We start from the raw sequence: 538,727 nt of genomic DNA, 5'->3' as shown, positions 1-538,727 counted from the left end.
AAAACAATACCATTCAGCTTCTGGCTTATTCTTTTAAATAAGAGCTCTGTGTTGCTATCTTCATTTTGATGCCAATCAGGTAAAATTAACAAACACTTGTGGAACATCTTTCAGGTGGAAAGCATGAGGCTAGTTGCTGTAGGGAATACAGAAGTGTAAGTCAAGACTTATGCTGGACAAGCTGAAGCTTAGTCTTGCCAAGCAATATGTACATTGACTGGTTAATGTAGCCTGTTTCTTTTTAGTGCTGAATAATATTCTATTGTCTGGATGTGCCGCAGTTTACTTATCCACTCACCTCCTAAAGGACATCTTGGTTGCTTCCAGGTTTTGGCAATTATGAATGAAGCTGTTATAAACATAAATGTGCAGGTGTTTTTGTGGATATGTTTTCAACTCCTTTTAGTAGATACTGAGGACTGTGATAGCTGGGATGAGATTTTTTTTTTATTATTTGAAATTTTGGTTTTGAACTAAAATGGTTTTTAAGGAATAAAAAGAGGAAAATTGTTGTGCTGGGATCTCTGCGTGTCTCCGCAGGTTATAGCAACACTGTCCACACCAGCATCAGACACCCAGCCAGATGTGAGTCGAGTTGCCTCCCGTGTAGCTGGGAGCAGACTCAATTGCAGAGCTGGTGTCTTATACTCGTAGAGCTCCTCTATCCTCCTTGAACCTTCAGGCTCTGTCTCCATGCTTCTCACACAATGATCTCCTTTGCACAACCTCAGAGCACAACAGTGCTTCTGTTCTGCACAGAGCACTCCCCTGTCTGGATTTTTGTCGTCCTCAGCCTTGCCTTTTTCTCTCCAAATGTAGCAGAGCAGTTGGCTCACCTTGTTTCCCATATCCTCTACCCATGGATTTCTGTTATCCCTACTCCCTCATCCCTACAACCCTCAACAGAAGTAAATCCAAATCAATGAATAAAACAACTGGACTTTGTCATATAGAGGGTCATTCCCCAAGAAACAGGATGCTGTATTAAACTCTTTCAAAAGAGTAAATGAGTTACCGTTTATATGACCAAATTGCTTTCTAAAAGGACTAATGCAAGTTAAAGTGCAAATTTAAAAGCCTCTGAATAAAGCCTAAGAGAGAAGTACATGGCATGGACAATTGACAAATATAATCCAAGAGCAGGAAGTAACCAGATATGAATTGTGAGATGCTGGGAATTCTCCTGAAGTTGGTGCCAAACATACTCATTAAACTTGATACTGTCTGTACAACGAAAGGGCACAGAAGGGAGCGGTAATACAACACCGGGTGCGATCCAGGAAAATACCTTATTTATAGAAGAGCAAGGCTGTCAGGGACTGAGAGCATACAGGGCCACCCTAGTCTCACAGCTGAGCAAATTCAGGGAAGCCAGGGTCCCACCTAAAATCAAATCTGAACCTCTGCCACCTAGTTCAGCACTCTTTGCCCATTTAGAAGGCATTCTGAAGTGATTTTGAAAAAATCTTTATTAATTTCTTTTTTGCAAAGTTAAAATATTCATGATTAAAAAATATATATATATAAGTTTGTATACTGAAAAACATCTCTCCTGCCTCTTTTTTTTTTTTTTTTAAATTGAGATGGAGTCTCACTCTTTTGCCCAGGCTGGAGTGCAATGGTATGATCTTGGCTTACTGCAACCTCCACCGCCCAGGTTCAAGCGATCCTCATGCCTCGGTCTCCCAAGTAGCTGGGACTACAGGTGCCTGCCACCACGCCCAGCTAATTTTTTTGCACTTTTAGTAGAGATGGGGTTTCATCATGTTAGCCAGGCTGGTCTCAAACTCCTGACCTCAGGTGATCCACCCGCCTCGGCCTCCCAAAGTGCTGGGATTACAGGCATGAGCCACCGCGCCCGGCCCTGCCTCTCTTATTAATTTCTTCTGTACCCTTCTAGTGTTTCTTTGTGAAAATACAATCAAATATAAAAATGTGGGAAGGGGGTGAGGGATAAAAAAACTACCAGTTGGGTTCAGTGTACACTGCTCAGGTGATGGGTGCACCAAAATCTCACAAATCACCACTAAAGAACTTACTCATGTAACCAAATACCACCTGTTCCCCAAAAACCTATGGAAATAAAAAATATTTTTAGAAAAGAAAGAAAAAATTAAAATGTTAAAATGCATTCTTATTTCCATTATTTTTTACATAAGCAATATATCAAGGAGATCCTTCCACATAAGTGCATAGAAAGTGTCCTTGTTCTGTTTTAAATTATTGTGTTGTAAGGCTGAATCATAGTATATTTAACTAATCTCTATTTATGGACCCTGGGGTTATTTCTAATCTTTCGCTGTTACAACCTGTGGCGTCATAACTAACTTTGTACATACGTCATCTCATAAGAATGTATATCTGTGGATTCCCAGAAATGGATTTGCAAGGTCAAAGAGTAATTGCATGTGTACTTTTGACGAATATTACCAAAATACTTTCCCAAAGGCCCATACCATTTTGCATTTCCATGAACAGAGTAGAAGTGTGCCTGTCTACCCACAGCTAGAGTTAGCCCTTGCTGGAGATCTGTCTTCCCAGGTTATAGTCTTCTTGGACTAAGATTAAATTCTTTCATCTCTTGAGTACATACTTGGGGGCATTAGTCCTGAGGCATGCTGGGTGACATGGAAAACCAGCATTGACTCAAGAACTTGGCATGTCTAGAGCTCAATGTATAGTCCAGAGTATCAGTGTCTGTCACTCCAGATTAGCTCTTTCTTGCACTTCTCTTTGAGAGGCTGTTGCTTAGAATAGCCTTGAATGTTGGGCAATCAGGTGATCAATTCTAATTTTATCCTCAAAGTAATCCTGGAGAAGTGAGGGGGCAGATATGACTTCCAGTTGACAGATGAAGAAGCTGAGGCACAGAGGGAAGAGATAGCACCCTCTTACTGCCCTCTTCTCTTCTGAGATGAGCCCCAGTTGTAAGATTGGGGTCTTGATGAACTGGAGAGCATTTTGAGAGGGCAACACTTTGAGATGGGGTTGCCTCCTGCTGGGGAGGTGCAGATCATTCAGAGGGAGTAGAGAGCAGCACATTGAAGACCTCTCCAGGCTCCAGGCTTTAGATAGAAGAAAGAAACAATCTTTAGTTCAACTTTGATCTCTAGTTTACTTGTGTTCTTGATGTTCCTTTGGGCCAGGGACTGGACCTCATTCATCTTCGTACCTGGAACCTCTAGGATTAGCAGGGCCAGGGCAGCAGTACAAACAGAGGATCCCAGCCCCCAGTCTTCCCCCTTCTCTTCCTGGCCCTGGCTCCATCCTGCATCTCAAAAAGCCCTGTGCACTGGCCTCAGCCACCCCTCAGGCCTGGGAGTTCACTCACAGGCAGCAAGGTCCCCTCTCCAGACCCAGAGAAGATGCTTGTCCAGGCCCTGGAATCAGGATCAGGACTGTTTGGATAGGAAATTCCAGGGTCCCAGGTACCTGCAAGATGGCCCAGAAGGAAGTTTGGACTCCAGATGGGCACATCCCTTAGGGACCATAGATTTCCCCAAAGAAGAACCCTCTAAAACATAGGTCCTAGGTCTAAGAGTGATGCTATGGGAAATAATCCAGTTAAATCATGAATTCAAAGGGACTAGACAAAGCTGGAAAATCCAGGTATGAAAAAGCTAGATGCAAGTCAGAGAAATCTGTTCATAAGAAGGTTTTAAATGGGGAGAAAGGAAGCAGAGGTTGTAGGAGCCACATAAGCAAGAAAATATAAGTATGATACATATTATGGGATGGGATGGGATGAAGCTGTCATAGAGTTATGGTACATTGTCTTATAGATGTTCATGGAGCTGGCTGTAAGTGGGAGCTATCCTTTTCCAGACAGCAGTTCTTGTCTTCTGTCCTCTACTTAGAAGGCAGAGGTATCTGTAAACTCAGTCACAAAAGTCCTTCCCAGCCTGATCGTCAGGCCATTTTACTCCACCCAGATTCAGGGGGCCCTGCCTCAAAGGATATCTTGTTAGGTTTGTTGAAACAGAACCTTAGCACAAAGGCCCTACTGCAATACGAGTCATGCCAAATCCATATCCACTGAGAGGTTCCTTACAAATGTAACTAAGTACAAATACCTCCAAGAAAGTCATGCCATGGTGAGTTTTCCTTTGACTATCAGTCCTCCCCACTTGAGAACGTATTCAATTTCTTCTCTTCTCTCAGGTATCCTAAAACATCCCTGTTGTTATTTCCACTTCAGAGGGTCAGAGCCCCCACCAGCAAACCAATGCCCAATTAATAAGCAGCAGTAGTACCAGGTTTCATGGTATTTGGTCAAATCTGCATAAGCTCCATTTTGCTTTCTTACAGAATCACAGACTCCTGAAGTTTGAGGGAATTTTTTTTTCTTTTTTTTCTTTTTGTAGAGACGGTGTCTCACCATGTTGCCCAGCCTAGTCCCAAACTCCTGGCCTCATGTGATCCTCTCGCCTTGGCCTCCCCAAAGTATTGGGACTACAGGTGTGAGCCACTGTGCCCTGTCTTATTGAGGGAGTTTAAAGCCTGGTGCTTGAATGCTGTCAATAACTGAGGTAACTTACAAGGTACCCAAGTTTACCTTTGAGCTACTCTGACTTCCAAAGGGTCTTCTTTAGGTTCAGCTGAAATCTGTCTTTTCCAATTTTCCAATCATTAGTCCTCATGTCACCCCTTGGGGTACACACACAATATCTCCAGCACCTTTCCCAGCTGACCCAGACTATGGCCCACTTTACTACCATAATCCATCTGAGTCACCTCTGTGGATCAGATACCTCCTAGGTTTTCAGCCATTCTCCACATGACATGGCTTCAGGAACTATCCCCTACATCCACATGCTGAGTTTGCAATGCCTCAGGGGGACCTCCAAGTGAAGATGCCACATAGGCTGTTGGATAAATAATCTGACATTCAGAGGGAGGACTAAGATAATGGATATAGATTTGAGAATCATTAGCTCATGTTGGGGGTGGTTGAAGGTAGTTGAGGTCACCTGTGGAAACTGTAAGATTAAGAGAGGATGGAACCTGGGGGAAGATGGATTGTTCAAGGGTAGGTGGAGGAAGGTGGAGGAGCACACAAGAGACATGGAGAAGGAGTGGTTGGAGAGGCAGGGGAATGACCAAGAGAGTGTTACCGTAGAAACTCAGGGAGGGGGTGTTCAAAATAGGGATAGCAGTGATGTCTAATATAGCAGAGGCCCAGGCATTTGTCAGCTTCTCAGAAGAAGTGAGAATGAGAACTAGAGAACATAGGGCTGAGGAGAGAATGGGAGGGGAGAAGTGGAGGCAGGGAGTGAAGACAACTTTTTGAGCTTCTAGCTGGGAAGGGGAGCCAAAGGAGTGCCATTTGTGATTAGGGTGGGAGAGACCCGAGCTTGTTTCAATGCTAATGGAAAGAGCCAGGAGGAGGATGAGGTGGAGGATATGAGGAGAGTGGGTGGAAGATATGCGGAGAGTGGGAAGAACACCACGGCTGACATGGTCTTGAGGAAGAGCGTTGGGGGCATGAAAGGACAGTGGAGGGAATTATTCTTAAATAATCTGCAGAAAAGACAGATGATTCACAGAGGGGGAGGAAAGGCAATGTGGATGGGCTTCAGAGCAGACATCTCTGAAAGAATATAGGGGTAGGGTGGAGGGCAAGATATCTAGTTTTGCCTTGACGTAGTAGATGAGGTCATCTGTTGCCAGTAAAGGGAGCAATGGTAGAGTAAGGGTCTGAGAATAAATGCCACATGTTGGAATAGATTCCCCTGCTCCTCACTAAATGATATGTCTCCTGCCTGACCCTGAGTAGCACCATGGCTCCTGCTGCCCCCTACCCCATCCATGGCATTGGATCCAACCATTGGCCTGAATGGGACCTCAGTTTATTATCTTCAGCCTCGCAGGCTAGATGGCTGATTAATACTCTTGTTGTCCAAACTCTTCTCTTAGATAAGGCAGAGCCTGGGGGTGGGGGTGGGAGGGATTCTTCCAAGTGCTTTAGAAAAATCATTTATTCCTCAAGCAATCATACAAAGTAGGCACTAGTGTTATCTCCATATAAAAACTGAGACACAGAGAGGGTAAGTAACTTGCTCAAGGTCATTCAGTTGGAAGAGCAGAGCTAGGATTCAAATCTCAGGCACTGGTTCCAGAGACCATGTTCTTAACTTTCTTTAGTAAAAGAAAGTGAAGGTAACATGCAAAACAAAGGACAGAAGGAAGGTGAAGAGACAGTTCTAATGGTGTTTCAGTTCCTGGTTCTTGTGCTTGAGGTCTCTGGAGAATTCCTGGTTCCTGCTTTCTTGAGGCTTAATTCTTCAGTTATTCATTTGATGCTGTGAGATACCCCAGTGTCATTCTAGTAAAACAAGAAATTGGAGAGATTCAGCTGGAGGTTCTGATGCATTCCTGGGACACTTAGCCTTCAGTAGCCCCTGATATTTGGGGATCTCTGATGGGTGGGGTATGGCTTAGCCAGAGGGGAATGTGTAGCACCCCAGCTGCCTTGCTTGTGGGAGAGGATGGGGCTGTTGAGGTTACTGAGCTGGACCGGGCATGGGGGTCTCCATTGTTCTGGCCTTGCCTTTCCTGGATTCCCCCACATTCCATCCTATTGAGGTGATTGCTGGTTCACTGGCAGAGATGGGACACTGTTTATCACTTCCTTCTGGGTTTCCCTTCCTTCCTTACCCAGCCTGGGACCCACTAGCTTTTTCAGCTACATTCTCATCAATCCCACCTTGCTCTCCCTGTGCGCCTGTCAGTGTCAGGCCATCTCCCAGTCCTGAATCAGCCCTACCATTTATTTTCTCTAGTCGAACTCAGCCATAGAAAATTCCACAGCCAGGTTGAGTGGTTCCAGAACAAATTTATGATTTCCAACCTCAGCTGTGTTCGCAATGCTGCTAAAGAAATCTTTTCATTCAGTCAGTACTTTTCAGATACCCCAAGTCCGTTGCTCTGAGCTCTCGCCATGCTCCGTGAGTCCCTCCCCCAACCTCAGCACCTCTCGTTGTTTGTAGCCTCTATCTTCACAGCTGGGGGCAGGGGTGAGATGCATATTGACTGAGTAGTTGGTGAAGTGGTACATGCTGTGCCTAGAGTATGAAAAGAAATGAAATTGGAGGATTCTCACATCACACTATGAAATGTGTGTCACTTGTTTCAGTTTAGAGATATGCAAAGTCACTGAAAAGAAGCAAGTTGGATCCCAGGTCTGGAGTATGGCTTTAACCTATCTAAAAAGAATGTGTCTATTTACAAGGGTCTTGGGCAGCCTGGAAGCCCAGGAAAAAGGTAATCCCAGAGGTCAACCATTCCAGCCGTTGAGCAATTGCAACTGATCACACATATACTCATGGAGTTCCAGTGGGACCCCGATGAGAAGGGCATTGTGGTAAACTTGAGCTTCATAATGCTGCAGCTGCAGCAATTTGGGGAACACTGAAATCTCTCCATGGCTCTTCCTAGCCTCTCAAAAACATTTAACACAATCATCAGCATTAGGGACCTGACAGCCAAGAGGTAAGTTTGGCAGCCCTGAGGCATTTGCTTTTAACAAGCTCCCATGATGATGTCAACTCCCCAATTTATATCTCTAGCCCTCTTGCTTGAACTTCAGACTATTGACAACTGTTTACGGAACATCTGCTCTTGAGTGTTGAAGTGACATCTCAAATTCAAGATGACCAAAACTTAACTCCTTCCTCTGCCCTGAAACCTGTTCTATCTGCAGTCATCTCCATTCAGTTCATGTTTATGGTACAGCTAAAATTGCTCATCAGCATCTAATGAAGCAACGAAGCAACTTTGTCAATCAGAAATTGTTGTTTTACTTTCTTTTTCTTCCATAAACTTACTCTGTGGTAGTTCTTTTGTTAGTATGGACTTTGAACTCTTCCTGGGCATCTCCAGACCTGGTCTCTCATCAAAAGGCTAATCTCATCTAATTAGGGCCTGAGGACTGGAAGGCAGGGAAGATCAAGGGGAATCCTAGAAACCTGGATTCCGTTCAGGCAGGAAAGCAGATTGATGATCAATGGCCTGGGTTCATGCCACTTACTGCTTGTGAGACTAGGAAAGTTATTTACTTTCCAGACGATTCATAGATCAACCTAGGGGAGGGGGTGTTGATTAAATGAGAATATGTATAGTCACTGATGCATAGTAAAAGTTCAGTTAACTACTGGTAGTAATGCTTTATCTTAGGATATTCTGAGCTAGAAATAAAGTAAAAAATGAAATTGATTTGGGAACCTAAGGAAATTATCCTGAAATGCATAAAGAGAAACATGTAAAATACTCATTGAAAAGTTGAAATGGAAAATGGTCATTTTCCCATATATATTGGTGGTTCACTTCATAATTCTTTCTGAATTAATCCTTTAATTCAGTATGTATTTACTGAGCATTTACTATATGTTAGGCACTGCTCTAAATGCTGAAGAAAAATCAGTGAGCAAAACAGGTGAAAATCCCTGCATTTCTGAAGCTAACCTTCTATTGGGGGTCATATATTGAACAAAATAAATAATACTACGGGTTGGAGGAAAGGAGATGATTCATTTGGAGTTTTTAAGTAGAGTGATCTGGGACCTAACGTCATCTTCTGAGCTGGGGGAAGATACAAAAAAATCTTAAAATATAGTCCCAGCCCTCCAGAAATGCACATTTTGGTTAAGGAAATAAGACAGGATTCACATGCCAATTTTGGTGATAGAACAAACAAGGCATTATTATGTACATGGAGACAAGCAATGTTCTAAAAGTTCAGAGAAGCTGGGGAGCAGGAAGGGATGCAGCCCAAGGACTTGTTGGCATGAGTGGTCTGGAAAAGTCTCCTGAAGGGAGTGGAACTTAGCCGCGAAATAGTGAAGCAACTTTTCTTCCATCCTTCCTCCCCTCCCGTTAGCTGCTGGGAAGCAGCTTGTGTTGCAATGGGCCAAAATGAAACACTAATCTTGGCCTTTTCCAGGAAGAGGCTGTCATGGGGAGATACCGTAACAGGCACAGAAAAACAATCACAATAGCTTCAGTGGATCCCCACGTGACCTGGCCAAATTGGCTGGAGAGGGAACAAGTCTTTCAGGTCAAGCTCAGGCTTTGGACTCAGTAGGAACCAACCCCTGCAGATTCAGTAACACCTTCTAGTTCCAGATCTTTGTAGCATGAAAATCCAAGGGGGCCACAGATTGCTCTGAGTTAACCACCAGGAGCTGCCAATAGGAGGGTCCTCCTGCATCTCTTTCTTAAGGCTTTGGGTTTGTACCTGTACTCTAGAGATGTGGCCAAGCCCCACTTGTCGTCTGTGTTGGGGGAGCCCCAAAGAACACAGACACGAACCTTGGGGGTGGTAGCCAGGTGTAAAGTAGGGCTTGAGAAGAGTGAGTTCCCAGTACCCATTTTAGATTAGACTGCACAGGGGAGAAGACAGGCAGGATGTGTGAATCAGGAAATAGATTGGTTCTTTGGGCCTAAATGAGTGTCAAATCTCCAAAGAGTCAAGTACATTAAATTCATCCCAGCTTGTTGAGGTAGGTGCTAAGTTTTTCTAACAAAGTAGATGTTTGAATAATTGGGGCCTTAGATGAGTCACTATAGTGGACTGGGTATGGAGAGGGGCAGCATTATTGATCTCCTTTTCCTCATTCTCCATGTAGAATTGCTACTAGAGCCTTACCTTTATTTTCTCATGGCTATTTGGCCTTCAACTTGAAATAGTATCTAGTCTGATGCATGGGTTGGATAAAGATGTCAGCCCTTGTAAAATATTGCAGTTACTTTGAAAAAAGGCTGGAGTTCTCAACTGGGATCCCTTCTTACCAGCTATGTGGCCTTGAGCAAGTTGATGCACGTCTCTCAGGCTGTTTTCTTATCTGTACAATTGGCTAGTGTAAACTTCATGAGGTTATTGTAAGGATCAAATTAGATAATGCATGTAGAGTATAGCACCAATAATTGTTTATTGTTATTACTTTTATTATCTAACCAATTGGAGATGAGGAAAAGTAATTATTAGGGGACAAATATTGTATAACGAGCCGACACAAGAGTGAGTGGAAACTGTAACTTGCCTACCAATGCGGGCTGGATTCACTCTTAGCCAGACGTCTCCAATAATGCTCCCAGCCCTAGCAGAGCCCCAATTGCCCTCCGAATGGTCACTGGATTTGTCCCTTCCTATCTTCTCTCCTTCTCCAAACCCGGCCCCATAATCCTGACCTTCATTTCTGCTAGCCCTGGAATCCTATGATTTGCCCTGCTCTTCTTCAGCTCCTCCCAACACTGCAGATGTCTTTGTTCTCCTATGCATTTGGTCCTCCTCCTGCCCCTCAATCCAAGGGTCCATCAGTTTCATGCAAATTAGGATCATATTCTCTTCATGACTACTCATCCTAGAAGGGAAAGCTTGCAAATGTGCAGATGGGTTTGGTGTGAGGGTCAGGATGGACAGAGAAGTGCATTTATTCAGTCCAACATTTTCTAAATACAAATTACATTTTTTAAAAAAGGAAATTAAAATAACAATTAGATACCATTTCCCCATGGCAAAGGCAAGCAAAGAATGACCGTATACCCTGAGTAGGTGAGGAATATAATTTGGTAACATCTTTCTGGAGAGCAATTAGGCAATGTATTTCAAAAGTGTTAACATTTTCACATTTTCTTTATCCTAGCAATTCCACTCTTAGGAATTTAATTGAGAATAAGAACAAAGATTTACAAGCTTGTCATCACAGTAATTGCCTGGAAATAGTGAAAAAATTGCAAAAGATCTAAGTATTCAAAAATAAGGAATTGGTTGAGTAAGTAGAGACATCCCTGTATAGGTTTACTCTGTAGCCATAATGGATAATATTGAGAAATCTATTTATGGTCAATGAAAGATGTTTGTCATATATTATCATATAAAAAGCAGATTATAAAGCACTATGTACAGTATTTTACAATGAGTATTTAAAAACTTTTTATAGAAACAGGGTCTTGCTCTATCACTCAGGCTAGAGTGCAGTGGCACAATCATAGCTCACTGATGCCTCTGACTCATGGGCTCTGGTGATCCTCCTGCCTCAGCCTCCTGAGTAGCTAGGACTACAGATGTGTGCCACCATGCTTAGCTAATTTTTAATTTTTTTTGTAGAGATGGGATCTTGCTATTATTGTCCAGGCTGGTCTTGAACTGCTGGTCTCAGGCAATCCTCCTGCCTCAGCCTCTCAAAAGCACTGGGATTATAGGTGTGAGCCACTGGGCCTGGCCATATTTGCACATTTTTAAAGTTTCAAAAGATATGTATCAATTTATACACTAGTATCTTGGTGTTTGGAGGTTACAAGTTATTCTCTATTTTCTTTTCTTTTTTTTCCCTATATTTTCTGATTCCTTTATGGTTAATGTGAATTAGTCATGTAATTACAAGCCATTTTAATTTGCATTAAATTACTAGTAACACATTTTAGGCTTTGGGAATTCAAAAAATGAATAAGAGAAGGAGAAACAACATTTATTGAATTTTTTTTTAACATTTTAGGCAATGAGCTGAATCCTTTGTATAATTTAATTCATTTAATTTTTACCATAATTGCATAGGATATTATGTTTCCAGTTTACAGATAAGGGAACTGAGGCTCATAGAAGATTAGAAACTAGCCTAAGATTGTACATTCAGTGGGATTTGAAACCAGATCTGATGCCAAAGAACTTATCAATATTCATACAGGTTTAAAATTTTTCCATGACACCACAGGAGCTTGCAGTATTAGAGGGGCTCAGAACCCACAAACCCAAAGACTTCAGGTCCGGGCAGACCCAGATCAGTGGCTCATGAGTGAGACAAACATAGGGTCATGGAGATGCATAGAGGGGAGATCTGGCTGCATAATCAGGGAGGGAGATCTGATGTGAACTTGATGTCAGATTTCAGGAATCAGCAATTGAGGCTAGAGCTTTTCCCGAAAGCCAAAGAATGTGGGTGCAGTGGCAAGGAGGAAGAGTAGGGACAGATGGGTTGTCTGAAGTAGACGTGGGGAAGTTTCTGACACAGGCAGTACTGGACAAGGTTGTCTGGACGAGGTTTGTTGATTCATATTTCACGGTTAATCTCTTTGCATTTATTTATTTTATAGCATTACCACTTTTGTGTCATTGATTTTCACTTCTGAGTTTGCCTATTTGTTTGAAATCTCTTCATTTCATTTCTATTAGTTTTTATACTCCATTGAGCACTTCTCAGTGAGTGAGCATTTTCACTTCACACTCATCAAAGAGCCAAATGAGGAGAGGAGACACCCTAACTGCAGGGATTAGGTAGTAGGCTTCAGAGGCAGTGACCAAGCAGGGTCCCTGGTAGGCCACTCCCTCTCCTCTGCAACCTGGAAGCAGAACAAGGCTGGATCTCACCCTTCTGCTACCTGCATTTAACTAACTAGGAAGTCATATGGGTTATATTTTAAAATATATTTTAAAAATATGTATCTGACAAATAAATGCATTTCATGATCCTAGATTGGATTCTGGGTTGGAAAAAATTACTATAAAGTACATTGGCAAAATTTGAATGTAGGCTATATATTGTATAATAGTTTGTTATCAATGCTAAATTTTCCAAATTTGTTAATTATAGTGTAGTTATATAAAAAGATCCTTGTTCTTAAAAGACAGATGCTGAAGTATTTGGGGTTAAGGAGCATGATGTCAGCAACCTACTCTTAAATGGTTAGGCAAAACCAATAATAATGTGTGCGTGTGTGCAGATTATCTATTTATCTATCTATCTATCCAGCTATCCAACTATCTAGAGAGAAATAAAACAAATGAGGCAAAATATTAACGACTGGTAAATCTAGGTTAAAGGTATGTAAATGTTCATTGTATTCTTGCAGCTTTTATGAAAGTTTTTTTTTTTAAAAAAAGGTTAACAATTTCTCTTGAAGACTTCTGCTTCTGGCCAAAGTGGAGTAATAGGTTCAGATTTGCCCTCTTGCCTGAAACAATAACAACAACAACAAACACAATAAAGATATATGAAGGAATGGTTTTCAAGACATGGACATCAGGTAACAAATGACAGTGATTCCTGGGAGGTGAGGAGAATTTTACAATTGCTCCAGCTTACAGCCCTGAAGAAGTTCCTAGGGCACAGTTCAGGAAGGTGGAACCCAGATGGAGCCTGGAAAACGCTCTGAGTTGAGGAAACAGAGATAAGAGTATGGGGAGACCAAAGCAACTAGAGTTTGCAGGATAGATGATGGAGAGGAGAGAGGTGTACAGAGAGAGCCCAGGAGATCCTCAGGGGTCTCCTCAAGATCGGTTCAACTAAGTACCAATCAGCACATGTGTGTGAGGAAACCACCCGCGACGATTAGAAGCAACGCTGCTCAGTGCTCACTCAGGGCTGAGAACAGTACCAGTTCCCACCTGCCAGATTGGAAAGTCCCATGATTCCTGGGGCACTCAGTAGTTTGTACAGAAGGTCCTTGCCTCAGAAGTGGGCAATAAATAACCCTAGACTGAGCACTTCTCAGCACCCTTGAAAAAAAAAATCATAAAATCAAAACCTGAGGATCCAACTGTTTCCAGGTAGTTTAACTTATCCCAGAACAAAGTTCAAAAATATATATAGGAATCCAAAAATATTTAACACCCAGCAAAGTACATTTACAATGTCTAGTATCTAAGCAAAAATTACCAGGTATGAGAAGAAGTAGAAAAATATGACCCATATTAAAAAGGAGCCTAGGCTTTTCCCCTCACTCAGCTGTGGTGAGGCACCCCAACCCTTCCTTGCTGGGGTGATGTGCCCTGTAATGACCTTCTCCTCAATGATTATGTCAGTGAAGGCCATGTGGGGACCTGAAACCCTCACCCTCACCAGCTGTAATGAGACACTCTACCCCAGTGGAGTGTCCACAGAGGCCAAGTGAGGACTGTGGACTTACACAACCACCTGGCAATTATGAAGCAGCAATCCCCTTTCCTGACTGGCACAGTGTCAGACAGGGCCTGCTAAAACAGAAAATTTAAATAAGATATAATGTCTTATATAATTCCCCCAAAGCCCAGGAATTAATAGAAAATCACTCATCATGTCAAGAACCAGGAAAATCTCAACTTGAATGAGAAAAGACAACAAATGCCAATGTTGAGATGACACAGATGTTGACAAAAATTTTAAAGAAACCATTATAAAAATGCTTCAATGAGTAGTTATAAACATGCTTAAAACAAATTTAAAAATAGAATGTCTCAGCAGGAAAACACAAGACATAAAGAAGAGCCAAATAGGCTGGGTGTGGTGGTTCACCCCATTAATACCAGCACTTTGGGGTGCTGAGGTAAGAGGATCGCTTGAGCCCAGGAGTTTGAGACCAGCCTGGGAAACATGACAAATTCCTGTCTCTACAAAAAACACAAAAAGAGCTGGTGTGGTGGTGCGTGCCTATAGTCCCAGCTAACTCAGGAGGATGAGGTGGGAGGTTGGCTTGAGCCCAGATGGCAGAGGTTGCGGTGAGCTGTGATTGCATAATTCAAGAAGCTAATGAACCTCAAACAGAATAAACTGAAAAGAAATCCATGACAAAGCACATCATAATCAAACTTCTGTAAAACGAAGACAAGACAGAATGAGAGAAATGACACCTTGTACAGAGAGGGAAAATAATTTGAATGACAGAAATTTTTCATCAGAAACTGTGGAGGCCAGAGGGAAGCATCACACATTTTTCAAGTTCTGAATGAAAAGAACTGTCAGCCCAGAATCCTAATTCAGTGAAAATGTCATTCAGGAATAAAAGGGAGATTGCCTAGCTATATTAAAACATTATAATTTAGCCTAATGTAATTTTCTAGGCAGTTTTAGTCAGTTTTTTGCTACTCTCTGATGTTCAAGATAGAAAAAGTTATTTTACAAGCAAGCTGAATACAAAATAATGGAAATAGTTTGTAAAACCAGTATATATTATATGCCTATATTGCACATGTTAAAGCACTCCATTATAATACAGTATGTAATCTACTGTTTTTGAATTGTTTTGTTTAGAATTTGGCTATTTAAAAAATGTTTATAAAGAGATTTATTTCTTTCAGTTCTGGAGGCAGGAAAGTCCAAGGTTGAGGGGTTCACATCTGGTGAGGGCCTTCTTGCTGTGTCATCCCATGGCAGAAGGTGGAAAGGTAAGAGGGCATGTGTGTATATGTGTGACGGGGTGGAAAAGAGCGAGAAGGAGAAAAAGAGAGAGAGAAGTAAGAAGATCAAAATCACCCTTTTATCAGGAACCCTGTTTTATCTGGGAAACATAACAGCATTAATCCGTTCATGAAGGCAGAGGCCTCATGACCAAACCACCTCTTAAAGGTCCTACCTTTCAACATGGTTGCACTGTGAATTAAGTTTCCAAGAATATTTGGCTCTTAAGTACATTTTTGTTGTTGTTTCCATTTAGAATTTCGTTTCTAGAGCTTGCTTTAATTTTATTCATTCAAAACTTTGAACTTGCTTTCTTTTCCTATATTTATTTCCTTTTTAGGTTATGAAGCTTTTTGAGGTGGAACCAAGCACAATTCTTGGATCTAAATAAGCATTTGATTTAAGTTATCTTTGAGCTTTTAATAACTTAATGAACATTCTATGCTATTCTATGGGAAACGCTTGAGTTTTTCATTTGCTTATATTTTCTTTATCAATTTTGTGTCTTTTGGGTAAGTAAAGGACATAAAGTATGGAATACCTTAATAAGACAGTGAATTAAATCTATTCCTCTGATTTAACTACTAAAAAAGTCAATAATAAGAAAATGATCTCCCCTTCCCCAAACAGGACAACTATTTGAACAACTATTCAACCAAAGACAATATATGGATTGGAGACAAGAGGATGCTCAACATCATTCATTAGGGAAATACAAACTAAAACCACAATGAAATATTACTGGTTACCTATTAGAATGATTAAAATTAAAAATACTGACCATATCGGCCAGGCATGGTGGCTCATGCCTGTAATCCCAGCACTCTGGGAGGCTGAGGCGGGCAGATCACCAGGTCAGGAGATCGAGACCATCCTGGCTAACACGGTGAAACCCCGTCTCTACTAAAAATACAAAAAAAGTAGCCAGGCATGGTGGCAGACGCCTGTAGTCCCAGCTACTTGGGAGGCTGAGACAGGAGAATGGTGAGAACCCAGGAGGTGGAACTTGCAGTGAGCCGAGATCATGCCACTGCACTCCAGTGTGGGTGACAGAGCGAGACTCCATCTCAAAAAAAAAAACAAAAAACAAAAAACTGACCATATCAAGTGTTGGCAAGGATATGGAGCAACTAGAACTTTCATACATTGCCATTGTAAAATGGCACAGCCATTTTGGAAAACAGTTTGGCAGTTTCTTACAAACTTAAACATATACCTACCATGTGATTGAGTCATCCCATGCCTAGATATTTACCTAAGAGAAATGAAAGCACATATCCATACAAAGAGTTTATATGAATGCTCATAGACACTTTATTTATAATAGTAAAAAACTGGAAATGACCCAAATGTCCATCAATGGATGAATGAATAAATATCTATGAGATGGAATACTACTTAGCAATGAAAAAGAATGAAGTATTGACACATGCAGCAACATGGATGAATCTCAAAATGATTAAGGTGAGTAAAGAAGCCAGACGAAAAACAGTACATATTGTAAGCCTCCATTTATATAAAATTCTATAAAATCTAACATAATTTATAGTGATAGAAATCAGATCAGTGGTTGCCTAGGTGTGATGGGGTGTGGGTTGCAGGGGGAGAGATAATAGAAGGCCACGAGAAAACTTTTGGGGTGATGGATATGTTTATTATCTTGATTGTGGGGCTAGTTTATCAGGCATAGTCATATGTGAAAACTTATCAAATTGTACACTTTAAATGGGTGTATTTTATTGTATGTCAATTACACCTCAATAAAGTTGTTTTAAAAACTTTATCTTTAGGAAGAATATGAGCTATAAGTCAGTCACACATTAATTAACGTTAATTAATTTTCTTTCTTTCTTTCTTTCTTTTTTTGAGATGGAGTCTTGCTCTGTCGCCCAGGCTAGAGTGCAGTGGCGCTATCTTGGCCCACTGCAACCTCCACCTTTGGGGGTCAAGCGATTCTCCTGCCTCAGCCTCCCAAGTAGCTGGGACTACAGGCGCACACTGCCATGCCTGGCTAATTTTTTGTGTTTTAGTAGAGATGGGGTTTTACCATGTTGCCCAGGCTAGTGTTGAACTCCTGAGCTCAGGCAATCCGCTTGCCTCGGCCTCCCAAAGTGCTAGGATTACAGGCATGAGCCACCGCACCCGGCCCCAGAATCTGCATTTCAACAAGCTCTTCTGATGGTTCTTCTGCATCTGGGAGTCGAGAAGTTCTTGCTCTATGGCCTCTGAAGTTGCTTCGAACCCAATTCAGAATCTCAACCCACTCCTCTGCCTTTTCTAGTCATAGTTACTTTTCCTTAAGTGCCACATTGGCATAAAGGCGTTCGATGTTCCACTATCTTTCCTGCAGGTGTTCAGCACATGATCGGTGGTTTCTAGGGTCTGCCATGGGGCTTACTAATTATTTGGAACCAAATATAACAGAAAACAAGTTTGGAATTCTAAAAAATCCCTTAAAAACCTTTTTAAAAAATCTTGGACGCAGCAGCTGTGAATGGTCTGGGCCTGCCTGTGCAATTATTGCTGAAATTACTGGGGCTGTTGAGTATTTGGAAATCAAATCCCAGAAGTGAATTGGCTGTGCCAGTCAGTTGTAAAAGGATCTGGCCCTGGGAGGTTTGATGGGTAGGGGCAAATGGGGACATGGGAAGAGGGTGGGAGGCTTCAGGACTGCATGAACTGAGTAGAAAGATTTGGCCTTTGGGGACAGAGCATGCAACAGGCAGCTGTTCCCGGTGACCTGGGCATCTGGGACTTACTGAGGGAGAGACGTGATCTTGGCCTAGCTGACCACCATCGAAACCACTCATCGGAGGCGTGGATGCAGTTTGCTGGGAAGATGAGCACCGATCTGTCTGGTGGTCACATGGAGGGCTTTGCAGATCTCTGACACTGGATATTTCCCCTTGCCCTGGTGCCAAGGACTAGGGGAGAGATCACTCTGGGCTTGAGTCAGGGACAGGGATGCCAGGCACAGCGAAAGAAGATGACTGTGGTACAAACCCAGCTGATGAAGTGGAAAATAAATGAAAGAGAAGGAATCAAGCTGGTTCATGTAGGAAGCATGCATACACTCATCCTATCCATTGTTCCACATCGGGCACCTCCCTGAGCTAGCTGCCACTCCTGCTGCACTCTGCCACTCCTTGGAAGGCAGCACAGGGCAGTGGTTAGAGCTTTCTCTTTTGGTGTCAGACAGGCCTGGGTTCAAGTCCAGGTCTGCTACTTTACTTACTAGCTGTGGGATGCTGATAAGCCCAAGCTCTCTCTTAGCCTGCTTCTTGATCAGTAAAATGACAATGACTAGAGTACCTAGTATATAGAGTTACTGCAGGACTTGAATGTGCCAATACATCTAACATGCTTAGCATAGGGCCTGATCATGGCTGGCATTTGATAAGTGCTAGTTGTTATCATTATTAATATTACTAATCATCAAAGAAAGATCTTCAGTTGGATATTTGGGCAAAATTATGAAATTTATCCCTAATCTTTTGATTTACAGATTGGTGTGGATCTGTTATTAAGTGTTTTCTTTTTTTTTTTTTAAGTCATCTTGTTTCCTGACTCCTGAATTGAAGAGTGTTTCTTCTATGAATTTCTTTTCTTACAGAAATAAAATTGACAGAACTTTTAGAGAACTGACATGTTAGACACAGTCTTGAGCTTCATAGAGATCACAGTCTGTCAGGGGAGAAAGAGGATGAAAATAAGCAATTTCAGTACAGGGGAGGAACATTTCAAAAGGGGAATGTGGGGTGCTAGGAAGGAGGGAGATGCATGAACTTAACACACCTGTCACTTCTGAGCAACTGGTACTTCCAGCAGCCCCTCCTGCTGCCCCCTCCATGCTTCCCTCTGAAAGCAACACCTAATGAGCCATTAATAAGTCAGAGGAAAAGGTTTGCCATGAAGAAAAGGCTCTAAGTATATTTCTTTTAGTTTCTTGAAATTTTCAAGTCTGATTTTAGGAAGTTGCCATAACTTGAAAAATTTCAAACACTGCATGGGCATCTAGCAAAAGCTTGTAAAATAAAATGAGTGCTCATCACATTTAGAGGAATTATAAAGGCAGCTGTGATACAGGAAAAAGACCCCTAGTCTTGGAGAGTGGAGCTGTGTATGTGCCCTGGTTTCAGGTGCTGTATGATGATATCAGGCATGGCACTAAACTACGATGAGCCTCAGCTTCTTCATCTGTAAACTGGGGATGAGGACACCTACCTCCCAGGATGGTAGAAGGACTACCTATGATTGTACTAGATGCAAAAGTAAAACAGTGAACAAACAGATGAAGATTGTTTATCTGGGAGTTTAAAACCCAGAATCTTCCAAACAACAGAATGCTGAAAATAGTAAAGACTAGCTAAGGTTTAAAAGACTAGCATTTATTGAATCCTTACTGTGTCTAATCATGGAAGACATTTTATCTCATTTAATTCTCATAAATAACCTGTGAGATAGATACTCTCATCATCTGCATATTACAGGTGAGAAAACTGAGGCTCAGAAAAGTGAAGTAATTTGTCCCATATTCCCAAACTAGCTAGTGTCAAAGCCTGACTTTTTGACACTGGATGTTTTGAGCTCAGAGCACTTTTTTTTTTCTTGGACATTTTGAGCTTAGAGCACATCCTCTTTTATGTTATATTCCTGTGCTTGTGTGTATTATCTCATTTAAAACGCACAATCCTGTGTGGCCTGTATATTATTCCCATTCAGTATGTGAGGAAACTAAGTCACAGAGAGAATAAATAACTTTCTCAAGGTCACCAAGTAAGTAAACTGGAGTCAGGTTCAAACTCAGGCAGCCTGACCCCCGGGCGCTTCAACCATAATGCTAATGGAATTATTCTAAAATGATTTTAAAAACAATCATTCATTTTCAAAATCATGGTATCGGAATGCCTGAAAAAAGACTTGCTATGGCACAGAGAACATTGTAATGGGGTAACCCGCCAGGCTAGGAATGACCCAGATATGACCACTGGTCATGGCACAAGGCCCTTTCTGAGCAATATAGGCAGGGCAGAGCCTGCCATGATGGAAATCACAGTAACATCATGGAGGTGGCGCTGGTAAAAAAAGCCAGCTCTGCCCGATGTGCATCGATTACAAGACCTGGTGGCGAACATATGTTTTACAGCCCTAAATTGCATTCGTGCAAATATTTATCATCCATCCCCTGCCAAATCCGCATAATGGAAAAACAAACCAAAGGAAAACCTCCAGAGGATGTGAAGGCTATATCAAGTCTCTTGCCAATTGTTGTGCTCTTTGGGCTTAATATATCTAAATCTTAGTAATTCCAGGATTTCCAGTAATCTGGAATATCCGCTACCCTGTCCTGAAAGCCCTCCTCCAGCAGTGGGCCGCCCAACTTGAGTTCGCTCAATTTCCCCTTTCACCTGCAGGTGGCAGCACGAGTGCCGATCGCTGTCGGGCGAGGGCGCTCAGGGGTGGGAGCCGAAGAGAGTAATTTAGGGATAGAGGTGAGAACGGAGTTAGATACAGAAATAAGATCACATGAACTCCGACTTCGGATGGAACACGTCATCCATTTAAACCCTCGAGCCGAGCTCAACTGGAAACTCCACCTAAGTAAGCGTCGTCGGCCCTGGAGCCCCGCGGCTCAGGGCGGGCCGGGGCGGGGCGGACGGAGCGCGGTTTGCCTGCCTGTGCGGAAGCCTCCGCAGTCCGCGGCTGGCAGGGCCTGGAGCGGTCTTTCGCGTGGGTGTCCGTCCCTCCGCAGCTGTACTGCCGGCGCCAGGGCCGGCTCTGCACATTTCGTAAGGCCTTGCATGGCTGCACCCCTCGCCACCGAGGACCTGAGCCCGCCGGCCGCCCTCCCGCGCTCTCCCGCCTGGGGACTGCGAGGTCCGCGCTGCACCTCTAAGGGGGGACGCCTGCGGACTCCACCAAGCTGCCTTCCCCCGTACTGCAGTCCCCTGTAGGAGCAGAGGAATCGGACCCAGGTCTGCAGGCGAGGGACAGGAGGCTTCTTTAGACCTGACAGGGTGCGGGTTATTTTGTCCCTCACCTTTCCTGCTCAGGGACCTGTCCTCCTCCGTCTCGTTCCATGCCTTCTCTCCTCCTCTTAAAGGATGCTAATCACATTCAAGCCAAAAGATTAGAGACTTTTCTGTGTCCTTCGTCAGGAATGCTTGGATTTGTTAGGAAGGGAACTGGGTACAACTTCATGAGATATAAGGGTGTAATTTCAGACATGTGCGTTTCTTTCTAGGATTCTTTAAATTACACCTCAACTCAAAATCGGCTCATGCCTTACAACCATCTGTGGCTGAGAGGCAAGTCGAACTTCCTGGTAAACCCTCTTCTCTTAGGTGAAGCATAGAGCTGTGACCTTATTAACCTGAACAGCAATTGGGAGCCTCAAAATAGAAAAAGCAAAAACTCAGGAAAGTTTATTTATTTATTGTTAAGACAGAGTCTCACTCCATCACCCAGTCTGGAGTGCAGTGGCGTAATCTCGGCTCACTGCAACCTCCGCTTCCCGGTTCAAGTGATTCTCATGCCTCAGCCTCCCGAGTAGTTGGGATTACAAGAGCCCACCACCACGCCTGGCTAGTTTTGTTTTTTTTTTTTTTTTTTTTTTTGTATTTTTAGTAGAGACAGGGTTTCGCCATGTTAGCCAGGCTGATCTCGAACTCCTGGCCTCAGGTGATCTGCCCGCCTCAGCCTCCCAAAGTGCTGGGATTACAGGCGTGAGCCACCATGCCTGGCCAGAAACTTCTTTAATCAACACTGATTTTCAAGGAATAGCAGTTGTATAATAGAGAAAGCAGCACCTGAGTAGGGCCTTAGAGTCTAGAAGGTGCTTTCAGTTACAGGCTTGGGAGACAACCATTACTCATATGGTCTTCGATAGGTAAGTATTAATCCCTGGTGTTTGTAGTCATGATAATTACCACTTGTGAACAATGTAGCTGGTATCCATTGTCCTCTACCAGTACTGCAAGACAAAGAGTCATTAACTAAGTAGATGACACACTCCTCTTAGTTTACACTCCGTCCCACTTGCCCCCCACCTCCATGAAAGCAGGTATGATTATTCTCCTGTAAAATTATTTTTCCTCCTACTTTCCTGACCTGAATTCAACTGCCTTTCTGTCTGCTCAACCTTCTGGTGAAGATTTCTGCCTCTGCCCCTCCCCATCTCACCTTCTAATTCCTACAGACTCCTCCCTAGATTGACCACCCGGGAATGACTGTCTGTCTAGATTATACATTATGAAATTTGATTATAGTTGATTAAACACGTTGTTAAATATTGCCCTGACTTGTTTTCATTCTACTTTCTGAAAGTATAATCTGAACTAGCTGTGAGCTTTGAGAGAACAGGAACCATATTGATTAATCCTAGGCTTAATAAGATGTATTAAAAAGAGACAATAGATATTTAACAGATGAGTATGAAGATGAAACTTTATTGATGAGAAACAGGAAATGTCATCCACTCAATCTTTCCATTAAAGTTTCCTGAGTTTCAACTTTGTGCCAGATCCTGTGCTGGACAGTGTAGAGGAAATTAAACATGAGGAAGACATGGTCCTGCCCTGATTTGTAGGAGATAAAGCATTCACACAGCTCACCAGAAGGCAGTATAAATGCCTCAGAGTGCTGGAAGCAGAGCCCTACCATTCAGAGGAGCAAGAAGAGAGCTCCTGTGGCTGGTGGTCAAAGAAAAGTTCACAGAGAAAGCAGCACCTGAGTAGGGCCTTAGAGTCTAGGAGGTGCTTTCAGAAGGCAAAGATGTTGTGTCAAAGTTAGGCAGAGGGAAGAGTAGGAGCAAAATTAGGAGGGGAAATAAGTCATAAAATTTATATGGGAAAACCAAGCAATGCAGTTTGACTGCAGTGATGCAATAAAAGTAGTAAGTGATATTTATCAAGAACCTACTGTATGCTGGATATTATATACTTTATATATATATTTTTCATCTTATCCTCATAATCACACATGAGGTAGATGCTGCTAATACTACCATTTTATGGATGGGGAAGCAGAGGCTCAGATGACTTAAATAATTTACCCAAGGCTATAGCACTACTAGGTTGGGATTCGACTCTGGAGCCATGCTATTCCCCCTCCAAGATATGTGTGGGAAGAAGAGAGAAGTGAGATTAGGGAAATTGTTTGGCAGGTCCTATTAAATTGTACCTTAAATGTCAGAATTCAATTTGGTTAAGTAATAGGGAGCCACTGAAGATTACTGAACAGGTAAGTCACCTAACTAAAGTCAGACTTTAGGAAGATTGATTGGTAAGATGGATTGGAGAGAACAGAGACAGAGGAGGAGGAGAAAAGACCAAGTAGGAGGTGAATGCAAATGGGAGATGAAAATTGTTGACCCCATTCACAGTCTGAATGGAGCAGTGAGAATCCAAAGTAAGAAATTGTCATGGGAGACATGTCAGAAGTAGATTCTTTAGGGCTTGGTGACTTGGTGAAGTGGACGGTGAAGGAAAGGATTGGTGGTGAATCCAAGGCATTGAGCTGAATCCTGAGGAGATGCAGCATTGTGGTCAGGTGGGAGGAGGCAGGCTGAGCTGCTTCTGGATAGCTCCTTTTGGTTGCTTAGTCGTGTTGGTGGGACTGCACTGGGCTATATTTTGGTGAACGTGTACAACAGACAGGGTTGATGCAGGTCTGGGACACTGGGAAGGGGTTAGGGATGAAGTTATAAGATCTGGAAGTCCTTCACGTGAAGCCAAGGGAGAAAGAACCCACCTAGGGAATGAGAGTAAAGAGAGGAAAAGAAAGAATCTAATGGAACCTTGGGGAGGGATTTTATTCAGGGAGCAGGAGGAAGACAGGTCACAGAAGGCAGGAGAATGACCAGTCAGAGAGGAGTGAGATTGAGAGGATATCAGGAAAGCCAATGAGAGAACATTTTAAGGCAGAGCATGGTCACCAGTGTCAAAGTACTGTAGAAAGGCAAGGAGGGTGAGGACTGAATTTCTCTGGCAACTAAGGGGTCACTGGATCTAACAAAAGAGGATGAGATAAATACATTACAGCTTATGTATGTGACAGAATATTCCACAGACATTAAAAACCAGGTTTTCAAAGAACAGGGAATTGGCAAAGTGTTTATAATATAATGTTAAAGAAAAGAATGAGGAAAGAAAGAAAAAGAAATTAAAGCGTAAGAGAGGATACAATTATGTCTATAAAACATAATTCCAAGTTTATTTTGTCTGCCTTTTAAACACAAACAGAATATTAACATATACTAGGGAGTTTTCCTTTGTTCTCTGAGAGGCTCTTGTGCTTTTATTGAGTGAAGCAAGGTTATGAGCAGAGCCATGGAATTAGAAGGTTATGAGCAGAGCCATGGAACTGGAATTTGAAAGACTGGATTGCTTCAAATTAGAAAGGGCTTGGAGCTACTTGCATGAAGGATCCAGGGAAGATCAGGAAGAGGGTAGCAAAGGGCAAGAGTAAAAGGGTTGCGAAGAAGGCAAAGAAGGCAGAACAGCCTGGGTAGGGCAGAGTTTGGGAGTGAGTCAGACAAGGGAAGTATTGGCTGGGTTAGTGAGACCTGGAGGACACAGGTGGATATAAAAGGTCTTTTGTGCTGGTATTTGCCAGACTTAAACGATGTGATTCTTTGTGCTATGTATTTGAAAAACTAAGGCAAAAAAGTCTAAATTTATTTTTAATGACTTTGAATGTTGAATAGATGATTCATTTTTTTTAAAAAGCATTCACAATGGATAATTTCAAATCATACACAAAAGCAGAGAAAACGTTTTAATGAACCTAATTTACTCATCCTTTGACTTTAACAATTATTAGTGCATGGCAATCTGTTTCACCTATACCCCCACCTATTTCCCCCATCCCATTACTTTGAAGCAGTCATTCCATCTATAAATATTTCAATAGCTATATCTAAAATAAATGTTCCTTATGTAAGCATAGTATTATCATGCTTTAAAAATAACAATAATTTCTTAGCATTACTAAATAAATATTCAGGATTTTCAGATTCCTGATTGTCTTATAATTTTTTGTAGTTTATTTAAATTGGAATCCACACAAAGTTCACCTTTTGCAATTGGTTAATCTAGCTTATGAACATCTTTTTAAGTTACAGATTCCCCTTTCATCTCTTTTATTTTTCCTTGAATTTTTTTTCCTGAAGAAATCCATAGTTGTAGCGAAAAGAAAGAGAGATCAGACTGTTACTGTGTCTATGTAGAAAGGGAAGACATAAGAAATTCTATTTTGACCTGTATCTTGAACAATTGCTTTGTTGAGATGTTGTTAATTTGTAACTTTGCCCCAGCCACTTTGCCCCAGCTATTTTGTTACAACTTTGAGTTCACAAAAACATGTGTTGTATGGAACCAAGGTTTAAGGGATTTAGGGCTGTGCAGGATGTGTCTTGTTAACAAAATGTTTACAAGCAGTATGCTTGGTAAAAGTCATCGCTATTCTCTAGTCTCAATAAACCAGGGGCACAATGCATTGTGAAAAGCCGCAGGGACCTCTGCCTTGGAAAGCCAGGTATTGTCTAAGGTTTCTCCCCATGTGATAGTCTGAAGTATGGCCTCCTGGGGTGAGAAAGACCTGACCGTCTCCCAGCCCGACACCCGTAAAGGGTCTGTGTTGAGGTGGATTTGTAAAAGAGGAAAGCCTGTTGCAGTTGAGATAGAGGAAGGCCACTGTCTCCTGCCTGCCCCTGGGAACTGAATGTCTTGGTGGCTCACACCTATAATCCCAGCACTTTGGAAGGCGGAGGCGGGCAGATCACCTGAGGTCAGGAGTTCCAGACCAGCCTGACCAACATGAAGAAACCCCATCTCTACTAAAAATACAAAAATTAGCCAGGCGTGGTGGCACATGCCTGTAATCCCAGCTACTCGGGAAGGCTGAGGCAGAAGAATTGCTTGAACCCCAGGAGGCGGAGGTTGCAGTGAGCCAAGATTGCGCCATTGCACTGCAGCCTGGGCAACAAGAGCAAAACTCCATCTTAAAAAAATAAAAAAATAAAAAAAAATAAATCCACAGTCTGAATTGTGTTGATATTTCCATGGTGGTATTTAACATGTTCTTCTGTCCCTGGTATGCCCTGTAGATTAGTAGCTTTATCTCTGGCCAGATTGTGGGTAGTTTTTTTTTCTTCTTTATATCTTTTTTTTTTTTTTTTTTTTGAGATGGAGTCTAGCTCTGTCACCCAGGATGGAATGCAGGGGCGCGATCTTGGCTCACTGCAAGCTCTGCCTCCCGGGTTCACGCCATTCTCCTGCCTCAGCCTCCCGAGTAGCTGGGACTACAGGCACCCACCACCACGCCCGGCTGATTTTTTGTGTTTTTAGTAGAGACGGGGTTTCACTATGTTAGCCAGGATGGTCTCGATCTCCTGACCTCGTGATCCGCCCGCCTCGGCCTCCCAAAGTGCTGGGCTTACAGGCATGAGCCACTGCGCCTGGCTTGTTTTTCTTCTTTTAAAAGTCAAATCCTCTTAAGTTTCTGTATGTTCTTCACTTCTCGCCAATGCCTATATCTTCACTTCTCGCCGGCCTGTATCTTTTCATATTTTCTAAGTTTTCCACTCATTATTCCTTAATTTTATATTCAGAATTTATGAAGTAAAACAAAGTTTAAAATGACTTTAGTAGAAAACTTTTTTAAAAGAATGGCTTTAGAAATTAATTAACAGGAGGACAATTGGTGAAATTCTAATAAAGCCTATAGTTTTATTAATAGTATTGCCTGAAAGTTAATTTCCTGCTTTTGATAAATGTCCTGTGGTTATGTAATATGTTAAAATTTGGGGAAGCTGGACAAAGGATATATGGGAACTCTTCACAGTTTTTTGCAAACTTTTTTAAAAAACTGAAATTTCAAAATAACAAAGTTACAAAAAAGAAGAATTTTAGTGGAGTGATAGAGATTGAAACTAGATTGTAGAAAGTTAAGAAACAAAGAGGAGAAAGAAAAGGTAACCTGTTGGAAACAGTGGCCATTTAAAAAAATGGAAAGAAATTAGGAAGTAGCTCAAAGAAGTGGAATGATTAAGATTATTTTTTATTTATTTTTTGTTTTGTTTTTAAGGCTGGAAGAGACTTGAGCTTGCAAGTGAAATAAGCCAGAGGATTTTGAAGATATAAAAAGGTAATAAAATTATGTGTATGCATTTAAAATGCTCTGTAAGAAAATTTTTTAAAAATGAGATTATTGGTATAATAAGAAATGGGACCCAGAACAGATGGGTTTGCCTGGTCAAGGAAATTAAAACACCACCTCTTCCTCTGAAATAGGAGGAATACAGAAAAGGAGTGATGTTAACATAGAGAAACTCCAAAGTGGAGAGAAACAGAGGTGAGGTAGTAGATGCCTGAAGACTTTTCACTTCACCAGAAAATTGAAGTGACATCCTTGGCTGATGGTAAGAGTCATTGGGATGGAGTTGAAGACTCATGGAGCCTAGAGAATTCTTTGCAAGGGCTGGGAGGGAAGCAACAGGAAGCTAACTCCAGATGGATAACCATGGAAGCAGGAAGGGCCCAGATAGGGTTGTGGAGTGGGAATACTTAGCGGGTCCTGTGGTATAGTTATGACACTTTTTCTAGCAAAACTCGGCAATCCTGGAGTGAGCAGGTGGTGGGTGATCTAGAGTGAGGGTTGCCACTGGGGACACTGGCAGGTAAAAGGGCCAAGTGTCCCAAGGATGTTAGCAAGGGCAGTGCAGAGTAGCTGGTGTGGGTCCAGGCTGAGCAGGACAGTGAGGGAGGCCAGGAATGTGGTTGTGCTTGGTCCCATGTGGTTATATCAGCCACCATGACATTGACCTTCATGTATTGGGTTCTTGGAAATTCTTTGTTTAGCCAAGGAAGATAGTTATTTCAGCATAGGCCAAGCCACAAAATGATAGAATGAGAGTTTACCTTTTTTTGTAGATTGTTCCTCCTCTTGCAGCTCTAACATCTGGATGAGCCACCAGTGGGACGGTAGTGGCTCCAAAGAAATGAGTCTCCCTTCTCCTCTGGGGGTTTACCCACTGTCTGATATTCTTGGCACCAATTCCTTTCTCAGGTGGGGAGAATGTGAATTGCTTCTCTTAGAGATAACATCTTTTCTATTCAGCAAGGTCCAATCACAAGTCAGTTCTTTGATATCTCAGGTGGGTTCTGGGAGCAAACTGGCCAAGGACTCCAAAAAGCTACCCCACACTCACTCCTCCAGTAAAAAGGCATCCTATAATGTTAGAAACATGTGCTTCATTCTGTAACCACTGCTTCCAGCCCTCTCAGGTGGGTGGCTTTGAGAAATAATTCCTCAAGAGAAAGTGAGGAAGAGGTAGTTGAAGGCAGGAATGTGTTTCCAAAAAGACAGTGTATTAGTTTCCTATGGCTGCCATAACAAAGTACCACAAACCTGGTGATTAGCAGTTTATTGACTTAAAGTTTTGGAGGCCAGAAGACAGAGATCAAGGTGTCAACAGGACTGGTTCCTCCTGTTAGCTTTGAGGGAAGGATCTGTTCCAGGCGTCTCTCCTTGGCTTGTAGATAGATAACCATTTCTCCCTACTTTCCTTTTCATCGTCTTCCCTCTATGGCTGTCCATGCTGGTGTGTCCAAAGTTCCCCCTTCTATTAGATTAGAGTCCACCCTATGACCTCATCCTAACCTAACTAATTACATCTGCAGTGACTCTATTTCCCAATAAGGTTACATTCCGAGGTACTAAGGGTTAGGAATTCAACCTATGAATTTTTGGGGGATACATAATTCAATCCATGAAAGATGGATTGGTATAGTCTCTTCTTTCTTTTCCCTGACCACTTACCTCCTATAGACTCTCATGACCATCTTTGTGAAGTATTGAAATTTCCTCCCTTGAATCCCTGTCACATGTCCTTCAACCTCCAGTCCACCTTGCGTATGCCTGTCAAATTTATCTTTCTAGAATTTCCACTTCTATCATGCATCCTGATTACAAACCATCCATGGTTCTCCATTGTCTAAGGAAGTGGTTCCAAAACTTGCCAGTTTATTGGACTCACGTGGAAAGTTTAAAGGCATATAGGTTCCTGGGCTCTTCTCTGATATTCTGATTTAAAGTCTGGGGTAGGGTCTCTGGCACTGAAAACAAATCTCTAGATGACTTTGATCGTGGGGTTTGCTAATGTAAAAAAGAAATTCAAGTTCTCCACATTCTAATTGAAGTTTACTCTTCCACTTTATTATTCTAGAACCCTTTGCCTACCAGCCCCCAGCATGCTGTGACGATCCTGCCCCAGTATTGGACACCTGAGGAGGCGTTCCCTCTCCTATTCCTCCAACTGGCTCTTGTCCTGCTCTCATCCCACCTTTTCTTTGAAGTCTCCTGCCACTTTATCCCACTTGCCCTTCTTCACCTCCTGTATCTTCCTGTCTATGTTACTACCTAGGCAGAGCTCTCTAGCTTCTGAAGGTTCATAGATCATAGAATCCCAGGGCCAAGAGGGCCCTGGACATCCTATGTGTTTCAAAGGTCTTCCAAGTTCAGAGGAAGAAGTTGAGTTCCCTACGTGATACTTCAGGGCCATAGGTGGTAGAGCTGGGAAACGGTTCAGGGTGTGACTCCAAACGAGAATTGCATGAGACGCTTAGGCTTCTACATCTCCTTCCTCACTCTACGCAGCCAGGTGATTGTCTGCTCTGCCAGGGCACTGGGGCGAATGTCTTCTCTGCAGAGGCTGACTGAAGAGGCCAGGGAATTGGGGACTCAGTATGGCAGAGGGCAGAGCAGAAGCACTGTATTTGAAGAGCGGTATTAAGTAAAAGTTCACAAGCCGAGCAGGCTCCCCTCCTTACAGTTCACCATCATCAGGAATACCTAAGACAAGAAACACAGTCACTTCTATCTGGAGAAACTGACAAGTCTAAAAGAAAATACTGACAGAAAGGACTCATCAACAAAATCGCTGGGTCCCCACCTAATCATCCTATAGCAAGGCAAGACCTGACAATCAACAAACCCTGCTCACATGCACTGAACTATCAATCAGCCTTTTGGTTTCTCACTTTCACATATGAGTGAACAGTCATGGATCACCAGAGACCACAACAAACAAAAAACACAGGAAAAAAAGGAAAGCCCTAAAGTCCAGAGAGAAGCACAAAGAAGAAAAATTGGATACATATAAAGGAGTGAGAGGCCGAGTAACGTAAGACTTTTCAATAGCAACTTGAGGAATTAAAAGCCCATGGAACAATACCTTTGATATACTGAGGAGAGTAGTTTGAATTTAGATTTTTCTTACACAGACAAACCATCCATAAAGTCTTACAGTAGACAAATTTGGACATGCAAAATGCTTATATCCTGTGCATTTGTTCTCAGAAAGATACTGGAGAATGTGAGCCTCAAAAATGATTAAACCAGGAAAGAGGAAGATTGAGATCTGGGAAATATGGGATTCAACACAGGAGAGGACATTCAGAATAATGCTGGGGAAGGGAAGTTCCAGAACAGCTGTGTAGCAGGCCTCAAGAAGAAACAATCCAGTCTGCAGTAGGAGAGGTACAGGGCTCCATGGGGAAGGAAAACAAAATAATAGATGGATCATCAGATACATATGAATATGTGGAAAACTGTATCAAGAGGCTGTTAGAGAATAGGGGAAGAAGTAATCTTAGAAACAAAGAAGCTAAACATGAAAATACAAGAGGACAGAGGACTGCACTGAAGCGTGTAGTCATGAAAAAAAATGAGCTGATAGGTTCCTGATGTGTTTGACTGTATTGAGAGGAGTGTTATGTGAGAATTTGGGGAATGAAATTGAGATGAAGAAAGATAAGCCATTATTAAATCCTGGAAAAACAGAAAGTTGTATAAGAAAGGAAATGTAATCATTGCACACCATATGACTCAGCGGCAAATAATATTCTATATTAAAAATAATGTAAAGAATAATATAAATTTAAACAAAAATGGAAATATAACTATATTGGGAAGATTAGTGCAGGAAAATTGAGTGTGTGTTTCAGTTATTACACTGTTTCTCAGCCATAAGCTCAACTTTTTACACTCTGCTCTGTGATGCTGGGCCTGGAACGCTGCAAACCACATTTCTTCTTTGCTGGCTGTCTTCATGTTAGGCTCTGTCAGTATGGAAATTAGAGGGATGCTGCAGAGTTGGAGGAGGAAAGAACTTACATCTTCCTGTCTGCTTACTTCTCTCTCAATGTTCATTCATTCATTTATTCAACAAATATTTATTTAAAGACTGTTGTCTGGCCCGGCACTATTCTAGGTGTTTACCTTCCAGTAGGGAAAGATAAATAATAAACAATATACATAATAAATAGATAAATAAAGTATATGGCATTATGTGGAAAAAAAGAACAAAGAATTAGAGTAAGGGACATTGGGAGTGCATGGGTGAGGTGTATTATAATTTTATCTTATTTCATTTTAACTTTTTGAGATGTAGTCTCACTCTGTTGCCCAGGCTGGAGTGCAGTGGCGTGATCTTGGCTCACTGCAAACTCTGCCTCCTGGGCTCAAATGATCCTCCCACCTCAGCCTCCTGAGTAGCTGGGACCACAGGTGCCTGGCTAATTTTTGTATTTTTAGCAGAGATAGGGTTTTGCTATGTTGGCCAGGCTAGTCTCGAATTCCTGACCTCAGATGATCCGCCCACCTGGGCCTCCAAAAGTGCTGGGATTATAGGCATGAGCCACCACAGCTGGCCTATAAGTTTATTTATTTTTATTTATTTATTTTGCAATGGAGTATTGCTCTGTCACCCAGGCTAGAGGGCAGTGGCATGATCTTGGCTCACTGCAACCTCTGTCTCCTGGGTTCAAGCGATTCTCCTGCCTCAGCCTACCGAGTAGCTAGGACTACAGGCACCTGCCACCACGCCCAGCTAATTTTTGTATTTTTTAGTAGAGTTGGGGTTTCACCATATTTACCAGGCTGGTCTTGAAATCCTGACCTCAGGCCATCTGGCCACCTCAGCCTCCCATAGTGCTGGGATTATAGGTGTGAACCATTGTGCCCAGGCTATTTTTAATTTTAATTAATTAATTATTATTATTATTTTGAGGCAAAGTCTTGCTCTGTCACCCAGGCTGGAGGGCAGTGGAGTGATCATAGCTTACTGAAGTCCTTCCTGGACTCAAGTGATCTTCCTGCACCAGCCCCCCAAGTAGCTAGCACTACAGTAGGTGTGCACCCCCATGCCTGGCTGTTTATTTTTTTTGTAGCGATGCAGTCTCACTATATTGCCTAAGCTGATCTTGAACCCCTGGCCTCAAGCAATCCTCTCACCTTAGCCTCCTGAAGTATTGGAATTACAGATGTGACCCACTGTGCTGAGCCTTATTATTTTTATTGACACAAAATATAGCTACATATTTTCTGTGTACATGCAATAATTTATCACATTCATATAATTTGTAAAGATCAAATCAGTGTAATTGGGATATCCATCACCTTAAATATCTGTTCTTTATGCTTTTCTTTCTGATCACTTTGGTTAGTATGAACATTTTAACAATGTTTATGCTAGAAACAGTTATTCTCTTATCGCTATTTTGAAATAGACCATAGATTATTGTACACTATAGCCACTCTACTAATTTATCAAACACTAGGTCTTATTTCTTCTATCAAACTGCATATTTTTACCCATTAATCAACCTCTTTTTATCCCTCTCACCCCCTAGCCTTCCTGGCCTCTGATAACAACCGATCTATTCCCTGTCTTCATTAGATCCACTTTTTCAGTTCCCACATATGAGTGAGAACATATGATGTTTGTTGATTGATTATTTCCTTTTCTGTGCAGAAGCTTTTTAGCTTGATGTAACCAATTTGTCTGTTTTTGCTTTGCTTGCCTGTGCTTTTGGGGTCTTTGCTCAGAAAGCAAAAAAATCTTTTCCCAGACAAATGTCCTTGAGGATTTCCTCAATGTTTTCTTCTAGTAGTTTCATAGTTTCAGATCTTAGATTTAAATTTTTAATCTATTTTGAATTTATTTTTGTATGTGGTAAGAAATAAAGGTCTAGTTTCATTCTTCTGCATTTGGTTATCTAGTTTACCAAGCACCATTTATTGATGACACTTTTCTTTCCCCATTGTATGTTATTGGCATCTTTGTTGAAAATGAGTTGTTTGCAAATGTGGGGATTTATATTTGGGTTCTCTATTCCGTTCTATTAGTCTATGCATCTGTTTGTATGCCAGTACCATTGCTTTGCAGTATATTTTAAAGTCAGGTAGTGTGATGGCTTCAGGTTTGTTCTTTTTGCTTAAGATTATTTTGGCTATTTGAAGTATTTTGTGGTTTCATACAAATTTTAGTATTTTTTTTTTATTTCTCTGAAGAATGTCTTTGGTCTTTGATAGAACCTGCACTAAATCTGAGGATCCCTTTGGATAGCATGGACATTTTAACAATATTAATTCTTCCAATTCGTGAACATGAGCTATCTTCCCATTTATTAGTGTCCCTCTTGATTTTTTTCATTAATATTTTATAGTTTTAGAGATTTTTCATATCCTTGGTTAAACTTATTGCTAGGGTTTTTTTTTGTAGCTATTGTAAATGGGATTGCTTTTTTTATTTCTTTCTCAGATAGTTCACAGTGGCATATAGAAACTCTACTGATTTTTGTATGTTGATTTTGTGTCCTGCAACTTTACTGAATCTGTTTTTAGTTCTAACAGTTTTTCAGTGGAGTCTAGGTTTTTCTAAGATCATGTTTTCTGTGAATAAGACTAGTCTGACTTTTTCCTTTCCATTTGGAATGTCCTTTTTTTCTTTCTCTTGACTAATTACTCTGGCCAGGACTTCTAGTATTATGTTGAAAAAAGTGTTGAAAGTGGGCATCCTTGTCTTGTTCCAGACCTTAGAGGAAAGGTTTTCAGTGTTTCCCTGTTCAGTTTGCTGTTAGTTGTGGGTTTGTCATATGTAGCCTTTGTTATTTTGCAGTATGTTTCTTCTATATCCAATTTGTTGAGGGTTTTTATTATAAAAATATGTTGAATTTTGTTGAATACTTTTTCATCATCTATTGAAATGATCAGGTGGTTTTTGTTCTTGGTTCTGTTAATGTGATGTATCACATTATTGATTTGCATATGTTGAACTATTCTTGTATCCTGGGAAGAATCCCACTTGATCATGGTGAATCTTTTTAAATATGTTGTTGAATTTGGTTTGGTTAAGGATTTTTGCATCTGTGTTCATCAGAGATATTGGCCTGCAGTTTTCTTTTTGTGTGTGTGTGTGTCCTTTATTTCTCTTTCATATTGGAAGGATAGCTTTGCAGGTTACAAGTATTCTTTGTAAGCAGTTTTTGTTGTTGTTGTTGGTTTTTTTCTTTCAGCCCTTTGAAAATGTCATCTCACTCCCTGATGGCCTGTATGGTTTCTGTTGAGAAGTCTGTTGCCAGAAGAATTGGAGCTCCTGTATATGTTATTTGATTCTTTCCTCTTGCTGCTTTTAGGGATCTCTCTTTGTCCTTGACCTTTGAGAGTTTGATTATTATATACCTTGGGGTAGTTTATTTGGGTTATATCTGTTTGGTGTTCTCTGATCTTCCTGTATCTGGATATTTATCTTTTCCTCAAGTTTTGGAAAGTTTTCTATTATTATTTCTTTGAGTAAGTTTTCTATTCCTTGCTCTTGCTCAATTCCCTCTTGAACACTAATAATCCTTAGATTTGGTCTTTTGAGCCAGGCACAGTGGCTCACGCCTGTAATCCCAGCACTTTGGGAGGCTGAGGGAGGTGGATCATGAGGTCAGGAGTTCAAAATCAGCTTGAACAACATGGTGAAACCCCGTCTCCACTAAATATGCAAAAATTAGCTGGGCAAGGTGGCACATGCCTGTAATCCCAGCTACTCAGGAGGCTGAGGCAGGAGAATCACTTAAACCCAGGAGGGGGAGGTTGCAGTGCAGTGAGCCGAGATTGTACCACTGCACTCCAGCCTGGGCGACAGAATGAGACTCCATCTCAAAAAAAAAAAAAAAAAAAAAAAGAGATTTGGTCTTTTGAGGTAGTTTTGTATATTTTCTAGGTGACCTGTATTTCTTTTCATTCTTTTTTTACTCCTCATTTCTCCTCTGTGTATTTTCAAATAGCCTGTCTTTGAGCTGATTGATTCTTACTTCTGCTTAATCCATTCTGCTGTTGAGAGCCTCTAATGAATTTTTCAGTTCAGTAAATGTATTTCTGTTTCAAGATTTGTGATTTTTTATACTTTATTTTATTTTATTTTTAAATTTTGAGACAGAGTCTCACTCATTGCCCAGGCTGTAGTGCAGCAGTGCAATCTTGGCTCATTGCAATCTCCGCCTTCTAGGTTCAAGCAATTCTCATGCCTTAGCCAACTGAATAACTGGGATTACAGGCATGCGTCAGCATGCCCAGCTAATTTTTGTATTTTTAGTAGAGATGGGGTTTCACCATGTTGGCCAGGCTGATCTCAAACTCCTGGCTTCAAGTGATCCTCCTGCCTCGGCCTCCCAAACTGCTGGGATTACAGGTGTGAGCCACTGCACCCAGCCGCAAGATTTGTGTTTTAAAAAACTACTTCAATGTCTTTGTTAAATTTCTCTGACAAATTTTGAAATTGCTTTTCCATGTTATCTTGGAAATTACTGAGTTTCCTTAAAACTGCCATTTTGAATTCTTGGTCAGAGAGTTTATATATCACCATCTTGTTTAGGGTCAGTTACTGGTTCCTTGCTTTGTTCATTTGAGGCAGTCATAGCACTCTACTGGCTGCCGTTTCTTGTGGATGTATGTCTATGTTTTTGCATTGAAGGACTAGTTATTCCAGTCTTCTTTGTCTGGCTTGTTTTGGTTTTTATTGGATATGTTTGCTTGGAGATTCTTTGTAATTTATCAGTTGATTTTCTTTCTTATGTTTCCACTGCTAGGTTGCTGCTTCCTTTTTGGCACTAAATGGTGCCTTAAGCCCGGGTTTGCCCTGGTTCTATTAAACAACCAGAGTACCACCAGTACTGAATGGGGTAGGTCTCAAGGGGGAATATCCTGGTAATATGGAAAGGCTGGTTAAGAGTTTATGCCCAAGGATATGTGGAACAAACCTACAGTGTGGTGCTGCTCTAATTTGGTGTCTTCTTTGGCTGAGAGCAGTTTTTACAGCTGGAGATGGTAGTCCTGCCTCCTCAGTTTCCTTAGGGTGATTTCTCCTTTCAAGCACTCCCAGTGCATCCTGTGGTTTGAGGCAGGGACAGGTCTCCTGACAGAGAACCAAGAGGGTGGGCAAGCTGGTTGTCCACCCCAACTCACTTTTTCCAGTGTAGAAACCATGCGTCAGGGGAAATTTTCCATGCATTTTGTGCTAGGCAGACTGGGGAAAGGGGTGTCACGGATATGGAAGTCCAAGTCTCTTACCATCTGCTTGGAGTTTTTTTCGCTTCTCTGAGGCCGGGAGAACTTTCTCATCTTCATATTTGAGTTATAATTTATTGCTAGTGATAATCTCAGCACTGTATATTTGATCTTGGTTTTCTTTGGGGTGAGTGAAGCCAGCTTGTTTCTACACCAGCTTGTTTCTACACTTGTTTCTGGTTCTGCCATTTCAGAACCAGAAGTCTCCACAATTTTAAATAGAGTGGTCTGTCTGGGTAGACTTTATTGAGAAGAAGACATGACAAAGAGAAAACTTGAGCAAAGATTTGGCCTTAAATGTGAATAGGCTTGGCACATTTGAGGAATGTTCAGAGACCATTGTGGCTGGACCGAGGGAGAGAGGGTGAAAAAAGTGAGAAAGTTGAAATTGTTTGCTGTTGGAAGGAGAAAATGAGAAGCAAGGAGGGTTTGGGCAGAAGATTGCCTTTCATAAGTCATGTATGATCATTTCCTTTTTCAATTGTGGACATGTTAACTTTTGTAAAAATAGAGCTTAAACTTAAAAATTATAAATCACAAAATGCAATGTGATATCCTGAATTGGAACAGAAAAAGAATGTTAGTGGAAAAACTGGTGAAATCTGAATAAAGGCTAGTTAATCATAATGTACCCCTTTTTTTTTTTTTTTTAGTTTTAGCAAGTGTACCATGTAATATAAGATGTTAACATTAGGGGAAACTAGGTGAGGGGTATATGATAATTCTCTGTATTATCTTTGCAACTTTTCTGTAATTTTTCTAAAATTATTCCAAAATAAGTTTATTTTTAAAAAGCCTTTAAAACAAACAAAAAATTGAATCAGCTGATAAAATGCTGCCTTTTCCCTTTCCCCAATTCCAAGCCTTGTACTCTTACCTGGGTTTTAGCAGTTGGTCATTATTAGGTAGGAGGATGTGATTTACCAATGGACCCGGGCTGATCTCCAGATGGAAGGAAAAAGGCCAGCAGGGAAGGCTCTGTATATCATATCTGTGGAGCATCCAGCTCACAGCTTCTTGGTGGGTGACATTCAGAAGCTGAGAAGCAGAAACCAAAACAGACATTTATGCAGGGGAAAAACAAAACCAAAAACAAAACATTAATGTGTAATTCCCATAAGTTCTTAAGAAAGCAGAGTAACAAATATATCTTTGCAGGACTTTACTTCTTAATCTCTGTGTCTAGAACTCTGTAGTTATTTCTAATAATGAGTAGTTTCAAAGTAGAAATAACCCCAGATCCTTGATCGAATAGCTTTTTTCCTCTCTGCAGAGCTTCCTAAATATTTTTGGTGGGGGTGCCTGTTTAGGTGCTTCTGCAGTTGATGCTGAAATATTTCCTTATGTCAATGCTTTCCATGTATAATTTTACATTCTTCAATGTATGAATTACTAGAAATGTGCCTTAAAAAGTTTTACATGATTATTTAGTATGGAGCTAGCAAAAAAAAAAAAAAAAAAAAAGGTGGTGGGGCGGGGAGAAGAAAAAAAAATAATGAAGAAAAAGCTTAATTTTTGGTGACTATTGCCTCCTACTCCTCTCCCTGGCAAGTCTTTTTTTGAGTTTTGAGGAAATCCTTTTCTGCTCATGCTTTTTCCACATATTCTACCTTCATCCTCAATTCTTCTCCCTTCTCTATTGTTTAAGTTCTTGGGATTAAAATCCAGGAAGGAAAGTATTTTGCATATTATTTTTATATTTTGCCCCATGACATACCTCCTCTGAGATGGAGTAGGCTACTCCTTAAACTGGGGTGAAAGAAGAAGGGAAAAAGAAAATGAGAGAAAGAGAGAGAGAGAAAAAAAGGACATTTCAGCATATTATCCAGCCACATTCAGTCCACTTTTCTTGCATCTAGGAGTCTGCCCGATGTATTTTCTGGGATTGTTAGCAGTTAAGGGATGAACAATGAGCACTCTGGAGTTTGTTTTGATTTTATTTGTGTTCTTCACGCCTTTTAAAAAATCACATAAGAAATACATTTATTGCAGAAAACAAAAAAAAGTGATAGAAAAAATATTAAAATAAATTAAAAATCACCTTTAATCTCAGAAATACAGAAACACTTATCCTCGTCCAAAATATCACCAACCACTCAGTGCCAGAAACCAACACACGTAGAGAAATAGAAACAAGGGGTGAAGCCCTGAGCGTGTGACCCTGCGGCTGCAAAAGCTTCTGAGTCCCAGCTGCTTGTTCTTCTTTTGGCTTTGTGGTTTCATGTTTTGCCCATCACATTAATTTTCTGTATTGAATGACACTCTTTTGGTTGTGGCAGAAACCCAACTTGAATTTATTTATAAAAAAATAAATAGAAGGCCGGGTGTGGTGGCTCACGCCTGTAATCCCAGCACTTTGGGAGGCCGAGGCGGGTGGATCATGAGGTCAGGAGATCGAAACCATCCTGTCGAACATGGTGAAACCCCGTCTCTACTAAAAAATACAAAATATTAGCCGGGCGTGTTGGCGGATGCCTGTACTCCCAGCTACTTGGGAGGCTGAGGCAGGAGAATGGCATGAACCTGGGAGGGGGAGCTTGCAGTGAGCCGAGATCACGCCACTGCACTCCAACCTGGGCGACAGAGCGAGACTCCATCTAAAAAATAAAAATAAAATAAAATAAATAAATAGAAACAGGATGCCTGCTCAGATTGCATAAGTTTGAATACCAACTCCATGTGGTCTTTGGCATATTACTTAACCTCTAAAAGCCTCTGTTTTCTCATCTGGAAAAGGGTACCCATGTTCTCTGGAGATTGTTATGGGAATTGAATAAGATAAGAAATGGGCCTAGCACATGTTAATCACTTAATACATGGTGCTAGTCTAGCAGTAATTGAATAGTATGTGGTCACCCGAGTGGAGGAAGTTGTGTTGTTAGCATGTTATTCCTAGAGGAAGTTGGAAGGCAGGTAACAGAGGGAGTGAGGCAGGCCTTTTCTTTCTCACATGTGCAAGCCCGTGAACTCCACCATGACCTGCTGTAAGAATTGCTGGTGTAGACAGCCATACTGCTAATATCCTCCTCCACCATGAATACCCCCAGGGAGCACAAGAGGCCCTGACTGACTATCTCTTGACTAATGGTCAGGCCACGGTAGCCAGAGTCCAGGAAAACCTCAAACTTCATCAGTAATGAGGGGAGATTTTGCCACAGGTTATCTGAGGGAGCCAAGAGCTCTGCAGTTTGAGATAGTGGTTTCAGATCTGTGGAGACACAAACAGTCATGTAAGATACCTCTGAGAATTTAGGTTTGTTCATTCTACTGAGGGTACAATTGCACATTGTATTTATGTCCTGTGCCCATCTTTCTGTCTTTTTTTTTTTTTTCCAAATCAAATCAACTTTGAGGGGGATATTTAGCATCTAGTTAAAACAGCTTATGAAAAACCAGCCAAAGTCCGGTAAAAAAAACCTCTTTGGAAATGACGACCATAATCTCTGGTTTGTAGATCTTTACTGCTCTTACTAAATGTTCAAAGAGTTTTCTGGGTTTTTTGTTTGTTTGTTTATTTTTTAGAGATTAGTATGCACACATGAATTAGGAAGTATTCCTAAAATCAGGAAGCAGGAAGAAAGCAGGATTGAGCAGAGGGAGAACTTGGCTATGATGTTGTTACAACGCCCTCAATGGATCCTATAGAGAGTGATGAAGCTAGACGTGACTTTCAGAGTTGTGCAGAGCTGGGGTGAGAAGGCCAGACCTCAACCCCTCCCACCCCAACCCCCACACTACCTAACTGGATGGACATTAGATGTGATGTTCAAAGGATCTTAATGGAATAGTTGTTGAAGCAGATGTGAGATGCAGTAAATTTTGGTCTGCAGAATCAAGTCAGCATTACCTCAATCAGAATTTGTGATGAACATGTACAAATAGATCTGGCTTGCGACAGCCTAGTTTGAAAATATACACAGGTTCAGAAGGGACACGCTGTTTCTCACCAAGTCCTAGGTTAGGCAATGCCACTGTAAGGTGATTGCTCCTCCTAGGCACCAGGCCTGTAGCCCAGGTAAAGCTGCCACTTGTGTAAATAGTGGAGGCTGGCTTTTGGACTTATGATCCAAGCAGACAGGTTTTTCCTAAGTATGGTTAACTGAGTCATAAACTATCATATCCTGTATAACCCATTTGTGTTTTTTTCTGACTAAAATAAAACTCTCCATTAAAACTGAACAGCAATTAAACGATTTCTAATCTCCACTTTACACACAAGGCAACCTACAATTTATAATAAGATTTGAAGACACAGAAACATTTCTTAGTTTCCCACCGCCCCCCCAACTGATCTGCTTCAATAGCTGGAAATCTTTGTTTAATCTGACTCCAGGTCTTTCTTTGTGTTTGAGAAAACATTCAGACTGCATCTTCTGTGGCTTCTCTATGTCCCAGTTCCAACTTCAAGAACCCTGATCAGTGCAATCAAAATTGTAATTTAAAGCTTTTGGGAAGCCCAGGCTTTCTCTGTATTCGACAGTTATCAGTCCTCATTATCAAACCACTCATCCCCTTTGTTGCTCTATATAATAGAAAAAGCAGCTTTCTGCTCCTAGTGACTTGGCAAAAAATTGAATAAGAGAGAGAGATTATGGCCATGGCAGGTGTGCACAGCAGGGTCCTTCCCAAACCCCCTCTCCTCCGAGCCTTCTCTAATCAGAAGGAGTCATTGGTTTACCTTTTCAAAGGAGCCTGTCTACTTGGCCTCATCCCAGGGTCTAGAGTAGCTCAATGATTAAATTCAGTGACAGAATGTAGCAGCTCTTCCTGCTGGAACCTTTCCAGACTACTTCCACCACAGCCATTAATTTCTTGAAATTAATTTTTCCTTTTATCTAAGCAGTACACACATAGCTTTAAAAGTTAATGACAGAAGTCTCCTATGTAAAAACAGCAGTCTCCTGCCCCATCCACTCCTTTATTCTTATTAAGTTTTTTTCTTTGCCATTTATCTCTATTTTTATTCTATTTGATATGTACATATCATTGGTTTGAGGCATCAATTTTAAACTTTATCTTTTGGCTTTGTTGTGAACTACAAGAGATATAACTTTCTTTCTGTTCCTCACCCCCATTTCCTGCCCCTCTTTCTGCCAATATAGCTATACTGTATTGTTGCTTTGATTAAATCTGATTTCAGATTTATATTTTTTATATATTATTTCATTATATTATTTTATATCATATTATAAAATGTTATATTATGACTATGTAAATATTGTTTATTGCAGAACAAAGGAATATATTATAATGTTTTATTTTTATAAATTTTTGGATATTCCTAGGGTTAATAATTGCCTTTCCATCCATTTGCTTAAATTACTTGGTTCCTTTGGGTAGTATCTGAACATGATTATTCCCATTGTTAAATAACTTACCAGATAACTTTCCTGACTCCATCCTCTTGCTTCAGGCTGACTTGTTGCTCTTGGGAACAGCTGTGCAGCATGGCTCTAGGCCTTCCCTTCATCAACCTGGAAATCCCTTTTGACTCTTATTTGTGTTTGATCTCATTTCCTGGATCCTAAGTCTTTCTTTTTTTTTGATTTATTGACCCTCTCATTTTCATGGAACATGTTCTTAAATAACTATTCCTGAGAAAGAGTCCATGGAAGAAAAGTTTTCTGAGATCTTTCAAGCCTGTATTTTTCCTTTGTCCTCATGCCTGACTGATAATTTGGCTGGGTATAGAATTTTAGACCGAAAATAGTTTTTTCCTCTCAGAACCTGGAAAGCAGTGCTTTATGTTTTCTAGCTTTTTCTGTTACAGTTAAGAAGTGGCCATTCTTATTCTTAGTTATTTGGATGTAATTTTTTTCTCTTTAGAAACTTCTGTTCCTCCTTGGTGTTCTAAAATATGATCATGGCAGAAGTTATATTCTTTTTCTGGTACCTGATGGGCTCTTTTAATCTTTTTGTTTGAAGCATTTTTAAAAATTATTATTTGTTTGATAAATTTCTTCTCTCTCAAGTTTTTGTTTGCTCTTTCTAGAATTCTTATTACTTGAATATTGGACTCCCTGAATTGATCCTCTAATTTTCTGGCTTATTTTCTTTCCCTATTGTTTACCTCCTAGTTATTTTGTTTTGTTTTTGGGGAGACTCCCTTGAATTTACCTTCCACCCTTCCTATTGACTTTTTTTTTTACTGTGGCTATCATATTTAATTTCCAGCTTCTCTGATAGGTTTCCTGTTTCTCCTCCTCCTCCTTCTATAGCATCCTCTTCTTGCTGTTATCTCTCCAAAGAATACATACAGTTTTTCCTCTAAAGTTGTTTTTCTTCTTGTTCTTTTCTTCAAGTCCCTTTTCTCTGTCTGTTCTGGCCTTTGTTTTTCACCTTGGGGGTCTTTTTCAAATGTCTATGGATCCTTAACCATTCATTAATATTTGAGTCAATCACTAAGAATCTGATGTGGGCTCTATGGGCAGGGGTAGGGCTTGCTTCTGGTGATCTCCTTTGTAGGACCATGGTTCTCAGTAGGGGCAGCTCCTGGGCAGTTTGGAAAGTCGTGAGGATTTTTAGTTATCACAGTTATTGGGGGGCCTACTAACATTTAATATGTGGGGGACAAGAATGCTAGTTGGATTGCAGGACAGTTCCACAAAACAAAGATTGCCCTGTATCTAGGGCTGCCACCTAAAATAAAGGACACTCAGTTAAAATCAAATTTTGGATAAACAACAAATACGTTTTTTTGTATTAGTATGTCTCAAATATTATATGTTTATGGGCCAAATCTGGCAACCCTGTCTGTGTCCTATTCTATGTCCTACTGCACAGTTATGTGGGTGAAAAGCTCTTTATAATGATTTGATTCTTGATATCAGCTCTGCTTTATATATAAATAGAAATACTTTTTTCACATGGATTTAACATACCCTATGATTTTTTAAAATGCTGCTGCTATGTAAATTGAGAGGAGACTGGACTTTGTTTTGTTTAGAACTTAACCAAGGGTTGTCACCATTTAGAAAAACATGTCAATGGCAACAGCACTGCTCATGATAAAATATGCAGGTAATTTTTGCAATTGCAAAAATTAGGTTTGCAATTGTCCCTCTTACCCAGAGGGGTTCCAGTGCACTAACTTAGATCTTATTTCAAGATGGTAAATATAAGAAACATGACAAAATAAAATGAACAATGGTATCAACAATATTCAGTTGAATATGGTCTAACTTCTTTTAAGGTTGGACTATTCATTGTAAAAAATGAAAGCATCTAACTGTTTCATTATGTCTCCCAGGTATGCTGCCCATGAGCCTACTTAGTAAACCATCTTGGGCCATGAACTACTTTCCTTTTTTTTTCTCCTTCGTAAGGACATTATAATTTAAAGAAAATAATGTGTAGGTTGATTATTTTAACTATGAATTTAATTTCACATAGTAAAAGAGGTATTTCAATATTTTTGCTTTAAAAAGAAAGTTGAAGGTACCTGCAACATGGTCAAATCTCAAAATATAATTATGCTGACTGAAAGAAGCCAGACAAAAAGAGGACATATTGGCTGGGCCTGGTGGCTCATGCCTGTAATTCCGGCACTTTGGGAGGGTGAGGCAGGCAGATCAGCTGACCTGATGATCAAGCCTGACCTCCTGGCTTGAGGTCAGGAGTTCAAGACCAGCCTAGCCAACAGGGCAAAACTATGTCTCTTCTAAAAATACGAAAATTAGCCGGGTGTGGTGGTGGGTGCCTGTAATTCCAGTTACTTGGAAGGCTAAGCCAGCAGAATTGCTTGAACATGGGAGGCGAGGGCTGCAGTGGAGCAGAGATTATGCCACTGTACTGCAGCCTGGGTGACAGTGGGAGACTCCATCTCAAAAAAAAAAAAAAAAAAAAAAGACATGTCATATAATTCAATTTTTATAAAATTCTCGAAAATGTAAGCTAACCCTATAGTGACCAAAAGATCAGTGATTGCCTGGGAATGGAAACTGGGACAGAGACTGGCAATGAATGGCACAAGGAAACTTCTGGGGAATGGCTGTGTTTTTAAATGTTGATTTTGGTGATCATTTCATGAGTGCATGCATATGTCAAAAATTTCCAAATTGCACATCTTAATCATGAGCACGTTACTGAATATCAATTATACCTCAATAAAGCTGTTAAAAAACAACAACAAAAAAGAAGGTGTTGAGTCTGGTGGGGTTGAGGCCAACTGCTACAGTACATTTGTGCAATGACAGGATTTTTGCACTGAGACACTTCCAAATGTCAGTATCTGTAGGATCTGTATGGCTTTCTTCCAGTGTGATTCAATTTTCCAGATTAAGATTCTCTAGTCTCTTTGCTGGAGGATATGAACCTGATTGCCAGCATTCTTGGAAATAAGCAGGGGAAGGGTGAGGGGGTCTCACCGTTCAGTGTGCAGGCTTTTACTTTCTTCTCTATTTTCAAGCCATCCCCTCACCCTCCCTTCCCCTCTTCTTGCTGTCCCCAGTCCAGTGCTTCTCTCACTACTGTTAATATTTATAGCTTCCCTTCCCCTAGAATACAGGCTTTAAACATGTTTGAATAGGACAATTATAAAAATAAAAGATTTGTTTGCAATCATTTATCTAGATGAACCCTTGGATGACAGAATCATTTGGTTATTAAGTGAAACCAGGACAGACATTTGGGGAAGGGGATGGCATTTTAACCTTTTGTGGAGCCATTCCCCATCAGACAATCCTTTCCTGCCACTGCCAGAGATAACACCAGGTAGGATGTGGCAATCCAGATCTTTTCATCTGGATGTCAGCAACCGCAAGGCAGGGGCCTGGACAGGATTCAGGTCACACAGTGTCTAGCTGGCTGGTGGAGCTTTGAGGTCTTTATAGAGAAGCTCTGCACTGAGATTATCATGAAGACTGTGAGTGTTGGGGGTCAGCCTGAAGGCAGCATTCTCTGAGTGCTTCCAGCGGGAACTCCCTGTCCTTCGTGAAGGCAGCAGTGCTTCTAACACTGGAGTAGCAGCTACCACTTGTGAGCACTTACTGCATGCCAGGCACTGTGACAGGCACCTCTGACAAATTATTTCAATGATTTCACAACAACACTACTGTTTTTATCCCCATTTCACAGATGAGGTGACTGAGACTCAAATAGATGCTCAAAGTCACTGAGCTAGGAAGTGTCAGACACAACCACATCCATGTGGACAGACTCCAGAGCTGGAGATTCGACCTGAATCCAAATACTGTTCTCCCCAGAACTCCCGTTGTGAGACTTTTAAGTGGAGCTTGGAGATTAAGGAACAACCCTTTTGGGGTCATTCTTGCTAGGGCTGTATGAAGACAACAGGTGCGCGCAAGCTACTGTGAAGTGCGGAACCACTTGACTGGCAGCCTGGAATATAGAGGGGCAATCTTCTCAATAGGTTGTCAGGGCTACCACATTTTGGACTTGCTGCCAGGAGACCCAGGTTCAAGTCCCCACTCTGCTGCTATCTCACAGTGTGACCTTGAGTGGTCACTAATCTCTCACTAGATACTGGGCCTCGGTAGCCTCATCTGTTAAAGGAGATGACTCAACTTGGGTAAGTCTAAAGTTTTCTCAGCTTTAAAATGCAGGGATTCCATGTGTCACCTCTTCCAGGAATATTTGTATCTGTGGAATGAAAGACCTTTTGCTGCTGTCTCAGAGAAGTATTTATGCAGGTCAGGGGTCCTTTCCGAATGCGTCGGACTCATCCATCTGGAGGAGCTCTTCTACCCAAGGGCACTACCTTCTCACCAGGCTGTGGCAGCAGAGGGGTTAAACAGCATGCCCTGCCCTGCTCCAGGCAGAAGGGTTGTAGGACTTAATCACGTTTCAGCTTGGCTGTCGGGCTGTGAGTCACGGTTGCACTGCGATTATGTAAGCATGCAGGAATAGGTGGCATGACATATATGCTGCCAGCAGCCACAGGCCTCGCCCTTCCGAGTCACCACTACTTTTTGAGCCTTTTTTTGGATACAAGTTTCTTTGGGTTCATCTTTGGAATGGAAATGGAAGCATGATTGCAGAATAGGCAGAACAGGAATTATCCATCAATCAGAGAGAACCCAGCCCTTTAAGAGAAGCTGGAATTAGAATATGGAATTCCTGAGCCTTGAGCTGGCATAGCCGAGCCCTGGTTTATGCTCTTCCTGCCTCCCTCCTTTTTTCCCTCCTGCCTGTGTGCTCCACTTCCTCTCCTGAGACTCCTCCAAGGTAGCATCACTCCCACCAGGAGCCTCAGGCAGGAAAAATAAGGCCCAGAGAAGGGACTGTCCCTGGGGACGTGCACTGAGTGTGTGTGAGGGTGCGGGGCAGGAATAGGAGTGCCAGGAGTCTACCTCTGGAGCAATGCCTCCCACAGTATTTCTGTAGGGGAAAGGATAGAAACTCACTTCTTGGGTTCCTCCAATCACCATGCACATGTGAGTCCTTCAGCTATCAATGCAAGGGAAACCCAGAACTTAGATTTGAGCTTTCTCACCATCTCCATGGTCAGATATCTCCACTGCCAAAGGGTTCATTCCGCCTCTGGGTTTATCTCTTTCTTCATGCTTCCTCTTGGCAGTGTCCTGTTGAAGCTTACCTTCCCATCTGTGTTTGCATCCACTCCCTAAAAACTACAAGACAAAACAAGAAAATAAAAGCCTCCTCCCCTCACTTAATCCACGGTTCTTTTTTCTTCCTGCTTACAAATTTCTTGAACTTGTATGTCTGTCCTTGCTGCTTCCACTTCTTCATCTCTCATTTGTGTCTGATGCAATAGGGCAATGAAGTGTCCTTGTGGTCCCTGGTGACCTTCTCATCGCTCAATCCCAAGGCCTTTTTTTAGTCTTCATCCAATTTAACCTCTTGGCAACATGTGACATGCTGCCAGCCAGCTGCTCCCTCTTTCTAATGCTCTCTCCTCTTGGCTTCTGTGACCCATCTCTTTACTACTCTGTCTATTTCTCCAGTGCCCTCTTCCTGGTCTCTCTTGACATCTTCTCTTCCCTGATCTGCATGCCACCTATATGGTGTACATCCTCATGTATTTATAAGTAAGTAGGTGTTTATTTCTTGTCTCCTTCCCAAGAGGATTTAAATAGGTGGCACAAATATACACTACACTAGGGTAATAAAATAGGGAATAAGATGCAAGTGGTGGAGAATTAAGATCAAATTGGCCAGGCGCGGTGGCTCACAGCTTTAATCCCAGCACTTTGGGAGGCTTAGGCGGGACGATCACTTGAGGTCAGGTTTGGCCAACATGGCAAAACCCCGTCTCTACTAAAAATACAAAAATTATCTGGGTGTGGTGGCACATGCCTGTAGTCCTAGCTTCTCAGGAGGCTGAGGCAGGAGAATCACTTGAACCCGGGAGGCGGAGGTTGCAGTGACCTGAGGTCACACTACTGCACTCCAGCCTGGATGACACAGTGAGACTCCATCTCAAAAAAAAAAAAAAAAAAAGAGTAAGTTGTAGCCATAATAAATGAAGAAGATAAAACATTATTCCAAAAGACACTGTAAAATCATTAGTCCACCCAACAAATCTGATCCTGTGACTCTCCTACCAAAAAGATTCCAGTGATGCATGATTGTCCAACTCCCTATATAGCTTTTCACAGTCTAATCCCAGTGGGCTTTTCCAGGTCATTTCCTGTTTTTGAGCTTTGCTACAAGCTGATCCCTCTTCTTAAAGTGCCCCCCTGTCCACTTTCCTCTTCTTGGTGCTGCCTACTTGACAAATAGCTACTTGGTTTTTAAGACAGCTTCAACGTCACCACTTCTGTGAAGATTTCCCCTGCAAAATGTATCACTCCTTTATGGTAGCAAATAACTAAACTGTAAACCTCAGTTTCTGCATCTGGGCAATGGGAATTATAATAGAACCCTAATTCATTGTGAGGATTAAATTAGACACACATGCAAAGTGCTTAATATAGCACCTGGGATATTGCAAGCATTTACTAAATGTCAACTAGTATTATACCTCCTTATAAATGGAGGGAACAATAGTCCATAAGACTAAGATATGTTCCCAAGTTAATTAGGATCCAATGGTACAGTTAGCCTAGGGCGGAGGCTACTCTGTCCCTGCCATATATTCTCTCAAAAGTTCTTCTTCCTCAGTTCCTGGCTGTCCCCTTCTGGAAAATCCTTTCTAATTCCAAAGTTGATCCCCTCAAGTGTAAACACTACTAGCTTGTTTAACTTTATCGGCACACATGTGAGCACAGGTGCGGTTCTTGACTGGCTTCAGCTCTAATCCTGTTGCCTCGGTCTTGCTGAGATCATTGTCTCTCTAACTCAGTACTAAAAGTCTGGTCTCAACCTGCACCAGGATTGCCAAATAGATTCAGAAGTCAAGGAGAAGACATCCCATGCCAGTAGCCAGCTGAGTAGAGGGGCTGCCAGCCCCAGCCAAGGCATTTGCTGACCCTCAGCCCCAGGAAGGCCTGGGTGACCTTAAGTCTGGCACGCAGGGGCAATGAACTGTGGTAGCTGCCAGGGGTGGGTTCCTGAGGGCCACCTTCTCAGCAGCCTTCTGCCTACCCCACCTGGCAGGACATGGATATGCATGCAGGCCTGTGTGTGTCTCTCTGTGTGCAACTCTCCTCTTTGGTGGATTCAGGGTCCTTGTGTCATTTTTCAAGGTGTCAGTCAAGAAGCATCCTTAGACTGGAGTCAGAGCCTCATGTCTTCAACCAGTAGCTGGGGAAAGCTCATAATAATTATACCAATACTAAGGCATGGCTGGTATTATCCAAAGTGAGAAAAGAAGAGAGTAGGCTGAAGAGGCCAAATAGCTCCCACAAAGTCACACAGCTTGTTAGTGGTGCAGACAACAGCCCAGCTCTCCTGACCCTGGGCATGGGTTTTTGCGTTCATGTCTCATGCCCCTGTCAGGAAAGAAAAACACACGAGGGTCCTTGGATGACCATATATGGCACCCTACAAATGTAAGCTACTGTGTTATTATTTTGCACTTGCAGTAAGTGCCTCATAAGAACATGCTTGGGATGACACATATGTGGATCTGCCTCAAGGAGGGAAATCTCAGACCCTGGAAAGCAGGCACTGCACATGAAAATGAAGAATGGGCTGAGTGAGCACATGGCAGCGCCGTGTTGGGTTCCAGCTCTGAGATCTCATGCAGGACTCTCTCAGCTTCTCTAGCTGTAACACGAGAGTTTGGCAGAGATCACATTGAAGTTCCCCTTAATAAGGGGTTTTCGTGTGGTGTCAAATCGTTCCTTTGAGATAAGTATTAAAAAAAATTATAGTGAGCACATGGCATCTTGCCTGTGTGTGGAGCTGACAAAACACTTCCCATTGTATGTTCACATGCCAAAGCATGTTTCATTTTACCTTATTTTATGTAGCACATTCTTTTTCATCCTCCATGGTAATTGAGTACTTGATTGTCCGTGGCATTTTCCTTCTGAAGTACTCCAGGTAGAACACCCATCATGTTCATGGCTGACATTTTACCACCCAAGGACCTCGAGGAGAGGACCAAGTGGGGTGGTCTCCATCATGGGACAGATAAGGACAAACCTGGAGAGAAGTGTGTGAGGCCGCAGGCACTAAAAGCTCCAGGGGTGGCAGTCAGAGAGGGCCGCTGGGAGAGGTGGCACAAACTGGCTGCATGCACCTGCGTCTGGTCTGGCCCACACAGTGTTTAGAAGAAATTTGAGTTGCTAAAGTTGGAAATCAGGATATTTCACATTAAAAATCAGGGTTTGGGGCTTCTGCTGAAAAATGGGCACCTTTGGCCAGTTGCCTCTGTGCAGAGGGTACATACTGCCCAGTCCAGCCAGAGCCCATTCCACCTGCTCTCCTCAACCCAGTCAACAGCATTTGTGGCAACTTCTCTGACTACCCAGCCTTGTGGGGGCTAAGTCGTGCTCAGGAAACTTATCAGGAATTACATTTCTCAAATGTGATGCTGCAATCTGATCCAGTTTTATTTGTGCCACAAATGGACTGCCAAAGGATGTGAGGTTTTTGCACACTTAGGTGGATCTTGTTTTCTAGATGAGGCTATGAAAGCAGAGCTTCTATGCTGGGATCACTTGTTTCATGCTAGGCACTGACTGTTCTAAGTGTTTTAACTGCCACATCACCTCATGCACGAGGGAGCTACTAATATCCCCATTTCATGCATAGAGAGACTGAAGTACAGAAAGGTAAAGCAGCTTGCTCTATGTCACACAGCCAAGAAATGGTCATACTGGGATGGGAAACTGGTAGTCAGGCTCCAGGGAACTCCAATACATGCTGCTATACCAACCATCTGGACACATAAGAGCTAGTCTGTGTTCTCATTTGTGAAGGGACTGCCAGGAATCCCTGCCTCACAGGGAGCAAGGGAGAGAATGCACATGAAAGCACTTGGTAAGTTGCAATGTGCACCATAAATGTTAGCTGTTACTGATAATTATTATAACCTGCAGGTCAGGATTCTAGCTGGGGGCCTGTGGCCGAGGCTACCCAGCTTGTCATTCTCTCTCCAGCTACAGCTCTGGGGCTGCAAGAAGGGGAAAGGGTGTTATTAGCACCGATTCTTGAAATTCCAACGTGGTGTGAATAAGGAATCAATTACAGGCTACACTGCAGGGTGGCCGCTGAGGTGTAGGGGCTGGTTTTCAACAGCACAAAGACAAGTTTATTCCAATACCACTTCCTCCACCACAGAGTTAAGCCCACCCATGGTCCCTGCTCCGTGCTGGGAGGTCTAGGCTTGCCCACTGCCGGGGAGAACAGGTGGATTCACACGCCCTCTCCCTGAGCCATTCCCAGGGCATCCACGGACAGGTGTGCATTTTATGGATGGCACACAGGTGCTGACCAAGTAAGAAAGTGGGCGCTGGGATCTAGTGCAGGCTCTGTTCTCAAGTTATGTGCCCTGGTGTGGGCTGCACCTGCAGGAGGAAGTGGTGCCTTTCTGTTTGAACAAAGGTGTGCCTGTGTGCCTCTAGGGTGTGTACTCAACTGGTCTGCCCAAAGGAGGCACCATTTTTAGTTCATGCAAAGGCTCCACCTGGGCTAGTGGAGGCCGTGGTTGTGCACCTGAAGGAGGCAGACAACAGACTTCTTGGGGCTCAGGAACCCACCCTTACACCCAGCTCCTGATTCCTCATTGAGGCCTATGCTCTCCTCCTCTGCAGGCTCACAGTTCTGTCCAGTCCATATTCTGCCATGACTTTGTGTCATTCATTTCCCCCACCCCCCTACAACCTCTTCTGATCCATGACAAGGTGGCCTAGGGCCAACTCCAAGATCCAAGGCCTGAACCCCATTTGCCATCCCTTTGGCCTCTGTCCTGGGTTCCTTTCCTGGTAATCTCCTAATACCTCCACCTCACTGCCTGTATCTACTAGTTCCCCAGCCACAGGCCAGAGAATTCTCCTAAATCCTGGAGCAAAACTGCAGATTCCTGGCTATAGATAACCTGCCTGACCAGACTTCCAAGTGCCACTGTGATAATATTGCCTGATGCTGCACTCCACCCACCTGTGAGTCTAACCAGCCTGGTCCCCCACTGTTCACTGTTTGCTTCCACCAGAGCTGGGGATTGCCTGTGACTGTGACATCAGCCTGTCCTGCCTGGCTGAGTGTCTGGGATTAGGTTGGGCCAGCAGGTTACTTTCCTCAGGACCATCACACCCTAAGGGTGAGATTGGGCTCTCTTCAGACCTTCCTGTCTTGTGACTGGACTGTCTTGTGATTGAATAAACTGTCGTGCTCAGACAAGTCCAGAGGGATGACACAGTGGAATGTTGTTCGTTACCTGGGTCTGTCCGAATACTCCCAGAACACAGAAGGTGCTCAATACTTAGATTCTGAACCTCGTTGGCTGTCGCTGCTGCAGCCATTTTTACCTGAAAGGTGATTTAGAATTTCTGCAGGTGAATGTGGTGGTGGTTGCAGGGAGTTAAAAAATTCTCCCTCTTCCTAGTGAGATGCACACATGCCCCCTTAGAGGCGTACCCTCTTGGAATCACTGCAGAGAGTTTCTTTGTTGACATTCACTCAGAAGTGACAAGCACATGTCTAGAGGAAGGGACAGGCTCCTCCATTTCTAACTTGCTTTCTGAACCATCTCTAATGATGTGCTTTTTTACTCCCATCAGCTTGGCTGACTGCCTTTGCTCAGCAGATAGTTTTGGGGATGGAGGTGGTTGCACCCCAAGCTTGCTATAAGCCTAGATTGGCTCTGCAGTCCCTAAGATTGAGCCGACCTGGGCTGGACACCCAGCATCCCTTATCCCCCTCCCCTAAACCCAAGTTGGCTGGTGATCTGGAGGCCAATGCTACCCTGGAAAAGGCCCCATTCCTCCCTGACAGAGGCCCAGGGAAGCCACCAGATCAGGTTGGACCAGCAGGCCCCTGAGAGGCACTGATGCCACTCTCCAGCCCAGAAGAGGCAGGTGCCAGTCCTGGAACATAAAGTCAAGCTTGGGGATGTCAGGGGCATTGGCTCCAACACCTCCCTGGCTCTCCCCTTACCCACAGGGGCTGACAGGGACAGGACCCATTATTCCTGTTAATACATGGTCTGGGAAGTGACAGGGCACATATGAGGGCCAAGCCAGAGGGGAAGCCAGAAATCCTACTGCCTGGCACCCCCCTCTCCAAGTCTTTTTAGGAGCCATTCTAGGGCTTTGTGGGCAGCTGGGCTTCTCTGGTGATCTCAGCGGTTCAGGCTTGTGCAAATCCCCCAAGCTCCCACCCACACCCACGCTCCACCAGCCTGGTGGGGCCCTGACTCATTCCCGCCTGATTGGGCAACCAGCTTTTGGAGACTGACCTTGGAAATAGCAGCAGTGAGGCCGGCTGGAAGCTAACTGGGAACAGCATCCATAGGATTTATGCTGGCCTCAGCGAGGCAGTGTTTGGTGAAGTAGGAGGCATTGGACTATACTGTCTTTCTTCCTCTCGGTCTCCCACCATGCCACTCCTCCCATCCTCTGGAATCCTCCGGCCCATACGCTGCTGCCTTTCACTCCCTAGTGGTCAGATCTTCTACTTGGGGGTCCCCATCCAGGGCAATGCTCGCTGCTGAAGATCATCTGTCCAGCTCTCCTCTCCTCAGCTTCCCCACTAGACCCCATTCCTCCGAGTGTCCCTACTCCCCTCTGTGCACCCCTGGCCACATCTCCTAATGCCCCTAACCCTCCTTGGGCCCCCACCCTTTCACCCATCCCACCTTTCTGTGTACATCCTCTTTTCTTCACCCCCATCCCTCTAGACACACACACCTTTTTTTGTGTTTTTTTTTGTTTTGTTTTGTTTTGTTTTTTTGAGACGGAGTCTCGCTCTGTCACCCAGGCTGGAGTGCAGTGGCACGATCTCGGCTCACTGCAACCACCACCTTCCAGGTTCAAGTGATTCTCCCACCTCAGCCTCCCAAGTAGCAGGGATTATAGGTGCTTGCCACCACGCCCGGCTAATTTTTGTATTTTTAGTAGAGACGGCGTTCCACTATGTTGGCCAGGCTGGTCTCAAAATCCTGACCTCAGGTGATCTGCTCGCCTCAGCCTCCCAAAGTGCTGGGATTACAGGTGTGAGCCACCGCGCCTGGCCACACACACCTTTTTTCGGCATTCTGATTTATTTCCTCTCAGGTAGCTGTTAGGTTGAAAAGGCACTGATAATCTAGGTCACTTTACTTGGAGAAGGAAATCATTGCTGCGTATTATCTTTCCTGGTAGCATCTGCATCCCTAACTGTAGGAAGAACTGAAAGAGGTCTACCATGGTAGGATTGCAGACATTAGGTGAACGGGAGAAATTTGCAGTTAGAAGAGTCTTCCTGTTCACTATCAAATCATGCCATATACTGAGGGAATTACCCGAATTGCTCAAGAGTGGCTCTTTCTTCTCTTCCTTTGGTCTCCATCTCTCCAGGCTTCTAAAACCCTGAGTTGTGGCAATGCATGTTTTAAAACGAGGTCCTACTGAAATATAGGCTAATGTGTTTAAGGTCTGGTAAAATGTTCAGAATGTTTATATGCACTCTGGTGTATCTTGGACTGTGCTTTTTAAATTCAGATGCTGTCTGATTTTTAAACGGATTGTGGGTGAAAAGGAAAAGAAGGGGAAAAGCAACAACTTTCTGTAAGCATAATAATGATATTTTAACTTGAAATTGATCAAGAAAGGCCTAGAAAACACTTTCTATGAATGCTTATTCAAATGTCCCAAAGAATCTTGATGAATTCTTATAAATGAATTTTATGATTACTCTGTAGTGAGCTGTGAAAGGAACACAGCTGCAGACAGAAAAACTAGGAATGTTGCTCTGGACTGGGTGATATATGCTAATGATCTGGACACCTGTACCTAGCCACTTTACCATAGAAAAGCTAAAGGATTACTTATAGGTAATTTTTACAGCTGTTCTGCCTCTATATTATTTGGGGGAAAAATGGGATTTTGTCAAAGGCTGACTTACACTGTGATATTCCTGAATGTGATGTGAATGTGTAATTGCGACTGGAATGTCCTGCCTGAAGGTAGTAGGGGGCCCATCGCCTGCATGCAACAGTGCCCTGGAATCCCAGCCCAGGATTTCAGCTCAGTCTGTGCAGCAGGCTGTCAGTTTAGGTTTTTGTCGACATCTGTGATCTGATGCTCAGATAGTCAGAGAATACCATGAAAGACACACAGGGGCCTGGAAATTGCCCTGTTTAACTGTTGGGACTACAGTTGTCTCATTGCAGTGCCTGGTGTGTTTTCTGGGCCAGTTTTGATGTTTGAGTTGAGATGTTAGAGGTGGTTAGCATGGTGACTGTATAGGAAAAACACTCCTTTCCCCCATATATTCTCAGATAATTATAAGAATTCCCCTCATAATTCTTCATTTATGACACCAGATATGTGAGCTCTTCTGACACCAACCAATTCTCCAACACTCCAGGATACCAACTGGGTGTCCTACAATTTAACTCAATTCTAACACTATTTATAATTAATGCAGTCCCCACAGGTTAAGGGCTCAGTCCTACCAGATTGCCTCCTACTTCAGATGCCAATCGAAAGTAGTACATCCCCAGGTTACCCACTCTTCTGTCTGACTTGGCTACAAATCGGGAGTTCCCACACCTCCTTCCCAGGTTTGATAATTTGCTCTGACAAATTGTTCTCACAGAACTTGGAGAGAGACTTATGTTTATTGGCTTATGATAAAGGATATGATAATGAATACAGATGAACAGGCAGATGAAGAGGTACACAGGGTGAGGTCTGGAAGGGTCTGATTGCAGGAGCTTCTGTCTCCAGTGAGTCGAGGCACACCACCTTCCTGGCACATAGATGTGTTCACCAACCCAGGTCTCTGAACCCTGTACTTTGGCGACTTTTATTAGGCTTAATCAAGAAGGCATGAATGGCTATTAATTCAACCTCTAGCCCCTCTTCTTTCCTGGAGGATAGGGGTGGGGTGTGGCTGAAAGTTCCAAGCTTCTAATCACGGCTTGAGCTTTTTGGTGACCGGCTTCCACCCTGAAGCTATCCAGGAGCCCATCAAGGGTTGCTTCATTAGAATGAAAGATGCTCCTATCATCCATGAAATTCCAAGAGATTAAAAAAAAAAAATTCCAAGAGATTTAGTCCATAGCTTCCATCTCTAGGTTGCTCATGGTCTACATAGCTGTTGAAATCTAGGAATAACATTTGTGTTCTAGGCAGGAAATAGAAGGAGGTGAGGAAGAGTAAAAAGGAAGATGCAATCTCCAGCTGCCTGTGTCTCTTTAAAGAGTCTTTTTCTAGGCCAGGTGTGGTGGCTTACACATGTAATCCCAGCACTTTGGGAGGCTGAGGTGGGCGGATCATGAGGTCAGGGGTTCAAGACCAGCCTGGCCAACATAGTGAAACCCTGTCTCTACTAAAAATACAAAAATTAGCCAGGCATGGTGGCAGGCGCCTGTAGTCCCAGCTACTCAGGAGGCTGAGGCAGGAGAATCGCTTGAACTGGGGAGGCAGAGGTTGCAGTGAGCCAAGATTGTGCCACTGCACTCCAGCCTAGGTGACAGAGTGAGACTCCGTCTCGAAAAAAAAAAAAAAAGAGTCTTTTTCTGTGCACTATGCTCCCCCCAACAGCTTCTACTCATGTTTCCTTAGCTAAAACAATGTCACATGGCCACACAGTTTTAAAAGAGGCTGAAAAATGTGGTCACTCCTGATAAAGTTGGGGTTTTGTTACTCAGGAAGAACAGGAGAGTAGTACTGGGTAGGCAAACAGTCTGTAATTGTTGTCTAATTATATCTGACTCAAGAAGGTTGTACTTTTGGGTAGTCTTGAATAGTTATTTTTCTATGCTGAGGATTTGGGAGATGCTAAGTGAGGTGAAAAGTATCTGTATATACACAAAGCCCATGGATGAAACTGTAATCAGGTTTAAAAATTAATATGGCCCTTCAATCCCTTTACGAGTCCCTTGATCACTGATCTAATCTGTTTGGTCAGCTTTGAAAACAATGGCTGAGGGTAGTTCTGGTTTAAAATGGCACCTGATTAACAGCCTTTAATACAGCATCTCTCAGGCTGGGCGCGGTGGCTCACGCCTGTAATCCCAGCACTTTGGGAGGCCGAGGCGGGCGGATCACGAGGTCAGGAGATAGAGACCATCCTGGCTAACATAGTGAAACCCCGTTTCTACTAAAAATACAAAAGATTAGCCGGGCTTGATGGCGGGCGCCTGTAGTCCCAGCTACTCAGGAGGCTGAGGCAGGAGAATGGCGTGAACCCGGGAGGCGGAGCTTGCAGTGAGCCGAGATTGCGCCACTGCACTCCAGCCTGGGCGACAGAGCGAGACTCTGTCTCAAAAAAAAAAAAAAAAAAAAAAAAAAAAAAAAAAAAAAAATACAGCATCTCTCAACTTTTCAATAAAATATCTAGGAAGCCATGGCAGGGAGTGGTGAGGGGAAAGCTCATAACCAGCCTCAAAACTAAATCTAATGGACAGTGCTGACCCAGAATTTCAGAGGAATCTTTAATGCAGGTGAATGATGGTTAACTTGAATTCATGTGGCTCATGAAACAGAGCTTACCTGAAAACTCAAGACCATTCAGACATCACCACTGTTTAGCTCTTCACTCAAAGACCCAGCTGTCCGTCTGCTGTGGGTCCTGTGAACCAATCCATATTGATTCTCCTCCTCCTTCTTTGTTATTTGTTTGCATCTATTTAAAGACAGCAGAAATCCCCCAGAAGTTAACTAGAGAGTAAATAGTGGAGTTGGGGAGGTGCATGTACGTGTATAGACATTAAGGTGAGGAACCACAGTAGTACCCCTATCCTGGGTCATATAAGCCCTACAAGTAAAGAGCTGCTAGAGTGGGTATGGAGAGAAAAAGCTTTGTTGGAACCCGTCGGAACTATAGCTTTTCAAGAATCACGTTGGCTGAAAGTATGAGGTGCAGAGTTTAAATGGATGAATACCCAGCAGAAGTCAGGACTGGACTGCATGTTATGTACTCCAATCTGCTCTTCAGCTGTGTGGCTGAGAATGGAGTTTGACCTTCACACAAATAGAAATGGAGCTAGGGAAAAATCCACACACATAATTTGTTGTCAGATACTGAGTTAGATAGCATTCGCCTTTTAAAAATGTCTTAAACATGACTGAGAGGCAGTCTAGCATTGATACTCTGGAGCCAGACTGTCTGGGTTCAAATCCTGACTCCACCACTTACAGCTCTGTGACCATGGGCAAGTTACCTAATGTTGATGTCTCAGCATTTGTATTTGTACAATGAGGTTACTAATGCTTCTTACTTCATAGAGCTGTTGTGAGATTGCATGAGTCAATACATAGAAATACTTGGAAGAGCACACAGTAAGCACTCAACAAATGCAAGCTATATTATGATGATGAAGATTATGATTTTAAAAATCATAAGATCATAAGAGAAAGAATAAATATAATATGAAACATATAAATAAGTTACAGAAACAAAGGAATGGGAATAGCAGATTGAAGATTCAGAGACCAAATGTATTTTCAAAAATAATGTAAATGCAGGCTCTGAAGAAAATTTTAGGAGGCTGCTTGATATCCTCAGTAAAGTAAAAGAAGATGGGGTCTTTATGAAGCAGGACATAAAACCACAAAGAGATAGAATAAGATGGCAAAATATTAAAATGCACATTGAACCAATAAAGAACAGAATTGATAACACAGGAGAGGAAAGCAGAAATATGTGAAGAACAAGCTTGAAAAGTCCTCCAAGAATGCAGAAAGGGAAAAAAAAAAATCAAGTGAGAGAATAAATACAGAAAATAGAAAATCGAGACATGACTCAGAACAGAACAAATGGGATAGAAATAGTTACTTAACTATGGTATAATATAAAAGAATATTTTCAGACTGCCAGAAAGAGCCTTATATATTGATTAAAAGTGATTTCCTCCTTTTGTATCAAGTCTATGGAAAGAGACTCACATTTAGGCACACCAGGCAAAATGAGCGAAGCATTCAGGCTGAGGAGGCAAGTTTAAAAATTAAACTGGCTGGCTGGGCGTGGTGGCTCATGCCTGTAATCCCAGCACTTTCGGAGGCTGAGGTGGGTGGATCATGAGGTCGGGAGTTCAAGACCAGCCCGACCAACATGGTGAAACCCCGTCTCTACTAAAAATACAAAAATTAGCAGGGTGTGGTGGTGTGCGCCTGTAATCCCAGCTACTCAGGAGGCTGAGGCAGAAGAATTCCTTGAACCTGAAAGGTGGAGGTTGAGCCAAGAGTGCACCACTGCACTCCAGCCTGGGGGATAGAGCTAGACTCCATCTCAAAAAAAAAAAAAAAAAAAAAAATTAGACTGGCTGTATATATCTCCTCTGTAATATTAAATGCTAACAAGAGATAAAAGCATAATTGTTTGCCAATGATATTATTATCCACCTGGAATATGTAACAGAAGCAGCAGAAAAAATTTCCAGAATTAATAAGCAAGTTCATTATCATGATCAGTTTAAAAGTAATATTTGAAAGCAACAATTTTCTTATTTCCTAGCAATAAAAGTTTACTGGGGTGCTGGGAGACTGAATGACACCTTTGATAGACTCATGGAGCATGGACACAGGCGAAGGAAGCCTGACAAGCCCTCCTCTCTTTAGACTGAGACCCCAAAGGGATGTCTGCACCCTAGGAGTAACGTTGAACCAGAAATAAATAGACCTTCAGAGGGGGTGCAACTCAGCTTTACTTATCCAGTCTCTGAAGCTGGATTAAAGTGATCCCAGGGTATGAGCGTTTCCAGGCACATGGCAGAAGTAACATAAATTTGCCCTGGGAAAAAATATAATAGAGGTTTAATTCACCAGGAAGATATAACAACACTAAATATGTATGTATCTAATAATATTATTGTTTGAGCTAAGTAATAGCAAAAATACTGTATATCCAAACTTGAGGAATGCAGATAAAACTTTTCCTACAGGAAAATATGTATGTAAATATTAATATATATGTATAATGTAACACTTATATATTGAATAATATGTAAATATATATATATTTTTTTAACTTGAAACACAAACGCTTTATTTAAAGGCGCATCTCAATTCCGTGTGGCGGGCAAAAAATAAAGGAGCAGATTGTGACAGACCATTCCCATCAGCCATGCGGGTGAACCCAACATCCTTTTACATTGAAGAACCCAACGGGGCCTTTTACATTGCGGATGATGGACTGGCTCGTGTCGTCCATGAATTTCACGCGCACCTGCGTGCACTGTCCCTGAGAGCCGGTCCTGCCCAGGACCTTGGTGACCCTGGCCAGCTTGATAGGCTGCACACGGCTGGTGTTCATGATGGTGGCGCAGCGGCGGTGTGGCGGAGAGGTAAATATATATTATATAAATTAACTTAATATATAAAAATACATAAATATATAAAATGTGTATATATATAAACAAGCTGAAGATGGGAGAAATTAGCTAGTAGTATCAAGATTTATTACAAAACTATGCAATTAAGATTTTGTCATATTGGTTCAAGGATGGACAACTTTATCAATGAATTAAAATAATAAAACAGATATGTGAACCATTAATTATGTCAAAGGTGACACTATAGAGCACAGGTGAAAGGAATGTCTTATCAATGAATGTGTGGGGATATTTAGATACCCATTTGGAAAAAAATAAAGCTTGGCTTTTGCTTCAAACATACACAAAAACAAAATGTAAATAAGTGATTCTTTTAAAGAAAAGGCAAAACAATAAAAGTCTTAGATGGTAATATAAAAGAATATCATCATGATCTCAGCATAAGGCAAGACTCCTCAAGTAGAACATAAAAAGCACTAACCATAAAGAAAAAGACTGACATATACAACTGTCTTAGTCCATTTTGTGCTGCTGTAACAGAATGCCACAGACCAGGTAATTTATGAAAAACAGAAATTTATTCTCTCACAGTTCTGGAGGTTGAGAAGTCCAAGATCAAGTCACCAGCAGCTTGTGTGGGCCTTCTTATTGCCTTCCTACTGCATCCTTACACGGCAGAAGGCAGAAAGGGCAAGAGGCAAGAGAGAGTGAGTCCGCTCCCACCAGCACTTTTTTTTTCTTTTTGAGACGGGTCTCACTCTATCACCAAGGCTGGAGTGCAGTAGTGTGATCATGACTCACCGCCATCTCTGCCTCTCAGGTTCAAGCGATCCTCCTACCTCAGCTTCCTGAATAGCTGGGACTGCCAGTGCGTGCCACCATGCCCAGCTTATTATTTTTGTATTTTTTATTTTTTTGTTGAGACAGAGTTTCACCATGTTGCCCAGGCTGGTCTCGAACTCCTGAGCTCAAGTGGTCTGTCTACCTTGGCCTCCCAAAGTGCTGGGATTACAGGCATCAGCCATTGCCCCGGCCCCCACAAGCATTTTTAAAGTGGCATTAATCTATTCATGAGGACAGAGTCTTCATGACCTAAACACTTCCCCAAAGATCCTACCTCCCAACACTGTTACATTGGGGATTAAGTTTCCAACATGCGAACTTTGGTGAGGAGGAACAAAAACATTCAAACCGTAGCAATGACTATGTTAAAATAAAAACTTCTGTTCATCAAAAATAACATTAAGAAGTAAAAAAGAAGTCTGGGCTCAGTGGCTCACGCCTGTAATCCCAGCACTTTGGGAGGCCGAGGAAGGCAGGTCACTTGAGGTCAGGAGTTTGAGACCAGCCTGACCAACATGGTGAAACCCTGTCTCTACTAAAAATACAAAAATTAGCCGGGTGTGATGGTGTGTGTCTGTAATCCCAGCTACTTGAAAGGCTGAGGCAGGAGAATTGCTTGAACCCAGGAGGCAGAGGTTGCAGTGAGGCAAGATCACACCATTGTACTCCAGCCTGGGTGACAAGAGAGAAACTCCATCTGAAAAAAAAAAAAAAAAGAGGAAGTAAAAAAGAGAGCCACAGAGGAAGAAGGCATGCAAAACATTTGGCAAACAAAGGGCTTGTGTCTACAATATGTAAAGGTCCAGAGCTCACAGGATCTTAGGGTATGTTTATAATTTACTTTGGTAGATAATGACAGTTTTCTGAAATGGTTGTGCCAAGTTGTAACCTAAAATGCAAAGGCTGGAGCCAAAGTTTCAGTGAATGCAGATGCATCACAAAAGCTGAGCTAAGTTAGCAATCTTGAGACAAGGGAAGAGCAGCTAGAGAAAACCTGGAAAACAATGAGGTGGAAATGGTAGTGGCAAAGCACAAGATAGAAATGAGGAAACTTACACAATAAAATGAAAATAAAGGTTAAAACAGATTAAACAGAAAATGGTAGATGTAGAAAACAGTCAAAGGAGATCCAGCATAGGCATAATTGGCTTCCCTGGAAAAAAAGAGAAAAATCAAAACAATGCAAAATAAAAAATATTTAAAATATAATAGAAGACAGGTGATTTCTTATAAAGTTAGATGTGCACTTACCAAATGACCTGGTAATTCTACCCACTCCTAGGTATTCACCAAGATAAAACATATGTCCACACAAAGACTTATATATGGGCTGGGCGCAGTGGCTCATGCTTGTAATTCCAGCACTTTGGGAGGCTGAGGTGGGCAGATCATGAGGTCAAGAGTTTGAGACCAGCCTGGTTAACATGGTGAAACGCCATCTCTACTAAAAATAGAAAAATTATCTGGGAGTGGTGGCACATGCCTGTAATCCCAGCTGCTCAGGAGGCTGAGACAGGAGAATTGCTTGAACCCAGGAGGCAGAGGTTGCAGTGAACTGAGATCGTGTCACTGCACCCCAGCCTGGGCAACAGAGCAAGACTCCATCTCAAAAAAAAAAAAAAAAAAAAAGACATATATGAGCACTCATAAAAGTTTTAGGAATTTGACAAAAATGGTTCCATAGCTCATTCAAAAGAATAGATTTTAAAATAATCAATAAGATTTAAAAAGTGATAATGAAAGAGCTTTCACTATCAACATTTAAATAATATTTTACAATTAAAGTTTTTTAAAATAAAATGTTATACTATTATAGAAATAGGCAAGCTGATCAGTAGAACAAAATAAATAGGCTGTAAACTTGTGTTTGTGTGTTTATAGCTAATAAGTGTGATGCTTTAATCAGTGGGAAAAAGTATTAACTATTTAATATAGAGAGCTAGTATAATTATTAGTGCCACATGTCAGGAGCTAACGAAACTTCTGCAAAGGACCAGCTAGTAAATATTTTAGGCTTTGTGGGCCATACCATCTCTGTTGCAACCACTTAACTCTGCCACTGTAGCATGAAAGCAGGTACAAATAACTATATTACATTCTAAGTAATTTTTAAAATTTCAAACCTCTGTTTTTAAACACTTGAAAATAATACACTGACAAATATGATGGCTTGCTTTTATGTAACTGGCACCTGATAGAATTAAAATTGACCCAAATAGGTCACCAAAAATATATTTTACCTGACAAATTAATTAACATGGGTTAGGGTCAGGATGCGAGGCAAAGAAACAGGAGAGTGCTTTGGACAATGAGAATTAAGTCACTGATCTCTCATTCTATATAGCAATTCTCCTGTCTTACAAACATGTCCTAGTGTCTCTCTCATCTTAAAAGCAAACAACAAAATCCTCTTTAGTCACTCTTTATCCCATTGGTATATCCATTTCTACAAAGCATCATTGCCTGAAGTGTTCTTATGTATTAATATATATTTGTTTATTTATTATTTGCCTTTCTGCTCTAGGAACTGTGATCCATGAGGGAAGGATTTTTCTCTCTTTCTTTCTTTTTTTTTTATTTTTATACTTTAAGTTCTAGGGTACATGACACCATGTGCAGGTTTGTTACTTATGTATACATGTGCCATGTTGGTGTGCTGCACCCGTTAACTCGTCACTTACGTTAGGTATATCTCCTAATGCTATCCCTCCCCCCACTCCCACCCCATGATAGGCCCTGGTGTGTGATATTCCCTACCCTGTGTCCAAGTGTTCTCATTGTTCAATTCCCACCCATGAGTGAGAATATGCGGTGTTTGGTTTTCTGTCCTTGCGATAGTTTGCTCAGAATGGTTTCCAGCTTCATCCATGTCCCTACAAAGGACATGAACTCATCCTTTTTTATGGCTGCATAGTATTCCATGGTGTATATGTGCCACATTTTCTTAATCCAGTCTATCATTGATGGACATTTGGGTTGGTTCCAAGTCTTTGCTATTGTGAATAGTGCCACAATAAACATACACGTGCATGTGTCTTTATAGCAGCATGATTTTTAAAGGATTTTTCTTTCTTCCTCACTGAAGGAGACATTTTCAATTTATATTCTGACCCATAGAAAATAGAAGGTTTCTAAATGAGCTTATTTTGTATCTGGCTGCCTAAGGAACTCTTCCTACCTATTCCTCCATTGAAGAATCACAAACAAGTGCCTTGGGAGGAGGCGCAAGTCTCAGGGATCCAGACCATAATGTCAGAGCTAGAATGTAAGGGTAAGAAAATATGAATGACCCTTTTGGGAGGGATTGCTAAAGAAGTAACATTCAGTAGCTGGACATTTGATTGTTCTATCAATTGCAGTCTGTCAGCTTTATATCGAAGGCATACTCATATCTCTACAAGAGCCAATGAACTTCCCTGTCAGACCTTGCCACACACACTTTGGAAGAGGAGAGGGAAGAGCAAAAAGAAAGAGAAGAGGAGGAGGAAAAGAGGAGCTTTGAGAGAGTTAAAAGTCAGGGAGACAAGCGGTCTACAGTGGTAGAATCAGTGAGGGATTAAAATCTTTCCTGCGTTAGTTCCTTTTTCCTGTTGATATTTCTTGAGATTCTTTCTTTTGAGCCCTCCTGGTACTTGGTCCTCTTCCTCTAGGGCAGTTCACTTAATGAAAGGCTCTCTGGCCTGGGGTAGGCCCTGGCCAACTATGCTCTAGAATGTAGAAAAATACGCTATTAATTGAGCCAAGATTAAGTTTATCCCAGGATTAAGTTTAGGCCTGGATTTATTCTAGGCTTTGGGCTACGAGATCCAAAAATTTCATTATGGTTCATGTTTAGCCAGCTGAGCTCACAATGTTTAGCAAATCCATGTGAAGATTTGGGCCCAAAGTCCTGTAGTGACAAACACTTTACATTTGCATATTTTTAAAGGAGCTCATGGAAGAGATGAGTAGCCGACCATAACTTTGGGGATTTGGTGTTATAGGAATTGCTCCCTCACTTGCTACGGGGAAAAATGAATACTATATGACCATAATAGTTTGCTGAAAATTGTCTCTGCTATTCCTGCCAAAAATGGATGGAGAAGATTATTTGAGAGAAGAAAATATGAAAATGGATCCCCTTGAAGAAATATGAGAGAAGGAAGCTAATCCTTGGTGACAGCATAAGAGACACTCAAACTGACATTAAGAACACACAACTAGTCCAGAGAGTGGAAAAATAGCTAAACTTATATGAAGATGCTTGATACAAGGGTATGTCATGTTCTGAGGCCTGAACTTTCCTGAGAAGCTGACAGGCATGGCATTTATGATGGAAAAACAACCCTGGAGGCACAGAAAAGCTGATGGCCACAGACTGCAAAGGGATCAATTAGAGAGAAAACTGCTCTCTGGTACAGAAAGAGTGTTTAGAAGAGAAATGGGCGTCTTGGTGTTGCTGTAATTATCCCCTCTCTTTTCTGAGTCACCAATTTCTCATTCTATGCAGCAATTCTGCTGTTTTACAAACATGTCATAATGTCTCATCTTAAAAACAAACAACAAAATCCTTTTTAGTCACTCTTTATCCCATTGGTATGTCCATTTCTTCAAAACACTATTACCTCTTATGTATGTATTTGTTTGTTTATTGTTTGCCTTCCTGCTGTAGGAACTCTGATCCATGAAGGCAGGATCTTTTTTTTCTTCTTCACTGCTATTTTGTCCTAGAATAGTATTTGGCACATAGCTGGGGCTCAATACATATTTCTTGATTGAATACAAGAAGTTGAGTGGCATGAAGATATGGGATGTAGTCATCCAGGTAGAAACAGATTTCTTTCAAAGGTAATTGTAGTTTCCAAGGACAGATACACTGGGCTGACCTCTGACCCTAGGAGTAATAGAAATAGCAATTCCATAATGCAGTTGGTTATAGACCAGGAATGACAAACACATGGCATGCATGTTGCCGCTTCCCCATTCTGCTTTCAGGACAGACATCATTAATCTATCACAGCACTTGTTCCTGAAGAGAGTGGTTACTGCCTCCCTGATTACTGAATCCATAGCACAAATGGAAGGATAAAATTTTGCATGGAAAGACAGGTTTTGGAGGTCCTATCAATATGAAAGGCCTAGGTTCTTCTATAAATAATGTTGCTTGACCATTAGTTCCAGAGTGTGACTATGGAAAAGGAAGAATACTTGCATGGCTTTAGTTTGTCTTTTCTAAACAACCTAAATGACACCACAGTTCAATCACCCCACATGTACTGATCAAGGGGACCAATTGGAGAGCTCAGCATTTAGCCAGGGACAGATGCCAAAATTCAGCCAAGAAAATCTGCCAAAAAAAAAAGTAACATCCAAAAGCACAGGACAGAGACATGCTCTACTGGCCATGACTGGGAGCTGTAACTCACCTTCTCAGAGAGCTCCAGGGAAGTGCCTGGACAGGACACTGAGAATGAAAGAAAAGCACGGGTGAGACCAAAACAGGGGCAACTCTTACCCTATTTCTGAATATTTTTTATGGGGAAGGAGGCAAAGAGGATGAGGGTAACGGGGGATGTTGCCTTTTATTAAAGTGCGGGTGGAACAAATACTTGACTTATAAAGTTGGGACTTACTACAACTAGCACAAAATCAATAAGAAAGGAGAGTCAACAAGTATTTACAAAGCCTTCAATGGCCTGCATGGGGATCAGTGCCAAGAAACAGTCTTTGCCATGGCTCTGCCTCCTCCTTGACCCAAAGTACCACTCTTTATTATGCAACTGGCACACGAATTGCCTCCAGAACATGAGAACACTACTCATGGCCAGTGTGGGGAACTCAGGCCAAGACACAGCCTTCTGCCCAAGGAAGTGGTCTGAAGTAACTTTGCAGAATTCTTGTCAAGATAGTTAACATTGTCAAGCAAACAAACAAATAAAACCGCTGAGTAGAAGCCAATTCTCCATGTGTTTAGACTCCCTGTTCTTGTCCCTGCTCCTGACCTCACAATATGAGCATGGGGCCCTGAGATGACCTCCAAGAGAGGCTAGGAAAAGGGCTTGGATAGACGTTGGTCAGATTCTGCCCTCTCCCTCCAGGAGAGGAAGAATCATCTGAAGCAGGACCACATGAGACCAAGAGAATGGGTTTCTGTGTCTCCTCTGGGACTGGCACTGGATTCACAAAGGAGATGAAGGATAGAAGTAGGGGGAGGTGGCCAGGCATGGTGGCTCACATCTGTAATCCCAGTACTTTGGGAGGCTGAGGTGGGCGGATCACAAGGTCAGGAGTTCGAGACCAGCTGACCAACATGGTTAAACCCCGTCTCTAATGAAAATATAAAAATTAGCTGGGCGTGGTGGTTGCGCCTGTAATCCCAGCTACTCAGGAGGCTGACGCAGGAGAATCGCTTGAACCTGGGAGGTGTAGGTTGCAGTGAGCCGAGATCGCGCCATTGCACTACAGCCTGGGTGGCAGAGTGATACTCCATCTCAAAACAAAAACAACAAAAAAAAAAAAAAAAAAAAGAAGAAGAAGAAGGAGGGGGAGGTATCAAGAGAGATCTGTTTGCTCAGGAGAATCTGTGTGAGAGCTGAGTCAGTCCTCAGATTGCAATGGGATAGGAATAATGCCTTCCAGATCTTCTCACCTGGATCACTTCCCCATCGTCCTCCATCTCACCTGTTGTCCTTCTCCCCTTCTCCCTTTCTCAGTTTTCTCTGCCCTTCAGTGTCTCAGGTGTCAGTATTCTTCAAGAAGCCATGCCCTGTCCCTAATTTCCCCTCCACCCATTACATCGTCATTTCCCACACCCAAAGCGGTTGGGCCACATTGTCTACAATGGCCACCTCCTTGTAACATCCAGATTTCCAGACACTGTGCAAGGCAATAGACCTTGCTGCCTTTAGTCCTCCTGACAACACAAACAATGTCTCAGTGAGCCAGCCATTATCTGCCTCGTGTTAGGAAGCTCAGAGATGTTGAGTCCCTTTCTGGAGGTCAGAAATTTTAAGTGCTAGAGTTGAGATTCAAACCTAGTAGTGTCTGCTCTTAATCTCTAGAGGTTTTCTTAAGTGTGAAACTTAGAAGACAAGAGTTCTATGAGATTTAAAAAGGAATACCATAGAAGAATTGGAAAAAATTATACTTTACCAATAAACATTATGTACTTGGTCTTGTTATTATTAAAAAAAGCCTGCCTCTAAACATGGCAAGATATATCTTGCACTACCAGTATTTCCTGATGGGGCTGCTGTTGGCCTTTTAGTCCAAGCCCACACACTGTAGAGTGTTTAGTATCTGTGGTCCTGTCAGCCAAAGGCCAGTGGGGTCCTCAATGTGCACCTAAAAGTGCTCCACATGTGTAAATGTCCCCTGAGATATGAATGTTACTACCTTCAGTTGAAGGTAACTAACCCTAGAGTGTAATGACCATAATGTCAGGGACTGTGTCTTTCTTACTCAGCATTGCAGCCCCAACATATAGCTCATAGTAGGCCTTTAGTAGATATTAGAAAGTCATCTAATGCATGTGTAATGTGTAATTATTGATAATAGGCAGTATTTAACCATTACCTAGGATGTTATCTGATATGATCTCAATGACCATCTTGCCTATACAGTTTTAACATGTCTGCAATATTATTCAATGTTCATTATGTATTAGACACATGAATCAAATTTTGGTCATTTCTTGCAGCAATTAAATTATCAGGTTACTTTATTTCAAGCATGAAGCTTTCTATCTCCTGAGCTCCTTGATGAAAACTTGACTTATAAAGCTAAGACTTCCTATAACTAGCACAAAATCAATAAGCAAGGAGAGTTAACAAGTATTTACAAAGCCTTCAGTGGCCTGCATGATCCCCATGTCTGTTGTTTCCCTGTCTGTATACCCTAAATTATAATAGTGCTTCATTTTAAATGTTTGGGCTAAGATGCATTGTCCAACACTGCCTATGGACAGTTACCAATCAACACAAAGCATCCGGCTCTCTCACCCTTTGTTGCTTTTGATTCTCTCTCATGAACAGTTCTGAGACCTCCACTGTCCTCTTGTTATTTTTATTCGTAATGGTGATACTTCTCCTACTTGCTTCCTCCGACTGTCTACCTTGTCATGTTAACTCCTTCCTTCAGGAATGCTCTTCTCAAATCTGAAGATACAACCTGAATAGAAAAATAGGTGTGGACCACTGGTGGCCACTTATGTGCCTACATGTCTGTAGTCATTCATTTTCAATCCTGAGTGAAGACACAAAGGTCTATGTCAGCCAGCCCCTAGCTGGAGTTTCCTTTGTCTAGTTCTGCATCTGCCTCCCAAGAATCTATTCTTTTTGCTCTTCTCACTCCCTCACCCTCTCCCTGGTATCAGTGTCTCTGATATAGACACAGGAATAGGCATTTATGGAAGATCAGATGGGGAGAGGAGTGCAGTTCTGGCCCCAGAGCTACCCAGCAGGGAGGAACAGGCCTTGTGGGGGCTGACCTGACTTAGCCAGAGAGGCATCAGGCTGCCAGGAAAATGAGGGTTGCAGCCATCTGGGGACAAAGTTAAGGCAAGCTGTCTGGAAGATCAGGTGGGGAGAGGAGTGCAGTTCTGGCCCCAGAGCTGCCCAGCAGGGAGGAACAGGCCTTGTGGGGGCTGACCTGACTTAGCCAGATAGGACATCAGGCTGCCAGGAAAATGAGGGTTGCAGCCATCTGGGGACAAAGTTAAGGCAAGCTGTGGGCTGAAAGGGAGCCCAGTGGGAGATAAGGCACAGAGAGGAGGGAGCTGGGATAAAGAGACTTAGAAACGCAGGCACAAAGCCAGCACAGAGGCTGTCCTGAGTAGCAAGCCCTGTCTACAGAACTAGAGTCTTTGGAGAAGGCTTTCAGAAGAAGCTGGGACTGGATTTGCGGCTTGAAGAAAGGGTAGGATTTGTAGAGTTGAAGAGGAGTATAACGAGCCACTTCCTGTGAGGTGAAACTACATATCACTCAGTGATTTACATCTAAACTGGGTATTTATGTGTTATGATTGACTGAAATCACATGTGGGCTAATCAGCCCAGCCATCAGGCCAAGATGCTGGCTCACAAAGGCAGCTGAGGGACCTTCCCCTGCAGGAAGTGACGCTGTGCCTGATTTACACTTTGCAAGGTACGCAATTGTTTTCACTTGCTCTAAACAAATTGACCAAATCCAGTTCAGCAAATGAGATGACTCCAAGCACAAGGTTTCTCTTTGAAAATGATTGAGAACATGTTTGCATACAGTGTTTACAAAGTTGAAGCAAACTGTGCTTCGAATGAAGAGAGAATATGTCTCCATTTCTTTGCCGAGTGTGAAATGAGAGAGGGGTTTGTTAGCCCGACTCCAGCAGAGCTCTTGCCCAAAGGAAGCCTGAGATCAAGGGTCACAAACTCAAGTGTCTACTGTGAAAATAAGATAAATAATGAAACAAGACAACTGTGATGCAACAGGAAATTGTGGAAACTCTGGCTAAGCCAAGAGCATACATCCTATTTGAAGACAGCTGCTATTCTCTCCCCTATTTGCATCCATGCAAGAATGAGAGTCCACTATGACCAGGTTTTCTAATTTTTCAAGAGAAGCCAGAAATGCTGATTTTTTTTGGTAAGAAACTTTCTAAGCTAAGGAGTATTGTATGGGTGCCTTCTGCTGTGGGCCACCTGTTTCCAGTCTCTGTTCTAGAGGCTACCTAGTTATGGAAGTCACCTGTAACTGTCCCTATTTGTTCTGGAAGGAAGAGTGGACACTTGTAGGAAAAAGCCCAGACTCCCTAGCCTGACATGGAAGACCTTTGCCTACTTCTCTAGACTTTTCTTTTTGTGCTGTGCTCATACCTTGTGCCCCAGCCCTGCTGAGCTAACTGTAGCTTGCCTAATGTGCATGGAACAGAGATTCAATCCCAATCTTCACCTAAACACTTCACCTAAAGAAAATGGAAAATGGAGTTTCAGTGTAAGGCTGAGCTGAGATTGTGTGGAAGTTTAAAAATATGTCCACATCTTTTTTACTTTCTTTCCATTAGGAGGTGGGCTTGAAGGCTGGGCACGGTGGCTCACGCCTGTAATCCCAGCACTTTGGGAGGCTGAGGCGGGCAGATCACCTGAGGTCAGGAGTTTGAGACCAACCTCAACATGGAGAAACCCCGTCTCTACTAAAAATACAAAATTAGCCGGGTGTGGTGGTGCATGCCTGTAATCCCAGCTACTTGGGAGGCTGATGCAGGAGAATTGCTTGAACCTGGGAGGCGGAGGTTGCTGTGAGCTGAGATCGCGCCATTGCACTCCAGCCTGGGCAACAAGAGCGAAACTCCATCTCAAAAAAAAAAAAAAGGAGGTGGGCTTGAAAGTGAATTAGGGCTGGGAAGGGTAGTTGGGGATGGAAGGGGAGATGGGGATGGTTAACGGGTACAAAAAATAACTAAAAAGAATGAATAAGACCTACTATTTGATAGCACAAGAGAGTGACTATCGTCAATAATAACTGGCTGGGAATGGTGGCTTACGCTTGTAATCCTTCCACTTTGGGAAGCTGAGGCAGGTGGATTACCTGAGGTCAGGAGTTTGAGACCAGCCTGGCCAACATGATGAAACCCTGTCTCTACTAAAAATACAAAAAATTTAGCTGGGCATGGTGACAGGCCTGTAATCCCAGCTACTTGGGAGGCCTGAGGCAGGTGAATTGCTTGAACCCAGGAGGCGGAGTTTGCAGTGAGCCGAGATCCCGCACTGTACTCTAGCCTGGGCAACAAGAGCAAAACTCAGTCTTAAAAAAAAAAAACCCTATACATTTTTAAATAAAGAGTATAATTGGACTGTTTGTAACTCAAAGGATAAATGCTTGAGGGGATGGATACCCCATTCTCCATGATGTGCTTATATTTCACACTGCATACCTATATCAAAACATCTCATGTACCCCATAAATATACATACCTACTATGTACCCACAAAAATTAAAAATAATAAAAAAAGGAAATAGATTGGGCTTTGTGACCAGGTCAGCCAAGACAGTATGTGGAAATGATGCCAAATGACTTTTGAGGCTAGGTCAAAAAAGGCAATGCAACTCCTACCTTGCTTGCTGCAACTCTCAGCTGGAAGCCCTCAGCTGCCATGCAGGCAGGCTACCCTGAAGGCACCATGCTGTGAGGAAGCCCAAACTAGCCCATCAGGAGAGACACCATGGAGAAGTTCTGAGGGGATGTAATGAGAGGCAGAGACACCCCACCAGTCCTCGGATGCTCCAGCTCCCTGCTCTTCTAGCTCCAGCCACCACCTGACTGCAACTGCCTGAGAAAACCTGAGCCAGAACCACCCCACTGAGCCCCTCCCAAATTCCTGACTCGTGAAAATTGTGAGAGATAAAATTATTATTATTGTAATAAGCCACTAGGTTTTGTGGTGATTTGTTATGCAGAACAGCTTCAAAGGAGAACTCAAAGTTTAGGCAGAGGCAGAGGCAGATGTAGTGTCTAGTGCCTAGTCTAGTCTGCTGTCCTTAATTCTGTGCACTCGACTCTTCACGTACCAGCCAAATTCCTGATATTCTTCCGCATAAATGCCAGAGGGAGCCAGGTTGGTTGGCTGATTTAGTTACTGTCACTGGTATTGAAAACCTCATTGGGTACCTCAGCCAGCCTGAGTCTTTGGGTTAGGTGCCCACTCATCCGATCAGTAGCCACTCTTGTAGAAGGCCAACCTGTCCCAGTTCACCTGGTTAGGGGCCTGTGGCCATGGCCCTTTCCATGTGAAGGGGAAGTTGGGGTGGCAGGTGTCTGGTGGATCCACCTGGCACCTGTGGTTTGTTGTCGTGTCTTTCCAGGCTTGTGCTCTATGCTTTAGAATCATCCCTACTCCCAATACTTACTCATCTTTTGAGTCTCAATTATGCATTACCTTCTTCATGAAGCTGGGCCATTCCCCTTGGAGACCTCCTGTCTCTTTGCACACCCTCCCTACTAAAGAGAGCTCACTGGCTTCCCCATCCATCTTTCCCACAAAGCTGACCATCCTCAGCTTATTCATCTCAGTCTTCCTAATGCCAGGCTTTGTGGCTGGCTCATAGCAGGGGCTGGATAAATCATTGATAAAACATGAATAGATGTGTTTAGTTGAAAGAGGATAAAGGGAATCATAACATCAGCTACTCTGGAGTGTGGAATGCTTTTGATGTCTGAGTTGGGAGGCTAGGTTCTGTTTCACTGCCTCTTGCGGTAGTTGATACCAGTTCATTGATTATGTCGTTCTGTTACCTGCAGTAGGAACAGATCGTGTCCTAAAAGTGTGTGGTCTGGAACTTGAAGCACATTTTCCCTCATAGAAACAGGTTAGTGGTTTTCAAATTAAAAATAAAATAAACCCCAAAAATCATGAAAAAAAATTCTACAAGAAACTGAACTTGGAAAGTCAGCTTTGAGGTGGTTTGAAGTTAACAATGGACTGGTCTCTAAGCTTTGGAGGGATAGGGGAAGATGAAAGTGTTGGGGACCCCAGAGCTGCCAGTCAGTTAAAGGGCACTCAGATGCTGTTGTCCCAAATATATAAGTATGGGGGATGGGGGATCCAGGAATATATTTAATTTTTAAAAACTTCACTACTTCATGTTTAAATGGGTAATACACAATGATAGTACAGCTTTTATAATATTTTTATATTTTAGTAACAATGTTTTTACTTCAAATTTACCATCTATGGGAAATGTTGAAAAAAAAAAGGCCACATAGTTTTCTCTACCCAGATTTCATGCACAGTAAGCTTTGCTTATCATTCCACACATTATTTTGAGTCTAGCTATTTCCTCCCCTCTCCACTCCTTTGACCTATTTTTAGGTCTAGAAGCTAAAAAAAAAAAAAAGATTGTCTAGTGAGGACCTAGTAGCTGGCAGCCCTGAGGGTGGGTGTACCCTGGGGCCTCAGCCCTGGCCTTAACAGGCCTTAGGTGTCGGGGGTTGGGGGGCGGTGGTTGGGGATTCCAATCCACATTCTGTGAAAGGAACCCTCCCCTCCCTCTTTCTGGGTGAGGCCAAAGGCTGCCCAGTCAGCTGGCCTGGCCTGAGAAGGCTAAGATAGTGCAGCCGCTGTGGTTCCCCATCTCCTCTGCTTCCCTCTGCCACACACTTACAGTTTGGTCCTATTCTTCCCACCCCAAGCTGCTCTGGGGCTGCCACCCTCTTACCCCGACCCCAGATCCCAGCCCCAGGGAGATCATTAGGCTGCAGTCAGTCCTGGTTCTTTGCCTTCCTCCCTACCAACTTCTGACTGTGCTGCAGAAAGCAGATAACTGAAAGCCACTCAATATACCTAGAAGGCAGGGCCATAGGATGAGCTTGGCCTTTGGAGTAGCAGACCATGGTTCAAATTGTAGTTGAAACCCCAGCTCTGGGACCTATTTGCTGTCTGACCAGGGGCAAATGACTTACCCTATCTGTGCTACAGTATCTTACCTGTGAAGTGGAGAAGAGGATAATGATCTACTTTGGAGGGCATTGGGAATTAGAGAAAATGTATGTAAAGTGTCTGGTACAATGTGGCCTACAACTGCCCCTAATAAATGTTTATTGAGGCCTTATCCTTAGCTTTCCAGGAAAGCTGGGGAGGGTTTCCCTCTGGATCTCCTTGTGCTCATGGGGTCGGGACTCTAGACTGGAGGAGCACAGATTTCCACAATCCTGTGGTACTCATATGTCCGGTAGAGCATCACCTTCATATTTAGAGCCCTCTTCTCCTTTCTTGCGTTAGGATCTTCATGGATTGCAACATTGCACCCTTTACCTAAATGAAACATCAGTGCATATAACTCTCCTCCCATTTTCACCAGGTTAAAACAAAAATTAGGATGGGCAGATGCCAGCCCTTGCTGGAGACCCAGGCTTCTGCGTGAATGACTATCCATAAAGCATTTAGATGAGAGAATGTGAGGGAAAGCTGCTGTCCAAGATCTTCTCTGCTGGAGGATGGGACAATGGTCTCACATGCTCAGGAAGGTTTGTAACGTGGGGTTAAGCACGCTAACATGGAAGTTGAAACTCCTGGGTCCAAATCCTGGCTTTTCTAGTTACCAGCCAGGTGCATCAGTTTACTCATCTGTTAAAAGCAGAGGATGATGATGCTGATGAAGAGGATGATGAAGATGAAGATGATGGTACCCATCTCCTCAGGGTTACTGAAGGTGAATTGAATTGACGCAGTGAGAATGGAGTACACTGGACTCACTCATGAAGTATGTTAGCTGCTATGGTCATGCTTTCCCCCTCGGTTCTCTGTGTAGCTAGTGATAGAAATATCAAGCTTTCCAACAAGACTGTCCCTTACCACGTTTTCTTTCTTTTGTTAGCCTTTAGATTTTTTTCTGATTATAAAGGTTATATATGCTCAAGACAAACCACTTATAAAATGTAGAAAGACAAGGCTGGGCACGGTGGCTCACACCTGTAATCCCAGCACTTTGGGAGGCCGAGGCAGGCCGATCACCAGGTCAGGAGATCAAGACCATCCTGGCTAACACGGTGAAACCCCGTCTCTACTAAAAATACAAAAAAAAATTAGCTGGGCTGGTGGCGGCCACCTGTAGTCCCAGCTATTTGGGAGGCTGAGGCAGGAGAATGGCGTGAACCTGGGAGGCGGAGCTTGCAGTGAGCAGAGATCACGCCACCGCACTCCAGCCTGGGCGACAGAGCGAGACTCCGTCTCAAAAAAAAGTTGAAAGACAAAAAGAAGACAATGAAAACACACAACATATTACCACCCCAGAGATGCTGTGAACATTTTTATGTATTAGGAAATAGATATTTATAGTCATTAGTGTAGTATGTAAAAATGAGAGCCTATTAAAATGTGCAGCAGTGACCTATAGAAACCAAAGGTTAAAAAAATCTGTGTTTGAAATCTGTTTGTTGCCTGTCCAAGAGCTCACTGCAGCTCACCAGTGTGTTATGGAGCACAAGTTCTTAAAACTAGTGCTAGGCCTACAGCCTAACTTGGGAGCTTGAGAGAAGTTCAAACTCCCTGGCTGCACCTGCTGAATCAGAGAGCCTGGGGTGGGCACAGCAATCTATATTTTAACAAGCCCTCCAGAGGATTTTGAAGTCTGTTCAAATTTGAGAACCATTCTTAGAAATCAAAGTTCTAGCCCAGGCGCGGTGGCTCATGCCTGTAATCCCAGCACTTTGGGAGGCCCAGGCAGGTGGATCACTTAAGCCCAGGAATTTGAGACCAGCCTGGGCAACATAGTGAGACTCCATCCCTACAAAAAATATGTATTAAAAAAATTAGCTGGACATGGTGGCACATACCTGTAATCCTAGCTACCTGGAAAGCTGAGGTGGGAGAATCACCTGAGCCTGGGAAGTCAAGGCTGTAGTGAGCTGTGATCACACCACTGCACTCCAGCACGAATGACAGATTAAGTTCCTGTCTCGAAAGAAAGAAAAAGAATAAAACGGGCCAGGCACTGTGGCTCACGCCTGTAATCCTAGGACTTTGGGAGGCCGAGGGGGCCAGATCACGAGGTCAGGAGTTTGAGACCAGCCTGACCTACATGGTGAAACCCCATCTCTACTAAAAATACAAACATTAGCCAGGCATGGAGGCACGTGCCTGTAATCCCAGCTACTCGGGAGGCTGGGGCAGGAGAATCGCTTGAACCTGGGAGGTGGAGGTTGCAGTGAGCTGAGATCACGCCACCACACTCCAGCCTGGGTGACAAGGTGAGACTCCATCTCAAAAAAAAAAAAAAGAATAAAAGGAAGAAAGGAAGGAAGGAAGGAAGAAAGAAAGAAAGAAAAAAAGAAAGAAGGAAAGAAAGTCAAAGTTCTGGAATTATTCTGACAAGTTAAACAATAGTTAAGAAACTCTTGCTCTCTAAGGTCTCACAAATTTCAAGCTATGCATTTAAAATAGGTGCTGCCGAAAAAGAATGAACCCTGGAAAACATTCTACTTGCTACACTGAGACACCATATTAAAGACAGCATTATTTTAAATGTCTCTGGACTGCTTTTAAAAAGAACTTTGGGTCATGCATCTAATTCCCTTCTAACTTCTAAAATGGAAAGTAGTTTCCTATGGTTGGCATCTATCATATGTAGTTATAGACAGACCTACTCTGTGACACCATAGAGTACTCACTCATTTCTTGTTTGTCATTCATTCAAATAATCACCATTCAGCTCTTTGAAGTATTTATTCGCTACCAGTTTCTGGCAGTCTTTTTTGCATTAGGAAAGAACAGATCTGTTTTATTTTCAGATTTTATTTTAAAAATATGTATTTTCAATGGTATTTGGAAGTTTATACTTGCAAAGGATTTGAGTGAAGTAGGAGATATTTTCTCTAGAACATTAAAAGTGTCTGAAGACCCCTTGACCCTCTCCCACACTAGTGCCAAGACAAGAAAACAGGATTTTTCTGCTCTCTTTGAGTTCTAGTCTCTAGGTACAAAGGAATTACATCTCAGTTACTGGAAAGTTTGCAGAATAGAGGAATGGCCCAATGTCTTTGAGACATTTTAGGGCAATACCAGAAGTCTTGGAAGAAGAGAGCTAAATAAAAGTCATCTGGATGCCCAAAGACCACAGAAGATGGCTTGCTCAAAATACCACTACTGAGTTTGGCTTCAGTCCCAGACAAGATTCTAGACTAGATTATTTAAAATAATAACAATAAAGTTTGGGAGACTTTTGGAAAAGCAGTAATTACTGGCATTCAGCCTGAGATTTTAAAAACAAAGTATGTCTGCTTGACCTTTTTCTTTCTTTGACATTGTTTCTAGACTCATTTATTAAGAAAATATGATAGGCACAAGGCCTGGGGCATAATAGAGACTCAATCAATATTTGTTGACTGAATGAATAGGGCATTTTGCGAGGCTTTTGATAAGATCTTTCATAAACCGATTGATAAAGCCACAGCATAATGCAGGCTGGAAGCAAGGGCAAAAGCTGGGTTAGAATTTCCCAGAAAATATCATTAATACCATCTGGGAGGCAGAGTCCTAATGTTGGGCCATCACCCCTGAGAAAGCTCTCCATGGCATGGATGCAGTATAGAGAACAGGCTCATCAAACTGAACATAAAATTGTGCTGGGCAGGGCAGCATACACGCTGAGGGATGAAATCCAGATCAACAGACAACTGAGCAATTTTTAAGCCCCTCCTTATTCTCCCTAAATATAAATAATACATATTCATTGTATGCAATCTGAGAAATATAGGAGAGACTAAAGAAGAAAGTAAAAAAGAATTCATGAACTCCCATCACCTGAATGTAACCATTGCTAATATTTTAGCATATTTCTTTACTTAGTCTTTGTTTAACTTATACATACTTTATCTAGATGTGTTAATTTCATATCATCCTTTCACTGAAACGAAACTCTTTTAAAGCATAATTTGTAATGATTATATGATAGTTCATTATATCTATGCGTTGACTTACACATCTTCATTTGTAGTGACCAAAACAAATAATTGTAGCAAATATCAATATAGCATTTTACTGAGGCCCAGATACTATTTAAAGTGCTTTAAATGTATTAGCTTTTCAGTCCTCACAATAACTCTGAGAGGTATTATCGTTATCCTTATTTTACAGATGAAGAAACTGAAGCAAAAAAAGTTTAAGTAATTTGCCCCAAATCACCCAGATACTAAGTGGTGGGAGCAGAGATTTCTCTCTTTTGAAGTCGGTGTTGGTATTGGAATGATTGACATTTATTAAATGGTATTGGAATGATTGAAAAGCCATTTGGAAATACATGGAGTTGATTTTCATATTGCATTTTACCTTAGTACAAATTCCAGATAAATCAAAGACAATTATAAAAGATGAAATCTTAAATATACAAAAACAGTGATTCTCAATGCTGGCTGAGCTTTAGAATCACTGGGGAGTCTATTTAAGAATTACCAGTGTTGGCCGGGCGCGGTGGCTCACGCCTGTAATCCCAGCACTTTGGGAGGCTGAGGCGGGCGGATCACGAGGTCAGGAGATGGAGACCATCCTGGCTAACAAGGTGAAACCCCGTTTCTACTAAAAATACAAAAAATTAGCCAGGCGTGGTGGCGGGTGCCTGTAGTCCCGGCTACTCGGGAGGCTGAGGCAGGAGAATGGCGTGAACCCGGGAGGCGGACCTTGCAGTGAGCCGAGATCGCACCACTGCACTCCAGCCTGGGTGACAGAGCGAGATTCCGTCTCTTAAAAAAAAAAAGAATTACCAGTGCTTAGGCCTGGCGTGGTGGCTCACGCCTGTAATCCCAGCACTTTGGGAGGCCGAGGCAGGCTGATCACCAGGTCAGGAGATCGAGACCATCCTGGCTAACACGGTGGAACCCCGTCTCTACTAAATATACAAAAAGAAATTAGCCAGGCGTGGTGGCGGGCGCCTGTAGTCCCGGCTACTCGGGAGGATGAGGCAGGAGAATGGCGTGAGTGAACCCTGCAGGCGGAGCTTGCAGTGAGCCGAGAACACGCCACTGCACTCCGGCCTGGGCGACAGAGCGAGACTCTGCCTCAAAAAAAAAAAAAAAAAAAAAAGAATTACCAGTGTTTAAGGCCGGGCGCGGTGGCTCACGCCTGTAATCCTAGCACTTTGAGGCCGAGGCAGGTGGACCATGAAATCAGGAGATCGAGACCATCTTGGCCAACATGGTGAAACCTCGTCTCTACTAAAAATACAAAAATTAGCTGGGCATGGTGGCGTGCACCTGTAGTCCCAGCTACTTGGGAGGCTGAGGCAGGAGAATCACTTGAACCCAGGAAGCAGAGGTTGCAGTGAGCCGAGATTGCACCACTGCACTCTAACCTGGCGACAGAATGAGACTCCATCTCAAAAAAAAAAAAAAAAAAAGAATTACCAGTGTTTGCCACTGGCCCCCACTTCCCCCCACAGCTATTTAAATCATAATCACTGGAGGTAAAGCTAGAAATTTGTATTTTTTAAGTATGCGTTATGAATTTTTTTTTTAACTTTAAGTTCTGGTATACATGTGTAGAACATGCAGGTTACATAGGTATACATGTGCCATGGTGGTTTGCTGCACCCATCAACCTGTCATCTAGGTTTATATTTTCTTGCATTAGGTATTTGTCCTAATGCTCTCCCTCCCCTGGACCCCCACCCCCCGACAGGCCCCGGTGTATGGTGTTCCCCTCCCTGTGTCCATGTGTTCTCATTGTTCAACTCCCACCTATGAGTGAGAACATGAGGTGTTTGGTTTTCTTTGCCTGTGTTAGTTTGCTGAGGATGATGGCTTCCAACTTCATCCATATCCCTGCAAAGGGCATGAACTCATTCTTTTTTTATGGCTGCATAGTAGAAATTGGTATTTTTTTAAAGTTCCTGTTGATTGGAATGCAGCCAGGGCTAAGACATAACGACAAAAGGGACAGATTTTTTAAAACCTGAGAAAGGAGAAAGCTTTTCTATGTATGATATAAACCCCAAAAGTTCTAAAGAAAAAACTGATAAATTCAGTAGTGGAGAATTATTGTTTAATGGGTACAAAGTTTCTGTTTGGGAAGATGAAAAGTCCTGGAGATGCATGGTGGTGATGGTTGCACAGCAATGTGAATATACTTAATGCCATCAAACTGTACACTCAAAAGTGGTTAAATGATGTGTTTCATGCTATGTATATTTTACCACAATGAAAAATGGCATTACAAAAAACATCATAGGCACAATCCAAATATAAATGACAGATTGGAAAAAATAGGTAACTCATTATAAAAAGGGGCTTATATATAAAGAGCTTGCATGAATCAATAAGAAAAAGAGCAACCCAATGAAAAGATGGGTAACAGATATGAACAGTTCACAGAAAAGAAAATATAAATGTTTCTTAAACATATGAAAAAAGCCCATTCACACTAAATGTAAGAGAAAATAAAACTACACTAAAATATCACTGTCACTTAGATTGAGAAGTATAAAAACAGAGTTGGGGCCAGGCACAGGGGCTCATGCCTGTAATCCCAACACTTTGGGAGGCCAAGGCAGGTGGATCACTACAGGTCAGGAGTTGGAGACCAACCTGGCCAATGTGATGAAACCTGTTCTCTACTAAAAATATAAAAATTAGCTGGGCATGGTGGTGCTCGCCTGTAACCCCAACTACTCGGGAGGCTGAGGCAGGAGAATTGCTTGAATCTGGGAGGGAAGTGGAAGTTGCAGTGAGCAGAGATGACTCCATCTCACAAAAAAAAAAAGGTTGGATAACTCAATTGTTGGTAAGGGCCTGAGGAAAGAGCCATTCTTATTATTTGCTGATGGGAGTATAAATTGGTGCATTTTCTATGGTGGGCACATTTGGGAATATCAGTAGAAATTTCAAATGCACACACAGCTTGATCCCATAATTCCACATCTAGGAATTTATCATACAAAAATATTCATATACAAAATGACACATGTACAAGGTGATTAATTGCAATTATTTGAAATAGCAGGCCAGGTGCAGTGGCTCACGCCTGTAATCCCTGCACTTTGGGAGGCCAAGGCGGGTGGATCGCCTGAGGTCAGAAGATCGAGACCAGCCTGACCAACATGGTGAAATCCCGCCTCTACTAAAAATATAAAAGGTTAGCCAGGCGTGGTGGCGGGCACCTGTAATCCCAGCTACTCGAGAGGCTGAAGCAGGAGAATCACTTGAACACAGAGGTGGAGGTTCCAGTGAGCCAAGATGGTGCCACTGTACTCCAGCCTGGGCAACAGAGTGAGACTCCATTTAAAATAAAAATAAAAAGAAATAGCAAAAGGGGGATGCAAACATCTACTAATAGAAGAGTTGTCAAATAAATGTTGGTATGTCCATAGTACATACTTTGGGGTACTCTGTGGATGTTAAAGAAATAAAATCTATATATGCTAATATGGAATGATTGGCACTATGTGAAAACAGCAAGTGTAAATAAGAGAAGGGTTATATAATCACATAACTATGCCTGTAAGAAACTAGCAAGAAAAGTTGCCTCTGGGATATAAAGACGTTTTTCGCTGTGTGCTTTTTTTTCCTATTTTTTTTTAAACCCCATGAATGTATCTCTCCAAGATAATTCTTTTTTCTTTAAATGAAACTTCACTGGGGAGGGCCAGAACCATATAAAATGGTATCTAGAAGTACCATTTGTTGGCCGGGCGCGGTGGCTCACGCCTGTAATCCCAGCACTTTGGGAGGCTGAGGCGGGCGGATCACGAGGTCAGGAGATTGAAATGATCCCGGCCAACACGGTGAAGACCCATCTCTACTAAAAATACAAAAAATTAGCCGGGCGTGGTGGCGGGCACCTATGGTCCCAGCTACTCGGGAGGCTGAGGCAGAAGAATGGCGTGAACCCGGGAGGCGGAGCTTGCAGTGAGCCGAGATCGCGCCACTGCACTCCAGCCTGGGCGACAGAGCGAGACTCCGCCTCAAAAGAAAAAAAAAAAAAAAAGAAGTACCATTTGTTGTTTCTGCTGCTGTTTGCTAAATGCTTGGGGCAAGACTTGAGTATGTTCAGGTGATGGAGGGATAACAGCAGTAGAAAGGAAAAGGCTGATGGAGCCAGTTATCTGAGGAGGAGGACAAGAGGGAAGGCAGGCTCAGGAGGAGGCAGGCATTAGCTTTGGGCAGAAGCAGACACACCTCCTTCCCTGAGATGGACGAGGTAAGGAAGGGGAGGATTCGTTCCTAAAGAGATAAAACCAGGGCCCTGGGTGGGGTTGATGGAGCTCCTGCCTCAAGGCCTCTATTATCTATGGAAAATATTAGTTAGGTTATCTGCTCCTAGTGAGGGAGGAGATGGTGGCCAAGCGGGCATGAGGACTGTGGTTAAAATGGTAAAGCAGCTATTGTTGAAGGCCCCATAAACCTGGGTGCTGGCAGTCTGCGTGGCTAAGAAGCTTTCTCTAGCGGTTTTCACCAACTGGGAGCCTGAGCAGGGGGCCGGAAGGAAGTGAAGAAGGGAAGGGGCCAGTGGGTTGAGGATGTTACACAGTGAGCAAGGTCTGAAACTATGTGGGAAGAGGGTAAGCAGTTCTATCCTATGGTTGCCTGTTTGTCTCCCCAGTGAACTGGAACCCCCCTCCTACTCCCAGGGCACTTTTCATAGTCCCCAGGGCCTGAGTGGGTGCTTGGTCATGGGACACAGTTCAAGGAATGTTTCTCAAATTACTTAATCGACCCTTCAAATACAAAAACAGATGAATAAATGAACCCTAAGTCTTACCACTTCATCAGTGCTGTGAGAAGGCCTTTATCCCATCTGGCATTATCCAGCTTATTTACTTACCTTGTTCGCAAGATTTGTTTGCTCTTTCCAGTGGTGATGGCTACCCTCAAGGGAAGGAGACACTGAGGTTATGTGTTTAAAGATGCTGCAGGCTGTGATGGCAAATACTTTGCAGGACTCCACTGTAGCTCCTCCTCTTTCCTAACATCACTTTCATCACTCGTGTTTGAAATCCCACTCTCAGTGGTCCATGGCTGCATGCCTCTCAAAGTGGGTGTGGGGAGTGGGGCAGGGGGATTAGGAAGGAGGGTTCTGCAGAGGGAGGGGAGCACAGCACCCTGGGAGAGGTGACACTTGGTTACTGATGTCTTAGTACTGGTGGTTTGCAGTTGAAAGGGAGCAGCAGACACTTGGTGTGGGAGGAGTGAAGAGGCGAGGCTCTTAAAAGCAATCTGATGATCAATGTGTGTCCTCTATAATTTGGGGGAAGGCCTACCCTTCCTCCACTCCAGGCTCTGCTTTTCTCTCACCTCTATCAGCAGAGGAACTTACTGTAGTCTGGGAGGATCTCTCCTTCACTCAGCCATTCTTCCCACTGTAGTTGAGCACTTGCTGCAGGCCCAGCCTATGGCAGGCAGAGGAATGCAGAGGCCCCTCCTTCCATGGCCCACAGAGAGGAGCCTTCAGCTCCAGCTGGTTCAATGTCCCCTGATTGCCTTTGGATATTATTATCTGAATCCGGGATTAACAACTCCTGAACCCTGAGCAAGTGAGAGACAGCAGTGCCCTCCAGGGACCTGGCAGAGTGCACATGCCAGGCAGCACGTAGCTGCTACGGCAGGCATGGAGGCGTTGCCATGGAAACTGCCCAGGCGGCCTTTCCACTCACAACCTCTAGGTTCCTTTGTTTGTGTCATCCGTTTCTAGGAGATACATGCAAGGCTTTCTCTCCTCCTTTTTCTCATCCCTGGAAAGAGTTGTGGAGGAGTTGCTGGTGAATGGGGTGGGAGAAGTCAAGTGCAGCCCGGGTGGGAAAATAGCTGGTGAATGCCAGGGTTTCCAGCGACCTGTGGGGTAGTGGCTCACAGCTCTCAGCTCTGCTGCTCTGGTGGGAGAAGCGCCTCATTGGCGATTACATTCCACCAGAGCCGCTGCCCTCTCCTCTCCCTGCACCCACAGGCTGCGAGGTGCTCAGGGGCACGGTCAGGCAGAGCTGGATTTGCTGTACCAGGCCTGGGTACTCCGAGGCAGTGAGGTACAGTTAAGAGAGCACTGAAATCAGAGTCAGGAGGCCTGAATTTTGGCCCTAATCCTGGCACAGCATAACCTTAGGCAAGTGTTTTCCATCCTCCTGGCTCAGTTTGCTCATCTGGAAAGTGAGAGGGCTGGAATAGAACAATAATTCCAAAGTGCTGCAACTGAATCATCTGAGAAGCAGATGCAAGCTGCATTACACAATGCAGATTTCTAGGCCCAACCCCAGAGATTCCTATTAATTAGATTCCTATTGCCAGGCCATATGTATTAAGGGGATGTAAATTCATTTCATTATGAGACTCTGTTGACATGCTTGAGATAATTAGAGACACTTGAAAGCAGTCACACCAGCACTGTGAATCACTGAATTAGAAGTAAATGTCAAGTACACTTGAGTAATCGAACAGAATATACTATGTTATCTGATTAGTTCCAAGCCTTTATGGCAACGATGCCACTTATCTCATTATGAAATGTCTTTCAGTACAAAAAAAATGACCATCATTGAAAACTTCTCAAGCAGGCACGACCTCACAGTGTCCTTTAGCATCAGGAATAAATGGGCACTCATCCAGCCTCTCCCAGGTGACCGTCACCTACCAAATGCCACACCTATGCTGCAAGAGGTGGGGCAAAGAACAGCACACCTAGCTTTCTTGAAACTTTCATTCCTTCACTTCAGTAAATTCATTTCCTCTAGGTCTTTCTTGACTCTTCAACTTTTCATTTATTTATTCAGTAAATACTGATTGTATGAGTGCAATCAGACTCTGTGCTGGACACTGGGGATACAGTGGAGGGCGGGGTTTGTGGGCCAACCACAGATTGATGTCATGAGTGCTGTGAAGGTGCCATGGAGTGCCTAGGAGGGGGTCCCAACCCAAATATCTTCTTGCCCTTCTGTCTCTAAGTATTGTCACTTTCTGAAACTCATTGATATGATTTGGCTCTCTGTCCCCACCCAAATCTCATCTTGAATTATACCCCCATAATTCCCATGTGTTGTGGGAGGCACCCAGTGGGAGACAATTGAATCATGGGGGCGGTTTCTCCCATACTGTTCTCATGGTAGTGAATAAGTGTCATAAGATATGATGATTTTATAAGGGGAAACCCTTTTCACCTGGTTCTCATTCTCTCTCTTGCTGCTTCCATGAAAGAAGTGACTTTCGCCTTCTGCCATGATTATGAGGCCTCCCTAGCCACGTGGAACTGTAAGTCCATTAAACCTCTTTCTTTTGTAGATTGCCCAGTCTCAGGTATGTCTTTATCAGCAGCCTGAAAATGGACTAATACACTCATTTTTCTGCAAACCTACCTAAAATGGCATTTATTGGCAGAATATTGGTGCAGAACAGGGATGGCCATGACCAGCAGACTGGCTGGATTGCAGGTGGTCCCAGCAGGGAGACTCTCACAGTTGGTGATGAGAGAAGTTCACACTGTAGGTCAGTCAGCATCAAGAAGGTTCAAGCAGCTGGGAAGTGATGAAAACCCTGGTGGGCAGGTGAGAGCTTGATAGGCAGGTGTTCCACGAATCCAGTGGTGGTCATGTGGATTCAGCCTCAGTGTTCTGGGCCAGGACTAGGATGGGGCTTTGTCCAGAGAGACTGGGAGACTGAGCAGGGGATACAGGCATGGACACAGACATGGGCATGATGGGGAGGGGTAGTGGTCAGTGAAGGATTCCTTGAAGAAGGGATGTCTGAGCTGAAACCTGAAGGCTGACTCAGAAGTAACTAGACAAATAGAGGAGGAAATGATTCCAGGAAGAGGGAGCAAAATGTGAAGGCTCGAGAGAAGAAGCTGCCAATGCCTGCTATCTGAACAGAATCAAGGAGTTCCCTTTCTACTTAGATTGAATGAGAGCTCAGAAACCTTCACACCTGGAGAGTTTGGCCAGGCCCTGAAAGACATCAAGAAGTCTGCAAAGGGGACAGAATCCAGGAGTGACGCTCCTTCCTACCTAAAGAGAATATTAATGACCTTTGCATGGTTGTTTGGAAGGTCGTGAGTTGGCCAATTTTCAGACTCTTCTCTCTCTTAGGGATAGCTAGGTGATAGGAAAGAAAACAAGAGGCTCTTATATATTTTACTTCCACAAAGTAAAAGTGGAATCCCCATAATGGATTATTTTGCTTTAAACAGTATTTTAAAAAGGTAAGAAAAGAAAGAAAAGCAGATATTAAAAGCATTTCCCAGCTCTTTACTATTTTTGATGCTCTTCTTTCCTTCCCGTGGATATGAATTTTCTTATGGTATCACTTCCCCTCGGCCTGAAGAAACTCCTTTAACATTTCTCTTAGGTGGATTTATTGATGACAATAAATCCAGTTCTTATTTGCCTAAAAATTTTTTTACCTTCAATTTTAAAGGAATTTTTACTAGATATAGAATTATAGTTTGACAGTTATTCTTTCAACACTTTACAGACGTGGTTCTGTTGTCTCTGGTCTCTCTTGTTTCTGGGGAGAAATGAGTTGTCATTGTTATCACTAGTTCTCTGTATGTAGTGTTTTTCCTCCTTTTGTACTTTTTAATATTTTATCTTTCTCTTTTGTTTTCAGAAATTTAACTGATAATATGATTTTCTTTGTATTTATCCCACTTAAGGTTTGATGGACTTCTTAGGTCTGTAAGTTTATGTTTTAAATAAAATTTTGAAAAATTTTTGTCCATGCTTCTCTAAGCATTCTTTCTGTATAATCTTCTCTCTCATCTCTTTCTGGGATTCCAGTTGCTTGTGTGTTAGACTTCATCTTGCAAATTGTTGAGACTCTATTCATTCCTTTAAATTTTTTTCCATTGTGATTCAATTTGGATAATTTTTATTGAACTGTTGTTAACTTCACCAATTCTTGCTTCTATAATACATTGTTTAATCTTTATTTCATCCAATGAGTTTTTTAAAATTTCACATATTAGAATTTTCAGTTTTGTAAGCCCCATTTTGTTCTTTATTAGCATTTCATTTCTCTCCTGAGGCATCTCATTCTTTCATCTATCACACCCATCCATAGGTGCTTTAATACATTTATCATAGTTATTTTAAAATCCTGTCTGCTGATTCCTATATATGGGTTGCCAAGATGCCAATATTGAGTATTTTCACTTGATTATGGGTTTCCTGCTTCTTCACAAGTAAGTACTTTATTCATTATCGTGCATATTACATTGTAGAGATTCTGGGTTGACCTATCTTACTCTGATGAGGATAGAGTTTTGTTCCAGCTGGCAGTTGCTGAAGGATCACCTTGTTTCTATGAATATTTCATTTAGACTCTGTATGGCAAGTCTATTTTACTCTGAATCCTAGGTTTAGGCCTTAGTCTTGAGATGTGGCTCTTACTGCTAAGTTATGGCCCTTCTGGAGTTTCACTGTAAAACTAAGGCCCTCTGAATTAGTGAGATTTCTTCAAACTCAGTCTCCCCAGCACTAGACAGCAATGGAAATATCTGCACAGCCTTTCAGACTCCCATTTGTTGCTTTCTACTGGCTTTCTTGGACCTTTCCCTGAACATGTACAGTTCAGAGTCATCCAAGGATTTGAAGAGAATTTGCACACAGATGTTGGGCTTCCTCCTTTGAGACTCTTTCCGTTCCAGGATTTCTCTCTCAATATCCAGCTCTTTTGCCAGTCCCAAACTCTGACCTCTGACTCCTTAGCCCAGTAAGACTGATGATTTCTGCCTGAGCTCTATTTCCATACACTACACTACACAATCCTTAGGGGAAAAATGGGATAAATATGGATCTCATCTGCTGTGTTTTTCTTCTTTTACTTTTATTTTTTGGAGATGGAGTCTTGCTCTGTTGCCCAAGCTGGAGTGCAGTGGCATGATCTTGGCTCACTGCAAGCTCCGCCTCCCGTGTTCATGCCATTCTCCTGCCTCAGCCTCCCAAGTAGCTGGGACTACAGGCGCCTGCCACCACGCCCGGCTAATTTTTTGTATTTTTAGTAGAGACAGGGTTTCACCATGTTGGCCAGGATGGTCTTGATCTCCTGACCTCATGATCCACCTGCCTTGACCTCCCGAAGTGCTGGGGTTACAGGCGTGAGCCACTGCGCCTGGCTTGTTTTTCTTCTTTTAAAAGTCAAATCCTCTTAAGTTTCTGTATGTTCTTCACTTCTCGCCACTGCTTTCAAATAATTTTTTTAAAATTTTGTCTGGAGTTTAAATTGTCAACAGGAGAATTAATTCAATATAGAATTACTGGGACAGGGATAGCATGGAAGTTGATTTTATTCTGTGTATCTGACTTCAAAGGCTGTGATTCCAAAGCAAAAGTGGTAAGAATGCTCAAACAACTAATTTGGGTAGTAGGGGAGTTTAAGGGCCAAACCCGGACTTTCGTAGAGTCTAAAATTGGCATTCAGGACAGTGAGCCTGGAGAGCAGTTAGGAGGCTGAGGTCTTTGTGTGGGCATGTGTTGAAGGCTCATTTTAGAGGGGTGGTGATGGAAACAGGGATGGTACAGGAAGGTTTAGCTAGACAAGAAAGACCTGGGTCTCACTGAATAAGGAGGAAAAAGGAGAAGGAAGAGACAGAAATTACTCTTCAGTTTTGATCTTGAAAGACAGAAGGGCACGACTCTTGAGAAAGGCATGGAAATTGGGAAGGGATGTTACAGGCGAAGGTGATGAATATTTCACAGGGAGGAGGCAGTGTTGAAGGTCAGTTAGGGTAGAGGTAGTGATCTCTTTTTGGGAGAGTGTAGAGAGAGCCATGTGGAGACCCGGGGACTGATCCTGAGCAAATACTGGCATTTAGAGGATGGAAGAAGAAAGTAGAACATTTGAGAGAACCTTCTCTGGAACTAATCTAGAAGAGGCATCAGAGAGGTAGAAGGGGATCTGTAGGAGAATCTGTTAAGAATAAGGAGACCTGGAGAGTGCGGAAAGCTCAGAGGCCTAAAGTGGAGGAGTGGGGACAAGAAAAGACCATCAGAGGCAAGCAGGTTGCTGGCAGTGACAGTGGTGAGAACAGAAGTCATCATAGGTTAAATAGGAAGTGAGCTTAATTACTTTAAAAAAATTATCTGCCTTTAATGCAGTCCTATCCCTCATCCACCAGCTCTCCCAATCTCAGGTCAGGCTCTTTGTTGCCTCTGGGAGACTGGCAGTTGCAGTTGTTGCCAAGTGGCATTTACAGGCTCAGCTCCCTGAGGATTAACCACCCAGAAGAGGATTCAGCTCTGAGGACAGAGAGATGAGCACACCAGTTGAGCAGCCTAACCTCCCCATGTTTGGAAGATAAATGCTTCCCATCCCGGAATTTTAATTTGAGCTTTCCAACCTTTCCTGCTTTCCAAACATTTGGCTAAGATGATGGATAACATTTAATTGTATACCTGTCTTCCTCAAAGCATTTTAAACAACCTTCTCCCAGGATCCAAATTGGCTGGAGATAAGGCAGAAGGGAGACTTTGTTCCTTAAGCACCATTTTCCCTTTTACAATCTCATCATCAGCTTTTTGGAGCTGGTCTCAGGTGACATTAACGTAGAGCTGGCTGTGGACACAGCAGGTTCTGGGCCCTGATTAGGGTGCCCCTCCCAAGCTAAAAGACTAAGGCATGAATTAACTGAGAATAAGGGTGAGAAAAGAGGAGGTGGAGATGCTTTCTGGGGTCCAGTTTGATGAATGGAGAGGTCATTAAGCAAGATGGAGAATATAGGAGGAATGATGTATTTGGAGAAGATTATGACCTCAGTTCTGAACTGTTTGGCTGGAGGAGCCTGTGAGATCCAGATGCTACTCAGTAGTCAATGTTATCTATGAGTTAGAGTTCGGAAGAGAGCTCAAGGATGCGGATAAAGAGTAACTGGGACATAGACTGTTGGGTATGGTGTCTCTGGATGCTTGGTTGAGTTGCTCCAGTCCTTCCCAAAGTCCTTCCCATGGATTAAAGAATGCGTCCTAAACAACCTGGATGGAGAACCACTCTAAGCAGAATTTTCAGAATTGAAAAAGCCCCCAGCAGAGGGTCAGGACAGGTGGGTTCTAATTTCAGCTCCATTTTAACTTACAGTGTGACCCAAAGCAAATAGCTTCTTGTCTCTGGGACTTGATTTCCTCATTTGTAAAATGAGGGGATCAGCTTTCGTCGTCTTCCTCCACTAGCACCTAGGCATCCATAGCACTGTCATAAAGGGGTCCCCAAATGAGGTAGGTTAGAAGGAATTAGACACCTTGACAAAATACAATCAGGCCTTAGAGCCCTAGAAAGAAACTTGGAGTGGTATCCTTGAGAGCAATGGAAGGAAATAGTACTTTTTACCAACTCGCTGAGTACTTACAATGCACCAGGCACAGAGGAGGGCCCTCCGCTTCCGCTTCTGCTTCCATCATGTTTCCTCCTCACAATGCTAAGCTGCTGTGGCTTAGAGAGTAAAGGAGTTAGGATTCAAATCCAGGGCCTCCTAATTCCACACCAGTGCTGGTCAACACCAGACATGAAAGAAAGAAAAAGCTGAGAAGAGGAATGGGAGCCAGAGGATCATTTGGCATAAAACCTGTCTTTTCCTTTGATCCTGTAAACGTTTTCTGTTTTTTTTTTTTGTTGTTTTTTTTGAGACGGAGTCTCGCTCTGTCGCCCAGGCTGGAGTGCAGTGGTGCGATCTCAGCTCACTGCAAGCTCCACCTCCCGGATTCACGCCATTCTCTTGCCTCAACCTCTCAAGTAGCTGGGACTACAGGCGCCCGCCACCACGCCCGGCTAATTTCTTTTTGTATTTTTAGTAGAGATGGGGCTTTCACCATGTTAGCCAGGATGGTCTTGATCTCCTGACCTGGTGATCCGCCCGCCTCGGCCTCCCAAAGTGCTGGGATTACAGGCGTGAGCCACCGTGCCCGGCCAATCCTGTAAACATTTTTTGATGCCGTATAGGTAATCAGTAATAGAATTTAAAGAATTATAATTTCAATTTTATTTTAGATTCAGGCGCTACATGAGTAGGTTTGTTACATGGGTATATTGCATGATGCTGAGGTTTGGGGGTATGATTGATCCCGTTACCCACGTGGTGAGCATAGTAGTCAAAAGTTAGTTTTTCTTTTTTTTCCTTTTTTTTGAGATGGAGTCTTGCTCTGTCGCCCAGGCTGGAGTGCAGTGGCGCGATTTCGGCTCACTGCAACCTCCGCCTCACGGGTTCACATCATTCTCCTGCCTCAGCCTTCCGAGTAGCTGGGACTACAGGCACCCGCCACCATGCCCGGCTAATTTTTGGTATTTTTAGTAGAGTCAGGGTTTCACCGTGTTAGCCAGGATGGTCTCGATCTCCTGACCTCGTAATCCACCCGCCTTGGCCTCCCAAAGTGCTGGGATTACAGGCGTGAGCCACGGCGCCCGGCCACAAAAGTTAGTTTTTCAACCTTTTCCTCCCTGACTCTTTCCCCCTCTAGTAGTCCCCAGTGTCTACCATTGTCATTATGTCCACGTGTACCCAATATTTAGTTCCTTGTTATAAGTGAGAACATATGGTATTTTGTTTTCTGTTCCTGCATTAATTCACTTAGGATAATGGCCTCCAGGTGCATCTATGTTGCTGGAAGAACATATTTTTGTTCTTTTTTTATGACTGTGTAGTATTCTATGGTGTATATGTACCGCATTATCTTTATCCAGTCCACCGCCGATGGACACTTAGGTTGATCCCATGTCTTTACTATTGTGAATAGAGCTGCATGTGTCTTTTGGTAGACTGATTTATTTTCCTTTGGATATATAGCCAGTAATGAGATTTCTGAGTTGAATGGTAGTTCTAAGTTTTTTGAGAAATCTCCAAACTGCTTTCCACCATGGCCGAGCTAATTTACATTCCTACCAACAGTGTGTAAGTGGTCCCTTTCTCCATAGCCTTGTCGGCATCTGTTTTTTGACTTTTAATAATAGTCTTCTGCCTGGTGTGAGATGGTATCTCAATTTGGTTTTGATTTGCATTTCTCTAATGATTAGTGATATTGAGCATTTTTTTCATATGTTTGTTGGCCACTTACATGTCTTCTTTTGAAAAGTATCTGTTCATGTCTTTTGCTCACTTTTTAAATGGGGTTCTTTTTTGCTTGTTGAATTGTCTAAATTCCTTATAGATTCTGGATATTAGACCATTGTTGGATGCATAGTTTTGCGGATATTTTCTCCCATTCTGTAGGTTGTCTGTTTACTTTGTTGATAGTTTCTTTTGCTGTGCAGAAGCTCTTTCATTTAATTAGGTCCCACCTTTCAATTTTTGTTTTTGTTGCAATTGCTTTTGAGGACTTAGTCATAAATTCTTTCCTAAGGCTGATATCCATAATGGTGTCTCCTAGGTTTTTTTCTAGGATTCTTATATTTAAATCTTTATATTTAAATCTTTAATTTTTTACATTAAATCTTTAATCCATCTTGTGTTAATTTTTGTGTATGGCAAAAGGGGTCTAGTTTTATTCTTCTGCACGACTAGCCAGTTATCCCAGCACCATTTATTGAATGGGGGAGTGCTTTCTCCATTGCTTATTTTTGTTAACTTTGTTGAAGATCAGGTGGCTGTAGGTGTGTGGCTTTATTTTTGGGTTCTGTATTTTGTTCCATTGGTTTATGTGTCCTCTTTTCATACCAGTACCATGTTGTTTTGGTTACTATAGCCTTATAGTATAGTTTGAAGTGGAGTAATTAGATGCCTCTGACTTTGTTCTTTTTGCTTAGGATTGCTTTGGCTATTTGGGCTCCTTTTTAGTTCCACATGAATTTTAGAATAGTTTTTTTCTAATTCTGTGAAAAATGATGTTGCTAGTTTGATAGGAATATCATTGAATCTGTGGATTGCTTTGGGCACTATGGGCATTTTAACAATATTTAGTCTTCTAATCCATGAGCATGGAATGTTTTTCCATTTGTATGATCTCTGATTTCTTTCAGCAGTGTTTTGTAATACTCTTTGTAGAACTACAGATTCTTTCAATTCCTTGGTTAAATGTATTCCTAGGTATTTCTTTTTGTTGATTTGGCTCTCCAGCTTGAATGTTAATTGGTGTATAGAAATGCTACTGAGTTTTGTACATTGATTTTGTATCCTGAAACCTTACTGAAGTCATTTATCAGTTCTAGGAGCCTTTTGGCTGAGTCTTCAGGGTTTTCTAGTTATAGAATCATATCATCTATGAAGACAGATAGTTTGACTTCTTTTCCTTTTACTTTTTTCTCTTGCCTGATTGCTCTAGATAAAACTTCCAGTACTATGATGAATACAAGTGGTGACAGTGGGCATCTTTGTCTTGTTCTAATTCTCAAGAGAAGTGCTTCCAGCTTTTGCCCATTCAGTATGATGTTAGATATGGGTTTGTCATAGATGGCTCTTACTATGTTGAGACATGTTCCTTCAGTGCCTAATTTGCTGAGGGTTTTTGTCATGAAGTGTTGTTGGATTTTATAAAAAAAAAATTCTGTGTCTGTTGAGATGGTCATATAGTTTTTGTTTTTAATTCTGTTTATGTGGTGAATCACGTGGAATTATTTGCATATGTTGAACTAACCTTGCATTCCAGGAATGAAGCCTATTTGATTGTGGTGAATTAACTATATGATTGCTGCTGGATTCAGTTGGCTAGTATTTTGTTGAGGATTTGTGTCTATGTTCCTCAGGAATATTGGCCTGTAGTTTTCTTTTTTTGTTGTGTGTCGGCCAGATTTTTGTATCAGGGTAATGCTGGCTTCCTAGAATCAATGAGTAATTCCTGCTCATCAATTTTTTGAAATAGTTTTAGTATAATTAGTACCAGCTCTTCTTTGTACCTCTGGTAGAATTCGGCTGTGAATCCATCTGGTCTGGGGATTTTTGTGTGTGGGTAGGTGTTTTCATTACTGATTCAGTTTTGGAACTTGATATTGGTTTGTTAAGAATTTCAATTAGGATGGGAGAGAGAAGGTAGCTCAAAGTGGTGATTATTCTACCTGCCTCAAACACAGTCTGTACCTTCCTGTTGGCCCAAGACTTGAGAGAAATTTTCACAGCAGTGGAGCCTTGCATAATTAGATATTCTTCCTCTGCAGATTGGGATATAGAAAGGAGGACATTTTCATTTAATGAGAGGATCACACATGGCTAAGAACAGAAGTTAGGAGTTAGGATAGAGATGTGTTCTTCACCATTAATCCTACCTATAGTAAAGTGTGTTGCACTACTTGTCTCAATCTGAGTTCAATCAGGGAAGCTGAACCACTGTGAGTATTGTGGATTAAGAAATTTATTAGAGGAACTAGACCTTATGCAATTGTGAGAGAATCTGGGGAAACACAGGTTTGTGAAGGGAAGTTGAAGAATCAGAGGAAGAGTCATTGACTGGCCCTTGTGCTGGCAAATGAACTGAAACTTGCAGGGAAATCTGGAAGCCAGGCACGTTCTACCATTGGTTTAGAAGTCCATAGAAGGTGGTGGACTCAGAGTAGCCTCTGCAGATTTGAAGTAAACTCTCTGATGATGGGGCCTGGGCTTACTGCTGATCAGCAAGGTTGGCAATCAGGAAAGAGCTAGAAGGAGAGCTAGTCACAGAGTGGGGTGCCTGCCTGCACCTGTGTGGTGTCTCTCACCTCCTCTGACATATGACAAATGCAGAGCTTGATGGCTGTGGCTTCTGTCCCCCACCTCTCACTCAGCTGTACCTCTGACCCAGGACCATACAGGTGAGGGGTTCTGTGAGACAGAGTTCTCAACATAGCCAAGTTGATGCTAGAACCATTGAGCACATTATTATAGTGACGTAATATAATTGATGATTGCTTTGGTTTGTTTTTATATTTACTAATTCATATTTTGCCTCATTTCAAAATAGGATTTTTGAAGCAGCTTAGAGAAACATTAGAAATTGAGTGAAATTGTAAAAGGAAGTGATGGAGGCAGAGAAAAATGTGTAGGGCAATAAAATAATTCAAACTTAGTGGCAGTGTTCAAGAAATCCATCTAAGAGCCTGTTTCATTGAAGATGGGGCTATGGATTGGGCTCAGAGCATCCTCAGAGCCAAAGCAAATATTTTGTGACAAAGATCATCACAAGGGGAGTGGCAAAGATTTTCCTGATCCTGTGAACTAAGGGAAATATCTCCTAGGGGTCCTCAAAAATATCCCTTTGATAAGGTGTCTTGGAACCATTCAATGAAATCTGTGCTCTGAGGAATTAAAACAAGGAAGACCTGGCATGTGCTCTAGGCTTTCCTGGCCTCATCCAGACCCTATCCTGCCAGAAAGTGGCCAGGAGACAATTTCTAAACATTACAGCTATATGATTGGATGGTTTGTATATTCTTCAAGCTAGGAGTTGATGAGCTTTTTCTTCTTCTTCTTCTTCTTTTTTTTTTTTTGGAGATGGAGTCTCGCGCTGTGGCTCAGGCTGGAGTGCAATGGCGTGATTTTGGCTCACTGCAACCTCTGCCTCCCAGATTCAAGCGATTGTCCTGCCCGAGAAGCTGAGATTACAGGTGTCCACCACCATGCCTGGCTAATTTTTGTATTTTTAGTAGAGACAGGGTTTCATCATGTTGGCCAGGCTGGTCATGAACTCCTGACCTCAGGAAATCCACCCGCCTTGGCATCCCAAAGTGCTGGGATTACAGGCGTGAGCCACCGCATCCAGCCGATGAGCTTCTTCTGTAAAGGGCGAGATAGTAAATATTTTAGGCTTTGCAGGTCGCTAGGTCTCTGTTACAGCTACTCAGCACTGTCATTGTAGCATAAATGCAGCCATAGAAAGTCTGTAAACAAATGAGTGTGGCTGGGTTCCAAAAAAACTTTATTAAGGAACACTAAAACAGTTCTAATTTCCATGTGTCACAAAATATTAATTCTTCTTTACAGTTATTTCCGACCATTTAAAATTGTAAAAACCATTCTTAGCTGTAGACTGTAGCCATACAAAAACAGGCAGCAGGCTGGATTTGGCCCATATGCCATGGTTTGTGCACCCCTGTTTCAGGTGGTCCTCCATAACTTATTAACCCATTTCCCGTTTAGAAAAAAAAGTGCTGCTCGCTGCCAGTGCTCATTTAATTTGACGTAAACATGCTTTTTGATGCTGAAGCAAAGCTGACCGATTTTCAATGTGAAAATAAAATATAAAAACTGTTCTTGGAGTTATTTCTAAGCAGAACTTGTCTCTAATCCTAGTGTAACAGAAATGTATATGATGTTACACTAGGATTAGAGACAAGAGCATTCTCGGGGCAAATGGAAATGAGTTAAGAAAGTGGGAGGCGGCTGGGCGCCGTGGCTCACGCCTGTAATCCCAGCACTTTGGGAGGCCGAGGTGGGCAGATCACGAGGTCAGGAGATTGAGACCAGCCTGGCCAACATGGTGAAACCCCATCTCTACTAAAAATACAAAAAATTAGCCTGGCATGGGTCCCAGCTACTCGGGAGGCTGAGGCAGGAGAATGGCGTGAACCCGGGAGGCGCAGCTTGCAGTGAGCCGAGATCATGCCACTGCACTCCAGCCTGGGCGACAGAGCGAGACTCCATCTCAAAAAAAAAAAAAAAAAAGAATCTTCTTAAGGGTAGGGGAAATTACAAAGTACACTGATCAGTTAGAGTGGGGCAGAAACAAATCACAATGGTGGAATGTCATCAGTTAAGGCTATTTTCACTTCTTTTGTGGATCTTCAGTTGCTTCAGGCCATCTGGATGTATACGTGCAGGTCACAGGGGATATGATGGCTTAGCTTGGGCTCAGATGCCTGGCAGTTACCTGGAGATCACTGAAGATCCCTCCACTGGTTTTGATGGACCAACAGGTTTGGGGCCGTGACCTGTGCTTTGCTGAAACCCTGCCTGGCTCCAAAGTCAGACAGATGCCAAGTGAGGTCAAAAGCAGGTGCTGTATAAACCAGGACTTCCTCTCCATGGATGGCTAGGCTGGCATTGCAATAGCAATGTGGGCGGACACGCCGACTTTCTGAGAGTGAGGGGGCAGAGGTAGAAGCCCCAGGAAGGCAGGGCCTAGTAGGCAAAGTGAATAATGAGATTTCCACTTCAGCAGTACACTCCCCTAAGCAAGAGGGATGGAGGCCGAGCTCAAGGCCTGGCTCAGAGCCAGATGCTTGGGAGAGGACTAGAGTGTAATGGGGGTGGTGATGGTGGTGTCAGCACTTAAAGTACTATTTTTCTATTGTCAAAATTGCCTTCAGAGGCCCTCAATTTTCCCACAAAGTCGAATGTTTGGCCGGGCGCGGTGGCTCATGCCTGTAATGCCTGCACTTTGGGAGGCCGAGGCAGGCGGATCACGAGGTCAGGAGATTAAGACCATCCTGGCTAACACGGTGAAACCCCGTCTCTACTAAAAATACCAAAAATTAGCCAGGTGTGGTGGTGGGCACCTGTAGTCCCAGCTACTCGGGAGGCTGAGGCAGGAGAATGACGTGAACCCAGGTGGCGGAGCTTGCAGTGAGCTGAGATCGTGCCACTGTACTCCAGCCTGGGCAACAGAGTGAGACTCCATCTCAAAAAAAAAAAAAAAAAAAAATCTAATGTTTAGGATAACCATGTCCCACCCTATTTAGAAATTCTCTTTTGCTCACTAACATTTAAGAGCTACTAATATGGTGGCACAACACTGCAAATGTAATGTATGCCACTAAATTTTACTCTTAAAAATGAGTAAAATTTTAAATTACTCATTTTGTAATTTTTATGTTATGTGTATTTTATTACAAGAAAAATGATAAATTGAGGTAAAATATAAAAGTGCATATTTATGTTACATTTATTTTACCACCACCACCAAAAAAAAAAAAAATCACTGAACTGGACAACAGGATGTGAACTCTGTGTGGATGTGGGCATTTAAAGAATTACCCTTTTACTGTCTAACAGGAGGGTGGGTGGGCAATTCCAAAGAGCTTTTGCTTGTCTGCAGGGGTTATTCTATTCTGCCTTTTTTTTTTTTTTTTTTTTTTTTGACGGAGTCTGCAACCTCTGCCTCCCAGTTTAAGTGATTCTCATGATTCAGCCTCCTGAGTAGCTTGGACTACAGACATGCACCACCATGCCTGGCTAATTTTTGTATTTTTAGTAGAGACGGGGTTTCACCATGTTGGCCAGGCTGGTCTTGAACTCCTGACCTCAAGTGATCTGTCTGCCTCAGCCTCCCAAAGTGCTGGGATTACAGGCATGAGCCACCACACCCAGCCCTCATTCTGGCTTTTTCTTTTTGAACTTTTTACTATGGAAATTAAAAACAAAACAAAACAAACAAACAAACAAAAAACACTCAAATAGTGAAGAGAATCCAGCAATGCACCGTCTTTGAGTCTGGGACCCAGCTTCAACAACCATTAAGGTTTGTTGTTCTTTTTTTTAATTATTATTTTTATTTTTATTTATTTATTTATTTATTTATTTTTATTATTATACTTTAAGTTTTAGGGTACATGTGCACAATGTGCAGGTTAGTTACATACGTATACATGCACCATGCTGGTGTGCTGCACCTACTAACTCGTCATCTAGCATTAGGTATATCTCCCAGTGCTATCCCTTCCCCCTCCCCCCACCCGACAACAGTCCCCAGAGTGTGATGTTCCCCCTCCTGTGTCCATGTGATCTCATTGTTCAATTCCCACCTATGAGTGAGAATATGCGGTGTTTGGTTTTTTGTTCTTGCGATAGTTTACTGAGAATGATGATTTCCAATTTCATCCATGTCCCTACAAAGGACATGAACTCATCATTTTTTATGGCTGCATAGTATTCCGTGGTGTATATGTGCCACATTTTCTTAATCCAGTCTAACATTGTTGGACATTTGGGTTGGTTCCAAGTCTTTGCTATTGTGAATAATGCTGCAATAAACATACGTGTGCATGTGTCTTTATAGCAGCATGATTTATAGTCCTTTGGGTATATACCCAGTAATGGGATGGCTGGGTCAAATGGTATTTCTAGTTCTAGATCCCTGAGGAATCGCCACACTGACTTCCACAATGGTTGAACTAGTTTACAGTCCCACCAACAGTGTAAAAGTGTTCCTATTTCTCCACATCCTCTCCAGCACCTGTTGTTTCCTGACTTTTGAATGATTGCCATTCTAACTGGTGTGAAATGGTATCTCATTGTGGTTTTGATTTGCATTTCTCTGATGGCCAGTGATGGTGAGCATTTTTTCATGTGTTTTTTGGCTGCATAAATGTCTTCTTTTGAGAAGTGTCTGTTCATGTCCTTTGCCCACTTTTTGATGGGATTGTTTGTTTTTTTCTTGTAAATTTGTTTGAGTTCATTATAGATTCTGGATATTAGCCCTTTGTCAGATGAGTAGGTTGCGAAAATTTTCTCCCATTGTGTAGGTTGCCTGTTCACTCTGATGGTAGTTTCTTTTGCTGTGCAGAAGCTCTTTAGTTTAATTCGATCCCATTTGTCAATTTTGGCTTTTGTTGCCATTGCTTTTGGTGTTTTAGACATGAAGTCCTTGCCCATGCCTATGTCCTGAATGGTGTTGCCTAGGTTTTCTTCTAGGGTTTTTATGGTTTTAGGTCTAACGTTTAAGTCTTTAATCCATCTTGAATTGATTTTTGTATAAGGTGTAAGGAAGGGATCCAGTTTTAGCTTTCTACATATGGCTAGCCAGTTTTCCCAGCACCATTTATTAAATAGGGAATCCTTTCCCCATTGCTTGTTTTTCTCAGGTTTGTCAAAGATCAGCTAGTTGTAGATATGTGGCGTTATTTCTAAGGGCTCTGTTCTGTTCCATTGATCTATATCTCTGTTTTGGTACCAGTACCATGCGTTTTGGTTACTGTAGCCTTGTAGTATAGTTTGAAGTCAGGTAGTGTGATGCCTCCAGCTTTGTTGTTCTTTTTTTTTGGAGATGGAGTTTCACTTTGCTGCCCAGGCTGGAGTGCAGTGGCATGATCTTGGCTCACTGCAGCCTCCGCCTCCTGGGTTCAAGTGATTCTTCTGCCTCAGCCTCCCTAGTAGCTGGGACTACAGACATGTGCCACCACACCCGGCTAATTTTTTGTGGTTTTTTTTTTTTTTTTTTTTTTTTTTTTGAGATGAAGTTTGGCTCTTGTTGCCCAGGCTGGAGTGCAATGGTGCGATCTCGGCTCACCGCAACCTCTGCCTTCCAGGTTCAAGCAATTCTCCTGCCTCAGTCTCCGGAGTAGCTGGGATTATAGGCGTGCACCACCACTCCCGGCTAATTTTGTATTTTTAGTAGAGATGGGGTTTCTCCATGTTGAGGCTGGTCTCGAACTCCTGACCTCAGGTGAGCCTCCCGCCTTGGCCTCCCAAAGTGCTGGGATTACAGGCGTGAGCCACTGCACCCTGCATTTTTTTTGTGTTTTTAATAGAGACAGGTTTCACCTGTTGACCAGGCTGGTCCTGAACTCCTGACCTTAAGTGATCCACCTGCCTCAGCCTCCCAAAGTGCTAGGATTACAGGCATGAGCCACTGCACCCGGCATGTTGTTATTGTTAATATACCCCTCCAATGTTTTTCAAAATTCTCTCAGTCCATCCAAAGCATGTCAGGAAAAGCTCAAGCAGGGGTCTAAGGTATGAGCGGGTGAAACCTATTCTTCAGGGAGGTAGATGAAAAATGATCTGAGCTGGGAATAGAGTGAATGCCAGTAGTCACTGGGCAATGGGATGTAGAATCCCAGCTCTCTACATCACCCAGCTCCTCAATCTAGACACTTTCAACTTCAAGTGTGGTCTTGGGATTGGCAGCATCCATACAACCTGGGAGGTTGCCAGCCTTGCAGAACCTCAACCCCTGCCCAGACCTGCTGAATCGAAAACTCTGCGGGTGGGGCTCAGAAACCTGTTTTCACACACCCTTCAGAGACTCTGTTGCCTACTCAAATTAGAGAGCATCTTCAACAGCAAGTGAGGTGTATGGGAATGTAGGATAATATCCCCAACTACATGATTCATAACAAGTTGCTGATAGATGAATAAAGAAAAGACAGTTGGAATAATGAGCAGTTGAAGTAAAATTACTGTATTATTGGGGGGAATAAATGAGCAGTTGGAGTAAAATTACTGTATTATTTATTCATTTATTTAACACACATTTGTTGGGCCAGGTGTTATTCTGGCACTGTGGATATAACTAAACAAAATGGACAAAAACTCTTGGCCTTGTTCTCGTGGGGAAGCTTAATAATTGAGATAAAAGAATAAAAGATGTGGGCCAGGCACGGTGGCTCATGCCTGTAATCCCAGCACTTTGGGAGGCCGAGGTGGGCGGATCACGAGGTCCAGAGATCAAGACCATCCTGGCCAACATGGTGAAACCCCGTCTCTACTGAAAATACAAAAATAATAATTAAAAAAATACAAAAATTAGCTGGGCTTGGTGGTGCACGCTTGTAGTCCCAGCTACTCAGGAGGCTGAGGCAGAAGAATCACTTGAACCCGGGAGGAGGAGGTTGCAGTGAGCCAAGATCACGTCACTGCACTCCAGCCTGGTGACAGAGCGAGACTCCATCTCAAAAAACAAATAAATAAATAAAATAAAGATAAAATATGTGGTATTTAAAAGGTGAAAAGTGATAGAGACAAACAAAGCAGGGAGGGGAAATGGGCAGCGTGTGGGTGGGGACAGAGAATGGGTTTGCTGTGTACCAAAAAGTGGCTAAAGAAGGCCTATGGAGGCTGGGCGCGGTGGCTCACGCCTGTAATCCCAGCACTTTGGGAGGCCGAGGCAGGCAGATCACGAGGTCAGGAGATTGAGACCATCCTGGCTATCACGGTGATACCCTGTGATATCCACTAAAAATACAAAAAATTAGCCAGGCATGGGGGCGGGCGCCTGTGGTTCCAGCTACTCGGGAGGCTGAGGCAGGAGAATGGCGTGATCCCGGGAGGTGGAGGTTGTAGTGAGCCAAGATTGCACCACTGCACTCCAGCCTGGGCGACAGAGCGAGACTCCATCTCGGAAAAAAAAAAGGCCTGATGGCCGGGCGCGGTGGCTCATGCCTATAATCCCAGCAATTTGGGGGGCCGAGGCAGCTGGATCATCTGAGGTCAGGAGTTCGAGACCAGCCTGGCCAACATGGTGAAACCCCCGTCTCTATTAAAAATACAAAAAATTAGCGAGGCTTGGTGGCGTGTGCCTGTAATCCCAGCTACTCGGGAGGCTGAGGCAGGAGAATCGCTTGAACCCAGGTGGCAGAGGTTTCAGTGAGCTGAGATCGCACCACTGCATTCCAGCCTGGGTGACAGAGTGAGACTCTGTCTCGAAAAAAAAAAAAAAAAAAAAAAGTTCTGAGTGAGAAAGTGGCAATTCAATAAAATCCTGAAGGAAGTGAGGGAGGAGCCATATGTGTACCTGGGGAAGCTCATTTCAGGAAGCAAGAGGACAGCCGGTGCTAGAGTCCTGAGGCATAGCACTAAGGAGGCAAGTGTGGCTGGAGCACAGTGAGTAAGTGGGGGAGAGCTGCAGGAAGTGTGGCCAGATTGCTAACAGCGGACATGCCGTAAAGGGTCTCACAGACATTATGAGGACTTTGGCTCTTACACTGTGTGAGATGGGAAGTGTATTCATTTTCTTGTTGCTGCTATCACAAATTACCACAAATTTCGTAGCTTAAAGGAATGCAGATTTATTCTCTTTCAGTTCTGGAGGTCAGAAGTCCAAAAACGAGTCTTCTAGGGCTAAAAGCAAGGTGTCTGCAGGGCCAGTTCCCTCTGGAGACTTCAGGGGATGATCCAGTCCTTGCACTTTCCAGCTTTGAGAGCCCACTGGCACTCCTTGGCTAGTAGCTGCACCACTCCAAACTCGGCTTCTGATATATCTCCTTCTCTGACTTGGACCCTCCTGTCTTCCTGTTTTAAAGACACTCATGATGACATTGGGTCCACCTGGATAACCCAGAATAATCTCTCCATCTCAAGATCCTTAATCACATCTGCAACATCTTTTTTACTGTGTAAAGTGACATCATCTCAGGTTCTGTGAATTAGGATGTGAAAATATTTGGGGAGAGCATTATTCAGCCTACCACAAGAAGCCATCAGAGCCGTGACAGTGTGATGTGCTTTCTAAGAGTCATTACAGATACTGTGTTGAAAATTGTTTTGGGCAGGCAAGAGTGGAAACAGGAAAATTAGTTATTATATCAAAGTCCATCTACTCTTTAACTCCTAAGGACCTTGTAGGCTGTTCCCACACAAATGAGCATGTAATTCTGTTATGGGTTGAATTAAGTTCTCCACCCCAATCCATATGTTGCAGCCCAATCCCTCAGTACCTCAGAATGTGACTGTATTTGGAGACTGGGTCTTTGGAGAGGTAATTGAGTTAAAATGAGGCCATTAGCTAGGGGTTCCTAAAACACTTTGACTAATATCCTTATAAGAAGAGGAAATTTGGATACACAAAGAGACAGCAGGGATACGAGTGCACAGAGAGAAGGCCACATGAGGACACGGCGAGAAGGCGGCCATCTGCGAGCCAAGGAGAGAGGCCTCAGAAGAAACCAAACCTGCCAACCTACACCTTGGTCTTGACTTCCAGCCTCCAGAACTGTGAGAAACAACTTTCTGCTGTTTAAGCCACCCAGTCTGAGTATTTGTTTATGGCAGCCCTAGCAAACTAATACCAATTTTAAATGCTTTCCTGAAACCCAGACACAGACCCTCCTCTTAATCCCCTAGTTCAGGATTCCTGTCAGGAAAGGAAGTCACCTAGTTGGCCAGATATTTTTGAAGCAATCCTACCTACATCCTAGGAATGAACAATTGAAAAGAAAAGTCTTTTCCTCTTCAAAAGACACTGTTCAGAAAATGAAGACAAATCAGACTGGGAGAAAATATTGGCAAAACACATATCTGATAAAGCACTTGTATCCAAAATACATAAGCCACCTAAATAAAACACCTAGTTAACCAAGTAGGTAAAAGATCTCTACAAGGAGAACTACAAAACAATTCTGAAAGACATCAGAAATGACACAAACAGATGGAAATACATCCCACACTCATGGATTAGAAGAATCAATATCATGAAAATGACCATATTGCTCAAAGCATTCTATAGATTCAATGCAAATTCTATCAAAATGCCAACATCATTTTTCATAGACTTAGAAAGCAATCATAAAATTCATATGAAATAAAAAAAGAAGAGGTTGAATAGCCAAAGCAATCCTAAGCAAACAGAACAAATCTGGAGGCATCACATTACCTGACTTCAAATTATGTTACAAGGCTATAGTAACCAAAACAATGGCATGGTACTGGTATGAAAGTAGATACATAGACCATTGGAACATAATAGAGAACCCAAAATAAAGCCAAATACTTACAACCAACCAATCTTTGACAAAACATACAAAAACATAAACTGGGGAAAGGATACCCTATTCAATAAATGTGCTGGGAAAACAGGATAGTCACATGTAGAAGAATGAAACTGGATTCATCTCTCTCACCATATACAAAAATCAAGATGGATTAAAGACTTAAATCTAAGACTTGAAACCATACAAATTCTAGAAGAAAATCTAGGAGAAACTCTTCTGGACATTGGCCTAGGCAAAGAATCTGTGACTAAGACCCCAAAAGCAAATGCAACAAAACCAAAAATAATTAAATGAGATCTAATTAAACTAAAATGCTTCTGCACAGCAAAAGAAATAATCTTTAGAGTAGACAGACAACCCACAGAATGAGAGAAAATATGTGCAAACTATGCGTCTAACCAAGGATTAATATCCAGAATCTATAAGAAACTCAAACAAATCAGCAGGAAAAAACAAATAATTTCATCAAAAAGTGGGCAAATGACATGAATAGACACTTTTCAAAAGAAGATATACAAATGGCCAACAATATATGAAAAAATGCTCAACATCACTAATCATGAGGGAAATGCAAATTAAAACCACAACGAGATACCACAGCCAAAATGGCCATTATTAGAAAGTCAAAAAACAATAGATGTTGGCATGGACATGGTGAAAAGGGAAGGTTTATACACTAATGGAATGGAAATTAATACAACCTCTATGCAAAACAGTATGAAGATTTCTCAAATAACTAAAAGTAGATCTATCATTCTATCCAGCAATCCCACCACGGGGCATCTACACAAAGGAAAATAAGTCATTATATCAAAAACACGTCTGCACTCATATGTTTATCACAGCACAATTCACAATTGCAAAAATATGGAACCAACCTAAGTGCCCATCAATCGATGAGTGGATAAAGAAAATGTAGTTTATATATACCATGGAATACTACTCAGCCATAAAAAAGAATGAAATCATGTCTCTTGCAGCAACTTGGATGAAGCCGGAGGCCATTATTCTAAGTGAAGTAACTCAGGAATGGAAAGCCAAATATGGATGTTCTCACTTATAAGTGGGAGCTAAGCTATGGGTACACAAAGGCAAAGAGAGTGGTATAATGGACTTTGAAGACTTAGGAGGAGAGAGGATGGGAAGGGGATAAGGGATTAAAAACTACATATTGGGTACAGTGTATATTACTCAGGTGATGAGTGTGCTAAAATCTCAGACTTCACCACTACACAATTCATCTATGTAATCAAAACCACTTATATTCCAAAAGCTATTGAAATAAAAAATATGTATTTAAAAATGTGGGCAAAAGATTTGAACAGACACTTCACATTAGAAGAGATATGGCTGGCAAATAAGGGCAGAAAAAGATGCTCAACATCGTTAGTAATTAGCAAATTGAAATCATAATGAGATATCATTACATACCTACTAAAGGACATAAAAAAATCTGATGATATCAAGTGCTGACAGAATGCAGAAGTGCTGGAATTCTCATGCATTGCTTATGGGAATGCAAAATGGTATAGCCGCTTTGGAAAAGCAGTTTGGCAATATCTTATAAAGTTAAAGATATTCTTTACACATAACCCAGAAATCTCGGTCTTAAATATTAAACCAAGAGAAATAAAAATATATTTTACTGTATGGGAATAGCAGCTTTACTCATAATATCTCAGAACTGGAAACAAACCAATGTCCCTCAACTGGTGAATAAAGAAACCATGGTACATCCACAAGATGGAATCCTACTCAGTAATAAGAAGGACTGAACTATCGATAAGTGGAACTACATGGTCTTGAAAGCAATATGCTAAATGGAAGAAAGCAGACATAACTGGCAGCATACTGCATGTCCCGTTTATAAGATTTTTTTTTGAAAAAACCAAAACTATAGGGGCATAGTTCAGGTTATTGGTTGCCAGGGGCTGGGAGAGGATGATTACCCTAATTAAGACAACATATGCAGCCGGGCACGGTGGCTCACGCCTGTAATCCCAGCACTTTGGGAGGCTGAGGCGGGCGGATCACCTGAGGTCAAGAGTTCAAGACCAGCCTGGCCAACATGGAGAAACCCTGTCTCTACTGAAAATACAAAAATTAGCCAGGCATGGTGGTACATGCCCGAGGCTGAGGCAGGAGAATCGCTTGAACCTGGGAGGCGGAGGTTGCGTGAGCCGAGATCATGCCATTGCACTCCAGCCTGGGCAACAAAAGCGAAACTCCGTCAAAAAAAAAAAAAAAAAAAAAAAAAAAAAAGACAACATATGCAAAAGTGTAAAATGCTACATGAGAAGATATTATAGTATTGTGAAACATCGACAAACCTTCCTCAGGAAGGCAATCCGTGGGACAGAATGTCTTTTATCACCTTTCTTGAGGCAATGGTGCCTGCTTTCTTACACTTTGGCATTTAAAAGGGGGCCCTTGAGAGATTTATTTGCAAGCTTTGCACCAAAGTGACTTGCTAGCAACTTACAAGGTAACTTCTTTCACTAAGTTCTTTCTTTCCAGGCAGTTATCCTGTGGCAGTTATCCTCCATTTCTGCTCCTCTGAGGAGCAGAATTACAACTGATTCTTATTTTATTTTTTTATTTCTTTTTCTCCCTATACTTCAATGGATGCAAATCTTATTTTATTTTTTATATGGCTCTGCATTTAAAAAAACAAAAGCATAGAAATGCATATAGTTGGGGAGAGTTTGGGAAACCTCAAGAAGTCAGGTGTGGCTAGAAGTTGGATATATGGGGAAGTGGCAGGAGATAGGGCAGGAGCTCCATGATGGCCGTAAAGGAGATTATGTCTGTGGGGTCCTTTTTGCAAAGGTCCTTACAGCCATTCTGCTCCGGGTTTAAAGCAGTGGATCTCAATGTGTTACACCCAGACCAGCAGCATTGACCTTGCCTGAGAGCTTGTTAGAAATGCAAATTCTCAGGCCCCACCTCAAACATTTTGCATCAAAACTCGAATCGGGCTCAGCTCTGTGTTTTAATGAGCCTGCCAGGTGATTTTTTATCCATGTTGAAACCTGAAAACCATTGGTTTAAAATATTTCCAATTTGAGATTGGAAATCTCCCAATTTGGCTAGCTCCCCAGTGAGCTAGCCAAAAAGCCAGCTACCTTCCTGATCTCTTAGCCCATCCTCTTGTACAGGGTCCCCTGTCTTGGTTCTCTAAACCCCAGAGAAGCCCTCTTCTCTGAAATAACGGCAAGGAGGTAAGTACTTGCCTCTGAATGAATAGATGGGATTTTATTTACAGGCAAAGAAGCATCTGGGAGGGCCGCACTTCACAGTGCTTGCCCAAATCCGGATACTTCTCTCTTTGGGTTAAAAAGACCTAGAAGTAACCCAGAAGAGGTGCTCAGGAGGCACTGGGTCATCTAGTGCTAGGATGTTACAATGTGTTCTCTGCTGTTTCTCTAGATTATGTGGCTCCTTTCTGTCTGTTCCCATTATCTAAGGACAGAGCATCCCACCCTGACCTCCCTGCAGAACAAGGAGGCCGTGGCTGTTTGAAATTGCCGTGAACCCTCAGGGGCAGCTCCAATGCCTTTGACTTTCAGACCCCTCACCTGGAAGCCATCTCTGCTTCACCAGAACTTACTCTACTCCCAAATTCTACCTGGGATTACTGCCTGTGTGTCTTGTTTTCCTTACAGTCTAAAGTGCTTAGCATATGGGAAAGAACCCAGTAAATGATAATTACTATTTTTGGTGGGGTTTTTTTTTTTTTTTCATTAAACAGGGAGAAAAGAGGGAGGAAACCCTAAGGAGAGGGACCATTAGAGCCAGCTACATAATTTGTGGGGCCCCGAGCAAAGTGAAAATGTGAAGCTTGGATGCTGGAAAAACTCTCTCCTTCCCATGGGCCCACTCTTCCAGGCCATGTCTGATAGGTAACCCCCAAGAGGTTGCAACCTCCTTGCAGGGACATGCTTCGAAACTGAGATGGTTGAGAGGACCCACTGAGTGACTTGCCAAACACATCATCACCAGGGCACTTGCAGCCGAGGGCACTTGCAACCCAGGGCAGGGATGGCTGTTACCTTGTCCTGCAAGGAGCATGCCCAACCCTGATCCTCCCCATTTATGCACCCAATCCCTGGCTGAGGCTGGAGGGCAATGGAGGAATAACATCGTTGTCACTCCGGCAGAGGTTGGTGGCTGTCACAGAATGGGAAGGAAAATATTGGCCTCAGGTTCAAGGATCAGGTGGCTAATAACTCATCCCAGGGAGGTGCTGGGAGGGGACCACACATGAATCATCTGACCATATCACCTTGTCTCATTAGTGACATCTATGGCTTACCAGATAGAGCCACCCTCATGGGCATATGCCCCGGGTAGTCACACAGGGCCATGCTCAGAAGGGCCCCATGCTTGATGTGATACTCTGCTGTTGCCATCTTGAAATTCTAATGACTTTATCTTTGAACTTGTGTTTATTTAGTGAAGTCCAACAGGACAATGAAGCACACGTGTAAACAGAGGAGGAATGTGTGTCTGCCATTCCTTTCTGCCACATTTGCCTGTAGTATTCACGAGACCCCATGAGCATAGAATCTAGTGGACTCATGGCATGTAGGAGTTTAATGAATACAAGGAAGTGCACATGAGTGCAGGGTAAGTGTGGTATATCTATAACTGAGTAAGTAGGGGATATTACAGCCCTAGATGCCACACCTTCTGTTCCAACTAGAACTTGCTTCAAATACAGAGAGAAGGCATTTTAAGAAAAAAAAAACAATCAAGGAACCTATCATCTTTTCTTACTGTACCAGTCAACCACTCATGCTGAAGAAGATGACATAGAAGGAAAGGAAAAGATTGCACAACCCATAGTTCCTCTTCCCTTCAGTCCTTCCTTCCCCATCAGTAAGCCTAAGATAGAGTATTAGTAGAATGTGCATGTATTGAGAAGTGATACAAAAATAGTTGAGTTCGTTTTGCACAGCATTTCTACTGTCCTGGTAAGAATGAAATACACATGCACATATGAGCTTTGAAATACAAACTGTGGGCCGGGCGCGGTGGCTCACGCCCGTAATCCCAGCACTTTGGGAGGCCAAGGCAGGTGGATCATGAGGTCAGGAGATCGAGACCATCCTGGCTAACATGGTGAAACCCTGTGTCTACTAAAAATACAAACAAAAATTAGCCGGGCATGGTAGCAGGCGCCTGTAGTCCCAGCTACTTGGGAGGCTGAGGCAGGAGAATGGCATGAACCTGGGAGGCGGAGCTTGCAATGAGCCAAGATCGCGCCGCTGCACTCTAGCCTGGGCGAGAGCAAGACTCCGTCTCAAAAAAAATAAAATAAAATAAAATAAACAAACTGTGTAATTTTAATGATTTCAAATATGAGTTAAATGTGCTTCTTTGCATTTAAAACTGGCATTGCTGGGCGCGGTGGCTCACGCCTGTGATCCCAGCACTTTGGGAGGCCGAGGCGGGTGGATCACAAGGTCAGGAGTTCAAGACCAGCCTGGCCAATATGGTGAAACCCCATCTCTACTAAAAATACAAAAATTAGCCAGGCGCAGTGGCAGGCACCTGTAATCCCAGCTACTTGGGAGACTGAGGTGGGAGAATTGCTTGAACTCAGAGGGTGGAGGTTGCAGTGAGCTGAGATTGTGCCACTGCACTCCAGCCTGGGTGACAGAGTGAGACTCCATCTCAAAAAAAAACAAAACAAAACTGGCGTTGCACAATATAAAGATGAACAGTAAAATTTATGCTAATAATTTAAATTTTAAATTTTCTGTACTTAGAATGACACTAGTAGTAAATGAAAAACACCATGACGAATCAACAGAGAGAAAGTGGAAGAAAAAAAAGCCTTATATTTTAGTATCTTTAATGGCCCTTACTCTTTGAAGAAAGGGTCTACATTTTAATTTTATACTGGGACCTACAAATTATGTAGCTGGCCCTGCCCCAATCATCCAGGACTTACCCTCGTGTCCCACAGGCTTCCTTCCTACCCCAAGACCTGGCATCATGCTCTGCAATTTCAGCATTCATTTGACTGATCCATATTCCAGGTACATAATGCTTTGGAAAAGGGAATGTGTTATATTAAGACACAAAGTTGTATATGCATGAAAAACTTATAAAAAAGATCTGATTTTAGACAAGGATATTTATCTCAACACTTTTTATAATAGCAAAAATTTGGAACAACATATCTGTTACAATATGGGAGATCAATTTATTAAATGAATTTATGTCCATGCAGTGGAATATTTTGATCCTTTAAAACTGATGTCAGAGCTACATATTTATTGAATGGAAAAACATTCTTGCTATATTAATAAATTTTATTTTATTTTATTTTATTTTATTTTATTTTTTCTGAGACAGTGTCTCGCTCTGTCACCCAGGCTGGAGTGCAGTGATTCACTGCAAGCTCCGCCTCCCGGGTTCATGCCATTCTCCTGCCTCAGCCTCCCAAGTAGCTGGGACTACAGGCGCCTACCACCACGCCTGGCTAATTTTTTTTGTATTTTTAGTAGAGACGAGGTTTCACCATGTTAGCCAGGATGGTCTTGATCTCCTGACCTCGTGATCTGCCCACCTCAGCCTCCCAAAGTGCTGGGATTATAGGCGTGAGCCACCGCACCCGGCCTATTAATAAATTTTAAAAGTAGGTTACAAACCAGTAAGGATAGTGTGCTACCAGTTTGCTATAAAAGTACAACTGTGGCTGGGCATGGTGGCTCACGCCTGTAATCCCAACACTTTGGGAGGCCCAGGTGGGTGGATCATCTGAGGTCAGGAGTTCTAGACTAGCTTGACCAACATGGTGAAACCCTATCTCTACTAAATATGGAAAAATTAGCTGGGTGTGGCGGCACATGCCTGTAATTCCAACTACTTGGGAGGCTGAGGCAGGAGAATCTCTTGAACTTGGGAGGCAGAGGTTGTGGTGAGCCGAGATCGCGCTATTGCACTCCAGTGTGGGTGACAAGAGCAAGACTCTGTCTCAAAAAAAAAAAAAAGGAAAACAGTAACCATACACTACATATGCATTTAAAGTATCTGAAAGGACAAATATAAAAATATTTACAGTAATTGTTCTAGATTATAAGGTTATAGCTTTTAAAAAATCTATGTCTTCTAGCTTTTTCTCAATGAACATGTATTACTTGCATAAATAAATAATATGTTTGGTTTTTGGTTTGAAGTCTCTGTTTCAGCTTCATTAGGCTAAAGATGTTTGGACAAACTATTCTTTCTTTTTTTTTGGGGGGGGATGGAGTTTCACTCTTGTTGCCCAGGCTAGAGTGCAATGGCACAATCTCAGCTCACCACAGCCTCCGCCTCCCAGGTTCAAGTGATTCTCCTGCTTCAGCCTCCCGAGTAGCTGGGATTACAGGCATGTGCCACCAAGTCCGGCTAATTTTGTATTTTCAGTAGAGACAGGGTTTCTTCATTTGGTCAGGCTGGTCTCAAACTCCTGACCTCAGGTAATCCGCCTGCCTCAGCCTCCCAAAGTGCTGGGATTATAGGCATGAGCCACCGTGCCCGGCCAGACAAACTATTCTTTTAAATGTGATTATCACTTAAATCAGTAGACTTTGAGTAAAGCAGATTACCTTTCATTATGCAGTGGGCTTCATCCAATTAGATAAAGTCCTTAAAATTTAATAACATAAGGCCGGGCGCGGTGGCTCATGCCTGTAATCCCAGCACTTTGGGAGGCCGAGGTGGGTAGATCATGAGGTCAGGAGATCAAGACCATCCTGGCTAACACGGTGAAACCCTGTCTCTACTAAAAAAAATACAAAAAATTAGCCGGGCGTGGTGGAGGGCGCCTGTAGTCCCAGCTACCTGGGAGGCTGAAGCAGGAGAATGGTGTGAACCTGGTGGGGGCGGAGTTTGCAGTGAGCCGAGATCACGCCACTGCACTCCAGCCTGGGCGACAGAGCGAGATTCCGTCTCAAAAAAAAAAAAAAAAAATTAATAACATAAAATTAACTATCCTAGTTGAGTAGCTGAAAAAATTCACATTTTTATTAAGAAGTATTTATTAAGCACATAGAATATGTGATGTGTTGAGAGCACAAAGTTGGATAAAACCTAGTCCTTTCCCCCAAGAAGGTCCTCATCTTTTAGAAGAAGGTGGTCAAAGAAGCAGACAATAATAATACAAGATGATAAGAGCAATGGTGGAAAGGCTCCTGGAGGTGAGTGGGGTGTTATCTTTTTTTTGGGGGGAGCTACAAAATTTGATATAAGTCTATGAAATGAACCATAAGATCAAGGAGCTTATGTCTGAATCCAGACACAGAATGAACCAACCTCATGACTAAAGTTGTCTAGGATGACACAGAACTTGGTTTAGACAAAAAGGTGACACTGAACTGCATCTAAAGAATAAGTAGAAATGCTAATGAAGGGGGAAGAGGACAGTGCATTCCAGGTTGAGAATGGGACGATGGGGTAGCACACAGCATGAGTCATGAATCAGAGATAGCATGGTGCATCAGGAATTTGTGTTACTCAAGTGGGAAAAGTGGGGAGAGCCACAGGAAAGATTCTTGAGATCCATGAAGCAACCTATATTTACTGGGAGTCTGCTATTGCCAGGTACTGAGCATGTGTGTGGGTGTTGGGGAGGGGGGATGAAGTATGAAGAAGAGTGTGGTGTTTCTGCCTTCAAGGAGTTAACAGATAGGCTGGACACACACACGCACACACACACACACACACACAGAGCATTCTGCATAGGCTGGAGTGATCGGAGATGGTTTTGTCCATTGCAGTTGTATATGTCTTGTGTCTGGGGTGGAAGATGGGAGTAGACCAGGGTGAAGGGGAGGGACAACAGAGAAAGGGTGCAGCCATATGTAAGCAAAGGTTCAAAGAAGGCTCAGAGGAGCCCAGTTTCCACTACCCTGGGAAGAAATCAAATTTGCTGGATAGAAGAGTTTGCATCAGGAAGGAGGCTAGGGCAGGGTGGAACTGGGAGAGTGATAAACACCAGCTGAAGTAACTTGGACTTCATCCCGTGGGCAGTAAGGCTTGATCAAAACAGGAGTGTGGCAAAATTTTAGGTGTGTAAGATGGTGATGTGGGTGTAGGAAGAGCAGCTGAAGTGTAGGGATTTTGAGGGAGGGAGCAAGATCAGGGATGGGGCAATATTATAAAGAGCTTTGAACAATAAGCTAAAGGCTTTGAAGTTTATCCTTCAGGTTACTAGTGTTTTTCCAAAAAGTTTTAAAGCAGTGGCACCTGCCCCCCTGTTTTTTTTCAAAATAATCTTAGCAGAAGTTCAAAATATCAAACAGAAACCAGCAGCCATCAAGTTTGCTTGGTTCAAAAACTGCTGAAAGCAATGGGGATTCAAGGAAGTTGTAAACTCTGATGGCAGTGTAGGATCTGATTGACAGGAGAGAAGCTGAAGGCTAGAGGCAGGTTAGAAAGAGATGATGAAGGTGTGGATGGTGGAGAAGAAGGGAGCGAGATGGATTTGAAGGGTTTAGGAGGGAGAAGCAACAGGGAGGAGAGGGGAAGAGCCCAATTCCAGCCAGGAAAGAGAAAGCAGAGCCCTTGATGGTGGTTGTGGGGTGAGGTTCTTGGCTGCCATCAGGGAGGAGAACTTGAAAACATCTGGTCCAGTTGTGTGGCCTCTGCTACGGATGGACATTACTGCCTGTCCTCTAAACTTTGTTCAGTGCTGAGACTTTTTGGAGGAACTTTTGGAAGAAGATTTGAATTTTGAGTCTTACAAAAAGTACAATACTGTGCATGTGTCCATGCAGTCTGAGAATCAGAAGTAAAACAACTCTTCTATCTGGGCTGTCAGAAAAGTTTTGTTTGAAAGTTCCAACACAGTGCCTTTTTTTTTTTAATTTTTATTTTAAGTTCAGGGGTACATGTGCAGGATGTGCAGGCTTTTTACATAGGTAAACGTGTGTTAAGGGAGTTTGTTGTACAGATTATGTCATTGGCCAGGTATTGAGCCTAGTATCCATTAGCTATTTTTCCTGATCCTCTCCCTTCTCCCACCCTCTGCCCTCCAGTAGGCCCCAGTATGTGTTGTTCCCCCCGTGTGTCCATGTGTCTATGTGACACAGTTCTTGGTATTGCTAACAAAAATAATCTTGAGTCCTGGACTAAAATGACCTATACAGATCCCTGACTGTCGAGAATTGTGAAGGATTTGAGATTTTGCTGTACTTGCAAGCTAACAAGCCTGACTCACAAATGCCAACAGAAGACAGAAGACTCCTGGGTCAGAGGCAAAGAACAGTTTAGTACTTAAGTAATAGCAGCAGCCTAGTATCCCTATTTTTGCATTGGTTCCTCAAACCTCAATTTCCACAGGGTGACAAAAGACCCAGGTAATTCTTGCACTTGTTGTGGGTTACATTATAAGAGAGGAATTCCAGGCTTAGTGAACTCAAATCTTTTGTGATGGGCCAGGTGCGGTGGCTCACATCTGGAATCCCAGCACTTTGGGAGGCTGAGGTGGGAGAATTGCTTGAGCCCAGAAGTTGGAGACCAGCCTGGGCAACATGATGAAACCCCATCTCTACAAAAAATACAAAAATAGTCAGGGGTGGTAGCATGCACCTATGGTCCCAGCTACCTGGGTGGCTAAGGTAGGAGGACGGCTTGAGCCAGAGAGGTCGAGGTTGCAGTCAGCTGAGATTGCACCACTGCACTCCAGCCTGGGTGACAGAGGGAGACCCTGTCTCAGAAAAACAAAATATTTTGTGACAGACAATAAGCCTACCTGAACTTTGCCCTGAAAAAAGATACTCTCTTTGTTAATACTGGGCGTAAACAAACCTGACCCTGCCCTGGAGGGAGACACTATACCTTCCAGGGCTGTTAGCTGCACAGACATCCTTGAAAAGATAGTCTGAAATAGAGGCAGGGAGTGCTCCGACTCTAAGATATGCACAAATGCCAGAGACCTGTGAAGAATTGTCTCCTAACATGACAAGGCTCTGATAATGCTGAGCTGAAGAGAAGACACATTTCTTTCACTCCATATCTTTTTCCTCCATGGAACCCATAATACTAGATGACTTTTCCAGTTGACCTAAAAGGTCAAGTCTTCTCTCACACTGGAATTCTTTGAAGTGTCTCAGATATCTGACCATTAGGTATCTGAATTTCTACCCTGAAGGGAAGTTCTACTTGTCTATGCATGGCTAGTTTAATGATTTTTCACTGACCATGCCTTTAAGTTACTTTGATTCTTCTTACCTCAAAGCTCTCAGCTTCTTTAGTAGCTTGAAATTTTGTAAAACTGAACCGATCCTATTTACTTGGACCAAATTGCTAAACTCAAAATTAAGAGGTCTATGAGGAACGTTCAGAAACTCTCCTAAATAATTTTCTCAAGTTTGAAAGAAATAAAATGCATATAGAGCTTTGCAGAAAGCAGTTGTAAAATAGAGCAGCCAACACATCATGGCGAAAGATTTAATGAGGCAATTGAAGAAAGTACTTCCATATCTTGTGGGTTCTTCTAAGCTACCAGTCTTGTTACTTTATAATCTCACCACACTGAAGAGTCACACTCTGGAACCTACAGATATGATGAGTTTTGTCAAAACAGCTCTGCAGATGGGAAGAGGAACTGTAGTTCCTTTGAGCCAGATCTCTAAAGGGGATCCCCTTACCCGCTTCTGAGTCTAGAGGTCTCCAGCAGAGGCTGCGTCTTATTGCAGTGGACCTGCCTTGTATATCAAGTGAAACTAACTTTGCTTCTGCTGCAATAACTGATTGAACCAGGGATCATTACCCAAACCAAAGGCGACTGCGTATAGATTGGACATCATGGAGCTCAACCCATTGTGAGGTGGCTTGGAGAAAAATTTAGCTCTTAGTACAGGTGATCCACATCGGATGGGACAGAAAAACCCAACCAAATCTTCTCTATAAGGCATATAAATGTCAGATCCACAGAGAGATGTTGGCATACCCTTAGTAAACAAAGCTGTCGGTGGTTCAGTTCTCCTTGAGTCCTGGTCAGCAAACCCAGGATACACTGGGACTCAGACAAACAGAAGAGTTGAGAAGAATAAACAGATCGTGCATGCTCTCACATTCCCTTGTATGCTCATCTCTATTTCCAAGCCATCCTTGATATAGAAAAACATCATTATGTCCTAAAACAATTTAAGGACCTTTTAATCAATGTGTAAACAGACCTAGGATTAGAGTTAAAGAGGTGGAAAGTAAATCCCACATGCAGAAGATCTGAGACCCTGGAGAAGAGGCACTGTGCTGTAGCCCAGCACTCTATAAGCATCAAGTTAGGCAGACATCTGCTGGTGAGGAGAGAAAGATAGCTTCGCTGTCGGTACTGCCAAAGACAAAGGTGAAGACTTGCTCCCAGCTGCTGCAGGAAAACATTCTATAGTGTGGTCCACAATGTATGAGAGATTAAAAAAGTTCAAGCACATTAGGAATGAAAGCTCCTTTGTCCACACCCCTTCAATAGAGGATCTCATCCTTTCCCATGCCTCTAAATATAAGCGAACTTGACAACTCCCAAATTCTACCTGCAGCCAGATTTCTGATATGAACAGAAACTCATGTAACTGTCCACTTGTGATCTCCACCTGAGTTATCACAGGCATTTCAGTTTAGCATGTCTGAAATGGAACTCCAGATCTATCCATCAAATCCATTCTTCCCCATATTTCTGTCTCAATAAATGGTACTTCTCACTTGCTTAAGTCAGGAGCCTGGAGTCGCTCTTCATCCTTCATATCCAATCCACCAGCAAGTGCTGTCAGTTCTATCTCCAAAACATGTCTTGACTCCACCCGCTTTTCTCCCTCTCTACAGCCATCATCGTTTGCCAGACCACAATCATCTTTTGCCTGGTTGGCTCAGTGGCCTCCTAACTGGTTGACCAGTTCCCTCCCCTTCTGCTCTTTTCCAACCCATGTTCCAGACAACAGCCTGAATGATTAAAATATCACCCCTCTGTATTTGCAGATTCTGCATTCAGAAATTCAACCAACTGCGGATCAGAAATATTTGAAAAAAATTAAAAATAACAATATGACAATAAAAATAATGAAAATTAAAAAACCAATACAGTACAACTCTTTGCATAGCATTTACATTGTATGAGGTATTAGGAGTAATCTAGGGATGATTTAAAGTATATGGGAGGATGTGTGTAGGTTATATGCCAAAACTATGCCATTTTATATCAGGAATTTGAGTATTTTGGTGTCCCTGGGGAGTTCTGGAAGCAATTCCTTGAAGATACCTAGGAATGCTGTATATATACACAGTCAACATGTCTCTTAACAATGAAAATATGTCCTGAGAAATATGTCATTAGGTGATTTTGTCATTATGGGAACATCATTGAGTGTTCTTACACAAACCTAGATGGTAGAGCCTACTCCACACCTAGGCTGTATGGTATAGCCTATTGCTCCTAGGCTACAAACCTGTACAGCATGGTACTCTATTGAGTACTGTAGGCAATTGGAGTACAATAGTATTTGTGTATCTAAACATAGATAAAGTACAGTAAAAATATGATATAATCTTATGAGACTGCTGTTGTATATGCGGTCTATTGTTGACTGAAATATCATTATGTGGCACATGACATGTATACACACACACACACACACACACACACACACACACACACACTGAACCATGCCACTGACCTGCTTAGTACCCTTTAGAGGCTTCCCATTGAACTTGGAATAAAAATCCCACCTTCCTCTCATAGCCTTTCAGATTCTCCCTGGAGCTGAGATTCATCTCACGCCCCCTTCATCTATGCTGGCCCTGCTCTGCTTCTCACAGAGGCATGTTCTTGCCAAGATATTTCCTGCTCCAGTGCCTGTAAGCATGTGGTTCCCTCTCCTGCAAGGCTTTCTGGCCCCCACTCTGCCTGGCACTGAGGCATGTCATGCACATTGTATTTTCATGAGCAATGTCCCTTAGAGCTGTCCATCAAGGCAGCCCTCTTTCCTGACCACACAACCTAAAATCAGCTGCCAGCTTCTCACTCTCAGAGACCACATTTTTTTCCCCTCATAGCCTGTACACAACTTGTAATACATATTTATTTGGGTATTTACTTTTTAAATCTCTCATGCCTCCTTAGACTGTAAGCTTCCTTCAGGTAAGGATCACACTTGACATGTTAACCACTGTATATCTATCGGCTTGATACAGTGCTTGGTGTAAATCGGTGTTCTGTAAATTCTTGTGGAATGAATGAAGGAAGGAAAACCCACAGGGCAAGGGGAACAGGGTCTAACAGGGCTGGGTGAGAGTGAATTAAGCAAAAATATGACACCAATACTGAGCAAACTCCAGGCTTGAGGGCATGGCATGCTGGTGCTTCTCTGAGAGTCCCATCTGCCAAGGCTCTTAGAACTGTGTGCTGATAGCTCTTGCTCTGTCACCCAGGCTAGAGTGCAGTGGCTCAATCTTGGCTTACTGCAACCTCTGCCTCCCGGGTCCAAGTGATTCTCCTGCCTCAGCCTCCTGAGTAGCTGGAACTAAGGGCATGTGCCACCATGCCCAGCTAATTTTTGTATTTTTAGTAGAGATGAAGTTTCACCATGTTGGCCAGGCTGGTCTCGAACTCCTGGCCTCAAGTGATCTGCCCGCCTCAGCCTCCCAAAGTGCTGGGATTACAGGCTTGAGCCACTGTGCCTGGCCTCAAAAAAGTGTTCTAAGTTTTTATAGCTACATATTATTTCATTTTTTGGACAAATCATAATTTACATTAAGAAAATGGCATGAAATTTCACACATATATTACAATATATTTATGAATAAATTCCTCAAAATCAAGGGGTATAAATACATTCATTTTTAATTTGATAGAGATTGTTGAATTGCCATCTGGAGTAATTTATGACCATGCTTGTTCTATACATCTTTGTCAGTATAGTTTAAAAAATTTTTCTATTTTGCTAATATGTGAACTGAAAAATGCAGTTATTATAATTTTAATTTGCTTTTTTTTTTTTTTTTTTGAGATGGAGTCTGGCTCTGTCTCCCAGGCTGGAGTGCAGTGGCACGATGTCGGCTCACTGCAGGCTCTGCCTCCCGGATTCACGCCATTCTCCTGTCTCAGCCTCCTGAGTAGCTGGGACTACAGGCAACTGCCACCACGCCAGGCTATTTTTTTCTGTATTTTTAGTAGAGATGGGGTTTCACCGTGTTAGCCAGGATGATCTCAACCTCCTGACCTTGTGACCGCCCACCTCGGCCTCCCAAAGTGCTGGTATTACAGGCATGAGCCACTGCGCCCGGCCGCGTTTTATTTGACCTCAAGCATATATTTGTATGTTTAGAGCAGGGGTGTCCAATCTTTTGGCTTCCCTGGGCCACATTGGAAGAAGAAGAATTGTCTTGGGCCACACAGAAAATACGCTAACACCAACAATAGCTGATGAACTGAAAAACAAAACAAAACAAAAATCACAAAAAAATCTCATAATGTTGGCCAGGCGCAGTGGCTCATGCCTGTAATCCCAGCACTTTGGGAGGCCGAGACGGGCGGATCACCTGAGGTCAGGAGTTCAAGACCAGCCTTAACATGGAGAAACCCCATCTCTACTAAATATACAAAATTAGCCAGGCGTGGTGGTGCAGGCCTGTAATCCCAGCTACTCGGGAGGCTGAGGCAGGAGAATTGCTTGAACCTGGGAGGCGGAGGTTGCAGTGAGCCGAGATCGCGCCCATTGCACTCCATCCTGGGCAACAAGAGCGAAACTCCATCTCAAAAAAAAAAAAAAATCTCATAATGTTTTAAGAAAGTTTATGAATTTGTGTTGGGCCACATTCAAAGCTGTCCTAGGCCACATGTGGCTTGTGAGCCGTGAGTTGGACAAGCTTGATTTTGAGCATTTATATTTCCTTTTCTATGAACGCTTCATAATCTGCCTATTTTTTCAAATGGAACAATAATTTTTTCCTTATTGATTTGTAAAAGTTATTTATATTTTCAGGAAGTTTGTTTATGGTGGGCTTGTCTTGAGTAATTAAAAAAATTTTAATGTAATTCAATTCAGCTTTCTTTTAAGGCATCTGGGTTTTTGTGTGATACTTAGGAAAGCTTTAATTACAGGGTATTATGTACATTCTCCCATGATTTTTTCTAATAATTTGATTTTTTACACATAAATCTTTGCTCCATCTGTAATTTATCTTGTTGTAACCAATAAGATAGGAATCCAAAATAAATTTTCCTTCCCAGATGGTCACCCTGATGTTCCTGATGTTCCAACACCCTGATGTTCCAACACCATTTACTGGTTAATCCATCTTTTCCCTGATGACTTGAAAAACCAAAACTTTATCGTATACTAAGCCACTACGTGGCTCTGGGCTTTTTATTCTGTCCACTAGTCTGTCTAATCATGTCTGGTGTCATGTCTTAAACTCTTTAACCTCTACTGTTATGTCAAAGGGGTTACAACAGTTTTTAGGCTAGCATTGGGGATGGTGTTGGTATCTGGCAAAGCTAACAGAGGGCTATATGGAGACTGAATCATTAATTCTGGCCTAAATAACTCTTCATTCAGCTCAGTGCCAACTACTATAAAACAGGTCCTGATACTTTTAAGGAACACTGGTCTGAGATGTCTAGACACCACATCCTGCTCTCAGTTAAGCCCCACAACCATCCTATGAGGTAATGTGTTCTTTGGATTATTTTAGTTTCAAGAAACAGACTCACTGAGGCTGGTTCAAATACTAAGAGATATTATACTGATATGTGTATATGGGAGACAAGAATCTCAGCCATTTCATCAGAAGCCATGTCACAAGACCTCATAGGAAGATCTCTCTTTTATTTATTTATTTATTTTTATTTTATGAGCTTGAATACTTGAATATAGTTTTTTTGTTTGTTTGTTTTTTGAGATGGAGTCTTCCTTTGTCTCCCAGGCTGGAGTGCAGTGGCCTGATCTTGGCTCACTGCAACTTCCGCCTCCTAGGTTCAAGCGATTCTCCTGCCTCAGCCTTCCGAGTAGTTGGGATTACAGGCACACACCACCACACCCAGTTAATTTTTGTATTTTTAGCAGAGACGGAGTTTCACCATGTTGGCCAGCCTGGTCTCGAACTTTTGGCCTCAAGTGATCTGCTCGCCTTGGCCTCCCAAAGTGCTGGGATTACAGGCATAAGCCACCGCCCCAGCCTTGAATACAGTTTTGAGACAGAGTCTGGCTCTCACCCAGGCTGGAGTGCAGTGGTGTGATCACTTCTCTCTGCAGCCTCAACCTCCCTGGCTCAAGTGGTCCTCCCACCTCAGCCTCCTGAGTAGCTGGGATTACAGGCATGCACCGCCATGTCCTGCCAATTTTTGTATTTTTTGTAGAAATAGGGTCTCCCTATGTCTCAAACTAGCCTGGGCTCAAGCAATCCACCTACCTCACCCTCCCAAAGTGCTGGGATTACAGGTGTGAGCCACTGCACCCAGCCTGAATAAATGTCTATTTAAAGACCTACTTGAAACATATTAGAATTCTAGCCTTTGACAAGGGCTAGGAAGAAAAAAGGGTACAGGTATCAGGGTTGAAGAGTAAAAAGAAAAAAAATGAAAAGAAATAAACTACAAATAGAGGGGCCCTCCCTGGGCAGATGACAGTGTGCTATGCATTAAAGAATAGTGAACCACTTACATCTGAGGTCTTTTAAAAAATTAGAAGTCAAAATGTAAAACTCCAAATGTTGGGATATGAAAAGAGAAGTAGGAAATTAGATAGAGGAGAGCAAAAATGGGGCAATACAGGGAGGAGATGTAGGAGGAGGCAGATGACTGGAGGAGAACCAGCATTTCAGGTATTGTATCAGTCAGGATAAAATAGGTTATACTGAGTTAACAAATGACCTCAAATCTCAGTGGCTTAAAATTAAAAGGGGTTCTTGCTACTTGTCCATTGCAGGTGGATGGGGACTCTCTTCCTTGTTGTCCTCACTTAGCGATCCAGGATGACAAAGGCTCTCTCTCTGTGCTTCCACGATAGCCAAAGCTCAACTTTTTGTGTGCACTTGCTCAATTTTTCATTGGCCAAAGCAAGTCACATGACTTTATCTAACTATAAAGGGATATGATTATGCAATCCTACCATGAACTTAGAGAGAAGACTAGAAATATTTGGTGAATAGAACTAATGATTACTACAGGTAGTGACTATAGCTTTTAGGGATATGAGACATAGGGTGAATTAACCTGACTTTAAATGTTAGGACAGAACTCTGGGATGAAGTCATGTTGGCTGAGAATCAGCTGATGTCCACTGGGGAGTGGTTGAGTCCTGGTGACACCAGCTGTCTGCACCTGTTCTATAGGCATGAGTTAGTCCTCAAGGCCTTGCCAAAGGCTTAGCAATCAGTAACACACACATGCATACACAATTCCTAGGAGGGCATGTCAACCCTGATCTTTGCCCTAAAAAGCTGGTCTCTATAATTAATGATTTTGTTTTCAGTCTAAAGAGATAGTGGATAAGTAACTGTTGCAGAAAAAAAAAAAAAAAAAAGAACAGGGACATATTGTTCTTTTGGGTGTTTCAGCTGATACTTTAATCTTAACTCCCTGAGCTCCCATGTCCCCTTGGGATACCAAACAATGTTGCAAATGGGAGCAGCCAACCCCACATTTTCCTTGCTGGCTAAATTCTACCAATAGTGATGTCATGCTTTGCTGTCTGATAAGATTTAGAGAAGCAATTTTGTAATGTTCTCAGACTGGCCAATAAGTAAGTGTCTCAAGGCCATCTTGAGTGACAGCCTTCTCGTTCTGCAGAAGTATAAATATTAAATAAAGAATGTTAGCCTCACTGGGTTCTGGGATGACAGAGCCATATAATCTATTGTAATTAACCACCAATTTCTAAACTGTCTGTCTGGGTTACCCTGAAGGAGGCAGATGCTGAACCTCAGCAACTGTGAAGCACTGACATGGGGGACATTGCTGGCTGTCTACTACACCCCTTCTTCTCTCTAAAAATAAAAACCCTAATATTGTTTGGGATCCATCAGATCACTAAGGGGAGGGTGACCCCATCCTCAGCTCTCGGGTAGGTCCTGATTAGTCTAATCCAGGGTGTTTCAGTCTCAGCACTGTTGACATTCTGAGCTGGATAATTCTTTGTTGTGGGGGCTATAGTAGGTATTAGAAGATGTTTAATAGCATCCCTGCCAGGGGCATGCCCCAGTGCAGTTTAACAGCCCAAAATGCCTCCAGATATTGTCAAATTGTTCCTGGGAGTCAAACTCCCACCCAGTTGAGAGCCACTGGTATAAGCCCACCATGGTAATCCTTTTCCTCTTTCCAGGTAACTGGTTTAAAAATGGGTATGTGACAATTTGGCTAATGAGATTAAGGGGAAAGAAAGCTGCTGAGGGGTTTCAGGAAACATTTTTTTTTTTCCCTATAAGAGACTCAGGAGGAGATGGTGTCCTTCTCTTTCTCTGGATCTTGTTGTTTACATTCGAAACCTGGTCACACTGCAGTCGTCTTAGCACCGGTTTGAAGATGAAGCCAACTCAGAGGGAGGCAGAGCCAAGAGATTCTCTGAGAAGCAGGGCCAGAGCCCTGATGCACCAGCCTGGAGCCTGGCCTGGAGCCTGGCCCACTGCTGGGCAGCTTTTTATTTGAAACAACAAATATCCTTATTGTTAGAGGCAAAGTGTCCTGTTACTTGCATCAGAACTGACATTCTAACTGAAGTCATTGAAAAGAAGTGTCACAGAGAGAGGTCCTGCTGGAGCTGCCAGAAACAGGGCCCTGGCTCATTCCTGCTGGGACAAGTACCTTTCTAATTAGAAGGAATACATTGCCCATCTCTAAAGTGACAGGAGATTAGGAAATTAACTTGGGTTTTGGCAAGTTCATAAGAAGGAAACTGAGCTCCCGCTGTCTGGAGGGGAGGGATGAGGCAGCTACGAAGATGAGAAGCAGATGCTACTTATGCAGGAAGAGATATGGGCTCAGAGAAATGCAAAGGGATCAAACTAGTGCTTAGGGGGTGGAGGACTCAGATTTAGATGCTAAGACTGACACTAACTCAACAGATCTCCCAAACTCTGAAACCAAAACACTCGCAGTCATGTGAGAGTCCTCGTTTTTACCACTGGCTGCACTTTGGAATTGCCTGGGGAGCTTTAAAAATATTGATGCCTTGGTCCCACCCACAGAGTTACTTATGTATTGGATTGGGGTGTGGCCTGGATATAATCTTTTTTAATTTTTAAATTATAATTTTTGTGGATTCAGATGTCTTTACTACTCTCGTCCTTTCTACTCAATTGTGCTGCCTTCACACCAGTAGGTCCTTTTCTTAATTTACTTCAATTTTGTGTGTGTGTATGTGAAGAGATAATACTTGTGACTCGTACAAGGCTATACAATAAGATCTCTCTCCCATGCCTGTCTCCCAGTCCCCTAATTCTTCCACCTAGAAGATAGTTTATGACTATACACAGGTATATGTTTATTTTATTTTCACTCTGTATATACCAATGGTGACTTCCTATGCACATTGTTCTACATCCCCTTTTTAAACTTAACTGTATTTTATAGATCATTCTATATTAATATTTTGAGAGCTTATTTTTATTTAATGTGATGGCAAGTTAATTTTGTGAGTATGCTGTAAGCTACCTAACCAGTCCCCAAATGATAGCATTTAGCATGGTCTCAGTCTTTCTATGGCAAAGGATGTTGCAATGAATAACCTTACACAGCATGTATGGGTGTACCTATAAGAAAAATGGAGGCTGGGCGCGGTGGCTCACGCCTGTAATCCCAGCACTTTGGGAGGCCGAGGCAGGTGGATCACGAGGTCAGGAGATCGAGACCATCCTGGCTAACGTGGTTAAACCCCATCTCTACTAAAAATATAAAAAAATTAGCCAGGCGTGGTGGTGGGCGCCTGTAGTCCCAGCTACTCAGGAGACTAAGGCAGGAGAATGGTGTGAACCCGGAAGGCGGAGCTTGCAGTGAGCAGAGATGGCGCCACTGCACTCCAGCCTGGGCGACAGAGCGAGACTCCGTCTCAAGAAAAGAAAAAAAAAGAAGCTTCTGAGGTTCAAGTGCACAAGAGTCTACAAAATATTCTCTTATTTGGCTGGGTGCGGTGGCTCATGCCTGTAATCCCAGCACTTTGGGAGGCCGAGGCGGGTGGATCACCTGAGGTCAGGAGTTCAAGACCAGCCTGGCCAACCTGGTGAAACCCCATCTCTACTAAAAATAAAAATTAGCTGGGCGTGGTGGCACATGCCTGTAATCCTAGCTACTTGGGAGGCTGAGGCAGGAGAATTCCTTGAACCTGGAAGGCGAAGGTTACAGTGAGCCGAGATCGCCCCACTACACTCCAGCCTGGGCAATAAGAGCAAAGCTCTGTCTAAAAAAAAAAAAAAGAAAAAGAAAAAAGAAAAATCGGATTGCTGGGTTAAAGGGCAGGTGTACTTATAATTGATAGTGTCAAACTGACCTCATGGAGGCTGTGTTCTCCCACCTACAATGTATTCTTCCCTTATAATAGTGAACAAGACACAATGCTTGGAAACTTAAACTGTACAAGGAACTCAGAAGGCTAGAAAAAGTAGAGAAGGTTAACAGTACTTCACGAATTTCATTTCCTCTTAGGGAAATCTGTTTACTTTAAACAGTGCCTCTTTCCCTATGGTAACGTATGTTGTCATTATTTGATTTTTGTTCAGCTGATGGGCAAAAAATGGTATGTCGATATGGTTTAAATTTGCATTCATCATTATTCTGGGTGATGTTAATTATCTTTTCATATATCAAATAGACATTTGTTCCTTTCCTGTTAACTCTAATGTGTCCCTTACCCAAGGGTTGGATTTCTTTTTCTTAGTAATTTGAAAAAGCTCTTTTATATAGCAGGAAAATGAGCCTTTTGTTTCTGATATATATTTTTGTCTAGGTTGTTTTTTGACATTGCTTAATAGAGACTCTTTTGTGGGTCTTTTGTGACACTTAGGTTTTTAGTCTTAGAAATGGCTTCAGCAGTCTAATATTTATTTATTTATTTATTTATTTATTTATCACCAGTCTAATATTTAAAAAGCAAATGAACAAGCTTCTTGCTATGGTTTGCAGAAGTTTTGGGGGTAGTCCTACTTGTTTACTTTTCCATAGGAACATTATAATCAGCCTGGTTTCTTTTTAAGTTCATTATTTTTACATGGATTGCATTTAAAATTTACAGATTAACCTAAGAGGAGGTGAAATTCATGAAGTACTGTTGGGACTCCCTATTTGTTCTAGTTTTCTTCTGAGTTCATTGCACAGTGGAAGTCCCCAGGAATTAATATTTTTTCCACTATTATAATAGAAGAAAAGATGCCATTAACATCTTAAAAAAAATTTTTTTAAAAGACAGGGTCTCAGTCTATCGCCCAGTCTGGTGTGCAAGTGGCTCGATCATAGCTCACTGTAGCCTTGAACTCCTGGGCTCAAGCGATCCTCTCAGAGGCCTCAGCCTCTAGAGTAGCTGGGACTGCAGATGCACACCGCCATGCCTGGCTAATTTTTAAATTTGGTGTAGAGATGGGAGTATTGCTATGTTGTCCAGGCTGGTCTTGAACAATTGGCCTCAAGTTGTCTTCCCACCTCGGCCTTCCAAAATGCTGACATTATAAGCATCAGCAACCGCACCCAGCCCTCATTAATATCTTTTGATTATTAATTTGGCATCAGGATTATTAAAAGCTCTTCAGGTGATTCTGATACGGTGAGTGGACAAGGAGCAGGAAGGGAGGGATAAGCTGGGCGCTGTGGCTCACGCCTGTAATCCCAGCACTTTGAGAGGCCAAGGCGGATGGATCACAAGGCTAGGAGATTAAGACCATCCTGGCTATCATGGTGAAACCCCGTCTCTACTAAAAATACCAAAAAAACCAAAAAATTAGCCAGGCATGGTGGCGGGTGCCTGTAGTCCCAGGTACTCGGGAGGCTGAGGCAGGAGAATGGCATGAACCTGGGAGGCGGAGCTTGCAGTGAGCTGAGATCACACCACTGCACTCCAGCCTGGGCGACAGAGCGAGACTCGGTCTCAAAAAAAAAAAAAAAAAGGAAGGGAGGGATACTCTGGGTCAGCTGGCTGTAATTCAGGAAGAAGTATTTTGTCACTGATATTGTTTAGAATTGCCAGCCTATGGTGATAATTAAAAAAACCAGACAGGGTAAAGATTTTATTATTGTTTATAAATTCTCTGCAGCAAGGCACCCATCATTGCCTGTACCCAGGGCCAACCACTCACTCCCCTTGGTACAGCCTGTTCTAAAGAGCAGTCAAGGTTGAAAAGCGTTGTCTTGGAGTCTTTCAACTCTCTCCCATGTCTCTCCACACTCAATCACTTCATGTGTCCCGTTCAGGCTACCTCTTACATTTTCTTCACTTCTTTCCCCTCTTCTCTGTCCTTCTGCCATGAGTCTAGTAGAGGCCTCCAGCATCTTTTCTCAGGACTCTGGTTTCACTCTTTACTAATCTATCTTCCACATTGCTTCCAGCCCAGATACTATGTCTTTAAGCACTGATGGGATTCTATTACCTCCCATCCTTTCAGCTGAGCCCTGTCTACTTGCCCAGCATCCTTCCTGCCATTCCCCACGAAATTATCTCTCTAGACCAGAGCACTGCATTTCCATTTGGAACAAACCAGTCTCTCCCATGTACCTGAGACTCCACATTTGCTAGTCTTGACATCTGGACTTTTTTTTCTTCTATTCTTTTGAGACAGAGTCTCCCTCTGTTGCCCAGGCTGGAATGCAGTGGCATGATCTCAGCTCACTGCAACTTCTGCCTCCTGGGCTCAAGCAATTCTCCTGCCTCAGCCTCCCGAGGAGCTGGGATTACAGGCGCCCGCCACCATGCCCAGCTAATTTTTGTATTTTTAGTAGAGATGGGGTTTCACCATGTTGGCCAGGCTGGTCTTGAACTCCTGACCTCAAGTGATCCAGACACCTGGGCTTTTAATCACTGAGTTCTTATAGAATAGGGGACTCGATATTACAAGCAGTGTGTTTAGGAAACTAGATTCAGGATCTACTAGGTACCAGGCTCTGAACTAAAGATTTTGCCCATTCTACATCATGATATCCACTGTGCTGATGCGGAAACTAGGGCTCAGAAAGGCCCAAGACCACAGTGTTTCCATGCCAGCCTCAGCATGCCACCATGCCCTTCTCATGCGGATTGTTGGAGGGGTATACCTATGGCTCTATGTCCATTAGGATGAGAAGATCAGGCATGACAGGCCTCACATTTGGGATGGCCTTGGATGGGACTCCCTGGCAACATTTCACAGTGACCTTTTCCTTCTGTGACACTGACGGCATCTGTGGACAGGTGCTGGGTTACACCTTGTGTGTGGAGAGGATAAATAATCCAGCTCCGTGTCAGTTGATTTATAGTCAGATTTCCTGGTGCTGATTTGCCTCCTGACTACTTTTCCCCTGAATTTAACTCCAATCCAGTACAGATGTCTTATTTTTTAATCTTTCTGATACATTTCGGATGTCATAAAGCCAGTTTGTCTAAGAGCATTTTAAACTTAGCACATTCAGTGACTGTTGCGAGTGGTGGAGGTTTGTCAGGCTTTGGGACTGGCCAGCCCCTTTGAACATCTTTCTTATGTTTTGGAACTTTTCTGCATTATGGCTCCTCACCCCCTGAGCCCACTTTCCCAGATTCTCTTGCAGCGAGGGCATGGGAATGTGATCCAAGCTCTGCCAACCAGCTGTAAAGTGCCAATTTGGAAATAAATACCATAAAATAGGAGGTGCCATGCAGAATTCCTTTTATCAAGGGTGCTGAGAGACAGATATTCAGCTGTCAAAGGTGGCTGTGGCACCTCCAGGCTAAATGGCATCCCATGTTCAGTGTCAGGAGTGTGGGCAGAGATGCCAGCCCAGTAGCCATAGCAATAGCATCTCCCCTGGCAGAGTTTAGTGGTATAACTCGAGCATCACTCTTGGCTCAGTTAGCCTCTGAGCCTGATCCTCTGGCCCTCCTGAAGAGCCTGCAAGGGACTTAAATATTCTTCAATAAACTCATTTTCTGTATAAATTAGCTTGAATGGGTTTTGTTTGCAACTGTGACAGATAAAGTGGGGTGTTGTGTTATCTATGTGGCTTCCACTTTTCTAACTGCTTTCCATTTTCTTTCTTTCCCAATCCCTCAAATACATACATTATAATTGAACTATAAAACATAGGGCACAGTATTAAATGTAATAGGATGCATAGACTCATGAGTATTTACATGCAGGGCAGGTCCACCCTCAATCTTAAAATTTTCTACATAATACCATCACTTATGATATGCTGCAAACTTGATAAATCCTAATTAGAAAAAGGAATATTTGGCAGTTGGAGGTCATTTGGCAAAGTGGTCTCTTCCCAGGACATAGCTCCCTGGAGCCTGATGGCTAGGCTAAGGTCAGTCATATGTGGAACCAGCACCAGCAGTAGCCTTGTGTTAAGATCAGGAAGCTGCATTTGCATCTGTCAGACCACCCTTGGCCAACTCTAGCCTGTGGCTCTGTCTCTTCCTCCTTCAGAACTCCACCATGTATAAAGACAGATACATATTTGGCTCTTAATGATAGGCTTTTCTATTCTGTAATATTTGTTTCATGTGTTCGTTTATATCTCTGACTAAACAGTTAATCCCTCAGGTGCAAGACCCACATTTTGTGTTTCTTTTTGTATTTCACTTTGAGGAGAGTGTCCTGAACACTATAAGGGTTTACTAATCTTTGCTGATTGATTTCCTTCCTAGGGCTGTGGAATATAATTACATGACCATCTGTCTCTTCAATTTTCAACATCTCTGTGTGTGCATGTGTGTACACGTGCACGTATGTATAAGAGAGAGAGATCTGAGATTCAATAAATAATAAGCTTGAGGAATGGAGTTTGGAGGCAGAAGAACCACAGAAACAAGTCAGCCTTATGTGGGTAGCCTCCCCTCAGTTTGTTGTGTATCAATTGGGGTTAATAACAATTTTTTTTTTTTTTGAGACCTGTCTCGCTCTGTCCCCTAGGCTGAAGTGCAGTGGCATGATCTCTGCTCACTGCAAGCTCCGCCTCCTGGGTTCACGCCATTCTCCGGCCTCAGCCTCCTGAGTAGCTGTGACTACAGGCGCCCACCACCATACCCGGCTAATTTTTTTGTATTTTTAGTAGAGATGGGGTTTCACCGTGTTAGCCAGGATGGTCTCGATCTCCTGATCTCATGATCCGCCCACCTCGGCCTCTCAAAGTGCTGGGATTACAGGCGTGAGCCACTGTGCCTGGCCTATAACAATACTGATTCCAACCACCTCCCAGGATTACTGGGAACTTTGTAAGAGATAACATGTACTTAAAAGTTCCTTATGATTATTATCCGGTTCACATGAAATGGGACCACAGAGGGGAGTGGAGAAGAGGCATTAAAACTAGTGTGTGAAGAAAGGATCACAGCTGACCCAACCCCACTGGCTTTGGTTCTACCTGCCTGGAGACAATACATTTTGTAGCACCAGGCTATTGAATTTCCATCTGATTCTAGGCAGCAGGCATCCTCCTCTTCATTTTCCTTCACCCACCCCAGCCAAAGCCATCAGTTCCACCTCTGACTTCACAATACCTAAACCCATAACCTTCCTCCCTGCCCCACTCTCATCTTGGCTTAGGTCCTAGTCTTACCTTATAGCTTCTGCCTCTTTCTGCCTTTGGTCTCTGACCTCTTTCCCTCCCCATCCACATGGAGGGCAGTTATGGCCCTAAAAAAGCAAACGCGATTGTATAAGTTCCTGCTTTGAGAATCTTTGGGCCAGGTGTGGTGCCTCATGTCTATAATCCCAGCACTTTGGGAAGCTGAGATGGGCGATCACTTGAGGTTAGGAGTTTGAGACCAGCCTGGCCAACATGTCAAAACCCTGTCTCTACTAAAAATATAAAAATTAGCTGGGCATGGTGGTGAGTGCCTATAATTTCAGCTACTTGGGAGGCTGAGGCAGGAGAATCGCTTGAACCCAGGAGGCGGAGGTGGCAGTGAGCCGAGATTGTGCCACTGCACCCCAGCCTGGGCGATAGAGCAAGACCCCATCTAAAAAAAAACAAAAAACAAACAACAAACAAACAAAGAATCTTTGTTAAATATCTAAGTCTATATATTTATGGTGTCTATATCTGAAGAGGGAAGCCCAGTTATGAGGCTGTTCCAGTCAGGTGAGAGATAACTGGGCATATGATCTAGGGTAGACAGAGAAATGGGAAAAGATTTGGGAAATAATATATAAAACTATAAACTCTATGTGTGTGTGTATTGTTACACAACATGTGAACAGTAGTCATCTCTAAGATTCTTCTATGAATTCATTCAATAAATGTTTATTGCATGTCTGCCATGCGTCAGGCACCATTTTAGGCACTGCAAATGTGAAGGAATGACATAGACACAGACCCTGCTGTCTTTTAGCTTATCATCTATTGAGGAGAGGAAGAACATAGCGAAAATAAATAGGAAATCAACTAGGGCCAAGTGATAGTGACTTGGGGAACTATTTGAGATAAACTGGTCAAGGAAAGCCTTCTGATGAGGTAGAAGGTGGGGACTTGACTCTGGAGGTGGGGGCTAAGACTCGGGACCAGACTCTAGATTAGAGTTCCAGATTTAACACCTAGAAGTCACTGCCCCTTTCCATGGCAATGACTCAACAACCAGTTACCAACCTTTTTCTAGAAATTTCTGTATAATCTGCCCCTTAATTTGCATGTTAACTAAAAGTGGGTAGAAATATGAGTGCAGAGCTGCCTCTGAGCTGCTACTCTGGGCACACGGCCTATGGGGTAGCCCTGCTCTGCAAAGACCAGTGCCTCTGCTCCTGATGTACACTGCCACTTCAATATAAGCTGCTGTCTAATGCCACCTGCTTGCCCTTGAATTCTTTTTTTTTTTTGAGATGGAGTCTCTTTCTGTTGCCCAGGCTGGAGTGCAGTGGCGCGATCTCGGCTCACTGCAAGCTCCGCCTCCCGGGTTCAAGCCATTCTCCTGCCTCAGCCTCCCGAGTAGCTGGGACTACAGGAGCCCGCCACCACGCCTAATTTTTTGTATTTTTTTTTTTTAGTAGAGACGGGGTTTCACCGTGTTAGCTAGGATGGTCTCGATCTCCTGAGCTCGTGATCTGTCCACCTCAGCCTCCCAAAGTGCTGGGATTACAGGTGTGAGCCACCGCGCCCGGCATCCCTTGAATTCTTTACTGGGTGAAGCCAAGAATCTTCCCAGGCTAAGTCCAAATTTTGGGGCCTGCCTGCCCTGCATCATGAGGAGGTATCTGAGTGGAACCTCAATGAGGAGGAAGAATGAGTTGGAGACAGGCCTGGAGAAGAATATTCTAGATAGAAGGAAAAGGAAGAGCAAAGACCCTTGGGTGAGAAAGAGTTTGCATTTTTGAGGAAAGCATGCTAGTGTGAATGCCAAGCAGTATTCTGTGGGAAGATCTCATGAGGTGTCTAAGGGCATGGAGATAAGTGGTCAGATGCACGGTCTGTTTTATAGGTGGAATTAACTGCTTGCTGATGGATTGACTGGCTGTGAGGGTGAGTGGCAAGAAGGAATCGAAGATGAGTTAGGGTGGATGGCGATGCCATTTGCTGAGACAACTGGGAAAGAAAAAGATTTGGGAAAAAAGTTGAGTTCAGCTTTGGACATGTTAAGTGTGATATGCTAGTCACTTCAGTGGAGATGACAAATGGCAAGCTGGAGAAATAAGCCTGCAACTCCAGGAGAGGACCTCGCTGTAGATTTACTATGGTGAGTCATCAGCATGCAGATGATATAACAGTCATGGGGCTAGGAAGTTAGTTTCTCCTCAGGGAGTTTGAAACTGTAACTAGTTCAGAGAAGAGGGTGGAGGGCAGCCCCGAATACCCCAGCATTTACCAATAGAGCAAACAGGGACTCAGAAGCCTGGGGAGTGAGGTTAGCCAGAAACCCTCAGAGTGGAGCACTGGTGCTCTTACTGAGCGAGGAAGGTGTGTCCAGATGGAGGATGTGATTAACTGTCCTCAACATCCCTGAGAGGAGGAGTAAGACAAGGGCAGGGAAGAGAAGAGAATGCTAGATTTGGCAACATGTAGGTCATTATGATGACTATGACAAAAGCAGTTTGAGCTCAATTCTGTGTGGAGTATAGGGAAGGAGGGTTGAGGACGTGCATTTAGAAGGGTACATAGTTCTCAAGAAGTTTTGCTGAGCACATCTGTAATCCCAGCTATTTGGGACACTGAAGTGGGAGGACTGCTTGAGCCCAGGAGTTCAAGACCAGCCTGGGCAACATATCAAGTCCCTGCTTTAAAAAAAAAAAAAAAAAGGGTTTTGCTGAGAGGCTAGATGGATTATGATTTTTGTTTATTTTTCCTGTTTATCCATATATTATTTTTCAACAATGAGTATTGATTACTTATATAATAATTTTAAGGCTGTACACATTGCAGACAGCACCCCACTGTTTGAAAAACTCCTCCTCAGTAGAACATGGCAGACCTTCATCTTCCTTCCCTGAACCTTTTCCAACCTTAGGCTTGCCATTCTCCACCAGCGCTAATGTCATGTCTCTTGAAATCTGTATTGAAGTCAGTATTTCATTCTTGCCAGTTTCCACTGTGTGTTTAAATTTGGAGTCTGGTGTCTAGCATTAGCTGGGGTTGGGGCTTCCACTCCTCTCAGCATTGGTAAGCCCCCTCACCCACCCCATCCCATGTCCAAGATCACCCAGTTACACACTTACCATCTACCCAGTTCATTCACATCATCAGTCCCAGAGCTGCAGAGATGCTCTTTTTCTACCTCCTACTTCTCTGGCTCTTAGAGAGGCAGCATGGGATAATGGGGCAAGCGAATAGGGCCTTAAAGTAGAGGGACAGGGGTTCTCTTCCCTATCTGCCACTTATTAGCTATGTGACCTCGTGCAAGTCTCTTTTCTTTTTGAGACAAGGTCTCCCTCTGTCACCTAGGCTGGAGTACAGTGGTATGATCATAGCTCACTGCAGTCTCGAACTCCTGGGCTCAAGCTATCCTTCCATCTTAGCCTTCTGAGCAGCAGGGACTACAGGCACATGCCACCATGTCCGGCTGATTTATTTATTTTTATTTGGGAAGATGGGGGTCTCACTATGTCGCCCAGGCTGGTCATGAACTCCTGGTCTCAAGCAACCCTCCAACCTTGGACTCCCAAAGTGCTGGGATTACAGGTGTGAGCCCTGGCCTTGCCTCAATTTCCTCATCTGTAAAACGGGGTTAGTGAAACTCACATCCTATCAGTGGTTTTGAGGATGGGCCGACTCTTGTATTGCCTGCTCTAGTACAATCAGCAGCTAAGGCAGCTCACTTTCCGGCCGTGCTACAATAGGTAAGAACTAGGATGCTTTAGACGTGTGACTGGGCAGTGGGAGCCCCTCACATGATCCCGAGATGCCAGACAGTGTCTCTCCGCACAGGGCGTGTGCTGGTCCAGTGGCCCGTTTTTCCAGTCGCCCCACACCCCGGGTCCGCGATCACGCTCCCCCCACCCATAGCCGAGCCTGACGCGGCGGTGGCTCATGCGCCTTTCCGTCCCAGCCTTTAGCCACGGACCACACGTCCCATCTCAGGCGCCCCGCCCCTCCCCCGCCCCCCGCCCCCGGCGCGCCTCCCCAGGATGCCGGCTCCGGTGTCTGAGCGGCCGCGCCCGCGAGCCGTGAGCGATGATTGGCTGCGCCACGGCGGCGGGCGGCCCGTGGGCGCACACACCCTCCCCGCGCAGCCAATGGGCGTGCGCACGTCACTGATCCGGAGGCCCGCGGGCCGGCAGCCCCTCAATAAGCCACATTGTTGCATGAAACTCCGGCGCAGGAGTCCCGGGCTGCCGCTGGCAACATCGTGTCACCCAGCTAAGAAAATCCGCGGGCCCGAGCCACGCGCCTGTGAATCGGAGAGGTCCCACTGCCCGAGTGGAGCCGGGCTGAGATTCTTCTCAAGTTGAGCCTCAGTGATCCTGTGGCCGAAGTTAGCGCCTTGACGTGGGACAACCGGACACGTCGCCAGGAGAGAACTGAGGCGCCTTCTAGCAGTTGTGACGCCAAAATCACGTCTCCGGAGACCCGCGCCCTCCGCCAGCCGGGCGCACCCTCGCCGGTAGCCTTCTTTGTGCGCCGTCCGGACTCCCAGCTCCCGGCCCGGCAGCCAAGCCCCAGCACAAAGCAGTCGGACCGCGCCGCCCGCCTCCCCGCTCGCGTCTCCGCCTCGGTTTCCCAACTCTGCGCCGTCGGGCCGCGGCAGGATGATTGCCTCGCATCTGCTTGCCTACTTCTTCACGGAGCTCAACCACGACCAAGTGCAGAAGGTAAGTCAGCGCGGGCGGGGCGGCAGGCTGGGCTCTGGCAAAGTGGCCTGGCCTCCATCAGTCTCTTCCTCGACCCTGCGGGGACCCGCTTCCTCCCTGCTCGGGGCCTGGGACGCGGAAAAAGTTTGGGCAGCCGGGACACTCCTGGGCGCCAGGAGCCACGTCCGCTAAGCACAGCCGGCGAGTGCGCGCGGGCGGGGAGCCGAGGTCGCGCTCCGCCTGGCGCCCTCCCTCCCTGAGCTCCGGCACGCGCTCACGCTCTCTCCCCCAGTCCCTTTTTCCCTGTTACTGGAGGGGCGGGTCACCCCGCAGGTAGTCAGGGATTGCTGCGCCCACGTGGGAGGGAGCCCCCTTCTGCAGCGCGAGTTCCGGCGAGAGCACGTGGAGAGAATCGTGGCTGCTGGAGGCTGCTCCGCTGCCGCGTGGGGCCGCCGGGGGCCGTCCGCGCTCGCGGACCGCGTGTAGGAGACGAGCGGTTCCCTTCTCCTTCCCCGCGGCCCTGCGGGGGTGGACTCGAGGAGAAGCTGACCCGGGAAGGAGTAGGAAAGGGGCAGAGGAACTCCGCCCGCCGCGCCCCCTCCCCGGAACTGTGGCGCCCGGAACTGAGGCTCGGCGAGGGGCGTCCCCCATTAACCCCCGCCCCTCCAAATCAGCCTCGGGACCGCCCAGCCTCGTGTCCTCAGGATCTGCCTCTGAGTAAGGGGAGGACTTTGGTTGTTACTTTCTGGTTTGCCCTAAAAGTTACTCGGAGAGGCCAACGCGCCGCGTTCCTGGATTACTTGAGATTCTTGAGATTTATGTCCTTCCGAAAACGGGCTTTTTTTTCCTTAAGCCTCGACCTGTCTGTTCCCACCTCGCTCCGCAGCTCCCTACGGCTGAGCGCTCACCGCGGCCGGGTCATTTACATAAGAAAGAGCCTCAGGCCAAGCCGGGAATCTCTCATTCCCCGCCTCGGGGTATGGGGGTGGGGATGGGGCCGGGGCCGGGGCCGGGGCCGGGCAGGGCCAGGGGCGCGCTCAGAATTGAGTTTCTGAAATGCCCGGGATTAGGGGATTGGCTCCTGGCCCAGGCCTGGGCTACGATTTGAGGTAGGGGACAAGTTGGGAAGGGATTAGCTGGAGGGAGGTTGTTTTAAGAGCTGTGAGGCAACGGAGCGTTGCTCAATTACATACTTGGAATTTCAATATCTGATGGGAACACATTTTTGGGAAAATGTCTTGCCATTACCGTTCTGTGCGACAACCTGCTCATATTCCCATTCTGGCGGCCCCGAGGGCATAGGAGGCATATTAATGTAGTGATGGCGCGTGAACCTCCAAGAAAAGCAGAAGTTACCCAGCCTCAAGTCTGGAGGAGCGAGCAGAGGCGGTTGATTTACTTGGGTTTTACTGTTTGTAAATGGCTGTTATTCTCTAATTCCTGGGATGTGGCTCTGCACCTTGATTCAGTTTACTTAAAAACATGCCTTTGATTTGAGCTGGCAGGATCTTGGTAACTTCTCAACTTCTAAGAACTCTTGGGGAAGGCTATCATCTCTTGGCAAGTCCTAAAATACACAGTGGAGCGTCATTAATCTCAGGGAGTTCTCCTTTGGGTATTACCCCAGGACATTTGAATCCTTGCATAAATTTACTCTTCCTCAATCCAGAGGAGGGCACCAGGGTTGGAACCCCGTTGGAGTTATACCACTCTCAATCTTGGAATGGGGGTCATCTCTCTTCCCCCAGAGTGGAACGGGAATTAACCAGGGTATCTGGAAATGAGTTGTAATCTCTGTCTTGTGGTTTATTAACCATAGCACCCTGAGCCTCTTTGGACAGCCCGTTTCTCTTTGTGAAATGCAATAATAACAGTAGGCTTGTCCACTTTATGGAGTTGCGATTATTAAGCACTGCAGTGTGCAACTGTCATTCCTGTAGGTTTTCTCTACCCTTGCAGCCACCTGTCAGTTTGAGAAGTGTCCCTGAGGACCCTTGGGTGTATTTCCTCTAAACCACCAATAGGGGCAGAATTGAATCAGGCCTTTAACTCAGTAATTGTCAGAATCTGGGATTTGACTCCCAGCTTAGGTGAGCGAAGTTGTTTGATTCCAGTGGCAGTTACATAGAAAGCAGAGACTCAGAGTATCTTGGAACCATCTTTCTGAGCTGCCATTGGAAAGAAGAATTAAGAGAGAAGAATGAAAATTTAGTATAACTTTAGAGTCTTTTGAAAAGACCTTTTGATTTGGACCCTTCTGAAATCCCCTTGTGATAAGATAATCTTACATATTCTGGGTTGTAGTCTGAGGACGTGGAAGGCTTGGGTTCACCTGCCCAACGAGGTCACTTGTCGTCTCCTGATGGACAAGCCCAGTGTTTTGGGGCATTAGAGATGAGAATCAGGGTTATTTCCTCACTTTTGCCAATTGGAACTCAGGAGCGACTGCAGAGCACCTGCTGTGTACCTGGCACTGTTCTAAGCTCTTTAGGTATGTCAGCTTATTAACATTCAAATCAGTCCCAAGAGGTGAAGACTGATTGTTATTAGCATCCCTGTTTAACTGAGGCCCAGGGGTAACTTGCCCAAGGTCACCAGCTTTTCTGTATGAGCTGGGAATCGAAGCCATGCATTTGGCTTTAGAGCACCACGCTCTTGAGCACATACTCGCCTGTCTCTGGGGGGCGTGAGTGGGCTCCTGGCCCGGGCCTGTGCCCGCTCCTGGCTGCTGGTAGCACCCCCACCCATCATGACCACAGATGGAACTAGCTCTTCTGTTGGTTTGATCAGTGGCACCAGTACCCTCTGGCTACTCCAGCTGAGAGTCCTGGATTCATTTTCATCAACTCTCTGTCAACTGGTCTCTTGGTTACTTTGGAGGCCTGCTAAGGGTGTCCCTAAAACTCTTTCTGGAGCCAGACTGGATCATTTCAGGAGCTCTCTACAGCTCTTAATTGCCTCCCGCTTCTACCCCCCAGCTTAGCCTCATCTTCCTCTCCATCCTTTCATTCCTCTGTCCTGCCTGTTCACACTAGGTCCTTTTTGCCCTTGCCTTTTTTTTTTTTTTTTTTTTTTTTTGAGACACAGTTTCACTCTGTCACCAGGCTGGAGTGCAGTGGCGCTATCTCGGCTTAGGGCAACCTCTGCCTCCCAGGTTTAAGCGATTCTCCTGCCTCAGCCTCCTGAGTAGTTGGGATTACAGGCATGCGCCACCATGCCCAGCTATTTTTTGTATTTTTAGTAGAGACAGGGTTTCACCATGTTGGCCAGGATGGTCTCGATCTCCTTACCTTGTGATCCACCTGCCTCAGCCTCCCGTAGTGTTGGGATTACAGGCGTGAGCCACCGCATGCGGCCTGCCCTTGCCATTTTTGGGCCCTGAACTCTGCTTGGCTTCTTTCCACTTAACCCCTTCCAGCTCAAATGCAGTTTACTGTCTTAATTTTCTTTCTGCTTCCTTCTCCCCCTCCTGTGTGCCAACATTAGTGTGTTTGAACCTTGCATGACATTTGTTTCATTCCACCATCTGTTAGAGTTGATGGTTTTCAGTTTGGCTTCCTTCCTCAGGGCAGGGAGAATCTTGGCTGTTAGGTTTGTCGCTGCAGTTCCTGGCCACTGGTGAGGTGCTCAGTGAGTACAAGAGTAAAGGAGGAGACCTTTCTGGAGAAAGAAGCTAAACCAGGGCTGCAGGAAGTGGAGGAGCTGGGCAGGGGCAGCTAGTCTTAGGCTAAAGGGATGGTATATGGGTGGACACTTGGAGGGGCAGTTCGCAGTTACCTCTTCATCCAAAGCATGACCTGAGGCCAAAACATGACCTGAGGCCGGTCCTGAGGAGGGAGAGAGAAAGGGGAGGAGAGTTTCCTGTCCTTCAGCAATCAAGACTGTGTGTCCTGCCTATGGAGAGATAGAAGATTCTTTCTATTTTTTTTTTTTTTTTTTTGAGACGGAGTCTCGCTCTGTCACCCAGGCTGGAGTGCAGTGGCGCAATCTCAGCTCACTGCAAACTCCGCCTCCCGGGTTCACGCCATTCTCCTGCCTCACCCTCCCGAGTAGCTGGGACTACAGGCGCCTGCCACCATGCCCGGGTATTTTTTTGTATTTTTAGTAGAGACGAGGTTTCACCGTGTTATCCAGGATGGTCTCAATCTCCTGACCTCGTGATCCGCCTGACTCCGCCTCCCAAAGTGGTGGGATTACAGGAGTGAGCCACCGCGCCTGGCTGATTCTTTCTATTGATTGAGATAAGTTAGTATACAAGATGCAGGATTTTGTCTCTTAAGAATGGAGAATCAGGGTTAACCATAGAGATAAAATGAAGTATATACTCCTTTCTCTGACCATTGACCAAATTGTTTTAATACACATAGACTGGTGACATTTGCACTGGAATCCTGTAATAGACATAGCTCATGTAGATTCCCTGTTGTATGAGCAAGGGGGTGACCTTCAATGCTGGGCTTGAGAGGAATATCTTGGAAGTGAAAAGATTGAACAGAGACCCCAAGAGTCAAGAAAGCCAAGAATTTTAATGTTTTTTTTAAGAACCTACAGTGAGTGCAAGGCTCTCTGAGTGTGATGTGGGAGACAGAAACCCAGATACTTTTCAGTTGTCTAGAGAGATATGGCCGCTAAGTCAAAAGAGTGAATTACCATGGGTGGGGCTGGAGTTAGAGCCTCAAGGAACCTTGGCACATTTTGGACACCTACCACGTGCCATTAGTCCGCACGTATGGGATTAGAGTATCAAGAGTAAATTGCTGATTGAAACCTTAATAATATTATTTTTGTCTATGTTAATTTTGATTGGACAAACTGACATTGACAGGTACAATTCACTCCATTTGTTCAATATGTAACATCTTGGTAACCTAACTCTGTCCCTTTCTCTGCTCAGAAGACAACTGATGGTAGTAGGAATACTTTGTAGCTTTTGTTAACCATCCGTTTGTTTTATATTGCCAAACTTACATTTCAGAGAGAGCTAAGAAGCACTTTTTCCTCTACCTTTGAATGAATTAACTCCCCTGAGCTCAGCCAAAGTCAATTTTTTTTTTTTTTTTGTGAGACAGAGTTTCGCTCTGTCACCAGGCTGGAGTGCAGTGGCACAATCTTGGCTCACTGCAACCTCCACCTCCTGGGTTCAAGTGATTCTCCTACCTCAGTCTCCCGAGTAGCTGGGACTACAGGTGCGCACCACCATGCCCAGCTAATTTTTGTATTTTTAGTAGAGGTGGGGTTTCACCATGTTGACCAGGATGGTCTTGATGTCTTGACCTCGTGATCTGCCCACTTTGTCCTCCCAAAGTGCTGGGATTACAGGCGTGAGCCGCTGCGCCTGGCCTTTTTTTTTTTTTTTTTTTGAGATGGAGTCTCACTCTGTCGCCCAGGCTGGAGTGCAGTGGCGTGATCTCAGCTCACTGCAACCTCGGCCTCCTGGGTTCCTGCCGTTTGCCTGCCTCAGCCTCCCGAGTAGCTGGGACTACAGGTGCCCACCACCACGTCTGGTTAATTTTTTTATATCTTTAGTAGAGATGGGGTTTTTCACTGTGTTAGCCAGGATGGTCTTATCTCCTGACCTCGTGATCCACTTGCCTAGGCCTCCCAAAGTACTGGGATTACATTGGCGTGAGCCACCGCGCCAGGCATTTTTTTTTTTTTTTAAACATCACTTTTCAAAGTTGAACTTTTCCAGTACTCTGGGGAGTTTGGGGCAATTGGAGGTCCTTTTCCAGGGGGGGAATCAGAGCAACACAAACCACTGTTGGCAGTGGGAGTAAGGAGATCTGATGAACTGAAAGAACTTGGAGCCCCAGAAAACTGGCTTCCTTTGTTCACATACTTCCGGTTTAAAAGACCAAATCTTGATAAGACATTCCTCATTATCATCGCTGAGCTTTGAAGTCAGCAGGTTTGGTTTGTTTTCCAACACTGTACGTAGTCTGTCTTTGCCTTTTCAAAGCTGTGGGGGTTATGCCGGGCGCGGTGGCTCATGCCTGTAATCCCAGCACTTTGGGAGGCCAAGGCGGGCGGATCACGAGGTCAGGATATCAAGACCATCCTGGCTAACACGGTGAAACCCCGTCTCTACTAAAAATACAAAAAAAAAAAAAAAAAATTAGCCGGGCGTGGTGGCAGGCACCTGTAGTCCCAACTACTTGGGAGGCTGAGGCAGGAGAATCAGTTGAGCCCGGGAGGTGGAGCTTGCAGTGAGCCGAGATTGCACCAATGCACTCCAGCCTGGGCGACAGAGCAAGACTCTGTCTCAAAAAAAAAAAAAAAAAAAAAAAAAGCTGTGGGGGTTGGGATGTGGCAAATTAAATCCCACAGCTCACTCGACACGTCTTCATATCACACTCTGTAGATCACACGCCATGCTTCCTTGTGCTGGAGTAGCTCTTTCTGCTTATCTTTAAAGCAGTTTTCTCAGCCTTGGTGCTATTGACATTTTGGGACAGATACGTTTTTTGTGAGGGGCTATCCCAGCCTATCATAAAGAGCAAGAATTTCCACCTTACTCAAATTTCCAGAGACAAAGCCTATCTTTTTAAAATTCTTCATTTAAAGCAGTAGTTTTCAACTAGGAGTGATTTTGTCCCCCAGTGGACTTTGGCAATGTCTGGAGACATTTTTGGTTGTCACAAAGGTTTGGGTGAGTGTGTGTTACTGACATCTAGTAAGCAGAGGCAGGTTTGGGTGAGTGTGTGTTAGTGATATCTAGTAAGCAGAGGCTAGGAATGTTGCTGAATATTCCACCATGCACAAGATAGCTCCCCACAACAAAAAATTACCTGGCCCAAAATGTCTACGTGTCAAGTTTGAGAAACTGCTTTAGAAGAACATGGTCCATCCCCGCCACCCCCTTCAGTTTTCAGGTGTATTGCTGATGGTCATACAGCAAGTTAGTAGCCCCAGTTGGGATCAGAGCCCTGAGTTCTCAACAGTGTGCCATGTCATGTGACTGTCATAGTGGGAAATGGGCTTCTACAAAAGACGAACTTAAGATGAGGTCTACAGTTCACAGCAGTCTGCAGATGCCCACAGTCCCTTGCTGGGGGGCAGGTTTCCAGGGGACGGGAGCTAGTTGCTGTTTCTGTATTCTCAACCAGAGAAATGTGGGCAATACAAGTGCTCCAGAAAGCCAGCAAGAGGAGTTTACTCAGTTGCCCTTGAAAGATGCTCACCCTGGTGCTGCTGTAGTTTCCATGGAGGCTGGGCATGAGCCAGGCTTCCCAACAAGACAGGCATGTGAGCTGGTGTAATGGAAATTCAGAAGGCACTTGAGCTGGGGAGCAGAGGAGGTAGGCCAGTGACATCCACTGAGGGACAGCCTGACAGTTACTGGGAGAGGCTGTTTGATGAGCTGGAGTCAGGCTCCCTGGGGTTGAACTCTGGCTTTCTGCATAACACGCAGTGTGAGCTTGGGTCAGTTATTCTACCTGTCTAGGCCTCAGTTTCTTTTCCCTATAAAATGCAAAGATTGTTTGGATAACACTTTAATTGAATAGTTGTAAGAATGAAAGAGAAAGAGGGTTAACAGGTGTCAAGCTCTGAGAACTGTGCCTGACATATAGTCAATGCTTTATGTATTAAGTATTGGTACTTAACAATGGTTCAACTTAATGATTTTTTTTTGACTTCACAATGGCACAAAAGTGATACGCATTCAGTAGAACCTGTACTTTCAGTATTTATATAACCATTATGTTTTGCACTTTCAGTACAGTATTCAATAAATTACATGAGATATTCAACACTTTATTGTAAAATAGGCTTTGTGTTCGATGGTAGGTTAGGTGTATGAAATGCATTTTTGACTTACTAATCGGGACATAACCTCATTGTAAGTCGGAGCATCTGTACATAGGGAGAGACACAGTCTTAGATGTCCCACTGCACCGTCCGCCTGGACAGGAGCAAAAAGAGGCCCTGCTTTACCCTGGATAATTCCCAAGAGCTTCTTTTAGAGTAAGTGGTTTCAGGTCCATTTGTGTCTCTGTGTGACGTTGGATTGAATCAGAGGACAGAGAAGTCAGAAGGATGGAAAGTTCCTGAAGCCAGGGAAGAAGGGTGCATCCACAGTGCTTCTAAAACCTTCTCTTTCCTGGGCGTAGGAGATCCATCCTTAAGCTCTTCCTCTAAATTGTTTTTCTTCTGGTCCTCTACAGAGGTGGCTCCCCCATTCGAGGTCTCTGGGATGCCTGGGACATTAGTGCACTTCAGGTTGAAGCATCCTTGCGATGTCGCAGGAGACACAGCTGTGCTGAATGATCACAGGGTTAGTTCCAGCTCCTTTTCCCTAACCTCTCTGTCCCCGGTAACTAACCCAGAGAAGAGCAGAGGCTTCAGAGGGCATTGTGGAGGCTGCTTACTTGGGATTTCATATTCTTCTGCTGTGGAGTTTGTCAGTTAAATACTTGCTCACTCATCTTCACATCTCTCCCAGACCTGGCTTTCCACAGGGGAAATCATTTGCAGTGCCCTGTGCTGAAGAGTCACAGGACCCGCCATGATAGGTTTGGCCCCACCGACCCCTGGAATTTCACAGAAGGGAATGGCCATTCTCACATTCTTTCGGCAGATTGGGTGAGGTTCCCTGGGCATCCTGGGCTTTGGCAGACAGCTCTTTGCCCCTCATATACAGACCCTGGGCTGTTGAGTGTGTTCCTTCCTGCTGAGCCCAGGGTGCCCTGGGTTCTTCACGAAGCCCAGGGGGATTCTGCATGTGGAACCCATACCCTCCATCCCACCTCTTGAACAGCCGTTGCCTTATCCACGTCAGGAGTCAGGAGTCTTGGCCCTGTTCCTGTGAACAGAGAATCTCATTTCCCCTAAAATGCTGCCCTCTTTTAGGGGTGGTCACTCATTTTGTTTGCAGATGGATCTCTAAGCATTTCCCGGACATTCTTTCCTGCCTTGGTTAAATCTTATCTCAGCGTTAACCAGGAGAGTGAGTCAGGCTCTGAGAAACTGGCTCTGGAAGCCCTTGGGGCCCACCCACCTCCCGCCCACTCAGCCTTCCTGCCTTTCCACCATTTCTGCCCTGGATGCTTGGAGGTGGTCCATGTTCTTAAAAGGCCTTTTTCCCAATCCCTTCCTTCTGGCATCTCCATATTGTCTGAAGGAATAAAGCCAGATGAACCATCTGACAGCTTTAATTAGGGTTAAATGAGGGCATTCGAAACTGCCACTTTTCCTTCTTTCCCATTTGAGGGACTTCCTCTTCCTGCTTCCTGTTTCCTCCCAAACTTTTCTGTCTCAGTCCCCTCCACGAAGTCCTGTAGCCTCTTCCCATCAGCTCTGTGTGTAGTAACTCAGGCCACCCTCAAGCTGCCCTCCAGGTAGGTCCTGTTATTATCTATTATTCAAATGAAGAGACCAGGCACAGAATAGGATAGTACCTTGCCCCAGGGCAAGCAAGAATCCAGACCCAGGCAATGTGACTCCAGAGCCAGTGCCCTTAACCCCCAGCACAAAGCTCCTGGGACAACTATGTTTCAATTTCACTTATGTTTCAGTTTCATGGGGTTATGAGTCAGGTATCAGCTGGGAAGGGACCTTTGGGACCATGTAGTCTAAACAAACCCTTCATTTTATAGTTAAGGAAACCAGATGTTGTGTACTAAGGGACCAGCCCAAGCTCACATAGGATAAGCCCCAGATCTGGAACCCAGTTTCTTGATCCCCATCATGTTTTTTTAAAACACCGTTTGTGCAGCATGAACTCTTATCATTTTAGGTGTCAGTTTCCCAAGATCTAAGGCAGGATTTACTTACAATCTAGGGGCATGCCCTAATTGTCCAAACTGGGCCACTTTTGAGAATGGAAGAAAGCACTATCAGTAGTTATGCCATGACCACAAGTGTAAACTGAGATTGTCTTGGGTAAGCAGGGAAGTGTGAGTACGTTGCCTGTGGTGGGTGTGATCTTGGGGTGGATGGGGCAGACTGGGACAGACCCAGAGGTATTTGATCCAGCAAGTGGACCGCTGGCAGCAGACAGGAGCGGGGAGTTCAGATGCCACTGTGGGGCAAGAGGCTCAGAGGCAGATTCTGGTCCCTGGCCTGGGGCTGTCGAGGGGTAGGCAGAGTCTGACTTCTAGGGACCTAGCATCCTAGGCAGGGCAGACAGGTGGACTGGGAGGAAACCATGCTGCTGCGGGGATCCCATGCAGTGTGGGCGCTGGCCTGAAGAGCAAGGCCCGACACAGAGCACCTGGTCAGTCGGGAGTAGCCAGCTCTTCCCCTTCACCAAGTTACTTGTCCACCTTTTCTCTTTGGTGTTCCCATAGCCCCTTGTGTATGACTATAACAAAGGTTTCTTGAGCACCTATTATATCCTAGTATTGAGATAGCTGCTGCTATGACTGCAGAGAGGCCATTTGTGCTGGGCTGTGGAGGGTCAGTGGGAGTTTGTTAGACAAGGGGGGGACATTCTGGGCAGTGAGGCCAACACATACACATTTCTAACCATTTCAAGACAAACACTCCTCAGATTCACATTGATGTATGTGATTTAAGTGATTGTAAATCCATATTTTATTAATGTAAAAGAAACTGCCCACTGTTCTGCCCTTCCTGTCAGTTTGTAATTACTTGTTAATGTATCTGTCTTCTGCCAATAGACTGAGCCCCTTCCTGGCAGAGGCTGGTGTCTCCTTTATCCCAGTATCCTCAGTGCCCAGCCCTGGCACACTCAACTTTGCACTCAGTCAATATCTGTTGGCAGGTGAACTGTGCCAGGGTCACGTGCATCTGGGACATAATCCCCCTTTGCTCTGCTGCTCCGCAGTCAGAACAGAATGTCTGAGGATAGGAGGACCCTGGGCCGGGTGTCCAAAATGCCCATCTCCTGGACCCTGGACAGGTGCTGCTGCCTAAGGTCTGTCTGGCTGTAACTTGATGCAGCTGAGACTGAGAACTGGAAGAACAGGAAGCCCTGTGACTCACAACCGCTGCAACAGGATCCTGGAGGAGTGGCCCGTATGCCTCCCTGGTCAGCTCTGCGCTTACCCGCCGCCTCGGGTTTGTGAGTCTGCAGTGTGTCAGAGCTGGCATTGGACTGAGGTGGCATGGCTGCCCTGGCGAGGACAAGTTCCTTGTCCCATCTGAAGAAGTGGCATAGGAGATCTGTCAGTTTCGGTTCGTGGGCTTTCAGAGGACAGGAGACTTACAGAATCCCTGTTCTGCTGTGTGTCTTCCCCCCGGCTCATCTTTTTTTCTTTTATCAGAAACATCTGGCCCTGCCCTGGCAACTTTGTAGAATAAACTTGCTGCTCTTTGTACAGCCTCAGCCTTCCCAGGAGGAGTCTGTGAGGGCATTATTATTAATGAGGTCACTGACAGCAGTTGCTTGGCTTTCCCAGGGTGGGCACACCTGTGCCCTAGGTTAGGGCACTCGGCTGGTCACTGGATGCTATGGGTCTTCAGGGACTAGGCCTGTGATTTGGGGAGGCTTCTCCAAGTCTTGGTTTCCTTGTCAGAGATTTGTGGTAAAACACCGGCAAAGGAATAATGCAAAAATATGAAATTCTTTTGAAATTAAGTTGCAAGCATGTGTCAGCATAGAGTCACTGGAAGTCTTTGTGTGGCCAGATTTAAATGATGGATCTCTCTTTGTTTGGCCTCTTTTGACCTCTTTAATCTTCTTTGGCTCTTTGACTGTGTATAGTGGGTAAACTTGGGCCAAGTCAGTGCCACCTGCCTTTTTTTTTCCAGCGTCTTTTGAATTGAAGTATAATGCACATGGGAAACTGAAAGCAGCAGGTAACCACCATCCAGATCCAGTAACAGATCATTACCTGAACCAGCCCCATGTTCTCCTACCCACCACCAACCATCAAGTGTAATCACTGTCCTGACTAACAGCATAGGTCTGTTTTTGTGCTTAATATAAATAGACTCATACAGGATATAAAAGACGCCATTTGTGTCTGGCATTTTTCAGCCAGTGTTTTACTGTATTTTGAGATTCACCTGTGTGGTTGCATGTAGTGGTAGGTGGTGCATTCTTATTGCTGTATACTATCTGTTGCACCACTCTGGCTTGTTTTTGCTTTTAAGAGACAGGGTCTTGCACTGTTGCCCAGGCTGAGTGCAGCAGTGTGATCATGGCTCACTACAGCCTTGACCTCCTGGCTTCAAATGATCCTCCTCAGCCAAAGTATTAGGATTACTGGTGTGAGCCACTGTGCCCATCCCACCACCCTGTTTTGACTGTGGTTGATTTAAAGCAGACGAAAGTAGTCATAATAAGGCCCCTGACTTCCAGAAGGTATGGTCCTTTCTAAGTTTCTGTCAAAGGGGCCAAATAGGAGTGTTGGCCTAATATATAGATGACCTGATTGTATCTTCAGGACAAGAACATGCATGTTAAGAAAGGTGAAGTTCAATCAGTTGGTCTTCTAGGGTCTAGAAACTAAAAGGTAGGATTTTTAGCTGTGGTCATCTAGGGCACCTGGAGAGACGGTTCTAGATAATCAATTAGAAATATCCCAAGACTGGAGAGACAAAGTTCAGCTGTGCCACAGGCATCCTGCGTCCTTTGCTTTGATGCTTCTATGCTTGTGGAGTAACTTTCTTATCCTATGTGATCACTTGAATTCAGCCCTCTACCAGGAGGGTGTGCCCTGCAGACACAAGTGATGAACATTTGCTTATTCATGTATTATGTATTTTCTGCTTGCTTACTAAAAGGATTTAGTGATTTGGTTCAGCTTTCAGTAAAAAGATTTCTAGAACGAGAGTCATCAAACTGGCGAGATGATTACTGAAAAACTTGACAGACCAGGTGTGGTGGCTCATGCTTGTAATCCCAGCACTTTGGGAGGCCAAGATGGAAGGATTGCTTAAGGCCAGGAGTTTGAGACCAGTCTGGACAACGCAGTGAGACTCTGTCTCTAAAGAAAAAATAAAATTAAAAAAATCAGCCGGGTACGAGGGTGCATACCTATAGTCTTAGCTACTTGGGAGGCTGCAGTGGAAGGATCATGAGCCCAGGAGTTTAAGGCTGCAGCCTAGGAGTTTGAGGCTGCAGTGAACCATGATTGCGTCATTGCACTCCAGCCTGGGCAGCCGAGCAAGACTCTGTCTCTAAAGTTAAACAAACTTGACGGAGCTCCAAGCTTCCTGACAGTCAAGGCAAAAAGGATAGTTAGTTCTCTTTGAGTCAGTCGTTTTCATCCCATCGGCCTATAACAGGTAGCACAGTGTGTCTGGGCAGCCAGACTTTCTCCTGACACTAAACCCTGCTGGGGACTGAATGGCTAGGGAAGCATTAGTGAAAGACACAGCAGCTTTACATGGTGCGGTGGTCTTTATAGTCTTTCCTGTGAGCCCTTGATTAAAAATGATAGAACTAAACCTATGAAGCATTTCATGGGGAGCTAATGTAAGGTTGTGAAGGTGAGGAGCTTTCTGTTCCTGGAATTGGTAATTTCCCAGGGTCTTAGGGGCTTGCCCATGCCTCCTGAGCCTTCACACTGCTATCTCTAGGTGAGCATTTATCTGCTAAGATGGCTGAGCTCCAAAAGTATCCCCTTTGATTGCCAGTCTCTCAGGCCACTTAAATTTGTGACACTTCCCATGGGCTGCCTTGTATTGTGCCCGACATTCTTATTAGACAAGATTCATCTCTCCACGCATTCTAGAGACACTCATTGGTCTATAATATGAGCCAGCTTCTTTGATATAAAGTCCTAGAGAGCAGGGCTGTTGATTTCTTAAAATTTTTAAAAATTGTAATAAAATATTAATCACAAAATTTACCATTTTAACCATTTTAAGTGTACAATTTAGTGGCATTAAGTGTGTTATTCACATTGCTGTGGAACTACCACCACTATTCATTTCCAGAATTAATTTCTCGTAAAATTATGTTTCTGTACACTAGTGCTTTGTATATAATAGCTGTTCCATAAATGCCATAACATGGAAGATGCTGGGGTTGCAACAGTAGTCAGGATTCAGGGATTGAATGATACGGATCTTACAGACTTAGACATTGAAATTTAAGGTTTCGTTTCTTCTACACTTCCCTTTTAAAACCCTTGAGTACCTTACTCAAGGTAGGATCTGTAGTACTTCATATAAAAACTGTCAAAATTGGAATATTGCTGTCTTCTGGATGTAAATAATTTGATCAAGGCCAGGTTCCCACAGGGACCAGATGGGGTGGGCTCAGGATCCAGGCAGTGGCACCAGTCTTTCAGTTGCATTGGGCCTGCAGAATGAGATGGGCGCTTCTGGACCAGAAGGGTTGACATTCATCCAGGTGATCCAGATTCTAGTTTCAACTGTGTGACCTGGGTCGAGGCCGCTCCCCAATGGGCCTGGTTTCTCTGAGATCCCTTTCTTGCAGTCACCTCCAGGCCTTTCCTTCCTGGGCTTCCCCATACCTGGCCAGGACTGTGTATGGCCCACCCTGCACACTGCATACTTCGAAGTGGAGCCTCCATGAGTGTCCCCTTTTGTTCTCTCCATTTGTTGCTTTGTGACAGTGACACAATTTCCTCTCCTTTTTTAAGTGCTGGTCTGGAGGAAAATGCAGGTACTTAAGGGGATGGGTGTTAATGGCTTCCCATTTTGGGTATTATCTTATTTCCTAGAGAGTATGGGGTTAATTTGTCTTTAGGGCTTCCCCTGACACCAACCCCAATTCTGTAGAGGAAGTGGGCATGTCAGACTGGTATGTTATGGGAAAAACTGAAACTGACCAAAATTACCCAATGAGGAAGCTCTGATCTAACCCTTGCTGAAGAGATATCAACTAACAGTGCTATCTCTTTCTGTCTAACACGCCCTCGCTTCCTGGGCTGGCAGCTTGGCAGGCAGACGGGAAGGTAACCCGTTCCTCAGCCAGGCTTTGCTCTGGCCTGCCTCCGATTCCCCAGCCTGGAATGCCCCCTCCTCCTTTCCTCCTCTCCCAGATAGAGATTTAAAGAGAAGCAGCCTTGTCCATGCCCATCACAGAAAAAGAAGGAATAGTTTGGGGAAAGAGCCTCTGCTTTGTGACTAAGGAGGGTTGAGAAATGTCTGTGATTGCCTGAAGGTGCCCCTGGGTGGAGAGAAGCTTTAGAAGAAAGAAGGGGTGGAAGGAAAGGGGGGGGTGATAGAGAACTCTTTTGTCCCCACAGTTATGCTAATGACTCTGTCATGTGGGGCTATTCATCCTGTTTTGTGGCGAGGAAGCTGGGGTTCAGATGAAGAGTCCTCTAATGTCGCACACCTGTACGAACACTACCACTAGGATTTGCATACTGGTGTTTCTGATGCCAGAGCACTCCCTTCACCACCACCAGCTACAAATCAAGGTTTGACCTGAATGAGTCTGCTTCGATAGTATCCAGAAACTTACATCTCTTAACAACAAATGCAGAGTTTGTCTTCCCAACTCCCAGCAGGCTGGATCAACACAGGATTACCTCACAGGGTCACACCTGGCCTAATATCTTAACCACCGACTCTCAAAGATCCCAGGCAGAAAAGTGATATGCAGTGTTGATCAGAACAGGGCCAACCACGATCACGTTATTGGCATATTGGAAACCTGCCAGAGGAGAGGGGAAGGTGTTTGAGCCCCAGCCTTAGAGGTGTCATTTGGTTAGTCTGGAATGGATCCTTGGAATTCTTACTGTTTTTTTTAAAAGCTCCTCATGTGATTCTGATGTGCAGCAAGTTTGGAAACTCTTATCACAAGTGACAGAATGGAGATTAGGCAGAAGTATCAGAAAGCAGATTTATCTTTGATTGAGGAAACTCTTTGAAACAAGTAGAGCTGTTCAAAAATGGAATTTAGAGAAATAGCGAGCCTCTCAGGCTTGGAAGTATTCAAACCTAGGCCACATGACTATCAATTGGGTGGAGAGAGACAAACTAGATAAATTCGAATACTATGTTTAGTGGGATTTTCGAACTAGTTACCCTAAGGGCCTTTCCTTTCTAAGGATGAATACTTTTCAGCTGCAGTCCCACTGCTGTGTGTACATCTGCTATCACCTGCTTGGCTTTCTCATTTGACTTTGGGCCTGGTGCTCCCTCCCACTGATGGCACTGTGGGTGAAAGTTGGCAAGATTCTGAAAATTGCATTCATCTCCTTCTCAATCCAGGAAAATCATCTTTGTGTGGTGGCTGCTTCTTGTTTCTGACTTCCGCTTCCCTTGGCTACCAACACAGCAGTGCCTACCAGGGCTGGGTGGGCTCCACTGGTGTGTTTAGGAAACTGTGGCATTAAGTGATTATTAATTATCCCTTCCTGAGTGGCCCTAATAAGCTGAGTGGACACATCATCATGCCCTGGTGCCATCGTTCTCAAGTTTTGAGAGTTCAAAGAGCTCTGATGTGAAAGAGGGGAAGTTTGGGCCAAGCTACTGGCCTGGACATTTTTCACTGTTTCATATCCACAGCTGTTTCGTATCCTCTCTCTTAGTCTCCTCATGTGAGGGAGAGGAAAATAAGGTCCCGGGGTCATCCAAGAAACCACAGGGCAGGCAGGGAGTGCCCACCCACACTAAGAAGGGCCCACAGGACAGGCGAGGGTGGCTGTCCTGACGGCCTGGCAGTGGGGCCAGACAGACCTCTGTGGAATCCCATCTCTGCCCCTCATTACCCAAGTGATCTATAAAACAGAGGTGCAGAAGTTTTACGAAGACAATGGAGAACAGGTCAGGAAAGCCGGAAGTGCCTGACAGGTGAGAAATGCTTGAGGAATGCTTAGCCGCTGTAACCATCACCCCATTACTGTTTTCATCTGTCATTGAACATGTGGAAGATGGTTATCTATGGGGCAAAAGGCAACGTGGATAAAGGGTGTCTGTTTAACTCGATTCTTCAAGGGTTGAGGATGAGAAGTGTCTGACTGGATTTCCAACAAGTCTTGAAACAGTTTAAACATCGAAGATAAACTAAGATTGGCTGTCGTAGAATTTGCTTTTTTGTGTGCATAACCTCATGCTTCTGGACATCATGATAGGACCATTTAATGAGGTGGAACAGGCTCAGCTCCTCATTGCAGGAACTCCTGTGCCCTTTGCAAACACCTGAAGCCTTCGATAGAGGGTGGAGGTGGGGCGGGGGCATCAAGAAGCTTCTGGGCCTCTCTTCTCTTTGGGAAAGTAGTGAGGTGGGAGTGTCTTTGTCAGGTGTCACCCTCATGACAATGTTCAGAGACATGTCTGCTGCCCCAGACCTGCTCAGTCACCTCTGTGTGCCTCACTCTCCACTGCGTGCTGTTCATGTCTGCATTGGGAGGTGACTGGAATAGAAGATGCCCTTTTAATGGATATGGACAGCCTGCATTCCCTGCAATGCTGTTTGACCTGTATAGACCCTGCTGTATCCAGGCAGGCAGGGGGCAGTCATCTAGCAGAGTGGACAAGAGCACAGACCAGCCAGACTTCTCTATCAAGCCAAACGTGGCCCCTCGTGTCTGTGTGACTTCCCCTGTCTGTGGAATAGAGATGCTGGCACTTTCTACCTCAGAGGGCTGTTCTAAGGATGAAATGAACTAACGGGAGCAAACCCGGAGAATAGGATCTGGCACAAAGCAGGAGCCACGTGAGGGCTTGCCATTATTACAGTTGCCCATGAGGGCATCTCAGGCTTTTCCTGGATGTGGCCTTGCATTGGCTTCTGGTCTGGGTAGCCCCAGACTTTGCACATTAGCCCTGAGATGTGAAAGTTGTGATGTAGCATTCCTGGGCCAGTCAATGTGTCATTGGATCTGGAGTGGGAAGCCTCCAGGGTGGTCAGAGTTACCCTTGAACTAGGGTCACTGGAGGTGGCTAGAGACTTGTCTGACACTTCACTGAAAAGAAAGGGGGCTTGTCTAGTGTCAGGCTGAAGCTGTACCCTTTTTCCTCCTGGGGAGCCTCAAATGTCCTTGTTGGAGAGGCCCAGGCCTCCTCAGGAGCACCTTGGTTCCCAGATATTGCAGGAACTAGAGGTCAGAGACCCAGCTTGTGGGATGGAGGGTGGGGGGCTAGTGCCCCACAGCCCTGGAGGTTGTGGTAGATTCCAGGAGTTGGAAACAAGCTGGGCAATATAGCAAGACCCTGTCTCAAAAATAATAAATAAAAGATTAAAAAAAAAACAAAACAAAAAACAAGTGAGAGTTATCTGATGCTTCTCATTCTCCTGGTATTAAATCTGGGAAAAGTTCATGTGAATTTATGTGGGAAACAGGATCAGTGAAAGAACTAGGGAGAGTTGCCTCTGCATGAGCACAGAGGCTGCATTATCATTTACATAGAGCCTCTCCATTGTGCCAGGCACCGTGCCAGCCTCCAGGTATGCAAAGGTGAACAAGCAGACATTGTTCTAGCCTTTGGTACTTATGATTTGGACCCTAATAAATACTTAGTTCCAAATTGTGGATAGTGTTGCGAAGGGAAAAGCTCAAGTTCTTAGAATAACAGGGAGGCCTGGCTGTTGTGATCTGGAGGATGAGAAGAGGCCTCTACAGAGAGAGGCCTGAAGGAGTGGTAGCAGATTGGCAGGGCATGTACCTGGAGGGCCTGTGTGCGTGAGCTCCAAGGCAGGGATGGGCAAGTTGGGGAAGCTGGGGAACTGAACCAGGGAGAGAATCTACACAAAGAGTCCAGACCTTACCATAAGATTAGGAGGTGGGGCCGGGTGTGGTGGCTCGCTCCTTTAATCCCAGCACTTTGGGAGGCCGAGGCAGGTGGATAGCTTGAGTCCAGGAGTTTGAGACCAGCCTAGACAACATGGTGAAACCCTGTCTCTGCTAAAAATACAAAAATTAGCTGGGTGTGGTGGTGCACCGCTGTAATCCCAGCTACTCGGGAGGCTGAGGCACTAGAATTGCTTGAACCCGGGAGGCAGAGGTTGCAGTGAGTCGAGATTGCACCACTCTACTCCAGCCTGGGCGACAGGGTGAGACTCAGCCTCAAAACAACAACAACAACAACAACAACAACAAAATTAGCCAGACATGGTGGCACGTGCCTGAAAGTCCCAGCTACTCAGGAGGCTGAGGTGGGAGGATCACCTGAGGCTGGCTGAGATCTCGTCGCTGCACTCCAGCCTGGACAACTGGAGCGATACCCTGTCAAAAAAAAAAAAAAAAAAAATAGATAAAAAGATTAGGAGGTGGCTAGAGGCCCGATCATGTGGGGCCCTGAAAGGATTTTGAGCTTTGTTCCAATGGAAAGCCCTGAAAGCCGGGGATCAGCGGAGTCTGGCTGGGTGTGGAAAGTGGATGGAAGAGGTAAAAGCGGAACTGGGGATTGTAGGCATCTGGGAAAAAGGTGATGGCTACCTGGCCTAGGGTGAGGGGCAATGGGATTGCTGTGACTGGCCGTGTCAGGTGCTGGGGGAACAAGAGATGAGGGTAATGAACCCTGGCTCCAGTGATGTTGTCACAGGCCTTCCGACTCAACCATTCTGAAAAGAACTCTCCTCTGTCCTAATAGGCCTTTCCTCAGGTATGCACCAGTTCTCCAAAAATTAGGTCTATTTTTATAATTTTAATTTTTTGGTTTTTTTTTTTTTTTAAGACAACGTCCTGTCAAATCAGTTCCTACTAATGGTCTTTAATAATAACTTTCTGTACATAACAGATTTTGTTCTTTTGAAGAGCTGAGTGGTGTTCCATGACGTACACCTATGCCATAATTTATTTAACCAGTGGTCTCTGCTCTTGTCTTCCTCCTTTTTCAGGTTGACCAGTATCTCTACCACATGCGCCTCTCTGATGAGACCCTCTTGGAGATCTCTAAGCGGTTCCGCAAGGAGATGGAGAAAGGGCTTGGAGCCACCACTCACCCTACTGCAGCAGTGAAGATGCTGCCCACCTTTGTGAGGTCCACTCCAGATGGGACAGGTACTGCATCTGGGGGATGGCTCTAGCTGCTGTATTACTCAGGGGTGATTTAGTTGGCTTTGCTCAGGGACCCAAATAACTCAAAAGCCTCAGAAACCAACCCTGGCTAAGGGAAGCATCCAGGGAATTGAATGGAAGGCTGTGTGACGGATGGACAGGAAGCTTGGGAGAAGCTGGCAGTCCTGGCAGTTAAGGGGGGGCACCTTTGTCAGCCCTACTGTGGCATCACTGTTGGCCATTTGTTTTCTACCTGTGTGCTGAGAAAGGCTGCTTGGCTCAGTTTGGCATTTTACGGTCCCACTGAGATTGCACGCAGTGATGGTGATGAACTACAACAAACGTACCTCACGTGGCCACAACTGTAGGCCGTGGGAGCCGCTCTGTGGCTCACCTGTGCATGCTCTAACTGGGACGCCGGACGCCGTGTAGGCATGTGGGAGGGACAGTGTAGTGCAGATTGACCTAGATTTTTTTCTTGAGCCCCATGTAAAAACTACTAGAAATCCAAATAGACTTGGGCAAAGTATGGAGCGTCACAGTGCATATATATATATTTTCTGAGACAGTTTCACTCTTGTTGCCCAGGCTGGAGTGCAATGATGCGATCTCGGCTCACCGCAACCTCCGCCTCCCGGGTTCAAGTGATTCTCCTGCCTCACCCTCTGGAGTAGCTGGGATTACAGGCATGTGCCACCAAGCCCGGCTAATTTTGTATTTTTAGTAGAGATGGGGTTTCTCCATGTTGGTCAGGCTGGTCTCGAACTCCCGACCTCAGGTGATCCACCTGCTTCAGCCTCCCAAAGTGCTAGGATTACAGCCACCGCGCCCACTGCCACAGTGCATATTAAGGAATTAAAGGCTTAGAAGTCCTGCAATACGAACCTATTAAGCTTTGTTTAATCATCTTATTTGGATACAGAATCCTTTTTTTTGAGACGGAGTCTCGCTCTGTCACCCAGGCTAGAGCGCAGTGGCGCGATCTCCATTAGCCAGAATGGTCTATATCTTCGTACCCGCCCACCTCGGCCTCCCAAAGTGCTGGGATTACAGGCGTGGCTAACGCACCCGGCCCAGAATCCTTATTTTATGGCGCACCACCCAGCAAGTGATTTAATCAGGCAGGGGAAAAAGGATCACGGTGGAGATTCAAGTTGGAAAGGTCCAGTGGATTAGGGCTAGGTCACTGAAGGCCTTGAATGCAAGCCTAAAACATTTAATCTCTGCAGTAGCATTGGGGAGTAAATGCAAGGTTTTGAGGGGTGTCTTGGTAATGTTACATCACTGGCAGTATAGGTAGAGTGGAGGGGAGCGAGGCCCAGCTGGTAGAGCACAAGACATGGCTCTGGTGGGTGGGCAAAAAGAGTATTCAAGGGTGGGGCCTGGCTGTTGAGCCCAGCTGCCTGGGAATGGCAACATCCCAGAGAAGGGGACCGAACAAAGTTGTGTCAGAGCTTTTATTTAATCCTCATAATAGGTGCCCCTCCATTTTAGAGATGAGGTGCTTGTGAGGCCCATGAGGGGTGGTGGGTGGGGGTAGGTACTCACATCTAGCGGACAGGAGAGAGAGCCCAAGGGGCAGCTGCCAGGGCAGAGGAAGAACCAGGAGGCGTAGTGTCCAAGAATCTACGGGGGACGAGATCTCCAGGAAGCTGGCAGGTCGCTGGTGAGGCATCTACAGGGGCGTTGTTGGGAGGGGAGTAGGGGCAGGGCGTGGGTCAGGGCTTGTTAATGCCACGCGCCTGTGCTATTTCCAGCACATGTGTGTCCCTGAGGCTCATCTCCCTAAGTGCCTCTAGGGACCTGGTTCGTCTGAGACTGTATCATTCCCAAAATAAGTAAGTGTTTGCTGAAGCCTTGGGACCCAGCCTGGACCCAGTGCTGAGGGTATGACCTTGCTTAGGATTGTTTCCTGAGTGTGTTTCTTGGCCCTTCAAAGAGCCCCTCGAGGTGAGGGGCCTCTTATCTCTTCCATGTCCTCTAGATTGGCATGTTTACCTACCACTCCCTCTGACTGGAAACCACACCCACTTCTGAGATTTTTATTTGACATTCAGATAAATGTACACACTCCTGAAGGCCAGGACCTTGTCTTTATTTCACCCAGCACTAGCACTAAGTAAGTACCCTAAATCTTTTCTAAATACATATGGGCTAAGGACTCTTTTGGGCACCTCAATGTATTAACTCATTTACTTTTCAAAAACCTTTATGGTAAGTACAAATTTTATCCACAAGTTTTAGATGAGGAATTTGAGGTTCAAATGTCAAACAAGTTGTCCAAAATCATACAGCCAGTGGGAGGCCGAGTTAGGAATCAAGCTTGTGTAAGCCGAAGTTCAGGCATCGGTACTGCACGTGATGTGTTATATGTGTTCATGTATGTGTTAGCCTGTGCACTTGGCACTGGAGCACACTGCAAATGCTCAACTAAAATTTTTTTGGAGTGGAGTTGGGACTGATTGTTTGGACTGTATTATAGGCAGGTGAATTAAGTTTGTTGGGGAGAACTAATTATGGGGCAAGCTTTCAAAATTCTCATTGCTTTCCTGAAGCTGGAGGCTCCAAGACCTCCCATGCACCTTGAAGCTTGCGCTGTTTGCAGCACATACTGGAATGTCTTACTCACTGAAACAAAGGAAGTGGCCCCTGGAATAATGGAGACCAGATTGCAGGAAACCCACACCTAATCCCTCCGCATTTGCAGGGGGTCCATAGGTTAGCTCCTCACCGCCATACTCTCTGGGACTCAGCCTTTGCTTTTGTAAAGTAAAGAGGTTGGACCCAGCAGTTCCAGTCTGTTCTGCACATTTACTAGAACTATTGTGCTAGTCTATTCACACAAACACTTCTGGGATCCTGTAATGGGAGATAAACCCTTGGTGTTCATTGGATGGTGTCTTAGTTCATTTTTGTGTTGCTGTAAAGTGGAACATATGTAAATATGACAACTCACCAATTCCACTTCCAACTATATGCCCTGAACAGACTCCTGTATGAATCCAAGGAGACATGGCCGAATAATGTTCATTACAGTGTTGCTTAATCGCACCTATAATCCCAGCTACTCAGGAGGCCGAGGCAGAGAGAATCACCTGAACCCGGGAGATGGAGGTTGCAGTGAGCCGAAATTGCGCCACTGCACTCCAGCCTGGGTGACAGAATGAGACTCTGTCTCAAAAAACAAACAAAAATAGATACATTTTAAAAAAATAAAGTGGTCAGCATCAGGGCTTTCAAGTTTTGTTTTGTCAGTTGGGGGTATGAGTTATGGAATATGGCAGTGAAAATAGGTGACTCCTAAGTTGATACGGACTATCAAAAATGAAAATTCTCTATTGTCAGCACCCCATGAAGTGCTGTGAGGAAAGGCCGAGGTGAAGTTGTGTTAGCGATTCCCCCCATGTGGTCGCACACAGCCTGGGTGCCTGCCGCTGCTGCTGGGGGTGAAGCTGCATCCCTCTCCCACAGAAGGCTCGAGGCCTTTGCTCCAGGGGCACCTGTTCAGTGCCACCTTTCTCAGAACATTCGTTTCTCAGCCCGTTCATGGCTAGTATTCTTTTCAAATCTGAGAAACCAAACCCCAGATCTAGAGGGAGCCGATTTTTAAATCCATAGCTTTCTAACTTTTCTGGGCTATATCTTCACAGCAAGAAACACATGCATATAAATATTTATATGAAAGGAAATAAATTTGGGGACCAGAATTTATTCTTAAACATGATGAAGTTGGGTTTGTCTTCTATTCTTTAAGAAAGTTGCTAGTCAGAACCTACTAAATGTTTTTCACTTTGCGGTTTGAAAGCCACTGCCTTAAATGATCCTTGGCCCAGTTTGGTTCTAGATGAGCATTTCCTTTCTTGCTGGCATGAAATATGTAGTTTCAGGACAGTGTGGGGTGAGAGGTGAGAATCAGAATTATAGGTTCAAATGGGTTTGAATTCAAGCTGTGTGCTTCAGAGGGATTTATGCTGTGATCCTCTATTTCCTCATTTGTGAAAAGGGGAAACTTCAGGGGGATCAGTTTTCTGAGAATTAAGGGAGAATCAGATATGTGACTTTCTCACATGTGTTACAAACACTCCTGCAGCCACAAACCACCACTGCAAAAGGCACTCTCATTGCCAAATTTACTAAGAAAAGGTGTGTAAGACTCCCAGGTTTTAATTTTGGAAGATTGGCATCAAGGGAGCAGGTGTGAGGGTTCATCCCCATCACCAGGGGCCCTGCATTTTGGAGTGAAGACCAGGCCCCAGCTCTTATACCAGCTCCAATTATCTAATTGTAATCAAAGTCCTATTAGAAAATGTGGAGAAACCAGAAAGTTTCAGGCCATTTATTTGTGGTGGAGGCCTCCCCATCACGGCTTATGGGCTCTTGTGTGAGAAGGCAGGGAATGTCAGTAGCCACTGAACCCCGTAGGGGTGAAATGTTCAAGGTAAATCATGAAGTACCTGTGCTTCATAGGTTGTGTGGCCTACACAGCGTGAAGAAACACAGTTGGCATAATTAAAAGTGCAATAGACATAAACGGTCCAGGAATGTCTTACTCAATGACTGAATTTGGTGTCAGCCAGAATACATAAAAAATGGTCTCTATTTGTCGTTTTGCTTCTTTCCCAAACAGTTTTAAGAAGTTGAAAGAATTCTATAGTGGTCATCTATATTTTACTTGGTTTGCTTTATCAACCCCCCATCCTTCTATCCATCAGTCCAGCTCGTTATAATTGATGCATTACAAAACATAAATTGCTGAGAAAGTATAGTAAATACTAATACTGAACTCTAGTTACTATGTATGCTGAAGTTTTAGGGTTCAGACGTATACTTACATAGTAACTAGAGTTCAATATTTGCTGTATTTTCTTGTGATGTAAGATCTAGATGAAGTGAAATAAATCTTAAGAGTATTATCTGATAAAAAAATAAATAGAAGGCCGGGCATGGTGGCTCATGCCTGCAATCCCAGCACTTTGGGAGGCTGAGGCGGGTGGATCACAAGGTCAGGAGATCGAGATCATCCTGGCTTACACGGTGAAACCCTGTCTCTACTAAAAATACAAAAAATTAGCCAGGCGTGGTGGCAGGCGGCTGAAGCAGGAAGAATGGTGTGAACCCGGGAGGCAGAGCATTCCAGCCTGGGCCACAGAGCGAGACTCCATCTCAAAAAAAAAAAAAAAGAGTATTATATGATGAATTGACAAATACACCTGTTTAATACAACCTCCATCAGAAAAGGGAATGCTTATACACTGTTGGCGGGAATGTAAATAAGTACATCCTCTATGGAAAACAGTATGGAGATTTCTCAAAGAACTAAAAATAGAACTGCCATTCCATCCAGCAATCTCACTATTGAGTATCTACCCAAAGGAAAAGAAATCATACCAAAAAGATGCCTGCACTTGTATGTTTATCGCAGCACCATTCACAATAGCAAAGATGTGGAGTCGATGCCCATCAATGGACAGATGATTGGATAAAGAAACTGTGGTATATATACATAATAGAATACTGTTCAGTCTTAAAATAGAATGAAATAATGTATTTTGCAGCATCATGGATGGAACTGGAGGCTGTTATTTTAAGTGAAACAGCTCCAAAACAGACAAATACTGCATCTTTTCACTTATAAGTGAGAGCTAAAAAATGTGTCCACATGGACATAGAAAGTGGAATGATAGACCATGGAGACTTGGAAGGGTGAGGGTAGGAGGGTGGGGGCATGAGGGTAGGAGGGTGGGGGGTGGTGTGGATGATGAGAAATTACTTAACGGATGTAATGGGTGTTGGATACACTAAAAGCCCTGACTTCACCATTGTGCAGTATATCCACGTAACAAAATTACGTTTGCACCTCATAAATTTATACAACTAAAAAAAACCTCCATCAAGATACAGAACATTACCATCACCCCAGAAAGTTACCTTGAGCCCCTTCCCAGTCAATCCCTGTACCTGATCCCCCCAGAGGCAATCACATTCTACTATTTTCCACATATGTGAGTTTTGCCTGTTCCAGAACTTCACATATAAATCGTATCATACAGTATTTGTTTTTTATGCAAGTCTTTTTTTATTTGTCATAATGTGGGATTTATCTGTGTTGTGTCTATCAGTGTCTCATTCCTTTTGGCTGCTGATTCCATGGTATGATTAGAATCTGATATGAATATTGATGGACACCTGGGCAGTTTCCAGTTTTTGGCTATTTGAGTAAAGCTGCTATGAACATTATTGCACAAGCCCTTTTGTGGACACGTTTTTAGTTCCTTGTATAAACAACTAGGAGTGGAATTACTGGGTCATTCATAGAATTTGATATATGTTTAATTTTTAGAAACTGCCAGACATTTCCCCCAAATTGTTGAACCATTTATACTCCCACTAATAATGTAGGAGAGCTCTGCCTGCTCCATATCCTCAACAGCATTTGTTGTCTGTATGTCCTTGTTTCTTTTTTTCAGTGGAGAGTTAAAGAAAGCATTCATTTGCGTTTGCTAGGAATTACACCATCTTGACCTCTCTGTAGGCAGCCATAATCTGTGCCACAACCCTGCTTGTGACTGTGGTACCAGCCCTAACACAGTTCTGTCAGGGGCCCCACCACACACATAGGGGCCACACATAGGGGCCTGGCTTTCAGAGGACAGTTCCATCTTAAAAGGGAATGCAGGGGTTGGGCACGGTGGCTTACGCCTGTAATCCTAACACTTTGGGAGGCCAAGGTGGGTGGATCACTTGAGGTCAGAACCAGCCTGGCCAACATGTTGAAACCCCATCTCTACTAAAAATATAAAAAATTAGCTGGGTGTGGTGGCATGGACCTGTAATCCCAGCTACTGAGGGGCTGAGACAGGAGAATCGCTTGAATCTGGGAGGCAGAGGTTGCAGTGAGTCGAGATCATGCTGCTGCACTCCAGCCTAGGTGACAGAGTGAGACTCCGAAAAAAAAAAAAGGGAATGCAGGAAGAATTGATAGCATTTAGTGAGCACCCATGGTGTCTGTACTAGGCCATTTACATAAATCTGTTTTACTCTCCACAAAAACTTTACAAGAGAGTCATTCTCACTTTAAAAATGAGGCAACCAAGGCTAACAAAGGATTGATGGTTGCCAAGGTCACCTGTGGTCAGATGGTGACAGTTGGGATGTAAGCATAGATAGTCCTGACTACATGGCCATAAGATTCACAGTTTACATTGGCTTGTACTGCTGAACAAAAGTTTCTAGGGAAAATCAGATGATTATCTTTTTAAATGGATCCTAAATACGAGTTGGCTTTGTATCATTAAAATAAGAAGCTCAAGTACAACCCAACTGAAAATGTGCCAGCCGCATGTTCTAACTTAGAAATGAAGTAACTTTGTGGTGCCTTTATCACCCTTGTCTTGGCAAGATCGTTTGGTTGTAACTATGCCTTATGAGACAGAGTGAGGGTAAGGCAGTGTCAAATCGATCATTTGACTCTTCTTCACCTCTGAATTGTGAATTATGTTCACAGGTAAGTATACCTCCATCCTCTAGCCAGACTTAAACCCTCTAGAGAGCAGGGAACCATGATGCTGATGGTGACGGTGATGATGATGATGATAAAAATTGTAGACATCGTTAGTGCCAGGTACTGTGCTAAACGCTGTGTTTGAGCTATCTCATCATTTCTTACAGTCATCCAGTGGTAGGTACGCTGAACTTCACTTTACAGAAAAAGACAATAGATTTGGAGCAATTAGGCAAATTGCCCAAAGTCACATAGTGAGCAAGTGGCAGCATTGGGATTGGGACTTGGCCAGCCGAATTGCTAATGCCTGGGCTTTTAAGCACACCACCAGTGGCACATTGGTGGTGTGCTGCTAGCACAATGTGTGGATTCTTCTCTTACTAACCTAGGCCTAGCTGTTCAGCTCATTCAACAGTCCTCTCCAAGGCTTGGTCCTCTGTGCAGCAGCATTGTGCTAAGCTGCCTCGTGCCCTTTGAAGAGTGAAAGTTGTGCTGGGGAGATAAGGCCCATGTAGACAAAACAATTAGAGATATCGGGCCATATAATGCAAGCACATGATATGATAAAGGGAGACCGGGCTGGTGATACGTTGCATGGAAGCTGGGTAAACCTGAAGGAAGCCCTTATCTTGGTTGCTCTGCATTATATTAACAACTGTACAGTGGAGACATACATCCAGAGCTAGCACACAGCAAGTTAATTAGTGGACTTACGTAGTCCAGGCAATATAAATTGAAGATTGTACTGATAGATAGCCTCAGTACAGCAGATGGCACTTACATTGTCAGGCGTTGTGCCAAACGCCTTACACTTCCTTGCACTGAATCTTGACAAGGTGCGTGTGTGTATATGTGCATGTATATGTGTGTGTTTTCCTGTGTTCTTGTTCTGGGTTGTGGAGGGAGGTGCTGACTAGAAGGAGGTTATCGTTACCCTTTTAAAACAGATGATGAAATCTGTGTGTCAGATTTCTAATAAATTGCCCAAAGCCACATGGCTAATGCGTGTTAGAGTGGGATTTGAACCCAGGTCTGCCTGCCTAAAACGCTGAACATGCTCAAAGCTTACACAATATTGAAACATAATCATGTTTTAACCGTTTGAAGAGTGGTTTCACATCTGTGGGGCTAATTACACCTCTCTGTGACTGGCATGTATTTTGAGCTTAAGAAACACTTCCTGGGTAAAAAGAGCACCAGAGTGGTGCTTTCCAAGAGGTGTCCTAGGAGCTTTAGGGTGCCAGTCATGTGTTTTACGTGTTCCATACCCCTCCCTTCAGTTGGAGCAGCTCTGTTTTTCTCTATTTTACGTTGTGGCATTTGGCCCACCAATTTTATTTGGAAATAAGCATTCTGTTGCTTAAAATGGTTTGAAAACAAATGATGTAGAAGATCAGATGACTCCATTCCTAGTCTGTACCAGACACCAGCATTAACTGTGATTCAATGCCTTTAATGACATGGAGTATTGAATACTTCTGTATGGCTGAGCTCTTGAATGGTGGCCGGCATTGCATTGTAATGGAGTAATTGGAATCCTGGGGTTTAAAAAGAGTCTGCCAGGTGTGGTAGTGATCGTGGTGATTCCGGGTACATGGAAAATACGTGCCTCGAGATCTGTGTCTTGCCGCATTACCTGCTTAGGACTTGGAGATGTATCTTTTCGGTCCTCGTTTTATTTGGAGTATATGCCATACATTCTCAGAGCAGTCCACTGTTGTGTGCTAGCAGGTGCTTGAAAACTAAAGGAAAAAAACAAGATCCCCTCAACCCAGAGTCACCCCATAGAGGATGATTGGAATGTTCAGTGCAGTTACCTGGGGCCACTGGAAATGATATTGTAGGGCAGAAAGGGCAGGTCCCTTTAGGGGCATTAAGTTATAAATATAGGGCTGGTTCAGGAACTGAATGTGAAAGTATGCGTGTGTGACTTTGACCCACCTCCAAGTTTACGGCTGCATGCCTCAGGCATTGAGTGACAAGGAAGAGCCAGAGGCTTTAAGGTTGGATCAAATACAGTCCAGTGTTCTGATTTGCCCGAACCTCTCCCAGTTTTGGCATTGAAAGTCCCATGTCATAGGAAACCCCTCCATCCTGGGCAAACTGGGATGGGTTGGCCACCCTACATGGGCCTGGAGCTCATGCCCTCACTGCTGCTCAGCTCAACTATGGCAGCAGCCCTTGAGCTTCCTCCTTGTGCTATCCCAGCCCTCCACAGTGCCATTAGAGCCACTAGAGCCCTTTTGGAAACAGATCTGACCTTCTTAAGAATGAAAGAAAGTCCTTGGCAATGGTATTTGCTGTGCGTTTATAGCCATGTCACGTGAGCCCTATGTTGTAGCTACTCTGGACATGCCATTTTTTGGCACCCACAAATTAATGCCAACTTGTAGTTATACCAAACCTCTGTCCTGCCTTACTGGACACCAGAGCATGCCACAAACCTCCATGGCCTTGACAGGGAGAAAGGGAACAAGTACCTTGATAGGATCTATTAACAGAGGAATAATTTACTGTGTTTCTTCTTTGTTGTTGTTGTCGTTTGTTTGTTTTTTTTTGAGACAGAGTCTGGCTCTATTGCCCAGGCTGGGGTACAGTGGTGAGATCTCAGTTCACTGCAACCTCCACTTCCTGGGTTCGAGTGATTCTCTTGCCTCAGCCTCCTGAGTAACTGGGATTACAGGGCTACGCCACCATGCCCGGCAAATTTTTGTATTATTAGTAGAGACAGGGTTTCACCATGTTGACCAGGCTGGTCTCAAACTCCAGACCTCAAGTAATCTGCCTGCCTTGGCCTCCCAAAGTGCTGGGATTACAAGCATGAGCCACCACACCCAGCCTGTGTGTTTCTGTATGTTCACATACAACATAGTCCATGTTTCACGTAAGCATCACAACCGCTGGGAGATGTCGGCATTATGAATCCTGTTCTACAGGTGAGGTGACATGCTCAGAGAGCCCTGTGATGTGCCCACACCACGCAGGTAGTGAAGCCGCTGAGCTGGAATTCAAAATGAGGTCTGCCTACCTGTCTGAGGTCCAGTGCCTAACCACTGCTCTGTGGGGGCCTCTCATGCGTGGGCATTAGGAGAGGGCCCGTCTCAGGATTGCCGAGTCACAGTGCTAGGCCTGCCTCAGATTCCGGACTTGGAAGGAATGCAGTCATTGGCTATGGTGGTTGTGGCTTCCTATGTGTGTAGAGGGCTGCAGGGAGGAGGGGTGTCAGGGAATGTGTGTTCCAGAGGAGTCCTGTAAGCAAAGCAAGAGAGGACCTCCTTCCTGGGAACAGGTTCATCAGCAATACTTTATTATTTGTGTTTTCCCTTCAGTCCATCAGAAAATCCTGCACACCACCCGTTCTTGGTGGAGCTGTGGCCTCTGAGTCCAGCTGGGCTGGCCTCGGATGATGACCCACCAGGGGCAGCCTCGCCACCTCGGTCCCCTGTGGTCACTGATTCAGCGGATCGCGTGTATCCTGGACGTGAGAGTGCTGATGAGGCATTTCATCTTTGATATCCCTTTCATCCCTCATGACAGCCACCACGTTGTGTTTCCTAGAATTTGGCTGAGTTCCCACTACCAGGGAAGGCTCAGAGCTGGAGTGTCTGGGAAAGCCACCCATGGCCATGAGTCAGGCAGGCTAACCCCAGATGAGGGCGATGTTGCTGTAGCTAGCCCACGGCTGTAGCTAGTGGTGGGGCCACCTCTAGTCACTGGGCAGGAAATGGAAAATTAGTGCCCCTAAGGAGGAATGCTGCCGTCACTGGAGCCAATTCCAGTGACTTTTCTTGGACAGGTTTCTGCAATCCCTTCTGCTTTCGTTGGCCTGGAAGAGTCAAGTGAGGCTGTGGGACAGGGTCCGCCTAGAGCCCGGAGAGAGAGTACCTAGTACTTAGTGAGTGTGTCCTGAGTTCTTGGTCCCGCACCACACTTGTGTGTCTAATTTTTCCCCTCACAGCAACCCAATGAGATGCAATGTTCCCATTTTAGAGATGAAGCAGCTGAGGCTCAGAGGCTCAGGAACTTGCCTCTGCTAAATAGTGGCCAGGGTTCTGGAGCAGGTGATGTGGGCTCCAGAGCCAGTCTCCGTGTGTCACATGGCCTGACACACTTCTGGTTGTGTGGTCTCTGGTGGATGATGTCTACCGTTTTCCCTCTTGGGACCCTAGGGACTGTGGGTGGTGTTCTCAGGGAGCTGGGCAGATGTGACTTTTCTCAGGGCCTAAGTGCTGGAGGTGCTGAGTGGACCTGGGTGTAAAACAAACATTCTTGGGTTATTGAGTCAGAGCATCTCCCTGACCTCTGACCCATTCCGCTTCACTTCAGTGCTGTTCTCCCACCAGGAAAGGGGTTGAGTGTTGACAAACATGCCAATAAGTGAACCCCCCAGGAAATTGCCTTGTATCCTTGTATCCTTTGAGAAGGTTGTGGCAGGGCAGCAGGAGACTGGCAGTGCTGCTCGCGGTTGGGGCAGTCACCTGCGGATGCGCCTTGCCTGCTCCGCCAGCCCCTGCCCTGCTGCAGGCTCCGCGCCTCTTCAGCACTTTCATTCTGTGCCACACAATGGGGCCCTTCCCCATAGTCGGTGGTATTATCACCCAAGATCTGGATGTTTCCTGTCTACACTGCTGTTTCCTGGAGGGTAGGAACTGCACCTTCCCAGTGACACATGACAGTCTTCACCCATCTGTGTCTGTGGCTCCTTTCTGGAGTCTCACTCATCCTCTCTCCTGCTCCCTCACAGCTTTTCTGTTGCTTCAGTGGCCCGACTCTTGTCGTACATACATGCTCTGGGGTCAGCATTCTCTTGCATTCTAATAAGCCTGAGATCCTTTGAGGGGGCACCTGCTTGCCTTATTCACCAGGCCTCAATGTGTTGGACCTCATTCCACTCCATCACATGACCCCTCTGATCTTGCTGCAGGACATGGCCCTCATAATATGCAAACATTAGAAAGTAAATTTAGTACTGCAATTGCAATATGCAAACATAATATGCAAACATTAGAAAGTAAATTTAATACTGTGCTTGCAATTTGGTGTTCTGGGGGTATGAGGAACAGGATGGAGGCATGCACCCCTGGCATGGGGCTTGCTGAAAGCACTGAGGAGGTAGTCGGCTCTCAGGAAGGGGTGAGCACATCGTTGGATGCGAAACTGTCTTATATTGTTGATTGAATTATAAAAGTAATGTATATGTGACGGAATACTACTCAGCCATAAAAAGGAACAAATTAATGGCATTCATAGCAACCTGGATGGGATTGGAGACCATTATTCTAAGTGAAGTAACTCTGGAATGGAAAACCAAACATCATATGTTCTCACTCATAATTGGGAACTAAGCTATGAGGATGCAAAAGCATAAGAATAATACAATAGACTTTGGAGACTCAGAGGAAAGGATGGGAAGGGAGTGAGGGATTTTAAAAAAAACAGCCCTGTGAGTTTCCAGTTTTAATAAAGCTCTGAGAATTAAAAAAATAATAATGTAAAGGTGTATAGCATGAAATTAGACTATATGTAATGTCTGTAGAGAAGTGAATCCCACTGGCCGTCCCTTACCCACAGATATTCCTGGAGGGACTTGGAGTTTTAAGTCTCGGTTGGTTCCTGGAAGAATTTTGCCCAAAATTAATAGTGGCCCTTCCTTTCTCTGCAGAACACGGAGAGTTCCTGGCTCTGGATCTTGGAGGGACCAACTTCCGTGTGCTTTGGGTGAAAGTAACGGACAATGGGCTCCAGAAGGTGGAGATGGAGAATCAGATCTATGCCATCCCTGAGGACATCATGCGAGGCAGTGGCACCCAGGTATGACCCTTCTCTCAGGGCGGCCCCTGGTGACAAAAAACTTCCTTGGCATGTTCTTTCTGTACTTTCTCCAGCCGCTCCCAGCTTGTGGATAGGCAGTCACCCAAGACACTCATGGATGCCAGCACAGCTGTAAGCGCTCCCTCTCAGCCGGAGCTCAGGCTGTTCTGGTTGTATTTTATACCCAACATGTACTCAGTATTAAAAGGAGTGACTAGAGAAGAAGCATGAAATCCAAGTAAGACGCTGTTCAGTGTTGTCACATCTCGGGCCTCAGGGCTTGGAAGAGGTCAAGCCCTCTGATTCCTGGTCTGCTGTTCCCTCTCCCACACAAGGCTCCCTCCTGGGAAAGGAATTTCTGACCATGAGTAGAACAAGCTGGGGAGGTATTTTTAGACTCATTATTTGTCTCTGGGGTGGCCTTGAGGTAAACCTGCTTTCCTTGTTATCATGCTGGGGTTGGAGAAGGGAGGCTGCATCCCTAGGGCTGTGGGCATTTGAGCTTTACCGAAGTTGTCACGTGGCTCCAGTATAACGTCAGGAGGGACACAGAGGGTAGCGGCCCTTCCACTGCCACTCCTATGCCTGCACCAAGCTGAGGTATTAAAGAGGTTGGGCCCTGTATTCAGGCACTCTAGCTATGTGATTCTGGGCAAGTGATAGACCTCAGTTTATTCATCTGTAAAAAGGGATGATAGTATACGGATTGTGGTGTAGATTAGAGGAGATGATACCTGTTAAGTATTTGGCATAGTGCTGGTGCATAATCTAGTACTCTTCCTATTTTTTTCACAGGGGTTTTTGTCTGTTCATCTAATTTCTTCTTGTGCTGTCACTTTCTGTGGCTAGTAATTGCATTGTTCCCTGTTGTGGGGGATGTGGTTTGCCTTTTCTTCCAGTTGCCTCGATCTCCTGCCTTGGGCCACATCCCCCAGATGATAAATATTTAAGAACCAAGTAAACTAGATAAGACAAAACAAAACAAACAAAATAACATCTAAAGTTTGGCTGTGATTATGTAAAAGACTTGTAACATGATGGTGACTTGTTAGGTGGATTTTTAAGTTTCACAAGAACAACACCCTCCCTGTTGCTTGTATCCTGACAACATGCAGGGCCCAGGCACCTTGCAGTCCCTGCAGCATCATCCCTAGAGCCTGGCAAGGACAATGAAGTGCGTCTCTGCCAATTGAGAAAAAAAATCCATTTTAAACATTCAAGATGTGAGTGAAGTTCTTCTTGAAAAAACCTTAAAATCGCTCAGACCACCTAGTTAGAGGGTATCAAGGAAATCTACTCTCCATGCAATATATAAGAAAAACAGTATAGTCCGGATTTAAAAAAAACGACTATGAGACCCACCTTGAAGAGCATTAAAACTGTTGAGATATTAGAAAGATTTTAAGTAAGTGAAAAATGCTATTTAAAAATGAAAAGGAAAGAAAGCTAGAAGAAAATATAGGTGTCTTTGATCCTAAGGAATAGAAAGACTGCTGTGTACCTAAAAGCAGCAGAAAACACTTGGAAAAAAGGCTGAAAGGAAGTTCACTGTGGCTATTTTAGTGGTGGAATTACTGGTGCTATTTTTCCCATATTTTCCCCCTTTTTTGGTACTTGGTATCAGTATTTTACTTAAAGGAAAACAAATGGATTGTAAATATACACTTTGGTTAAGAACAAATCTTGAAATCCCAAACTTGCAAAGGTTTTTGAAGAATTGTGAACCTGGGCAATGGGGGTCCTTCAGTAAAGTCTGTCTTCCAGCACATTAACTTCTGAAGAGCAGTAGATTGCAAACCTGAATGGCAGCCACTTTAAGATTTTAAAAGTATATCTCGTGGAAAGGGAAGTGAGCAGATTTTCAGACCAGTAAGGAAAAGGAAACCATTTTAACTTCATAAAACGATGCCCTTTGAGCCTTTTTATGACAGGAAGGTGTTAGCTCTTTCTCTGCATCTTACCCATAGATCCTCCTCAAAGAGAATGAGATTGTCTTCCAATTCAAGGAAGCAGAAGGTCTCCTCTTCCCACTTGAGAAAAGATGTAGGTTCTTTGAACCCAGCACTAGCCAGTGGAACTTCTTGCAGCAATGGAACTGTCTCCTATCTTCCCTGTGCAATACGATAGGCACTGACCCTGTGGCATCGAGCCCTTGAAGTGTGGCTGGTGTGACTGAGAAACTGAATTTTTAAGGTCTTTTCTTTTTTCTTTTCTTTTCTTTTTCTTTTTTTTTTTTTGAGACAGTCTCACTCTGTCACCCAAGCTGGAGTGCGGTGGCACCATCCCTGCTCTCTGCAATTTCTGCTTCCCAGGTTCAAGCGATTCTCCTTCCTCAGCCTCCTGAGTAGCTGGGACTACAGGTGTGCACCACCAGGCCTGGCTAATTTTTTGAATTTTTAGTAGAGACAGCTAATTTTTTGAATCACCATGTTGGCTTTGAGCTTCTGACCTCAAGTGATCTGCCCGCCTTGGCCTCCCAAAGTGCTGGGATTACAGGCAGGAGCCACTGCGCCGGCCTGTTTTAAAAATTCTAATTAATTGACATAGCCACAGATGGCCAGTGGCTACTATATTGGGCAGAGCAGTATTTAATGCTTCTTCATGGTCTATTTTTCTCTACCTTCCTATGTTAGGAGCGCAACTGGAAAGAAAGCAGTGATCAGAGCTGGGGGAGGAGAAACCATTTTGCTTTTTCCCCCTTCTAACCACCCCCTCCAGTCTTTGATGATTGGCCTTATCTCTTTGCACAACTTCTGCATCTCCCTTTTTTTTGGATAAAAACTGTTTGTACTAAAGATCATTTTGACTAGAGTACCAGGAAGAAGGTGCTGGGAATTTGTTTAATATACATATCATATAATTCATCTCTAGCCACCTTCCCGACAGAACAGAATTTGCTGAATATTTCCCTATTTTCATGTTAAAATACTTGAACTCTGTTCAAGGGAGTTGGCTCACCTGCACTGATGATCCCCATGGCAAGAGAGCCTTGTCCTCCCCAGCCTTTGCTCTTGAAAATGTTTTGGTTTGGAGGTCGAAGGTTCAGCCTCAGCTGTTGTTAACTTTGCATGGGATCAGACAGAGGGACAGACAGAATGGATGTGGGAAGTTTAGTTAGATCTGGCCATCTTCCAGATTGGGGTGGCCTTGTCTTCCTGGGTCCCTCCTGCTGACCATACCCTAGGCATCAGGAGATCCAACAGGTCTGTCAACTTCCCTCTCCCAACCTCTCACTTCCTTTATAAATGTAAAAACTTTCTGTGGTTTGGCATAGTGGTTCTCAACCTACTGCTCCAGGATCACCTGGAGGGCGGAAGGCTTGCTAACAGATGGCTGGGCCCCACCCCCAGAGTTTCTGCTATAGTCAGTCTGTTGGTGGGGGGGCCTAGACCCTAGAATGTACATTTCTAACATGTTCCCAGGTTAAGGGGGTGAGGTTGCTGCTCCAGGAGCACACTTTAAAAAGCCATGGTTTAGTCGAATCTTCTTGCACCTTCCTGGATAGGAAAAGGATAGTTGACCTCTTACCCACCTTGGCTTTTAGATTTTGCCACTTAGTCAACCTGGCCCTTGGAATCTGCCCAGCCTCTTTGGCCTCTGCTTACTTTTTACACCTGAATGCCTCTAGTCTCAGCCTTCACCTAAAGGGTCAGCAGCTTCTCTTTGAGCTTGTAGGGTGGGGCAAGAAGGACGCCAGGGGATTGTGGGCTTTGGGGCTGATTGAAAGCCTGGCTTATTATGAATACAGCTTTTTTAAGGCTTAGGAGCTCTGGGTCCTGCACAGTGAGTGTGTGCGGTCACGGTTGTAAGGCTGCTCACCCACAAAATGCGATTTATTTCTCAGCGCTCTTCATGGACTTACTGGATGTTCTGTTTAGAAAGTTAGAAAACAAAGATAACTTCTTTGAATTGCCCTCAGGAGATTAGTTTTCTAGAATGGAGAAAAAAATATAAAAATTACTTCTTTTTGTTAAGTTGGTTCATAGAATGCCAACAGAGAATGCTGTCCCTGCAAACCACCCCCCACCCCATCACCAGAGACAGGGATGCTAAAATACTTCTTGGCAGCAAGATGGGCTGGCCTTTGGTATGATCGTCAACTGGGCTTCCATGTCAATGGGTTTCTGACAGGGCCACCAAAGAATGTTCTGTTCCCCGGGCATGAAGCGACTTTCTGATTAATGTTGGCCATGATTTCCCCTACCTCACAGGGTTATCTTGACAGCAGTTTAGATAAATGGCTTAAGTAGAGGACAATATTTAGTGGGCAAAAACTAATGTTAAGCCTTTATGTATTGACTCATGTACTCCTTTTCATAACTCCATGAGGACAGATCCAGTTATAATTCCCTTTTTGTAGGTGAGCAAATGAAGATATCAGAGGAGATATGGGTTTTGCACACATTCAGCTAGTTATGTGCTGAGCCAGAAGTGCATGCCCTTAATCTCTATGCTGTTCGACCTCTCTGCTCACCACCCTGTGTCATGTATCCTTAGCTGTTTGACCACATTGCCGAATGCCTGGCTAACTTCATGGATAAGCTACACATCAAAGACAAGAAGCTCCCACTGGGTTTTACTTTCTCGTTCCCCTGCCACCAGACTAAACTAGACGAGGTAAGATGGGCTCTTCAGACACTTGTTGCTTCACTCTTGGGGCTGGGAGGGCTGAGAGGGACTTCTGAGCCACCTGCTGTGGTGGTGGTGGTAGCACTGGAGGATTGTGGAGATGAAGTTCTGCCTTTCCGGGTGACTGTGTATGTCGATGGGGGAGCTGGTGAAGAAATCTGGGGGGTTGGGAGTGCCCTTTATCACCCTCTCTCTCACACACATTGCACAGTATCCTTATCCCCTCCACAGAAACAGGAATGAGAAATCAGGAACTCCCCAGTCTAAAGTGTTGTGATAAAGACCCTTGGAAGAAAGATACTCGGAGAGTTAATGATGTAAGGACACAAGTACAGTCATGTATTGCATAACAATGGGGATATGTTCTGAGAAATGCTTTATTAGGTGATTTCACTTATGTATAAACATCATAGAGTGCACTTACACAAACCTAGATGGTATAGACTACTACACACCTAGGCTGTATGGGACAGCCTGTTAACTCCTAGGCCACAAATCTGTATAGCATGTTACTGTACTGAATGCTATAGGCAATTGTAACACAGTGATATCTGTCTATCTAACTAGGCAATAGGAACTTTTCAGCTCTATTATAATCTTGTTACCACCGCAGTATACACAATCTGTCACTGACTGAAACATTGTTATGCGGCACATGACTGTGTCTTATAGTGCCAGTTGTCCTGAGTTTCTTTTTCCTAGGCTAGCCAGGAAGTAACACACAAATTCAATCATGACTTTACCCCAGTGGCAGAGGTCTCTGCTAATGACGGAGGTTTGAGGGGTGTGGTGTGAGTTTCAGTTTTAGTGGGAAATCAATATTCACTTCTTGGTCCCTTTCCAGAGTTTCCTGGTCTCATGGACCAAGGGATTCAAGTCCAGTGGAGTGGAAGGCAGAGACGTTGTGGCTCTGATCCGGAAGGCCATCCAGAGGAGAGGGGTGAGTGGGGTGGCAAGAGCTTGGGGTCTGTGGGCTTTTCTGGGTCCACCCTGAAGACTCCCTGAGTGTCCTCGACTCATCATTGTTTGCTTACGTGGAGCTTAAGGAGAGTTCTCTTTTCCCTGACACATGTACTCAATAATTTTGTATGTGATCTGCTGCTTTGAGGGTTTTTAGATTATCAAATGGATAAATAATCTTAGCTTTGGCACAAGAAAAACTCTTTAGTTCTTAACCTGAAGAAGACTTGAATGTGATTTCCAAGTAAGAAAGTTGGAATGATGTTGACATGGGAGTGGAATGGCTCAGAGAGAGAATGAATTAAAAGTCTTATCACAGGAGGAGTTATGGGGAGGGAGGGGGGAGAGAGAGAGAAGGAGGAGGAGGAGGAGGAGGAAGAGTGATGTACAGCTGGTGTTAGGAAAGTCGCCCTCTGTGATGATGAAGGTCAGAGCCCTCCCGTTTATCTCCACAGGACTTTGATATCGACATTGTGGCTGTGGTGAATGACACAGTTGGGACCATGATGACCTGTGGTTATGATGACCACAACTGTGAGATTGGTCTCATTGTGGGTGAGTGAACACCGTGCATGAAGGGCCTGTGCTGGCCAAGGGATGGGGGTGTGGGCTGGAAAGGGAGAAGGGGCCCATGGGCTGGGTGTTCCTTTGTAGTTCATATTAGAAGATAATGGTCCAGTCACTTTCGAGAGCTGAGCAGGGACTCATGGAGTTGGGGGTGGCAGAAGATTAGACCGTGTATTGTGATGCCCCCAGAGTCTGCAGTGAGAAATCCCAGCCACCCTGGCCGGGCAGTCTCGGGACAGTAGTATAAGAGGGAAGAGGGGTGGGAAGGGGCCGGAGCAGGCGTGTGCATAGCCGTCCCTTGTTTTGGCAGGCACGGGCAGCAACGCCTGCTACATGGAAGAGATGCGCCACATCGACATGGTGGAAGGCGACGAGGGACGGATGTGTATCAATATGGAGTGGGGGGCCTTCGGGGACGATGGCTCGCTCAACGACATTCGCACTGAGTTTGACCAGGAGATTGACATGGGCTCACTGAACCCGGGAAAGCAACTGTGAGTAGGCCCTTCCTGTGCGAGTGGGCTTGGCGGGGGCCTGGAGCTGAGTCTGGGGCTGGTCGGGACCAGGGGGTTGTTTCTTTACAGTCTTACATCCCCAAAGCTTGCCAAGGTGGCCACTGGTCATAGGAATGTCTGTGACTATAAATTGCTGAGAGGATCTAAAACAGAGAGCAAGCGGATACACCAGATTATAGCTAATAATGTGACTTCACAGGAGTCATTTTGGAAGGTTCTATTCTGAGTGTAAGTGGGTGGCCCTGCTCTTTCTTTCCACCTTCTATTTGTAAATTGTCCTTGGGAACTGTGAGCCACTTAAGGAAAGTTGTGTTGAGGTGGCCAAGATTGGGGTCTCTGAAAGCTCCTTTCATAGCTCCAACTCCATCACCACCCAGAGGACAGGCTGACAGCTGGCTGCTCATTGCTGCTCCCTGGGGTCCCAGGGCCTCCTGCTGCAGCTGCAGGCAGACCCATGGCCTCTGGAGACATTGGCTGAGGAGCTTCCTTGGCCTCCTTCACTTGGACCTTGGCCCAACTATGTCCTGGGATGGATTGGAGGAGGGGCGTCTAGCATTTTGGATCCTGAATATTGTATTCTCCAGCCTGGCCTGCCTTTGTTTTTAGTTGCTTTTATCTCTTACAAAACCTTATTTCACCCTCACAAACATTTGCCAAATGTGCGTGTGAAAGATCTTGAAACAGGGATTGCTTCAAGGTCTGAAGCAGTTGCAAAATATTTTGAGCAATACAGATCATCTCTGGTCTTGTGACTGTTGTAGAAAAGCTTTTCGTGCAGATCTCTACTTGGACAGGAAAATTGAACCCTATAAATCAAGTCTGTGGTGGGTAACCCAGGAGAGTCCTTGCTTTCTTTCTTTCTTTTTTTTTTTTTTTTTTGAGACAGAGTCTCTCTCTGTTGCCCAGGCTGGTGTGCAATGGCGCAATCTCAGCTCACCGCAACCTCTGCCTCCCGGGTTCAAGCGATTCTCCTACCTCAGCTTCCTGAGTAGCTGGGATTACAGGCGCCTGCCACCACGCCCAGCTAATTTTTGTATTTTTATTAGAGACAGGGTTTCACCATGCTGGCCAGACTGGTCTCGAACTCCCGACCTCAGGCGGTCCGCCCTCCTCGGCCTCCCAAAGTGCTGGGATTACAGGCGTGAGCCACTGCGCCCGGCCTGAGAGTCCTTGCTTTGTCAAAGCATGGTTTATTTATCTAAGTCACAAGCTTGTTTCACATGTTGAAATGAGTCCTTTACTTGAACTTTCTGAGGATCATACTGGTTGTGTCTGCCATGGCTGATGAGAGGTTTATGAGCTGAAAAGTCACTCAGTGTCTGCCTCCATGAATGAGGCACACCCAAGTCATTCCGAGGAACTAAAGGCCCTTTCAAGTGTCAAAAGACAAATTTGCCAGCCAGACCATGACAACACACCCCTGGCTTATCCTTTGACACCCACCAAATTGTCATCCATGGTAGCCCTGAAGTCACTACAGACAATTTTTGTCCCCTCTAATATATTTCCAAGTAAGTATCTTCCAAATGTTGACTGGAACAAAGTGTTTTTAAAAACTAGAATAAAAACTTAGCAACACGGAGTTCCTTACTGTTGAAGCCAGGCTCGCATCCACGCTGGTTTCCTTCTCCTGAAGCTCTGCCTGTGTGGGTGCGCTAACATTTAAAATGCGCGCCGTCATCTTCACAATTTTGCCAGCTCTCAGTTAGCCCTGATGCTGCTGTACTTGGCCTTGGGTCTTGAGCAGGCTGCTTCCTGGAGGCCTGGGTTTCCTCTCGGAAAGGTAACCTTGGAATCCCTTCCACATCTCAGTCCTGGGCCTCCTCCTCGCTGGGGCTCATCCTAGTTAGTGGCAGCAGGCCCATGTGCCTCCTTTAAGACACAGGTTCTTTCTCAAACACCCAGAAATGGGCCTTTTGTCAAAAAGAATCATCACCAGGGCTTGGTTTCCTCTCAGTTCTGGTCAGAAAGACCAATTACCAAAGAAAACAGTGCCACCTAGTGTTAAAATTAAATCACCGGACCGCACTGCCGGTTTGGGGGCCGTCCCCTGCCTGCTTAGAAGCCTGTTTCACTCCCAGACCCCTGAGACCTGTCATTTAGAGCTCAGAGCCCAGTGCAGATTCCTCTATCCCAACCTGCCTTTATAATGTTGCCCCATCATCTCCTGCCCCAGGTGGTTTTCACACCATTTTCTCTGGAGCCGATGAACGGCTTGCAGGGGCGGACAGTATGAGCTGATGAGTTTCTAGGCCTGTGCTACATATCTAATCAGATCGCCTTTTTTCTCTTGTAAATAAATATTGGGCTATGTAAGATATTAATTTAAAAAATGATTTCCTGGCTAGAGAAGAATTTTAAAGATTACCACCCTACGCATAACTTTACCTAAAATACAGGCTGTTCCAGAATGTTCCATACTCCCTGTGTGTTTCATTTGGCTGCTTAAGTTTCATTTATTCTTCTCCATAGGTCAAGGCCCATCAGCCTGCAGGGACAGCCCAAGCCAGCCCCTCTGAGCCGTTACCTCTCCACGTATCTTACTCCTGGGCTGTGCTGCACACATTAACCCTTAGTTGTGAAGTTGCACGTGTGCGCATCTTGCTTCAATAGGGAAGCTATGAGTACATGGGCAGTGGGGACTTTATGTTTTTGGTTTGTGTCTTCCGGCAGGTTTGAGAAGATGATCAGTGGGATGTACATGGGGGAGCTGGTGAGGCTTATCCTGGTGAAGATGGCCAAGGAGGAGCTGCTCTTTGGGGGGAAGCTCAGCCCAGAGCTTCTCAACACCGGTCGCTTTGAGACCAAAGACATCTCAGACATTGAAGGGTGAGCTTCTGGCCAGCCCCCTCTATTCGCTGGATCACCACACGAGTTGACGGGTAGTTGGGGAATGAGGAGGGGGCTGTACCTTTTGACTCTTCAAGTATAGACTGCAAGAGGGTCTCACATGACGTGGACCATGGCGGGCCTGTGGCTTCACTTCACTTACCAGTCTCCACTCTTGTCGATTTCGAGTGTGATTGCTACCAGTGACTCATGGTACTGGGAACGGTGGTTGGCCTCCATATGCAGGGACTTGGGCTGTTGCACTGGGTTTAAAGCTGGAGGATCCCAGAAGGCCCCTGAAAGACTTAGCTGCATCTGCCTCCTTTTCCTTCTCCTGAAGCTCTGACATCTGATTCCCTATTGGCGATTCTCAAAAAGGACTCTGTCATGACCCCTGCTTCATAATAGAAAGCTAGGTCTTTGAATTGGCCAGAGATATAGCTACCCAATTAATTCTAATAAGTAGAGCTGGGGCCTGCATTTTCACAGCCCAGCAGGGGCAAGAGTAAGGATGGCATGATTTCTTTTTTTTTTGTTTGTTTGTTTGTTAACAATATCCCAAGAGTCAGGCGGGCCTCGTTTGCTGTTCTTGAGATTTCCACTTGTAGATTGAAGAAGTCCTGGTGTTTCAGGGACCAGATGGTGGAGAGGAGGTGTCTTTGGAGCCAAATGGAGCAGTGGAACAGTGCAAATGACTTTGTTTTAAGGGGAAACTCTTGAAGGAATGGGGCCTACTTGTTGCTATACCGCAAGGTGATGCAAGTATCCCCAAGGTGATGCAAGATTTAGTTCCCTTGAGAAGGGTGCTAAGGTTATAGCACTAGCCCCTTACCAACTGTCTTTAGACACAAGCTAAAGCAGTGCCAAGTCCATGGTGAAATGCAATAGACTCCTACTGCTTTAGAGAGAGAAACCAGGTGGGCATCACCGCAGGGTTCACATGTTGAGAGTGGCTGACAGCAGAGATACTGTCTGTCTCCCCTAACACAAGCAGATGTAACACAAACTCTCACACACACAACTTGGTGGTAAAGCACCAAGAACAGGGCCTTGTTTTTACATAGCACATGCATAAGAAATACTTGTTTTTCTCAATTCCGTGTGTCTCTGTGTGTGTGTGTGTGCGCGCGCACATGCGTGTGTGTGTGTGTGTGTGTGTGGTGTCTGGGAGAGGAGCCTCAGGGTGGCTGTGCTATATTTTGCACCCCCTTCCTCCTCCTCCTGCCCCTGCACAGGTGGACTAAGCAATGAAGAGGGATTCTGTCCCCACTGGGTGGTGAATTTGCTGGAACTAAAGGGCTTCCTTGCCACCCCCCGACACACACACTGGCCACAGTGGGTCAGACACGGGCCCACACGCTGTCTTTCTGTTTCCCAGGGAGAAGGATGGCATCCGGAAGGCCCGTGAGGTCCTGATGCGGTTGGGCCTGGACCCGACTCAGGAGGACTGCGTGGCCACTCACCGGATCTGCCAGATCGTGTCTACACGCTCCGCCAGCCTGTGCGCAGCCACCCTGGCCGCCGTGCTGCAGCGCATCAAGGAGAACAAAGGCGAGGAGCGGCTGCGCTCTACTATTGGAGTCGATGGCTCCGTCTACAAGAAACACCCCCAGTGAGTCAGTGTGCAGGGCCTGCAGATGCGGAGTTCCTGGAGTACCTGGGGCTGAGTGACTCCTCATGCCAGCTCCATTTTGCATTTCAGGGGTGGTGTGGAGGGACCATAGAGCTGAGGGTCTTGGTGGAATGAAAGTTCCCACCTGGGCAAGGGGGAATGGGAGGAAGTCATATCTGGTGTGGGTGGAGGTGATTTCTGAAGGCTACCGATGACTCGGGCTCTCCGCAGAGCTCCTCTGGCTGCTGGACACTCTCTTTGCCACCCTCTTGTATGCGTTATTGTTCCTGTCTTTACTCTTAGAATTCTTGGTGATTCCTGCAGGTGCTATGTCCTCTGCCAGGGAACACCCCAGCCCAGTGGGGGTTACCAGCTTCTCTGGCTGACCTTGGTATTAAATTGATCCTGCCCTGTCCACATTTTGATCCCTCAGGTCATAGGTACCAGAATATTCACATGTCAGCTGAGACCTGGAAGATGTCTCTTTATTGTGCCTACTTATTTCCCCATCATTTTCACCTAATAAGAATGCCAGGTCAATGTGCCTTTGTTTTCTTAACTGGTCGGTGCAGGAGGCCTCAGCCCTGAGATTCCCTGTTCCTACCCAGTGTTGCAAAAACTTGAGTGTGCACGTGAATCACATGGGGATCTTGCTAAAAGGCAGATTCTGATCAGAAGGTCTGGGGTGAGTCTGAGATCCCGTATCTCTAACAGCCCCCAGTAGGCTGCAGTCTACTCCTGCACTTGGAGTAGGAAGGCCCTGGGGACCATGGCTCCAAGTGGCCACTACCCAGAGAGTTCCTGGCTGAACACATTGTCTTTAGCTGTGCAGACACCTTTGGGATCATTGGCAGAAACTGGCAAAAGAGAGGCTAAAGTCCAGAAGAGCATCTCTAGCTTTTAATTTTGGGTCTTTCCCAGACAGCAGCTAGTGAAATGAGTGATAGAACAAGACAGGTAGGTGGCATCAGAACCACCTAATACCACAGGGCTGCTCCAGCAAAGAGGCTGATGGTACCATGTTGGGCAGGGGAGCAGTGGCCAGGGGGCCTTCTTCAGTGAGGAAGAGGAGGTCTTGTGTGGCTGCATGTAGGGGACAGTGGCTTATTAAAAGATCTTTTCCTTTCATTGGTGGGGGTGAACCAATCCTGGGTGGTCATAGTTGATATGGTTCTTGTAGTGGTTCCTAACTTGGGAGAGTGGAGAGAGGATGTTTAGGGCAGCACCCACTCCTGCAGGTGCCTTTTGGCATTTGGATTAAGGCGGTGGGCAACTGTCTAACTATTTGCACCATTGACCCTAACCATGGACACCTGTCTCTTACCCGCCCTGGGGAACTGCAGTTTTGCCAAGCGTCTACATAAGACCGTGCGGCGGCTGGTGCCCGGCTGCGATGTCCGCTTCCTCCGCTCCGAGGATGGCAGTGGCAAAGGTGCAGCCATGGTGACAGCAGTGGCTTACCGGCTGGCCGATCAACACCGTGCCCGCCAGAAGACATTAGAGCATCTGCAGCTGAGCCATGACCAGCTGCTGGAGGTCAAGAGGAGGATGAAGGTAGAAATGGAGCGAGGTCTGAGCAAGGAGACTCACGCCAGTGCCCCCGTCAAGATGCTGCCCACCTACGTGTGTGCTACCCCGGACGGCACAGGTACACGGCAGGGTTGCCACCTGGCTCACATGGTGGGCCTTTGTCCTGGTGTTGATACCCTGGGAGGGATCCCTTAGCATTAGCATTGGACATTTGAACCAGAACACGTTTCTTCAGCCGTATTACTAGGGAGTTCTAGTCTTTGATAAACTCAAACAAGGTGCTCCTCTGCAAACAGTAGTAATGGTCAACACTTACTGAATGCTTACTGTGTGTCAAAGCACTTTATGTGTATGAACTCATTTAATCTTTGTTAACTGTTAAAAAAATATTAGCAGTTAATTTTATGTATTCACCTATGTTTGACAGAAAACTGAGGCGCAGAGAAGTTAAGACACCTGCCTAAATTCACACAACTAGAAAATGCCAGAGCTGGGATTCAAACCCAGGAATTCAGGTTCTAGAATCTGCTCTTGCAATCACCACATTGGTCTGAGTCAGGGTTGGCAAACTATGGCCCATGGGCTGAATCTGGCCCACCACCTGTTTTTGTACATAGGGTTTTATTATTACACAGCCATGCCCATGCGTCTGCACGTTGCTTATGGTTGTTTTGCACTGTCTTGGCAAAGTTGAGTGGTGGCAGCAAGGACTGCATGACCCACGGGGCCTAAAGTGTTTGCTGTCTGGGCCTTTACAGAAAAAGATTTCTGACCCCTGCTGTAAGTCTTGTAACCTCAGAAATGGTGGTCTTATTCCAATTCAGAGAAGACAGTCGATGAGCAGGCCAGTGTAGCACAGTTGTTACAGGTTCCAGAGACAGACTGGGATTTGGTCCCTGCTCTACCCTGTCCTGGTCGTATGGCCCCGGGCAAGTGATTTAACTATCAGCCAGATCCCAATCATCCTTAAGAGAGGAATGCAGTGTCTCCCTCACAGGGCTGCCTAAGGGTTGAACGAGGACTGTGTGTGAGGCATGTGGCACACTGTAATTGTCCAACAAGGGAGGGTTTTGTCATTTTAAAAGATTTCCCTTCAGCTTCCTTCAGGGAGCTGGACTCTTCTGTTCCTTCTGTATTCTAGAATGTAATATAAGGTGGCATTTGATGGAACAGGAATGGTGTATTTGGATAGTTTTAAGTGTACTGTCTCCACATTCCCCATGTTCTGCCCCAACTTATCACTTCCCTGGGCTTATTTTCCAGAGAAAGGGGACTTCTTAGCCTTGGACCTTGGAGGAACAAATTTCCGGGTCCTGCTGGTCCGTGTTCGGAATGGGAAGTGGGGTGGAGTGGAGATGCACAACAAGATCTACGCCATCCCTCAGGAGGTCATGCACGGCACCGGCGACGAGGTGAGCAGGGCAGCGCCTCCAGGAAGGGGCCCCTGGTGGACGTCACCTCTTGCCTTCAAGGACAGTGCTTTCTCTGCTCATCTGTGACCCTGGGGAGGGCTAGCTGGACCCAGGGCTGCAGCCTGGTCTTGACTCAGGTTTGTGCCTGAGCTTGCATTTCTTCTGGGTGGAAAGAAACATTGATGTCGTGCGCAGGCCCTACTGGGGGCAGCCTGCCCTGCCCAGGGCCCCTCCCTCAGTGTCCTAACTTCTCCCTGCAGCTCTTTGACCACATTGTCCAGTGCATCGCGGACTTCCTCGAGTACATGGGCATGAAGGGCGTGTCCCTGCCTCTGGGTTTTACCTTCTCCTTCCCCTGCCAGCAGAACAGCCTGGACGAGGTAACAGCACCTTCCTGGAGGGCTCTCCTGTGGGCTTTATTGACTCTAAACAAAACCAGCCAGGTATGGAGCAGGGGAGAAAGTTGAGCTAAGACTAAGGAAAGAAGGGCGTGAGTGACCAGTAGTGGGGAGGGGCTCCTTGATGGGAATGAGTAAGTTGAGGCTGGTGGAGGTTAAGTAGGTTAGCTCAGCTGTGACAGCCTTTGGGACATGAGTGCCCCGAGAAGTGGAGGAGAACTGAATAGGCAGTGCTGGATCTGCTGATGACTGGTAGCCCTAAGCATTAGGTATCTGGAGACTGTTTTTAAGCAGTTGTGTCTCTGTCTCAGTCATGTAGGAGCGCACGTGCACGCTGCCGGTGTGTGGTATGTTGCACTTGCCACTGCTAGGTATAAAAGGCATGGCTCCTACCTTTAGATGCTTACAAACAAGCTGGGCTGATGAAGCAAGCTCAGAAAAGGAAGAGCTGCTGTTTGGAATGTGGCCCTCATGGGATGGATACTGAAGACCCCAGGACAGGTAGTGAGACAGATGTTAATCTGAGTGCATACCTGGGGGATGTCAGGAGGACTTGGAACAAGTCAGAAGAATGAGTTGATGGGAAAGAAAGGTGAGCAGGCTGCCCATTGTGGAGAGGGTCATGTAGGTGGGAGCAAGTGACAGAAAGAGCTGGGCCAGCGCAGAAGAGCCTACCCTAGTGACAAGGAAAGAGCAGCATTTCCCACAGGGTCCCTGCAACAGTGGCCCTCACCTTGCTTCACTGAGTTTTGTAGATGCCTCCTCCTCCTTATCTGAGAGAATTCCCCATGTGCACTAGTATAATTAAGGTTTTAGGAAGTTCTGCAATAAAAACTCAGCTTAGTCTGGTATTTCTCAACACCTATTAACATTCATGTAGTGTTAACCAGACTAGCGTTGCTTTATGCCTCATGTGGACAAATTCTTATGTACTATTTAATGGACCATTACTTATTATAACAAAGATATTAGAAACAAACTTGCTGAATAGTGAGATAGTAGTTAAATAAATTATGACCCACTTATTAGCTAGTATCAGCCACTAGTTATTTGTAATAAATTTTAATCACATGAAAAATTTACTGGTGGTATGACTAAAAAGTTTTAAAACTACTTTTCTTTAGAAATGGTAATCTCTTTATAAGAAAACATAAAATACAATTAACGGGATGATAAAAGCATAACCCTCCAGTGTATATCCTTCTTCTAGACTTCCTACCAAAATATTTTCAAGTAGATACTATCTTAACTTTTCATGCCAACAGGTTATATATTTATTTATATATTTGCCAGGGAAACCAGAATGTGTGTTAACTGTTTCTGTCTGAATTGTGAGATTCCAGGCCATTGGATTAGGTTTTATTCTGTGTTCCAGGTTTCTGTGAGGAGCACGTGTTAGGTCTAGAGCCGTAAAAATTAAGAGCAAATAAAGCAGAAGTCATTTCTTCCTGTGGGCTCTGGCAAGATCCTCCTGTGATGGGGAAATCCCACCAGTGCAGAGGCCCCTGGGGTTAGAGGCCCCAGGGCTCTGTGGCCCCCAGCTGTGTTTCCCAGCTGTTGGGCCTCCACTTGCCTCATCAGTAAGGATCACCTGAAATTATGTTATTTGAACATCCTGTAAACACAAACTTGCGTCAAACATGTGAAGCTAACTTGTAGAGAGCTGGGTAGAGATCAGCACACACTGGTCAGCCAGCTCTCTGAGGGTATGTGCTTTGTTTTTCTGAATCTCCTGGGGTCTGAACACAGTGTGACACCTCCAGGTTGATGTGAATGAAATGCCAAGCTGATGGGCATGAATCCCTGAGCAAGGCCTGGAGAAATCATGCAAGTGGGTGGGTTATGAGCACACAGCTCATTTATGGAAGCCGAACTCTTGGGTAAGGAGTCTGAAGCCCTGAGGCTTGTTTCCTGGTGGGCTGTGGCAGCAGAGAGGGCATCAGGGAATAAAACCCAAAGCATTTCTCCCAGGTTCAAAGCCATCAAGCATCTGCTCCCAGAGGACCACATTGAAGGCAAGGGGCCACTGAAGATGCTGAGGAGGAGCCTGGAGTTGTTTTCCTCACTGAAAGACATGGGGTGGTGGTGAAGCCTAGCTGTCACCCAGCTGTGGGCAAAGCACTTGTTCGCCAGATGCTGGAGTTTGAAAATTAGGAGACATACACTGACCCTTCTGATGTAAAGGATAGGGACAGAGCAAACTGCTTTGCCTAGTGAGCGAACCAAGCACATAGGAAGAGGTTGCACAGCAGGGTCAGCTGCATGGTGCTTATGAGCCCATTCACTGGGGTTGGAGGGCCTCGGAGTGCATCCTGCTTCTCTCTTCCAAGCTGTAGGCCTTGAGCAAGTCACTCCAGAGCCTCAGTTTCTTATAAAGTGGCCATAAACATGATAGATGTTCCACAAGGGTGCTGTGAGGGTTAAATAATGTAATGCATGATCTATGCTTAGCCCAGTACCTGCTATACAGTAGGTGCTCAATAAATCCAAGTAAGTACCTTAGGAACAGTTTAATTTGCGGGTGAGATGATTGGTGACTCTGGGGGATCCGTCTGACCTGTGACGTTGAGAGCTAGAAGCACAGCTGGACCCCCAGAACTGACCTGGGAGCTCTTCCCTGATGTCCTTTCCATGCTTGTGTGTGATTTTTAGAGCATCCTCCTCAAGTGGACAAAAGGCTTCAAGGCATCTGGCTGCGAGGGCGAGGACGTGGTGACCCTGCTGAAGGAAGCGATCCACCGGCGAGAGGTAGGAGACACATGGCACGAGGTCTGATGTGTCACCTCCTCAATGATTGGCCTGGTCTGTGTGTTCAGAAAGTGAGGGCAACAGTAAGTGTGGCTGCATGGGTTGGGAGGAAGATTAACCCAAGTGTCGTTCAGCAGTTGTTTAGTGTGCACTGTGTGTCAAGCAATGCTCTCAGCACTGGCGGTTCAGGAGTGACCACAACAAAGCTTTGTTCTATAAAGTCCATGACCTAGTGGCAGGTGCTGTTAAGAGCTGTGAAACACACACACACACACACACACAAGTAAAGGAATAAAAGAATGGCCACTCCATAAGCAAAGCAGCCATGAGGGCTGCTGGTTGCGCATTTTTATGGTTATTTCTTGATTATATGCTAAACAAGGGGTGTATTATTCATGCCTTCCCTTTTTAGACCATATAGAGTTAAAAAAAAAAAAGAAAGAAAAGGAGTGAAGTTGGGTGAGGAGAGCAGATGGAGCAAGTGTGCTGGAAAGGGGCACTGTTAAATAGCACAACTTGGGAGGGTCTCACCAAAGAGGTGACATTTAAGCACAGACCTGAATGGAATGAGAGGGTCAGCCATGGTGTATGATATATATTTTATATACCTGTAAATCTCCCATGCAATTGTCTGAAAGGAGAATATTGGGGTTCACCTGTGAACTGGGCATCTGCTTCTTCCCTCTCAGGAGTTTGACCTGGATGTGGTTGCTGTGGTGAACGACACAGTCGGAACTATGATGACCTGTGGCTTTGAAGACCCTCACTGTGAAGTTGGCCTCATTGTTGGTAAGGACCCAGACTGCCCTTTCCACATGGGGATGCACAGTCTTGGGTGTGGAGGGGATGGTGCTGAGTGAGGCCCTGGTATCCTGTGATTGGCAGGCACGGGCAGCAATGCCTGCTACATGGAGGAGATGCGCAATGTGGAACTGGTGGAAGGAGAAGAGGGGCGGATGTGTGTGAACATGGAATGGGGGGCCTTCGGGGACAATGGATGCCTAGATGACTTCCGCACAGAATTTGATGTGGCTGTGGATGAGCTTTCACTCAACCCCGGCAAGCAGAGGTAGGCACCCAACTGGGGCCCTGTTAAGTGTATCCCAGGACTGGATGGCAACAAGTGATCAGAGCTTCCACAATGGCATCTCCCAGGACGCTGGTTCTCGTGAGATGTTAATAAAGGAGGTTTTCTTGGAAAGGGTTTCTTGTCGAATGCACCTGGAAAGTTCTGAGTTAGTAAATGTAAGAAGCATCTCCCACCCAAAAGCCTAGGAGAACAGGTGGGAGAATACTAGGCCCTAGGTCTGGCACTCTAAGGAGAAACAAGTAGAAAGTTGAAGCACCTGCTACTGCCAGGCTGAAGAGCATCTCTTGGGTGATGCAGACAGGAGCAAATCCTCTCCCTCCTCCATCTTCCAGTGCGGAGCACCACCTACTGTCAGAATTGAGCAAGGGGCCAGCCCCAGTGTCACAAGGTCCTGTGCATGGTAGGGGAGTGGGGTCTGAGCTGAGAGACAATAGCTTAAGATCTAACACACTTCTCATTAAGATGTTGTCTGTAGTGTTTCCTAACTAGATTAATCAAACACCCTAGTTCTGCAGAATACGCTTTGCAAAACATGTGTCTGGAACAGAAGTTACAGACTAAAATGCCTCTAGGGGCCAGGCAGGCAACATTAATGAAGGAAGCAGGCTGGGTCAAGATAAGATGGGGTGGTGATGGGCTATTGGTTGAAACTAGGGACCTCGTTTTTTTTTCAAGGCAGGATTCAGGACCAAAAGACCCTCAAGCCACTGCATAATCACGTTTAGTTCCAGTGGCCAGGATGGGGGCCCTACAGCTGGCAGTAGTTACTTGAGTAATGATGATTAGGTCCAAGAGAATGTTTGCTGAATGCCTAGTGAGGTTAAAGATTAAGACTCAGCATTCTCCCCTGCTCCGAGAAGTCCAGTGGGGTTACGGTGTGTTCCTTCTCAAGTTGCTTCTTGAAATTTCGAAATAAGCCTTGGAAAGGAAATGAGTTCCTTTCCCTGTGGGTTCCTTTCCAAGGCTTATTTCCCCAGGAGCCCCACGGGCCTCGGGCACTGTGGTCAGTGTTGCTGAAGGTTGTGAATTAGCGTGCAAAGACACCAGGGATCCTGCCCAAGTGAATCAAGTAGCAATTCCTTTCCCATCAGGGGAGTCTGCCTGTCTGCCACTGCTGATGCACTGGGGGTGACTAAGCTGGCCTGTCCTGTCTCAACACATCCCTCCACCTTCCTACTTCCATGAATGTTACTTGCATTGCAGGTTCGAGAAAATGATCAGTGGAATGTACCTGGGTGAGATTGTCCGTAACATTCTCATCGATTTCACCAAGCGTGGGCTGCTCTTCCGAGGCCGCATCTCAGAGCGGCTCAAGACAAGGGGCATCTTTGAAACCAAGTTCTTGTCTCAGATTGAGAGGTGAGAGCTTAGGGCTCAGGGTAGCAGGGGGCCATGTCCTTTTTTCTCACTGGCAGACAAACTGAAGGATTTCCATAGCTCAGGGCATGACTCATACAAAAGTCAGTTTAGTGGCAAACACATTCATGTCTATAGTGTTTACTAAAAGCACATTATGGGCAGTTGTCATTTTAAGGGCAAACAGAGCATTCTCATGAAAGTTTGTGCTAAGCCTGGCCTGAGGTCATGCAAAGTGATATTGTTGGGTTTTAGACCATGTATCAAAGGTAGAAAGATACCTGCTCATAGCATGTAAATTGAAACGCACAGAGGAAGATAACCTATTAAAGCATCCACACTCGGCTTGAAAGCCCTTCCTAACTGCTGGCTGCAGTAATCAGGCAGCCAGGATTGAGTAAAGGTTGGAACGTCAGGCAATGCAGACACATGCCACACAGTGGCTCATTAGAGCAAAGCCTCCCTCCTACAGTCAAATGGTGGGAAATCTCCAAATTAGAACAATGAATTTCAGAGCCCTTTAAAAATTAATGCTGTGCCATTACTCTCAGGGCAGAGAAGAACAGGAACTAGACAACTGATGTGAGTAGACCCCTCGGGCATCTGCACCAGTGAATAGAAAGATATATTCTAGCTTATAGGTCTGTTATGTTCAGCGAGGTGATTCCAGGCTTCTAAAATAGCTTTCTTTATATAGGAGGGTTTATTTTCTTTCTATAACTTTACTTACACTTCCTTCGTAAATAGCATATAAATACAGTTCAGACCACCCAGAGCAGCAGAGCAGAAATAAAGCACGAGTCTAATACTGCTTGGTTAGTTCCTGCCCTGCAAACCCACGAACAGCAGCGAGAAAATGGACATGAAAGAGCTTTGTAACTGACCACTGTGATAAACAGTGAATTTGCTTTGTTTTGAGTATCTACTTTGTAGTAGTAATGGTCTATCTGGAGTAGGGAGAGTAGAATGAGGAGCTGTTTGTATTCCTGTCACCCTCAGGAAGAGTCAGTGTAGTGCAGTAGGTTGAGCAGTGGTCTGAATTTAGGAATGGGAACCACCTCGAGGGGCCAGCTCCTGGAGAGCTAGACCCCCACAGAGCCTCCCCTGTAAGGACTCAGGCCCTGGTGTGGTAGGCTACCAGCCTTCTTGGTGCATGACTGAACACTTGCTGTCTCCCTCCCACCCCAGTGACTGCCTGGCCCTGCTGCAAGTCCGAGCCATCCTGCAACACTTAGGGCTTGAGAGCACCTGTGACGACAGCATCATTGTTAAGGAGGTGTGCACTGTGGTGGCCCGGCGGGCAGCCCAGCTCTGTGGCGCAGGCATGGCCGCTGTGGTGGACAAGATACGAGAAAACCGTGGGCTGGACGCTCTCAAAGTGACAGTGGGTGTGGATGGGACCCTCTACAAGCTACATCCTCAGTGAGTGCCTGATCCCAGCCCTCCCTGCCTACCTTCTTTCTGTCTTTGTTCTTTCCCTTTTCTTTCTCTCTTTCCTTTGTTACTTTATAGTGAAGTATCAGCCATTCCAAATAGTGTATATAATACATGGATTATAGTTTAAAGATTCATAATCAGAAGTAGACCTGTGTTTCACCCCCCACCGTGGGAAGCCCCCTCCGAGCCCCTCCACAACTGTGTCATCACTCTCCCATGCCAGGGGTAAGTGTTGTGCTGAATCAGTCCGTTGCTTTTCTTTTCCACCCCCATATATGTAGGTATGCATCCATACTGTTTAGTTTTACTTATTTTTGAACTTGCCACAAATAGAATCACATGGTATCTCTTCTGTGGCTGGCTTTTCTCACACAGTGTTTGTTTTGAGATGCATCCACATTGAAGTATACAGTTGGTAGTTCATTAATTTTCAGAGCTGTATAGCGTACCTTTGAGTATGTTGTTTTTTCTATCGCTGAGGTGATATTTAGGTTACTTCTAGATTTTGACCATTACAAACAGTGCTACTGTGAACATTCTGGCAAATGTAATGCTAGAACTCTGGAGCAAGATTTTTTTTCAACATTCTAGAGCAGGGGTTGACAGGCAACAGCCACAGGCTGTTATTGTACATAAAGTTTCATGAGGATTGGGAGGGGGCAGAAGCCCAGCCACCAACCCTGGGACATGGCATCCTCAGCTTTGTAGATGGGGAGGGTGTCCTGACCCTGCTGTATTGGGGCAGATCACAACTCTCTCTTTCTCTGGTCCATATAGGAAGGATCTGTGATCACTGTGATATCCTAGCAGTGACTCTGTAGGTCTGCTTCTTTTGCCTCCGATGACATTTTGGAGCACATGTGGCTCTGATATGAGGCTATGCGCCAGGAAAATAGAAAATCACATTCATGAGTCCTGGTCCTGGTCTCCCCCTCCAGAGTTGTGCTCCTCTGTTAGGCACACTTGTGGCTTCCATGGTTGTTGAACTTCTCTTTTACTGACTATTAGTTTTAAGAACACAATTTGCCAGGATCTCAGACGTTTGTCCCAGAATTGAATCCTAGCTCTCCTAATGGCTGATATGATGTGGAAATTGGGCATAGTACTAGTGTCTCCAAGCCACGGTTTTCTGGTACTTAATAATATATTGTAAATGTTTAATATATTATAGCTGTCATCCTTCTCCTCTTCTTAATTATTTCTGTGTTTCCAGCATCGCTTCTTAGCTTTCATTTCTAAGTGCAAATACAAACCAATCATGACTAAGATGGTTTTTCCTGTGTCTTCCTCCCACCTTTTCCAGCTTTGCCAAAGTCATGCATGAGACAGTGAAGGACCTGGCTCCGAAATGTGATGTGTCTTTCCTGCAGTCAGAGGATGGCAGCGGGAAGGGGGCGGCGCTCATCACTGCTGTGGCCTGCCGCATCCGTGAGGCTGGACAGCGATAGAACCCCTGAAATCGGAAGGGACTTCCTCTTTCTCTCCTTCTTCCCTGTTTTAAATTATAAGATGTCATCCCCTTGTGTCAGAGACAGACCCCTTGGCTTTTCCTTGGCAGAGAGGACCCCACTGGACTGGGTTTTGTCTCTGCATCTCATTGTAGAGCTTGGTGGCCGAGCTTGGCTCTATTAAGATAAATACAGTTCCAAATAAGGATTTGTTCACATGCATCATAACCATTCCCATTGGTTCTCTTAAAACATGAAAATTATCTCCCTTAGTAATCCCCCTTGCCAAATTCCATGTCCCTGTATAATTCTACAGGATGGGGACACTAATGAAGATACGGTTGCTTCACCTTGGAGCCTGAACATGACATTTCTAAGTGGGGTGCATCCCCCAGCACTGATGTTGTTACTGATTCTCCTGTCAGAGATCTGGGAGGTCTCCACTGAGGATGTGAGCCTGATTGTCCTATAGGCAGACGTGGGGAGGGTGGAGGGGCGACAGTGGAGGAAAACCCATGGATATCCACGCAGCAGCCCCTCTTTAACCTCATCTACAAGCATTTGCCCTGTGGATTCCAGCATTTGCTATTCCTGGAATCAAGGAATCCTGAGTCTGGGCAATGAAACCAAAGCCAGGAGTTGACGCATCCTGCAGTTGGGCCAGCCGTCGCATCTCAGCGGGGCGCACATGTTATCCACAAGCAATGGACCTTTGGGGAAGGGGGAGTTTTTAGTTTGTTTTACAAATTTTTCCTGCAAAAGTGGAAACACTGTATTTTCATTTTAATTTATATTTGAAATTTTATTTAGTTCTTGAAGTAGATCTGCTTCTTCATCTTGACATGTAATGGTCAGTTGTACGTAATGTATTTATATGTTAATTTGTTATGTATATAGATATGCAAGTCTTGTCAGAATTGGCCTCAGTGTAGTTAAAGGGCAGAAGGGGAAGATACTGACTAGTCATAGAAATACCTCATTCGCCTGTGGGAAGAGAAGGGAAGCCTCTTCAGGGTGAGTGAATGGCAAAGAGGTTGCTTCTGGCTCCTCCTTCCCCTGTGGTCTTGGAAGTGTGTGGAAGGCAGGGACAGAGATGGAGGCCGAGCCAATAGACTGAAGAGACCACAGCAATTGGCTCCTCCATCTAGAGATTTTCTTGGCAGTATTCCATGGGATGTTAAGCAAAGGAAACCAAAGGAATTGTTTCAAATGGACTCATGGCTTAGAAATCTTTATTCTTAGGGCAGTCAGTAGTATTCTAAAGCTTTCTGACAAGATAAAGGAAGTCACCAAAATTTCTTTTTTTAAATTGTATCTAATCATCAACAACAAACCAAAACAGAACAATTAAACAACCAAATAAAACCTCAGGGACAACATTTTTGGTGTATTTGAGCCCTCCCAGCAAGTTTCACCTTGGGTTTGTGTTTTAAATGTTTTACAAGAATTGTCCATGTGCTTCCCTAGGCTGAGCTGGCATTGGTCTGCTGACCTGTTTTTGTGTTTTTCTTCTTTTTATACACAACATTTATTTCAAACTATTGGGAGGAATGAGAGTGGCTTAAAAACTTCCATCCCTACTTTTCAAGAGTGCAGTTGATTCTGAATCTGAAAGCCCGCCTCTGTCCTAAAATACAAACAAGCACAGACATTAAACCTGGATACTATATAATAAAGAGGGATGTAACTATTGAATTGGATACAAGGATCAGAATGGAAAGAAACTCACGATGAAATTGAACTTGGTTTTTGTATATTTATCAAACTTGTGCTGAGAATAGTGTCTGATTATACGACTTTTAAGCAAAGTTGGGTGTAATTAGGTGAAAACGGCCCAGCTCCTCCAGGGAGCACAGAGGGGCGAGGGGCTGGTCCTTCTCGTTTGCTCTAGTCTCGCTTTGCTGTCTGGTGTAGCTCCTCTGCTGCTCCCATCTGCACTAATTGACCCAAAATGTGGGTGTTTCCTGCTACACAAAAGCCAAAAGGTTTCATATAGATTTTAGTTCACTAAAGGGTGCCCACAAAATAGAGATTAATTTTAACTTAAATTTTAAGCTTGAAGATTAGGTACTATCTGTGAAGTTACACTTATTTTTTTTTTTTAAAGGTAGAGATGTGTGTGTGTGTAGGTATTAAAGATGTGTTGTTGGTTTCCAAAAAGGAACACTGGAAAATAAATTTTGAATGTTTGTGTTCTCAGAATCAGGTTGACAGTCCCTTGCTGACATGGCTTTGCTTTGTGTAAATACAGTGGATCTCAATCTTCGGGGTGTGATGAATAGCGAATCATCTCAAATCCTTGAGCACTCAGTCTAGTGAAGATGTTGTCATTATGTACAATACATAACTAGTTTAATTAACTATGTGATGTTAACTATTATTAATAAATTTTAACATTTTCCAAAATAATCAAATGTGATTCATGAGTGTTTTTAAGAATAGTCATCTTCCGGTCGTATCAGTACTTCCTGGCCAGCCCGATGAGTAATTTGTGGGTGTCTTGATTTTGAGTGTGTGTGTTTGAGAGGCATGTGGCTTTTCCAGAAACTCAGTCCCAGTGGAATTAGAAGGCAGCTTTTCCTGGACTGCCTTTGACCCCTTAGATTTCAAGCCACTGAAGAGCTATGGCTAGTCCTGCGGTCTACTGTTTAAATAGCTTGGCTGAAATTAGCACCACCCTGAGGGCCTCTGGCTGGTCTTGGTTGGCAAATGTGATTCATATTCAGGATATATAGCTCTCGTGAACATCCAAAAAGCGCTTGCCTCTGTCCTCTCCCTACCAAGCTTTTCCTTCTCCCCAATAAGCAGAACACAGGTCTGGGGAGTAAATTCATCAAAAGTCCCTAGTGATACCCATTAACATTCACATGGCCCTGTTTGACAATAACTGAGGGAAGAAGATGACCATGGCTAAGAGGATAATGGAGATAGCCAATGGGTGAGGGAAAGTTTAAAATTAGACCCTATTTTTTTCTGATATCAAACTGGTGAGATTATGGGAGCATTCTCCTACACTGTTGGTGGAAGTATGATTGGTATAGCCCTTCTGTGGGGAAAACAGGCAATATGCCTCACAGCAGGCTTTGTGTAATTTTCTAGAAATTTGTGCGAAGGAAATACATATAGTTGAGGACTAAGATTTAACTTTAAGGATATTGACTATCATATGGCTTATAATAGCTAAAGAGAGAAACCGTCTCTATATAATAGACCCACTCACCCTTTATCAGGGTACAGTCAGGAAAACAATCCATTCCAGTCATTGTAAACATTTTAATACTGTGACTTGGTTACATAGGTGATGGCAATGCTGAGAAGTCAAGCAGTACAGAGAAGCAACCCAGGGATTAACAACATCAAGAAAAGTAGCTTCCATCCCACTGGCTGGATCCGAGTCCCAAAGCTGGGGTAAGGGGGCAAGTACTGGGACTGAGGAATGGGGTGGGAGATGAAGAAATTCTCTGCCTTCCTCCCACCCACTCATTTTCTGCAGTGTTTCCATTGGCTGAACCTAGCAGGAAGTGTGTTGGCACAGGGAGTCTGGGAAATGGAGCCTCCTGTGATATGGGGCAATTAGGAAAGTAACCGGCATGCGACTTATAAAACCACTATGTGGTTTTATAGAATATTATTGAGCAGGGTTATAGGAGAATATTTAGTAATATAGAAAACATTGCCAGTGTGCTGCTTCATGCCAAAGAATATTTCAGAACAGTGTATTGTGATCCTGTTTTTGTTAAAAATAATACTTGTTAAAAATTACGATGTATGACATAAAAGTTGTAATGGGTTTCCCTGAGTGCCTCCTCTGCCTTGCTGAATTCTGGTAGAGGCCTCAGCCCCCTTTCTCAGCAGCTCTCCCTCAAATGACTCACTCCTCTGGGAGTCTGCGTGCTGCAGTTCAGCTTGGTGGTGTTCACCAGCCTTAGCCAGGCTGCTAGTCAGTGCAGTTTTGGTGCCACCTACCCTCCCTAGGCCACTGCTGCCCCCACTTCACAGCCTCAGGGAAGAGCTGCACTCCCATTTCCCACTGGGGGCTCGAAGTGGACATAGACACATTCTCCACAGACCATAATACTGGCAAAACATTCAGAAGATACTTTTTGAGATGGTTTGGCTCTCTCTCCCTACCCATATCTCATGTCAAATTGTAATTCACAGTGTTGGAGGAGGGGTCTGGTGAGGGGGGAGATGATTGAATCATGGGGACGGACTTCCCCCTTGCTGTTCTCATGATACAGTTCTTAAGAGATCTGGTTGTTTGAAACTATATAGCACCTCCCCCTTCTCTCTCTTCCTCTTGTTGGCCATGTGAAGATGTGCGTGCTTCCCCTTACCTTCTGCCATGATTGTAAGTTTCCTGAGGCCTCCCCAGCCATGCTTCCTGTGCATCTTGCAGAACTATTAGTCAATTAAACCTCTTTTCTAATAAATTACCCAATCTCAGGCAGTTCTTTGTAGCAATGGAAGGATGGATAAACACACTTTTTTAAGTGTGTAATTTAACACAGGTATTTGCACTAGAATGCCCTCCAAGCCCTGGATTCCCCATGCTCATGGCTTCCCTTGGGCTGCCTCCCTGCCCAACTCCCACCTGCTCTGTGGGATTCCTCACCACAGGAGAAAGCCATGTCCTTTATTGGGACTCAGAAAACGATATTCCAAAATAATCGTGCTTTGACATGCTGAATAAAGAGGCAACCTCAAGGTCTTTATATCCTCCTGCCCCACCCTCAACCCCGTTTCTCCGAAAGCAAAGGATAAGGCTTTTCTCTGATATTCCCTGATCTGTGTAAAGACTGAACCCCCTCCTCACAAGGAGAACACAACTGCCTTCTGTCCTTTCCCTGAAATCTCTTAAGGACCGGACCCACCTAGAAGAACACAATTGTCCTCTATCCTCTCTCTGAAATTTTATTATCTGTTGCAGAATGGAAGACTGAGGAATGCAACCACAGCTGGATGGATTTTTTCACAAGATAATGTTTGTGGATTCCAGCATTTCATTGAAATTCCAAAGAGAATCATTTACAAGTTAATTTCTGTCTACCTGGCACATTCATTCTCTCTAATAAACATTTACCGCCCCTTGAAAAAGCTATCACATTTCCCCTAGCTCTCCTTCCCCTATGAAGAAGGGTATATAAGCATCTGGACTTCACTACATTATTGGGTAATCATTCTGTGATTCTTCCATGTTATGTATGTTAAAATAAATTTGTACACAAAATAAAACTGCAGTAGGAGAACAATCCTATTAATTTGCCTTTTGTCAGTTCATCTTCAGAAAACCTTCAGAGGGTGGAGGGGGAAGGTTTCTCTCTTTGCTTCTGCAGATTTGAGGCTGTGAGCAGGATAAACCACATCTAGTCTGCTCTTCTGGAAACCACAGTCAAGGGAATCTAGGACCTGACAAACTGGCAAAAAGGGTAAGAATTTCTCACCAGTCAGATTCCCAGGTGTCTGTCTGTGGAATCCAATAGAGCAAATGGTAAAAATCACTGTCTGTTTCATTTCCAAATTCAGGTTAGTGGGGAGAAAAGCATTTGCACAGACTTGCCTTAGGTTTAGTGACCATGGTATATTTTTATTATGGGGGCTGCATTTTTTGCAGCCATTTAAAAAATGCCCCGTGTTATTGTAAATCTAGAAAGTTACCTTTGGGACTTTCCATAAAGAAAGCTTATTGGTTTGAGTCACTTATGGGATAAATAAATCAGCCGTATTTAAACAACTGTTTTGCCAGTTTGTCAAGTCCTAGGTTCCCATGACTGTCTTCTTAGTACCCATGAAAAGACACAAAAGAAATATAGCCTTAGAGACTTATTTGACAAGAATAAAAGAAAAACTTTGTTTTAAACCTAATATTAGGTTTAAAACAAAGTTAAAATCCTTCAAATGCTCAAACTGTCTGCTTTGGATTTTATAAGCAACGCACTCTAGCCTGTGGTCTAGTGGTTAGAATTCAGTGTTTTCAGTGCTCTAGTCCACGTTCAATTCCTGGTCAGGGAACCAGTTCTTTGGAAATAAAAGTCCTTTGACTCAGGAGGGGGAAAAAAAAGCATTTATGAGAGTTTAAATTACTTGTCTTGAATTTACATTTCTATGACTCTTGACTTTTGGAGGTATCCAGTCATTTGTAATCCTTTCTTCCCTCATGAACAGCATCAGGTTTCCTGCTTCTATTTTCCATCTATTGGGTCACATATGTTGTTGGGTCTTTGATGCAGGTGACCAGCTGAGAGGTTGGGACCCTAGAGAATATGTCCAGACGGAGGTGTGAGTTGCACCCCATTTGCAACTGGTGAAACTTTCCTTTTTTTAAGTTGTCTTTGGGAGTAGTCTGGATCTTGGAAATGTTGCAGCTTTTCACTCCCCTTTTGGAGACCTTGGTTAAAGGCATAAAGGGCTTCATGGTTTTAGTCTCATATGTGTTAATTTGTTTCCGTTTTGAGTCATTTGAAGTTATGCCTTTGGTTTAAAACTTTGGTTTGTGTTTAGAGTGTGATGGCAACTCCCCACCTCCCCCTCCCCGCCGCCGCCGCCCCATTTATTTTACTTTCTGGGCAGGACAGCCAAAGCCATGAGCAAGCATGGTGCCTCTCCCAGGCAGAAGGGGGAGATACTGCTCCCACAGCCACGGCTGCCACAACTACCACCACTCCTCAGCTCCAGGGAAGGTCGGTTGCTCATAGGGCGGAAAGTTTGCTGCTCGTATATTTAAAAGGATTTTTGTTAAGACCTATATTGTGTGGTCAGAAGTCAGCTTAATTAAAAGCTGATATTCAGGTATTTCTGTAAAAGTTATCTTTTAGGTCCTATTTCTCCTGTGGGAACTTCTTAGTCAACTAGGCCTCTTTTTCTGGGACCCCTGATAACTAGAACTTCATTGGCCTTCTGGGAAACTTAAAAACTCCCCAAACTGGCTCTTCTAAGACCTGTTCTTACACTTACTTAAGTCCAAATGCTTTTCAAGTTCATGTCACTTCAATAAATCTTTGGTAAATAAAGTTAGTTCAAAAATTGTTGGTAAAATAAACCTGTCTAACCCAGGCAAAAATGTCAGAATGAATGTTGACAATTTTGAAATGTCATGTCAACATTCATGCTGACATTTTTGCCTGAGTCTACTGGTTAGACAGGTTTATGCTGTCTCTGTAGATGTACTAAAGTCATAAAACTTGCTTCTGTGATGTTTTTGATACTTGCTTGATTTGTTGGTAAGCTAAAGCTGTAAGGGCTGTCTTCTGGACTCCCCCAAAACCTTACACACATCTTGCTGCAAGCTTATATCTTGGTTTTGAGCATCTGTATTCTGGGGTCTGGATAGGTGGCCATGGTGAGTACTTGAGATATGTGCATGCGCAGCACAGGGCAGAGCCAAGCCCAATATGACCACATCTTCCTTGGCTCAGCTCTACCTCCTGGCTATGCTGGGAGACATTGGATTCTCCAGGCATTGTCTTCACAGCTCCATCCTCTGTCTTGGGCTCAGCACTCGCTATGTAAATCCAGGACACAGATAGGCCCTACCCTTCATAACTGCTCTGGGTACCACATTGGTATTTGGGACCTAGGATGACTGGGGCTGAGGGGCACATTGAGGAGAGTACCTGTGTCCAGTATCTTAAAGATCTTGGTTAAGATGAGATTGGCTAATACAGGGTTTGTTTTTTCAAAAGAAAAAATAACATAAATGGCTAACTTTTACATGAGCAATTCAAATATAATTGTTAAGAATGAGCAAATTAGGTAAGTGTAAATGGGATAAATGCTTTTATAAGCTTGCCATCATTTCAGAAATCTTTTTGGTAACTTAAAATCTTAAAGTCAAGTCATGTTCGATTAAGTAATAGATAATCATAAAATATCCCACTCATTTCTCAGTAAGTTAAAATACAGAAATATTAATTATTAAACATAAATTTATGTTTATACATTTTGACATATTATTGTACATGGTATAGAAAAGCTAAACATATCTGGATCTGTTAATAAACAACAGAAAAAAAATGGAGAGAACATATATTTCTCAAGCCCCTGGCTTCAAGCACTCCTGCCTCAGCCTCCCAAAATGATGGGATTACAGGTGTGAGCCACCATGTCTGGCCAGGAACATATATTTCTAAAAAATACGAAATGTTTTTCATCCACAAATACTTATACAAAACAATTCAAAATAACTTACTTCCTAAGTTTTCAATAGAAATTATAGCTACCAAGAGTTAAAATTATAATTAATATGTATAATTAAAACTACTATCTATAAGAAACAATTCTGTATACAGAGTATATGAGGAAAGTAAGATGTTATAAGGTATGAAAATAGGTATTTTGTTGTGGAAAGAAATGTTTTTGTCTAGGGGGAAGTTATTTAAAGTTCATTTTAGAATAAATGAATAAAGGAACAAATGATATAGATAAAACTAAATGAATATAAAAATTTGGGGGAAGAAAGAGAATAAAAGAGTTGTAAGAGATTATAAAAGGTTTATGAAAATGTTATTTTGTGTGGTCAAAACTGAGATTGAGTGGATTTATTAGGTTTCATTAAAATTAGCTTTAGTATTGGTGAAACAAAAGTAAAATTTGTTTTTCCCTTTTAAATAAGATTTTCTTGCATCAATAAGATAAAAGACTGTTCACCTTTTGCACAAAGTGCAAAAGAAATTTTAAAAGGGAAGAGAGAAACAGATTCTGTATGCCTCATGCTGTCTTTCTTAGTTCTTTTGATTACTTGAAAAACTAAGTATCTATTAAAGAGTAAAGATTTTTGCTTACTGAAATTTTTTTTTTTTTTTTTTGAGACAGAGTCTTGCTCTGTCACCCAGGCTGGAGTACAATGGTGCGATCTCGGCTCACTGCAACCTCCGCCTCCTGTGTTCAAGCAACTCTCTTGCCCCAGCCTATTGAGTAGCTGGGGTTACAGCGCCTGCCACTATACCCATCTAATTTTTGTATTTTTAGTAGAGATGGGGTTTCACCATATTGGTCAGGCTGGTCTCGAACTCCTGACCTCAGGTGATCCACCCACCTTGGCCTCCCAAAGTGCTGGTATTACAGGTGTGAGCCACTGCACCTGGCCCTATTTCTTGATTATATACTAAACAAGGGGTGGATTATTCATGAGTTTTCTAGAAAAGGGGTAGGCAATTCCTGGAACTGAGGTTCCTCCTCCTTTTAGACATATAGGGTAACTTGCTGATGTTGCTATGGCATTTTTAAACTGTCATGCACTGGTGGGAGTGTCTGTTAGCATGCTAATGCATTATAATAATTAGCGTATAATGAGCAAGGAGGACGACCAGAGGTCACTTTCATCGCCATCTTGGTTTTGGTGGGTTTTGGCCAGCTTCTTTACCATTTGCTGTTTTATCAGCAAGGTCTTTGTGACCTGTATCTTGTGCTGACCTCCTATCTCATCCTGTCACTAGGAATGTCTCACCTCCTGGGAATGCAGCCCAGTAGGTCTCAGCCTTATTTTACCCAGCCTATATTCAAGATGAAGTTGCTCTGGTTCAAATGCCTCTGACACTTATATTTGGACAAACTTTGTGCATGCAAACTACAAACAAAAAAAAAATCTGTCAGATTGCCACAAATCTTCTTAACTGACTGCCTTCTAGACTCTAAAGAAACCAGCTTATGGACTACTGCAGACATTTGTTTTTCTTATTTCCATAGAAATGCCTCTAATTAAGGATCTTTTTGCCAAATCATATATGGAGGCCTACCTTTGAGATCCCATCTGCAATGCCAACCATTTATTGAACTGGTCTATTCCCAAGAGTGCGAGGCTGGTTGAATGGGACCTGTTGCCATTCAGCTACTAACTTGATTTTTCTCTCCACAGCTACTCACAAAATTTTTAATATATAAACCTTCTAGGAAAGTTTCAGACAGGGAATGTTGGGTCTCAGAAAACAATACCCCAATATAAGGTGCATGGACATGCCAAATAAAGAAGCAGCTTCAGGAGCTCTCTATACTCCCCTCCTGCCCCAAGCCTCTGTCTGTCCAAAGCATAGGATGAGGCTTTTCTCTAATACCCCTTTATCTGCATAAGGACTGGACCCAACTGGGAGAGCACAACTGTCCTCTAACCTCTCCCTGATATTTCATTATCTATTTCAGAAAAGAAGCCTGAGGAATGCAACCACACCTGGACAGACTTTTTCACAAAATAATGTCTGCCTCTTAGGCTCATTCAATTTCAAAGGGAATTATTTACAAGTTAATTTCTGTCTTTTGAGTCCAGTCATTCTCCCTAATACCCATTTATTATCCCTCAAAAAAATTGCCACATTTTCCCCATCTCTTCTTCCTTTATGAAGAAGGGTATATATGCATCTGGACCTCATTGGGTTATTGGGTAATACTCTTGTGATTATCCTGTGCTTATGCATGTTAAAATAAATTTGTATGCATTTTATCTCCAATTAATCTGCCTTTTGTCAGTTCATCTTCGCAAACCTTCGGAGAGTGAAGGGGAAAGCTTTTTCTCTTTATCCTGAACCTTCAAAGAAATGGGTGGTCTGCACCTAAGTTGTTTGTGGCTTGGAAATTGCTTTTCCACCTTCTTCCAAGCCTGTTGGGTCCTTTTCTTTCTTTCCTTTCTGCTTTGTTTTCTTTAGTTTGGGCCTCAGGTGCAGAAGCCTAAATTACTTATAGTTCTGCTTTATTCCGGGCCTTCTCTAGTCTTTGCATAAACCTTTCTTGCTTTTTCGTTTTCTTATTCCCTTTTATCCTCATTTTCCATTCTCTACTTACAATCAACAAATGTGTTATTGTGTTTGATGTGCAACTTATTTTTGTATGTGTTTTTATAAAGCATATATTGTGTGCGTGAAATTTTACATGCACACAAAATTTACAAAATTCTATTGGCTAAAAGTCTCTTTTCTCCATCCACTAAGCACCATACTTTTAAAGATCCACAGATGCTGCTATGTGTATGTCTCACGCGTCCGTGTGAAGAGGCCATCAAACAGGCTTTGTGTGAGCAACAAGGCTGTTTATTTCACCTGGGTGCAGGCGGGCTGAGTCTGAAAAGAGAGTTAGCAAAGGGTGGTGAGCTTATCATTAGTTCTTATAGGTTTTGGGATAGGCGGTGGAGTTAGGAGCAATGTTTTGCAGGCAGGAAGTGGATCTCACAAAGTACATTCTCAAGGGTGGGGAGAATTACAAAGAACCTTCTTAAGGGTGGAGGAGATTACAAAGAACCTTCTTAGGGGTGGGGGAGATTACAAAGTACATTGATCAGTTAGGGTGGGGCAGAAACAAATCAAAATGGTGGAATGTCATCAGTTAAGGCTATTTTCACTTTTGTGGATGTTCAGTTGCTTCAGGCCATCTGGATGTATACGTGCAGGTCACAGGGAATATGATGGCTTAGCTTGGGCTCAGAGGCCTGACAGTGTACATCTAACTCATTACTTCCAGTGGCTGCACAATGTCCCATTGTTTGATGCACTGTGTGTTCCTATTCACTCCCTCAGTGGTAAATATGTGCATTGGCTCAACTCCAGCTACACAAACATCATTGTAATAAGCATCTTTGCACATGTTCTCTTAATTGTCTTTGTGATAATCTTGCTGGGCATCTACACAGGGGTACAATAAGGGGGATCACAGTGTGTACATTTGTTTCTTTTGACCCTGAACTACCAGATTACTCTTCTGAAAGGCTGCCCTACCCAGCCCCTAATCCCACCAGCAGCAAATCTCCACTAACACTGGCATTATCCACTTCCTAATTGCTGTTAATCTGTTGAGTGAAAAGTGAGATCTTTTGGGTGTTTTAGTTTACATTTCTCTAATTACTGTGAACTTGAGCATCTCTTCATGTTTCTTAGGCTTTTGGATTTTCCTTAATTGCCTTTTCATATTCACTGCTAATTTTTCAACCAGGATTCTTTCTTTTTCCTTCCTGATTTGTTAGAGTTTTTTGTTTAATCTAGATTAGTCCCTTGTTGGCTTTAGATAGTGCATGTATCTTCTCCTAACCTGTTGTCCATGGTGTCATTTAATGACCAGGAATCCTTTATTTTGGTGTAATTAATTCCACCAGTTTTTTTTTTGCTTTATGGCTTGTACTTTGGACCTTTCTCAGTCTTAGACCACTAACATGGCCTTCTATTAATTTTATTTGTAGGTTTACTTTTTACCTTAAAGGCCCTGTTTCCAATCAATTAAATGATTAACAAAACCCTCAGAGAATCCATCTTTTTATGTAACATTAAGTAGGTTCTTGTTTTATTTTATTTTTGTTCACATGATTAGCAAGTTATTAGATTTTTTATTACTGATCTGGGACGTCTTTTTTTTTTTATGAGACAGAGTTTCACTCTGTCACCCAGGCTGGAGTGCAGTGGCACGATCTCGGCTCACTGCAACCTCCACCCTCCGGGTTCAAATGATTCTCTTCCTCAGCCTCCTGAGTAGCTGGGACTACAGGCGCCTGCCACCGCGTCCGGCTAATTTTTTGTATTTTTAGTAGAGACGGGGTTTCACCATCTTGGCCAGGCTGGTCTTGAACTCCTGACCTCGTGATCCACCTGCCTCAGCCTCCCAAAGTGCTGGGATTACAGGCGTGAGCCACCGCGCCCGGCCTTCTTAAATATTCTAAGTTTGCAAGGGTCTGTTTCTGAGTGTTTTATTCTGTCTCATTGATCTGTTTTGCTTGTTCTTGGGCCAGTAACATACCGTTTGTATTACCAGGGCTTGACAGCGTGCCCTAATATCTAGCAGGGCTAGACTTCCCTCTTCTTTTTCAAAGCTGACTTTTGCTATTCATGGCTCTTTATTCTTCCATGTAAATTTTAGAATAAGTTTATCTAGTCTCTGAAAAAATTCAGTTTAAGTTTTGATTAGAGGTGTAATGGATGTACTGATCTAGGTGTAGAATTGACTTTTACAGTATTTGCCAGAGCATAGAATATCTCCCTGCATAAAATTATAAAATTATAAAATCTTTTCTGCCTTTTTATCAGTTTCAAAGTTTTTTCTATAGTTTTGTGAATTATTTAAGTTATTACACAGACAGTTCATAGCTGCTGTGCATGGTCCTTGATTTTTATTATTTTTTCTGGTTGGTTATTGCAGATTACAACACAATTTTTCGACCTCAGCATTATCGACATTTCAGGCCAGGTAATTCTTTGTCGGGGTGGGAAGGAGGGTCTGTTCTGTGCACTGTAGGATGTTTAGTGGCATCCTTAGCTTATATACATCGGATGCCAGTAGCACCCCAACCCTAGTTGTGACAAAATGTCTTCAGATGCCAAATGTTCCCATAGGATTGACAGATAAAATACAGGATACCCAGTGTTTTGTCTCAATATTGCATGGGACAAAATTATACTAAATAATTACTCATGGTTTATCTGAAATTAAAATTTAACCAGGTATCTTATATTTTTATTTACTAAATATGTCAACTGTACCTGAGGAACAAAATCATTCCTGGTTGAGAACAACTGGTGTAGAGAAATGTTAGACATTTCTATAAGTTGATCTTATTCCTGAGAACCTTGCTGAATTTTATTATTAATTATAATGGGTTCTTTGCTCTGTTGGTTTTTCTACGTAGACAATCCTACCATAATGGCAGTTTCATCTCTTCTTTTCCCTTCAAGTAGCTAAACCTGCTTTTTTTCTTTAAATATTTTCTTTTCTTACAGTAATGGTTAGGATCTCCAGTACGAAGTCATACAATAGAAGTCACAGGGCATTTTGGTCCCATTTTCAATCTTAAAGGGAATGTGCCTAAATTTTCTCTATATGAAAAATGTTTGCTATAGATTTTTTTTTGTAGCAATTTAAGGGTTTTCTTTCCCATTTTTAGTGTCTTAGTCTGTTCAGGCTGCTCCAACAAAATGCCATAAATCTGTGACTTATAAATAGCAGAAATTTATTTCTCAAAGCTGTGGAGGCTAGGAAATCCAAGATCAAGACACTGGCAGATTTGGTGCTTGTTCATAGACGGCATCTCTCCCTTCATTCTTACGTGTTGGATGAAGAAACTGTGGTCTTTTCAGCCCCTTATAAGAGTTTCACCTCATAACTTAATCACCTCCAAAAGAACCTACTTCCTAAAACCATCACATTGGAAATTAGGCTTAAATCTATGAATTTTGGGGGGGTCACAAACATTCAATCTATAGAACTCGGTTTGCTAAGATTTTTAATTATAAAAAATAGCTGTTGAACTTTATTAAATGGTTTTTCTGCATCTATTGAAATAAATGTACATTTTTCCTTGTTTACTCTTTACTGCAATGAATAACATGGATGCATTCTCTGATAAGTCTTCCTTACATTGCTGGGATAAACCATATCTATTGTTTACTACATTGTTGGATTAGTTCAGTTAATATTTTATTTGTTATTTTTGCAGACATCTTGTATTAGTCTGTTTTCATGCTGCTGATAAAGACATACCTGAGACTGGGAAGGAAAAAGAGGTTTAATTGGACTTACAGTTTCACGTGGCTGGGAAGGCCTCAGAATCATGGCAGGAGGCAAAAGGCACTTCTTACATGGTGGCAGCAGGAGAAAATGAAGAAGAAGCAAAAGCGGAAACCCCTGATAAACCCATCAGATCTCATGAGACTTATTCACTAGCACAAGAATAGCAAGGGAAAGACTGGCCCCATGATTCAATTACCTCCCCCTGAGTCCCTCCCACATGTGGGAATTCTGGGAGATACCGTTCAAGCTGAGATTTGGGTGGGGATGCAGCCAAACCATATCATTTTGTCCCTGGCCCCTCCAAATCCCATGTCCTCACTTTTCAAAACCAATCATGCCTTCCCAACAGTCCCCCAAAGTCTTAACTCAAAAGTCCACAGTCCAAAGTCTCATCTGAGACAAGGCAAGTACCTTCCACCTATGAGCCTATAAAACCAAAAGCAAGCTAGTTACTTCCTAGATACAATGGGGGTACAGGCATTGGGTAAATACCTCCATTCCAAATGGGAGAAATTGGACAAAATGAAGGGACTACAGGCCCCATGCAAGTACAAAATCCAGTGGAGCAGTCAAATTTTAAAGGTCCAAAATGATCTCCTTTGACTCCAGGTCTCACATCCAGGTTATGGTGATGCAAGAGATGGGCTCCCATGGCCTTGGGCAGCTCCACCCCTGTGGCTTTTCAGGGCACAGCCTCCCTCCTGGCTGCTTTCATGGGCTGGCATTGAGTGTCTGTGGCTTTTCCACGTGCATGGTGCAAGCTGTTGGTGCACCTACTATTCTGGGGTCTGGAGGATGGTGGCCCTCTTCTCACAGCTCCACTAGGTAGTGCCCCAGTAGGGACTCTGTGTGGGGGCTCTGACCCCACATTTCCCTTCCACACTGCCCTAGCGGAGGTTCTCCATGAGGGCACTGCCTCTGCAGCAAACTTTTGCCTGGGTATCCAGGCATTTCCATACATCGTCTGAAATCTAGGCAGAGGTTCCTAAACCTCAATTCTTGACTTCTGAGCACCCGCAGGCTCAATACCACATGGAAGCTGCCAAGGCTTGGGGCTTGCACCTTCTGAAGCCGCAGCCCAAGCTGTATGTTGGCCACTTTCAGCCACAGCTGGAGCAGCTGGGACACAGGGCACCAAGACCCTAGGCTGCACACAGTATGGGGACTCTTGGCCCATTTTATGAAACCACTTTTTCCTCCAGGACCTCCGGGCCTGTGGGAGGGGCTGCGGTGAAGTTCTCTGACATGGCCTGGAGACATTTCTCTCCATGGTCTTGGGGATTAACACTAGGTTCCTTGCTGCTTATGCAAATTTCTACAGCTGGTTTGAATTTCTCCCCAGAAAAAATGGGTTTTTCTTTTCTATCGCATAGTCAGGTTGCAAATTTTCCAAACTCTTATGCTGTTTCCCTTACACAACTGAATGCCTTTAACAGTACCCAAGTCACATCTAGAATTCTGCTTAGAAATTTCTCCCACCAGGTACCCTAAAACATCTTTCTCAAGTTCAAAGTTTCACAAATCTCTAGGGCAGGGGCAAAATGCCACCATTCTCTTTGCTAAAACGTAACAAGAGTCACCTTTACTCCAGTTCCCAACAAGTTCCTCATCTCCATCTGAGACCACCTCAGCTTGCACCTTATTGTCCATATTGCTATCAGCATTTTGGGCAAAGCCATTCAACACGTCTCTAGGAATTTCCAAACTTTTCCACTTTTCCTTGTCTTCTTCTGAGCCCTTCAAACTGTTCCAATCTCTGCCTGTTACCTGGTTCCAAAGTCACTTCCACATTTTCAGGTATCTTTTCAGCAATAGCCCACTCCTGGTATTTCTTACCCACTGGGAAGAAAAAGAGGTTTAGTTAGACTTACAGTTTCACATGGCTGGGGAGGCCTCAGAATCATGGCAGGAGGCAAAAGGCACTTCTTACATGGCAAGAAAAAATGAGGAAAACGTGGCTGGGCGTGGTGGCTCATGCCTGTAATCCCAACACTTTGGGAGGCCAAGACGAGTGGATCATGAGGTCAGGAGTTCGAGACCAGCCTGGCCAACATGGTGAAATTCTGTCTCTACTAAAAATACAAAAATTAGCCAGATGTGGTGGCGGGTGCTTGTAATCCTAGCTACTCAGGAGGCTGAGGCAGGAGAATTGCTTGAACCCGGGAGGCAGAGGTTGCAGTGAGCCAAGATTGAGCCACTGCACTCCAGCCTGGGTGACAAAGCAAGACTCTGTCTAAAAAAAAAAAAAAAAAAAAAAGAGGAAGAAGCAAAAGCAGAAACCTCTGATAAGCCCACCAGATCTCGTGAGACTTATTCACTAACATGAGAATAGCACAGGAAAGACCAACCCCCATGATTTAATTGCCTCTCCCTGGGTCCCTCCCACAACACGTGGGAATTCTGGGAGATAAAATTCAATTTGAGATTTGGGTGGGGACACAGCCAAACCATATCACTTATTCAGAAATACAATGAGCATGTAATTTTTTTTTTTTTTTTTGTATTGGCCCAATCTAGTTTTGAATCAAGATTACATTAGCTTCATAAAAAAGGCTGGACAATTTTCTCTTTTTCACTTGCTGGAACAATTTGTGAGATAAAAAAATCTGTCTCTTGAAGTCAGGTAGAGCACATTTGTAAAGCTATCTGGGCTTTAGGGAGAGGAGCTATGATTAGCGTTTCAATTTCTTTAATGCTTGTTAGTCTATTCGAGTATACTATATCTTGGCGTTTAGTATTTCCCCACAAAGTTGTCTATAACATCTAAAGTTTCACATTATTTGTATACAGTTGTTCATAATACTCTAAAAACTTTTTTTTTTTTTAGAAAATTTCGAATACATTCAAAAGTGGATTAATAAACCTCTGGTGCTTCAGCAGTTATCAATTCATGGCCAATGTTGTTTCATCTACAGCCCCAACCACATCCCCTCACAATTCTTTGAAGTAAATCTCCGACATTGTATAATGACACCTGCAAATGCTCCGGTAAAAATCTTCAAAAGACAAAGACTCTTTTTCAACCTGTTCACAGTGTCATTACCTCCTCCCCAGATAATAATTTATCAACATCAAGAAACTCCCAATTAGTGTTTAAACTTCCAATTTTCTCACAAATGTCTTTTTTTTTTTTTTTTTTTGGCGGGGGAGATAACTTTGTCATTAGAATCAGAATCCAAAGTTTACACATTGCACTTGGCAGACCTGCCTTTTAATTTCTCATAACCTCTGTTTCTTTTCAGCTTTCTGTTTTCCTCCCAGAGTTTCCCATGATTGCATCTCTAGTTTGACACGTTCCCTTGTCCTCTGTATTCCTGTAAATTGGTAGTTAAATCTCAATTTGATACAGAAGGGCTGGGCTCCCAGCTAAACCCCATCCCTAAGCCAGGAACCACCGCCCTAAGTGAAAACAGGTGATCCTGGTTTTCCAAGCAAATGTTGCCTTTTTGGCCTGCCCCGCCCCTATCTTGTGCCCATAAAAGACTTCAGCTGGCAGCGCAATAGAAGCGGCTGAGCGGCGAGGATACACGCGGCTGAGTGTCAGAGACAATGGATAGATGCGGCTAACTTCAGACGGTGCGGCTTCGGAGAGGGACCTGGCCGGAGACTGCCGGGCTTCAGAGAAAGCTCACGTTCCCATCTGCTTTCCAGCCTCCCTTTCCGCTGAGAGCCACCCACCGCTCAATGAAGTCTTCCGCATTCATCACCTTTCAAACGGTTCGTATGAGCTGATTCTTCCTGGACGCCAAACGAGAACTCAGGTGCCAAGAGGGCAGGGGCTACCACCCTGACTCTCCACTGAGCTGGTTGGCACTTGGCCGTACCTGGACGGCAGAGCTGAAAGAGCGCTGGTTGAAACATGCATGGACACTACTGTGTAGCATGCATAGAGCCTGCTCCCTCCAGAGAGGAGCGACCGGCGGGTTCTGGGGTTCGTTTGCTCGGGTTCCTGTACCCGCTTGCTCTTACGCTCCCCCATGCGAGGAGTGGCCAGTGACGGGCTGAGTGAAACGAGCCACTCCAGTTCCTGCCCATGAAGGGGGTCAAAGGAACTATCCCATCTCAAATCCATGATCAGGTTTAGGTTTGATATTTTGACAACGTTACTTCAGAAGGGTTACTGCAATTACATTATTCTTTCATCTTTGTTGTGCCTGTAATTGTTTTTCCCCCTTTTCATTGTAGGTTTTATCTATTGCAATTTCATTTTCTCACTCTTTTTCTTTCTTTCTTTCTTTTTTTTTTTGAGACGGAGTCTCACTCTATTGCCCCAGGCTGGAGTGCAACAGCGTGATCTCGGCTCACTGCAACCTCCGCCTCCCAGGTTCAAGCGATTCTCCTGGCTCAGCCTCCTGAGTAGCTGGGATTACAGGTGCGCACAACCACGCCCAGCTAATTTTTGTATTTTTAGTAGAAAGGGGGTTTCACCATATTGGCCAGGCTGGTCTTGAACTCCTGACCTTGTGATCCGCCCGCCTCAGCCTCCCAAAGTGCTGGGATTACAGGCGTGAGCCACCGTGCCTGGCCTTTTTCGCTCTTTTTCTTGATCAGTCTTGCCAGAATTTTATTTCACTAATCTTTTCAAATAATTAGCTTTTGATTTGGTCATTTCTTTCTGTTTTTTCCTTCTCCATTTTACTGATTTTTGCCTTTCTTTACTTATTTTTCCTTCTTGTTTCTTGGCTCTGTTTCTCTTATTCCAACTTCTTGAATTTACAGTTTTACTTGTGTTTGAAGTTATAATTTCTCTCTGTCTACTGCTGTAAGTCCTACACATTTTGATACTTAGCCATTTCATTGATACTCTAAGCAACTAGCCATTTGCTATACTTTTTTTTTTTACCTTTTAAAATATATTATTTAGTTTCCAGTAATATGTTTTTATAAACTATCCCTCTGTTATTTCTAATTTTTTGGCATTCTGGTCTGAGAACATGTTCTGTATGACATTGATTCTTTGGAATTTATCAAGTAATCCTTTGTGGCCTGGTATACAGACAATGTCATAACCCTTATATATGTGCTTGAAAACTGTTTTCTCTAGTGTTGAGCATAGAATTAGAAGGGAGGGGGAGAGACAAGCACAGAGGCAGATATATTCCACAGCATTCACAGAAGTTATTTCTGGGATGGGAAAATTACAGGTGATCTTTATTTTCTTCTTGGACAGCAGTAGTCTTTATTTGCCTGTGATTCCAAACATGTTTGAAAACAATGTCAGAGATCTCACAGGCCTCCCACTGCCCTGGGTGGGTAAGACCACTGGTGTGGACAAGAGAGAACATTTGCCATTGCCCATCATCTGGGTGGTTCACCTGACCTTCTGGGCCTGCCATCCTGTTCTATGAAATGAGGATATTTGGCTGGTTGCAGTGGCTCACACCTGTAATCCCAGCACTTTGGGAGGCCGAGGTGGGTGGATCACCTGAGGCCAGGAGTTTGAGACCAGCCTGGCCAATATGGTGAAACCCTGTCTCTACTAAAAATACAAAAAATTTCTGGGCATGGTGGCATGCATCTGTAGTCCCAGCTACTCAGGAGGCTGAGGCAGGAGAATCGCTTAAACCCAGGAGATGGAGGTTGCGGTCGGCCGAGATCGTGCCACTGCACTCCAGCCTGGGTGACTGAACGAGACTCCATCTCAAAAAAAAAAAAAAAAATTAATAAATAAAAATAAAAAAGAAATGAGGATATTTAAGCTCCCACTCAACTTGAACATTTGTATTGTTATTTCTAAGCTCCATCTGCTGCTGGCATGAATACCTGAAAATCCTGGGACTGTGGGATGTGGTCCAGGCTCTCAGGTGTTAGCATCGCAGGGAATCCCACAAACCTATCCCTGGAGGGAGCGCAGAATCTCACGCATGAAGGGGCTGGGGTGAGGCCTTTCTCATAGTGTTATCTGGAGAGGGTGTGCCTTTCCCCTTCTTTCATTTTGGGATAAGCATGTTTTTTTCTCTCACTGTACTCTGTTTTCCAGGCTGCAAGCCCATTTCCAGGGAAAGCAGACAAGAAGCGCCAATTGGAGCATTGAAGTAAATGGGAATCAGTATCCTTGGCAGTGCCTGGACCTGCTGAGCAACAAGCGTGTGTTTTGTTTTATTAAATGTTTTCCTTTTTAATAAGCAGTGGGAAATGTCAGGACCACCTGCAGCTGCCTGCTGACCCTGGGACTGGAGTAGGGGATGCAGCACTCGGCCTCCAGTTGTGTTTTTCTTCTCTGATAGCTCAGTTGTGCCAGGAGTATACTCACCTTGGCGCTCCAGAATCATCCTAGGGAATCAGCTCCGCCTTCTATACAAGCAGAATTCTACCTCTAACAGGACCAGGCGACCCCTTCTTTGGCAACTTTCTATACATTTCTAAGCCCCTGATGTTGCCCTAAGGCCATTTTCCTATGCTCCATAGGATGAAAATATCAGGAAAATGGTTTGTGCATGTTTATTATTCAGTTTATACACATTATGCATGAAGCAAGTATGAAATTGCTGCACAAACTCTGGGATGCAAGAAATGTCATACTACTGAAATCAGATTAGGTCTAATTCTGAGCCCTCCCTCACCAGGGGGATCAGATGTCCCAAATCAGGTATTCTCCAGGATGGAGCAAGAGTCCCTTGGGGATGACAAGGCCAGAACCACCTGAGAAAGAGCCTCCAGTCTTCAGCCCATGTGGTCCCCTGATTTCTGAGCCCAAGTGGCCTCTTGGAGGGCTCCCAGTGACTGCCAGTCAGCTGCAACCCCTGTGCTCAGGTATCCACCCCACTTCGCACCAGACGCTGACCCAGACCCTGCTGAGAGATAGCACCCCGGGATGCAGCACTGGGCACTGCACGTGGCAAATGACCACTTTTTTTAAGACAGCGTCTCACTCTGTTGCTTAGGCTGTGGTGCAGTGGTACAAACATGGCTCACTACAGCCTTGACCTCCCAGGCTGAGGCAATCCTTCTGCCCTGGCCTCCCATGTAGTTGGGCCTACAAGCGTGCAAAACCATACCCAGCTGATCTTTTGGTACTTTGTAGAGTCGGGGTTTTGTCATGTTGCCTAGGCTTGTCTTGAACTTCTGGGCTCAAGTGATCTGCTTGTCTTGGCCTCCCAAAGTGCTGGGATTATGGGGGTGAGCCACTGTACCTGGCCGACTTTTGGATTTTTAAGTGAAATGACAAGCCACTGGAAATGGTTTTGAGCAAAACAGTGCCAAGGTCTGAGTTAAATTTTAAAAGGTGTATGTTAGCTGCCATGGAGACAACAGGGAGACACAGAAAAACCAGTCATGAGGTGATTGTGAAGGCCAGGTGAGAGATGATAGACCACGGAGTGGCGACGTCAGCCGTAAGAAGTGGTCAAGGTCTGGGTGTGTTTTGAAGATGAAACCAATAGATTTCCTGATAGAATGGATATATATGTGTGAAGGAAAGAGACTCAAGGCTGACTCCAAGGTTTTTGGTCTCCATTCCATGAAAGAATGGAGCTGCCATCTACAGACATGGGGAAAACTGAAGGAGGTGCAAGTTCTGAGGGGAAAATCAAGAGACTTATTTTGAGCCAACCCAGGAGCAACAGTGACCCTAGCACACCGACTGTGGGCTTGAACGCCATTTGCCAGGTTTGTGGATCCACAGTCTGGGGCAGAAAATGGACCAGATGTCCTGGAGCTTCTTGAAGTACCAGATAGCAAGGAAACTATCAAAGATGATTAGGGTTCTGTCAACAGGACTAAATAGCAAACTAGGAGGAGCTCCCGTTTGCTGAAAATGGGATAATGTGAGCATCAAAAGGATAAAACCACAGTGGATGGAAACATCATCGAATGTGTTTGGTCCATGAATTTATGGCGATATTAACATTGGTCTCATAATTGGTATCTTTTGGAAAATGACAGGGAATGAATTCATTATTTTAAAAACTAGTTAAAAATGGAAAGAAAAGCCATTTTGTACTGCCTTTCCTGTACAAACTTTACCTCAGGGTAACCAAGCAGTAGATGAGGGGACATTTCTTTGCATGGAAGGATCCCAGTTAACGAATGAAGAAGAATGATAGGTTTTGAATGTCACCATCTGGCAATCTTCTTGAGGTAATAGGCCCAGGCAGTGAACATAAACTGCTCAGAATACGTCAAAAAGAAAAGCAGACAATTTGTGCCTCTTGATGGGAGACCATACCACCATCTCCAGAATCCAAACACCAATTTGCAGACACTAGAGCAGGGGGTGGGACATGTTAGACTGTAGCATGGGATGCATTCAGCAAAAGCAAGGTAAGGAAAAGTCTCTAGTACCTTGTTTCAACAAGCACATTGAAAAGAAAAAAGAGATGGAGAGAGAACCTATAGATTAAAAGAGATGTAAAAGATATATCATGCATTACACTGGGTGGGCCTTCTTTGGATTTTGAATCAAACTTACAAAAATTATGAGACAATGAGAAATTTGAACACTGTGGTTATTAGAGATGTTAAGATTTTTTAAATGAATATAATAATAGTATGATAGTTATGTTTAGAAACGAGGCCTTATCTTTTTGAGATGCAAACTGAAATATATACAGATGAAATGATGCAACATCTATAGGACTGGCTTCAAAATAATTCAGGCCGGAGGGAAAAGAGACAAGATTGACCATGAGTTAGCAATTGCTGAACCTGTGTGATGGGTAGTGGGGAGTCACTACACAAGTCTGTCTTTCTAGTTTTGTGGATGTTAGAAATTCCCTATTATAAGAAGCAAAAAAAGAGAGAAAGGATAAAAAAGGAAAAGGAAAAAAGGAGGAAGGATAGGAAGATGGAAGGAATGGAAAAAATGGCAAGGAAGAAAGGAAGGAGGGAGGAAGAAAGGAAAGCAAGGAGAAACTTTTGGGTGTGTTAAGTTTGTGCTGCTAATTTCATGTTCACACAGAGATGTTGCATAGGTAGTTGAGTCATGGAGGGACTGAAGTTCAGGACAGTATTAAGGTAGAGTTGAAAATTATGGAATCTTAAATTGATAAATATTAAAATCAGAAGTGTGTGAGATCACCTTAAAAATGAATATGAGTAAGAGACAGAGATTTAGTACTACTAAATCTTGGGGATTTCCAAAATTAAGAGGTAGGAAAGAAGAGGCAGAAAAGGGGCCATGCAGATGCAGCTAGAATGGGAGAAGAGAAGAAAGGGGTGTTCTGGGGACCGAAGTGTCGGACACCATGTCATCAAGGAGCGGGCATGCGCCATCATCTGTGTCAAATGTGGGTAGGGTGGAGTGGATGTGGCTGAGGGATGACTAGGGCATTGGGCAGAGAGGAGTTAAGTGTTGACCTGGACCAGGGGAGTTTTGGGTGAGTTGGGGGGAGAAACCCTGGTGTGGATTACTGAAGGCAGAGATGGAGATGAGAGCCATGAGCATTGTTGAGACTTAGGGGAGTTTAGAATAAAGATCAGCAGAGAAATCAGATAGAAGTGTGGGTGGGATGTAAGGCCAATAGGGTTTTTTTTTTTTTAAGAGAGAAATTACCAGCATGTTTTATTCTGATGGAAGTGATGAAGGTAGAGGGAGAGAAGAAGAAGAGAGAGAGAGAGATTGACTGAGAACAGTAATCAGTGATGATGTGAGAGGGGGACAATTACTAGCCAGATGTCCTGGATCACCCAGTGGGCCTGAAACAGGTTTGTAATCAGGTCAACTCTGATGCATTTGTTGTCAGGACACATATATTTCACGGTCAGAGGCCTGAATACCACGTCCAGGTCTTCCCAGGGACCTCATGGAGGTGCTGATGCAGGCTTGATGCTCATGTGGCTATTCTGAATCCGTGTCCACATTGAGGGGATGGGTTGGGCCCCCTGGTGTGGGGCTCACAGGCCAGCACAGGCAGTGTCAGCCCAGCTGAGCTCGCTTGGAGCCATTTTCTTGGTCAACTTGTACATGTTCTTAGTAAATCCCTCACCTTTCACTCACTGGCTGGCACTGAGAAGCAGCTGATGCCTTCCTGTTCCAATGGGAGCATGTGCCTGCTGTTTCCGGCAGGATCCCGACAACTCCGGCTGTGCTCTTGCTCTGCCACTTCTTGTGGCTGCCCATCACCGAGGACAAAATGGTGAGGTGAGGCCAGACAACACAGACCACACATTGGGGAAGGGCCAGCATTTGGTGCTGGGGCCTGTGGTCAGGCCAGGCTCTGCTGGGGCAGGAGGGCGAGATGCTGCTTCTGGGTCTGAGGATGAGACCAGAGGCAAGGCTGAGGTGGAGCTGGGAGCAGAGCAGGTGCTGGGATGGAGCAGCTGGAGAATGCTGGTTGCTTGATCAACACAATGTCTCTTCCCACAAACATTTCCCTGCATTAAGTCTCATTTAATTTCTACCATGTTAATAATAAGAAGCCTGGTAGCCCCTTGGGTACCAATCACAAGGATCACCACTAGACTGAGTCATCCTTCCCGGGTGTCTGCATGTGGTTTCTTCAGCATACAGAACGGAGCTCTGAGGGTTTCCCCCCAGCCACTGCCCACAGCCACATCCCACAGGGAGGGCCTTCAGTGCAAAATGTGGAGTAGTCACTCCAGTTTCCCACACTCTGGTATTAGCTCTGGCTTAGGTAAACCGCCAGCTCTTCATTCCCCAAGCGATGTGTGTCCTACTACATCCTTTCACAAATGCCTCGTGGCACCATTGAGAGGTGCCCTGGATAGAGGGTCCAGAGAGCTACAGTTTACTTCAAGCTCTGCACTGACCAGCCTTGGGCCTCACTTCTTCATGTTTGACACATTTTTGTTCTAAGCATTGGAGATGCAGTAGTGACAAAAGAAAATTCCTGCCTGCATAAAATGTGTATTCTAGTGGGGAAACAGATATTAAGCAAATTAAACATATAATGTGCCAGACAGTGACAAGGTCTATGAAAAGAAATAAAACAGGATAGGGGGCAGGGAGGTGTGAGTGGAGTGTGTGTGTGCATGTGTGTGATTTTACATAAGGTGATCAGGGAAGGCTTCTAGGAGGAGATATTTGAGCAGAGGCCTGAAGGAGAAAGGCATATGGTTACCTGGGGAGAGCATTCCAGGAAGAAGAAACAGTGGGTGCAAAGGCCTTGAGGCTGAGCATGCTTGATGTCCCAGGAAGAACTGTGGCTGGACAAGAGGGACTGAAGAGGAAGCTGGCAGGAGATTAGTTTCCAGAAGTGGGGACAAAGTGGGCAGGTTGTGTAGCATCATGGGTCACTGGAAGGTCTCTGGCTTTCATGCTCAGTCACATAGGAAATATTAGAGGGGTTTGAGAAGTGGAGTTACATGTTTAAAAGAATTGCTCTGGTGTTGTGTGGAGAACAGGCTGTAGGGGGTGGGAGGAGGCAAGGGCAGGAGCTGGGGGTCCAGTAAAAGCTATTGTAATGACCCAGATGAAAGATGTTGGTGCTTTGGAGGAGCTGGAGAAGAGATCAGATTTCTGGATAATTTTGGAAAGTCAGAAAAGGTTTGCTGGTGGATTGCATGTGCAAGGGGAGGGGCAAAAAAGGAGTTGAGCATGATGTGGTCATCATTAGAGCTGTTCACAAATATTTTGGTTGTTTTCTTTTTTTTTTCTGAGATGGAGTCTTGCTCTGTCATCCAGGTTGGAGTGCAGTGGCACAATCTCAGCTCACTGCAACCTCTGCCTCCCGGGTTCAAACAATTCTCTGCCTCAGCCTCTCGAGTAGCTGGTATTACAAGCACCTGCCACCAAGCCCAGCTCATTTTTGTATTTTTATTAGAGATGGGGTTTCACCATGTTGGCCAGGCTGGTCTTGAATTCCTGACCTCGTGATCCGCCTGCCTCGGCCTCCCAAAGTGCTGGGATTATAGGCGTGAGCCACCGTGCCCAGCCAGTTGTTTTCTTTTTTGGGCACTTAGTAAGTTTGTGCTTCCAACCCTCCTTTAAGTTAGGTGTGGCCATATGACTTGTTTTGGACAATAAAATGTAAGCAGAAGAGGTGCACGGGGCTTCTGGGCAGAAGCATTTCACTGCAAGTGCAAGACCCTGCAACATGCCCCTTCCCCTCTCTCAAAAAACATGAAAACATTTTGTCAAGATACAGCCTCCGTCAGCCTTAGTCCCTCAGTGAAACTGATGAGTAGAGTCTCCTGTCAACTCAGCCTGGACATCAGCAAAAACATGAACATTTGTGGTGTTTTTGGGGTTCTTTGCTATGGAAGCATCACCTAATTTATATTGACAAATACAGATAACATGATGAAAGCATTTGTTCTGAACAACTGGAAGATTAGAGTTTTCATTTATTGAGATGGAAAAGGCTGTGGGAGCAAAAGGTTTGAAGGGGGAGGATTAGGAATTTGCTTTTGGACATGCTACGTTTGAACGCATTAGGCATCCACGTGCAGATGTTGAGTCAGTAGTTGGGGATGTATGGGTCTGAAGTTCAGAGGAGAGTTCAGGCTGGAAAGAATACATTCGGAGTTGTAAACGTGAGGCCAGGCAGGATCACGAGGAAGTGAGTGTCAGTAGAGAAGAATGTGCATAGCCTTAGGCACTTGAGTGAATAGGCTCAACTGTGTGGAAGTCTACTGACAGGTCATCTAAGATGAGGACTCTCAACTGACCGTTGGATTTGCAATGTGGACCTGAAGAGTAATTGTGGTGAAGTTGTGAGAATGAAACTGATTGAAGTGGGTTCAAGAAAGAACGAGAGGAGAGAAAGTGGAGTTTGAGTATAAATAACTCTTTTGGAGAGGATTGGTGTAATTGAATGGCAGGGGTATGAGATTTGAGGTCAAGGAAATATTTTTATCATTTTTTATGATGAGAGAAATTGTAGTACACATGTGTATTTATGGGAATGACTCAGTAGAAAGACCGAAAATTTCGTATGTGAGAGATGGACCAATTGATGAAGTGGTGTTCTTGAGTGGGCGCGAGGATGGGATCGAGTGCACAGCGGAAGGTGGCACTTAGGAACACGCAGCACTCATCCATGCCAGCAGGAGGCAAGGCAGAATGGTGACTACAGGCACACGTGCACTGATGTGGTGCTGGGAGTGTGGGTAGAATAGGCGGTTGTTCTGGATGATGGATACGGTTTTTCTCAGCTCTTAAAAATGTATTATTTCAAAATCAAACTTTTCATCGTAATCTTGTCTTTAGCTCTTTCCTATTCTTCATCTTGCAGATCTAGATAGTCATTAGGCTCTGTTGATTTCACCTACTGAGTAGGTCTTGTCTGTAACGCCCATCTGGCTCCTACAGCTCAGTGCGATGGAAGGGCTCGGCTCTGTAGCGACTAGAATTTAAAGCTAGTTGGAATTTATCAGGCATTTGATGGCTACCTGTTTAGGGGCCCTAGCAGGGAAGTATTCCAATAAAATTGGGATAATAATATGCTTACCCCATAGGCCCATTTAGAGAATTAAGATAAATACCAGGTGCTAAGCGCTCAGCATTTCCCTGGCACATAGGAGGTTGAGCTGTTGGTATCTTCATCCACCATCACTGCTGTACTTCATGGTGAGCTTTCTATAGAGCAGGTCTCTGCTTTAGAACCTCTGACTCTGCCAGCTACCTGGATCAAATTTGAACTTTTCACCTGTTAAACCAAGGCTTTCACGATCTGGCCCCAAACTCCGTTTTTTGCCCCATGTCCCAGCACTTCTCTTTCATGTTCCTTCTATTTCAGACACAGAACTAGCCCTTCTTCAACCTATATCCTTTCTTTTCAGTTCCACGATTTTACGGAAGATATCTTGTCACTAAGCCTGGCAAAATCCTGCCCATTCTTTAAGATTTAATATATATCACGTTTTCCTGCGGTACTTCCTGGACTTCCCTTCGGACGCCTCTGGTCCCCAGTCTGGCTCCTTCTTACGCCTGTCCCGTAATTCTAAGCTTGTCTGGCTGTCCTTCCACTATGAGCTCTTTGGGAGCAGGACCTCTGTTTAGTTCCATTCTTTTTGGTGCCTTGAACAGTACCTGGCACCGACAAACACCTTAAGGAATGACCACATTCCTTATTCCCTCCTTTGTATCCACCTCTTTCCTAGCCCTTAGTGTTGCACATTGTTGATGGCCTGTCTTCCCCATCACGCTATTAATGCCCTGGGAAACAAGACATTATCTTTATTTCTCCCCACGTCACCAGAGCCTAACACACAGTGGCTCCATCTCCGCTCACTGCAACTTCTGCCTCTCGGGTTCAAGCGATTCTTGTGCCTCAGCCTCATCATGAGTAGCTGGGATTACAGGTGTGCGCCACGGTGCCCGGCTAATTTTTGTATTTTTAGTAGAGATGGGGTTTCGCCATGTTGGCCAGGCTGGTCTCCAACTCCTGACCTCGTAATCCGCCCGTCTCGGTCTCCCAAAGTGCTGGGATTACAGGCTTGAACCATCGCTCCAGGCCTCGATAAATGTTTAATGAATAAAACGATGAAAGGACCCGTCGCCTCCTAAATGCAGATCTCGAGGGAGCCTCCAGGTGGCGCTCGCCGCTCGGAGAAGCAGGGAGTCGGTGCGCCGCAGCTCCGGCAGGCGTCTGGGAGGTGGTCGCCTCCTCACCTGCCCAGCGCACAGCCTCAGGCGGCCGTCCCCCGGGAGCGGGTGGCGGTGACCTCAGGACTGACGCGCTGCCTCCTCCGCGCGGGTGCGCAGCCTGCGTCAGGGGCGCTGTTCTCCCTGTGCTCTTGGACCCCGCAGATGTTTTCGGAACGTTCACTGGGGAGCGAGAAGGGGGCCGCCTACCTAAGCCGCGGTGCTTACTGGTGAGGGAGTCGGCTGTCTGCTGGCGGCTGTGACAGCTGCAACACGCCACACAAAGATGTTATTTACCTGTCATATTAATGATAGTGTTAGCAAGTGCGTGGCATGTCCAGTACTTTTTTTTTTTTGAGACGGAGTCTCGTTCTGTCGCCCAGGCTGGAGTGCAATGGCGCGATCTGGGTTGACAGCAACCCCCGCCTCCCGGGTTCAAGCGATTCTCCTGCCTCAGCCTCTCGAGTAGCTGGGATTACAGGCGCCCATGATGAAGCCCGGCTAATTTTTTGTATTTTTAGTAGAGACGGGGTTTCACCGTGTTGGCCAGGATGGTCTGGATCACCTGACCTAGTGATCCTCCCGCCCCCGCCTCCTAAAGTGCTGTCCAGCACTATTCTAAGTGCTATGTACACATTTACTCAAAGGTACATAAGATAATACAAAATAAAAATTTCCATTTTATAGTGAGGAAACATAGGGGCAGAGGTTGGATAACTTGGCCGAGATGGTCCGTTTAGCAGTAGCAGAGGCAGGCTTAGAACCCAGGCGGTCTATACCAGAGCTGGCAGATGCCCCTTTTATGCACCCCTGCCTCCCTCTCAATGTCCAGCAGGGCTACCATCCGTGTTCCAGCCGGCCGGCGCTCAGCCAGCCAGACACCATTTATTAAGCACTTACTATGTGCCAAACACCTTGCTTAGTGTTGGGGATGAGCAGGTAAAGGGGAGAAAGTGTCTCCCTTTCAGAAGCCTCCAGGCTATCAAGGGAGAACAAAGTGTTGTGGGGGAGGGTTGTGCCAAACGGTAACGATGGACAGAGTAATAATGGGCACCCACGGGAGGAGCCGTGGCAAAGGAGATGCTGGCCTTCCCAGACAGCCCACCTGGCCCTTTTCTTGTGTGCCGTTCTTGTTATGGGTTTTTCTGGGGGAGGCATGGGGACACTAGTGCTCTGGCCTTGGTTCTGAGAGCCTGTCCAGGCCCGAGTCCCTCTAGGGCTTGGGCACCCCCCCACTCCAGTCTTGTCATTGAATCCCTGCACAGTGGCTGGGACCCTTGTCCTTAGTGCCAACTTCTCTGGTGCTGCCTGCCTGCCTAAATTTCTGAATATCAGGGACTGTGCTCCACTTGCTGCTTAGACACTGCTCCCATCCTCCCGCCGGTTCCCATCCTCAGCCTGGTCCCATGATCAACAGCCACAGCTTGCCTGATCTTCCCCTAAACTCTGGTTTTTGTGGCCCCAGACTAGCCAGCTCCCTGTCCTTCTGGTGCAATCACACTTCTACCTCTACTCCAGCTAGTGGTGTCTATGTGTAAGACCCCCAGATCCCAGACTCTTTCCTTTTCCTCTGATACATCAGTCCCCTGCTGACTCCACCCATCCTAGATGCCTTCTCGGTTGATCACTTGAACCACTTTCTTGCTGGCCCCTCAACTTTTCTGTCTCCTTGTAAACACTTTCTCTAGAAACCCCCTCCTTTCTCCACTTCTTCACCGGGGGTGCTCAGGGATGCTGAGCGGGAATTCACAGAGCTGGCAGGTTGGTGCTGGGCAGTTCTGGGAACATGATTTTCAGGCCCCAGTGTAAAAACATGTGGGGCCAGGCACAGTGACTCACATCTATAATCCCAGCACTTTGAGAAGCAACTCAGGAAGATCACTTGAGACCATGAGTTTGAGACCAGCCTGGGCAACATAGCGAGACCCTGTCTCTGCCAAAAATTAAAAAAAAAATTAGCCAGACATGGTGGTGCATGCCTGTAGCCCCAGCTACTGGGGATACTGGGGTGGGAGGATGGCTTGAGCCAAGAGGTTGAGGTTGCAGTGAGCTATGATTGCATCACTGCACTCTCACCTGGGTGACAGAGTGAAACCCTGTCTGTAAACAACATACTTTTTATTGTCTGTAAAAAACAAACAAACAAATAAAATGAACACATGGGGCCCTTGTTCAAAAATTTTAAGAATTTCAAGATGACAACAGTAGACAGCAGTTAAACCAAGTTCAGGGCCCTTCTGCTCATGGAGCCTGTGTGACTGCATGGGTTATAGCCCCCTGAAGTGCTGGGCCAATGCCCCCACCTTCTCAGAGCTTCCAGGGCTATCTGATTACTCTGAAGTCTCAGACCTGTGGTCTCTCCTGTCTTCCCAAGTGGCCTGCCACCACGGTTGTCCTTAGCTATCCCATCCCATCCCAGTCTCAGACAACATTCCCTGCAGCCTCTTGCATTCACACAGGCTTTCTAGAGTGGAGGACAAAGCCTGGAGTTCCCAACAGTGGGAAAGCTACCTGGACCAGGTGGTGTGGTTGACAATGACTGAGAATCTGTCTTCAGGGATCCCTGCAGAGGCTGGTGTCCTCAACTGTACAGGGATTGGATCTAGATGTCAAGGGAGAAGACGGAACGTAGAGAAGGAACCAACAAGCAGGCTCCTTCCCATTCTGACTAACTGGGCACTTTCCACAACTTCCTGAATCTAATTCTCTAGGGGCCTTTTATTTTTCCTGTTTCATAATTGTAGAGATGAGGAAACAGGCTCAAAAAGGTTAAGCAGCTTGCGAGCCCACACAGCTAGTAACTGGTGGCAGCAGGCCTTAAGGCTAGGTTGGTGTGGGGGCAAAATCCTACCCTTTCCCCCTTGAATCTCGCTTTCCTAAGGGGCAGAGCTAGGCCTTAACAGTTATTCCCTAATCAAATCCAACTTCCTTTCCTGCCCCCTCTCCCCTGCCACCATCAAAATGATTGCCTCCTGAGGAAATTTAATCTCATCCTCAGAACCTGCCAAGTTGAGCACTTCTGCTCGCTGATGATAAAAAGAATACCCAGCTTTCAGGAAGAAAAAGTCATTTGGCTGTTCTCTGACAGTCCCTCCTCATCTGAACCTCACCTTTCCAGAGTGGGAGAGAATTTTGTCCCTCTCTGCTCCCCACTTGCCCCTGGCCCCGGTTATCTCTGGGCATCTCTCTTTTTCTTTTCTTTTCTTTTCCTTTTCTTTCCTTTTTTTTTTTTTTTTTTTTGGAGACGGAGTCTTGCCCTGTTCCCCAGGCTGGAGTGCAAATGCATGATCTCTGCTCACTGCAACCTTTGCCTCCCGGGTTCAAACGATTCTCCTGCCTCAGCCTCCCAAGTAGCTGGGATTACAGGCAACCTGCCAGTTAAATTTTGTATTTTTAGTAGAGATGGGGTTTCACCATGTTGGCCAGGCTGGTCTCGAACTCCTGACCTTGTGATCTGCCTGCCTCGGTCTCCCAAAGTATTGGGATTACAGGCATGAGCCACCGTGCCCAGCCATCTCTCACTCTTTTGTCCCCCATTTGAAACTTTACCACCAGCCTGGTCCTGGCCACAAGCAGGGTCACCTGTTTTCCTGTCTTACTTCATGCCCCTTTCTTTTTTTGTTGAGATGGAGTCTCGCTCTGTCATCCAGGCTGGAGTGCAGTGGTGTGATCTCAGCTCACTGCAACCTCCACCTCCCGGGTTCAAGTGATTCTCCTGCCTCAGCCTCCCGAGTAGCTGGGACTACAGGCACCCACCACCACACCCAGCTAATTTCCATATTTTTAGTAGAGACGAGGTTTCACCATGTTGCCCAAGCTGGTCTTGAACTACTGACCTCAAGCAATCTGCCCTCCTCAGCCTCCCAAAGTGCTGAGATTAGAGGCGTGAGCCACCATGCCCGATCATCCCTTGCTTTTTGATTGTGCTTCAGCCAGTGCCCCTCCCAAGGCAGGTAAAAGTGGTATTTTTTTTTTAATTTTATTATTATTATACTTTAAGTTTTATGGTAAAAGTGGTATTTAGGAGACTCTTGGAAATGAGATCACTGACCAGATACTTGATAATGTTAGGAATTTGTGTTATCTAGATGTGGTAAAGGCACCGAGGTTATATATATATTTAAAGGAATCAGTTTTTGAGGTATAGCTCAAAATATTAATGGATGAAAACAAAATATTAATTGATGAAACCAATCCCAAACCAAATATTTGGGATTTGCCGCAAAATAATATCAGAGGGGAGAAATAAGTAGGGTTTTTGGTTAAAACAAGATTGACTATAAATTAATTGATGGTTGCTGAACCTTGGTGCTGGGTACATGAGGGTTCATTGTGCTATTTAACCTACTTTTGCATTTGTCTGAATTTCTCCATGATAAAAAGCTTTTTTTAAATGTTAGGCATTAAAATGAAAGACAGTAAACTCAAGAGTTCTGTGTATGTAAGAGTGAGAATGGGGTGGCAGAACTGGGAAGGGGCCTAAAGTAGGTGAGTGCAACGAGGCAAAGTACAGCACATTTCTGCTTTCCTGGAATAAGTCTGTAAGCAGCCACAGCTCTCCCAACCCTGCCCCAGGCCCGCTGTCCTCAGCTATGACTAGCAGGAGCCCAGGGTCCACTGCTGGGAGCCCACCTCCTCCATCATGTCTTGCTGGAATCCCGGGGGCTTATGCAGGCCTGAATGGGGCTCCCCGAGACTTCTGTCTAAGGAAGCCATGCCCTGGCCAGCTTCATGGCTGTGGCTGCTCTTTCCCTCTCTGACACGGGAGGCTTTTGCTGGGTGATGGCCCCTTACCTTGGCTTCTGCTGTTTTCTTTTCCAGCAAAGGGTGCTTCTCTGGGTGGGGCTTCAGAAAGAGGCTGGCCCCATAGTGCCTCTCCCTTCTAGGATCCGCTCTGCCCCGGTAGTCTCTTTTATTCTCTCAGGGTGCAACCCTGGGCTATGGTTTTAGGAGCCCTGCCCTGGTCTTGGTGGGGCTGGCCCCGCCCCATATGACAAGAAGTTCGTGGGCCTTGTCTGTGTGCCACCCAGGGCCAGTCCTCCTTTTGGTGCATGGTTCGTAACCCAGGGCCCAGAATTCCCTGCTCAAATGTCCCAGCCTCTTCCAGGGCTGTGTGAACCTCTTCCCATCTGTCCCGTCTGTGGTGAGCTCACTGAGGCCTCAGGGATAGCTAAGGGGTGGCTCTTATTAGCGGCCTTTACACAGAGTTTGGGCATGCGGGCTGAAGTGTTTGTTCAGTGCCTGTTGGTGGACCTGAGAGGGGAAGAGAAGGTGGGGTGCCGACCAACTGCCTTCATTTATACTTTTGCCAATATTAGAGGCAGATGTGGGTCTGGGGTCTATTTAGGAAAGGGAAAAATGTGATTCCTTTTTCCAACTGTGTCCCCCCTTTCCCTAACCTTCCTTTCTTGTAGGGTGGATTAACAGTTTTTTTTTGGCAGAAAAACACACCAACCAACAAATGAACAAAAATCAACACCCCAAGCTATACATACAAAACAACAGGCCCAACCCACACACCGAGAAATCGGACACTCAGCAGGCCACTCTGCCAACATGCTTTGAAAGGATACTCTTAAGAGGTTTTGGAGGTAGGGTTAACCTCCAAAGGGGACAATAGGGACTGATGTTTGCCTCAGGCTGGTAGGGACAAAGGGCATTGCAGAGGAGAAGACAATGGAAGTGAGCCTTGTGGGCTTATTTGGTGGCTGGCAGCTTGAAGGTTTCTCCCTCTAGGGCAAATGTTTCCAAGCTATTGTTCACTGAAGAGCCTCCTCTTCAAACATAAGCTTACCTGGAGACCTAGTATGAGAAACAAATGTTAATGGAGATATTCTGGCCAAAACAGAGTTGGGGGCAGGGTTACTGTCCTGCTTGGTGACCTGCCTACTTTGCCCAAGAAACAAGTTGAAAACTTCCACATCTCGGGAAATGCCCAGGTCAGGCTGCATCAGGGTTGTTCCTCAGGAGCTCAGGGACAAAGTGAAAGCAAAGGACACCAATGCTGGGTGCTTGGGACAGTGTCCTGTTCTCCTTATGTGGTGGTCAGTGCCAGTACACATAGGCAGTTTTCTGCCTTTAAATAAGATAACATAAGAAGCTGTTTGTAAAGTGTAAAGAACTGAGCACGCATTAGGTGATTTTCTTTTTTTCTTTTCTTTTCTTCCTTTCTTTTTTTTTTTAGACAGAGTTTTGCTCTTGTTGCCCAGGCTGGAGTGCAATGGTGCAATCTCAGCACACCGCAACCTCCACCTCCCGGGTTCAAGCGATTCTCCTGCCTCAGTGTCCCCAGTTGCTGGGATTACAGGCATGTGCCAGCACGCCTAGCTAATTTTGTATACATTTTTTTTTTTTGAGATGGAGTCTAGCTCTGTTGCCCAGGCTGGAGTGCAGTGGCGCAATCTCGGCTCGCTGCAGCCTCTGCCTCCCAGGTTCAAGCGATTCTCCTGCCTCAGCCTCCTGAGTAGCTGGGACTACAGGTGCCTGCCACCATGCCCAGCTAATTTTTTGTAGTTTTAGTAGAGATGGGATTTCACCGTGTTGGCCAGGATGGTCTCGATCTCCTGACCTCGTGATCCACCTGCCTCAGCCTCCCAAAGTGCTGGGATTACAGGTGTGAGCCACCGTGCCCGGCCCTGTATTTTTTTTTTTTTTTAGTAGAGATGGGGTTTCTCCATGTTGGTCAGGCTGGTCTTGAACTCCTGACCTCAGGTGATCCACCTGCCTCAGTCTCCCAAAGTGCTGGGATTACAGGCGTGAGCTACCACGCCCAGCTGCATTAGGTGATTTCTACCAGTGAAGGGTAGGTGTGGGTGTTTTGGGCCTGGCTGTTCTATCTCAGGGCCTACCATGGTCCTGTTGTTCACACTCCCTGTGCTGATTATGAAGCTGATGTCTCTAAGGTCAGACCCACCTGTCTGTACTCTACCCTGTGATTCTGGGGCTGGGACTTGGCGAACCACACTGCTCTGTGGCCAGCTGGCTCCATGTGGGGCTCTGTCAGTAAGGAGGGATGGCAAATTGGCAGAGCAGGGACTTGCCTTTTCCTGGGACTGCTTCTTGTCCCTGTGAGCATCACCCCAACAATGACTTTTCACCTTGCAGTGGCAGTTTACCTCAATAGCAGTGGGTTCCAGTCTCCAACATTTTCTGGACTCTCAAATCCAGCCTCACAGATACTGTGCAGTCGCCGCTCCTTGGAAGCCTAGGTCCCAGCTCCGCAGGGCTCCTCTTCCAAGCTTCGAAATTATTGCAACCCCAGTATCTTCCCTGTGTTCTTCAGCCCCAGAGGTAGAGCTGCCTCTGGCAGTTACCATCCCTGTGTTTATCTTGATACTTCCTTTTTGCCTTTCAGCCTCTAATACCTGCTTACTCAATTGCCTAGATTAAATTATTTCTGTTAAAATGCAGGTCCTTTTCCTGTTTTCTTTCCTAACTAGATCTGACTGTTAACATGCCCCTTGGAGGCATTGCCTGAGAAGCACATCAGGGTGTAGCCTTACCTCGCTGTGCTGCTCTGAGGACCCTGATCTCAGAAACCCTGCCAGTGGCCCCAACATGTGAACCATTGTGGTAAAAGAACTCTCTGATCACAGGAAAGTCCCCTAATCTAAGATAATGTTGATAAACAAGCTAACTCCAGGAGGGAGGGTTTAATTTAAGAAAGCCAGTAGGGACCCTAAATCTTTTCATTCCAATCAAAGCTGTCAAAGCCAGTTATCGTCAGAGCCAGCCAGGTGGCCCCAAAGCCGCCATCTACCCGGCAGCTGTCCTGTCACCACGGAAACCACAAGTTGGTGAACAGGGCCCCAAGGAACCCTGCTGAAACTCAGTTGCTTGACATATTTGTCATTATCGAGTCTGCCAGAGTGCAGCATCTCTTGCAAGAGTGATTCTCTGAAACTTCTGCTTCAATCCCTCTACCCATTGTTTCCCAAATAGAGAATATGCCCACCTCTGAGAAAGACATGTGCTGGCAGGCATCACAGGCCCAAGAGGAGGCACTTGTTTACTTGACAGCAGACAAGGTGACTGTCTGCTGCGTTGGCACCAGGACTAGCATTCTTTGGGCACCCCCAACTACCTTTTCAGGCCCCCGTGTCTTTAGGCTGTCTAGGTCCTGGACTGGTGGTCGTCAAGTCTGCCCACCCTCACTATCCAGCAGCACCAGTGGAGCATGCTTCATAACTACCCTTTCCTCTCTCCGAATTGAATTTGATGTCATCACCCTGCAAACGATGAAACAAATCCTCATTTTATTGATGACTGATAACTTCAAATGTGACAAGAGGATTCATTTCCTTATTCAATCATTCCACAAATATTCACTGAGCATCTCCTATGTGCCAGGCACCAGGCTGGACATTAGGATCAATCATAATAATTTTCAGGTTATGGATAATGCCAATGGGCACTTAGACAGGATGATCAGGGAGGGCAGTTCTGAGAAGGGGCATACGAGCTGTGTTCCAGTTGTCTATTGCTACGTGACAAACTGCCCCAAAACTTAATGGCTTAAAACAATGACAGAAATTACATTACTCATGAATCTGCAGTTTAGGCAGGTGGGGACAGCATGTCTCTGCTCCACCTAACATCAGCTGAAGGTGGGAAATGGAATCATCTGGAGGCTTCCTCACTTACATGTCTAGTGGTTGATGCTGACTGATGTTGGCTGTTGGCAAGGACCTCTGACAGGTCTGTTCCCTGAAACACCTGCATGTGGTACATGGCTTTGTCACAGCATGATGGCTGGGTTCCAAGGGTGAGCCTCACAAGACAGAGAACCAGGTGGAGGCTGTGCCATCTTTGGTTACCTAGTCTAAGAAGTTACACAGTCACTTCTATACCATTTAATTCATTAGTAGCAAGCCACTGAGGCTAGTCCATGTTCAAGAGGAGGGGAATTGGATTCCCCATTTTTGTAGGATAGAAAAGAGTTTGTGGACATGTTTTCAAATGACCACAAACTATGACCTAAAGAAATTAGTGGAAGAGCATTCCAGGAAGAATTGTAAAGTCTCTGATGCTGGAAAGGCTTGGTGTGTTTAAGGAAATGAAAGGCCAGAAAGGCTTGAGCACAGCAAGGGCAGAAGTTAAGATTTGAGGTTAGATGTGGACAGAAGCCATATTAGGCAGTTATAGGTGCTTGGATTTTATTCTGGATGCAGTGAGGGCTGTTGAAAGATTTAAGGTTTGTATTCACTTCTTGAAAGGATCACTTCAGCTAATATGCAGAGAATGGATTGAGATGAGATAAGAGTGGGGAAAACCAGTTAGGATGCTATTGGAGTGGTTCGGGGAGAGACAGTGATGGCTTGGACAAGAATGTTGGCACTGGAGATGAAGAGAAGTAGATAGAAATGGTGGAAGTAAATGAACAAGTCTACCAGGAGACTGAATGTGAGAGAAGGAAAGGAAGGCAGGGAAACAAGAATTCTTGGGTTTTAGGCTCGTGTCCATCTTGATGGTGGAGCCCTTTCTGTGATTGGAAGACTAAGAGGAACTTGTTGATACGGGCAAAAGGTAAAATCCAGAGTCCTGTTCTAGGCACGTCAAACTTGAGAGGTTTGTAAGATATACTGAAGGCAAGAAGTAGACATTTGGATATATGAGCCTGAAACTCAGTGGAGAGCTTGGGACTGGAAATATAAATTTGGGAATTATCAGCATATGGATGGTATTTAAAGCCATAGGCCTCGGTGAGGTCACCAGGGGAAAATCTAGAAAGAACAAAAGAGTGTGGAGACTGAGCCCGTAAAGGGTAGCCTGCAAAGGAGATTGAAAAGTGGCCAAAAAAGATAGCAGGGAAACTAGGGCATTGGATGTTATAGATACCCGAGAAAGCGTTGGTCTGAATGACCGTTAAGACTCCTCCAGATATGAATTTCTATAACTTTATGGATGTTTCAAATCCCTTCAAGCTGGGAAATTCTGTCTCTGTTGCATCTTTGGGATAACAAACTTCCTGAAGAATCGCTGTGTCTTTTCAAAGACTGAAAATGGATTCCCAGCAATGTGAAATCTTGTGCCTGAGTCCTAAAGTGATCAAAGGTAAGGTTGAGCCTAGGACAAAACGAGGATCCCCTGGAGGGAAGCTAGGGCAACACAGTAAGTGGCAAAAGAATACGAGTGAGGTTATTTGACTATCCTCTTCCAGTAGGGCTGGCTCAGCTATGGCAGACCCCAGGGTGGTTAGGACAAACGGCAGCCCCATACAGGGGCATACATGGACACTGATCCTTGTTTTTTTCCTTTTTGGGGCCTTTCTGAATCTCCACTCCATGTGCAGGGTTGACCTGTTTCCTTGAGGAACTCTGAGATTTGCATCAATGGAGTTATCTGAGGGCTCTGTGGCTTGGGCTCTGTCCAGGAGGGCAGCCTGGCAATTGGATTGTTCCTGCTGGCTGGTGCCATTGTGTGATATTGAGTCACCAGAATGGTGCCGATGCACTGCTTTTGGGTGATCCTCACATCAGGCGCAGGATGAATTCGGGGCACTGGGCTACTGATGGTCAACTGTTAGCACCTGGGCTTGGGCTGTGTGTGGGCACCCATGCCTCAGCTCTCACCTGTTCATGTTCCTCCATGGTACCATCTCTGATTTGTGGCGTTCAAAGGCATAGGATGGCAGCAAGCCTCCTTTACCCTGTATATCCATCCCCTTGCTGTTGGCACCTAAGGTTGTCACCCCATGCCCTCATCAGTCTCTGTACCATACATCAGGAAGTCCTCCAGTGGTGGCTGTGCCTGCCTTCTCTGAGGACTTTAAAGACCTTGGCTTTGCCACACCAACAGGCTCTTCCAACCAGTGCCTTGCCTCCAAACGATATGGCGATGTTTTGCTTTCCCAGGTCGATCTTAAGCCATTCCCAACAAGGAATGGACATCCTTGTGTGAAAAACACTGTTTTTCTTGCTCCAGTCATGTCTCCTTGCCTTTCTTGTCTTTTGGTGGTAGTGTGCAGAAGCAGAGGTGCAGGAAATGTTGAAAGGGATCACATTCTAAGAATGTAGTTATAATGGCCTGAAGAATTCAAGAGAATACATGGTTGGAAGATGTGTCACTTTATGGTTACACTATAAAACTCCAAATGAAAAATAAATTATCATTCATACTTTCCTGAATATTCTGGGTAAGGCTTGCATTTTGGTCATTATTAATGAAGTACAGAAACAACCTCTGAGAGAGTGGTTGGATGCCAGTATTTGCAGGTACCACGATGAATGATGCAGCACCATCAGTAAAGATGCAACCAACATTAGACAAATGGTATCAGAGAACCGCAGAGGCGAAAAAACAAAACCAAAACCCAAAACTATATTGTTTCAATACAAACAGGTTCCAAAAGCCATGACATTGTGAGTGACAACAATGTTGCTGCCTCTTTCTCACAATAGGAAATAAAACATTAACCAAAAGAGCATGGGCAGATATTTCCTGGATCTGAACAGGAATAGCTGGTGTCTGGACTCTATGAAGAATCTTCATGTGCAGTGATAGAATAATAAACACATTTGTAAGTACCTCTTCTCTATGGATTATTCTAAATCTTCATTGACAAATGTCAGCACCTCACATAGGCCCATACATTTTGAAATACCTTTTTAAATTAAATTGTTTAGATAGGCAAGGGTCTTATAAAATTTTTTTTTTAGGGCTTTGTGTACTAGGGGTGGCCCTGGTTACTGGTGATCTTGAAAATATTGTCTCAGTGGCCTGGTGGTGATAAATACCTCACTGGAGTAAGTGCAAGCGGAGTTAGAAGAGAAAAATTGGAGACAATGAATATAGACAAGTTAATAAAAAGGACTTTTTCTCTAAATAAGAGAAAAGAAGTGAGGCAGAAGTTGGAGGGGTGTGGGGTAAAGAGTGTGTGTATTTTTTAGATGCATTCATGTATTCTGTTAGAAATGGTCAAGTGGAGGGGAGAAATTGATGATGTAGGGAAAGGAGAGAGAGAGAGAGAGAAAGAGAGAGAAGCAGAGTGATTTTCTTGAGTAGGCAAGACGCGATGGGAGTCCGATGGAGAAGTAGAGAGGATGTCCTTAGAGAGGAGCCCTGACATCTCAGTCACTTAGCTGGTGGGAAGGCAAAGGATGTGGGTGCAGATACTGGTAGGTGTGCAGGTGTGGTGGTGCGAGCTTGCAAAAGTTCCCAATGCTTCTATTTTCTTTGTGAAATAGGAACCAAGTTCACCATGGAGAGAGTGAGTGGGTTGGGGAAAAGGTGTTGTATGTTTGAGGAGTGAGGAGAAGGTGTCAAATAATCATCCAGGTGAGCAGATTAGTGAGCAGCATGAAAATGTGATAGGATTTCTGGCCACACTAATGACCATTTGAGACCTAATGACAAGACCAGTTGGACCAATCAGTTGGGTTGTTGTTGTTGATATTGTTGTTGCTTTCTCTAGCCGCATATAGCTGCATAGGGGCCGGTGTGGAATAGGCATAGAATTTGATTTCACCAGGGTTGGGGTGCTGGTTATCACCTCTTGCCTCTCAGCTCCAAACCCACCTTCATTGCTTGCTTGTGATATTGGAACCTTTCCCCTTGCTTAGCTAGTATGATGTTATATGCTTCATCAGTAGGGGACACTGGAGGATGAACAGTATTTCCTAGTTTAATGTTTTTTTTTTTTTCTAGGCAGACTTTTGTAGTGCACAGTGACCAGTGACCAGCAGCATGTGTTTCCATAGGCATCTTCTCTCAGGACCCCAGAAGGTGAATTGTCAGTGAGTCCTGCCAGGAGGCCCCTCCGTGACTGCACCACCCAGTAAGTCATGGCTGTGTACTTCCCATCAAGGTCTGGATCTCAGCTCAGGTAGTGGGGGCTGCTTTTCCATAGTCATTCCATCCTTGTGTGCTCTGCCTCAGCTCTGGGGATAGTGGCTGCTTTCTGTACATGTCAGTCCTCTATTCTTTAGACTTCTTGTTACCCCATTAGCAGCCAATTCTCTTTTGTTACTGCTTAGCAGCCAATTATTTTAATATTAAACTTTCCCCAACCAAATTATAGTGTGGTTTCTGTGTCTTAATTGGACCCCGGGTGATACAGTTTGGGTTTTGAAAGTGAAGAATTGTCGAAGTGATGTTCATCACTTCTTTCTTTTCATTTCCGTATTTTTATTGCTCCTACTTTCTGTCTCCTTCCCCAGTAATATATAAACTTACTCAAATGTCTCCTACTTGAAAAATAAAACAAAATGGAAGCCATAGTTGGCTTCTTATCTTCCTTTAGTTACTGCTCTGTTTACTTTTACCATCAAGTTCCTCAAAAGAGTACACTCTAAATCTGTGGTAGAAAGAACTGTTGTTCCCAACTCCTAGTTCCCCCTGTAATAGGGTGACACAGCCCTGCCCATGGTATGACTTGCCCATTCTCCCTGAAGGGACACGTGCACCCCTGCTCCACTGACGTGGGGCTTGGCCTTAATTGTTGCTTTGATCTGTGGAACATGGGTGGAAGCGACAAAGTGCCAGTTCTAAGCACAAGGTTATGAGACAAGGCATATTTTGGTTCGTCCCTCTTGAGCTTCTGCTCTCTGCCATGAGAAGAGAATGTCCCACAGTATGGCTGTCCTTAGGCCTGGGACCTGGAATGAAAAGACAGGCAAAGGCCAGCTGAGGGCCTGCTCTGTGGCTAGGGCTGTGGCCACTCTCCCACTCTTTTCCCTGGCACCATCTCAGGTCCAGGAATAAAGAAGAGCAACAAAAGTTTTCATTAGACTTTAAAAACTTTGAGTCTTACTCATATTTAATCCTTAGTTGCTGAAGAAGTGACTTTCATATATAGGAGACACTAAGGGGGTACATTCTCGGTGAAGTGACAGCCATGGGGGAGGGAAAGACTGATCCATATGAGGACTTCAAGGTCCTGGCATATCAGGACAGGTCTTTAGGAGTCCTGTTGACATAAATAAAATAGGTAGAGAGATTATTGAGACTGAGGCCGGGCCCTAAACACTAGTGTATTAATTTGCTAGAACTGCCATAGCAAAATACCACAACTGGGTGGATTAAACAATGACATTTGTTATCTCACAGCTCTGGAAGCTAGACTTCTGAAATCAAGGTGTTGGCAGGATTGGTTCCTTCTGAGGGCAGTGAGGGAAGGATCCATTCCAGGCTTCTCTCCTTGGCTTATTGGTGTCTGTCTCCTTGTTTATGTCATATTCCTGCTGTATGTATGTCTGTCTCCCTATTTCTCCTTTCTATAAGGACACCGGTCACACTGGATTAAGGCTCACTCATTAATGACTACATTTTAACTTAATGATCCTCTAAAGACCCTCTATCTAAATAAGCTCACATTCTGAGGTACTGATAGAACTACAGCATGAATTTTTGCGGAGACAACATTCAACCCATAAAAACTAGAATTAATATTCCTGAGAACAAGCGGTGGCAAAGGCTCCTTCTTCATCTCGGGTGAGGGGTGTCTTCTGAGTAGATAAAGAACTCCTTTTTGGGTAGAAAAGAGCTGAAGTTCATCCAGTGCAAGTACTGAGTGAATTTATTCTAAGGTCCCAAGACAAGAGAAAGATAAAACAAAAACAAAAACGGATGTATCACTGAAGGAGATGTGCTCTGCCAGCTTCCAGCAGCAGCAAGAATAGTGGGTATATAAGCTCCAGTAGCCAAGGTTGCCCGGTTACCCTTTTCAGGGGCAGCAGTAGAGGCATAGTGGGTTCCGGAGTCAGAAAAACCCAGCATCTTCTGCTGATGCTCATGCTGCATGTTTTTTTCAATCTTGGCAGCTACAAATTTTTATCCCAATGGGGAGCACTGTTTATAAGTTGGAGGATTAGGTTCCATAGGAAAGAAAGAAAATGAGGACAGACAAATTGGACAAGTTGGTGGGAGACTGTGCCACTCGCCCTCTAGCCTTTGACCATAGACAAAGATTAAATAAGGTTATATAGATAGGAAGAAAGAAGTAGAGGGAGCAAAGAACCAGGTAGGTGACTCATTTAATCCTCCCAAAAGGGTTTTTCTTATAGCAGCTTCTTTGCAACTCTGACCATATTGTAATATTAATCAATCAATCTATCACTTGCCTTTGTTGATATTTGTGTACCCTCCCCCTGCCCTAAATTTATATGTGGACGCCTTAACCCCCAATATGACTGTATTTGGAGATAGGGTCATTACAGAAGTAATTAACGTTAAATGAGGGCATACAGGTAGGGCATTAATCCCACAGGATTAGTGTTCTTATAAGAAAAGACAACAGAGAGCTCCTGCTTTCTCTCTCTCTCTCTCTCTTTCTCTGTCTCTCCTCTCTTCCTTTTTGCACATGCACAAAGAAGAGGTCATGTGAGCATGGAGCCCGAAGGTGGCCATCTGCAAGCCAGGAAAACAACCCTCATCAAATTGGCTGACACCTCGATCTTGGACTTCCCCCTCCAGAACTGCAAGAAATTAATTTCTGTTTAAGCCACCCAGTCTCTGGTATTTTGTTATAGCAGCCCAACTGGACTAATGAAATTTATTTAAATTATATTTCCCGCATTAGAATGCAGAAACCAAGCATCTCCATTTCCCAAATACCACCAGTACGTGGCATGGTAGCTTTCACATGGCAGGCACTCAATAAATATTTGTTGAATGAATGATTAGTAAATCAATAACATAATAGGTAGTAGTATCCTCATTTTAAAGTGGAGAAAATTGACAGATATGAAAGGATGCTTAATACTCACAACCTAGGGACACAAATGGCATTTCCTTAACCAAAGTTAGTTGAAAGTGGGCCAGGATAAAATAACATCTTCAGACACAAACTACACTAAAGATTGCTTTAGCTGATCCAAGAGAAGGGTCATATTTGTTCCAATTTCAGTCTAGTGTCCTCTCTGTAAAAGGGATTAGAGATTTGCCAATCCACATCTGGTTCACTCCCTGTAAATCAATGCCCTCAGAGTCAGTAGACAGACACAAAGCTTAGAGGAATTTAATTGCCAAAGGCAATGTGGGGATATGAGAGGATGAGCATTTGCTGTCTCCTGAGAGACCTCACAGGGTGGCACTGCCTCGGTCCAGGGTCTGGTCTATGCCCTGCAGGTTTAGAAACTGGATCTGTCAGCACACTGAGAGTGGATCCATCCCTCAGCTTCAACTCCAATTAATTAAGCTCAGAGAGCTGATGCATGAAACCAGCATGTCAATTTATTGATTCACAAGAGGGATAAAACTGCCACTGTGTCTGGAACACTTGTCTCTACATGACTTGCACATTCTTTTAATGAAGTCAGACCTCCAAGTAGGGCAAGTTATCAGAATGTTGCTTAGTGAGCGTGGAATCCAAAAGAGCAAGCTAGTTAGATGATTCAAACATTTAATGGCATTAAGCTAGGAGAGCCGATACTGCCACGTTTACTGTAGGAACGGCCTTCCAAAGGTGTTGGATTATTCAAAGCCATTGGCTGAGGCACCATCTCCAGTGGGCATTTCTTACACGGGCTCTGCTGATGTTCACCATTCTCATGCTCCTGTTTTTATGCTTTTCATGGCTGACTAACCCTGCTTTGACTGGCTCTTTTAGTCTTTTTACTTGCTAAGCTTTCAGACATATTCTGTCTGTTTCAGATGACTTTATCCATTGGTTTTGATCTGTTTTGTGTAGAACTTAATTCTCAGACGATAATCTTATTTCTTTAATTTACTCATATTTGTGAAAGGTCTCACGAAACTCTTCAATAGCCAAATAGATAGATGGCTTCTTGTAGTTCTATCTTACTTTATTTGAAAGATATATTTGAGAACACTTATCAGAGACTCTATGTCTCATCTTTGTACTGTGCCCAAATCACTTACTTTCTCCATTTGTAGATAATCTTCAACTTAATTACTACTTGTTGATTTTTGAAATTTGCTCATTGAGTACCACAGACCTTGGAACAATGCAGGAGTTAGAAGTGCCATTCCCCTCCATGCAGTTGAAAACCCATGTATAATTTTGACTCCTCCAAAACTTAACTACCAGTAGTCTACTGTTGACCAGAAGCCTGGCTCATAACAGAGTTGGTTAACACGTAATTTTGTATGCTATATGTACTATATACTGTATTCTTACAGTAAAATAAGCTAGAGAAAAGAAACTGTTTTTAAGAAAATCATAAAGAAGATAAAATATGTTTACTATTCATTAAGTGGAAGTAGATAATCACAAAGATCTTCATCCTCATTGTCTTCACATTGAGTAGGCTGAGGAAGAGGAGGAAGAGGAGAGGTTGTTCTCAAGGGCAGCAGAGGAAGAAGAAAGTCTGTGTATAAGTGAACCCATGCAGTTCAAACCCATGTTGTTCAAGAGTAAATGGCAATGTGATCCATAACCTGGGACACTCTAAAAGATAACTCAGTTGGATATTTCAAAATGTTAATATCAAGAAAGAATGGGGGGACTGTTCTGTTAAAAGAGTGGTCATAATGAAATATAATGCATGAAACGTGATTGGGTTCAGGTTAAAAATATAAATGCAACTATAAGAGATATTATTGGGAAAAAGGTGGAATATCAATTATGAACTTGTTATTCAGTGGTATTATGAACAATTGCTAATTTCATTTGGTGTAATAATGGTAATGTAGGGGACTGTCTACGCTCCAGAGATGTAGGCAGGGTGTTTAGGGTTGAAGAGTTACAATGTCTGAAACTCGGTGTTAGATGATTCAGCCAAAAACAAACAAACGATGTCTATCTATCTACACAGAGAGAAGCAAACATGGCTAAATATTAGCAATGTCAAATCTAGGTGGAGAGTAAATGAATGTTTATTTTACTATTTTTTTAAAAATTTTACTTTAAGTTCTGGGATACACGTGTAGACCATGCAGGTTTGTTACATAGGTATACATGTGCCATGGTGATTTGCTGCACCTATTAACCTATCATCTAGGTTTTAAGCCTTGCATGCATTTAGGTGTTTGTCCTAATGCTCTCTCTCCCCTTATTTTACTATTCTTTCAACTTTTCTCTATGTTTGAAATTTTTCATACTAAAAAGTTAAAAATATTATGTATTATAATAAGTGGTTTGTAAATGTAGTGGTAAGAATAAAAATTGAGCAATATTTACTAAAAAGTAAAATTTGAGAACCTACGAGATAATTGTCTCTTGGGAAATTGGGTAATTCCTTCACCTCCCTAGGCTTCTACTTTCTCACTTCAAGTCAGGGAGGTAGAGTTGGATTAGGAAAATCTTTAGTGTCTATTGAGGTGTAATATCCTAGAGTTTGATGTAAAGTATAAATATACTCAATTTTGTTTGCTCTCTCTTCTTAGGTAAAAAGACATCCCTTAACTATGGCAAAACAACAACAACAACAACGACAAAAAAACAAAACAAAACAAAACAAAACCCTGCATCAATTTGATAAATAATCCTCCCCATTGATGTCACTGTTTTTTTTCTGCACATCTTCTCACTGATATTTAAATGCTGAGTTTACACTTTCCATGGACATGCTTAATGACTAAACAATAGTTGAATTCTAAATTAATCAACTGACCAACCAGTAAGAATTTATTAAGCAACTCCTTTGAAGCCATCTATCTGTTAGGTGCTGTGGGAGCACAAAAGAAATAGGACATCATCTCTGCCTCAGGGAATTTAGTGTTTTGGGGAAAACCTGAGTGGTATACACAAAGCAATTGAGGAACAACCTGGGACCTTGTAGTCCATTAGGATTTCCAAAAATAGAAAGAGAATGGAAAGTCACCTGGCTAGGAGAAGCCAGTGGAAACTTGACACGAAGAAAAAAGAGCAGCTAATTTCATTCCTGTCCACCAGTTATTTATGTGTTTATCTTTAATTACATTTGTTTGATTTCCCTTATTAAAGTCTGATGTCTTAAAAAAGCAGAAAAGTGAGGCAGGTCAGCAGGGGATGTAAGTTGGGAAGAAAGACAGGTGAGGGCAAGAATTTAGGCAGGAGCCACAGTGTTGGTTGTGCAGGTGAAGGTCAGGTGATGGAGGGTAACCAGTCATGGATGACCCAGGCAGGAGCCATAACCAAAATGTTAGAAAAAGTTGGTAAGAAATTGTTCCAGGCCAGGCGCAGTGGCTGACGCCTGTAATTCCAGCACTTTGGGAGGCCAAGGTAGGTGGATCACTTGAGGTCAGGAGTTTGAAACCAGCCTGGCCAACATGGAGATACCCTGTCTCTACTAAAAATACTAAAACTATCTGGGCATGGTGGCACATGCCGGTAATCCCAGCTACTCAGGAGGCTGAGGCAGGAGAATCACTTCAACCCAGGAGACAGAGATTGCAGTAAGCCGAGATTGCGCCACTGCACTCCAGCCTGGGTGACAGAGTGAGACACCATCTCAAAAAAAAAAAAAAAAAAAAAAAAGAAGTTTTCCAGGAACAAGGGCAGAACTTAGCTACTGAGTTCTACCGAAGGCCAGGATCTGAGTCAAGCACCAAGGTTAACTCCCAGGGAAGCCAAATGTTCATAAAAGGAAATCTTTCCAAATCACAAATATCAGGGCCTGTTAGGTAAATTCTAGCTCCTCTGTGCCAAGGGCTGTGTTCCTACTCTCAAGCGCCACTCACTGACTGTCTAGGTGGTGCTGTGGGCTTCTGTACTTTTAGCTTCATCAGCTGCACCTGTCCTCTTTTCCCATAAGACACCAGGACCCTCAGAATCTTCCCTCTTACCAGAAATTTGGGTTTTGGGCTGGGTCCCTGGACCGAATTCTGACACTCTAAGTGTTTGCAGACTATTTTGATAGAGGTAGTGATTATGATGCCAGAAAAGTGAAGCCAGTTTTTATTAGAATGTTGGCCATCTTGAATAATCCATTCCCCCACTCCCACGGGACATCTTCAAAGAGATTTTTAAAAGACAAATATGATCTCTACTCATGAGATATCTTTAGAAGGTAGAATTAAAGCAAAATTAATGTACCCAGAATTCCTATTTCAATATATTTATTATTCACAACATTTCTACTCACACACACACATACACACACACACACACGCATACACACACACACACATTCCTGCACAGGTAATTTATAGTGGCTAATCCACTCAGTACTGTGGACTTTGGTTTTAGAGAGCATTGTTTTCAAGGGTAGTACAGATAATCTGCCTCCAACATATTCTATTCTTAGGGCTCTAAAGTCAAAGGAGTTTGTACAGACCCCTCCCTGATAAGGTAATTATGTCCTCTTCATATCTTGCATGAATGTTTGCTCTTAGACTGATGATCTGAAATATCAACATCCTGCAGGACCTAGTCTGGTCTGGAAGAAGAAGAGATATGTCATCTCTATGGGCTTTGATCTTGGTAGGCATATTTATTCACCAGGTACACAAATGCAACTTTACACCCTCAGCCACATTTAGTAAACTATTTCATCATCTGTTGCAGTCTTATTCTGATGGGAAAAATTTCCTCTCTTTTTCAAGTTTAATTTATTATTTTTTCAAATTACAAGAGCAATGCATATTATTGTAACCAGAGAGATAATGCCAAGATCTGTAGAGAAAAACTTAATAATCTCGACCTCCTATAACCATCTCTCTTCCCATCCCCCTGAGGTAATAGCAAATGTTAACAGCCTGCTACCTCTGCACATCTTCCTTCCTTCATGATTTCCCTACACACACACCCATACACACACGCGCACATGAACACACACACCCACTCAAACACACGGTGTACGTCCAGGGGTCAGAAGTGGCTACAGAGATGGAGTCTTCATTATTAAGGTGAGAAAATGATAAGACAAATCACCCTTCTATTTCTACCTCCATGGAATGCTAAATCTTCCATTTATATTTTTATAGTCTTTTCAGCACTGTGTTAATGGTCTTGAGAACATATTACCCTGAAAATGTAAAAATAGAGCCAGAGAGGTGAAAGCTCGCATGGCTTCTGACCAGGGATGGCTGCTTCCATGGGCTTTAGCTCTGCCAGTTCTCCCTAGACTGGGGCAGGTAGGCAGTAAGGATTTCAGCATATATTAAGTGCCAAATAGAAACAAATATTTGTTTCTATTATTAGAGTAAAACAACAGAAGCCTGTATTTTGACCAGAGGCCTGGAATCTACTACTTTGTGAATTAGCTAAGCAGTCCCAGTTAAATGTGAACCAGCCCGGAACAGAGTGGACTGCAGAGGCAATAAACAAGGATGTCGTGAAGACCCTGTTTCTTTCTAGCGTGGCATCCCAGGATAAAATATACAATTAATAGATACTGGAAGGCACACTTTCTGATTATGGAGAAACCATCCAATTTGGCCATGGTTTTGCATAGGGGTTAGGTTGGAAATTCAACTAGAACAATTTAATGTCTACTGGCAAAACTTCTTAATTATGGAATGAAAGCTACCTCAAAGTGCCTGGAGGCTTGAGCTGAATGGTGAGATCTTCCTTGACCTGACCTTCTCTGTGCTGAAGTTTGCTGACTTGAGGAGACCTCCCCTAAGAACAGACCCTCCCCTCAGGGCTGCCTTCAGCGATGATGATTGACGCTGGCAAGTCAGTCAAGTGGGAAGTTTGCAGCACACACGGCTCAAAGGACTCACCCAGTTTGCCCTGTTGGAGGATGTTAACCTTTGCACACTATTTTTGACATTTAATTTTTCCTTCCATTTAGTGCATGACTCTTTTTTTGTCTTTCTAGTAAATTCATTTAGTTAGTATTATTCTTTGCCTATTTTGTCTTTTAAACTTCTGGTTTTTAATCTTTCATATTTTATATTATTTATTCTTGGTGTTCATGCTTCTTATTCTCTTTTCTGCTATTTTATCTTATTGTTGTGATAATAGTATATTTTCAGTAAGCTCCTTTTACTAACTTCATTTATTTCTACATAACGTTTTATCTGGCTTTGACCACAACTATATAAGGGGACAGCAAAGTGGAGCCACAAATGGGAAGATTGTGAAGAGGGCCCTTGACCAAATAAAGAGGAAACCTTTTCCCTGAAGAGGACCTTTCAGCAACCCAACTAATTCACTCATTTTTCTCAAAGCTGAATTTTCTTCCACAAAAACCCCTTGACTTTGTTGTTGAGTAGATCCTCAGGCCTAGGAAAATAATGTCTACATCGACCAAGGAGATATCTGAACTACCAGTACTTCCTGCAGCATCTTTGTTTTGGTTGGCCTGGGCAGGCGGTGGGGCACGGGGGTGAAGGGAGGGGTCTGAGGTGCGTAGAAAACAAGGGTATCCCCAGGGTTATGGGAGGAAGGTCTAGTGGACTGGAACCATTGTATCTGTCGATTAGTGGAGGCAATCATATTTGTGATCCTTGAGCTAATGGTCTAGTAAGACTATAAACTTGTTCATAATTAAAGCTGGCAAGAGGGTTCTTACCCCACATAATGAGACAAGAGTGAACCACAGGAGGAAGCCAGCACAGAGACCGTATGTAATGAGTTCCTTCATGGGAAAGGGATGGAAAACAGTCCTCAGGCTAGCAGCAGAGGGAGTGCTGTCTGTTGTGGGTCTTGACCTGCTTAAGAGGTCTGACTTGAGGTGAGGCTGAAAGACAGCCCCGTTGGGGGCTTCAAGATAAAGATGGACGGATAGGGTTCTCTCACCGCTGAGTATCTCCTAAGGCATTGGTAAAACACTATTTAAATATTTCCTCTGTAACTCAGTTGTGCTATTAAAGCTCTGTTTCTCAAAGTAGGTCTGTAGATGTTCTTGAGAGAGTGAGTGTTTCATGAGAATTTTCAAATTTTCTGCTTTCATTTTGAAGATAATCTTAAAGAAATAAAATCAAAATGTTCTACTACATTATTTTTAGTGCTGAAGGCTGAGTTTGGTGCCAAATGAAGAACAAATAACATCATGGCATGCTATGGAAATGTCGATATTGCATTAAGTTTGAATAGAGAAAGATGTGGGAAAATTGATCAATTTTGTGGCCCAAAGGTAGTACAGACATCATTAGTTCAAAATGCCTTCTGTCATAGCAGTGGCATATCATGTTGAGAACAGTTACTGTGAGACATACCAACTTGAACTGTCATTCAATAGCAGGAAAGAATACAGTTATTTTTATTCAATAGTATTTTTAATGTTAATCTTCAGTATTTTTATTATTATGTACTTATTGTGGTGCACTATTAAATTTATCATCCCCTCAAACTAATGGATTAGTAGTTAAAACAAGCTTATTTACCAAAAACGATTAATCCTACGATAACCTGAAGAAAGACTTAAGATATGCTTCCAGTATTGTTCAAAGTCAAAAGAATCAAGAGGACAGAAAGTGAAGCATAAAACATACAAATAGTAGGTGTATTAAACCCAATGACAGCAATTTAGTTCCAACAAAATATCATTTATCACACTGATGTTTTCTATATGAACTCTAGTGGCTTTTGTATGTTTGTTTGTTTTTAATTTGCAGCTTTGCTTGAGTTTTGAAATAATTTAAGAGCTATATGTATGGGAAATTTATATCTAGTTTTATATCTGTTCATTTTGAAGTAACACAATAAAAATATTGTAGAGCAACAGTAAGATTTTATGGGAGTTTTTTTAATCTTTTAAACATTGTTCAAGCTTAAAAAATCTATGACAGAGAATTAATGGGAGGCTTTTATGTCTGCTCTTTCTGTCTCAGGCTAACTGGGCCATAACACCTCTTCAGGCTGGGGTTGGGGTAATGGAAGCAATTAATGAAAGACAAGGAAAGAAATCGGGGATGAGTTAGATATCTGTGGGCCAGTTCATCCTCTGAATGTGGATAACTACTACTTAGTCACAATCTTGGTGAATTTTGTTTTATTTTGAAAATCTAATATTAGGATATCTGAGTTCTAAGAAAACCAGGAGAGACTTGTAAGTGTTGACAAAAGTTAATAGAGTAAAAGTAGATATTGGGGTAGGCGCAGAAAACTGGAAATTTAGGTTCATAGAAGTGAGGTGAAATGTGTGTGTGACTGGAACAAACCTGTGTGTGTGTGTGTGCCTGTGTATTCATGGTGAAGGTCTCAATAAATTTGCCTACAATTGTGTGTGGCTGGTGGATGGGCTGTCTGGATGAATGGCATCACCCATGCACCAGACCTCTTTCCCTAAAAGGGTTTGTTCTGGGGGCTTTCCTGGTTGTCTCAGGTGTAAGTTCAGATGTACTCTAGGATTTTCTTGAGGTAGAAAACAAGATTCCATGACTGCTTTTCAGGACTGTTACTTTCCATTGCAACCAAATGTTGGAGTGACCATTGTGCTAGTGGGAGGCCAGCACTCTTTCTACTACCTCTCTCACTGTTTATTTCAGTTCTTTCTTGATTGCTGTAAACACGTGTATGGCATGGACAGCCAGGTCTTGGTCAGGGTTAATCTAGAAGGGTGAAAGGCAAAGTGAATCCAGATAGATAGATGTCATTAGAGTGAGAATGCCAGGGATTAATGGCATTTGTGACTTCATGGGGCCTCAGATAGCCACTTTCCAACTTTATGAATGGATACTACATTTACATAGAAAAACAGCATCTGCTCTCCCCAGTGCTTAGTGGTGATCAGTGTAAGTCTTGGAATGCCAGAGGGTGATCAACTGATGCTTTTAGCTGCTTGTAGTTCCTCCGTGTACTGGTCAGCTACAGGGTGGGAGTTCTCTGATATACAGAAACATGCCACGGATGCTGTGGAATGGACTCCTCCGGATGCAATAACAGGGTGATAGTGCAAGTGCATTATCTATCTGTTCAATGAGCAGAAGCAGTACTACAGGTTTAGGACCCGTTCAATACATTCTCCCTGACTCTATCAGCGAGTGATGGGTGGAACAAAAGTGAACTGGAAAATGGAGAGGCTTTGAGTAATACCTTCCAAAATAAGAATACAAATTGAGATCTGAGGTTTTCCTACTCTACGTTCTTATGATAACCCATAGTTTTCTTTTGTTATCTATAATAGTTTATAATGACATATTTATGCATTTATTTGGTTAATGTCTATCATATATCCTATATTTTAAGCTATATAAGGCCAGGAATTGTAGGTACTTTTATTTACCAGGGATCCCAGTGGCTAATACAGTGCCTGAATGTGTGGGTTTTTAACAAATTCTTTAAGAGTGACCCACTGCTATTTCTGATTATAAGTATTAGTCATCTTGTTGCTGTATAACAGATTACCCCAAAATTTAGCAGCTTAAAACAACATATATTTATTATCTTACAGTTTCTGTGGGTCAGGAATTTGGGAGTGACTTAGCTAAGTGGTTCTGATATTAGTTAGGCTGCAGCCATTGAAGGCTTGACTGGGGTTGGAGGATACACTTCTTAGAAGGCTCATCCACATGAATGCTAGTAGAAAGTTTCAGTTCCTTTGCTGCTTATTGGTGGGAGGCCTCAGTTTTTAACCACATGCATGACTTCATAGGGCTGCTTGAGTGTCCTTATGACATGACAGGTAGCTTTTTCTGGAGTAAGTAGTATGGGGATGCGAGGAGAGAGGGAGAGACAGGAGGAAGAAGCAATACTTCTATTAAAAATAGGTTTTTCATACTGTAAAACTTACCCCCACCGTTTTTTTTTTTTTTTTTTTTTTTTTTGGACATAGGGTCCCATTCTGTTGTCCAGGCTGGACTGCAGTGGTATAATAATGACTCACTGCAGCTCTGACCTCCGACCTCCCGGGCTCAATTGATCCTCTTACCTCAGCTTCCCAAGTAGCTGGGACTACAGGCATGTGCCACCACACCAGCTAATTTAAAAAAAAATTTTTTTTTAGAGATGAGGTTTTGCCATCTTTCCCAGGCTGCTCTTGAACTCCTGGGCTCAAGCGATCTACCCGCGTTGGCCTCCCAAAGTGCTGGGATTACAGGCGTGAGCCACTGTGCTGGCAAATTTACCCTTTTAAATTGTACAATTCTCCCTGGTCATCTAGTGTTTATGAAAAATCACCAAAATAAATGAAGTGTACAGTTCAGTGGTTTTAATACATTCACAAGGTTGTGCAACCATCACCACTATCTAATTCTAGCATATTTCCATTACTCCAAAAAGAAATTCCATTATTTGTTGGCAGTCACTTCCTATTTCTCCCTCTCCCCAGGCCCTGGCAACCACTAATCTTTCTGTCTCAATGGGTTTGTCTAATCTAGACACTTCATATAAATGGAATCATACCATATGTAGCCTTTTTTGTCTCACTTCTTTCACTTAGTATACATGCCACATGGCAGCATGTATCAGCATTTCATTCTTTTTTATGGGCAAATAATATTGTACTGTATGAATAGACCACATTTTGTTTATCCATTCATTAGTCAATGGATATTTTGGTTGTCTTGGCTTTTTGGATACCATGAACTTTGCTACTATGAACATTTGTGTACAGGTTTTTATGTGGACATATATTTTCAGTTCTTTTGGATATGTACCTATGCGTAGAATTTCTGGGTCATATGGTAATTATATGTTTAAATTTTTTTGAGGAACTGCCAAACTGTTTTCCAAAGTGGCTGCATCATTTACATTCTGACCAGCAGTGTATGAAGTTTCCAGTTTCTCCACATCTTGCCCACATTTGTTTTGCTGTTTTGATATTTGCCATCCTAGTGGGAAGTGGTATTTCATTGTGATTTTGTTTTGTGTTTCTATTTTCCTAACAAATATTGATGTGCAACTTTTCATATGCTTATTTGCCATTTGCATATCTTCTTTGGAGAAATGTATATTCAAATTCTTTGCTCATTATTAAATTGGGTCATTTGTCTTTCTATTATTGAGTTGTAAAAGTTCTTTATATATCCTAGGTACAATTCTGGCTATCAGGTGTATGATTTGCAAATACTTTGTCTTTCCACTTTCTTGATAGTGTGTCCTTTGACACAATTAATTTAAATATTTTGATGAAGTTTGGCTGAGTGTGGTGTCTCACGCCTGTAATCCCAGCACTTCGGGAGGCCAAGGTAGAAGGATTGTTTGAGGCCAGGAGCTAAAGACCAGCTTGTGCAACATAGTGAGACCTTATCTCTATTAACAAAATTTTTTTTTATGAAGTTCAACTTATCTGTTTTTTTTTCTTTTGTTGCTCATGTTTTTGATCTCATATCTAAAAATTCTTTGCCAATCCAAGGTCATGAAGATATAACTCCGTGTTTTCTTCTGAGTTTTATAATTGTTGCCCTTATTTGTAGGTTTTTGATCCATTTTGAGTTAATTTTTATGTATGGTGTGAGATAGTGAATTCAACCTTATTCTTTCGCATGTGGCTATTAAGTTGCCCTAGCACAATTTGTTGAAAGGACTCTTCTTTTCCCATCGAATTGTTTTGGTGCCGTTGTTGAAAGTCAATTGACCATAAGTGTATTTCAATTTTTGGATGTGATTATTAGTGGAATTATTTTATTAATGTGATTTTTGGCTTGTTCATTGCCATTGTATAGAAATAAAATTGATTTTTGCATATTGATTTTTGTTATAGTTTAGATATTTGCCCTACCCAAATCTCATGTTGAAATGTAATCCCCCTGGGGGTGGGGACAAGATGGCCAACTAGAAACAGCAGTGTTCGAGGCTCCCATTGAAAAAAACCATAATAAGCATGTGAATGCTTCCCTGGCAACCAAGGTATCCAGGTTCTCTCATCAAAATTGACTAGAAGGCTGGTGTGACCCACAGAGAGAGGGAAGAACAGTGCAGTGTGGCGGCCCACCTGAGAACCACATGGGGTAGGGGTGGCGGTGAGTGAGAGTGCTACACAGCTAGGGAAACTGTGCTTTTTCCATGGAACTGTGCAACCTGCGGATCGGAAGATCCCACTCGTGAACCCATGCCACTGGGGCCTAGTGTTCCAACCCTAGAACGTGCAGATTCTTACAGCCTCTCAGCTGGAATCAGCTGAAGCCTACCAAACTCCCAGGAGGAGGGGTGACCAGCACCATGGCTGTGACTGCCTGCTGTCTAAACTGTTTGAGCACCTTGGGGGAGGGGCAGCAGCCAGCATTGGGACTGGCAACTACCTAATACGCTAAGCTTCCTGGGCGGGGGAAGGGTGGAACCCATTTCTATAGCTCCAGTCTGCGCCTTTCCCCTGCTGGAGCCAGGGAGGCTGGATGGCTTGATCCCAAGACTTGTCCCCACAGCCCAACACACTGGATGTGGTAGTTTGCAGCCAGAGTATGTCTTCAGGCCTGACCCTGCCTGACCCATTCTTCCCCATTAGGTGGGGGTTTCCTGCAGGAACGCCAATAACTCCAGCCAGAGGCTCAGGGACAGAATCCAAATCTCCCTGGGCCTGAACCCCTAGGGGAAGGGGCGGCTGCAGTCTCTGTGGACCAGCAGACTTATCCTCTCCTCCTGGTAGTTCTGAGGAATCCGGGCAGCCTAGATGAGTGGGTTTCCCGCGAGTGAAGCACACTCCCTCCACCAAGGGACAAAGTGCCTCTTTAAATGGGTCCTGTTTCCCGTGCCACCCAACTGGGGGAGCCCCTCCAACAGGGGTTGTCAGACAGCCTATACAGGAGCGATCCTACTGGCATCAGGTTGGTGCCCCTCGAGGTCAGAGGTCTCAGAAGAAGGAGGAGGCACCCATCTTTGCTGTTCTCCAGCCTCCTTAAATGACATCTCCAAACACGGGAGTGAATTAGATGAATAGGGCCTGAAGTGAACCCCCAGCAAACTGCAGCAGCCCTACAGAAGAGAGACCTGACTATTGAAAGAAAAACAAACAAGCAGAAAGCAACAACAAGAGCATCAACAACAGCAACAAAAAGCCCCCACAAAAACCCCATCCAAGGGTCAGTGGGCTCAAAGACTGAAACTATACAAATTCACGAAGATGAGAAAGAATCAACAAAAATGCTGAAAACCCAAAAGGCCAGAGTGTCTCTTCTCCTCCAAATGATCGCAATGTCTCTCCATCAAGGGTGCAGAACTGGATGGAGCATCAGATGGATGACTTGACAGAAGTAGGCTTCAGAAGATGGGTAATAAAAAACTACACTGAGCTCAAGGGGCATGTTCTAACTCAATATAAAGAAGCTAAGAGCCTTGGTGAAAGGTCAGAGGAATTGCTAACTAGAATAACCAGTTTAGAGAGGAACATAAACGACCTGATGGAGCTGAAAAAAACAGCACGAGAACCTCATGAAGCATATACAAGTATCTACAGCTAAACTGACCAAGCAGAAGAAAGGATTTCAGAGTTTGAAGACCACCTTGCAGAAATAAGGCATGCAGACAAGAATAGAGAAAAAAGAATGAAAGGGACTTCCTAAAAAGACTGAACCTGCAATTGATTGATTGGAGTACCAGAAGGAGATGAGGAGAATGGAAATGAGCTGGAAAACACACCTCAAGATATTATCCAGGAGGACTTCCCTAACCTAGCAAGATAGGCCAACATGCAAATTCAGGAAATACAGAGAACACCATTAAGATACTCCATGAGAAGATCAGCCCCAAGACACATGATCGTCAGATTCTCCAAGGTCAAAAAGAAGGAAAAACTGTTAAGGGCAGCCAGAGACAAAGGCCAGGTCACCTACAAAGGGAAGCCCATCAGACTAACAGCAGACCTGTCAGCAGAAACTCTATCAGCCAGAAGAGACTGGGGGCCAATATTCAACATTCTTAAAGAAAAGAATTTTCTACCCAGAATTTCATATCCAGCCAAACTAAGCTTCATAAGTGAAGGAGAAATAAAATCCTTTACAGACAAGCAAATGCTGAGGGATTTTGTTACCACCAGGCCTGCCCTGCAAGAGCTCCTGAAAGAAGTACTAAATATGTTAAGGAAAAACCAGTACTAGCCACTGCAAAAACACACCAAAATATAAAGAGCAATGACACTATGAAGAAACGGCATGAACTAGTGTGTAAAATAACCAAATAGCATCGTGATGACAGGATCAGATTCACACATAACAATACCAACCTTAAATGTAAATGGGGTAAATGCCCAAATTAAAAGACATAGACTGGCAAATTGGATAAAGAGTAAAGACCCATTGGTGTGCTGTATTCAGGAGACCCATCTTATGTGCAAAGACACACATAGGCTCAAAATAAAAAGATGGAGGAAAATTTACCAAGCAAATGGAAAGCAAACAAAACAAAACAAACAAACAAAAAACAAAAAAGCAGGGTTGCAATCCTAGTCTCAGACAAAACAGACTTTAAAACAACAAAGATTAAAAAAGACAAAAAAGGGCATTACATAACGGTAAAGGGAACAATTCAACAAGAAGAGCTAACTATTCTAAATATATATACACCGGATACAAGAGCTCCCAGATTCATAAAACGAGTTCTTAGAGACCTTCAAGGAGACTTAGACTCCCACACAATAATAGTGGGAGACTTTAACACCCCACTGCCAGTATTAGACAGATCAATGAGACAGAAAATTAGGAAGGATATTCAGGACTTGAACTCAGCTCGGGACCAAGTGGACCTAGTAGACGTCTACAGAACTCTCCGCCCCAAATCAACAGAATATACATTCTTTCAGTGCCACATGACACTTACTCCAAAATCGACCACATAATTGGAAGTGAAACACTCCTCAGCAAATGCAAAAGAACTGAAATCATAACAAACAGTCTCTCAGACCATAAAGCAATAAAATTAGAACTCAGGATTAAGGAAATGCACTCAAAACCACACAATTACGTGGAAATTGAACAACCTGCTCCTGAAGGACTTTGGGTAAATAAGGAAATTAAGGCAGAAATCAAGAAGTTCTTTGAAACCAATGAGAAAGAGACAATGTACCAGAATCATATACAAAAATCAACTCGATTGATTAAAGACTTAAATGTAAAATCTAAATCTATAAAAACTCTGGGAGACAACCTAGGGAATATCATTCTGGACATAGGACCAGGTAAAGATTTCATGATGAAGATGCCAAAAGCAGTTGCAACAAAACCAAAAATTGACCAATGGTCAATTAAACGAAAGAACTTCTGCACAGCAAAATAAACTCCCAGCCAGGCATGGTGGCTCATGGTTGTAATCCCAGCACTTTGGGAGGCCGAGGCAGGTGGATCACTTGAGGCCAGGAGTTCAAGACCAGTCTGAACCCCATCTCCACTTAAAAAAAAAAAAAATTAAGCGGTGTGTGGTGGCGTGCACCTGTAATCCCAGCTACTCAGGTGGCTGGGGCATGAGAATTACTTGAACCCAGGAGGTAGAGGTTGCAGTGAGTCAAGATCATGTCATTGCTCATTGCACTCCAGCCTGGGTGACAGAGCAAGTCTTTTATCTCAAAAAAACAAAAAAACAAAAAAACAAAAAAAAAAAAAAGAAGAGAGAGAGAAAGAAAGAAACTATCAACAAACCAAACAGACAACCTACAGAATGGGAGAAAACATTTGTAAACTATGCATCTGACAAAGGTCTAATATCCAGAATCTATAAGGAACTTAAACCAAAAACTACCCAACCTTATTAAAAAGTGGGCAAAGAACATGAACAGACACTTTTCAAAAGAAACATACACACAGCCAACAAGCATGTGAAAAAATGTCCAACATCACTAATCATTAATGAAATGCAAATCAAACTACAAGGAGATACGATCTCATACCACTCATAAAGGCTATTATTAAAAAGTTAAAAAATAACAGATGTTCATAAGGTTGCAGAGAAAAAGGAACATTGATATACTGCTGGTGGGAATGCAAATTAGTTCAGCCATGTGGAAAGCAGTGTAGTGATTTCTCAAAGGACTTTAAACAGAATTACAATTCTACCCAGCCATCCCATTATTGGATATATACCCAAAGGAATCCAAATTGTTCCATCATAAAGACACATGCATGCACTATTCACACAATAGCAAAGACGTGGAATCAACCCAGATGTCCATCAAAGGTGGACTGGGTTAAAAAAATGTGGTACATATGCACCACGGAATACTAACACAGCCATAAAAAGACCAAGATCATATCTTTTGTAATAACGTGGATGGAGCTGGAGGCCATTATCCTAAATGAACTAACATAGGAACAGAAAACCAAATACTGCATATTCTCACTTATAAGTGGGAGCTAAACATTGAATATATGTGGACACAAAGAAGGGAACAACAGATACTTGGGCCTGCTTGAGGGTGGAGGGTGGGAGGAGCATGAGGATCAAAAAACTACCTATTGGGTACTATGCTTATTACCTGGGTGATGAAATAATCTGTACACCAAATCCCCATGACATGCAATTTACCTATATAATAAACCTGAAAAAAAAAGTTGAGAAAGTTTGAGAACTGCTGCCTAAACAATTTATTTAAACACTGAATTAAGAGTAACATTTTCCTTTGTATCTTTTGTTTTTCTCTTTTCTTTTTCTCAACATGCTTTCCCCTTGTAATTAGTTTTTAAGTGCTTAAGTAATTCCTGCATCCCAGGATTTCCATGGACAAACTCATGATACTTTATTTTTGTTCTCTTTATTTTTTCCTTTTAAAGAGTCTGGTGATTTTTTTTTTCTTTTTTGTTACCCTAGTATGCCCTCTATTTTCCCTATGATGTATTTAATCATTAACCTTTCAAATATGTGTCTGTATATGTATACATTTATGTACACATATATATTCACGCACAAATATAGATACAATGATGCCCTGTTAAAATAAATAATTGGGAGGCCATTAGGCTGAGATGGCTCCACTGTCTCAGGTTTCTATATGGCCAAACTGAAACCTAACTCAGTGTGAACAGCCATATTGCAGGAAAACAAAGCCTAAGCTTAACCAGTCAGAAACTGTTGAGACGGAATTTTTTCCTTGACCTTGTGGGAGGGAACTGGAGTAGCACATTTCATTCAGCCTGCCGCTGGCCACTCGTCATGAGAGGGAGCATGTGAGCAAGAAGAGTGCAGGAAGCAAAGTGAACTAATGCTGGAACTGGCCGGTTGCTCCTCTCTGGTGGGACCAGGCTCTGTGCAGGGCCCTGTAGGAGTGTCCCAGCCCTTGTCCTCTTGGCATTTGGGTTCTTGTCCAGTGTCTAGGAAGAATCAGGTCACACGAATGAATTGAAGGGTAGTGTATGCAGAGGATTTTATTGGGTGATGGAAGTGGAAGTGGCTGTCAGCAGAATGGGGAGTTGGAAAGGGGATGGTGCGAGAAGATCTTTGCCTGAAGCTGCACTGTCTGAAGTTAGCCACATCTGTCTGTAGTCTTAGATGCTCAGTTGCTTCTCTGCTCAGCCACTTGTATCCCTGATGCTCAGCTGCTTGTATCCTCAATGCTCAGCTGCTTGTGTCCCTGACGCTCAGCTGCTTGTATCTCTGACGCTCAGCTGCTTGTATTGCTCTGCCAGTTAAAGTTTTTTTATGGGCACAGGATAGGGGTGTGGCAGGCCAAAAAGGCAACATTCAGGTAGAAAAATGGGTCAGCTGTTTTCACTTAGGGCTGTAGTTCCAGGCTTAATGGTGGGGTTTAACTGAGAGCCCAGCCATTCTGTTATCACTGCCAACTCACCTCTAACTAGGAACTTTATGGCTACTGCTCTACTTTAACCAATCAAATATTTTCTTTGTCTTGCTTCCTCAAATACTTTATAAAACATTTCCCCTCCCACTGCCTCAGTGGAGCCCAGACCCAGTTGTGGTTTGGCACTACCCGATTCATGAATCACTATCTGCTCAAATCAACTCTTTAAAATTTTAATGTGCCTAGGTTTATCTTTTAACAATACACACGTGTACATACAACACATATATGATTTTTTTTTAAAAAAATTCAGAAATGAAGTGATACTGGTTCCTCCACTAGTTAGTTATCTCCTGGATAGGACACTTACTCCAGTATGGTAGATGGCAAGCTGTCTTTAATCTTTAGCTTATTAGATAAAATACTTCACAAGTTAAAAGAAAACTTTAGACAAGTTAAATTTTACAGAGTTTAACTGAGCAAAAAATGATTCTCGAATCAGGCAGCCCCCAGAACCAGAATAGATTCAGTGTGATTTTAGGCCTGCCGCATGGTAGGATAACAAGGAAAATGATGTCCAGAAAATGGAAGTGAGGTACAGAAATAGCTGGAATGGTTACAGCTTGATGTTTGCCTTATTTGAACCTGGTTTGAGCAGCTGGCTGCCTGTAATTGGCTGAAACATGGCTATTTCTTACAAGAGTAAGTGACCGTTTTCACATCAAGTTACCTTGCATTTCTCTACATATGAAGAAACCTTTAGGCCAAACTTAAACTGTGTAAAGAGACAGCTTTAGGCCAAACTTCACTTAACACACATCTTTTTTTTTGCATTAATTTTCATCACGTAGCCTTTTAAAGATATTTTTAGCCTTCACTCTATTTGGACTGGAATGCAAACTGTGTGTGCGTGTGTGGCTTTTTGAGCTTTTCAACCTTTGTCTTCCTGTTTCTTCTGCCTTTTTTCCACTGAAACTCAAAAACTGTGAAACGTGATTTCCCTTTCTAACACACCTTAGTGCTGTTCAATACTTACAGTCAGGAAGTCCTGTCTGGTCTCCATAAACTCTTGGTTAGTCATAGTCAAACCAGGGAGAGAAGGACTGCACCAAGTGGTGAGACATTCAAGTGATGAGGAAAAGAAAAGAAAAGAAAAGAAAAAAAAAAAGAACACGAAGGGGAACAAAAAAGGAGAAAAGGAGGAAAGGCAGGGAACATATGAATGAGACAAAATTGGGAAGAAAAGGGGGTTGAAATGAGAATCCTCTGAAAGCCAAGTTGACTCAGCCCTTTCAAGAACTCTTAACTCCTCCTGCCCCTGTTAAAGGTGTGTGAACCAGAGCAACTCCATCTTGAATAGGAGCTGGGCAAAATGAGGCTGAGACCTACTGGGCTGCATTCCCAGATGGTTAGGGCATTCTAAGTCAGCAGATGAGATAGGAGGTTGGCACGAAATACAGGTCATAAAGACCTTGCTGATAAAACAGTTTGCAGTAAAGAAGCCAGCTAAAACCCACCAAAACCAAGATGGCCAGGAGAGTGACCTCTGGTCGTCCTCACTGCTACACTCCCACAAGCACCATGACAGTTTACAAATGAAAGGGCAACGTCAGGAAGTTATCCTATATGGTCTTAAAAGGGGAGACATGAATAATCCACCCCTTGTTTAGCACATAATCAAGAAATAACCACAAAAATGGGCAACCAGCAGCCCTCAGGGCTGCCCAGCCAATGGAGCAACCATTCTTTTATTCCTTTACTTTCCTAATAAACTTGCTTTCACTTTACTTTATGGACTTGCCCTGAATTCTTTCTTGCGTGAGATTCAAGAACTCTCTCTTGGGGTCTGGATCAGAACCCCTTTCCTGTAACATTTTTCTGGTGACCACGAAAGGACTCTAGCAAGGAAACCCCTGAGCCAAAGACTAACTTTGGGTAAGTGGTGGGGTCCAGTAACACCCCCACCATTGTCAACTGTCTTATGTTAATTCAGAATTTAGGTCAATTTAGTACTTAGCTACTTTGCGATTGCTGGAATATAGCTCTGTGAAGTGTTCTTGTGCACTGTGACACAAGAATCTGGTCATGCTTTTATGAATTTTGTGTGGAGCTTTCCATGAGTGAGAGTGTCCATAAATGTAATCTGAAAAGAACTCAGGACTGAGGCCCTAATGGCGGCTCTGGTTCAATTTTCAGCAACTCATATCCTCTTCTGCAGATTTTAATTCTGGGCCAAGACTCTTATTCTGCTATAGTAGAGTGTCTCTGTGCTAATTCAGGGTTGGGGCTCATTACATGATACCCCAAAGTATGGTACTTTGGAACGCTGAGTACTTTGAACTGAAGAAAATTGGAAAGGCCTCAGAAGCAAGGTCTTTCTGAACTTCTCCTGTCCTGTTTTCCACTGTAAGCAGTAGAAGTTATTAGAGTTACTGGCAGCAAATTGCAGCAACCTCGATTCTTGTCTCCTCAGAAGATGTCGACTGAGGGGCATAAGGCAAAAGAAGAGACTGAGGCAAGTTTTAAAGCAGAAGTGAAAATTTATTAAAAAGCTTTAGAGCAAGAACGAAAGGAAGGAAAGTACACTGAGAAGAGGCCCAAGTGGGTGACCTGAAGGACAAGTGCAAGGTTTGACCTTTTGACTTGGGTTTTTATATGTTGGCATACTTCTGGGGTCTTGCATCCCTTCTACCCTGATTCTTCCCTTGGGGTAGGTTGTCGAAATGCACAGTAGCCTGCTAGCGCTGGGGAGGGGAGCAAGTGCAGTGTATTTATTGAAGTTGTAAGCATGCTCACCTGAGGCGTTCTTCCCTTTTTCAGTAGAATGCCCCCAGAAGGTCATATATCAGTTAAATTCCACCATTTTGCCTCTTAGTGTGCATGCGTGAGCCCGCTCGCCCAACTCCTGAGATCTCATCAGGAAGTTCCTGATCATCAGCTTCAGGGTTTTTCTATCTATAAGGAAACTGCCTTTCCCTGGCGCTGGCTATGAGCAATTGGTATTTTAGAGTGGCGGTGCGACCACTGTCTGACCATCACCTGATGATCTTCTGACATTCCTGGTGGAGCGTGGGGGCCCTATCCTGCCCTGTTCGTGTCTGACTAGCTACCCACTCTAACATCACCACTCTTCGCAGTGAGTCATGGAAACCAGAATTCCTCTTTCCCAAGGCAGGTCATAGAAACTAGAATTCTCCTTCCTCCAAGCAAGTCGTAAAACCTAGAAAGGTTATTTTCTGCCTTCTCCCTTGAAGACCCTCATTCCAGAAGGGTCCTGCCCTAATACCAGAAGGAATGCTACACAGGGAGGCCAAGAAGAATATGAACAGACAGGCCTTGCTGGGTTTCCCCATTCAGTCTATTACCATTAAATTATTATCATTCCCTTTTGGTCCAATCCCATTTCTTTTTCTTTTTAAGACACAGGGTCTCTCTCTGTCGCCCAGGCTGGAGTGCAGTGGTGCAATCATTGCTCACTGTATCCTTGAACTCCTGGGCTCAAGCAACTCTCCCACCTCAGCCTCCCAAGTAGCTAGGACTATAGGATCACAATACCCAGCTAATTTGTGTGTGTGTGTGTGTGTGTGTGTGTGTGTGTGTAGAAATGGGGTCTCCATCTGTTGCCCAGGCTGGTCTCAAACTCCTGGGCTCAGGCGGTCCTCCTGCCTTGGCTTCCCAAAGTGTTGGGATTACAGGTGTGACCCACCGTACCAGGCCTCTAATCACATTTCTACACAGCAATCCCTTCTTCATATAACCTAAGCATAAAAATAGTTTCCTCTAGGTCTTATGGTCTGCATTTTTGGACTCTCATGTCATGTAAAACTTTGATTAGACTTGTTAGGCTTTTTTGTGTATGTTATAGGAGTGTCAGCTATGACCCTTAAAATGGGTAAAGAAAGGTTTCACACCTTTCCACTCCTACACCAGTTAGAGTTTACTACATAATTTTGGAACTGAGTGATTTCAGATGTCGTTTAATTCAGCTTCATCTTGGCTTCACCACATTCTGCCCTGTGTATGCGACTCAGTAAACACTCTGCGCCTCAATTTTTTCAAATAAGGTTTGAAAAATAAGGTTATAATATTTGCCTCAATAGGGTATTGTGAAAATTACAGAAGTTATGATTTACATAAATCTAAAACACTTTGAATCATGCACATAGTAAATGTTTAAAGGTGTTCACTATTACTATGATTGACTTAGATTAAACCTATTTTAAATATTAACTGTTCCTGTACGCTATCAGACCTCAAAGTGTGGTGTGGGGATTCATGGGGGTGGGAATTTTCTGGAGACCCTTTTCAGGAGTCCATGAGGCCAAAATTATTTTCTTAATTCTACTATGAGGTTATTTGTCTTTTTCATTCACATTCTCTCAAGATGTAGTAGTTTTTTAAGAGCTACCCGAGAAGTGCTAACGTTAGCAACAGAAGCAGCTAGAGAATCCAGTTCTCACATGAAATCAGACATTAGAGACTTTTCTTACTAGATTTAGAAAAAATTACTTGTCATAAAAATGTTGTTTGTTAGCTGGTAACGCATTAGTAATTTTAAATCAATATTTTAAAACTTTAATTCTAATACAGTAAGTATTGATATAACTGACAGAAACAAAAGCTCCCTGGGCTCTTTAACAATCTTTAAGACCGTAAAGGGATTTTGAGGTCAAATTTGAGAACCAAAGCTGTGATGCAACCTCTTTTTGAACAAACGTGGATGCCTCACCACCACAATTTCATCTTTTCTAGCCTCCATGACTTTTTCTTGTTTCCTCTGGCTGGGCTGAATTTCTTCATTTCTGCCTGCCAAAAGCCCTACCCCTCCTTCAAGAGCATCTATAACTGGTTATCCTTGAATTTGGTCCAGATTTCGCTGCCTCCTTGGCACCCTCTTCCACGATGCTGGGCCCTCCAGGGCCGGGCCTCCCTCGGACACGTGCCCTCGTTAGCCTTGGAATATGCACACTCTGTTTTGACGGAGACTCTCTTGCGAGCCTGGTCTAGATTTCTCCCCTCACCAGCCCGGCACAGGCACCAATGGGAGGTGCCTGGGCTCCACAGGCCCGACAGGGCCAGAGGGTCGCCGGTAGCGTCAACCAAGTGCACGACAGCCCACGGGTGGCTACGCGCGTGGGAAGAGCCGGAGCCCGACCCCCGCCCACCGGGTTTCCTGGCAGCGCACTGCCGCGTAGGGGCGGAGCCGCGCGCCTACACAGGGTGTGGCCTCCAGCCCGCGCGGGAAAGGGCCTGCGCCGCATGCGCGCGCACAGTCGGCGGCCGCGCGCAGCACGCTCAAAGCCGGGATGGCGGCGGCGGCGGCGGCAGGAAGCGGGACGCCCCGAGAGGAGGAGGGACCTGCTGGGGAGGCAGCGGCCTCGCAGCCCCAGGCCCCAACGAGTGTGCCTGGGGCTCGTCTCTCGAGGTTGCCTCTGGCGCGAGTGAAGGCCTTGGTGAAGGCAGATCCCGACGTGACGCTAGCGGGACAGGAAGCCATCTTCATTCTGGCACGAGCCGCGGTGCGCCTGCAGCGCGAGGGCACGCGGGGGTGGGGGAGGTGGAGTGTGGGGCGGGGCCTCGGGGCCTCCCGCGGGCGGGGCTTAGGGCGGCGTGGCCCGGGTTTTGAGATGTGGGCGTGGACCCGGAAGGCGGAGGAAAGGGGCCGGGGACCTATGCGAGTTTTGTTAACACTCCTCCCTCTTGTTGAGGACCTGGATAGTGAGTGACTTTAATTTGTATCTCCAGGGCCTCGTACAGAACTTGTAGGAGTCTTTAGTGAATGAGGGAGAATACTGGGAAGAGGGTAGCGGAATGGATCTTCATGAAGTCCAGGACAATCTTAGCTTCCAGAACATTTTCTTGCCCCGAGCCTTTCTTCTCCCTTTCTGCCCCCACCCACGAACCGGAGCCCTTACCTCCTCAGTGTGTTAGAACCCATTACTAAAACTTTGCTTTTTTACTTCACAGGAACTGTTTGTGGAGACCATTGCAAAAGATGCCTACTGTTGCGCTCAGCAGGGAAAAAGGAAAACCCTTCAGAGGAGAGACTTGGGTAGAGTGGCACTGCAGTGTCTGGGGACAGACAAGGGAGGGCTGGGCTGGTTTCCCCTTGTGCAGGTTGAGAAGACGTCACTCTGATCTGAGAGGTGCCACAGCGTCTCTCCCCAGGATGTTTTCTGTTGGCCACAGTGCCAGGAAGCCCTACCTGTAGAGGCTGTCTGCTTGGGGTGGCGGGGCAGTGTGTGAAGGTGTCTGGGGTTGCCATAGCGGACTGGATCCCTTCATACCTTCTGCCAAATTGCACCAGAAAAAGATATTTCTTTTTCACCTAGCAACTGGGGATTTGATTTCTGACTCTTGTCTGGCTGGTAACCCTCACCTGTGTAAGATTTCGTATACCGTATTCTCATGCGCCCTGCGTCTATTGCCACGTTCTTCTCTGACAACTTTAAGAACACAGCGAATAAATAATTTAGGTGTAATTTAGGAGGCCCCCAACCCCCGCGTTGAATGGTATTTGCCTACACTTTTCTTACTCTTCTAGGGAGACAGCTAATATGTATAAGAGTTGCTGGTAGAGTAGATATGGATCTCAAGGCAGCAAGGGACGCATCTTATAAATGCCCTCATTTGTCCAAAGCCTCATGCCCTTCACTGCAGATTGTGCTGTTTTCTGACTGACGTCAGCATGGCTGACGTTAGTCAGGTGTCTCTTTTCCTTGTGTTTCAGATAATGCAATAGAAGCTGTGGATGAATTTGCTTTTCTGGAAGGTGAGTTCCCTCTCAGTGGGCAGTCATTTCCGCCTGTCTTTTGCATGTTGATATGAAATTCAAAATCTCATAAAACGGATGCCTGCTTCTTCTTTGTGTAGGGATAATTCTCCGTACTTGCTATTAGGATAGAAAAAAGTAACTTGCTAAACCTAGTGAGGTTGAGTTTTCTCCCTTGGGGAATTAAAATTTCTACCTGAAAATTGCTAACCATAAAGAAATAGGAGGGAATATAAAGATCCCAGTGGAGTTAGATGAATTCGAAAGTTCGATTCCTACCTTGATCGCCATCCCTAAATATCAGGCTTGCCCCCCCTTATCATGTTACAGATCAGAAACAATTGTCAACATTTAAAGGGTTACCGCTTGTTCTTTTTTCTTCAACAATCTGTGTGAAGTGATTATTTTGCTGCAATAAGACTTGTACTTGTCTGTATTTTTAGGAGTCATGGATTAACTTGTGTACTAACTAAATTTTGTCATTAAAAAAGAAAATATTTGAAATACCTAATTTTAGCTACCTAGCCTCAGAGCAATTTCTGCTACTTAATTCTTCAATCTGATCAGCTTACTCTTCACTACACGTATGTAGTCATGTGCTGCATAATAACTTTTTGGTCAGCCATGGACTGCTCACATGAGGGTGGTCCCATCAGATTATAATGGAGCTGAAAAATTCCTTTTGCCCAGTGAGGTAGTGGTAGTGGTCATAACATCCTAATGAAATACATTACCTTTTCTATGTTTAGATATGTTTAAATACACTTATCATCATGTTACAGTTGCCTACAGTATTCAGTACAGTAACATGCTGTTCAGGTTTGTAACCTGACAACAATAGGTATACCCTGTAGACTAAATGTGTAGTAGGCTATACCATCTAGCTTTGTGTAAGTACCCTCTATGGTGTTCACACAGTGGTGAAATCGCCTGAAGATGTGATGCATTTCTCAGGATGTATCCTTGTTGTTGAGCGACACATGTATTTTGATTGAATAGCTTAGCAAAAGCCATGTATCCTTATTCTCCCAGGGTGTTCTCATTACCTCCTTCAAGCCTTATTACCTTTAGAAATATCTTGATTTATTCCACTCTTTTTTACTCCTTTGTTCTGCATCTCCCTGTCAACCTAGGCCCCTGGTCCTTTTGATAGATATTTTTTAAATGTCTTATTAGATAGATAGACTACCATGGCCAGCTCTATGTCTAGACTATTGAGCATTCTTTTAATTTGCAGATTTTTCTTCAGCCTCTCTTTCCACCTACTCATTTTTCTTAAAATTAACTTTTGTTAGTCCTACCTAAGGCAGGCACTCCTTGTGACAGACTTTCTGTAAGTTCTGCAGTCAAAAATGTTTGGAGCCTACTTTACCTCTTCATTTTTAATTACCAGCTTTTCAAAGACATGAGTGATATGATCAGATTTGTATTTTAAGTGCACAACATTGCTGCCCTGGGGAAAATAAACTGGAGGGTACTAGGAATAGAAGTGGGGTGGTCTTATGTAGTTTTCCACTCTAGCCTCTATCACAGCATAGTGCTTAGCTTGGATTTTTAATAAATGGCCATTTATTGAATGATTGGTGTGTTTATATTCATCCTCTGCTTTCATCCTCATCTATCTCTGTAATTGAATCCCTTTGCTCTGTCCTACATTGGTAGATCTGAATGTTAGCCGTTATAGCCCCTGTGGATTCAGTCTGCATTATATTATTTTTTACTGGGTAAAATAAATGTTCTTATGTCGTTAGGTGTGTATGGTCTAAGTAAATACATTTTTTTCGTTTTTATAATACATATCGATACTTGAAAATCAAATAGTTACCTAATGGCTTATAATGAAGTACAGCTGCTGTCCACCCACTGTTTTGTTTGTGTTTTGAGCTTTTCTGGTGGTTACGTTTATTTCTAACTAATATGCTTACCCATTGGTTTGTCAGCTGTAGACGGTATGTATTGACTTCCTGCTGTGATAAATGAAGATTTCGCTAATCTGTAGAACCCCATAAATCCCCTCCTGTCTTTCTGATTTTTGGTAGTTGTATCACTAGTTTTAGTTTCTTTACCTTTACAGTTTATATAACGTACTAGGATGTCTTTGGTTGTTGTGTCCAATTTTTAATGTATTCCTTGACTCCCCAGTTTGTAAAGTATGACTATTAGTGCACGTATCCCTTTTCCCTTTCTAGTTCACATCTAGCTATCAATTTGTGTTATCTAGTAATTTGACATTGTCAAAGCTAATAACATTTGTATCTTATCACAATTAAATCTTCCATGCTTTATCTCTGGTTGATTGTAGAAGTTGAAAACTAGGACTGTAAACAGTCTTTCTCTACCTTCTCTCTGTCCCTTAATTCCTCATTCAGGTCCCCTCCCTGCAAACAACTGTTACTAGTTTTCTTCTGTAATCTGGATATTTTATGCAAATATGTTTGTATGTGTATATATATATTCTTTTTCTAAGTCTTATGACATACAACGTATGTAAAGTGTGTGCTGTAAATGTAAAGTCAATAAATGATAAAATGAACACCCTCGTAACCACCATCTTGGCCAAGAGATAGGGTATTGTCAGCCCCCAGAGTCCCACATATATTCATTCTTCATCATACCTATTCTCATTCCCTTTCCCGACATTACTGTTTCCTAACTTTTTTGGTAATTACTTCCTTTTCTTTATAGCTTACTATATAAGCATGCATCCCTGAACACTAAGGTTTAGTTTTGTTTTGTTAAACTCTCTGCAAATGGAACCAAACCGTATGCATTCGTTGGTCAACATCTGTCACACAACTGTTTTAAGTTAACACATTTGTGAGATTTATCTGTGTGATTGCACATAACTCATTTGTTCGTGTTCCTTGCTATATGACAGTACCACAATTGAACTATTTTAATGTTGATATTTGGGAAACCTTATTTTTCCAATTATAAACAATTTGCTGTGAACAATCTTGTACATATTTCTCTAGGGTGGATGTATATGTGTGTATAAAATATATAATACTGCTGGGACCTAGGCTATATAGAGTATTCGTATCTCCATCTTTGGCAGGTACTGCTGAACTTCTGTATTCCAATTCACATTCCTACCAGCAGTGCATGATAATTCCCATTGCTTCTCATTCTTACCCACACTTGGTATTACCAGAGTTTTTTATTTTTGACAAGCTGTTATTGAATGTAAGTGATAGTTGCATGTGGTGTTAATTCGTATTGCCCTGATTGTGGGTGACATTGGGCGTCTTTTCATATACATGCCCATTTTTTTTTGAGGGGTGTCTTCTATTTTTCTGTTAGCTATTTTTGTCCTTTTTCTTACTGACTTATAAAAATGCTTGCTGTATTTTATTTCATTTTTATTTATTATTTTTTTTGACATGGAGTCTTGCTTTGTCATCCAGGCTGGAATGCAGTGGCATAATCTCTGCTCAATGCAACCCCCACTTCCACGTTCAAGAGATTCTCACGTAACTGGGACTACAGGCGTGTACCACCATGCCTGGCTAATTTTGGCATTTTTTTGGTAGAGATGGGGTTTCACTGTGTTGGCCAGGCTGATCTCGAACTCCTGACCTCAAGTGATCTGCCTGCCTCCGCCTTCCAAAGTGCTGGGATTACAGGTGTGAGCCACTGTGCCCAGCCGTGCTTGTTATATTTTAGATATGAATCTTTTTTAGTATATGAGAAGTATCTTTTCCTGCCTTTTCATTCCTTAAAAGGTTGTCTTTTGATACGCATTAAAAGATAAAGGTAATCAAATGTATCAATTTTTTTCCTTATAACTAATGCTATTTGTGTTCATTTTAGAAAATATTCCCTACTGTATTGTCATGAAGACATTCTGTTTATGCTAAAATATTTATAGTTTTGTCTTTCATAACAGTGGAGTTGAATTTTTGTGTATTGGGTTGGGGGTCCAGTCTCATTTGTGTCTTCATATTTACATATCCGCTTGTCCATATCATCATCTCACTGCTTTGCAGTGCTACCTTTCTTATCAATCAAGGCTGTTTCTGGCCTTTCTGTTCTCTTCCATTGATCTATTTGTATCTCTTTTCCATTGATGGGTATTCTCACATCAGTACTATACTGTCTCAGTTATGGTAGCTTTATCTGAGAGAGCAGATCTTCCCACCTTGTTTTTTTCTAAGTATCTTTGCTATTTTTGAATCTTTGCATTTTCATGTACATTTTAGAATCTGTCAAATTCCACAAAAAGAGATACTAATTGGGATTGTATTGAATTTATAAATTACTGTGGGGAAGAAACAATATCTTTACAATAGTGAACCTTCCATTTTATAAATATGATCTACTTTAACATTTATTAATATTTAGTTTTTAATAAATTATTTTACCTGAAGAAATCTTGATGTATTTTGTTAAATGTTGTTCTCTAAGTACTTAATATTTTTGATGCTATTGTTAATGGTGTCTTTCTAAAGAAAATTTTATTTTCTAAATATTGCTGTATTTAGAAATATAATTGATTTTATGTTAATTTTGCAACTGGCATCTTTCTTAGCTGTTATTCTTAGTTTTTTTACTTAAAAATTTTGTTTTGATGTAGTTCTTAATAATTTGAATGACATATCTGTTGATTTTTGAATTTCTTTAATTACATAGTAGTATATCATCTGCCAATAATAATAATTTTGTGAAGTTCTTTCCAATCCTTATCTTTATATATTTTTTTCTTGCCCTACTGAACTGGCTAGAATCTCTAGTACAGTGTTGCATGGAAGTGGTAAGAGCAGGCATTTTTGACTTCCAAGGGAAAGCTTTCAGTATTTACCTAGTAATTATGCTTACTGTAGATTTTATGTAGATTTTTTAACAGATTATGAATGTTGCATCCCTGTTTATAAAAGAGATTAGTCTTTTTTTTCATACTGTGTGTGAGCTTCATACAATTCATTGGCAATTATACACTTTTTATCTATTTTTTTTTTTTTTTGGTGGGGGATGGAGTCTCACTCTGTTGCCCAGGGTGGAGTACAGTGGTACGATCTCAGCTCATTGCAACCTCTGCCTCCTGGGTTCAAGTGATTCTCCTGCCTCACCCTCTCGAGTAGCTGGGATTACAGGCTCGCACCACCATACCCCGATAATTTTTGTATTTTCAGTAGAGATGGGGTTTTGCCATGTTGGTCAGGCTGGTCTTGAACTCCTGACCTCAGGTGTTCAAGGTCCACCCGCCTCAGCCTCCCAAAGTGTTGGGATTACAGGCGTGAGCCACCGCGCCTGGCCCACTTTTTATCTTATCTGTTCTCTGGAAAACTTATTGTAAGATTGGAATTATTTTGTTTTTGAATATTTGATGGAATTCAGTGATGCTGTTAGAGGGGTTGCAATGCCAAATTTGGTTATTGTATAATTTAGATTTTCTGTGTTCTTTCTGAATTTCTTCTGTCTGCTTATTTTACCAGTTTCAAAGAGTTGTGTGTTAAAACTCTACTGCTATGATTATGGACTATTTCTACTTATGTTTCTGGGTCTATTCTTTCATTATATATTATGAAACCATGTGATTAGATATATACAAATTTAATGTTGTTATATATTGTTGGTGATTGAGCCTTTTATATTTGTAAATTGGCTATTGTTATTTCTAACTGCTTTGTGCCCTAAAGTCTATTTTGTTTAATATTATTAAAGCTTATCAGCTTTCTTTAGTTAGTATTTATTTGCATGGTACGGATTTTTGTAAATCTTTTAATTTTTATCTTTCCATATATTTGTGAACAGAATTTAACTGGATTATTTTCCTAAATTCAGACAGTCTGTGTCTATAACTGGAGCACGTCATTCATTTATGTTTAATGTAATTGGTCATATCTATGAGTTTGAATTGTATTGTCTTATTTTGTCCTGCTTTCTATTTGCTTGTTTTATGTTTTGTTTTTTTTTTCTCTCAATTTTTGGCCTTCTTTTGGATTATTATTTGATTTTTTTCCCTCTATCAGCTTGGAAGTTATATGCTCTATTTCTATTCTTTTAGTGATTATCAGTTACTATGTAAGTCCTTAATTTATCAAAGCCTATTTAGTACCTTTCCCCTCATTCTCAACAAATTGAGATCTCAGGATCCATTAACTCAATTTTCAAATTCCTCGTCTCCTAATTTATATGCTGTTATTGTCATGTATTTTTGTTTTGTCTTTGTCAATCTACATAAGGCATTTTTATTCCTGTGTTATGCAGTCAATGATATATGGATTTAATCACATACTATCTTTGCTTTTCTTTCCTTTCTGTATTATTATTTTTGAGACAGTTTCATTTAGTCACCCAGGCTGGAGTGCAGTGGTGCGATCTCAGCTCACTGCAACCTCTGCCTCCTGGGTTCAAGTGATTCTCGTGTCTCAGCCTCCCAAGTAGCTGGAATTACAGGCATGCACCACCACGCCTGGCTAGTTTTTTTTGTATTTTTAGTAGAGATGGTTTCACCATGTTGACCAGGCTAGTCTCAAACTCCTGACCTCAAGTCATCTGCCTGCCTTGGCCTCCCAAGTGCTGGGATTATAGGCGTGAGCTGCTGTGCTTGGCCTCCTTTCTGTATTTCCGATCCTCCATTTGTGATCATTTTCTTCTTCCTGAAATAAATCGTTTAGAACTTCATTTAGTATGGTCTGGTAACTGACTCTCTCATTTTTTTCTTATGAAAATGCCTTGAATTTCATTGTTGGAGGATAATTTGTTGAATATAAATTCTAGGTGGAAAATTATTTTCTTTTAGCACATTGAAGCTATCATTTTACTGTTTTTTTTTTTTTTTTTGGCTTCTATGTTTTCTATAGAGAAATTACCTGTTTGTAATTCTTTTGAAGCTAGTTTATCCTTTTTGCTTTTTGTTTGCTTTTAAGATTTTCACTTTGATTTTGTGTGGTTTCACTCTGATGTATAGAGGTGTGGATTTCTTTTTATGTAGTTTGTTTGAGCTTCTTGAATCTATGGATTAATGTCTTTCATCTGTCCTGGAAAATTCTCAGCCAGCGTCTCTCTTCAGCTGTTGGCTCTGCTTTGTTCTTTCCTGTGTCTCTCTCTGGGATTCCCATTAAATATATGTAAAAACTCAATCATAATTTTGCCTCTCTAGTAAGTATGCATTCTGTGTAATTTTTTCTGATCTTCCAGTTTATTCTCTCCATTTGTCTCATTTCCTTTGAACTATTTTTTTTGGTTTTTTTTTTTAGTTTCAGTTTTCATATTTTTCAGTACTATGAGTTCTGTTTCGTTCCTTTCCAAATCTGTTGTCTTTTTTTTTTAGCTTAATAAAGTATCAAGCAATTTTTGTGAGTACTTTTTGTTGTTCTTATTTTCTGCAGGTATTTTGAAGTTTGTCTTTTAGTTCTGTAAACATAGTAAACACAGTTGTTTTATAGTCAATGTTCCATCCAATATATGATCTAATATTCAAAGCCTTTTGAGTTTTTTGTTTGCTAGTCTGTGCCGAATCTAACATCCATAGTCTCTTGAGACTGTCTTTTTGTCTGTTGTTTCTTTTGGTACTGTCACATGGCCTTTCATCCCCCTATATGCCTATCTTTGGATAATGGTTATTGTCTTTAAAAAGTATTTGTTAGATAATTTGAGGCCATATGGTGATACTTTCGCCAAAGAAGATTTCCATTTGCTCCTGAAGCCACCTACAGCCATTATCAGTGCAGGACTTCTGAATCCAGATCTAAGACTTGAAGGTTTCTGGACTATCATACTGATATGAACCTGCAGGCCTGTGAAGGGGCACTGATTAAATTCCAGTTCGTCCTTACTCTGAGGGGGCAGCCTTTTGGGCTCTAGCTTAAAAAAGATGGGTGTCAGACTTCCTTACTTGGGTAGACTCAGGGATTTGACCCTTGGTTCCTTCAGCCTACCCAAATAACCGCCCAGTTTCTCAGCTTTTTCAGATTGGCAGATGTCATGAGAGCAGAAGTAGCATTGGAGGCTGGGTTTGTTTTGTGTTCTTACCATCTCTAGATTTCACATTTGCTTTTTCTTGATGTCTCTTCAATTCCTGAAGATTTCCTTTTCTTATGTATTTTATTTAGCTTTCTCAGTTGATCTCAACAGGAACTTGCCATTATGAAAAGCACCTCTATTTTTTTTTAAATTAGAAGTGTTTTTGCTTTATTTTTCTTATGTTTTTATTTTCCCTGTATTATCTAGGTCATTAAAAAAAGTTTTGGTATCCTTTCAACTGTGTAGCTTTCTTCAGATACCTGGTGATTTTCATTCTATTTAAGAATAAGGAAATAAGGCTGTTTGGTAACTGTGTGTGTGTGTATGGGATGAGGGGGTGGTTGTTGCCTGGCAGCTTTGCTTTAGGGTGAACAGGGGTGGGACCAGATGTTGTCCTGGGTGACCCCGAGGGTATGAATGCAGAATGCTTTGCTGTGGGAAGCTGGCAGTTTTAGAGGCTGTTCTAGTTTTCTCCATATAGTTCATTTGGTTCTTTAGAAGAGAGCCCTGTGATCTTTTTTTTTTTTCCAAGTTAGGTTTAAATGCCTGTCTTCTGGTTGTCCTGCCTGTGGGGAGGGTTGTGGGGAGATAGGGGCAACTGTTTGTCATACAGACACTCTGGTCATTAACCCATTTTCATCTCACATCACCATTCCTGGTGACTTGAGCCTGGAGCTTCCTCATGGTTCTTTTAGGCATATGGGCTTCCTCTTCTGCTGCAGCCCCCTCTGTTCATTCTAGGCTCCTTTTTCCTCTGCTCTACTTATAAGCATACTTTGATCAGGTTTCTGTTACTCAGTTTTTTGTTGAAATCCATTAACTGCCAATGGGCCCCTATTTGTTGTAGATTTATACTTTTTAAACTTTTTTACCTTTTGAATGGAATCTTGGATGGGAGGGCATACATACTTGTAGGCCCAGTCCCCCATCTGGAACTGAAACTTTCTAAAAAGATTATAAACTCTTTAATTAGAGAGTTTACCTCATTTATTTTATATTATTCTTTTCTTATATGGTCTTCATCAATGTTCATTAACTAACACAACGACTTCTTAGCCCTTTTCCCAGTTCTAATTCTAGCTCTTCAGACTAGTATGCTTAATTCCTAACTGCCCACCATCTGTAATGACATGTTTTCCCTGGGGATATTTTGGATGGATCATCCTCAAAATTAGTATTTTGGTCTTAGAGAACTGCTGCCAATACCGGAGCCTCTTCTGCATTAACTTTGCCCAGCTTGTTACACTAATCCAGCTTCTGAGGTCCCCTGATATACTCATTGCTCTTTGTATGTTTAGGTACTTTAGATTGATTGCCGAGCGGGGCAGTTTTGTGAGCCTTCATCTGAAGCCTTCAGTTCACCCCTCTGCACAGGCCTCAGCTTTGAAGAACGGAGTCTTTGCACTTACACACACTTTTCCTGTTCTGCCTTCACCTATGCCGGGATAAGCAGAGATCTCATCAATTAGCTCTTCTCTGCAAGGTCTTCCACTATTTCTGTCTGTCTTCCATATCAAGCCTGGATGCAGCTGCTGCTGCTTAGAGCAGAGATGAAGAAAGTGTTTTGCATAAGTGGCTTCCTGAATGATGAGGACCAGAATAAAGGTTTTTGATCAACCTCAGTCTAGTGTGTTTTATAATCTCGCCTTTGTTCCTACCCTGTGACTGGAGAGTCACCATAACTGGTCACAGACCTTCCTGATCTTCCCTGCCAGCCATTCTAACATACAGTCCTTTCATTAATTTTGTTCTTTTATTTTTCCGGCACATCACCAGAAAGTGGTTCCAGAATTTATGGAACACCACTTGCCCTCAGGAGTTCAAATAAATATGGTCCTAGATTGAAAGCCAGTTAAATTTTTTTTAAGTTTTATTTATTGACATATCCACATACTCTATATTTCACCAATTTAAAGTGTACAATTCAGTGGTATTTAGTATATTCAGAAATATGTACACCAGTCATCACAGTCGATTTTAGAACATTTTATTTATTTATTTATTTATTTATTTATTATTATTATACTTTAAGTTTTAGGGTACATGTGCACAATGTGCAGGTTAGTTACATATGTATACATGTGCCATGCTGGTGCGCTGCACCCACTAACTCGTCATCTAGCATTAGGTATATCTCCCAGTGCTGTCCCTCCCCCCTCCCCCCACCCCACAACAGTCCCCAGAGTGTGATGTTCCCCTTCCTGTGTCCATGTGTTCTCATTGTTCAGTTCCCACCTATGAGTGAGAATATGTGGTGGTTGGTTTTTTGTTCTTGCGATAGTTTACTGAGAATGATGATTTCCAATTTCATCCATGTCCCTACAAAGGACATGAACTCATCATTTTTTATGGCTGCATAGTATTCCATGGTGTATATGTGCCACATTTTCTTAATCCAGTCTATCATTGTTGGACATTTGGGTTGGTTCCAAGTCTTTGCTATTGTGAATAATGCCGCAATAAACATACGTATGCATGTGTCTTTATAGCAGCATGATTTATAGTCCTTTGGGTATATACCCAGTAATGGGATGGCTGGGTCAAATGGTATTTCTAGTTGTAGATCCCTGAGGAATCGCCACACTGACGTCCACAATGGTTGAACTAGTTTCCAGTCCCACCAACAGTGTAAAAGTGTTCCTATTTCTCCACATCCTCTCCAGCACCTGTTGTTTCCTGACTTTTGAATGATTGCCATTCTAACTGGTGTGAAATGGTATCTCATTGTGGTTTTGATTTGCATTTCTCTGATGGCCAGTGATGGTGAGCATTTTTTCATGTGTTTTTTGGCTGCATAAATGTCTTCTTTTGAGAAGTGTCTGTTCATGTCCTTTGCCCACTTTTTGATGGGGTTGTTTGTTTTTTTCTTGTAAATTTGTTTGAGTTCATTGTAGATTCTGGATATTAGCCCTTTGTCAGATGAGTAGGTTGCAAAAATTTTCTCCCATTTTGTAGGTTGCCTGTTCACTCTGATGGTAGTTTCTTTTGCCATGCAGAAGCTCTTTAGTTTAATTCGATCCCATTTGTCAATTTTGGCTTTTGTTGCCATTGCTTTTGGTGTTTTAGACATGAAGTCCTTGCCCATGCCTGTGTCCTGAATGGTGTTGCCTAGGTTTTCTTGTAGGGTTTTTATGGTTTTAGGTCTAACGTTTAAGTCTTTAATCCATCTTGAATTGATTTTTGTATAAGGTGTAAGGAAGGGATCCAGTTTCAGCTTTCTACATATGGCTAGCCAGTTTTCCCAGCACCATTTATTAAATAGGGAATCCTTTCCCCATTGCTTGTTTTTCTCAGGTTTGTCAAAGATCAGATAGTTGTAGATATGCGGCGTTATTTCTGAGGGCTCTGTTCTGTTCCATTGATCTATATCTCTGTTTTGGTACCAGTACCATGCTGTTTTGGTTACTGTAGCCTTATAGTATAGTTTGAAGTCAGGTAGTGTGATGCCTCCAGCTTTGTTTTTTTAGCTTAGGATTGACTTGGGGATGCGGGCTCTTTTTTGGTTCCATATGAACTTTAAAGTAGTTTTTTCCAATTCTGTGAAGAAAGTCATTGGTAGCTTGATGGGGATGGCATTGAATCTGTAAATGACCTTGGGCAGTATGGCCATTTTCATGATATTGATTCTTCCTACCCATGAGCATGGAATGTTCTTCCATTTGTTTGTATCCTCTTTTATTTCATTGAGTAGTGGTTTGTAGTTCTCCTTGAAGAGGTCCTTCACATCCCTTGTGAGTTGGATTCCTAGGTATTTTATTCTCTTTGAAGCAATTGTGAATGGGAGTTCACTCATGATTTGGCTCTCTGTTTGTCTGTTGTTGGTGTATAAGAATGCTTGTGATTTTTGTACATTGATTTTGTATCCTGAGACTTTGCTGAAGTTGCTTATCAGCTTAAGGAGATTTTGGGCTGAGACAGTGGGGTTTTCTAGATATACAATCATGTCATCTGCAAACAGGGACAATTTGACTTCCTGTTTTCCTAATTGAATACCCTTTATTTCCTTCTCCTGCCTAATTGCCCTGGCCAGAACTTCCAACACTATGTTGAATAGGAGTGGTGAGAGAGGGCATCCCTGTCTTGTGCCAGTTTTCAAAGGGAATGCTTCCAGTTTTTGCCCATTCAGTATGATATTGGCTGTGGGTTTGTCATAGATAGCTCTTATGATTTTGAGATACGTCCCATCAATACCTAATTTATTGAGAGTTTTTAGCATGAAGCGTTGTTGAATTTTGTCAAAGGCCTTTTCTGCATCTATTGAGATAATCATGTGGTTTTTGTCTTTGGTTCTGGTTATATGCTGGATTACATTTATTGATTTACGTATATTGAACCAGCCTTGCATCCCAGGGATGAAGCCCACTTGATCATGGTGGATAAGCTTTTTGATGTGCTGCTGGATTCGTTTTGCCAGTATTTTATTGAGGATTTTTGCATCAATGTTCATCAAGGATATTGGTCTAAAATTCTCTTTTTTGGTTGTGTCTCTGCCCGGCTTTAGTATCAGGATGATGCTGGCCTCATAAAATGAGTTAGGGAGGATTCCCTCTTTTTCTGTTGATTGGAATAGTTTCAGAAGGAATGGTACCAGTTCCTCCTTGTACCTCTGGTTGAATTCGGCTGTGAATCCATCTGGTCCTGGACTCTTTTTGGTTGGTAAGCTATTGATTATTGCCACAATTTCAGCTCCTGTTATTGGTCCATTCAGAGATTCAACTTCTTCCTGGTTTAGTCTTGGGAGAGTGTATGTGTCGAGGAATTTATCCATTTCTTCTAGATTTTCTAGTTTATTTGCATAGAGGTGTTTGTAGTATTCTCTGATGGTAGTTTGTATTTCTGTGGGATCGGTGGTGATATCCCCTGTATCATTTTTTATTGCGTCTATTTGATTCTTCTCTCTTTTTTTCTTTATTAGTGTTGCTAGCAGTCTAACAATTTTGTTGAGCCTTTCAAAAAACCAGCTCCTGGATTCGTTAATTTTTTGAAGGGTTTTTTGTGTCTCTATTTCCTTCAGTTCTGCTCTGATCTTAGTTATTTCTTGCCTTCTGCTAGCTTTTGAATGTGTTTGCTCTTGCTTTTCTAGTTCTTTTAATTGTGATGTTAGGGTGTCAATTTTGGATCTTTCCTGCTTTCTCTTGTGGGCATTTAGTGCTATAAATTTCCCTCTACACACTGCTTTGAATATGTCCCAGAGATTCTGGTATGTTGTGTCTTTGTTCTCGTTGGTTTCAAAGAACATCTTTATTTCTGCCTTCATTTCGTTATGTACCCAGTAGTCATTCAGGAGCAGGTTGTTCAGTTTCCATGTAGTTGAGCGGTTTTGAGTGAGATTCTTAATCCTGAGTTCTCGTTTCATTGCACTGTGGTCTGAGAGATAGTTTGTTATAATCTCTGTTCTTTTACATTTGCTGAGGAGAGCTTTACTTCCAAGTATGTGGTCAATTTTGGAATAGGTGTGGTGTGGTGCTAAAAAAATGTATATTCTGTTGATTTGGGGTGGAGGGTTCTGTAGATGTCTATTAGGTCTGCTTGGTGCAGAGCTGAGATCAATTCCTGGGTATCCTTGTTGACTTTCTGTCTCGTTGATCTGTCTAATGTTGGCCATTTTCATATGAACGGAATCATGTAACAATTTGGTCTATTGTGTCTGGGTTTTTTCACTTTGATAATGTTTTTAAGGATTATCCATGCTATATAGCATGTACTAGTACCTCATTTAAAAAAATTGTGGTAAATTGTACATAAAGTAAAATTTACTTTTATAACAATTTTAAAGCATATAGTGGCATTAAGTACATTCACATTGTTGTGCAACTAACCCCATCATCTATCTCCAGAACTTTAAAAATCTTCCCAAGCTGAAACTTCATACTCATTAAATAATCATTCCTCATTCCCTACATCCTGCAGTCCCTGGCTAAATTTTGGTTTGGAGGAAAGGTGTGGGTGACATAACAGGAAGAAGGCAAAGTACCTAGAAAGTAGCAGTTAAGGAAAGCAGCAGGAAGCCTTGGACAGTGGTTCTTAAGTATTACTGGGTCATGGACCATTTTTAAAATAGTCCATGGGATTTGCTCCCTGGAATGATGCACAGATGTTCAGTACTGTCACATTTAAAAAGTAAGCTTTATTTTGGAGTAATACTAGATTTGCAGAAGAGTTGCAAAGGTAGTAGAGAGAAGTCTCATATGCCCCTTACCTAGTTTCCCCATTGTTAACAACATTACCAAGTACATTTGTCACAACTGAGAAACTGACATTTATAGGTTACTGTTAATTACAGTCTATTTGGATTTCATCATTTTCTTCATTAATACTCCTTTTCTATTCCCAGATCCATGTTACTATATCATATTTACTTGTCATGTTGTCCCAGTCTTCACTGGTCTATGGCAGTTTCTTAGTCTTTCCTCATTTTTCATGACCTTGACAGCCTGAGTAGTGCTGGCTGGGTATTCTGTAGGATCTCCCTAACTGGGGATTGTCTTGTTTTTCTTGTAATTAGTTCTATAATGTTGCATATGATTTTGAGCATGAAACAGACCCCAGAGGCCCTTCTGTAGGCCTCCTATTATCATTGCCAATGGGAATTTAAAAGGACATCGTGGTCCGTTTTCAAGATAAACTCAGATTACAGTTTGCAGCTCAGTGGGGTGTGAAATCAAAGTGTGTTGCCACTAGCATTTTGAAGTAGTGACAATGTTGAATTTAGTAAAGGTAAGTGTTGTAATTGTTTCATTTACACGTGTGTACATTAGGTTATTGTGTAAAAAGTATATGGTGGGCAGAAGGGAGGCCCCCATCACCTTCACCTGCTGGTGTTATGCCCCTGAATATGTTACATTACATGACAGAAGAGATTTTGCAGGTATGTCATGTTACTAATCTGTTGACCTTCAAGTAGATTATCCTGGATTGTTTGTGCAGGCCCAGAGTAATTACGTGAGCTCTTAAAAACAGCTTTCCGCCTGCTGAGGGCGGAAGGGGCTGTAAGATTTAAGGCTTGAAAAGGACAAGGCCTGTTGCTGGCTTTGAAGATGGAGGGGGGCATAAGGCAGGAAGTGTGGGCAGATTTAGACACTGAGAGTGATGATCAACAGTGAGGAAACAGCCTCAGTCTTACAACCACATGGAACGGAATTCTGCCGGTAGTCTGTCCAGTTGAATGTGGATTTTCCCCTCAAGCCTCCTCAGAACAGCTGGGCCAGCTGACACATTCTGACACATTTGCTTTGGCCTTGTGAAACCCCGAGCAGAGAATCTAGTTATGCCATACTGGACCTCTGGCCTGCAGAACTCTGAGGAAAATAAGTGTCTAAGCTGCTGAATTTGTGGTAAGTTATTATAGCAGCAATAGAAAACTAATATTCTTCTCACTGAAAGTCAAGGTAAAAAAAAAAATCAGGAATACTACTGTAGTGGAAAGGATCCTGGATGGGGTCCGGGAGACACTGGTTTTCATCCTGCTACTCATTATCTCCCATGATGTGTTAATCACTTACCCTTCCTGAGCTTTCTCTTACCAATTAAGTGGGTTATTTTAAAGTTTTTTCCACAGGACATATTTTTCTTTTGTGAACTTTATTTTTTTCAGCAAAATTTACCTATTTTAGTGTACAGCTCTGAACATTAAATACCTAAAATCACCATCACAAGGTATAGAACAGTTACATCACCATAAAATTCCCTCATGCCATGCCTTTGTAGTCAACCCATCCCACCAATAATGTCCGTGGAAACCAGTAATCTATTGTCCCTGTGATTTTGCCACCTCCAGAATGTCATATAAATCAAATCACACAGTATGTAGCTTTTTGAGTCTGGCTTCAATTTAGCATAAGGCATTTAAGGTTCATCCATGTTGCATGCTATCAGTAGTATGTTCCTTTTTATTGTTGAGTAGTGTTTTGTTGTATGGGATGTAAGTACCACAATCTGTTTATCTGCCAGTTGAAGGGTGTTTGAGACTTCCAGTTTTTAGTGATTATGAATAATGCTACTGTAACATTTGCATATAGGTTTTTGTGTGAACATCACTTTTTGTTGTCTCTTAGGTATATAGGAGTAGGATTGCTGGATCTTATTTAAGTGTATGTTTAATTATTAAAGAAAATGCCAACTATTTTCCAAAGTGGCTGTACCATTTTGTACTTATACCAGCAGTGTTTAAGAATTTCAGTTGTTTTGCATCCATGTCAGCAGTTGGTATTAAAAATTTTCGCCATTATAATAGGTGTGTAGGGGTATTTCATTGTGGTTTTAATTTGCATTTACCAGATATGTATTATGTAAATATTTTCTCCCAGTTCCACAAGACATTAAATTTTGAAAAAAATCCTATAAATGGTTCTTAGCTGCACTCAGCTCTGTTGGTGAGATGACTCAAATGAGGCACCTGTGCCTTCCAGGGGACTCCTCACTTTTCCACCTTTTGGTATAAGCCCCTGTGGAGAAGCAGGGCTTCCTTTGTGGTCACCAACTCCTGTGCCCTCCTGCAGCCTCAGTGTCTATCAGTCACGGGCTAATGGATCAGAAAGAGACCAGGCATTCCCAGTATATCTGGCTGGGAGCACTAAAGTGGAATTTCCTGGTGGTAAAGATCATGCTTGGAGACGGGGAAAAGCAAGCTATTGAAATCTGATATTAACAGTATGAAGGACTAATATTCAAAAAGAATCAGAGAAAATTATGCTAAAAAGTAGAAAACTGTCCTATTTATTTATTTATTTTGAGATGGAGTCTTGCTCTGTCGCCCAGGCTGGAGTGCAGTGGCATGATCTCGGCTCACTGCAACCTCCGCCTCCTGGGTTCAAGTGATTCTCCTGCCTCAGCCTCCTGAGTACCTGGGATTACAGGCACGTGCCACCACACCCGGCTAATTTTTTATATTTTTGGTAGAGACATGGTTTCACCATGTTGGCCAGGCTGGTCTCAAACTCCTGACCCAAGTGATCCACCTGCCTTGGCCTCCCAAAGTGTTGGGATTACAGACATGAGCCACTGCGCTCGACCTAGGAAATGTAAAATGTGTTCCTGATTTCTTCATTGTATCTGAATCAGGGATCTGACATTCCTTATTCAAGGCTTCATATCTCTGGACATCTTAACACTTAAAGCATTTTTCTTTTTTTCCCCTAATTAGCTCAGAATGTTCTCTGTACCATCTTGTATTTTTTATACTGTTTAAGGTTTTGTGTTTCTTCTTCCTTCCTTTCCTGTAGGAATCTAGTTTCCCTGATCAGATCTACAATATCTAGCTAACTTGGAATCTTCAAGAAAAATGGATGGTATGCTGTATGCATATCTGGATCAGGATGGTGAGGTAGATATGTCTCACAGTCTCTCTAATGCCTAATTTAATAAATGAGCAATCCCTGCCCCCCCCCACCAAGTTCATACAAATTAGCAAAATATTTTGCCCCAGCAATCAAGGAATGGGGCACGTTGCAGTGCCACAAACTTGAACAAGTGAATAAGGAATGACATGGAAGATTCTAGAATTGAGAGGAAGTGCATGACACAGAAAGGTTTCTAAACCCATCTGTCAGAAGTCATAACTATGAGTCACCCAAATCTTGGAGAGTTTTTATACTCTCAGTCAGGAGGAAATTAAACCAAAGGGTTGGTAGCTTTTCCCTTTTCTGACTGTGGAGAAGTGGAACGGGTTCCTGGGGAGAAATGGGTGAAGCAGATGGAGATGAACTCTTCAGTGGATGTGAGGGCTATAGGCTAAGCTAGAGGATGCATCTAGAGCTAAGGAGATGGAATGTAGCTCCAAGTAGGTGGAGTAAATCCTAGTACTGTGTGTTAAACCTCCAAGATGGCACACCTTCTAAGCTGAATCGTCCCTCTCCACTCACCATACCTTCAGGTCAGGTATATAGAAATACATAGAAGCGCCCTCAAACTGCAGCTCAGTTGAGAGCACAAATTGACCTCAGGTATAGTGGAAAGTAAAGTGGCCAAGAAAATGGATGCCAGAGCCAGAATCCCTAGTTTCTTATCTGCTACTTAGGAGGCATTCGAGAAAGGAGACTCTGTGAGACATATCCACTTCACCATTAAGAGATTAAGTTATGGCCGGGCGCGGTGGCTCACGCCTGTAATCCCAGCACTTTGGGAGGCCGAGGCGGGCTGATCACGAGGTCGGGATATTGAGACCAGCCTGGCCAATATGGTGAAACCCCGTCTCTACTAAAAATACAAAAAATTAGCCGGGCGTGGTTGCGGGCGCCTGTAGTCCCAGCCACTCAGGAGGCTGAGGCAGGAGAATGGCGTGAACCCAGGAGGCGGAGCTTGCAGTGAGCCGAGATAGCGCCACTGCACTCCAGCCTGGGCGACAGAGCGAGACTCTGTGTCAAAAAAAAAAAAAAAAAAAAAAAAAGATTAAGTTACTTAAACAAGTTACTTAATTTCTTTGTGCTGAAACTTTCTAATCTGTAAAATGGGAATAGTGATAATACCTCAGTATTCTTGTGAGGATTAAATGAGTTAATATATGGAAAGCTCTTAGAACAGCACCTGGCACATAGTAAGTGCCATATAGTTGTGTCAGGTAATATTGTTATTATTATATCGCAGCAAAATGGAAAGACTGCCCAAACATGAGCAGAGTGAAAAGAAATAGCACAACTATATAATAAGCAAGAGCAAAACCAAAAAGTGTCCAAAGGCAAGTAGCCCAGTCTGGAAGAAAGCATAGTCCAAGGTACAGAAGAAAATTCCTCCTGAGTGTTTGAATTACAGAATAGTAACATCATAAACTCAATGAAACGAGCCCAAAAGCTAACTAATACGTAAAGAAATGAAGGGGAGGTTGCAGACCTCACTTTTCATTGCCAGTCAATTTATATTCTCTAAAACGGAAACATGATTTAAAAAAAAGCTTGAATTTCTTTTTCTTTTTTTTTTTTTTTTGAGATGGAGTCTCGCTCTGTCACCAGGCTGTAGTGCAGTGGTGCAATCTCAGCTCACTGCAACCTCTGCCTCCCGGGTTTAAGCGATTCTCCTGCCTCAGCCTCCCGAGTAGCTGGGATTACGGGCACACACCACTATGCCCAGCTAATTTTTGTATTTTTATTAGAGACGGCGTTTCACCATGGTGGCCAGAATGGTCTCAATCTCTTGAACTTGTGATCCACCTGCCTCGGCCTCCCGAAGTGCTGGGATTACAGGCATGAGCCACCACGCCTGGCCTTAAAAATAGCTTGAATTTCTTAAATTTTTATAGTCTCTTAACCTGCAAGGAGTGTGTTCAGAAATCATTTTTCTTATGCCGAAGAAACATTCGAAGTCCAGCATAAAGTTCATTTTCACTTGGAGCTTTTCCTTCTGTTAAATTTTCGTAAAGGCAGCTTTAGTATTTTGTAATTAAAATAGGTGTTGTATTATTTTATGTAAGTATTTCTGTTTACCTGTCCGCTCATTCTACCCATCTTTCTCTCATGGAAGTATGTGTAAAGTGATTTTTACTTAATGATGGTTCTTTCTAGGTGATGCAATTTTTTAAAATCCTTTGTCTGTATTTTTTTCTGCATTGCTTACTATATGATGCACATTGTTGTGATGTGAGGAGGGACCAGAAGAACTAGGAGGAGATTGGAAAAACTTTGTGATACTAGGCTGAGACTAAACAGTAAATCTCTGAGCTGGCCCTGAGATTGCTTGTCCCAGTGTTGCCTATTGGTTTCCCAAGAGCGATAAAATCTCCCAATTTTCTGGAAGCCAGGTTACACTTTTTTTTCTCTGTGTTCTCTGGGACCTGGGAGGTGATAGCTCCTCTTGGACAATGATCTCTGTTCCAGTACAGGAGTTAGAGCCCCAAAGGCAACAAGGATCTCACTTGTAGAGTGCTACAATATGCCAGGCATTCTCATGATGCATTATTATTCCCACATCACAGAAGAGGAAGTAGGCTCAGAGATATTAAAAGAGTGAGCTTGAATGCTCACAAGTGCAACTTCCTCTTAAATGGTTCAGAATAAAAATTTCAGTGATAATATAGTATAGGTAATAAAGAGAGTGAGAAATTAAGTGGTGGAGCCTAGCCTGAACTGTAATTCCATGATTCCACCCCCCTCATTCTCTAGGAATGACCTGCATTCAGCCACAAATGTCTTCTAGGTTTTCTGCACAGACTGCATTGGGCCCAGATAGGTTGGGGAAAGTTGCCTTTTTGAGCCCCTAGCCTCATTGAAGAAGGCAGCATGCTGAGGCAGAAGGGGCATGGATTTGGAGTCAACAGACCTAAGTTAACTCTCACTCTGCTCTTTCCTAGCTGTTTAGCACTGGCGGGACACTCTGCTTTCTTGGTCCACTGTTTCTCTAAAACGAGGATGTAGACATGATAACGATAGAGGGTGTACTTGGAGCATCCATTGTTTTGGGCCCTGTGTTAAGCACTTGAGGTGCAAGATCTCATTTAAGTTTCCTCACAGCTCTGTGCAGAAGGTACTATTATCTCCATTGTACAAATGAGAAAACTGAGGCTTAGACCTAAGGTCACATAGGAATTAGGGTTAGAGCTGGGATTTGAATCCAGCCAGTGTGATTCCAGGGCTTATTTTCAGCAAGCTACACTGCGATGGTCTCTAAGATCCCTGAAAGCTGTCAAAATGTGGTTTCCAGACACGAGTAGAACTGACTGTGTGGGTGGTGCTGTGAGGGCTTACCACAAGGCAATATTGGACCACCTCTTCAATCCTTCATTGGTGGCAGTGGAGGAAGCAGCTAGCAGCCTGCTGGCCATACCTACTCCTTGATTTCTCTCCCCGGTTAGCAAATCACTTGAGGCCTTCAATTTAATTCCCTCTGAAGTCAGGCTTCCTAAAAACAAAATCCACCCATTATCCCAGATCTCCATTTCTCCATGGAGAGTTACAAACATACAGAACTGGATAGTGGCCAATAATTAATCATGCTAATGACATGTCCTCTTTAGAGAGTGTGTGCATGTAAGTGTAAATACCTTTGTGTGTCTTGTCCATCCTCACCTAACCTTGTCCAAGGATGTGATGTACCTGTTTCCATGTGTTAAAGACAACATTTGAAATGTTACTGCAATAAAACTAAACATCTCCTATCCTATAAACTAGCAATTGCCTTAGGCACTTACTTAAGGAACATGAAAACATATATCCACTAAAAGAGTTATACATGGGCTGGGCATGGTGGCACGAACCTATAATCCCAGCACTTTGGGAGGCTGAGGCAGGAGGATCACTTGAGGCCAGGAGTTCGAGACCAGCCTGGACAACATGGTGAAACCCCATTTCTACTAAAAATACAAAAATTAGCCAGGCATGGTGGCACTCACCTGTAATCCCAGCTACTTGGGAGAGAGCCTGTGAGGCTACAGGCAAGATGGAGTCAACCATGCCATATTTGTCTCACTGTTATAATCTTTGCAAGGGCGATTTCAAAATCAGGGTTAGGCTGTGATGATGTTAGAAATTTCCCCTGAGTTTTCTGAGAAATGACAATTACACTTTTCAATGGATTCTGGCCCAGAAGCCTCCCAGACTTTCTTCAAGCCACGTACGGAGTTTAATACACAGAGTTCTCATGTATCATTCACTACAAGTTATCTGAACCTCAGAAATGTGTTGTCCCTGCTTGAAAAATTTCTTGTAGTGCAAAGGAAATGTGTGAGCATGTGCTCAGAATACCATAATCAAGAGCCTTCTGCTCCGAATAATATGCTCTAGTATGCAAGCTGTTGTGGGCTCTCCCCAAGAATTTGGAACAAGATGTAGGAATATTGTCCCTTGAGAGTAGAGCCTTAAAATAAAGCGATTCAGCCTCAGACTCAACTTGACCTGATCAAATATGTCTAAAAGAAGGCATCAGTAGTAGGGGACACTGGTCAGTGATGAAAGTGAGGAAGGAGTCCGAGAGACAAATGTTGCTAGGGCCTGTTCTATACTACATGGGGTCACTAGAGCCTTAGCCAGTGCCTCTGTGTATAGTGCTATGGTCCCATTGGCAAGACAGACCTGTCAGCCTGTCCCATTCAGGTACCTTTAAACACTGCAATCACATATCCAACTTCCTTTGTTCTGAGCCCACCTTTTCCAAGCAACAGTTTGATGCTGACTTGGCTTCCTACGTAGCTCTGTCTGTAGGGAGAGAAGGTGCTTGTTATGGGAAGTTGGACTATTTGCATTCACTGTGACATTGATTTCTCTTTGTGAATGAATGGGGCCATTTCTGGCTATGATTTATCAATCCTTGTTGCTTCACTGTGGGGAGATGAGAGGATGTGGTGGCCATATGTACTTGGAATATTTCAGTCCTCATGAGTGATTCCACTTGTAGATTGCTGACTCGCCAAGCCATGGACAAGCAAGGGATACGGGCAAGGAATATGTTCTTAGAAAATTCTATACTACCAGAAAACACATATGTTAAAAGAAAATTTCCCACAGGAAGTGATATAGGAAGGAATTGAGGCATTTTGGTCACTCATACTTGGGAGACTGCAGACTGCATTATGCCCATATTTATAAAATTCTATAAATATTTCGATGTTTCAGATGAGTTGGGGGAGGAAGAAAGAGAAAGGAAAAGCTGTAGAATGAGGAGGAGATGATCTGGCCTCATTGAGGGTGTGGGGCATTGTGGACCAGGTCCAAAATAATTGAAACACAAATGTCCAGTCTCAACACAAGACAGAGAGCACTGCCACTCACTGGCTGTTGTGCTGAATTACCTGGTAATGACAGGCACGGTTTTCTGTATTAGTGTAAAGATTAATTTGTTGTAACAAATATGCCTAGAAGATACTGGCTTAAATAAAGTAGAAGTTTATTTCTCTTCCTTGTAACACTTCAACTGATCTAGACTAGCAGGGCAGCTCAGTTCCATGGGGTTATTCTGGGACCCAGGCTCTTTTCATCTTACTGCTTTGTCTTTCCTTACTATAGCACTGTCCAATAGAATTTTCTGTGATGATGGAAATGTTCTACATCCATGGTGTATAATATGACAGTCAGCAGCTACATCTGGCTATTGAGCAGTTGAAATGTGGCTAGTGTGACTGAACCAATGTGATTAGTTCAAAATAAAAATTGAACTAAAATTTTAATATTAATTGATTTTAATTAATTTAAATGTAAATAGCTGCAGGTGGCTAGTGGTTACTGTACTTAAAAGAGCAACTCTAGATCAAAGGTGGGAGGTCTCCAAGTCTAGTTCTAGTTCACAGGAAGAGGAAGGAGAGTGTTAGTAGGACAAGGTGCTTGTTTTTAAGTTGGCAGTGACCCAGAAGTTGCACACATTATTTTAGTTCAAATCCCATTGACCACACTTAGTTAACTGGCCAATTCCTACTTCAAAAACAGCTAGGAAATACAGTATCTGGCCAGGAGGCCGTGTGCCCAGGTACAACTCTATTATTATGGTCAAGTGACAGATTTTAGCGGACATCCAGAAGCCTAAGCCACAGCATCTCATCTTTGCAACTCTTAACTGTATGACTGTGTAGAATGCTCATATGAGTATTTCTAAGCCTGCTTTATAATACCCATCACAATTTCATGAGGTTATTGTGGGGGTCCCATGAGATAACACTACTAAAACTCTCAGCACAGTGCTTGGCACATCATATTCAGTCAACATTAGACATTGCTATCGTAGCTTTTCTTACCTATAATCTTGGCCTTCAGTAATGCATACTGAGCCTTCCAGACTTCCCTGTTCTGAGTGTGGTAACAAAAGCTCTAAATAAGTAATGAGGGCTATTTCAAAGACACATAAGGGAAACACCAGACATGTGCATCAGACACTGAGCTTGGCTAATGAGAGTATATTTCTGAGAAAAAGGTTCATTTGATGTGCTGACAATCCCAGGTTTCTTGGCCTGAGAAATACTCACTGAGATTATTAATGTTACCATGAGGGGGCTCTTTGGAGACAGCTGGAGAGCTGGACAGCCAAAGACAGACAACATGTCCCTTGCACTCCCCACTCCCTAATAGAGTGCAGGATAGCAAAAGGAGAAAGACATGCTTTTAAAAAGATGTCTGTGCTGGTCAGCTCGTGATGTTTCTTGATGAGCCAATAATGAGCGCATCTCTACCTTATTAGAAAAGATAAATAGAGACTGACTAGGGCGCTGCAGGGCAGTGACAGCTGTAGAAATTATCTGCTCTCATCTCAGGGATGTCACACCAGTGTCACAAAACAGAGATCAACATTTAGCTTTTAAAATTACCTGAGTAAAGATAATGAATTCACTAGAGACTGTCAATGCATTTTAAAGAAATGTGTCATTTCAGAATAAGCATCTGTGAAACTGCATTTCAAAACATTGTGTGACAGTATTTCTTATTTGTCTTACCTGCTAAAAAGAAACTTTGTGCCTTCTGTGTTTAGAAATAATAAAATACTAATCTGGTGAATGCTGGATGAAAATATTAGGGATAATTTCTAGATTCCTCCTCTTTAAATTGTTACTATATGGCGCATGTTAAAAACGAAAGCTAAATTGGGTTTTTGTTTTCTCTTAATGTCCCTCATAATCATGAGTGACATGAAATACAGTGATTTCATGACATAGTTTGTAAAAGTGAGAAGGTCTGTAATTCAGAGCAAGTATCCTAGTAGAGAAAAATGTCAGACATAACCGAAATGGGGAGAGAAGATTCCCAAGACAGCTTGTGATCTACCGCTGAATAGACCTGTGGAGGATTTGACAAGGGAATTCCACTGCACTCAGCTTTTGTAAAGGGCAAGATTTCTTCCAGGGTCTGATTCACACAATTTTATATAGCTAGTGGTTTAGGAATGACGGTATAGCCAGTCCTGAAGGAAAGTATCTATTTAAGTTAGCCTTGAGAGCCAGGATTCAAAAGCTGGGGACAGATGGATGGAGGGTCCCCCTTCTGTTGAAGCTAGGAAAACACTACCCAGTATTTTAAAAGAGAATTTTGCATTTGTGAGACACTGAGAATAAGCATGCTTGCTTCACAGCTGATGAAATCTCGTGGAGAAAAGACAGCTAAGGGATCATTCTAAAGGAAGGGAATGCAGTCCTCCTGTGACTGCCCTCAGGCCCTCGGATAAGGTCCAGACTGCTTAGTAAGACTTCAAAAAGTCTTTGTGATGGGACATTGCCCACCTTTCTATGCTGATTTTCCCCTCTCCCCTCCCTGTGCTTCAGCCACTTTGGAGTTCCTGAGGAAGCCCTGGTCTGAGGCTTCACCGATGCTGTTCACCCTGCCTGGTGTACTTTCTGCCTCTTCTCCTCTCCCCTGTTTGCCTGCCTAACTCCTACTCACTGTTTAAGTCTGAGGCCAGGAAGGTTTTCCTGTCCACCCTCTAGAGGCAGGTAAATGCCGTTACTCTGGGATCCCATATCCCTCTCTCTTCCCATCACAGGGCTCGCCACACTGTTGAGTAATTGCCTGTTTCCCAGTCTGAGCCTCCCATTGGATCGCCAGCTCCATTAGGGAATGATGGGGTCTGTCTGTTTTGTCATTACAGCCTCAGTGTCCCCACTCAGGGTCTGCTGTAAGACAAATAGAAGATTGATCTAAAAAATCTCATTAAGATGTTTTTGGTTTAAAAGCGTAGTAGGTAAATCTATGATTACTATGGAAAATTAAAACCACAGAAGATAGATTAAAAAATGTAAGTTCTTTTTACTCCCACTCCACAGTCAATCTCACCATCCCCATAGGTAACAACTGTTACCAGTTTGCTGTGTTAACCTTCCAACCTTTTTGTATGCAAATTTCATATTCATAGATATATAATTTTAAGGCAAAAAGCAAGCCATATAATGGTACATATGTGAAACACACATGTTGACCCACCCAATTTATGTTAAAAATATGTGTGTAGTTAACATTCTAAGTTGTCAGCCGCAAATGAACCTTTGATTTTAAACAGAAAAATAATTTAATGTAAAGTAGCTCATAAAATAAGCAGGAAGGCTAAATAAGCAGATTTGAAAAATGGGCAGGAAGAACAGGAAGCTGGACAGCCAGCAGCACAGCTACACTTCCCCACAGAGCAGGTCCCATGAGGACCCTGCAGCTGTCCTGCAAGCCCTGAGCTCGTCGGGGGAACCTGACTGTCTCCAGCAGGGCAGCTTACTGCTGACCAGCAAATGCTGATTGATGCTGCCGCTAGTGTTATGATGAAGTCCAGTCCACCCCGACCCCCAGTGATCGTTGCACTGTTAATTTTTGACTCGAAGGACCAGTCAGAGGACTGGTCAGGGCTAGGCAGGAGACTGCAACCAGCTGCAGTGGGACTGAACACACAGGTGCCTGGAGACAGGCGGCCTCTCCCTCCTACTAGTTCTCCTTCCTCCCAAGCTTTTCTTTTTCAATATTCTTTTGTTTTCTTTTAATGTTTAAATTTTGGATCCATCTGGGATTAATTTTGGCCCATAGAGTGACATAGGAATCCAACTTTACTGATTTTCTGAGTACTCAGTTTTCCATATGTCATTTTATTTTTTATTCTTTTTTTTGAGGCAGATTCTTACTCCGTTGCACAGGCTGGAGTGCAGTGGTGTGATCTCAGCTTACTGTGACCTCCACCTGCTGGGTTCAAGCGATCCTCCTGCCTCAGCCTCCCAAGTAGCTGTGATTATAGGTGCCTGCCACTACACCCAGCTAAGTTTTGTATTTTTTCAGTAGAGACGGTCAGGCTGGTCTCGAACTCCTGACCTCAAGTGATCTGCCTGCCTCAGCCTCACAAAGTGCTGGGATTACAGGTGTGAGCCACAGGGCCTGGCTTCAATATACCATTTTAAAAGTAACGCATTCCCTAAATTCCTTGACACATACACCCTCCCAAGACTAAACCAGGAAGACCAGTAACAGGCTCTGAAATTGAGGCAATAATTAATAGCCTACCAACCAAAAGAAGTCCAGGACCAGATGGATTCACAGCCGAATTCTACCAGAGGTACAAAGAGGAGCTGTTACCATTCCTTTTGAAACGATTCCAATCAATAGAAAAAGAGAGAATCCTCCCTAACTCATTTTATGAGGCCAGCATCATCCTGGTACCAAAGCCTGGCAGAGACACAACCAAAAAAGATAATTTAGGCCAATATCCCTGATGAACATCGATGCGAAAATCCTTAATAAAATACTGGCAAATAGAATCCAGCAACACACCAAAAAGCTTATCCACCAGGATCAAGTTGGCTTCATCCCTGGGATGCAAGGCTGATTCAACATACGCAAATCAATAAACATAATCCATCACATAAACAGAAGCAATGACAAAAACCACATTATTATCTCAATAGATACAGAAAAGGCCTTCGAAAAATTTCAACAGCCCTTCATGCTAAAAACTAGGTATTGATGGAGCATATCTCAAAATAATAAGAGCTATTTATGACAAACCCACAGCCAATATCATACTGAATGGGCAAAAACTGGAAGCATTCCCTTTGAAAACCGGCACGAGACAAGGATGCCCCCTCTCACCACTCGTATTCTAAATAGTGTTGGAAGTTCTGGCCAGGGCAATCAGGCAAGAGAAAGAAATAAAGGGTATTCAATTAGGAAAAGAGGAAGTCAAATTGTCCCTGTTTGCAGATGACATGATTGTATATTTAGAAAACCCCACTGTCTCAGCCCAAAATCTCCTTAAGCCGATAAGCAACTTCAGCAAAGTCTCAGGACACAAAATCAATGTGCAAAAATCACAAGCATTCCTATACACCAATAACAGACAAACAGAGAGCCAAATCATGAGTGAACTCCCATTCACAATTGCTTCAAAGAGAATAAAATACCTAGGAATCCAACTTACAAGGGATGTGAAGGACCTCTTCAAGAAGAACTATAGACCACTGCTCAACGAAATAAAAGAGGACACAAACAAATGGAAGAAAATTCCATGCTCATGGATAGGAAAAATTAATATCATGAAAATGGCCATACTGCCCAAGGTAATTTATAGATTCAATGCCATCCCCATCAAGCTACCACTGACTTTCTTCACAGAATTGGAAAAAACTACTTTAAAGTTCATATGGAACTAAAAAAGAGCCTGCTTTGCCAAGACAATCCTAAGACAAAAGAACAAAGCTGGAGGCATCATGCTACCTGACTTCAAACTACACTGCAAGCCTACAGTAACCAAAACAGCATGGTGCTGGTACCAAAACAGCGATATAGACCAGTGGAATGGAACAGAGGCCTCAGAAATAACACCACACCTACAACCATCTGGTCTTTGACAAACTTGACAAAAACAAGCAATGGGGAAAGGATTCCCTATTTAATAAATGGTGCTGGGAAAACTGGCTAGCCATATGTAGAAAGCTGAAACTGGATCCCTTCCTTATACCTTATACAAAAATTAATTCACGATGGATTAAAGACTTAAATGTTAGACCTAAAACCATAAAAAACCCTAGAAGAAAACCCAGGCAATACCATTCAGGACATAGGAATGGGCAAGGACTTCATGACTAAAACACCAAAAGCAATGGCAACAAAAGCCAAAATAGACAAATGGGATCTAATTAAACTAAAGAGCTTCTGCATGGCAAAAGAAACTACCATCAGAGTGAACAGGCAACCTACAGAATGGGAGAAAATTTTTGCAATCTACCGATCTGACAAAGGGCTAATATCCAGAATCTACAAAGAACTCAAACAAATTTACAAGAAAAAAACAACCCCATCAAAAAGTGGGCAAAGGATATGAACAGACACTTCTCAAAAGAAGACATTTATGCAGTCAACAGACACATGAAAAAGTGCTCATCTTCACTGGTCATCAGAGAAATGCAAATCAAAACCACAATGAGATACCATCTCATGCCAGTTAGAATGGTGATCATTAAAAAGTCAGGAAACAACAGATGCTGGAGAGGATGTGGAGAAATAGTAATGCTTTTACACTGTTATTGGGAGTGTAAATTAGTTCAACCATTGTGGAAGACCGTGTGGCGATTCCTCAAGGATCTAGAACTAGCAATACCATTTGACCCAGCGATCCCATTACTCGGTATATACCCAAAGGATTATAAATCATGCTACTATAAAGACACATGCACACATATGTTTATTGCAGCACTATTCACAACAGCAAAGACTTGGAACCAACCCAAATGTTCATCAATGATAGACTGGATTAAGAAAATGTGGCATGTATACGCCATGTAATACTATGCAGCCATAAAAAAGGATGAGTTCATGTCCTTTGCAGGGACATGAATGAAGTTGGAAACCATTAGTTTCAGCAAACTATCACAACACAGAAAACCAAACACCACATGTTCTCACTCGTAGGTGGGAATTGAACAATAAGAACACTTGGACACAGGGCAGGGAACATCACACACCAGCGCCTATCGGCGGGTGGGGGGCTGGGAGAGGGATAGCATTAGGAGAAACACCTAATGTAAATGATGAGTTGATGGGTGCAGCACACCAACATGACACATGTATACCTATGTATCAAACTTGCACATTGTGCACATGTGCACTAGAATTTAAAGTATAATTAAAAAAACATAAAAAATAAATAAAAGTAATCCTTTCCCACCCTGCCCTTGGTACACGATGTTTTGCAATGCCACCCTTTTACTGTATTAAATCTCTGTGTGCTTGAATATATGTATTCATGGATCCTGTATTCTCTTACACTGATCTGTCTATTCATGGACTAGTACCAAACTGTTTACTTTTAATTTCAAAATAATCAATATATATTTTTTAAACTTTATACTTTGAAATAATTCCAAACTCGAGTTGCAAAATTAGTACAAAGAATTTCTATCATCTAGCTTAATTTCTCACTCTCTTTATTACCTATACTATATTATCACTGAAATTTTCATTCTGAACCATTTAAGAGGAAGTTGCAGACATGATGTCCTTTTATGCCTACTTTAGTAACTATTTCCTCAGAACAAGGACTTTCACTTAGATCACCACAGTACCATACTCAAAATCGGGAGATTTATCATTGTTACAATGCTATTATTTAATCTAAGGAATTTATTCAGATTCTCTCAGTTGTCTGAATAATGTCCTTTACAGTAATTTTCAGTCATTTTTTTTCTGGTTCAATTGCAATCCAGGATCACTCCATTTATTTAGTTTTTATGTCTTTTTGTCTTCTTTAAAGTAGATGAGATCTTCAGACTCTGTTTCCCAAGATTTTGACATTTTTTTTAAGAAAACAGGCTATTAATATTTTTTTAGACTATAACTTGAGTTTGTACAATATTTTGAAAAGTCACACAATGTTATTTGTATCTGCCAGCGTCCTGGCAGAAAACACAGGCACTCAGGCTATTCAAGAGACTTTAGTAAAGAGACAATTTTCAGAGATGTGGGCAGAATTAAGGAATGCAATAGGGATGGTGAGGTGCTCAGGGGAGGGCAACAGCAGAAGCCAATCTCGTTTCTAGGTCTGAAGGGGTAAGGGGAGTGGACACAGGACAAAAGCCAGGAGAGATCCGGAGCTTGGAGAAGAAATGAAGCCCCCGCGTGGGAGCTCCGCCCAGTGCAGGATGTCGCAGGAGCCGCTCTCCCTCCTTCTACCCCTTTATCTCTGCCGTGCCTTCCATTGGGTGAATTCAACCAGGCCCCAGGGGCAACGGAGCAGCAAGGTCAGCTTCCTGGGGCCCAGGGCAGGGCAGAGGAGGGCACAGTAGATGGGGAAACTGACAGTGGGAAAGCAGGGCAAAGCCACAACACTGGGCACCATGCTAACAGCATCAAATGAGGAACACACTGTCCACCCCTACCCAGTCCTGCTCCTCAGAGACAACCACCTCCAGCTGTTCTAGTTCATTTCCATCATGTTCTACTGAGCCCTTGCATATTTCTAAACAATATACTGCTAGTTTTCAGTTTATCAATTGACTTCCTTCTCCTATTTTCCCTTCCTCTACTCCCATCACAGTTACATATTTTGTTGTTGTTAAATCAATAGTCAGTGTTTACATTATTATGACTGCAAAGATTGTTTAAGCCAAGGGCTTCATGATGGTTGAGCTTCCTTTCTTTTTAAATTCCTTTTTTCTGGAGCAATAAGCACATTGTTTTTTAATTTGTCTAGCTTTTAACAAACTTCTTGCTAAGCTCATCTAAACTCTCTAGAAATATTTTCATATGATCTAACATATCTGCTTCTTTTATTTTATATTCCTGTCAGCCCGCTCTAATCAGGATTGGTCAGGCCCTAGACCTTCTACCTGCTGTTATCTGGAAGTTTCCCTATACTGTTGTGGTAGGTGGAATTCTAAAGATGTTCTTCAAGATTCCCTCTACTGGTTCTTCAGTCAGACACTGGTCTAGTTTCTACTGTGGGACACTTTGTAGATGTTAGAAAGGTTACTAATCAGCTGACCTTAAAATAGGAAGATTATCCTGGTGAGCCCAGTGTAATCACATGAGCCCTTAGAAGCAGAAGAGGAAGGCAGAAAAGTCAGTCAGGGAGATGTAGCTGGAAAGATGAGGCGGAGGGAGAGGTGAGAGAGATTTGAAGTATGAGAAAGCCTGACTTGCTGTTGCTAGCTTTGATGATGGAGGAAGGGAATCATGAGCTAGGACTGGAGTGGCCTCTAGAAGCTGCTGAGACTGACCCCATGGAAACAGGGACCTCCATCCTACTGACACGGGCCAACCCCAAAATTGGGGCTCAGCCAGGGAAGATTCTTGGCTTCACTCAGGAAAGAATTCAATAGGGAGCTGACAGTGAAAGAAAACAAATTTATTAGAGCAATAGTGTACAGCAAAATGGCTGCTCCATAGAGGGCGCAGGGCTATCTCATAGGGCAGCACAGAGGGGTACTCGTGGATTGCTTGGTAGCTATATTTATACCCACTCTTACTTGCATGCTACATAAAGGGCAGATTATTCACAACCTTTTTGGAAAAGAGGCAGGGAGTTCCTAGAACCATATAAAGTAACTTCCCGGTCATTGCCATGGCATTTGTAAACTGCTGTGCTGCTGGTGGGAGTGTCTTATGCAAATGTGTTGTGATTCCTAGCCCTAGCTGGTCTTGGCTGGTTTAAATCAGCTCCTGTTTTGTTCAGTGGGGTCTTGTGATCAGTGCTCGGAAGACGAGTCTTGCTGATCTCCTACCTTACCACAACTATATGGAACTGAATTCTACCAACAACCTGAATGAGCTTGGAAGCAGACTTAACCGCAAAGCCTCCAGAAAGGAATGTGCCCTATCAACATCTTGATATAGTGTGAGGCTATAAGCAGGGAATCAGCTAAGCCACTCTGTGCCTGGGTTCCTGGCCTGCAGAAACTGTGAGGTAATAAATTGAGTTGTTTTAAGCCATTACGTGGTAATTTGCTGCATCAGCCGGAGAAAGCCAATACAGCTGTTGTCATGGCTTCTCTCTTCCGTTTTCTGTATTGGAGTCCCTATTTTCTAGGTCCTTTATCTTCCTCTTGGAGCATATTCTCTAGTACAGCTGTTCTTAAACATCATGGTCTCAGGATCCTTTTACATTCTTAAAAATTATTTAGGACCCCAAAGAATTTTTGTCGATGTGGTTATCTTTACCGACATTTATTTGCCATCCTAGAAATTAAAACTGAGAGATCGTTAAAATATTTATTAATTTCAAAATAATAATAAAACACATTACATATTAACATAAGTAACATTGTTTATGAAAAACAACTATATTTTTAAAGACAAAAACATTACTGAGAAGAGAGGCATTGCTTTACGTGTTTGCGAATCTCTTTAATGTCTGGCTTATTAGAAGACAGCTGTAGGGGTTCAGCATACATCACATTCCAAAAAAAAAAAAAAAGAGAGAAGACATCTAGATGCCCAGATCTGGTTTGATGTATTGTTTTGATCGAGGTATGTGAAGAAAATCTGTTATCACACAGATATGTAGTTGGAAAAGTGATGACCTCGCTGATTCCTGAAAGTGTCTCTGAGCCTCCAGTGGTCTCTGGACCACACTTTGAAAACTGCTGCTGTAGTATCTTGCTGCTCAAAGTGTAGCTCAGGAGCTAGCAGCAACAATATCATCTGAGATCTGTAGAAATGTGGAATCTCAGACCTTCGGAATCAGAATGCACAGTTTATAAGATCCTCAGGTGACTCCTGTGCTCATGGAAGTTTGGGAGGCACTTCTTCAGTAGCTTCTAGCCAGGACAGTATTCTGGGGACCTTATATGTCTGAAAATTCCTTTCTTCTAGCCTCATGCTGGCTTGGTAGTTTGGCTGGGTATAAGCTAGATGCTAGGTGGATAATCATTATAGTTTTCCGTTTTTGTTTCCCGAGAGAATAAATCAATGGTATTGAGTGGGAGAGTTGGGGACATTATTTACTTGGCAGAGTTGGGGAAAGGACAAGGGGTTTCTCAGTGCCCTGTAAATAGACTTCCCACCTGTCTCCCTGTTTTCAGTTCCTTGCCTCATTCCTGCCTCCCTCAGAACATTGTCCTGATACTTTCTGGGTGTCTGAAGGGGCATTGTGATCTTGTCCTCATTGTTATATCATCTTCTACTCTGAATAAAGTCCTTTACAGTAATTTCATAGTGATCTTTTCTTTCTGGTTCAATTGCAATCCAGGATCACACCATTTATTTAGGTTTTATGTCTTTTTAAATTTACATTAGATCTTCAGACTTTTGTTTCCCATGATTTTGACATTTTGAAAAGAAAACAGGTCATTAATATTTTTTAAGACTATAACTTGGGTTTGTACAAGGTTTTAAAAAGTCACACAATGTTATTTGTATCAACAAGGGTCCTGGCAGGAAACACACGCACTCAGACCATTCAGGAGACTTTAGTAAAGGGTCAATTTTTGGAGGTGTGGGCAGAATTAAGGAAGGCAGTAGGGATGGTGAGGTGCATCATCCTTACTGCCTTCCTTCATTAGGAATAAAGGCTATAAAGGCGCCTCATTTATAGTTTCCTCTGCCCCTCCCCTTCTCTTTGGATTTTTGGTTTTCCCTTTTATTATTTTACTGTCCTTTTAATGATGTTTCAGTGGTTGTGTTTGCCCAGGAGTGCCCCAAATGGTTTTAATTACCAGAACACTACAAAATGTTCTGCTCTCTGCTGGAGTTAAAAGAGTTTTTCTGGCCCATCTTTTATTTTTATTTTTTCATAGAAACTTGTATAGGTTTCCCCCCTACACCTCAATCTATTGACATTTTTATTGAGATCATATTAAATTTATAGTTTAGTTTAGGGGAGAATTGACATCTTTAAATTACTGAGTCTTTCAAAGACAGGGTATGGTTTTTCATTTATTCAATTATCTTTTATGTCCCTCAGTAGAATTTTAAAATTTACTTCTTGTAGATTTTGCCCATGTTTTGAATTTTATCTCTTTGGTTGTTGTTGTAAATGAGATCATTTTTTCCCATATACTTTGTAACTGTTTGGTGTTTCACTTACCATCCTATCAATGAGGTCTTTTGATCTATAAATCTCCTTTTGATATATAAATCTCCTTCATATCTTAAAATGTATTCACTAGATGTTGGTTTAGTTTTAAAAGTAATACATGATATTATAAGCGAAATTAACAAATGAAAAGTAAAATTTCCTCTCTCTTGGTCCCCATTTCACCCCTAGAGTTTATCACTGTAGGTTATTTCTTGTATAATTTTTCCAGAGCTTTTTTTTTTTACTTATATATGGGTATATGTGTATGTAACAAGATATTCTTTCTTGTTGAAATGATATTCTTTCTCCCTTTTGGGTGAGGCCCAATAGCCTGGACACACAATAAAGGCCTTATACTTCCATGGGTTCAACCACCTTTGTAGGCTGTGCTAAGAGATTTTAAGTGAGGGTTGTCTGCATTAGAAAGCTACCCTCTGGCCAATGAGAGTAGGGGGTGTAGAGGCCGAGAGGTTTCTTTGGAGTTTTCTTCTCTCTCTTTTCTTCTAAGAGTTCTTTAGATGCAAAGTCAGGGCCTCTTTCTTCTTTCTTCTGGGCCAGGTAAAGTGCTGCTGATTAAAGCCTGCCTTGGATTGAATGAGCTTCCTTCTCATGGCTTCCCTGTTGTCGCTGGCTTTTGTCTGAGTCACCTTCACAAAGAATCAGCTTTCTAGCTGGTTTGAAGAAACCACCCTGGCCAGGCACGGTGGCTCACACCTGTAATCCCAGCGCTTTGTGGGGCTGAGGTTGGCGGATCACTTGAGGTCAGGAGTTCGAGACCAGCCTGGTCAACATGGTGAAACCCTGTCTCTACTAAATTACAAAAATTCGCTGGGCGTGGTGGTACTTGAACCTGGGAGGTGGAGGTTGAAGTGAGCTGAGATTGTGCCACTGCACTCCAGCCTGGACGACAGAGCAAGACTCTGTCTCAAAAAAAAAAAAAAAAAAGAAACCACTTCAAAATTACTTGATAGAATAGAAAAATCCAGGCTCTGTAAACACATGAAGCTTTGTGCATCCTGTTGGCCATTCCCTTAAATAATAGATGAGAGAGTTATGAATCCGATGACAAGAATGGTCACAGTGCCTGCCTCCACCAAAGTTGGATAAGTGATAATAAAGGACCAGGGGTGATGGAGGGTGATTTTAAGTGTCACTCAGGGCTTCAGTCAAAAATTTGGGGGGTCACTCTTCTAGGGATTTTCATATTGAACATCACCAGAAAGTCCCTTTAAAAGATAACCAGAAATTTATCCTTCTTCATGTTTTACAAGCATAAAGCAAGAATTCTTTTAGGTGAGCACACTCTAAGGGTGCAGAACATAACCAAAGAAAATTCTCCATAACCCATTTATCTTGCTGGACTTAGAAAGGTTGAGTGACAGTTACAAATGAAAGGCCTCCTAGGTATTTTATTTCCAGTGGTAGTTTAAGGAGGAAATGTGTTTCTGGGAATATTTGCATAACAATAATAAAGCTGTGCCCAACTTCGGATGACAAAATCTTGAGTTGATTAAAATATTTTTAAAAATGTGAATTGGATTGGAAAGTGTTGTTTAAATATTTTCTGTTCTGTACTGACATTCAAGAGGACAGAAGTTGAGGAGAGAGGAAGGAATGTAGGTGCTCAGGTTAGAGCCCCAGAGGTGCATCAGTTCCACGGTTGGGTCTTTGCTTTGTGTGCCAGAAATTCAGAGACAGTCTCATAAAAACCACATTCATAGGAGACTTATGCATATGGATACTCCATACCCTGCAGGTGAGGCACCACGGAGATCACCCCTGTGTGGGGCTGTGGGTGAGAAGAATGAGCAGCAGATGCAGTCTGTTTCCCATTGCTGTGGCCTTTGGTGCGCCCCTCCTTGGACCATCTGTGGCTTCCTCTGGCTGGGGGTCTGTCACTGAGCCATCTGAAGTACCTGCCTCTCCCACTGCATCTCAAACTTCTGTAGCCAGCATTGCCTAAGTTCCCCATCAGAATCTACCCTCTGTACCCCATGCCAAAGATTGCAGATAAACATGCTGCTTAGGGGAAGATGTTTCCAGATACATGTATATGCAGAAGTGCCCCCCATTATGTTAGGACTTTACAATTCATCTGGTACTAGGCTTGAGTTCCAGCTGAGAGGGTGCTCCCTTCTGAGCTTGAGGTCAAGACCCTTGGTAAGTCACTTACACTTACTCCTGGCAGCTGCTAGCCAAGATATGGCAAGGTGTGGGAGCTTCCTGGTTAGTCAAAGGTATTTCAGTGATTCCCAGATGGGCTTCATGAAAATTACTGGTGTTCGCTTCTCTTCACATTCCACCCTCTCTTCTCTTTAACCAGCGTCTTTAAGAAAGAAATAGGAGGGGAGGAGGGGTGGGATTAGGGTTGGGTTTTGCAGTTGCAGAATTTTAGTGGTCAAGGCAACTAAAAGCATTATATAGATCCTCACTAATCCTGGTGTCCCTGACTCCACTTAGGCTTACAAGGTCAAGGCCAATGCCCACCGCATAGCACTGGGAGTCATATTATAAGATGACCTCAGCTCTGGCAAATCTCTGTACTGTCTTGGGAGCCAGTTCTGGTAGAGGCCAACCATCTAGTTTGGGAGTGGGAGTTGCTCACTACCAGGCTTGCTTCCAGCTTTCAAAGAGTCTGTGTTGAGGTTACCTGAACCATGGCAACTGGGAGAGCCATGCTGGCTCCAGAAGCTCAGGTCAGGCCAGTCATGCAGAACAAAATGTTTAGTTTCTTGAGTTCACTCTTTGTTAAGTGTGTGTGTTATGTGTGTGTCTATGTGTGTGTATATATGTGTGTGTGTATAAATACTTGTATATGTGTGTATATATCTACAAATATATATTAGATTTAACATATAGCATATAGTGTATATATCTACAAATATATATTAGATTTAACATATAGCATATATATTATATACATATTTTGTGGATGGTGAGGTTGTATGGGAGAATGCAGTAGACACTGTTTATATGCTGTCATCTTACCTGGAAGTCAAGGATATGTAATCTGAATTTGCTTAATCAATTAATTCATTAATTCACAGCTTACTGACTAGCCTCAGTGACCTTCAATGGTTATCCGAAGCCTAAAAATTATATAACACTATGCCAAGAATGAAGAAAGGTTAAAAAAAAGTTGTGTGCCCTGTCTTCAAGAAGCTCAGGATCTTTGGGGTAGACAGGCGTGTAATTCATTACATTTTACATCTGACAGAAATGAAGTGTTAAAAGAGAAGTATACAACAAGTAACGTGGAAGCTCTGATGAGAAAAGAATCAATTCTGTCTGTGAGGATTATGGACCAGACCCTGAGAAGATAATCTTTGAAGTACCCTTGGGGCATAAATGGAATTTCACTTCAACGGTTATAAAATAATTAGTCTTGGCTGCAACACTTTTTTTTTTTTTTTTTTTGAGATGGAGTTTCATGCTTGTTGCCCAGGCTGGAGTGTAATGGCGTGATCTTGGCTCACTGCAACTTCCACCTCCCAGGTTCAAGCGATTCTCCTGCCTCAGCCTCCTGAGTAGCTGGGATTACAGGCGCCTGCCACCACGCCCAGCTAATTTTTTGTATTTTTAGTAGAGACAGAGTTTCACCATGTTGGCCAGGCTGGTTTCAAACTCCTGACCTCAGGAGATCCACCCACGTCGGCCTCCCAAAGTGCTGGGATTACAGGTGTAAGCCACTGTTTGCGGCCTGCTGCGACACTTTTAACTTATGTTTGTATGGCAGTCCCACTGACTGAGTAGTCTCTCATGCTTTGTCTTGTTTAATTGGAATAATAATTTTGCAAGGTTAGGTAAGAGGGTATTTTTTTTTTCAGGTAAGATTGAAATTTAGAGAGCCTTAATGACTCGCCCTAAGGTGATCCAGTTATTTGGGTGAGGGAGGGATGTAGATGTGGAGCTAGTATCGTCTATCTGTCTCCAAGTACTGTGAGAGTCCTTTCTCAGCCCTTGCTTTTAACAGGCAAACCAGAGGTGCATTTCAGGAGTTTGCAAATTTTGATCATTCATAGCTTAATGATATAGGAATTTTTGCTCCTTAGTTCAGCTAAAATCCGGGTTCTTGTCTCACAACCAAGAAAAATTAGGCACATGGACACATTGAAAGGTGAGGAGGATGGATTCATTAGGCAAAAAGAAAGCTCTCAGCAAAGAAAGAGGGGGTCTTCTCAACAAACTCCCACTTTACAGATTGAATACCAGGCCACCACACACGAGCTGAAGAGGACCTACTCCTCCTTCGTAAGGCGTGAATTCCTGGTGGTTCCATCCCATTTCCCCAGTGCATGTGGGCCTGCTGCAGGCATGCCCAGGCAAGACCTTGTGCAGGTTCCCTCATCTGTACAAAAACATCTGGCACAAACACTTGTGGGGCAGGTGGGAGATTTTCCAGGGACCCTGCCTTATCTGCCTCCTGCATCTATCATTACTAACTAGCCTCAGTGACCATTAGTAGTTCTCCAAGTGTGGTCCCCAGAGCAGCAGCCTCAACATCACCTGGAAACTTGTTAGAAATATAAGTGCTCAGACCCCAGTCTGCACCTGCTGAATCAGAAGTGGTGGGGCGGGGTCCAGCAGGCTGTGTTTGAACAAGCCCTTCAGGGGATTCTGATGCAGGCTTAAGTGTGCGAATCTCTGGTGTAGATGATCTGAGTAACACAATTTTGAGGATTCTCTTAAAATAGATGATATGAAAACATGAGAACTGACTCTAAAAAAGCCTCTGACAACCCAAGTAATCCTTTTAGTATCAGCACCTAGGTTAAATCATGCTTTCCTTTCCTTGTCTGAGGACACTTATCGAGCAGGACGATGTGCCATAGGGCTGGAATAAATTTGGTATTTAAACTGCATGTACTTATTTCTCTTTGAGAAAACACAAATATATTCAAAGTCACAGAAAACAGGGACCTAGAATGCAAAGTCAAGTTCTCCCATAACTAAAATGCAAGGTTATATGTTGCTTCAGAACACAAAAGAGATGGATTTCTGACAAGGGTTACCCATCAAAGAGACCCCAATCCTGAAAACTTCCAGATCGCACCCGAGAACATGCAGTTCCCAAAGAAATTCAATAGAAAGATGGGAGAGATCCTAGTGTCATGGCATTTCATTCTCTTGAATAGTTGGTGAGAATAAAACAAGAGGGATGAGGGGATTCTGTTACCATGACAACGTGGAGAGGCCTGGCTGGTACCCTGGAGCTGACAAAGCTGGGCATCCCGATTCTACAACAGAGAAACAGGGCTGTTGAGGCCTGGGGATTGGGTAGAAATGAATATTCTTCTATTCCTGTACACTTCTGCCACACTGCCTGATTTTTAAAAAATTGATGCAATTAAACAGCATGCACAGTGACTGTGGCTGATGAACATCTTTTCATGCATTTCCCCTACCTGGAAGGCACTCCCTTCCTTTTCTGTCTACTTTCTATTCATCTCTCACTCAATAGCTCCAAACCTGCTTCCTCAGGGATGATTCCTCTTTCACTGGTACTCAGCAAACCACAGCATTCAAAGGCTCTTCCACTGAGTCCTGCTTTACAACAGTTTTTTTTTTTATACACATAAACTATGTCCTTCAGTGGGGAAAAACAATAACTTTTACTTCCTTGTGCTTTCAGGATGGAAACAACAAAGCTGTCCATAATCTTTTTTCCTCCTTTCTTTTAAAATAAAAAAAGCTAACAATGATGTGTGCTCCACCTGACCTATTAGACTGGTAGAAGAGCAGTGTCACCTGAGGGCTTGTTAAAAATGCAATTTGGGGCTTTGCCCCAGATCTGCTCAATTAAAAACTTTTTGGAGGGTGGGGCCAAGGAATCTCTTTTTAATAAGCCCTTCAGATGATTCTGATACACATTGAGTTTGTGGATCACTGTGCTAGACACATCTGAATGTTTCATAATTTTTTCTATTTAATTTTAACAACCACTCTTAATTTAAGAACTATTATTATCCTCCAAACAGATGGTGGAACTGAGGAGCAGAGAGTATGAGTAAATTGTTTAAGGTCCCTGTGGTGTATTGCTTCCAAAGATGTGGGCAGCAATCCCTCCTCCTTTTTCAATGTGACTTTGCCAATTTTCTCCATCAAAAAGTGCAGTCTATTTCCATCCTCTTTGAACTGTACTGGTCTATGACTTTCTTTGATCAGTAGAACACAAGTAAAGTGACATGGTGCAACTTCCAATGCTAGGCCTAAGAGGCCCTGCAGATTCTGTTTTCACTCTCTTAGTCCTCTCACTCTCCACGAAAAGTCTAGGCTATCCTGTTGGAGATGAGCCACATGGTAATAGGTATCCTGGAGAACGAGCAACTGGACCATGTGGAGAGAGGGGCAATGTGGAGAAGAATCAATGTGTGCTAGCTGACAGCCGGCACCAAGGCCTAGTCATGTGACAAGGCCATCTTGAACCTTCAGCCCAGCCTCTTCAGCAGCTGACTCCAGCCTCATGAGCCTTGATAAAGCCACATGAGAAGAGGGTTGCTAAGCCCTGCCTAAACTCCCAACCCACAAAATTCTGTGCGATAAAATGGCATTGTTTTAAGCAACTGAGTGTTGGAATAGTTTGTTACACAGAAGAGGAGAACTGAAACAGTCATATATTTGTCAAAAATAATAAAATAAAATGAGAATTGTTATTTTTTTCACATATTGGCTTTAAGCCCAAATTCCAGTGCAAGGAATTTGGTAAGTTGTGGTACTGCGTACTATATATAGTACTTATTTTTTTCCACCTAAGCTAGGTAGTAAGAATGATAGCTAATGCTTATGTGGTACTTATAATGTACCAGGCAGTAAGTGCTTTGAATATATTTTAATTTGTTGATTTTTAAATAATTTTTGAAATATATACTAAGATTATTTTCAGCCTTTTTTCTAATGCAAGTTCTTAAAGCTCTACATTTTCCTCTAAATACTACATTAGCTGCATCCTAAACATTTTGATATGTCATATTCTAATTAAGTTCAGAATAATTATGATTTCTTCTTGGACCCAAGAGTCTTAACCAGAAGTATATTGCTTAATTGTAAGATTTTTCTAATTATCTTTTTATTACTTTTTTTCTAAAATAATTCCACTGTAGTTAGAAAATAATATTCTGCATGTTTTAAACATTTGAAATTGATTGGGACTTATTTTGTGGCCTAGTATATTTTTAATTTTGGCAAATGTTTCACGTGTACTTGAAAAAAAAAGCATATACTGTAGTTGATGACTGGCTTCCATAAACTTTTGATGTTGTTGTTAATTAAGGGATAATTGTTCCATTAAGGTAAAGGACCTCTCCAAATAGAAAAAGATTGTGCACCCTTAAGAGGCCTGGAGGCCCACGATTGGAATTACAGGAACTTAACCATTTTTGAATGCTTTTTTAAATTTTAATATTAATAGTTTACATCAATTATGCTTTTGACTCAGTAATATAGCTGTGTTTACTTTGAGATAAAATAATTTTTCCAACAACACACACCAGGAAAACACCAGCTCCTAGACTGATATCTGACACATAGGAGACACACAATAAATATTTGTAGGACCAGTGAATAAATGAATTGGTTGGCTTTGCCTGCTGTCTTAGGCACAGGATCCTCTTCAAGGATGCTGTAGGCTCACTAGTCAGTTGAGGTCAGCACGTCTTCCTCAAGAGACTTCCCTGATATCTGCTGGAAAACTTGTAACAAATATGCAAACTACGATATCTTGAATGGAAACGGGGCCCCCAGAATTGTGTAATATCCAGCATGCTCAAACATGCTTGTGGTTTCAGCTGGGGCCCAAGTAGAGTAATTTCATCCTCCTGGCTCATCATTCCCCCACATAAAGCGAACTGCTAGGGAAGCTATATTCAGGCCCAACTTGACAATGGTCTCTCTTTACCTCAGCTGGAATCTAAGCTGAGGTCCTGGGTCCCAGTGGGTGTTGCAACTTGCATTGTGCTTCCACGGGGCAAGCCTTGGCCAACAAGTTGTATGTAATTGTGTTTCATGCAAGGAACAGTAAAGGAGGTACTGTGACATATCTTCATAGATGCAGAGATCATTTTTTCCAATGGAATAAAATCACTAGCCGTGCATTTGTGAATAAATTGAATATATAGTTATAAACATTCCCACAAAGAAAACTCCATGCCTACATTTTTTCGCTGATGATTTCTAGCAAACATTTAAGGAAGAAAGAATATCAATTGTATATATAAACTCTCTCAGAAATTAGATGAGAGAATATTTTCTAACTTATTTTATAAGGCCAGCATTACTCTGATATCAAAATCAGACTGACATTACAAGAAAAAAAGATAGCTACAGATCAATATCCTTCTGAACATAGCCACAAAAATTCTTGACAATTAGCAAATCAAATCCAACAACATAAAAAAAGATATAAAACAACATGACCAAAATGGGGTTTAATTCCAGATATGTGAGTTTGGTTTAACATTTAAAAAATCAATGCAACAATCACATTAACAGATTAAGAGAGAAAAATCAAATTATCATCTCAGTAGTTGCAGAAAAAGCATTTGACAAAATTCAACACCGATTTGTGATAAAAGTTCTCAGTTAACACCAAATAGAAGGGAATTTCTTTAACCCAGTAAAAGGCATCTTCAACAAACCAAATGAATACAATCTCCTCACTCTTTGCTCACAGATCTAGGGTATCAGATCTGCATCTGTTAGGTACAGACACCAGTACCAAATATCTTTTGAATGCTTACTCTGTGCCAGACTATAACCCAAATTCTATACTGGTATTATTCTTTGATTATCTTAATAACCCTATGAGATATAGACTATTATTCTCATTTTGAAGATAATAAAATGATTCACAGAGACATCAACTACCTTAAGATAACACACACTGCTAGTAAGGGGAGGAGCTGAAACAGTCTGATTCTAGGGCCCATGCCCTTAGCCACTGCATGATATGCCCATCTTCTTATCTGAGGTTTGACTTTGAGGCTTAAACCAAAGGGCAAGCATCCAAGGCCGAGGGTGAACCCTGGTCATGCAGTAAAAAAAACCTGTACAGTTTTCAAAAGCCACACGTGTCTGCCAGACCATGCCCTATGGTTGCATCAGTTATACACAGTGGTGGTAGACCTACATTTTAGATTCCCAACCTCTGAGATTTTGATTCTGTGTCATGAGGGTGGGCCAGGGCATCTGATTTTTTTAAAAAACCTCCACAACTGGAAGGAGAACCACTATAGAAAGTGTTCTCCGTGCTTGACCCTGGACTGGATACCTTGGTCCTCAGAAGCTTTACCTCTGAGTATAGCTTTTACCAAGGTGTTACTGTCTTAATCGCACCTTGTTAAGTCTCAGTTTCTCATGCATGCTCCCATTTACACGTCCTGTGCTCAGTGCCTATGCAATGTTTATTATCTAATTCTTTCTAAGAAAATGCTGATTTTGTTCAGAATGGCAATATGCCCAGCTAGTAAACTACATTTCCCAGTTGTCCTTGCAGCTAAGGGTGGCAGTGTGATACAGTTCTGGCCAATGAGATATGAGTAGAAGTTAGCAAGGATATTTTAGAAAGTTTTGCCTTCATGATGTAGACAGAGCTCCTTTAATCCTTGCCACATTCTTCTTTTTCCTCCTTTCTGGAATGGAGAGCAGATACCAGGCAACTTGAGATGACCAAGCTCAAAGAAGAGAAGCAGAAACATAGACAGTACCTGGGGCATTGATGTCACCATAGCACTGATGCAGCAGCTTTGGACCTCCAACCTCCAGTCTTAGTATGTGAGGAAAAATAATTCCCACAAGTTTATGTTTGTGCCACTGTTACAGGCAGCCAAATACAACCTCTAATTCATATGCTTTCAATACACATTTATTGAGTGCATGACTTTGTTAGCTGCCAGGGATATAATGCTGACTAAGCCAGGCTCTTTTTTTCAGGAAGCCCACGGTCTGGGTAAGAGGGCACATATATAAAAACAAGAGTAATACAGTGTGATAATAGCTACTGGAGAGATGAGCACTGATGGCCAGTGAAGATCAACTCTGAATGGGCTGGGAAGACTACTAAGAAAGTGGTGTTTGCATTTAGTCTTAGCAAATGAGTTGAAATTTGCTAGGTGGATTTAGGATGGGGTGGGTGGACAGGCATTGCTGACGGGTAGAAGGGCATGCGTGAATATATGGAGTCCTAAAACAGCACAGCATGCTCAGTCAGCTCAGTGTGGTTGACCTGTATGTAGGCTGAGGGTAAGAGGTAGTGTGCAGTGGGAGGTAGACCAGCTCATACATGTATAAAAAATATACATGTGCCATGTGTAAAAAATACTTTTTCTATCAGGTGCCTGTCCTTGGGAGTCAGCAAATTATTTTTAGCAGGGAAGTGATTTGATGAGATTCATGTTTTTAAAATCCACTCTGGCAGGAGTGTGGAGAATGGACTGGCAAGTGCTGCAGGAGAAAGACTTGTGAGAAAGCTAAAACCAGCAAGAGATGTTGAGAGCTTATGCCAAGGCAGTGGCAATGGGGCTGGGCAGGAAGGGGTGGAGAGGATTTTGATGGCCATTTCAATTTCATAAAATGACTTTTTGGCCCTTTATAGGACCAAAAAATCATTGGGATTTTATATTTCTTCATATTATCAAATTTTTATTTTATTATTTTATTTTATTCTATTTTGAGACAGAGTCTTGCTTTGTCGTCCAGGCTGGAGTGCAGTGGTGCGATCTTGGCTCACTGCAACCTCAGCCTCCCAGTTTCAAGTGATTCTCATGCCTCAGCCTCCTGAGTAGCTGGGATTACAGGTGCCTGCCACTATCCCCAGCTAATTTTTTGTATTGTTAGTAGAGACAGGGTTTCACCATGTTGGCCATGCTGGTCTCGAACTCCTGACTTCAGGTGATCCACCTGCCTCGCCCTCCCAAAGTGCTGAGAGTACAGGTGTGAGCCACTGTGCCTGGCCATATTATCATATTTTTAATTTTTATTGGAACATTCCCTTTGATCTTATTTTACTTTCTTTTAGGCATGTGCTATAATAATAGTTTCTCTGTCCACACGATGATGGTTGAATGCCTTTGTCTCATTGAGTTTTCTTCCTGAGTCCTACAAAAGGCTTTCTCAGCACCTCTTGATCTTCATGTCTGCTCTCAAGGGAAGGCTCAAGATTGACTTGCATTAGTAGATCACAAGTGAGACGTACAGCAGAATCCTCCTCCCGATACAGATTATTTCAGCACCAGCACCAGCTCTCAAGAATTGCTGAAAAATATTGTTAGCTGTTTCTATGTTTCTCTGAGAGGAAGCCTACAATCTTAAGGCATGCTCTCTATTATGCACAGCAGATGATGGGCACTTGGGAAGTTCAGCTTAGAGAGAACCCCAATATAATGAACTCAGATTATATTTTAGAGAGTACTCAGAAAACACTAAGCCTCCCAATATGTCCCTTAAGAGGGAGGAGGAGGAAGGATTCATAAAAATATTGCAGCAACTCATTTTATGTCACCTACCCTTAGATTAAAGTTGTTCAAAATGATTGACATTGCTCCTCCCCCAGGTTCCCTGTGGTTTTCATCTACAGGTATGCATAGGTGCATGCAGATGTTATGAGTTTGAACTGGGACTCACTGGATGTAACCCTGTTTTTGGTTGCTGCTGTAACAAATTACCACAAACTTAATGGCTTGATACCATACCAATTTATTATCTCACAGTTTTGGGGCTCAGATGTCTAAAATGTATCTTATGGGGCTAAAATTAAGGTGTCAGCAGAAATGTGTTCCTTGTGGAGGTTACAGGAGAGAATCTGTTCCTGGCCTTTTCCAGCTTCTAGATGCTGCCCACAGTCCTTGGCTTGAGGCTGCATCACTCTGACCTCTGCTTCTACCATAACATCTCTCCCTTTGACCCTCCTGCCTCTCTCATAAGGACTCATGTGTGATTACATTGAGCCCAACCAGGTAATCCAGGATCACCTCCCCATCTCAAGATCCTTAACTTCATCACATATGCAAAGTCCCTTTTGCAATGTAAGGTAATGTTTCACAGGTTCTAAGAACTAGGGCATGCATGTCTTAGGCGGGGGACATTATTCTGCCTGCTACCGCAGATTCGAACTGGAGAACCTGGTCTGAAACAGGTGGCTTACTTAGGAAACCACCCTGTGGCCACAATGAAAGATGAATGTAATGAGTGATGGAGGCTACCTTACCTTCTAATCTCAATGAGATTTTGTTTCATAAGCCCCAGCTTTTCATTCATAGTGATCAGAGCAATTTTAAATCATATATTTAGGGGTTGTTTCTTGTCTATCTTATTCACTGAACTGTAAGCTCCATGAGGGCAGAGACTATGCCTATCTTATTCATCACTATCTCCCTCATGCCTGGCTGTGGCAAACACTAGAGGTAGCCTCCCACCAGCTATTTCTACCTCCTCTTTTTTTTTTTTTGAAATGGAGTCTCACTCTGTTGCCCATGCTGGAGTACAATGGTGCCATCTTGGCTCACTGCAACTTCTGCCTTCTGGGTTCAAGTGATTCTCCTGCCTCAGCCACCCAAGTAGCTAGGATTACAGGCGGGTACCACGGTGCCCAGCTAATTTTTGGATTTAGTGGAGAGGGTGTTTCACCATGTTGGCCAGGGTGGTCTCAAACTCCTGACCTCAGGTGAACCTCCCTCCTCGGCCTCCCAAAGTGCTGGGATTACAGGCATGAGTCACTACACCAGGCCTCTACCTCCTCTTTAATGACTGAATCTCAGTTCTGTTCTCAGGATATTGTGCTCATCTTCAAGGAATGAACCACAGTGGTCTAAGCCAATGAAGTAGTTCTATCCTCCTTTGCCAGTGATTGATGTACAGATGGCCATGTGATCCAGCCCTAGTCTTTTGAGGGCTTCTGGAAAGATCTAATCCCTTGGTGAAAAGAGAAGTCCATGTGAGTGGAAACTCTTGTCTCTGATCCTTTTCTCCCTCTTTAGGAGGTTGTACAAGGTTGTGATGCTTGGGGATGTGGAAGGCATTGGAATACATGGCTTACTCACTGAGAGGAGCAGAGGGGAGAGATGGGAAGATCTTGGGCTCCTGCCGCCATGGTTGAGCTGCTGTAACAATTCTGGCACTATGTCCAGACTTTGGGTTCTGTGAGATAATTAAATATCTTCATCATTCAAGCCTTGTTAGCCAGAGATTTTGTCACTCGTAACCAAATGCATTTAAACTGATAAACTGTCGCAGTGTCTGGGGTATGGCAGAGATGTCTAATGAGTAAATACTTCACTTGACAGATATGCCCTCACCACAACCTCAAAATTTCCTAAAAGAAAAGAAATCCACCTTACAAGCTAAGCTCTTGCATATGAAGAAGAAGCCCCTGAGGACTGGGAATAGCTAAGAAAATCTCTGCTGTTTTGACTTTCACCATGAGGAGGGGAATGATTGCATTATGGGTGACCTGGGTGCTTCAGAGCAAATTCTCCTATTTAACGCCAACCACTTCTTCCCGGCTGATTAGCTTTCTCTGTCCAATTCCCACTGGAGTGCTCACCAGCTGGGAACTGTGCGCCATCTGCTGAGTTTCAGGCAGGCCGAACCAATAGGCAGATGCTCCATCCTAGAAAGAGAGAGCAAGGCAACTTGTTTCTGGGAAATTCCTCACAAACCTCCTGCCTACAACTACAGAACTGGGACACGTAAGCACCCCAGAATCAATCAAGGAGGTTCCAGGCCTCCTGGGGTACTTTAGGAGATGCCTGTCTAAGGCCAGAGTGGGTGGCTCCGTGTGTTGGTGTGCAAGGCTCACACCTATATGCGTTACCTGGGTCCAACCACAGTGTGGCCCCTCAGGTCACTGAGTGGTGCTCTTCCTCTGACACTCAAGACACTGCCTGCCTTGACCTCTGCCCCCAAGATCAGGCCAGGCTCAGGCAACCAAGGGATGGTATATTCATGAATATTCCAGAACTTCCCTGGAACAATACCTTACCAAAACGTCATGGTCATGCTCCCTCATCTCCACATAGGCACACAGGCATGCAGCCACACTCTGTGTTGGGGATGTGGTGGCTTTGGAAGGGGCCACACTGCCCAGTTGCACACCTGCCCCTGCTGTACCCCATCCTCACCAGCTGCAGCTGGAGCTCTTTGGCTTCCATATTTTCCCAGGGACTCTGGTTTCAGGCTGGGGCTCCTGGTCTGAATCCCAGTGGGACCTCAGCCCAAACCCTGCACATCTGCATTCACCTCTGATGACCCGCAGACTGAAGCCAGAGGTAGCATACTGCCTGGGCACTGGAGGGAAGCTGCTGCTGCTACAAATACCCTCTCCATCTTCACCCTGAATGTCCTTCTCGCTGAACCTTCTAATCCCATCGTGTCCTTGCACCCTTAGCACAGGGTTCAATACGACCATGGCACTCTACTCCCCGTTATGCAAGCTCCTCCCTTTTCCATCTACTCATGTTTCTACTCCTCAGTCTTTAGCTGCCTGGCTCTCCATCTTACCAGGTTACCAAATCAAGAACTTCTGTTTCTCTCCATCTCTTCAGATTGATTGACTCAGTTATGAACTGTTTCCCTTGCTCAGGTTCTTTTTGGTACACAATGTCTCAAATTTATACATTATCCCCATGCTCTAATCATTACTTAAAAAAATCACCACTTTGCCTGGATTTGGTTTGGGCAAATCCACCTTTTTTTTTGTGGCTTTCCCGTAGTGCTGGAGATCAGGCAAAATTGACTTTTGGGACTTGGCAAGGGTAAGCCTCTGTTCCTGGATCCTGGGGATCCCACTAAGGTGTTACTGGGTGAGGAGGTCTTGTTCACCTGCTCCCTTGTTCATGTCTCTCTTCCTCTGGAATTTAGTCCAGCAAAAATAAAACTGTGTTATGAGCAGCAGGAGCATCCATGAGATTGAAATACTGTCCACAGCTGTCCTGTTTACATGATTAATGAGAGAGCCTGTGCCTGGCTGGATATGATGAGAATTCAGGATTGACATGGAAAAGGAAGCTGTAACAACAAAGAGAGGCAAGGGATGGTCTATCTCTGGAGAGCAATTATTTTAGAAAAAATAGTACATGAAAATAAAGCTATATGCTCACTGCCTTCCCCTTTGGGTCAAGTAGCCTGAGGGAGTTGACCATTCTTGGTTTTAAATTCTTTAGATAACTAGGCACATACACCTGGAGAATAACAAATGTCCTTTTTAAAATGCCACTGTTGGCCAGGCACAGTGACTCATGCCTGTAATCCCAGCACTTTGGGAGGCCAAGGTGGTCAGATCACGAGGCCAGGAGATTGAGACCATCCTGGCTAACATGGTGAAACCCCATCTCTACTAAAAAAAAAAAAAAATACAAAAAATTAGCTGGGCGTGGTGGCACACGCCTGTAGTCCCAGCTACTTGGGAGGGTGAGGCAGGAGAATTGCTTGAACCCGGGAGGCGGAGGTTGCAGTCAGCTGAGATTGCACCACTGCACTCCCGCCTGGGCGACAGAGCAAGACGCTGTCTCAAAAAAAAAAAAAAGCCACTACTCCCTCTCGGTCACTACTGGTGGCAGTGGACACTGCTGGAAATGCTTTGGGAGGCAACTAGGCCAAATGCACCAGGAGCTCAAAAAATATTTACAGTTTGTGACACAGAGATTTCACTTCCAGGAGTAAGTCAGAAGGAAAAATCCCAAATAAGGGGAAAAAAGTAATAAACACAAAATTGTTTACTGCAAGCCCATTCTATCATAGGAAAACATTGGAACCAACTTAACTACTCAATGATAGAAGGATGATTAACTCATATTGCATTCCCCTGATCAAATATTATGAAGTCAGGAAAATTTTAATTACAGAGATGACAGCAACATAGGAAAGTAATGATATAAAATTTTATGCACACTTAACTGTAGTGCCCTAAAAATATATGCTCATATAATCAAAGATACATAAAATGGGAAATAGCTGTGTTAAGGTGGTAGAATTATTGGTAGTTTTTTCTTTTTATATCCACCCAATGTAAAGTTATTATATGTCCCTTATAATACATAATAAGTACATAAAATGCAAATGGTTAATAAATGGGGCAAGAACTAGCATTAAGGGGCTATTAAGTTTCAGGTATTATTTATATATGTATTCTCTATTATAATTTTTATTTCTCTCCTAAGCGATGTCTCTTTTTGAATTTTTACATATGGGGAAAGTGAGGTTGAGAGAAGCTGATTGAGGGTGAATAGGAGGTGGAAAGAAAACAGATAAACATTTAGCATGATTCGGAATTTGTCCAGCAGCAGGACAATTAAGAAGTAGCAGGGATTAGAGAGCCCATTCTACTCACTGGCAACATGGGATGGTGAGGGCAAGTTCTCTCCTCAGCTGTTTTTCTCGTGCTGCTGTCCTGGCAGGGAATTGAGAGATGAACTATTGTAGTATCCAATGGATCCAGGATTGCTGCCCATCTCTGCGTATTCTAGAGGTCCTCCTTCCCAAATGGGTGACATCCTGTTGGGCATCATTTCAACACTTGGGGAATAGGATGTGGTTGTGAAACCCACCTGAAGATTCAAACACACATTTCTTGGGGATGCCCGGAAGAGGTGATGCAATAGGTATCCTAAAATGCCTAACCAGGGGTTCATGGAGTGTCAATTATGGGTCCAATGTAAGAGGGGAAAAGAATGAGCAGAGTAGGGAACTGAGGAGGTGATGACAGAGAGAAATGGAAGGACCCAGGCAAGTCAGAGAGCAGATGCAGTGAGAATAAGGGCACTGGAGAGCTTGAAGGACAGGAAATCATGGCTGGTGTTAACGTTTCCAGAAAAATGACATGTTCCAGGGTGCACTTTGGAAGTGTGTGCCTGTTATGGACTGAATAGCAACCCCTGCCGAATTCATATGTCAAAGCCCTATACCATCCAACGTGAGTGTATTTGGATATTGGGCCATTAAGGAGGTAGTTAAGGTTAAATGAGGTCAGTTAACCCCAATAAGGGTCCCTCATTATTGTGTCTTTAAGGAGACACTTAAGGTTAATTTAAAGGGTGAGACCCTAATTAAATAAGGCTCTAATGGGAAAACATAAAGTTTTTTTTTTTTTTTTGAGACGGAGTCTAGCTCTGTTGCCCAGGCTGGAGTGCAGTGGTGCAATCTTGGCTCACTGCAAGCTCTGCCTCCCGGGTTCACGCCATTCTCCTGCCTCAGCCTCCCGAGTAGCTGGGACTACAGGCACCTGCCCCCATGCCCGGCTAATTTTTTTGTATTTCTAGTAAAGATGGGTTTCACCGTGTTAGCCAGGATGGTCTCCATCTCCTGACCTCGTGATCCGCCTGCCTTGGCCTCCCAAAATGCTGGGATTACAGGCGTGAGCCACTGCTCCCGGCCTGGAAACATAAAGTTCTTATAGAGAAAGAGACACTCAAGAGTTCTCTCTCTCTCCCCACATGCACAGAGGAAAGGCCATACAAGGACAAAGAGAGAAGATGGCCAGCTATAAGCCAGGAAGAGAGCCTTCACCAGAAACCGAATTGGTTCGCATTTTGATCATGGACTTCTAGCCTCCAGAGCTGTGGGCAAATAAGTGTCTGTTGTTTAAGCCACTCAATCTGTGGTATTTTGTTATGGCAGCCTAATCAGAGTGGGGTGGGGGAATCTATAGAGCTAAGATAGTCAAACGGTAAGGCTGATGTGTGGAATGGTTCACCTGTATGAATGATAAAAACGCCCACGAAGGCCGGGCATGGTGGCTCACATCTGTAATCCTAGCACTTTGGGAGGCCGAGGAGGGTGGATCACCTGAGGTCAGGAGTTCGGGACCAACCTGGCCAACATGGTGAAACCCTGTCTCCACTAAAAATACAAAAAATTAGCCGGGTGTGGTGGTGCATGCCTGTAATCCCAGCTACTCTGGAGGCTGAGGCTGGAGAATTGCTTGAACCCAGGAGGTGAAGGTTGCAGTGAGCCGAGATCGTGCTACTGCACTCGAGCCTGGGTGACAGAGCCAGACTCCATCTCAAACAAAACAAAACAAACCAAAACAAAACTACCCATGAAGATGATTATAAAATGAATCACAATGTTAGCTAAACTTACTGGGCACTTGTGGGCCAGGAGATCAAAGTACTTTAAATGCATTAACTCCTCTACCAGTCCCATGATATAGGTGCTACTATTTCATACCCACTACATGTGTGAAGGCACTGAGGCAGAGAGAGGTGAAGTAGCGTATCTAAAGTCACAGAGCTAGTCAGAGGTGGGGCTCGAACCACACACATAGGCTGGAGAGCCCACAACCTTAACCACTTTTCTGTGTTGGGATGTGGGAAATGTTACAAATCAAGGGCCAAAGAAAGGATGTACTCAGAGAGGTGAAAGAAGAAAGGTTTGCCAAAATAATCAGTCAGATCAGCTGACAACTCTGGATGCTCAGTGGGTGAGAGATGTCAGAAGATGATCTTTCCTCACATCCCGAGGGAGATGAAAACCTGTGGTGTGAGCTTTAAGAGATATAGGATTTTTGTATGGGAATGGAAGAGAAATAGTGCGGCATTAAGAATGGGGTACTGAGCTCTGTGGCTATGTTCATACTTAGCAAGCTGCATCCACCTGAAAAGGTTGTGATGTGGCAGAAGGTCCGTGTTAAAAGTAGGTGCTGGCTAGAGAGGGTGCCTTCGGGATCTGCTGCTGCCTGCAGAACTGGAATTTCCTCCTGACCCACCTCTCAGGGATGGCCTGAGTCTCCAGCCCTCCCCAATTCTTAGGAAAAGATGTTAGTGAAGTTGTTCTTAGTTGTAGCAGTCTAGATCAAATCAAGTGATGTAAAACACAGTAGCTTAAACAGAAGCTTAATATGAGAATTATTAAATATGATAAAAAGAGGCTGGGCACGGTGGCTTGCACCTGTAATCCCAGCACTTTGGCAGGCCGAGGTGGGTGGATCACTTGAGGTCAGGAGTTCGAGACCAGCCTGGCCAACATGGTGAAACTCCATCTCTACAAAAAATACAAAAATTAGCTGGGAGGCGCACACCTTTTGTCCCAGTTACTGGGGAGGCTGAGAGAGGAGAATCGCTTGAACGCAGGAGGCGATGAGCTGAGATTGTGTCACTGCACTCCAGCCGGGGCGACAGAGTGAAAAAAAAAAAAAAAAAAGAATCACTATAAGATATAAGGAAACTACATAGTACCCTAGGGCTGAGAGAGAGTACCCAAGAAAAAATTAAATTGGAAAGGTTTCAGATGTGATTGAAGAAAGTGTGATTTAGTCCACCTGACAGGAGAAATGTGTACTGGCTTTCCCAGTCTGAAGCTGGTCTGGAGTTGCTGAGTGAGCAACAGGCCACCTTCTGAAATGCAAGTACAGGAGCAGGCAATTAGCAACTGGTGGCAAAGGCATGCAGTGGGAGTCTGGACACTGACAGGCAGGAGGGCTTCAGAGAATGTGGCATTCTCTGAAATTTACAAAATTTGCTCCTCATCTCATCATCTTCTGAGGGCTGGGATTGGGGAATTCATGTGGACATCCTAGAGATACTTTGTGATAAAAATGTGAGAGTGTGGAATCTTGCACTGCTCACGAACGGGTTGCACCTTACAAGGGGTCAACAAGATTTCCAATGGAGATGATTTGATCATGAGAGGAAAATCCAAGGACCAACATTTCCAAATGGGAGGGGACACAGACTCTTAATTTTGGCATTCCTCCTTTATGGTTCTCTGATAGTCCCCTGCCACCCTCCCTATTTGTTATGGGGTTAAGTGATGGAAGCAGGGACAGACCAGGAGGGGGCTGTGCTCTGTGAACAAAGGCACAACCTTGTAAATTTAAATAAAATAAAACCAACTCTGAGTCCCCATCCTGTTGGATGAGAGGGGAATTGTACTGTAGGGCTTTCTCCTTCAGCCCTTCTTTGCCTCAGAATGGTATAAAGGTTCCAGGGGCTTTATGAAGAATAAAATATTTGAGGAGGATTATGAGGGTTTTGGCTACTGTTGAGTGCTGTGGGTTTTTTTTTCTCTCTCTTTTCCTTTTTAATAAGTAGATAAATGGGGGAAGAAAAGGCTAAACTAATAAGAAAGAATAAAGTGTTTCACAATTGTTTTGAGGGTATTTCTCATAGTCTATTTGCCTAGAAAGCAGAACCCAAGGTAAAAGTTTATGGTGTAGCTAATAAACTGAATTCAACAACACCTTAAAAGGATCTTACACCATGAACAAGTGGGATTTATTCCAAGCATGTAAGAATGGTTTAACATATGCAAATTGATAAATGTGATACACCATATTAACAAAATGAAGGATAAAAATCATATGATCATCTAAATAGAGACAGCAAAAACATTTGACAAAATTCAGCATCCTTTTATGATAAAAATGTTCAATAAAGGAGACGTAGAAGAAATATGCCTCAACATAATAAAGGCCATATATGACAACCCCACAGCTAACACCATACACAACAGTAAAAAGCTGAAAGCCTTTCCTCTAAGATCAGGAAAAAGATAAGGATGCCCACTTTGGTCACATCTTCTTTAACGTAGTATTGAAGTCCTAACCAGAGCAATTAGGCAAGAAAAAGAAATAAAAGGCATCCAAATTGGAAAAGAAAACTAAAATTTTCTCTGCTTGCAGATGGCATGATCTTATATATAGAAAACCCAAAAAAGCTCTACCCCCAAGCTACTAGAACTAATAAACAAATTAAGTAAAGTGGCAGGATACAAAATTAACATACAAAAAATTAGTAGCTATACATGAACTATACATTAGTTTCTATACACTAACAAGGAACTAGCCCTTGAAAGAAATTAAGAAAATGATTCCATTTATAAGAGCATAAAAAAATTTGGAATAAATTTAACCAAGCAGGTGAAAGCTCTATACATTGAAAACTATAAAGAACTGATGACAGAAATCCAAGAAGTCACAAATAAATGGAAAAATATCCTATGTTCATGAATTGGAAGAATTAATATTGTTCAAGTGTCTATATTACCCAAAGCAATCTACAGATTTAATGCAATCCCTATCAAAGTTCTAATGACATTTTTTCACAGAAATAGAAAAAACAATACTAAAGTTTATATGGAGCCACAAAAAGCCAAGAGTAGCCAAAGCAATCTTGAACATAAGGAACAAAAGTGGAAGCATCACACTACTTGATTTCAAAATATACAACAAAGCTATAGTAATCAAAAAAGCATGTTACTGGCATAAAAACAGATGCATAAGTCAGTGGAACAGAACAGAAAGCAAAGCCCAGAAATAAACTCACATGATTATGATTCATTGATCTTTGACAAAGGTGTCAGGAACACACATGGGGAAAGGATAGTTTCTTCAATAAATGGTTTTGGGAAAACTGGATCTCCCCATGCAGAAGAATGAAACTGGACCCTTATCTCATACCATTTACAAAATTCAATTCGAAATGGATTAAGACTTAAACATAAGACCCCAAACTGTAAAACTAGTAGAAAAAAACACAGGACTTCTTGACATTGGTCTTAGAAATGATTTTTTGGATGTGATTACATCCAAATGGGATTACTTCAAACTAAAAAGCTTCTCCTGTGCAGGAAATGAAACAATCAACTAAGTGAAGAGACAACCTATGAATGGGAGAAGATATTTGTAAGCCATGCATCTGATAAGGGGTTAATATCGAAAATACTTCAGGAACTTACACAATTCAATAGCAAAGAAACAACCTGATTAAAAATGGGCAAAGGACCCAAATAAACATTTTTCCAAAGAAAACATAAAAATGGCCAACAGTTATATGAGAGGGTGCTCAATGTCACTAAGCATCAGAGAAACGCAAATCAAAATGACAATGGGATATCACCTCAAACATGTTAGAATGGCTGTTATCAAAAAGACAAAAGATAACAAGTCTTGATGAGAATGTGGAGAAAAGGGAACCCTTGTACACAGTTGGTTGCAAGGCAAATTAGTACAGCTATTATGAAAAACAGTATGGAAGTGCCTCAAAATTTAAACATATAATACCATATGATCCAGCAATCCCACTTCTATGGTATTTCAAAGGAAATGAAATCAGTATCTCAATGAGATATCTGTGCTTCCATATTTATTGCAGCATTACTCACAATAACCAAAATGTGGAATCAGCCTAAGTGTCCATCAATGGATGAATGGATTAAGAAACTGTACATGTATATCTACAGCGGAATATTCTTCAGCCTTAAAAAAGACGACAATTCTGCTATTGTGACAATATGAATGAACCTGGAGGACATTAAGCTAAGTTAAATAAGCCAGGCACAGAAAGACAAATGCTGCATGATCTCATGGTTAGGTAGAATCTAAAAAAGTCAAACTTATAGAAGCAAAGAGTAGAATGGTGGTTTCCAGGGGCTGGGAGTTGGGAGAAATGCAGAGATGTTGGTCAAGGGTACAGAGTTTCAGTTAGGCAGCATGAATAGTTCTGGAGGTCTAATGCATAGTACAGTGACTCTAGTAACCAATGCTGGATTGTATACTTGAAATTTGCTGAAAGAGTAATCTTAAATGTTGCTACACACAATAATAACTAAGATAACGTATATGTTAATTAGCGTGATAGTGGTGGTAATCATTCCACAATGTATGTACATATCAAAGCATCACATTGTATACCTTAAATATATATAGTTTTATTTATTTATTTATTTTTTGAGACAGGGTCTTGCTCTATTGCCAGCTATGCTGGAGAGCAGTGGTATGATCATGACTCATTGCAGCCTCGACCTTCTGGGCTCAAGTGATCCTCCTGCCTCAGCCTTCTGAGTAGCTGGGACTACAGGCACCCATCACGAACTGGCTCATTTTTAAATTTTTTGTAGAGATGAAGTCTCTCTATATTGCACAGTCTGGTCTCAAATTCTGGGCCTCAAGTGATCCTCCCACCTTGGCCTCCCAATGTATTGGGATTACAGGCATGAGCCCCTGCACCTAGCCTACACATAATTTTTATTTGTTAATTTTACCTAAATAAAGCTGGAGAAGAAAAGCTTATGGCTTTATATTTTGTTTAGGAATGCAGACCAGTGGTGTGCTAGAGCTAGCTTGAACTGCCTCACAAAAGCTGATCATTTAATTTTCAGAGATTGTTGTTAAACACAGCCATTTAATTTTTAATAATTAAATTACATAAACGTACAATTAGAAGAAATTATATTAAAAACAAAAGCAATAAATACCCAAAACTCATGACTCCCTAATTATTTGACTATATTTTTCTATTATCTATGCTTTTGAGGTTATTTACATTTATTATGGATATACCAAAAAAATGTGTTATCAGAGCAACTCCACTTCCAGTAACATTATGTTGTTAGGTTGAAATCAGACATTTTGGGAGTACTGTACATCACAGATAGAGGCAAAGGCTACAAATCAGGGCTTGATTTGTCTTGTTGATTGTATAGAGTTAAGAAAGTAAAGAAGAAAATGTTAATATTACAAATTAAACTTAAAAGCATGTCATGTTTGGAGCCATTATATTAGGAATACTATGTAAAATTGAAATGTTCTTCCAGAATGTGAAAACTATTGTCCAATACAACAAAGAAATTGTTCATGCCATGACGAGTACAGTTCAGACACATCTTTGTACTTTCTCTTTCATCTTAATTATTAATTTAAATGAAAATATCAGCCAACATTTACATTGGAACTACACTTGAGAGCCAGATATTAAACATTCACCAGCACATTACTGGCACAGGCCCCAGGGATCAGGAGTGAGGGAAAAAGGAAGTGAGGTAGGGAAAGAAACAGTGCAAATATAAGGAGGTGTGGGTTCACATCCAAAGGAATTGAAAACAGGATCATGAAGAGTTATTTGCACACCCATGTTCATTGCAGCATTATTCACAACAGCCAAGAGATGGAAGCAACCTACAGGTCCATTGATGGAAAAATGAATAAAGAAAATGTGCTATATATACACGATGGAATACTATTCAGCCTTAAAAAAGAAGAAAATTATGTGATAGGCAAAAACACAGATGAACCCTTGAGAACATTAAGGACACTGGCTAAGTGAAATAAGCCAGTCGCAAAGACAAATACATACAGCATGATTCCACTTACTTGAGGTATCTAAAGTAGTCAAACAGAAGTGGAAACAAAGCAGAATGGTGGTTGCCAGGAACTGTAGGGAGGGGGATAGAGGAGTTGCTGTTCAGTGGGAACAGAGTTTCAGTTCTGCAAGATGCAAAAGTCCTAGAGATCTGTTGCACAATGATGTGTGCATAGATGACATTAATGTATTGTAAACATTTAGAAATAAGATGGCAAATTTTATGCCACTTAACTATATGTATTATATATATATTTATACATGTATTATATGCATTTTACCACATAACATACAGAAAAGAGAAAAAAAGAAATACAAGGAGGCATATTATTGATCTGGTCTCAGAGTCTTAAGTGCAGCTAATTGTGTGGTTTTATAGTACACCTTCCGAGTTTCCAAATAGTCCACCTGGAGAAGAAAGGGAAAAGAAGTTATCTCCCAGCTCCAACCCCACTTTGTCTACCAGTGATCAAAGTCACTCTAGGGGGTGTAACCTCACCGTACCCCTGGCTACGTCACCAGAAGTTGGCAGGTTTGCAGGTGCAGCAATCTTTCTTAGTCTGCTCTGTGCATGGGGCTTCTCAACCTGTGGCTGTGGTGGCAGCAGCAGTGACCTGGCTCCATGATCATAAGCTACTTCTAGGGCCAGAAAGCAAGGCATGTGCATAGACCTGAGTGGCATAGACACTGAGCCTAGTACAGTGATTCCCTGGGTTCTACTTTTAAGCTGAAATCAGGGAAGGAGTTTTATGGGGACACTGTTGTTTGTCACCAGAAATAGGAAGGAAAACAGAATTGCAAATTGGCATGTAAGAGTTTGTTTTATTTATTTATTTATTTATTTATTTATTTATTTATTTATTTATTTATTTTGAGGCAAAGTCTCGCTCTTGCCTCCCAGGCTGGATTACAATGGCGTGATCTCAGCTCACTGCAACCTCCTGGGTTCAAGCCATTCTCCTGCCTCAGTCTCCCTAGTAGCTGGGATTACAGGCGCCTGCCACGAAGCCCAGCTAATTTTTGTATTTTTAGTAGAGACGGAGTTTCACCATGTTGGCCAGGCTGGTCTCGAACTCCTGACCTCAGGTGATCTGCCCGCCTTGGCCTCCCAAAGTGCTGGGATTACAGGTGTGAGCCACTGTGCCTGGCAGCATGTAAGGGTTTTAGTTGAGGAAGCCATTTGTCAAAAATGCAGACAGGTGACAATGACCTAGGTAATATATTTTCTGCAGAGGAAAAGCATTTTCATAGTATCTACTCAGAGTTCCATACAGCAAAATAAAGGCCAGTACTATTGGTGACTGTTGTACTGTGCCTGTAGTAAGTAGTTTATAAAACTCAGCTAATGAATGGGAGAAAGCTACATTTATTAAAAGATCATGATATTGATAAGAATGCATTTTAATTTTCAAGATATCATTTCAGAGAGTGAATTTATCTGCATAAAGAGCTGACTGGAACGTAGATTTTATTATTCTCCACTATTGGGAAATTGGCAATGACAAGTAGGGTCAAATCCTTTTTATTTATATTGCATTTATGTTGTGCTTTGGAGAACAGATTGTCACATTAATTAAGCTGAACAAATTCTTGTGAAGAGGACTTACTTTTATTAGCGAGCACTTATTAATCACAAGGCTTTCCTTTCATCTAATCAGTTGTTACAACTACTCTCCTGGTGAAGCAGTTTTTATTTCCCTTCCTATTCAGCAGTGAAGAAATTGCCTCAAGGTCATCCAGATAGAACTACACATAGGAGACATGACATTTTTCTTAACAACGGTTTAGGATCTTGTAGCAAGGGGACTCCCTAGAAGAGGAAAACAATTATTAAGACAATAAAATTGTCATGATTTTTTTATGTCTGTGCATATTTGTGCATGTCTGTGTCATGCACAGAGGTGTAATTTGTCTCCTCTGTGCTTTCTGTTCCCCAGTCCATCTCAACTCCCTAAAGTTTGAATCCCTTTAGCAACACCCCCAGGGACCTCTGAAGTCTCCTCACTTTACCATCCTCAGCCCTTGCTCCCACACACATAGCTTGACTATCTCTGGACAGCGTCCACCGTCAGACACAACCTGTGCTCCTTCTTTGTTGCACATCTCTGATGATGAGAGTATAGTAGGTCATGGGTTAACCCTAGAAAAAAGTCCCTTTTATGTCTCTCAGAAAGCAAATTAGTCCATAAGTAACTCCAGGCACGTTCTCAAGCCTGGGTGAGATATTTATGGCTGGTTGAAGAGAAGAACGTCCAATGCCCCTATAATGGCTGCCAGGGCACTCCCCATCCCATCGCTCTCCGCTGCTGTCTTATCCCCTCGCCTTTACCACTTACTGCACCCTGGTCTGACATCTGACTGCCAGCGCCTGCATTTCTGAAATTGTGGGCTTTTCCTGTGGGAGCTGCAGGCCAGCAGCGCCCCTACCCTCAGCAGCCTTCCACTGATTGACAGGAGTCGGTGTATGTGAATACCCCAACCGCTCACCCTGGGGGTGGGACAACCCTGAGGCCCACGCTCTACACTGGTCTCGGAGTTCCACAGCAGAATCAAGCTCCAGTTGCTTATGTATTAGTTTGCTTGATAATAATCCTTTCACTGACTTCCTTCCTTGCTCATCTCACTTCCCTACTCGCCTAATGGTGCTATCTGGGATTGCCTCCCCAATAAAATACTTTGCTTGGGGATTCTTGCCTCAAGATTGGCCTCTGGAAGGAACCCAAATAAGCAGACTCCAAAATTGTAGGACAAATTTGAACTGAGTATAAGACCAACCTTTACTTTCAAAAGAGCCCTGGAAGATGGGGTATGAAGTTTGGCTGAGCTCTTTCTATGCTTGTTGCATGACTTTGATTTGCCTGGAGCTGAAGGGACTCTGGATGTTCCAGTTCTCCACACCTCATTAGTTTTTCAAAGTTGTTTCAAAAAGCCAATAGTTCTCTATTTTTATCTATGTTAGCTCTTTTTGAGATAAAGTTTAATTAATGTATTAGATTCTGTGAGAAAAGCAATGAGCCTGAAATTTAATGAGTTACTCTTTTTTCTCCCTTTCTTTTCTCTAATAATGGGAGCATGTTGGCATTTGGCTAAGTTCCATACAGTTTGATATGTAGTTGTAAATACAAAAATAGATGAACTAAGTACCTAGCTCCCCAAGTTAGAAGAGATGATGGCAAAATACATTTAAGGAAAGTAGGAGGAAAACACAATAAATATAAAAACAGTGATTATTGAATTAAAACCCACAAAAAGTATAGCATTGATAAATCAAAGAGTAGGCTCTTAAAAAAAGCAATAAGTTATATAAACTTCTGGCAAGTCTGTTCAGGAGAGAAAAGAGAACACAAGCAGATTTACCTATATACTGTACATCACATTAATGAATCAAAGGATGCCTTTTTTATCACAGCTGTTTTTCAGCATTGTTTAGGAGATTATGCAGAATTACCCTACCTTCAATCCAGTAACACAGGTTTTCCAAGCAGTGGTGGCTGTGGAAGGTCTGGGTAGGAAAGGATAAGAGAACACAGGCTGTGGCATGGGGGTGTTGGAGACAGGACTGCCATTGTCCTGAGGCATATTAGTGGATGTTTTGCATATTAGTGGATGTATAATAGTGATGAAAGGTTGAATAAGTTTAGCTAGGATTCTTTACCACATGACTTTTCAAAGCCCTCAACACTCAAATGTAAGTAGAGAACCTACGAGAGGGAGATAAAGGATCCAGCATTTTTCAAATTCATGGAATGCTAGGGCCCTGTGGACTGTGGATTACACAACACTGTGCTAGGGGCTGTGGTGAAGCAAGAACTGAAAAGCAGCACAAAAAGAACCATAAATTTATTTACAAAAATAGGTCATTATTTTTGTTTGCTAGAGAATATGATCGTTTCTCTAGGAAGTGTAAGAAAATTAATTGAAAACCTATATGACCAGCTACAACATAACTATGTACAAAGTAATAGCTTTTCAACATGCCAACACTGAACACCAGGTACAAATAAAATAGAAAAAAATATTATATTTAAATACCATGAAACTATAAAATACTTAGGAATAAAATTGACAAGAAATACACTGGATCTATATGAAGAAAGTCAAAAAGTGTTCCTGAAAACCATACAACAACAAATGAGGAGCTTTTTCTATGTTTTGAAGATGTTGGTTTCCCAAATTAATCTGTGGATATCATATAGACGCAATTAGAATAGTGATAGAAATTTAAAAGGAATTTAAACAATTATCTAAAGTTAACTAAAAGCTTTCTACTTTCGTGTTGCATTTTTGAAATAAAAATTCGTATTTATTTTTGCAATGAGATAAAAATTATTAAAACATGAGAAATACTCTTAAAATATTTAAGCAAGAAGTAATATAGGAAGGGCTTACCTTACTAGATGTGAATATAATATATGAAAAGACTATAAAAATGTAACAAAGTTTCATGGTACTGAATTAAGACCATGTGATAAAGAATAGATGCACACTCTAGAAGACTAAATAGCTTAAAATGTAGCAAATGAGTCATCACAAATCTATTACAAAGACATGAATTGTTTAATAACTGGTGTTGAGAAAACTGGCCATTTTCAAAAGCAGTTAACTTAGAACCTCACTTAAAAGTGTATGCAAAGCTTTAAAAAAAAACTTGAAAAAAACCAGCAAGGAAGAGATTATGTATTTAATTTTTAAATAGGTAAAAAAATCCCCCCAGTAGAAAACAGAAGGAATTACAAAGAAAAAACACATAGAATTGATTACATAAAGTTTTAAATTTTCCTCTCTTCAAAAACGATGTAAAAATGAAAAGGAAAACAACAAATGGGGATTATAAGTTTTAATCATTTAAGCCCTCATAAAAATGATTTAAAAAATTCTGAGATCTCAATGAACAAAGAACAAGAAGATGGAAAATTCAGAAAGGAGAAATTATAAATGACTAATACATATATTATAAAGCTTTATTCACTTTTTATTAGAGAGAGGGGGAGTAGAGGGAACAAGGGTTTGCTATATTGCCCGGGATGGTTTCGAACTCCTGGCTGCAAGTGATCCTCCTGCCTCTGCCTCCCAAAGTGCTGGGATTACAGGTGTGAATGACTGGGGCTGGCCCTAAAACATTTTATATATCGCCTGTATTCCCAGCACTTTGGGAGGCCAAGGTGGGGGGATCACCTGAGGTCAGGAGTTTGAGACCAGCCTGGCCAACATAGTGAAACACCATCTCTACTAAAAATACAAAAATTAGTTGGGTGTGGTGGTAGATGCCTGTAAATCCAGCTACACAGGAGGCTGAGGCAGGAGAATCGCTGGAACCCAGGAGGCAAAGGTTGCAGTGAGCCGAGATCACGCCATTGCACTCCAGACTGGGCACCAAGAGTGAAACTCAGACTCAAAAACAAAAGAAAAGAAAAGAAAAACAAAACGAAACACATTTTATATATCAACTTTAGTGTTAATCAAAGAAATGCACAATAAAGCACAGTCGATTGCCAAGTCTGGTTGAAAATTGGAAGCTGTATCCTCTCTCAGACAGAGATGGCCTGCTTGCTCCAAGCATCATGCTGGGAAGTGCTGAGCAGCCATGGACCACATTTCCCACACAGTCAGGTGCCACCCTGTGGCTGCGTTCCAGCCAATGGAGAGTTGGTGGAACTGATGTAAGCCTTTTCTGGACTGGGCCCCTGAAAGCCTCCCGCATAGAAATACATCATGTTTTTTGTTCCTTCTGGCTGGCCAGAATAGAAGGCAACCCCAGGATAACCTTGAAGCCAAGTGTTGAAGAAAGCAAAGCCTTGTCAATTCTGGGTCCCTGAAAGACCCAGATAGATTGGAGCCTGCTTGTTATTCCCATATCCACTACTGTAATGAGAACGAGAATAAATTCCTGTTGTGTATGAGCCACCATCCGCTTTGGGTTCTATTTGTTACAGCAGTTAGTCTACCGTACCAATACTGCATCCCAGGATGCTTTGGCCCAGTCTTACTCTAACAAACTGGGTGCTGCCAACACATGGAGCTTTGTGGGCCATATGGTCTCTATGGCAACCACTCAACTTTACCATTGCAGAGGAAAGCAGTCTCAGACAATACTTAAATGAATGGCTGTGGCAGTGCTTCAATAAAGCTTTACTTACAGAAACAGGCAGCTGGTAAGATTTGTTCCAGGTGGCTGCCAGGTCTCTGCTGTATCCCTTTACCCTGTTTTATTTTCTTTCACAGAACTTACTGCTACATGACATATTCTATATTGAAGCTCCCTGAGAAAAGAGATGTTTTGTGTCTCATTTATCACCATATCCCCCACATGCAGAATAATGACTAGCTCATAACAGACCTTTGATAAACATTTGTTGAATAAATGATCATAAGGTTTTGGTGAAATCGATTCATTCATCCACTGCTGCTATAATCGTTAATTTTAGTATTTTATTTCTGCAAAACAATGTGGCAGAACTTATCGAAAATGGTATTCATTAATTTTAACTTTTTCACTTCTAGGAAATAACCAGGAATGCAAAGAGCTTATCACCTCATTATTTACAACAGTGAAAATGGAAAAAGTAAGCGTAAATCGGGTGATAGTTAATCAAATTACAGTAGACACCTCTAGACATATTTTGAAAATATAAAAATTATTATACAGAATTTTTAATGACAACAGAAAAATGTTAATTTTAACGAAAAAGAAAGAAAAACAAAACTATAGTGTGTTTCTGAAATGTATATATAAAAAGTGTTGCATCAAATGAGAAGAGAAAATGATGATCCTGTTCCTTTATTTTGTCTGTGTTTGACTGAGTCTTCATGAGCCTTACACCACTCAAGCAGTGGACACAAAATTAGCAATAAGTTTTATCTGGTTTGTGAGTGTTAAATGGGGCATTCCTCCCTCTTCTGAGCTAAATCTTGGGGAGGTAAAATGAGAATACATCTCTTAATTTTTACTCTTTCTCTTTCTTCCCCTCCCCACAATGCCTAGGGCCCTGTGAGAGGCAGGTGCCTCCCTCCTTCTTCCTGTGCAGATCTTTACTTTATGGCCCAGTTAGTCAAGTCTTGCTCTTGATCTTAACTTTAGGATAATGATGTAGGCATCATTTTTAAGTGGCTACTAGTTCTGTGCTGTGAGGTTGTCCCCACCATTATTCCTTTTAGTAAAAGTCTGAGGATGCTGCAGTAGTGTGTTAGTGTTTTGGGGGTGGGTATGTGCATGGGGGATATACATAAGATGGGAAGGTGGTGAGCCTTGGGTTCTGAGCTTTGATCAGGAGCAAAGTGTGCTGATCAGAAATCCAGAGTTGGAGGCCCAGGTTCAGAGTCAGGGAACAGCAGAACCAGATCTAGCTTGGGCTGCCTCAGCAGTGGACATGAGCTAAACCTCTACTTCTCCCAAAGATATAGTTCTAGGAAAAAGTGAACCCCTAAGGATATTGAGGAAGGTGAGCAAGATCCTGTGTTTATGTGAGATAGAGGGCTGGTCATTTTATTTTGATATTTCATGGGGATATCTGGGTTACACTTGCATTTCCATACACTTGTACATCTTGTTAGCCTGCCTGGAATGTCCATGGTCAGGTAGTATAGAATAGTATTTAGGCATGAGGACTTCAGAACCAGACTATCTGGATTCCAAGCCCAGATTTATCACTTTCAGAACTTGAACAAATTTGACTCTTTCAAGTCTCAGTGTTCTCATCTGTAATATGGGGATGGTAAATAGCTCTTGCTTTATGTAGTTGCTGTGGGGGCTAAATGTGATAATGGGATGATGGTGTGAGTGCTTAGTGTAGAGCCTGATGCAGAGTAGGAATTCAGTAAATGCCAACTACTGCTATTATCATTCATTTGTCTTTTCCTTCTTTTTCACTTATGGGATCCTGCTCATCCTTTAGGCTCAGCTCAGATGCCAGACTTGCAATTGTCCTTTCTTTCTATTATTATGTGCCTTGTGATCTCACAAGTTCTGTGGCTTTAAATACCATCTATAGACTGATGCTAAGTCATCTTCATGCTGACCTCTGTCTGGACCGTAGGTTCCTACAACTAACTGCCTATGTGATGCTTCCACTTGGATGACTATAGGCATCTCTAACTTGAAAGGCCTCAAACAGAATTTTTGATCCCCTGACCCCAATATGCCCGTTCTGCAGCCTTCTCTATCTCAGAGGATGGTAGCTTCATTCCCCAGTTACTCAGTTCCCAAATCCTGCAGTCATTGACTCCTCCCTCTCACACCAACCTGCAGTCCACCAGCAAATCCTCTTGTTTCTGCCTTCAAAATACAGCTGGAAACAGACCACTTCTCTCCACCTCTGTACGTCCCCCTGGTCCAAGCCCCATCACTCTCACTGGGTTATTGCAGGAGCCTCCTGACTGGTCTCCCTGCTGCTGCCATTGTGGGTCTACCAGCTATTCTCACATTTCGGTCAGAACCGTCATTTAGAAGTATAAATTGTAGGGCATCATGCCATTGCTCAAAAAACACCCTGGCTTTCCATCTTGCTTGAAGTAAAGACTCAAGTCCTTAGATTGGCCTCCAAGGCCATATATATATAGTTTTGTTGTTGTTGTTTGTTTGTTTGTTTTTGTTTTGAGACACAGTTTCACTCTGTTACCAAGGCTGGAGTGCAGTGGCGCAAACTCAGCTCACTGCTATCTCCACCTCCCGTTCCAGCGATTCTAATGCCTCAGCCTCCCTAGTAGCTGGGATTACAGGTGCCCGCCACCAAGCCCAGCGAATTTTTGTATTATTAGTAGAGTTGAGGTTTTACCATGTTGGCCAGGCTGGTCTCAAACTCCTGACCTCAGGTGATTTGCCCGCCTTGGCCTCCCACAGTGCTGGGATTATAGGCGTGAGCCATTGCACCTGGCCCAAGGCCTTATATATTCTAACAGTAGTACCTCCCCCCAGCAACATGGATGACTCTCACAAATATAATGACTGAAAAAAGCCAAACACAAACAAGTGCATACTGTCTGCTTTTATTTATACAAAGTTGAAATTAGGCAGAACTTATTTATGGTGTTTGAAGTCAGGATAGTAGTTCCCCTTGGGAGGAGAGATGTTGAAGTGATTGGCAGGGGGTGAGGGGAGGTCCTAGGTGTTGGTAATACTCTGTTTCTTGATTTGAGTGGCTGTGTGGTCATTTTGTGATAATTCACAAGCTGTGGCCTTACAATCTGTATACCTTCCTGTAGGTTTGTTATAGTTCAAGAAAGAAGCTTAAAGCTGCAAAATTGGGTTTGCAGATCTATAGGTAGAAAGACTCCTCTTTTTGTAAATTCCCAATGAGGCACTTGAAACTCTGCCCTGGTGACTTCTGGGCATCAGCCTTGTAGGTTAGGATTGGCAAGTATGTGTTGCATGCCAACTCCGATCAGTTAGTGGTGACTGCCTGGAATGCTGCATTGTGAGGGGTTTTGGGTCAGTTTCTGGGCTCAACAACAGCAGGGTGCTATGACTGAGAAGAGACCTCTGTCATGGTAGAAGGAGAGAGAACTGGCTGAACTGTGCCTAGTACTAGCCAGTCCTGTTGATGGTATCATCACATACCAGCTACTTTCTTGCTTATAAAACACCCTATTTTGTACCAACACAGGATGGACCTGAGGTTTCAGAAACATCACCATGTGCCATAGACACTCCTTTGCACCTCTCTGCCTATGGTTTCTTCGGTGATCCATCATGTTCTAAACCCCATCTGCCTCACTCATCTCAAGCAGCACCTTCCATCCTCTAAGAACTGTGAGGTTCTGGTAACACCACCCTGACTGGCAGGCATTTACCATCTCATTGTCCCTGCATCCAGCCAGCCTCCAGCTGCCATTCCTGCTGCCCACAGTCAGGCCCCTGACCTCACACCGGCTGCCGTCACAGCCTGGGGCAGCCAGGGGGCTCTGGCAGTGCCACCAGAGACAGTGGTAGGTGACCACCTGTGGACCCAGAGGACAGCAGTGGGTAGAACTCTGCAGGTGGTCTGAGCCCCAGTGGCCTGTTCTACCATAGTTGTCCTTAAACCTCTTTTCACCTCAAGTCAGGGTAAAATGGATGCTAACATTGTCTTTCTGTCCTGCAAACACAAGAACCACGTTTCCATCACTGTGTTTTTACACTTGCTGCTTCCTTTGCACGGATCATTCTACACATGGCCATCTCCTTCTCCTCATTAGGTTTCAGCCTTAAAGTTGCTTTCTCAGACAGGCCTTCTCTGACCACTCTCAGTCATTCATTTTCGCATTTATTCACTCAACAAATATTTGTTGAGCGTCTACTCAGCGCCATGTGCTGTTTTCAGTGCAGTGGTGCAGCCATGAACAAAGATGAAACCCCTCTTCTCTATGGACTGTTCCCATCAGGTCAGGCGGAGTCAGATAGTTCAAAAGTAAAAAAATAAGTATACAGTGCATCAGGTAGTGACAAATACTATGAATTAAATAAAAGCAGAATCAGGGGAGAAGAATAAGAACAGGAATTGGAGCCAGGGCCATTTTAATAGGGTTGTTAGAGGAAGCTACCTTGGTAAGGTGACAGTTGAGTAGGAAATGGGTAAGATGAGAGAGTGAGCAAAGGGAATGTCTGGGAAATGGTGTTCCCAGAGAGGGAACAGCTGGTACCAAGGCCCCGAACCGGGAGTGCTCCTCTCCTGAGATACTCTCTGTCATATCATCCTGTTTATTTTCTTCCTAGTACCTTTTACTGTTTGAAATTATTTATTTATTCATTGACTTACTGTTTTTGTGTTACATTAGGGAGGCTCTATGAAAGCAGGGATCTTGCTGAGTGTTCACTGCTTCATCCCCTAAGTCTAGTATAAAAATACGCCCAATAAATGGGAATCACTTGTTGACTTCCCATGTCAATTAGTGCAAGCCACAGGAACTTGCAAAGAAAAACAAAAGAAAACCGAAAGAAAGTTTTGGAATGAGGTGAGAGCTCACAGAATTATAGGCAAAGCCGGAGAATAGACAACCAAGCCTTGGAAAGGAAAGGGCAGAGGCCAGGTGGTCCTGGGGATCTGGTTGCAGGAATGAGTGGATGTCTCTGCAGACCTGTGTGCAGGAGGTGACTTAGCTTCCCTGTTTTCCCCACTGTGGCTCTCCTCTCAAGAATCCAATGGGCTAACCAGGGCTGGCTTCAGGGGTGTGTACCTGTCTTCAAAAGGCCCCTGCTTAGTTTAATGCTGTGCATTAAACTTGAAACTCTTAATAATTGAAACTCTTAATAATTCTTGAACAAGTGTCCTTAATTTTTTTTGAAACTCCTGAAACTCTTAATAATTGTTGAGCAAGTGTCCTTAATTTTTTTTTTTTTGCACTGCAAATTGTGTCCTAGGGCCAGCTTGGCTTATGTACCCTCTCCCGTCCCCCAAAAATCTCCCCAAAGGAAAATGGAGAAGAGCTAGCTGGATTGGGGTGGGGAAATGGCAAATATAGCAGCCATCCCAGAATTCTGTTAAGCACTGGGTTTGTTGGGAGATGGGGGAAGTGGAATTGGCCATCCATTTCTAACTCAGGAGGCAAATCTCATGCCTGTTTCCATTCTCACCCACAAATGCTGTTTACACCATGAAGAAATAATTATACTTGTGCGCAAGGAGCAAATAACCTACATATTTACCCAGAGGGGGGTGATTAAATAATTTGTGAAGACTTGATGTTACGTGGCAATTAAACAGTGATAAATCTGTTTGTACTGATATAAAAATATATTTTAGACATATTGTTTAGGGAAAGGGCCACATGATAAAATTCAAATAGGATGTTTCTGTTTACACAAAAAGGCCAAGCTATTTATATATTTAAATGTAGAAGTAGAGCAGTATATATATGCTTGTATTTAAATATACATGTATCCATAGACGTATGTATACATTTAAAATATATATCTGTATTTTAAAAGCAGAAGTAGATAAGTATATATATATAAATACTTTATATATACATAGCTTATATATATATGTATAATATATACCATGTGTATGTGTATATATGTATATTGTGTATGTATTTAAGTGTAGAGTAGGGAGGACTGCACAGGGACCTGTTACTAGTGTTACCTCTGAGGTGGGGGTATTGGTAATGTGCATGAAGGGTAGTATTTAATTTAACATATTCTCCTTTCTTTAAATTTCCACAGGTATATGTTCATGTATATGAAAACCTCATGTGCAGATCATGCACTAGATCATGCATACATGGCCCTGGGTCTTCATGGAGGCCTAGGCCCTGCACCCAGCTCAGGTCCTAGCTGTACAGCTCTCAGAGTCAGAGTAGGAAACCCACTTGCTTCCTCTGAGATGATCCATTTGTGAGACTGGCATTTTGTACTCATTCATACTTGTGGTCAATGTACCGTGTATTTTTTGAGCGCTAGCTATGGGCCAGGCCCTTTTCTAACTGGAGGATAACAGCAATTATAAGACTGGCAAGATACCTAGGTATATACTGGAGCTTTTTTTCCTACTGGAAGAAGAGAGTAAAAAGTAAGAGAATTTCATGTCATAATAAGTGCTAGGGAAGCTGGGATGGGGGAGCTCCTACTTTGGTAGGGTCTGGGAGTACTCCCCAGAGAGCTAATGGGGAGCTGAGAGGGAACCCACTGCCCACGTATGGGGATCTGGGAGAAGTACACCCCATAGTGAGTGGGGGTTGGAGAGAAGACAGTGTGGGGTGAGTGGGTGAAAGATTGGTCAAAGGCAGGGCAGAGCCCAGATCTACAGCACCTTGTGGGTTGTGGCTGAGAGTTTGGATTTTATTCTGAGAGCAGTGGGAAACCACTGAAGGCCTTTAAGCAAGGCAATCAAAACATGACCTGATTGATATTTGCAGAGGTGTGTTGAGAATGGATTGTAGAGCTGGAAAGCAATCAGGGAGACCATAAGGAGCTGTTACAAGTTCATGGTGATTCTCCCTTCTTTTTTGGGGGTCTTAACAGAAAGAGTTGAGGATTGGGGGTTGCAAGATCACATCAACTAGAAAGAGATTCCAGGGATGAGTGTGAGTCTGAGACACACGATAACCCTCTTCCTTCCACACCAGCATCCTGCTGTCCTCTGTCTCAACAAATGGCTCCACACAGCCACCTCGGCCAGAAAACTGGCTTGCCAGATATCTTCTGTTACCTCTCCAGGGCCTCTCTGTCTTTATCCTCTTCTGCATCCAGGTGGGTGCTGTATGGACCACACCAAAGGACTCCCTTGCTTTTTGGCTTCTGGGAGGGGTCAACCAATGGGGAGTCCTATAAAGAAACAAGAAGAAGGGAGGAGAGTGAGAACTGGATATTTTTCCCGCAGGCTCATGCTGCTGGTTTGCCTCTCTTTGGCTGTGTTGTTCAACCAGAGGTCACTGTTTCTCTCATGGCAGCCCTTGTTACACAACACTGTCTTTCTAGGTCAAGTAACTGCTGCTTTCGCTTGTGCCTTCAGGCCTATGGGTGGTATAAGCTCCACCTCTGGGGACTGCTTGATCTCTGTGGCTCCCCTACACCCTGTCCACACCTCTCTCAACAATGCCTTTATTAATCCTCTTGATGTTCTAATTTGAGTTTCTGTTTTAGGTCCTGTCTGATATATGTGAGCATCATCCCTGATTCTTCTCTCATCATTTTTCTTTCTCTAATCTATCACCAAAGTATAAATAAAATTTGTTTGTCTTTTTATTCCAATCTCAGAACTAGTGTCCTAACTCAGGCCATTATCATCTTTTACTGGGATTTCTGAAAAAGTTTTCTAACTAGTCTCCTTGCCTTCAATCTTGTCTTCGTTCAGAAATTGTTTCCATTGTTGCTAACAGATCTTTCTAAGATGAAAACCTGGACTGGGCACGGTGGCTTAGGTCTGTAATCCCAGTGCTTTGGGAGGCCGAGGCAGGAGGATCACTTGAGCCCAGGAGTTTGAGGTTGCGGTGAGTTATGATCACTTTGCTGCACTCCAGCCTGGGCAAAAGACTGGGGCCCTATCTCAAATAAATAAATAAATAACTAAGTCAAATGAAAGCCTGATCATATTTCTCTGTTTAAAACCTTTGAATGGTTCCTCATTGCTCTTAAATAAAATTCAAACCACTAAGTGAGGATTTCTAGGACTTGTACTACCTGGTCTCTGCTTGTATCCTGGCTTATTACTTCCCATCTCATACATTTTGACCTAGCCCCTTAAACTGCTTTCAGGCCTCAAATCTTCTATGCCTTCTCTTACCCATGGGCCTTGTTTAACTTGCAACCAGGAAGTGCCAAGGCAAAGAAGACAGTGCTAAGTCTGTGGCCAATGCACAAGAGGCTTTTGCCACCCAGGGAGGCTGTATTGCTTTTGAATAAACTCATCTTTCAAATTAGAACTGCCATTTTCAGCTTAGGTGCAGCCCTCACTCTAAAGATAGTCATCTTGGGTGATCTCACATCCTGACATTCACAGATTTCTGTAACACTCAAAAGTTATTGGACAGAATTTCTTCAAGGAAACAGTGAGACCCTCTAGACCTACACTGTTCGATACAGCAGCCACTAGCCACATGTGAGCACTGAGCACTTGAAATGTGGTTAGTGTAGTTTAAGATGTGCTGTAAATGTAAAATACCATTATGATTTGAACATGTTCGCAAAGTTCGTGTGGTAGCAATTTAATCCCCAGTGCAGCAGTGTTGGGAGATGGGGCTAATAAGAAATGATTGTCATGACAACTCTGCCCTCATGAATGGAGCAATGTCATTATCACAGGAGTGAGTTTGTTATGAAAGTTTGGCCCTCTCCTGTCTCTCACCCTCTCTCATCCTTCCACCTTTTGTCGTGGGATGACACAGCATGAAGGCCCTTGCCAGATGCTGGTGCCATCCTTTTGGATTTCCCAGACTCTAAAACTGTGAGCCAAATAAATTTCTGTTTATTATAAATTATTCTAGTCTGTGATATTCTGTTACAGAAACATAAAATGGACTAAGACAAATCCACACTGGATTTTGAAGATTTAGAATGAAAAAAATGTAAATATCTCATTAATAATGTTTATATTGATTACATGTTGAAATAATATTTTGATATGTTAGGTTAAATAAACATATTGTTAAATTATTTCTGCCTACTTCTTCTTAATTTGTTATTGTGGCTACTCGTAAATTTACAGTTGCATGTGTTGTGCAGTGCTCCAGATCCTACAGCTCCTCACTTTTCTAAGTGTGGTCTGTGAGGCAGCTCCAGCAGCATCACCTGGGAGCTGTTAGAAAATCACATCTCAGGTCCTATCATGAATCTACTGAATCAGATGTTGCAGTTTAACCAGATGTTCGGGTTCTTTACACACACACTGAAGTTGAGAAATGCTGGTCTATAGAGAAGGGGTGGGATGAACAGAGCCTTACTCATTCTTTCTGGATGCAGATACTTCTGACACCTCCTAAACCAAAGGCTACAGGTGTTTCTTTTGCTTTAAGGAGAGGAATTAAAAAGAAAAGAAAAAGAATGAAAATCTGGAGTATTTTGTTAGATTAAAAAATTCTTTAAACCAGATACAAATTCCTAGATCCTAATCAAGCATTCTGAGCACAGAGGTTTAAGAGGAAGTAAATTTAACAAACTGAGAGTTTTTTTTCTTAAATTACAAGTTCATAATAAATCATCCTCATCAGTTGAAGCATAAACTTTTAAGGAAGTAGTTAAAACTCTTTTGGAACTCTAATAAAGTCCGAGATTCTGAGCAATCAAAATTTAGATTGCAAGCACCATTGCTGAGGATGGCTAGAACCATTAGAGTGATAAAGGGGTTCACGTCATTCTGAGTTCTAGGTCTGCATGGAACTACAGCAGGAATTGGTTAAGAAAAGTCTGATGAGAGACACAGAAAGAAGTGCAATTACTTTGTGTTTAAAATTTCTTTTTTGATGAAATTCAAATAGTAAATGCCATTTGTTATTAAGCTTTAAACCACACGTCCCAAGAAATTTTAAGTGTCATATGCCAACATTTCTGTGGTCACCATAGCTGCTAAAATGCAATACTTGGCCAGGCACAGTGGCTCACACCTGTAATCCCAGCACTTTGGGAGGCAAAGGTGGGTGGATCACCTGAGATCGGGAGTTCAAGACCAGCCTCGCCAACGTGGTGAAACCCCGTCTCTACTAAAAATACAAAAAATCAGCTGGGTGTTGTGGTTCACACCTGTAATCCTAGCTACTTGGGAGGCTGAGGCAGGAGACTCGCTTAAGCCTGGAAGGTGGAGCCTCTAGTGAGCTGAGATCATGCCACTGCACTCTAGCCTGGGCATCAGAGTGAGACTTTATCTCAAAAAATAAATAAAATAAAATATTTGGCATTTCTAGACCCATTGCTTGACGCCCACTGACAATATCATATCCCATTAGATAAAAGAGAAGAGTTGTAATAAACCTTTTAATTTTGAATGCATTATTATTATTATTATTATTATTATTATTTTCTTGTATGTTGACTCTTATGAGCAGCTGTACTCATTTGCCAGAGGAAACAGAGTGTGATAGTTGCATAATTCTTTGTTCCTCTGACCCCTAGCAACACATGCATGCTTAAGGTTAAAATATTTTATAAATAAAATATTTCCCTTAAATAATGTATTCATATTACAGCAAAGGGCACTGAATAGGTGCATATGTACTAAGATAGCTGCTTCTGGGATGATTTCTTGTTTTTTTCCTTTTTTTTTTGAGACGGAGTTTCACTCTGTCACCCAGGCTGGAGTGCAATGGCATGGTCTCAGCTCACTGCAACCTCTGCCTCCTGGGTTCAAGCGGTTCTCCCACCTCAGCCTCCCGAGTAGCTGGGACTACAGGCGTGTGCCACCACACCTGGCCAATTTTTGTATTTTTAGTAGAGACGGGGTTTCACTATGTTGGCCGCGCTGGTCTCGAACTCCTGACCTCGTGATCCACCTGCCTCGGCCTCCCAAAGTGCTGGGATTACAAGCGTGAGCCACCGCGCCCGGCCGATGATTTCTATAATAGGAGAAATTCCACCTCCTTTAAAGACCTCTGATATTCTGGCCAAGAGCTTTACTGTAGATCTCAGGGCTCTCCCCAGATGAGAGTCAATAACTCTATTCTCATTAAAACATACGAATAGCCATCATATCCTGGAAGCTCCAGGAAAAGATATTTTACTTCCCAAATTGTTTCAAGCTTGTCCCAAGTGATGGGGCTGTCCTTCTCAATCTCCATTTACTGATTCGTCAGGTGTAATACTCTTAGGATAAAGTCAAAGTGTGTATTTTTTGTGTGTTTAATTAAATTTATTTCTGCTTTTCCTCTTTCCAAAAAGTTATGAGGCAATTATTAGCAAGAATATATGCAACAAAGCAAATAAAATGAAAATGGAGTCAGACAAAGATAAATACATGGAAACGAGTATACTAATGATAAGATAACACCAGCCTGTGTGAGACTCAAAATTCTATTGTGAAGTTTCTGGAATCCAGGGATAAAAGACATGCAATGAATATTACACAACTCAAGATCAGGAAGGAGGAAGTACAGCGGTTTCCCAGTACAGTTAAAATTTTCTTGGCAGTAAACTTCAAAAAAAAATTCTCATGCAGAGATTATTTAAGGACTGTGGTGTGACATTGTGGCTAAATGGACTTATAATAGCACCTTCTTCCTTAGGGATATATGAAGATTAAACAAAGCAGAACATGCTGAACCCTTAGACTTGTGATTGACACATAGTAAACTCAAATAAACATTAACTATTATCATCAGCATGATCTAAAATTACATATATATTACATCGTTAAATTAATATTGTTTTTAATAATTTAATGGTTAAGGTCCTCAATAATTTAATAATTATTAATGTAATTAATTACATTATTTAAAAACAATTTAATAATTATTAATGTAATTAGTAAATACATTGATGCATTAATAAACACTAATAATATTCACAATAACTGTTTTATAGCAAATGCAGAAGCAGTTTGTATTTAGTTGTTTTTAGCCAAGAGCACAGTGAAGGTGTCCAACAGGAGCCACAGCTAATGTGGTCCAAGCATGGGGCTGCCTCATAGGATCAAGTAACAGAGCAGAGGGGACCTAGAGGAATGGCTGGATTGCACAACTCCTAGACAACACATCTCAGATATGGTTCTTGGCCATGCAGTAAGCCATGAGGATCCATCAGTTGAGGAGGGAACTAATTTAAAAAATACAAATTAATTAAGGGCAAAGATGTGCAATTCTAGAGACTTTCAGTAAGTTGCTTACCAGTAACTACTAAGTGAAATATTAAGGGTTACTAAAATTTGGTGTTCAAAAAACTCACATTAACATTATACTAAAATTTGCTGAGGATCCTAATTCAGCATTCTACCAAGAAGTCTGGCTACTCCACAGTGCTTGATAACACTGCAAAGATCAGAGAATGGGAGGGCTTCTTATCAGTTCATCATTAGCAGTACCCTGAGTTTATTGGACTTTTCCTTGGAAACTGTGCTTGATTTTTAATGTATTAATTTATTTTTCTGAAGTTCGTTTGGCTAGCCCCACAATGGGCTATGATGTATATTTGCATTAACAGTATTGCTGAAGTTACTGTTTGTATGATCTTCTCAAAATGTCTTTGTTCCAGGGTGTTGTCCTCATGGAATTTTGTCTACTGGAATAGCTTTCTCTGACTAAGTGACCAGTCAAAAAAATTTGAGAGCCACTGCCTTAGATTTTCTTTTCTGGGTATCACATCTCTCAGTTAGACTGACTAGTGCTTGGAGGGCTATCACTACATGTTGCTCTGGAAACCAGCAAGGATGGCGTAGGGTTGACTTCCTAATGTATATGTGGACCCTGTGATGTTCCACATGACCGGATGTAGTTTATACAGATTTATTAAAGTTGAAAGCCTCTCTCCAGTATCATTCCCAGATGGAAGTGGGGAAGTCAGCCTGCTTCTATACAGAAATGAGCCATGGTGATAATTTCAAAAAATGCCAGATTTGTTTTCTTTCTTAGAAAGAAGTTTGATCTATTGATCTACTCTAACTTTGTTTGTTTGTTTGTTTTTAAGACGGAGTCTCACTCTGTCACCCAGGCTGGAGTTCAGTGGTCTGATCTCAGTTCAGTGGTCTGAGCCTCCGCCTCCTGGGTTCAAGCAATTCTCCTGCCTTAGCCTCCTGAGTAGCTGGAATTACAGGTATGTGCCACCATGCCTGGCTAATTTTTGTATTTTTAGTAGAGACAGGGTTTCTCCATGTTGGCCAGGCTGGTCTCAAACTCCTGATCTCAAGTGATCCACCCACCTCGGCCTCCCAAAATGTTAGGATTACAGGCACGAGCCACCATGCCTGGCCTGATCTACTTTAACTCTTGAATGAAGTCCTTGATTCAGTTACCAAGGGTTATATTATCAAACATGACAGAGAAGATGGTGACTTAGAAAATTTTCAGCACTTCAGTACCATGTCTGTAATAGTGTACTACAACTGGTCTGTACCACCTTGTGAGAGTCAATTGTCCATTTTTTTTAGAAATTTAGTGAGATGGTTATTAAATCATTGGTAGTTTGAAATTGGCCACAGTGGTAATATTTACACTGGGAAAACCAGCAACTGTTACAAAAATATTTTTTTTCCAGAGAGCCAGTTATTAAATATTTACCAGCATATCACTATCTGTGAACCATCTAATATTAAGCAATATAGTCTCCTTGTGTACCTCGGAAACTCAAAATGGGGTTTACCCATCTTCAAAAAAGGATAACTAATTATTTTTTCCTAATCATAGAGCTATTTCTCTGTAAGTAATATTTAAACCTTCTGCTAGCTTCACTCTAGAGACATATTTCAGATTTGGATCTCTTAATTGAATATTTGGTATGAAGAGAAAATAGATTTCAAACACAGCTATAATATTATCAGCCCCTATTAAACTTCATTCTATCTCAATTATTTACTCACTCATTTACTGTATTTACTCAAAAGATATTTATTAAGCTAATCTAATCTAAAATCAGCACTTTGTGCCTGATACATGCTAAGAAATGTGTGTACATTGTAAAGCAAAACTAAATTCCTTGCCATAGGATTTACAGTCTAATAGAGATTACATACTTTAAAAAAGTCATACAAATAATTTATATTAGAAATTGTGATAGTGCCATGAAGGAAGAGAACAGGATGATGTAAGAGAGAATAAATATGGGGATCTATTTGGAATGGGACTGAGGGTGATGGGAAACATTTCCAAGAAAGTAACATTTGATCTAGGATTTGAAGGATAAATGGCAGTTAACCAAGCAAAGATGAGGGGAAGTTCATTAAGAAGATGACAAAAAACCAAGTAAGACCCTTTGTAAAGTTCATCAATCTATCCTCAGGCTTCAAATTCATGGACAGAAACTATTTTTGTGTCAAGATGTATAATCTTGGCATAGTTACAATGCTTTTGTAAAACTTGTACAGTTATTCTTTCAAAATTAAGCTGGGTGAAGTTGGTGTTGATCTTTTTGTGCGTACTCATGTATCGTTACCTTGAAATTCTCATAGATAAATTAGATAAGGATTAGTGTTGTAACTCGTGGTAATTCTGGGGATGGAAGGGTTGAGTGGAACATGGTTGAGTGGAACATGGACAAAATATAATCCTGGTCTCTAAGTCTGATCCAGCTAGTAAGAAAAATACCACAGACTTGAATAACAGACATTTTTTTTTCTCACAGTTCAGGAGGGTGGGAAGTCCAAGATCAAGGCAACAGCAGATTCAGTGTTTGGTGAGGACTCTCTTCCCTGTTCATAGACAGTTGTCTTCTTGCTGTGTCCTCACATGACAAACAGGAACAAAGACCTCTCTGGAGTCTCTTTTATACGGATCTAGGCTCATTCATGAGAGCTTCATCCTCATGATCTAATTTCCCAAAGGACCCTCTTCCAAGTACCATAACATTGGTGATTAGGTTTCAGCCCATGAATTTTGGAGGTGGGGGCACAAACCTTCAGTTCATTGCACCTTGTTATTAGAACAAGGACCTAAATTCAGAATAAAAGACTAGTTTGAGTTAATATTGAGTGCCTTGGAACTGAATTAAGATCTATTAAATTTCCCATAAGGTCAAGAATGGCTCCAGAGCTGCTTTGGTCAAACAACTCTCTGGAATTGTGTACTCCAGTATGATCTTTTTGGAAACATCTATTTCTTCTGCTCTTGATGGTGGGTTTCACATGAGGTCACAAAAAGGAACATGTCTTGAAACTCTTGGCCAGTGTTTCTCAAAGCCTGATCCCTGTATCAGAATCAGCTGTGTGATTTGTTTAAAATGTTGATTTGGAGGCACTGCCCCAGAACTACTAAATCACAGTTTCTAGGGAATCTGCAATGATTATTTGAAATCTTCTGTATGCTTATAGCCCTGTTCCACAACTTCCTGCCTCCTTCCTAGTAGAAGACCTTGCTTTCTGCATCTCAGAAAAAATTGAAACCATCAGCTGGAAGAATTTCTCTGATATCCAACCACTGAGTCTGCTAGACTGCCTTCCCCCTTTGTCTGCCATCTTCCTGCTGTGCTCTGCTTTCCACTGTCCTGCTTTCTCAGAAATTGTCCACTAATAATTCTCTGTTTCCTCTCCTGTATATTCAGCTGTGCCGTCTCAAAAGGATTATCCTTCGAGGCAGGAAATTATGTTCAAGTCTATTTTATTGAACAACAAATACAAATTTAAAATATCTCCCTTGGTCCCATACTACCTCTAGCTACCATCTTCTCTGCCCTCTGCTTCTAAACTAGCCTTTTAGAAGGAGTTCTGTAGGTTTGCATTTCTATTTCTTTCTTCATCATGTGTTCATTCTTCAGCTCACTGTGATCTGCTTTTAACTCATGACTCCTTTCAAACAGCTCTTGGTAAGGCCACCACTGATTTTTTTATCATTAAACTTACCAGGCATTTTCTGTTTCCCCTCTTTCTCTATTAATTCTCAGTATTCAACATCACAGAAATCTTTTCTTGAAATATTCTCTTTCATTGGCCTCCAAGGCACCACATTCCCTGTTTTCCTTTCTTCTCTCTGGGCACAATCTGACTCCTCTTCAACTCAGCTATTAAAAGTTGCAGTTGATTACCCAGTGCTATCACACCTGGCAAGTTTATTCATGCCCATAACATCGACTGCCATCTGTAATTGAACTGCAAATTTATATTCTCAGCCCAACTGCTTAGTTGATGCCTTCTTTGACGTCTAAAAGTTATCTCACATAGCATGTTTAAATCAAACCCATAATATTTCTGCTTCTCTCCTCTCCCAAGCTTGGTATCCCAGTGTTCTTTGTTTCAATAAATGGTGGCATCATTCAACTAGTTACATAAGAAAAGCCAAATTCACCCTTGAAACCTGACCTCTCCTTACAGCCAGTGCCATCACCAAACAAAAGTTTCTCATATAGTTTCTAAAGACTTCTAAAATTCGTCCATTTCCTACCCATCCACACCCACCAATTTAGTCCAAGACCCCATCTCTTCTTCCTTGAATGATAACAATTGTCTTTTAATTTAGCTTCCCTTCAGCTGGAGTGATCTTTTCCAAAAGCAGATTGATCCTACCACTTCCTAAATCTTTTGGTGACTTCCTTTGCTAATTCTTATCATGGTCTACAAGGTTCTCCAACACTCTCTGCCTCCCTCTTTTCCAGCCTCACCTACTACGCTCTCCTCCCTCTTCCAAGCAGGCACATTGTTCTTGTTTTTTCAGTACCTCAAAATGCTATATTCTCTTTAGTCACAGGACTTTCTCCACACCAGTTCTTGGAAAAGTCTTTCCCTTCTCTGTCTAATGAACTCTTGCTCTTCTTCATGGTCTCACTTTCTCAGGGAAGATTTTCCTGACCTCAAGTTGTGGATCCAGTTTTTTTGTTATTGTTACCAGCTCTCATAAAAGAGCCTTTCTTCCGTTAATCATCCTTATCTCAGCTGTTAATTATACTCTCATTAGTGGGGTGATTTGATTAGCATACATTTCCATAAGCCTGAAAACTGTTTTCTAGTGGGAACCATGTCTGTTTTTACTCCTGTTGCATCCTGATGCCAGCACTGGGCCTGGTGTGTTGCAGGAGATCAAAGAGTGGATGAATGAAGAGCTAGGTGCCCTGGCTCGAAGGATGCTTTATATTTCTTGTCACAGGGGTCATCAAAGATTATTTCTGGTGGATCAAAGCACCAACATTGCCCTCCGTCCATGGGAATGAGTTATATTCTGTGAAGAAATATTTCTAGGGTTTTGATAAATATTTGTTGAAAGAATGGGTTTTGGGAAATCTCACAGTTAGCCTTTCTCTTATTATGTAGCCAAAAAGGAATATGCAGATACTGTGTACCCAGCTCCTAACCACATGCTGGAGGCTGTTCCTGTTATCATGCTATATCATGGAACCCAGTACTGTTATCTAAAGATGGTTAAAACTGGGAAGAGTTGTGGGTTATAGTTTTTTTTATTATTATTTTTTACTTGTTAGAAGAGAAAAATCTATCTGACTTCTGCTGTTTTTGTCTCAGTCGCTTTTCAATTTCCTTCTCGCTCTTTCCCACTGCCCACATAAAAAATATTGCTCTATTATATAGACTTCTTTCCTTGCTTGGATATGAATCTGAGTTGAGCATAAAAGGGAAGCTCTAAGTAATCAACAAAGCCATAAAACTGGGTTGAATGTTAGGATTGTATAAAAATATTTTCCTATAAAATGCTCTGGGAATTGTTTTAGAATTTAGGAAACACAAACAATTCCACTCTGAGTTGGACACCACTCAAGATTAGGGCCTCCCAGAAGTCAGCCGCTATGGCATATGTCTGAAAATCTAGAAAGTGAAAGTGTTAGATTTTAGTTTTGATTTGGCAAATTTCCATAAAGGAAGACTAAAACAGGAAGTAGTAGGTGGGGGATAGTGAGCTTCCTTCCTTCAGAGGAATAGAATTAAAATGTTGGAAAAAATAACATTGGGAATATCCAGATAGGGCAAAGTTGAGAAGTGGATTGGGTGGTAACCCCACCTCCCTACAGCTCCTCCCACTGTCTCTCTTCCCTCTGGTGGTGCTGACCCTGCATCCATGCACTCAGTCAGCTTCTCATGCCCAGTCCTTTGAGAGGCTACCTTGACCACGTGAGGCAAGCCTGCGTGTTAGGAATCCCCTCCGTTCACCTGCTCATACTTCATTCTTTCCTGTCAAAGCCCCTCCTCATCAACTTTCCAGCCAATTTTCTGTTTCTATTTTGCCTACTCTGGTGGTGCCATGGGCCATCTGCACTATAATCACTGACATGCTTGTTAAAATGCAGATTCCTTGGCCTAGCCAGCACTCAGGATCTCTGGGAATGAGGCCAGGAATCCAGATTTTGGCCAACTTACTAAGTAAATTATGCACATTAGGGTTTGAAAACCATTCACTTGGTCCCTTTAGTTTTCAAATTCCTGGTTCCTTTGCTTGGGTGCTGAGCTTACCTTTCTTTCTTGAATCAGCAATCCTGTGGGCAGCCTTTTAGGTAATTTTCTGGCTCATCTTAGCCTCAGGACATCCTCATTTTCTCAGGCAATCAAGCAGTCCCACTCCACACTCCTGACCCCAATATCTAGGTGAGTTTGGCCTTATGGGCAGGACAGGGATATCTAACTTGTTAGTTGTAAACATGAGATATTATCCTGCCCAATGACATTTGTCTTTCTAAAAGAAGACTTTATTCTCCAAACAAATAGATATCTGGGGAATTTTGTGCACTCAAGACTAAATGTACCAAGGTTAATTTCAGTGGGAAATCTTGACAAGCACTCTTCAAATCATAGAGTCCGGCTGCACATCTTACCTAATCGTAGGGATGACTATAGTGACTGTGAAGACAATTTACCCTTTGAAATATTTGTCCAATGATCTAATGGGTTTATGGAAGTTGCTGCTCCTTGAAATACTACCATATCAACTAGCTTCCTGGCAATGTGTGTAGGGAGGTCATGCCAGCCTGTGTTGGGGCATCTTTAAGAAAAGGATAGAGGTCCAGGAATATGATAAATAAAAGAGACAGAAGAGGATCTTTCTTAAGACCTTGGGCTTTTGGAATTGGTCATCACTGAGATTCACTTCTGGCAAAGAAATTTCAGAGAAGTTACTTCAACTATGCCCCATTGTTCTGAAATTAAATTAAGGACAATGATACTGATTTCATGGAGTATGAGGATTTAATGTGATAATGCACATACAGTGGTTGGCACAAGATCTACAGAGTAAGGCCTGTTGTTATCGTAGTCATTATTATAACATTTGAAATGGGGAGAGGGAAGGAAGCAGTTTTGTTCTTCCACTTTTCAGAGCTTCAAACTTTTGGGAGCATACATTTCTATTTTCACTCATGTGCCCTTTTCCTCTATCAAGCAAGGACCTTGGGGGTATCTTGCACTGTGTGTCTTTTCCCACCCCATTTAGTATACAGATGAACACCCAGGCCAAAGAGCTCTGCAGCATGAGGGGAACACACAGGAAAGGCAAGGGCCGCCTGCCCTTGGTGATCACTGGGGATGAGCTCTGAGGTCCTGCATGCTGGTGTAGAACAGCTGTAGTGCCTTCTTCTGTTCAGCTGCTTCTTTTTAGTGTTGGGACCAACTTGGGCATCCTGCTGTGAAAGCCATCTCAGTTTGGGAAAGTGGGTGAGAGGGTTAGGGAATAAAGGGAGATTGTGGGTGAGTGACTACATATGATGGGTGAGGGGCTTTGGAGAGATGGATAACGGGAATTTGTGAGTAGGGATGGATAGATTCTCATTGTCTTAGGTAGCTGGGGCTGCTATAACAGAATGCCATAGACTGAGTAGCATAAACAATAGAAATTTATTTCCTACAGTTCTGGAAGCTAGAAGTCCAAGGTCGCTGTGTCAATATGGTCAGTTTCTGGTCAGGGCACTCTTCCTAGTTTGCTGATGGCCATGTTCTTACCTTGTCCTTCCTATGGCAGAGAGCAGAGAGAGAGATACAAGCTCTCTTGTGTCTCTTATAAAGGACTAATCCCATCACGAGGGCACCTCCCTCATGACCTAATTACTTCCCAAAGCCCTTGGCTCATCACATTGGGTGATGGTTTCAGCATTTGAATTTGGGGAAGGACACAAAGCTGCAGTCTATAACACATACCAAGTCTTCTATTAATTAGTGCATCAGTAAAGCATCTAGAGTAGTGAGATAAAACCTAGAGATTTCAGCATAGAGAGCGTTGGGAGGAGAGGGCTTCCAGGGTTGGGAGCAGTGTCAGATGAAAGAGTAGAAAACAAACAGAAAGTGGAAGTAAAAAGAAGAAAGAAAGGAAGGAAGGAAAGAAGGTGGAAGAGAGAGCAAGAGAGAGAGAGAGATACACAAAATGTAGGGAACCTAATTTTGAATCTGTATGAAAATCTCTGCAGCTACTGGAATATGTACAGCTAACATGCCATCAGATAGTGACTGCGACAGGGCAGCTGGCCCTTAGGGTTCATGTCATTGCTGATGTTGTTTAGTCACTTGTTTCTAATTGTCAGTCTTTTCCCCTTGCAAGCCGCCCAGCTTGAGAGAGAAGCCAGGACCAAAGTATGCAACTCCTTGATGCTGAATTTGGTGCTTGTGAGATATGAGGCTCCATGGCCTCCGTCCTCTTCCTCTGTTTTCCTGAACTGGGTAGAAATAAATAACAGTGTCTCAGAGCATTGCCTGTGGGGTTCAGAGAAGCAATTTCTACAATCAGATGCTCCTTTCACCTTTGAAGATGAAGGAGAAGAACATACTTGGTGTGTCCCCACCATACCCACTGTGCTGGGAGCCGTGACTGAAATACTGCTCTTGGATTCTGAGCTCAGGAGCTCCATTAGAGAGTATTACTAAAGCCAGTTGTGGTGCCCAGCGCTGAGCACTTTCATTGTGCAGGCAGGCCACACATGCCTAGGAATAAGTGAAAATAACTTTGCCTCTGCACAGGAATGTCTGCACTCCGCATCCTGTGTTATTTCTTGATTTATAATTTCTTCAATTCGTAGTCTTCCCTCAGCTAACAAGTGAAGAGTGAGCATACCCCTTCATCATGAATTTGGCGTTTTTACTGCCACAAATATTTTAAATGACATTCTACAGCTTTAACTCATCTGAGTATCTGAGGTGAGCTATGATTTTATTCCAAAGCTGTTTCTAGCTTCCCAGCAACCATTCTGGTTCTCCCGGGGCTCATCTGCCTCTCACCGCTCTGAAAGTCTCCAGTTCCTTGCCACTCTTTTATAAACAATTTAAATTGTCTCCTCCTCCTGGGGAGCAGAGGGTGAATGATTTCTTTTGAGAAGATTCAGCTTTAATGGCACCTCTTATTAAACACACGCAATGTTTGATATATGATTTGTGGGGATCTTGGAGGGGACTTGTGGATTCCTTAAAGCTTATCCACATACCCCTGTTGAAGATGCCTCAATTTAAATAAAACATCTTTATTACTTGTTTCTGATACTAACTGTGTTGGATAGTCTATCTTCTCAAAATTCCCTCTTTCAGTGCCTTTGCAGTTGTTGCTACTACAAGTCTGTTACCAGCTGCTTATTGTTCTTTTGATGGAGCTGCCGGGGGTGAGGTGGTACAGAGGACAGGCAACCCAAGGTGTAGGAGGCAGACTGCCAGGGCTCACAGGGATTATCACTGATGTTTCAAAGCCTGCCACAGGTTTCCTGTCATGTGTTTTCAAACACAGGGGGCTGGATCAAAGCTTGGGTGGTAGTTGTGGAGGTACATGGCTCAGATCCCTCTTTGAGGAAGAATGGCAGGGCACTTGGCTGACAGCCTCCAGCTGCAGGGCTTCAGCATCCACCATGGTGTTCAAACACAGAACACTTTCCCTAGAGAGCCCCAGCCAGTGGCTGAGCACGGCAGGGCATCGGGCCTGGCCATTCTGCTAACGTGCAATGTCTCTCTGGGCAATCTTTGCACGTGTTGGGCTGGGAGCTGCACCACAGTCTGAGGCTCTTCCTAACCACCCCTTTTTTCCCAGGTGTCAGATTGGCATGGTGGTCTGAAGGCTGTCCCTGAGTACTTCTGCTTTCTTTCCCCTTTGTCTTTCTCAGATGTTATTCCCCGCAACCTCCTGTCCTACGAAAACTCTTGTGCTTATAACTCTGTTGTGTCTGCATCCTGACACAGCTTTATTCATAGGCAACATCACTGTCATTTCACATAATCCCACCTCCCTTCCCAGATCTCAGCCTGGGAACTGTTCCCACATTTTCCCAACCCATTTCATCACAGAGTTAAGAGTTTACTGAACATTGATTCCATCCTTCTAGCTATGCAAGTTATTAGGGTTCCTAGTACCATCCCATTTAGCATCCTATAGGATGTTTAGGACCCCTAGAGAAGAGACAGAGGCACGAGAGAGTGAAACACATACTTTATTTCTGTATAAAGATTCTTTCCAGGAGACCAGGCTGGAAAACATGGAAACCTCAGGAATGGCCCCTCTCCACTTATACTCCTCTCCTCACATATCAGGCCAATGAGGTCAGTTCCTGAGTCCCCTTTCTCCAGGAATTCCACTTAGTCCTTATCTCTTAGCATTCTGTTGGGGGATAAGGAAGAGAAAGACTCTTGTTCTCTAGCTTCTCTGATAAAGGCCCCCCTACCACCCCTCAATTACTGTGGTCTAGGAACTGTGAGTTCATGATATACATCAGGGCTCCTCCCTGAGAAAGCATGAGGAGGAAGAGGAGGAAGAGATTCGCACAATACAAATATCACAGTGACAGCAATGAGATCTCACATTTTGGAAGTCACGTAACAAAGATGGTTCCTTGATATTTCATATTCTATTACTACTGGACATTACACCAAGTAAACACACTTGGATAAACACAGAGTGATGCATTTCTAGAATAAGAATGTGACCCATGCATAGTACAAATCATGGTGTTTCTCACATGTGGGAGTTGATGACATTTTTATAAGTTAGTGGACATTGGAGACTGGGTCAGAGGAAGGCTTGCTGGCACTCTCCAAGCAGATGCTTTGCCATATTGGAAACTGCCCGGACCACCCAACATTCCCTCTTACTATGCACAGAGATGATGCTGTTCAACCATATTCCTTTAGGTCCCCTGGACTGACTGCCAGCTCCCTTTGGAAGTACCCCAGAGAACTCTCATTCCAGAGGCTCTCCAAAGGTCCCAGTCTTTGGCTTGACTGCCCATGTTGAGTGTGGGTTTTTAGAACTCTGTGGAGAATCTGTCCTCTCAGATGCCTCCAAGACTGCTGGGCAGCTTAGACTCACTAGGACTGGCGAGTTAGTTAGTGATGGCCAATAAGGTAGGCTCCTCAAGAGCTGCAGGGGCTGTGTGTTCCCAGTTCAGGGCAAAGTCCAGAGGAGGCGCTCAGTTAATCCTCGTTGAGCTCAACTCTAACCTTCTCTTCCATAGATGGGATGTCCCCAACTTCTTGACACCATCTTCTCAGGTACTTCTCATAATCATGTTAGCTCTTTACATTCTTCCAAAGTAAGTAATCCATACACAGCAAGATTCTCTATTGGAAGTATGACTAATGCTTAGGGCACTAACTTTTGTTGCTGCTAAATTTTGTCTTCCATTTATATATCTGCAATGATCTGGCTTCACTTAGTTTATTTAAAACTTTCCATGCTGCTTTAGAGAATGTAGTTCTTGAGGTTTTCTGGCTTATACTGTTTCTTCTTCCCCCAGGCCTGTGGATGCCCTGGTAGAATTAGAGCCAGCAGGGCTGGCAAAGGCTGTAAACCATGCATTATTCTCCCCTTAATGCTATGGATGCAGCACATGTGCATCCATTATGCAAACTACCAGGAGGACATTCATGGATGTTACATGAAGCTTCTGCTTACAGCCATATCTGGAAAAAACACAGATCTGGGAGACAGAAAAAACAAAACAAAACTGCATGCTCACCTTCTGGAAACTCTAAATCTAAATTAGGATATAAAGCATTCAGTTCATGGCTCTTGGAAGACTGACTGTCCTTTAGGGTTGATGAGTCATTCTACCCCTTAGAGACAGGAAGCTGGCAAAGCCATGGAGCAGGGAGGAGACATTCAGAGAGTCTGAAGGGAAGATGCAAGATGCCCTCTTCCCAGAAGTGCAGCTGCAAAGTGCAGCCTTCTTGCTTGTCGCACATATGAGCACGATGCTAGTGTAAAACTAAGAATGAAGGTTAGGGCCCCCACCCTAAAATACCCAAAAGGTTAAAGCAGGGAGCCCACATTTGTCTTCTCTGACAGTGTTCTGCAGCTATGAAATTCTGCCTGCTAAAGCTGGGTGGATGCAGGCCTTGGCATGAAGTCCTCTGCTCTGTCAAAAGCCAAAACCTTCCGTGAGAAGGAATGTACTCAGGATTTTAAGATAAATCGGAGAATGTCTGAGATGGATAGTTACAGATGGCCTTAGCAGTTGCTACATCTCCAGGAACTGGGTATTAGTTACAAGACTCACTGCTCCTATTCTTTTCTATTCTTTTATTCTTCGTTATTTTTTTTTTTGTAAAACAAACAAAAAACTCATACAATCCTTGAACCACGGGATGTTAAGATTCGAAGGAACACTTAGATTATCTAGTTCAGTCCCCTTGTTTACAAGTAGGAAAAGAGGGTCAACTACACATTAAATGTAGTGCAAGTCTCCCAATTCCTGGTCTGTAAGTGACATTAGCAGGTATCAGTGGACATATTCTGCTTGCGTCGGCTGCTCAGGACAGTCACTGGGGACATAATGTAGAAGCCCGAGGTTCTCAATCTCATGATGTATAAATGTATTGAAATACTGAGATGCCAAAAAGGGGAATACATATGTTTCTTTTCACAGATGCTTAGAAGACAGGGCTAAATTTTTCATTTAGATGTTATGTGGTGCCTTCTTTTGTTCACCCTGTCAAGCGTAGGCTGGGGTGATAGGAGCCTCCAGCTGCAGGAGGCTAATCTGAGATAACTTTACTGAAGTAACACGGGGCTCCAGGAAAATGAGTCTTCCGGGTGCGCAGTTGTGCTGCAGAATTCATCCTGAAATGAGCACTCGCATGCAGCCAAAGTCACTTCCAGAGTGGAATGAATGGGCTTTTGGGAAAAGCTGGTCCGACCTTTTATTTTACAGGCTCGGCAAAGTTCAGTGATTTGGTTTGAGTCACACAGCATGAGGGTGGCAAAGATAGGGAAGAATTGAGATTTTTTGACTCGAGGATGGAATGTTTTCCCTAAGCCATACTGACCCTTTTTGCAAGTCCCAATGTGAGGGTGTTTCTGATGGTTCCAGATGAAGGGAATTTCCATGCATGAAGGGAGGCAGGTCAAAGGCAGTGGGGGCTGCACCTGCCAAAGGCCCTGTGGCCTAGGAGAGCACATTGGAGGAGAAGCTGAAGCTCTCTGTCATGGTCTTGGAGTCACTTCGTGAAGAGCAGTTGGAGGTCAGGTCCAGGGACGAGGGTGTGGCCTTGGGGCCGTCCTCTGGCTCCTCCTCGTGGGCCCCCACCACTGTGGAGATGGTGGTCTCCAAGCGGCTGACTTTATACACACTGCCCTGGGTCTGGAGATACCGGGTGGATTTCATTTCCAGCCCCTCATAGTCGCCGGCGCTGATGAAGGGGCAGCACCGGAAGGCATGCTTGAAGCCCAGACGGAACCTGGAGAGCGAGCAGATGAAGAGGTGACCCTTTGGGACGGCCTGCTCAGAGGGCTGCCCACCACTGCATCAGCTTGTTAACACATGGACATACCCAAGCGTGATTCTGTTATTGTTTTTAAAATTCAATGACAGCTGGAGATGCTGAGGCCAAAAAGGCTTAAGGGTCAGTCAACAAGGTCAAATCCAAGACTAGAAAAAAAATATCCAACACTGGAACAATCTTTATGTGAAATACATCTTTACTGGGGGTGGCCCTGAACTATGCTGTCTCCCCTTACATGGGGTCAGCAGACTTTGAGTCAATTCTACCTCAACAAAGCGCATTTACCAAGTGTTTACTATGTGCACAGCACTGTGCTAGTTACTGGGTGGTAAAAACACATATCAAGATTCAGTCCTTCCCCTCGAGTAGCCTGTTAACTGAAGGAGGACTCTCTGCCAATCATGTTTCTTCAGTGTGCCTCAGTTTCTCTGGTTGTTAAATAGGAACAATTAACCTTTACTTAAAGGCATGCTGCTAGACTTAACCTAAAAAAGTGTAGGCGGGTCATGAAACTCTTAGAAATAAGGGTGAATGTGTCAGTTAGACTAACAGAGACCCTTTGGACAAGTTGAAGAGAATGTCTTTCCCCAAATTCCTAGTACCTGAGTGTCTAATTCACAGAAGGCACCTTACAGGCTGAGGGCTGATGGATATAAAGATGGTAACAAGCATTTTATTCCTCTCCCGCCTCCTTCCCCATCCAGAGGCTGGTGGTGCTCTGGATGACAGACTGTGCTGCAGCCACTATGTGTCCCTGCCGGCTTTTGGGGGCCCTCTGCACCCCATGGTGAATTCCCTGATGCTGACCACCATTCTTGATGGGCTCTGTCTTCTCTTACTTCTCTGACATTGGCTTCTGCTGCAGGATGGCTCTCCCCAACCCCTTTGACTAAGTGAGGGCAGGAATCAGGCCTCTGGGGTCACAATTCCTTTTTGCCTTACCTTGTCCTGCTGGAACTGCTGGAAGAAAATGGGTAAAGCTGCTCAGATCGTAAGATGGAATGGGAAAAAGACAGCGAGAGATCAGAGAGGGCGAATGCGCTCTGTGGGGGGATGAAATTCTCTTTCTGCATGCATAGCCCGCTGCGTACTGGATCCATAGAGCAGAGTGAACAAACTCACAGGCCATGGCCTGGAGCCTGGATCCAGCTTGCAGACCTGCCTTACATGCATTAACCACAGAAGTTTTTAATTCCCCCACTAGTTGCCAGTATTTATGAATCAGAAGACTTTGGACAATAATATGGATTTCTGGTTCCCCTTGGAAAAGAAAAAAAGAAAATCAGTCCACTCCGGGCTCCCATTCCTGGATGGTGATAATCAGCCAGGCTGTTGTGTGATGACAAGTTAGCTGCAGTCCCTACTTGTCCCTCTTGTCTCACAGCTGGGTTTACTCATTTAGGATGGCCGCTTGGCCACTGTGTATGTAGATGGTCTTGTGGCCCCTGGAGAGCTCATGGGGTTGGGATCCTCACCTGTCATTGAGGCAGCAGTAGATGATGGGGTTGTACATAGTGGAGCTCATGGCCAGCCACATGATGGCCAGGTAGACCTGCTGGATAAACTTCTTCAGGTAGAGATCTGGGTTGATGTAGGGCAAGAGGAAGAAGATGTGGAAGGGCAGCCAGCAGATGGCGAAGGTGCACACCACGACAATCATCATTTTGACCACCTGGCAAGAGGGTGAGACAGGTGAGACCACCAGCACATCCCCCTCTCTCATGGCTGCTTCCTCTCTCGTCCCACACCCTCACTGTGCACAGTATGGGATGAAGCGAGAAGCATTTAAAGGAAGCCCCTTCAAGGAGGAGAAAGGATCTTTACTATATGGTGCTACAGGACTTTGGTTATGTCAGCTGTTCTCAGAGTGTGGTCCCAGAACCAGCATCATCACCATCTCCTCAGAGCTTGTTAGAAATGCAAATTCTTGGACCCTATTTCAGACTTACTAAATCAGAAACTCTGGGGATAGGACCCCAAATTCTGAGTGTGACAAACCCTTCAGATGATTCTGATGCATACTCACATTTGGGGACTACTGTGTTACATTATTCTTCATGACTGGAGGAACACAGGGAGACAAATTAATGAGCAAAGGTGAAAGGGTGTTCAGGAGGAAAAGGCCTGGAACAGCAGGCTGGGTGGGCGGGCACAGCAGAAGGGGTGGGACAAGGGGAGATGCAGTGAGCTAGGGCAAGCTGCTTGGTTTTGAGACTGAAGGGGAGGGAAGGAGAAGGGAAAAGGTTTGACTAGCTGCAGTCAGAGAGTGCCAGATGTTTAAAAGCGATTTAAAAGGTTTTGTGAATACTGGATACTATGATCTGAATGTTTGTGTCACTTCAAATCTATATGTTGAAATCCTAATCCCTAAGGTGATGGTATTAGGATGTGGCCTTTGGGAACTAATTAGGTCTTCAGGTCACAGCCCTCATCAATTAAATTAGTGCCCTTATAAAATAGGCCTGAGAAAGACCCCTTGCCCCTTCCACCATCTGAGGACTTAGAAAGTGCCATCCATGAACCAGGAAGCAGGCCCTCCTGAAACACCAAATCTGTCTGTGCTTTGATCTTGGGCCTTTCAGCCACTAGAGCTGTGAGAAATCAATTTCTATTTTTTATAAGCTCCCAGATAAAGGCATTTTGTTACATCAGCCCAAATGGACTAAGACACCATGTGATGTAACCCCTTCCCAAGGCATCTTTAGCAAAGAACTCTACAGCATTCATACAATGCTATGCAGAGAAGTACCAACAGAGAATACTAAGCAAAGAAGTACCAAAGAAAAAAAAAAGGAATGAGAAAGCTCTTTATATACTGATTTTCAAAAATCTTGTCAATTTTAAGTGAAATAAGTGAGAACAGTGTGTATTTACTATTTGTGTAAAAAAGAAGAGAAAATAATATATATTTACTTATTTATAAGTGCCAATAGCTAGAAGGGTTAAGAAACAGATAACAATGGTTACCATTGTATGCATATCTGTGTGTGTGTGTGCAAGCTTGGGACCTGGGTAGATGACAGATCTAGAAGGGAGAGAGGCTTTCCATGATAAGAATTAAATTTTTTTAAATGTTTCATTTTGAACTAATTGAAGGCCCTCGAGAAGTTGCAAAGGTGGTGCAAAGCAGTTCCAGGTACTCTTCACCTAGCCTCCTGCAATGATATCGTCTTACATAACCATACCACATTATCAAAACCAGGACACTGACCATTCATCAAACTACTGACTATATTTGGGTTTTTGCCAGTTTTTACATGCACTGTTTTTTTTGGTGTATAGATTTATGAAATTTCATCACAGGTATAGATGAAAACACCACCACAGTCAGGATACAGAGCTGCTCCATCACTGCAAAGAAACTCACTCACGCTCTCGCTTTGTAGGCCACTCCTCCCAAGCCCCCTCAAACACTGACTCCTGGAAACCCCTGATCCGTTCTTCATCACTATAATTTTGTTCCTTTGAATGCCTTTTGATGTTTGAACTACGTGAATGTATTATCTTGTCAAACTTTAAGAAGAGGACCAAATCACTCTTCACTGATTTTTTATTTAAGTGTGTGTGTGTGTGTTTTAATGAATCAAGAGGTTGCAATTACTCTTTAAGAGCAAGCGAAGTGGCTCATGCCTGTCCAGCCAGATCTGGGTTCCAAAGACACTGAAGAAAGATTCCTCTCCTCCTCTGTTGCTCCCCATACCTAGGGTTGTTTTGTGCTAGCTGCCTCTGGGGCTCACAAGTGTGCCATCCCTTCTCAACAGCCTGTTGTCTGTGCCAGGGTGGGTTAGTTGTGCCTGTCCCCTGCTCACCTTGCGCTTGGCAGAGACTTGCTCGTGGTAGCGGTCAGAGGAGTCCCCGGGGATCTCACTGGCCCATAGTGTGATTCCCACTATGGTGTATGCATAGCCAATCACCAGCAGGGGGAGGAAGTAGATCAGCACAGTCACACAGATGTGGTACCTACAGCAAGGTAAACAGGAAAGGTCAGTATAAGATACTTATTATTTTAGGTTTTTACTTTTTGCTATTGTTATTGCAGTCAAGGTTTGGCAGCTACCTTTCTCAGCATATGCCATTAATAAGCTTGGGCTATAAAGCCCACTCCAGGGAGACTTGTCACCTGCATAGGGTGGATAGGTGATACTAATGAATACACTACAGAAAACAAATCTTTTCAATTTATGTTTTTCTTGTGGACTTTTTCCACAATGAATACTCCTGTTCAGATTAAAAAAAAAAGAAAACATTGATGACAGGGCACTGAATCTGTTGTATACCCATAGCGATTTCAGTTGATGATCAGTTCAATATCGCTTGCCCCACACCACCCCCCAAAACAAGAATGCAAACTCAGGCTACATTAATAGAAGTATAGTCTCTGAATGAAGGAAGTAGTTATACCACTCAATTCATACCCGCCAGACTACACTTATGCTCAACTTAGTGCAGGGTTGTAGACCAACTAGTACATTCAGTTGAGAACTACCATGATGGTTGATAAGGCCCAGTTTATGCTATGTGATAAGTGAATTTATCGGTATCAGAATAATTAGCCTGAATGAGAGAGAGAAGAGTAATCCTAGAACTAGAATTAGTGGGTGGGTGAAAGCCACATAGCATAAGCCATTTCTAAGCCTGGGCTTTAAGAATATATCTTCAGATAGAAGCTGCCTGGGTCCCTGAATTACCCATTGGAGGACAGGTGCCAACTGACTCACATTTGACTGGGACATGAGCAAGAAATAAACCTTTGTGGTGTTAAGCCAGTGAGATGTTGAGGTTTGTCACAGCAGCACAATTTATCCTTTTCTGTTAAAGGGAAGGCTCCTTTTAAGACTTAAATAAGGTTTTTGAATTTTGGGAAAATATATTTTTCTTGGGGGTTTGGGGGTCCTTGGTTTGTCTGGTTAGTTACAGCCCTTTTCTTAGATGTGAGTATAATGGAGATAACTCAGAATTCCTAATAATAATAATAATAATACTAGGAAGAACAGCTAATATTTAGGGGCACTTACTCTAGGTCACTGTGCTAATAATAATGCTAATGATAGTATTAATAGCAGAAATGGTAGTTAAATTTGAGTGTTGATGAAAAGCACAAAGCGAAGCATTTTACTAGCATTATCTTATTTAATCCTTAAGCAAATGATTGGGTAGGTACTATCAATCCCACTTTGTAGACGAGGAAACCACATTTAGAATTTAATTAATTTTCCCAAATTCACAGCTGGTAAAGGGAGGAGCTGAGATTAGAATCCAGGTCTGTGATGTCAGAAAACCAGCCTTTTGTCAATGGAGAAAAGCCGCCCAGTGATTTTTTTCTTCCACTCTTGTTTACCATTCATGATTATTTTATGCAACGATTTTCTTCCAATGAGGAAAACCCACTTATTCACTCAATTTCTCCTTTGTAGATACTGTTTGCTTTTAATCACTTCTTTGTAAAGCCCCACAGTTTTTGCTACTTATTCAGTCCCTCTGCATATCAAATTTGCATTTGAAGATACTCAAAGACTGCTTAAGTGACAAATCACAGATTGCACCAAGCAGGGTGTGAGTGCATGTGTTCTGTGCAGACAGGCTGCTCCGGTCTCACCTGGCTTTCAAAGCCCTCTGAATTGTCGCCTCCTTTGGGAGCCTCAGGGCTCTCCAACCACTATGGCAGGGACTGCATATTGTGTTTCCTAGCTGATCTCAGTCCCTCCTGGTTGCTGTAATGGCATTGCTTGTAAGCAAAATGTTTGGAGACTACAGGGGCAGGGAGAACTTGAAAACCTCCAAATTGCACTGACTTCTCCTACCTGAAAGAACAGCCCTGCCTCATGCAGACTAATAGTTTGTGACCAAAACATGTTAGCTGAGCTTTGCCGAGACATTGCTACAGGTCACTGAGCAAGATTGGGTCTGAGTGTGATGGGAGGGACACTATGGTCAACTTGCCGATACTCCTTACCCTGGACCAGTGGCCCTCAAACTCGAGTGGGCTTCAGTATCACCTGGAGGGCTTCGACAACCCCACAGGACTGGGTCCCACCCAGAGTTTCTGACTCAGCAGGGCTGGGGTGGGCCTGAGAATTTGCATTTCTAACAAGTTCTCAAGAGATGCCGATGTTGCTGTTTGTGGTTCAGACTTTGAGAAACATTGTCTTAGGCTAACGGTTCTCAACCCCAAATGTAAAAGAGAATCACCAGGGAAACTTTTAAAATGATCAGTGCCCAAAGGTATTCATTCAATTGACTTGAGGTTGGGAGCAGGAAATTACATTTTAGAAACTTCCCCCAAGTTATTGTAATAGACATCTAGCACTGAGAACTGTTTCAGACCTTAGGTATGCAAGTCTATTGGGACTCCATTGTTGTCCGTGATTTAATGACTTTATTAAAGTGTGTATTAACTGTGTTTTCTGGTTCTGTATCTGATACTTTGGCATCTGGGTCCCTGCAGCTCAGGGAGGGACTGTTTCAGGCAGAGCTAATTCCTTTGGAAAACAAACAACTTTCCACTTGGATGCCTTTCATATGCAAACTAACCGAAACAAAGCCCATACTTCCACTTGCTTGCTTTCTTGGGCTCTTACAGGGTAGGACACTATTTTCCTGCCCTAATCACCCAAAGGCAGGCATCAGACAACTAGGGGCAGCTCCTACACCCCGGAGCCTGCCGAAGTTATTCAAACCAGCCAATCTTAAACCTGTTTACCTGGCCTTGCCTGCTCCTTCCTGAGAAAACCCCAATAAAGGCTTTCCTGTGTGGCTTGGCTTGGTGTGGGGCCGTGGCCCTTCAGCTTGGGAACTGTGAGTAATAAAGTGTCTTTCAGTGGTAACCATGTCCTGATCTGTTGGCCACACCATACCTGAATACAAAATACAATCTGCTCTTTCCCTTTGTGAAATCACAGATCAGATCATTATGAACATGCAAAGATAAATACGTAAACATAATTTATCAGCCTTTAAAAAATCCCTCCCTTTTTAAGGAAGCAAAAGTAATTGTTATTTATTTGAAAACAACAAAAAATATGGGCTTAATTTCAGCTAAAATGTGTTACAGTCAGGAGCATTGGTTTTTCCATGTTCCTATAGAGATAATTAAATACAACATACAAATAGGATCCAGCAATTCTATTTTTAGGTATAGACACCAAAAATTTAAAGCCAGGACTCAAACAGACATTATTTGAATCTGCACACAACATCATTCATGACAGCTAAAAGGTGGAAACAACCCAAATGCCCACCAATAGATGAATGGACAAACAAAATGTGGCTTATACTTGCAATGGAATATCATTCTGTCAGGCCTCTGAGCCCAAGCTAAGCCATCATATCCCCTGTGACCTGCACGTATACATCCAGATGGCCTGAAGTAACCGAAGAATCACAAAAGAAGTGAAAATGGTCTGTTCGTGCCTTAACTGATGACATTACCTTGTGAAATTCCTTCTCCTGGCTCATCCTGGCTCATCCTGGCTCAAAAGCTCCCCTACTGAGCACCTTGTGTCCCCCGCCCCTGTCCACCAGGGAACAACCCCCTTTGACTGTAATTTTCCACTACCTACCCAAATCCTATAAAATGGCCCCACCCCTATCTCCCTTCACTGACTCTCTTTTTGGACTCAGCCCGCCTGCACCCAGGTGGAATAAACAGCCTTGTTGCTCACACAAAACCTATTGGGTGGTCTCTTCACATGGACGCGAGTGAAACATTCAACCTTAAAAAAGAAGGATGTTATGACATGTGCGACAACATGGATGAAGCCTGCAAACATTCTGCTAACTGAATAAGTCAGACACAAAAGGAAAAGCATTGCAGGATTGCGTTTATATGATCTATATAGAATAGGCAAATTCATGGAGACAGAAAGTAGATGAGAGGTTTACCAGGAGTTGGAGGGAGGAGATGGGAGTTATTGTCTAATGGGTACAGAGTCTGTTTGAGATAAAGATGTGGATAACTTTGTTTAAGTGTGGGTGGGTAGAAAATTTCAGCTGTTACAGAAAGGTCGAAATAAAGAAGTATCTCTGGAAATGGATGGTGGTGATGGTTGCACAACATTGTGAATTTACTTGGTGTCACTGAATTGTACACTATAAAATGGCAAATTTTGTTATACATATTTTATCACAATAAAATTTAGTAATAAATTATGTAAGAAAAATTCAGCTAAGCTGGCATTCTAGGTTTCCAGATTCGCAGTCTTTTGCTCCCCCCGGGCACTTGACAACTACACCCTCCCCGTGCCACATCCCCACTGAAAAATAAAAGGCAGATTTGATCCTTGGATGAGATAAAAGGTTAAACATCCTTCTAAATATTGCTCAGATAAACCCCATTTACATAGAAATTACAAATGCTCAATCCAAACAGTGTCCAACTTATCAAAAATTATAAGTGAATGTAGGTCAAATCAATGAAATTCCATTATTAGAAAACATAAAATTAAATACTTTTTTCACCTTGATGTCTTTTTCAGAAAAGTATTTTTTTAAAATCATATCTTGTAGTTAACTGGAGATATGTCTGTTTATATGTATATATTTGTTAAAATCATTATTTTAGAGAGCTGGTCAATGAGCCAGCACAATCTTATTTTGTGTGGCTCTATGCTTGTTTTGGCTTTCATTCTGCTATTTCCTAGATTTCTGCCAGTTAGGATTTTATCAGCTCTCAGAATTAATATCTGCCTTGGGAGAAGAGATCTGGGGTTAAGGATGCACTATAAGTGAACATAACAGCAACAGCAAGAGACAGCAACAGAAGAGACTGGCTGACCCCCACCTGGTGAGATATGTGCTGGGTTGTCATAGACCTGAGAGAACCCAGCACCATGATTTTGATCATTAAATCCTGCTGATGAGCTTATCGGAACTTTCAGAAGGAAGGCTCAAGCAACAACTTCATGCCTTTGTTCATCCCTGTAAGCAGTGAATGAGGCTTGACACATTTTTCAGGATAAGCTTGCTGAATGCAGACCATGTAGCCTCAAATCCTGCAGATTCCCTTGTCCTTAATGCCACAATATCTTGGTGCTCATTAATCTAGGTTTCCTTATATCTCACTAGTGGGATCATTGTTGAAAGCAAGAACAGTTTCAGTTTCTGAAATAATCCTCAGCATTTGAAATCAAGGTTGATAGGCTCATTAAATAATAACTAGGTGTCTTCATAATGTACTTGGAGGAGACTCTGGGTGCCTTAAGGTAGGGGAAGAAGGCAGCCAAGAGGGCACAGCTCTGGGTTCTCCATCTTTATTCTAATGAGATAGTTCTGCTTTGCTGGGTTTACATATTGGCTTTCTGTGGATGATATTGTTTCGGGGTGGGTGGGTAGAAAATTTCAGCTGTTACAGAAAGGTTGAAGAGCATTGATATAATCCCAACCCCAATCCAGTGCATTACCATTCTTTGCAATATCCATACCACATAATCATCCAGAATCTTCTTGAATACCCCTTGTGACATGCTGCTCACTACTTCTAAAGCTGAGCTACATCAGCAACCCTTGGAAGCCTATTACAGATGCAGACTCTCAGGCTCCACCCCAGAGGGACAAAATCAGAATATGCATTTTAACAAGACTACCCAGTAATTCCTGTGTATGTTCAAGTTGGAAGTACATAGCTCTTGGTCTTGGTTGCACATTGGAATTGCCTAGGGAGCCTTGAAAAATTCCAATGTGTAGATCCCACTCTAGAGTTTCTGATTTAATTGGCCTGCAGTGCAGCTTTGGGCACCAGAGATCTAGAAGCTCTCCAGGTGATACTCCTGTGTAGCTGGGGCTGAGAATTACTGGCATTGAGACTTTTGATGCTGGTAGCTGCAACTGATGCAGTTCCTCCTTAAACCCAGTGAAAAACCTGTGGTCACGTAGCTTTCACACTTTATCCTATGTCACAAACAAACCTGAATCTGCAAACCTCCTGGGATGGTCCTGCAAATGCAAGGTGACCATGAACCTGCTGTTCCCCAGAGCCCCCTTTGCACTGAGGGCTTTTGAGGCCATCTCTCATTTGATATAAGCTGAGCAGCCTCGTTCCTCCTGCTCTTCCTCAAATGTCCTTCAGGCTTTCTCTCCTTCTCACAGCATGGTGCTAGATGCTTGACTTTTTACTTCCTGGAAAAAAAATTTCAGGTCCATGTGGCTTCTTGATAGTAAAAGAAAGCAATACTCATGTATTTATTGGTTCACTCACACCTGGATGTTAGAGCCAAATTCCAAAGACCTTTGAAAGTTCTCTTGCAGGCAGGCAAAAATTGTAACTGGTTAATCGATAAATTCAGCAAAGATTTATTCAGCACCTGTTCTATATCTGGTCCTGTACAGGCTAGGGGCTGGGGACACTGAGGAGAGTTCTAGTCGTTGTTTTCTTCTTCCGGAGCTCACAGTCTGCAGGGGAGTAGTGCCAAAGAGTGTGCCATGGGAAGTGGCTGACAGTGGTTACCTCTTCAAGGGGAGTGGAGACATTAAGGAGAGGCATGAGTGAGCCTTTTTCAAATATAGATACAATGTAAAAATTAAAAATAAGCCTAAATACATGGTCCAGTGTTTTGTGCATGTGCGTTAGTGCATAATGCATTGGTGAGATATTCAACCAAGCTGGTCAGGGAAGCTTCCTGGAGGAGGAATTGCATGGCTAAGCCCTGATATACAAGTAGGAGGTAGGCAGGTGAGTTGGGCACTATAGGGAGGGGAGGGAGCAAGTGCAAAGGCATGGGGGAGGAGCCTGGCATGAGGCAGGTACTAAGATGCCATTAGAACTGAAAAGGACATGGCTGTGTGAGGAAGTGCCACAAGACTTGGCTGGAAAGGAAGACAGAAGCACATCACAAAGGGCCTTTTATGACAGACTGGAGAGTTGTGATTTATTTTGAAGTTGGTGGAAAACCATGAGGTGGTTTTAAACAGAGAATGAACATGGTCAGATACTTGTGCTCTGGCAATAGTGGAGCATGGATGGAGGTGGAAAAGTCCGGAGGCAGTGAGCCTTTGGGGTGCTCTGCGGGCCTGGCAGGAAGTGGCGCTGGCCTGAGTGAGGGCTGTGGCAGGATGGATGGATGATATGAGGGGAGAGATTCAGGAAGCACTGTGGCTTGGGGGAAGAGCTGGTGGACTTGGCTGTGGATGGCAGAATTTACCTGAATTTCTGGCCTGGGTGAATGGGGGAGTGAAGGTGACTATCACTAGTGTGGGGACCCAGGGAAGAGGAACAGGCTTGTTGGGCAAAGTTGGTAGATTGCCTTTTGGATATGTTGACTTTGAGGGCCAGCAGTTAGATGTGTGTATCTGGATTTGGGCTGGTATTAGATTTGGGAATCCTCATGTGTCCAAAAACCATAAGAAGACAAGCGGATGCAAGATGGCCGTAAGAGAGGAGGTCCACATCTTGCCATTGGGGGCAATTCCAGGGGAGAGGCTGGAGGAGAGAGGGAGGGGCAGGAGGGAGAGAGACTCCAGGGGCGGGTACAGCCTGCCTCTGAGGGGAGGGAGGATGAGGGTAGGAACTTGCTCTCTGCTTTGGACATCAGAGACCCAGGGCAGATTCAATTTTAGTGGCATCGTCAGAGAAGGTGATGATGGACCAGGTGAGTAGAATGGGAAGTGAGGAAGTGGAAGCAGTAGGTGTAGATTCCATTCTTAATATACTTGGCCATGAAAGGGAGAGGAGAGAGCAGTCGTTAAATGGGGCCAAGGGCCGAAGGAAGCTGTCTGTGTGTTTGGTTGAAAGGATAGGGGATATGAAGCCCTCTGTACCTCTCTGACACATCACCCAGTCTTCCCTGGGTTATAGCGACACGAGTACATGTCCCATCTTTCTGCAGAGACAGGCCAGGACCAAGCCTCCATCAACTGCATCCAGACATAAGCTCTGGGCAGGAATGTCCCAGAGTTGCCCTGTCTCGTGATGGGGTGACCAATCAAGGTGGATGCTCAAGCGCATGCACTTAAATTCATGGAAGAACTGGTGTCACAGGATCCCCATGCTCAAATGCTGCTGCCTTCTGGTGGAGTCAATTCCCATGGGGCAGCTCCTCAGAGGGAAGGCCACACTGACACCTACCCATGAACAAGACAGGGAAGGAAGCAAATTCTTACTGCAGTCTCTGCTCAAATTGCACAAGTCAGAATTTCGTTGTGTTGTTCTCCAGGTTACTTTTTATATACGACTAGTTCATCTGCTTGATTAGATTAAATGTTCCTTCTAGGCAGAGCCCATGTGGTGCTCCTCTATTTTCATCACAAAATCAGCACCAAGGAAATACTTCATAGAAAAATATCATCTTGGGTTTCAAAAAACATTAGAATTCTCACCAGATTTGTCCCCCTCATCCAGCAAGAAGCCCTGTTGACAGCGTCCTCATCAGAAATTGGCCCAGCATCTGCTTGAATGAGAGCCTTCAGGCAAAGAGCCTGAGTGCCTGAGCTTTTCTTACCTCTTTCTTTAATAGATAGGTTTCTCACTACAAGTACTATATACTCATCATCGATTTGAAAATACAGACAAGCATTGAAAAAAACTTCAAAGGTTTTTCTAATTATATCACCTAGAAATAAATTCTGAGAAAATGGATTGATATCTTCCTCTATCTTCCTGATATCTTCCTACACACACTCATATTTGTACACACATAAGAATACTGTTAGATTACTTTAAAAACAACACTATGTCACAATCATCTTTTTATGTCAATAAATATTTCTATAACAAAATTTTTAATAGCTGCAATAATGTTCTATTGCATGGAGGTACCATAGTTATTTAGCTAGTCTTCTATTTCTTCTATTCGGGACATTTGAGTTATTTACAATGATCTAATATTTAAGCGATACTTTAATTAACATATTCACATATGTGTTGTTGCTCCCATTTTTATTTCCCAAGGTTAAAGTCACCAGAACTAAGTTAAAGGGTTTTTAAAAGGTTTGATATATACTGTCATTTTCCAGAAAACACGTGCCAATCTGTACCAGTTTATGAGATTACCCTTTCGTTTGCACAGCTGCACTGGGCACTATCAGGTATCATGGTTTTTGCCAACATGATAGGTCATACATGGTTCTCTACTTTAATTATAATTCTTAACTCATTGTAACTTAAAATTTTATAATTGTATTAGTCTGTTTTCATGCTGATAAAGACATACCTGAGACTGGGCAATTTCCAAAATAAAGAGTTTTATTGGACTTATAGTTCCACATGGGTGGGGAGGCCTCATAATCATGGCGGAAGGTGAAAGGCACATCTCACATGGTGGCAGACAGGAGAAAAACTTGTGCAGGGAAACTCCTCTTTTTAAAACTATCAGATCTTGTGAGACTTATTCACTGTCACGAGAACAGCATGGGAAAGACCTGCTCCCATGACTCAATTACCTCCCACTGGGTCCTTTTCACAACACGTGGGAATTCAAGATGAGATTTGAGTGGGGACACAGCCAAACCATATCAATAATTATGCTTTTTAATCATTTTCATTTCTTCTTTTGTGAACTGACTGCTTGTATAATTTACTCAGTTGTATATTGGGGTGGTCATATTGTCTTTCCTAATTTGGAAAGAACTTTTTATGGCTTCTATTGTGTTATACTTAGAAGGACCTTCTCCATTTCAAAAATCACAAAAACATTTACTGATATTTATTTATTTGTTTATTTGCATTATAACTATTCAGCCCATTAAGGATTTATTTTGTTGAGTATTATGAGAAGAAACTCCAAATATTTTTTTCTCCAACATTACTTACACTTTTCCCAGGACCACTTATTGGATACTCTATCCTTTTCCTGATGATTTGAATTTGCACTTGGACCACATACCACTCACTATATTGTTGGCTCTGTTTCTGGGTTTTTCTTCTGTTTCCTTCATCTATCCCTCCTTACTGGTGTCAGCTCTGCACCATCTCAACTTTTATGACTTTGTAACACATCCTTTATCTATGGCAGTACAAATCTCCTCTTATTTCTGGGATAGAAACTGACCTGGATTACTCTGGTCTTAACTCAGAACACGTAGGACTTTAATCGTTGAACAAATGAACCCTTAATAGTGGCTACACCATTAGAATGTCCTGAATTTTACTTAGTTTTTAAAATAAAATATCTTCAGACCTGCACATTTCTTACGAAGAAGGTTAGAGAATGGTCTCAGTTATTTACAGCCAGGTTGGCAGCTTCTCAGAAGAGATCAGGTTGTAAATCCACTGGCCCTTCCCAGCATGACATGCATGATGAAGTGTAGTGGTGAATGTTGTTGGTCTGCCTTGGACCTCATGGCCCCCTTACAGATTCTTTATTGGGCAGCAGTGTTAGGAAAAAAAAAAAAAGGTTCTGAAAAGGGTGCATTGCTAGGAATGGCTCAAGAGTCTGGGAATGTTCTAACGAGAGACATTGAAACACAGACTCATGCAGGAAGAAGCTGAGCTCCCTCACCCACACTCCTCCTCCCTTCAGTCTGCTTAGGGAGAGGAGGCAGGGCAGTAATGGTGTTTGAGGAGGCAAGTGGCTGATAGTCCTGCCTGAAATTTCAACTGGGTAGATATGTTAAGAAAAACAAACAAAACTTGAATTCTAAAGCTTCTGCAGGCTTTGAATTGCTGAGAGAGAACAAGTTAGATGGTCTTTGGGTTGGCTGGGGATCTTATTGTATTTTGGGATAGGAAAAAATAGGGCAGAAGCCTAATTTAGGTGGGGAGTGAAAATGCTAAATTGATCTGTATGGGAAAAAAATATAAAGAGTACAGGTAACAAGAAAAAGGGAAAAAGATACCATATTAAGCATGACAGAAAGAGGGGCGAGAAAGAATGTGAGTGCACCTGAGCCACATGGTTGGAAGAGGGACTTGCAAAAGGACACAGCCAGCAAGACATTTCCTGCAGGGATGGCTGCTCAATGCATTGTAAAGAACAGTGGTATCTGAGTGCGAATTCAAGAAAACACAATTTTGTCCTAGGCTGTAATTCCCCGATTCAACTCCTCAAATGTTTAGTAAAATATGCCTCATCCAAAAATTCCATGGTAGTGGGGCTTTGAGGAAATAAAGGAGAGTGACTGTTTCCCAGAGTGGAGACAAGTGGGCAGGCCAGGGCTGGTGGCTACCACAAAGCTCCTAGTGGTAAGTTAAGGTTCTTACTTAGGGTGGAGAAGAGGATGTGGTGGAGAGGGAGACCCTGCCTCAAGCAGCAGGGAGACAGAAAGGGACCTCTTGAATCTGTATTATGCTCCCTGGTCAGCCTTTCCAGCCTGGCAAGATGATATCAGTCATCTGAAGATTCCTGGAATCTCTGAGGATGTTCTGCCAGTCCTCCGGCCCCAGATACAGAAATGTGAGGCAGGTAACTGCCACCAGGTGGCGCCAATCTGCAGCCGGCACCTGGACCAACCAGTATTCATTAGGCATTTCAGTAATCTAGCAAGAAAGCAGCATGCATTTTATGACGTCGAATTCATTACACACCACACAGTGCCCACCTCCCAACCCCTACATTCCTTACCATGCCATGGTGCAGTTTTCCAGTATGTGGGGTGTTTTGTTTTAAACCACCGTAGCATGAATTTTGCAAATCCCCTTGGAATACTGCAACCCTATTGAGGACAAGGCTGCATTTTATATGTGACATTTGCTCTGAGTATCAGTGGGTACTGATACATGTTTTGCTGATATAATCCACCCACTCTCAAACCCTCTAGATGGGTCTTAATTCTATTGTGTTGTGCTCTGCTTGAGGTTGAGTTAGCTGAGTATCGCATCGCCGCAGTGGAAGGCTTTTTGCTGGGTGGGTAGGCAGGGACAGACCTGGGATGAGCTTCTCTCGATGCAGCAGCTGGAATGAACACTGAGCTGGGGGTGGGGGTTGTGGGAGACGGATCGGATACATGCAGAAGTGAAGCTTGTACTTTATCATTCTGTCAAGCACTCCAAATCAGCTTATTTTTGGTGGGACATTGTTTAGAAACTGCTTCAATTGGTGCCAACGGATATGAGTAAACATTTCTTGATATACGTAAGTTACACCATAAATGTGGGTGTTGGTTGGTATTTTACACTTCCTCTCATCTCTCTCTGGAGTTTGAAAAAGCACTTAAAATAATCAAAACAGTTTTAGTCCCAATAGCCTGTGACTAATAGCCATCCATGTCTCTAAGTCTGGCCTAAGCATCCAGACTCACAGCCCTGATGCTAAGTGCCCATTCTCTTTGCTGTGCCCTGAAAATATGTACTCTCAACAAGACAAATCTTAATACAGCCACTACTAACAATTGGCCAGGAACCTTTTCTTCTGAGGAAATTTATTATCAAGTGCAATACAATATAAATAGCTATTGGCTTAGAAGATGTAGAAATTTCATATTTTCTACCTGCAGTAGTTTCATTGTAAAGGTGTTTCTGGAGAGTGGATTCCACTTCATCTCATTACCTCTGGGACTTTGGGTAAAAGAGAGATATTGCTAACCTCCTTTCAACAGGAAAAATTAAGGTATAAGGAAGGTAATTGCCTTGTTCAAGTCACTCAGGGTTGAAATGGGAATAGAAAACAGATCAGTTCTTGTCTCATTTCAACCCTGTGCATTTCTTTCTCTTTCTGCTCAGATGAGCTAAGAAGAAGAATGGATAAATGTCACTCAGAGCGGGGAAACCACAGTTTTTCAAGAATTAACAAATACATCAAGCACAAAAATTATCTGCAGCATTTTATAATGGCAGATAATTTATTGAAAAATTGTGTAGCTTAAAAAAGCAGGTCCAGGATTGAAATCCATCTAGACGAGTGACTGGAATGCGGCCAAGTCTTCGATTCCATTTCATGTCTGGATTCATTCTTGTATTTCCACAGCCTGTTCCTGTCTTGAACCCTGAGCCCAGAGAGACTCTCGGTTAACTGAAATATGTGGGAAAGACAAACACCCTACTTTCTTTTCTTAGCCAAAAGTTTCCCAGCATAGACAATAGACCATTATGCCATGAGGCACATAGGCTGCCAGTCTACAGTTTCCATTAACAAATTGGGCAATGCAATTTATGTGTCTCACAAGAAATTATCAAGGATACTACATTAATGAATTTGAAGTCTGTTGTGAATTGTGTGTGAGAGGACAAACATTTAATGTGGGAATGTTGACAGATTTTTCTACCTCCTCAAGGCATCCAAAGAGAATCTAATAATTTCTGGACTATGTTTTATGCAACCTCCTCGTCTTACAAAAAAAAGGTCTTTATTGCTGGAAGAAAAGCTAAGCTAATCTATGCAATTGAGACAGAAAGTCTATGCAGATTGGATGAGGGAGAGGAGGTTTTGAATGGAGAGGGTCCGAGGGGAGCAGTGGGAGATTATGAGAGCAGGAGGTTAGCTAAGACGGGGACTTTTTTTTAATAGGTATTGTGGTGGACAGTTGTTTGGGGCACTTTTTAATGGAATTTCTATTTTATCACTTTTGCTAATTAAGCCAGGCTTCCTCAGCTTCACAGTTCTTAGATGCTGAATCATGCAGATTTAGGCTTTATAAAGGCTTCATATATATTGTTAGCAAAGTCACCTGTTCAGGTTTGGGGCCAGCCGTGTGTTGAGGTAGCATCTTCAGTTATGGGCGAGGAACATGGGAAGAGGAGGCTGCATAGTTGCTGCTAGGCCCCATGGGTTCAGCCACCCAATTTTTCATGAACCTTCTATTTTGTACTAGGTGCTGAGGATATAATGGTGAATAGAAACGACATGGTCCCTGCCTTTGAGATGCTTAAAGTATAGTGGGGAAGACAGATAATAAACAGATACATCAGCAAATAAATATAAAATCATAAATGTTGCTAAGTGAATAGAGGAGCCAAACAAGGGGAGTGGTAGAGAGTACCGGGGTGTCCACACAAAGGACTCTGTTAAGGTAATGTTTAACAGAGACCTGAAGTTCAAAGCAGCGACGTGAAGGGTGCAGTGGTGGGTGCCCCATGCAGAGACAAAAGCAGGCACAGAGGCCCTAAGGTCCAAATGTGCTGGGCACATTGGAGAAGCTAACAGAATGCCTCTGTGGCTTGAGTGGAGGGGTTGAGGGGTGAGGGCCATGAGATGTGGTGGGGGCCACAGCCTCTAGGGTCCTATAGGCCATGCTGTCAGGAGCTGGGCCTGCAAAGTGCCAAGTAAAGTCACTGAAGGGGTTAGGCAGGGTGGGATATGATCTGGCTTTGATTTGGTTAGACATGCAAGCCTGGGCCCCGGTAAGAGGCTGCACTTTCATCTGGGCAAGATATAATGAAGACTGGGACTGGAAGGGTGTATCAGCCAGGGTTCTCTGCAGAAACAGAGCCAATAGGAGATATCTATGTCTATGTCTCTAAGTAGCTATTTATCTATCTATTGAGATTTATTTATTTTAAGAAATTGGCTTACACAACTGTGGGGGTTGGCAAGTTTAACATTTGCAAGGCAGGCTGGTAGGCTGGGAACTCAGGTAAGAGTTGATGTGGTCTTGAGGCAGAATTCCTTTCTTTCTAGAAAATCTCAGCATTTGCCCTTAAAGCCTTCAACTGATTGCATGAGGATCCCTCACATCATGGAGGGTAAGCTGCCTTAGTTAAAGCCAACTGTTTGTAAATGTTAATCGCATTTACAAATACCTTCACAGCAACATATGGACTAGTGTTTAACAAGTAGCCTTGCCAAGGTGACATGCAAAATTAACCATCATAAGGGCACAGCTGGATGGAAAGAGCTGGGAAAACTCAGGGCATGATTTGGAAGCATTCTAGTAACAATAATAATAACTACCACTACTACCACCATAAACATATTAATAGCTGACACTGATACAGTGTTTCCTATATGCCAGGCTCTCTTTTAAATGCTTTACATATATAACCTCATTCAGTTCTCCCAACAGCAATCTCTGTGTTACAGATAGTAAAACTTAGGTACAAACATTGCAAAGTGCTTACAGACTTCCCTTAGCATAACTCAGGTCACCATTCACAGAGACTATTGGGTAAATAGCACCCCCTTGAGTTGTGCAATCCACTTGACCCTGAGAGACAGTTTAAGTAACTGGCCCAAGAATTCTCCATTGTAGAGATTAGTGTTGTCCAGGATGGAAAGAATTATAAAACTATATGGGAAGGAATGCCATCAGTATGGCATACATACTTTTTAAAATTATATGTACATGATACTGTTTGGCTGTGTCCCCACCCTCATTTTGAATTGTAGCTCCCATAATTCCCACTTGTCATGGAGGGTACCTGGTGGAAGGTAATTGAATCATGGGGGTGAGTCTTTCCTGTGCTGTTCTCGTGAAAGTGAATAAGTCTCACGAGATGTGATGGTTTTATAAGAGGGAGTTCCCCTGCACGAGCTCTCTTGTCTGTCACCATGTAAGATGTGACTTTGCCACTCCTTTGCCTTCCGCCATGATTGTGAGGACTTCCCAGCCATGTGGAACTGTAAGTCCATTAAACATGTTTCCTCTATAAATTACGCAGTCTTGGGTATGTCTTTATTAGCAGTGTGAGAACAGACTAATACAGTATATACATATATATGTATATGTGTATCTATATCTATATATGTATATATTTATTTATTAATATAGTGAGTTTTAAAAAATAACAATTTTATTTCAGAATAATTTAGATTTACAGAAAAGTTGCAAAGATAAAACAGAGTTTCACAGTGGCTATTCCACAGCCAGTGCCCCCTTTTACTAACATGTTATTAGTGTAGTACATTTGTCACAATTTATGAACTAATATTGGCATAGTATTAACTGAAAGTCCACACTTTACTGAGATATCCTTAGTTTTTCTCTAATTGTTTTTCTGCTCCAAGATCTCACATTAAATTTACTTGCCATGTCTCCTTAAACCCCTTTGGGCTGTGACAGTTTCTCAGACTTTCCTTGTTTTTGATAACATTGATTGTTTTGAGGAGTATTGGTCAGATATTTTGTGGACAGTCCCTTATCTGGAATTTGTCTGATGTTTTTCTCATGATTAGAATGGGGTTATGGCTTTTTGGGAGGAAGTGCCATTCTTATCACATCAAATCAAGGGTACATGCTATTATTATTATTTATCACTGTTGCTTGATCTCCAGGCTGAGACAGCATTGTCAGGTTTCTCCACTGTGAAGACACTCTTTTTTCTTTCTTCCCATACTCTAATCTTTGGAAGCAAGACACCATGTGCTGCCCACATTCACAGGATGAGGAGTCATGCTCCTCCCTTGAAGACAGGTATCTGTATGAAATTTTTGGAATTATCCTGTGTGGGAGGTTTGTCTATTCTATCTCATTTATTATTTATTTATTCAATCCTTTGTATCAGTATGGACTCATGAAATTTATTATATATTTGGCATTATAATTCAATATTATGTCATTTATTTTGCTCTAATTGCTTCAACTTTGGACATTAGGAGCCCATTCAATTGACCTACCCCCAACATTGTATATGTGTGTGTGTGTGTGTGTGTATGTCTGTGTGTGTGTGTGTGTGTGTGTGTGTGTGTTGAGCACTTCTTTTCTGGAAATACAAGGTACTTCAGGCTCATGTAAGTGCACTGCTTCTGTCATAGAATCAGCCATTACTCTAAGGAGCCCTGGTTCCTTTTATTGGAGAATAAAAACCACCATCTAGATGCTGGGTGGTACAGAGCCTTGTTAACTTTTCCAAATGAAATCATGTTGATTATGCCATTTCTTCCCACATGTATCTCCTTCAGAGTGAGTAAAATTATCCTATTTTACATAAGAAGAAACTAAGGAAATGGCCTCCAAAGGTCACACAGCAGACCTCGAACCAGACCCTAAGCCTCATGGCAACAAGCCTCAAGTTTCTTCTAGCCATGCTTTTATTTTCTGCATTGTTTCTCCTATGTGTCTCTGGGTAAATTTCATGGGTTCAAGAATTTTTACTCATTTAATTCTCATAACAACCAGAGAAGACATGTACTGCTATATCCTTAGCTCTACTTTGCAGGCGAGGAAGCTGAGATACAGACAGGTAAGCAGGCTATGCATAGCCATGCATCTGGTGAGTGGCAGAGGTCAGACATGGACCCAGACCCTCCAATTCCATGGGCTCCATGTCCTAGTCCTCTATGGCAGGGGCCGCAAACTATGGCCCCAGTTCAAAGCAAGTCGCTATCTGTTTTTATATGGCTTGCAAATTAAGAATGGTTTTTATATTTTTAAATGACCAGGGGAAAAAAACCAAAGAAGAATATTGTTTTATGGCATGTAAAAATTACAAAATTCAAATGTCAATATCTGTAAATAAAATGTCCTTGGAACACAGTCATGCCCATTCACACTAAGTATTGTCTGTGGCTGTTTTCGTGCTCTGGTGGTTGAGTGGAGTAGCTGTGGAAGAGACGGTAGGACCTGCCAAGCATCAAATATCTACTACTTGGCCTCTTAGAAAAATGTGTTGATCCCTGCTGTAAGGGAAAAATCTAAAGTCATCTGCTTAAAACTGTAAAGGGAAGGGGCTGAATTACAACCGTTATAGAGGAAAGCAGCCTAGGCTGGGCCCAACTCTTGCCAACGCTGTGCCTTCACTGGCCTTATTTAGGCTATTGAGATGCCCTCCCTTCTCTGGCACCAATCCAAATCTTATCCTTCTTCAAGGTCCATCTTGTGCTGCTGGGAGATTCTCTGAACCAGTATGGTCTTCCTAATCCCTTCCCGCTCTCATATCCCAGAGCATTCAACATGGACTTACATTTTGATTAACTGATGCCTTGTGCAGTTCTTCATTTCGTGCACATTAGCTTTACTTCCAAGTGCTCTGCAGGCTCCTATAAACCAGAGACCTCACATATCTTTCTTCTCCACTCCCTATGTTATCAACCACAGATTAAGTTTTCTAAAACCCTACTCTGATCATTGATACAAATGACCTTCCTGTCCAGGCTTCCAATTGCCTATGAAATTAAGCACAAACTCCTTAGCACGACAGTTAAAACTCTCCATAATGTAATTCCCAACCTTAATTCTTACTACTTAGTGCCCAGATTAATGCTTGGCATAGAGTGCCTGCTCCATCAATGCTCCCTCCTGCTCTCCCTCTCTTTGCTATCTCTCATGCCCTTGCCAAACTGGAAGAGAGAACTAAGAACAAACCACTGGGTTTGACAATTATCAGGTCACTCATGAGCAATTTCAGTGTCGGGATGGAGACAAAAGCCAGATAGCAGGAACTGAAGGAGTACGTACGTCATGAAAAAAATAACTGCAGCAAGCGTAGCATAGATGTTTGTTTGTGCTAAGGAGGGACTGGAGGAGTGGCAGCCAGGAGGCCAGTGTTTAGTCTAGGGGGAGCACAGAGTGGATTTGTGGGTAAAAGACAAGGAGTCAATGGCACCGTGAAGTAGGAGTTAGTTAGGGTCAGCTCAGGAGGAGCAGGAACAGGGATTCAGGGCACAGAGGGAGAGAAGGGAAGGAAAGAAAGAAAGGATCCAGTTTCTGTCTTCTCAGTGAGTCTGATGTGAGTCGTCTGCCAGGTCAAGGATGCAGGACAGGATTAGCAATCTGAGACCAGCCACAGGAAGGCAGCTGATGGCATCAGTAAGAGAAGTGCTGAAAGATCGCCAAGTATCATAATCAATATGGCCACAATTAGCCTGGTTTCCCGTCTTTTGCTGGCATTCCTTGGAGACCCAGGTGTGAGAGGGAAGAAAATATAAGGAAAATATAGGGCAGAAAAGTTGAGGTTGGGGATCGTTCATGAGAGCATGAAAAGCCCAACTCTAACCCTAACCCTAACCCTAAGCCTAACCCAAACTGGGCATTGGCACTGGCCAGATTAGTAGGGTTGCAGATCACAATCAGATATGGCACCTGGAGGGTTCTTTGGTTGATTCCAGGGCTTCCTGGCATCAGACTCTCATAGCCTGAAGGGCATGTGCATTCCACTCCACAGTGAGGATCTGAGTGTCAGGAGGATGGATATGCTTGCCCTGAGGGCACCCAGCTCTGCTGCCTTTGCACAGCGCCTGGCACACATCTGGTGTCCTGGAGGTGACTTAGGAGGATGAGACCAACTTCGGGACTTTTTTCCTCAAATCATCAAGGTCTATGGTTCCAAGTTTTCTGCATTTTATGGAAAATGTTTAAACAAAATTTGAGGATTGATGTAGATTTTTTTGTCTCTTATTCTGCCAAATAAAAACATTAAAAAACTAAGCTAAGCTAAACTAAACTAAACTAGACTAAACAACTATTGTCATCATCACCACATTCATTAAATACTATCTCAACACCAGAAAACAAATAATATCAGCAAAAAAGGCAGATTTTTAAATATAGAAACCTCTCTATATAGGAGGAAAACCTCACTACTCACAGGAATAGAGACCCGGTGTTTGGAAACCCCTGAGAATCTATAGTCACCTTCCAGAAGAGCTACAGCACAGCTGACTTCATTTCCAACTACTCACAATCACCCTGATTGGAGCTTTAGGTGTTCCTAAACCCAGCAGTCTAATTTTTACAGAGAAGCTCCATTTTAAAGACAGCTCCCGCATCTTTTGTGTGTGAACACTCTCAGTGGAATTCTCACACAGTCACTTTATTTCTAAGAGGAGAAGAATGGAGTAGTAGGTGGTGACTACCTGGTGACCAGGGCTTAGAGCCAACTTCTTTGGACTGACATCCCCCTTCAAGGGAGTAAGTGTGTGTGGCAAGGGGACCATACACGAGGTTGGAATTGGCTGGTAAGGTAAGGAAAGGCAGCAACTGGTTTGAGCCCTGTAACTAAGTGGCACCAAGGCCAAAGAGGGAAAGAAAACAAGAGGGAATAAAGGAAGAGAAGGTGAAGGTCAGGATTTCCCTGGCTGGTGTCAGGTGTCAGGTGGGCACCCACTGAGGCTGGTCTGGCAGGAGGGGGCAGTGGGTCTGGGGGGAGGTGGGAGCTGACAGAAGGCTCCTCTGTCTGGAGACCAGGCACAGAGAAGAAAATCCTCCTGCCATTTGCCGGGAAACTCACTCACTCTTCTGGCCTGTGATGAGGCCCTGGGCAGATTCTCCTTCCTATAGCCTCACATAGGAATGGCCGCTTCTCACCAGAAGGGCTGTTTCTGCTGGATAGGGTGAGGCATTACTTTTAGACATTTACAGAATATGTTCTCCTCAGCACAGCTGTGAGGCCCTTTCCTACTCAAGGGCTGTGAACCTGAAGGCAACTCCTCAACCCCTGAAATAGATCTGTGGTGGTACCTACCCCTCTCATTCTGTGCATTGCCCAAATCAAAAATGTATCTTGATATTATATAGTATAGTTAGTGCCTGAGATAAAGCATACATACCACAATTTATGTTTCTACTTATTTTTAAAAAATACTTGTTATGTAATACTATTTACCAAATGGAAATGAAAAATCAAAATATTTTCACAAGCGGGGCAAGCTGTAACCTGTGCTCCTGGATGCCAGCTCTACTCACCAGGAGCATCAAGCTCATTAGCAGGGTGAGAAACTGAGGCAAGTGGCAAGTGTTGGCTGTGTAGTTGTGACTTGTTGCAAAGGAGAGAAATTGACAACAGGGATTCCTGTCACTTTAATTCCCTGAAACTTCAGCCTCTAGCAAGAGCTCTGTTAAACCTGCTTTTAGACATAGGCGTCTATCTGGAGCCCCTGGGTCTTGTAGGGAAGGCAGAGCTCAGATTTCATGTCCGTATAACATGGCCCTACAGCATGTGGCTCATTCTCCCAGGAAGATTGGCCCTAGAGCTTGTTGTGTCAGCTTTGATATGTCTTGTTAAGATGTCACATTTCCCCAGACTGGAGAAATAGAAACTTTAAGAAGAGCAGCTAGTGAGGAATACACTATAATAAAAAGTAATATGACCCAGATTTTTCTTTTGAAGTGAGAAAATTCTTTCACTCACCTTAGCCATTAAGGAATGGCCCCTGAAGGCAGGGATTTTTTTTTTTTCCAGGCAAGAAGGTGGCTTCAGATCATAGTCTATAGGCTGCCTTCTGCCATGGAGAAGGCAGTTGTGTTTGGGTCGTGTGTGTGCATGAGGATTAGGCTCTGTGCATGGAATAGAGCATTTTAGTACTAACAGGGTCAGGGAACATCTATGTGTGTAGCGTGGGTTGGTAACCAGCTGGTCTTGATTTACCTGGGGTTTTCCCAGTTTCAAAACTAAAAGCCCCACATCTAGGGAAACCCCTCAGTTCCAGGCAAACCAGGATGGTTGGTCACTTTAGATGTGGAAGCACTGAGAACCTGCTGTCATTTTCCCTCACTGGCATGTGACAGGGCTTATCATCCACTATTTAAGATCTATTCTTTTGAGTCCAGGAATTGTCCCATATTAAAATGCAGGCAGCTTTAAGAAGAGTGACCCATTAAACCATTAAAGCTGAGAAGCGGCATTCTACACAGCTGATTATTCCCTCCTGCTTAACTGTCTCTTTCCTCAGGGATATACAAATTAAGACCACAATAGGATAGCATTTTACATTTACTAGCTAGGGAAGAAATAAAAAGTCTGACAATACCAGGTGTTGGTAAGGACATGCTACAACAGGAACTCTTATTTACTGCTGGTGGGTGTGTAAATTCGTGCACCTACTTTGGAAAACAATTATCTTACAAAGTTGAACATGTGCAAACCCAAATGAATTTCACTTTAAAACATATGTTAGAGAGAAGCTCTTGTACTTGGGCCTCAGGAATCATATGAAGAGAGGGATTCTATGACCTAATAATGCTTTAGTTCACAAGACGGGTGTTAGGATTACTTGTTTCAAATTATTATTATGTCCCATACTTACATATATGCTATATACATTCATTTGTAAAAATAAAAATATATGATAACTATTTTAGGAAAATAAGGCAGAATAAATCAAAATATGTCAATGTTCACAATAAATGTAAAAACTAAATTCATCAGTTAAAGGACAGGGATGTTAAGAACGTGTTTAAACAGCAACAATAATGACAAGAACAAATTCAGCTAATTGCTGTTTGTTAGAGACATATGTGAAATATAAAGACTCAGATTAAAAGGACAGAAGAAGATATTTTAAGCTAGAAGTAAATATGTTAACATCAGACAAATAATGTTAAAGCAAAAATAGGAATATATAATCTTAATGTCCAACATTAGGAATTCATAGTTTTTACAAAATCACCATAAAGCTATAACTTGTTTGAATCTACATAACATGTCTTCAGTGTGTATAAAGCAAATCCCAACAGAATTAATAGAAGAATTGGACAAATTCACAACCATAGTGGGAGATTTAAACACAGCATATGAATGGCAGGTTTGTGCTTTGATCTGCCTTTGCTGCTTATTCTGTCCTTTCTTATTTTCTACTGGACTTTAAGCTTAAAGTTTCTTCCGTTTGTTAGACCTTAGTTTCTTGTACCTGAAAAGAGGGAATTGGACCAGATGGGTGAAGACTCCATGAAATAACCATACTCCCATGCCAGTCAGTGCCTGGAAAAAGCCTTGTCACATGATGGATGCTTCTGAGACCAGTGGCAGCTGGCGCTGTTTACTCAGCATGTCCCAGGAGAATCTATCACCTGTTGTCTTTCCTGAAAACGCCACTCTCAAATCCCCCTTACCGATTGTAGGCAGCTTTGCACACACAGAAGCTTATAAACCTTTTTGTCAGCTCAAGGGCCAACAGAGTGAAAATTCATAGACCCAGCTTCTTGGAGCTACATGTTTGGTTTGTCTCTCAGAGTCAATTAGGAGGTGAGAGAGGAAGTCAGTATAGACTGATTCCACTGGCGGGCTGACACTAACAGGACATGCATGCTTGGAAACATGGAAGGGGCCATCTGTAAAAGCTTGGAGTACAGCTTCCCTAAATGGTAATTTCAAACGCAGCATAAAAAGATGAACTGGGAAATGCTAGTTTGGTAACATGGAGCCCAAGACCAGGAGTCAGGAGCCTGGTGCTGGTTTTCTGGACCTGACAATCACTGGGGCAACATTAGCCAAGGTGCTGCTTGTCTCTACATCTCTTCGTCATTTCTGAAGTGATGGGATTGGGTTCTAACTTCTGAGGCCTTCGCATCTTCGGTAAGGCCTGAGAACTCTAAGTTTTGGTAGGATATCTTTTTTGTTAATTGACTTTTTTATTCAGTAGGAAGGGGGAAGTGAGCTAAAATTTACCAGGTGCCTACTAGCTTCCGCTTTACACAGGTAATCTCATGTAATTTTCACCACACATCTATTATTATTATTATCATTTGAGACAGAGTTTCGCTCTTGTTGCCCAGGCTGGAGTGCAATGGCACGATCTTGGCTCACCGTAACTTCCGCCTTCTGGGTTCAAGCGAATCTCCTGCTTCAGCCTCCTGAGTAGCTTGGATTACAGGCATGTGCCACCATGCCTGGTTTATTTTGTATTTTTAGTAGAGATGGGGTTTCTCCATGTTGGTCAGGCTGGTCTCGAATTCCTGACCTCAGGTGATCCACCCACCTTGGCCTCCCAAAGTGCTGGGATTACAGGTGTGAGCCACTGCACCCGGCCTATTATTTTAATTTTACTGATGAGAACGGAGGTTCAGAGAGAGAATACTTTGGATAGTGGTGATTTGAACTCAGGTCTTTTAAAACTAAGGACTGCACTGTTTGTACTATAACCACCTTCTCCAGTGGGTAGGACACCTCCAGTAAGAAGTTAGATGGACCTACTGTGAATTTTCATTCCTGTAAGGTAGACTCTTCCAGAAGAAGCTGAGAGGAGAGGTTGTTGGTAAAATCCACAAGTATCTGATAATTGATGTGGGAACAACACAATACACAAACATCCTGGTAAATGATGCTTAGCAGGCTATCCTGAGGCAGAAGCCTGCAGGTAACAGGTCAGTGTCTGCATTCATTAATTCCTGTGTCCATTTATTGAATTTTTTTGGTGTTTACTGTGGATCAGGCCTGAGATGCTGGGGTAACAGTGATGAACAACACAGACCAGCCCTTCTGTCTTTACTTCAAATCTACTGAGAATTTAGGGGCATCCTTGGGAGTATGGAGCTGTACCCATCCCCAGAAAAGAGGTATAAGGGAAGGCCCCCAGGAACATAACCCATTAATGATCTTTTCCTCTTTCCTTTTTCCTCCAATTTCCCAATTTTAGTCAGTCCAAGCTCTGTGTTCATCTCATTTTCTTCCCATAATCAAACTTGAATCAGTGAGCTCAAGTTGGAAAGCTCATTCATATCTATTGCATTACCTCTTCTGGAGAATCTGCATTTTAACCTAGGACTCCTGATATTGAATTAACCACTTCTCTACTGGCATAACTGCTATTACTGCAGCAGGACGGTGTTTCAAATCAAGAGTGAGGGGGTGTTCCCCAGATCACCGAGGTAGGTCTCTACTACCATCATGGAGGTCTAGAACAGTGGCACAGAGCTTACCTGAAAGAGCTGTGAAGTGTGACGATTTTGACTACAATACTTGTTAGCTGAATTATGAGCCTAGTTCAGTGCCCCCATTCAGATTCTATTTGGGCTCTTGTCTCTTTTGAACTTGGAGTTTTGCATGTTTTTTTTTTTTAAGTTGCATGACCTTGAGTGATTTCTAAACTCTCTGAATCTCAATTTACGTATCTGTAGAGAAGAGATTATAGCCCTCCTCACAGGAGGTTGTGAGGATCAAATGAGATGATTCGTTTAAAGAGCCTAGCACAGTACCTGCCTCATGGTAGGAGCTAGATAAAAACTTAAAATTATTTAAAATAATAAGAGTTTAATTTCTATTAGTCTCTACCTTGTCTCTATTTTATTATTTTTTTCTTTGTATTAAGATACTCTTCTTCTAGCCAATATATCCAATGGCATCTTTGTTTGCTTTCCCATGTTCCACCTGAACCTACTCCAGTCACATCATTTGTGCCATTTCCAACATCATGGGGGTAGAACAAACATGAAACTGTGCCCTTGTAGGACTGTATTCAGGGAAACTAAGGATTTTCTTTGCATCAGAAGAGCAAATAGTAATTCTAAGTGGTTTTCAAACGATGGATATTCCAGGTTTATTTATTCCTTTTCTGATAATCATTCTGTATGCAAAATGCTGAGCACCATGATCCATCTTTTGTAGGTTCTGGGTGAAGAGAGCTTTCGTTGCTTTAGACCCGCTTTTCCTACTCACTCTCCACCTAGTCACAAATCCTGAAGAGTCTCAGTATTTTAAGGGAAAAATGTGACAAAATATTCTCAAGTTCAGGCAAAGTAAACATACACTCTGGCAAACACGTCGAAACATCAAAATCCTGTCTGTGCTTGAGGTCCTACCAGTGCTGGGGAGCTCACCACCTCACCAGGCAGCCTATACCATTAATTTCCAGGAGTAATTATTCCTGAAGTTGCCTTTACATAGAAGCCACGTGATACGCCTTCACATCTCTTCCATTCATTTGTCCTAATTTTGCTCTCTGGAGCAACCCAAAGTAAGTCCCATGCCTCTTCCATGTGACAGCTTTTCACTCTCTCTTTCATATACTTCCCTTCCTGTCCAACACATGGCCGCTGCTGTAGGGTTGCTATCATTTTGAATGAGCTACTATAATAAGTTTCCTGAGCATGTCTCTCTGTGTGTAGTCTTTCTCCCTTCCAACCCATCTTCCCCATTCGTGCCAGATTTCTATTCCCCAAACCCAGTTACTTTCTACTGGTTAAAGTGTTAAATTTGGCGCTTGGGCCAGTGCTGCTGCCTGTGGTGTCCTCCCTGCTGTCCACTGGTAGCCCCACCATGCCCAGTCTGTCTTTCTTGATTTCCCTCCTAATGTACCCCCACACCAGTGGTACCCAGTACTATCTCCAGGCACCATGGACAATTTGTTGCCAAAAATACCTTGTGATTTTCTGCCTCCTTGATTTCACTTGTTCCATATTTATTCTTTCTCTTGAAGGTTCCCCCACTTCACCCTCTGTGTTCAAACTGGATTCATTTACATCTCAGGAAAAGTCCAAACTGTGCATCTAAACCTAACGCCTTTTTTTTTTTTTTTGGTCTCACTGTGGAATGAGTCATTTCCATTCATCCTCTGAGAGATTGCTCTGCAGGGGGTTAACCCAGTTGTAACAATGTTCTGGAGTATTGATCCCATGTTGGTCTTTGGAGTTATCTGGGGAAGAAAGAAAGACTGCAGGTGGAGAAACCACCATACTGCATTAGCAGCTGTGTCACCCTGGGCAGGCTGCTGCATCACAAGGTACAGAGAAGTTTGGCAGAAACTAATTTTGAAATAATTAAGTTGTTCTGTCCACAGATCATAGCACTAGAAGCAGTTACCCTCCAATCTTGCAAAAGGTTATTATATATCTATTACTTATACTTCGAGATAGTAAGATTGAGATAAGGTTAATTGTTACTGAAATTAGAAATCTAAATGCAACTAGAACTTTCTAATTAAGTTGGTATAAATATTTAAAAGAGTATAATGCACATTTCAAAGGACTGAATGCTAAACGTCCCTTTGAAATGTGCTGAGGAAGAGAAATGCAGTGCTCAGTCAGTCCGTCCTGGAAAAAGGTTGGCTCTTCAAGAGGCAGAACTCACACAGAGCACATGCATGACAACACACATGCACACACACATGCAGGCATACACACACAACCATCATCTCTTCACTTGAGCATCTATCGCCATTGGTATGCTCAAAAATAGCTATTTATCTGGATTTTTTATTCCCACAATCACTGTCCCATTGGGTCAGTTATAGTTAGATTTTATAGTCTTCCTAGTTCAGAACTTTGGAAACATATTGAATTGCCCACTATATAAGAGCATTATTAGCTGGCTTAGGAACCTGATGTCTAGAGCCATCACTTGGTTTAGGGGGATATCACCTAACTACAGAGGACAGAAGATCAGAGCCTTCATTCAAGCTCTTCTATTCACCAATCTCATGAGCTTAAATAAGTCTTTTATCCTTTCCTATTTCCAGGCAGGGTTAGCAGATCCATTGCCTACTTCCCAGGCCTGTTATGAGGATATATAGAAATAACTGGTGTGAAAATACTTAGGAAAGCTAAAAAATGCACCCAAATATTATTGTTGTTGATGTAATTATTACTCAGTTATTTCCCTATTAGCTGATAGATTAGCACATACAAAAGAAATACTTCTTAAACCATCTCCACCTGGGATGGGGATAATTGGAAGGAAGGAAGCCATGGGTAGAAACCAGATAAGGAAATAGAAAAGACAGAATGAGAATGGATGAATGAGTCAGGAAGAGTGAGGGAAGGATTACCTTTATAAAACCAACTGGGAAATTGCTATAATTCCAGGCCCTATGGCAGATTGCTTGAGAGAACAATGGGCATGCCAATCAATGCATCAGCCTCTCAATTCACCACACCAGAGGTGCTAGGAGGAATATAAAAGAAGAGCCAGGCCTGCCCTGGGGGAAATCACTTTGAATATAGAAACATGATGTAAATTAGTAAACAAAACAAGACTGTATAATAATTAACAAAAAATTGTATAACAGGCGTGTATTAGTGCTGCCAGGCCTACCTTTATATGAAGGCAAGAGGGGTTCCTGTCCTTGGTCCTGTGATACAGGGGTCCCACGAAGGCTCTTCCATGACCAGCCCACCACCATATGGTGAAAAATCTGCCGGACCAAGAACCCTCTACCCTCATTATGCTGTTAGACAGGGGATGCTGAAATTCCCTGGAGCCTCTTCTAGGGCCTGTGTGAGCCTCTTCCATTGGATTAGTCTCTCCAAGGGTGGACCATCCTGCTCTTTTTGCCTTAGGGGTAGCCAAAGGGTGAAAATAACCTGGATGTAGAGATTGGGGTGTCACATGTATAAGACCCCTCTAGGTTGGGGGCAGAGTCAGGGAGGGGTGGAAAAGAAAGTGGGCCAGGATGAGAGCTATGGGCTGCATTGTCCTGCAAGGGCAAGTTTCCACAAATAATTCCAAGGAGTCCAGGGGTTCAAATCTGGCCTCCAGGTCCACATTAATGCATGTTTTTCAAGGTAAGGGATAGAGATTTTAATTCATCATTTATTAGCATGACCTATAACTTAAATATTTAGAGATGATATGCAGACTCTGCTCTTGTTTCTGCCTTGCGAATGTTAGTTATAGGTCTGAGTGCTACAGTAGCTTATAGAAGGGAAAAACCAACATTTTTTAAAAAAAATATATATATATTTTATTATACTTTAAATTCTAGGGTACATGTGCACAACGTGCAGGTTTGTTACATATGTATACATGTGCTATGTTGGTGTGCTGCACCCAGTAACTCGTCATTTACATTAGGTATATCTCCTAATGCTATCCCTCCCCCCTCCCCCCACCCCACAACAGACTCTGGGGTGTGATGTTTCCCTTCCTGTGTCCAAGTGTTCTCACTGTTCAATTCCCATCTATGAGTGAGAACATGCAGTGTTTGGTTTTTTGTCCTTGCGATAGTTTGCTGAGAGTGATGGTTTCCAGCTTCATCCATGTCCCTGCAAAGGACATGAACTCATCATTTTTTATGGCTGCATAGTATTCCATGGTGTATATGTGCCACATTTTCTTAATCCAGTCTATCATTTATGGACATTTGGGTTGGTTCCAAGTCTTTGCTATTGTGAGTAGTGCCACAATAAACATACGTGTCCATGTGTCTTTATAGCAGCATGATTTATATTCCTTTGGGTATATACCCAGTAATGGGATGGCTGGGTCAAATGGTATTTCCAGTTCTAGATCCCTGAGGAATTGCCACACTGTCTTCCACAATGGTTGAACTAGTTTACAGTCCCACCAACAGTGTAAAAGTGTTCCTATTTCTCCACATCCTCTCCAGCACCTGTTGTTTCCTGACTTTTTAATGATTGCCATTCTAACTGGTGTGAGATGATATCTCATTGTGGTTTTGATTTGCATTTCTCTGATGGCCAGTGATGGTGAGCATTTTTTCATGTGTCTTTTGGCTGCATAAATGTCTTCTTTTGAGAAGTGTCTTTTCATATCCTTCATGCACTTTTTGATGGGGTTGTTTGTTTTTTCTTGTACATTTGTTTGAGTTCATTGTAGATTCTGGATATTAGCCCTTTGTCAGATGAGTAGATTGCAAAAATTTTCTCCCATTGTGTAGGTTGCCTGTTCACTCTGATGGTAGTTTCTTTTGCTGTGCAGAAGCTCTTTAGTTTAATTCGATCCCATTTGTCAATTTTGGCTTTTGTTGCCATTGCTTTTGGTGTTTTAGTCATGAAGTCCTTGCCCATGCCTATGTCCTGAATGGTATTGCCTACGTTTTCTTCTAGGGTTTTTATGGTTTTAGGTCTAACATTTAAGTCTTTAATCCATAGTGAATTAATTTTTGTATAAGGTGTAAGGAAGGGATCCAGTTTCAGTTTTCTACATATGGCTAGCCAGTTTTCCCAGCACCATTTGTTAAATAGGGAATCCTTTTCCCATTTCTTGTTTTTGTCAGGTTTGTCAAAGATCAGATGGTTGTAGATGTGTGGTATTATTTCTGAGGGCTCTGTTCCGTTCCATTGATCTATATCTCTGTTTTGGTACCAGTACCATGCTGTTTTGGTTACTGTAGCCTTGTAGTATAGTTTGAAGTCAGGTAGCGTGATGCCTCCAGCTTTGTTCTTTTGGCTTAGGATTGACTTGGCAATGCGGGCTCTTTTTTGGTTCCGTATGAACTTTAGAGTAGTTTTTTCCAATTCTGTGAAGAAAGTCATTGGTAGCTTGGTGGGAATGGCATTGAATCTATAAATTACCTTGGGCAGTATGGCCATCTTCACGATATTGATTCTTCCTACCCATGAGCATGGAATGTTCTTCCATTTGTTTGTATCCTCTTTTATTTCCTTGAGCAGTGGTTTGTAGTTCTCCTTGAAGAGGTCCTTCACTTCCCTTGTAAGTTGGATTCCTAGGTATTTTATTCTCTTTGAAGCAATTGTGAATGGGAGTTCACTCATGATTTGGCTCTCTGTTTGTCTGTTATTGGTGTATAAGAATGCTTATGATTTTTGCACATTGATTTTGCATCCTGAGACTTTGCTGAAGTTGCTTATCAGCTTAAGGAGATTTGGGCTTAGACCATGGGGTTTTCTAGATATACAATCATGTCATCTGCAAACAGGGACAATTTGACTTCCTCTTTTCCTAACTGAATACCCTTTATTTCTTTCTCCTGCCTGATTGCCCTGGCCAGAACTTCCAACACTATGTTGAATAGGAGTGGTGAGAGAGGGCATCCCTGTCTTGTGCCAGTTTTCAAAGGGAATGCTTCCAGTTTTTGCCCATTCAGTATGATATTGGCTGTGGGTTTGTCATAAATAGCTCTTATTATTTTGAGATATGTCCCATCAATACCTAATTTATTGAGAGTTTTTAGCATGAAGGGCTGTTGAATTTTTTCGAAGGCCTTTTCTGCATCTATTGAGATAATCATGTGGTTTTTGTCATTGGTTCTGTTTATATGCTGGGTTACATTTATTAATTTGCGTCTGTTGAACCAGCCTTGCATCCCAGGGATGAAGCCCACTTGATCATGGTGGATAAGCTTTTTGATGTGCTGCTGGATTCAGTTTGCCAGTATTTTGCTGAGGATTTTCGCATCAATGTTCATCAGGGATATTGGTCTAAATAAAATTCTCTTTTTTGGTTGTGTCTCTTCCAGGCTTTGGTATCAGGATGATGTTGGCCTCATAAAATGAGTTAGGGAGGATTCCCTCTTTTTCTATTGATTGGAATAGTTTCAGAAGGAATGGTACCAGCTCCTCCTTGTACCTCTGGTAGAGTTCGGCTGTGAGTCCGTCTGGTCCTGGACTTTTTTTGGTTGGTAAGCTATTAATTATTGCCTTAATTTCAGAGCCTGTTATTGGTCTATTAAGAGATTCAACTTCTTCCTGGTTTAGTCTTGGGAGGGTGTATGTGTCGAGGAATTTATCCATTTCTTCTAGATTTTCTAGTTTATTTGTGTAGAGGTGTTTATAGTATTCTCTGATGGTAGTTTGTATTTCTGTGGGATCGGTGGTGATATCTCCTTTATCATTTTTTATTGAGTCTATTTGATTCTTCTCTCTTTTCTTTTTTATTAGTCTTGCTAGTGGTCTATCAATTTTGTCGATCTTTTCAGAAAATTAGCTCCTGGATTCATTGATTATTTGAAGGGTTTTTTATGTCTCTATCTCCTTCAGTTCCGCTCTGATCTTAGTTATTTCTTGCCTTCTGCTAGCTTTTGAATGTGTTTGCTCTTGCTTCTCTAGTTCTTTTAATTGTGATGTTATGGTGTCAATTTTAGATCTTTCCTGCTTTCTCTTGTGGGCATTTAGTGCTATAAATTTCCCTCTACACACTGCTTTAAATGTGTCCCAGAGATTCTGGTATGTTTTGTCTTTGTTCTCGTTGGGAGAAACCAACATTTCTTAAGCCGATGCATCACCTTGGGCAGTTGCTGCATCACAAGGTGCAAAGAAGTTTGTCTGTCGGAAGCTGATTTTATCCCCCTTACTCCAACCAATCAACACCCCCAATTTTCCAGCCCCTTACCCTCCATGATCTCCTAAAAAACCCAGCCCAGAACTCCTTGGGGAGATAAATTTGAGGGTCTTCTCCCATCTCCTCACTTGGTGTCCTGCAATCATTTCTCTTTCTCTGCCACTTCTGTCTCAGTGGAATTGGTCTGTTACTGCACAATGGGCATATAAACCCATTGGTCCTCGCGCAATCGCACTGGAGGAAGTAGTTACTCTCCAATCTTGCAAAAGATTGTTGCATGTTTATTACTTATACTTCAGAATATTAAGATTGGGAGAAAGTTAATTCTTACTGAAATTAACTGCAAATATCATGGAGGATTTGAGGAGGTGGGATCTGACTTTTGCCTCGAGCTAGCTGTTGGGTTGGGAAGGAATTCCAAGGCATGTGAATGACTGAGCAATGTCTGGGAGATAATGAGGGTAATAACGGTGACCTGGCTGGAGTCAGTCACTTTTGATTCCTTCCAGTCCCAACCACTCTCCCTACTTTTCCCTGGGGTTAAATTCCCACCCTTTTTTCATATCTTATTGAAGCTCTACTCACTTGTTGGAACATTTTCAGATTTCTTCATTCCATAAACTCTTTCTCTGATCACCTCTGGAATTCTTTATGTACACCACTAGTATGCACCAGCATTTTTAGAGAAGCTATTGTATGTGACACCGTAGATTAGTTGGCACTACCCAGTATAGAATTTAATTATGAAAGTAATAGTTTCTGGAGTATTAGTTTCATGTTCTTAGAAGTTCCCAGAGATCAAGAGCTCTTCAGTTAAACCCAAAGTGACTATGAAACTGGGCTGTAACAAGGTCATCTTAACAGTTCTGTGTTGTTTGGGTTGAGGAGAGAGAAAATGGAAGAGGAGGAACAATTATTGGTCTCCTCAAACTTTTCCAGGAAAGTTGCTTCTCACAGCAGAGGAACTGGGAATGTATATCCTTTGGGGAGACTGAGAGCATAGCCCTAGGCTATGCATGTCAAGTCTAGACATTTATATAAAATCTCTTGTTTTATCTAAAAACTTCATGCAGATTTTATATTCTAGTCCATGATACGTTTTTGCATGTCTTAAAACAGAATTTTAAATTACTTATCACTGAGATAAGACAACTGTCTTGTAAGATTTATCATGCCTGTTTTATAAAGTGCAAGTTATTCTCAGGTCCAAGTGCAGTACTTGGCACACAGTGGACACTCAATAAATATTTACTGACTGACTGACCGAATGAATGAACCAGGTTGGGGAGTCTCATACACCCAGTCCATTGTACTGTATCTCCAGGAGGAAGCAAGCCTGATTTTGCGAAATGGGGGATTATGATGCTATTTCAATGGTCCATATGTGAGGAAAAGGGCCTGGTCAAGGTTTTGGCAGTGTAGGGGAAGGATGGATATGAGAGACACTTCAAAGGAATAATAAAAGGGACTAAATTATTGCAAATGGAATCCAAAAATAAGGATGATAATCAGAAATGGGGAAGTTTCAAAAGAGAGAGAATGTTTAATTCAACTTTGGCCTCTGAGTTTGTGATGACAGTGTCAGATTCAGGTACTCTTAGGTCATCTTTCCTAGCAGTGGGGATTTTGAGAGTCATTATCAATGTGACAATGACTTTCACCTTTCAATAAAATGTGAAATCTTCAATCTGGTAAGAGAAATCATCACTGTTTAGACCCATCTTGCCCAATATGGTAGCCACATGTGGCCAATGAGCCTTGAAATGTGGCTGGTCCAATTGACCTGTGCTGTAAGTTTAAAATACACATTGAATTTTGAAGACAGTACACACCCACACTCACACCTATACCCAACGAATAGAAAATATGTCATTCATACTTTTTATATGGGTAACATGTTGAAATGATGCTACTATGGATATATAGGTTCAACAATATATACTCTTAAAATTTGTTTCACTTATTTGTAAGTTAAGAAATGTGGCTACTAGAAAATTAAAAATTCCATTTGCATCTTGTATTTGTAGTTTGCATGTTATTTATATTGACAGTGCTGGTCTAGAATGTTGAAGTAAGATGACCTGGTAACAGATCCAGGAGAAGATATCCCAGTAGTTCTTCCCCAAAGACTACCAGTGATAAGCTTCTGCAAACCTCCCTTTGCAAAAAGTGCTTTTCTCCCTGGAGTGTTTGGAAGACACCATTAATAGATGGTTGCAAACAACAATCATCATTCACCATGCACATTTGACAGAACTTACTATTAAGAAAGGCTGTAGAAGTGTAAACTTGAAACTAATTAAAACCCTTGCCTAAGGAAGCCCCACCAACCCAAGCAACTTTAAGCAGAAATCTGTGATTAAACTCCGTTTTGTGCTAGTTAACATTTCCCCAGCTGTAGCTCCACATTGTCAGTGACTCCCCTCACCTCTTGCCATTTGAAACAGTAAATAATTGGATTTCTGTTCACTTCCTTGCCATTCTTAATCACTTTTCCCCTGCTGAAGTCCAGTCATTTAGACATAACTGGTCTATCCCCTTGGAAAATTTGAAATGTTTTTGATATTGAGACTTAAACATCTGTCACAGCTGTAGCGGGTTCAGGAGTCTCATTGCCTCTTTGCTGTTAGCGGTATTTGGCAAAGTGCTACATAGCATTACATAAAGAACTACTCACTGATGACGAACTCAGCCTCCAGTGGCAGGCATGCAGGGATTGTTTTTGGAATCCTTCTAAGGAAAGCTCTCCTTTGTGGTGGAATGAACTTCCCTCATCTGTAGTCCCCCCATGTCTCGGTCCTCATTTCTCTAGCTGACGTCTACCTTGCAGTTGGATCTTGTTAGCTGAAAACTACAACCTATTTCTTTTGAGTTAAAGACTCAAACCATACATGTAGCCAGTGATGCTTTGCCTGACCTGCTCCTGCTCCTTCTGTGGCCGCGCTCAGCCCACTCTCCTCTGCACCCTGCTCCAGCCATCTTGGCTAGCCCTGGCTCTTGTCCTTGATCAGGTCCTGCTGTCCACCCTTATGTCCTGGCCCTGCAGTGCTCTTTGCCTGGAATACACCCTCCTTCCTTCCCTCTCCATGCAGCTAACTCCTCAAAGCTTAGCTCCTGAAATCTCCAGCCTTTTTATTTGCTGTCATGAGGGCCTGAACTTTTCTATCAAAGTGCTTATCACAGCTAATGATATACAGTCAACATGGTTATATAATTATATAAAGTCTGTGTTTACTACTTGGTTTTAAGTAGCTAGAGGGATAATGTTTGTTTTGTTCACTGTTGTATCCCAGGGTTAGAGACTCAATAAATATTCACTGAATGAGTGTATAAATGTGTTTGTTATGTTCCTCCTGCAGACTGCTGGAGGCTTCCTGCAGGTGCTGTCTGCATGGCAGGGGGCACTCCTCTGTCCTCTCCTCCTTCTAGCAGGTGGAGGAGACCCCTGTGCTTTAGACCATAATCACCATGTGTGCGGTGATGGGGGTTTAGGCGGATTGGTGACAAGGAAGTCCAGCATGGGCATATGGTAAAGATATGGGTTATGGTATCCCCTTCGCCCCTGAATCTTGAATCATTCTTCCCTTCTTTATTCCCGTGGCTTGGGTTGATTCTCCTCACTCCCTGCAATTTCCTTCTCTCTAATTTCACATCTTCTCCCTCTTCCCCATAGCTCATCTGCTTTAGCTGCATGTGGTTCTCTTCCTTCTCTTTCCACATGCTGCCCCCACCCTCCTGTGAGTTTGACAGTTTCCCACAGAGAGCATCAAGCTCTCTTGGGATGCATGTAGGCACTTTTCCATCTGATTATAGTGGTTTCTAGTTTTAACGCACCCTAACTGAATCACACAGGTTCAATTAACTTCACCATATGTGCTGCCCTTTGGCCTAGAACACAGGGCTGCAAGGCAGGTACAGAACTCTAAATTAGTCCACTGGTAGAGAATTCTTCATCTCCTGGAGATCATAGCTGTCATGACCTTATATAGTAGGTACAGAATGACTTGCCTTTTGCATAAATGAGAGCTTTCTTTCATTGGTAAAATCTTCTAGCTCTCCCTTCAAAGATATACCAAGAAGAATAGCACTTCTCACCACCTCCACTGGCAGCTCCTGCCCTCACCTCCTCCAGGACTCTGCTCAAACTTGATCTGATAAATGTGTGGACCTAATGTCTTTCTCTTAACTTTTCATTGGACTCCTCCTGGGTTTTACTCTGAAAACAGAAAGACAAACCATTGAGATTACGTTAAACATGAGCAGGTTAAGAGCACCCTTTAGGGAGTCATCACTCTTGCTTGAAAGTATCTGATGACTTAAAAGAGACCTTAGAGAGTAAGGCAATGGTTTCAAACTTTAAAAAAATAAGTGGAGCCCTTTCATTAAATGAAATCATATGTAGAAGACTTTACTTCTGCATGTTTTAGAGAAATGAGATGTTTGGCCATGTGGACACATTGCTGAGTCACATGGTGCGCTGGTGGCAGAGGCTGTCAGTACCTTAGGTGAGAGGTGAGGAAAGTGAGGCCGAGAGAGTTTAAATTCTTAATGTAGACACTGGGAGCAGTGAAGGGGAATCTGGGCTTGAAGGTCTTGGCTTTGTCACCACTACCACCCCATGTCCTCTCAACCCAGCCAAACCATAGTACATTACAAAGGCTTTACAAATCTCAAACAAACAAATTTCTGGAAAGCACCACCTAGACTAAAATAAATGCACCAGCAGCTCATTACCATCTTAATCTTCATCAAAATCATCATCATCACCATTCAACTAATTGCCTGTATTTCATTGTTTTGCCAATAAGAAGAGTGTTAGGACTTACCACATACATTTGCTAAAACAAATATACTCCCCACCTCCTTCAAGTCTGCTCAAAGGTCACTTCTCAATGACATGACCATCTTGCTGGGGTGTGCAGTTCCCTGCTGTGCCCTCCCCTGAATGTCCATCCTCCTATCCTGTTCTGCTTTTTCTTTTCTTTCCATAGCACTTTTCACTTTCTAACATACGATATAATTTACTTTGTAAACCAAAAATAAAATTCTAAGGCCCCCCAACCATCTAAACAGACTTCCTCCTCAGCCAGGGCTCTTAAAATTTAATCTGAAAGACTGGTTCAGGCCATGAAGGGAAGTGGGGTCGAACAGGCCTCATCATACCTCTATGGGGCATTAACATCAACACGGACTTTAAACATTTCACAGCCTGTTCTCTCTGAAGCCTGCTAGCTAAAAGCTTCACCTGCATGACAAAACTTTGGTCTCCACAACCTCTTATTGCACCAAACATTCCTTTCTATTGATCCCAAGTCTTTAGACAAACTCAACCAATTGTCAAGCAAAAAATGTTTAAATTTACCTATAGCCTGGAAACTGTAGGTAAGAAACTAAGTGCAAGTTTCTCACATAATGAGCAACAAATGTCAGCTAGTAGTTGTTATCCCATCCCCAATCACCACTCTTTTAATCTGTATGCTCTCTTACACCTTTTGAGAATTAGGACAAAAATTTCCCGAGAGAGTGGTGACCATTCCCCATCAGACCCATGGTGTCACCAAGAATGTATCCCTTATGATCCCAAAGTCATCCTCTCTGAAGAGTAGAGTGTGTGGTCCCAGTTCAGAAGTGTTCCTGAGTAACTTGTGCTTATAACTCAGGACACTTCTGAACTTGGACCATACAGGTCTCTCTGCTTCTGTTATCTCTCAGACTGGTCTCTTCTTAGTCACACTGTGGAAACGGGGCCACCTAGCTAAGCTTCCAGCACTTCTCACCTTATCTGAAAAGGCAGCCACTCTCTGTCCATTAGCATTCTACTCTTCCTTCAAGTTCTAATCAAGATATAACCTTCATTCTTGGCTCGGTTTGCATCAATTCTATCTCCTTCTGATTGCTCATGGAGTAAATTTTTTATCTCACACATTATAGTGCTTCACAGAACTCCTTCCCGTAGTCCTCAATTTCTTATGGGCTCGTAGGTGCAAAAAAAAAAAAAAAAAAAAAAATCTCCCCTGAATTTCTGCTCCTAACTCTACCATAACTCATGGTGAACTTGGGAAATTACTCAACCATTCTGGATCTCCTTTACTCCATTTTATAGATAAGGAGTTGAATTGGGTGATGCTCAAGCCCTCCTCAGATTTCACATTCTAGGAGATTACAGGCAGTTTAACAGCATGGTTCATGATCAATAATAACATGACATTTCTCATTCACAAGGGCCTGGTAGACCCTTCAACTGTGTCAGTTCCAATCTTTTCCATAATCCTATAAGGGAGGTACTATAATACCCATTTTAAAGATGAGAAAAACTAACGTTCATAACTGTTATAAAACCCAACTTGCTTAAGTGAGTCTGTTAGTGCAACAGGGCTGGGATTCTACCCTGAGTCACAGCCTGTGTTCCTTTCTCCTTTCTGATCTGTCCTGTGTCTTCTACTTTTTCATATCACTCTTAGCCATGACTGACACACCTAGGCACAACAAATGACCTGACGTGAACTCTAGAAGTGGGTTCCAGAACTTAAGAAGAGGGATTCACTCACATTCTCTTGGTTGGCTCTGTGACTTATCTGCTGTATGGGCAGTGCCATGCACTCTTGGGGCTCCTTGATGCTGGAAGTTGGGCAAAAGGAAGCCCACATGGGGAAGAAGCAGTTCTTCCCCTCACTAATGTACGGCTGTGGACAGGTTATGTAAGTTCTGTAAGCCTCAGTTTACAAACAATCTTCATCTATTAAATAAGGACAATGATATCTATCTCCAAAGACTATGAGGAGAACTTTATATGAGGAAATGGGCATAACATCAGTGTGAGGTGTTTGTTTTTGTTCCAAACAAATCTGAATGCAGAACTCAGCATGCTATTTAGTTCTCTCAAAGGCACATACACACACTAGTGAGCAGCAGAGGGTGATGATCTTGTAGGGTGACATAAGAGAGGGTTTTTATCACATACACTGTAGCAAACAACTTAATATTCACATTCTGAGTTGCCTTTCCTCATACGGTGCTAAGCCTCACTGGTTCCTACCTCCCATCCCTCCCCCAATTTTAAAAACCTCCCTGCTTGATTATGCAGAATGCAACACCACCAGCTTTAATTTCCAAACTCATGACCCTTAATGCATTGTGGTGCTCAGAAAACCAAGTCCCTGACAGTTAATAGGACTTACTTTCTTTGGGCAGTCATTGGGGTTAAAAAAAAAGATTTTTTTCCTTGTACATTATCATCATCATTTTCATCAACAAAAACTTTACTTGGTAACTTAGAAGAATGATTCAGAGAGATGCTAGAAAATGGGAAATGGGGACATTGTAGCACAATTTTCAAAAGATTTATAGATGGATCAAGAAAATCTAGCACTGGATAAAGTAGCTCTGGAATGGGCCTCCTATGGTCAGAATAACTGAACCGACTGTGTCCAGCCACCAAAGCTCACCTGTCACTCTACACTGGTTGAGTGTAGACTGGAGACTCAGAGCCCCACTGGATTCTCACAGCTACTCCATCTGTGAAAGCTCCTGGGAGAGGGGTAAGGCGGCCTCCAAAGACCACTTGGAATTGCCTCACCCAGAAGATCAGAACCCTACTTTCTGGGCAGATACATGGGATCCTCTATAATCTGGTTCACTAGACCAATCTCACTGATCACCATTCAGTGAGAGTTGCAAAGGTATGGAGAAATGGAATTAAAGCTATCAAAATAAGAAAATCCCTGATCAAAAGTTTTCAACTACTTATCTACAGGAAAAGTTATTTTATGTGTAGTAAACTAAATTCATTTACAATATCTTTATGAGTTATTAATCATCCACCAGTGGGAGACAGGCAACAGGAGAAACAGGCTGTGTATCTGAGAGTGGGACCCCTTAAGAGTGCAAAGGAGAAGGGGAGAGGAGAGAAGGTGACAATATGTTGCAGTTTCATTATTACAGTTTACAACAGCCTACACATGTTTAATCCTGATTTTCTTCTTCTTCACAAATCAGTTCTCCTGTATGACTTTCCACAGAGCAGAAAATGACTATACCTGAACACTAAAAATTTAAATTTTCCATCTTTGCATAGCATCTATGCAGCAAAAGTTTCACAGATCTCAGGAATTAGAGGCTGGGCAATGAAAGGAAGCAGAAGGCTTGTCAGTGACAGCTGTAAGCCTTGCTCTCTTAGCTAGATTTTCTCCATCAGTCAACTTGGAGCAGAATGAGTCTGATCTACTGCTAATCTCCCCTGTGGAATTCTCAACAAACTCCAAGCTGCACAGGTTATAGACACTAATGAAACGTTGTGGGTGGGCATTGAGGACAAAGGCTTTAACATCTGTGAAGTAGACAGGAGTCTGCAGCCCCTGAGCCCACCCATCTGTGTAGACTGCAGGAGCTCCCTGCCTTGAATTTGGTTGGGTGCTGTTTTAAGTCTTTGTGGGGTTACAACTAGCACATTCTATTTGATTTGTAACACTTCAGCAAGCAACCATATAGCCTGTTTGGCAGATAGTCATTTATAAATAAGAATAATATATATTATTCTTATTAAGCATAAGAATGCTGTTAGGCATTTTAAACGGAAAAGTTTCATGGCTATTCCGTTGATAACTGGATTTACCTGTGGGGTAACAAGACAAAGCTGAGTGTTTTTGCCTTAGAATCCTGGGGTGTTAGAATTGATCTCGTTTAAGAGGCTCTCTCTTTCTACATGTGAGGAAACAGGCCCACAGAGAAGCACAGACGTACTCAGGTCACACAGCATGTTAGAGGCAAAGCCAGGACTAGAAGCTGAGTCTTTGAACTCTGAACAGTTTAGTGCTGTCACCTGACACCACGTTTTCATAGTTTTGTTTAAGATACTCTGTCCCATGTGCAGATAGCACCACATGCAAATAGCTCTTGAAAACATATTTGTGAGTGGATGATGACAATGCTGTTGGTGCTGATTTAATTATAGGATGCCATGGGGAAAAAAGCTCTACAGTTTTCTACATGGAAGGGATAACGTTGAATAAACAAGAGAGTTAAAGCATTGTTTCAGGTCCAGATTAAATGTTCCATAAATACTCTTTGAATTAAAATAAAGAGAAGTAAGTAGGCTATGGAATTTCGTCGGGTAAAGTATTAAGAAAATAGAACCAAAGCTTCATTTCCTTGATTTTTCCAGGAGCCATGAAATTGTTTATCACTAGGAGGGGTATTCACCGTAGTCCAGGGACCACAGTGGTCTTTGAAGTCTCCCTGCATGGTGGCTGGCCTCTTAAAGCAAACAACATTTACAGAATGTCAAGTCTACATAGTTTGTGATTCTCAAACCGTTCTGTAGTGAGGGTTCTCCAAGACAGTGAGTTGTGGTGCTTGTGGTGATAATGGCAGTGGTTGCATTGCTGGTAGTGATGGTGGTAGTGGTGGAGATGGACATGATGGTGGTGGTGATGATGATGGTGGTGATAGAGGTGGAGGTGGTGGAGGTGAGGAAGTGGTGGAAATGGTGGTGGCAGCAGTGAAGGTGGTGGCAGTGGTAGTGATGAGAGATGTGCCATTTGCATTCAGCATTCAAGGATGGGCAAGAATTTCAATATGCAGAGTTTGTGGGAATGGAAATTGCAAGCTGAGGAAGCAGAAACATATATATATATATATATATATATATATATTTTTTTTTTTTTTTGCCCAAGATGGCAAAGAGAACAGCTAGAATATGACTGGAATCATTCAGATTAGCAATGATGAGGAATTCACTCACAGCAGTAGCCTTTAGGATAGAGAAGCTACAGTAAGTATGAGAGTCCTCTGAGGATCAACAGAACTTGACCACTGACTGGGAGTGAGGATGGAGTGAGAGTCATGCTCTGTGATCCTCTCCATGAGGGCAAGGGTGGGGAATTGTGTCCCTTGGTTCTTCCATAGGGTCTGTTCCTGTGTTTAGTACATGGTAAGCTTTCTGAAAATGTCTGGTGTCTGTTTAACTGCTTTGAGTCACCCTGGCTGAGTAAGTGGACATGTGGCTGGATTTCACCCTTTTCTTGTTCCTTCACTCTCCCTGAGGGTGCACACTTGGGTGGTGGCACACCTGCACATGATTTTAATTTTTGTGGCTGTAACCCAGTTCATATTTTGGTCAGGCTTCAGGTAATCAGCCAGAGATGCTAGCATTGTATACTGCTCTCTTTCCACAGCCTCCATTAGAGGAGGGAATTCACTGGAGGATAAGGAGTCTGGACAACCTCACAGAAGAGGTGATATTGATCTAAATCTTGGAGAAGGGTAGGGTTGGATCAGCAGGGAGGGAGGGCGTTTCGAGAGGGAAGAAAGCAGGGGCTGAGGTTTAAGCACTGGCACGAATGGATCAGTTTTGCAAAAGTGGGTACTGTTGGATGGACTCATTCTGTCAAAGTAGGAAAGGCCTTAAATGCTTAGGTAAAGAAGCTGGGCTTACCCTCAGGACAGGGGCTTTTGGGTCAGGAGAATTAGCGCTCGCCTAATATCCAGGAGCTCTCCCTCATGACTGGTCTTCATTATAGTTAGTTGACTGACTCTGGCAAGTGGGTATGTGAGCAGAAGTGAGGCATCACTTCCAGTCAAGTCCTCTTAGGATGCTTCGTCCATCCCCCTGTCACTTCTGTGTGCCCTTCTAGATGCTCCAGGTGGTACAGCTACAAGATGGCAGAGCCTCCATCACCCAAGTTCCTGACTAAGGAGAAAGATTCTCCTGGCCTGGGCGGGACTTACACTGTGAGTGAGAAATAAAGTTTTGTTGTGATAAGGATCTGGGGTTTTGGATTATTTTGTTAGAGCAACTATTTTGACAGCCTCTAAGGCTTAGGGTCAAGGTGAGAAATAGTGGAGGCAGCGAGGGGCAACTTTGTACAAAAGGGGACATGTACAAAGTCAAGTCCTCTTCATCTGTGAAGCAATCAGATTCTGCAGTGCTCTTCTGGGCACTGGGGAGAGCAGCTGATTGTAAAACTCATGAAATCCCTCTCCTTTCCTCTGGATACCAGCCTTTGGCCTGTGCTGCTCTTTGAACATCTTGGAGTGGTTGGGTTAACATGTTTGAAAAGAAGAGCTATACTCAAGTGGAAGCAGGGACCCTCTGCTCTCCCTAAACATCAGCCAGTCCCAGTGGAGGCTCCTCAGAACTCCCCATGCAACTCAGAGTCCAGTTTGAAAATGCCCTGGTAGCATGAAAGGGTGCCAGATTTGGATTTGGAAGATCTGGATTTAAATCCTGGCATCACCAGTTGTGTGATGGATAAATTTAATTGTGTGAATTGGGGTAAATTTCTTGATCACTTTGTGTTGTATTCTTAATATAAGATTGGATATGATAATTGCACTTTATATTGTACAGAGCTGTTGTGCAAATAGAGAGCAGATGTGTAAATGACACTTTGGTATATATTTAGAGCTTTGCAAATATCTGGATTTTGTTTGTTATCATGAATGCATAGCTGCAAAACTGGTTCAGCTGGGGCCTTACTATACCCTCTCATGTTGTTTATGGTATACATTCCAGAACCTTCTCACTTCTTTCTGTCAGTGACCTTGCCTCCCACTTCACTGAGAATATTGAGAGCTTCCAACATAGGTATCTCAAATTCTCTCTTTACCTCTGCACATCCACTCATTCTTCTCTCTTGTTTCAGTGGAAGATGAGATCCTCCTCAGACCCAGGGCCAAACCCTCCATGTGGGCTCACACCCCATTCTATTACACCTCTTTCAGGACTTTGCTCCAACAGTCAACCCCTATCTCTCTTGTATCTTCCAGCACTTCCATCATTCAGTCAGATAATGTGTTCAAGTCTCTTGTATCCTGGAAAATGACATTACTATAGCATGTTGCCTCATAAAGTTAAGTGTTATTTTTCTCTCCTCTTTACCACATGCACTTCTGAAAGACTAGCCCAAGTTCCCCATTTCCTTGTGCATTTGGTGGGAAGAATAGAAGTAGGTGCCTTCTGACCACAATTAAACAGTCAATTAATTTTTCATGGGAGTGATAAATGTGGTCAAATAAAGATAGCGAAGTGTTTTTTTTCAGTCTTTTGTTCTGAGTAGGTACACAGTACTTAAAAAATGTTCTACAACGAAGGAACTAGGTGAAATAACTTGCTAACATTTCTTTGATCCTTTCCCACTCTGGGTTTTCAGCAACACCATTTCTTCATTAGTTTTTTTTTTCCTACTGTAGGTGGTGAAACTATTTCTGTTCTGTGAAGTACATAAGTATTTGGAGACTTGACCTAAACATTCTCTTACCTAATAAATGGCACATTCAGGATTAGAGACAACCTGGATCTTTTTAAATAGATGGCAAAATCATGGGGCTCAACATGTTAAAAGTAATGACAGTGACAGATCATCACAGAAGAGTCATCACAGAAGACTGTGGGAGGCTAAGCCAGTCTCAGGCACCCTTCCTATTCTCAGCCTTGGGGTGAGCATCTGACCACTGTCCATGCCCAGGGTCACCCAAACTTGAGGCAACTATTATTTACTCTTTAAATCCAAGAGATATTTTGTTTTTTCCTCTTGCTCAGCTGAAATGTGAACAAGTGATTTCTCTCCTCCCCAGGGATCTGCATTAAGGTAAGGACAAATGGAGCATTTGGTCTCTCCAATCCTTACCTGTTCCTGGTGGTAGTACAAGGCCAGTGGTATGCTGGTAACACTTGGCTCTTTGAAAAGAAAAACATCCCCAGTTTGTAGCATTCTGTGGTGTCAATACTTGGGCTATAGCTAATTACAATTTCAAAATACAATGTGATGTCACTGAACATGGAGTTGGGAAGAGATGTGCACAGTTGGCTTTTGCCAGCTGGCTCTGGCACACTGCTGAATATGCCACACATTCTGTTAAAAAATAATACACATACCATAGAAAATCTGAAGATCATAGAAATGCAGGGCAGATGCAGAGAGAAAAAAAGTACTAGGAGACAGATTGATTCTCCAAAAAGACTTAATAATTTGATATATTCCATTCTCAAGAAAGAAAGACAATTCTATGCATAGATTGCTTTTAGTGCTTAGTTTTTACATCATTGTCATTACCATACTGCAGTTCTGTTTCCTTTTTTTACCCAAACATAACATGAGCATTTTCTCATGTTATCACAAATTTGTCCTAGATGTTTTCATTTTAGAATATAGAATATTCTAATGCATAATCAAACCAGACCATATCATGGCACATTGGGTTTGTTTCTAGTTTTTCATAGAAAATGATCTTTTTTACCTTAAAATTCATCCTCAAATATCCCAGAAATATTTCTTGGAGATGCCCGAGGGAGCAGTTGTCTGATGAGAAAGATGAAGAGAGACCTCTGGGAATAGCTGCCTCAATATTGGCCAATGCTTGAGGACCACAAAGCCTTGAAGTGTGCGACTCTCATCTGTTAAGAGACTTCCAGGCTTCAGTCCCTGAAACCCACATCCCTACCGGCCTTGCTCACCACCACATCCAGCTTGCTCTAGGAGTGGATTCTCATCCCCCAACTTCTGGGTTGGTCCCATTAGCTAACCCAGTCTCTCCCACTTTCCTCTCAAACTCTCCTGCTCTGCCTTTGGGTTCCTGCTTTGTGGCAGGCAATTTCCTGTCAATACTTGAAATTTTAGGAATGTTCTTTTTAATTCCAGCCCTAATAGAACTCTGGCTGCTTCCTGAGAATATGTGTTCTTTGTAGTTCTTGCAAATTAAGGCTTTTTTTTTTCTTTTCTTGCTCTCACATTTATTCCCCTCGGAACCAGCAGGTGGAGTGAGGGTTCTCCTGCTCCTCCGTGCCACTTCCAGACCACTTCCCCTTGTGTCCTGTCAGATGCCACCCCTCTGAGGAGCACATATCCTGCCACATCTTCTTTTTCACTTGCTGCTGTCACTCTCCAGCCTCCTGGTCACTCTTCCCTGATCACTGAGGACCTCAGCTCTGGCTTGGAGCCTCCCTCACTATCCCAGCCTCTGTCTCACCCCAGTGACTTCATCCTCCTTGAGGAGGACCACCCAGCACTCTGGCATCTCAGTGCTGAGACTCCTCATCTCCAGTGAGCTCCTTCTCTCTTTTGCATCAGTTATGTGCATCCTGGCCACACCTGGGATATGCATGACTTTTTAAAACATCCTGTCCATAAATACTATGTCCATCCTCCCAAGTCACTTGCCTGAGTACCTCTGCTGTTACAATTCTCTCTGTGGAAACTCACATTCACTGAACCTGACATTTTCTTCCTATTCCTCAGGCTCTTCATGTTTTCTTTCCTTCCTTGTCCATCAATCTAATCACTCCTATACAAGTCACCTCCAATTCCCTTACTCTTTCCTCCTTCTATGATACTCATCTGATAAAAATCTCAGGCTGAGATGAATCCAGCCACCCACATTCTTGCCCACAGCTGCCCCAGAGGCTGAACCCAGGGAGAGGTTTGCGTGGCCAGGTTGACTGATGTCGCTGTAGATTCTTGGGCCCCTTTCCTTGAGTTCTCAGACACCACACCTCTAGTTTCCCTCCTACCCTGCTGGCCACTGGCTCACAGCCCCTTTTATCAAGTCCTCCTTTTCTGTCGACTTCCTCAGGGCTTTTTCTAGACCTTCTTCAGCCAGATCTCCCCAGGTGATTAATCTGTCCCCAAGGTTGTAAATCCATCTATGAGCTTATGACTCACGTTTTTATATCCATACCTCAGACCTCACAGAACACATATGTCCACTGGGATGCATTTCACAGGCGTTTCATGACCACCGTCTTCCAGCATTTATTCCCCATTATTGTTAGAATAAAGCATAAACTCAGTGATCCTACAATACTCTTTATGATTTCCAGCCCGGGATCTCTTCCCTTATTCCCATTCTTCCTCACCTACCATGCTACCCACACCCCCACACACATCACACACTCCACATAGCCGTGCTGAGTTTTTTCAGAGAGGCAGGATGATGTAGTAGCTGATGAGTGAGCTCCAAAGACAGACTCCCTCAGTTCAGATTCTGGTTTTGCCACATACTTGCTGGAGCATCTTGGACAATTTGCCTACCACTTTGAGCTGCTGAGGGGATGAAATGAGATGATGCATGCAAAGTTCTTGGCAGAGTGCCTGGAACATCATAGGTGCATAATGAATGCTAGCAATTATTATTTTTAAATTTAGTTTCTTTGGCATAAATTATAACCTCTCTTTCAAATCTTTGTGCATGTGGTTGTCTCGATTTGGAATTCTTTTTTCCAACAAACTCTGCCTACTGATTTGCTTCCCTCATCCTCCAAATGCCATATGACTAACTCATATCTAACCTCCAGGACTCAGCTGATTACTGTCTTGGTCTGTTGAGCATTTCATGACTCTGTGGTAATGAACAGCACTGTGGATTTATTGCAGCACTAACTACTGTATCCACATGCTTGCTTCCCTGCCCGAGTGTCCAGTAGACTCTAAGAGCTTTAAGGTGATGAGTGTGATAGGTCATTGTTTTATCTATAGCATAGTACGTACTATAAAGTAAGGGTTCATAAATATTGTCTAAGTGAATGAATAAAATGATAAATCACATTGCAGAGCCATAGCTCTCTCGTTGTGAGAATAAGTCAAAAAATAATGTTCTTGGTAACTATAAGGAAATTTTGTGGTTCAGAAGAATGCAACCTTCAATTCACTGAATATTTTTGGTAACATAAATGTGTCCCCTGAAATAGATTACTATAAGAAAAAAATACTGTTGAAATAGCTAATTTATGTACTTAGTAACATCTGTCTTCAAGAAACAAAAGGAGACTTCCATGAAATGAGTTCCAATGTCTATACCTAGACAACCATGATGAAAAATGTGGTTGCTGTATTAAAAAAAAAAAGAATGATGAATAACATGTTGGACATGGCAGAAAACTGAATTAGTCAGGCAGAGGACAAGTTGATTATTCACTGAGAATATTTTAGAAAAAGGAAAACAAGGTGAAAATAAAGATAAGAATATAATAGAAATAGAAGTGAGATTCTCAGCAATCCTAGCTTCTAATAAGAAGATTTTCTCAAAGAGATAAAAATAATAGAGATGAAGCAAAAAATAAAAATGATGTAAGCATCTTTTTAATAAGTCCTCTCATTAATGATACTTCAAGACTTTCCATATTAGTAATACTAATAAATAAAGCATCTTAAAGGTAGATGAATGATCACTGTGTACCAGACACTGTGCTAAAGGTTTTATATACAATATTTTATCTAATCCTCACAATAACTCATGATGTAGGTACTATTATTATTCCTAATTTTCATATTGAGGAAACTGAGGCTCAGAGGAGTAAAAAGTAACTTGCCAAAGTCACATAGCTCATGAGTGGTAGCTCCACTGTAGATTACTTTGGGAGTGAGCTCTTGACTCACATTGGGCAAATCGTCATCATGATTCTGGAACTGCACCTGAGAAATAAATGCTAGGTTCTCTTTGGCAATTGAAAATAAAGGCCGGGCACGGTGGCTCACACCTGTAATCCCAGCATTTTGGGAGGCCAAGGCAGGAGGATCATTTGGGGTCAGGAGTTCAAGACCAGCCTGAACTATATGGTGAAACTTCATCTCTACTGAAAATACAAAAATTAGCTGGGCATGGTAGCACACGCCTGTAGTTCCAACTACTCAGGAGGCTGAGCCACATTGCTTGAACCCTGGAGGTGGAGGTTGCAGTGAACTGAGATCGTGCCACTGCACTCCAGGCTGGGTGATGGAGTGAGACTCTGTCTCTCCAAAAATAAAAAATAAAAAAATAAAAAAATAAAAATAAAATAAAGACATGCCATATGGGTTGCTTGACTAGTGGCATGCTGGCATATGTGAGATAAGCAGAGGCTCAAAAAGCATTAGGGCCATGGGGTTTGTCCTGTCTTCCTGCTTTTGAACTCAGGCCACCATAAAGAAGCTTAAACTCGCCTGTTGGGTAATGAGAAACACATGGTTCAGTTACCTCTGTCATCCTGGTTGACAATCTTCCAAGTACAAGATAAGTGAATAAGGCTTCCTAGGTTATCCAGCAGCCACATGACCCATAGGTGACTGCAGACATATGAGACACTCCCACAGAATTCAGTTGAGCTGGCACAAACCAGAGCAGCCAGCAATCCACAAAATCATGACCTAAATGGACAGTTGTTACTTTAAACCACTAAGTTTCGGAATGATTTGTTATGCAGCAGGAACTAACTGATACCCGATCTTATTTCTATTATTTGAAGCCAAAGGTTCTAACTGTAATAGAGTAAATTTTTTTTTTCAGATCTAAAATATATCTTGGTCTGAACATTGACAGTAAGTGTTAGGTTATGGGAAGACTTACTATTTAAATCCTGTTTGGATTTTCTAGATTAACATATAATCATACAAGTATCTTGGGGGGTACATTTTAGGTTATCCACAAAAGACGATATCACTTTGCCTTCAAACAACAAAGGAGCAATCTCTGCTGAGCTTAAAAGAAAAAAAAATTTATTTATATATTTATAAATCGTGATATTCCCACAATTTATACCCAATCAAGCAGCCATTGGTAAGTATATGCCAAATAAAGGTATTATCAAATATGTAAGAAAGTACTATTTTCTGCAGAGAAACTACCAAAAGACATGATTCAGAATGATGGATGATGGATCAAAACTGAAAATTCAAAATAATGAGGCCATAGAACTAATAAACTGGTGATTATCAGTAAAATAAAAATATATAGAGATGACAGTAAATCATTGTTTGTGGACCATAATTATGAAATGGAATAGAAAACATTTTTAAGAGAGCAGATCTCTATTACTTGTTCCCAACTTATTTGGTCTTGGTATTTCTTTACACTAATAAAAATAATTGAGGACTCCCAAAGAACTTTTGTTCATGTGGGTCATATCTATCAATACTTACTATATTAGAAACAAAAGCGGAAAACCATTTGACAGTGTTTGTTAAGTTGTTTAAAAATGGCAATAATATACCTAGAGCCCAGGTGTTGGTTTCTAATATCATTCCCTAATAAAAGAAACCAGGGCTTCTTAGAGAAGTCATTGATTGTAGAACTGGGGCAGGAAATATACAAGATGAGCCTGGAGCATCCTGTAGTAGCACAAAGTAAGAAAGTTCTCAAAACACATGACGCAACACAAAAAGCACAAAACTAGAAACTAAAAACAAAACCAAACCCTCGAATCGCTGTAAGTATGGAATATGTCATAATGGGGTATGTCAAAGAGATACAGAAGCAACCTGAAAGTGGCCCCAATGGCCAAAACTGGAACAATTTGAGCAATAAAATAAATTGAGTAACTCAAAGAAATTATACCCTGAGACCAAAATAAATACCCATGAGTCCATACTAACATAAATAAATGATTGACTAAATAAATAAATAAATATGTAAATGGTGGAGAAGAGACAAATCTTCAGTGCATAAAAATTGCAAAGAATTTATGCAGCTACTCTGCAGTAAAGGAGTAGGAACGTTCCTCTGCACTCCTTAAGGATAGCCTTCACACAGTAACTTCTTTCCAAAGACTAGAGTATGGGAAAGAGGGGAAAAATAATAATTTTAGTATTTGTGGAGAAATCTGACAAAGATGGTGGAGTAGGGGATACAAGCCTAAGTTGTTATCAGTTTGTTACCACAAAGCAGAAACATATAGTAGATACATAAAAGATAAAGAGAAAGGAATCAAAGCATACTATTATAGAAAATAGTCAAATCACAAAGGAGGAGAGCAAGAGAGGAAGAAAGCAACAAAGAATCTACAAAACAACCAGAAAACAATTGACCAAATGGCAGTAGTATGTACCTATCCATAATTACCTTGAAACAGAAAATAAGTGAATTAAATTCTCCAATCAAAGGACACAGAGTGCTTAATGGATTGAAAAATTAAGACTAAAGTATATTCTGCCTGTAAGAGACTCATTTTGGCTTTAAGGACACACAAAGACTGAAAGTGAAGGGGTAGAAAAAGATACGCCATCCAAACGAAAAATGAGCAGGTGTAGATATACTTGTATCAGACTTTAAGTCAAAACTGTAAAAAGAGGAAAATAATATAATTATATAATGATAAAGGGGTCAATTCATCAAGAGAATATAACAATTGTAAATATATATGCACCCAACTATATAAAACAAATATTAATTTAATGGGTCTTAAGGGAGAGATAGACAGCAACGTAATAATAGTAGGGGACTTTAATAAGCCACTTCAACAATGGATAAATCATCTAGACAGAAAATTAGTAAGGAAACATAGGACTTAAAACATACTTTAGACCAAATGTACCTGACAGACATATATGGCACATTCCATCCAATAGCAGCAGAATACACATTCCTTTCAAGCACACACAGAATACTCTCCAAAACAGATAACATGTTAGGATGTAAAACAAGTCTTATCAAATTTAAGAAGACTGAAATCATATCAAGTATCTTTTTTGACCACAGTGATATGAAACTAGAAATCAATAACAGGAGGAAAAATTCTCAAAATATGACATACAAATGGCTTTCAGGTATATGAGAAAAATGCTCAGCAGCACTAATCATCAGGGAAATACAAGTTAAAACCACAATGAGCTATCAGCTCAGAACTGTTACGATGGCTGTTACTAAAAAGACAAGAGATAACAAGTGTTGGAGAGGGTGTAGAGAAAAGGGAATACTTGTGCATGGTTAATGGGAATGTAAAATATTACAGCCATTGTGGAAAACCATAGGAAGTTCCTAAAAATATTAAAAATAGAAATATCATATGGTTCAGCAAACCTACTTGTGGGTATATATCTGAAAGAAATGAAATCAGTATGTTGACAAGATATTTGCACTTCCATGTTTATTGCAGCATTATTCACAATAACCAAGATATAGAATCAACCTGTGTTCCTCAATGGATGAATGGATAAAGAAAATGTGATAAACATACACAATGGAATATGATTCAGCTTTAAAAAAGAAGATGCTTTCATGTTTGACAACATGGATGAACCCAGAGGACATTATGCTAAGTAAAATAAGCTAGGCAGAGAAAGACAAATACTGCACGATATCATTGACATGTGGACTCTAAAGCAGTTGAACTCATAAAAACAGGGAGTAGAATGGTAGTTTCTAGGGGCTGGAGGTGGAGGGGAATGGAGATGTTGGTCAAAGGGCACAAAGTGTCAGGATGAATAAGTTGCAGCAATCTATTGTACAACATAATGACTATAGTTAATAATAATGCATCGTACACTTGAAAATTGCTAAGAGAGTAGATCTTAAATGTTCTCACCATGAAAGAAATGATAAGTATTGAAGTGATAAATATTTTAATCAGCTTGGTTTAATCATTTCCCAATGTATGAAAACATCATATTGTACACCATAAATGCACATACTTTTTATGAGTCAAATATACTTCAATAAAGCTGAAAAAAGATTAACATCAATAGTAGTAAGTCATATTGATAGCATATACCCTCTAATGAGGTGACAAGAATGGAACTCTACCTCTGTTTTTTTCCCTATAACATATTACCCCTGTGTAATCATGAAAAAAATGTCAAAAAAATTCCAACTGAGGGATCTGCCACAAAAAACCTGATCACTGTGCCTTGAAACTATCAAAGACATCACAAACAAGGGAAGTCTGAGAAACTGTCACAACCAAGAGGAGCCTAAAGAGACATGAATGTAATGTGGCATCCTGGATGGGATCCTGGAACAGGAAAAAGACACAAAAAAAAAAACTGGGAAGAAAGTATGGATTTTAGTTATGAATTATTTATAAATATTGAGTTTATTCATTGTGATAAATGTACTATATTATCAGACATAAATACTAAGAAAAACTGAGTGTGGCGTATCTGAAAACTTTTTGTACTATCTTTGCAACTTTTCTGTAAATCTAAAACTGTTCTAAAATATAACTTTATTAAAAATGGCAATGATAAACTCATCGAAAGTTAACATAAATAATACATGAATTAAAAACTATTCTGTTTATTTCAAAAAAATTATTAAAGAGAGGGGCATTGTTTTGCATTTTTGCAAATCCCTTTAATAGCTAGGTTGATAGACATCTGGATTCTCATATCTGCTTCTATATTCAGTGTGTTGTGATATCAGAAATCATGGAACCTCTGAAAAACTCTACTGTAGACTCATGAGAGAATGAAAAAGGTAAATAATGTCTTCCTGTCTTTATATAAGTAATTTTAACCTCATATACCTCTTAAATGTATCGCAGGAGTTTTGTTACTACACTTTGAGAATGCTGACATATATTGTAGAACACACAGGTTATAAACTCCAGGTTATTAACAGAAAAACTGGCAAGGGAATATGAGAATAGAAAGTGACAAATTTCCTTTTTCTATAAGTGGAAGTAAAAAATGAATTCTGTTATTAAAATTATGTCAATAGTTGTCAATATAATGCCAAGTGACATTATAAATATTGTAAATGTTAATAGCTATGGAAATAGGGAACATTTTAAAAAAAAACTTTAGGATAACTATTTATATAACAAAATAAAACATATGTGTCTTTGAAATTACCAAAGATAATAGTCAACAAAACCATCTATAAAGGAAAAATAGAAAAAAGAGGAAATAAAAACCAGAAAGTATTAAACCAAATGATGAAAGAAGACCAACTATAACAATATATATAGATAAAGACAATGAGTGTGAAAATGTTCAACTAGCCTATTAAAAGAAAAAAGAATCTTAAGTTATGAACCGATATCAAAATATACTGTATGTAAGAGGAATTCTCACAACAAAATGATAGAGGAAAACTAAATATATGGAAAAAACTAAAACAAAATGATGAAAAAGTATAAGTAAACAAATCAGAGGTGTTATTATTAATACTACAGGAAGTAATGTTAATGGCAAAAAAGCACTAAATAGAGATATAAATATATTTTCTGTTACTAAACGTATAATCTATAGTGAAAACAAACATATCTTCAGCACATGTAAGGCGAAGCTTTTAAAAATATAAAGAGAATTTAGCAGAAGGACAATTACAGTGAAAGATTTTAAGGTATCACTCTCACTCTATGATCGGATAAGTTATCAAAAATCCGTAACAGCAACAAATTGAACAAAACAATAAGATGATTCACTAACCAACTTTGAATCCTCATCTGTCTCCATATTTCAGGCCATAAAGAGCATTCTAATAAGTCCCAGAAGGTAACCTTTGGTATATGCCATAGTCTGTTTTGCATAAGAAAGGAAGGAAAGAGGGAATGGAGGCAAGGATGAAAGAAGGAAGGGGGAATGGAGGAAGCAAGGAAAGAAGAAAGGAAGGAAGAAAGGAAGGAGAAAAGAAAGAAAGAAAACTTGAAATACATTGGACCTAAAATTTTTCTAAATACCTATTGAGTCAATAAAAAAATTTAGGTAGTGGTAGATTGTTTAAAAAGTAAAGAATACGAGAGCACTATATATCAACGTTTATGGAATGGAGACAAAATGAATTTTATTGGTAGATGTTTTCACTATTTGACAATTGAAAATAAATGAACTGAGTATTAAAATAAAAAATCCAGAAAATGTGCATTTAAACGAACTTAGGTAGAGGGAGAAAAATAAAAATAAAAGATACGTTAAAGAATGAAAGGCAATAGAATTGGTAAATAAACTATTTTGGCAAGTATTTTGGAAAAAATAGAGGAAGTAGAAATTAAAAATGTGAAAAGATGATGTATAATTGTATGTTATTAAATTAAAAAGTCACTATGAAATAGATTTTTTTCTTAAAAATATAAATTAACAAATTGAAAAAGCAGAAAAACTAAAAGTGGCAGTGATGAAATAAAATGTATTATAGAGTTTCTTTCATAAAGGGCTCAAGGGCGAGCTGGTTTTATGGGTAAGTTCCTTTGCTAATTCCAACTGTCTTTGGAAAACAAAGACAGTTTTTAAAAGCATCCCTAGCCTTGATACCAAAATCTGACAAAGACAGCACACAGAAAACCAAACAAATATTACTTTTTGATATTGATATAAAAATCCTATGTAATATAACTAGTCAGTATATTAAAAGCATAACTTACCATGACCAACTAAGATTTATTCAAAAGACACAGGGAATAGAATTAAAATGATTTGCATACATGGGGTACATTAAAATATACTTTTCTCAACAGATGCTGATATATTTTTACAAAACTGTCATACTAGGAAGAGTATAATGCTTCTTAAAATAATAAAATGTGTGACTATTGATAAACAGTCTTCTCAGCAGTTCATTGAACATTGAACTTAATTGTGAAACCAATAACCCAAAACTTACTTAATGGTAAAGTATTGTAGGTGTTTCCAGAAAAGTAAGAAAGTTAACAAAATTATTATTACTTAATACTGTGAAAGTTGTGGTCTTACAATACAACATGAAGCAGAAATAAGAGGCATAACCACTAGAAAGATGGAGACAAAATCATTATTTATAGATGATATGATTGTATTCCTAGAAAAAAACAGCTTAATCATTATTAGAATCAATAAATTGGCTAGATAAAAGATAAGCTCACAAAACTAAATTACTTTGATGTATCACCAGCTGGAAAAAATAAAATAAATCATTTCAAAATCATTTCAAAATTTGTACATAATACTCAAATTTAAGCTCCATGTAGTTAATTCCTTTTCCCTCTGAAATGGTTCCTGAGATTATCAAAGGAATGTAAAAATTCGTCTCAGCTCTGGAAACAAGTGCAGGAGGTCACTCACTGGCCAGAATAAATTTCTTCAGTTACTGAGCAGCTGAGACCAAACTGAAGGAGGATCTGGGCAGCTGCAGGAAGAACAACCTGTTTGAGAAAACAATTGTAAGGAACTTGCTGCAGTGCTGAAGGCTGCAGGGTGGAGCTGAGGAAGGGCTTGAGAGAAGGGGTGAGGACAAACCTTGAACCTTCTGTCATCTTTGGGATGTACAATCGGCATCGGAGTAAGAAACTGACAGCTCGCGGACCAATGTGCACTTCCCATTGGCTTGAATATCTGGAGACATGAACCGTAATGACTAATGAGGGAGAGGGCAGGGCTCTGAATATCCTCAGGCTGCTCCTGTACAGTGTTGAGGCAGCTGGGAAGGGCAGAACCACAGCAAAGCCACACGTACTCCTTTTTAAATCTGGAATTGAAAGACTTGAGTAGAGACCCCTTTAACTTGGAATCTATTTTAACTCTCCATACCGGACTACAGTTATTAGAATGAACAAAAAGGGAAAATGGTTGGATGTTTGCTGAAGCTAATGTGGGAAGAAAAGTAAATGTCTCTTTGTGAGATAGCTTACTTCAAGAAACAGGTGGAAGTTCAAAGTAATTCCATATTTGTTTTTAAACGAGATTTGAGAGGCTGTTGCACTTATGAGAAGGGCAGAAAATACTTCTTTGAAATGAAAACATGATTACAGAATTAAAAATGCTGTTGCACTTATGAAAAGGGCAGAAAATACTGCTTTCAAATAAAAAACAGGATTACAACATTAAAAATGCAGAGGAAGCCGTGAAGAGCAGATAATCTCTTCATCTTACAGTTTCATCAGAAATGCCTAAGAATTCACCAGAAACCATAAAATGGTGAAAGAAATAATCAAATTAGTAAAATAGTAAGGGACATGGAAAGTACACAATTTATGTGTAGCAGTAACTCTGAAAGGAGAGCAGAAAAGAGGGCAGGCCATTAAAAAATGTGTTTTTAAAGGAGAATTTCCCTGAACTAGAGATCTGACTTTAGATTAAAAGGTCTCAGCAATGACAGAAAATGACAAAATCCTCTACATATACATGTCTTCTGGTGTGGCTTTTGAAAATACAATACGAAATGAAGCATTACAATAAGATAAAGAAAAAAATGTATGCAGGCAGAAATCACAAATTATGTAAAATGGGAAAAAAATCAGATGGTATCAGATTTCTTCACTTAAGTAAATACTGGAAGACCATGGAACAGTGTCTTAAGAATTTAGAGAGAAAATGATTGTGGTCTATTTTTCATATATTCATTTTATCTCATCTTTTTATTTCTTGGTGATTTTTTTCAAGTGATAATATTTTTATTCTAGAAGTAGATGTCTTAAAAATTTCACTTCACTTAATTTAAAAATGCAGTCAAGGCAATAATTTATTTTCAGTATAGATACATTATTTTAAATTGCAGAAAAGCTAAAGTAAAAATTTTAGATGACCTCTAATTCCACATCAAAGGCAAAAACATTGCATATTAAATTTTGCTGCATAGTTTTCCAGACTTTTTACCTATAATCCATAAGTGCATGAATACACTTTATGAAACATACAAGGGGCACTAACTGCACATATTACTTTGAAGCCTGCTTTATTTACTGATTATAATATTATGATAAATAATATTATGATCATAATATATGATCGGTATTATTAATATTTTCACATTAATTAATGTGCTTGTATAATGCCATTTTAACAGCTGTATAGTTTTTTGTATGAATGATCCATCATTTCTTTAATCAATCTTTTATGATTTGATATTTGTTTCTAATTTTACAGCTCTATAAACCATGCTGACAAAATCTTACATAATATAATTGCTGTTAAGACTTTCTAAGAATGTAATTGCTGATTCAAATCAACTACACATTTGAAAACTTTGACAGATATTGTCAAACTATGCTCCTGAAAACAGCTCCCACCTTCCCCATAACCTCATTGATACTTAACATTTTCATTAAATTTAACATGGGCCACTCAAATAAAGGAAAAATTGTATACATTATTTGGAATATAATTTTTCATATTCTTTTATGAGCTGTAGTTTTTTGAGGGTTGCTTTACTCTTATTGATAAGTTGCAGTCCTCTATGTTAGTTTTTCTCATATATTATAATCTTTTTCTCAGTTTGTCACATGCAGAAGTTCTTCATGGAGTTTCCTGATACATAGAATTTAACAAACACATCTATAACTATATTTGTATGTGTGTACCTACTTATATACACAAACCAGCAATCTTTCATTTTGGCTTCTGCCTTGAGGGTTATGCGTTGAAAGCCTCTACTCCATCCCAATTTATTTGGAATTTATATTGGTTTTAAGTTGTGAGAAAGGAATCCAGTTTTATGGTTAGTCCAGAGTTTCCCCAGAATATGTTTTATGGATAATACTTCTGTGTGATGTTTACAGGATTAATCAAAAGAAGGATTCCACAATCAAATAAGTTTGAGAAACACAAGGTTTAAGCAAAACCACTGGATTTCTTCACTGCAATACTTACTAGGATGGAGACTAGTCTTTGTAATAGAATTTGAAGTGGCAAAACATTAGACACAATGCAAATATATGTCAATATCATACTGGATAAGTAAATTATGGTTTCTCCATATAAAGAATACTATGCAGCTGTAAAGAAAAGATGTGAGAATGCTTGCAATACTGATGGGAAAGGATATCCAAGATTGTTAACAGAATAAGTCAGAACAGGGTATACTGTATATTGTATTGTGCATTAAGAAAGGAGACAGTAAGCATATATGTTTACACTTCCTTAGATGGCATAAAGAAATGGTAGAAGGTTCATTAGAAACCAAGAATGGTGGTTATCCGTAAAGTGGTAGGGGTGGAAACAGGGCGAGTATGAGAGAGAGAGAGAGAGAAACCTTTTCCTAATTACTTTTTTACACTTCCTGATTTCTAAACCACACAAATATGTATAAATTTTTTAAAAAAGTTTAAAAAGGAAACCCTCTCAAAGGCTCCAATATGCTATTATATACTGTGACTCTCCAAGTTGTGGGCAGCGGTAGTATAGAGAGTAATCTACAAACTCATTCAAGTACAGAATCCTACAATTTTAGGTTATTCAGGTTTCCAAAAATAGTGATGGAATAATCCTTACAAATTTGACATGCTATCTTTAGCACATACTAAACACAAAATTTTATACGTTTGAGTTTTTGTGTGTGCGTGTGTAATTTCTAGTCTGCTTTTATTAAATGATTCTACCCCTAGTACTGAGTATTTTGATATCTCGAATGGCAAGTCATTTATTATCATTCTCTTAAAAGTTATTTTGCTGATATAAAAATTAATTCTTGTTATTATTTTCTTGAATGAGTTTTATCCATTAACTCTTTCAGATGATTCACTTTATCAAACTGCCTAAACGTACTCTTAGGAATAGTTTGAGAAGAACTGATATCCTTAGGAATTATATAAAGATAGAAGGGAAACTGTTTTCTATATATCCTTAAACACTTTCTGTGTTTTGAATCATGTGGAATGTAGTTCTCAAATATTTTCTTATGCCGTCCAGTAAAGTCTAAATTAGCATGATATTTTTCATTTTCCTCACATAAATTCTGGCTATTTCTTAATTATTCTAAGGGTTTTCATTTTTTTTTTTTTGAAAAGGAAATCCATTTTTCATTTATTTTGTCAAGGATTATTGCTGAATAATTATTGCTGACATAAGCTACTTTTTTCTTCAACACTTACTACATTTTAACAAATTTAATTTTGGCATTTCTTGAGACAAATATATGATGCTCCCCTTTAACAATTTAATTTGAAGAAATATAATAACAGTTTTCCTGATAATTTATTTGCTAGTATTATTTGCTGGAAAAAGTCATGCTCAAAAACATAACATTGCTGTTTCAATATAATTTTTATTTTTTTGGTGAACGTTTTAATTGGGATGTTTGCATCTATATTTGTAAATGGAGTTGGTCTGAAGGTTTGTTTTTGGAGTTGTCTTTGTTAGCTTTCTATATTTGGGTTTTACCAAATCTCCATAATAAATGAGCAAGATTTCCATATTGTTCTGTGCTCTTGAAGAGCTTATAAGGGTATTTGAAAGATTTTTCCCTGCACAGATTTTGATCCCAGTGCCTTTTGTAAATGTAATTTTTGAACAGTAGTTTCATTCCCCTTTACCTCCAAGCTGTATCAGTTTGATAATTTATGGTTTTGTGGAAAATCATCCATTTAATCTTATTGTGAGTTATGCTCTCTGGCCTCTGTGCTTTCTCTTTCTCCATCTGAGGAGAGCTGCCTCCGGAAGTTGATGGCGGCACTCCAAAGGAGTCCTAAGTTGGGTGGACCCATCTTTCTCAAGGCTTCAAGGCTCACACTTTCACCTCCTAATTAGGGGCTACTGGTATGTAGAGGCCATAAAGCCCTTGGTGGCTGCCTCCTGTTTGGCGCTATCTGCACAATGTCTACCAGAAATGTAGTAAAATTTCTGGCATTTGTGTGGCAACCTTCGTAGTTTCTGCAGTAACGTTGGCTTTCCTCCTTTTTTCTTCTTCCTTTTTTTTTTTTTTTTTTTTTTTTTTACTTTGTTCACTCTGATTTCTGTCTGGGAGTCAAGGTTAAGGGCATGTGTTTATGCTAGCATCTTCCCCTGCAGTGTCAATGCACTTTTCCCTCTCAGTTTAATTGCTTTTCATCAACCAAAGCGATAATACTAGGGGCTCTGGGCTGTATTTATAAGTGTAGTGGGTGTCAGGGGAAGAGAGTAATCACAACAGCTAGCATAAACAATCAATCCTGGAAACACAAATATGTTGACACCCCTTTGGCCAAGGCCTAGAGCAGCTTGCCAAAGGATCCACATTTTTTTTTTAATTTGTAAAATAATCAAGAAGATGGAAAATTTAAGAAGTAGTGCTGTAGGTATATTTTTAAATATTCCTCTCTTACTCCCTGTTAATGAGGTGATTTTCAATTTTTATTATTGTGAACGAAAGTAAAGAATACACATAGATATAAAAATTTTGGCTGATTTTTGATAATGAATCGTAATATACAAAAGATGAAGTGCTGTAAATAATGACAATGGCATATTTTTATAGTCTGCTGTTACAGTTGGTACCTGTAGAGAATTATATTAGAGCTAACATATTCATATTCACTCACATTTCCACAAAATATCCAGTTAATTAAATGAACGATTCTGTTTTCTGACATAGCCTCCTCTCCCACTATTATTGGTAATATTTAGAATTCAGAATAGGAATGTCTTACTTCTTGCTAAAACTCTACCATAAAATTATGTACATAGAAATTTAATTATCAGAAAATGACATATGACCAATATTAATAAATGACTCAGGGAAGCAGAAATTCCCAGCTTGTCTAAATCTCATTTTTTTGGATGTCTTTTTCATTTTTCATCCTCATTACAGATTTTTTCTTGACCTTGGTTGTGGGTTCTCTGATGAAGAAATGTTGGCTCATTCATCTTCCTTGTCCTCAGGGGCATTGCCCTAGTACCTTCTGAGACCATTGCCACCCTACAGCCCACATAACCACTACAAGAATGGGCTTAGCTCTGATTAACTTTGAAAACTACTGCATGCTCCTCACAGTTTTTATAGTAAAAAGGAAAGGGTCAATGCATTTTGCAAAGCCAAATTTTTCTTCTTTATACATTCACCTTTCTTTCTCTGTGCTTTCTTCTCCAATGGGAAGAGTCACCTTTGATTACATGTAAAATCTTTATCACCTGTCAGTCATCTCCACCTTCCTAGAATTTCCTGTGTAGTGTCATAGTTTTGCCAGAGCAGCCACGCTAAGCTGCTGGGTTGCTAATTATTGCAGGACTTAATTACAAATTATGATAATATTATATTAATGATGAGCCTAACTCCCCATTTTCATGAATGTTATAATGTTAGCATAATTATCTATAACTGTGAATTGTAAACACAGACAGGGAATGGCAGATAAAACTGAGCCAGTTCCCCCAGGGATCTAGGAATATAGCTAGAAGCAGCTAACTTTGAAGGTGGTGGTTTATCTTACCAGTCAGTTAAGAGAAACCACTGAAATAATAAATTTTCAAAGGAGGGGATTTGTTAACATATGTGTGTGTGTGTGTCTTCACATCATGTCATAGAAACAATTTTAATAACATAGAAATTGTCTATGATATGGTAAATGAAATAAGCAGATTATAAAATATATATATATATGAATGACTATTAAATTATAAAAAGATGTTCGTCCCCACTCCTAAAAGGGAAATGAGCATTTTAACTATGAGATCCCATTCTCATTATTTTCCCCCATCAGATGGGTAAAAATCTAAAAGCTTGATGATATACTTTGCTGGTGAGGCTGTGGAGAAACAGGAACTCTTACACATTGCAGGTGAGAATGTAAATTAGTACAACCTTGTATGGAGGGCAAATATCAAAATTAAGATGATATAGTCTATTTTTGAGATTTTATGGTATAGGTATTCTTGCATGATATATATAAATGTTATTCATGGTGGCACTCTGTAATAGCAAACCGTTGAAGACAATCTAAAGTCCACCAATAAATGATTGGTTAAATAATAGCATACATTCAAAAAGCAGAATACTAAAAAAAGAATAGAGAAGGGGCCGGGCACGGTGGCTCACGCCTGTAATCCCAGCACTTTGGGAGGCCGAGGCAGGTGGATCATGAGGTCAGGAGATCGAGACCATCCTGGCTAACACCGTGAAACCCCGTCTCTGCTAAAAATACAAAAAAATTAGCCGGGCATGGTGGCGGGTGCCTGTAGTCCCATCTACTCGGGAGGCTGAGGCAGGAGAATGGCATGAACCCGGGAAGCGGAGCTTGCAGTGAGCCGAGATCGCGCCACTGCACTCCAGCCTGGGCAACAGAGCGAGACTCCGTCTCAAAAAAAAAAAGAAGAGAGAAGCTCTTTATGAATAATATGGAAATATCTCTAAGACATACTGAGTTTAAAAAAATAAGGTGCATAACAGTGTGCATAATAGGCTATATTTTGTGTTATAAAGAGGGAAACAATCTATATTTGTGTTGACTTGTACTTATATAAGGCACTTTAAATTTTTATAAGGCACCACATTTTTTTTCTTCTTCTTTGAGACAGGATTTCACTCTGTCACCCAGGCTGGAGTGCAGTGGAGTGACCTCAGCTCCTTTCAACCTCTGCCTCCCAGGCTCAAGTGATCCTCCCACCTCAGCCTCCCGAGTATCTGGGACCACAGGTCAACTTGCCACCACGCAGAGCTAATTTATTTGTAGAGAGGGGGTTTCATCATGTTGCCCAGGCTGGTCTTGAACTCCTGAGCTTAAGCGATCCACCTGCCTGGGCCTCCCAAAGTGCTGGGATTACAGGCATGAGCCACTGCACTGGGCTCCACAATTTTTTTGTTTGTTTTATCTGTTCTACTGATGGTGGATATTTGAAACATCTCCAGTTTGGGGGGTATTAAGAGCAATGCTGATGGGAACATTATGTTTGATGTAATTGAGTGTATATGTGCATGGGTTTTTTTTAGGGTAATTACCTGCAAGTGAAATTTCTGAGTTATAGGGTATGCATAGCTTCTTCTTTTCTAGACAGTATAAAAGTATTTTCTGGGCTGGGCACGGTGGCTTGTGCCTGCAATCCCAGCACTTTGGGAGGGCAAGGCCAGCGGATCACCTGAGGTCAGGAGTTCAAGACCAGCCTGGCCAACATGGTGAAACCCTGTCTCTACTAAAAATACAAAAAATTAGCTGGGCGTGGTGATGGGCACCTGTAATCCCAGCTACTCCAGAAGCTGAGGCAGGAGACTCACTTGAACCCAGGAGGCAGAGGTTGCACTGAGCTGAGATAGTGCCATTGCACTCCAGCCTGGGAAACAAGAGTGAAACTCCGTCTCAAAAAAAAAAAAAAAGTATTTTCCAATGTAATTATCAATTTATACTTCTTCTAGCAGTTGACAAATGTTCTTATTGCTTAGTTTGAAACACTTAGTTTTGTCAGATTTCTTAATATTTTCTAGTTTGATGGCTGTGTAGTAAGATCTCATTATCACTTTAATTTGCATTTCACTGGTAACAAATGAAGTTGTGTGCCTCCTCATAATATTTATTGACTTTGTGGATTGTGTGTGTGTGTGTGTGTGTGTGTGTGTGTGAAGCCCATGTTCAAAACCTTTGCCCATTCTTTTATTGGATTTCCTGTCTTTAGTAGTGCTTAATTTAATTGATGTTTTAGTAAACGTTAGTTTAACTGTATTTGCAAACGTTAGTAAAGAGTTTGAATGAATGATCATGGTTGAAGGTCCACCATACAGCCAGAAGGCAGGTGCAGCAACCTGAGATTTTTCACAAAACATTTTATGTAATTAGCTTACACAATTATTCATCAATTAAATTGGGTCTAAGCATCTGCCCATCACACTGTTTGCTGCCTGTCATCTTCCAGTGAACCCAGATTAATGAATGATGCTAACATTGGTAGTTAACATTCACTAGACCCTTACCCCTATCCAGGGCGCTAGGCTGAGGACTTCATATAGGTTATTTTTACTTACATCTCTCAATGCTTCTTTGTGGAATGTACAGCTGCTCCTCGACTTACAATAGGGTTAGATCCAGATAAACCCATCATAAATTGAAAATATTTTAAGTTGAAAATGCACTTACCACACCTAACCTACCAAACATCCTAGTTTAGCCTAGTCTACCTTACATGTGCTCAGAACACCTACATTAGCCTACAATTGGGCAAAATCATATAACACAGATCCTATTTTATAATAAAGTGTTGACTATCATGTAATTTATTGAAAATTATACTGAAAATGAAAAACAGAATGGTTGTATGAATACTCAAATTACAGTTTATACTGAGTGCATATCATTTTCCCACCATTGTAAAGTTGAAAAATCGCAAGTTGAATCTTTGGAAATGGGGGACTGTCTGTACTATTAGGCTCAGAGCCTTGAATTGCTTGACCATTATGACTCAGCTAAAGAGTGATGGGACTGGGAGCTGATCGCTCATCTAACTCCAGAACACACACTCTTCTAATTATTATACTGCCTCAAAACAAGTTTCCATCTGGTTTCAAATTTGGGATTGTTGTGTACTGTGAAAGTGGCAATCATTTCTTCTAAAAGAAGAGAATATAATTAAGTAGTTTGTTTAGACATGGTAAAATTGAAATTGTCTAGAAAAATAATGTATTATGAAGGATACTGACAAAAAGAAAATAGGTTTGAATAAAGCTATGCTATGCACTTATGTTTCCATCACTGTCATTAAGTGAATGACAAGTATACTATTTTGATTTACTATTGTATCAATAAACATGTTACACTTCATGAATAGATAACATTAGATGCTCTTAAGCCAAGCTTATTTTTTAGGTTAAAATGACAAAATAAACAACAATGGCAAACATAACTGTACATCCAGTAGCAGCTACCCTAAATTCTCAAAGCAAGGAAATAAGACAATCCAACACATCATGTTGAGTCTCAAAGAGATTTTCTAGTCATTCATAAGCATAAAACACCAAAATGTTCAAAATTAAGACTCCCCCAAAATATTATTCTTTTTTGGAAAAGACCCCAGAGATCTGTGGGAAAATTAATCTTTATTTCCAAGTTAAACTTTGAATTTGTTGTAAGATTAAAGAACTATGAGTATTTTGAAACAAAAGTTGTAGAAAGTGATCAGATTTTGAAAAGACCATGAAAACTAAGAGCTGAGCTACAGCCCATGGAAACGATGGGAGATATTTCTGAAACAGTTTGTATAACGAGCTTTAATTCGGAGATTTTTTTTTTCCCTTTTGAGGAAACCTTCTGGCTTGAACATGTTCACAGGTTCTGTATGGCTTGTAAAGCTGTGTTCTTTCTCCCTCTGGGACCTTGCTCAGGCTTGTAGTTTCATTTGAAAGAATAATTTTCGATATTTCCTAGGCTGAGCATTAATCCCTCCATTGCTTGATCGATTAAATCCCACTGTCTGTGTCTGGAAGGCGATGTCTGAGCTTTATGTATTGCTTTCTGGCAAGCTACATTTCCATGCTCATGGAACAGATGCAGCAGGGTAACTGTGTGCAACAGGCTTTCAGCCCTCAAAGCTTGGGGGAAATGACAGGTATGGTGTCTCATTTTAACTTAAGTTTAAAGGTCTCATAATTATACTGCTATCTGATGAATTTGGTTCATACCTTTTGTATGGCATTTAATAGCTTACAAGGTGAGAATACATTATCTCGTTTGATCTTCACAAGAATTGTTTATAGGAAACAGAGCTCTATTATCTCTCATTTTAATAACGAGGAGAGGCTGTGACCCTTGCCCAGGGTCATATGGCCAGTAACTGGCAATCTTGTAATTAAAATTCAGATTTTTTGATTCTAACACCAGTGTTCTTTTATGATTCACATAAAAAACCTGAGATTGGAGAATTATAGAGGGCTTTCAAAAAGATCCACATTATCCATGTGCTCTGAGTCCAGAAAACTAACTGTAATATAAATGTCACATTGTGGCTCACTTGAGCAGAACGAAGCAAAGATATGCCATTTCAATGTTGTTTCAAGGATAAGAAGTCTTGGAGAAAATTTCTGGGATACTTCGAAAAACCCTAAATGTGATCAGGCAGGCCCCTAGAAGATAAGCATGTCTGCCCTGTCAGGGACCTGTAACTCATAAGGTCTCAATGCCTGGCCTGACCTTCCCATGTGTTTCACCTGCATATATTCTATTTCTCCAGCTGTAAAATCCTGGGTGTAGGTGTATTGTTTTGGTCTTCCGCAAAGGGGAATCCTTATCTCAAGATTTTCAAGTGCAAGTACCTTATTCGGGAGAAGAAACACCAGTAGGAAAAGGGAGCAGTGATATAGGGAAGATGCAGTGGCCAATAAAGAGTACATTACCCAGGCAGCTACCCGTGGAGATTAATCCCACAAGGAAAGCTCGGACATGATGTAAAATACAAACCACAGAGACACACTACCCTGAGGGGTGAGAGATGGGTGTTCAGATGCCAGCTCCCCTTAGGCATTGTTCTTTTTTTTTGGCAGTGCAAAGTGAAAGCAAGTTTATAAAGAAGGTAAAGGTATAAACGAATGGCCACTCCATAGACAGAGCAGCCCCTCAGTCATTGTTGAGAGCTGCTGGGAGTGGGAGGTAATTCCCCACCTTCCCACAACCTGTGCAGGAGAGAAGAGCGGCATTCTGTAGTTTAGGAAAAAGTTCCTAGGCAAAGAAAGGCAGATCCCGGTAGGGTAATGTCTCTGGTAAAAGGCCTGAGGGATATGGCTCTGCTATAACAGGATCTAGATCTTACACTTCAAAAATTATCTTTCAATGCTCAGAATAGTATTTGGGATACCATAGTCCCCTGATAACTGTGAACATATCAACCTGATATGAGGGTATATGTGAGAAATGCTGCAGGTACACATTAAATCTGTACCAAGAAAAGAATATGGAAAGAAAGAAAGAACAAGAAGGGGCCAGGAAGGCACCCTGCACCATTGTTTCTTTGGCATGGGGAGTCATCTCTACTCACACTTTCTCATAAATCTTGTTCGGATGCTCTGGCCATTCGATCATGCACACGACTCTGCTGGGCATGGTCTCTGTGGTTGAGTAGTAGCCCTGGGGGAAGGCCAGCAGGAGAGCCAGGACCCAGATGACACAGATGACCACTTTGGTGGCTGTGGCTGACAGCCGGGGCTGGAGGGGATGTATGATGGCCATGTACCTGGAACAGAGAAGAAAGAACAAAGTTCTGATCTGGTCACCAAAATCTGTATCAGAGATTCCATATTTTTCCTGCCAATAAGAAAATTCATGGAAACCCTTTGATTCCTGATGATTTGTACAATTATTTTCCAATTCCTTTTCCATATTCTATCCTTAAGCTTTATGATATGCCATACAATGCCAACATGCATAAGAAAAGCCAGCTAGATTTTTCAGTATTTCAGAACCTATCTAGCAGCATTCAAGGAGAGACATTTTCATCATTGAAATGCTTGTGCTGGGGACAGGACAGCCAAGTACAGGTAAGTGAAATTAGAAAAATAAGAACAATGTTGTAAATTTATTCAATGTAAAGACTGACTTTCATTCTTTCTAGATTAAGGGATAATGGTGATCAGAATAGTACTTTTTTTCAGTCCTTATGTGATATTATAAAAGATTAGCAGTCCTACCTCGGTCCATACAATTTGAAGGGAAGTAAACATGTCTGTGTGACAAAGCATTGGCCTAAAGTCAGAAAAAAAACAACAGCTCCTGGAGAAATCTTCATCAATTCTTTGAGCATCTAGGAGTCAGTGTATGGCTAACTATACATACTTCATGAAGAGAAAGACGGTCTCCACCTGCTGAGGCAGACAGACTAGAGTGCACAAAGGACCAGTGTGGATGACACTTCATTGCAGGAAGAGGGGAGCACAGCAAATGATGACTTCATGTCTGGAGCCATTCCTCCATCTCTTCATTCCTGGGCTCTGGCACTAAACAGTGTCATCTGAATGAATGTGTCCACATGTTTGAGTTTGTGCACAGCCCCTGAGATGTTGCAGAGATTTGAAGGATAAGTATTTCATATCAGCCTTTCATATCAGTGATAAGCACATCAATTCTGCCTCTTTCATTTTAAAAGACATCTCTCTCTGCATATTTTTCTTGCAAAGTTTATAGCTCTATACCTTAAAATTAGCATTTTTTAAAAGAGAAGGAATGATATCTTATAGGGCCTTTGGCATTTAAATATTATCTGACAAAACCTCAGAATCACACATTGATTCTCTGACAGTCAGGTGTCTCTGACAGTCAGGTGTCTCTGACAGTCAGGTGTCTCTGACGTCCATGAGACAGAATGGTCAACGGAGACTTCAAAAATCTGCAAAGAGCAGCAGAGCTGTCAGCTGGCTCCACATCATTCCACATAATTCTTTTACTGTATTCTTTGGACTCCTAGGATCTCTAGACCAGAATTAGGACCAGGGTTACAAGTAAAGCAATTTTATTCAGTATGCGCTCAATAAATTCCCACTGGACACCTGCCACACGTAGAGCACAGCATTTCCTTCTGGGCTATAAGCTTGTAATTTCTCCAGGGAGAAAAGGTGCATCAATAAGCAGCTCAAAACACAGCAGCAGGATAAGTGACCTCAAGTGGTAATTGGATCAATACCTTAGAGTCTTAGGGGAGCTGCGGAGACACTCAAGCCCTGGAATGGCAGGTGGTCTACTGGAGGGGCTTCGACAGGTGTGCTGGATTTGGGGTGAGCCTGCTGAGCATCCTGCCCCAACGGGAGGAAGTGTTTGGAGCTTTCTTGTTTCTCCATGTTAGGATTAGGCTTTGTTTGCATGAAGGCTTCCTTGAGCATCCTCTTATCACTGTAAACTTTAGAAACTTTTCTCTGCATTTTTGTGCTGGGGACCTGGGATTTCCCTCTCTGGTCTGTAAGGGCCACTGAAGGTGTTTAGTGTATAGAGTCTGTCTACTAGGAGGACACTTCATGCCAACCTTTATATCAGAAGTCATGACGACTCCCAGGAAGGAAACTCCTAGAAACTCTTTCTTCTGCCTCTTTTAGAAAGTGGGTAGGTGGTCTTAAAGTGAGGAGAGAGTGGAATTATAGGAACGGACTGGGAAAAGATATGATGTTGGGTGTGTGTAGTAATCTATAAATCTCTGGGCAAGTTTCCCTGGTTCTGTTGATGCTATAAAGCCTATCACTCAAATGCTGTCTGAAGGTCATCAAAAGGGCAAAAACAACTCTCAATATGTTACAAATCAAACATTGTCTGTTTTCTTTAGGTTACCCCAAAATGGCCACGACTACTGCCAAGGCAGGTCCAGGACACCATAGACTAGATGACCTCCCATCTCTGGGGTAGTCCCCTGAAAAGGACCCTGAGAAGTGTTGATTTCTCCCCTAGACCTGTGTCTTCCTTGATGCCTGACAGTGGTGGAGCCCTGTATCCTCTTCAATCATGGGGTGCGCTGGGTAGGGGAAACTCAGAATCAGAGCCAACACATGTGGGCCTGTTCAACCATTATCGTTGCTGTCTTTCCAATTCAGTGAAGGGCTGGACCCAGATGGTCATGGCCAGAACCTCTTTGAGTGTTTGTATTAAAACCATAGGATTGCTTGTTGGATTATTTCCCAAACGCAAATTGTTTTCCCCCTACAAAGCTGGAAATGCAGCGGTGAAGATGCCTTATCTCACCTCCAGCACTGCATAGTTCCTACCCTCACTGGCAGCTGTGCATTCTCAGGCTTCAGAGGAACTTGAGGAGGATGCTCAGGGGAGAATGTGGTAATTACATTGCCCTCTTTTAATATTACCTCAAATGCAAGATTTTAATTTGTTTCTCATTCAGGCTAAATGCTCAGTCTTAAATAAACAAATCCTAACACCACTCTCCACGCTCGAATTGGCGATACACCATTCAGAATCTAATGTGACTGGGCTTATGGGGGATTGCACCAGCGTATTGGCACTGTAACTCCAAATGGGCGGCAGAAAGCCATATTTTATCCTTATTGCAAAAATTGCAATTTGGGAACGCACTTCAGTTAACTCTCTACCGTTCTTTAGTGTAGGAGCCATTTTAGTGACAGATGAAAGTATTACCCACATAAAGCCAGAGAGAATAAAAAAGACTGGCTTTAAAAAATGTATATATGTTCATTTGTTCAAAACAGAGGTATTTATAAATCTCCCTCCCTCCTTCCTTCCCTCCTTTCCTCTCTTTCCTCCTTTCTTCTATCCCTGTCTTGCAATCCTCATTTCTGGGGCTCGTTTAACATGTTTTTTTCTTATTCACCCAAAAGCTAGTACCATTTGGATAACCTGTACACAGATGGATGAATATTTTCTTTCCTACTCCCCACTTCTAGCTAGGATCCATTAACATACATTTATATATTTATCTGGAACCAGCCTGAGCAATTCTTGCTTATTTGGTTATAAGATATTACGGAGCAAGTGCTGCAAACCCAAGGAAAATACATTCAATAAACATTTATTGACTGCACCGTGCTCACGGGACTCTAAGGCAGTCAATGAAACGTCTTTCTGGTGTAAGCATTAATCATTAGGCTGCCAGAGACAGGGATCTGGAGGCGTGTGGGATATGGATTATGTTCTTTACTTCAGGTGGTTCCAGTCCCACTGAGGGCCATCAGCACTGATTTGAATTGTATGTGTCCTCCCAGCTGAAAAACCTGAGATGTAGCCTTCCTCTTGCATGATGATGCTTTATGAAAAGAACTCTCTGCTGCACGTTTGTTTTTTCTTGTAGGCAGAGTGAAACAATCTTATTGTGAAAAGGAATTTCAATTCTCTGACAAGCGGCAGTATCTTCATAACTTCCTCCTATACCAGTCCCAAATCACTCAGCAGAGAGAACGTCTTTCCTCTACTATGAGATTTGTCCAGTGGGGCCCTTCTTCCACAGTCTTTCTCATCCAATTCCAGTTTCTGCCCTCGCTTCTCCCGCTCACTCCTGGGGTGTGACAAGTTTCCTTTAAGGGACCATATCTTCCTGAGTTCAGATAACCAGGGTGGTAATAGCTGAGAGTATGGCTGCTATAGTCTAGCTCAAGGGTTGGCAATTTTTTTCTGGGAAAGACAGATATTACATATTTTGAGTTTTGTGGTCCATATAGTTTCAGTTGTAATTATCAAACTCTATCTTTGTAGTGTGAAAACAGCCACAGACAGCAAAGAAACTATTGGGCATGACTGTATGATAATAACATTTTATTTACAAAAACAGGAGGTAGGCTGCATTTGGTCCCTGGCCCATAGCTTGCTGTCCCCTGGTCTAGTTTACAGGAAGGGAAGAGCAGGAGGAATTAGAACCATAGGAGAAGATGGTGTGATATTCAGAAACACTCTTTACCTTTGGCAGATGGGAACTCATTGGGTAGATAACTCCTGTGTCCCACAAGCAGTCAGTAAGGTGGTCTACGGCCAGTCATGACCAAGAATCAGATAAGACCCTGGTTCTAATGTGAGCACAGTGGTCAATCTGGGATGTTTTTCCTCCTCGATCCCTTCCTGGCTGCTCCTGTTTATTTTCACAACTTGGCCCAGTCATCACGTACTTGTGGCTGTGTTTGTTGCCTGCCTTTACTGCTGTGAAGATCTCTAAACCTTGTGCTGACCACGCTTCACTTTATTTTCTATTTTCTTTTCTTTTCTTTTCTTTTTTTTCTATTCTTTCTTTTTTTTTGTTTTGAGATGGAGTCTCACTCTGTTGCCCAGACTGGAGTGCAGTGGTGTGATCTCGGCTCACTGCAGCCTCTGCCTCCCGGGTTCCAGCAATTCTCATGCCTCAGTGTCCCAAGTAGCTGGGATTACAGGTGCCTGCCACCATGCCTAGCTAATTTTTTTGCATTTTTAGTAGAGAAGGGGTTTCACCATGTTTGCCAGGCTGGTCTTGAACTCCTAACTTAAGTGATTCACTGTCCTCGGCCTCCCAAAGTGCTGGGATTACAGGCATGAGCCACCGCGCCGGGCCTTTATTTTTCTATTTGCATATCCTTCTTTTCTCTTTTCACCCTCCACAGGTCCTTGGCCTGCCCAGGTGCTGAGGATGTAGTAAATACTCAATGAAAGTTTGGTTGCATAAATGATATCTTGGCACATAGCAGTGGCTCCATGAATGCTTGTTGAGTGAAAATAAGTGTAAAAGGAGAAAAACATACATGTTATACCTTTATTCCTCCCAGTCTCAACACATGTAAGACTGTTATGTGAGAATAATTATTGCTCAAAGTGTTTTCTGTCATACAGACACCCAGGATCATCCTGAAGGAGTGACCTCACTGGAACTGGCTCTTCAGAATTTTTTATCTCTTGACATTAAGCCCCTAAATAAAGCCTCAATACCTACTTGTGACTAACTTTTGTGTTGGGAACTGTGCAGGATTCAGTCTTTCTTAGTTTTTTATAGCTTTGATTTTAGGTTCAGGGGTACATGTGCCAGGTTTGTTCTAAAGATAAACTCATGTTACAGGGGTTTGTTCACAGATTATTTCATGACCCATATTAAGCCTAGTATCCAATAGTTATTTTTTCTGCTTCTCTCCCTCCTCTCACTCTCCACCCTGAAGTAGACCCCAGTGTCTGTTGTTTCCTTCTTTGTGTTCATCAGTTCTCATCATTTAGTTCCCACTTATAAGTGGGAACATGTGGTATTTGATTTTCTGTTCCTGTGTTAGTTTGCTGAGGATAATGGCCTCCAACTCCATTCATGTTCCCGTAAAATACATGATTTCATTCTTTTTTATGGAAGAATTATATATATAGTATTCCATGGTGTCTATGTACCACATTTAAAAATCCCATCTGTCATTGATGGGCATTTAGGCTGATTCCATGTCTTTGCTATTGTGAATAGTACTGCAATGAACATATGCGTGCATGTATCCTTATAATAAAATGATTTATATTCCTCTGGGTATATACCCAGTAATGGGATTGCTGGGTCAAATGGTAGTTCTGATTTTAGCTCTTCAAGGAATAAAGACTTGAATGTGAAACCCAAAGCTATAAAAGCCCTGGAAGGCAACCTAGGCGACACCCTCCTGGACAAAGGAAGGGACAAAGATTTCATTACAAGGACACCAAAAGCAATTGCAACAAAAGCAAAAATTGACAAATGGGATCTAATTAAACTTAAGAGCTTCTGCACAGCAAAAGAAACTATCAACAGAGCATACAGACAGCCTACAGAATGGGAGGAAATATTTGTAAACTATCCATCTGACAACAGTCTAATATCCAGCATCTGTAAGAGACTTAAACTAATTTACAAGAGAAAAACAAACAACCCCATTAAAAAGTGGGCAAAGGACATGAACAGACACTTTTCAAAGAAGACATACCTGTGGCCGCAAGCATATGAAAAAAATCTCAATATCACTGATCCTTAGATAAATGCAAATCAAAACCTCAATGAGATACCATCTCTTACCAGTCAGAATGGCTATTTTGAAAAGTCAAAAAATAACAGATGCTGGTGAGGTTGTGGAGAAAAAGGAACATTTATATACTATTGACAGAAGTAAATTTGGATTCTGTCTTTCTATATGGCATCACCCTCTGGCTCTTCTTCTGAACAAATTGCTCCATCCATTCTCCTTCCATCCTCCCTCCGTTTTAGGGAGCACACAGTCTTTTTACCTGAGGTCACTAACATTTCATCAGTTGAGATTTTCTTCCAGGATATTCTTTTATCATCGAAATTCAGGGATGTTATTTAAGCATATCACTCAACCAGCATCCTTATCTATTCAGCTAAGCTCAAGCTCACAAAGCTATAACCAAAGAGGCCTTTAGCAGCCTGCAGAGATGACACAAAGTTCACACACCACTAAATCATTTTTATTATTAATTAATTATTGTTTATTAATATTAGCAGCAGAGTCTTCGCATCCTCACTGCTATGTTGTGCACAATTCTAAAAAGCACGAGGTTTTGATCTCCATGCCCAGTGCCGATTCACAGCATCATCAGTGGACCCACTTCAAAAGGTGCCAGCTGATAGCAAGGGCGCCATCAACAAGACCATAAAAAAATGGGTGCAAAGTCAGATGGATTTGAAGGCCTGCAACAGTTTAGGGTGAAGTGAAGGAGGGGATGCAGTTGACTGTTGTTTGAGCTGTTCTGTTTCATGTGTGATCAAACAATGACCCATATTGTTCAAAGAAGATTCAGAAATAGAGTCCTTAGGCTATTAGGAAACAAAGTACCTGATGTAGGAGCTCATGAGAGGAGGTGATTCCAGACCCTGGGAGATTTCCAGCCTTGTCTAGATTCTACTTCCTATCTCACTACTATCTGTAGAAATTTTATTTATCCTTTAAATGTGGATCAGAACCCATCTCTTTCAGGAAAACTTTTTCAATCGTTCAAAAATCTCTTGGAGATAATCATAACCACATTCTATTGAATACTCTCCTATACTCCTGTTAGCTGTCCTCCCTTATGGAACCATCTCATTTTATTTTATAGCAGAACAATCTGTGCTCCTGTTCTATCCCATCACTGGACGGTAAGCTTCCTGAGGGCAGGGGTTGTGTTCACATATATTTTTGTCTTTTGGGAGACTTACCAAAGAGCCTTACACAGCTGGTAAAAGTTTGCCTGGATGTGCCAGCTGATGTTTGACCAAAGAACTCCATCTTCATTCAGCAGTTGCAAGCTGGCGGCTCCACTTAGGGCATTCAGACTAGTCTTAAAAGACAAGCTTACAAAGGGACAGATACAATTCTGGAGTATTCTTTCCACAGTGAACTCCTTAATGCTATTTTGGAGTGTGAGGCACTAAGCCAGGATTGATAAAGCGCCCTAGTTGGAAGTAGATAGAAGGTGTCCCCTAAGCAGCCCAGGTTAAGCCCTTTGATTTTTGCAGAGCCAGGGCTACCATAAAAATATGTATCACTAAGGTCTGATGTGAACAAAGGGGAAAAAACAGTGAAGGTCCAAGTTATGTATAATATTCTGAGTGTTTCTGCCAGCAGGTGGGCCAGACAGTAAGCATTGGGAATGAGCAACACTAGGAGTATCAGTCAGCTAATCGCTGGGATCCTGCCATTCACAATAAAATGCTACCCCTCAGGGGTGGGACTGGGGGTGGGAGTGGCTGGGGTGAAGCAGGAAGACAGAGCGCGCATTTTTTTCTCCCTGAAAAGAGAAATGGTAGCAAGTTTGTAACACAATGGAAGGTGAGTAAAGTAATGTACCATTTCATTTCCAGCTTGAGGGCTCCTGTCAAGGATTGGCAGAAGCTACTTGTTAGGTAGCTCATAACATTTGTGAGCTACTGTTTTCTTCCTATATGGAATCTCATGCTTGCATTTGGGACTCCACCCTGAGGCTGTGCTGACATGTGTAAGACAGACACACACAGCAATAGCTATCCCCTGGGCAAAAGGCTGATGCTACTGGGACAAACTAGATCCTTTGTGACATTGACCTGTTTGCAATTTAGAGCTTAGGTAAGAGGTGTGTGGTGACACACGGGAGACTCAGGTTTATAGAAATTTGACTGGGGAGGTGATAATAGGACCACATTAGCTCCAGCAGCAGAGTAAGAAAAAAAGAAAGAAGAGAGTAGTTTGGATTGTAATGTCTTTGAGATTTTAATTACTGTAAGGGAAAGGGGAATTGCACTGATTGAACTTCATGATTTTAGTGGAAACTCAATAATGGAAAGAAGTTCAAATTTAGGGCATCTTTAAAATGGTCGACACTGCGCTTTTTGGCCACTGCTGTCACTGCAGTATTGAGTAGTCCTCTCTGGTAAGCTAGTTAGGAAAATGTAGTTGGCCATAATCTTAGAATTGTATTTTCATCTTATGCAGTGTGGCCTTGATATTAAGTTATTGAATAATTAATGCTCTCTTCTGACCAATTTTGAAGTTTTTGTGAACAACATCAAAGATGCATTTCTTTTAGCTATTTGAAAATACAAAATAAATTGTTGAATGGATTTTGAATGTTCCCAACCCCCCAAAATACTAAATGTTTGAGGTGATGGATATGCTAATTACCTCAATATGACCATTACACATTGTATAGATGTATCAAAATATCACACTGCACCTCACAACTATGTACAATTATTACGTGTCAATTAAAACAAATAAACAATTTTTTGAAATCTTAAGAAAATGATGCATTTTTTGGAGGGCTGAATCATCCATTCCATTGGGCTTGGCAGGCTATGTAAAAACTGCTGCAGTCACTCACAAGTATATTTAGAGTTTCCCTGATTCTCTAGCATTCTCTTTCCCCAAGTGATAAGCATGTTTTCTGGGTGACCATAGGCTTGACTTTTAATTTTGGCAGCAGAAAACTTAAAGCAGAGGCACTTGGGGCCAAAGGAAGGACTAGGAGGGGGAATGATATTTCCCTGCCTCCTCCTCACTCAGGGTAGCCTCTCTTCTCCCACAGATCTCTTTTATTCGACCTAAAAAGCCAGAATCTGTGGGCTGGGATTGGAGTGAGGTGAGTGAGGCACTCACAGTGCAAGTGAAGAATTAAATCCTGTCTTTATTTAAAATTTTGATATTTTGTTAATCATAGATTTTTGTGCATTAAGTTTGATATCTTAGTGTATTGCATTAAAATATTATTTGTCTTGATTACTGAATTTTTGGGGTCCCCTTAAATTTTGCACCCCAGGCAAATGCTACACTTTCCTCACCCTAATCCCAGCCTTGAAAATGTCTCCTACTGAAGTATAGCAGGTAAGACAATCACTAATCAAATGAAGTGTACTCAGACTCAGGTGCTCAGCATTATTCAGTGCTGCTGCCCCTGCCAGGCACCTGATGTACCAGTCTGTTGTGCTGTGTCCTGTGCCAGCAGCCACCAGATGGGGTGGCAGGCTCAGCACGAAGCCCCTAACAGTTTAAGTAACATGAACAGGAAAGATGCTGAGTAATCCTTCTCTGGAGAATATGATGATTATTTGGGCACCCTTGCTACAGTGATTTTGCTTTTTCTTGTATAGTGTAAATCCACAACTGTTTATTTATTTTTGATAGTGCTTTCTTAGTTAAAAAAATCTTTGACAGCAATAAGTTATAATTTCAAAGAAGCACACATCAAATGAAAAGTTTAGTACTGGATTTCTGCTTTTCATAAAAGTTGATGATGAATGTGTAACTTGCACAAAATGATTTTAGACATCTACCTTTTATCACACCAAAGCGTTAATCACTGAACCTGTGAAAACCAAAAGACACACATCTGCTGAAGCAGCGGCAGCATCTACACCAAAAGTTAGTAGTTATTTTAAGACAACCGTGCTCAAAGACAATTATTTAACCTATGCAGGGAAAATGGTGCATTTGCTCATCATTCTGTGAAGCATGACTTCTCGCTTAGATTAAATGACCGTTCTTCTAAATTAACTTCACTCTTTTTCAATTCCAATGTTTCTTGTGCGTGTACAAAAGGTCGAGTAATAGCTATTAATATGTTGGCTCAGTTATCAGAAGAATTTGGCAAATAGCTAAACGATTCTAATTTTCTATCAGTGTCATCAGAGTTTTCAAATAGAAAATCAGTTAATATCAATAATGAGCCAATTTTTTTTTCTTTTTTTTTTGAGACAGAGTCTCTCTGTCACCCAGGCTGGAGTGCAGTGGCACTATCTCAGCTCACTGCAAGCTCCGCCTCCTGGGTTCACGTCATTCTCCTGTCTCAGCCTCCCGAGTAGCTGGGACTACAGGTGCCCGCCACCATGCTTGGCTAATTTTTTGTATTTTTAGTAGAGACTGGGTTTCACTGTGTTAGCCAGGATGGTCTCGATCTCCTGACCTCGTGATCTACCCGCCTTGGCCTCCCAAAGTGCTGGGATTATAGGTGTGAGCCCCCGCACCCTGCCAATAACGAGCCAATTCTTTAAAAAATTCAATTCATAGATTCAAAGTTTTTCGAAGGTGAAAGAATGGACATTGTTGTGAATGTTATCATGAGTCCATTTCAAAGTTCAGCAGTGAAGATTAATTTGTTTTGGTACTAATATGAATACACTATGGTAAAAATAATGCACTTACTAAATTAAGAAACCCATGGAACAGAAATGTACTTGTAATAGGTTGTGATACGCATAATTTGTAACTATGTACAAATAAACTGTGGTATCTTACTAATTGAAATAGAAGCAGTAGTTGAAATTTATAAAAAGTTTTGTAGGTATACAGTAACTGAACTAATTTATTTTGGGTGTGTTTTTGTATGATGAATACAAAAGTATACTACATAGTATTTTAAAAGTGTTTGAGCCTTTGACTGTTTTATGAATTAACCTAAGTAACAGTACCAAACTTTTTGTAAATGAGTCCTCAAAGTTTTGGTTATATTTTATTTAAAATTGGTTGAAAATTGTAAATCAAAATATTTTCAATGGAGTACTCCTACATTTTTAACTTCTGAAGCTTTTGGCAAGTTGCAATTTCTCAATACAAATCTGGCAAACAAAAAAGACATTGAAATTCATTTCCATAAAAGCCAGAGACAAACTGCATGAAATAAAAACTGAAAGCTCCTATGGGGTGCACAATTTAATTTGGAAATTCTTGATTGGCTGTTAGGAATATTTTGATTAGAGGAAAGAATCTTTTGATGGATTTCTTGTTTTTTAGTAAATTGTTAATATTCTCTATCAAAATAAAGTATAAAATTGAGAAAATTTCGTTTCTCACAATTATAGTGATTAAATTTGGCAAAACACTAAAATGAAACAACCTGTCAACTAAGACAACTTAGTTTTGTCTTCTTAGTTTTATCTCTTAAATCTAACCTTCTGTACCTCTGTGCTGCATTCTGGTTAATTTTTTTGGATCTTCCAGTTCACTGACTTTCTTCAGCAAGTCTAATCTGCTATTAGATTTGTCCACTGAGTTTTATATTTCAACTGTTATTATTGTTCATTTTTAGAACTTTGATTGCATATTTTAAAAAATGTCTAATCATTCTTTATAATTTTTACTCACTCCTTATATTGTCAGGCTTCTTTTTATTTCATTATACATAATAAACATAATTTATATTTAGTGTCTCTGTTAACTCTAATAGCTTAAGTCTCTGGGTTTGCTTCTGCAGGTTCTCACTCATGGTGACCTCTTCCATTATCTGTTTTATGCTCACTGCATACTGCTTATTTTCTTTGGAACTTTATCTTTGAGAATTTGTTGATGCCTGTGTTGAAGGTGGGTTCCTTCAGAGATGATATACAATTGTTTTTGCCAGAAACCTGGGAATACTTCCAGACTGGGACCACCACTGTAAACTGGATTTCAGAGTGAGGTTTGTTTTAGACCAACCAACTTAAATGAATTTGGTCTGCATCCCCATGTGAGGATATTTTTCCTGCTACGAACTCTCAGAAGAGATTTTTTTTGTTTTCTGTCGACAGCACCAAGGTTGGAGATGGGCAAGTTTCCTGCAGCTGTTGGCAGGCTAGGCATTCGTTTCTAGTTCTCTTTTACACTGAGGATATAGCTTTTTGGTTTCCAACTTTAAGGGAAGGTGGCCTATTAGACAACCCACCTTGGGCAGGTCCTAGGCTTTGTTTCTTGTCCCCATACTCTGTGAGTCAAGGTCAAGTTCAAAAGCCCTTAAGACAAAAGCCAGCTTCACTGCTGTCAATATGTAGAATTCCTGCCATTATTTAAATTTTGACTTGAGCATTTTTTACTTCTTGCAAGACAATGAATGATTTAAGAAGAAAAAATTTTTTGTGTGTGGTATCTTATTTGGCATTTTTGATTTAATTTCAAGAGCAGCAATCAGGATATCTAGTCTGTCACTTTGCTGCTGTCTTATTTTTCATTTTTCTTTTGTCTAATTGTTCCAAGTAAAAATTTAAAGAATACAGGAAGATATAAAAGTAATGCTTCTCTTTGACTTCAGTCCTTAGGAGTAACACATAGTTAACATACCAAGCACACTCCATTCTATGTACTTTCTTTGCATTAATTCATTTCATCTTTCACTAACTCTTTGAGGCAGGCTAATGTTATGACCTCCAGTTTCCAGATGAGGAAATTGAGGCACAGAGAAGTTAAGTAACTCATCCACCAAGTGTTGGGGCTGGGTTTAAACTTGGCAGTCTGGCTTCGGCGCCTTTGGTTTGCTTTTTATCAAGGCACTATCCAGGATCCTCACACTCACTGTCAACAATGAGTGCAACCTTCTTTTCTCTGAACATATAAACATATATATTTGTCAGGGACATCTGAACCAGAGTAACTCCATCTTGAATAGGAGCTGTGTAAAATGAGGCTGAAACCTACCGGGCTGCATTCCCAGACGGTTAGGCATTCTAAATCACAGGGTGACATAAGAGGTAGGCACAAGATACAAGATACAGTTCATTAAGACCTTGCTGATAAAACAGTTTGCAGTAAAGAAGCTGGCCAAACCCCACCAAAACCAAGATGGCGAAGAGACTTCTTGGTTTTGGAGACCAGAAGGATGACTTCTGGTCGTCCTCACTGTTACACTCCCACCAGTGCCATGACAGTTTACAAATGCCATGGCAACATCAGGAAGTTACCCTGCACGGTCTAAAAAGGGGAGGCATGAATAATCCACCCCTTGTTTAGCATGTAACTAAGAAATAATCATAAAAATAAGCAACCAGCAGCCCTTGGGGCTGCTCTGCCTGTGGAGTAGCCATTCTTTATTCCTTTACTTTCTTAATAAACTTGCTTTCACTTTATGGACTTGCCCTGAATTCTTTCTTGCACGAGATCCAAGAACCCTCTCTTGGGGCCTGGATCGGGATGCCTTTCTGGTAACACATCCATACTTTTTCCTGTCCTGCTTTTTAACTCACTCATTCAATAAGCCTTATTTAACCCCCTTTCTATATGTCAGAGAAGGGCTCAGTATATTCATGTTCTGAAGGAGTGGCTGTCTCTGGAGAAGGACACACATGATAATAAAGATGCAATTTGCTGTGTGCTCCAGAGGACTTATAATGCGTTAGAAGCATGAGCAGACACGAGGACATTTACGCCGGGGCAGGGAGGTTGGGGGAGTTTCTCAGTGGAGGTGACATTTGAATTTGACCTGAAAGGTTGAGCTGGCATGCACAATCTATGCAAAGCTGTGTGCAACATGCTTTCTAGGAGAAGGCCACAGCATATACAGAAGCCCAGAGAAGCAAAAATAAATGGCTATTTATAATCTGTTTCAACATTTCATTAGATGCTTATCAGGAGTCAGTATTGCGTCTTCTATTTCATTGAATCCCCACGCCACCTGACCAGGCACAAGAAAGCTCCTTAGTAACTACCAGCTGATTAACTTAACGATCCCTTTCTTCTTTCTATTAAGCAGGCAGAGATGTTGACTCTCAGATGTTGATGAAGAAACAAGGCTAGAGGATTGAGTGAGGAAAGACACGGTCTCACAGGCCTCTGCTGGTGAAGTGCTCAGAGAGAATTCTAGCTTTCAAAGGAATACATGAAAGTTGCTGGGACCAGGGCTGCCAAACACAGAGCAAGAGAGAAATAGGCTCTCCAGAAAGTAAACATTTCCCAGATCTGTGTTTACAGACCACCCTGTGGCCTGTCTTACTGGTGATATAGGACTTCCTTAGTTTGGATTCTCTGGCAGTGGAACCCCTGCTGCCTGAATTATGACTTTCCTCTTCCCATTAGGCCCCCAGCACAGGACATATCTCTTTCCCTCTCCCCATAGCTCTTACTTATTGCTTTTTCAGCTACTTAATCTTTCTTGAAGTGATTTCTTAGAATCTCAGTTTTCTCATTCTGAAATAAGGATTGATACTATTTACTGGGCAGTGATGCTGAACAAGATAATATGCATGAAGGGACTAGACAAATTCTGGTGCATAGTAGGCACCCAACACTTGTTCACATTCCCCTTGCTATCTTTGCAACTTCCAGAGGCCATGTGGTCTCTTTCCAGAGATTCAGTGCCTAGCTGAAACCCAGGGTACCCAGGACACCTGGTGCTACTGGCTGGATCCAGTGTCCAGGCGCCTGTGCTATCCGTGCTACTGGCTGGATCCAGGGCCAGGCGCCCAAAGATACTCGAAACAGCAAAAGGCCAATGAGGCAGTGGCGTCGGCTTAATAGCTGCTGTCAAGGATGGAAATACTCAATTTATAACTTAAATAGTATTTCATGGGAGAAAGTAAATTGGAGTAGAATTATTCATCCCTGTAGTCCCCACATACTAATTCCACAGAGACACTTCAGCATGATGATTGCTGAAACTGCAGACTGGTAAATGGGGCACTAACACCCAGCAGCTGTGTATTGGACCTCCTCCAGAGTTTGCTGGAATGAATTGCTTCCTTGCAGGGGGACCTTAAGACCTAGCTTTCCTGTGGAGGAGGAGCCTGATTCACCCTCTCCCACCTCCCCTATATTCTCCCCTCTCCATTTCGCATTCTGTTTCACCATCTTTTTGCAAATCTCACTTCTAAGAATGGTTGTTAGAGGCTCACTAGGGACACCAGGAACTAGTGGGTCATTGCCAGAGGATGAAGCAGCACAGATTGTGAATGTCAGGATTGCACAGGCGGAGAAAAGCACCTCCCCAAGCAAGAAGGAAGCACATGGGTGTGGGCAGGGGTTGGCGGAACTTGGGCCTTGTAGAAAGAAACCCAGGCACATCATCTCACAGGGCACAGCCCAGCCTCTTCGTTTCCAGAGCACTCTGTACAGCCCTCACTCCAGCCTTCCTTCCTGCCCTGTGCTGTGGCTACTTCCTTGGGAGACATGAGTAAGAAGTCCAAGGGGCTTGACCCTCACTTCTTCATCCTTATCAGCTCACAGCAGAGGACATGCTAAAGACGTGCTTATTAGTGCAGTGTATTAACAAAAACAAAAACTCATCTGCCAAGCCACCTGAGTCAGAAAGAACAGAGTTCTAGTTTTTTGTTTTTCTGCCACTGACAGGTATGCACTTTTGGCAAATCACCTCTTCTTTGAGTTTTAGTTTTCTTCTTGGTGAACAGTTTCTGCAGATGTTCTGTAAGGTCTGTGAATGAGTCTAGGGCCTGAATGAAGGTGGAACTGGGCTGCCTTCCCCCTGCTCCAGCAAAGCCTATCCCCTCTGTGATTCCTGCCTCATCTTACAGCATCTCTGAACCAGCATCTCTCAAAGTCCCCTTACTCTCATCAAAAATGGTCATAGTCATAACAGGCGCTTTAACTTTTCCATCACACCTGATTATTGTGAAGATCAAATAAGACAAAAGTTAAGAAATTGTAATTGTTATGTGAGGCATTGTTAGGAGTCTCACCAAACAGACATTTAGGCACAGGAAAGATAGGAAGAAAGGCAACTCCTGATGGTGTATCAGGCCACATTCAGAGCTCCAGGAAGATCATAGACAGCTGGGGGTGGATGATGGCAGAGCAGAATGCCTGGTAGACTACCTAGGAGATCTGTGATGCCTACAACTGGCTTAGGCCGGGGTCTCAATCAGATGACGATATTCTAATTATCAGTTTGTATGGTCTCTTGGCCTGGGCTTCAAGGAGAAATTGTTAGGTCAATGGTATCTCACCAGGCTAGAAGAAGCTTGAGTCAGGGATTGGGGTTAGCATGAGTGTTCCTTGTATACTCATGGTGCATGGGACCTCAGTGAGTATGTAGGCTGTTAGGATGGGGAGGGGGGTTGAAGGCTGTTTGTTTCAGTCCCCTCACTAGACACATGAAGACAGTGGGGCCCAGAGAGGCAGTATGGACACTTAAGATGGAATCTGAGGCCAGGCTGTGCTTGAAGTCAGGAGTGGCTCCAGAATTTCTATATTAGAAGGGCTGGGAAGAAATCAAGCTGAAGGAATGGGGGAACGTTGTCTTGAAGCTGCTTTTGCATAACACTTTACATAAAACTGCAGAAGTGTCAATTGTCCATGTCAGAAAATAGGAGGAGAGAGCTGAGCAGGTTGGAGAGAACTAAAGCTACGTTTCGTACCAACTCAGCTTGAGGCCCCGGGACTCTCCTGCTCTTCCCCACCAGGTTTGACCATCTGAACATTTTTTAGGTAAAGGGGAAGGAGAGCAAGTCCTCCTTGGTCCACACAGCAACGAGCCCACCATCCAGCCTAGGCAGCCCCAACCTTGCCTCTGCCAGGCTCCCGTGGAAGCAGAAGGGAGGAGCAGTGCTGGGGCCTGCCTGGGCCGTGAATGTTCCTTCACTACAGAGAGGCACCTGCCTGCACCTCCATCTCACACACAGACTTAGAAGCTCAGGAAAGTGATATCTAGCAACAAACTGATTAACACCAACCTCTATTCCCACAAAAAGCAATTTGGAGGGCTGATGGAATTTATTAAAATCGGATTCTACTTATAAGAATAACTACACACAGAAAAGATCAAGATTTATGCCCAGCTTTAAAATGCCCTCTGAGGGGATCATGAAAGGACTCCCTCTCCTACTGTGTCATGAAGGCCTCTGACCTTGCAGTGCCCTTTCTGTGCCTTGGTGACAGGTGTCACAGATTAAAGACATTTGTTTGAACAGCTTCAGTGGCTTTGTTTCTGTTTCATGGCTACCCAGAGGCTTTGAGGCCTCCCAACATTTTCTTTCTTTCTTTTTGACTATTTACTCCGAGTGGTTGCAGGTTCCCTGGGTGACTAGGCCAACTGACAGAGATGGCTGTGGGCCATTTCAGGGGCTGTTGTCTTAAAAGGAGCTGGATGATTCATATTCCAGTGGCTCCTGAAATTTCACCTGGTCCTGCCACTGAGTCGGGTAGCTTGCCTGACATGAAGCAGGATGGTTTGACTCAACAGATTTGATATGGCCTTTTTTAACTGAGTGGGGTCAACATGTCTCATGCCTGTAATCCCAGCACTTTGGGAGGCCGAGGTGGGCAGATCACGAGGTCAGGAGATCGAGACCATGCTGGCTAACACGGTGAAACCCCGTCTCTACTAAAAATACAAAAAATTAGCCGGGCGTGGTGGCGGGCACCTGTAGTCCCAGCTACTCAGGAAGCTGAGGCGGGAGAATGATGTGAACCTGGGAGGCAGAGCTTGCAGTGAGCAGAGATTGCACCACTGCACTCCAGCCTGGGCAATAGAGTGAGACTCTGTCTCAAAAAAAAAAAAAAAAAAATTTCTGATTTCCAGTAATGTGTAGAAAATTACTTCTCCATCCTTCAGACTTTCCTCTTTGTTACTCTTACTTCACTAAGGTCCATCCTTAAGAAACGATTGGGAATGATGTGGGATGGGAGATGGGATGGGGCCCAGGAAGGGGATGGAGGAGTCTAGTGAAACATCTGGAATAGCAGTGGTTCAACTTCCAGCTGCATCAGCATGCATTTTCTGTCAAGTTTGATTCACCTGCTTTCATGTACTTCTGAGTATCCAGTGGGGTCAGTGACCATCCACCCACCCCCATCCAGAAAGCAGTGCCTCCCTCAAATTCTCTGATGCTTTTTGTATCAGATGTCCATTCGCCATTCTCAGAAAGGCTATCTAACCACTGTCTAGAGCACAGCCAGCTGGTGGCCCACCTCAACTTTTGTTCTCTCCTCTTTGTCAGTAATGAGACCCTAATTTGAATCAGATAAATTCTGAAAACTATTCTTGTACCAAAAAAGAAGTAATAAAGTAATATAAACGGTGGCTGTACACCTGCACCCTTAGAAGGAGCTAAGATTGCGGTCCTGTCCTACTAAGGTAGTGAGCTCAAGTTTTGGCCTGCATACCAACCTCCAAACACCTCTGGTGTTTCAGGGGACACTGAATCTCTCTGCGGCCACTGGACTTCAGGCAAACCCAGAATTTGCATGTTTCTGATATCCTTAGGATTTCAAACAACACATTCCAGGTCTTTACAGAGCATAATTAAAAGGCCATATTTTCTAATAGAAAGAACAGCTTATTTTATTTCACTTCTACAAGTTATTTAAAATTAGTATTTATGAAATAGAGTTTTTATAAACAGAATCCTAGACATATAGGTAGAGTGGTCACGCATGGTGTGCCCTCCAATCCCCTGAATCTTCTAGGTCCAAGAGAAAATATTTCTTAGAAATCCAGCTGTTGGCAGGGCATGGTGCCTCATGCCTTTAATCCCAGCACTTTGGGAGGCCAAGGTGGGCGGATCACGAGGTCAGGAGATCGAGACCGTCCTGGCTAACACAGTGAAACCCCATCTCTACTAACAATACAAAATCAAACTTAGCTGGGCGTGGTGGCGGGCGACTGTAGTCCCAGCTACTCGGAAGGCTGAGGCAGGAGAATGGCATGAACCTGGGAGGCAGAGCTTTCAGTGAGCCAAGATCACACCACTGCCCTCCAGCCTGGGCGACAGAGAGAGACTCCGTCTCAAAAAAAAAAAAAAAAAAAAGAAAAAAGAAAAAAGAAAAGAAATCCAGCTGTCCAGGAAGACTCTTTGGCCCCTAGGATCTTCCAGTGCTTGAGATAATTAGAAAGTCTTTGTCGTTCCTATACTCATCTACTTTCTCTATACTCTTAGATCTTTATTGTATTTCTTTATGATGGGATCTTTGGCATAAGACATTCCAGAGTATTAAGCATATAGTGGTAGGCTTCATCAGTGCTACCCAGGACCTTTTTACATCCAAGACAGCTTAATAGCTTCAATGGATAAAACGGCACTGACTCAGAATGCCAGTAGTGAGGTGTACTGGGAAAGATAAACATTTACCATCACGTTGTCCCTTGACAACAGGTGAGGACGCTGGGGTTCGTGGATATGCAGCAGTTACATAGTAGAGATGGGACCCCCACCCATCAGTTCTGCCTGATTTAAATTCCGCACTTTGAAAGGGGTATGTGAGTGTTCCATAGTGCAGAGGCCCAGCAGGAAGACGGGGGACTGGGAATGGCTCAGTCACAGATTTTAGCATTGCTGCTGGCAGTTATTTATCTTCACCACCTCCTATGTGCCAGGTGCTGTGTACCATGAGATAGTTCTACTTTGGGCAGATTAATGCTTGAATAAACTCATTGAAACTTTGCTTTCGACCCATGAATAAAACTACCTAGCCTGGACTCTTGCCTTCTTCCCAAGGAAGGTGGTGGCTACTCAAGTATTATAGAAATACACTACAGGGCTGAATTGGTTCTTTCCATGAAGAAGTTCCATTTTCTTGACTCAAAACTGAGGAAATGTTTGAACAGGCCCATCCAGGTGGGAGTGTCACCCAGTTGATGTGGTTGTGTTCTGATGAAGCTTTGGACTGTGGTATGTTATTACATACCATGGTAAACAAGCTTCTGCTGGGCAGTCGTCATGTCAAGGACTGGGGGATCTGCCTCTCCTGGCTCTGTCCTTATTGGTCAAATCTGTAGTCTTGATCCATGGCTGGGTGGTAGCCTGGAGACTCATCTACTCATTCATTCATTCATTCATTCATTCAAATACTAACTGATTTCCTATCAGAGCCAGGCACTATGGCAGGAGCTGGGACACAGAGGAAGAGATCATAAATACCACCCCTCCTCTCAGGAAGCTCCAGTTTTATGAGAGTGATGCATAGCAATTAACTAAACCTACAAATACGTGTGCAATTACAACTGTGGTAAGTCCTATGAAAAAGAACGGTCATGAGAACATGCAACAAGGGGATTTATTTTATTTATTATAAAATAAATTAAATAAATAAAGGATGGATGGATTTGATCTGCTGGCCATAGTTTACTGACCTCTGTACTAAATAGTTAACATATTAATTAAGGCTTCTAAAGGAAAGGGAAATGAAATTAACATTTGTTTAAGCATTCAATATAGGATATTTAACCAATGGGGCTGTCCAGGTATCATGTAGACTCTTCATAGCTATCATTTCTTATGAACTGCTCCATCAGTCAGGTATTACCATCCATATTTTACCCCTAAGAAAACGGAGGCACAAAGCAATTCAGTCATTTGCCTAAGGTTACACTGCTAGCAAGGAATTTGGGCAGAGGAGGAATCTGAACAGGCCTCTCAGGCTAGGATCAGAGATCAGACAGGATTTGAATCCAGGCTATCTGACTTTAGCATCTGCAATTTTTTGATTAAAATGAGAGCAGCAAAGGAGAAACTATGCTGGCTGGTTTCCCCACTGCAGCCATGAAGGTATAGCTATGCACATGGTCAGCTCCGTTGGAACACGGGCTTAGCTGTCCTTTCTTTGCTGCTCAGTGGACAGTGGCATCTTTCTATGCCCTTAAGCCACTAGGTCTCTACATAGAGAATTAGGAACTGTTGTATAGGAAATAGAATATGTCAGAGCTTTATTTTCCCAACATATAAACATGTAAATCATCAGTGTTCAATATTCTGGTAACAAAGTAATCTCCTTCCTGTTGAGCTGAAGATAAGGGATTTGAGAGGCTCCGTTGGGGAGAAATAAAAACCCGACTTGTAAGTTTATTTGAGACAAAGCCAAAATACTAACATCGCATTCAGAAGGGGGAAAACAGTGAGGGGAGGCGTGAGGGGAGCACTGGAAAGATTAGACATCAGGTAATGCAGCAGCCCTGGTCAGCCTCTTTAGCAAAATAGAAATAAAAATGTAGCTCATTAATTCTAGGTGCACATCCAGGTTGTTAACGGAGAGAGGAGACATAGTTCAGAAATCTGCTTTTCTTTATTTTAAATGAACATGTTTCCATTAAAATGGAAATCAAAGCCTCATCATATGAAGCAGTCATTTTCTGGGTACTATATGATTATCTCTATCTTTCCTGGCCACAATGAGAATGGAAATACTCACATTCATCCATTAGCCTTTGGAAGTTACTACTCTGAAATTCTCAAAGTAGCCTCCTTTCCTTAGCATTGAATGTAGACAGTATTTTTAGGGGTAGGAGGCTGGGCGAATGTAAGTGCACACCTTTTCCCACTCAAGTTAATTCAGAAAGGCAAGGGGCTAATGAAAATGAGGGTGGAATGTTGGAAGTGGCAGAAAAGTTTTGTTTTACTTTTTGAAAAAAAAGCAAAGGCAGGTAAATGTACATTTGGAAAAATGATTTTTAAGGTCAGTACGAGGAAAAAGGAAATCAAATTTGCCTGCAAAGTTTACACAAGCAGATCATGTGAGGCATGTGCTTAAAATGAGCAGTGGATGGAGTTGCTTTTGTCTTGGGTAGTTCCTGGTCCGTCTGTTTCAAGAGGCGCTGTCAGGGAGTTCTTGAAAAGGCTGTTCCTGGGATTCTGCCAAACCAAATACTGTCATCTCCCTCTGAAGACTCAACTCAGGGTGGCCCCTTAAGAAGCCCTCCTTGAGGCCTTTCTCTAATCTTCTCCATCATCATTATCTGTTGAAATTAAAATGCATCCTGAAGGCATGCTGCCCAGTGGCTTTATATCTTGTCTGCACAATGAGATTGTAAGCTCCTTGAGGAAAAGGACCAGGTTGTGTGTGAATTATGCATTCCTTGTGGTATCTAGAATAATATCAAGTTCAGAAGACTCAGGTATCACTTGAGATGTCTCTTTCTGGCCCCTCCAATGGTCTGAATAAATCTGACTCAAACTCCCAGTTTAACAATCTTGATGAAGCCCAAAGCCCTATCCATGATATGTGAGAATTCTTATTGTCTTTCTTTTGATGGTTCCCATTGTGACTAGTTCAAAATACCGTAGACTATATCTTTTTTCCTTCTCATTAACATGGTTACAAAACTCTCTCTTTTATAGACTTCCATAAAAGCTGGTGAGTCTCGTAAGAACTGGGTATTTAGAGACCTCAGGAGGGTCTCATTGGGCAACACATATAATCTTTTCAGCTCTCTCTCTTCCTCTCTTATCTCCCTCTAGTATTACCTCAGAAGCTAGAAGCCATTCTTCCTTTAGTATTTAGGATCTTCTAGCTCCTCCAGTTTGCAAATCCACATTTATATGGTCTCAGCTGAACAAAGCCAACTCATAACAGAACCCACCATCCTCAGAAAATAGCTGGAGTTTTAAATGTTAACTTTTCCCTATTCCATTGAACAGAACTTGTTGCCTCTCCAAGATAAAACCCTCCCTAATGAAAGCACTTTACAACACTTATAACTTTATTTAACAGCAGAAAGCTCAAAGTTGCCATGCAGAGGGAAGCTATGTAGACTCTGGAAGCCTTGAAGCTTAGGAGCATAGGAATTACAGCTCTGTCTGGTTGGCTTAACCACATCCAGGCATGGAGGCAAGGAAAAAAAAAGAAACTCAAAGCTTTGTTTGGAGGATGGTACTAGGAAAGAACTAGGAAACTAGTGAGAGAAGGTACCAAGCTATGCCTTTGTCCACCCACTATTCAATTTACAAATATTTCTTGGTCCTATATCAGGCACTCTATTGGGTACTAGGAATAAATACACAGATGAATGAGGCATGGCTCTTTCCCCAAAAAGGACTTATATGTGCTCAAAATGTATTACAGAAATCCCATGAGGATTCTTGGATATTCCGAGAGGGTCAAATTTCATTGCTCTGTTTTTCATACCTGGGACTGGGCTTTAGTAGACTCTCTCTGGTTTCCTGAAGCTTCATACCCCACATCTGCACTACTGTGAGAGTCCAACCCCAGGGCTCTAGCTGGCTTCTCTCAACTGTTCTACAGTTTTCTAGGCCACAGCTTGAGATGTGACAGAAAGGAGAAAGGAAACATTTATTGCACTCTACTTGATCTTTCATGTATACTATTTCAAATGATTCTGTGACAATCTGCTTTCAGCCCTCTTTTATGGAGGAGGACACAGAGTTCAGGGTAGTTAATGCCTTGCCTAAAGTAAACCAACTGGAGGGGAGGCAGCGAGTGGAGAGGAGATGAAGCTCAATCCTAGAGCCGCCAGCCTCTGCTTCCACCTTCTGGCTAGCTCGCCACTAAGTCCATTTAAGGTGTCGGCTCACACTTTCTGAGTGTTCCATTTTCTCATTCCTTGTGCCAATTCTCGTGCCAGGATTAAAGTTGCCAAATATTTAAGTCTCAGGAGAAGGTTGTTACACAATAGCCTCTCTTATCCCCTGGGCCTCCTTTCTCAAGAAGGCAGAAGGTTCGCAGTAAGTTTGGCAAACAAGTCTAGTGTATGTTGCCAAACCAGAAACAATTATTCCTGTCTCTCTTACAAGCTCTTCAGTTAAGTCTCTGAAAATCAAATGTGGTGGGTAAAAGCAATGAATAATAATGATAGAAATACCTAATCCACTGGAGGGAAGAGGTCATTCAGTTATTCATGCGTTTATGAACACATTTTTGAGTGCCAGGAACTGTGCAAGGTGCTGGAGACATAAGACAGATAAGACAAATAAGGAATTTACAGGCTGTTAGAGAGTAGGATGTGCTAACCAGAGGGGAGTGCAGGTTACCAGAGGAGAGGTCAGGTTAACCAGCTGGGAGGGAAGGTTACCAGAGGAGAGGGCAATCAAATCAGAGGGTGTGTGTTATTAACTCAAATTCGGCTGATTCTCAAAATCATCCCAGTTGTTTTATAAATATATGGATTCCTGGGCTCTACCCATGGCCTAATGAATTGGAATCTTCCAGAGCCATTATCTACACTTTTAATAAGCTCCCTCATTGATTGAAACAATCATGATAGTTGTGGAGTAAAGACTCACAGACACAGTATAGAGAACTTTGCTCTGGGTGCAGGGTGGATGCCAAGGAGGGGTCAGCTGATGTGATTCTGGGCTTTGTAGAGGGGGTGATATCTGAGGTGAGCCCTCAGAATTACAGACAAGCAAGTTAGGTGCATGGGGTGCTAACAAGGGAGGGAGGAAGGACTTTCCACTTGGAAGGCCTCACCTGAGCAGAGGCCCTGTGGTGTGAGCTGCCACAATGAACCCAGGAGGTTTGGTTGGGCTGTAGTCTGAGGTGCAAGCGAGGACAGGGTTAGAGAAAAGGTAGAAAGCAGGCTGGATCCTTATTGGCCTTGCTGATACTGCTAACAAGTTTGAATTTTACTTTTTCTTGACATATTTTCATTTCAAAACATTTTTGACAATGTTTTCTTTTCAAAAACATTACTTTAGAACTTCTGGAACAAGATGGAAATATGACTCTTCCAGCTTTAACTCTTGTCTTCCTTCCATTGAAATGTCCAAAGAAATTTATAAAAAAAGAAAACATCAGGGAAGGATGCCTTCTTCGAACCAGAAGTATTGGCACTATTTTGCATTGGTTAACATTGATCGAGCATTACTGTGTGTAGGCATTGTCTGAAATGTTCAGCATCTATTAGCTAATTGAGTTTTCATGGTATTCCGTAAAGGAGGTGCTGTCACTAGCCGCACTGATGAGCTATTATTGTCCTCCTGTTACAGATGAAGAAACTATGGCACAGGGAAGATTACTAACTCCAACGGTCTCATGACTAGTGATATTAGGTTGGTGCAAAATAAAAGCAAATTGGCAAAAACCGCAATTACTTTTGCACCAACCTAATAGTATTTGGACCCAAGGAGACTGGCTCTGGAGACTGGACGCTTACTCACAGCATTGTATTGCCTGATATATTGTGAAATGTGGTGCTAGTGGCCTGGATTGACTGATGAGCCCACTGCCCCCAATTCTGTGCATATGAAGGAAAAGTTAATTCAGGCAGTGGGTGAACGGGGTACATAGTGTAACCTCCCTAACTTCCAAGCGTGTAGAGGGAATATTCTAATGCTGGTACATAGAACAAAGGAGGAGGATCAATTCCTCACCTGCTTAGCAGTGAAGCTCCCTGCCACAGGACTGTTTTCCTTGGTAATTATTTTCCTAGTTTCCACGATCTTGGGGAACTTAACTTGGCACAAATGTTCCTAACTTTCAGCCGTAGGGTCCAGACTCCATGGGGCCACTATTGGGACAATAAGTGTGGTCTTACATAAGTATACAGAAGTACAGTGGGAGCTGATCGATGGAGCTCCCTGGACTGGAGAGGTGTGATAATTAAAGCGTGGGCACAGCCTGTGGGCTTCTGAGATAAAGTGGACTTCACGATAGACTGGAAGGAATCCTTCAGCACAACATGAGTTCTCTTTGGTGCAGATGCCTTTCACTGTGGCCTCTTCCTGCTCCTCACAGCCAACTATGTTGCCACAAACTGAAGCTGCAAATTTATCTTTTTCTTTTTCTTGGATATAAGATTTGAATAAGCATCCCCACAGCCTCTGAGAGAAATGATCCTAACTTGGAACCATGGACATACAGTGCTTTCTCAGGAAAGATGGATAAACAGAAAAATCACCGGGTCTATGAAATGATTTAGCAGTTTGAAGAAACTCATCCGAAGAATCAGAGCAAATATTTTGCACTAAAAGAAGCTTATTCCAAAAAGTGAGACATAACCAAAAAGAAAACTGATTCATATTATCAGTGAGACTTGAGATTCAAGCACTCATTCTATCCACAACTAACAGATATCAGAAATATTACTGTTAAACATTTAAAAAATTAAATGTGAATTTATCTTATAAATTTGTAAATTCAAATTTTAAATTTCAAATTTTTAACTGGAAGTGGTAGCAATGAATAACAGATTGGATAGCACAGAAAATGACATTGATGATTTGAAAGTCCACTTTGAGGAGTTCCCCAAAAACCAAGAAGCAAAAGATAGAGATGAATATAATATGTAAAATATAAGAGATATGAGGGGTAGGTTTAGGAGATAAAATAGAGTAGGAATTTTAGAAAGAAATACAATAATCAATACATTTGGAATGTATTAACACAGCCTGAGCTGAATAAGATTTTAAGTTAAATGGATCCTTTCTAGAAAAAGCATTACCATAAAGATGATTCACTGTTAATATCATTTATCGTATGATTAGATCAAAAGAGAAAAAATTTATAATCATTTCTTTGGATGACTAAAAGACATTTAATAAAAATGTATCATCGCTTCTAATATAAGATAGAAATAGAATAATATGTCTTTAATTAAATAAAGTGTATATATTTTATTTAATGGTGAAAATATCTTAAATGCAATGATGAAAAATAGAAGTGGTCTGTCTGTGAGTCAGAAACTACGGTAATGACAATTATTATTAGTAGTAACATTGTTCTAGGAATGCGAGTCAATGCAACTAAGACAAGAAAAAGGAATAAGATATAAATAGTGTAAAGTAGGAGATAACTATAATTATTGTAGATGCTAGCTTATCTAAAAAACCAAAGAAAATCAACTGAAAAACAAGAGAAATTCAATTTCAGAATGCTGCTGGTTTCAAAACAAATGTGTTAAAGATCAATAACTTTTCTATATAACAGCATAGCCATTTACATAATATAATGGAAATAAGTTCACAATGGTCATGAGAGTATATAATATCTAGACATAAACACGTACTGAAATATGTGGGACTTATATGAATGAAACTGTCAAATATTCCTTTACTAAAAGAAATATTAGAAATTTGAGTAAGCAAAGAAGCATTACATGCTGCTGAATGGGCAGACCTAATACTGCACTGTTGGAATACTCTAGTACAGTCACTTTTAGGTGTGTGGAACTTGAGGTTCTTATTGCAGATCCAGGTGGAGAGGTGCAGAAAGTAGATGGGATATATATTTTGAATTCCGTAGGGAGATTTGAATTACAGATCCAGCGACAGAGGTGTGGGAGTTACTGTTGCAGAGTGAGTGGTTGGAGCCATAAGATCTCCCAGAACACTGTGGGGAATGCAAAGAGAAAGTGGCCAAAGATCAAATCCTAGAGAATATTAACATTCACAAGGAATGCCAGGACAGAGCAGGCAGTAAAGGAGGGGTGGTATAAGACATAGGAGGAAGGCATAAAACCAGGAGAGAGAAGCACCTTTTTAAATTTTTTTTTTTATTTTTTCAGATGGTGTCTCTGTCGCCCAGTCTGGAGTGCAGTGGCGAAATCTCGGCTCACTGCAACCTCCACGTCCCAGGTTCAAGCAATTCTCCCATCTCAGCCTCTTGAGTAGCTGGGATTACAGGCATGTGCCACTATGCCTGGCTAATTTTTGTATTTTTAGCATACACAGTGTTTCACCATGTTGACCAGGCTGGTCTCGAACTCCTGACCTCAGGCGATCTGCCAGCCTTGGCCCCCCAAAGTGCTGGAATTACAGGAATGAGTCACCATGGCCGGCCAGCAGCATCTTAGAAACCAAAGAAGACAGCCTCAAAAGGTAGGGAGTAGCCCATATGGTCATTTGTTACAGGGGAATCAGGCAAGATAAGGATGAAGAAGAGTCCGCTCTATTTGGCTTCTAGGAGATTACTGGTCACAATGGCAAGAATAGCTTTAATTCATTGCAGCTGTGGGGGTGCCAAAGTGGAGATGAGGATTATTGTGTTAGTTGTGATGCTAATAACCATAGAGGAGCCAGCACATGTGGAATCTACTAGTTACTGAGTGAAGTCACCAAACCCTAATGAATCTCAATTTCCTCATCTATAAAATAGAGTTGCAGTTGCAGTAAAAAAGTGTGATAATGACTGTAAAATGCTTTTTAAACTATAAGCCACTATACAAACAGATGGCATTATTTTTGGTTCTGGTGATCTTCCAGGCAATATTTTAACATGAAATGTGCTAATGATGATGGCACTGAAATAATGGCCTTGAACAATTTCCCCATCACCTCTTCTGTGGTCCCAGTGTTTCATTCCAGGATGGGTTCTGTAACCCTTTTAACACAGAAACACAATCTGCTGTGTGCATTTACACTGATGCAAACTAAGCTGCTGGGGGAAGTCAACTGATCTGAAATGTTTTGCAATACTGTGCATTGTTTCAGCCATCAGATGGTGAGTAGGATTCCTGTTCCAGTCAAGTTAGGTGGCAGAATATTTTCCTGTTTGTCTAAGCAGATGCCAGCACTTAAATAAACACCATGTTCCTTCCCAGAATTTAGCTGGAAAATGCCCCCACCAAAGAGAACCCTGAGATGCTTGGCACATGGCCAAAACCAGCTAACATTTCAATTTTCCTTTACTCCTATTGTGTGGCCATAGGGCTGATATTTCCCCAGAACCTCAGTGGGAACATTCCAGTGACAACTATCAAGTGGTCATAACATAATGGGTTTATCCCCACATTCCTTTCATCCTTTATCCATCCCTATAAAGTGTATTTTTTTTAATTTTTATTTTACTTTAAGTTCTGGGATACACGTGCAGAATGTGCAGATTCATATATGCGTGCCATGGTGGTTTGCTGCACCTATCAGCCTGCCATCTAGGTTTTAAGACCCGCATGCATCAGCTATTCGTTTTAATGCTCTTGCTCCCCTCCTGCTCCACAGGCCCCAGCGTGTGTTGTTCCCCTCCCTGTGTCCGTGTGTTTTCATTGTTCAACTCCAACTTATGAGTGAGAAAATGCGGTGTTTGGTTTTCTGTTCCTGTGTTAGTTTGTTGAGGATGATGGCTTTCAGCTTCATCCAAGTCCCTGCAAAGGACATGATCTCATTCCTTTTTTTTTTTTCTGATACAGAGTCTCGCTCTGTGGGCCAGGCTGGAGTGCAGTGGTGCAATCTTGGCTCACTGCAACCTCTGCCTCCCCAGGTTCAAGCGATTCTCCTGCCTCAGCCTCAGGAGTAGCTGGGAGTACAGGCATGTGCCACCACACCTGGCTAATTTTTTATATTTTTTTAGTAGAGATGGGGTTTCAACGTGTTAGCCAGGATGGTCTTGATCTCCTGACCTCGTGATCCACCCATCTCGGCCTCCCAAAGTGCTGCGATTACAGTTGTGAGCCACCACACCCGGCTGATCTCATTCCTTTTAATGGCTGCATAGTATTCCATGGTGTATATGTACCACCTTTTTTTAATCCAGTTATCATTGATGGGCATTTGGGTTGGTTCCATGTCTTTGCTACTGTAAATAGTGCTGCAATAAACATACGTATGCATGTATCTTTATAGTAGAATGATTTATATTCCTTTGGGTATATACCCAGTAATGGGATTGCTGGGTCAAATGGTTTTTCTGGTTCTAGATCCTTGAGGAATCACCACACTGTCTTCCACAACGGTTGAATCAATTTACATTCCCACCAACAATGTAAAAGCTTTCCTATTTCTCCACAGCCTCTCCAGCATCTGTTGTTTCTTGATTTTTTAATAATCACCATCCTGACTGACCTGAGATGGTATCTCATTGTGGTTTTTGATTTGCATTTCTCTAATGATCAGTGATGTTAAGCTGTTTTTCATATGTTTGTTGACTGCATAAATGTCCTCTTTTGAGAAGTGTATGTTTATATCCTTTGCCCACTTTTTGATGGAGTTGCTTGTTTTTTTCTTGTAAATCTGTTTAAGTTCCTTGTAAATTCTGGATATTAGACCTTTGTCAGATGGGTAGATTGCAAAAATTTTCTCCCATTCTGTAGGTTGCCTGTTCATTCTGATGATAGTTTCTTTTGCTGTGCGGAAGCTCTTTATTTTAATTAGATCCCATTTGTCAATTGCAGCTTTGGTTGCAATTGCTTTTGGTGTTTTCATCATGAAATCTTTGCCCATGCCTATGTCCTGAATGATACTGCCTAGGTTTTCTTCTAGGGTTTTTATGGTTTTGGGTTTTACATTTAAGTCTTTAATCCATCTTGAGTTATTTTTTTGTATAAGGTGTAAGGAAGGGGTCCAGTTTCAATTCTCTGCATATGGCTAGCCAGTTTTCCCAGCACCATTTATTAGATAGGGAATCCTTTCTCCATTGCTTGTTTTTGTCAAGTTTGTCAAAGATCAGATAGTTTTAGATGTGTAGTGTTATTTCTGAGGTCCCTGTTCTGTTCCATTGGTCTATGTGTTTGTTTTGCTACCAGTACCATGCTGTTTTGGTTACTGTAGCCTTGTAGTGTAGTATGAAGTCAGGTAGCATGATGCCTCCAGCCTTGTAGTATAGTTTGAAGTCAGGTAGCATGATGCCTCCAGCCCTTAGCTATACAGGCTCTTTTTTGGTTCCATCTGAAATTTAAAGTATTTTTTTCTAATTCTGTGAAGAATGTCAATGGTAGTTTGATGGGAATAGAAAAGAATCTATAAATTACTTTGGGCAGTATGACCATTTTCACAATATTGATTCTTCCTACCCATGAGGATGGGATGTTTTTCCATTTGTTTGTGTCCTCTCATTTCCTTGAGCAGTGGTTTGTAGTTCTCCTTGAAGAGATCTTTTATGTCCCTTGTTAACTCTATTCCTGGGTATTTGATTCTCTTTGTAGCAATTGTGAATGGGAGTTCACTCATGATTTGGCTCTCTGCTTGTCTGTTGTTGGTGTATAGGAACATTTGTGATTTTTGCACATTGATTTTGTATCCTGGGACTTTGCTGAAGTTGCTTGTCAGCTTAAGCAGTTTTTGGGCTGAGATGTTGGGGTTTTCTAAATATACAATCATGTCATCTGCGAACAGAGACAATTTGACTTCCTCTTTTCCTGCTTGAATACCCTTTATTTCTTTCTCTTGCCTGATTGCCCTGGCCAGAACTTTCAATACTATGTTGAAAAGGAGTGGTGAGAGAGGGCATCCTTGTCTTGTGCCGGTTTTCAAAGGGAATGTTTCCAGTTTTTGCCCATTCAGTATGATATTAGCTGTGGGTGTGTCATAAATAGCTCTTATTATTTTGAGATATGTTCCATCAATACCTAGTTTATTGAGAGTTTTTAAGCATGAAGCGGTGTTGAATTTTATCGAAGGCCTTTTCTGCATGTATTGAGATAATCATGAGCTTTTGTCATTGGTTCCGTTTATGTGATGGATTATGCTTTTATTGATTTGCATATGTTGAACCAGCCTTGCATCCCAGAGATGAAGCTGACTTGACAATGATGGATAAGCTTTTTGATGTGCTGGTGAATTCAGTACAAACTCTATTTGTTAAGCATTATGAAACACCAGACACTTTGCCAGGAATAAGGCTTAAAAAGGTGAATGACATTGAATTGCCCTTGAAAAGCTCAGAATTTAGTGAAAAAGAGAAACATGCTATAATTTAATTACAATTTGGTGAGGTAGGAACTTTAATAAGCATATGCTCTAATACGGTTTGGCTGTGTCCCCATGCAAATCTCAACTTGAATTATATCTCCCATAATTTCCATATGTTGTGGGAGGGACCCAGGCGGAGGTAATTGAATCATAGGGGCCTGTCTTTCCCATGCTTTTCTTGTGATAGTGAATGAGTCTCATGAGATCTGATGAGTTTATCAGGGGTTTCTGCTTTTGCTTCTTCCTCATTTTCTTTTGCTGCCACCATATATGAAGTGGTACCAGTGAATCTCCTGCCATGATTGTGAGGCCTCCCCAGCCATGTAGAACTGTAAGTCCAATTAAACTTTTTCTTCCCAGTCTTGGGTATGTTTTTTATAAGCAGTGTGAAAATGAACAAATACAATAAACTGGTACCAGTAGAGTGGGGCATTGCTGAAAAGATACCTGAAAATGTGGAAGCGACTTTGGAACTGGGTAACAGGCAGAGATTGGAATAGTTTGGGAGGGCTCAGAAGAAGACAGAAAAATGTGGGAAAGTTTGGAACTTCCTAGAGACTTGTTGAATGGTTTTGCCCAAAATGTTGATAGCAAATATGGACAATAAAATCCAGGCTAAGGTGGTCTCAGATGGAGATGAGGAACTTGTTGGGAACTGGAGCAAAGGTGACTCTTGTTATGTTTTAGCAAAGAGATTGGTGGCATTTTGCCCCTGCCCTAGAGATTTGTGGAACTTTGAACTTGAAAGAGCTGATTTAGGGTATCTGGCAGAAGAAATTTCTAAGCAGCAAAGTAATCAAGAGGTGATTTGGATGCTGTTAAAGGCATTCAGTTTTATAAGGGAAGCAGAGCATAAAAGTTTGGAAAATTTGTAGTCTGACTATGCGATAGAAAAGAAAAACTCATTTTCTGGGGAGAAATTCAAGCTGGCTGCAGAAGTTTGCATAAGTAGCAAGGAGCCTAATGTTAATCCCCAAGACCATGGGGAAAATGTCTCCAGGTCATGTCAGAGACCTTCATGGCAGCCCCTCCAATCACAGGCCCAGAGGCCCAGAAGGAAAAAGTGTTTTTGTGGATCTGGCCCAGGGTCCCTGTGCTGTGTGTAGCCTAGGGACTTGGTGCCCTTTGTCCCAGCCACTCCAGCTGTGGCTGAAAGGGGCCAATGTACAGCTTGGGCTGTGACTTCAGAGGATGCAAGCCCCAAGCCTTGGCAGCTTCTACATGGTGTTGAGCCTGCAGGTGCACAGAAGTCAAGAATTGAGATTTGGGAACCTTTGCCTAGATTTAGGAAGACGTATGGAAGTACCTGGATGCCCAGTCAAAAGTTTGCTGCAGGGGTGGGGCCCTCATGGAGAAACTCTGCTAGGGCAGTGTGGAAGGGAAATGTGGGGTTGGAGCCCCCACACAGAGTTCCTACTGGGACACTGCCTAGTGGAGCTGTGAGAAGAGGGCCACCATCCTCCAGACCCCAGAATAGCAGATGCACCAACAGCTTGCACCATGCACCTGGAAAAGGCTGTAGACACTCAACACCAGCCTGTGAAAGTAGCTGGGAGGGAGGCTGTACCCTGCAAAGCCACAGGCGTGGAGCTGCCCAAGACCATGGGAACCTACCTCTTGCATCACTGTGACCTTGATGTGAGACCTGGAGTCAAAGGAGATCATTCTGGAACTTTAAAATTTGACTGCCCATTGGATTTCAGACTTGCATGAGCCCTGTATTGTTTTGGCCAATTTCTCCCATTTGGAATGGCAGTATTTACCCAATATCTGTACCCCCATTGTGTCTAGGCAGTAACTAGCTTGCTTTTGATTTTACAGGATCATAGGTGGAAGGGACTTGTCTTGCCTCAGATGAGACTTCGGACTGTGGGTTAATGGGTTAATGATGAAATGAGTTAAGACTTTGGGGGACTGTTGGAAATGCATGATTGGTTTTGAAATGTGAGAACATGAGATCTGTAGGGCCCAGGGGCTGAATGATATGGTTTGGCTGTTTCCCTACCCAAATCTCAATTTGATTTGTATCTCCCATAATTCCCACGTGTTGTGGGAGGAACCCAGGGGGAGATAATTGAATCATGGGGGCCAGTGTTTCCCATGCTATTCTCATGATAGTGAATAAGTCTCATGAGATCTGATGGTTTTATCAGCGGTTTCTGCTTTTGCTTCTTCCTCATTTTCTTTTGCCCCTGCCAAGTAAGAAGTGTCTTTCGCCTCCCCCCATGATCCTGAGGTCTCCTAGCCATGTGGAGCTGTAAGTCCAATTAAACTTCTTTTTCTTCCCAGTCTCAGTTATGTCTTTATCAGAAGTGTGAAAATGGACTAATACATGCTCCGAGGCTGAGAGTTAAAGTGTCAGATGTCTGATTCCTTCTAAATCTGAAAACAGGAAGCTTAGCAGTTGGTACATAGTAGATGCTCAATTAATGCTTAATAAATAATTGATAAATATCACTAAACAGGTGTATAGATCACAGCTCTCTTAGTCACCCCAATGCATTCCCATTAGAGAAATTCACTGCTAAGGGGTTGTTCTTTAGGAGAATAGACTGTACACCTCACTCTACCATTTCTAGTGGGTGGATCAAAGGCTATTAATTCCAAAGAAAGATGGGGCCAAGACTTCTTTTTTGTTTGTTTGTTTGTTTGGTATTTTGTGAGATGGAGTCTCACTCTGTCACCAGGCTGGAGTGCAGTAGCGCGATCTCGGCTCACTGCAACCTCTGCCTCCTGGGTTCCAGTGATTCTCCTGTTTCAGCTTCCCGAGTAGCTGGGACTACAGGTGTGCACCACCACGCCTGGCTAATTTTTGTATTTTTTAGTAGAGATGGGGTTTCACTATATTGGCCAGGCTGGTCTTGAACTCCTGACTTTGTGATCTGGCCACCTTGGCCTCCCAAATTGCTGGGATTACAGGCATGAGCCACCACACCAGCCTAAGACTTCTTATAAGAGTTCTTTTAGGCAAAAGCTGAGCAGAGGGCAGGGTAGGAACAATACACAATCACCTTGACTGAGTCTAACAAGATGCTATGGCAAGAAAGCACAGGAATTGTCAGAAATCTTTTCTGAAGGCATCCAAGCCTCAGTGGGATGTTATGAAAGACTGCTTCTCAGAAGATAGTCCTGACACCTAAGTGGGGTGACTGAGCTAGAACCAGCTACTCACTTGCTGAGAATTACTGACCTCTCTTGTGAAATGTCAATATTGACTGACTGCACTCTGAGCTGTGCTGTTAAAGGCATTCAGTTTTACAAGGGAAGCAGAGCATAAGGTCTGATGTCTCTTCCAGATCTAATGACCTAAGATTTGTTTTTAGGATCAGAAAAAAAACCCATTAAAATACATCTCTTAATTCTTAGAGTATTATTGAAATTGTGTTCAACGTGGAGAGAAGCAACGGCAAAACTTCTGAAATTCACCTGGCACATTCCCTATTTCCTACCATGTGGCTGCTAACCCTTTTAAGTTGTGAAGACAGAGGATCCAGGTGGACCAACCACGAATGCAAAAGGGAGGAGGTGGTTTTAACTCCTATGTGCAAGGATTTAATTCCTCACGTATCCTCTCTTCCTATTCAAGCTAATTCCAGGTCATCAGTGTACTCTAGGTATTCTAATCAGATTCATTAAGTTTTTTTTCCTGGAATCACTGATCGTGGGCAGCAGTATTGAGCTTTATTCAGGGTGTGGGACTGAGGTCTCTCCATGAGGCCATTCACTTTTGATAAGGAAACTGGCCTCACTCTAGGAGTTCAGTAAAGGCCCAGCTTGCTGGCTCACTGATTAATTGAAGGGTGGGGGTGTGGGGCTTGCTGTGCACAACTAAAGTTCACCTGGATGCCCCCGTCACTGCCCAAAGCAATGCTTGGCCTACAGGAAGCTGAGCCTGCTGCTGCCTTCCTCCCGGCTCCTGGCTCCCTCAGGATCTGAACACTCAGGGTCATGCTGTTGCTGCCCAAGCAGGAAAATCCTGTTTCTGAAAATCCCAAACAACAAACAGCTCCCCTACAGAGCTCATGGGGGAGTAGTCAGAACCTCCAGACTGAGCATGTCACAAGGAAGGACTGCTTTGCTGAAGCCACTCACTCTGGGAGATTTATAATTGGAAGTTTGGCCCAGGGAGATAATCAGCCAAGAGCGCACGCACGCTCTCTCTCTCTCTCTCTCTCTCTCTCTCTCTCTCTCTCTCTCACCCAGTGGAGTTTCACCACTAACCCAGCACAGCTGACTGAGAAATGACAACCTGTCAGCCAATGAGCCATGGTGATTCCCAGCTATCATTCCCTTTCATCCCCACTGTAAGTTAGGCCCTCGTGCATGTTGCCTGGACTGTGGCTGGAGTCTCCTAATTGTCTTGTCTTCTCCTCTGGGTTTTCTGGCCCCGGGTCTCTCCCTGTCTATCCACCCTGCATCCCTGCTGCTGTTGGAAGAGTCCCCTAAAGACCTTCTCCACAGCACTGCTTAGCTCCTGGTACTCCCTTATCCCTCCTTTCAGCCCAGCCTCTGTCTGCCACTGGCTTCCAAGTTTGCATTTGGCCTGCTCCCTACCTCAGTCCTGGGCAGTGATGCAGGAAGCTGCCTTTCTCCTCCAGATGAGTCTGTGCTCTGCCTCTCTCCTTTGCGTCTCCAAATTCACACTGAGCATGAACATCTCTGACCTCACCTTTTCAAACCAAAGGAAAGGGCTGCATAAGGACAACTTAGTTTATTTTGGGAAGCTGTTACACTTTGACCTCCATTTAAAAAACAAACAAAAAAATCTAAAAACCCCAAAACGTTGAGGGACTGTTCCCAAGCCCCAGCATCTTTGCCCATCCTCAAGCCTTCCAGGACCCTCTCTCCATTCTTGGGATTGCCGCTCCTAACGTAGTTCTCCTCTTCAGCTCAAGGACAATTCTAACTGTCCTCTTGCCTGGTATGGCTTAATGAGCCTCATGCTCACTTAGCATCATCTGGATTTAATTTCCTCTCTTGCCGTGAGCAACCTTGGCTCATCTTTCTGCCTCTCTTCTTCTCTCCTCTTTTTCCTGTCTCCCCCTCCCTTTGCTTACATGCCCTTCTTCCCCCTTTCTCTCCTCTCTCTATCTCTACCTCTCTAATGTCCGCAAGTGCCTCAGAACTGCCCCATTCAACCCCCACCTGTGTATCACCAGCTCTTCTGGTCCAGCTCACCTGTAAAATCTCTATTCCATCCAGAGAGGCCACCATCTCCTGTTCTAAGGGTCACATAGCTCAGGTACAGACAAACAAGGTCAGGACAACCACCCTCCTGCCTTGGAAAATCACCAATTACCCTCCATTATTATATTTCTTGTGAAGCTACATTTACATTTTATCATATCCACATAACAAGAGAGAGAGTTTTAAAAAGGAGAGTGGTCAAATGTATGTCAAGAGACATAGAAACACTTAGAATAATGTAGACAGAACAGATAGCTGGAGTTATTAGAAGGTTATTGGAGACCATCAAAAAGGAATCAAGATGGTTTAGGATATATTCTATTATTCTAACTCAGGATTGGTAAACTATGGCCCATAGGCCAAAACTGGCCTGCTGCCTATTTTTTTATATGGCTTCTGAGTGAAGAACAATTTTTACATTTTTAAATGATTGAAAAAAATAAAAAGAAGAAGTAAAAATTCACAAGTAAAATTCACAAGTAAAGTAAAGAAGTAAAATTCACAAGTAAAAATTCTATGAAATTCAAATTTCAGTGTCCATAAGTTAAGATATCCTGGAACACAGTCACACTATTTGTTTACATATTGTCTATGGCTGCTTTTGTGCTATAACACAGAGTTGAATAGTGTGACAAATATCATATTGTGCATACAAATTATTGTGGTGGGTCCTGGATATGATAACAAGTATTCTTGTAAGCGATAGAAGAGGAGAAGAGACACACAGAGGACAAGGCCATGTCACAACAAGTGGAGACTGGAATTATGCAGCCACAGGCCAAGGAACCTCTGGAACCACAAGAAGCTGGAAATGGCAGGTAAGAATTTACCCAAGAGGCCGGGCGCGATGGCTCATGCCTGTAATCCCAGCACTTTGGGAGGCCGGGGCGGGCAGATCACAAGGTCAGGAGATCGAGACCATCCTTACCAAAAATACAAAAAAAAAAAAAAAAAAAATTAGCCTGGCATGGTGGCAGGCCCCTGTGGTCCCAGCTACTCAGGAGGCTGAGGCAGGAGAATGGTGTGAACCTGGGAGGCAGAGCTTGCAGTGAGTGGAGATCATGCCACTGCACTCCAGCCTGGGTAACAGAGCGAGACTCCATCTCAAAAAAAAAAAAAAAAGAAAGAATTCTACCCAAGAGTGTCTGGAGGCAGCACAGCCCTTCCAACATCTCGATTTTGGACTTCTGGTCTACATAACAGTGAGAAAATAATTTTCTTTTGTTTCAAGCCACGCAGTTTGTGGTAATTTGTTATAGCAGCCCTAGGAAATGAATATACTGGTCTTTCATACAAAGTTTACCAACCCCTGTTTCAATCTGTCTTTCTACATTGGATTTGGGTATGCTCATTAGTGTCTAGTTTTCTTCTAAATGAAGTAAAGAGGTAGTGAAATGTAGGGATACACTACATTTCCATTAAAATGACTAAGAGAATGAGAAAGAATGCTCAGCACTATGAAGCTGACAGCTCTTCTCCTCCCATGATGGAGATGGGGGTCGGGGCTGGGTGCTCCATCCATTTCTCCAAAGGACTCATGTCTCCCATGCATTCCAGCTGCTGACCTGGATCAATGGTTTTCAGAAACAGAGGCTGGAAGGGATTATCTCCTCAGCTTGTATTCAGGTCTGTGGTAGTGGCAGGGCAGGGGTTGGGGGATTGATAAGGAGAAGGATGAAGAAGGAAAGGCACCACCTTGGAGCAAACTGGTAACTGAGACTTGGAGGAAAGCTAGACCCCTCTCCTCCAAGTCTAAACAAATTCCCTTTCCTTTCATTTTCCTTCCTACCATCTGCCCACTGTAGTCCTCCTCACCCACCTATGGAAGCAAGGCTTACCCAGTGACTTGGGTAGGTACTCACACTTCTCTTTCCTACTCTCCCAAAAGAGAGGACTCAGGTCCTGACAAACAAGCATCATAATGACCTACGAAGACAGGATTTGACATAGGAAAATCAGAGGTGGCATTGTTAAGAGTTAAGAAGGGGGATTGTACCCACCTTGTTCCTCCACCTGTTCACAAACAATGTGTCAAAGAAGGGGCAGGTAAGTGGCCAGGCAGCCCTGAAACAGCCTGGGGCCAGGACTGTGACAAATACTCACTGGGAACATCCCCCACCTAAGGGTTGAAGTCAGGAAGAGGAGTGCCCTGTCCTTACACTAGATGGAACTGTTCCTCTATAAAAAAGAAGAAGAAATACAACCTGATACATGTATTAATCTTATTCAGGGAGATGTGGGTTTTAAGCAATTCAAATATTTCATTCTGTTCTTTCAGTTCTGCCTACTGGCCATTATCAGGAAGATGTGGGAAATAGACTGAAAGAAAATCTTCTGATTATTGAAAGAGAATTTACAACAGCAAAACAATTTGCAGTGTTTCTACCTAGAGACAGGGAAGTAAGAGAATCTGAGTCCAAGTCCCCACCAAAAAGAGCTTTAGTTTAGAGCCTGTTTCTCAAGAAACTTGCATATGCACACATGAGTTTGGGAAATTCTCATTATTACCTCATAGGTTAGGTCTAAACCTTATTTTAAGACTGAGAAAATGGAAACCTAGCTGTGTAAAGAATGCATCAAAGATCATAGAGATGGTTAAGAGCAAAGAGAATACAAGACTCCAACTATGACCCAACTGGGTCCTCCAACACTTTTTACTATCTTTGGATCTGATTCACTTCGGGTAAATGTCTCCTGAGATCTTCCCATGGACGCAGTTCGAGCATTTATCGGAAAAGCATTACTCTAGGCAACTATGTGATCAGTAGAATTTTAATTTGACTAAGTGGACATGGAGAGATTTCCACAGCTTATTAACTTTCCCTTGCTCTCTGCCTTTTTCCCAGGCAGAAAATGCATATTATGTATTCCCTGTGTCTGGCTTAATAAGAGGGATTATTATAAAAGGCAGCAATAGGACATCTATTTTCTAAAATATCAAAAAATATGTATTTATTTTGATAAACAGCAAAAATTAAAATGGTCCTGGGAGAAGAGTGCTCTATTGCAGGCCTCAGGCAAAGTTCTAACCTTAGAATCTGTTAGTATTTAGCAGCAGGGTTAAAAGTTGTTTTTATCAGCTCTGGGTGATTGCCATATATTTTCATCAATTAATTTTTGTTGAAATGCCTGCTGAGTATGTGATGTTGCATAGGGAGACAGCTGAATGTTTGCAACATAATCTAATTTGGCAGCTGGGACCTGAAAGCTGAGTATTCCTCAAATCAATATGCCCAGCGTCGCAAAGGAAGCAGAGCTGAAAAGAGAGGAATGGGTGGTTGTGTGAGATGCTTGCAGTGTGGTGATTTAGCTGGAGTTGGGCCTCTGTTCCGAATTCAGACGGTCCCATGTCCCAGGCCTGGCTCTGCCACCAACCAGCTGTGCAGCTTCCAGCAAGTTATCTCAACCTCGAGCATCTGCTTCTTCATCTGTAAATGGAGCTAGTAATTGTACCAACTTTGGAAGACTGTTGTGTTAAGTGCTTTAGAAGTATTATCTCATTTAATTCTTACTACAACCACTACCTGGTAAAATAATTTTTTATTGGTACCTTTTTTTTAAATGTTTTAGAGAGATAAACAATGTAGCTAATTTTGTAGGAAAGGCCAAAGTAGCTAATTTTGTAGGGGACCTGATTTTTAGTCCAGCTTGGCTGGCAACTAATTTTATGTCTGTAAAGGTTCAGAAAGCATATCCTGAACACAAGCCCTCCTCAATTACGTTATTTAAAGTGTTAAATACTCAAGCCAACCGAAACACAAACCAAAGTAAAGAATTTAGATAAGAAAGACATGTGAAAAGGAGGCTACTGGTAAGTACAGAACTCAGTTAAATGTAAATAATTATGAATTAATTGTATTATCTTTCTATTTAAAAATCTAATAAATTCTGATTTTTCTCTCCCCAACTTCCTGTGATATAACTAAGAAAAAATAAAGAGAAACTAGTTTCTGTAAACTGGAAACTCCGAGAATTCCTCAGTGATATGCCAGGAAACAGGAAGAATTTCCACTAGCCAAAGTTCTGAGGAAGTTACAGGCAGGAAAAAGGATAAGGGTTACCATCTTTTTTTAGTCAATAAAGCTATGCCCACTCTAGATACTTTCCTTAGAAACATGGAGTCTTCCCAGCAGAGAAAGGAAAGCTAGCCCCAATTTGACTTCTAGAATAATAGAGCCATTTTCACCACACTTTCCCTAATATTAGTTACTGTTTTCTTGCACTGGCTTGAGACTACAATTACCCATAAAATGCTGTGTGACTAGGAGTGCTTATACCTAGAGGGTCTGGGTGGCAGCTAAGAAGAGCTGAGTCTGACAGAGTTGTAGTGCATTCTGGGAGTTATATTGAATCCTGGAGAAACTATTTACCGAGCATTTACTACATGTCAATAGAGGTACCATTCACTGGATCAGGCACATAAAGAACTGGGAAGAAGGTCTGACTCTACAGGAATCAATACCACTCATGAAAAGATAGGCAGTGGGACTGGATATCTCCCCATGGCAATACATTCACACTACATACGAGACTTTAAGACAGCAAAAGATGGGCTGGAAAGTAAGAATATCAAACAACACTTGTTCATAAGAGAAGTGAACCAGCAGAGAAAAGAGAAAAGAACTGTACCAGCAGTTATGTGGATAGCCAGCGGAACAAAATTAAAAACATACATTGGGAGTTTTGGGAGTTTACAGGAAAATCTCTCCTGAGCAGACCTTTGCACATTAAAGAATGAGTAAATAGAAAAAAAAAATGAACTTGATGACAATGAATTATGAGTACGTATTATAAAAGGAGGGGAACATAATGCTCAAAAGGCAGAAAAAGTTTTGAAAGAAGATTTATAACAAATAAATCTTTGTTTGATTTATTTGTTATCCAAATAAATCCAAAATAAATTAGAAAATATGGTAGTTTTGGACTTTAAAAGCTGTTCATAACATGGACACTGGAACAGTTCTGACTGGAAATCAAAGGAATAGAAGCTGAAATAAAAAGGAACTTGCTGGGGACAAAAAGGCAGGAATAAAGAATGATTGAGATGAGAAACAATTCTGAAAGAGTTAAAAATGCAGTTACAAAATCGGATTCAGCATCAGAACAGGTAAATTGCAAAAAAGCAAATTAGAAATGAAAGAACCAGCTTTAGAAGTTGCTCCAGAATGAAAAGGAAAAGAACAATAAGATAAAAAATAATGAGGAAATAGGAATTCCTGGACAGGAGAACTAACCAATTCGAACAGAAGTAATGATTTAAGACATAACAGAAAAAAAAGTTCCTTAATGAATAAAAGTTGGGATCTGCTTACACTAAGCAAAATCAATATACGTGAGAGAGGGGATACATATCCAGAGATATTCTGATACATTTTCTTATTTCAATGGTAAGGAAAGAATTCTACCAGCCATCCAAGAAGGTAAACATTTTGCCTATAAAGGAAAAATATCAGGCTGGGCTCTAATCTTCTCCTATTATAATGCCAGAAAATAATGGAGCCACATTTACAAAATTATGACATGAGAAATCTTATAGAGTGATAATTGTCTACCTAAGTTGTGCTAAGGTAACAGAAAGAACTTCTCATGAATATAAGAGATCAGGAAGTATATTCACAATACCATTCCTGGAAAAATAAACAAAAACCAAACCCCCCAAAACAAACAAAAACCACACTACTCAAAGACATTAGGGATAAACAGTTCAGAAGAATATTAAAAAAGGAAAGCTGTTTACTAAAAGAATTATGGCAAATCTTGCAAACATTTAAATTGAAAATTAAAGCTTAATAATAGTTATAATATTGTTATGAGGCTTATTACAAATGTCAAAAATAGCTCTTTAAGGAGAAAATATACAGCATAATATTCAATAGTAAGAATATGAGTTAACATTCCATAAAAAACTGGGACAGTGACAGAAAAGAAAAGGGAATTAGAAATACATACTAAAATGTTAATCTTTCACAGAGGTACAGTCAATACAGTTTTATTTTTGGCATTGATAGGAAGAAAAGAATAGTTTCAAGTAAGTTATTTTTAATGTAAACTACTAGGAAAATAACAACAGAATGCGCAACTTTCAAGTCATGAGACAAAACAAAGTCAAAGAAAATAGTTCATGTAGTAAAGGAGGTATAAAAATGAAAACAGTAGAGAGAACAACAAATCACCTAAAACAGAAGCAGAAGTAGACAAAGCATAGTCACTATTACATGAATAATGGTTAAAACACTTTTTATGAAATGAAAATGACTCTGAAAGGTCAGAAGCATGTGAAAAACCATATGGACTTCCTAAAAAAAACTATTACTCAGGAAAAGTTACAAACTAAAAGATGGACAACTTGTATACAAATATGGCTTATGGATATTGAGCTATATCTTCTCATCAGTTCTGTAGAGAGAAACAGATGGGCAATATTGAGTCTAGGTCAGTGAATGTATCAGGTAATCACTAATCCAGAGGGAATATTAGATGAATTTGTCAAAATTGAAGGAGGAGACCAATCGAGATGCTAACAAGTATTGACTCTTCCAAAAAAAAAAAAAAAAGAGTGAGTGTGTGTTGGGGGGAAATGTTGGAAACCTTCCAATTAATATCACTCAGGAGCGTATTGAAAATCCATTTGCAGAATGTAAGCCAAAGAATGTTCTGAAAGTGCATTTTAGAATAAAATGTTATTGCTTTGTGACACTTACAAATTCAAAAGAATACAGCCATCCAATTAAAAGTTTACATAATCAGATTTATGAAGGTCAAAGGCATCCTAAAGTATTGCATGCTTTCATTACCCCACCTAAATATTTCTTTAAGCAAAATGACAGAATCTTTAAAAAATATGTTAGAGGCACACAGTGTTTTGTTCCCTAACTAATTCTAGCCAATGGCCGATGGTTCTGGATCTCCAAATAGTACTGGAAGAGTGCCAGTGCCTTCATATGAAAGTTTACAATATTTAGTTCTTCTATTTTAGGAAAGAGAACCTTGGGACTAGAATAAAACATGCCAGTGAAAACTGAGAAGCTCCAGCTAGAAGTGAAAAATGTATCAAAGGAAATAGATCTATTTGAGTTCTGTTTTATCTCAGACATACTTAATTATATTTCATGACTTTCTTGGTTAGGAACACAGTTCCCTGTAATTGAAGGTCAATATGATGATATTTTTAGCAATTTTTTGTGCACTATTTTTTGTCTGAGAGACACTCAAGATTCCACTTTTTTCTGCTTAAAATCTTTTTGCACATTAATTGTATATTACCATTTCATTGAAAGATAGATGACTCAAAAATTTTGTTGATGTTTCAAGGTTGTTAAAATTCCATGCTAGAATCCCAGTTACAATCTGCTATACTTGAGTATGAAGAACTATGCATTTATCATGCGTGGAAGAGACTACTGGGCCTACCTCATATTTTCCCTGTCCTGGTCCCATAAGAGATTATACTTCCCAGTCCCTTTGCAACTAGGCAAGGCTGTATGAATAAGTCTAACCAACAAAATGTGAGTGAAAGTGATGTGTGCCACTTCCTGGCTAAGGCAGTTAAGAGCTGACATGACACTTCCACTTCCCTCTTACCCAGTCATGGCAAACTTGGAAGTCATGTGTTGAAATGACAGTGTCACAGAATGGAGGGAGATTTGATCCCTGAGTCAGCAGATGGTGGAGAGTCCCCATTGATTCACAGGAGACTTTGGGAGAGCAAGCACCAAACCGCTGTGCTAACTAGAGAAGTCAGGGTTTGTCTATGGCAACTTTTTTCAATTTTTTACTCTTACATAAGCTTTTTTATGCTTTCCTTTTGGGCTCAAGTTCTTTAGGACCTAAGAATATTTATTTGCCTTGAATGAAAATGTGAATCAGTTCACAGCAGTACAAACTCACAGAGTACAAACTCTAAAACAAAGGCATTTACATAAGTCTTAATAATAAGTTTTGTGTTTCATAGGCATATATTCTATTAAATGCAATTCTAAATTGATTGCTTGGCAGGGCAAAGGTAAATGTTGCCAGATTTCTTATAATTTTTAAAGTACTTCTTTATCAGATAAATGAGAAAAAAGTTGAAATAGAAACAGTGAACTCTGAACTTCTTCCCTAATGACTTATTCTACAAAGTTGGTGCACAGGTGTGTTAAAAATATGATATTCAACATTGTTTTCATTAGAAGTATTTTATGACTTATTTTGAAGAAAATAATCAATTCAATATAAAAATGTAGATGTCTTAGTAGTAAGGGAAGAGAGCAAGGGAGAGAGAGAGTGATTTGTATCCCAATATTGCATTATTACTCTTCATGGATTTAGTCATTTGATTCAATGAAATTTAAAATGAATCATTTAAGTTTCTTCATGTTAGTTAACCAGTCTATATTTTGCACAAAATGATTCTTCTATTTCTTTGGAGTATTTCATGAAGTGATATAAAATTATCACCCTTGTCTTGAAAAAAAAAATCTCCTAAAAAAGTAAACAAATGGAGGTACAAAAACAATCAAGCAAATACAAACTAAAAAAGCAGGAGTGGGCCGGGTGCAGTGGTTCACAACTGTAATCCCAGCACTTTGGGAGGCCGAGGCAGATGGTTCATGAGGTCAGGAGATCAAGACCATCCTGCCTAACATGGTGAAACCCCGTCTCTACCAAAAATACAAAAGATTAGCCAGGCGTGGTGGCAGGCACCTGTGATCACAGCTACTCGGGAGGCTGAGGCAGGAGAATGGCGTGAACCCAGGAGGCAGAGCTTGCAGTGAGCTGAGATCATGCCACTGCACTTCAGCCTGGGTGACAGAGCAAGACTCTATCTTAAAAAAAAAAAAAAAAAACAGGAATGACAATATTTATATTGTACAAAATAAAAATAATAGAAAAATAATTATGACTAAATGAATTATCTTGTAAGAATTAAAGACATTATCTAAAAAGGTATAACAATAATGAAAATTGAATGCAGTATGTGAAATAGATAATTTTCTGGCAAAATACAAATGACCCAGTCCAATTGAAGCATAAACTGATAATCTAAAAAGGACAATAGTCTTGGAAGAAAATGAAAAATAATTTATTGAATTACTTTGGGCTCAGGCAGTTTGAAAGGTAAACTTAAAAAAAAATTATGTGATACATAAACTATTCCTGTACAAAGAAAAGTAGGTAAAACCACTGAATTGATTTCATGAAGCAGAATTAATTTTCTATGACGGTAGTTACTCTGGCTCCGAGTGCTCCTGGAAGGCTCTGTCATTTGGGCTCCTGTCTCACCATGCCCACTGCTAATTGGTCCAGCTCAAGCCTTAACTTGGCCTCTGCAGAGGTTGCTAACAATGCTCAGTCCCAAGTTCCATTAACACTTTATGAAAATAATTAGTTATAAGAAGCCATAGATAGAGCAAAGTCAAGGCATGAAGTTGGATCCATGACCATGTGACACTGAACTTGTCCCAATCCTTCTCCTGAATTTTATGATTCATCCTATTGTAGAGGATGTGTGGAGGGGTGGATGCATGGGACCCAGCATGAGCAGGAGCATTGGATCAACCACCTGAGCATCCATGTTAGTCTTACTATCTTCCCAAAGGGCTTGTCAGAAGCTAGACGAGGGTTTGGATTAGATTCCTATAACGAAAACCACTAAGACAAAATACCTCAGCATAATTGGTCACAACTCCCACTTCTGGCCTTAATCCCTTTTTGAACGAAAGATCCTGAAAGAATGAGAGGAAGGAGGATCTATCTGCTCACTACAACCTCCTTAATTAAGGATACTCAAGGGACGATGCCCACTTGGGGCTGGTGTCCCATCTTCCATTCTTTTTTATTTTATTTTATTTTATTTTTTTGAGACAGAGTCTCGCTCTGTCACCCAGGCTGGAGTGCAGTGGCGCGATCTCGGCTCGCTGCAAGCTCGCCTCCAGGGTTCACACCACTCTCCTGCCTCAGCCTCCCGAGTAGCTGGGACTACAGGCACCCGTCACCATGCCCAGCTAATTTTTTGTATTTTTAGTAGAGAAGGGGTTTCACCTTGTTAGGCAGGATGGTCTCAATCTCCTGACCTCGTGATGCCCCTGCCTCTGCCTCCCAAAGTGCTGGGATTACAGGCGTGAGCCACTGCGCCTGGCCCCATCTTCCATTCTTCAGGTCAGAGCATTGGGCCACTGGAGTAGTCTGGGAGGGGCCTTTGACTTCTCTGCCCCTAAAAGTGAGTTCTCATAAAATATGGTGCGCCCAGGCTAACGCTGGTACTCATTATGGCAAATCCTTTAGCTTCAGGTCCCTGCTCTTTTTGTCCTCCGCTTCTCATATGACAAATGCCCAACAGTGGAGGCAGGAAGACAGCCCACCTTCTGTCAGAGCCTACTCCCCAGCTCATGTTTCTCTGTCCCTCCGTTGTATAGCAAACTCTTGCCAAGCCTTTTGGAATGACTTTTTAACAAGAAAACCCCCATGCTTTAATGGGCCAATTCAAACAACTGACATCTGTTAAAGAAGCACACAAATATCCTTTAAGTCCTTAACCTTTAATTAAAAAGTCATGCAAATGTACATTTCCTAAAGGGATACTTTTCCCCTCACTGTGATTAGAGAGGAGTGAGACTCTAGGACAATCCAAAACATGCAATCATATAGGCACATTGCTCTATTAAAACTAAAATGATTTAATATTAAAACATTCATTATTTAATAAAATGTCACATCATTAGTTTAGGGGAGAAAAACATGTGGCCATCTGGAGAGAGACTAGAAATTGATTCAGTAAAATTCAACATCCATTTCTGATAAAATCTCAGAAACTAGGGCAAATCTTTTCTTTACAGGATGAAAAGTATCACAAATCAACAAACATAGAATGATGAAATTATAAAAGCATTCCCATTATATTTCGAATGTTCACTATTTAAATATTAAACATATTTTAAAATTTTAAATATTAAACATATTTTAATGTGTTTTAATATGAAGTCTGCTTTAAGAAATTCGATAAAAGAATATAATCAACTGACTTGAACATTCCAGAGGATAGTGATGAAAACTTAGTCGTTGGCCAATCAATCAGCGCTCCTTCTGTCTTACCACTCCCCAAACCCCACTCCCACACACCTTTATTGGTCTTTGGCCTTGGGGCTCTCACTGACTCTTCCAGAGATAGCAATCAATCTGGCCAATAGTCTCAAGATATTTTCAAAGACAGCAAGAGTGAGAGAATGAGAGCACAGCAAGTGAGTGGGCTAAAGATTGTGGGCGGCTGGGGTTGCAAAATGTAAAACTTGGAGGCTATTAGAGGTTACATCCTCTTTTATTTGGTTCAGGTTATCTGAGGAAAACTGTTTGTTGGAAGAGAGAAGGATGGAGCAGACATACAGAGAAGTGCAGATATAGGAAAGTCTAGTTCTAGGTCATTCTGAGATGCAGCTGCTGTGCTGCATTTGGGTTATAGATGCCTTAGTGTTCTTATAATAAAATGTGCTTTTTGCTTATGGTAGTTCTAATTGAGCTAATACCAAGAGGCAGTTAGTTACTAAATAGATAGCAAACATTGGATTTTTAGGAAATATGCTCACAATAGCAATAAATAAGACACATTATGATAATAAAAATATTTTTCCACACTTAGCAACTAAAAGATAAATGACAGGAACAATGAAACTAAAATGTGCAGGACATTTGTATGAGAAACACATTCAGTGCCTGTCAGAGGTAAAATGGAAAACTTAAAAATGGAAGGCTTATAATTGAAAGGAAATTAATTATCCCCCAATGTTTTTATATTTTAATGCAATTCCAATAAAATCACAGTGAAATTCTTCTTGGACCATGACTTAATGATTCTAAAGTTCACCTAGGAAAATAAACTGGCAAATGGGCCCAATAGATCAGAAACAGAGAGTAGCATGGTGTATATAGGAGGGTGGCAGAAGGTACCTGCTTGCCTTGTCAGATATCAGAATAAAGTCCTAATAATCAAAACATTGTGATATCAACACGAGGATTGAAAAATGGATCAAACAACTGTAATAAAATGCCTAGAAACAAACCCTACTACTTACAAGAATTTAATATAAAGTACCATGACATTATAAATTTATGGAAAAGGGAAACATTTGCCAAGACATCCTTCTGGCACAATTGGTAAACTATTTGGAAAAAAATTTCATTATCTCACTCATACAAAAACTACGAGGAAATAGAGGCAAATATCTTGGGGTGACGGAGAACTTTTTAAACTAAAAATCAGTAGTGAACAAATAAATGCTTGGTATATTATGTAGAACTCTGAATGTCAATAAGGTCTCAGAAAAATTAAGAAAAAATAACAAACTTGAAGTATATTTGTGTCGTATAGTAAAAGAGTTAATATTCTTAACACAGAGGCAACTCTTACAAACCAATTTAAGAAATAAGCCAATAAATTCAAATAGAAAAATGATACCATTGTTCACTCATCAAATTGTCAAATATAAAAAAAAATTGAAGCAGATACATGGTCCCCAGTTGCCAAGAAGCAAAATTGGGCATTTTCATACACCACTGGACAAAGATGAGTTCAGAACTCTCAAGAAGTAAATTCACCAACATGTCAAGAGTTTTGGTATTTAAAAAAATAATCTTTGACTTGAAATTCCAATTTTAGAAGTTTGCCCTGTGGAAATACTCAGTTTTCACAGACTATGTAGAAGAATATTTGTTGTTTATTATTTTAAAAATCTCAAAACAAATGTCAAACAAAGGAGAATTGGTTAAATGAGCTATGACCATATAATAATGGGATAGGCAGAATAGTGCCCCTCCACTCCCAAAAGTTTAAACTCTAATCCCAGGAGTCTGTGATTATGTTACCTGACATGGCACAAAGGACTTTGCAGATGTGATTAAGTTAAGGGCCTCGAGATAAGGAGATCATCCTGGTTAATTAGGTCTGCCCAATCTAATCAGGTGGGGCCTTAAAAGGCAGAGAATCTTTCTTAGCTGTGGTCCTAGAGAGGCATGGTAGCAGCTGAATGGTCACAAAGATGCTGTGTTACTGGCTTTGGAGATGGAGGAAGGGGGCAGTGAGCCAAGGAATGCCTTTGGCCTCTAGAAGCTAGAAAAAGCAAGGAAACATTCACCCCTACAGTGTCAGGAAAGAACACACCTCTGCCAACACCTTGATTTCAGCTCACTGAGATCTGTGGCGGACTTCTCCCCAGCTGTAAGATAATACGTTTGGGTTGTTTCAAGCCATTAAATTTATGGTAATTTGTTATAGTAGCAATGGAAAACTGATACAAATGGGCTGATTTGCTATCAGTAAGTAAAAATCATTTTGGTTAAGAACCTATTTAGTTACATGTAAAGAGCAGATTACAAAATTGTTTAAGTACAGCAGCCTAGTTCCAATGATGAAATGTGAATATAGTAGCAATGATTATTTCTGGGTGTTGTATTACCAGAGACTTTTTCCCCTACTTGATTTTCTATTTTCCAAAATAAACACATCTTCCCTTTGTAATCAGAAAAAAATACAAAGAAATATTAGGTAAAATACACTTTAATCTACATTTCTCTAATTATTAAATCAGAATAACCTAATTTACAATCGCTTTATTTCTTAAGGCAAATACTTATTTCTACCTTCCCAACCCTAATTAAATCTTTATCTAATACTTTCTGAAAAGTATTATTGTTTTTAATAAAATATAAATCTCTTTCAAGGCTTATTTTCTTAAATTTCATTTTTTGGTTTCAATTTAATTACATATAACAACTGAGTGGAAATCATGTTTGATAGATTACAATTCTCATAATCACTTCTTTTGTATCGTTTATTCCTCCTTTGAGTCCTCAATTTTGATTCATTTATTCACTAGTTATAGTATGTCTTTGTATTGGTTTAGTTTTTATCTAAGAAAAGGATGTGACGGTTCTACTCTCAAAACCTTGCATATCTGAGAATATCTTTCATGCAGGAATAACAATGAGTAACAATGTGGCTAAGTATATAAGGTCATAATATTTTCTGCTGAAAATTCTATATGGATTTTGCTCAATTACTGTCTGACATTTATTGCCATCTATCAGAAGACTGAGATCAGAATAATTTTTGTTTCCTTTTAGTTATCTTTTATTTTTCTTGCTGGGATAGATGAAGACATTTTATAATTTAAACCTGGAATTCAAAATTTTACCATAAAGTGAAAGGAATATTAATGGGTATAGATTTTTTTCCATTGATGTTACTTTGAATATGTGAGCCCATTTTATATTGATTCTGGAAAGTAGATTCTGCTCGGGAAAGTTTTATTCTATTGTAATTTTATGATAGCTATTCAACTTATGCTGGTTTCTTTTTCAAGAATAACTAGTATGTGGAGTTGGATTTCTGGCTTGTCTTTTTCATAACTAATGATTTTTCTCTCCAGTTTTCATTTTTTCTTCCCCTTTTGTCTCTGTTCTAGAGCTTGAATTTTTCTTCTACATGACAAATTTGGGTTTTCTGTTTCCGTTACTACCTTCAATGCAATTTTGTTTCCAAAATTGCATTTTTAGATTTCTTTTGTTTTTTTCCTTTCTCTTAGCCAGACCCTTTTGATTTTCTTATCATCTGACTTTTCCATTTGAGAGAGGAAACATTTTCTTGTATATTCAGAGAACCTAATGCAGTGATACGGTTTGGTTGTGTCCCCACCCAAATCCCATTTTGAATTGTAGCTTTCATAATTGCCATGTGTCATGTTGGGAACTGTTGGGAGGTAATTGAATCATGGGGGTGGGTCTTTCCCATGCTGTTCTTGTGATAGTGAATAAGTCTCAGGAGATACGATGGTTTTATAAAGAGGAATTCCCCTACATAAGCTCTCTTGCCTGTTGCCATGTAAGACATGACTTTGCTACTCATTTGTCTTCAGCCAAGATTGTGAGGCCTCCCTAGCCATGTGGAACTGTGAGTCAATTAAACCTCTTTCCTTTATAAATTACCCAATCCTGAGTATGTCTTTATTAGCAGCATGAGAACAGACTAATACAGTAAATTGGTACTGGTAGAGTGGGGTGCTGCTGTAAAGATACCTGAAAATGTGGAAGCCACTTTGGAACTGGGTAACAGGCAGAGGTTGGAACAGTTTGGAGGGCTCAGAAGACAGGAAGATGTGGGAAAGTTTGGAATTTCCTAGAGACTTGTTGAATGGCTTTGACCCCAAAATGCTGATGGTGATATGGACAATAAAGTCCAGGCTGAGGTGGTCTCAGATGGAGATGAGGAACTTGCTGGGAACTGGAGCAAAGGTGGCTCTTATTATGTTTTAGCAAAGAGACTGACAGCATTTTGTCCTTGCCCTAGAGATTTGTGGAACTTTGAAATTGAGAGAGATGATTTAGGGCATATGGCGCAAGAAATTTCTAAGCAGCAAAGTGTTCAAGAGGTGAATTGGGTACTGTTCAAAGGATTCAGTTTTATGTATTCACAAAGATATGGTTTGGAGTTGGAACTTATGTTTAAAAGAGAAGCAGACCATAAAAATTCAGAAAATTTGCAGCCTGATGATGCGATATGAGGAGAAATTCAAGCCAGCTGCAGAAATTTGCATAAGTAATGAGGAGCCAAATGTTAATCTCCAGGACAATGGGGAAAATGTCTCCAGGGCATGTCAGAGGTCTTCACTGCAGCCTCTCCCATCACAAGCCAGGAAACCTAGGAGGAAAAAATGGTTTCATGGGCTGGGCCAGGGGCCTTGCTGCTTTGTGCAGTCTCTGGAGTTGGTGCCCTGTGTTCCACCTGTGGTTAAAAGGGGCCAAAGTATAACTCAGGCCGTTGCTTCAGAGGGTGCAAGCCCCATGCCTTGGCAGCTTACACGTGGTGTTGGGTCTGTGGGTGCACAAAAGTCAAGAATTGATGTTTGGGAACCTCTGCCTAGATTTCAGAGGATGTATGAAAATGTCTGGATGTCCAGGCCGAGGTGTGCTGCAGGGGTGAGCCCTCATAGAGAACCTCTACTAGGGCAGTGCAGAGGGAAATGTGGGGGTGATCCCCTACACAGAGTTCCCACTGGGGCACTGCCTAGTGGAGCTGTCAGAAGAGGGCCACCATCCTTCAGACCCCAGAGTAGATCCACTGACCGCTTGCACTATGTGCCTGGAAAAGCCACAGACAATGCCAGCCCATGAAAGCAGCCAGGAGGGGGACTGTACCCTGCAAAGCCACAGGAGCAGAGCTGCCCAAGACCATGGGAGCCCTCCTCTTGCATCAGCGTGACCTGGATGTGAGACATGGACTTTAAGATTTGACTGCCTTGCTGGATTTTGGACTTGCATGGGGCCTGTAGCCCTTTTGTTTTGGCCAATTTCTCCCACTTGGAATGGGTTTATTTACCCAATGCCTTTATCCCCGTTGTATCTAGGAAGTAACTAACTTGCTTTTGGTTTTACAGGCTCATAGGCAGAAGGGACTTGCCTTGTCTCAGATGAGACTTTGGACTGTGTTTTTTTGAGCTAATGTTGAAGTGAGCGAAGACTTTGGGGGAATATTGGGAAGGCATGATTGGTTTGGAAATGTGAGGACATGAGAGGGACCATGGGTGGAATTCAGGTATTTCTTCATAGCAGTATGAAAATGGACTAATACATGCAGATATTTTGATTGTTTTCTCTTTCTTGTGCTAAATTATTGAAAATAATGCCTTTTCTAATTCATCAGAAGAGTGCTCTCCTCATCTTGTGCTATAGAATCTTTCTTATAAACCCCATTGTTTTCTTGAATGGAGAACCAGCCAAACCTGGGTTTGACAAACAGGGGCCATTGAGCATTTGATAGCTGGCAGAATCCTTTCTAGCGTCTAAATCTGGAAGGCACCCTGAACAGCCCCAGCCCAAGTTTTTGAACCTAGAAAGTGTTAATTTTGTGTACTTTTGCTGAACCGAGGTGGAAATTACTCTTTTTGCAAATGCCTGTTTCTCTGTAAGAAAGAATAGTCACATAATTCTTTAATCTGAGAAGGAATATGAGAAAAAAAAGTTCCTTGGACACTTTTCTTTTCGGGCTGTCCACCGTCTAGGCAGCCCCCTTCCATGTCTTCCCTAAGGGACCTGAACACACATCTCAGATGCCTGAGATGTGTGTTCCCTGTCCCTTCCCTGTCTCCTCCTTGCTCTGCAGTACCCTAGAAGTTGTAGCTCCCCAGGACAAGAGGCTCTTAAGTGGGAAAGAGAATGGAACGAATACATTCTTCTGGTCACCTCAGAAAATTATGACTTGCCCCGGCATCTGCAATACCTGCTTCCTCTTATTAACAGCAGAAAGTACTTGCATTCGTTTGAAAAATAGAAATTTATTTATAGTTTTGGAGGCTAGAAGTCCAAGGTCCAGAAATTGGCAGAGTTGGTTCCTTCAGAGGGTTATACAGGGAAGGATTTATTCAGATCTTTTTCCCTGGCTTGCAGATGGCCACCTTCTCCCCGTATCTCTTCATATTGCCTTTCCTCTATGTGTCCAAACTTCCTTTTTTTTAAAATCAGGATACCGGTCATACTGAACTGGTGCCTACCCTAATGATCTCATTTTAACTTATTACTTCTAAAAATCCTATCAGCAAATAAGGCCACATTCTGAGACACTGGGGATTAGAACTTCAACTTATGAATCTTGGGGTGGGGGGTGAGGAGCGGACACAATTCAACCCATAACAGTGCTGGCAAATGACTCCTCCATCTTTAATCCTGGAGGAGGTGCAACTCCAGGTAAGGGGTCAGGGGATGGATAGGCTTGGTAAACTTCTTGCAATCCAGTAAAAATTGCCCCCATTCACTGGTATAAATTCAGCTGTTAACCTTAGTACCTAATGTAGTTGTAGGTTTCCATAATTTTTTCTACTTTGCTGAGTATTATATTGCAAGAATAAAGCCTGACTGCCAGATTAATCTGGCAGTTCCAGTCATGAAATATTCGTTTATAAATAAGTGATTTTTTTGAGCCTGCTTTACTGTAACTATACTATACCTCATTACTGCCAATTGTATTAATGACTTTTGGGGTTATTTATCAAACCATGAATAATAATTAGGGGTCTTTTTCCATCAAGGAAGTTGGCTTTTGGTCTACTTGACAAATAAATCTTGTTAAACTAAAGAAAAAACATCAAAAATGAAGGAAGAATGGAAATGACTAAAGGAATTTAGCAGCTGCCATCTCTACAATGAAGCTGGGGAAAAAGGAGGAAGCAGCTCCTTCCCTAACCTTCCTGCAGGAGTGAGCCTCCAACCAATCCTAAATTGAAGTTTTGTCTAATTACACAACAATTATCTACTCTTTTAACTTGAAAGAATATTCATCATACTTTTCCCTCACCAGAAAGAACATCCTTTGACTTGTTAATGATCAAGCTACATTCTTAAGTCAAGAGAAAGGCAGAAATGAGATCTTCCTGTTCTTATGCAAAGAACAGTTCTGTAATGAGGTGTCTTACTCTGCTCCATTTTTTCTGAGCCACTTGGCCTTCCCAGAGGACAGACAGCCTGATGTGCTAAACACCAGTCTCCCTGGTGAGGGCTAATTACAACACTGCAGCTCAGGAACAAAACAATCATTCTCTTTGCTTCACTCCTCACACACTCTCCTGCCTCACTCCCAAAACCCAGGGACTTTTCCTGACTTGGCTCCCAATCTGCCATTACCATCTCCGAATTCTGTGGTCCTTTCTCTTGATATGATACCCCAAATCCCCCACTGAACCCGCAAGTAGTACCATTGTTATGACATCCACTGCAACATCGAAGACTATTCTGTATTTTTTTCTAGTATTTTCTACTGAAAGCACTTGCTAAGCATACAACACCTTTGCAGATAGAGTAGTCTGCTCTTACCTGCAGGGGTTACGTTCCAAGACCCCCAGCAGATGCCTGAAACCATGGATAGTACTGAACCCTATATATATAGACTAAATTATGTTTTTTTGATCTGATAACCAACAGGGCTATTAAGTGACTAACGGTAGGTAGCATAGACAGTAGATACACTGGGACAAAGTGATGATTTACGTCCTGGGTGGGCTGGAGTGGGACAGTGTGAAATTTCATCAGGCTACTCAAAATGGTGTGCAAAGTAAAACTCATGAATTGTTTATTTGTAAAATTTTCCATTTAATATTTTCAAACCCTGGTTGACCGTGGGTAACTGAAACTGCAGAAATTGAAACCGTGGATAAGGGGGGACTATTGTAATAACAAATGGTTGCTGACAGAGGAAGAGGTGTAATGTAAAAGAAGTTTCTTTTTTTCCTCTCTTCTTAATCCATAGCAATGGAGAGTGAAAGGAGAATCACTTCTATTTCCATTTCAATTGTATTAATTCTCCCTGGTGAGAATTTGCATAATAGTTGGGGATTTCATTAAAGATATCTCCCTAGGAAACTAGATAGCTATGGATTTTGATGACTTCTATTACCAAAGAGAGATTCTGTTCTCAGGCCCCATTTCAGGGGCAGAGGATGATGAGGGGCTGAACACAGGCTTTTAAGAAATCAATTCAGGAGTCTTTATAGATTGATCAGAATCCCAATAGTTTATTGATTTTTACTCTGAAATAATGTCTCCTTTGAGGCTACTGAGTTCCAAGTAACTAAAGGCCAATGAAAGCATCTTTGACACTGTTTCTGGCTCACAAAAGTCCTCAGATATGAATTCCCTCAAATCCCTTTGCTTCTAGATGGTGAGTACTTCCTTTTGCAAATTGGATATTTGTGGGAAGTGTGTTTTGTCACAATGACTCAGGGGAGCTCCTGGCATTTTGTTGTGGGAACCAGGAATGCTAGATGTCCTGCAGTGAGTGGTATTGGTCCTGCACAAGGAAATATTGTCCCACGCCCCAAATGATTTTTGAATGTCCCTCCAGATATTCCTGCAGGTGAAAAATCTTATAATTACCCAAACCTAGAACTTATCTCTGATTTTAATATAAATAAAGTGAATAGTTCCTATTGCTGCTCAAAACGACACAAATTTCTTCACACAGTTCTGGGGTTCAGAAATCCAAAGTGAGTTTTGCTGGCTTAAAATAAAGATGTCCTTGCAGAGACTCTAGGAGAATAACTTTGACCCTTCTTTTTTCAGATTCTAGAGGCTGCCTTTATTTCTTTGCTCATGGCCGTTTACTCTGTTTTCAAAGCCAGCAGCATAGCATCTTCAAATCTCTCTCTGACTTTGACCCTCCTGCTGACTTTGATCCTCCTGCTTCCCACTTTCACTGCGAGGCTGCTTGTGATTACATTGAGCCCACCCAGAATGCCCAGGGAAACTTCCCTATCTCAATATCCTTAGCTTAATCACATCTGTAAAGTCCTCTGTGCCGTGTAAAGTGACATAGTCACACATTCTAGGGATTACAATGTAGACATCCTTGGGAAGGCATTATTCTGCCTATCATAGAAAACATACATTTTGAACTTTGAAAACAGATATCCTGGATTTTCTCAGAAGCTAACTACCATATACATCAAAGAAGATTTTATTTTCTTGTATTACCGATAATTAATCCTCATTTCAGAAATCACATTACTGACTGTAGCATGGCTCACTATGTTTGAGCTGTCCAAAAAAAAAAAAAAGAAAACAGAAAAAAGAAACCCCACTCTTGTATCTGCCATCCATTGCTACTACATTCTTTTTATTTTAAATAACAGTGTAAGCCTAGCAGATTCATCCTCTATCCTAATGTTGTGTGTCTGATGTTCAATTTCCATATTGAAAAGCAGAGTATTTTATTATAAACTGCTTTTTTCTCATTCTCTTTTATAATACAGTTAGGACATTATATTGATTTTTTTCCTTGAAATTGCATATATAGGTAGATTATAATATCTATAAATTTTTTTCATTATAGTAAAGGAGACATTATACTTTTTTTTTTTTTTTTTAAGTACAACATTAAGTCGTCTATGGGCATCTCAGATTCCAGGTGCCTCTCTCGCTTGGAGAGTCTTCTCCACGCCAACACTATGCATTGTGTTTCACTCCCTTCAATCTCCTTTAAAACTTCAATCTCCTTTAAAACTCCTCTGAGCCTATCATTGCTGAGCTCATCAAGCAATTCCCTCATAATAGATTCTGTAGTTCCGGTGGCATTCCACTCCCCAAATGGACTTTCCCAGATTTCTGGGGGAGGCCGCTAGCCATCTGAGACTCTTCATCTAGACTGCTGTTCCACAGCAGGACTTTGGGGACTCTGATGGAGCCCCATGTACTCCCCGCAAGGCCTCTACCTTGTCCTCCCTGCACCACCTGCCTTATCACAAGATGTCTCAGTGTCTAATGTCAAGTAGGAAACTCTAATTAGGAAGATAGGCCTTCCTCTTAATGACCCCCAGGACCAATCTCATTATTCCTTACTTCCCTGACCACCACCAGAGGTCTGGGCTTCTCCAGTTAACAGTGACTAGGCTTTTATCTCCAATATGGCTCCAAACATTTTCCCACACTGATGTAGTCTCCTGCTCTCCCTGACCCCCTGTCTTCAGCAAAATCCTCATCCTCTTCTTCAAAGATTTCCTTCACCTTTTCACTACCTCAAACTTGGCTGTTCCAGGAAACCACTTTCAACACTGCAGTCACCTCAGATGGTGGCTGTTCCTCCTCCACAGTCCACCCACCACAGAGCCGGCACCAGGAGCACTTGCTGCCCCCCACCACCACTTCCAGAATTTTACTCTGTCTTTCTCTTTCAGACCCCACCCCCTCTGAAGCACATGACTACACCATCTGCCTGCTGCACCATGTTGAAGTGATTTCTTGACTCATTTATTGCTCATTCCCTCTCGTTCGTTGGACCTTTTCACCCCTGGCTCATTGTCTTCATCCCCACCACTGTTCCTGTCTTCACGTTTGGTGACAATAGTATCCACATACATGATTAATTCAACTCCCTGACTCAGTTTCTTGTCGTCCTCACTTCCAATATAGTTTTCTCCACTTGCCTCTAGTCTTCCACTTTCATGTTAAATCATTATCTGGACTTTGTTATCAACAATAACTACATCATTTTCAAAATGTCTATTTTAAGCCTCTCACTGTCTGACCATTGCCTCCTATCTTTCCAGTTCATGCACTTTTCAGTTGAAGTCCAACAATTCTTAATACTCATCAGGATCTCTAGCCCATTGATTGCACCACTTTTATCTTCTATCTCCTACCCACGTCCTTGCTTCTTTGTTTACCTCACTTAGATTCCACCCACCACCCTACAGTCACTCCTCACATATGCCCTTGACTCCATTTTACTCCTCTCACAAAACCCCAATGCTAATAATTCTCTGCCTGCTCTATGCCTACATGATAGGAAGCCATACGTTATGTTGACTGATTTCTAAATTATCCCATTAATTCACAAATCTCAAGGGATGCTTCAACATTGCTTGACAATCTCCAAATATTTCTGTAGTCACTTCACCCTCCAGCTCCACAACATGACGATTTCACTTTTCCTCTCCTCTCAACCTCTAACACCTCCTTCCTCACCTTCATCTATGACCTTATTTTTTATTTCTTTGGGAAAACAGAAGCAATAAAAATGAGCTGTCATTTTATCATAAAATCTACCAGTCTATCTTCACCTTTACCCATATGTCCACCTTCCCTCTAGATCCAGAAGATCTACTTCATTTTGAAGGACAACCTGGACCCATATGCTCACTTAAAACCCTTGCTCCTACATTCATTCATCCCTCACTAGCATCATACATTTCTTTCAATTTCTCTCTCTTTTTTTTTTTTTTGAGACAGAGTTTCGCTCTTTGTTGCCCAGGCTGGAGTGCAGTGGTGTCATCTCGGCTCACTGCAACCTCCGCCTCCTGGGTTCAAGCGATTCTCCTGTCTCAGCCTCCCAAGTAGCTGGGATTGCAGGCACCCGCCACCATGCCTGGCTAATTTTTGTATTTTTAGTAGAGACGGGGTTTCACCATGTTGGCCAGGCTGGTCTCAAACTCCTGACCTCAGGTGATCTGCCCGCCTCAGCCTCCCAAAGTGCTGGGATTACAGGCGTGAGCCACTGCACCTGACAATTTCCCCATTCTTATTTCTATTCAAACATGCTACAATACCTTTCCCCATTGAAAAAAAAAAAACTCCCTTAAATCAATGACCTTTCTACCTAATACACTTTCTCTTTTCTCCCACTTATAACTCCACTTCTCCCCTCACATTCTTCTGTTAGCTCACCACTTTAATGAAGCCACTCTTGAGTGAGTAATGATCTCGTCTTGTCAAATCTAGTGGTCCAGTCTTGGTCCTCATTTTACTTAACTTCTCAGCAGTTTATGACACATAGGTACTTCCTTCTTCCCGAAATGCTTTCTTATTTAACTTCCAGAATACCTTACCTATTAGTTCTCTTAACTCACTGGCTATTATTCCTTGTTGGTCATATTTGCTAGTTCCATCTCATCGTCCTGATTTTCTAAATTTAGAGTTTGCCAGGGCTCAGGCAGGGAAAATGTCTCTATCTCCCTCTTTCTCCTGGGTGATTTTATACAGTCCTATGGTTTTAGTTATATGTCAATAAGTCCCACATCTGTATCCCAGACATTACTGCTCTCCTGAACTCCAGGTTTAAAAATCAACTGCTTATTCATGCAGTATCTCTACTTGTCTATCTACTGCCTATCTCAAACTTCCTGGGACCAAAATGACTCCTCATTTCTGTTCTTGAACCTATTTCTTTTCCCCATCTCTCTAAATGAAATCAGCATTCTCCCAGTTGCTCAGCATCAAACCTAGCAGTCATTCTTGACTGTGCTTTTTTCTCCTCTATTTCACATATATTCCATCAGCAAATCCTTTGACTTTACTTTCAAAATGTCTCCCAAATCTGATCACTTCTCACCGTGTCTACCACCAGACCCTGGTTTTAGCTACCATAATCTCTTTCCCGGGGTCACCACAGGAGAGCTCCTAACTGGTCTTCCTGCTTCCACTTTTGGCCCCTTACTGTCCATTTGCCACACATCAGCCAAATGATCTTTTAAAACTGTAGATAAGATCATGTCCCTTCCCTGCTGATAATCCTCAGATTGCTTCTTATCATGCATAGAATGAAATCTAAGCTTATCTTGTGGTGGTAGAGAATTTTAATGCTCACTAAATATTCATAGGCTTGCCCACATTTTCCAGAGCCCTTGAAGTTGGGCCTGGCCATGTGACTAGCTCTTGGTAATGGACTATGAAGAGAAGTGATGTGTATTGCTTCTGGACTGGGACAGGTTAAACCTCCTTGCAATTCTCAGTTCTTTCCTCCTTAAATGTAGCAACCAAGGAGCTCAGGTTGAGATGGCTGAGCCACATGATGGAAACAACCTGCAACCAAGTAATATTTTCAGGGAGGTTCTCAGGACAGAAATTGTGCCTACACTAGAGTAGACTTAGACTGAGTGATGAATAAACTGCATGATAAAGCCATTGAGATTTGGGGGTTTGCCTGTTACTCCAGCATATCATAGCCTGCCCTGACTAATAATTGTGGTCTATATGGCCTTCTTCTCTAGCCTCTACCCTGACTCACTCCAATCCTGACTCATGCAGGCTTTATTGCCAATATCATTCCTGCTTTGGGGTCTTTTATTCTAGCTGTCCCTTCTACCTGGAAAGTCCTTCACTAAGATCATCACATGGCAGGTTCCAGGTCTTTGTTCAAGTATCATCTCTTCAGAAAAGCCTTCTGTAATCTCCCTATTTTAAATAGCTTCCTTCTACTTTCCATGACTCTCTATCCTCTTACCCTTGTCGCTACTCAAAATTACATATTTTATAGTTTATTACTTGGTGTCTATCACTCTAAATGGAGAATAAGGGCTCATATTGTTCTTTGCTGTATCCTTAGAATCTAGAACAATACTGGCATATAGTTGATGTGTGTATTAATTACATTAATCGTCCCAACTATTTATCCCTCTCTGTATACTTGCCCTTTTCTATGAGTGTTTGTGGTTCTTGTCACTGAAGAGGTAGCATATAGCTCCCCTACATTAAGTCTGGTCTGGTTGTAGCACTTGCTTTGGCCAGTGGGAGGTATTAGATGTGACACAAGCATAGACTTGAGAAGGTGCTTGCATGTGTCTGTGTGCCTTTTGCACTTTTCAAATCCAAAATTATCCTGCTCTGATAGGATAACCATGACAGCATACCTTAGCTAGCCTGTGGAAGCATGAATTGCATGTGGAGCAGAGCCGAGTGGCCCCAGTCATCCCTCCAGGGCCCAGATTATATCAGTTGGCAGCTGGTTGGCCCCAGGCATGTGAGTGAGCCCAGACAAGATTCAGACAAGCACAGCCCAAATTCACTAAATGCTCCAAACTAATGAACTAAGTAATAGTTCATTGTATACTGCTGAGGTCATGTGGTTGTTTGTTACACAACATTATTGTGGCAATGTATAACTGATACAGCAGAGGCTCAATAAATAACTGTTGAATTTCTACAGTGGATATTGTAGACATTTTACAGTGAATATGTAGATGCTCTTTTACAACCTGCTCCGTGTTCCTGATTTAACCATCTGTCTAGCAGTCTGCCAAGTTGGTAAACTGGGAGAAGCTTTAACTTCTTCCACATTCTCATTTCTAACTCTTTACTCTCTTGCAAACATCTAATGGCCTACTAAATCATCCAATTCCACCCTCAAATCTCTGGAATCTTGTTTCCCCCGTCCTATGTTTTGAATAATATTTTGCCTCCATATCATAGTAACTTCCTATTTGGAATCATTACCAATTGTTTCTTCCCCACTCTTCAACATTCTCCCACTCTTCTTAATTTTATTAGCCTCAAAAACAAATATGAATTTAAAAATTGAGGGATCATTTTGAAAAGCTTCTTTCCAAAATTTCCTTTAAAAACATCTAGAAAATAATTTAAAAAGAAAAAAAAGGAAATATAATCTGAGCAAGTTCATTAAGGGGAAAAAAAAATGACAAAGAAAACATACTCCAGACCACAGGTTCTTAACTGTCTGATGTTAAAATTAATTTATCTTTCCCCATATAAAATGAGATATTAGAATTATTTTTAAAAACCATAGTGGATTTAACATTATCCCTATGGTCATGTCACTCATTCATTTGCTCTTCTGAGTATGAAATAAACGATGAATTCATAGTGTCAAATTCCAATAATGCTCAGACTGTCTAGTTGAACTCCAGCCTGCAGTGAGTTTATTACTGAGGCTCCATTAATAGTTGGGGTGGTAATGAATTACCATAGTGCTTATAAGTTGTGATTTTTTGTTTCTTCCCTTTTTGTTTTAATTTTATTCATGGATAAATTTTTAATGTAAGAGATGGAAAGTATAAATAAAAAGTATTTGATCCTCCAAGGAGTCATGCTTCCTCCTGCCCAGGGTTTTCATAAATGCAGTTAACTTGTTTACAATTCTTTCCTCCCAACCTGACCTCACTCCTCTTAATTAGCTAAGACTATATTTGGTTACAAATAACAGAACATCTGTTTATCAAGCACTCAAAGAACTAGCGGTTTCATTGCTTTTCTTAACAAGAAGCCCAGAGCTAGTCAGTTTAGAGCTGGTCTGTGGATCAGTGATGTACTCAAGGGAATTCCAGGTACTTTCTAACTTTCTGATCCACAACCCTTAGCTTAGGCTAAGGATTAGACAGGGCTTGTTCTCATAGATGAAACCTGGTGTTCTTCTCCAGGCCTCTCGCCTGTGTTTCAGACAGCAAGAAAGGGGAAAGCTAAGGGTGAAAAAGCATTTCTCCTTGTGGCTGTTGCCTTTTTATTCAGGAAGAGACGCTCAACCTAGGGACTTCTCCTGTACCCCCATTGCCCCAAAATTTGTCTCATGGCCTGTGCTCCCTGCAAGGAAGGCTGGGATGTGGACAGCATCACTAGTAGGGGACTGCAAAGGGGAGGCAACTGTAAATGGCTTGTATGTGGTCAATCTATAGCATCTGCCACAATACCCACCCCTGACACTCTCACCCTGAACTCCCTCTCTTCCTTTAGATCTCAGCCCTGAACCATACTGACAGTGTGAATTTTCATATACAGCCATGCGCCACAAAACAATGTTTCAGTCAATAGCAGACTAAGTATATGATGGTGGTTCCATGAGTTTATAATGGAGCTGAACGATTGTTATTGCCTAGTGATGTCGTAGCACAACACACTACCTTTTCTATGGATTGGTATGTTTGGATAGACAAAAACTTACCATTGTGTTCCAAATTGCCTACAGTATTTAGTACAATTACATGCTGTACAGGTTTGTAGTCAAGGAGTAACAGGGTATTCCATATATAGCCTAAGTGTATCGTAGGCTATACCATCTAGATTTGTGTAAGTTCTTACACATTGTTCATGATGTTTGCACAATGACAAAATCACCCAATGACGCATTTCTCAGAATGTATCCCCATTGTTAAGCGATGTATTTCTGTACTCTGATAGCATTAGTGTTCTTTACTAGCTCTTAAGACAGTTTAAAATTATACAATGATGTGAATAATCATTGGATTAATGTCTTATTAATACTTATTTCTCCCAATTGACTGTAAGCTCCTGAAGGGCAGAAATCATGTTTGATTCTTGCCATTGTATTCCTGAATCTCAGGTATATATGATGTAGGAGCTCTATAAATATTTAGATCTACATTTACAAGCATGAGTGTGTTCAATGTCAGTAGAAGATAACAATAAAGCAAAGTCATGATAAAAAGAAAATGTGCCAAACTTGACTTGTATTAAAAATAACGTTAGAAGCCAATAACTTACACGCAATAAGAATACATTAGAGGCACAAAGTAAGATTTATTTCTATTTCTTCTTCAATAGTATCTACTTGCTTGTCTTACTGTATAGTTTATGGGAAGGGAGAGCCTCGAAAAAATGAAACTTAGTGTTTTAAAAGAAAAGTTTAATTTTTAAAAATTGCAACGTTTATCTATGTTTTTTCTCTAAAAAGGTTAATTATTGAGATCCTTAAATCAACAGCTATATTAATCACAGTCTTCTCAAATGTCTTACAAAATGCACAGCCAAGTGAAAAAGTCTGCATTGCTATACTTTGCTTATCTGTTATGTTTCCCTGGGTTTGTCAAAATCTGTGCCCATGAGGATGTGTCTCCTGGGGAAACCGTGTACTACGGCAGGAAAAAGATGGAGCACCGAAGTTCTGCTCACTGAGAACAGCTGCAGTAGTCCCTCTAGTCCCTCCCCTGCTCTGTCCGAAGCTGGCGTTTGCCTTGATCACCCCAGGAAGGAGTACACGGCTGGGTTTCTTTCTCTGCGTTTACATCATTTTCTGGTAGAGCCCTTAAGCTGAGGGGGTAAAATCCTCAAACTACTCTGAAGACTCCATTCCCATTAGTTTTCTGTGTCAATAATGTATTGTGTTATTACTTTTATTCTTTTGCTTCACCTGAAAGGCTCAGCAAAAGTCCTGTGCTACTGCGTGAGGAGTAAACAGAGAAAAATAAGGAATTTATATTATTTAGGAAATTGGTTGGAAGAAAAGCTTCTCACTGAAGTTCGCTTATTTCAGCCAACAGAATTTTAGAAAATAGTTATTTCACTTATTCATGGCCCTAAACCTAAACTTGAAAAGACAGCATTAAAAAATTAAAGCTTATGTAAGTTGTATTTTATAGCAAGGATGCAAAAACGTAAATGAAATGTTAGTAAGTAAATCTAGTAGTGTGCTAAAAGGACAAAGCACAAGATCAGGTATTGTTTATTCTAGGAGTTCTAGAACAGTTGAAGATTAGGAAAGTAGGCAATAGGAAAAAATGTATTAATAGATGCCAAAAACACAATTGGCAAATTAAGTATCTAGATTTGATTAAATCTCTTAGTAAACTAGAAATTAAATGATGTAATTTTAAAATGTCTGTCTTAAGCCAATGGGCAACATATTTAACAATTATATTAAGAGAAACATTACCATCACAGGTTAAAAAAAAAGGTGCTTATGATCATGAGTTTCAATTAACTTGTTATAAAAGTTCTAATAAAAAAAGTAAAGGACACAGACACTAGATGTAAGATTAAAGGTGATAATGATTTATAGACTATGACATTATCTGAGGAAAACCTGAGAAAAAAAACCAGAAAAATCATTAGAACTTCAACTGAATTACAGGACTTATTAAGATAGCTGGTTTCAAAATAACTATTAAAAAATCAATAGCCTTCTAATACACCAATAATAATCCATTAGAAAAAAAACCAAGGGGAAATATTGTATTTTCATTAGCAACCAAAAATGTTAAATTTATATATATAACTTATATACAACATATGTGGTAATATGATATATATTAGGTTCTATATTATGTATTATGCAATATATAATAAAACTTTTTAAAAAATGTGTGGGATCTATAGAAGAAAAATGTAAAAAACTATAAAGAAAGCATATTAAAAGCTCGACTACATAGACTATGCATCATGTTCATACACTGAAAAAAAACTTGATATGCTAATAATTCTTTCCAAAGCTAATTTCTAAATTTAATGCATCTATTGTATTTCCAGTAAAAATTTCAACAGGACTTATCCATAAGGGTGTTTTAGATTATGAATCCAGAATTTATCAGGAAGCATATATGCATGTTGATATGATTAAAGAAATAGTCAACAAAGTAGATAGATCAGAGAAAGCCTAAATATAAATAAAATTCATTGTAGGACAAAAGTAATATTTCTAATCTGTAGGGAAATGATCAATCAATAAATGGTATTTGAACAATAGGATAAACTTATATGGCATTTAAAAAAGAGGTAATCTAATTATATTAAATTATTGGAGTGGAATATTAAACAACAACTACATTATAAAAGTACAGTAAATGAAATTATTTATGCATATTTGCCTACTTTTGAGTTGAGGAAGGTCTTTTTAAGCATAATAACAAAGAGAGAAAGCACAAAAGAAAAGGCAGATAGATATAACAACATAAAATAATATAAAATAATCACTGAAAAAGAAATGAACATTTTAACCTGAAATATAAAAAATTTTTACATCACATGACCATCAAAAGGTTATAGCCTTTAATATAGCCTCAACATACAGTTTCTGCAATTCAATATGGAATTTAAAAATTAAGATTTAAATTTAAAGCTCTATTAATTCACAAATACAAAGGAATAAGAAATATATTAAAATATACTCACTAGTAAGAAGTGCAAACATAACTAACATTTTAATCTTTTAAATTGGAAAAGATTTTTGTATAATTGTTAGGAATACGGATAAAGGAACACTCCAATATGTTGGATCTATATATTCTGTTTCACACTGCAAATTACTACAGCTTTCTGAAGAGTGGCTTAACAGAATGAAGCAAAAGGCTTAAGATGGCTAACACTCTGAACAAACAACTTTTCTTCTAAGAATTTATCCTAATAATCATCCATGTGTGCTAGTTTTGCTAAAACATATTGATGACAAATTATATGTTGTAGCAAAATCTCAAAACACCCCCCAGGGTTTAAGCATGAAGGATTATTTAAATTACGATACTTTGTAACCACTTGGCATGATCTTATAGAATAAAGTTTATTACATAAAATATATCTTTATTATGTAAAACAAAAATAAAATTGTATATGCTATAGGACTATAATTATGAAGATTCTATGCATAGAAAGAAAGTCTTGGGCCGGGCACAGTGGCTCACGCCTGTAATCCCAACACTTTGGGAGGCTGAGGCGGGCGGATCACGAGGTCAAGAGATCAACATCATCTTGGCTAACATGGTGAAACTCCGTCTCTACTAAAAATACAAAAATTAGCTTGGTTTGGTGGCTCGCGCCTGTAATCCCAGCTACTCGGGAGGCTGAGGCAGGAGAAATGCTTGAACCTGGGAGGCGGAAGTTGCAGTGAGCTGAGATCGTGCCATTTTACTCCACCCTGGGCAACAGAGCAAGACTCTGTCTCAAAAAAAAGAAAGAAAGAAAGAAAGAAAGAAAGTCTTGGCATGAAATAATTCCTAAGAACTGACAATAGTGGTGCTTGGGCAGTGAGATGAGCGTTGATTTTACATTTATTTTTCTTCAAACTATTTTTTTGTAAGTTGCTAATTCTCTTTAATAAGTATGTAATATTTTACGATTTATTTATAATTTAACTATATTAAACTAAATTTAAACTAAAATGTGATCAGAAAAACATTGGAGTTGTGCAGGTAATATTCAATAGTAAGTTATTTTTCTTAAAAAAAAAAAAGGTGGCTTAAGTTCTTACCTAAATGAACAGCCTCAAGAATCCTTTCGGGATCCTTCCGGACTCATCTGCTTAATCAGAATGTTAGTAATTTGCATTTTTTTCTATTGCTGTACTCATCAACTGTTTTATATACAGCAGTTTTTGTTTTCATCTGTTTCATCTCCATTTTTCAGTCATTGACATTTATTGAAGCTGTGCTATTTTCAAAATGCTGAGGAAGGATTGGGAGGAAATGAAGCAAGGAATTTTTATCTAGGTGTACAGAGAAAAAAAGAAAAGAAAGATGCAGACAAAGAAAAAAGGATGAAAGCTTCCAGATGACGTGTGGGTCCAGACAGACCCTGGCAGAAAGCCCAGCTCTTGGAAAACTGGCCCTCGCCCCAGGATTTGTAAACAGCACAAATTCACTGATGAAGATGCAGGAGAGGTGAAGAATCTGCTTTAGCCATCTCAGCAGCACTGCCCTGCTGCCCTTAACCCCAACCCACTGGACTGGCTGAGAATATATTCCACAGTCCCTTCTTAACATCCTTCCAGGTTGTAAAGATATTACATATTTATCAAAACAATTAGTGACTTATAAGAAGTCTGAAGAAGACAGAAGCAAATACGCAAACAAATGCAGAGTGCACTAGCACCTCAGGGCAGAGATAATTCTGCCTGTGACAGGAAAAGATCTTTCAACAGCAGTTTGACAGCTCGTGGTGACAGATCCCCACCCCAGTATCCTCCAGCAGACCCCTTGGTGGATACCTGGGACTATTTTTTGAAAGCCAAACTCTGGATACTTCTGTATTACCTAAACTCCGGCACCTCTTACATTCCATATTGGCACAGTTCCGAGGTCTAAGTTTGTTTTAATTCTCTACAATCTTTCCTGTTCAAGGAGTAGGTAACTAGAATGAACACATTCCCATTTTAAGATACAAATGGGACCTTGGAGGTAGAAAGACGTCCATATTGTTTGTACCGTAGTGTGATTTTAATTAGCTGCTCTTCTCTTGGTTCAACTCAACTTACTAAATTGGATTGGCTGTGAAGGGAATGGAGCGGTAATTTGGGTTCATGCATTTGTGAAGCAGGATTGGGGAGTGCCTCAATGCAGACTGTAGCTGGTTATAGCATTATTGGAGGGAAACCAACAAAAATGAAGGAAATAGTATCTGCGCCTTCTTTGCATTCTGCCTAAAGTCTTGGGATCACAGTGTCCTAATTGGATCATTGAAAACCTATGATGGCTTTGATTTGGCAGGTAATCTAGCTGAATCTTTAACACATTAACTTCCAGACCCCTCATCATTCCAGCTGGGAAGAGAAAAGAACTCAGGAACAAATTTTTAAAATGAAATTTGTTAAATCATGAAAATTCCAATGAAGTTTTCTCTTTTATCTTCCTAGCTCATGTTTGAAGAGCCCAGCTAAGTTGTTGAGCTAACTCGTATTTCAAGCTCACGGCTGCATTCATTTTGGTCCCCATCACGAATTCTAAAGGCATTTGAAATTTCCCCTTGGCTCCCTGGGACTATTTAGAAGAGTATCTCAGTTGTTTGTAGGGTTTTCTTTTGTTTAAACATTTTCAGAGTCAGACAAATTCTTTTATGAAAACATATTAACTATTCAAGTGGATGTTTCTCCACAGTAAAATAAAATTAATAAATCATACAAAGTGGGTATTTAAGCTTATGCTCCTAATCTCCTCACATGCCACTCAATGTGCACATGAGGTTTTTAAAAATTAGTGTCTCAATTATATTCTATGATAGAGAGAACAGAGGTGTTGCTAGCATGACTGCTCAGCACTCTCCCCTCATGAGCTCAGGCAGCTGTGTGATTTGTGAAGGTGGCTGCTCATCAGTCCATCTATGGCTTAGGGCTCTGGGCTGAGCTGTAAAGGCAGAGTATCATTGCAGATTATTTTTTATTATCTGAAATAATGGCAATAAAGTGGAAGGGAAGGTGAAGAAACCCAGCACTCCTAGAGCTATGAAAAAGCCATAAGGCTCTGGCCTCAAGGGGAAACCCAGTTAATTTAAAGAAGGAATCTCTAATCATCCAGTTGGAGGATTTAAGTGTACTAGGTGGTTTTCAGGCTCCAGGAAAGAAGGTCCCTGCCACTGACGACCTCATGCCAAGAGGAAAGAAAGCTGCTCTGTAGACCTTCTTTATAAGAGTACAGGTTGGAACCATACTGAGAGCCTGGCTTTGTTAAACCCAACACATACTACAATATTTTTGATGATTTATGTGGGTAAATAGGATACATCCAGAAAAAATCTGGCACATATTTTTCATGACCTCAGAATCTCAAAAAGGCAACTTAAGGACCAGGTCTTGTGGTGATTCTTTTTTCTTTTTGGTCATTTTTTTCATGTCAATAAAAAGGTAAAATGTAGAATGTAGTTAACTTTAATCAGGTAGATAAAGGATGCAAACTAGGGGTGGGGTGAGGCTGTGCATGATTCCGTCTATGCAAATCAGTCAAGGATTTACACTGGAACTACAAAACTCGATTCCAGTGGAAAAAGCATGAGTGGACTCTGTAGGCACCAGGCAGGCAGAGCTCCACTGTGAGAGGGGCTCAGGTATCGAGATGCAGCTCTGGGCAAGACCCCTGTGAGGCATAGCCAGATTTGGGTCTCCAACTCAACCCCTGATTCCAGAACCTCGGCTGCCTCTTACAGAGAAGATGATTCTGCCACTTTTGTTTGTATGACTTTGTAACTCTGAGAAGGCATTTTAAAAAAGTAAGTAGGCAATAAAGAAATGGTACTTCTATGTAAGTAGTGCATGTGTAGTAGTGAGTTTTGTGATCAATATACATTGCTTTGTATGTGATTTGCTTTTAAGATGTTGGAAATGAGAATCTGATATATTAGAGAATTTGACTTACAAGATTTGCAATTTTAATTGTAACACCTAGGAGGATTTAATGAATTAATTTTGTAGTCAATGTTTGGATGCTCAGGAGAACCTGAATTTATCAGTTTAATTCTCAGGAGGTTGAAATGCTTTAAGAGAATTTGTATGCTAAATTTAGAAGTTTTGATTTATTAGTCTTATAAGAACTAAGTAAGTCCTGAGAAAGATTTTGTTTCTTCTATTTGTAAGTCTTCCTGTTAGGGATTTGAAGATTTTAAGAAAGCCAGATGTATCAAATTTGTGAGTATAGTTTGAAATGCTTAGAGGAATTTAATTAATCAAGTTTATAAATACTGTTTACATTTTTAAAGATTATTTGATTTGTTAAGCTTATAAAAATTGTGACTAATAAAATATGTAAGATTGATTTGATTAAGTTTGAAAATGGTATTCAAATACTTAGTTGGAAGTATTCTATCTCATGTTTAAAGATTTATTGAGCTTTAGTCAAAGAACAAAGGCAAATGAATGTTTCATACTTTAATGCACACAAACTAGATTTATAAGAAAACTTCCATGATTTATAAAATATGTTCAAAGGCTAAAAAACACTGTAGCTTCAACAAATTGAATATCAATTAAAACTCACGCAGCTATAAGAGCTTTTTGCAATGAACACATTCTCATTCAGATATTAAACAATGATGCTCACTCCATATAAGGGTGGTGACTTTGTGACATAAAGGATTGGAAATGAATGCTTAGGGGATGGTGTAAAAGAAAACATTTGGGTTTTCTGGACCATGATATACAATATACAAATGATGGACTACTGGTAGACTGTGTGTACATTTCCAAAGATGGAAAGAATGTTGAAAAGCATTTAGCAAGAGATTTGCTGACCCAGTCAGGACAGTTTTAAACTACCATGTTTAGGGGGAAGAACATAAATGTTTTACCCTGTAGCTATTGTACTTGATGTAGAAGGAATCTAGGAGGAGGCTGAGACAAGAATGGACACGTATAATGGATATGATTGTGTGTCAGAGTTTACTAGAGGGCATAATATTAATTACTATTAATTGGTATTTTAGTGGTATTTAGTGGATGTCAGACTTTTCAAATCTTTCCCTCTCTTCTTACCTTCTACAAGGTAAGTTTCATTATAACCATTTTATCAGTTGAGGAAACTGGGGGCCCAGATAGGTTAAATACCTTGCATATGTACACATAGCTAGTAAGTGGTAGAACCAGCACTGGAACCCATCGCCTGGGCTCTTTCCTAACCATTCTACTGCCAAAGGCTAGGAGTAAGTTTATTAAAGGGTGTGCTCATACAAAAGACATGAAAGGCACTCAACAGGGAATCCCAAATATTAAACATAGTGATAAAGCTGAATTGGAAAGTAGATTAAGAACTATACAAGAGAAGGGCAGGGGATTAGGCCCAGGGCTGCTTAGACAAATTTCCTTGAGCAGTTCATATGTAGCATTAAAACTCATGCTGATTAGTATGTCTCCAGGTCATCATAAAGCACGTCTTCATCTTTGGTGCTCCTCATCCAGAGAGCTTCATATTTCCCCTTCCACTGAGGTGGAATCGAAGTCTCTCAAGGTGGCAAGAGAGAAGTTTGGCGCAATGTAAGCCAGTTCCCCAGTCAGTCTCACATACGTGGGACTTCACATGCACCACTTCATGCTGGAATTTTCCTGTGTCTATCGTATTTTAATATGGTGTGAACAATGCAGGAGTTGGAGGGCTGGGTGGAGGGTAGGTTTCTCCTGGTTTCACCTCAGCAAGGACAAGTAAAGGAGAGAGTGCACCTGCTGCTAGTGGGGGGTGTTAGAGAAAAATCCAGGGGGTTGACAGCAGTTAGGCCAGAGAAGGGTCCATAAGATGGAGGAGGTGCTTATCATTTTCATCTCTCTGAGTTTCTGGTATGCCTGGGTAGACGGGAGGTAAGATGGTAATGATAAGCACCTCCTCCAATCGGAAGTCTTTTCCTGGGGCACAATACCTGTTGAGGGTGGCAAGGTGTGGGTCAGGTATCCTGTGGGGCTCAGTCAACTGGAGTGTGGAAGAAGTAAGTGTGAGTTAGAAACCATGGTTATTCTAGAACGGGGGTTCTGAATCAAAAGCATTCTATTTTGTAACAAACCTTTATGGTAGGCAGAAATTTGGCCCAGTTTTTCTTTTGCATCAAGGCGTAGCATCGTAAGTGTGCTATATGGTCTGCTTGAGGCATCGGGTCTCGTTTTCAGATTTTGGCTGATGTGTGCAGAAGAGAAGCATGGTCAGTTTGCTCATGACGCACACATTTTAATGAGTACCTACTCTGTGCCAGGCACTTGGATAGGTTCTGGGAACAGGAAACAAAATAAGGGATCCTTGTTTTCATGGAGCTTGTAATCTAGTAAGCAGGGAGGTGTGGGAGAGATAGACAAGGTACAGACAGTTGCAACACCATGGGATAAACGCTGTGGAAATATAAGGACCCCTCAGCTAGACTTGCAGGTCAAGGACAGCATCTTAGTATAAGCACTGAGCTAAGTCAAAGAGGACAGCAAGGTCACTAGGGAGGATGCCAGTCCTAGGTGTCTAGGTGATGCTAGACAGAGTGATGGTAGTAAGGTAACTCTGTTCTGGTCATCTCCTTTTAAGAGGGCCATTAACAAATGGAAATAACCAGTAGAGACTAATGATGATGATGTAAAGTTGGAGGAACCAGGGACAGTTAACCAGAGCTGGGGATGCTTCAAGATAAATAGAAGCTTAATACCTTATCCTTATACTTACTGGAAAGCCTGCTACATGGAAGAGGCCTGACACAAGTAGGAATAGTCCAAAACCAAAGAGGCAAATTTCATTTCAAGAAAAGGAAGAATTTTGTGATGATTTAATAATTTATTGAATTTAACAAATGGGAAAAATAGAGTAGAATATTTAAGCAGAGTTTGGTACTCTTACAATGGCCCTGTTTGGAAAGTTGTGGGGTTGAACTTTTATTTGGGTGGAAAATTGTCAAAAAGGCCTCTAGTATTTTCTCTTGTGTGATAGGACTCTTACATTGCTTTTCTGCCTCCAGTGACAGTTTTCCTTAAATGAGGTATCATCCAAAAGCCACCAAGTGCAGGAGCATGTAGGCAGATGTCTAAGGCACATAAAAGCAAATTGCATGGGTCTTCAAGCTGTGAGGGGGTGGAGAGTGGGAGGACAATGCTAAAAGAAATTGTTTCTAATCGCTCTTCCAGGTTGAAACAGAATCCTCATTGGCATGATGAAGATTAAATAAGACAATGGACTGGAGGGAACATAAAAGATATCATTATCAATTTTATTAACATAAAACTTCCTTTCTAGTTTCCAAATGATGGATATTAATAAATTATTATGAGTATTCCCAATCCAGTGTTCTTGCAGTTAATTAAAACACAAAACTCCACATTCATTTCCCTGTGCCTTGCTGCCTCTCTTCCTCTTTGTCGTTTCCTCCTCTTCTTTCTCTTCATTCTCTTTCATTCTGTCTCCTCCTTCTCTTTTCTCTCCCCTCCGTCCTCTCTCCCCTACTGCCCTCCCTCTCCTTCTTCTTCTCCTTTTACCAGGAAGTCTTTCCCATATTCCCAAGGGAGTTCTTTGCTCTAACTCTGCTCCTTCTGCATGGCATTGATTGCATTGGGTTATATGCTGTTCGTGACCTTGTTAATCTCCAAAGACTGAGAACACAATGGCAAAGGCAATGTCTTACTGCCTCAGAATATGGCACACAGTAAGTGCTCAATAGTGGTTTGATGGACGGATGGATGAGGAAAGAGGTCATTCCCTTCACTGCCGTCTAATTTTATTTCCTCTTACCATTCTGTGCTGATATTGTCTCTTTGATCCCTTGCTTGTCATTCTCTAGCCTCACTTCTCAAGTTTCTTGTCAGGCGTTCCAACTAATCGCTATGTTTTCAGGTCAAATTCAACATAGAGTATTCTCATTTTCTTCTGGGCAACTCCTCAATTCATTCCCTGATTCACCTGTGAATTCACTTCAGTTGAATCAGTCTGTCGTTGACCTGAGGCACTTTGCAACATTTGACTTCCATGCTTCTGTCATACAGCTTCTTCTACCTGAAAGGTCATTTCTTTTTTTTTTAATCAACTTCTCTAAAAATCTTATCTAATCTTCAAGGCCCAACTCAGTTGCCCTATCTTGAGGTCTTCCTTGATCATTCATCACTGCTGGGCAGGATGTCCCTCCTCTTGTCTCCTATAGAATATATCTGTACAACCCATATGAAACATTTTACTTAATACCTTATATTTTAGTTACCTCTAAATCAGTCTTATTTGCCTTCATATATAGCCCTTTGAGGGAATAAACAAGGCTGTGAGTTAGGAAACCTCACCTTACCTTGATGGCATCAACACTTGATAGACTGAATATCTTTATCTAAGTTTGATGGTGTTTCTGTCTCATGATCCTCATTCTAATTCAGCAACAATAATAGTAATGGTGTCTTGTGCTTGTACTATGTGCTTTTATGTTGAGAATTATTCTTTATTTGCCTCCAATTCAAACTATGATTTCTTCCAGTTTTTTAAAAAAGTAACACCCTTGACCATTCAGGACACTGCAGGCTCCCAGGAGTAGGGAGAGAGTGTGGCAAGTGTAACGGAGCAGCTCCAGAGAGGAGGTGGGCATTGAACCTCTTGAAGAAAGGCCCTGAAATCTAAATGACCCATCTGAGAATTAACAAACTCCATTTTGATCCACATCAATGCTGACATTGGAAAAGACAGGGCCAGTTGTGGCCAATGAGCTTCTAGTGAATGGCCATGCACAGCATCACAGCAGTGCATGGTAATGGGTTTCCAGGGCCATCCGAATTAGTGCAAAGGATCCTGGAATTTAATTCCCCCTCCAGGTGGGGTGAGGAAAGACTGCTCTGAGATAAACAATGAGATTGCAGTTCAACCAACAAGGTAAAGTTCAAGGACAGAGTGCAGGTCTAATAGAGACCTGGAAAGCAGGATATTTAAATTGGTAGCTGAGTATGGCTGGGACAGAGTGTGTAGACACGAGTTCAGTGGACAAAGTTTTTGTGATTTATTCATGTTTTTGTTCTAGGTTCCTCTTTTACATTATCAGCTCTCTCAGAGAGCTCAATTCCTCTTTTGCCTTCAACCATTACTCTCTCTGGGCAACTATATTTTTTGGTCTCAGAGAGACCATTTTATTTGGAGTCTGAGTGAGCAACTGCTACCTTTCATTTTGCTGAAATTATGCTTGCCCATACCAGGTAGAGAAACAGTGATACCAGGCCAGTGCTTGTCTGGACCTCCCTGTTGCTCCTGTTGCTATGTGCATGGTTTCAAATCAGGTTATCTGTTGCCCATTCCCCAGCTCCCTGCAGGGCTTGGAGATTGCCTCCCTTCCTCTACTCCCTTCTTAGATTCTGCTCCACAGTACTTGCCAGAGCATCATAATAGAACCAGTAATTGTCACCAACTCCTGAAAATGGGGGTTAGGGGAATGGGGCTGTTGAGTGGGGAGTCATCACCTCTCTGTGTCCCCCATCTTCAAATTTCATGAAACATCATACATACCTTTTAGTTTTACAGTTGTAAATAATTTTTAAATTCTAAGTCAGAGAAATTATAGAGTTTCAATAGCTAAAATCCCTGGTATTTGTTGGAGTTTAGATAGAGGTAAACCTGATCTTATTTAGCTACATTTGTCTCTGAAACATTTTTAAATTCTAGGTAACCACTGCCTTCAAAAAATAAAACTCTTTCTAATGGAGATATTTCTTCCCTCCCCTCCTCTCCTATCCCCTTCCCATCTCCCACTTTTCTTCCCTCTCCCCTCCTTCTCCTATCTTCCCTTCCTTTCCCCGCTCCCTTTTTTTCCTTCCCTGACCCCACCCCACCTTTCCTGTAGAAAGACTACAGGAAACATTTAAATTAGTACTGCAATCTGCAACTGAAGTTTTTTCGCCGCATATATCTTGGTTCTAATAGGAAATTTGACAAAGTTTACCAAGATAGTTTGACTCAACAATTCCTTTAAAAATCCTTTAAAATGAGAAGATATAGCTTTTTAAAAATTCATTTTATTTGATGTAGTAATTCTACTTATTGGGATCTATCTTAAGAAAATAATCAAGAAGGCAAAACAAAATTATCATATGTAAATATTCCTTAGATTATTAATTATAATAGCAAAATCTAGAAATCACCTAAATACACAATAGTAGAGAAATGACTACGTAAATAATAATAGCATATTCACATAATAGAATAGTATGAAGCCATTAAGATTATGTTTCTGAAAACTTTTGAATAACACAGGAAGGTGTTATTCATTTCTTTCATTAATACCAATGGAAAAATGTAGGCTACAAAATTATATAGAATCTAACCTCAATTATGTAGTATAATAGTCATAAAAGAGAAATTCAAAGGTTAGCAGGTGTTGCTTCTGGTCGGTTAGGTAAGGGGGATTGGATTTTTGTGCTCTTCATATTTCCCAAGTCTTCTGCAGTGAACAGGTTTAATTTTACAATCAGGAAAACCACATTGCTGTTATTTTTAAAGACTTGATTCAAAGGTTGTCTGTTAAAAATTCAAGGAATATACAAGCTGATTTAATATTTCCTCTAAGTCTGCATTTCCATGCTGGAGAAAAGGGAGATAACTTACAGGGAGAGGACTTAAAGCCCCCTTTCTTTCCAATACATTCTTGGGAGAGAATGGATGACCACACATGCAGGAAATACATTCATTGGAAGGCCTGAGGGGGTGAGTTTATAGTGTGCTCACCAGGCTGAGCAAGAAAAAATAGAAGGAGCACTTGGCAGACATGGAGACAGAGACCTGAAGTCTCATCCCTAATTCTACCTTGAACTCTAATCTTAGGAATGCCATTGATAACCTCCCTGGGCTGTATCTGCATGTTGGAAACATGGTGACATTCCCTGTTGCTGTCATTTCCTAAAGCTCTGGCATCCGAGACCTTTTGGTCTCACTGAGCAGGTATCACAGAGGGTCAGGGCTCTGCGATGGTTTACCTAGAGAAAAACAACAACGGAGCTGAAATCTGGCTCCCTGCCCAGTCCACTGTGCGGACTCTGACTCTTATCCCCACCCCTAACCTTCTAAGTTCCAGAGGAAAGATCAGGGCTGCAGAACATGTTTCTGTGTAATCCAGAAGAGAGAGCTGTCTGCTGGTGCTCCATCAGCTACTGAATGCTCCAGCTCACACTGACTGACAGGTCTTCCTAGAGCTTGTGCAAAGCCCCAGTGCAGAAAAAGCAAGCAAACAAACAAAACCCCCCAAAAAACTTCCCCTCTAATTTAGGGGGCATCAAGAGAGTGTTTGTAAGGCTGAAATGGCATCAGGTTTCACTACCCTGATATTCACTTATATATCATGCTATCGACTTTTTTAAGTTTAGGGAAGCTGTTATGAGATTAAAGGAGCATGTCAATGCAGAAAGATTTACAGGTGTACCTCACTTTCAGCAAACTGAATATCTGAAAACCAGTGTAGTACAAAAGATAAATTTGCAAAATAATTCATTTCACTCCCACTTTGAGTAATTGGTTTACCATCTACATTTAAAATACAAACTGATTTTCCACAATTTGTTTTACATAAAACATAGTAAGCACATAGAAGCTGCATATAGAGAGATGTACAGGGAACTAACAAATCAGTATTTGGACACCACTGCAAAGGATGGAAATGAAGATTTCCCTGATTTTAAAAGTATTCATTGACTACAGGAGCTAAAAAAGACTTCTAATAAATTGCAAGTTATAAACAATCTTTATGCAAAGAGGGTTAGTAGTTTGGAATTTTTTTTGAAGTTTTCTCCTAGCTCCTTCTTTGGGTTTCTCACATTCAGTTATCTCAGGAAGGACATCAAAAGACTCCATTTTAAAATCACAGTGGTAGGTGTTTTAAGCATACTTTCACATCCCAGATAAACATTTAACACCTGTGCACACATAGACATACACATTGGATACCTAAGATACTCACAAAGGAGACAATACCAATAGAGCTGTGCTCCAATAATCAATTTTCCATCATGCTACCTGAAGAGCCATTCATTCCAGAATATGAGCCCCAGTGTTTGAAATGCCAACCTTTTCACTTTCAATCAGCTTTGGGAACCCTAACCTGTTGGTTGCAGGAACAGAAGCGCTCTCAAATGCCTTTGCCAAGCATGTTTCTCTGTGGATAGAGACAGGCTAAATACATACATTTTACATCGCAGGAGAAATTTAGAACACCTCTTGGGTAAGTTTCCTGGATCCCTATCCGTGGAGTTTCTTAAGGATAGCATAACTGTCTCTCATTCCTGAATGAGAATTCCTAGCATTACAGAGTAAACTGCATTAGAATTCTGAGTATCTTATGATACTGATGAAATGCTCTTTCACATCCAAAACAAACAAACAAAAACCAACGAACCAACCAACCAAACAACAACAACAACTACAACAACAAACTGGAGAGTTGCAGTGGGAGCAGAAAGTCCCAGAATCCTCTAGGTGTACTTAAAACAGGAAGGCAACAAGAGGCTGTCTGACAGAAAAACAGGCCTGGAGGAATTTACAAAGCCCCTTCCAGGGTCTAGTCCTTTGACCAAACCCTAGGTATTGTTTGCAGCCTGCAAGGGTAAAGGGGAGAAGGAATATATGGAAAGGAGCAAAGCAGAAGTTGAAAGTGTCAGGAAGATGAGTGGAGAAGAGATGAAGAAAGGGGAGTTAAATGAAGAAAAGGGGGATGTGTGTTGAAAGGAAGAGAGAGAGTGATGGGTAAAAAAGAGGAGAAAAAAGTTGAAATAGATAAGATGAAGTTCCCCATCAACAAATGACTCAGTTGATCAGTAAAAAAACCCTCAGAGTGGCCAATCTTCCGCTTGACCCATACCCCATCCAGTTCCAAACCTCACAGCAATGCCGTGGTCCTCTATGAGCACTTTCTCGCCTTTTCACAAACGCTAATCTCACCTATCAAAGGCCACAGCCGTCATGGAGTAGATACTGGCGAAGACAGCAGCGATGGGGAAGAAGTTGTGGAACTTGCAGTAGAACAGGCCGTAGTACCATTCGTTGTGGACAGCATAGGTGAAGTTCACCACTGTATTGAATGCAGCCATGGAGGCCTCCGCGAAGGCCAGGTTCACCAGAAAATAGTTGGTCACTGTCCTCATTCTTTTGTGGGCTAAGATGATCCACATCACTACCACGTTGCCCACCACAGAGGTCACCACAATGACCGTGTAGGCAGCTGCCCAAAGGACAATTTGCCAGGCTGGTTGCACGAACTGATTGGGTTCCGAAGTGTTAGTGGAGATGTTTGGGGAGAGGTCTGAGTCCACCGGGAGGACGTTATCCATTTCGAAGCTAGGCGGTAAAGCCCTACTATCTGTACACAACCCCCCTCTGCAGCAGAGTGCTATGGCTGGCGCCTGGGGCTCAGGGTCCTTCTAAAGCCAGACAGGAGGGTGGAAGGCTCTTTCTGGGCAGCACTCTTTTTGAAAGCTGAACTGGCGCTCAGAATATAAACGCTTCTGGATGCACTGCCTGCCTGCTCGCGGTGGCTCTGAATTCCTCCACTTTCAAGCTTCAGGAGACATTTGAGTTCAGAAGTCTGGAGACAGCATCTCTCTTGCGGTAAACTGAAAAAGGGAAAGAAATTCCACCGGTCACGGTTCTAGGAAGCAAGAGATCCCCCGCCTTTATGCACCTGCTGCTGCCTGCAACTCCTATTTCCCCTTCCTCCGCAGGGAAAGGCAAAGCCCTGTGCTGCGTGAGGACTTAGGAGCGAAGTGGGGGCCCATTGCAGCGCGACCTGTAAAAGTTCTGAGCCTATAGCCAGGATTCTGGAGCTCCGTATCCAGCTGGAGATTTTTCCTTCGCTTTTGCTGCCGCTGCCGCCGCCTGCAGTTTCGCGGGCACCTCTCGGTTCGGGTTGCTCAGCTCGCGAGTTAGCTGCGCACGAGGCTTTTATAACCCCCTGCAGAGACGTCACTGGGAAGGGGCAGTACCTGGGCTGCGTACTCGCCAGTCCCGGTGCGCAGCGCGGCAGCTGAGCCAGCTGTTGACAACTGTCTCATTCCACCGCCGCAGCTACCACGCCTTTTGCTGCTTGCTACTTGCCGTGGGAGTCTGCGAGCCGGGAGCCCCACGCACTCCGCGAGGGGGCAGTAGGTGGCTTGGAAGTAACTGACACAGATGCGGTCCGCAGCTGGAATCGTCTTTGCACTAGGGGTGCTGGGAGGAAGGAAGGATTTGGGAAACAGCTGGAGTGGAGGACAATCAACTTCCAGGGAATGAAGCCCAGAGCCCTGCGACAGCTCTGCAGAGGCGGCTTGCCTGTGGCAGTGGGAAACGGGCATGTGTGGGGGCGATGTGCCAGCGCCGCGCTCCGGGCCGCGCTCCAGCTACCGAGAAGCCAGAGGCGACGACTCCCTGGTCCAGGTGTCCCGAAAACAACTTTCCTGAGGCTGTGTTTAGGAAACACCCCCACAAAATATCTAGCTCCATTACCTGGTTAGCTGATTCACCTGGGAAGTGACAGACTCTAAGCTTTGAGGACACTTTCCTCAGCCGCCATGGTGACTTGGCCCCTCGTTCCAGGAGAAGCTCCATTTGAGCCCTCCACCTGACCCCTCTGGATGAGCCTCTGCTCAATCACTGGGGACAGGGCTGAGCTCCCTGCGAATCTTGGTGAGCGTAGGAGCCACACTCATAGGCAGCTTGTCGCTCAGACGCGCGGCTCTGGGCTCTCCGCCAGCAATCACTGCGGCGCTGCGTTTGCCTCCCGGGGACCTGGCAGCCTCCGCCTCCGCGCCTGCCAAGCCTGCAGGCCAGAGCCGGGCCCGGGGTGGCATCGGTGGTCCTTCTCCCTGTTCCCCTTCCAGGTTTGCAAAGGGGCTGGAGGACAGGTCAGCCAGCCTTCTCTCCCCGCCTCCATCCTGCCCTGCCCTCTTCTGACTTTGAGGCCTCGTATCCCAGTCCAAGACCATTTCAAACGGTAGAACTGGTGCCAGACACTTGGAGGAGGCAGGGGAAAGACTCGCCAGTCCGTATGAACCCTTTTGGAGAAGCCAAGATGGGATGAGCTCCGCAGCACGTTGCCGCCAGACTGCGGCAGGCAGAGTTCCGCGGAAAACTGAACCCCGGGAGTCCTCAGGGGCCCATCTACCCCGGTGCACCGCCCCCTCCTTTCACTGCGGGGACTCGGATCTGTGGGACTGGAGCGCGCACCGGCAGACTTGCGCGCAGGTTGGAGTTGGCGCACACCCGCGCCAGCCGGGGAGCGGCGTTTACGCACTGGTACCGCGAGCGCTCAAAGCATCTCTCGGGAAGTGCTTTAAGGCTGGGAAATTTACTACACACTTATGCCGGGCAAAAATTGGATCCCACGCCGGGGAGGAGAATCTGCTGTTTCACTCTGTATTTTTTCGGAGCCTGGGATTTTAGCGTATATAGGAACCGCACATTGCTTTGCCAGGTTCTCCTAGGCACCCGTAAACACTGCATAGAAAACTCTAGAGATGCCTTGAAGAGAACAGCGTCCCTTTATTTAGAGCGGCTGCACAAGAGGTCTTCTTTGTGGAAGGGAGTGCCTCCTCCACCTTGGATCTCTCCTTGAGGCTTCCACCATCTCAAAGAGCTGACAGAGAGAGGGAGGAAAAGGGAGAGGGAAGGGGATGCGGAGGGTGGCGGGAGGGGGAGGAGGGGAAACTTCTCTATCTTCAATTTTCCTTCCAAGCTGTTTAAAGTTATCTTTTCTTTTTTCTCCCTGTCCATTGGAGCCAGGCTGACGTTTTCAAAAGGAACTTTATTCAGTGGTTAAGGGAGAAAAAGAAAGCTAATCGAATAAAATCTAAATATGTAATAAGAGCTAAATATAAAATAAATACGAAATAGCTAAAAAGTAAACATTAATCCATTTATCCTCCATTAGTACAGCAAGTTGATATTTTGAAGCAGGTACTGTGCTGAGCACTGGGGCTGGGGGTGAACAAGCACTTACAGTATGGAGAAAGAGAAACAAGAAGCAATTAACCATACAAAATGGGCGGTATTATGATGACCAAAGGTACTAAGCCCTGAGTGAGGAGAGAAGAGGGAGGCCACCTAACCTAAACAATGAGGGGTATCCGTACAGATGGAAGAAAATCTCATCCATGAAGAAGCCTGAAGAATGAGTTAGGATGGGAAGAGGTTGAGGGTGGAAAAAAGGCGAATATTTCAGGCTGAAGTTTTATAAATCAAACCTTGTCACTCTGCTTAAAGTCCCACAATGACTGCCCACCTATGAGCCTGCAGGTCAGAGCGGGGCCAGGGGTGGCATCAGGAGTTCTTCTCCCTGCTCACCTTCCAGGTTTGCATAGGGACTGGAGCGCAGGTCAGCCCGCCTTCTCTCCCTGCCTCCATCCTGCCTAGCCCTCGGCTAACTTTGAGGCTTCGTATGCCAGTCCAAAGCCACCTCAGATGGTGGAACTGGTGCCAGGCACTGGGACACCTACGTTCCTTACCCTGGCCTTCAACTCTGGTGTGTTGATGAGTCTGGCTTGGGGTTGTTTTTCTTTCTACTCCAGGATTTTCATGGCTGGTAGCCATATCTTAGGAATCCTTATGACTTGCTAAAGTTAGTTTCTCTTAAAAAAAAAAGCGTATTCATGATGGGTTCACCATTGAGGAAAAAAAAAAGCCTCAGCTATACAGTAGCAGAAGTTGTTTTTGGTTCATACCAATGAAATGAGGAGACACTTTATCTAGCATCACCCATCTATAAAGTAATGAATTTTCCCCCACAGCTTTGCACAAATATATAGATAAAATTCTATACATGCTATTTCCCTCCAAGAGCTGATATTCTTGTTTTCTTATCCTTTCCCCCCCTTGGTTCCTCTTTTCACTGAACATCTTCCTTGACACTCAACACAGGATCACCCATCTTAAAGTAAACCCTGTTAACAATGTAGTATAAATCCTTCCTTATTTGTCCAGACTCTGATACTATCTAGATGGAAATACAAACATACATAATATTCACACATGTAAATGCAAATATAGGACTTTCATTGTTGTCTGTATTTTGTTTTTCCCACTCTAAACTTTGCCCAGCTGTTTCAGAGTCAACAGGTGTAGATTTAACTCATTTTTCAGTGGCTAAATATTATTTCTATGTTATGGATACACCATAATTTATACATTCAATTCCCTATTCATGAAAATTAACTTTGTTTCCAGTTTTTGTCACTAAAGGCAATTAACAATAAACATCCTCTACATCCTGGTGTTTTCTTTCTATGGGGGTAGACTCAAAGTGGAATTGCTGGAAAGTAGATTATATTTATATTCCTATGCATATGCATATATATGTTGTGAGTTTCTATTCATATTTGTTTATTTTTAAAAGTTTTAAATAAAGTTTTGTTGCTTTGAATTATTTACTATATTTTATACAAATAACTAAGAGTCTATACCAACTTCATATATTACTTTTTAAAGCGAAAACATGAATTATTTGCAATTTGCCCATATATTTGCACATACACAGACACCAGCATGGTTTTTAAAAAACTTTTATTTTGGGTTCAGGAGTAACATGTGCAGGTTTGTTATATAGATAAATTGTGTGTCACAGGGGTTTGGTGGACAGATTATTTTGTCACCCAGGTAATAAACTTAGTATCTGATAGGTAGTTTTCTGATCCTCACCCTCCTCCCACCTTCCAGCCACAAGTAGGGCCCAGTGTCTGTTGTCCTTTCTATGTGTCCATATGTACTCAGCGTTTAGCTCTCACTTATAAGTGAGAACATGCAGTATTTTGTTTTCTGTTCCTGCTTCAGTTTGCTTAGAATAATGGCCTCCAGATCCATCCATGTTGCTGCAAAGGACATGATCTTGTTCTTTTTTATGGCTGTGTAGTATTCCATTTATACGTGTATATATATACCACATTTATATATGTGGTATATATACAAATATGTACCACATTTTCTTTATGCAGTGTACCATTCATGGGCATTTAGGTTGAGTCCATGTCTTTTCTCTTGTGAATAGTTGCTGCAATAAACATATCAGTGCATGTGTCTTTATGGTAGAACAATTTGTATCCCTTTGGGTATATACCCTATAATGAGATTGCTGGGTCAAATGGTAATTCTGTTTTAAGTTCTTTGAGAAATTGCCACACTGCTTTCCACAATGGCTGAACTAATTTACATTCCCACCAGCAGTATACAAGTGTTCCCTTTTCTTTGAAACCTTACCAGCATCTGTTACTTTTTGACTTTTTAATAATAGCAATTCTGACTGATATGGGATGGTATCTCATTGAAGTTTTGATATGCATTTCTCTAATAATTAATGATGGTGAGCAATTTTTCATATGCTTGTTGGCCATGGGTATGTCTTCTTTTGAAAAGTGTTCATGTCCTTTGCTTACTTTTTAATGAGGCTGTTTATTTTTTACTTGTTAATTTAAGTTCTTTACAGATTCTGGATATTAGATCTTTGTTAGATGCATAGTTTGCAAGTATTTTTTTCCCATTCTATATGTTGTCCATTTGCTTTGTTGATAATTTCTTTTGCTGTGCAGAAGCTCTTTAGTTTAATTAGGTCCTGTTTGTCAATTTTTGTTTGTGTTGCAATTGCTTTTGGCATCTTTATCATGAAATCTTTGCCAGGGCCTATGTGCAGAATGATATATCCTAGGTTATCTTCCAGGGTTTTTATAGTTTTACATTGAAGTCTTTAATACATCTTGAGTTAATTTTTGGATATGGTGTAAGGAAGTGGTTCAGTTTCAGTATTCTGCATATGGCTAGCCAGTTATCCCAGCGCCATTTATTGAATAGGAAGTTCTTTCTCCATTGCTTGTTTTGGGGTTGGCTTTGTCAAAGGTCAAATAATTATAGATGTATGATATTATTTCTGGGCTCTCTATTCTGTTCTAATGGTCCATGTGTCTGTTTTTGTACCAGTAGTATGCTGTTTTGGTTACTGTAACCTTGTAGTATAGTTTGAAGTTGGATATGTGATGTCTCTAGCTTTGTTCATTTTGTTTAGAATTGCCTTGGCTATTCAGGCTCTTTTTTGATTGCATAGGAATTTTAAAATTGTTTTTCTAATTTTGTGAAGAATGTCATTGGTTGTTAGGAATAACATTGAATCTGTAAATTGCTTTGGGTAGTTTGGTCATGTTAGCAATACTGATTCTTCGTATCTAAGAGCATGGAATGCTGTTTCATTAGTTTGTGTCATCTCTGATTTTTTTGAGTAGTGTTTTGTTGTAGAGATTTTTGCTGTAGAGATCTTTCGCTTCCCTTGTTAGTTGTATTCCTAGGTATTTTATTCATTTTTTGGCTATTCTTGATGAGATTGAATTCTTGATTTGGCTCTCAGCTTTGATGTGGTTGGTATGTAGAAATGCTGCTGATTTTGTACATTGGTTTTGTATCCCGATACTTTGCTGAATTTATCAGATCTAGGTGCTTTTGGGCAGAGACTATGGGGTTTTATAGGTACCATCTGCAAACAGAGATAGTTTCACTTCCTCTTTTCCTATGTGAATGTCTTCTATTTATTTCTCCTGCCTGATAGCTCTGGCTAGGACATTCAGTGCTATGTTGAATAGGAGTGGTAACATTGGGCATCTTTGCCTTGTTGCGGTTCTCTAGGGGAATGTTTCCAGTTTTTCCCCATTCAGAATGATATTGGCTGTGGGTTTGTCATAGATGCCTCTTATTGTTTTGAGGTACGTTCCTTCAATACCTAGTTTACTGAGGGGTTTTAACATGAAGGGATGTTGAATTTTATCAAAAGCCTTTTCTTCATCTATTGAGACGATCATGTGGTTTTTGTTTTTAGTTTTCTTTATGTGATGAATCACATTTATTGATCGCATAGTTGAACCAACTTTACATCCCAGGGGTAAAGCCTACTTGATTATGGTGGATTAGTTTTGCTGCTGGACTGGGTTTGCTGGTATTTTGTTGAGGATTTTTGCATCAATGTTCATCAAGGATATTAGTCTGAAGTTTTCTTCTTTGTCGTGTCTCTGCCAGGTTTTAGTATGTGAATGATGCTGGCCTCAAGGAATGAATTAGGAAGTCCTTCCTCCTCAATTTTTGAGAATAGTTTCGGGAGGAATGGTACCAGCTCTTCTTTATACATCTGGCAGAATTTGGCTGTGAATCCATCTGGTCCTAGGCTTTTTCTGATTGATAGGCTTTTTATTGCTGATTCAGTTTCAGAACTCATTGGTCTGTTTAGTGATTCAATTTCTTCCTGGTTCAATCTTGGAAGGCTGTATGTTTCCAGGAATTTATTCATTTTGTCTAGGTTTTCTAGTTTGTATGCATAGAGGTGTTCATAGTAGTCTCTAAAGGTTTTTTAAAATTTTTATTTCTGTAGGGTTAGTGGTAACATCTCCTTTGTCATTTCTGATTTTGTGGGGTTTTTTTTTTTTTTTTTTTGGATCTTCTCTCTTTTTTTCTTTGTTAGTCTAGATACTCTTCTACCCATGTTACTCATTCTTTCAAAGAACCAACTGCTGGACTCAATCTTTTGTATGATTTTTCACATCTCAATTTCCTTCAGCTCAGCCCTGGTTTTGGCTATATCTTGTCTTCTGCTAGTCTGGAGGTTGGTTTGCTAGTTTCTCTAGGTGTGGTGTTAGGCTGGTAATTTGAGATCTTTCTAACTTTTTCATGTGAGTGTTTAGTGGTATAAACTTCCCTTTTAACACTGCTTTAGCTGTGCCCAGAGATTCTGGTATGTTGTATCTTTATTCTTTCTGGTTTTAAAGAATTTCTTGATTGCTGCCTTAATTTCATTGTCATTGTACCAAATGACAATTGTACATTGTCATTTTCATTGTACCCAAAGTCATTCAGAAGCAGGTTGTTTAATTTCCATGTAATTGTATGGTTTTGAGCAATTTTTAAAGTATTGATTTCTATTTTTATTGAGCTGTGGTCCAAGAATGTGGTGGTATAATTTAGTTTTTGTTTTTTAATTTGCTGAGGGTCGTTTTATTGCTGATTGTGTGATCAGTTTTAGAGTATGTGCCATGTACAGTTAAGAAGAATGTAAATTCTGCTGTTTTGGGATGGAGAGTTCTGTTAGTTCCTTTTGATCAACTGTTGAGTTCAGGTCCCGAATATCTTCGTTAGTTTTCATCCTTGATGATCTGTCTAATACTGACAGTGGGGTGTTGAAGTCTCCCACTATTATTGTGTGACTATCTAAATCTTTCATAGGTTTCTAAGAACTTGATTTATGAATCTGGGTGTTCATATATATATGTGTATATATGAACAAGAAGATCTAACTATCCTATATATTTATGTTTAAAGAGATTATTTATATATATATAGGACATATAAGGTGAGATATATATCTATATCTATCTATATGTAGGATAGTTAGGTCTTCTTGTTCAATTGAACTCCCTTTACCATTATGTAATGCCCTTATTTGTCTTTTTTGATTGTTGTTGCTTTAAAGTATTTTGTCTGAATTTAGGATAGCAATCCTTGCTTTTTTTCTGTTTTCCTTTGCTTGGTAGATTTTTCTCCATCCCTTTACTTTGAGCCTGTGGATGTCATTGCATGTGAGATGGGCCTCTAGTAGATGTTGGTTTTCCATTCCTGAGTTACTTCACTTAGAATAATGGTCTCCAATCTCATCCGGGTTACTGTGAATGCAGTATTCCATCTCATATATATATGAGTAGTATTCCATCTCATATATATATACCACAGTTTCTTTATTCACTCATTGATTGATGGGCATTTGTTCTGGATTCATATTTTTTCATTTGCAAAAATTTTTCGTATATTAACTTCTTTTCCTCTGGGTAGATACCCAGTAATGGGATTGCTGGATCAAATGGTAAATCTACTTTTAGTTCTTTAAAGAATGTCCACACTGTTTTCCACAGTGGTTTACATTCCCACCAGCAGTGTAAAAGTGTTCCCTTTCTGCCCCATCCATGCCAACATCTCTTATTATTATTTTTGGAGACAGAGTCTTGCTCTGTTGCCCAGGCTGGAGTGCAGTGGCATGATCTCAGCTCACTGCAGCCTCCGCCTCCTGAGTTCAAGCGATTCTCCTGCCTCAGCCTCCCAAGTAGCTGGGACTACAGACACGTGCCACCACACCTGGGTAGTTTATGTATTTTTAGAAGAGATAGGGTTTCACCATGTGGCCAGGCTGGTCTCGAACTCCTGACCTCTGGTGATCCGCCTGCCTTGGGCTCCCAAAAGATGGGGATTACAGGTGTGAGCCACTGCGCCTGGCCCAACATCTATTTTTTTTTATTATGGACATTCTTGTGGGAGTAAGGTGATATTACATTGTGGTTTTGATTTGCATTTCCCTGATAATTAGTGATGTTGAGCATTTTTTCACGTTCGTTGGCCATTTGTATATCTTCTATTGAGAATTGTCTATTCATGTCCTTAACGCACTTGTTGATGAGATTATTATTACTTTTTTCTTGCTGATTTGTTTGAGTTACTTGTAGATTCTGGACACTAGTCCTTTGTTTGATGCATAGTTTGCGAAGATTTTCTCCCACTCTATGGGTTGTCTTTTTACTCTGCTGATTATTTCTTTCTCTGTGCAGAAGCTTTTTAGTTTAATTAAGTCCCCCTATTTATCTTTGTTTTTGTTGCATTTGCTTTTGTGTTCTTGGTCATGAAGTCTTTGCCTAAGCCAATGTCTAGAACAGTTTTTCCAGTGATATCTTCTAGAATTTTTATGGTTTTAAGTCTTAGATTTAAGTCTTTAGTCAATCTTGAGTTGATTTTTGTATAATGTGAGGATTAGGATGCAGTTTCATTCTTCTACATATGGCTTGCCAGTGATCCCAGCATCATTTGTTGAATAGGGTATCCTTTCCCCACTTTATGTTTTTGTTTGTTTTGTCAAATATCAGTTGGCTCTAAGTATTTGGGTTTACTTCTGGGTTCTTTATTCTGTTCCATTGGTTTATGGGCCTATTTTTATTGCAAGTACAATGCTGTTTTGATGACTATGGACTTAATAGCATAGTTCGAAGTCTGGTAATGTGATGTCTCCAGATTCGTTCTTTTTGCTTAGTCTTGCTTTAGCAATGCAGGCTCTTTTTTGGTTTTGTATTAATTTGAGGACTGTTTTTTCTAGTTCTGTGAAGAATGATGGTGATATTTTGATGAGAATTGCATTGAATCGGAAGATTGCTTTTGGCAGTATGGTCATTTTCACAATTGATTCTACCCACCCATGAGCATGGGATGTGTTTCTATTCAACATAGTATTGGAAGTTCTGGCCAGGGCAATCAGACAAGTGACAGGTCTCACACAATTCCCACACAGCCTGCAAGGCCATTCTCACTCCCATCATGCCCCTGCAACAGCACTGAGTTTATTTCTAGGCAGTCAGAAGCAGGGCTGAGATGTTGCCCCAGGCCACAAGGCTTCCCTCTGAAAAAGCAAACAGGGCTTTCAGGTTTTGCACCTCCCCACCTGCTGCGGCTTCTGTGCTTGTATCTGCATTCCGCGTTTACCCCCTTCCCCAGATTCTGTCCAGGAAACTTCATGTTCAGTCAAAATTATTACAAAGTTCACCTGGAAGTTTTCTTCTCTCTGTGGTGTTTCCTCAGTTACACTGGCAGCCCTCCCCAAAGACCTGGGAGACAAACTCAGAAACTGCTTCCCTGGGGACCGAGAGTGCCCACAGGGCTCTTCCCATTGCTTCCTCTCCTTGCATTTTTTGCTCAGCTTTCTAATTCTGCTTCAGCCCCAGGTAAGGTCAAATACTCCTGCTATGATCTGGACTTTCAGTTTTCCCTGTGAGGATGTATGTTTGGGGGTGGATGTTTTCCCTTACACTCTACAGACACTCAGTTTTTCAGCTGTCCCATGGGGCCTGCAGTGGTAAGCTGCCTCTTTCAAAGAGGTCTGTGGATTCTCTTGGATTTCCTGGTGTGTTCCTGCAGTAGTTCTTGGAGCAAAAGTTAATTGCATGAGTCTCCACACACTGCTGTGTCCATCCAAGAGGGAGTTGCATGTTAGTCCTGCCTCCTATCTGCCAGTTTCCTCAACCCTGTAGAATCTGATGACTATGTATCTTGGTGATGGTAACCTTGTATAGTATCTGACAGGGGTTCTCTGCATTCTCTGAATTTGAATGCTGGCCTCTCTGCCGAGGTTGAGGACATTTTTATGCATGATATCCTCAAATATGTTTTCCAAGTTGCTTGCTTTCTCTCTCTCTTTTATTGAGGATGCCAATAAATTATAGATTTGGTCTCTTTACATAACCCCATATTTCTTGGGGGTTTTGTCCATTCTTCCATATACTTTTTTCTTTATTTTGTCTGACTGAGTTATTTTGGAGAATCAGTCTTCAAGCTCTGAAGTTTTTTCCTCAGCATGGTCAATTCTGCTGTTAATACTTATGATTGTTCTGTGAAATTCTTGCAGTGAGCTTTTCAGTTCTATCAGATCAGTTTGGTTCTTTCTTAAAATGGCCATATAATCTTTCACGTTGTCTTATTATATTCCTTAGATTCATTGGATTGGGTTTCAACTTTCTCCTGAATCTCCACGATCTATGTTCCTGTCCATATTCTGAATTATATTTCTGTCATTTCAGTCTGGTTAAGAACAATTTCTGGGAAACTAGTGCCGTCATTGTTTGGAGGTAAGAAGACACTGGCTTTTTGATTTGTCAGAGTTCTTGTGCTGGTTCTTTCTCATCTGTGTGAGCTGATGTTTCTTCAGTCTTTGAAGCTGCTATCCTTTGGATGAGTTACTTTGCTTTTCTCTTCTATGATGTCCTTGGAGGTTTGATTTTGGCGTAATGTGGGTTCAGTCTACTGGATTCATTTCTGGACGATTTTAGGAAACTAAGGCTCAGCTCAGCACTCCTGGGCTGCATTCTCTAATTCTGCATGGCTGGTAGCAGTCTTCTGGCTTTGTTCTCTGATCACTTAAGGTTAAGAACCTTCTGCAATGGAGGGGCTGAGGTGTTCTCAGTCCATTGGCCACAACACTCTGATGAGTGGTGCTGGCTAAAGCGCTTCACTGGGGACGTGGCAGTGGGATCCAGGCTTACTCGCATATGCCAGCAGCCACAGCAGTGTAGCAGGGTGCATGTGTATAGGCTGGGGCGGGATACCAGGGGGAGCGGGGTTGTAGTGTTCCTGTGTGTGCTCATGCCAGTGGCAGTGGCAGTGTGGCAGGACTCTATTTGGATTTACATGATTGCCTTTCAAAAAGGCCATCTGTATATTTTACTAGCAGTTAAGATTATCCTTTCCCCACATCTACTCCAGTTACTAGGCTTGTTAGTTTCATCAGTCTGTTGGCTATAAAATATTGTAACACTGTTATGATAGAGTGTACATTTTCCTGAATACTACAGAATTTGAACTTCTGTAAGTTTTTTTGTTGTTGTTATTTTGCTTTCGGTTATTTGGATTTTCTTACCTATAGATTGTTTATTCACATCTCTTGCCCCTTTTCTGTTGAATTGCTTTCTAGTCATTTTTTTCTTAGTGTTCTTTGTATATTTACAAACACTTTTCCTTTCCTAAATATTTCAAATATTTACTTCTAATGCTATTAATTCTCTCTTGAATTGATACGTTTGTCACAAAAACTTACACAATTTTTATGTAGTCATATTTGCTTTAATAGTATTTAGCTTTTCCAGTATGGCTTTTTTTACATAGTGTCCCAGATTTTCTTGGTGGTTTCTTATTTTTTGCATATAGGTCTTTAATTCACCTGGAGTTTTATTATTGTATATGATTAAAAGGAAGTGAAAATACTTACTTTCATTTTCTTTCATGTGGTTAGCTGGTTTTGACAGATGCATTCATGTTCTTAGTGAATTAAACCATTATTATTGTCAAAGATTAAGTTTTCAAACATATGTGATTTAATATTTATATTCTCCAGTCATCCTACTGATCCATTTGTCTATTCCTATGGCATTGCTATATATACCACATGATTTCCTACTTTCCCTATCACTTGCAATCAGGCAGAGCCATGTGACTAATTTAGTCCAATATGTTGTGAGTGGAAATGACGTATGTCACTTCTAGTCTGAAGCATAAAAATGTGTGTGTATGTGTGTGGGAGAGAGAGAAAGAAAGAGAGAGAGAGAGAGAGAGAAAGAGAGAAAGACAAAGAGACTACTTCATGTATTCTCTTTCTACTACCAAGCCCCCTTGTTCCAAATGATCCAGCTACAAGATGGAAGGTCTCTATCACCTTGAATTGCCAAGTGACTGTGTAGCACAGACCCCTGTCAAATCATTACGGACATGTAGCATGAGCAAGAAATAAACTTTTGTTGTGTTAAGGCACGAGAGCTTTGGATTAATTTGTTACTCACCATGCAATAACTCATCCTGACTATTACAGGAATAAAGATTCTGATATTTGGTAAGACGAGTTCACCTGAATGGTCACTGAATGCTTTTCTTATTTATTTCTGGGAACCACATTTAAACTTGAATATTTTTTATTCAATTAAACACCCCATGCCAGTTGACTGGCTTCATTTCTGGAAGATTTTAGGGGACTAAACTGCAGTAGAATTAGTATTCTAATTGAAACTGTCTGAAATTTACTTGTTAATTTTGACAATATTTATATTTTTGATATTATATTTTTTCATCCAGGAACATGATATGTTTTTCTGTTTCTTTAGGTCTCATTTTATATCTTTCAAAAATGATTTTATAATGTTGGCTAAAATAATTTTAGTCTTTTGATTAACTTCATTTCCATGTGTTTTTTTGGTTCTGTTTCTATTGTAAATGAAATACATTTTTCCATTTCTTTGTTAGATCAAACCTATTGACTTCTGTGTGTGTGTGTGTGTTTATGCATGTATGTATATGCTGTATATCCTAGCCATTTTACTAATTTTTGAATTTATTCTAGTGGTTTATTGAGTTTCCCTAGTTTTCAAGCACATAACTAGTATTTTCTTGTCTCACTTAATTTCCTTTACCTTATCAAGACAGTGTTACATTCAAAATAATACCAAGGGCTGGGCACGGTGGCTCACGCCTGTAATCTCAGCACTTTGGGAGGCTGAGGCAGGCAGATCACCTGAGGTCAGGAGTTCGAGACCAGCCTAGCCAACACAGTGAAACCCTGTCTCTACAAACATAAAACAAGAGCGAAACTCCATCTCAAAAAAAAAAAAAAAAAAGATACCAGGTATTTCTGTATAGGTTCCAAATTTAAATTATTGTTGCTTTAGTTTTTTTTTTTTTTTTTACCATTTAGAATAATATTTCTTATTAAATTTGCTAAATAATCTTTATGTTTTATAGTTTATTTCTACTTTATTTTTTACTTTGAAGTATTAATAGAAATGGCTTATTTCTTTTATTTTTAAATGCCTTTTTCAGAATCTGTTGATGATTGTGTAAGTTTTTCCACTAACTTGTTGACATAATGGATTAAGTGGATATACTTCCCAACACTGTTCCTAATACTGACCCGCCATTGCATTCCTGGCATAAGTTCTGCTTGGTCAGAGGCTAAGTCATTCCTTTGATATATTGCTAGATTCAACTTGCTAATGCTTTATTTTGAATTTTTGCATCTATTTCTCTATGTGAGATTGTGTATAGATTTTTTTCTTTACTTTTCTCTCTTGATCAGGTTTTAGAATTAGTGTTTTGTATTAAAAAATGAAGTTAGAAGCATCTCATCTTCAACTATAGCCAGAAATAATTTCAGTCCTAGTCCCTGAACTAGCAGCACTGGCATTACCAGGAATTAGTTGCAAATTCTTGAACAGATCCAGGACTACTCAACCAGAATCTGCATTTTATTGATTTATATGCACATTAAGGTTTGAGGAACTTAAAATAGGTCCAATGTTTTCCAAATTATCAGATGATATGAAGCTCTTGAGGTGATTATTAAATAAACATTATTATGTTCCCTTGAAAATTCTGATTTAGTTTGTCTGAGCTGGAGTTCAGCAATCTGTGTTTTTAACAAGTCCCCTGAATAAGTCTTATCTTCAAGCAAGTTTGGAAATATGTGAGTCTTTTATTTTAAATCCAGCATGAAACTAGGTGAGTCCTTTCTTCATCTCAAAGAAATATTCCTTTAGTATTTTTTGAAATTACTACCTCTTCTTCATCGGTCCTTTTTTTCTCCTTTGGGAATTTTATTGCTGGCATGCTATGTTTCATGCACATCTGTGTGAAGAGACCACCAAACAGGCTTTGTGTGAGCAACATGGCTGTTTATTTCACCTGGGTGCAGGTGGGCTGAGTCCGAAAAGACAGTCAGCAAAGGGAGATAGGGGTGGGGCCGTTTTATAGGATTTGGGTAGGTAAAGGAAAATTACAGTCAAAGGGGGGTTGTTCTCTGGCGGGCAGGAGTGGGGGTTGCAAGGTGCTCAGTGGGGGTGCTTTTTGAGCCAGGAAAAGGACTTTCACGAGGTAATGTCATCACTTAAGGCAAGGACCAGCCATTTACACTTCTTTTGTGGTGGAATGTCATCAGTTAAGGCAGGGCAGGGCCTTTTCACTTCTTTTGTGATTCTTCAGTTACTTCAGGCCATCCGGGCGTATACATGCAAGTCACAGGGGATGCGATGGCTTGGCTTGGGCTCAGAGGCCTGACATTCCTGCCTTCTTATATTAATAAGAAAAATAAAACAAAATAGTGTTGAAGTGTTGGGGCGGCGAAAATTTTTGGGGGGTGGTATGGAGAGAGAATGGGCGATGTTTCTCAGGGCTGCTTCAAGCGGGATTAGGGGCAGCGTGGGAACCTAGAGTGGGAGAGATTAAGCTGAAGGGAGGTCTTGTGGTAAGGGGTGATATTGTGGGGATGTTAGAAGAAACATTTGTCGTATAGAATGATTGGTGATGGCCTGGATACGGTTTTGGATGAATTGAGAAACTAAATGGAATAACAGAAGGAGAAAAACAGGTATAAAAGGTCTAAGAATTGGGACGACTCAGGACATCTGATTAGAGAGTGCCTAAGGAGATTCAGCATAGTCCTGCCAGCAAAGATTATTTATTTACTTCAAGAGTTAAGAGTGGCAGTTTGGGGATAGTACCAGGAGATATCAGCTGTGATGGCTTGGAAAAACAGTGTAAACCGGCAGTGTAAACAAGAGCAGGGCATGTATGAGTAGTTGAGAATGGTGAATATGAGTATGACTAGACTAGACAGAAGATAGTAGGGATGACAAGTTTTTTGGGGCACAGTCTAAGTTGGTCTGGTGTCTGGAATGAGACTGGGGCCTCATAAAAAGGAGCGTCTATACAGGAGCTTAAATGGGCTGTACCCTGTAGCATTCCGAGGACAGGCCTGAATTCTGAGAAGGGAAAGTGGTAAAAGTATTGTCCAGTCCATTTTAAGTTGGTGGCTGAGCTTGGTGAGGTGTGTTTTTAAAAGACCTTTAGTCCATTCTACTTTTCTTGAAGATGGAGGACCGCAAGGGATATAAAGGTTTCACTGAATACTAAGAGCCTGAAAAACTGCTTGGCTGATGTGACTAATAAAGGCTCATCTGTTATCAGACTGTATTGAGGTGGGAAGGCTAAACTGAGGAATTATGTCTGACAGAACGGAAGAAATGACTGCGGTGGCCTTCTCAGACCCTGTAGGAAAGGCCTCTACCTATCCAGTGAAAGTATCTACCTAGACTAAGAGGTATTTTAGTTATCTGACTCAGGGCATGTTGAGTAAAGCTAATTTGCCAATCCTGGGTGGGGCAAATCCTCGAGCTTGATGTGTAGGGAAGGGAGGGGGCCTGAATAATCCCTGAGGAGTAGTAGAATAGCAGATGGAACACTAAGAAGTTATTTCCTTGAGGATAGATTTCCACGATGGAAAGGAAATGAGAGGTTCTAAGAGGCGGGCTAGTGGCTTGTACTATAAGCTTGTACTTTTGTATATGCAAAAGCATAACCTGCCTTTGCTGGTGTGTGGCGATTAAGCCTGGTGGAACCGCCATCAATAAATCAAGCGTGATCAGGGTGATGAACAGGAAAGAAGGAAATTTGGGGAAATGGGGTGAATGTCAGGTGGATCAGAGAGATACAGTTATGGGGGTCAGGTGTGGTATCAGGAATAATGTGGGAGGCCGGATTGAAGTCTGGGCCAGGAACAATGGTAATTGTGGGAGACTCAACAAAGAGTGAGTATAGCTGAAGGAGCCGGGAAGCAGAAAGTATATGCATCAGGTATGAGGAAGAAAATAGGTTTTGGAAGTTATGAGAACTGTAGAGAGTGAGTTGAGCATAGTTTGTGATTTTGAGGGCCTCTAAAAGTATTAAAGCAGTGGCAGCTGCTGCACGCAGACATGAGGGCTAGGCTAAAACAGTAAGGTCAAGTCGTTTGGACAGAAAGGCTACAGGGTGTGGTCCTGGCTCTTGTGTAAGAATTCTGACTGCGCTAACCATGCCTAGGAAGGAAAGGAGTTGTTGTTTTGTAGAAGGTGCTTGGGTTTGAGAGATCAGTCGGACACAATTGGCAGGGAGAGCACATGTGTTTTTATGAGAATTATGCCGAGATAGGTAACAGATGAGGAAGAAATTTGGGCTTGATTGAAGTAATGGGGGCTGTCTGTGAAGCTTTGCGGCAGGCAGTACAGCCTAGGTAATTTGCTGAGCTTGATGGGTGTCAGGGTCAGTCCACGTGAAAGCGAAGAGAGGCTGGGATTAAGGGTGCAAAGGAATAGTAAAGAAAGCATGTTTGAGATCTAGAACAGAATAATGGGTTGTAGAGGCAGGTATTGAGGATAGGAGAGTATATGGGTTTGGCACCATGGGGTGGATAGGCAAAACAATTTGGTTGATGAGGCGCAGATCCTGAACTAAATTGTAAGGCTTGTCTGGTTTTAGGACTGGTAAAATGGGGGAATTGTAAGGAGAGTTTATAGGCTTTAAAAGGCCATGCCGTAGCAGGTGAGTGATAACAGGCTTTAATCTTTTTAAAGCGTGCTGCGGGATGGGATATTGGCGTTGAGTGGGGTAAGGGTGATTAGGTTTTAATGAGATGGTAAGGGGTGCATGATTAGTCGCCAAGGAGGGAGTAGAGGTATCTTATACTTGTGGGTTAAGGTGGGGGGATACAAGAGGAGGACACAAAGGAGGCTCTTGATTGGGAAGAAGGGCGGCAATGAGATATAGCTGTAGTCCAGGAATAGTCACGGAAGCAGATAATTTAGTTAAAGTGTCTCAGCCTAATAAGGGAACTGGGCAGGTGGGGATAACTAAAAAGGAGTGCTTAAAAGAGTATTGTCTAAGTTGGCACCAGAGTTGGGGAGTTTTAAGAGGTTTAGAAGCCTGGCCGTCAATACCCACAAGAGTTATGGAGGCAAGGGAAACGAGCCCTTGAAAAGAAGGTAATGTGGAGTGGGTAGCCTCCATGTTGATTAAGAAGGGGACGGACTTATGAGAGTTACCCAAAACTCTCCACTGTGAGAGTTACCCAAAGCTCGGCATCCGTGATGGTCTACGGGGCTCCCGAGGTGATCGGGCAGTGTCAGTCTTCAGCTGCTAAGCCGAGAAGATCTGGGAAGGAGTCAGTCAGAGAGCCTTGGGCCAGAGTTCCAGGCGCTCTGGGAGTGGCTGCCAGGTAAGTTGAACAGTCCGATTTTCGGTGGGGTCCCACACAGACGGGACGCGGCTTAGGAGGAATCCTGGGCTTCAGGCATTCCTTGGCCCAGTGGCCAGATTTCCGGCACATGTAGCAAGCTCCTGTGGGAGAAGGTTCTGGAGGAATGCCTGGCCGCTGCGGTTCAGGCGTTTGGAAGTTCTTGTGTGCTGGAGATGTGGCTGGGGTTTGTCTCACAGTGGAGGGAAGGAATTGCAACTTTTTTCTATTATTGTACACCTTGAAAGCGAGGTTAATTAAATCCTGTTGTGGGGTTCGAGGGCTGGAATTTAATTTTTGGAGTTTTATTTAATGTCGGGAGCAGATTGGGTAATAAAGTGTATTTTAATAAGATGGCTTTTTGACTTTTTAGGGTCTAAGGCTGTAAAGTGTCTCAGGGTTGCTGCCAAACAAGTCATGAACTGGGCTGGATTTTTATATTTGATGAAAAAGAGCCTAAACGCTATCTGATTTGGGATAAAGAAAAAGGAGCATTAACCTTGACTATGCCTTTAGCTGTAGCCACCTTTTTAAGAGTAAATTGCTGGGCAGGAGGGGGAGGGCTAGTCACAGAACGAAACTGTAAGCTGGACTAGGTGTGAGGAGGGGAGGTGATAAAAAGATTATAGGGTGGAGGAGCAGAGGCTGAGGAAGAATTGGGACCTAGCTCGGCCTGGCGAGGAGCAGCCTGGGGAGGAAGGGAGAGGTCAGATGGGTTTGTAGAAAAGGAAGATTAGAAAGACTCAGCGACGCTTGGGGTTGGTACTGAGGGGACAGGCAGAAGGGAAAGAAGGAAGATTTGGGACGAGTTGCACTGGGCACAGAGACTAGGAAGGGACTGATGTGTAAAAGAATGCCTGGACATCAGGCATCTCAGACCATTTGCCCATTTTACGACAAGAATTATTTAGATTTTGTAGGATGGAAAAATTGAAAGTGCCATTTTCCGGCTATTTGGAACTACTGTCGAGTTTGTATTGGGGTCAAGAGGCATTGCAGAAGAAAATAAGATGCTTAGATTTTAGGTCAGGTGAGAGTTGAAGAGGTTTTAAGTTCTTAAGAATATAGGCTAAGGGAGAAGAAGGAGAAATGGAAGGTGGAAGCTTGCCCATAGTGAAGGAAGCAAGCCCAGAGAAAAGAGTAGAGACACTGAGAAGGGGTAGGGGTTTCTTGCCCTCCAGAAAAGCAGAGAAAGGGTTGGGGCATGGAAGTGAGGAATTGGGGCACAGAGATAAGAGGTTGGGGTGTGGAAATAAGGGATTGGGGCACAGAGATAAGAGGTTGGGGTGTGGAAATAAGGGATTGGGGGTTCTTGCCCTCTAGAAAAGTGGGACTTGCCGCTAAGGGTGAAGGAGAAGGGGTTGAGGGGTACTTGCCCCTCCCCCAGAAAAGCAGAGAAGGGGTAGAGACAAGGAGAGAAGGGGTTGGGGTACTTGCCCTTTCCCCAGAAAAGCAGAGAAGGGGTAGAGACAAGGAGAGAAGGGGTTGGGGTACTTGCCCCTTCTCCAGAAAAGCGGGACTTTCCGCTAAGGGTGAAGGACCAAGGCAGGCATCCCTGTGTGGTCTGACACCCTTGAAACGTGGGTCAATAATCAGAGAGGTGTCCCTGCAATGATTAAACACCAAGGGAAGGCTGCCTTCCCAGTCCGTGACCGGTGCCGGCGTTTTGGGTCCATGGATAAAACGTGTCTCCTTTGTCTCTACCAGAAAATACCAGAAAATGAAAGGAATTGAAATTAAGAGAAGGGAGAGATTGAAGTTTGGCGCCAAGATTGAAAGGAGAAAGAGGTTGAGGGATAGTGAGGGAGGTTGGAGAAGAGAGTAAAAAGAGGCCGCTTACCGGATTTGAAATTGGTGAGATGGTTCTTGGGCTGGTCGGTCTGAGGACCTGAGGTCGTAGGTGGATCTTTCTCATGGAGCAAAGAGTAGGAGGACAGGGGATTGATCTCCCAAGGGAAGTCCCCTGATCCAAGTCCCGGGTCTCGGCACCAAATTTCATGCGCGTCCATGTGAAGAGACCACCAAACAGGCTTTGTGTGAGCAACATGGCTGTTTATTTCACCTGGGTGCAGGTGGGCTGAGTCCGAAAAGAGAGTCAGCAAAGGGAGATAGGGGTGGGGCCGTTTTATAGGATTTGGGTAGGTAAAGGAAAATTACAGTCAAAGGGGGGTTGTTCTCTGGCGGGCAGGAGTAGGGGTCCAAGGTGCTCAGTGGGGGTGCTTTTTGAGCCAGGATGAGCCAGGAAAAGGACTTTCACAAGGTAATGTCATCTCTTAAGGCAAGAACTGGCCATTTACACTTCTTTTGTGGTGGAATGTCATCTGTTAAGGTGGGGCAGGGCATATTCACTTCTTTTGTGATTCTTCAGTTACTTCAGGCCATCTGGGCATATAAGTGCAAGTCACAGGGGATGCGATGGCTTGGCTTGGGCTCAGAGGCCTGACACTATGTCTCCTGCATTCATTCTGTGAATGTTTTAAAAACTATTCCTGACCTCTTGGTGGTGACTAGCACTTAAAAAAATAAGATAGCACAGACTAGAAAATGTCAGAATGCATAATAGATACAGGAAGGGTAATTATCATTTTGTAAATCTTTTATTTTCATTACTTTCCTCTGTGTACAGGGTTTCAATGTAAACTCTACTTTTTGAAACATAGGTTGCCATAAAAAATATTGAAAGCAATTCTGTAAGTGTCAAAAATTTTCTCATGGTTTCTATCTTTTTTTATGTTTCTGCTTTGTGCTCAAAGATATTTATTGCATTTGATCTTCTAAGCCATTTCTTTGCGTCTTTCAATACAGCTACTGAATATTTTAGCCAAAAGTTATTGTTTAGCTTCTGAAGATCATGTTTTATTTTTACTGCACTTGAATCTCCTTAAAGATACATCATTATTGTTATGTTTTACTCAGGTGTTCTTTGAGCTCTTTCAGGAGCTCTCTTTTAGGAGGTACCCTTGCTTACATTGCTATTTTCTTTCCTTTTTTTTTTTGTTTTCATTATATTTTTTATTGTATATATTTTTGGGGTACAATGTGATGATGTTTTGATACATGCATACATTGTGCAGTAATTAAACCAAACTAATTAACATATTAATTGCCTCACATATTTATCATTTTTTTCATGGTGAGAATGTTTAAGGTCTCCTCTCTTAGCAATTTTCAAGTGTATAGTAGGTTATTATTAACTATAGTTACCATGTCGTGCAATAGATCTTCAGAACTTGTGACTCTTATCTAACTGAAACTTTGCAGCCTTTGACCAACATCTCTCCATGCCCTCTTCCCCCTAGCCCCTGGTAACCACGGCTCTTCTCTCTATTTCTGTAAATTCAACTTTTTTAGATTCTACATATAAGTGAGATCATGTGTGATATGGTTTGGCTCTGTGTCCCCACCCAAATCTCATCTTGAATTGTATTCCCATAATTCCCACGTGTCATGGGAGGGACCCAGCAGGAGATAATTGAATCATGGAGGCAGTTTCCCCCATTCTGTTCTCGTGGTAGTGAATAAGTCCATGAGATCTGATGGTTTTATCAGGAGTTTCCACTTTTGTGTCTTCCTCATTCTCTGTTTGCCTGCTGCCATCCATGTAAGACGGGAGGTGCTCCTCATTGCTTTCTGCCATGATTGTGAGGCTTCCCCAGCCACGTGGAACTATAAGTCCGATTAAACCTCTTTGTTTTGTAAATTGCCCAGCCTCAGGTATGTCTTTATCAGCAGCATGAAAACGGACTAATACAATGTGATAATTTTCTTTCTGTGCTTGGCTTATTTCACTTAACATGATGTCCTCCAACATCCATGTCGTTGCAAGTGACAGGATTTCTTTCTTTTTAAGGGCGGAATGACATTCCGTTCCATTTTGTGTATATACACACACATACGTACATACACATGCACACACACAAAATGGAGTGGGATTATATATATAATTATATAATTATGTATTTATATAAAAATTATATATATAATTTTCTTTATTCATTCATTCATCGATGGACAGTTAGGTTGATTCCATATCTTGACAATTGTGATTAAGAGGGAATCCTTGTGCACTGTTGATGAGAATATAAATAGTACAGTGCTTATGAAAAACAGTATGGAGGTTTCTCAAAAAATTAAAAAGTAGAACTACCATATGATCCAGCAATTCCATCTCTGGATATTTATCCAAATAAATGAAATCAGTATGTTGAAGAGATAGCTGTATTTCCATGTTTATTGCAGCATTATGCATAATTAAGATATGGTTACTATTTTCTTTATTGGGTCATCAGGGCTCACGTCTGGTGGTTGGTGTACCCTAAACAGTGGGCATTAAGGGATTCCCCAGGTCATTAAAAAAGTGGGGGGATTAGTGTTAGCGTTAGTTCCTTCCCCTCCTTTCACTTACTTGAATCAAGAAGCTGGCAGGTTATCAGAGCTCTGCTGGGATACCTCCAGAAAGCCTCCCTGCCTTTCATTTTGCTGCCTCAGGGCCAGAGAGACCTAGCTCATTCTTCCTTCTCCCTCTAGGCCTTTTGGATAGTAAGGAATCAGTGGTCCACCATGGGGCAGATGGCCACTCCGATTCTCAGATGTTTTTAAAATTTTCCCTCAATTTTATTTTTTTATTTGTTATTGTCTTCTTTAATGTTTGTGGGTACATAGTCGGTGTATATATGTATGGGGTACATGAGACATTTTGAGTGCCATATCCTACCCAGGCTCCTCTGTCTTGGTCCTCCCTCTGGGTCTCCATCCTGATCTCCCATCAATGCCCAGCCTGCCAGAGGAAGCCCTGCCCAATTCTGTCATTCTCTCAGCCCAACTGTCCAACAGAGCTCTCAAGGCCCACTTACGTCCAGCTGCCCTGAAGTTCTGAAGCCACTTGGCTGATGAAAGACAACATTGGCAGGGAGAGTGATGGCAGCTATGTTTAGGTCCTCATAAGCCGGATGTGGAGGCATTCCCTTCTTTCTGTGCAGAGATGATGAGTTACTATTAGTCACTGGCTCCCTTCCTTAGCCATCCTTTCATAAGGTAAACTGTCTGGTGTGCATTATGTCTTTTTCAAATTAGATTGTAGTTCCCTGACAGCAGGAACCATGTTATTCTACTATTCATTTTCTAGCACCTCCTTCCATACAGTGCTTTACTCAAGTGGATGAGCAATACATACGTATTAAACTGGATTGATTTGCATAAAAATAATTGGTTTTAGGAAGGTAGTATGAGGTGGGATGGCAGCAACAGAACAGAAATCATCAAACTGTAAATCTTCCCAACACAAAACAGGAATAAAAATTAAATAGTAATAACAAGAAGCCAGGGGAAGAAGAGAAAGGCAGCTGGCACTTATACAGTGTCTATATATGCCAGAACTGCTCTACCTGCTTTATGTGTAGGCACCCTGTTTGACCTTTCGTCAGCACTTCTAACTTATAACATGAGTACTGACTGAGATTATAACTGTATGTGAATGTTATTCCTCTCACTAAGCAACATTTATCCCACTTCAGCCATTTTCCACACAGATGTTTACGTACTGAGCGGTGAGACCCCTCTGTACTGGAGGTGGTGTGGATGGCAGTGTGGTCTGCTCAGCCAGAGTAGGGACAGAGGCTATGATCTGTCCGAAGAGCTGCTACACAAAGGCTTTGTTTATTAGAGGGCCAGAGAGGCATCAGCATGCCTTTAGGGAGTAAATGACCTAGGGATTGTCTGCGTTAGTTTTAGAGAAGAAAGTTGTCACCAACAGCCTTAAACAAATAATTTTATTTTAGCTGAACTGATTGAGAGTTGCCATTTAAGTGACAATTGGAAGAAAAGAAGCTGTTATTAGGATGGGGCCGGGGGTGGAGCACAAGAGCGAGCAGATGCTCTAGGTCCACTGACATCCGTATTGGGTTGCGGGTACTGTGAGTTTCTGAGATGGAAACTGATATCAGCATGAGTGGAGGATAACAGCATTTCAGTGTATCTATCTGACAAAGAAGAGTATATATGAAAAGTTGAGGAAGATGCAGAGCAAGTATAAGAGTCTGAATGTTTCTTTGCAAAGTGGAAGAGAAAGGAATAAAATAAAAAAAAAGGCATGCCTCTTAAAGACTAACATTCTAGCTAATGAATGCATGGTAGATGAAACATTAATAAATATATTAATTATGGTTTTGTTTTTGCTTCTATTTCCCAGGATTTATAGTTCCAGTGTGATGTCTTCCCTAGATTAGAGCTATGAACATATATATTTAAATGTGTCTCTGTTTCACATACATTACATTTGACAGGAAGAACTCAGTATTAACCAATATTTTCATATGCTGTCATCCCTTTTAAAACAGAGTATTAAATAAATAAATTGGCTCAATTATTCTTTTAGAAACAAAATTTATTAACTCAATAATTGTTCTTCTCTTTCAAAAACATAAAAAATTTAAATTTGCTCTAAAGATGGTTCTGTTTAAAAATGTCATTTATTATATAAAGAATTAAAATTTTTGAACTGAAACTTCAGATTAAAATTTTAAGAAATAAACACAAAATTCAAATAAACAAAAAACTATGTCTATAAACAGAACCAGACACCTGCGGTAACAGAGATTTAAAAAATAAGAGAAGACTGCGTAATACCGAGTGTAACGACTTACATTGATAAATTTTGAACACTTGATTTGTGGTCTTGTCTCTTTGTATCTTGTTTCCTGATACAAAGAAATTAATGGCTGGAAACCAATATCCTCAAATCCTGAACCAATCACCTATTGGATCCCATGTTACTGAATGACAGATGTATATATGGGACCCTAGGTAGGTGGACATTATTACTAGGGCTTTGGCATCAAATCCTTGCTGGCAAAGGTATAAATTGACATAAACTCTCTGGAGGACAATATGACATTAGGTATTAAAAGTCTTAAAACAATACTTACCCCTTTGATCCAGTGACTTTATTTCTAGGTTTTTATTCTCAATAAAAACCAGGGACTTTTGTTTAGGAAGGCTAACTGCAGTTTTATGTGTAATAGCAAATAATAAAAATCAATTAAATATTCAATAATAGAAGCTTGGGGTTGGTTAATTCATGGCATATGCTTATAATGAAACATAAACTATCCATTAAAAATCATATTTTCAACCTTAATGATGTGGCAAAGATGTTTGAGAGTGGCAGGGTACCAAATAGTGTCTGTAATTTGATTCATATTCTGTAAAAAATAAGTACTTATATTACTTACGAGAGAAAACACTGAAAAGAGACCCACTAAAAATTAGCAGGGTAATATGAAACAATTAAAATGTTCTTTTCTCTACTTTTCAGTATTTTCCAAATCTTTAATGATTAACATTTTTAATATTAAAAAAGTAAAATTTTAAAAGTGACATTCTCTAAAATTATTAAAGAAAATCAGGGATACATTCTGGCAACCTGTACTATAAAAATCGATGTGGCTGAAGTGATTCCCTTAACTCATGAAACTATCTTCTGGAAAATGGCAAAACTATCCTGTTGCAAAATCCTCTGTACAAAACTGGTTTCGCTCTTGATAATTGTTTGCTTGTTCCTTTGTTTTGGCTCCTGGATGTGACATGTGGCAGGCCTGAGCATCATGCCTTTTGAGGTCTCTGGGCAAATTGAGTTTCAGGCAACCAGTGGCTGGGGGGAGTGGTTAACCTTGTCACATGAAGCCATCTTCTGAGCCATATCCAGTTGGAGTGATGTCTCAGATCCTGGATGTTACAGAGACTCTTTAGGATGGCTACATGTTTTGGCGCTTTGCCATCTTCTCAAGTTTTGCAGATGCAGCTATTTATAGTTAAACTCATTCATCCCTCAGCACTGGAGGCACCACACTAGGATCTGGGAAGACACTGAAACCTGTCAGATAGCATCTGTTCGCACTCCAGAACAACTGTGAAGAGGCTCTGCTATACATCTATTCATGCTGGACACCAGTTTTTGACTTGAAAGGATGGTAATTAGGTCTGCCTGGTTCAGATGCTGCTCCATAACATGAATTGGAAAAATTTTAATCTTAAAATTGTATCCATTTCATTTATTATCAAAGTAATTCATAATAATTTTTAAAATTACATATGGAAAAGGGCAATAACAGGAAAAATAATCACCCTGCCAACAGTGCTGCCTTTGGATGGCCCTCCAGCCAGTTGCTGGCTGAGGGATTTCCCTTTGCATCACTCCACATGCTCCTCTACCCTAATGGGAGGATACCTCATCGAGCTCATGCAAATTCTGGAGCCCCAGACCAGACCTACTGAATCAGAAACAGAGTTGAAGGAGAAGGTGCTAGTATAGGGGAGGGACACAATTTGTGTTTTAATAAACCCTTCAGGTGATTGTGATATATGCTTAAGATCCAGTTTGGGGTGTGGTGGCAAATGCCTGTAGCCCCAGCTACTTAGGAGGCTCAGGTGAGAGGATCACTTGAACCCAGGAGGTCGAGGCTGCAGTGAGCTATGATTGCAACACTGCATTCCAGCCTGGGGGACGAAGTGAGACTGGCTCTAAAAAACAAAAAATGTTTAAGATCCATCATCCTAAAGTCAAAGACATTTTCTTATACAATGAAAATAACATTGTCATATTGTCATGTATTTAACACTAATACAACAGTCTATTATCTATTATCTAATTGATGGTGTACTTTTAATTTTTCCAATCATCCTAAAATGTCTTTTTTAGCTTTTTTTTTCTGATGCAGACCCAATCGTGTACCATACGCTGCATTCATTTGATTGTCATGTTACTTTATTTTCTCTAATCTTGAATACTTCTCTGCCTTTATTATTATTTGAAAAAAAAATCTTTCAGTGAATTTGGTATTTTTTTTGTTTGTTTTTTTTGAGAAAGGTCTTGCTCTGTTGCCCAGGCTGGAGTGCAGTGGGACAATCACAGCTCACTGCAGCCTTGACTTCCCAGGCTTAAGAGATACTCCCACCTCAGCCCCCCAAGTAGCTGGGACTACAGGTGCATGTCACCACATTCAGCTATTTTTTAAAATTTTTATAGAGACAAGGTCTCACTATGTTTCCCAGGCTGGTTTCAAACTCCTGGGCTCAAGGGGTTCTCCTGCCTTAGCCTCTCAAACTGTTGTGATTATAGGTGTGAGCCACACTTAATAAAATGTTTCTTAATGCAATCATGATGTAACAATCAGACACTTCCAGACTGTAAGACATTCTATAAGACTACTGGCATGGACTTTTCAAAAAATACTAACTTGGTATTTTTTGAAAAGTCTAACTTGGTGTTTTCAAAAATACCAAGTTATTATTTTTTGAAAATACTAACTAAAATACAAATGCTAACTTGGCATTTTTTGAAAAGTCTAACTTGTATATTCAAAAATTTTTTTGAAAAGTTGCCAGGCGTGGTGGCTCACACCTGTAATCCCAGCTCTTTGGGAGGCTGAGGTGGGTGGGTCGCTTGAGGCCAGGAGTTCGAGACTAGCCTGGCCAACATGGCAAAAACCTGTCTGTACTAAAAATACACAAATTAGCTGGGGGTGGTGGCATGCCTGTAATCCCAGCTGAGGCATGATGATCGCTTGAACCCAGGAGGCAGAGGTTGCAGTGAGCTGAGATAGCACCACTGCACCCCAGCCTGGGCAACGGAGTGAGACTATGTCTCAAAAAAAAAAAAAAAGGAAAGTCCATGCCAGTAGTTTTGTAGAATGTCTTACAATCTGGAAGTGTCTGATTCTTACATCATGATTGCATTAAGAAATATTTTATCGAGAACATTACAAACGGGATTCTGCATATATCCCATTGCATTGTATCAGGAGGTGCTTAATGTCAGTTGCTTTCAATTTTGGTTAATCATCTTAAGGCAATGTCCTCAGAATCTCGCCATTGTGAAAAGATCTTCTTGGTAATTAATAAGTAACTTGTTGTTGACATTTTGAGAACATGTGAATATCTTGTTCTTCAACAATCTTATACCTAAACCATTTAGTGTCCATTGATGATCTTTGCCTGAATCAGTTACTACTGTGGTGGCTGCAAAATGCGGTTGTTTTAGCCTAGATTTCCTCCAAAGCCTAGAGAGAGGATCTTGCTTGCAGGTAATTTATGCTGGGAAGTGATTCCAAAAAGCAGAGTCTGGCAAGAGGAAAACAGGGAAAGAAGGAAAGTCAATTTAAGTGAGTGGATTACTGAAGATTATCTCTGAAGGAAAGGATCATTCTTTTTAGTAGAAAATTGTATTGAAGAGCCAAAATCAGGGTGCTAGACATGTTCATTGTTGCTGAGGTGTAATGTTAACTGTGTCTTAACTTCTAAAACTATAGATTCGATTTGCCTGTTTTTGAACTTTAAATTGATGGAATCATACCTGTCTGGCCTCTTTCACCCTATAGTACAATTGTGAGATTCATTTACGTTGTTGTAACAAGAGTTTGCTTGTTTTCATTGCCATGTAGCATTCCATTTTTTTGAAAATACTCCTTTATTCATTTATTGATGGACACTTGATTTTTTGTTTTTTTGTTTTTTTGTTTTTTTTTTTTTTTGGCAATAGGAATAATGTTACTCTGTCTTTTTAACATGTTGATGTGTTTTTGTTGGATATATGCCTGGGGGAACAATTGCCAGGTCTCAGGATTTGCATATGCTCAGCTTTAGTAGATACTTACCAACATGTAATTGCTTGTGCTAATCACACTCCCACAGCAGCACATGAATTTTATAACTGTTCACTTCCTTACCAATGAGTGGTATTGTCAGTCTTTTTAATTTATGCCACTCTGGTAGGTGAGATACCTATAATACATCCTACTGTGGTTTTAATTTGCATTTCTCTGATGAATGAGAACATGCAATTGAGCATCTTTTCACATTATATTAGTAGTGTTTGTTCCAGTTATTAAACTGATAAGAACAGATACTACACTTGATCTTAGCCAAAAGGCCGAGAAGCGATGTGTTTGTTCCAGTTATTTGTCTAATTTTTAAAATTTGTTGGTCTCTTTTATTGATTTGTAAGAGTTTGTTATACATAATAAAAATAGATTCTTTGTCAGTTATATGTATTGCAAATCTTTCTGTACCCTGGTTTGCCTTTGTCTCTCAACAGTCTGAAATTCCTGATTTTAATAAATCCCAATTTTTTTTGGTTGTACTTTGAGAAATCTTTGCTGCCCCGAGGATATAAAGATGTTCTCTTGTTATCTTCCATTAACTTGATTATTTTAACTTTACTTCCAGATCTATAATCTACTTGAAATTGATAAATATGAATAGTTTGAAGTTGGGGGTTACGAGTCATCTTTATTGTCATAGATATTTAATTGTCCTAGAACAATTTACTTAAAAGAATGTCTTTTTCTAGTGTCTTCAGTGCAACCTCTTCCATAAATCAGGTATCCCTGTATGAGAAGGTCTACTTTTGGATTATCTGTTCTGTTCCATTGACCTACTTGTATATTCTTGCCTCAATACCACTTTAGCTCTATAATAACCTGTTTCATAATCTAGCAATATAAATCCTTATTTTTTTTCAAGATTGCCTTGGCTTTTCTTATCCTTTTGCATTTCCTCACACATTTTACAATTAACTAACCAATTTTTATTTTAAAAAGGACCAAACCAAACCACAACCAACAAAACTCTGCCGCAAATTAAATTGGGATTGTTTTGAATCTATAGTTTGCATATGTCTGCGTATTTAGGTTTTCTTAATGTTTTTTGATTAAGTTTTGTAGTTTTCAATATGGAGGTCTTGCACATCTTTCATTACATACATTGCTAGATGTTTGATAATTTTGTTGTAAGTGGTAATTTTTCAAATTTTACTTTCTAAGTGTTGTTATATGTAGATATATAATTGATCTTTGTAGTTTGACCCTATATTTGAGACTTTGGTAAATTCACTTTTTAATTTTCATGACTTAGTTTTAGGTTCCTTCTGGAATTTCCATGTATATAATTGTTGAAAGGAATAAAGACGTTTTAATTCTGTTAGGTTTTGCTTTGTAAATTTGGACACACTTATGTTTATACAGATTTTATATATGTATCAGTTGAATTCACCCTTTTATCATTATAAAATGTACCTCTTCATCTCCAGTTGTATCTCCTGCTTTTAAAACTACTTTTTCTGATGTTGCTATTGCTACTCTACCTTTTTTTGCTTAGCATTTGCAGTGCATATTTTATGTTTTAGTTCCAGAATCTTCATTTATTTCTTATAAAGTTTCCAGTTCTGTGCAGAAATTTTTCATCTTGTTACTTATTTTCTTAAACACATTAATTATATTTTCATTAATGTCCATGCTTGATAATTCCAATATCTGAATATCTTTTTTTTTTGAGATAGAGTTTCACTCTTGTCGCCCAGGCTGGAGTGCAATTGCGCAATCTCAGCTCACTGCAACCTCCGCCTCCCGGGTTCAAGCGATTCTCCTACCTCAGCTTCCTGAGTAGCTGGGATTACAGGTGCCCACCACCATGACCGGCTAATTTTTGTGTTTTTAGTAGAGACAGAGTTTCACCATGTTGGTCAGGCTGGTTTTGAACTCCTGGCCTCAGGTGATCTACCCGCCTCGGCCTCCCAAAGTGCTGGGATTACAGGCCTGAGCCACTGCGCCCAGCCCAATATCTGAATATCTTATGGGTTTGTTTCTATTATCTATTTTTCTCCTGATTTTCGTCCATCATTGTCTTTGCGCATACTTAATTTATTTTCATCTTATGACAGAAAAGGTGTCTGAAAAATTATAATTTGAGGCGCAGGATGATGTTTTATTTCCTCAGAGAGGAGTTATTTCTGCTCCTGGCATGTAGTTAGGATGACTTTAATCCAATCAAGGTGTAGAAAAAAGTTAGTATTTATGAAGCCTGGTCTATTTTCAGCTCACCATTACTCCTAGGGTAATGTTCTTTGGGAGCCCCAGGTGACAAACCTGGACATTGATAAGGATCCTTCCTTCCTCATGATCACCAAACCCCATTTTTTGGGTATTTTCAGCCCAGTGAGACTATTGAAACGTCTGCTCAGTTTCTTAGTCTTTTACTAAGCACCTAGAAAAGGCAAAGCCTGAAGGGGAGAGGGGCCAGTGATTGGCCGGGGTGAGAGACAGCTAAGGGATGTGGGCTGCACCTATTTATTAACAAGTATGGAATTGTTTCAATATATTTTTAATGAATAGACTTTTTTTTAGAGCAGTTTTAGGTTTATAGAAAAAGTGAGCAGAAAATATAGAAGTTCCTCCATACCCCCTCCACTGCCCCCAGTTTCCCTATTACAAGGTGCACCAGCAGAATAATGCTCTGATTTAATGCCCGTCTCTACTTCTAGTGGGAGATGAGCCCAGAGAAGCTTAATGTCTTGTGGTCTTGATCTTCTCCCACTCTGATCACCTTGGCTTCTACCTGGCTCTCTGAGGTGACAAGCTGGCACTAGTAAGCACACAGGTATGGGATATTTTGTCAGCAAATATCTATGAAGGAAATTGATCAAAGGCCTCAGAGCCAAAATTCTATCCTTATAGACAAAGTGTTCAATCATGCTATTTGACAGTTGTTTTCTGGCAAAATCATGGGCTTTTTACTCCTTTCATCTTCCTAATATAGTTTTACTGGAAATAGTTAAAACAAAACAAAACAAAACCTCAAAACCACAAGAGAAAGCTTGTGAGGGTCAGCTAATGCCTTCACTGGAGTCTGAATCAAGCAGAGCAGCAAAGCTTTGAAAGCCTTCTCATATTCCTTTTCCTACCAACCTTCAAAGAGAAAACATTCCTGACTTTATTTTCTAACCATTGCCCCAGATTGGGCTTGATACTCTGGTGTCAGATTTTTAAAAAAAATTTATGATGTTAAAATGTTGTTTTACAAATTTTCTTAGAGTTAAAATTCTACAAAGTTCTTTAATTCTTCCATAGAACTGTGCATAGTTCTTTAATCCTCAATAGATGTTGTGACATGGTCAGAAGGTAATAGCAGAAATCTTTTCTGAGCCGGTGCTCATTCTTACCTACAATACTATACACCTAATATATTTTATAAAGTTTCAATAAGGCTGGCATTGGCCAGGGATAATTTCAAAGAAGATTCAACCAGGTGACTTAGGACTTTTGCCTCTCTAATGTCTTTTTATGTATGTGAGCATCTTCAAGTAGTTTTTTCATCTGCAACCTTTTCTATTTAAGCATTAAAATTAAAAAGGGCTCTGGAAACCTTTTGAGGCACTTTTCGAAATGGATAAAAGCTTTCCAGGCAGATAAAGGCTGTTTTTCTTTATCTCTTCAAGAGCCAGTGGCATATGGTATATCTACTCTGAAATAGTAAAACAGTGAACTGCCGACTTCCTATCAAGTAATCCGACGTGTCTTTTACTTGGGGTGCTGTGTAATCATCAATATTAATCAGATAATTAAGAGTATGATACACCACGTACATTCAAATGTTTCCAGACATTTTTCTCATAACCACAATGGGGAAAGCATATGGACTATGGATCTTGGTAATGGTCCAGTTAAACACCAGTTCTGTAATATGATTCTTCATGTCATTAATTGTCAATAGATCTTTCCTCGAATGCTCTTGAGTCATTCAGCTTCAGGATGCTCAGGTTGCTTTGACACACCCCATACCACATTCTGTAGAGAAAACTGTGTTGCTCCCACTGTACTTTCAGTCTCTCCTTCATGTCTCAGAAATTGAAAAGTCATCAAAGTTAAATTTGCCTGAACTCAGCTTACAGAATTTTCTAGAACAGTGCTGGGGATGAAAATGGTTTGGGAGTTATTTTTTTTTCTACTTTTCTCCACGTTCTGGTTGGAAGTCTGCCATGATTAATGGAGAACATAATTAAATATTTGTTATCAGCCACAACCTTTAATGGGGTAGTGTTTGCCCAGTCAAGGGTTTTTCCCTCCTACTATTTCCATGAGATATCAACAGTCACAACAGCTGTCTCTACCTTTCTATAATCTGTTCAGTGCATTTCAACCTCAACAATATAAGATTAGTAATCATTATTGGTTCATTCAACAAATATTCAAGTGCCAGATTCTGTGCTACACATACAGTAAATAAGTATGATTCCTGTTCCGAACAAGAGAGACATATAAAAAGGCAAGTAAAATATAGCATGATACATGTAATATTAGGGGAAGCATGGAGCACATACAGGGAACCTGGCCCTGAGCTGGAGAGTCAGGGCAGGCTTCACAATGGGGTGACATCTGAGCTGCCTATGCCATGCTGCAGTAACAAACAGCCCCCACATCTCAGTAGCTTAACTAATGGAGGTTTATTTCTTGCTTCTGTAAGAAGCATTCTAATTACAGTTCCTTGGTCAGAACTAGTCACATGGTCCCCCTGAGCTGCAAGGAGCTTAGGAAGGGTGATTGTCATGAGCTCGGAAAGGAGGACTGTGAAACAGAATTTTGAATGGCATTGTCTCTGCCTCAATCCATCTTTCTGGCTACCAGACACCCATTTTATTCTCTCTTCCACACATAGAATACAGTCAATTCAGTATCTCAGCCAGTTACTGTACCAAATTCAAAGTCCAGGATTTCTGGATAAATTAGATGATTAAGAATATGGTACAGCATGCATATTTAAATGTTTCTAGGTATGAATATATTGACAGATTCTCATATGAACTAAAAATAGATGAGTATCTGTTCTTCCACCCTATACCAAATATGCAATTGTAAAATAAGACAGGGGAAATCACAATAAACATTCTTGTTTAGAAGGGAGAAGGATAGGAAATACATAGCAGTCACTAGTCCATGGCAATTCTGAAATCCTCCTGGGTAGACTTTATGGGATGCCTTTCACCTAAAGCAGTGATTCCCAGCCAGGGACAATTTTGTCCTTTAGGGGACATTTGGCAATGTCTCCAGACATTTCTTTTTGTCACAACTGGGGAAGAGAATCTACTGGCTTCTAGTGGGTAGAAGTAAGGGATGCTGCTAAACATCCTGCAATGCACAGGACAGCCCCCATCCCTTAACAAAAAAATTACTGAGTCTAAAAGTTCAATAAAGCCAAGGCTGAGAACCCTGAGCTTGGGATAAGAAGGATTCCTTGAGTAGACCCTGATCTTGCTTCTTCATCCACTGTGGCTTTGGGTCTTAGTTCTTACTTTTTGGAGCCTTGTTCTTTTCTCCCCATTTTTCTTCATGGTCACATCTAAATGGAGCATTGAGGAGTATTTCTCCTTGAGTGTAGCACAGATGTTACCTCTGTAAAATGAGGGACCCAAGTGTCATTTAAAAGTCTTGAACAGTCATAATTTTCTTTTTTTCCTAATTCTTGGTTTCTTTGACAGCTTAACTGTTTCAAAAACATATCTGATTCTTCTCAGTGTCTTGTGTCTGTACTTATACCCAAAGTTCTTTACAAGACATGTATATTGGCCAGGGTTCCCTAGAGGGACAGAACTAGTTGGATAGATGTATATATGAAGGGGAGTTTATTAAGGAGTATTGACTCACACAATCACAAAGTGAAGTCCCAGCATAAGACATTTGCAAGCTGAAGAGCTAGGAAGCCAGTCTGAGTCCCCAAACCTCAAAAGTAGGGAAGCTGACAGTGCAGCCTTCAGTCTGTCGCTGAAGGCTTGAAAGCCACTGACAAACCACTGGTGTAAGTTCAAGAGTCCAAAAGCCGAAGAACTTGGAGTCTGATGTTCAAAGGCAGGAAGCATCCATCATGGGAGAAAGATGAAGGCTGGAAGACTCAGCAAGTAGGCCTCTCCCACCTTCTTCTGCCTGCTTTATGCTAGCCACCCAGATTGAGGGTAGGTCTGTATCTCCCAGTTCACTGACTCAAATGTTAATCTCCTTTGGCAGCACCCTCACAGACACATCCAGGGACAGTACTTTGCATCCTTCGATCCAATCAAGTTGACTCTTAATATTAACCATCACAACACGCTTCTCATACCTGTTCTCTTTTTTTGCTTTTTCATCCCCCTCAAGTTGTCTTAATGGAGAAGGTCTTGAGTGTCTATTGAAATGCTTCACATTTAGCCTCATCTCTGACCCAAGACTGAATTTTAACAGGCTTTTGCCACCACTCAAAGACTTTTTTCTTTTTTTAACATTGTTATCTCTTCCTATTTGAGGAATAAAAGAAATTGGCTTTTCCAGTCCTTCAAAGCTACGAATTTCTGAGCTGTCTGTTCTTCATTTCTGCTTAATTTCCTGATTCCAACTCTTTTTGTAATTCCTCGCCAAATGCAGCAAATAACAAATAACACAGATTATTAAATTTCTTCTTTCCAGTGTCTTCCATTAGAGCTGAACAACTTCACTAGGGAAGTCTTTTCCAAGTATTCACAGACAACAATTTTACTAAATATTTTCAACTTTATAACATGGATTAATGTTTTCCCAGCATTGAATATCTATTTTCTTACCTTTGCTACCCATCTGCTAAGCCAATGCCACATATATTAGTTTTTACTGTGGTAGTATCCAATTCCTGACACCATTTTCCATATTAGCCAGAAAATACTAGGCCATGCTATGGTCAGGAATATTTCCAAAGCTTAGTGGGTTAACAACAACAACAACAACAATAGCAACAAAACCTCTTGTTTTTTGCTCACACAAAGCCTGCTGTCGGCTTGGATGACTGACTTTTTTTTTTGTAGTCACTCAGAGATGCTGCCCCTTCAGGCTTAAGGCTCTGCCTTCTCAACTTGAGACCTCTGAGTTTGCAATAGCAGGTGAAGCAAGACATGAGAATCGGGCAGAAGCTTTCATTGCCACAGGCTGGAAATGACACACATCACTTCTAATCACATTTCATTGGTAAAAGCTAGTGATATAGCTTTCCCTAATATCACAAGGGCTGAGAAGTGTACTTTTCCATGTGCCTAAGAAAGGGAAATACTAAACAAGATTTTATAAACATAAAATATTGTCTCCACTTAGCCAAAAACCCGAAGAGTTGTAAGTAGTCAATGAGATAAAAGGAATGGAATGGGAGAAAGAGTATTCCAGGCAGAGAGGATTATGTATGTGAAAGCCTGGAGACTAAAAAGAATGTGGATCATTGAAGGAATTGACAGAAGTGTTCTGTGGCTGAAATGCTGTGAGGGCAATATTGG

General features: G+C 42.2%; 3 protein-coding genes, 5 long non-coding RNA genes and 1 pseudogene across 17 annotated transcripts; 4 read left to right on the top strand and 5 right to left on the bottom strand.

The window, feature by feature from the left end:
* The first annotated feature begins 20,568 nt into the window (after positions 1 to 20,568).
* On the top strand, positions 20,569 to 60,676 carry LOC129531646 (uncharacterized). The gene is made up of 3 exons (XR_008676951.2): positions 20,569 to 20,750; positions 27,237 to 27,296; positions 60,060 to 60,676. It is a non-coding gene; the product is annotated as an uncharacterized lncRNA (long non-coding RNA).
* On the bottom strand, positions 55,659 to 84,233 carry LOC115933555 (uncharacterized). Of its 2 annotated transcripts, XR_008676950.2 has the most exons (4): positions 83,442 to 84,233; positions 65,784 to 66,052; positions 57,557 to 57,689; positions 55,659 to 56,062 (listed from the first exon to the last, which is right to left on the bottom strand). It is a non-coding gene; the product is annotated as an uncharacterized lncRNA (long non-coding RNA). The 2 variants fall into 2 exon arrangements; XR_004069405.3 differs by lacking the exon at positions 65,784 to 66,052.
* Positions 84,234 to 135,609: 51,376 nt separating this feature from the next.
* On the top strand, positions 135,610 to 194,357 carry HK2 (hexokinase 2). 4 transcript variants are annotated; one of them, XM_031008185.3, is made up of 18 exons: positions 135,610 to 136,291; positions 155,946 to 156,108; positions 169,269 to 169,417; positions 173,915 to 174,034; positions 174,891 to 174,986; positions 175,462 to 175,561; positions 175,884 to 176,067; positions 178,762 to 178,917; positions 180,296 to 180,529; positions 181,873 to 182,177; positions 183,323 to 183,471; positions 183,732 to 183,851; positions 186,522 to 186,617; positions 187,307 to 187,406; positions 187,503 to 187,686; positions 188,911 to 189,066; positions 190,252 to 190,485; positions 191,804 to 194,357. In XM_031008185.3, exons 1-18 carry the CDS (start codon positions 136,229 to 136,231, stop codon positions 191,946 to 191,948), a joined length of 2,754 nt encoding a protein of 917 aa, XP_030864045.1. In that variant the 5' UTR covers positions 135,610 to 136,228; the 3' UTR covers positions 191,949 to 194,357. The 4 variants fall into 4 exon arrangements, with proteins under 4 accessions (XP_030864045.1, XP_055234124.1, XP_063551825.1 ...); XM_055378149.2 differs by having other exon boundaries at positions 135,738 to 136,291; positions 183,732 to 183,914; XM_063695755.1 differs by lacking the exon at positions 135,610 to 136,291 and adding an exon at positions 136,970 to 137,247.
* A 15,567-nt stretch (positions 194,358 to 209,924) lies between these two features.
* LOC129531649 (uncharacterized) lies at positions 209,925 to 244,402 on the top strand. 2 transcript variants are annotated; one of them, XR_008676954.2, is made up of 6 exons: positions 209,925 to 210,137; positions 232,308 to 232,426; positions 233,094 to 233,184; positions 233,554 to 233,683; positions 239,194 to 241,635; positions 241,931 to 244,402. It is a non-coding gene; the product is annotated as an uncharacterized lncRNA (long non-coding RNA). The 2 variants fall into 2 exon arrangements; XR_010129940.1 differs by lacking the exon at positions 233,094 to 233,184.
* On the bottom strand, positions 219,154 to 259,782 carry LOC129531650 (uncharacterized). Of its 2 annotated transcripts, XR_008676955.2 has the most exons (5): positions 259,635 to 259,782; positions 231,480 to 231,933; positions 228,024 to 229,136; positions 225,703 to 226,161; positions 219,154 to 221,205 (listed from the first exon to the last, which is right to left on the bottom strand). It is a non-coding gene; the product is annotated as an uncharacterized lncRNA (long non-coding RNA). The 2 variants fall into 2 exon arrangements; XR_010129939.1 differs by lacking the exons at positions 219,154 to 221,205; positions 225,703 to 226,161; positions 228,024 to 229,136 and adding an exon at positions 253,017 to 253,079 and having other exon boundaries at positions 229,142 to 234,503.
* On the top strand, positions 259,277 to 409,771 carry POLE4 (DNA polymerase epsilon 4, accessory subunit). Of its 3 annotated transcripts, none has more exons than XM_004029488.4 (4): positions 259,277 to 259,795; positions 260,244 to 260,328; positions 261,007 to 261,048; positions 270,315 to 270,638. In XM_004029488.4, exons 1-4 carry the CDS (start codon positions 259,583 to 259,585, stop codon positions 270,326 to 270,328), a joined length of 354 nt encoding a protein of 117 aa, XP_004029537.2. In that variant the 5' UTR covers positions 259,277 to 259,582; the 3' UTR covers positions 270,329 to 270,638. The 3 variants fall into 3 exon arrangements, with proteins under 3 accessions (XP_004029537.2, XP_063551823.1, XP_055234135.1); XM_063695753.1 differs by lacking the exon at positions 270,315 to 270,638 and adding an exon at positions 312,821 to 312,957 and having other exon boundaries at positions 259,499 to 259,795; XM_055378160.2 differs by lacking the exon at positions 270,315 to 270,638 and adding an exon at positions 406,384 to 409,771 and having other exon boundaries at positions 259,537 to 259,795.
* On the bottom strand, positions 302,778 to 323,096 carry LOC134756780 (uncharacterized). Its single transcript, XR_010129937.1, has 3 exons — positions 322,911 to 323,096; positions 311,711 to 311,765; positions 302,778 to 308,992 (listed from the first exon to the last, which is right to left on the bottom strand). It is a non-coding gene; the product is annotated as an uncharacterized lncRNA (long non-coding RNA).
* TACR1 (tachykinin receptor 1) lies at positions 347,808 to 503,571 on the bottom strand. Of its 2 annotated transcripts, XM_055378151.2 has the most exons (6): positions 502,817 to 503,571; positions 501,973 to 502,643; positions 421,841 to 422,035; positions 354,922 to 355,072; positions 352,588 to 352,784; positions 347,809 to 351,067 (listed from the first exon to the last, which is right to left on the bottom strand). In XM_055378151.2, the coding sequence occupies exons 2-6, from the start codon at positions 502,359 to 502,361 to the stop codon at positions 350,776 to 350,778; spliced, it is 1,224 nt and encodes a 407-aa protein (XP_055234126.2). In that variant the 5' UTR covers positions 502,362 to 502,643; positions 502,817 to 503,571; the 3' UTR covers positions 347,809 to 350,775. The 2 variants fall into 2 exon arrangements, with proteins under 2 accessions (XP_063551820.1, XP_055234126.2); XM_063695750.1 differs by having other exon boundaries at positions 347,808 to 351,067; positions 501,973 to 503,571.
* A 27,862-nt stretch (positions 503,572 to 531,433) lies between these two features.
* On the bottom strand, positions 531,434 to 531,572 carry LOC115933674 (uncharacterized; annotated as a pseudogene).
* Between the last annotated feature and the right edge of the window lie 7,155 nt (positions 531,573 to 538,727).

The sequence above is a fragment of the Gorilla gorilla genome, chromosome 12, assembly GCF_029281585.2.
Source record: "Gorilla gorilla gorilla isolate KB3781 chromosome 12, NHGRI_mGorGor1-v2.1_pri, whole genome shotgun sequence".
Lineage (NCBI taxonomy): Eukaryota > Metazoa > Chordata > Mammalia > Primates > Hominidae > Gorilla > Gorilla gorilla.
This window is presented reverse-complemented; position numbering and strand designations above follow the sequence as displayed.

What these genes read in the sequence shown, in the direction of transcription:
- HK2 (XM_063695754.1), top strand. Translation starts at nt 137,089, where the DNA reads ATGTCCTTCCGAAAACGGGCTTTTTTTTCCTTAAGCCTCGACCTGTCT. An exon ending in TGCACGGCACCGGCGACGAG is followed by an intron (nt 183,472 to 183,731) that starts GTGAGCAGGGCA and finishes TTCTCCCTGCAG; the next exon opens with CTCTTTGACCACATTGTCCA. An exon ending in CTCTACAAGCTACATCCTCA is followed by an intron (nt 190,486 to 191,803) that starts GTGAGTGCCTGA and finishes CACCTTTTCCAG; the next exon opens with CTTTGCCAAAGTCATGCATG.
- POLE4 (XM_063695753.1), top strand. Translation starts at nt 259,583, where the DNA reads ATGGCGGCGGCGGCGGCGGCAGGAAGCGGGACGCCCCGAGAGGAGGAG. An exon ending in CCTTCAGAGGAGAGACTTGG is followed by an intron (nt 260,329 to 261,006) that starts GTAGAGTGGCAC and finishes CTTGTGTTTCAG; the next exon opens with ATAATGCAATAGAAGCTGTG. An exon ending in TGAATTTGCTTTTCTGGAAG is followed by an intron (nt 261,049 to 312,820) that starts GTGAGTTCCCTC and finishes CCACATGCACAG; the next exon opens with AGGAAAGGCCATACAAGGAC.
- TACR1 (XM_063695750.1), bottom strand. Translation starts at nt 502,361, where the DNA reads ATGGATAACGTCCTCCCGGTGGACTCAGACCTCTCCCCAAACATCTCC. An exon ending in AACAAGATTTATGAGAAAGT is followed by an intron (nt 355,073 to 421,840) that starts GTGAGTAGAGAT and finishes ACCTTGCTGTAG; the next exon opens with GTACCACATCTGTGTGACTG. An exon ending in TACTGCTGCCTCAATGACAG is followed by an intron (nt 351,068 to 352,587) that starts GTGAGGATCCCA and finishes CTCGCTCTCCAG; the next exon opens with GTTCCGTCTGGGCTTCAAGC.